Source organism: Macaca nemestrina, chromosome X (genome assembly GCF_043159975.1).
Source record: "Macaca nemestrina isolate mMacNem1 chromosome X, mMacNem.hap1, whole genome shotgun sequence".
NCBI lineage: Eukaryota > Metazoa > Chordata > Mammalia > Primates > Cercopithecidae > Macaca > Macaca nemestrina.
In genome coordinates, this window is record NC_092145.1 from 124694558 (window position 1) to 125271273 (window position 576716).

At 37.2% G+C, this 576716-nt stretch overlaps 1 protein-coding gene and 2 long non-coding RNA genes across 4 annotated transcripts; 1 reads left to right on the top strand and 2 right to left on the bottom strand.

Moving 5' to 3' along the window:
• Nucleotides 1–55839: 55839 nt before the first annotated feature.
• Nucleotides 55840–58510, bottom strand: LOC105499043 (E3 ubiquitin-protein ligase SIAH1-like). Its single transcript, XM_011771443.2, has one exon. The coding sequence runs from the start codon at nucleotides 58276–58278 to the stop codon at nucleotides 57445–57447; it is 834 nt and encodes a 277-aa protein (XP_011769745.1). The 5' UTR covers nucleotides 58279–58510; the 3' UTR covers nucleotides 55840–57444.
• A 30164-nt stretch (nucleotides 58511–88674) lies between these two features.
• LOC105499045 (uncharacterized) lies at nucleotides 88675–442368 on the top strand. 2 transcript variants are annotated; one of them, XR_011618200.1, is made up of 6 exons: nucleotides 88675–88759; nucleotides 88934–89059; nucleotides 190249–190398; nucleotides 249899–250052; nucleotides 333068–333247; nucleotides 441472–442368. It is a non-coding gene; the product is annotated as an uncharacterized lncRNA (long non-coding RNA). The 2 variants fall into 2 exon arrangements; XR_011618199.1 differs by lacking the exon at nucleotides 249899–250052 and having other exon boundaries at nucleotides 333068–333187.
• Nucleotides 283631–284243, bottom strand: LOC105499044 (uncharacterized). Its single transcript, XR_011618417.1, has 3 exons — nucleotides 284162–284243; nucleotides 284005–284080; nucleotides 283631–283665 (listed from the first exon to the last, which is right to left on the bottom strand). It is a non-coding gene; the product is annotated as an uncharacterized lncRNA (long non-coding RNA).
• Nucleotides 442369–576716: the final 134348 nt, after the last annotated feature.

Below are 576716 nucleotides of genomic sequence, written 5' to 3' on the forward strand. Positions count from 1 at the left end.
AAAGACTCCTAGACAAATGGAAAAGAACTGAAATTATAACAGTCTCTCAGATCACAGCACAATCAAATTAGAACTCGAGATTAAGAAACTCACTCAAAACCACACAACTACATGGAAATTAAACAACTTGTTCCTGAATGACTCCTGGGGAACTAATGAAATTAAGGCAGAAATTAAGAAGTTCTTTGAAACTAATGAGAACAAAGAGACAATGTACCAGAATCTCTGGGACGCAGCTAAAGCAGTGTTAAGAGGGAAATGTATGGCACTAAATGCCCACATCAAAAAGCTACAAAGATCTCAAATTGACAACCTAACATTACAACTAAAAGAACTAAAGAACCAAGATTAAACAAACCCCAAATCTAGCAGAAGACAAGAAATAACCAAGACTAGAGCAGAGTCAGGAGCTGCTTTTTTTAAAAAAATAACAAAATAGATAGACTGCTAGCTAGACCAATAAAGAAGAAAAGAGAGAAGAAACAAGTAGACACAATCAGAAATGATAAGGGGAATATCACCACTGACACCACAGAAATACAAACAACCACCAGAGAATACTATACACACCTCTATGTACATAAACTAGAAAATCTAGAAGAAATGGATAAATTCCTGAAGGCATACACCCTTCCAAGACTGAGCCAGGAAGAAACTGAATCCCTAAATAGACCAATAATGACTTCTGAAATTGAGGTAGTAATAAATAGCCCACCAACCAAAAAAAGCCCGGGACCAGATGGATTTATGCCTGAATTCTCCCAAAGGTAGAACGAGGAGCTGGTACCATTTCTACTGAAACTGTTCCAAACAGTGGAAAAGGGTGGACTTCTCTGCAGCTCATTTTGTGAGACCAGCATGATCCTGATACAAAAACCTGGTAAAGATACAAAAAAAAAAAAAAAGAAAAAAGAAAAGAAAAGAAAAGAAAAAAGAAAACTTCAGGCCAATATCCCTGATGGACATTGATGCAAACATTCTCAATAAAATACTGGAAAATTAAATTCAGCAGTACATCAGAAAGCTTATTCACCATCATCAAGTTGGCTGCATCCCTAGGATGCAAGTTTGGTTCAACATACACAAATCAATAAATGTAATTAATTACAAAAAGAACTAAAAACAAAAACTATGTGATTATCTCAATAGACGCAGAAAAGGCTTTCGATAAAATTCAACATCCTTCATGTTAAAACCTCTTAATAAACTAGGTATTGAGGAATATACTTCAAAATAATAAGAGCCATATATGACAAACCCACAACCAATATCATATGGAATGGGCAAAAGCTGGAAGCATTCCCCTTGTAAACAGGCACAAGACAAGGATGCCCTCTCTCACCACTCCTATTCAACATAGTATTGGAAGTTCTAGCCAGGGCAATCAGGCAAGAGAGAGAAATAAAGAGTATTCAAATAGAAAGAGTAGAAGTCAAATTATCTTTGTTTGCTGATGACATGATCCTGTATCTAGAAAACCCCATTAAAAAAACAAAAACAGACACATAGACCAATGGGACAGAATAGGGAACTCAGAAATAAGACTGCACACCTACAACCATCTGATCTTTGGCAAATATGACAAAAGCCAGCGATGGGGAAAAGATTTTCTATTTAATAAACAGTATTGAGAGAAGTGGCTGGCCATAGGCTGCGGATGGGGTGACAGAAGCACACACTGGGAGCCACCACGACTGGAACTGCAGTGGGTCAGACCTGAAGCCAACAAAACACTGGGTCTGTCTCAAGGCTTGCTGTGACTAGTACATGGCTAGGTTTCTGTGTTCACTGAAGACCACAGGGTAATGGAATCAGCAGGTGGTAAAGTCTTCCAGGTTTGTATTCTTTCCTCCAGGGTGTCAAGTGTTCCCAGGCCTCAGGCAAGTCCCAGAGATGCTGTCTGGCAGTCAGGAATTGGGGTCAAAACCTTAGAAATCTACCTGGTATTCTATTTTTTTTTTTTTTTTTGAGATGGAGTTTTGCTCTTGTTGCCCAGGCTGGAGTGCAACGGCGCGATCTCGGCTCACCGCAACCTCCGCCTCCCAGGTTCAAGCGATTCTCCTGCCTCAGCCTCCTTAGTAGCTGGGATTACAGACGCCCGCCACCATGCCTGGCTAATTTTGTACTTTTAGTAGAGATGGGGTTTCTCCATATTGGTCAGGCTGGACTTGAACTCCCGACCTCAGGTGATCCACCCGCCTCAGCCTCCCAAAGTGCTGGGATTATAGGCGTGAACCACTACGCCCAGCTCCTGGTATTTTATTAAACTGCAGGTAAACTGGCACTCAAACTACAAGACCAAGTCCTTTCTGATCTGTCCTTCCCTTTCTATTGGCAGAGGAGCCTCTCCCTGAGGCCACCAGCTCCACTGGCCCATGGGGAGTTCTGCTATACCACTGCCAATGTTCACCTCAGGCCCAAGGGTTCTTCAGTCATCTTGTGGTGAATGCTGCCAGATCTGAGAGTCTCCCTTCAGGGAAGTGGGCTCCCCTCCTGAACCAGGACAGATCCAGAAATGCTGTCCAAGAGCCTAGGCCTGGACTTGGGAACCCCAAGAGCCTGCTTAGTACTCTACTCCACTGTCGCAAAGCTGGTGCCTGAATCCAGCATGTTTCAGACTCTCACCTAAGCCCTGTGGCATACTACCTGTGTATCATTGTTAGTGATTCAGGGCCCACGGGCTCTTCAGTTAGCAAATGATGAATCCTGCCTGGACTGGGTTCTTCCCTTCCAGGCAGCAAGTTTCCTTCTGACCCAGGGCATGTCTAGAATTGTCATCTGGGAGCTAGGACCTGGAATGGCGGCCTCATGGATCTGCCCTTTCCCCTATCCTACTGTGGCTGAGCTGCTGCGTCTTTACTTGTCCCTCTCCCTCCTCAAACAGAAAGAATGAATCACTTTCATTCTTTCATTCTTTCACCCCAGTGCTGCCTGGGGTTGTGGGAGGAGTGGTACAAGCACTCCCCCTGCAACCCCATGAGATGTCTCACCAGGTCACACACTACTTCAGCCTACTGGCTCTAAGCCCAGCATAGCATCAGGACTTGCCTTAGAAGTGCAGTCCTTGTGTCCTACACTGACTTTCAAGTTCACTTACGACCCCAGAGCACTTTAACCCATGGTGGCGAGGCTTGCCAAGAAACTCAAGTTCTGACCACGAATTTGGGCACTCTGGCAAGGTCTGGTCCAAATGCTTCCTCCGTGGTCAGGCACCAGCTGAGTTCAGCACAGTTTTGCTTGCTACTGTGACACCACGGCACTGAGTTTAATGCAAAGTCCCCCAGTCACTGCACTCTCCCTCCCTCAAGTTTACAGATTCTGTCTTTGTGCCATGCAGCTGCTGCCAGGGGAGTGGGGATGAACAGCATCCGTCATTCAAGACTGTCTTTCTTACCCTCTTTAGCGCCTCTTCGAGTGATGTGAAGTTAAGACCAGGTGCTGCGTTTGCTCACCAGATTTTTGGATCTTATGAAAGTCTTATGGATCTTATGAAGGATCTTATGAAGGTCCTTTTCTGTGTGCAGATAGTTGTTAAAATTTGGTGTTCTTGCAGATAGGGGAGAAACAGTGGACGCTTCTGTTCTACCATGCTGCTCTGTCCTCCAAGGTTACTCTTGTTTGTATATCATGTGGATTTTGACAAATGTATAATGACATGTATCCATGATTACAATTTCATATAGTTTTTTCACCTCCTTAAAATCCTTCTGTGCTCCATCTATTCATCCCCCACTCCCAACCCCTGCTCTTTTTCCTGTTTTCATAGTTCTACCTTTTCAAGAATGTCATAGACTTGGAATCATCCACTATGTAGCCTCTTCAGATTGGCTTTTTGCACTAAGTAAATATACATTGAAGGTTTGTTTCTCCAGGCCTTTCTATGACTTGATAGCTCATTTCTATTTAGTGTTGAATAACATTTCATTGTCTGGATGTACCACAGTTTATTTATCCATTCACTTATTGAGGGACATCTTAGTTGCTTCCATGATTTGACAACTATGAATAAAGCTGTTATGAACATACCTGTGCAAGCTTTTGTGTAGACATAAGTTTTCAACTCCTTTAGAAAAAATATCAAGGAGTGCAATTGCTGAATTATATGGTAAAGGTATATTTCGTTTTCTAAGAAGCGGCCAAACTCTCTTCCAAAGTGACTGCAATATTTTAAATTCCCATCATCTAAGTATTAGCATTTCTGTTGCTCCACATCCTTGCTAGCATTTGGTATTGACAGTGTTCAGAATCATGGCCATTCTAATAGGTGTATAGTGGTATTTCATTGTTGCTTTAATTTGCATTTCCCTGATGACATATGATTTAGAGTATGTTTTCACATGTTTATTTACTGTTTGTTATCTTCTTTGGTGAGGTGTCTGTTCAGGTCTTTGGCCCATTTTTTAATCGGGTTGTTCTATTAATGTTGTTAAAACAATTTTTAAAAATTTATTCAAAAGCTATTTTTATTAGCTACCCTCCCACAAAACAGGTAAAGAAAAGTAATAGAGATGAAGTTCAGATTAGTCTATTTTGGTACACACTATGATAAAAGGGATTGAAGGACAGAAGATTGCAAGTATTGTGCAAAATGAGGTTTGGAGATTGTATTAGATTCCTATTTCTGCGTAACACATTACCTCAAATTTAGTGGCTTAAAATAATAAAAATTACTCTATTACATTTCTGTGGGTCACAAGTCTTATGCAGGTCACACATGGCTACAATCAAGGTGCTGGCAGGGCCACATTTCTTTCTGGAGGCACGAAGGCAGACTCTGCTTCCTTCTATCCACTTTGGAATGGTCTCTTATATAAATGATGAAATATCTATTATTTCCACGGTAGCCTTAATTTAAGATGTATATAGAACCATCAAAATACATTAAAATATCAAGTAATCTTTACTTTTGTTAAAAAAAAAAGTTTTCTAAATTGTTAACGAGAAGCACAGAATAAATGATGAGATGGACTATACAACCTCTTAAGAATGTGGTATAAAAAGACAGTATTGCTCATAAAAATCAAATAGAGAAAATGAGAGGATGTTGTAGAAAGACTACAATTTCTTGGAAATAGTCAATAGATCTGATTTCAGGCAAAAGCAGATGCCCAGGTATGCAAATCTGTTTTTTGTTTTATTTTGTTTTGTTTTTCAGAAAATATTTCAGGTAAACTGTGTTTGAGAGACCAAATATTAATTAACAGTTTGTTGAGCAAAGCAATCAGAAATACTAAGACAAGAAGGATATGGTTGGAGTTGATGCATTCTGAAAACCAGGGAATATTTCAAGGGAGTTAGCTGCTTCAGACTGTCATCTGCTAATTAATTTTCAAAAATGTAATCAATGCAGCTGCCCAAGCTTCCTTTTAGCTTCATGAGAAATAAACAAATGTGGAAAATACAAGCTTATAGAAGATAATTTTTTAAGAAAGCAAGTTCTAGAACATTTTTGGAGATAGTACATATTTAGTCTGAAATGAAGATCATCTACTTTTGAAAAAGAGTAGTGGAAATAGGGACACCTGTTAGTTTCCTTTTTGTATTTTTCTTTTTTAAAAAAAATTTAAACAATATAGAAAGCCAAATGATATATAAAATGCATTTGTAGTCTTTGCATATCCTATTGCAGTTAGCCATAACTTTTAAGACTCTAAGTTTTAATTAATATAGATAATTGTTTGAGTTTTGCTTGTGTTGATGCTATTTTCCTATTTTCTTGTGACAGTGATTGCGTGAGTAGCAGTGGATGTGACACTGGTCAGGGCTGTTCCCGTGCCACGGACGCCTTAAAAATCCGTGAGTACTCAATAATAAAAGTTTTTACTTGTTTTCATGTCTGATTGTTTTATGCACAAAACATAATATGAAATGAAATATTAAACAGGGATAGTTACGAGGATAGACAGAATGGCAAGCCCTGGAGATTGCTGGCTGATTTGAGGCTGGAGTGTAGGTCCTCAACCTTTTGCCTCGATGACCCTTTGGACGACTCTGTGCACATCTCTCGTGTCACTGCCAAGTCTAGTTCCCTCCAATGTACAGAGAATGTGTTTAGATATACAGCCTTTATGTCTCTTCTGCCTTATTCCAAATTGTTTAAACTTATTTAAGGGACAGGTATCACCAAGTTTAGAATTGTAAGGGGAGCACAGATTTACTTTACTTTATGAAATAACTATATGTCTAGAAAAGATGGATATAATGATCAGTAGAAAAAATAGATATAGGAATGTTCTGGTTATCCAGAGCTGCAGAACAAACCACCCCAAATGTACTAGCACAAAACAACAAAAATCAATAATGATGGTTATCTCTCACACTTCTGGCGTGACTGGGCTTAGCTGGGTGGTTCTAGCTCAGGGTCAGATGGAGGCTGGGCTTGAGTCATTTCAAAGTCTTCCTTGCGCACATGCCTGACTGTTAATGTTGCCTTTTGTTAAGGACATCAGCTGGGGTTGTTGGCCTGGACACTTACTCATGGCTTCTCCACGTGGCCCAGGCTTCTTCCTGGAATGTCAGTTAAGTGCTAAAGACAGATGAGCCAAGAAGGAGAGAGAATTGTGAAAAGTTGCATTACAATACCTGAACTAGTGTGAAAAATCACACCACTTCACTTTTCCAATGTACTGTTGATTAGAATCAAGTCACTAAGACTGACCTACCATGTCACCAAATTTAAGGCAATATTAAAAATTTTTTGGACATGTTTTAAGACCACCAAAAAGAAAAATATATCTATTTTATTATATATAAAACATATAATATATATATACATATATACAATATATAGTATATAGTATAGTATATATAATACTATATATTATAGTATATATACTATATTATATACTATATAATATAGTATAATACTATAGTATAGTACTACATATATTATACTATATACTATATTATATATACTATATATACTATATATAAACATATATATTTTATAATGTATAAAAAAATAAATATATAAAATATATACTTATATATAACATACAGTATAAAATATATACAACATATAAAACATATATAATGTATAATATATATAGATATTTGAGTATATAAAAGTCTTTTATTTCCAGTTCGAATTGCCCATTACATTTTGTAATGTGAAGTATTACATAGTTCACAAAAAATTAGAGGCCCATAAGTGACTCCTTGGCTATGTATAACTATGTTAATTTTAAACTGTAGTGAGGTTCCCTTTGTAATGAAATTCTCTATTAAGGAATTCTTAATAGAAGGTCATAATTATACATTTTGTTATATTAAACTTGATCTAGGGTCACCCATAATTTCATTAAATAATGTATGTATTATCTTCTAATCTTGTGTTCTAATGCATTGAACATGTTAATATATCTGAAACTGTTAATCACTAACTGAAACAGCTGCTTTATTTGAACAGCACTTACAAAACGATATGCAAACAAGCTTTCCTTCATGTTTTGACAGAAGTCAAATCCAATTTCATCAGATAGTTCTGCTCAGTGTGTGTTCTTTACACCTGGGAATGAAAGGAACTTCGAGCCTGGAACTGTACTTTCTTCCCTTTGATATCTACATGTGCTACTGTGGACAGGGCAATAAAAAGATGAGGGCAGAATTGTGGTTTGTGCTTTTAGCATGGGCTGCCACTTTAATGGCGTAACCAGGAACAGGTGACTTGAAGGCAGCTGGAAGTCTTTTGAAGTGTGGAATTCTACTCTATTACCAATAGTATCCCCATTTAGCAGCCCATCTAGAAGTGTGCAGACAACAGCCATAATTCAGACAATGCACCATGTGTTCATTTCCAAGTCACGAGGAGTGAGTAGTCCAGCCTTGATTGTCCCTACTTGGCTCAGTGACATTAAGAAAGCTAACAACATTGATGACGCTGAGACACCACCGATTGAAAGTTCTGTTTTTCCCTTTGTCTCACCCCATTTTCTATTTCTGACTAATTCTGCCTCCCTTTAAAAAAAAAGTCTCTTTCATCAATTACGCCAATTCTCCATCCTGATTTATTTTACACTCCTTTATGCCATAATATGGTCAGACTGCTTTCACACAAAGCTGTAAGGACACTCATTTAAGAAGTGTTTATATTAATGTTGAAGTCTATTAGAGCTAAAGCTTTCTTTATTTCTCAGGGTTTCTAATTATTCCAATATCTTAAGCTGCAGCTTGTCACATTCAGGTACTGTGGTTGGTTCTAGCAAATCAGCTTCTGCAGGAGCAACTTTTCCCTTTCAGTCTTATTTGCATTAAAGATGAGTCTTAGACACCATCTGAGTATTCGATCGGTTTATTCGGACAATGCTGTCACAAGATGGATAAAGGAAACATGTTGGTGTCATGGGCCAGATATACTCAGGTGGTCTGATGACCAGATGACCAGGAAGGTCTCTGTGTGGAAACTATTCTCAGTTTGGGGAATCTTTCCCTCTTTATGCTTGTATTCATTATTGGTGAGTTATCAGGTCTTTCTTCCAAAAAGGAAGTTTAAGCTATTCTCGTAAGGGTGAGTTTTAAAGTTTATAAATGTGCTGAGGTGGCCTTGTCTCTTAAAAATCCCTGGGCCAGGTTGCATCATACTGCTAAGTGACCCATAGGGTAGGCCCTGCAATACTCGGGGGTGGGCCTTATGGCTGTTGTTAATCTTATAGCTATAACACGTCTCTTATAATTCAAAGGTTAGCTTTTATATAGTCCATGTAGAAGGGACATAAATTTGAGAAAAAAAACTAAATTATTTTGATTGCTTTAGAGTAAATAATTTTAATTGATATAGGATTATTAACATGTTGTTGGTAGGAAAAGTAAGGATTGGAAATATTGGATGACTTATATTAGATAGACATTGCTGCTGGTAAGGGTTGAGACATGATTCATACCCGGATTTTTTTGATATGTTCGCACTCATAAGTGGGAATTGCACAATGAGAACACACAGACATAGGGAGGGGAACATCACACACCAGGGCCTGCCGGGGGTTGGGGGCTCGGGGAAGAATAGCATTAGGAGAAATACCTAACATGGATGATGGGTTGATGGGTGCAGCAAACCATCGTGGCATGTGTATACCTAGGTAACAAACCTGCATGTTCTGCACATGTATCCCAGAACTTATAGTATTTTTTAAAAAATAAAGATTCTATATTCTTTACTCTTTTGTTTTCTTTCCTTGGAGTTTTTAAAAAATAGTCTTGATTTTATAGAAGACTTTTATATTAATAGAAAAATTGAAAAGAGTACAGAACTTTTCCATATACCCACCTTCGCACATATTGTTATTAACTGACATTAATTAGGATGAAACACTTGTTACAATTAATGAACCAATATGGATACATTATTAAGTTCATAGTTTATTCATATGTCCATTGTAACTTTTTATTGTGGTAAAATACACATAATATAACACAACGTTCTAATCATTTTAAAGTGTGCAATTCAGGGACATTAAGTACACTGACAATGCTGTTCAATGTTCAGTCATCACCATTACCTAGTTCCAAAAGTTTTATCACCTTAAAAGGAAACCCTGGGAACATTAACTCATTAATCCTCATTAATCCCTCTCCCAAATTCCTGGCAAACACTTACTTGCTTTTGATCCTATGAATTTTTCCATTCTGGATATTTTATGTTAATGAAATCATATAATACGTGGCCTTTTGTGTCTGGCTTCTTTTGCTTCACAAGATGTTTTCAAGGTTGATCCATCCTGTAGATCAGTGTTTGCCAAAGACTGGGGGCATAGGGCAATGGCGAGTGATTGCTTAGTGAGTATGGAGTTTCATTTTAAGGGTAAGAAAACTGTTCTAAAACTAGATAGTGATGGTGATTGAACATTTTGAGTGTATTCAATGCCACTGAATTTTACACTTAAAAATTGTTTAAAATGCATTTTAAGTTGTCTATATTTTATCACAACAAAAAGATTTCGTGTTATTTTAAGGTACTTAAGATGTGTCTGTGGATATAAACTGGCTCCCCATCCCCCACTTTTTGTTTGGCAGTCTCATATAGTTGTACTTACCTCATATATATTCTGAAGAGTTGTTTGTTTTTCTCCATTCTTCTCATTACAGTGGAATATCAAAAAGTTGCCTAAAAAGCAATAAAACTAAAATTTTCTGTTGTGTTTGTTATTCCCATCATGTTGGAGTAATATCTAGCACGTGGATGCTGTTTTTGTTTTCTTTTTTTCTTCAGTTCAACAGAATAGACCCAAATTCTAAGATATAGATTGGTGACAACCATTCTTTTCAGACATCAATTTATTTCTTTTTGCTTTTTCTTTTTCTTTTGCTCCTTTCTGTTTGTTTGTTTTGAGACGATGTCTCTCTCTGTTGCCCAGGCTGGAATACAGGGGCATAATCACTGTTTACTCCAGGCTCAAACTCCTGGGTTCAAATGATCCTCCCACCTCAGCCCCCCAAAGTAGCACATCATCACATCCAGCTAATTTTTTATTCTTTGTAGAGACAGAGTTTTTGCCATGTGGTCCAAGCTGGTCTCGAACTCCTGGGCTCAAGCAATCTGCCCGCTTCAGCCTCCCAAGTGCTGGGATCACAGGCATGAGCAACTTCGCTCAGCCTGTTCCTTTTTTTGTTGACAGTATTTTCAATACCTTGCTATCACTTCACTGTCCTGATGGCCTCAGTAAGAATGTTAATTTAGGCCGGGCGCAGTGGCTCACACCTGTAATCCTAGCACTTTGGGAGGCCGAGGCGGGCAGATCACAAGGTCAAGAGATCGAGACTATCCTGGCCAACATGGTGAAACCCTGTCTCTAGTAAAATGCAAAAATTAGCTGGGCGTGGTGGTGCTCGCCTGTAGTCCCAGCTACTTGGGAGGCTGAGGCAGGAGAATCACTTGAACCTAGGAGACAGAGGTTGCAGTGAGCTGAGATCATGCCACTGCACTCCAGGCCAGCAACAGAGTGAGACTCCGTTTCAAAAAAAAAAAAGAATGTTAATTTATCCCACTATAGGAATTGATATCTGTATCTGACAGCAAACAATATTGAGCATCTATTCGGTGCCAAGCACTCTGAGAAAATCTAGAATTGTAGATAAAAATCTCAGTCCTCAAGTTGCTAAACAAAGAACATAACCTTAAAGATAAAGACTTAGACTAGTTGTGAGCAAATTTTATGACTACACTCAGAAGTGCCATGATATCAAAGGGTGGGCATCCAGGCTTTGTTGTGAGCCTCTGTGTATTAATTTTCTATTATTGCATAACAAATTACCATAAATTTAGCAGCTACAAACAATACACATTTATTATATCACTATTTTCAAGGGTCAGGAGTGCGGACACAACTTGAATGGATCCTCTGCTTAAGGTTTTTGTTTGTTTGTTTTTGTTTTTTTTTCTGAGACAGACTTTTGCTCTGTTGCCCAGGCTGGAGTGCAGTGGTGCAATCTCGGCTCACTGCAACCTCCGCCTGCTGGGTTTAAGCAATTCTCTGCCTCAGCCTCCCGAGTAGCTGGGATTACAGGCACCGCCACAATGCCCGGCTAACTTTTTTGTATTTTTAGTAGAAACGGGGTTTCACCATCTTGGCCAGGCTGGTCTTGAACTCCTGAACTCGTGATCCACCCACCTCCACCTCCCAAAGTGTTGGGATTACAGGTGTGAGCGACTGTGCCTGGCCTGCTTAAGATCTTATAACTCTTCAATCAAGGGATTGACCTGGGCTGTGTCCTTCTCAAAGGCTCAAGGAAGGAAGAATCTGCTTCCAAGCTCCCTCGTGTTGTTAAAATAATTCATTTGCTTATCGCTTTGGGATACAAGGCAGTTTGAGTCTTCAAATACAGCGATGGAGGACAGAGCAACTCTAAAAGGAAGATTGTATAGAGTTACTCTCTTTCAGAAAGGCATTGAATTTTTTTTTTTAATCTGAGAAGGTGCACAGGATACAGACCCACATGTATCAAATATATTTACACTATTTTAAATGCATGTGTAATGAAATAATAGCAACTTGAAAGAGGTATTGTACTTACCTGTTGTCTATGAGATCATTTGTACATGAAAAATCTTGTATCATATTATAATATGTAGAGTTTGATTTTACACTTAAATTACCACTCATGAAAAATGCTGTTTTATATTAATACTAAATATTTTTTATTCTCCATTAAAGAAATATTTGGTTGAAATGAATTCTTCTGAGTTTGTTAAAATTGGTAATTATATTGTGAACAGTAGTTTGATCTAAAGCTTTTGAATCCCTTTGTAATATTAATTTATAATATAGCCTTAGAAAAAATACTAAGCTTAATTCTCAATACCATTGTAAGGAAGAAAATTTCCTTATTTGAATTGGACTATTAGAATATTAATATTTGGCTGTGTAGTTTTTTTTTTTAATTTTTTGCTTCCATAGGTTTTTGGGGAACAGGTGGTATTTGGTTATATGAGTAAGTTCTTTAGTGGTGATTTGTAAGATTTTGGTGCATCCATCACCTAAGCAGTATATACTGAACCCAATTTGTAGTCTTTTATCCCTCACCCTCTTCCCAACCTTTCTCCCTGAGTCCTCAAAGTCCACTGTGTCATTCTTATGCCTTTGCATACTCATAGTTTAGCTCCCACTTATGAGTGAGAACATACAATGTTTGGTTTTCCATTCTGTGACTCTGCGTTTTTATATCAATTAATCAAAATATAACTGCACTTAATTTATCATTCATATTTACGTCACAACCTTTTTACATATACTTTGTTTTGCAAGAAAAAATATTAGCAAAGAGCAAAAGTTGTGAAATTATACTGCTGTCAAATGTGAAATAATGCCTTCTATGTAATAGATTACATCGTTTGCAATAATTTATATGGGGGAATGCATCAATTACACTGTGCGTTTAATTGTATTTCCAAGTGTATTGAAAAATGCAATTACACACAATAGATAATGTCCAAGTCACCTAGTTGACAGCTGTTCTTAATTAAATGTGTGATGCCTGCTTTGCCATTAAGAATCACCTGTTGAATGCTATAATTAAGCCTCCATTTGGCAGCTTTCCATGTGTAACACAGAAACATTTGACTACCACCACCATCAAGAAAAGACTGGTCGTTTCATTTTGGCTGCTCCATTTGAACTTTTAAGTAAAATTGAAATGCTTTACGTAAAAGCTCTTTGAAAATATAAACAGTTCTTTAAAAATATGGCAAGATTCATAGAAATTCTCAGAATAGGGGAAAAGCTACAAAAGCCTTAAAAATACATCCTATCAAATGTCAGAAATCTAAAGAAGTGTCTGCTCTTACGTGGATGGAGGCAGATTGAACGGGGGAGCAGAATCATGACTCAGTTCCCGAGGAAATGCACCTTCTGCGAGGAAAGGTTACTCAACCCCCATTCAAAGCGTATAAACACTGTGAGGTGCACATCACTGTATTGACACAACCCTGGGCTCTATCTTCACTGTGATGCCCAGCATGTGAACATCGGTCTGTATAGTCCTAAGTTCCCACATAAGAAATCAGCAGATGTTACTGAGCTGATCTGTGTAGGGGAGGCAAGAGCATCAAGTAAAACCTTTTGATCTAGGGGCTGGGTTGAGACTGGCTTCTAGTTGCAGCTACTTGTGTAGTGTATAATCAGTCCTCCCCTACCAACCCTTAGACTTTTATTGAGACAACTTAGATATCCTCTTCCCCTGGACGATTCATCTTACAGGACTTTGTTGTCCTTTTCTGTCTGCAAACATACGTCAGAAGCAATTCAGATGATAGTCCAGGAATTGCTGACTTTAAAAAGCCAGGATGTGATTTAGTATCCCTGAACAGCAAACTGGTCTAGTCCCACACTAGAGCTCCACATACTAAAAGGAGTTTCAGCCTTGCCATGTCAAAGTAAAGTCGGGAGGGCAAGCATGCCCGTTCCCAAGTAGAAGATCCTGCAAGGCCTTCTTGTTGATTTATTGTCTACAACAATTTAATGTGAAGCTATGTCATACCAGTTGTGAAATGTATTGAATGTCACTCTAGCCATCTCCCATATAATTGTATTAAAAATCCAGGGCACTAGACTGATTCTTTGCAATGTTACTTCTTGCATCATCTCTTAGTCTCCTGAGATTTTTGTCTCTGCTAATGCAGACATCCTGCTAGCAACATATATTATGTATATTTCCAAATAGTCAACCATCAATGTATAACCATTTAATCATAATTAATATGTGGTGTTTAAAAATAATATTTTGTTTAATTTTATTGAATATTAAAGTGAAATATTAAACTTTTTTATTTTGCTGAATTTGTAAATGTAATTTTACATTTAGGCAACTAATTTGGGTTTTATGAAAATTCTTTCTTAGCTGAAGAGATTGGGTATTATTTGAGGGTGATTTCTCTTTTTTCCTTCATCATTTTTAATGATAGCCTCATTCCATTTGCCCTGTGACTTTAATTCAATTTGTTATTACTGCTCTTTTTTTTTTTTTTTTCACAGCTAAGCTCCTCCCCATAAACCCCTTCATATCTTGGGTCACATACAGAAGTTGAAAACCCATCTGTTTCATGAACATTTGGAAACATGCATTGACCTCATGATGCCCACTGGCAAAATGGGTACGAGTTGTATGAAATCAGAAGTCTCCATCTATATGATAAATATTTATAAAGTTACATATAGTTTGAGCCCCTTACACACTGCAAAGCCTTCTCCAGTTTTACTCACACTTCTTTCTCCTAATACTGTGAAACCTTTATCCTACAATAAGCACTGCAACTTTTCCAAGAGATATAATTAGAAGAAAATTGGAAAATGATAACTTTGTATTCTCAAAGGTCTCCTCTGGGTTCCTTATCAATGGCACTACCAGTTAGTCTGTAAAGATTCCACATGCCCAGGGTGCCAGCATTTTAGCACCAAGGGTACCATCTCTAATACCATGTAGTAGATGAAGGCAGTAATTGCTGTTTTTCTGTAATTTGAATAGTAATTTTATGTTTTTCCACATCCATGCTAATATTATGAACCATCTCATTTTTTTAAAGACAAAAGGTAGAATATGGAGAGAGACTATCAGAATGAAGGATTAAAAAAAAAAAATCACATGATCATCTCCATAGATGCAGAAAAAGCATGTGTCAAATTTAAACACCCTTTCATGATACAAAAACTATGAATGTAAGGAAATTACCTTAACACAATGAAAGTCATATATGAAAAGCTAAAAGCTAACATCATACTTGATGGTAAAAACCTAAAATATTTTATGCTAAGATTATGTACTCTTGCTACTTTTATTCAACATAGTACTGAACTCCTAGGCAGAATGATTTGTCAAGAAAAAGAAAAATCCCTTTTAGGGATCCAAATAGAAAAGGAAGAAGTAAAATTATCTGTTTGAAGATGACATGATGTTATATGTAAAACACCTTAAAGACACCACAAAAAAGTAAACTAATACAAAAAGTCAATAAGGTTGCAGAACACTAAATCAATACATAAAAATCAGTGCATTTCCTCAGACTAACAATGAACAATGGGACAACACAGTTGAACCTGGAGGATATTATTGTTACTGAAAATAAGCCAGTCACAGAAAGATAAATACTGTATTACTCCATCTATATGAGGTATGTAAACTAGTCAAATTCCTAGAAGCAGAAAGTACAATAATTGTCAGGGGCTCAAGGAGGGGGAAATGGGAAGCTGCTATTCAATGGGTATGAAGTTTTAATTATGCGATTTGAGAAACTTCCAGAGATCTGCTGTACAACACTGTGTCTATAGTTAACAATATTGTACTGTCTAATTAAAAATGTGTTGAGAGTAGATCTCATTTTATGTATTTTTACTGCAATAAGAATATATAAACTTTGTCACCTTTAAAGTGAATTCTCAATAACATAATTACATTTTTATTCTATTCAATTCTCCAACACAGTTTAATCTCTGCATTCAAGGGAATCACATTCCAGAGGAGGAAGCAAGATTGCATAGGGCTGGCCCAGCTCACACAGAGATGGTGAATTTGAAGTAGGTGCTCCCTTCATGTGGATAAGAAAACCTTACTGAGCATATGTCACAATGGTAAAAATTATAATAATGTATTCCTTCCTTCAGTGGATGCAATCTTGTGGTGGAACAACCTTGCCCTCAATGATATGACACTTTGCAAAGCATAATCTTTCCTTATGCACACAGTGTTCTGAAATCTGTCCGCTAATTTCTGTAACACAGATAGACCGTGACAATTTCTAGAACAGAGGGAAAAAATGCATTTCTATGTGGTAGCAGAGAGAGAGAGATAATTGATTAATAGAGGAAGTTATTCAAGAAGGATGAGTAGAAATTTGCCAATAAAAGAAAGAGGTTAGGGAAGGGAGAGGTAAGGTGGGGAAATGATTTCAAGAACATAAGGAAAGCAGCTAAGCACAAAAATTCACAGACTTTTGAATGGCTGAATCTGAGAATGGTTTGTGGAAAGTGACAGAGGGATGAATGTATAAGTCAGATTGATTTTGGGGAGGAATAAATTTCAAGTTGTATAATATAGTTTTATTATTACTATTACTATTAAACACAGAAACACAATGGAAGGTATGGATCATAGACATTCTCTGATACCATCTTTGTTTCAGAAAGTAATTCTGAAGCCAAAGTAGAGAATAGTTTAGGGGTCGGAGACAGAAATTGGAGGCAGAGAGACAGACCAGTAAGGTCTCACGTTCTATTACATAATGATACGCAACACCATTCTATTCTACCTGTGATTTTCTTTCTGTAGTTCTGGTAAGGAATGACAAGGGCCACTATTTAATTCCCAACAGTAGAAATAGCAAGAAAGATGTGAGTCAATGGCAAAAAATGAGGTGATGATTTTGGATATGGAGGAAAGAAGATAAAGAAGAAGGAAGGTAGAAGAGAAAATTGTGAAGATGAAACTGTTTGCAAAGATCAATATTATTAATAATGACAGTTTAGGTGATATTTACACTTGAAGGGAAGCAAATTTTCATTTACTTGCAGAGTAAATTGGTAACAATTTTTTAAATAAAAGCTTTCTCTTGAGACATATGATAATGGTTATATACCCAATAATGGGATTGCCAGTCCAATGGTAGTTCTGTTTTAAATTCTTTGAGAAATCTCCAAACTACTGAAAAGACACATGCAATCATATGTTAATGGCACCACTATTCACAATAGCAGATATATAGAATCAACTTAGATGCCCATCAAAGGCAGATTGAATAAAGCAAATGTGGTACATATACATCACAGAATACTATGTAGTCATAAAAAATAGTGAAATCATGTCTTTTGCAGCAACATGGATGCTGCTAGAGTGAACTAATGCAGAAACAGAAAAACAAATGCCCACACGTTCTCACTTGTAAGTGGAAGCTAAACATTGAGTACACATGTACATAAAGATGGGTACAATAGACACTGGTGACTTCTAGAGGCAGGAGGAGGGTAAGGGTTGAAAAACTCTTATGTAGTATGCTCAATACTTGTGTAATGAGATAATTCATACACAAAAGCTCAATTAAATGCAATTTACCCACATAGCAAACCAGCATATGTACCCCTGAGCCTAAAATAAAAGTTGAAAAAAAATATAGTAACGAAGTTAACATGGCGAAGGTAATATGTTGAAGATAATGTTAATTTCATTGCCAGAATAACTTCTCAAGTTTAGGCATAGCTTCTGAGACAGAGTAGGGGTGGAACTCCTCCCTCCCCATCCCCCAACTAATACATTTTCTTTCTTTTTCTTTCTTACCCACTAACCACAAGACCTTGAAGAAACTATGAATCTTACTCAAGTTGCCATACCCACTGATTACGGGACCTTGAAAAAACTAAGATAAGCAGCATTCAACTTATAATAAACCTTACTCAAGGAAGTTAATTTTATTGCATGTATGCGCACAAGACTTAGAAGAATGATGGATCTTTACTCCTTGCTTCATTGTAATACTAAACTTCCCATCCAGGGAGGGGCTTATCTGCCATTTTCTGATCATGTGATGTGTGTGTTAGCATGATTCCTTGTTACACCTGTGCACCCTGCACGCCACTTCACACATGTAGTGACTCTCACCTACATCGTGATTTATACATGTCATTCTCAAGACACCACAATGCACTCCTGTCAGGAAGCCAGCAGAAAAACCTTCCCTCTAGTGCTGTTTCCCTTGTGTTCAAACATAAACCTCTAGCAAAGTCTTGCATGGGAAACAATAGCAAATACATGACTTGGCTTCATGTCAATTTCTATTGCATGGGAACCTAAGAACCTGTGGACAGTAACACTTCCTGATATATAACAAGAAGATGTCACACAGCATACCATATATGTTTATTAAGTAATCCATTTATATTTCATGCTGTAGTATATATTGCTCTCTCAAATTGTATCTGGAATAACCTCTCAAGCTTGTGCTTGAGACCGTGTTAAGAATGTGTTAAAGATGGTTGAACTTTTCAGTGTAGCCATAAAAATCTTTTATCTTTTTATGAGCCTCCTTCTCACCCTCACTGAATCTTTCAGCTCATCTCTCTGACTTAATTATTACAAATTATTCCATGCAAAATTGTATTTAAAAAGAAAAGCGATTATTCTTATTGATTAGGTTCACATTATTATGGTAAAGTCAAATATTAATCTACAATGATTAATGATCTCTCTAGTCCATGAAATTTAACATTTTATAATTTCACTTTAGCTCAAATGTGCCTGTTTAGCCATCAGAATCATTGATAATGGTTTTTCTCTGTGTCCCCACGCAAATCTCATCTTGAATTGTACTACTATAATTTCCACGTGTTATGGGAGGGAACCGGTGGGAGTTAATTTGAATCATGGGCGTGGTTCCCCCATTGTGTTCTCGTGGCAGTGAATAAGTCTCACGAGATCTGACAGTTTTATCAGGGTTTTCCACTTTTGCATCTCCCTCATTTTGTCTTGCTGCCACTGTGTAAGAAGTGCCTTTCGCCTCCCACCTTGATTCTGAGGCCTCCCAGCCATGTGAAAGTGTAAGTACGATTAAACCTCTTTTTCTTTCCAATCTCAAGTATGTCTTTATCAGCAGCATGAAAATGAACTAATACAATCGTATAATATTGTCCAGTCAATTCAAACAAATAAATTACAAAACCTGGCAAGACATAGGCTCAAGATAGGAAAATAAATAGAAATTGTGATCTATGAAGATTATCTGTATAGGTCAATGGCATGTTTTATGATTCAAGATATATGTATCTAGAAGGCATTCCTGACTTGTTCCAGGTTACCCAACAAATTACTGGCTGAGCTGAGATTTGTTTTTTTCTCCCAATATTATGTTTACTTCTCTTTTTTTCTGGGTCATTAACAGCAAATCTTCTTCTAGTGTTAAATGCAACTCTCTAATTGGGGATTGCATTTGACTAGACATACAATGAACAAAATATTTTCTTGGAGGGTTTCTTAGAATTTACAACATCTTTGTCATTTTTCTAAAAAATATAATTCCATTTAAGCATTCTCACTGGAAAATGTAAAACCAGAAGCAGAAAGAAACTCATTGAATTGATTATTAGAATACTTCACAATGGTAAGTGTCAGTCATGGGTCAGAAAATTTTATTTACCTGGTCACAATCTTTAGATTTGGTGTGGAAAGGGGCTTCACTACTTTATAGAGGTCATTTCCTGAATTACCATTCCTTACTAGATCAGAATTTATTCCAAGAAAAAATATGATCTCCTGACTAATTTTTTTACATAAGCAAAATAGGCATAATTTTCAAATATATTAAGTATATATGTGTACATATACTGAAAATGAAAGTTGAATATATTTTTAAAAAATGAGGCTGGGCACAGCGGATCATACCTGTAATCATAGCACTTTGGGAGGCTGATTTGAGAAGACCATTTGAGCCCTGGAGTTCAAGAACAGCTTGGGCAACATAGTGAAACCCCATCTCTACAATAAGTATGAAATTAGGTGGGTGTTGTGGCAGGTGCCTGTAATCACAGTTACTAGGGAGATTGAGGTGGAAAGATCACCTGAGCCCAGGAGGTCAAGGTTGTAGTGAGCCATAATCACACCACTGCACTCCAGCCTGGGACACTGCCGAGTCTATCCCACAGACTCTGGCTGAGAGATGGATGAAAGAAGTACGCTGACACAGGTATTTTGCCTGAAAGCATGGCTAGGGGACCCCATGGCTCAGCACACTGCTGAGAGTGCTGTAGCCACAGCCACCGAGAGAGTGCAGCCCCCATAAGCTGGCCCTGCTCACATTTAGTACAGATTTAATGACAAAGGCTTGGAGTATACACAATTTGTGGGTAATAAGCATGTCGGACAGCAGAGTAGAGAGCAGTCCTGCATGCAAATGATCAAAGGTTGGTTTCTGAAGACAGGAGTAAACAAATTTATCTAGATAAGCTCCTTTACGTTCCCTTGTTATATACCCTTTGCTCTCTGGGGGCCTTCAGCCAAATCCTCTTTCAAAGCTTTTGCAAAACCTCCCAGCCTTCCAAGAAGGTTTGCCTCTTTTCCTATAACTTTTACCCACTACCCTGACTGACCTCCTACAGGCAACAAAGTAAGAGCCTGTCTCTTTAAAAAAAAAAAAAAAAAAAAGAAAAAGTGATAATTGCAGAAAAGTTTAAATTTTCCTCTGAAGGTTCAACAATTCAGTCTGCTGAAATAAACTGACAGATTAATGGAAGAAAAGGCATATACATTTATCAACATGCAAGTGCACAGAAGTCATACAAAATATGAAAAAGAAGGGCCATATGGTTGAACTTTAAATACCTGCGTCATAGGGAAGAGGGAAGTTGGAGATGTAGGCAATTTTAGAGAAAGAATAAATGATTTTTGGGAGAGATAAATGGGCTGGAAAAAGCAATAGTCTAAGACAAAGTTCTCTGGGTTCTGGATGTGGTGTCCACTCTAAATATTCTTTCATGTGAGTTAATCATCTCTGTGTGATGAGATTATTGGGAGAGGCCCCAAGACAATTGCAATCTATATTAGTCTGCTTTCATACTGCTATAAAGAACTGCCCAAGACTGGGTAATTTTTAAAGGAAAAAAAGTTTAACTGACTCACAGTTCCACATGGCGGTGGAGGCCTCATGAAATTTACAATCATGGAGGAAGTTGAAGGGAAAGCAAGGCACCTTCTTCACAAGCTGGCAGGAAAGAGAAGTGCCCAGCAAAGGTAGAAGAGCCCCTTATAAAACCAGAAGATCTTGTGAGAACTCATTCACTCTCACAAGAACAGCATGGGGGAAACTGCCCTCATGATTTAATTACCTCCACCTGGTCTCTCCCTTGACATGTGGGCATTATGGGGATTATGGGGATTATAATTCAAGATGAGATTTGGGTGTTGACACAAAGCCTAACTATATCACAATCCTTCTGGAGGAATTTACCTGAGTCTGATAAAGAAACTTCAGAGAAAGGCCCTGCCTGTGCTTCTGGAGAGGAAGAGAGGCAAGAGATGGGAGGGAAGGAGATCAGAAAGACTGATTCTAAGGCTGCTTCTTCAGTTCAAAGTACTCAGCCTGTTGTTTTTCTGAGTCCAAAAGAATAAGCTATCTGTGTGAAAATATGAAATGAAATGGAATTGAATGTGGTGTTACTGATATTTTAACAAAAATGCACTAATCAATGGCTGGGAGGTTGTTTACAATTTACATCAGAGGACAATATTCTACCAAACAGCAGTTTACTACTTTAAACTGACTCACATGTGGTTGTATTCATTTGCATTGAGTTGGCAAGCTGTATTTCAGGTTTCATTCAGGCACCACACAGAAGATAAAAATAATAATCTTATACTCACCACACCCAAATCCTTATAAATACTACATTTGGAGGAAGCAACTCAATTTTAAACAAATATATGGATGCCAAGAAATTTAAATGAAACAAAAAAATTGTATCTTGTTTTGTTCAGTCTCTGGTTTGTTAAACTGATGTATTTGACCTCTAATTATCTTTGAAAATAATTCATCTTTTTATTGGTTTCTACAATGTACGTCTAGTAAAATGACAAAAACCAATTAAAATTGCTTGCTTCAAATTTTTTTCAGAGTACATAGCTGTTTAGAAACAAGTACTATATGACAATCTTATGCTCTATACTATTTCTAGGAGTATATGGCTTTTAATTAAAACCAATTTAAAATATTCAAACTTTTTCATGTTTAATTTTTCCGCATGAACAGAAGATAACAGAGGATCTTAATAATATCATAGGAAGTTTATCCTAGAAAAAAACACCAAATGAATTGTATAATAAACAGATTTTAATTTTTTGAAAGTGGTGATAAAGCTAGAAATAAATTGACCTCATAATAGGAAATAATTAATTGTCTGTTTCATTATTAAAGTTTTAATTTCTGTCATTTCAGTTATATAAGCTATTTCTAATATTTTAAAATATAAAGTAGCATATTTACTTATCTACTATGTAAATATATATCAGGTGCTCAAAGGTATCTGTGGAGTAATTTCTCAATCATGCATTTAATATTGTTTTAATATTGTGAGACTTGTCAAACTAGCTACTATTCCAAATTCAAAGCTGGATTTGATCCCCTTTGGTTTTCTGATAGTTATTTGTATTCCTATCAAAATCTAATTCAGTTGTGAGATTCTCCATTATGTCCTGCATTAGCTAGATTAAAAAAAAAAAAAGGTATGTAACTAACTATGTAACTAACCCCCAAGTTTTTAGCCCTCAGTTTTGTTGGTCTTTTCAAGTCTGGGTTCCATCCTAGAACTTGTACACCAAAAAATTGCTGAGGTAGGTCTCAATCAATTAGAGATTTATTTAGCCAAGGTTGAGGATGCACCCAGGGAAAAGAAACAGAAGTCACGGAAGGATCTGTGACCTGTGGTTTTACTAAAGAGCATTTTTCAAACTCCAATATTTAAAAGGGAAAGAGCAAGCAGAAGGGGAAGAAAAAAGGGGTAGGAGGCTAGGTCGAGGCAAGTGTTTACATTTAAGCCTTGAGGCTCTGATTAGCGCTCAGTGAATCCACATTTTACATGTGAAAAGAGGGAGTAGAGAAAAAGTCAATTATTCATTTGTCTCGGGGTAGAGAGGGGGATGATTTCTGGCCTTATCCTTGTCCCATACCTGTGAAGATTACCTGGTAATTAACATTGTCAGGATGAGATTGAACAGAACTCAAGTTTTCCTGAAATATTTAGGGGTCAACAAGTAATTTTCTCTTGAGAATTTTGTGAGGGAAGCCTTCTGGGGAGATAAGTGGCCTTCTTTTTTTGAGGGCAACTGGTTTAGGTATGAGCCTATGACACAGGCTTGTGAAATTACAGCTGTTTGGGAACAAAAGGAAGGCAGTTTGTTGTGTGATTCACTTCTCAAGCTTAACTTTCCCTTAGGCATAGTGAGTTTGAGGTCCTCAGAATCTATTTCCTTTCATAAACTCTTGAGTAAAAATCTGCATTTTCACAAGATCTCCAGGTGATTTGTATGCACATGAAACTTTGGGACCAGAATCAACTGCTCTCAACGAATGTTCTCTCTCCATTAAAATGGATCTTTTAAGTGCCTGGTAAGTGCTAGGCAAAGGATTAGGTTCCTAATGTATGTTATCTCATGTAGTCCTCACTACATCATTTCTAATCATCCCCATTATTAAGATATAGATTTGACCTTTAATAAATTCAGTATTACCTGATAAGAGTGTGACCAAGTGTTCACAATTGCCCATTACTTATCCTCTGCCTTCGCTTGACCAACCTTTAGTCAAATTTCTCTCCTTAACACAGGCTTCTGAACTCTGGCTTGCCTCCAAATCTGAGCAAATGTTAACATTGCAGAACACTGCCTCTTAAAAGCTCATCCTGAGAAATGGCTCACCACAGTGAGAAACAGACAGCCCTGATCCTGCTGTCTGCTTACTTCTACTCATTCACTCAGTTTCCCTTCTTAAATTCCTGCTACCTCTGCTTACTCCTTCCCATAAAAGAAAAAAGCATTTTTCAGTCTGATATTTAGATGCATGCAGATTTTAACATCAGACCATTCTCCTTATTTTAATACTTTTCTTGAATAAATTTTCTCTTTACCTAAGTCTACATTTGTTTTTGCTTGACAGTTGTTAGCATCCCTGACTTGGTGGGGTAGTTTTCTTTACTTTTGAGTGATTTTAATACTTTTTTAAAATACTTTTTTGTCCCAATTTTTGTTTTTACTCACTGCTTATCAAAATAAAAGGATGATTCTTTTGTTTTAGAGACAGTAAACTATGAATAAAACCATGTGATGATTGGGATTCATATCAAAATAATGCTGATATTTGATTATTTTAGCCCTGTACCATTGAAGGTAGGTGAAGGGCATGGAGAGAAAGATGCTTGAATAAATTTTCTCTTTACCTAAGTGCACATTTGTCTTTGCTTGACCGTTGTTAGCATCCCTGACTTGGTGGCATAGTTTTCTTTACTTTTCAGTGACTTAAACAACAGAAATGTATTTTCTCACAATTCTAGAGGCTAGAAATTCAAACCCACTCAAAGTGTTGGCAGGTTTGATTTTTTCTCAGGCCTCTTTCCCTGGCTTGAAGATGGCTACCTTCAGGCTGTGTCCTGGCAGTCTTCCCTTTGTGAGCTCTAATCTCCTTTTTTTTTTTTTTTTTTTAATAAGGACACCATTTACATTGGTTTAGGGTTCACTCATATGACCTCATTTTACCTTAGTTACCTCCTTAAAGGCGCTATTGCCAAATTTTTTACAGTCAAAATTTACAGTCAGATTTTGAAGCAGTGGAGGTTAGAAGTTCAACATATGTATTTTCGGGGGGACATAATTCAGTCTGTAACAAGGACCATCAAGGATTAAGAAATATTTTACATGGCTATATAGATTTTTAAAAACTTTTCATTAGGAAGATATAAAAGTATATACACTCATAGAGAGAAAATTATAGTATCTTTCTCTCTATGCCCTTCACCTACCTTCAATGGTACAGGGCTAAAATAATCAAATATCAGGATTATTTCGATATGAATCCCAATCATCATATGGTTTTATTCATAGTTTACTGTCTCTAAAACAAAAGAAGCATCCTTTTATTTTGACAAGGCCATGATACCATCAAAATTAAAGATATTATATAATTATTCCTTAGTATCATCAAATATTCAGGCGGTATTCATATTTCTCTGATTTTCTGTTAGTGTGTGTGTGTGTGTGTGTGTGTGTGTTTGCTGTGTCTAAGCATCTTTGTTTGGATAAGGATCTAAATAAGATTGATAGGTTTTGACTATTTGACATGTCTTTTAAGTCTTTCTCCTTTTCCCTTTCTCAAATTTCATTTAATCTCTAGGTCTCTCCAAATGAAGAAATTGTTAATGTCATTTTACATAGAAACTGGATCTCAGAGATTTAGTAAACTTGCTTAAGGCTAAGTAGGAAATAGTTGGCAGTGCCAGAATTGAAACCAAGTGTGTCCACTTCTGTTGATTCTTCCCAATATCTTGTGACTACCCTTGCATTGTCCCAATTTTTATTTTTTTTACTTACTGCTTAGCCCGATTGCCTTCTTATTGATTTTAAAAAGATAATCAGACCCTCACATGTCCTTTCTTGGAACCCCACATTTTAAAATACAGACTATAGATTATAAACACCCCTCTCCTCTCCAACACCCAAGTGATGTTTGTTTTAAGCTAGCAGTCTCACAGCAGTATTTGTAGCTATAAATGTCAGCTGTTCTCAGCACTATCTTGGGAACCTATTGAATCCACTCCCATGCCGAGTTGCATAGTTTTCCCCACGTTATGATAGGGATACATTCAAACTTTACCTTTACCCATTCATAGCCTTTGTTGCTAAGAAATGCACAATGCATAGATGTCTTTGTATTATACCAAGTCATTCGTGGCAAACATTTAGTTTTGCCTTAATATTAAAGTATAGATTTATTTTACAATTATTCAATGCCTATTATGAACGCAAAATGTTTGATCTTATTGTGTGATTTTACTTTAGAATGAAGAATTAATATACATTATGCAATAAGCAACCCTAAAAACCTTATTTTTGAATGGAGGAAAATACCATAGCACGATAAATTTCATAACAATAAAAATGTATTCTATAAAATGAAATCCACATATTGAAGCTGAATTTTAGTGTGGCACTGATGTTCAATGTTTCCTATATTTCTCTATTTGGACAAAATTGAATACAGGAAAATATACTGAAAATATACTCGTGAATGTTGCTTAAAGGTAAATTGTTTAATTGCAGTTATGTGCAAAAAATGGTATACCTATCTCCCAATAGGTATAACAGTTGCTTGACAAAAGTAGATAAAGTAATAATTTTAAAATTAACAGGTAATTAATCTTGACCTTATAAAAGAACAAAATAACCTATTTCAAATATAGTTGAACCTAATGTCTGAAACATAATCAGGTAGAAATATTAGTAATGCAATTGTTCTCATTTTAACTTTGGATCATATTTATAATGTAATGAGAGAGCAAACAGGAATATTAACTTCATAAAAACTAACAGCAGGAAGTTTCCTTTTGCTTCTCAGAGTGTAAACTATAGCATAAATAAGCAAAGATTCAAACCCTAGCACCAATGCTCCTCAGCCTCCTGACATAGGATGAGGTATTTAATTACTCTAGACGTCGATTTCTTTATTTTGACACAGGAATTGTTCAGTGAAGACTGTGTGATATATTTAACACCTTTAAGCCAGTTTCCAGCATATGATAAATTATTATTAAATTTGTTATTGTTGTTGCTGTTATTATTAATTCATCAGTAAAAATAAATGGCCTAAGCATACAAGAAATAATACTACGCTGTACTCGATTTAACGTGAAGATTTTAAAGCACTAACTTTGGGAAGTTAAACGATTTGAAACAATATACTTACTGTCTCTTAGTCTTAGTTTTACAGAGTTGTTTTCCCCCAAGTATCAATGGTTGAGCTGACTCAGAGTATTCCAATAATAGCTGCAAATTTTTATCTTAAAGTTTAATAAAGAAATACAACAAATGTTTTTCAGGAATGCTCATGCTCCAGTACCTAAATGGAAATTGACAGTGGCAATATTGACTAAGTTTCTTCGTTCCAGTCATTATCTTTACAGCTGCTTTTAAGTAGATAGCTGTTTATATGGTGTTACATCGGTGGTGCAGCTACTTATATGGTGTTACATCGGTGTTGCCGAAATGTCTTTCTAGAAGCCTATCTCCATCTGGCTTCGATAGATCTTAAAATGCCTGTCTTTTATTTGGATTAACGCATTGATGGCATTCAGAAAGGTTAGTGGGTTAACTACTTTGAGTAATGAAATAAATAATTGAATATATAATCTAGAAAAAGCCTTAGGAATTGAGACCAAAGTCTGGTAACCGTTAATAGTCAAAAAAGCTCAGAGCACGAGACATTATCCATGAGCATAGGCAGAGTCATCATGAAGATAGCGAAGGTGTAAGTAGAGGTAGCTAAAGCAAGAGGTAAGGCTCCTAACGAAGATTATATAATTTTTTAAAATTCAAATACATTTAATAACTTTTTTTTTTTTTTTTGAGACGGAGTCTTGCTCTGTCACCCAGGCTGGAGTGCAGTGGCGCGATCTCAGCTCACTGCAAGCTCTGCCTCCCGGGTTCACGCCATTCTCCTGCCTCAGCCTCCTGAGTAGCTGGGACTACAGGCACCCACTACCATGCCCAGCTAATTTTTTGTATTTTTAGTAGAGATGGGGTTTCACCATCAGGTCCGGATGGTCTCAATCTCCTGACCTCGTGATCTGCCCGCTTCGGCCTCCCAAAGTGCTGGCATTACAGGAGTGAGCTACCACGCCCAGCCAATATTTTTACTAATTTACTTATTTTAATTGTCAAATACAAATGTTATATATTTATCATGTACAACATGTTTTGAAGAATGTATTCACTGTGGAATGGCTAAATCACGCTAATTAATATATAACTTTATATATGAAATTATCATTTTTTGTGGTAAGAACACTTAAAATCGATACTTCTAGCAATTTTTCAGAATATAAGGAAACAGCAGAATTTAAACAAACTGTTAACAGTTTTTGAAAATTGTCTTAACATTTTGAAAATTGTTTAAAATTGTGTAATTATGTGAGACTCTATATCATGTATTAGTTTTATGACTATTATGTGTAAAAGTTATTTTTCCTCATTAATTGAATGCAGTAGTAAACTTAGGAAATCTGTTCAATTTATTGAATGCTTCCTCTGTACTAGGAAACCTGAGCTATTCTTATAAGTTACCTGATATAGGAAATTGGAGTATGAAGTCATGTATAGGACAGTATCCCAAGCAAATTAAAGTCTAACTGAAAAAAAAAAGTCAAAATGTAACACATACATTAAAATATCCAGAAACATAATGCTCAGTGTAGAAATTGTCAACTAGTCTGAAATAATAAGGAAAACTAGACTACAAAATTTTCACTCATATATAATTCCCTATTTGTTCTGGTCAAAGATGTGTATCCATATTTCCACATTTGTGTATGTTTATGTGTATGTGTCTGTGGTATTGCAGAAAAAGGTGTTAATTCTAAATTATATTCTTATATATGCAACAATTATTTACTGAAAGCCTATAATTAGGAAAACTTTGAAAAGCATGGTAGTTATTAAGGCTGGCATTCAAACGTTTATGCTCTGCTTGTTAAAATATTGTAATAGTTGTTTTTACTATTATGTAACTTTTGGCAGTCTAACCACTACAACCCTTCCCCAAGGACTCCATGGGCCTCCAAACCAGCAGCACCTAAAGGGTTAATATATTTATCAGGAGGCCTCAGGACCTCAATCTTTCCGATTAGTGAGAGCTCTAATCTATGCTTGTTAATTATTTGTTACCTCTGGATACAAAGATTGATATGATATGGCTCCGTCCTTCTAGGAGTTTGCATCTGGTTGTGGAAATAGATATTCATAAATTATCTCAATACAGGGTACACTCTGATATAATAAAAATGTGAACACAGTGCTGGGTAGCATGAGGAGGAGATTAATGCCAACAGTGGGGGGACTGAGAGGGATTCCTAAGAGAGATTTGGTTTTATTTGGACCTTGAAGGATGAGCTGGGATTTCTAAGTTACTACAGTTGGAGAGGACATTTTGGCAGAAAACAACCTTATTGAAAACAGAGAAGACAGTTTCTGTAAATAACGAATAGATGGGTGTGTTTGGAGTTTGTGTATATGGTGGGGAATGCAGAGTGACATACAGTTAGAAATACAGGCAGAAGTTGCAGGGCAGAATTTTGTTTTACTTTTTATTGTAGTGGGAGTCATTGACTATTTCTGAGGAAGCAAGAGGCATAGATTAAAAGAGTTTTAGGGAAAAAATCTGGAGGTAATATATAAAACAGATGGGTGGGGAGAGACAAGACATCTAAATCTGGGAAATTATTTAGGGGCTTTTGGTAATAATTTAGATTAGGTAACAACAATTTTTTGGTAAAGGTCCAGATGGTAAATATTTTATGCTTGTGAGCCATACGGTCTGTTACAACTACTGAACTGTGATTTCATAGCATGAAAGCAGCCATAGACAGTACGTAAATGAACATGAGTGGCCCTGTTTCAATAAAACTTGATTCACAAAAAAAAAAAAAAAAAAAAAGTGGGAGGCCAGACATGACATGCAGGCCTGTTGACCCCTGTTCTAGATCATCAGTTATCAATGTAAGCACCTTAATTTGGGTTCCCCATAAAGTACACTCTGGCACAAGAATTTTAGTGCAAATAGTTTATTTGGAAAGTTATCTTAGGACACACTTTATTATATCTTCCGCATATTTCTGGTATCAACAGGCTAAGTATGCTCCCATGACAAAAAAAAAAAAACAACAAAAAATAGCTTTAGGCAGAGAGATACAAGAAGACATTTGTAAGCATGGAAATGATCTAATCTAATCATCTATGCAGGAGATATAGGCTGTGAACAGCATATGCTTTAGTAGTTATCATGGTATTTGGGTAGGTGGGGGAAATTTTAAAAGGGTGATGTTGCTATATGTGCTTTCAGGGAGCGCCAATCAAAATTCACATGTCTGTAGGAAAAACATTTATTTTAAAGCCCACTTGGCATGGAATGAAAGTTGAGAATGACCAGTGGAAATGAAAGTTAATGGTAGCGCCTGTAATCCCAGCACTTTGGGAGGCCGAGGCAGGCAGATCACCTGAGGTCAAGAGTTTGAGACTAGCCTGGCCAACCTGGCAAAACTGTCTCTACTGAAAATGTAAAAATTAGCTGGGTGTGGTGGCGTACGCTCCCAGCTACTTGGGAGGCTGAGGTACAAGAATCACTTGAGCCCAAGAGATTCTGGGAGGCGGAGCTTGCGGTGAGCCGAGATTGTGCCATTGCACTCCAGCCTGGGTGACAAGAGAGACCATCTCAAAAAAAAAGTTAATGGTAGACTGAAGTTGATCAATAAAAAATAGGTTGGCAGTTTCAAGAGAAATAAAAAGATAGAACCATTTTATCACATTTTATGCTCCCTGGGGAGCAGTCTTAAAGATGGAGTTTAGCAAGCAAGATATTTATTAGGAACTGCTATTGGTATCAACTAGTGTGTATATGGATGGGACAAGGAAAGGGGTGAAATACAATTGGGAAAGGGAGATGTTGAGCTGTGATGCAGTCCTAACAGAGACCTCACCTGACCCTATGGGGAATGCTATAGCTAGACAACCTTTCATAATTATCCTGAGTTGGGGCAAATGAGTCAATCCTTCATACCCCTGACAGTCATTGGAAGTTGATTAGGTTTGGGAGGACTCATGACCTTGGGAGAGGCAGTTTTCTTCAGCTGAGGAAACACTGAGAGAAGGTTGACAGCTGAATGCCATGCTCCCACAGGACCCCAGCCCCTAGGGAAATAGTTCCTGGTTGGTGCCTGACAATATCCATCACAGGTACATTTACTGATGATTGGGTATGAGGAGATGAAGGAGACAAAAGAGGCACAGATGGCAATAGTACTGAGCAGTCGTAAGGAAGGCGATACCATTAACTTAAAGAGAATTAAAACAAGGATAAAAAAAACCCAGTTACATTTTGAGATTAAAATTGTCTTGTTTGCCAACATATTTCACAAAATGAAAAGTATTAAATAAGATGACCTGGACATGAAATTGTGGACTCTGATTTCACAAATATAGCATTATATTACTGACAAAAGAAGCAAAACAAAACAAGGAAGCACACTATGTGTGAAGTCTATTTTTCTTAAGGCCATGGCAGAAACAATTTGTTAATGATGTCATGCTTTAAGACATGATGAAAGTCAAGATTCTTTCCTTAATAACCATCAAATGACCTCTCTGATCTGCATAAAATTTATAACTTGAAGAGATAGTATGACTGTTCATTATTACAAAATTAGTGTGTAACAAACTGCAGAAATGTAGTACTACGGTCTTTAGTTTACATGAAGTAGTAAAATATGGAAAATAATTTTTATTTTGCTTAGGAAGAAGTTTGTTTTGCATAAGACTAATATTTATGTGAAGATGAGTAGGCCTAATTGATTAACTTGTAAATTAGTAACAACAATTCTTAAATTTATTTTGATTGCAATAACATAGTATGATTCCTAAACATAATTTAGAGAGGCTACAAAATATGCAAGTTTATAATACAGAAACTCACTCCTAATGCAGTAGTAAGAAAATTAATTTGCATGTGTAAGAATTAAAGTTTGTATAATTTGGTAAACCTGCATATCATTTTCTAATAATTTGTTCTAGTTGCTTTTTCATAATCTAGATGGAACCCATATGTCTAAATTGTATGCCTCTGGCATTAGAGTTTTAAATTTCATGTGAGGATGCCACACTAATCAGCCTGATGTTCTCCAGCTGCTACTCTAAGGGCATAATATACTTTTAAAAAGAACACTTTTGTTTGAGACAGGGTGTCACTCTTTCACCTAGACTGGAGTGCAGTGGCACAATCATGTCCCACTGCAGCCTCAATCTCGTAGGCTCCAGCAATCCTCCAGTCTAAGTCTCTAAGGAGCTGGGACTACAGGCACATGCCACCCCACTCGACTAAGGTTTTTTTTTGTTTGCTTTTTGTTTTTTTTTTTTGATACATACAGGGTCTCACCATGTTGCCCAGGCTGGTCTCTAACTCCTGAGCTCAAGAGATCCTCCCACATCAGCCTCCTAAAGTGCTGGGATTACAGACCTGAGCCACCATGCCCAGCAAAAAACAAAGTTAATAACAAGCAGGTATGTGTTTAAACTTGTAGGGCTACCTCCAGAACCACTTTTCTGTGTTATCAGTTATCTACTTCCATAGCACACTAGGTACAATGTAGCAGTTTTGAGCCTATTTTCTGACTCAGAACTGTTTGGTACCCTAAATATCTATCCATCTATTTATAGACAGATATGTTTATCAGAATATTAATACACTACTTTTATATAAATAAAAATCATAAGATAGTAAAGGATACCAATAATTTTGAAATAATGTGTGACATAGGAATATATGCACACCTTAACACATTGGAAAACAATATGCAGTAAAAAGTCTTATAATTTCTACAATATTGAAACAGTAATGCATATCTCAAGACATGTGACACTACCATTACATGATAAAAATGCTTCAGATTTTTACTGGTGACATAGTCATTGATGCTTACCACTCTTGGGATTCATTGCCCACATTCAGATTTGAAGGAAATAAAGCATTTCAGTTAGAATTTAGTGAAAACACAAATTTTATTTTTTGATCCAATTCTTTAGCCTTCCCCAACCCCTTAAATTCTATACATTGGCCCTCTGGATGTTCATAGATACCAGGTTAAAAACCCACAGCTGGCCCTTCTCTATTGCCTTCTGCTGGAGCTACAACTGTGGTGAGTTTGATGTCGGCAAGTCAGGGCAGTGGCCCCGCTGCACAGTCCACTTCAATGAAATCCTTTCCCTGAGGGCACTCGCTTTAATGTAAGCGAGGCCAAATGGTAAAGGACTGTAAATGCCAGGAAAAGAAACTGAGACTTTAATTCATAGACATTTTTCAGGCCTTGATACTTTTCTGATAGCATGCCACCGTGATCCAAGCAATGGTTTAGTCTTACAACTTTGGTGGTGGTAAATAGGATGGCTTAAAGCAGAGGTGGTAACTGGGTAAAGCACAGGGAGGAAGTATGCTTGGAGTTAGGATATTACTGTCATTGTCCTGTCTCAACAATGAAAAGTAAAGTGACGAGCAGTGTCATGTATTACCAAAACTTGAGTACAGAATTTGGTTCATAGAGTCAAAGCTTTCACTGATGTTTCCAAACCAGATAAATATGAAAGCTGTTGTGATGCACACAGAAGCAGGGAAATGAGAAGGAAAAACATGACTGGGAGAGCCATATGTCTTTGATTTGAAATGTTCCCCATTTGATATTTTGGCTGAGAAGATTTCCAACCATCACTTATTAATCTTGAATTGAAATTCTGGGTGGAAGACTGAGCTAGACATCTCAGTTGGGAGCCATAGGGAACAAGCAGCTATTTGGATTTGTGAGGATGGTGAGACACCTGAGGGACAACATGCAGAAGAATGTTACATAAAAGTGGGGGCAAAGGAGGTATGAAGGAAGATCTTGAAACACAGGAAATAGAGTATCGTTATCAGGTATCTGGTAAAGAAGGAATCAATCCCCTGCCACTTTTACATGCTCTTGTTTTCCATGGTTTCACTTTCATCTTTATATATAGCACAAATTCCATATCGGTTCTGTCGTTTATATATTTCATGTTTGTTTAGACTAGATTAAGCATCATGTTCACCGATTTTTTTTCTCAACATGGTTTTTGAATTTCAGACTTTCTTTTTCTTTGTTTATTAAGGATGTTCTTTAAATGTGCTTTTAGTGAGGATATATTGGTTGCATATTGTCTTTGTTTTAGTTTGTCTGAAAATATTTTTATTTTATCCTTGTTCTTGAAATGCAGTATCACTGGATATAGAATTTGAAATTGATAATTTATCTTTGGCAGTTATTTCACTGCTCTTAGGTTTGCATTGTGGCTTTTATTGGATTTCAATCTAACAGTTCTTTCTTTCCATATTTTCTTAATAGTTTTAAAAAATATTTTCCCTTTGATTTTGGTGTTTTGCAGTTTCACTCCCACACACACACTCACAAACACAATTGGGATTAATTAGGCTATTGAATCTGAGAATTGGTGTCTTTCACTGTTTCTGGAAATTTCTCACGTTTTATCTTTTTGATATTATCACTCCTTCATTTTTCTATTTTCTCCTTTGGAATCCAGATTAAATGTATTTAGATCATTTTGGTCTATCTCCTTAAGTCTTTTATCTCTGTTTTATATTCATTAATTTCTCTGTGTTTCTGTGTTAAATTCTGTTTTTTTTTTGTTTTGTTTTTTTGTTTTTGTTTTCAGACGGAGTCTGGCTCTGTCACCCGGGCTGCAGTGCAGTGCCGCGATGTCGGCTCACTGCAAGCTCCGCCTCCCGGGTTCACGCCGTTCTCCTGCCTCAGCCTCCCGAGTAGTTGGGACTACAGGCGCCCGCCACTGCACCCGGCTAATTTTTTGTATTTTTAATAGAGACGGGGTTTCACCATGTTAGCCAGGATGGTCTCGATCTCCTGACCTCGTGATCTGCCCACCTTGGCCTCCCAAAGTGCTGGGATTACAGGCATGAGCCACCATGCCTGGCCTGATTTTTTTTTTTTTCAAATGCTCCTTTTTTCTAACTATATCTCTTTTCAATAGTCTTTAATTTGCTGACTGACTAGGCCATATATTTGTAATTTTTATAGTTAAGTTTGTCATTATTAGAAATTCTCATATGTAATTTCTTCCAGACAAGATTTACATTTGTATCTACCAGAGCTGTTAGCACCATTTTCAACTAAACAATTACTGTAGGGTTTTTGAGGCCTCAGGTATAATATGAATTGTGGGTTCAGACCTACATGGGTATGAGTGTTTTCACCTTAACCTTTGTCTCATAATTCCCACATGTAGCCCTTAAAAATCAAGACTTCATCCAGGCCACGGTAGAGTGGCAGATACACCAGAGAAAACATCAACTCCAGTACCCCCTGACTTTTGTGGATTCACCCTTTTATAGTTTCCTACATTTTAAAAAGTTTGTGTGTGTGTGTGTGTGTGTGTGTGTGTGTGTGTGTGTGTGCATGCATGTGTGTTGAATGCAAAATTTTCAGATGTATTTTACTGGGATAAGATTCTCTGAACATCCTTTTCAGCATATTGCCAGAAAAGGCTGGCACTAACTTATTTTAAACAAAATTTACTTCACTGTGAACTTCTGCCATGAATTTAACTTAAACATAAGACATCATAAATATCTCTTATGAGTGACTTCCAGGTAACATTGTGAACTTTTAATTTTTGAATTATTCTCTTGGTTCACTAGTGACATTTTATTTGTGACCCCTCAAGAAATTATATAAACCAGAGAAGGATCATCAAGTAATAGACTGTCTTTCTGTTGCCTATGATGCTGATTGAAGTGCAACAGGGAAATGCCATAGTATCATTTATTAAATTATGATTTCTTTATATATAAGAACAAAATTCAAGTTATAAGTATTTAATATACTGATCATGGCCTGATGTCCTAAAATTATCTCTGAACATCACACAACAAAAATATTTTCATGTGCATGTACTTACAATAAGTCATCAGATATGACAGAACACTGCAGGGACTCAGATTCACGCAGTTACCAAGGTGCTTTTAACTTTGTTTACTCCACATTAAAAGAAAAATGCTGAGAACCCATGTTAAAGGTGGTTTCCACTTGTATCAGTATATTTAATCTTTACCCTGCACATTCATAATAGTCTGAAATTCTCTTATTATTCATGACCCTTAAGAGTAACAAATAGTCATTTAAGCTGGTAGCTCCAGAAAATAAGTAACAGTGATCAATTTTAACATAATCAACCAATACGTTGTGTTTTTGTTCAATAGCAGCTGTAAGTGATTTACTTGCTGAAAAAGTGACTGTATTCATTTAGTTCAACACAACTGTGAATTATAGCTAAGACACATTCTAAAAATTTGCAGTTGAGAAGTTAGCACACTAAAAAAAGATCTATTATGACATTGGCACAAGAAAGCCTCATCCAAATAATTGGCAAACAAGCTTTTATTCTGCTTTCATAAATATATGATATTAGAAAACTTCTGCTTAATGTCTAAATAAAATGTTTAATGTGAGCACAATAAAGTTGTTCTTATGTTAGGCCTACATTAAAGCAAGATAAAAATAGTTTTTATAGTCATCATTCTGCCACTCCATGAAATGATATACTTTTCAGAAAGATATTTGTTGCCAATTACCATCTTCAAAATGGAAAATTTAATTCAAAATTTGATTTTTAATATGTGTGTTGAGAAGCACTGCTTGCCCCATTTATTTTAAAAAAGTGATGCCAAGCAAATGTATTGCCATTTAATTCTGCATTTTCATTTAACTTTGGTCAGGATATTTCTGCTTTCCACCACATTGTAATGACAAAATTTCATGTCTTATACCTTTCAACTTTCTATTGAACTGTTATTGGGTTGCAAAGAAACATATTCAGAAGTCAAACAATTTGATGTTCAATGCTTTCTTAAAATATCCCATGGAAATATTTCAAGGTAAAACCAATGTTACATATTTTAATTGATTTTTATCATTAATCTTTTTCTTAGGGCAATATACCATAACCATAATAGTAACCTTGAGAATGAGGTTTCTTTTTTAAGTACAATTCCTTTATAATAGGCTAATTTCATTATTACTTTTACAAAATAAATGTTAAATATTATTATTATTTTTTTCTTTTTTTTCTTTTTTCTTTTTTTTTTTTTTTGAGACGGAGTCTCGCTCTGTCACCCAGGCTGGAGTGCGGTGGCCGGATCTCGGCTCACTGCAAGCTCCGCCTCCCGGGTTCACACCATTCTCCTGCCTCAGCCTCCCGAGTAGCTGGGACTACAGGCGCCCGCCACCTCGCCCGGCTAGATTTTTGTATTTTTTTAGTAGAGACGGGGTTTCACCGTGTTAGCCAGGATGGTCTTGATCTCCTGACCTTGTGATCCGCCCGTCTTGGCCTCCCAAAGTGCTGGGATTACAGGCTTGAGCCACTGCGCCCGGCCAATATTATTTTTTAAAAATCAAGAAATCAAGAAATGTTATTTTCTCCAGCTTCAGTGAGGTATGATTAACCAAAATTGTATCTATGTAGTGTGTAAAATGTGATGTTTTAATATATATATATAGTGAAATAATTACCACAATCAAGCTAATCAGCATATCCATTCCCTAACATAGTTACCATTTTTGTGTAAAATACTTTTCTTTTTTTTTTTTTTTTTTTTTTTGAGACGGAGTCTCACTCTGTCACCCAGGCTGGAGTGCAGTGGCCGGATCTCAGCTCACTGCAAGCTCCGCCTCCCGGGTTCACGCCATTCTCCTGCCTCAGCCTCCCGAGTAGCTGGGACTACAGGCGCCCGCCACCTCGCCCGGCTAGTTTTTTGTATTTTTTAGTAGAGACGGGGTTTCACCGTGTTAGCCAGGATGGTCTCGATCTCCTGACCTCGTGATCCGCCCGTCTCGGCCTCCCAAAGTGCTGGGATTACAGGCTTGAGCCACCGCGCCCGGCCAATACTTTTCTTTTTAATGAGAGCTTTTTGAAACTTTTCTTTGTTCTTGAATATAAGCCAAACTACTTTTTATATACTGAGCAAGCCATCCTTTGATTTTTGCCACTTAAATGATGTACAGCTATTTCAAGATTTTCAACAATATTATTGTAACAACTTAGTATCATTTTTCACAAAATCTAATTTTAGTTTATGTATAATAGAAATATGTAATATTTTTAAATGTAGCTTTTTAAAACTCAAAGGCAATTATCAACATATGATTGCTTTTATAATCCATGTTACATGCAAGACAGACTCTGAGACCCCCTCCTGCCTCTGGGACCTCAGTCTGGTTATTCAGCCCTCCAATTTTCGTATGCATGGAATGAAAATATGATTACTCCCAACATTACTAGTTGTTATGCTATCAAGGGGTGGTAGAGCTGTGAAGCCGCTAACAGAACATGTAGAGGGCACTAAATACATGATAAATCTTCTTGGCTGGGTGTGGTGGCTCACAACTGTAATCCCAGTGCTTTGGGAGGCTGAGGCGGGTGGATTGCTTGAGGCCAGGAGTTCTAGACCAGCCTGGCCAACATGGCAAAACCCTGTCTCTAATAAAAATACAAAAGTTGACTAACAAAAGTTAGTCAAGCCATAAAACCTAGAAAGGGTACTCTCTCCCTTCTCCCTTCTCCTTGAAGACCCTTGTTCCAAAGGGGTCCTGCCTCATATATGTGGGGAAGGAATGCCACACAGGATACAAGATCAATCATGTATTTACTGCCTTCTGCATGTTCTGCTAGTGGCTTCACAGCACTACCACCCCTTGATGGGATAACAGCTAGTAATGTTGGAAGTATTCATATTTTCATTGCATGCATAAGAATATTTTAGAAAGGCCTTGTTGGGTTTCCTTCCTCAGACTATTACCACTACATCACACTTTTCATACAATTACATTTCTATATATGCAGCTGTTAATTCTTCATTGACCTAAGCATAAAAACAGACTATTTTTCCTGGGCTGGGCATGGTGGCTCATGCCTGTAGTTCCAGCTTCTTGGGAGGCTGAAGCCCAAGAATTGTTTGAACCCAGGAGCCAGAGGTTGCAGTGAGCCAAAGTTGTGCCACTGCACTCCAGTCTGGGTGACAGAGCAGGACTCTGTCTCAAAGAAATAATAATGAAATGAAATCAAGTAAAATAATGATATATTTTATTTATTTTTTAAATGATATATTTTATGCAATTGGACAACATAACTTCAACTCTTAATTATGTCATTCTCTGGTTGTGTGACCTTGTATAATTTACTTAACCTTACCAAATGTCAGGTTTCTTATTTGTAAAATATAGAAAATATTTAACCCTTCAGGGTGATTATAGGTATTAAATAAAAATATATGAAATGGGCTTGCCTAGTAAGTGCTCAATTAATGTTTATCACTCTTATTTAATACACTAACTTCAATTTTCACCTCATTTTATCTGCTGACATTAGAAAAACATTTAGAAAAATCATGTAAGAACATTCTTTGCATGCAAACAACAGCATTAATTAAAATTTATATTTTAGTATATAAATAAAGCAGGCCTTAGAAAAAAATCTATTTGAAAGTTGGTTTAGAATATACAAATATAAAATCGACCACTTGTATCTTTGAGAAAACTATGTATAGTATTTGAAGTTAATGAGAATTTTGCTTGTGATTATCAGTTTCATTTTTGTCTTCTAATAGCTACTGAGCAACACATGGCTCTTTTGTTAATCACAACTACGAACACTATATATGTATATTTTTTCTGATCCTCAAAAACATCTGATTGATATAGATGCTGTTATTTTTCCTGTTTTACAGAGAAGAAACTAAGGCATAAAGAACTTAACTAAATCGTTGACATTCATGTAACTAATCAGTGGTATACCTGGGAGTTGAACCAAAGTCTCCAGAGTCTTTATGTATCTCTGTGCCATACTGTCTCTCTTTCTCTCTTTCAGCTTTATTGAGGTATAATTGAAAAATATAATCTGGATATGCTTAAGGTATACAATTTGATGTTTTTATACACACATATATTGTGAAATAATCACCACAATCAAGCTAGTTAACATATCCATCTTTTGTGTGTGAGGTGAGAACACTTAAGATCTACTCTCTTCGCAAATTTCAAGTATACAATACATTATTATTAACTGTAGTCACAGTTGGAGCTGAGAACACAATACCCCAAAGTATGGTGCTTTGCCATGCTGAGTACTTTGAAGAAAAGGAGGTTGGAAGGCTTCAGATGCAGTCTCAGAAACAAGTCTGACTTCCTCCTGTTTTCCTGTCTCCTTCTCCTCTTTCTCCCCCCAAACATAATTCCTCTCCCTCGAGGCAGGTCATAGGATCTAGAACCGCTCTCTCCCAGAGCAAGCCACAAAACCTAGAAAGGTCACCCTCTCCCTTCTCCTTTCTTCTTGAAGACCCTCATTTCAGAGGGGTCCTGCCTCATACTCTCAGGGAAGGAATGCCACACAGGGTTTCCAGGAAAATTTTGGAAAGGCCTTGTTGGGTTTCCTTCTTCAGTCTATTACCACTAGATCATACTTTTTGTTCAATTACATTTCTATGCCGCTGTTAATTCTTCATTGCACCTAAGCATAAAAACAGACTGTTTTCCCTGGGTCTTTGGATGTTCATTCTGAAGCATGATTTTTCTTGGCCCCTTTACTGGACCCGCAGCAGGGGCATCCTGTCTACTTGGCCCGCCATGCTCAGCCCCTTGCAGGAGGGAGCACATGAGCAATGAGTGCAGGGATGCAGCTGGCCAGTCCAAGTGCCAACACAGAAGCAACCTCTGTGCCGGGCCCACAGCCAGACCAGGTGTGTTAGTTACATCGAGGCAAATGGCAGTGGCACCCAGGCAGGGGAGCCCATGACATGGAAGCCCCAGAGGGGGTGTTAGTGTGTTAATTAGCTCTTTTAGTTCCACCATCCACAGCCTGATGAATGGCGGTGTGTTAGCAGCTCAGTTGGCCTCTTGTCCCATCGTACAGGGACGCTGCCATCCACCAGTGAGGGCAAAAGGCCAGTGCAACAGCCTTTCAGAGTACCCATGCTCTGTGGCTCCCAAGCTCTTGTCCAGCATCCAAGAAGGATAAGGTCACGCTGAAGATCAAAGGGTGATGAGAGCAGAGGATTTTACTGAGTGATGGAACAGCTCTCAGAGGAAAGGGGATGCGGGGGCAGGGGGGTTGTCCCCCTACCCCCGCAGTCGGGTGGTTTCTCCCTATGTGGCTGGATCCCTGGTTTTTTATAGACTCAGAATGGGGAGTGTATGCTGGCTGGTTTGTGAGTATGCAAAAAAGGTTAAAGTGAAGATACCACTCAAAGGTGGGCACAACAGTGTAGAAAACCAATTAGGAAAGGGTAGGTATATATAAAATAGGTGAAAGGTGAGGATCAATCAAAAGAAAGCATGCCAAACGGGAAGATTCTCAATCCTGTGAGGATTTAACTTGTAGCTTAGCTTTCAGGCTTTAAACTGTCTTCCTCTTGGAGGCGGGGTTTCACTGGAGACCTGTCCCTATCTGCCTAGGCGTTTGACTGCCACCTGTCACTATCAATTTCTGAGGGCTCTTATGTCATGTAAAAATTGGATTAAATAACTTTATTATAGTTTCCTATTGTTAACCTGCCTTTTGTTATATGAGCGTTGCCCCTGATCCTTATGCTCAAGAAGGAAAAGTGTCACATCTTTCTCCACCTACAGTCAACATGCTATTTATTAGGTCTCTAGAACTTACCACTTTATAACTGCAAGTTTGTACACTTTGACCAACGTCTTCCCGGTTCTCTCTCTCCCACAGCCCCTAGCCACCACCTTACTACTCACTGCTTCTATAAATATGACTACTTTAGATTCCAAGTATAAATGAAATCATATATGTTTGCCTTTCTGTGGACAGGCAGTTAGATTGTTTCCAACATACCATCTCTTATTAATGTTGAAAGAAACTTAGTGACCATACCACCACAGGAAATGATAAGGTATTATCCAATGTAGATTACTGCTTTTTCCATTTTCTTTCTTCTCACTGTTCTCTTATGTCAGCAGGCAAATGCCTAGAAGTGATGGCCAGATGATTATGCATCCCTTTAAAAACAACTCTCTAACATGATGTGGGTATACAGGGTTTTTGGACTTCATTTGTCTCCCACCCTCTCCTAGCTCATTTCATTAGAAACCTGGAAGGGTGATGCCAAAAGTTTCACTGAAATCTAATTTGTATTTTGCTAGCTTGCTCCCACCACCAGTGTTGTTTATTGCATAGTTGTAAAAGCATAAAAAACAATCAGGTACTACTTGTCTTTCAAAACAAGTTTTGGTTGCTACAAAGCATTTTATGATCTTTTAGGTGAGAGGAATGGTGTGCAAAGTGAGGGTTTTGATCTACTGTGGAGATAGTAGATTAGGTTTTCTCAGATCCCTTCATGGTCCTCAAAACTCTCCTCTTTGCTTTTTACCATCTCTGTTTTCCAAGGTGGCTTGGATGTTTCATACCGGTTTTAGCCGCCTTCATGGTGTTATCCTCAAGGACTCGTGAGCAGTAGACCTTTTCTTTCAGGCCCCTGATCCTCAAATCAAGATAGAACTAATTCTAGTCCCAATTCCAATTTAGATGAATGGCTAGAGATAAATTCTTTAGTGTGAATCATCAATGTAGTATGTATCATGATTCATCAATGAATCATGATACATACTACATTTTCTGTTATTACATGAAATGATCTGTCCTTTGATTGTCATGCCAGAATTGGCCTCCAGACTAATACTTGGCATATAGCAGCAAGTATCTAGCTATTATCAAAGAGAAGAAACAATGCATTTCAAAAATAAAATGGTTTCTAAAAAATTAAAAGCATAGTAGTGCAATAACAGGAGTATAATAAAATATAAAATATATAGGAACCATCAAGGAAGATTTAGAAACCTGAACTAAAGTATTCAATGGTAGACACTCTGTCAGGCTGAAGGAAAGACACTCCTACAACTCCAGTATTTTCCATCAGGCCTATATTTAATTGGCACAACATTCACTTTTAATTCTTGATTATATATTATAGACATAGTTCTCCCTGGGAATATAAGTCAGGCTGTAGATGTTCTATTGAATATAAATTCAGGTTACTTTAGGAAGAAAGGCTCTCATGATCAATGAATCCACCTGTAAAAGTCTTTACATTTGAATTCAGGACTACCAGGATATACTTTGCGTATATATTGAGAAGATAAAACTCTTCATGTGTGTGCTCACGTGTGTATGTGTGTGTGTGTGTCTTGCTTGGCAAATCAAAAATAATTTGCACATCTTGTGAGGGGTTATTTACAGTCAGATGAAAACATGATTTGGTAGGCTTTTCTCATGTATGGTATTTAGATAAGAATCTAAGATATAGGGGTTTGTTATAAACTATTTTATTCAAACATCATACATTTTTTAGAATTTATTTTCAAATTCAAATACTCTTCAAAAATGCTTTTCTAATATATGAGGAATAAAACACCCTTACCCTATTTAAATTTGTAAGGTTAGAAGATCTTTCAGCGATTCTAAAACTTTAAAATCAAAGCTTTTACATGGAGACTTAGGAAGCCATCTTCATGGTGCAGTGCATCCAAGCAGGTGATTGCAGTTGCATTTGATACCAGTGAAACATACCTGACTAAAACACATTGATAAAACTAAGGTTGATGAATGGAGACAGATGATAGATGATAGATAGCCATGTAAAGTTTCTCTAATTATTGAAATATAGAGGCTTCATTAATTATTCTGCATTAATTATCTTGTACTTGGCATTGCCAGTGCTCAAAAGAAATCTATCAGTGGTTGTAAGCTCCACTTACACACCCTGTTTGTGCAGTACTTCCAATGCTGGGTGATGGTACTCAATTACTGTCATTATCCTGCTGAGAAACACTTCCCTGGGAATGGCGAGTATAGTCTCTGAAGCATACAGTGATTTGTGGCAGGATTATTGAGGTATAATTGACATACGTTAAATCGCTCATATTTAAAGTATAAAATGTGAGAAGTGTTAGTGTTTGTATAGCCTCATGCAACTATCAAAACAGTCTAAATCAAAGCAACCACTCTGGACAGTTTCCTTGTGTTCATTTGTAAACCTTTCCCTTTCTGCTTCCTTCATGCCAATCCACCATTTCCTCAGGCAATGAATGACCTGTTTTCTATCACTACAGTTGAGTATATACTTTCTAGAATTTTATATAAATGAAAAAATACAGTGTATACTCTCTTTGGTCTAGCTTCTTTTATTTGACATAATTATTTTGAGATTTAGTCACATGTATCAATAGTTCATTTCTTTTATTGCTGAGTAGAATTCTACGGTATCAGTATACCAAAATTTGTTTAGTGATCTACATGTTGTTAGACACTGGGGTGTTTCCAACTTTTATAAATTACAAATAAAGCTGCTATGTAATTATGGTTATGAATGTACAAATCTCTGTACAGATATATGCTTTCATATCTTTTGGGTAAAATCCTGTGGATGCTATATGTATGTTTAACTTTTAAGGAAACTGCCTGGCAATTTTCCAAAGCGATTCTATTTTTTCATTCCTACCAACAGTGTGTGGGAGTCCAGCTCCTCTATATCCTTGGAAATAGTGTGGTTAGTCATTTTAATTTCAACCATTTTAATAAGCGTCTAGTACTACTGCATTGTAATCTGCATTTTCTTAATGAATAATGATTTTGAATACCTTTTAATGTGATTGTTATTCACAGATATCCTTTGGTAAAATGTCTACTCAACTATTTTTCCCATCTTTAACTGAGGTTTTGTTTTCTTATTGTTGAGTTTTGATATTTCTTTATATGTTTAAGATAAAATGTATTTATTTGATCTATGTTTTGCAAATATTTTCTCTCAGTTCATGGCTTGTTATTTCATGGTCTTAACTGTTTTTTTGAAGAGAAGTTTTACATTTTGATGAATTCCAATTTATCTTTTTCTCTTTCATGGATCAAGAAGAGCATGTAGTTTTAATAGGGACCTGAACTAACACTGCTTTGACATTTTGCTGCAGAAACAAACCAAAACAAAACAAAAAAAACCTATGCATTTGTTCCTAAAATGAAAATATTACTGTTTTCTATAATATAATTCTAAATCCTGTAGATTTTAATAATCATCTTTTGTTATATATGGTATCTCTGTTATGCTCATTTCATGTTAACAATGTGGTATATAAGGAACGAGTACAACCAATATATTTAAAAAAAAAAATAAAAAAAGAAGGAAGAAGAAAATTAACTTACAAAGCTAGAATTATGGCTGCCAGTCTTAGGTACTTAGACCCTGGGATTCTAGATAGCCATGAACCTCATGTGCTTCCAAGGATGTTGACAAAGATAAATTAGATGAATTTAGTTTTGGTTTGTTAGTTGGTTTTAACTATAGGATGCTTAATAAACACGACCCCTAGGAAATAAAATATGTGGCATACAAGTTTTGTTCGGGGGTGGTAAAAACACCCCAAAGACATACTTTCAAGATTAAACTATTTTGGGGAGAAATTATAAACCTAAAACTGGTGGGGGATGATTGTCGTATTATGCACAGTAAAGGCAGATGTAACCTACCAATACACCAGATTATACTATCACTGTTCACCATCAGCCATACAATTTCCTTCTCTTCGCATTATTTTGATCCCCTATTGCAGAGTAGATAAAGTGTAAGAAAGTGATTTAGACATAAGATTAAAATATAGATAAAAGGAGATGAAGAGAGAAAAGAAGGAAGAAAGTAGGAAAATGGTAAGAATAGGAATATCAGAGGAGACTTAGGAGAATCCTTCAGGCTTTCATCTTTAGTCTCACTACTCAGTTTACAGAGTAGTATGATATTAGAGAAATAAAACTTTATTAAAATCCATTTGATCCTGTGTAATATAATGTGTATAGACCAAATACTCATCAGCAACAACAACAACAAAAACTTCTCTACAGAATTAACCCACTGCCATGACATTGACAAGTTGATGAAATCAAAGTCATATAGAGATTTTCCTTAACAGTACTCCTCCTTAGTGATAGGGAGAGGAGAAGCATGAAGCCAGTGGAGGAAGCAGGGTGGGTGTGAGGGGACCAAGTGCAATAACAGCAAAGACTGTCAGATTTTCCTGTTTCCAAGGAAACTGGCTTTTGAAGGTTTTCTAAAAGATAAAATAGTTTAGGTGACCAATGAGCACCCTTTGAATTATTTTGCTATTTTACCATTAAAATCCTATTTATTCTGCAGCAGATTTGGTGATATTTGCACATGACTTAATATGTCTTTTTTAATATTCTGTGCCAGGTGAAGATATATGCCTTGGCCACTTAGTAACTGCATGATTTGGACTGTTAACGAAAGCTTCTCTAAGCCTAAGATTGCTCAGCTTTAAAATGGGTCTAAAGAGTACCTCATGTGTTTATTGCAGGTGTAAACTAGGAGGGTGAATGGGAAGTATTTAGCATATGCTCAGCACAGGACAAACATTCAATAAATATTTTTAAAATAGTATTTAATAGAAAAATCACTATTGTAAAATTATGTTTCTCAGCCTTAAACTTGAGTCTTTATATGTAGATTTTAAGGAATAGTAGAAAAGAAGCGAAAAGCAATCTCTAACTTAAAGAATGATTTGTTTACTAGGGAATTTTTTTCCTGGTTTAAAAAATATGTATTATTTTTTTAAAAAATAAACAACTTTAAAAAGTGTTTAGCAGAAAAATACTTCATTTGTCAAAACAAAATCTTGCACTACTGAAAATCTTAATCACTACATTTACTATTCCTACTAGATTTTCCCCCAACACACTCTTTAGATAGACTGAAAATCTCCTTTAATTAAAGAAGAGATTTACATTCTCTTATTACAATTGTTCTGTTATACATAAGCCTTTTTCAAATCATTCCAGAATTTTTCCATGACTCTGAAAAACTTAAGCACCTTAGTCAAGTTTTCATTTATATCTGTTTCCTTTTGAGTAAGATTCCCATGGTCTGAGTAGTGGAATACAGGGATTAAAGTAATCATATTTACACTACTGTGAAAAAGCATTAGTGATCATTTTTCAGGAACATTTTTTTCTTCTTATAATTATTACCACAACATTTGGTTTGAGGTTCATTGCAGACAGGTTTCTGGGTTTGTTGTTATTATTTGTAATAATTGTGCAAGAAGCAGACTGTATGCCTCTTTCATAATATTTAATAACAAGTAAAGATCTAATTAAAAGAGCAATTGTTTAGAAATAAAATTAAAATGACATTGCCAAGAAAAAGGCTTTTCATTCAAAAAAAAAATCATGTATAAATTAACGGCATAGTGTGAACATACGTTGTTTAAAAACTTTTTTTTAAAACTAAAACATAAGCTACTAAATATGTCTATAATTGCTTCCATAGTTCTCTTTATTCATTTATTTTTTAAAGATAAATGCCTAATATCTCATTTAGATTTACAATATATGGTCTTGTTATACTCATCTAGGGCTTTTTAAGTGTTTTACAAATGCTTATCCAATTGCCGTTTCTTAGGGATGATAAAAATGCAAAACCAGAGTGGCTGGCAAGATGGCTGAATAGGAACAGCTCTGGTCCGCAGCTCCCAGCGAGATCAAGGCAGAAGGTGGGTGATTTCTGCATTTCCAACTGAGGTACCTGGCTCATCTCACTGGGACTGGTTAGACAGTGGGTGCAGCCCATGGAGGGTGAGGCAAAGCAGGATGAGTTGACGTATCACCTGGGAAGCTCAAGGGATCAGGGAACTCCCTCCTCTAGCCAAGGGAAGCTGTGAGGGACTGTGCAGTGAGGAACAGTGCATTCTAGCCCAGATACTACGTTTTCCCCACAGTCTTCGCAACCCACAGACCAGGAGATTCCCTTAGGAACCTACATCACCAGGGCCTTGGCTTTCAAGCACAAAACTGGGTGGCATGGAGCTAGCTGCAGGAGTTATTTTTCATACCCCAGTGGTGCCTGGAATGCCAATGAGACAGAACCGTTCACTCCCTTGGAAAGGGGGCTGAAACCAGGGAGACAAGTGGTCTAGCTCAGTGGATCCCACCCCCACAGAGCCCAGCAAGTTAAGATCCACTGGCTTGAAATTCTTGCTGCCAGCACAGCAGTCTAAAGTCGACCTAGGATGCTCGAACTTGGTGCAGAGAGAGGTGTCTGCCATTACTGAGGCTTGAGTAGGTGGTTTTTCCCTCCAAGTGTGAATAAAGCCGCCAGGAAGTTTGAACTGGGTGGAGCCCACTGCAGCTTGGCAAAGCCAGTGTAGCCAGACTGCCTCTCTAGATTCCTCCGCTCTGAGCAGGGCATCTCTGAAAGAAAGTCAGGGACTTATAGATAAAACTCCCATCTCCCTGGGACACAGCACCTGGGGGAAGGGACAGCTGTGGGCACAGCTTCAGCAGACTTAAAGATTCCTGCCTGCCAGTTCTGAAGAGGGCAGCGGCTCTCTCAGCACAGCACTCGTGCTCTGCTAAGGGACAGACTGCCTCCTCAAGTGGGCCCCTGACCCCCATGCCTCCTGACTGGGAGACACCTCCCAGGAGGGGTCGACAGACACCTCATACAGGAGAGCTCTGGCTGGCATCTGGCAGGTGCCCCTCCGGGACAAAGCTTCCAGAGGAAGTAACAGGCAACAATCTTTGCTGTTCTGCAACCTCCACTGATGATACTCAGGCAAATAGGCTCTGGAGTGGACTTCCAGCAAACTCCAGCAGACCTGCAGCAGAAAAGGCCTGACTGTTAGAAGGAAAACTAACAAACATAAAGGAATAGCAGCAACATCAACAAAAAGGATGTCCACACAAAAACCCCATCCAGAAGTCACCAACATCAGAGACCAAAGATAGATACCTCTTCTCCTCCAAAGCATCACAACTCCTTGCCAGCAAGGAAACAAAACTGGATGGAGAATGAGTTTGGTTAATTGACAGAAGTAGGCTTCAGAAGGTGTATAATAACAAACTCCTCTGAGCTAAAGGAGCTTGTTCCAACCCAATGCAAGGAAGCTAAGAACCTTGAAAAAAGATTAGAAGAATTGCTAACTAGATTAACCAGTTTAGAGAAGAACATAAATGACTTGATGGAGCTGAAAAACACAGCACAAGAACTTCGTGAAGCATACACAACTATCAATAGCCGAATCAATCAAGCGGAAGGATATCAGAGATTGAAGATCAACTTAATGAAATAAAGTGTGAAGACAAGATTAGATAAAAAAGAATGAAAAGGAACAAACAAGCCTCCAAGAAATATGGGACAATGAGAAAAGACCAAACCTACGTTTGATTGGTGTACCTGAAAGTGACGGGGAGAATGGAACCAAGTTGGAAAACACTCTTCAGGATATTATCCAGGAGAACTTCCCCAACCTAGCAAGGCAGGCGAACATTCAAATTCAGGAAATCCAGAGAATACCACAAAGATAGTCCTTGAGAAGAGCAACCCCAAGATGCATAATTGTCAGATTCACCAAGGTTGAAATGAAGGAAAAAATGTTAAGGGCAGCCACAGAGAAAGGTCAGGTTACCCACAAAGGGGAGCCCATCAGACTAACAGCAGATCTCTGCAGAAACCACACAAGCCAGGAGAGAGCGGGGGTCAATATTCAACATTCTTAGAGAAAAGAATTTTCAACCCAGAATTTCATATCCAGCCAAACTAAGCTTCATAACTGAAGGAGAAATAAAATCCTTTACAGACAAGCAAATGTTGAGAGATTTTGCCACTTCTAGACCTGCCTTACAAGACCTTCTGAAGGAAGCACTAAATATGGAAAGGAAAAACCAGCACAAGCCACTGTAAAAACATACCAAATAGTATGAAGAAACTGCATTAACTAATGGGCAAAATAACCAGCTAGCATCATAATGACAGGATCAAATTTATGCATAACAATATTAAATGTAAGTGGGATAACTGCCCCAATTAAAAGACATAGACTGGCAAATTGGTAAAGAGTCAAGACCCATCAGTGTGCTATATTCAGGAGAACCATCTCACATGCAAAGACACACAGAGGCTCAAAATAAAGGGATGGAGAAATATTTACCAAGCAAATGGAGAACAAAAAAAGAGCAGGGTTTGCAATCCTAGTCTCTGATAAACAGACTTTAAACCAACAAAGATCAAAAAAGACAAAGAAGGGCATTACATAATGATAGGGATCAATGCAACAAGAAGAGCTAACTATCCTAAATATATATGCTCCCAATACAGGAGCACCCAGATTCATAAGGCAAGTTATTAGAGACCTACAAGGAGACTTAGACTCCCACACGATAATAGTGGGAGATTTTAACACCCCACTGTCAATATTAAACAGATCAACAAGACAGAAAATTAACAAGGATATTCCCACCTTGAACTCAGCTCTGGACCTAGAGGACCTAATAGACATTTACAGAACTCTCCACCCCAAATCAATAGAATATACATTCTACTCAGCACTCGGTCCCACTTATTCTAAAATTGAACACATAATTGGAAGTGAAACACTACTCAGCAAATACAAAAGAACAGAAATAACAGTCTCTCAGACCACAGTGCAATCAAATTATAACTCAGGATTAAGAAACTCACTCAAAACCACACAACTACATGGAAACTGAACAACGTGCTCCTGAATGACTACGGGGTAAATAACAGAATTAAGGCAGAAATAAATAAGTTCTTTGAAACCAATGAGAAAAAAGACACAACATACCAGAATCTATGGGACACAGCTAAAGCAGTGTTTAGAGGGAAATTTATAGCACTAAATGCCCAAAGAAAAAAGTGGGAAAGATCTAAAATCGACATCCTAACACCACAATTAAAAGAACTAGAGAAGCAAGAGCAAACAAATTCAAAAGCTAGAAGAAGACAAGAAATAACTAAGATCAGAGCAGAACTGAAGGAGATAGAGACACGAAAAACATTTCAAAAAAATCAATGAATCCAGGAGCTGGTTTTTTGAAAAGATTAACAAAATAGACAGACTGCTAACCAGACTAACAAAGAAGAAAAGAGAGAGTAATAAAATAAGCACAATAAAAAATAATAAAGGGGATATCACCATTGATCCCACAGAAATACAAACTGCTATCAGAGAATATTATAAACACCTCTATGCAAATAAACTAGAAAATCTAGAAGAAATGGACAAATTCCTGGACACATACACCCTCCCAAGGCTAAACTAGGAAGAAGTCATATTCCTGAATAGACCAATAACAAGTTCTGAAATTGAGGTAGTAATTAATAGCCTGTGAACCAAAGAAAGCCCAGGATCAGATGAATTCACAGCCGAATTCTACCAGAGTACAAAGAGGAGCTGATACTATTCCTTCTGAAACAATTCCAAACAATAGAAAAAGAGGGACTCCTCCCTAACTCATTTTATGAGGCCAGCATCATCCTGATGCCAAAACCTGGCAGGGATACAACAAAAAAAGAAAATTTCAGGCCAATATCCCTGATGAACATCAATGTGAAAATCCTCAATAAAATACTGGCAAACTGAATCCAGCAGCACATCAAAAAGCTTATCCACCACGATCAAGACAGCTTCATCCCTGGGATGCAAGGCTAGTTCAAAATATGCAAATCAATAAATGTAATCCATGACATAAACAGAACCAATTACAATGATTACCTCAATAGATGCAGAAAAGGCCTTTGATAAAATCCAACACCCCTTCATGCTAAAACCTCTCAATAAACTAGGTATTGATGGAATGTATCTCAAAATAATAAGAGCTGTTTTATTAATTTTTATTAATTTTATTTATTAATTTTATTAACTAATAAGAGCCCTATTCACAAGAGCAAACTGAAACTGGACCCCTTCCTTACACCTTATACAAACCCACAGCCAGTATCATACTGAATGGGCAAAAGCTGGAAGCATTTCCTTTGAAAACCAGCACAAGACAAGGATACCCTCTCTCATCACTCCTATTCAATACAGTATTGGAAGTTCTGGCCAGGGTAATCAGGCAAGAGAAATAAATAAAGGGTATTCAAATAGGAAGAAAGGAAGTCAAATCATCTCTGTTTGCAGATGACATAATTCTATATTTAGAAAACCCCATTGTCTCAGCCCAAAATCTCCTTAAGCTGATAAGCAACTTCAGCAAATCTCAAGATACAAAATCAATGTGCAAAAATCACAAGCATTCCCATACATGAATAATAGTCAAATCATGAGTGAACTCCCATTCACAATTGCTACAAAGAGAATAAAATACCTAGGAATACAACTTACAAGGGATGTGAAGAACCTCTTCAAGGAAAACTATAAACCACTGCTCAAGGAAATAAGAGAGGACACAAACAAATGGAAAAAATATTCCATGCTTATGGATAGGAAGGGTCAATATAATGGAAATGGCCATATTGCCCAAAGTAATTTATAGATTCAATGTTATCCCCATCAATCTACCATTGTCTTTCTTCAGAGAATTCGAATAAACTACTTTAAATTTCATATGGAACCGAAAAAGAGCCCAGATAGCCAAGGCAATACTAAGCAAAAAGAACGAAGCTGGAGGCATCACGCTACCTGACTTCAAACTAAACTACAAGGCTACAGTAACCAAAAGAGAATGGTACTGATACCAAAACAGATATATAGACCAATGGAACAGAACAGAAGCCTCAGAAATAATGCCACACATCTACAACTATCTGATCTTTGACAAACCTGACAAAAACAAGCAATGGGAAAATAACTTCCTATTTAATAAATGGTGTTGGGAAAACTGGCTAGCCATATGCAGAAAACTGAAGCTGGACCTCTTCCTTACACCTTATACAAAAATTAACTCAAGATGCATTAAAGACTTAAATGTAAGACCTAAAACCATAAAAAACTTATAAGAAACCCTGGGCAATACCATTCAGGACATAGGCATGGGCAAAGATTTCATGACTAAAACACCAAAAGCAATGGCAACAAAAGCCACAATTGACAAATGGGATCTAATTAAAGAGCTTCTGCAAAAGAAACTCATCAGAGTGAACAGGCAATGTACAGAATGGGAGAAAATTTTTGCAATCTATCCATCTGACAAAGAGCTAATATCCAGAATCTACAAGGAACTTAAACAAATTTACAAGAAAACAAAAAACAAAAAACAAACAACCTCACCAAAAAGTGGGCAAAGGATATGAACAGAAACTTCTCAAAAGAAGACACTTATGTGACCAGTAAGCATATGAGAAAAAGCTCATCATCACTGGTCATTAGATAAATGCAAATCAAAACCACAGCAAGATAACATCTCGCACTAGTTAAAATGGTGATCATTAAAAAGTCAGGAAACAACAGATGCTGGAGAAGATGTGGAGAAATAGGAATGCATTTACATTGTTGGTGGGAGTGTAAATTAGTTCAACCATTGTGGAAGACAGTGTGGCCATTCTCAAGGATCTGGAACCAGAAATACCATTTGACCTAGCAATCCCATTAGTGGGTATATACCCAAAGGATTATAAATCATTCTACTATAAAGACACATGCACACGTATGTTTATTGCAGCCCTATTCACAAGAGCAAAGAGTAACCCAAATGCCCATCAATGACAGACTGGATAAAGAAAATGTGGCACATATACACCATGGAATACTATGCAGCCATAAAAAAAGGATGAGTTCGTGTCCTTTGCAGGGACATGTATGAAGCTAGAAGCCATCATTCTCAGCAAACTAACACAGGAACAGAAAACCAAACACCGCATGTTCTCACTCATAAGTGGGAGTCGAATAATGAGAACACGCGGACACAGGGAGAGGAACATCGCACACCAGGGCCTGTTCGGGGGGGTTGGGGCCTAGGGGAGGGAAAGCATTAGGAGAAATACCTAATGTAGATGATGGGTTGACGGGTGCAGCAAATCATCATGGCACATACATACCTATGTAACAAAACTGCACATTCTGCACACGTATCCCAGAACTTAAAGTATAATAATAAAAAAAAAAGCAATACCAATTAAACAGGTGAGTTGGAGAAAGGAACCAATGACTAATTATATGCTAGATATAAAATTGTCTAGAGTTAAAAGAGAATGGAAGATACATACTTTTAATTCTTGCAAGCATGTCATAATATTTGAATTAGTGATTAGGCATGCTTATTATAAAGTCCACATATTTTGTGTGACATGTGTAGGTTTATCCAAATATTGATTTTCTCTAACTACTTTGTAACTTTTTTAAGTTATAAAAGTAAATAATCATATATCACTTAAATTTTTTTAAAAAACAAATTATGCTGTGATACAACTTGCCAACTAGGAGACTTTGGTTATGAATTTCTCACCTAAAGATGAAGGCTCCAAGTCTCAAGTTTCTTTGTTAGGATTGGCCAAATGAGGGTTTTGTTTTTTCCTCTGAGCTGCATTACTTACAAATTATACCTCTCATTTACCACCTTTCATGCATTTCCCTGCCTTGGTGCTTTTCTTTTTAAAATGTGTACTTTATACACTGTTTTCCCATCAACTTTTATTTTAAGTTCTGGGGCACATATGCAGGATGTGCAGGTTTGTTACATAGGTAAACGTGTGCCATGGTGGTTTGCTGCACAGATCATCCCGCCTCCTGGGTATTTTTTTTTTTGAAAGGGAGCTTCCTCTGTTGCCCTGGTTGGAGTGCAGTGGCGCCATCTAGGCTCACTGCAAGCTCCGCCTCCCGGGTTCACGCCATTCTCCTGCCTCAGCTTCCCAAGTAGCTGGAACCACAGGCACGTGCCACAATGCCTGGCTAATTTTTTTGTATTTTTAGTAGAGACGGGGTTTCACTGTGTTAGCCAGGATGGTCTCGATCTCCTGACCTCGTGATCCGCCCACCTCGGCCTCCCAAAGTGCTGGGATTACAGGTGTGAGCCACCGCGCCCGGCTGCCTCCTGGGTACTAAGTCCAGTATCCATTAGCTATTCTTCCTGACGCTCTCCCTTCCCCCACCTCCCTAACAGGCCCCAGTGTGTGCTGTTGCCCCCGAGGTGTCCATGTGCTCTCATAGTTCAGCCTCTACTTATGAGACCATGCTGTGTTTGGTTTTCTTTTCCTGTGTTAGTTTGCTGAGGATAATGGCTTCCAGCTCCATTCCTGTCCCTGCAATGGATATAATCTCATTCCTTTTTATGGCTGCATATTCCCTATTCAATAAATGGTGCTGGAAGAGTTGGCTAAGTCATATGCAGAAAAGTGAAACTGGACCCCTTCCTTACACCTTATACAAAAATTAACTCAAGATGGATTAAAGACTTAAATGCAAAACCCAAAACGATAAAAACCCTAGAAGAAAATCTAGGCAATACCATTCAGGACATAGGCATGGGCAAAGATTTCATGATAAAAGCACCAAAAGCAATTAACAACAAAAGCCAAAATTGACAAATGGGATCTAATTAATCTAAAGAGCTTCTGCACAGCAGAAGAAACTGTCATCAGAGTGAACAGACAACCTACAGAACGAGAGGAAATTTTTGCAATCTACCCATCTGACAGAGGTCTAATATCCAGCATCTATAAGAAACATAAACAAATTTACAAGAAAAAAAAAACATTAAAAAGTGGGCAAAGGGCATGAACAGATACTTCTCAAAAGAAGACATTCATGCAGCCAACAAGCATATGAAAAAAGCTCAACATCACTGATCATTAGAGAAATGCAAATCAAAACCACAATGAGATACCATCTCACACCAGTCAGAATGGCAATTATTGAAAAGTCAAGAAACAGATCCTGACCAGGTTGTGGAAAGAAAGGAATGCTTTTACAATGTTGGTGTGAATGTAAATTAATTCAACCATTGTGGAAGACAGTGTGGTGATTCCTCAAAGACATAGAAGCAGAAATACCATTTGACCCAGCAATCCTACTACTGGATATATACCCAAAGGAATATATATCATTCTATTATAAAGATACATGCATGCATATGTTCACTGCAGCACTATTCACAATAGCAAAGACATGGAATGAATTCAAATGCCCATCAATGACAGACTGGATAAATAAAATGTGTATTTTATACACTTCTTAAAGACGAGTCCATCATTGCTGCTAGAGTCATTTACTGAGCCAAGCTACAACATTTATTTTCTTTACTTTTTAAAAAATTTGCCATATATTCTTTTAATGAGAATTATGAAAGACCAAAACATGTTTTACAAAGTGCCTTTTTAAACAAATGATTTGCTTTTAATTAAGTTTTGTCCATGACAATGCCTTTACAATCAATAAACACAAGAACACATTTTAAACGTAATTTGTCCAATATATTTGTAAAAGGAAATAAAAGCCTATTTTCAGTATTTATAAACTTCTTTTTATTCTCTAAGCTTTCAAAAATTAATCTCAAAGGTATGACTCATCTGTAGAAAAGAGAAAGCCAGAGGGAGAGAGACCATCTTATAGATGTTTTAAATAGCTTTGGATAATTTTTCCAATGTCACCTTTACTTTCTGGAACTCCTATCTTCACAAAACAGCTGATTTTAAAATATTTCTGGCTGGGTACAGTGGCTCACACCTGTAATCCCACTACTTTGGGAAGCTGAGGTGGGTGGATGACCTGAGGTTAGGAGTTCGAGACCAGCCTGACCAATATGGTGAAACCCCGTCTTTACTAAAAATGCAAAAATCAACCAGGTGTGGTGGCGGGTGCCTGTAGTCCCATCTACTTGGGAGGCTGAGACAGGAGAATTGCTTGAGCCCAGCCAGGAGGTGGAGGTTGCAGTGAGCCAAAATCATGCCACTGTACTCCAGCCTGGGCAACAGAGTGTCTATCCAAAAAAAAAAAAATTTCTAATGAACCAATTAATGCGGGAAAAGAGAATACATATGGAACACGTTATACATTTTACCATAAACAATTATGCATATCAAAAGACACTAACTTTAAAACGGTACAAAAAAGTGAGGTGAAACCTGAATTACAGAATAGAAAGTCAAATCTATTTAACAAAAAACTAGAATAAAAAATTAGCAAATACACACAGAAAAAAACCCACATAGCAGCACTATGTATTAACTCACAAAGGGGAAAAGCAGTAGTCCATGACCACTCAAAATGGCTTATCAGTTAAAGTAAAACCAAAACCAAAACCAAAACCAAAAAATGGCTGAGCGTGGTGGCTCACGCCTGTAATCCCTGCACTTTGGGAGGCCAAGGTGGGCCGATCACGAGGTCAGGAGATCGAGACCATCCTGGCTAACACTGTGAGGTGGCAGGCGCCTGTAGTTCCAGCTACTTGGGAGGCTGAGGCAGGAGAGTTTGCAGTGAGCGGAGATCGCGCCACTGCACTCCAGCCTGGGTGACAGAGCTAGACTCCATCTCAGAAAAAAAAACACAAAAAAACCCAAAAAAACCAAAACAAAACACACACACGCACACACACACACACACACACACACACACATTCACAGACCCAAAAACAAAAGAAAACATTATTTTTCAATACCATCTACAACACAAAATTCAAAATTAATTTATAATGTTTTCTTTCTTAATGCAAAATATGCCCATCTTTATATATACTAATGTTACTACACACAACTGTTTCTGTATTTAACAGTCTTTCTATTTATGTGTTGAGCTTATACTTGTGAAGAGTTTCAGGTTGGCAGGCACATAGGTGGCTTATTTTCTGTGAAATTAAACAGTTTTAACACTGAATAGAAAATGTTCCACTGCCATTTCAACACTTATTAATCGTTGCATTGATGCTTAAATCGCCATTTTCTGCAAAATGCAGTGCAGTGTTGCCACCAAAGATTAAGCAGTCTCTATTCTTAATGGTTTTTGCTATGTCCTCGTGAATAGGTAGAGGAGTCGCTTCCCAAGTCAGTCGTCGCCGATGACCCTTTAGCTCAAGTCGGTAAATAAAATTTTCAGCTTCCTTGCGTGTTCCCATCAGCTGTACAGTTGCGAAGAACTGCTGGTCGCCATTGTGATCCTCCTGTTTCTGCAAAACTAACATGAAGTGAAAACCGTAACAGGACTGCATCATAACCCAATCGAAAGCGCCAGCAAGATGAATGTTGGTAGCAAGGAAAATTATATCCTCTCCCTCTATTGTTGTAATGCACTTATGCATATTCGTCAGATGAGGCATTATAGCATCCACAGTGCCTTGCCATTTACAGAGAGTACCAGGGCACGGGCAGGGATAAAGCCTAAACTTACAGACTTCTTCGTGATCTGCTTTTTCTGTGTGTGGCAGAGTTATTTCACATCCCAAACAGGCGTATCTACACGGGAAAAGTACAAAGTCAGCCACTTTCTCCATAGCCAAGTTGCGAATGAATCCCAAGGGGCCTCGGCAAATTGGACAAGATATGAGTTTTGAGTGACAGCTGCTACAAACAAGATGGCCTCTCGGACACTGAAGAATTGGCGGTAACGCGTAGTCTAAGCAAACCGGACACTGGAAGAAACTTGCCAAGTCAATGCTGGATCTAGTCGTGTCAGACTGGGCAGGCGCCTTACTGGGTGGCGACGAGGTATCCAATGAAGCAGTCTGTTCGCTCATTTCTGCAGCTGGAGAGCTCACCTCAGACCCCGGTGCCGTCACCAACGTATTCTGTCACCAATCACTCCAACAATGCCACCGCGGACAGCGCCACTACCTGCCTCTTTGCAGTGGCGAAACAAACGGGACACCCTGGGCCTCCTCAGTCGCGCGGTAGAATGCCTCTAGCAAGGGTCCCCCGCTTCCCCACCGGCCGCCATCACCTCGTGAGTGCTCAAGCCTGGCGCCTCACCGGCTGATGTCATCTCGCGAGTCCTTGAGCCTGGCTTCCCACTGGCCACTGTCATCTCGCGAGACTTCAAGCCTGGCTCCCCACTGGCCACCGTCATCTCGCGAGTCCTCGAGCCCGCCTCCCCACCGGCCACCGTCATCTCGTGAGTCCTCGAGCCCGCTGTGTATTACTTTTTTTTCTTTTTTTTTTGAGATGGTGTTTCGCTCTTGTCACCCAGTCTGGAGTGCAATGGCGCCATCTTGGCTCACTGCAGCCTCCGCCTCCTGGAGGTGATTGTTTACCTTAGCCTCCTGAGTAGCTGGGATTACAGGCACTACCACCACACCCAGCTAATTTTTGTATTTTTAGTAGAGACTGGGTTTGACTATGTTGGCCAGAATGGTCTCAGTCTCTTGACCTCATGATCCGCCCCCCTTGACCTCCCAAAGTGCTGGGATTACAGGCGTGAGGCACCCCGCTGGGCACGCACGCGCACGCGCGTGTGTGAGATGGAGTCTCCCTCTGTGGCCCAGGCTGGAGTGCAATGGTGCGATCTTGGCTCACTGCAACCTCTGTCTCCCGGGTTCAAGTGATTCTCCTGCCTCCCTGCCTCTGCCTCCTGAGTAGCTGGGATTACAGGCGTGGGCCACCGAGCCCGGCTAATTTTTATATTTTTAGTAGAGACAGGGGTTTCACCATATTGGTCAGGCTGGTCTCGAACTCCTGAGCTCGTGATCTGTGTGCCTCAGCCTCCTAAATTACCGGGATTACAGGTATGAGCCACCACACCCAGCCCGTGCATTACTTTCTAACAGAAGCTCTCACTATTTACAAATAAATAGCTTGAGAATTGCTTACTAAGTCCTAGAGATCAAACTAGAACTTACTGCTTTAGGTTTGTTTTTGATGCTATCATTACCAATTAAACTTTCATTTGTGTATTTATAAATGAGATTCAACATTCAGGGATTTTCTCTCAGTAGCAGATGGTTTTATGCCTGTAATCTCAACTATCAGGAGGCTGAGGCAGGAGAATCGCTTGAACCCGAAAGACGGAGGTTGCAGTGAGCCAAGATCACGCCATTGCACTCCAGCCTGGGCAACAAGAGTGAAACTGTCCAAAAAAAAAAAAAAAATTAAAAAATAATTTCTTCAACATTTTGTTTTAAAATGAAATATATTATCTTGAACTTCATTTTATACAGTAGTCTTTGAAAGTCACTCTTTAATCTTTTGGAAGATTGCCTACAGAGTATTTAAATTATTTTTCTAGAGTTTCATGTCCTCCATCTCTTCAAAAAAGAATATACACAGATATAAATTTGTATATATGCACACATAGAATGGGCATATATCTACTATAGGCAATGTAGTATAAATATGTGCATTCAAATGAGTCTGCTTTATCCCACAAAAGCCAGATGGTAAATTAAGAAAGCATTTCAGAGCACTGAGAAAAATAGGTCAATAATTGTCTTCAGATAAATTGAATGGGAAAGAAGGGGAGAAAAAAGACAGCTGGGCACCGTGGCTCACGCCTGTAATCCCAGCACTTTGGGAGGCTGGTGGATTACAAGGTCAGGAGTTCAAGACCAGCCTGGACAACATGGTGAAACCCCATCTCTACTAAAAATACAGGCATGTGGTGGCACATGCCTGTAATCCCAGCTACTCAGGAGGCTGAGGCAAGAGAATCGCTTGAACTTGGGAAGCAGAAGTTGCAGTGAGCCGAGATCATGCCATTGCACTCTAGCCTGGGTGACAGAGAGTCTGTCTCAAAAAAAAAAAAAAAAAAACTAAAGACTACTAATGAAAAATTGTGCTACAACGGTAATTAATGCATGTTTTACTGTTATTTATTGCATAAAAAATCTCAAAAAACTTGGATAGGAAGAAAAAGTAATTTAATCTTAAAGCAGCACATTGTTACTACTATTGTTTATAATTCTTTTTTAACATTTGTTGATTGTTTATAAATGGCCATAACATTTAAATACATTGATGAAATAATCTCACTTCTTGGAATTTATCTTAAAATATATATATATATATATATAATTTTTGAGACAGAGTTTCACTCTTGTTGCCCAGGTTGGAATGCAATGGTGCAATCTTGGGTCACTGCAACCTCTGCCTCCTCAGTTCAAGCGATTATCCTGCCTCAGCCTCCTGAGTAGCTGGGATTACAGGCACCTGCAACTATGCCCAGCTAATTTTTATATATTTTTAAGTACAGATGGGGTTTCACCACATTGGCCAGGCTGGACTCAAACTCCTGACGTCAGGTAATCCACCCACCTTGGCCTCCCAAAGTGCTAGGATTATAGGCATGAGTCACTGCACCTGGCCAAGAAAATATTTCAAACATAAGCAATATAGATTAAGAAACTTTTGTTGTTAGTACTAGTATGGTCCAGACCTTGCCACATCATATTTTTGGTATCTGAAAAAGCTATTTTCCAAAAATTTATATTATAATTGGAAAAGTTTTAAACTTACATATATATGATTTCTATTGACTTTCAGTTTATCCTTTTAGATATCCTAAATTGAAATAACATCTGCTTGAAATGACAGATATTTCCATTTCCTTTTCTTTTTATAATTAATTAAGGTATAGATGATATACAAAATACAGCACATATTTAATTAATTCTGTGAGTTTGAACATAGGCATACACCTGTGAAACCATCATCACAATCAAGGTAATAAACATATTCATCGCTCCCAAAAGTTTCTTTGTGCTCATTTGTGTTTTGTTAGTTTTTGTGGTAAGAACACATTGTAAGATCTACTCTTAATAAATGTTTTAAATGCACAATGCAATATTAACTAAAGGCACAATGTTGTACAATGCTGGGTCCGTCCCACAGACCCTGGCCAAGTGACAGATGAAAGGAGTACTTAGACACAGGTATGCAGTGTAAGAGCAACTAGGGGACTGCCCGGCACTAAGGGCCAAAGAAAGAGCAGTCTCGATAAGCTGGGGCTGCTTGCTTTTATTCAGTACAGACATAATACCAAAAGCCTGGAGCCAACACAATCTGTGGGTAATTAACATTATTATCCCCCCATTCAGGGAGCAGTCTTGTGTGCCGATGATCTAAGGTCGGTTTCCAGACAACATAAGTAAACAAGCCTATTTGGGATAAATTTCCCTACACTTCCTTGTACCTACTCTTTGCCCTCTGCCTCAGTGTCAGAGAACAGCTGCCTTCAGCTTATTCTCCCCCAAAGCTATGCAGAGCCTTCTGACTTTCAGAAGGCCTGCTCCTTTCCCTATAGCTTCTCCCACCACTCTGACCCATCTCCTACAGTATAATATTAAATAGATCCCTAGAATTTATTCATCTTGCACAATTGAAACTTTGTACCTGTTGAACAACAACTTCCCTGTTCCAAGGTGAGCAAGTATATGCAAACCTACCCCCAACAGCCGAGGGAGATGAGAGGTCCAAGAAGGAGGCTGTGACAAATCCAGTTTCTCAGAAAGAAATGTTTCATGGGGACTTATGAACAGAAGTGTTGCCTTAGATGGCTGCAACACGGTGAATCCCAGCACTACTCTCCAGAAAGTATCTTTTGTACAGCAAGCTTTTAGGGTAAAAACACGTGCAGCTGATCACATCCCAGGCTTTCTTGCAAAAACTGATGACAACTGAGGAAGGTAGATAAGCATCTTTATGAAGTGTTATCTATGCCACAGGTATTGTCTAAAGAACTTGCTGCAAAACACCTTGATATGCCAGAGTCAAACATGGGTCATCATGGTGGTTTCACTTCAATATGGCATTACACTTGCCATGCCACAGGCTGTTTCTTTTACATCCTCATTTCCCCCTCCTCACAACCCCTGGTGGTCACTAGTCTATTCTCTGCTTCTATGAGTTTGATTTTTTAAGATTCCATTTATAAGTGAGATCATATAGTACTTACGTTTTTGTGTCTGGTTTATTTCATTTAGCATAATGTCCTCTAGGTTTATCCATGTTATCACATATGGGAGAACTTTCTTTTTGAAGGTTAAATAATATTGCATATATATATGTATATCATGGAATATTATTTAACCTTCAAATATATATATATGCAAAAAATACGTATGTATAATACCATATATTCTTTATCCACTTATCCGTTGATAGACAATAAGTTTGTTTCCATATCTTGGCTATGGTGAATAAGCTTGCAGTGGATGTGGTAGAAAACACACATCTTTAAGATCCGAATTTCAAATTTTTGAAAATATACATAAAGGATGTAATTGATGCATCATATAGTACTTTTGTTTTTAATATTTTTTGGGAAATCTCTATACTGTTTTCTATAACAATTGCACCACTTTACATTTCCACCAACAGTGTACAACGGTTCTAATGCCTCCACATCCTTAGCAACATTTATCATATTTTTTACAAAAATAGTTTATTTTTAATAGCCATCTTAACAGGTGTGAGGGGATATTTCATTGTGATTTGTATTTGCATTTTCCTGACGATTAGTGATGTCGAGCATCTTAAAATATACCTTTTGGCTATTTGTATGTCTTCTATAGAAAAAATGTCTATTCAGGTCCTTTGCCCATTTTTTAATTGGGTTACTTTTTGTTTTTACTGTTTTCTACTCAGTTGTATAAGTTTTTCATATATCAGATATGTGGTTTACAAGTATTTTCTCCAATCTCTAGGTTGCCTTTTTATTCTCTTGGTATTTTCCTTTGCTGTGCAAGTGCTTTTTAGTTTGATATAGTCCCACTTGTCTATTTATGCTTTTGTTGTCTGTACCTTTGGTGTCATACCCAGAAAACCATTGCCAAAAATAATCTCAGAAACTTTTATATTAGATTTTCTTCTGGGAGTTTTATAGTTTTGTGTTTTATGTTTAAGTTTTTAACCTATTTCAAGTTGATTTTATTTGTGTATTGTATAAATAAGGGTCTAGTTTCATTCTTTTGCATGTGAATTTCCAGTTTTCCCAAGATCATTTATTGAGGAGACATCTTTTTCATGTTTTATATTCTTGGCACTCCCATCAAAGATCACTTGACCACATATGTATAGGTTTATTTCTGGGTTCTCTATTCTGTTTCATTGGAATCTGTATCTGTTTTCATGCCAATAACATGCTATTTACATTACTATAGCTCTGTTACATACTTTGAAATCAGGAACAGTGATGCTTCCAGCTTTGATCTTCTTCCTCAAGATTACTTTGGCCGTTTGAGGTCTTTTTGGGTCTATATATATTTTAATTTACTGTCACTACAGGTTTTAAGATATTTTTTATTACATCTTTAAAATTTTCTCTTTGGATTTTGATAGTTTTGCATTTAGTCTGTAAATTTCCTTGGGAAGTATGGACATTTTAAAAATATTGAGTCTTCCAACTTTGACCATGGAAATCTCTTCATTATTTCATTAATTTATTTTCATAATTTTATTAATTTTTTTGTCAATGTTTTGTAGTTTTCAGCAAACAGGACCAGGTTGCCCACACCTGTGATTCTTTTCAGCATAGAACTGAAAGTCCTAGCCAGAGCAATTAGTCAATAAAAAGAAATAAAAGCCATCCAAATTCCAAAAGCAAAAAGTAGAATTATCTCTGTTTGCAGATGACATGATTCTGTGTTTAAAAAAACCATAAATATTCCACAAAATATTACAACTAATGAATTTATTAAAGCTTCAGGATAAAAAACTAATATACAAAAATCAGTTGTGTTTCTATACAATAACAGCAAACTATCTGAAAAGGAAATTTAGAAAGCAATCTTATTTGCAATAGCATCAGAAGGAATAAAATATGTAAGATTAAATTTAACCAAGGAGATGAAATATTTGAACAATACTCCTTTTCTAAAGTGTCTTCTTGCTGTCTCTTTTCCTGGTTTTGACCATTTGAAATGAACATATAGAGCAAAGTTTATAAATGGTATTCAAAGCAAGTTCCATTGCTGTCTTTATTGGGAACCCCTTTTGTATTTACCATTACATTAGTTGTTTTCTATTGTCCTATTAAGGATAATTTCTATCTTAATAGAAGTATATTTTTATTCCTTATTTAATAAGATTATTTATAAATCAGAATTTTATTTTGCATTTTGCCAAAATGCTTTTTCACAATCTATCTACAAATTGCTTCTGTATCTCACATCTTTTAATGCTTGTGTTTCTCACATCTTGAGACCTATTAATCTTACATTAATAGGTTTTCCAAAAACTTAATCATTCTTGTATTTCAGTCCAATCTTACTCGATCACTGGGTATCATCCCCTTTTAAAAATATCTTTCAAGAATGTAAACTAGGCCGGGTGCAGTGGCTCACGCCTGTAATCCCAGTACTTTGGGAGGGTGAGGTGGGTGGATCACCCGAAATCGGGAGTTCGAGACCAGCCTGACCAACGTGGAGAAACCCCGTCTCTACTAAAAATTCAAAATTAGCCAAATGTGGTGGCACATGCCTGTAATCCTCGCTACTCAGGAGACTGAGGCAGGAGAAACACTTGAACTCAAGAGGCGGAGGTTGCAGTGAGCCGAGATCACGCCATTGCACTCTGCCTCAACAACAACAACAAAAAAATGTAAAATAATTTATACTAATTATAGAAAGTAAAACAGTCGTGAAGTGAAAAGTTAAAGGTTTGCATGTTTCAACAACTAGAATTTCAGAGATAACTATTACTAAAATTTATTTTTTGTATTTAAATTGACATATTATAGTTGTACATATTTATGGGGTAATAATTTTATTGTTTCCTACATATATATGTTGTATAATGATCAAATCAGGGTATTTGGCATATCCATCACCTCATGCACTTATTTATTTGTAATGAAAACATTCAAAAGCCTCTCTTCTAAGCATTTTGTAATATAGGATACCTTACTGTTATCCCTGTCATACTGTGCAATAGAACAAACTTATTTCTCCTCTCTAATTATAACTTTGACCCATTGATCAACCTCTCCTTCCCATCCTCCCTGCCCTTCTTCTTTTCTCCCCAGTCTCTGGTAATCACAGTTATACTCTGTATGCTTCTATGATAGTAACTTTTTCATTTAGATTCCACATATGAGAGAGATCACGTGGTATTTGTCTTTCTGGGTCTGGCTTATTTCGCTTAGCGTAATGTCCTCCAGGTTCATCCATGTTGTTGCAAGTGACAAAATTTCACTCATTTTTTATGGCTGAATGGTATTCCATTGTGAATGTATAACTTTTTTTTTTTTTTTTTAATCCATTCATACGTTGTTGGACACTTGGGTTGATTCTACATCTTGGCTAATGTAAATACTGCTGCAGTAATCGTGGGACTGCAGATGTCTCTTTAACACACTGATTTTATTTCGTTGGGGTATATACTCAGTAGTGGCATTGCTGGATCATACGGAAGTTCTATTTTTAATTTTTTGAGGAAACTTCATACTGTTTTCCATAATGGCTGTAATAATTTGCAATCCCACCAACAGTGTGTAAATGTTCCCCTTTTCTCCACATTCTCACCAACACTTGTTTCTTTTGTCTTTTTGAGAATAGTCATTCACACTGAAGTGAAGTGTTCTCCATTGTGGCTTTCATTCTTATTTTCCTGACAATTAGTGATGTCCAGCATTTTTTCATGGACCTGTTGGCCATTTGTATTTCTTCTTTTGAGAAATATCTATTAAGGTATTTGCCCATTTTTTTAGTTGGGTTATTTGTGGGTTTTTAAAAATTTTTTTCTTTTTGCTGTTAAATTTCTTAATTATTTTGGATATTACTTCTTGTCAAATGTATAGTTTGCAAATATTTTCTTCCATTCTATAGGTTGTCTCTTCACTGTTTTTTCCTTTCCTGTGCCAAAGCTTTTTAGTTTGACATAAAATCCCATTTCTCTATTTTTTGCTTTTGTTGCCTATACTTGTGAGGTCTTATTTTAAAAATCCTTGCTCAGCTCAATGTCATAAAGTATTTCCCTAATGTTTTATTTTAAAATAATAGTTTTAAAGTTTTGTGTCTTACATTTACATTTAAGAATTTTGTTGTTGTTGTTTGTTGTTGTTGTTGTTGTTGTTGTTGTTTGAGACAGGGTCGGTCTCTCTCTGTCTATCACCCAGGCTAGAGTGCAGTAGCGCAATCTCAGCTCACTGCAGCCTCAGTCTGACTCAAGTGATCCTCCCACCTCAGCTTCCCAAGTAGCTAGGACTACAGGCATGTGCCACCACCCCAGGCTAGTTTTAACATGTTTTTGTGGAGATGGGAGCCTCACTGTGTTGCCCAGGCTGGTCTCAAACTCTTGGGCTCAAACAATCCTCCTGCCTTGGCCTGCCAAAGTTCTGGGATTACAGGTGTGAAACACCCTGCCCAGGCAACGATTACGTTTTTGATCAATTTTCACTTGACTTGTGTATATGGTTAGAGGTAGGGGATGTATTCTCATTCTTCTGCATGTGGGTATCTAATTTTCTCAGACTGTCTTTTTGCTAAATTATGTTCTTGGCACCTTTGTCAAAAATCAGTTGGCTATAGGTGCATGAATTTTTGGGGGTGCTCTCTATTTGGTTCCATTGGTCTATGTGTCTGTTTTTATGCCAGTACCATGCTGCTTTGTTTACTTTAGCTTAGGAGTACATTTTGATGTCAGGTAGTGTGATGCCTCCAGCTTTCTTTTGTTTGTTTATTACATTTTTTTTTTGCTCAAGATTGCTTTGGTATTCAGGGCTTTTTGTGGTTTTGCACAAATTTTAGGACTGTTTTTTCTATTTCTGTGAAAAATATCCTTGGTATGTGGATGAGGATTGTATTAAATTTGTACATCACTTTAGGTAATATAACCATTTTATTTATTTATTTTTTTTTTTGAGACGGAGTCTTGCTCTATCACCCAGGCTGGAGTGCAGTGGCCGGATCTCAGCTCACTGCAAGCTCCGCCTCCCGGGTTCACGCCATTCTCCTGCCTCAGCCTCCCGAGTAGCTGGGACTACAGGCGCCCGCCACCTCACCCAGCTAGTTTTTTTTTTTTTTTTTTTTTTTTTTTTTTTGTATGTGTTTTTTAGTAAAGACGGGGTTTCACCGTGTTAGCCAGGATGGTCTCGATCTCCTGACCTCGTGATCCGCCCGTCTCGGCCTCCCAAAGTGCTGGGATTACAGGCTTGAGCCACCGCGCCCGGCCGAAAATACACAATTTTTAATGCTTCACATATTGAATGTTTTATAGTAAACTAAAATTCGTGGGTAGATACGAGGGTACTATAACATAACAATATTAATATTACTTTTTAAATGAAAAGCTGAATTGAGCACACAATTTAGGAATGCTATGAATAAGAATGATCGTCGACAGTTAAGTCTACTGAAAATAATTATAAATTTATTAGTTCTCTGTTAATTATTTCAAATAAGCTATTGGAAGAATTATCATTTGACTGAATATTTTAAAAATATTTTCAACTTTATGTGAATTATTTTATACTATAATTAGATCTAATGGGAAAACAACTAGATTTAGAACTGGCTTCATATTTAATTTCAAGTGGGAGTAATGTTAATTTTCAGGACTAATTGCTTATCTTAGAAAATTAGTCTTCAGTTTGTCTGTCATTGGGTACATATATGTTGTAGATGTAGTTTTATTTGTTGTTAAAAGAAGATGATCTAATGAATCCCAGAAGTCAACTAGAGAAGAGTTTCTTCAAAAGTCAATATCAGATCTGTGCTAAATGTTTGGTGAGGAAGATTTATAAGTTTATTATGGTGAATTTCATTAGCTGTATGAATTTTAATGAAAATTAACTTAAAAGTATATAATTCAGTTATTTGGTATAAGTAGAAAAATATCATAAAATATTTTTTGAGTAGTAATGTAGTGTAGGAGTTGTTGTCAACTTAAATTTTAAATATTATGTAACATGTCCACATGAAGTAATCTTAAAAACATAATGTTGGGTAATGGTGAGTAAATATCAAGCCATAGATGTGTATATATATGTGTGTGTGTGTGTGTGTGCGTGCGTGCGTGTATGTGTTTATAGTTCTTGGGGAAGATGTACAGTAGTTTTTTAGTTGTCTTTAAAAAAATTTTATATTAATTAACTATTTTATTTTATTTTATTTTTTTGAGATAGAGTCTCACTCTGTCACCCAGGCTGGAGTGCAGTGGTGTAATCTCGGCTCACTGTAACTTCCACCTCCCAGGTTCAAGCAAGTCTCCTGACTGAGCCACCCGAGTAGCTGGGATTACAGTCATGTGCCACCATGCCCCACTGATTTTTGCATTTTTAGTAGAAACGAGATTTCACCATGTTGGCCAAGCTGGCCTTGAACTACCGACCTCAGGTGATCCACCTGCCTCAGCCTCTGAAAGTACTAAGATTACATGAACTTTATTTTTCGTACAGTTTTAGATTGAAAGAAACATTGCACAGGTATTACAGAGAGTTCTTTTTTCCCAGCCTTAGTTTCCGTCTGTATTAACATTTGACATTAGTATGGTGTATTTGTTACAAATACTGAACAAATATTGCTATACTGTTATTAACTAAAATACATAGTTTATTTTGATTTTCTTGGTTTGTACCTACTTTCCATTTTCTGTTCCAAGACCTCATTCTGGGTAGATGTGTTATTTACATTTCCTGCCTCCTGTCTCCTTTTGTCTGAAAATTTTTCAGATTATTTTTGACAACTTTGATAGTTTCGAGGAGTAATATTCAAGTATTTTGTAGGATGTCCCATTTTAGGAATTTGTTTGATGTGATTGTCATTATTACACTGGGGTTGCAATTTTTTGAAAGGAAGACCAGAGATGTAAAAACCATTTTTTTCCACATAGTATCAAGTGTACATACTGTCAACATGATTTATGATTGTTGATGTTGACCTTGATTACTTGTCTGAAGTGGTGTTGCTCTGGCTTCTTCACCATAAAGGTGTTCCCCCCTCCCCCATCTATACTACACTCCTTGGGAGGAAGTCACCATACACAGTCCGTGCCTAAGGAGTAGTTCCACCTCTTTTAAGGTGTGGTTGATACTCAAATTATTTGGACTTGTTCTACCAAGGAGATTTGTTTACATTTTCTTATTTATACATTTATTCAAGGTGTATTTATATCAGTAAGGATTCACGGATATTTCTTTTCTATTTTGGACTATAATCCAATAGTACTTCACTTATTTTGTTGCTCAAAATTCCCAGCTTTGGCATTGAAAGCTCTTTCAGCCGGCTCCTGTGCCATTTCGATGTACCCCCATCAATGTTTGTGGATTTTGTTTTTTTGTTGGTGGTAGTTTTTTTGTGTGTGTGTGTGAACACTTTTTCTTCCTTTTCTGGCACTAGAGTATGTTCCAGGTTAATCTTGTATACTTCCTGTCCCAGTTCTAGGTCAGCAATTTCTTCAAGAAGCCATGGTTCTTTGTATCATAGAATGGTATCAGAAACCAAGATCTGGAGTGAGGCATGCTCATTAATACTGAAATGCTGTTTCTTTGAGGTCCTATTAGAAGACAGAGCAAAGAAATATATGCGTGTATATTAATCTGTGTATGTATACATATCTATAAATATTTCTACATGTAAACATGTGTATCTAAATTAAGTTAAACATGGATTCTTACTAATGTTCCCAATGCTAATTCATTACAAAATGAATCATTCTAGCCTCCTTCCCTTTGTGATCTGTTATATTCCATTCCAACACAGACACCTGGCTCCTACCATCTGCCACTCATTTACTTAATTGTCCAATTTTAATATACATGCATGACAGTATCAGAATTGTCTATCTGTACTCCCATGGGAAACAACTTTATTGACTAGAGTGTAATACTTATGTAAAATCCCCTTGCCTTTATTATTACATACTGTATTTCCAAGTTAACTTAAATCTGCACTATCTGTTCAACTCCCTTTATGTGGTTGTTTCACACACTTGTAATATAGTTTGATTATCTTTACACAGTTTGCATGTTTTTCTAAGATCTCCCAAGCTCCTACACAGTTTTTTAAAAAAACTTAAAAACGTTAAGTTTCACTACCTGTGTAAAAAGTTATATAGGTTTTTCAAATGCATAATATCGTGTACCTACTATTACATTATTTGTGGAATAGTTTCATCACCCTCAAATTCCTTGTGTTTCACAGGACCTTGTAGTTCAAGTTTACCAGTGATAAATTCCCTCAGTATTTCTTTGTCTAACAAGTCTTCATTTCCCCTTTCTTTTGAAAAACACATTTTGCTGGATGTAGAATTCTACCTTAGTGTTCTTTTTTTCCCTTCAACATTTTAAATATTTTGTTCCATTCTCCTCTTGCTTTTATGGTTTCTGATGAGAAGAATTCCAATGTAAATATTATCCTTGTTCTTCTATAAGAAAGGTAGGTTTTTTTCCTATGACTTCTTTCAAGATTTTATCTCAATTTTTGATATCATAGCCTAGTGAATTTTTTTTTTTTTTTTTTTTTTTTTTTGCTGTTCTTGGTGTTCTTCTGGGTGTTCTGTGAGATTTCTGAATTTGATTTGGTATCTGCTGTTAATTTGGAAAATTCTCAACCATTATTAGTTCAAGTGGTTCTTCTATTCCTTTCCCTCTTGTTTCTTCTCTAGGATTCTCATTATACATATTTTGTATCTTTTGCGACTGTCCCTCAATTCTTGCATATTCCGTTCCTTTTTCACATTTCTTTTACTCTTGACATTTCAGTTTGGGAAGTTTCTATTGATATGTCTTTAATTTCACAATTTTTTACTCTTGACATTTCAGTTTGGGAAGTTTCCATTGATATGTCTTTAATTTCACAGTTTCTGTCCTCAGATATGTCTAGTATACTAATGAGCCCATCAAAGACATTCTTTATTTCTGTCACACTGTTTCAGTTTTCTAGCATTTTCTTGTGATTGTTTCATATAATTTTACTGTATTTGCTTATATTACCCATCTGTTTTTTCACATTGTCTATTTCAACATCAGAGCCTATAATGTGAATTAGACTTATTTTAAACTCACAATATGATCATTCCAAAATCTACAGCATATCTGCGTCTGGTTCTGATGCTTGATTTGTCTTTTCAGATTGTGTTTTTCTTCCTTTTAGCGTGCGTTATAATTCTTTTCCCTAAAGTTGGATATGATGTAGTGGGTAATAAGGGCTAAGTTTCAAAAGTGGTTCTTATCCTTTTATTTTCTCTCCTTAGAGGAGACAGAAAAGCTTTTGGGTGCTGGAGTTGGCTAATAGATGCCTTTACCCAGTTATAAGGCTCTAATGAAGTAGCTTTCTTTGGCTAGTAGGCTTTTATTATGGAGAATGCCCTGGGAGTATTTCAATGTTATTACTTTCCCTCTCCCTGTCCGAAAGTATCAGAGGATTTTTACTGTGCCTTAATCTGCAGAAAGTGGTGAGGTTATTGGAAGTAAGGCCCATGAAAGTGCTGCAGCAACCCTAAAACTGTAGTTTCTTACTTTCAAGCTAATCCACATTTAGCCTCTAGCAATTGTCGAAATTTCCATTTAAGTTTTGACTAGTTTATGACTCCAGAGGCTTTTTCTCCAAGTTAGTTTATCTAAGTTGTGCTCCTCTGTGTTTGTCTTTTTTTCCAGATTCCAGAGTAGCAATTTGCCCTGTGACCTGCGTCTCTAAAAATACCTTCGATTTTCAGTTTGTCAAGCTTTTTTCTTGTTTTAAGGATGGAAGTGATGACTACCTAGTTTTTTCTCATATGTCCAAGCTGAAACCAGAAGTTCATTATTCACTTCTAAATGAAACATACACTTTATAGAGCAATCCACATACCTGTGAATAATGCATATGCAAATCTGTGTTCCATATATGTGTAAAAATTGTATTTTATTACCTCATGGTTAATTTAATGTAATGTACTTTCTAGATCTCTTTTAGTAAAATCTAACAGTTTATAATACTTCAAACTAAAAGCTGCCTAGAGTTCCATAAGAAAAGTGAAAAGCTTTACATATTTTTTATCAGTTACTCTATAAAAATTTCTGGCTAATAGGCAATTAAATACTAGTGAGTGTCATTACAATTTTAACATTTTAGTATGCTTTTCTTACTTCAATATGGGAGTTATTAAAAAATCTAACCCACAGGCCAAAACAACTGTTACTATTTTCCTTTTTATATTATAAAACTTTTTATGAATGTTGTTAAACATCATATATTTTTATTAGAATGTCAAAGAACTGAGATGGTGGAGAATGGGAAAAGCTATCACAACTTTCTTCAAGAATGAGTGAATGAGTTTGTCTTTTATGGGTGGGTAGTAGGGACATAAGAAGGCATTAAAGAAGGATGATACAATGGGAGCAGATTCTCATTCCCCTTACCTCCACTTCAAGTTATCTAGACTTCAGAAACAAAGTCACATACCCTAGAGAAGTTTTGGCCTTTCCTTTCTGAGTTTGATATGGCAATAATATATTTACATGTTAATATCCAGTTGTCAGTTGAATCTCTGAAACTGAGACTAGATAGGGAAAAAATGTTTTAAGTTGTACAGCTAAGTTTTCCAGCTAAGTCTGAACTGATGCAGGTCAGGCCAAGGGCTAGGTAACTTTTGTAGATTGATTATAGTGATAGTTTAAACTTCATCATTGCCTTTATTTTCCTTTGTTATTACAGGAATAAAGAAGAAAAATAAAGTAAACATATTTAGAAGGGTTTTAAAAGATCAAATTACTGTGTCATGTGAATGAATAAACACAGACTAATAAAAAATATTAAACTGCACAAATTGAACGATAGATTTGAGTTTAAACAATGCATCTAGTATCATTGCAGACATTTTCAATTTCTCAGACAGCCCTCCCCAAATCCCTACATTCAAACACCATTAACCATTCCATCACATATAATCTGTACATCCTTTGCCTCAGTAATACGTTTTCTTTTTCTTTTTCTTTTCTTTTGAGTTGGAGTCTCTCTCTGTCACCAGGCTGGAATGCAGTGACACGATCTTGGCTCACTGCAACCTCTGCCTCCCGGGTTCAAGCAATTCTCCTGCCTCAGCCTCCCGAGTAACTGGGACTACAGGTGCACACCACCACACCTAGCTAATTTTTGTATTTTTAGTAGAGACAGGGTTTCACCATGTTAGCCAGGATGGTCTCCATCTCTTGACTCATAATCTGCCTGCCTCAGCCTCCCAAAGTGCTGGGATTACAGGCAAGAGCTACCATGCCTGGCCAGCAACACATTTTCTTAAAAATTGCTCCACTGTGTATTGCTTTTTCTATTGAAATAAGTTTAGAGTTGAAGCAAAATATTAGGACAATTTGACGAGATGTTATTGAGTTCTTGCAAAAAGTGTGTTGAACAGTAGTCATCTTCCTGGCCCTGTTGTATCTCTAGACTTAGTGACAGATTCTCATTCCCCTTACCTCCACTGCAAGTTATCTAGACTTCGTGATGATTTTCTTTGTTATATATGTTTGTGCTGGTATAATATTTTTTTCTCAACATGTCAGTGTACTTTCATAAGTTGTTATATTTAATTTGTCTTTTACCAGTGACCAGAAGAGAGCAACCTAATGTCAATGTGATCTCAAATCGCATGTCTATAATGTGTTTCTGCGTATGTCCTTGTTAATCACAGAAAAAAAAAATGTATTGGAAGGAAAACTGCGAGGCAGAAATAAGAGCTTCCAGTTAATGAGGAAGAGTGACTAGACTTCAAGTAGTTGACTTTAACCAGAAGAAGTAAGCTTGTGAAAGGGAAATGAGATATATTCTTTAACATTTTAAAAATATTTTATTAAAAAGCAACGTGTTCTCAGTATGATCAATTAAACAATGTAAAGATGCATAAATACAATAGTAACTATCTTTTCCCTGTTTTTTACCGATTAACACAACAAAAACTAATGTGAACATTCTGACATCCAGTCTTCTTTATTTATATTTGTGAACATCTAGGCAAACATAAATACATCTCCATATTGCTTTTTTCAGTTCAGATAACTTTTTCGACGTATCTACGGGTGGTTTACACAAAGAAACATATTTAAAAATAAGTAAATGTCATACCTATACACAAAAGGTAACTATGAGAGGTGATGGATACATTAATTACCTTGATTGTGGTAATCATTTCGCAATGTACACATATGTCAAAACCACATTGTACACCTAAAATACATATAATTTTTATTTGTCAATAATTCTTTAACAAAGCTGGAAAAGTAATTACATAAGTAGATGCCTATATGGGTACATAGGATACTTTTTATAATAGCTGCATAATATTCCATAGCATTAATGTACTATATATACTTCATTCATTCAGCCCTTGTCCCTGCCAGTTCCTTTTTGGTTTTGTTTCTTCCAACTAATTGCAAAAAAGCACTATTATATAATGATGCTTTTATTTATAATAAAAATATATTGCCAAATGTATTATTTCCAGGCACAAAAAGTACCTATGTCTTTAGTTTTTCTTTATTATTATTTTTAAATCAATATTAACAGATTACTTTCCAAAAAGATTGTAGCACTCCTGCTCTAAAATATATGAGATTGCCCGATTACCCATATCGTTGGAGCTGGAGTTTTTGAAGGAAAAAAGCAGCAAAAATTATTTGGAAGCCTCAATACTAAATATGTACCTTCATCATTTCACGACCCTGAGGTACATGCAATGGTAAAAGTGAGAGAGAGAAAGAGAGAAAGAAAAAGTTTTCAATTGAGGAGGCTGAAAGAGAAGTAGTAAACTCATTTGACAGTAAGTTTCTGTTAAAGCCAAGATACTACTAAAACCAGACACTTCTAATCATACATGAAAGACAATTCGATAACTCGTGCTGCACTTCTAGGCATTTCTGAGACAATACATTTTGTTGAGGAATAAAAATTAATAGTAAATGTGATAATAACCACATGCTTACTATTTGTCAAGCACTATGCTATATTATTGCCAATCTTTTCAACACCGTTGAAAGTCAAGCATTGTGTTTTTCGTTTTCATTTATCTGTGTATTTATATTTAAACTACATTTTCCTTGCATAAAACAAAGTTAAGTTTTTTTTGAAGCCTCTATGAAAACATCTGTTTTTTATTTGTTGTATTTGGACAATTTATACTTGAAGTAATTTTATATATATATATATATATATATATATATATATATATTTCTCTACTTATGTTACCCTTATGCTTTCGAATGTTACCTAGTTTTTTCCTATTAGAGCCCTTAGGATATTAATCTACTTACTTAAAATTCCTAGTCTGATCATTCCAATATTGATACCATTTCTGAGGCATGTTAGGATGCTTGGCTTGTCTCTTCAGACTATGATTCTTGCCTTTTAGCATGCTTTTTATTTTTTGTTGTTGTTATTGAAAGCCAGACACGATGTATCCTATGAAAGGAAATGAGACAATAGAACTTTAATTTGAGGTTTTATGTTTATCTTGTTCGGATTTTAATTATATTTACTGTTTGCCATAATTGTGGTCTCAGAGGCTAAAATGCCTTCTAGTGTCCTTGTTTTTACCTCCCTGTTGCCGTTGGGTCTCCCTAGAAACTCCTTATTAAATAAAACTTGAGGCCTGCAGTTCTTTCAACTGCAATTTACTGTTATTATTTAGGAAACCTATTAATGGAGTAGCAAATCGTGGAAGAGAGTGAGAATTAATTCTATAATCTTATGATTAGGTCTCAGTCTTTTAGTGAGCCTCCGTCCCTGGGCTATAACCTTTATAAGTGCTTCCTTCTCCCCTACTCCCAACCTTTGTATGATAAAGGAAGGCTAAAGGGAATTAGAGTTGGGAACTTCTGTTGCCCTAGTTTAGATAGCTTCTGACAAAATAGTTTCCCTTTATGTTAGGTTGCTGTTAAGGATAACAGAGCATTCTGGTTATAGAACAAAATGAGTACTTCGTCTTCCTGTTGCCTGAAGCAAGAGGGAATTTTTCTTTGATCCTCACTCTGAGAACCCGATGGTGCTTCTGGAGACAAAACTCATAAATGTGTAAGAACCCTCAGAAGGCTGGACCCTCGGAAGTTTTAATTTTTCAAGTTAGTTCAAGCTCATTCTCTATCAATGAGGCAATTGCCCTTCAAGTTTTCCTACAAGGCTCCAACATTGGTTTCTGTTCCCAGTAAACTGATCCTCTGTATTCATCACTCTCTCCAATTCCAGTGTGGCAGTTTGCCCAGTAACCTGAATTCATTAATATGTCTAAGAAGAGTTGTTGATTTTCAGTTTGTTTACCTTTTTTTTTTTTTTTGCTGTGGGTATGGAAGTCATGACTTCTAAGCGCTTTACACGTCAGACTAGAAAACAGAGGTCTCTATTTACCATTCTTCATTTGAAAGTCTCAGAAAAATCCCTGTACTTTTTCCATTAGGTCACCATCTCTTTGTATAAATAGGATTATTTTACTTGGTTCTTTACACACAATAGGTTCACAATATTTTCTGATTGTTTTAAACAATAACGAGTGGGGAAATAAAAACATTCAGTAAGCCGTGTGAGTTTCAAACTAAGGGTTTTTGACATAATGTTGGCAACGCAGGGTTTACAAATTCAAAGGAAATGCTATGTGTTTGTTGTAATCTCTCTCCTCTTTCTCTCTCCTGAAAATTTTGTACTATTTTAAATATTAATAGTGAAAAAGATTTCCTCAAAAGTGTTAATATAACATTACTATTAGTACTTTTGAAAAAATATATCTCAAATGATAGTTTATGTACTTACTTATGGGGATACTGTTGAGTCTTAAGAGTTTTTATTTCCCTTAATAATTTAATTATGAAAATATAATAGTCAAATAAAAATGAGATTTTACATATAAAAATTAACCTGTAAAATCCATTCCAAGGAAGCACAGACAACAGATAAATGTATTTATATTAAAGTATTACATTAATTATGGATATTGGATATTTTCAACTCACATTCTATAGCTGAAGCAATGAGAAAATGCCTAAGGTAGAGATAGCTATAAGGACAAAATTATTCTTAATGTTTCAATCAATAAAGCTCAAATACGTTTATAGTATTAAAATTTAAAATGAGTATACTATTTTTTTTTTTTTTGAGTCAAAGTCTCCCTCTCTTGCCCAGGCTGGAGTGCAGTGGTGCAATCTGGGCTCACTGCAACCTCTGCCTGCCACATTCAAGTGATTCTCCTGCCTCAGCCTCCCCAATAGCTGGGATTACAGGCGTGCGCCACCACACCTGGCTAATTTTTGTATTTTTAGCAGGGATGGCGTTTCACCATGTTGGCCAGGGTGGTCTCAAACTCCTGACCTCAGGTGATCCTCCCGCCTCGGCCTCCCAAAGTGCTGGGATTACAGGTGTGAGCCACCGTGCTCGGCCTGAGTATACTGTTTTTAAAAATACAACAAATGGATTTTAATTTATTTAATCTTCAGAATTATTTAAGAATGAAAGGATTTGGCTGGGCGCAGTGGCTCACACCTGTAATCCCTGCACTTTGGGAGGCTGAGGCAGGCGAGTCACAAGATCAGGAGTCTGAGTCCAGCCTGGCCACCATGGTGAAACCCTGTCTCTACTAAAAATACAAAAATTAGCCAGGCGTGATGGCATGTACCTGTAGCCCCAGCTACTCTGGGGGCTGAGGCAGGAGAATCACTGGAACCCGGGAGGCAGAGGTTGGAGCCCGCCACTGCACTCCAGCCTGGCGACAGAGCGAGACTCCATCTTAAAAAAAAAAAAAAAAAGGATTCAACACATGTGAAAGAACATGGATGAGCCAGTGCACTAATAGTAGGTGTTGAATAAATATTCCTTCCCTCTCTCCATTTCTGTTAGCTTAAGAGGTTATATACTTATCCTGATGGTGCTAACATGTCTATAATGTTGGAACACCGTTTTCTGACCTGTTAAGAACCAACTTGTCACATGAGAAATGTGGTCCCTTGTATTTTCATTTATTTATTTATTTATTTATTTATTTATTTTTTTGAGACGGAGTCTCGCTCTGTCACCCAGGCTGGAGTGCAGTAGCCGGATCTCAGCTCACTGCAAGCTCCGCCTCCCGGGTTTATGCCATTCTCCTGCCTCAGCCTCCTGAGTAGCTGGGACTACAGGCGCCCGCCACCCCGCCCAGCTAGTTTTTTGTATTTTTTAGTAGAGACGGGATTTCACCGGGTTAGCCAGGATGGTCTCGATCTCCTGACCTCGTGATCCACCCATCTCGGCCTCCCAAAGTGCTGGGATTACAGGCTTGAGCCACCGCGCCCGGCCATGGTCCCTTGTATTTTAGACAGTCAATTTATGCCTTCAGAAAGATCAAGTACTATCTCTGTCAGAAACTATAACTTAAGGGGCATAATTATGTGGTCAAAGATGAATATATCTCTGTCTTTAAAATAGTCCTTGGTCAATCCAGTTCCATTTGCTTTTATTCAGTTTAAAAATTGTGTTTTCTTCTTTTTGTGTGAACCTCTATTTCTTGTCCTCATTTCCTTTCATCTCCTTTGTCTCTGCAGTTTTTTTGTTTTGTTTTGTTTTCCCCTGAGGAAAATGTGAAAGAATGTATTTAGAGTAATACATCACCATCTGACAAAACTTTCTGGCATTTGAGGTCCTGTCAAATGACAAATCTCTGACTAAGCCATATATTACCTTCATCAGTTTAGAGTGCTGCCGTGTTCCCACTTCTCACTCAGTATTTAATTGAAATGTACAATGAACTCTCTGCAACCAATTTGAAGAGGAGAGGGCCAATGACCACATAATAACTTGATCCTGGTGTATATGCTGGAGGAGAAATTCACTTAACAGTAGATTGAGGCTCTTTATAATCAAGGAACAATTACTAAGCCCAGAAAGCCTCCATCTAAGATCAAGTTTATACGAATGAAATGGTCAAGATACTACCCTTACACTGGCCCAACATTCCCCCAGATATAGTCTCAGGTCTGCTTTTAATGAGAATAATTACTTCAAAAGGAACTGTCTAACTAGGTGACCTGTACCTCTTGTTAAAAGATACTTCATTGTAACCTAGTAAAACTATAGGATTCTTAGACTTTTCCGTTCCTTAGGTGCCCTCCATACACTAGTTTACAAACTTTTAGGACCTTAAATGATGATCATTTTTTAAAATAGGTTTTATTTTTAGAGCAGTTTTAGGTTCACAGCAAACTTGAGCAGAAGGTACAGAGATTTAATATATAACCCCTTTCCCCCTATGCACAGTCTCTACCACTATCAAAATCCTTCACCAGAGCGGTACATATTTTACAGTAAAAAAAACTTACAATGACACATCATTATCACCCTAAGTTCATAGTTTATATTAGGGTGCACTCTTAGTATTGTATATTCTGTGAGTTTGACAAATATATAATGACATATGTTTACCATTGTAGTATCATACAGAATTGTTTCTATGCTCTAAAAATCCCCTGTAATCCAAATATCCATTCATCCCTCACCTAAACCCCTGAAATTCATTGAAACCTTTCCTGTTTCCATATTTTAAATGTTTACAGAATGTCATATAGTTGGAAAAATAAAATATGCAACCTTTTCATATTGGAGCTTCTTTCATGTAGTAATATGCATTTAAGGTCTCTTCGTGTCATTGTATGGCTTGATAGATTATTTCTTTTTAGTGCTGAATAATATTCCATTGTCTAAATGGACCACAGTTTATTTGTTAATTCACCCACTGAAGGGCATATTGGTTGCTTCCAAGTTTTGGGAATTGTGAATAAAGATTTTATAAACATTTGTTTGCAGTTTTTCTTTTTGGACATAAGTTTTCAACTCATTTGGGTAATAACCAGGTGTGTCATTGCTGGATCATATATTAAGACTATGTTTAATTTTGTTAAAAATTGCTGATCTATTTTGCATAGTGACTATACTATATTGCATTCTTACCAGTAATAACTGAGAGTTCCTGTTGCATGATATCCTCACCAATATTTGGTACTGTTAGTGCTTTGGGTTTGGGCCGTTCTAATAGGTGCATAGTAGTATCTCATAATTGTTTTGATTTGCAATTCTCTAATGGCATATGATGTTTAACAACTTATATGCTTATTTTCCACCTGTATATATCTTTTGGTTAGGTGTCATTTCAGGTATTTTGCCCATTTGTTTTCATTAGGTTGTTAGTTATCCGAGAGATAGTAATGGATAGTTTTCTTCTTTTTTTTTTTTTTTTTTTTTTTTTTTTTTGAGACGGAGTCTCGCTCTGTCACCCAGGCTGGAGTGCAGTGGCCGGATCTCACCTCACTGCAAGCTCTGCCTCCTGGGTTTACGCCATCCTCCTGCCTCAGCCTCCCGAGTAGCTGGGACTACAGGCGCCTGCCACCTCGCCCGGCTAGTTTTTTGTATTTTTTAGTAGAGACGGGGTTTCACCGTGTTAGCCAGGATGGTCTTGATCTCCTGACCTCGTGATCCGCCCGTCTCGGCCTCCCAAAGTGCTGGGATTACAGGCTTGAGCCACCGCTCCCGGCCAGTTTTCTTTTAGTGTAATGTTTTAGTCTGGTTTTGGTGTTAGGGTAATGCTGGCCTTATAGAAAGAATTAATATGCATTCCCTCTGCTTCTGTCTTCTGAAAGAGATTGTAGAGAACTGGTATAATTTTGTCGTTAAATGTTTGGTAGAATTAAGCAGTGAACCCGTCTGGGCCTGGTGCTTTTTGTTTTGCAAGTTTTAAAATTACTGTTTCAACTTCTTTAATAAATATATTTCTACTCCGATTGTCTATTTCTCCTTGTGTGAGTTTTGGCAGATTGTGTCTTTCAAAGAATTGGTTCATATAATCTGGGTTATCAAATTTGTGGGCATAAAATTGTTTTTTATTATCCTTTTAATGTCTATGAAATCTGTAGTAATAGCTCCTTTTCATTTTCTTATATTAGTAATTTGTGTCTTCTCCTCTTTTCTCTAAATTAGACCAGATAAAGGCTTATAGATTTTATTGTTCTTTTCCAAGATCAATTTTTGTTGATATTCTTTTGGTTTTATTGATTTTCTCTATTAATTTCCTCATTTTAATTTTGTTGATTTCTGCTCTATTTTTGTTATTTCTTTTGTTGTGCTTACTTTATAATTAATTTGCTCTTCTTTTTCTAGTTCCCAAAGAGGGAAGCTTGAATTATTGATTTTAGATATTTTTTTCTGATATATGCATTCAATGCTGTATATTTCACTGTAAGCACTGCCTTAACTCCATCCCACAAGTTTTGATGGGTTGCATTTTAATTTTCATTTAGTTCAAAGAATTTTTACTTTTTTTTAGAGTTTCATTTTTGACCTATGTATTATTAGGAAGTTTATTGTTTCATCTCCAAATATTTTGAGATTTACCAGCTATCTTTCCATTATTTGTTTTTAGTTTAATTCCCTGTAGTCTGAGAAGAGATATTGTATGATTTCTATTCTTTTAAATACTTAAGGTGTCTTTTGTGACCCAGAATGTAGTCTACCTTGATGAGTGTTACATATAAGAATGTGGATTCTGCTGTTGTTGAATAAAGTAGTTAATAGTTGTGTATTATATCCAGTTGATTGATGACTATATCCTTTCTAATTTTCTGCCTGTTGTTTATGTATACTTCTGATAGAAAGGTGTTGAAGCCTCCAACGTGATAGTGGACTCATTTATTTCACCTTGTAGTTCCATCCTGCATTGTGGCCGTGCCCTAGGGATCTGTGGAAGTTTGAACTTAAAACATATCCTAGGGTGTGTCTAGCAGAAGAAATTTCTCAGCAGGTTAGCATTCAAGAAGTCGTGTGGCTGCTTCTAAAAGCCTAGATCAGATTGGGGAGCAGAAAAATAAAGACACATATTTAAAAGGGAAGCAGAGTGTAAAAGTTTGGAAATTTTGCTGCATGGCTATGTGGCAGAGAAAAAGCATTTTCAGGAAAGGAATACAAGCAGGCTGTGGAGCAACCACTTGCTAAACAAACTAGCATGACTAAAAGGGAAGCAGGTACTAGTATCCAAGACAATGGAAAAAAGGCCTCAAAGGCATTTCAGAGATCTTCCAGGCCCGCCCTCTCATCACAGGGCCAGGATCCTAGAAAGAAAGAATGATTTCAGAGACCAGGCCCAGGGCCCCATTGCTCTGCTCAGCCTGAGGACACTGCTTTCTGGATCCCAGCAGCTCCAGCTCCAGCCTTAGCTCAAAGCAACCCAGGTACAGCTCAGGCCATGCCAGAGGGTGCATGCCATAAGCATTGGTGGCTTCCATATAGTGTTAAGCTTGCAGGCACCAGAGTGCAAGAGTGAAGAAGGCATGGCAGGTTCCACCTAGATTTCAGAGCATATATGGGAAAGCTTGTGTGACCAGGCAGAAGTTTGCTGAAAGGGCAGAGCCGCCACTGAGAAACTCCACTAGGGCAATGCTGAGAGGAAATATGGGGTTGGAGCCCCTACAGAGAGTCCCCACTGGGGCACTGGCTAGTGGAGCTCTGAGAAGGGGGCCACTGCCCTCCAGATGCCAGAATGGTAGACCACCAGCAGCTTGCACCTTGAGCCTGAAAAGGCCACAGGCATTGAATTTCAACCTGTGAAAGCAGTCACAAGGGATGCACCCTATAAAAACACAGGGGCAGAGCTGCCCAAAGCCTTGGGATCTCACTCCTCACACCACTGTGTCCAGTATGTGAACCTGGAGTCAAAGGAGATTATTTTGGAGCTCTAAGGTTTAATATCTGCCCTGCTGGGTTTCATATTTTTGTGGCGCCTCTTACCCCTTTATTTTGACCAACTTCTCTCATTTGAAATTGAAATGTTTACCCAATGCCTGTACCACCATTTTACCTCCAACATGAATAACTTGTCTGATTTCACAGGTTCACAGATCAAAGGTCTCATCTCCAGATGAGACTTTGGACTTGGAACTTGAGACTTGGGACATTTGATTGAGTTGATGCTGGAACAAGCTAAGACTGCAGAACTATTGTGAGGGGATGACTGTGTTTTGAAATCTGAGAAGGACATGAGATTTGGGAGGGCCAGGGGCAGTAATAATACAATTTAAAAATTATTATATTTAATTGTTGTGGTTTATAGTAGGTGTATATATTTATGGAGTACATGAGATATTTTGATACAGGCATATAGTGCATAATAATCACATCAGAGTAAATGGGGTATCCATTACCTGAAATATTTATCCTTTCTTTGTATTACAAACAAGCCAATTATACCCTTTTAGTTATTTTAAAATGTACGATAAATTATTGTTTAATGTAGTCACCCAGTCATGTTATCAAGTACAAGATCTTATTCATTCTATCTAACCATATTTTTGTACCCATTAACCATCTATACTCCCCCACCCACTCTCCCATTACCTTTCCAAGCCTCTGGTAACCATCCTTCTACTTTATCTCTTCATGACTTCAATTGTTACAATTCTTAGCTCCCACAAATGAGTGAGAGCATGTGAAGTTTGTCTTTCTTTGCCTAGCTTATTTTACTTAATATAATGTCCTCCATTTCCATCCATGTTATTACAAATGACAGAGTCTCATTCTTTTTTATGGCTGAATAGTATACCATTGTGTATACGTATAACATTTTCTTTATCCACTCATCAGTTGATGGACACTTAGATTCTTTCCAAATCTTGGCTATTGTGAATAGTGCTATAATAAACATGGGAGTGCAGCTCTCTTCCATATACTGATTTCTTTTCTTTGGGATACATATTAATACCTAGCAATGGGACTGCTGGATCATATAATACCTTCATTTTTAGTTCTTTTTTTTTTCCTTTGAGGAACCTCAAAAAAAAAATTCTCCATGATGGCTGTACTAATTTACATTCCCCCCAACAGTGTATGAGGGTTCCCTTTTCTCCACATTCTCACCAGAATGTTTTATTGCCTGATTTCTACGTAAAAGCCAGTTTAACTGACATGAGAATATAACTCATTCTACTTTGCATTTATCTGATGATTAGGGATTTTGAGTATTTTTAAATGTACCTGTTTTCCATCTGTATGTCATTTTTTGAGAAATGTCTATTCAGATATTTATTCCATTTTAATCAAAGTATTGGATTTTTTTTTTGCTATTGAGTTGTTTGAGCTCCTTATATATTTTGGTTGTTAATCCCTTGTCAGATAGACAATTTGCAAACATGTTCTCCTATTCTGTCTGTTTTCTCTTCATTTGTTGATTGTTTCCTTTGTTGTACAAAAGCTTTTTAACTTGGTGTCATCCCATTTGTCCATTTTTGCTTTGGTTGCCTATACCTGTTGGGTATTACTCAAGAAATCTTTACCCAGTTCAATGACCCGGATAGTTTCCCAGTGTTTTCTTTTAGTAATTTCATAGTTTAAGGTCTTAGATTTAAGTCTTTGATCCATTTTGATTTGATTTTTGTATGTGATGAAGGATAGGGATCTAGTTTCATTTTCTGCATATGTTTGCTATTTCTCTAGCACCATTAATTGAAAAGACTGTTCCTTCCCCATTGTATTTTCTTGGCATGTTTGTTGAAAATGAGTTCACTGCAGATGTATGGATTTGTTTCTGGGTCCTCTATTCTGTTCTATTGGTCAATGTGTCTGTTTTTATACCCACACCATGCTTTCTGTTACCATAGCTCTGTAGTACAGTCTGAAGTCAGATAATGAGATTCCTCCAGTTTTGCTCTTTTTGCTCAGGATAGCTATGGCTATTCTGGGTCTTTTGTGGTTCCATATAAACTTTAGGATTTTGTTTTATTCCTATGAAGTATGCCATTGATATTTTGATAGGAGTACATCAAATCTGTATATTGCTTTCAATAGAATAGACATTTTAACAATATTGATTCTTTCAATCCATGAACATGTTAGTATCTTTCCTTTCTTTGTGTCCTCTTCAATATCTTGCATCAATATTGTATAATTTTCATTGTGGAGATCTTTTACTTCTTTTGCTTAGTTATTTTCCTGGTATTTAATTTTATGTGTGGGTATTGTAAATGAGATTACTCTTATAAATTTTTTCAGATTTTTAACTGTTGGCATATGAAAATGCTACTGATTTTTGTATGTTTATTTTTTTATCCCACAACTTTACTGAATTGGTTTATCCGTTCTGAAAGTTTTTTAGTGGAGTCTTTAGATTTTTCCAAATATAACATCATATCGTCTGCAAACAAGGATAATTTCACTTCTTTCTTTCCAATTTATATACCTTTTATTTCTTTCTCTTGTCTGATTTCTCTAGCTAAAATTTCCATTATTATGTTGAATAACAGTGGTCAAAGTGGGCATTCTGGTCAAGTTTTAGACATTAGAAGACAGATTTTCAGTTTTTCCCCGTTTAATAAGATACAAGCTGTGGGCCTGTTACATGTGGCTCTTATTTTGTTGAGGTATGTTCCTTCTATCCCTAGTTTTTTCAGGGTTTTTATTATGAAGGAAGTTTAATTTTATCAAATGCTTTTTTAGCATCAATTGAAATGATTACATGGTTTTTCTCCTCTTTTTAATGTGTTGTTTAATTCAGTTTGCTAATATTTTATTGAGGATTTTTGCATCAGCATTCATCAGTGATACTGTCATGTAGTTTTGTGTTTCTGTTGTGTCTTTGTTTTGTTTTTGGTATCAGGGTAATACTTACCTCATACAATAAATTTAGAAATATTCCTTCCTCCTTCAGTTTTTCAGAATAGTTTGAGTAGAATTGGTATTAGTTCTTTCTTAAATGTTTGGTAAAAGTTGACAATTAAGCAATTGGGTCTCTAGCTTTTCATTGCTGGAACTTTTTATTATGGCTTTGGTCTCATTACCTGTTATTGTCTATTCTGTTTTTTTATTTCCTCATAGTTCAATATTGGCATGTTGTTTGTTTCTAGAAATTTATGCATTTCTTCTAGGTTTTCCAATTTATTGGCACAGAGTTGCTCATAGTAGCTTCTAATGGACCAATGAGTTTCTTCAGTATCAGTTATAATGGCTCGTTTTTCATATCTGATTTTATTTGGATATTCTCTTTTGTTTTCATAATTACCGTGGCTAAAGATTTGTCTAATTTGTTTATCTTTTCAGAAAACCAACTCTTTGTTTCATTGATCTTTTCTAATGTTCTCTTTGTTTCAATTTTATTTATTTCTGCTCTGATCTATTTTACATATTTTCTTCTACTAATGTGAGGTTTGGTTTGCCCCCTGCTTTTTTAGTGCTTTAAAATGCACTCTTAGGATTTTTATTTGAGATTTTTATTCTTTTTTTTTTTTAAATCTATGTACTTATAGCTATAAACTTTACTCTTAGAACTGCTTTCACTGGATCCCGCAGGTTTTTATATGTTGTGTTTTCATTATCATTTGTTTCAAGTGATTTTTAAATTTTCTGTTAATTTCTTCATTGACACACTGGTCAGTAAAGAACATATTGTTTAATTTCCATATGTTTGTATAGTTTTCAAACTTTATCTTGTTATTGATTTTTAGATTTATTTCATTGTGTTCAGAGAAGATAGTTGATATAATTTCAACTTTTTGGAATTTTTAATAATTTATTTTGTGGCCTAACATCCAGTCTATCCTTGAGAATAATCCATGTGCTATGGAGAATAATGTGTATTTTCCATTCACTGGGGGAAATGTTCTGTAAATATCTATTACTTCCATTTAGTCTACAGTACAGATTAAGTCTGTTGTTTCTCTGTTGAATTACTGACTGGATAATCAGTCCAATGCTGAAGTGGGATGTTGAAGTTTTCAGCTTAAAGAACATTTCAAAGTGTTCCATAAATGAAAGAAGTAAGGGATATAGACACCTAATTTGGATGTATATGAAAGCTACCTTCTGTTGTTATCTTTATTAAATATATTTATTGAAGAACTTAGAAAACTTTAGATTATTTTATTAACTATAGTTTTCATGTTGTACATTAGATCTTTAGGCTTGTTCATCCTACATATCTATGACTTTGTATCCTTTGACATAAACCTCCAGGACTCCTGGTATCCATTTGTATCCGTTCCCCACCTCCCACTCCTGGTAACCATCCTTTTATTCTCTTTATCTTCTTGTCATTTACTACAACATGGATGAACTTCGACGACATTATTCTAAGTGAAATAAGCCAGAAGCAGAAAGAAAAATACTACATGATGTCACTTATATGTGAAATTTAAAAAAGAACAGCTAAAACTAAAATAATTAACTATAGCATGTAATAAAAATTCATGATAAAAAGCAAAAGAAATTATTATAACATCAAAAAGCAAGTTATGGCTAGGCATGGTGGCTCACACCTGGAATACTAGCACTTTGGAAGACCTAGGTTGAAGGATCACTTGAGGCTAGGAGTTTGAGACCAGCCTGGGCAACATAGAACATATCTCTACAAAGCTAAAAAAAAACAAGTTGTATTTTTTTTGTAAATAACTAAAACAGTAATTAATGAAGAGATACATTTTGAATAGAAATATTAAATAATCCTTTGTATCATTGTATAATACATTTAATAAAGATGAATGAATCATATAAATACACTGTAATTTTTTAAAGTTCTAGCTGTTTTGACAGGAAATAGTGTTATTAATGAAAGAGCACAAAACTCATAATATGGCACTTCAACAAAGGCATCAAATAACTGTGTTATCATGCCAAGTATTATTTAAGATTAGAAACTGTATAAGAAAATTGTAAGTCACCTATGAAATAACTTTAAAGGAGGCATCACAAACTTGACAGTCTTTTTAAGAATGTGCATGATATGAGTAAGTTATAAAGCTGAAATATACATATATTTAAAAATTCAATCAGCTATGCATATAAAATGATAGCATTATCTATAGAAAATCATACTTCCTATAGAAAATGATGAAACAAAAATCATTGTCACATGAAGAGGGAATAAAAAATTATACGGACAAGAAATATAGGGGCTAAATGCATTTCAGAAATGTGTCAGCTAATTAAGTTATTCTTTTTCTGAATTTCGTGGTGCTTGTGATATTCATTAGCTTTCAAAATTCATAATTTGTTTTGATCTCTTTTCCCATTCTGAATAAATATCCCCTTTCATACCTTTGTTTTTTAGTTTTAATTTTATATTCTCTTCTGTTAAAACGGCTGTGCAAATCAAACAAGCTCCAAGCACTACAAAACCTGCATTTATCCCTGGATGCACTTGCTGCCAAGTTTGAAAATAATCTTATCTTTGTTACAACAACCACTGCATAATTAATTCTCCTAAGAAGAATTGTCAATTTTTTTGATACAGGCTGTGCTTTTTCAGCTGGTGGCCGTTCATTACCACTGCTGGGAGAAGGATGGATCTAGACTGAAAGTGATGAAAGATGGTGTGGTTAAGTCTCTGATTCAGGTAAATGACTTTTGAATAATGTAAATTTCCTGTAGAAAGCCTCAAAAATATTGCACTTGGTTTTATTTTTTCTTTTCATTTGCTTTACACGTTTATAGTAGTAGTAGATGGCAATTTTTAGATTTTTAGAGCTGTGTATGTTATTTTTATTTTATTTATTTATTTATTTTCCAGACAAGGCCGCCTTCTGTTGCCCAAGCTGGAGTGCAGTGGTGAGATCTTGGCTCACTGCAAACTCTGCCTCCTCCTGCCTCAATCTCCCAAGTAGCTGGGACTAGAGGTGCGAGCCACCATGCCCAGGTAAGTTTTGCATTTTTTGTAGAGACGGGGTTTTGCCATGTTGCCTAGGCTGTTCTCGAACTCCTGAACTCAAGCAATCTGCCCATCTCAGCCTCTCAAAGTGCTGGGATTATAGGCATGAGCCACCACATCCAGCCTATTTTTTATAACCAACAAGAATTTACAGTGTTCTTATCACTACAGTGACAAAAATGGAGTAGTGTGTATATTAATAGGGGATAGAATGATCCAAATTCTGATTCTGTCTCTTACTTGGGAATTTTAAAAGATATTTTATAAATGACTTCAGTATGGGTCTCTGGCCCATGATAGCCACTGATTTTTATAATATATAATAAATTCTGGGTGTTATTGTTATTGAAGATCCTACGCATTGAAGAGGATAATTATTTTTCTTCTTTTTAAAAAAATTTACCAGTTTGTTTGTTTGTTTATTTATTTATCTTTGAGACAGAGTCTTGCTCTGTTGCCCAGGCTAGAGTGCAGTGGTGTGATCTCGGCTCACTGCAACCTCCGCCTCCCAAGTTCAAACAATTCTCCTGCCTCAGCCTTCAAAGTAGCTGGGACTACAGGTGCCCGCCACCATGCCCGGCTAATTTTTTGTATTTTTAGTAGAGATGGGGTTTCACCGTGTTAGCCAGGATGGTTTTGACCTCCTAAACTTGTGATCCGCCCGCCTCGGTCTCCCAAAGTGCTGGGATTACAGGTGTGAGCCACCGTGCCCAGCCTACCAGTTTATTCTAAAGGATATTAAAAAGGATACAGATGAAGATAAACATAGAGAGAGGTATGGAAAAAGGGGTGTGGAACTTCCATGTCCTCCCTTGGCGTGCCACCCTCCAGGAACCTCCACATGTTCAGCTATCCAGAACCTCTCCAAACCCAGTTTCCTTGGGTTTTTATGGAAGCTTCATGTTGCCAGAATTCCTTTCTCCAGAGTATAGGACAGAATCCACTCTGGTGAGGTCTTAAGACCAATGATCAGAAAGGCAGGGAAAGGTTAGAGTCTTGCTTCGGGCAGGTGAAAGGAGGACAGGAAAATGTCAGAGATTCTGTTTCCTGAGGCCTGCCTCTGTAGCATAATGCACCCACCATTATAACACAAAACTGTAACAAGGGCTATGGGTGTCATAAGCCAGAAACCCTGGATGGAAACCTATACATAGGTTATGGTATATATTATTATATATGTGTGTGTATATAATATATATATAATATACACATGTATATTTATATATTATATAATATATAGTGTGTATATACATATATCTTCTGTTATTGTATGCATATATACACATACATATATACATACACACATATATACACACATTATATGTGCCTCTCTCTCTCTCTCTATATATATATATATATGTGTATATATATATATTTAAACATGTGTAATAACAGCACAGGCCAGCTCCTGGTTTTCTACCATGGATCCTTTACATCAATAAATAAATATACACAGTCATCAATAATTAGTTCAGTCCATCATGTTGTATGACTCTCTCCCAGAGTGAGACCACTCAGGTTTGTAGAATTTCTTTCCATTTTGTCAGGTTCCAAAAGCAAGAGTCATTTTGGCAAATCTATACCTTCATCCATTCAGGCATCTGGAATAATTGAGCTAAGAGACAATGTCATCTCTCGCGCTGAGACTCTGTCAAGTTGTTAATGCAATATTAGATTTTCCTCAATTTATTACCCATTTATTCATTTCTTTACCCTCAGCTATTCTCTTTACATCCGTTTGTCGTTTATTTTTATTCACACTTTCCCACCTTTGGAAGGGACATCAGGCTCAGCCACTGTGTTGGGCCAGATTGCTGATAGCAATACTAGTTCAGCAAGTGCCTTCCTCTCGGTCCACTCACACTCAGTTAGGATAATGTTAGATAAGCACAGAACTAGTAGGCTGTTTCTGCCACCAGACAATATAGTTGTATTCAACATTAGCCCTAATTTTGACGGATGGGGTAAAGGTACAATCCACTGTAATCAGGCCCCTAGAAATTCTGACATAAGTTTTAAAAGTAGTTAGTTTCTTGCTTAGAAACCATCCCTTCTTCCACCACTTGTATTTGCAGCCCTGATCTTAGGACCACTGCATGAGATAGGGAGAAAACAAAATGTTTTTGAGGTGATTTGAGGAAGGAAGGAAAAAATTATAGTCATTATACCGGTGTACTAGAAGAATAATTATTGAGTTATTTTATGATTACTCCATATCTGCAGAGCAGGGATGCTCCTGTTTTAGAGACAGAAACAGAGGTTTGGCTTTCTGTAAGCTACCAAGACCAAATGATTCCTTTAACTCTGTCTTGGAAAATAGTTTTATGTCCATCTTCCACTGAAGAAGACATTTTGACAGAATCATCTAATTAAAATGGCTTGTATTATGAGAAAGTAATTAAAGTTTATGCACTGTTTTGATGTTTAGATTCCATACTAAAACGTTTGTGGTACTGCTGTCTTATTCTTGGCAGGCCAGTAATAACACAGTCTTGGTACACTTTACAACATTGGTTTTTTAAAAATATTCCAGCTTAGGATCCATTTTTATATTAAGATTGATGAAGGCTGGAAAGAGAGCAAGAACAAAAGTCAGGGAATAAAAGAATAAGACACTATCTGCCTGCTTTTCTAGTTTCTGCAGGTTAAGCTCTACGTCTAAATATTGGGCCCTATAAGGTTCTCCTTTTACAACAAAGTAAAATAAATTCCCTACTTATTTTAACTATCTTGAGTGAGTCTCTGTTTCTTGGAGTCATGTGATTGCTGACTTGAATTATAACGATTATACATTTTGTATTTAGATAGGTGTCTGATTTAAGCTATGCAAGACATCTTTAGAATTATAAAAGCTTGCTATTGTAATATGGGAAGTTTAAATTATACATACCTGTATTATTTTCCTACTGCAGCTCTAACAAATTACAACAAATTTTATACCTCAAAACCAACAGAAATGTAGTATCCTACCATTTTGGAGGTCAGAAGTCAAAATGGGTCTTACAGGATTGAGAACAATTTGTCATCAGGGCTATCTTTTTTTCTGGAGGCTTTAGGAGAGAATCAGTTATTTGCCTCTCACAGCTGCTAGAGATCACCTGCACTCCTTGCCATTGCAACCATCACTCCAACCTCTGCTTTAATCATCACATCTCATTCTCTAACTCTGACTCTTCTTTCTTTTATTAAGACCTTTGTGATTACTTTGGATTTAACTAAATATTCAAGAACAGCTTCTTCAGCTCAAGATCCTTAACTTAATTACATCTGAAAAGTCCTTTGTCATTTAAGGTAATGTATTCACAGGTGTTGGAGATTAGGTCATGTACATCTTCAGGGAAATATTATTCTACCTGCCACATCAGCCACGATAATGATATTTTAATGGTTTTTGATTTACCTTTTCACTCATGCTTATATGCTTAATATTAATAAAATGATTCAAGTTCATAGTAATAAATGTAAACTTTATAATGTTTACACATTTTGCATAACTCTTAGAAGTGATGTAGGTATAAAAAAGATAAAGGTTTACCTTTAGCTGTATTTTGATAATAAATCTTTGTTAAATATTTGATAATTATTCAAAGAAAAAAATAGTGGTTGGATGCAGTTAACACTGTCATCTCAATTATATGTCCTAAAGACACTTTTAAAATGTGACAATTGGGCCAGGTACGGTGGCTCACGCCTGTAATCCCAGCACTTTGGGAGGCCGAGGTGGGTGGATCATGAGGTCAGGAGTTTGAGACCAGTCTGGCTAACATAGTGAAACCCTATCTCTACTAAAAATACACAAAAAATTAGCCGGGTGTGGTGGTGTGCACCTGTAATCCCAGCTACTCAGGAGGCTGAGGCAGGAGAATCGTGTGAACCTGGGAGGCGGAGGTTGCAGTGAGCCAAGATCGTGCCACAGCACTCCAGCCTGGGTGACAGAACAAGACTCCATCTCAAAAATAAATAAATAAAAAAAAATAAAAATAAATAAACCAATAAAATGTAACATTTGTTGCTCCAAATAAATTAATATTTGATATACAGGTAGAAATTTAGAATTTTGGTCCCAAAATGTTTCACATGCCCACAATAGTGTATAATATGAATATTGACATTAGCCCAAAAAGACATATACTTTAAGCATCATCCAGGCATCTCTTGTCTTCAATAAATACATAGAGTAGTATTCCTACTTTAACTTAAAGATCCATTAATAATTTAAACTGCATTTTATTTCGTAATTTTTGAATTTTTAATTATATCCACAATTTACTTGTGTTTCATAACTTTAGAATAACTATTATGCTTTTTTAAATAGAGTATTGCCCTATGAAAATATTAAAGGAAAGAAAATATTTCTTCTTGCTAAAGGTCTGCAGGTACTTATTTATTTAAGGTAATGAAGGTGTTAGCTGGGGTTGTCAGCCAATGTATAAGAGAAACTCTGAGATTTCATTTATTTTAAATGTGCTACTTCAAGAGAAACTAAAGGATAAAAAAAAAGAGTATCTAAGGGTTATATATATGTGTGTGTGTGTGTGTGTGTGTGTGTATGTATGTATATCTATATATGTATATACAAACATATGTATATCTACATATATAGATATACACATATCTATATATATACACATAAACACACACACAGTTATTTAGAGTGCCTTAGATGTTTTCATTTCACCAAATGAAAACAGAACAGTAGAGGATTATATCTCATTGGAATTTAAAATAGACTTTTTATTTATTCTGAAGGTACCATAATTGTAATTATTTGCATTTTAAATTAATTGATATTGCTTTTTATTAGTTCACAGTCTAATATGGATCAAAGTGGAAAGAAAAGGTGGAAATTCAAATGTCCTTCTAAAGCTGAATATGCTAAATATCCTGCAAACAGAGGAAAGCTAGGTATCTTGGTTCATTTTCTGTCGCTATGACAGAATATTTGAGACTGGGTAGTTTATAAAGGAAGTAGATTTATTTCTCACATTTCTGAAAGCTGAGGAGTCCAAGAGCATGGCACTGACATCTGGTGAGAACCTCCTTGCTGTGTTATCCAATGGTGGAAGATGAGAGGGCGAGCCAGGGCATGCAAAAAAGGAGAAAACTTGAGGGCCTGTACTTGCTTTATAACAACCCACTCTCACAGCAACTAACCCATTTCCTCAATAACTTCATTAATCCATTAATGAGAATGGGGACCTTATGACCTAATTACTTCTTTTTTTTTTTTTTTTTTTTTTTTTTTTTTTTTTTTTTGAGACAGAGTCTTGCTCTGTCGCCCAGGCTGGAGCGCAGTGGCCGGATCTGGGCTTACTGCAAGCTCCGCCTCCCGGGTTTACGCCATTCTCCTGCCTCAGCCTCCCGTGTAGCTGGGACTACAGGCACCCGCCACCTCGCCCGGCTAGTTTTTTGTATTTTTTAGTAGAGACGGGGTTTCACTGTGTTAGCCAGGATGGTCTCGATCTCCTGACCTCGTGATCCGCCCGTCTCGGCCTCCCAAAGTGCTGGGATTACAGGCTTGAGCCACCGCGCCCAGCCGATGACCTAATTACTTCTTAAAGGTCCTACCTCATGAGTTTTGGCAGGGGCATTCATATTACAGCAATAGGTGTAATTTATATATAATATATATTTATATTTATCCAACCTTGGATTATATAGATATCCAATATATAATATTATATATTATAATATATAATACATAATAATATATAATATATATTTATATGTAATATATATTATATATAATATTATATATAATATATAATATATATTTATATTTATATATTATATATAATATTATATATAATATGTATTCTATTTATATATTATATATTATGTATATTTATATAATAAATATAAATATATTATATATAATATATTATATATAAATATATATTATATATATAATATATTATATAAAATATAAATATATATAAATATATATTATATATTATATATAAATATAAATATATATTGTATAGAAATATTATATAATATATAATATATGATTTATATATTATATATAAATATACAATATAATATATGATATATATATTATATTATATATGCCGGATTTAGTAACGATGCCCAGAGCAAATCTAACAGACATGGACGTGCTAAATTCCGTTCTCTACATGTATAGGTAGAGAAATCTGTCTAGGGAAAATAAGGGGAATTTAAGGACCATGGAGAGTTGATGAGAAATGGTGAGGCTTGCTATAAAGAATAGAATGAGTAAGCATTTCACTGCAGCACAACCCAGCAAATGAAAAGTCAGTGATAGACCAGAATGAATTATTACTTCCTATGCAATACTACAAACTTAATTCTACTCACATATAGCTGATGCTGTATTGTCTGTGCCGCACCTTCTCAGTTTACTTCTGATCTCACCTATAGCAATATTGGACAGTAACCTGCCCACTCTTAGCATGCCAAGGCAAAAGCAAATTGGCCTCTTTGCTTTTCTGCCTTAAGCCTTCTTTCTGCCTTCTTGCAGATTCAATCAGGTGTTTTAATGTCATCAAAGAAAAACTTTAACTGGTGGGGGATGGCGGTCTGTATTAAAAAGTGCTGGCCACCTATCCCGTGGCGGAAGGCAATTCTTTAGTTCATTCTACATTGTCACTCATAGGGTTTACAGGGAGACTGAGCCTATCTGTCTACAGGAAAGATCAGCTCCTTATTCGTTTTCCTCTTTTTCACTATTATACTCCCTTCTCCCTTCTTTATGTTTCCATAGATAACCTGTCAATAAATCTCCTCTTCCCAAATAATTGTCTCATGATCTGCTATCAGGGAGACTCAAATCAAGATATACACTGAGTTTTATCTATATATCTCTATTGTTTAAAAAATTCTTATATTTATAATTGTCCTCTGAAGAATGTGGGATGACATGGGGTTTGGGAGATAAGCTTTGGAATACTTGTCCACTCCAGTTTACTGACAAGAAAAAAGCTTTAGGTAATCTGAGTGATTCTCCCAAAATCACACAGCTAATAAGTGGCAAAGTCTTCTTTGATGTGCTAAAGAGGACTTTGGAAGCGTAAAATAGAATGAATTGTTTCCCAAATGAGTTCTGTGTATTTTAATTTCATGTGTAACCTCAATTTAACGTGTCAGATCTTGCTAGCTTAAGACATCTCAGCTAAACTCCATTAATTTTGGTTCCATTAATTTATGCTTTGTGATAACTTGAAAGCGTAATAATAGAAGTTATTTTCTCTCTAAAAATATTATCTAAGAGTATACATTTTTAATCAGACCAAATCATTTCCTTAATCTCCTTCTTGGTTTCTCTACAGCCATCATCCTTTAATGTTCTATGATACACAATAAAAGACAAAGAACATTAGGCACACTAAATCTTAGGATGCTTTCTTGGTCTCATAATGCCATCCAGCATCATAAAATTAAACTCTGGCCCATCCTAAGTTATATTACGAGAAGAAAATGTTTATACATTTTTTTCTGATATGTAATTTTTATTTAATATATACTTAAGCAGCACTAACTATATGCCAAGCATTGTTCTAAATGTTTTACAAATAGTAACTCATTTAATTCTTTTTAAACAATGTTTATTCATTTATTAAAAACAATTACAAATTTATTACGTTAGTATAAACATTTTAATGAAAGAGAAGTATATTTGCAAACTTCCTCCAAAGATGAAAAGATTGGCATTGTTTTTTTTAAAACAAAAATTGTATTTTATTTTTTATTTCAATAGGCTTTTGGGAAACAGGTAGTGTTTGGTTACATGAATAAGAGTGGTGATTTCTGAGATTTTGGTACCCCCATCACCTGAGCAGAATACATTGTACCCAATGTGCAGTCTTTTATCCCTTGCCACCCCTCCACCTTTTCCCCTGAGTCCCTAAAGTTGAATGTATCTTTCTTTTGCCTTTGTGTCCTCATAGCTTAGCTCCCAAATATGAGTGAGAAGATGCAATGTTTGGTTTTCCATTCCTGAGTTACTTCACTTAGGATAGTAGCCTCCAATTCCATCCAGGTTGTCACAAGTGCCATTATCTTGTTCCTTTTTGTGGGTGAGTAGTATTCCATATATATATACACACACACACACACACACACACACACACACACCACATTTTCTTTACTTGTTGATTGGTGGGCATTTGGACTGGTTTTGCAGTTGCAAATTGTGCTGCTATAAACATGTGTGTGCAAGTATCTTTTTTGTATAATGACTTCTTTTTCTCTGGATAGATACCTAGTAGTGGGATTGCTGGATCAAACAGTAGATCTACTTTTATTTCTCAAGGAATTTCCACACTGTTTTCCATGGTGGTTGTACTAGTTTACATTCCCACCAACAGTGTAAAAGTGTACTCTTTTGACCACATCCACATCAACATCTATTATTTTTTGATTTTTTGATTATGAATATTCTTGCAGGAGTGAGTTGGTATCACATTATGGTTTTGATTTACACTTCCCTGATAATTAGTGATGTTGAACATTTTTCCATAAGTTTCTTGGCCATTTGTGTATCTTCTTTTGAGAACTGTCTATTCATGTCCTTAGCCCACTTTTTGATGAGATTTTTTTTTTTCTTGCCTATTTGTTTGAGTTCTTTGTAGATTCTGGATATTAGTCCTTTCTCATATGTATAGATTGTGAAGATTTTCTCCCACTCTGTTAGTTATTCATTAACTCTGCTAATTATTTCTTTTGCTGTGCGGAAGCTTTTAAGCTTAATTAAGTCCCATCTATTTGTCTTTGTTTTAGTTGCATTTGCTTTTGAGTTTTTGGTAATGAAGTCTTTGCCTAAGCCAACGTCTAGAAGGCTTTTTCTGATTTTATCCTCTAGAATCTTTTTTGTTTTAGGTCTTAAATTTAAGTCTTCCATCCATCTTGAGTTCATTTTTGTATAAGGTGAGAGATGAAGATCCAGTTTCATTCATCTACATATGGCTTACCAATTATCCCAGAACCATTTGTTGAATAAGGTGTCCTTTCCCCACTTTATGTTTTTGTTTCCTTTATTGAAGATCAGTTGGGTGTAAGTATTTGGCTTTATTTCTGGGCACTCTATTCTGTTTCATTGGTCTATGTAAATATTTTAATACCAGTAGACTGTACTGTTTTGGTGACTATGGCCTTATAATATGGTTTGAAGTTGGGTAGTGTGATGCCTCCAGATTTTTTCTTTTTGCTTAGTCTTGCTTTGGCTATGCAGGCTCTTTATTGATGCCATGTGAATTTTAGGATTGATTTTTTTCTAGTTCTGTGAAGAATGCTGGTGGTAATTTAATGAGAATTGCATTGAATTTGTAGATTGCTTTTGACAGTATGGTCATTTTTACAATATCGATTCTACCCATCCATGAGCATGGGATGTGTTTCCATTTGTTTGTATCATCTATAATTTCTTTCAACAGTGTTTTGTAGCTTTCCTTGTAGATGTCTTTTACATCCTTGGTTAGGCATATTCCTTTGTGAAATAAGTTGAGTTCTTAATTTGATTCTCAGCTTGGTCACTGTTGGTGTATAGCAGAAATACTGATTTGTGTACATCAATTTTGTAACCTGAAACATTGCTGAATTCATTTACTAGTTCTAGGAACTCTTTGGATGAGTCTTTAGTTTTCTAGGTATACAATCATATTATCAGCAAACAGTGACAGTGACTTTCTCTTTACCAATTTGGATGCCCTTTATTTCTTTCTCTTGTCTGATTGCTCTGGCTAGAACTTCCAGAACTACGTTGAGTAGAAGTGGTGAAAGTGGGCATCCTTGTCTTGTTTCAATTCTCAGGAAAAGTGCTTTCAACTTTTCCCCATTCAGTATAATGTTGGCTGTGAGTTTATCGTAGATGGCTTTTATTACCTTAGGGTATGTCCCTTCCATGCCAATTTTTCCGAGGGTTTTAATCATAAAGGGATGTAGGATTTTGTCAAATGCTTTTTATGCATCTATTGAGGTGATGATGTGATTTTTGTTTTTAATTCCATTTATGTGGTGTATCACATTTATTGACTTACATATGTTAAACCACCCATGTATCCCTGGTAAAAAACCCACTTGCTCATGTTGGATTATCTTTTTGATATGCTGTTGGATTTGGTTCGCTAGTATTTTGTTGAGGATTTTTACATCTATGTTCAACAGGGATATTGGTCTGTAGTTTTCTTTTTTTATTATGTTCTTCTCTAGTTTTTGTATTAGGGTTAAACTGCTTCATAGAATTATTTAGTAAGGATTCGTTCTTTCTCTGTCTTTTGGATAGTGTCAATAGAATTGGTACCAATTCTTCTTAATGTATGATAGAATTCAGCGGTGAATCCATCTCGTCCTGGACTTTTCTTTGTTGGCAATTTCTTTATTACCATTTCAATATCACTGCTTGTTATCGGTATGTTCAAAGACTCTATATCTTTCTGGTATAATGTATGTATTAGTCTGTTCTCACACTACTAATAAAGACATACCTGAGACTAGGTAATTTATAAAGGAAAGAGATTTAACTAACTCACAGTTCAGCATGGCTGAGGAGGCCTCAGGAGTGCCCAGTGAAGGGGAAAACACCTTATAAAACCATCAGATCTCATGAGAAATAACTCACTATTACAAGAACAGGGTGGGGGAAACTGCCTCAATGATTCACTTATCTCTACCTAGCCCCTCCCATGACATGTGGGAATTATGGGAACTACAATTCAAGATGAGATTTGGGTGGGAACACAGCCAAACCATATTATTCTACCCCTCGCCACTCCCAAATCTCATGTTCTCACAATTCAGTACACAATCATGCCCTTCCAATAGTCTCCTGAAGTCTTAACTCATTTCAGCGCTATCACAGAAGTCTAAGATCTTATTTGAGACAATGCCTATGAGCCTACAAAATCAAAGGTGTGTTAGTTTCTATCCAGATACAATGGAGATACAGGCATTGGGCAAATACACACATTCCAAATGGAAGAAATTGGCCAAAACTAAGGGGCTACAGGCCCCATTCAAGCCCAAAATCCAATAGGACAATCATTAAACTTTAAAGTTCCAAAATGATCTCCTTTAACTTCATGTCTCACATCCAGGGCACATTGATGCAAGAGCTGGGCTCCTACAGCCTTGGGCAGCTCCACCCCTGTGGCTTTGGAGGGTATAGCCTCCCTCCCAGCTGCTTTCATGGGTTGGTGTTGAGTGTCTGTGGCTTTTCCAGATGCACAGTGAGAGCTCTCAGTGGATCTACCATTCTGGGGTCTGGAAGACGGTGGCCCTCTTCTCACAGCTCCACTAGGCAGTGCCCCAGTGGGACTCTGTGTGGGGGATCCAATACCACATTTCTCTTCTGCACTGCCCTAGCAGAGGATCTGTGTGATTGCTCTGCTCCTGCAGAAATCTTCTGCCTGGACAGCCAGGTGTTTCCATACATTCTCTGAAATCTAGGTATAGGTTCTGAAACCTCAATTCTTGAATTCTGTGCACCCACAGGCTTGACACCACATGGAAGCTGCCAAGGCTTGGGGCTTGCACCGTCTGAAGCCATGGCCTGAGCTATACATTGGCCTCTTTCAGCCACAGCTGGAGTGGTCATGATGCAGAGCACCAAGTCCCTAGGCGGCACACAGCAGGGGGTCCCTTTGCCCTTCCCATCAAACAATTTTTTCCTCCTAGGCTTCTGGGCCTGTAATGAGAGGGGCTGACACATCTTTAAAATTTCATCTCATTTTAAATATGGGAAAACGAAGGCACAGAGAGATTAGGAAGTTCGGCCCGTGTCACACAGCTGGTAAATAGCTAAGCATCAAATCAAACTCAGGAAACATAACTCCGAAGTCAGAAGTCAATACTCGTTTCTTCTAAATGCTCCCTCAAAACCTAAAAATCTCACCTAATTCAGTCACTGTAACAACACATATACCCTAATAAATAGTCAAAAGTAAGAAAGACTGAAGAGGAGCACTATCAAGTATGCTTCCCAAGAGGGTTCTTCATTCCTAATTCTATGCAAAGAATTAAGTTATTAGGTTTCAGAAACCTCTTAATGCTTTCACTGACATTTTATGACTCCTTAAGTCCATGTCACAGCTTTAAAAAAATCGGAATAATAGTTTTTTCCCAGTATTTATATGTTTTGTTTTTTTTAAAATAAATCTTGTTATGTATATTTAACATACACAACAGGATGTTTTGTGATACACAGATATAGAAAAATTGGTACTATTATAAAACAAGATAACATATTCATATTCCCACATACTTATCATTTTTTTTCCACCATGGCAAGAGCAGCTAAAAATGTGAAACACTTCATGAATTTGCCTGTCATCCTTGTTCAACAGGGACCATGCTGATCTTTTTTTAAAAGAATTTTTGTGGGTATAGAGTAGATGTATATATTTATGAGAACATGAGACGTATTAAGACTGGCATGTAATATGAAATAAGCACATCAAAGAGGATGGGGGTATCCACCCCATCCACCATTTAACTCCTTTGAGTTATATACAATCAAATTACACTCTCTAAGTTATCTTAAAGGGTAAAATTGTTATTATTGACTGTAGTCACCCTGTTGTGCTATCAAACATAGGTCTTATTCATTCTTTCTAACTAGTTTTTGTACCCATTAACCATCCCTACCCCTCACTACCCTTCCCAGCCTCTGGTAACTATTCTTCTACTTTCTGTGTCCATGAGTTCAATTGTTTTCAATTTTAAATCCCACACATAAGTAAGAACATGTAATGTTTGTCTTTCTGTGCCTAGCTTATCTCACTTAGCATAATGATCTCTAGTTCCATCCATGTTGTTGCAAATGACTGGATCTCATTGTCTTTGATGGCTGACTAGTGCTCCATTGTGTATATGTACCACTTTTTTTTAATCCATTTATCTGTTGATGGATGCTTAGTTTGCTTCAAAATCTCAGCTATTGTAAACAGTGCTTCAACAAACATAGGAGGGCAGATATCTCTTCAATATACTGATTTCCTTTCTTTTGGGTATTTTGGTACATTGGTTACAATGTACACGATTTGGTTGATGATTATACTAAAAGCCCAGAATTCATGAAACAGTATATTCACGTACATACAAACAGCCAAAAAACACATAAGAAAGGGTTCCACATCACTAATCATCAGAGAAGTGTATATAAAATCCACAATGAGATACCATCTCACACCAGTCAGAATATCTATTATTAAAAAGTCAGAAAATGTCAGGTGCTGGCAAGACTATGAAGAAAAGGAAATGTTTATACACCATTTGTGGGAATGTAAATTAGTTCAGCCACCGTGGAAAGCAGTTTGGAGAGTTCTCAAAGACCTTAAAACAAAACCATTATTTGATCCAGCAATCCCATCACTGGGTATATATTTGAAAGAAAGTAAGTTATGCTACTAAAAAGACAGTTGCACTTACATGCTCATTGCATCACTATTCACAATAGCGGACATGGGAATCAACCTAGGTGCCCAGCACTGGTGGTTTGGATAAAGAATATGTGGTAAATATACACCATGGAATACTATGTAGCCTTAAAAAGAACAAAATAATGTCCTTTGCAGAAACATGGATGCAGTGAGAGGCCTTTGTCTTAAGCAAATTTACACAAGAAGAGAAAACCAAACACCACAATGTTCTCACTTTTAAGGGGGAGCTAAACACTGAGTAATCGTGGATGTAAAGATGGCAACAATTGACTCTGTGGACTACCAGAGGGGGGAAGGAGTGAAAGAAGCAAGAGTTGAAAAACTGGTTATTTGATACTAGGCTCATTACCTGTGTGACTGGATAACTTGTTCTCTAAACCTCAGCATCATGCAATATACCCATTTAACAAACTTGCACATATACCCCATTAATCTAAATAAAAGTTGAAATTATTTAAAAAAGCAACAAAACTTCCCCCTAAATCTATAAAAATAAAAATTATTGAAAAAATAAAAAATAATGAGAAGAGAAAGTAAAACAGGCTGCCTATCTAACTGGTACCAATCAATTGAGAGTATCTTAGTCACCCTTTAATCCTTTGTAAATTAGAAATAGAGTTTATATTATACATTTTAAACTCTCAGAATGAATTAGTGCACTGGTGGCTTGATGCAGTATTATGACTTTTTAATTCTTTTGATCGTTTAACAAGCATGTATTGAGAATAAGACATTGTGTTAGATGCCAGGTGTAGAATGTCAAAGAAGAGACCAATACCCTACTTTCAAGGATGTTATGGTTTAGTGAAGGAGACAGTCATTAAAGAAACATCCAAAATAAATCTACAAATACAAGGAATAGTGTATATATATATACCTTTTAAATTAATATAAAAATATGCAATTGGAGAGAATATCATTGGGAAAATAGTTAATATTGAAGGGTTCAGAATAGATCAATTTGAAAAAGAGACAATTAGGCTGAGATTTGAAAAATGAATAGAGGTTTGTCTGGGGAAGAGTAAAAGTGATTAAAGATTCCAGAGAGAAAAAAAACAGCAATTTGATAATAAGAATGATTCAAAAGCATTATGTAAGCATTTTTCATTATAAAATATTAAGTATTGTTTTAAATAATGGAAGTCAGTAGTTTTCCCAAGAATTACCAAGCTTTATATTGATTATTAAACCATAATGCTAATTATCCAGTGTATTTTCCTTAAATCTTTCAAGACGTGGGGGCTTTTTATTGTAATGTTTCAATTACATAATTTATTCAATTTTTAGTTATGATCATTTTATATTGAAATCTTATCTTCTAATTACATTCTTGTCATTAGATCAGTAGAATGTTTTCCTAGCTATGAATTCAAAATGTCCTTCATAAAGTGTCCACTTATTAAAAATTGATTTACAGTACACAGTCCATCAGGGAGAAATCATTCTAATTTCACAAGATGTATTTGAAAGAAAGAAAACAGTCATTCCAGGCTGGAACAGTGCTGTTCTTTGTGGAGCATCCTTCCATTTTTTTCAAAGAGTTTTACCTTAGCTGAAATTTTCTTTAAATTAACTTCTCTAGTTTCCAGATATTGCAGCCAACTCCACTATTTCATGTATGGTGGAATAGGTGACATGTTGGCCTTGCACGGCACTTTTGTTCCTGGGTGACAGATTTGTAGTAGAGTGATATCCAGAAATCATTGTAATTGCAGCAGTGTTTTATGCAATTTTTGAAGAATATTCTCTGTTCAAGGATTTCAAAACACTTCTAATGGTAAATTACCTTCACAATATCTCTTTTTGTTAACTGCAATAAGTGGAGCAAAGAAAGTTATAGTCTACCGGGGTCTTCTGCTGACTTTCATCAATACATTTGTTGGCTATCTACTGAATGCTCAACACTTAGATGGATGCAGTGAGGAGATTTAAGGGAAATAAAAGGCAAAATTCCTAAAGTCAGTTGTTTGATTTTGTAAGGAAGAAAAATGAACCAAAGAAAATTTAAAAATGTAGAAAACATTTGTAGATAAATTAAGAATGTTCCTATTAAGTGGTCTCATGTTTAGACTTGTAAAAAGGCTAGAGAAAGAGGTCTTATTGTATAATTAGAATCATTGACCTTGAGAAAGTGCTTTGTTTTTTGTTTTTTCGAGATGGAGTCTCACTCTGTCACCCAGGCTGGAGTGCAATGGTGCAATCTCAGCTCACTGCAACCTCCACCTCCCGGGTTCAAGCAATTCTCCTGCCTCAGCCTCCCAAGTAACTGGGATTACAGGTGCATGCCACCATGCCCAGGTAACTTTTGTATTTTAGCAAAGATAGGGTTTCAGTATTTTGCCCAGGCTGGTCTTGAACTCCTCAGCTCAGGCAATCCACTCACCTCGGCCTCCCAAAATGCTAGGATTACAGGTGTGAGCCACCACACCCAACTGACCTTGAGAAAGTTTCTAATCATTGAGGCAGATGATTTGGCACTGCAAAGTGGCAATAACATTTTGAGCAGATTAAATGGCATATTTGGGTGTATAGAGGCCAAAGAGGGCACAATTTCTGTGAGGGTTGGCCTGCAGTTTTGCCAAATACAGCAGAGTTGGATAGTCCAAAATCAAGTAGAATAAAAGGCCCTTTGGTAGAGGGAAGGGTATCTGCCAACAGAAATAACTTGAGTAATTAAAAAGAAGAAAGATCAAAATGACACCAAGGTAAAGCCCTTACTACACTATGGGTTAAAAATCGAATGAGTCATAATCATACAAGAAACCCTAGAAATTAATCAGTCCACTCACAGTCTTCATCAAATTATGAATGTACCAATGAAACCCTAATTTATGTTTTGTTGTATTAATTAGGAGACATTTCTAAGAAATAGAGAGAGAAATAGAGACAGAAAATGTTAATATATAGTTTCAACTGATTACATGAGGGATCTTCAAAAAGTTCAGAGAAAATGTGTATTATGAAAAAAAAAGCATAAATTTCAAAATTTTTGCACCAAAATAAAGTCATACTAACTTTTTGTGATATGTCTGAAGAGAAGTTAGTTTGAGGCACTAAGAAGGATAGGTCATCAGTCTAAAAGGAGCCCTTGTCAGAGCAGCATGAATTAGGACATAATTGAAGCAAGAACAATCAAATTTGTAGTAAAGCATGGGTGGAAGAATACTCAAGCTTCTTCCACCCAATGATTTGGATGGAAATCATTGATCCTTTATAAAAAGTTTATGGAAACAATGTCCTTAAGTAATCAGCAGTTTACAAAGGGGGTAACTTGTTTCAAGAAAGTACAAGATGATGTTAAAGACGAAGCCTGCAACAGCAGACTATTCACATAAATTTGTGAAAAAAAAAAAAAATTAACCTTACTTGAGCCTTAATTGAAGAGGACCAAGAATTAACAGCACAAGCAATAGCCAACACCATAGATATCTCAATTGGTTCATCTTATGCAATTCTGATTGAAAAATTAAAGTTGAGCAAACTTTCTACTTGACGGGTGCTAAAACTGTTGCAGCCAGATCAGCTGCAGGAAACCGCAGAGCTTTCAATGGAATTTTAATTAAGTGTGATCAAAATTTCCAAATAGTTATTTGAAGAATTGTAGCAGGACATGAAATGTAGCTTTACTAGTATGACCCAGAAGACAAAGCACAACTAAAGCAATGGCTGCCAGCAGATTTAAGTGGTCCAGTCAAAGCAAAAGATGGACTGGTCAAGAGCAAAGAAAATGCAACAGTTTGGGGGGAAGTTTAAAGCATTTTGCCTTTTTACTTTCTGGTAAGTCAAAGAACAATAACATCTGCTTATTATTAGAGTGATTTGAGAAAGTTAGTCAAAGTTTTAGCAAATAAATATCTGAGATAGCTTCACAAGAGTCCTTTTCCACCATGACAATGCTCCTGTGCATTCATCTCATTAAAAAGAAAAAAAAAAAGAAAAAAAGGAGGGTCCAGGCGTGGTGGCTCACACCTGTAATCCCAACACTTTGGGAGGCTGATGCAGGTGGATCACTTGAGACCAGGAGTTCAAGACCAGCCTGGCCAACATGGCGAAACCCATCTCTATTAAAAATACAAAAATTAGCCAGGCATGGTTTTGCACGCCTGTAGTCCCAGCTAGAGGCTGATGCACAAGAATCCCTTGAACCCAGGAGGCAGAGGCTGCAGTGAGCTGAGATCACGCCACTGCACACTAGCCTGGTTGATAGAGTAAGACTGTCAAAAAAAAAAAAAAGACAAGGAAGGAAGGAAGGAAGGAGAAAGGAAATGAAAGGAAAGGAGAAAAGAAAAGAAAAAAAAGAAAAGTAAAGGAAAAAGAAAAAGAAAAAAGGGCACTTTGGTGAGAGTTTTAATGGGAAATCAGTAAGCAAGTCCTGCTTTGGCTCCCTCTGACTTCTTTTTGTTTCCTAATTTTAAAAAATCTTTAAAGGGCACTCATTTCTGTTCTGTTAATAATGTAAAAAAAGACTGCTTTGATGTGGTTAAAATACAATGACTCTCAGTTCTTTAGGAATGGACTAAATGGTTGGTAATACTACTTACAAAAGTGTCTTGAACTTGATGGAGCTTACAATGAGAAATAAAGATTATATTTTTAATTTTATCTCTTAATTCCATTGTCCCACATGTTGTTAGAAGTTCCCTCAGATTTTTATAGAACTATGTAGAAAATTTCCAGAAATTTTACTAAGACATAATTCTTTTTGCCTCTGCCCAATTTACTAAGGGCTCTTTGTATTATCTCATTGAATACTCTGTGAATAACTTGACTGACATTAAGACGATTGGTCTGAAGCAGAAATTCTTACAATTTCAACAAAATCAGGAAATCACATGACACACTATTTTTAAACTTACCTTTACACTAGTATGATCTTATTTACAAACTATTCACACATTATTAAGCAATTCTCATAACATCCTGTGTATATAGTGTTATTATTACATCTGTACCACTAGTTTATCATTTAATATTACTTGACTTCTCCATAAAACAGTAAAAATCACCTTTAATTAAAAAACATATTATAAAATAATAAAGTAGAAAAGCTACTCTAAGAAAAAAAATCTAAGTATACTGTAGTAGCTAGTCTATAAAAATGATCCACAAAAAATCACACTTCTTGGTATTCATGTTTTCTTGTTGTTCCTCTCCTTGAATCAGGGTTGAACTAAAGACTTGCTTTTGATCAATAAAATGCAGTGAAAGTGAAGCTGCCTAAGTTGTGTGGCTATGTCAGAAACACCTTGTGTCTTCCTCCTGGCTGCCTTAGAATACTGGCCCTAGATGAATCAAGCAGTCATTAAAAAGTTCCACTACCCAATGACCATTATGTTGTGAGGAAGCCATGCACAGGGACTGCAGGTGTGGGTAGAGGAGAAAGAGAGCTAGATTGGGTCTGGCCTGCCCAAAGTGGGGTTAGTCATTCCAGCTATATTGCCAGGTATGTCGATGAAGAAGCCATATGCCATTCTTTGAATGTTCCTCAAAGCACAAGGGTTGACAATTTAATCCTCAAATTCATATGTTTATTGGAGGTGTAACCTTTGGGAGGTAATAAGAATTAGATAAGGTTATTAGAGTGGGGCCTTTTTGGTAAAAATGATGGTGTCATAAGAAGAGAAAGATCTGAGCTAACACACATGTTCTTGCCTTGTCACATCTAATGCTCTCCACGAAGTCATGCCAGAACAGGAAGAGCCTCACCAAATGAACCACACTCTGTGACTTACCAGGTTCCAGAACCATGTGCTAAATAAACCTTTTTTTCTCTACAAATTACCAAGTCTACGGCATTCAGTTATAACAACAGAAAATGGACTAATACATTGTCTTCAAAATTTAGTCCAATTTAATTTTCAGATGAGTCTAGTCCAGCCTCCTTCTAACTGTATCTGCATGAGAGATCCTAAAAGACAACAGATGAGTCCAGTTAAGTCACAGAATATTGGAAGATAATGATTATGCCATTGAATTTTGGGGTGCTTTGTTTTGCAGCCATAGGTACCTGAAACATGCACCAAATACAGAAGTCCACAGTTTTATGATCTTCAAGTTTGTCTTGAGATTTCTAACAGTCTGAGCGAAAAGAAGTATAACTACAGTAGACCCCTTTTGTCTGAAGTTTCACTTTCTGTAGTTTCAGTTACCTGTGAGCAAGAGAGGTAGAAAAATAGCTGAGTAAAGTACAATAAGATATTTTGGGAGACAAAGACAGAGACCACATTCATGTAACTTTTATTATTGTATATTGTTACAATTATTCAATTTTATTACCAGTTATTAATCTCTTATTGTGCCTAATTTATAAATTAAACTATATGATGGGTGATATGGTTTGGCTTTGTCCCCACCCAAATCTCGTCTTGAATAGTAGTTCACATAATCCCCACATGTGGGAGGGGCCCAGTGGGAGGTAATTGAATCATGGGGGACGTTTTCCCTCATGCTATTCTTATGATAGTTGAGTAAGTTCTCATGAGGTCTGATGGTTTTAGAAGGGTCTTCCTCCTTCGCTCAGTTCTCATTCTTCTCTCTCCTGCTGCCATGTGAAGAAGGAGATATTTGCTTCTCCTTCTGCCATGATTCTAAGTTTCCTGAGGCCACCCCAGCCATGCTAAACTGTGAGTCAATTAAACCTCTTTCCTTTATAAATGACCCTGTCTCGGCTATATCTTTATTAGCAGTGTGAGAACAGACTAATACAGTAGGCATGTATGTGTAAGGGAAAACAGTATATATATGGTGTGAAAAATGAGTGCTAGAGAGTTGGAGTGAAATGATATAATATAGGTTCTCTCACGATTTATAAAGAGTTTGGTATATACTCTATATGACCAGTGAATATGACCAAGTCTCTAATTTCAATGTGGTAGTACTGTCAGAAAAGACAATGGGTTCAGGGAGCAAAAAGTATAATATATTATTAACAACTCTTCTAGAACTTGAATATCAAGAAAAGGAAGACTAAAATATTTCTTTGTGATCAAGCTTATCTTCTCAAATATGGGAGAGATTTAAGCATGTATTATGATTAACTATTGCTACATTACAATCTATCTCAATCTTTAGGGACTGAAAACAACAATTTAAAAAGTTATTGATGTGAAAGCTTATTTCTGCCCCATGTACTGTCCACTGAGGAAGTATAAGTAAAGGTAGGGGAGCCTACTTCCAAGATGGCTCAGTTACACGAACGGCAAGTTGGTGCTGGTTGGTAATTGAACCAAAACTTGGCTGGGGTATCTCAGTTCATCTTTACATGGATGTCTCGATGTGCCTGGCCTTCCTTGTAGCATGGTTCAAGAAAGAACATCCTATGTGACAAGAAGTGGAAACTATAAGCTTCTTAAGACTGAACATGAAAATGGATACAAGTTCCTTTCTGTCAAATTATATTAATCAAGTAGCCACAGAGCCTGTGATCAAGGGTCTGGAACATAGATGTAATCTTTCAATGGGAAAAGTTATGACTTTCTGCATATTTAAAAAAATGTAACTTCATGTTTCAAAGTTATTATAAAGTATTTTGAAAGGAATTAACAATTGATAAGCTAGGAAATAAAGGAGCTTATTTATAATAACAAGAAGTAGATATAAAGGGAAAGATTCAACCATTAATAGATAAGGACTACTGTGAATAGTAGAGTATTCATCTCAAACTCTGACTACATATAAGAAATTTGAGTAGCAATTTAAATTATTTTTAGATATGGAAGAAAAGGAAGATGTGTGAAAGCGTGATTGATAGCCTTCATTTTCTGTGATTAAGGTGAGGGTGCTGAGAATAGCGATAAAGGTCTGAATTTGCAATCAAGAAAATGCAAAGGAAAACTAATTAGATGCAAGTTAAAAGACTGTCAAACAGTTCTTACATCCCAGCAGAGGCTGAGATGTCCAAATGTATGTCAGAGCTAATAGGTATAATTAAGGAGTTTCTCAGCACCATATAGCAACCCAGAGCAGGAAAAACACAATGTGTGGATTCATTAATATACGGATATTAGCAGAATATATCTAGTAAAAGAATATTAAACCAAAAGAATCAAGGTTGCTAAAGAGAAAACAGCATTAAAGTGGTTAACCACTGGGTCTAAGGTGAATTATGAAAGAAAAGAAAAATAAAACGTTGCTTGCAGAGCCCATGGCAGGCATGTAAAGAGAGTACAGAGGGGTCCAGGAACTGAAATCTCAATGATCAATAACAAATTTAGTAAGGTTAAGGGCATGTTTAACTTTTGATTTTTTAAAAACATAATTCATATTTTTCATTTAAATCTGGCTAATTTTATACAAAGTACTTTAACAATCTGATAGTTGCAAACTTTTCTGACTGGTTATACTTTTGAGTACTTTGTCATGATGAGGAGGTTTTTAAAGGGTGCATTGGAAGAAAAGTTTGTGCCTGTATCACATGTAATATTTTCAGAGAAAATAAATCTATATAGTCTTAATTTTCAAAACTTCAATTTAAGTCATACAATATATTCCATTAATACAAATAAACATATACCAGTTGGTAAACTTCTATGTTGTTTCATTTTTTATTATTATTATTTTTTGAGATGGAGTCTCGCTCTGTTGCCCAGGCTGGAGTGCAGTGGCGCAATCTCAGCTCACTGCAAGCTCTGCCTCCCAGGTTCACGCCATTCTCCTACCTCAGCCACCCGAGTAGCTGGGACTACAGGCTCCCACCAACATGCCCAGCTAATTTTTTGTATTTTTAGTAGAGACGGGGTTTCACCGTGTTAGCCACGATGGTCTCGATCTCCTGACCTAGTGATCTGCCTGCCTCAGCCTCCCAAAGTGCTGGGATTACAGGCGTGAGCCACCGCGCCCGGCTGGTAAACTTCTATGTTGTTTTAAAGGGAGCTATTGGGGCACTCTGAATGTAATAGGCCTGAAATAGCCATATGACATAATTTGTTACAGTGTGATAATTTAAAAACATCTTTTAATAACATTTACAATAAAATTTATTTAATGAAAAGCTTCTTAAGAACAGAAAGCATATGAAGAAATAATTTAGGTAGTTATTTGCTGTTAATAAAGCTTCTAAGATAGGACTGACTATAACAAGAGTCAACTTAATTTAAAAGACAAGATAGTGAGAGAAGCTAAATAGAGAGAAATGTTTTAATTACTTATTTTAGTGTAGTAGCAGAAAACAGCAGGAGATACATGAAAATGCTCCATTCATAATAACAAAAATATATAGAATAATACCAAGCAATAACTTCACCCACAAACTGAAGGAACATTTTTAAAGAAAATTGCAAAGCTTTAAAAAGTATAAAAATATGTAAGTACATGGAAAATTATTGCTGTTTGGGTAGCTTATATGTCCAAAGCCTCCTCTGAGACTCAAGGCAAGTTCCTTTCACCTATGAGATTGTAAGTTCATAAAATAGTTATTTACTACCAAGATACAATGGTGGCACAGGCATTGAGTAAATATTCCCATTTCAAAAAGGAGAAATCTGGCAAAAGAAGGGAACAATAAGCCCCATGTGAGTCCTAAACCTAGCAGGGCAGAAAATAAACCTTAAAGCTCCAAAGTAATCCTTGACTCCGTGTCCCACATTCTGGGAAACACCAGTGTGATGATTGGGCTCTGGTACCTTTTGCAGGCTGAGAGTGCACACTGCTGGTGGCTCTACTATTTTAGAGTCTGGAGGATGGTAGCCTTGTTCACACAGCAACACAAGGCAATGCCCTAGTGGGGACTTTGTGTGAGGACTCCAACCATGTATTTCCCCTTGGCACTGCCCTACAGGGCCTCCACTCCTGTCTCAGGCTTCTGCCTGGTCACTCAGGATTTCCCATAAATCCTCTGTAATCTAAGTAGAAGATGCCAAGCCTCCTTCACTCTTCTATTCTGCATACCTGCAGACTTAACACCACATGGAAGCCACCAGGGCTTATGGCGGCTAGTGCTTTCCAAGGTGCCAGCCTGAGCTGTACTTGGGGCATTTTGAACTTCAGCTGGAGCTGGAACAGTTAGGAAGTGGAGAGTAGCCCCTAAAAGTGGGATAGGGCAGTGGCACCATGAACCTGGCACCTGAAACAATTCTTTTCTCCTAGGCATCTGGACCTATGATGTGAGGGCTGCCTTAGAGATTTCTGAAATTCCTTCCAGGCCTATTTACCACTGTGTTGGTTATTAGTACCTGGCTGTCTTTTAGTCACGACAATGTCTCTATCCAATGTTTGCTCTGTAGCCCTCCTGGATTTATCTCATCTTGAATTGTGGCTCCCATAATCCCCATGTGTCATGGGAGGAACCTGGTAGGAGGTAATTGAATCATCTGGGCAGGTTTTTCCCATGTTGTTCTCATGATAGTAAATACATCTCACAAGATCTGCTGATTTTATAAAGGGCAGTTCCCATGCACACGCTCATGCTCTCTTGGCTGGTGCCATGTAAGACATACTTTGCTCCTCCTTCGCCTTCCACCATGATTGTGAGGCCTCCCCAGCCACGTGAAATTGTGAATCCATTAATCCTCTTTTTCTTTATAAATTATCTAGTCTTGGGTGTTTCTTCATAGCAGTATGAAAATGGACTAATATACCTGAAAGTGCTTTTTCCTTCTCTACCACAAGGCTGAGCTGCAAATTTTTACACTTTTCTTTCCTTATAATTACAAGTTCCAACTCTAAGTCATTTCTTTGCTACAATATCGAATCAAAGGCTGGTTCAAGCGATTCTCCTGCCTCAGCCTCCCGAGTAGCTGAGATTACAGGTATGTGCCACTACACCCGACTAATTTTGTATTTTTAGTAGAGATGGAGTTTCTCCTTGTTGGTCAGGCTGGTCTCAAACTCCCAACCTCAGGTGATCCGCCCACCTCGGCCTTCTAAAGTGTTGGGATTATAGGCATGAGCCACCACACCCAGCCTAGGTCATCACTCTTAAGTTCAACCTTCCACAAAGCCCTATGACATGGGCGCAATATGGCTAAGTTATTTGATAGGGCATAACAAGGGTAACCTTTGCTCTATTTCTCAACAAGTTCCTCATTTCCACCTGAGACCTCATTAACCTAATCTTCACTGTCCACATTTCTAACAGCAATTTGGTAACAACCACTTAAGAGGTCTCTAGCAAGTTCCAAACTTTTCTTCATTTTTCTTTCTTCTTTTGATCCCTCCAAACTCTTCCCATCTCTGCCCATTACCCAGCTCCAAAGTCACTTCCACATTCTCAGGTATATTTATAGCAACACTCCACTCCTGGTACCAATTTTTGGCATTAATCTATTTTGTGTTGTTATAAAGGAATACCTGAGGCTTGGTAATTTATAAGAAAAAGAGAGTTATTTGGGTCACAGTTCTGCAGGCTGTACAAGTATGGCACTACCATATGCTCGGCTTCTAGTGAGGCCTCAGGAAGTTTTTACTCATGGCAGCAGGTAAAGGGGGAACAGGTGTGTCACATAGCAAGATAGGGAGAAAAAGAGAGAATGGGGTGGTCCTAGACTCTTTTTAACAACCAGATATCATGGTAACTTGTTACAATGAGGAGGGTACCAAGCCGTTTATGAGGGATCCATCCCCATGACCCAAACACCGTCCACTAAACCCACCTCCAATATTAGAGGTCACATTTTAATGTAAGATTTTGAGGGGACACACATCCAAACTATATCAGAGATTAAATGAATAAATGTGTAAAAGGAAACCTTAGAAGAACTAAAACAACATAGACATATGTATTTTTTAATCTGATCTTATGATAAATAAGGCTATTTATGGCAAAAATTTAATGAAATAAAGGATAAAGCAAAAAAGCTTTATAACCCGCATTTTAAACGTTGCATTTCAAATTATAAAATAATAAAGAAATAGGTAGAGAAAATGTGCAATCTTTATAAATTTAATTAATTAGTGAGAGATAAAATTATTCCCTCAAAAAAAATAAGCAAATGCCTCAAAAGGACAAGTCATAGAGGAAACATATGTGGACTATAAAATTATTAAAACCATACCAAAACCAAACCAAACTAACAAAAACAAAACATAAAAACCTTCTAGCTTTCCATTCATCAAATAAATGAAAATATCAAATACATAAATAAGGATTTTTATCTGTCAAATAAGCAAATTAACAAACAATGGCAATGCCCAGTTTTAATGAGGATCAAGTGAAAGACAGTCTCATACATTGTAATGCAAATGTGAATTGATATAAAGTTTTCTAGCATGATTTCAGAAACTTCTTTAAGATCTTAAAATTGCTCAAACCCTTTGAATCAGTGATTCTATTCTAAGGAATTTGTTGGAAGAAAATAACCAGAAAGGTGTACAAAAATTATGTGAATTGGTTGTTCACTGTAGATGTTCTGATTAATTGTGAATTAATTCTGATTAATATTATATTTATGTATACATATATAAAAATCACATGCATATATACATATATTCATGCATATAATATTCCAGTTATATAAATCTGTCTTGTAATGTCTACAGCTATACATCCATATCTATGTTGATTTATTGTTTGGTTCTTTATAAAAGAAAACATTAATTGGGTTTCTTTTGGTCATGAGATTATAGATAATTTTTATCTTTTTTATACTTGTGAAGAATTTTTAAAATTGCTATAGTTGATATTATTTATAACGGAGCAACGTTAGTGTATTTTAAGGCTTATAGTTAAGTAATAAAGTTACATAGTAATCATTTTTAAATGCTTGCTCATTCTGAATTTAAAAAAATAATTTGCTAATCTAATCATAATGAGTACATTCATTTTTAACATACATTTTTAATGCTATAGGAAATAGCTGTTTCACAAACACCGTCTCATATATTAATCTTAGCTATCACAAATGGTAGGTGTTATTGCCCCTATTCCACAGGTGGGAAGACTGTTTAGTTACTTTGCCAGAGATCAAAAGATAACAGTGATCAGTTTGAGATTTGAACACTGGTCTTCTGACCCCTAATTATTCTATTGCTTTTGGCACAAACCCAGAGTTATGAAGTAGCAGTATTCTTAGTTTCTCCAGAATTATTTCTCCTGTGGTTTTGATGTGGGTAAAAACAATAGAAAGACGCAGTTAAAATTTTAAATGAGCTACCTAAAAAGGGAAATAGTTTTCATTCTAAGAATTTGTGTTTATTTTTGGATGAGAAACTTTAAACATAATAACATTTAAAGCACTTTCACAGAACTGAATGAGCAGCCAATACAAACGTAAGCAGAGGTTGCATCAATAATCTATTGATATTAATTTGATAATGTTATTCTTTGTCCATTAATGATTTTAAGTAATTTAGTAATTATTTATAAAACAAATGGCACAAGAGGCAATGTAAAATATAAAAGATAATTTTGCCTTCAAAACCCCTCTGCAGATATTTGGATTAACAATTCGCCTGGATCTCCTCTATTTTTCCTTCACAATTGCTGATTGCTCTCGCATCCACCAGTTCTAAAAGTGCTTCTTTATAGTTAACATATCACTATATAATGAAACAGTATTTGGTACAGTGTAACGTAATATGGTAAAAGGCATTGCAACGCACTGTGTAAGACACAATGCTATACAATATGATACACAGCCACAGTGATGCAATGTAGTGTAATAACAAATTAATACACTGGTGAAGAATACTTTCAGAAGAGGAAGGCACTGAGATTTTTCACTAGTCTGGTCCCCTCATTTATTGTGAGAAAACTGAGACCCAGAGAGGTTAGTGAGTTATTTAAGGAAATTAATCAAGCATAGCATTTTTAAAAAGTCTTTTAAATTTGACAGTACTGATATAAATAAGCATATTATTTGCTAAAAGTGGAGGACATCTGAAACCATGAAGTAGTTCAATAATAAAAAGCAAAATATTGGCCGGGAGCGGTGGCTCAAGCCTGTAATCCCAGCACTTTGGGAGGCCGAGACGGGCGGATCACGAGGTCAGGAGATCGAGACCATCCGGGCTAACACGGTGAAATCCCGTCTCTACTAAAAAATACAAAAAACTAGCCGGGCGAGGTGGTGGGTGCCTGTAGTCCCAGTTACTCGGGAGGCTGAGGCAGGAGAATGGCGTAAACCCGGGAGGCGGAGCTTGCAGTGAACTGAGATCCGGCCACTGCACTCCAGCCTGGGCGACAGAGCGAGACTCCGTCTCAAAAAAAAAAAAAAAAAAAAAAAAAAAAAAAAATAATAATAATAATAATAAAAAAAAAAAAAAAGCAAAATATTATCGAAGTGAAAAGTTGAACAGATGACAACTGGAAAGAATCTGGATTTGATGCCAGTACAGTCAACTTTGTAAAACACATCAGAGGTTTGATTTCAGGGTGGGAGTATGTGGCTCTGGATACACCTGGTGGGCAGAAACACCTATTTTTTAAAACATACATATCAGAAAATCTCCAAACTGCTTTCTACAGTGGCTGAATTAATTTACATTCCCACGAGCAGTGTACAAGGGTTCCCTTTGCTCTGCAGGCCCAACAGCATCTGTTATTTTTTGACATTTTAATAATGGCCATTCTGACTGGTGAGCGATGGTGTCTCATTGTGGTTTTGATTTGCGTTTGTGTAATGATTACTGATGTTGAGCATTTTTGCATATGCTTGTTGGTCACATGTATGTCTTCTTTTGAGAAATGTCTCTTCATGTCCTTTGCTCATTTTTCAATAGAGTTCATTTTTTTGTTGTTGTTAATTTGTTTAAGTTCCTCATGTATTCGGAGTATTAGACCTTGGTCAGAGGCATACTTTGTAAATATTTTCTCCAATTGTGTCAGTTGCCTGTTTGCTCTGTAGATAGTGTATTTTAGTGTGTAGAAGCTCTTTAGGTTAATTAGATACCACTTGTTAATTTTTGTTTTGTTTTGTAATTGCTTTTACAGTCTTTATAATGAAACTTTTGCTAGGGTCTATGTCCAGAATGGTATTACCCAGATTTTCTCCTATTTCGTATTTAGGTTTTACATTTAAGTCTTTAATTTATCTTGAGTTGATTTTTGTATATGGTGAAAGAGAAGGGACCAAGCAAGTTCAATCAGATAGAACTTTCGTTGTATACTTACATTGCTATCCAGAAAAAGAAAATTAAATTAGCATATTGAGATAAATTATTCAGTCATAGCAATTGTATTTTAAAATCTAATAATGTGTATCACAAATACTTATTGAAAACTTCATTCAGTTATATACTATATTATATTGACTGCATTGATGAGCACGTTTCAAATCATGTTTACTCCACTAGAGTGAGCTTAACTTTAAATCCTTGCCCTCCCTGGTATGATAAGAGCTGAACTGAGCACTGAAGACTATCAATATTGATTCTTTCTTGTTTCTACAGCAGGACTTTCACTTGGAAATAAATATTTGGAGAAGTTGGTATAGATTTTGGGTTTTAAGTGACAGAAACTAAAAATAACATTATTTTTGTTTTTACATCTGTGTCCAGGATTATTTAACAAAGGCAAATTGGATGGTCTTGGTTTAAATAAAAAATGAAGACAATTTTAATGGCTATGAATATTGCTTTAATTACATTTAATTATTTATTGTTTATATTCAACATTTTAATTGATAATCAAATAAATATATCATTTTAATTGTCAAATATTCAACTAAAGCACTCTCTTAAGACATTAAGCATGAGAATAATATTTGTTACATTAATGCAACTGGTATTTCCCCTTTCATTTTTATTTCTGTAATATTTTGTTAATATCTACATGTTCTCAATGATCGGGGTACCTTAACGATATAACAGAATGTGTGTTTTAAGAACAGGAATTTTACCTTACCTCTTACAAATATAAATGAATTTTTTTCAACATAGAATTATAATGATAATCTATTTTTTGAAGACATGAAAACATTTTTCTGAATTTTTTTTTAGTATGTACATAAGAAGAAACATCTTCTAGTTCTTAGCCTTGTTAAAGCAGAATTTAGTTCCTATTACTACTTTTCATTAGAACTGATATTTGAGTATAATTACAACTCTGAATTACTGAAGCAGATTTTAATTTTTCATGGGAGAGGACAAACACCCCAGTCAGGATTATTGGTTAAGAGAAATAAAAACAAACTGTGGTTAAATTAGACTGAGAAGGATTTATTGAAGGAATGCTCAGAAATTCACAGAGTCAACCCAAAGACTGGCGATTCTGGCAGGGAAACAGGATTTCTTTAAATAATTCACAGCTAATGCCACTCAGTTAAGAAGTGTAAAAATAGTATAATATTTCTGCAAGAAATATTATTAGAAGGAACAAGTAAGATATGTTTGCTGATGATAATTCCTCTCAGCCTATGGTGCCATTGCCTGCAGATTGTCCATACAATCCACATCTTCACAACTTTCATTGTTTTTCTGTTGCTTTCCATTGTAGAGCCACTCACTAAAGTTACTGCAAAATTATTTGGTTTTCAAGTTGACAAAACTGTTTGAGGCCATGTTGGATACATGACAAATGTACTGTGGTCACCAATCTTCAAATTACCGTGACTCTACCCCTCCATTCCCCCATCTTTCCACCCCACAGCCAATCTCAGCCAATCATTTTTGCTAACAGAACCTAGAGTTACATCATGTTTTATATGTCTGTGTGCTCCGTGGAGGCTGGGATGAATCCAGATTATTCTAACCTCAAATGGCAATTTTATTCCTCATGCTATTAATTGATTCAGGAATGGGAATGTGGAATAACACTGAAACGTCACTGCCTTTTCTGTTCTGTGGATGCTGTGTAAGACCTTGATGCCTTGGAGCTGCTGCAGCCATCTTAAGTCCACAAGAGAGTAGCCGACATGCTGAGGAGAGTAGAACAGAAAATTGGAAAGTACCCAAATCTTTGATGCTATCGACTCTTTTTTTTTTTTTTTTTTTTTTTGAGATAAGGTCTCACTCTGTCACCCAGGATGGAGTGCAGTGGTGCGATCTCGGCCCACTGCAACCTCTGCCTCCCGGGTTCAAGAGATTCTCCTGCCTTCCAGGTTCAAGAGATTCTCCTGTCTCAGCCTCCCGAGTAGCTGGGATTACAAGTACCTGCCACTACGCTCAGCTAGTTTTTTTGTATTTTTAGTAGAGACAGGGTTTCACTATGTTGGCCAGGCTGGTCTTGAACCCCTGCCCTCATGATTCACCCACCTTGGCCTCCCAAAGTGCTGGGATTACAGGCGTGAGCCACCGCACCCGGCCGATGCTGACAACTCTTGACAGGGCTTTGCTGGTAGCTTACCTGCAGTTCTGCTTCACAGCATTATACTCAGATCTTAATTTCTGAAATATATCAAATTATTTTTGTATAGCAGATAACTTTCGTTTTGTTAGCACAACTTGCCTTTCTCATTCTGCTATCGCTGTTTTTTTTTTTTTTTTTTTTGCTTTACAAGTCCTCATCCCTCTCTCCTTTATTAATAGTTTCGGTGGTGGATATGAGACCAAAGTTAAGCCAAGAAGCATGCTTTTCTGATACTTTCAGTTCTGAACACTAAAACACTAAGAAAGAAAATTTGTTTCTCTTTGCTGATGAGTGTAAGATGTTAGAGCTGTTGACCACCATACTTTCTACCCTATGGAGGAAACTGAGCTGATTTTAGAAATAATAAAGTTGAAAATAATTAAACAGGGAAGGGCACTAAAAAACAGAAATAGGGAACAGATATAATTGCATAAATGTGTGAAACATTGTCCTGTTGGACTTTGGTTCTCTGATCCTACATATTCCTGAAGCTCAAATGCCACACTGCATTTCTCATGGTGTAGTTATTCGATCTTTTCTTCTAATAGAGAAAATCAGGAGCTCTCTCCATTGAATTTCCTGTGGTCTCCATTGAATTTCCTGAGACCCAGGAGAGCATCCCCAAAGCTTCCCAAATGCTGATGGAAAAGTCACTGAAAGAGCTGAGATGTGCCTTGTCTTCAGAACGAGGTTTATGTCTTGAAAAAAGTGTGTATCTTCTCATTTTCACTACTCCTTGCTAAGGAAACTTTTAATTTCTTCTTTGTTGATTATAATAAATGGCTAGACAAGTATCCTTCCAAACTGTGATTTATCTTATAGCATTAGAATTAATACAAAACAAAACTTATAATATATTTTTGATTATATTGAATTACAGATTATGAAGTTTTTTTGTTTCATTCAGGCTGTAGCAACCCTGCCCAGTGTGCATTGGGTTAGAAAACTTTGGCTGCAATTTGAAATTTGTGATAGGGTTGTCGTTTCTCTGTGTATTATTCTGTTCTCACGCAGCTGTAAAGACATACCTGAAACTGGGTAATTTATGGAGAAAAGAGGTTTAATTGATTTACAATTTCACAAGCTGTACAGAGACATGGCTGGGGAGGCCTCAGGAAACTTGCAATTATGGCAGAAGGGAGGAGCGGGGGCAAGCACATCTTCACATGGCAGCAGGAGAAAGAGAGAAGCAGGAAGTGCTACATACTTTTAAACAACCAGATCTCATGAGAACTCGTTCACTATCATGAGAAAAGCAAAAGAGAAATCTGTCCCCATGATCCAATCACCTCCCACCAGGTCCCTCCCCCAACACTGGGAATTACAATTCCACATGAGATTTGGGTGGGGACAGAGAGCCAAACTATGTCACTCTGTGTATATGTACATATTTGTGTGTGTGTGTGTGTATTTATGTGTGGCTTTATGGTCATGTTCCAATTTACACAATGAAGGAATGTTTGTTAAAACTCACACTCCTGGGCCGGGCATGGTGGCTCATGCCTGTAATCCCAGCACTTTGGGAGGCCAAGGCGGTGGATCACAAGGTCAGTAGTTCAAGACCAGCCTGGCCAATGTAGTGAAACCCCATCTCTACTAAAAATACAAAAATTAGTGGCGCACGCCTATAATCCCAGCCACTTGGGAGGCTGAGGCAGGAGAATCGCTTAAACCCAGGAGGTGGAGGTTGCAGTGAGCTGAGATCATGCCACTGCACTCCAACCTGGGCAACAGAGCAAGACTCTGTGTTGGGGGAAAAAAAAAATGCTCACACTCCCACGTTGGAAGGTTGAAAGGGTAAGTTATAACCATTTTGAAATCTCTTTATATCCCTGAGTGAAAAAAAAAAAAATGTTCAGGGAATGGAAAGGAAAGGGTAGAGTGGGAAAATCTGAAATTTCCCAATTCTTTTTAATATAGACTTCCAATTCAGGAGTATAATATTTAGTTGCAATCAGCATTGCAAATATCTGAAACACCATTATTCTAATACAAGCTCAGAAAACACGCCAAAGCAAAAGATGAACAAATTTTAGATACTTTTTAAATGACAAACTGTTCTTTCCTCTGCCTTCTTCTATAAATGCAGCTGAGGAGGAATTGAGTGAATGTGAAATTACATTCATTCATACAAGTCCAAACACCTGTCATGCAAAAAAAAGCAAATGCCCACTCATTGTATCAAGAATTACCGCATGCTGGTTCTTTACATCATGTGCGCTGTTTCTGAACACTGTTCTCTGTGCTTGCGACACATAATGTTCAAAATAACTTACCTAAATGGTAATTAAGAGTCAAAATGAGCATTTCAATAATGCACACACAGATAAGTGTATGTGGATCAACACACACACACACACACACACACACAATCTTAAGCAGTTAAACAGAAGAGTTCTTCCTAGGGATCTGCCCCTGTAATTTGATATATTTCTATTTCTCACAACTTTTCACAATTTTCTTTTTCGCCTCTAGGTTATGGAATATGTCTGAATACTGAATAAGTCCATAGGCTTTTCCAGTGATTTCTGGCTCTTTCACAATTCCCAGGTGCCTATTAATGCATGCTCAATCCACATATCTTCCAACCCAGTGTGAGCAACTCACCTAGATTGCACCTTTTGCATTCTATATATTTCAGATCAAATGGTGGAAGATTGCAGAAGGGGGTTAGATATAAGGTATGGCTTCTGTAGATATGGTATTGTGCAGGTGGCAGTAGCAGAGGAATGACAATGGCATTTCTAATTACAGCTGCTTACCTGGTTCCTCAGTTATGGACTACTGGCACTGACTTTTCAATGAGGAAAATTATTGAGACAGATTATGGTTATCACTTACTCTAAAGTGGAATGTACTTTTCAAAATTCCCTTTGGTACCGTTTGTTTATTGACTTGTTAATATTTTCAAATGGAACAAAATTAAAATCAGCAATTTTCACAGTTATATATCTTACTTGAAGTCATATTATTGTTTGTTTTGGACCTCAGAAATGATTCTTTTATAATGAACTCATGATTTTCTTCTGAGAGAGGATGTAGTGAAATGTATTTCCCACTAGATTATATCAAATTGTTATTGACTCATTGACTCAATCAAGCTCTTTATGGGTAAAAACATAATCTTTATTTACTCTGACCCAGTGAGAGCAGGAAGTGATGAAGTTATTCCCTAGGGACACATGCAAATTACAAACCAAGTAACAAAGTTAACCTACTGTCTTTCTCCCATCTGAAGCTGCTGTCTTCACTGAATAACTTTAGCAAGAAGGAAGCCTGCTTTTACTGGAGATTTTGAAACTCCTCCTGAGTCAGATTTCTACATTTTAAAAATTATTATTTAGTTAAAAGTTGGTGTTATCCAGAATATCAGTTATATCAATAGTTAGATTTATATACAAACACTAACGCCTCTTATAAAATGCACATTTTATTTTTTAACAAATATTTATTGCATGTCTCTGATATTCCTGGCACTTTTCCAAATGCTGAGGGAGCAGTGATTAACAATACAAATAAGGCCCTATTTTCACAAAGCTAACCTTATAGCAGAGTTACAGAGAAAACAAATGATTGAAATGAGGTATTTCATGGAAAGTTTTTCTTTTATCTTGGATTTTCAAATAAAGTCACAAACCTGAGAACCATAGATCATCTCATCGCTATGTTATGAAAGGCATTTGGGTACTATTAGAGCTTGCTAACTACATATTTTAGGGTATATCTAGGTGATACAGCAAATAAACCCTAAATTTGCAGTGGCTTAACACAGTAACAGTTTTTTTTTTTAACAATCGTAACCATCTAGTGGATGTGTTCCTGGTTGGTGGGTGGCATCCTCCATGTTGTGATTCAGGGAGCCAGGCTCCTTCTATCTTGTGACTCCTTCATCCTTTAGAGACTCAAGAGATTCCTGTGTATAGCTGGAGAAAGAGAAAACAGAGAGAAGAGAATTTCCATTAGTTTTTAATGGCCTTTTCATGGAGGTGACACATCACTTTCACTCACATACAGTTGGAGAGAACTAGTGACACAGCTATGCCCAGGTGAAAGAGGGTCTGAGAAATGATATATCTAGTTGGACAAGCTGCTGCCAAGTGACATCTTCATGCTATGCGCCAGAAACATCATCAAAGATTTCTCCCCTCCTTGATGTGCCAGAAACATCATCTCTTCATTAAAATTTACAAAACGGAGAGATGATGTTTCTGGCACAATCAAGGGCGGGGAGAAGTCTTTAGCCCATCATCCACTTCCAGCACATATATGTGATGGCCAGAACACCAAGACAGTGGGAGTTTCTTCTTTAAGGAGAAGAAGCTGACAGTTTAATGCCCCTGGCTCTCGGTGAGTTCCTGCCGACAGAATGGCCCGCAGAGGGAGGCAAGATGGTTAGACTGAGAGCAATATGCCACTTCCATCAGCACGTGACAAGATGCAGTGGGCCAAAGTGAATTTGACTTAATGAAAGAAGGCTAGGTTTGAGCTTATTTGGAAGGACCCAGCCTAAGGTATGTTCTGCTAGGGTGAGATGACTCCAGGAGAGTCTACATGGGGTAACTCAAGATAGAAGACAAAAGGGACCCATTATGTCACCTGGAGTAGAATAAGTAGCACCAATTAAGTACATAGGTATTTGTCTTTTACCTATCATCCCATCTCGTCTTGCAACCTGAAGGAGCCACATCAGCACCATGGTCACAGGAGAGGAAGTTGAAGCAGGGGATTGAAAAGAACAGGCCATATTTACCTCCTTCCCCAGGAGCAGTCTGCAAAATTCCCAGCTGGAGAAAGAGAAAACAGAGAGAAGAGAATTTCCACTAGTTTTTAATGGCCTTGAGAGTGAGAATGGGGTGCCAGAAAGGGAGGGTCAGGAGAAACTTCAATTGCGTGTCAGAAGAAAGTGTTGATTTTGAATTTCTGTAATACCTCTAGAGGAGACTCTTCTGGCACTGAGAACCATCCTGAGATAACAAAAGGTGTTGGAGAAAGGCAGCTTCTTCAAGGGTTTGGACAGTAGTAGTGGGAGAGACTTTTCAGATTGCACTCCACCAATTTTATTCTGTCTATAGATAACCAAGATAAATTTGGAGAGTGATAGTTCTACGAACAAAAATACTCCAGGGTGACACTGAGGGTGACTTTAAGACTGTGGCAGTGCACCCAGCTAGACAGACTAGCACGTGCCCAAATGAGCCAAGTGGAAAGGAATCTGGAAGGAAGGAGCTCAGGCAGTCCTGGAGCAGAGAAGAGGCTGAGGAGGCTGGAACTGGAACAGGAAAGGTTGTTGGTGGGAGAGGAGGGGGTGACTTGTGATCAGAAGTGTTGACAGGGCCAGATCTCATAGGGCACCAAAGTGCAAGTGAAGAGATTTTAGTCCATGAGCATTTAGCCAATAGAGAGTGTAAAGAAAAAAATGAATGATCTGATTTGTGGGCTTTTTTTTTGTTTGTTTTTTGAGACAGAGTCTAGCTCTGTCACCAGGCTGAAGTGCAGTGGCACGAGCTCTGCTCGCTGCGACCTCCACCTCCCGGATTCAAGCAATTCTCCTGCTTCAGCCTCCCGAGTACCTGGGATTACAGGCACGTGCCGCCATGCCCAGCTAATTTTTGTATTTTTTGTAGAGAAGGGATTTCACCATGTTGGCCAACATGGTCTCGTTCTTGTGACCTCGTGATCTGCTCACCTCGGCCTCCTAAAGTGTTGGGATTACAGGCGTGAGCCACTGCGCCGGCCTGATTTATGTTTTCAAAACATGCTTATAACTGTTGTATAGAGAAGAAATTGTAGGGGCCATGAATGCAAAGATGGAGACCTGTTAGAGACTTTTAAAGTCATCACAATGAGCATTGATAGTGGTTTGGACTAGGGTATTAGGGTGGCAATGGAGAGAATACAGTCTCAAGATCTTAATGGATAAAATGACCATGGATGACTGAAGGAGAATAACCAACATTAACTTCATACATGAAACACGCATTTTCTTTTGGATTTCCATATTCCAGAATTCTTTCTTTGTCCTATGTTTTTTATGACTACCTTGAATTATTAGTAGCCAAAACTTTGACACATAAATTGAAAGAAACTCTCTTATTTTTTTTCCCAACCCTAAACAAAGGGATATTAGAAGATAGATGGTGAATTCTTGTGATTATCATCAGAATTAAAATACATATAAGTCTGAGGAAGCCACTTTTATAAAAAATGTCTCCAGGCATTAACATAATTCATACATATGTATTTATTTATGCTTCATATATGTATGTGAACACTTTAAGAGTGTTAGTGTAAACACTCAGCTGGGCCTGAAGTTTGTTGTATAGCACACAGGTTGAAGAAAAGTATAGGACCCCATTCTTTTTTTCCTTTTTGTCCTCTAACGCAGCATTGCCCAATATAAATATAATATGAGCCACAAATGCAATTTTTAATTTTCTGGTAGTTACATATAAAAATTAACAAGCACAATTAATTTCAAAGACATATTGTATTTAACCCAATATAACCAAAATATTGTTTCAATGTATGATCTATATAACTAAATATTAATGAGATGTTTTGCATTTCTATTTTATATTAAGGTTTTAAAATTCATTGTGTATTTAGATTTACAGCCCATCTCAATGTAGTCATATGTAAAGTGCTAAGAGGCATATGGCTAAGTATTGAATGGCACACTCTTAGAACAATCTTTATGAGCAATTAGAAAAGACAAGACAGTCCCTTAATGTGTGTTTCTGTTTGTTTTCTGAGGAGTCGCAGCTTACCAGTCTACTCTCTCTACCAATACTCTCATGCAAAACATCAAAGCAATTTTCCTTTTTTTTTTGTTTAGATGGAGTCTCGCTCTGTTGCCCTGGCTGGATGGCTGGAGTGCAGTGGCACAATCTTAACTCACTGCTACCTCCGTCTCCCATCCCATGTTCAAGCGATTCTCCTGCCTCAGCCTCCAGAGTAGCTGCGACTACAGGCGAGTGCCACCACGCCTGGCTAATTTTTATATTTTTAGTAGAGACAGGGTTTCACCATATGGGCCAGGCTGGTCTTGAACTCCTGACGTCGTGATCCGCTCGCCTTGGCCTCCAAAAGTGCTGGGATTACAGGCGTGAGTCACTGCGCCCAGCCACATCAAAGCAATTTTTCGAAGTTGCTCCAGTTTGAATCTGTAACTACTTTTCTTGAGAGCTGTACAAGTCTCTGGATAACAATTAGAGTGGGGAGCAACGGTTCTTTGAGACTTTACCATTAATGTCAGTAAAGCGAGTAAAAAATCTTTCAATTATTTTGAGAGATAATAAAAATTAAGATTTTGTAAAGATCTGTACAGTTTGATATCATATCCCTGAAAGGTAGATGTTGGATCCAAATAAGGAAATAGCAGTCCATATAGACTGTGCAATCACTGTTTTCCATGCTTTCTGACTGCGAGTTTTATGTTTTCTGGTTTTGGTTTTGTCAAGCCTCTGAGCCTAAGCTAAGCCATCATATCCCCTGTGACCTGCATGTATACATCCAGATGGCCTGAAGTAACTGAAGAATCACAAAAGAAGTGAACATGACCTATTCCTGCTTTAACTGATGACATTACCTTGTGAAATTCCTTCTCCTGGCTCAAAAGCTCCCCCACTGAGCACCTTGTGTCCCCTGCCACTGCCCGCCCGGAGAACAACCCCCCTTTGACTATAATTTTCCACTACCTATCCAAATCCTATAAAACGGCCCCACCCCTATCTCCCTTCGCTGACTCTCTTTTCGGACTCAGCCCGCCTGCACCCAGGTGAAATAAACAGCCTTGTTGCTCACACAAAGCCTGTTTGGTGGTCTCTTCACATGGGCACACGTGACAGGTTTTTCATTAGAAGAAGGAAATAACGTAATGTTAAAGTACATTTGATTCGTATTTTTGTTTATCTAATATTTATAGGGTACCTAAGTGATTACTTTAGGGATAGTAAACTTATCTGAATATAGACAAGAATTTTTCGGAATATCAAATATTTAAAAAGGAAAATAAACTCACAGAACTGTGACTGATATAATATTGGAACATTTATTTTTTAAATGAAAATATTTTGGAAAATTACTTTAACTTTCCTTTGAGTTCTATTGTGTATTTTTTTAATCCTGTGATTTTCAATTAGAAGTGACTTTTCCAATGACCTGTAAAGTCATTGTTAAACTCTCAGTGGTTATTAGAGTTTCATACAGCTTTCTTCAATTTCATAACAATAACAGATACACTTTTAGTATAAAAATAGGTTCTCTTTTAGAAAAAAATCTGTCTCTCAGTTTAATTAATTGAAGTGAATATTAAGAAGAAATTTTCAAAAAAAGATTCTAATTTTAAAAATAAGAATATTATGGAATACAGTTTATTTAGCCTTACATTTCTTGATTAGAATTTTCATAGCAGAATGAATAAAGGAAAATTGGTTATGTCTATAAATTGTCTCTTTAACCTGCTTTTAAAATAGTGATTTTCCTATAAGTGTTTACTTATTTCCTGCAAATTGCTTCTCTCCCACTATTCCCAATCTCCCTGAGAGGTGCAATTATCCACAACAGTCACTAGCCAGGTCTTGTATTCTGATAGCCTACATTCATACCACCACTATTGTTTATTGATAGTGTCTATTGTGATTGGCAGTGCTCGTGGACCAATCATTAAATATTGTAAATACGACCTTTGCCCTGACCATACACATCCACTCAAATTTCCATATCTGAAATTCATCTACTTCTTTTCATCTCAGCTGCCACCATCTGAATTCATGCCAGCCAAATTGGGCGCTTGATTTAGAATTGCCAACCTATTTTCTTTTTTATTATGAATGGACACTTGTACACACATGAATGTGTAAATACACAAAACAAAGTGAGCCCACCTACCACCTAATATCAACTTCATTTTATAAATAAAATGTAATTTTAACCACAGAACATAATGGCATAATTTTAGAATGAGGACTCATGCTTTGAATTACATTTGGTTAAATTAAAAATATAATACACAGTCTCTTGTTTTCTCTCTGATTTCACAGCAGACCAGTGAAAAGTTTGTCATGGGCCTGCACAGGCCAATTTTAGAACACATCAGTCTTTCCTTCTTCCTCCAATAAAAACTCAGTTGCTTACCCCTCACCCTGTTCATTTACTTCTCTCTCTAGGCACTTACATTTCAATGAGTAAAAAAGAGAAATTTTTAAATTAGAAGTGTTCTCTTTGATTTCACGCCTCCCTGAGCTGGGAGAATAAAGGAAGGAATGTGGTAGGTTCATAGGTGCTTTATGGTGGCCATTTTAAGGAGTCATATTTACTGCCTGCTCTACGTCTATAACAGGGTGATCTGATCTCACTTCAAAACCAAATGGTTTTCTTTCTGGAATCACCTTTGAAACCTCCATACTTTTTCCAGTGATATCTGCAGTTCTCTAATTACTCTTGGAGCTGCTTTTTGAGAACTGCTCTTTCAGAAGGAAGTGTAACTCTTAACAAATGTACCACATTATTTTATTTTCTCTTTTGCTACAATGAATGAAATCGAAGGAAGTCAAACATTGACTCTTTATCTATGTTTCCCTAGTACCCATCACAGGACCCAATATATGGGATATTATATGTGTGCCTCTAATTAAAATAAACGTCGTAAAGTTGTCAACATTACAAATTATACTGTAAAGGAAAACAATAATCCCTGCCTTACACCTCCATTTCCCATCCCCCACAGACCATTACTTTGAAAACTTCCACATTTTCAATATGTAATAACTTAGTTATTGGTATTTATTGATTTACCTACTATAGATATTATTTTCTGACTTCTAACTATGAAATGTGATTATTTAGTTCAGAGACACCACATGCACCCTTTCTTCCTCCTTAATTTTGATAGTTGCAGTGTTTTTGTTCATCCATTATATAAACATTTAGTTACCACTGACTATGTATCAGGTCCTACACTAAGAATTGTGGATACATTAGTGAATGACACAAAAAAGTTCTATACTTTACAAGTTTTAGTCAGTGTGCACAGAATAAACACTATAAGTAATAAATCATAGTTTGGAAAGTAAAAAGTGCTAAGGAGAACTTTCTCCTCCAACTACAGTTCAATTTCTCTATTGTCTTTAACGTAAAACTTCTTTAAAGAATGAATGCCTTGTCTCCGATGTCTTTGCTTCCAATTTATCTTAAACTCCTTTTAGACTTTCATTCATAAGATTCCAAAGAAGCTGCTTTTCTAAAGGCCAGCATTTACTTTCATATTGCTACATCTGATAATCAAGTTTTGGTTGGCACATTACTCAAACCAATAGCAATGTTTGATTTTGTAGAATCACTTTCATCTTTGCTTTTCTTGGTTACAATTAGGTATCCTTTTATTTCTTCTCTGTTAGTTTCCTCATTTTTAGAGAGTCCCCCTGATGTCTTCCTTCACTTTGGCTGTCATTTAACTTAATTATATTCTCAGAAAAATTCTTTAAAATATTCATGTGTGATCAGCTTTTTAAATTCTTGCATGTTTCCAGAACTTTTATTATGCCCTCATACCTAACCTGTGGGTTATAGAATTCTCATTCAAATTTATTTTCCTCAGGACTTTGAAAGCATTGGTCTATCTTTTCCCAACATCTAGTATTTACTGATGAGAATTCTGAAGTATCATTTCCTTTGAAGAGATTTTGTTTCTTCTCAGGAAACTTTTAAGCTTTTTGTGTTTATCTGGTGGTATGAAATAATACAGAAATATATCTGGCATGAAAAATGTATTTATTTTTTCCAAGACGGTGTATTAGAGGCATTGCTAGCCTACCTCTCCTACTGGAAAGGACAAAAGAGTGTGTAGAGATTCACACCGTGAACATTTTTTCAAGGCATAATGCGGGAACTGAATAGGAATACTGAAGGAATCCACAGGCCCTGTGAAGGAAGCAGCAGGCGGCAGCCTATACTCTGTCAAGCGAAGGGCTGAGACTCCCCAGAGTGTGAGCGGGGAGAGAATGCCTCTGGGCTATGCACCCATACCCTGGAACTTGAAAGTCCAGGCCACACAGGAAGGCCTTAACACTACCCAGTGCTTCTTCCATAGGAGCTCGGCATGGGTACCGCTATTAACAGCCCTTCTGGAGAACTTCTGGGTAATGGCATCCCCTCAGTAGGAGCACCCTCCAGGTTCAGGCTTGCACAAGAGACACAGTCACAATTTCCCTCTGCTTGGAACATCAACTTTCCTACAGATGAAAAGAAGTGCCTGTCTGATCTGAATAGCCAGACCACTGGGATGGCAATGTGTGTGAGAGGTGAATAGCTTTCCTGCTGACCTGGCAGGGGAGCTTAGGTGACTCCAACACTTCCCCTTGATAAGCCCTCAGTGTGACTCACTAAGAGCTCCTCCAGACACCTCTGTCAAGGCTGGGAACTCTGCCCACCACTGGGTATTGTGTTTATCCACTTGCTTTGGCCACAATTGGTTCTTACCCAGGTACACATCTCTACTGAACTGAAACCTGAACCATCAATCAAGTAAATAAAATACTCAGGAAAAATAAATAAATGAAAAAGTGCTTGCCATGAGGGAATGAGATAAGCTTCAAGAGACCTCTACCATTTCAACTCCATAGGAGACAGTGAACTTGCTCACACATCAAACACATTGCTTCTACAACAAGCATTTGGAAAAGCCATCATACAAAGACTCTCTATAACCAAAAAACTCTTACAGCCTTCAACCCTGAAAGCACCATGAACCAAATTAGGCTATAACTATAAGCATTACAGTGAAATCCTTAAGGGAAAAAAAAGAAATTATTTCTTATTTCTTACTTTTGTCTGACTAAGTTGATCCAACACACCAGTTTTCAAACCCTGAGATTCTTTCCTCAACTTGATCTATTCTGCTGCCTGTACTTCCAATTGTTTTATGAAATTCTTGTAGTGAATTTTTCAACTTTAGCTGATTAGTTTGGTTCTTTTTTAAAAATGGCTATTTTGTCTTTCGGCTATGTTATCTTTTTATTGAATTTCTTAGATTTCTTGGAATGGGTTTTGACTTTCTCCTGAATCTGAATGATCCTTATTACTGTTCATATTCTGAATTCTATGTCTGTCATTGCAGCCATTTTAGCCTGGATAAGAGCCATTGCTGAAAACCTAGAGTAGTCGTGAGGTCAGAAGATGCTGTGGCTTTCTGAGTTGCCTGAGTTCTTGAGCTGGTTTTGTCTTATATGTGTGGGCTGGTATTCTTTTAATCTTTGATGTTGTTGTACTTTGGATAAGATTTTGCTTTTATAGTCTTCAGTGCCTTCAGAATTTGACTGTGGTGTAAGCTGGGTTCAGTCAACTGGTTTCATTTCTGGATTACTTCAGTTGACAAAGATTCAGTTCAGCACTCCTGAGCTGCGTGTTTTAACCCTGAGTGGCTGTAACTGTTATGCCCAGACCGTTTATTCCCCAAAGAAGACCACCAGAGTCCAGAGTCAAAGCTAAGCAGCAAGGATCTTTATTACAGGTTCGAACCTGGAACTCTCCCTCGCTCGTGAAACGAGACGGGCAGGAGAGCTCCCCCACTGAGCTCCGAGCAGTGTTATATAGTCTAAGAAAAGTGGGCATAGAGTTATTATACAAATCAGATATATGATTGGCTAGTGTTTGAACAAGGCGATTTGGCTAACTATGATTGGTTCCCGCCATTTCTGATATTTTGGTTCAAACTTTGAGGCGGGAGAGCAGGTTTATGGCAGCAAGAGTTTATCTTACTTAAACACGTCTTGTGACCTTGCCTCAGAACTTACAAAATCTCTGGTATGTGCAAAACAAAATCTCTGGTACGTGCAGAAAATCAGGTACTCACAGAACTTACGAAATCTCTGGTATGTGCAAAGATTAGAGAGCAGAACAAGGGTGTAGCGGGTGGGGGGCGGGTACACATCTATCTTTGTGTCCTTTCATAACCAGGCCCACAGCTTTGCTCTCTGGTCACTTTAGTTAAGCACCTGCTACGCTGGAGGGAACAAGGTGTTCCCTGTCCACTAGTGACAACATTCTGATAGGGGAGGTGCCAGCAAAAGTACTTCATCTGAGTGCCAGCAAGGAGGTCTGAATTCATAAGCACATGCCAGCAGTGATGGGGCAACGGGGACCATGTGCACCAAGAGGGGCAGGGTAGAGGTGGTGAGTTCCATGCCTGCATGTGTGCTGGCAAAGTGGTAGAAAGAGGCTGCAGGTGGGTGCAATTCATTGGGGACCCATCTGCTGAAGCTCTCTAATGGTTAGACAGGGTCTTCCAGTGAAGGAGCTATGGCCGCAACTGCCAGGAAGAACCCCAGTTGGTCATTTGAGTCTGCACAGTAAGTGAGCATGGCCAGGCAGGGACCCTGGAAAATACTGGCAGACAGGTGGTGCTCAGATCAGACTGGTCCTATCCCACAGGCAATTGACCTGCTTTGTTCAGGTCTGACAGTCAACAAAGGCCAAAGCCACCTAGAGGAGTGTGGTGAACCTTGGGGGATGTACATCCTGGTGGTGATCCACTGCTGCCATTCCTGTGCTAAACCCTCTGGGCTCTGCACATGCTAGAGTTGTGTCCCTGCCACCTCTCTAAGAAGCTCTCCCTGTTGGCTCAAATGTCTTTAGTGGTCATGGAATCTACTGTGCTAGGATTCCCGAGGCCTGTGGTAAGAGTGGTCCACTCTTCACCTATTTAACTCACCCTTTCCCCAAAAGCTGCTGAGGGCCAGTAATGAGTCCTAATGCTTGGCAGCCCTGTGCTGTATTTCCAACTTCCACCCCCTTCAGACCAGGGTCTACATTCTCCCTCCATCCATTCCCAATGCCTTTCTTCCAAGGATCTGCTCTCAGTGTGCCAGTCTTCTTGATGGTCTGGTCTCTCAGTGGGAGATGCTCAACTACCAAAACAAGGGAAATTAAATTCACTAAATATTATATTACTAAAATGATCTGCTTATTTTCATATTAGAAAAATTATATTAAAGTGTACATGTGTGCTGTTATCTCAACACAATATTTTCCTAAATTTTATGCAGCATGGTGTTTAAGGTATAGTTTAAATACAACTGAAATTCTTCATTGGAGAGCAGTGTTGCCATATCTCTTATCATTACTATTAGAGAAGAGTCTAATCTGTGATCCAAGGGAAAACAAATACAATATACAGCAGATGCCTCTTGTCATGTAATACACTGGCTCCCTCTTTGCCTTCTTTCATAATTGTAAGCTTCCTAAGGCCCTCACCAGGAGGAGATGCAAATACCATGCTTCCCATACAGCCTGGAGAACTGTGAACTAATTAAGCCTCTTTTCTTTATAAAGTTACTCTGTCTCAGGTATTCCTTATAGTTACACAAATGGACCAATACAGTGTCTATATCTATCTATCTATCTATCTATCTATCTATCTATCTATCTATCTATCTGCACACAAATATACTATAATATTTGTCATGCGCATCTGTGTAAAGAGACCAATAAACAGGTTTTGTGTGAGCAATAAAGCTTTTTAATCACCTGGGTGCAGGCGGGCTGACTCTGAAAAGAGAGTCAATGAAGGGAGATAAGGGTGGGGCCGTTTTATAGGATTTGGGTAGGTAAAGGAAAATTACAGTCAAAGGGGGGTTGTTCTCTGGCGGGCAGGAGTGGGGGTCGCAAGGTGCTCAGTGGGGGAGCTTTTTTGAGCCAGGATGAGCCAGGAAAAGGGATTTCACAAGGTAATGTCATCATGTAAGGCAAGGACCGGCCATTTTCACTTCTTTTGTGGTGGAATGTCATCAGTTAAGGCAAGAACAGGCCATTTTCACTTGTTTTGTGATTCTTCAGTTACTTCAGGCCATCTAGGCCTATACGTGCAGGTCACAGGGGATGCGATGGCTTAGCTTAGGCTCAGAGGCCTGATACTATTGGTTTTCATTATATAGTATTCATGTTTGCATAAATAAACATTTTAAAATACAGATTTCCCATTAATAGTTTAATAAGTAAGCATAGACTTCTTATCAAGGAAAATATAATAAAAAATTTATTCCTTTTAACTTTTTATTATGAAAATGGTTAGAGAGATGCAAAAGTTGAAGGAATAATACAAAGAACAAATTCGTATTTTTCTCCTAGTGTCATAAATGACTAAAGATTTGTCACATTTGTCTTTGTCTTATTCTTCTCTTTAATTTTTTTATTTTTATTTTTTTGAGATAGAGTCTTGCTCTGTTGTGCAGGCTGGAGTGGAGTGGCATGATCTCAGCTCCCTGCAACCTCCACCTCCCAGTTCAAGCAATTCTCATGCCTCAGCCTCCTGAGTAGCTGGGACTACAGGCATGCACCACCACACCTGGCTACGTTTTGTATTTTTAGTAGAGATGGGGTTTCACCATGTTGGCCAGGGTGGTCTTTAACTCCTGGGCCCAAGTGATCTGCCCACCTCAGCCTCCCAAAGTGCTGGGATTATAGGTGTGAGCCACTGTGCCCTGCCTCTATAAAGTTTTTACTATTCAATACCAAAGTAAGTTTAGGCATCACGCCTTTTTGAAACTAAATACTTCATATTATATTTCTTAAGAGCATATTAATATACTACATCATCTAGTGTCAAGTGTGGATTCAACTGTACTCAATTGTCACAGTAAGTTTATACTAACTGAAAATCCTGAAACATGGCAATAACAGAGGGAGAGCCAGCCTGAAATAAAAATATAGGCTATAGATAAAACATGCATATATTTTAAGGAGTTGACCCTACTAAAAATATAAAGTTAATTTTTATTTGTATTTTATGATAATTGTGAGAATTTATTGAGAACCAGGTGCTATATTTTATGAAGAGTGACTGGTGTTGCTAAATAGCAGTTGTAATTTTTCAAATATTATTTGGCAAAATCCATGACTAAAAAATTGATTTACTTTTTAGATATGTATCACTCATTCTGTAAATGTTGATATTAAATATTATATTGTGACCATTGTGGCATTTGGATTACAGGAGATATTGTAGTTCTCATTATGTTGTATTGGAGTTGCTGGATTTTATCACATTTTCTAATGTGGAAACTCAATCTAATACTGGATGAACTCAAGTTATGCTAGCAAATCACAGTTGCACCCTGAGTGTGTATTTGAGAGGAAGATAAGGGAAATTTCATTGCACATTAAAAAAGTATGCTTTTTCTATGTTCAATTTATTTTCTTTGATTTCACCAAGCGTACAATTTAAGTTCCTGATGATTTTATATGTACCATGAGATAGACAGTATGCCACAGGCTTTAAAATAAAAGCATGTTTCTGACATTGGAGGTCCTAACACAGCTTTAAAAATTAATTCTGGCTTCCTTTTGTATATCCAGTAACTCCATGCACTCAGTGTCTGAGGGAAAACTATGCTGTAAACATCATAAACACTGTTAACCATGGTCTCCCTTACCAATATTCACAGAGCATGCATGCTGAGAATGGAGAATCTGTGCCAGGCAAGTTATTAATCACACAAACATCAACCCTGCCTAGTCTCAGTGCACAAAGACTCCAACTCAAACAAAAATATTGATTTTTGTTTCTCTTTTGTTTTGCCTATTTACACAACTGATAATACCACCTCACTTCATCATAAAGGTGTCTGCTCAGTCTTACAATTTTGCTCTCAGGAAGGCTGCTTATCAAGCTTCAAACAACTTCCACTCTATTAAAGTATGATGGTGCATTTTTTGGAGCAACTTGAATTAATTAAATTTCAAAATCAGTAAATATTTGAATGCTTAGATCACTTGAATCAAACAGAACTAGCATCACAATTTAAAAGATAGATATTTTAATGCAAATGCCAAATTGCTGGCATTTATTTTTCTGACTTGGGTTATATTATTCAACTTTTCATGAACTTAAATACAAAAATGTGGAAAGCTTAACTTTGCAAATATTGTGTTATCTTTAAACTTAATTTTATCTGTACATTATGCCTAAACAATATATTTAAAAAAATAATTTCTTTACAGCATCTCCAAATATGCTACAAAGCAGTCCAATAATTCTCAATGCATTCTCACAACAATCCTATAAGTGAAAGTATTATTATCAATTCCATTTTGCAGATCAGGAAACTGAGAAACAGAAATCAAGGCAAAGCAGCTAGTAAGAGGGTGAGCCGAGAATTGAACCCAGGTTGTCTGGCTTCAGCTTATCTTCATGTCTACTTTCACAGCTACCTACAGTTTGCCAAGTGATTGTAACTTTAACTGCCAATAACAATTTTAGATAACATTTTACTGTTACTGTTTAAAATACAGATATCCTGGATTCAGTGCGGGGCCTGTGGGTGAATGAAGTGTTGTCTTTGTCAAAAAAATGTGTAACCTACTGTTAGAAAAATTGTTTTGAGACTAACATATAACTGACTTATATATGACCTAAACCAAACATTTTCAAAAAAGTATTGATTGTCCAAAACATTAAAGAAGGAAAGTAATATTCATACAGAAAGGCAAATAAAGAGAGGGGTTTTTTTGAAAAAAAAAAAAAAAAGTTATTTTGTCAAGTGATTGCTTCACAGCAGGATTAGAGTTCCTTTATCTTAATTCTTGGGGAAAATGTAGTTGCTTGCATTTGTGCTGTAAACATCTATTCAAACATAGTCTGGCAAGTTACAATGTGATGATTAGTTCTGAATCCTAAAGCTTTGGAAAATCCTAGCCTACAAATTGAAAGTGAAATTCTTTGCCAAACACAAAAGAAATCAAAATAAATAAGCAACTCATGTCTTTTGTGGACTGGTTAAGCACTGATGCTTGATTTTATTCTGAGCATTTTCTTACAAGTCGTAACAAATCTTCAAGAATTTATCTGTGGCTGGACTTGAATCAATAATTCATTATTTCAGCCACTGGTTCCAGACTCCGTCAAACTTTTAACTCTATTACTCTAACCTTTATAATTTTTTTCTGCCCTTTTCATCCCCGAATCATTTGGATCTTCCTCTTTTATTCAGTTTATCCAGGTGTCATCCTTTGCAAACAACAACAACAAAAACCCAGCTCATTACAAAGCATTAATTAAATGAAGTCTTAAAAATATAGTATATATCATGTATATGCAGGCATCTACATTTTTTTAAAAAATGAAATTTCAGGTTTCTTTTAAGATCTAAGGGTTTGGCCTAACTTATTTTCTTCCTTCCACTTTTATTTTAAGTTCAGGGGTACCTGTGCAGGATGTGCAGGTTTGTTACATAGGTAAATGGTGGTTTGCTGCACAGATGATCCCATCACCTAGGTATTAAGTCCACCATCCATTATCTATTCTTCCTGATGCTCTCCTTCCCCCCACCGCACCCCCAACAGGTCCCAGTGTGTTTTGTTTCCCCATGTTCTCATCATTCAGCTCCCACTTATAAGTGAGAACATGAGGTATTTGGTTTTCTGTAACTGTGTTAGTTTGTTGAGAATAATGGCTTCCAACTCCATCCATGTCTCTCGTTCCTTTTTATGGATGCATATTCCATGGTGTATATGTACCACAATTTTTTATTCATTCTATCATTGATGGGCATTTAGGTTGATTCCATGCCTTTGCTATCATGAATAGTGCTGCAATGAACATATGCGTGTATGTATCTTTATGATAGAATGATTTATATTCTTTTGAGTATATACCTAGTAACGGGATTGCTGGAATCGAGTGGTATTTCTGCCTCTAGGTCTTTGAAGAATCATCACACTGCCTTCCACAATGGTCGAACTAATTTACACTCCTACCAACAGTGTAAAAGTGTTCCTTTTTCTCTCCATCCTTGCCAGCATCTGTTGTTTTATGACTTTTTAATAATAACCGTTCTTACTGGCATGAGATGGTATCTCATTGTGATTTTGATTTGCATTTCTCTGATGATCAGTGTTGTTGAACTTTTTTTTATAGGTTTGTTGGCCACATGTATGTCTTCTTTTGAGGAGTATCTGTTCACATCCTTTGCCACATTTTTAATAGTGTTGTTTGTTTGTTTGTTTGTTTTGTAAATATGTTTAGGTTCCTTATAGATGCTGGATATTGGACCTTTGTCAGATGGGTAGATTGCAAAAATTCTGTCCCATTCTATAGGTTTTCTACTCATTCTGATGATAGTTTCTTTTGCTGTGCAGAAGCTCCTAAATTTAATTAGATCCCTTTTGTCAATTTTTGCTTTTGCATCAATTGCTTTTAGCATTTTCATCATGAAATCTTTGCCCATGCCTATGTCTTGAATGGTATTGCCTAGATTTTCTTCTAGGGTTTTTATAGTTTTTGGTTTTTCATTTAAGTCTTTAATCCATCTTGAGTTAATTTTCGTATAAGGTGTAAAGAAGGGGTCCAGTTTCAATTTTCTGCATATGGTCAGCCACTTCTCTCAATACTATTTATTAAATAGAAAATCTTTTCCCCATTTCTTGCTTTTGTCAGATTTGCCAAAAATCAGATGATTATAGGTGTGTGGTCTTATTTCTGAGTTCTCTATTCTGTTTCATTGGTCTATATGTCTATTCCTGTACCAGTACCATGCTGTTTTGGTTACTGTGGCCTTTAAGTATAGTTTGAAGTCAGGTAGCATGATGCCTCCAGCTTTGCTCTTTTTGCTTAGGATAGTCTTGGCTATTTGGGCTCTTTTTTGGTTCTGTATGCATTTTTAAATATTTTTTTTCTAATTCTGTGAAGAATGTCAATGATAGTTCAATGGCAATTGCATTGAATCTGTAAATTACTTTGGACAGTATGACCATTTTCACGATATGATTCTTTCTATCCATGAGCATGGAATATTTTTCCATTTGATTGTGTCATCTCTGATTTCTTTGAGCAGTGGTTTGTAGTTCTCCTTGAAGAGGTTCTTCACTTCCCTTGTTAGCTGTATTCCTAGGTATTTTATTTTTTTTTAGTAATTGTAAATGGGAATTCATTCATGATTTGGCTCTCAGCTTGCCTGTTGTCGATGTATAGGAATGCTAGTGATTTTTGCACACTGATTTTGTATCCTGAGACTTTGTTGAAGTTACTTTTCAGCTTAAGAAACATTTGGGGTGAGAAGATGGGGTTTTTTAAATATAGCATCATGTCATCTGCAAACAAAGATAATTTGACTTCTCTCTTCCTATACGAGTACCCCTTATTTCTCTCTCTTGCCTGAATGCCCTGACCAGACCTCCCAACACTATGTTGAACAGGAGTGGTGAGAGAGGGCATCCTTGTCTTGTGCCTGTTTTCAAGGGGAATACTTCTAGCTTTTGCCCATTCAGTGTGATATTTGCTGTGGGTTTGCATGACTTATAACTATTAAGAAAATAACCTACATAGATTTTATGTCTTTCCTTGATTTCACTGATTAAATGTGTCTGAACTGACACACACAACTGAGTAGCTGACTAATCTAAAATCAGCTAATGGCAGTGCTTATAGGATATGCTTTAACTATTTCTGATTGTGCCTCTTTTCTGAACTGAGGGAAATGGTTATGGACTATTATCCACTTCATTTCCTTCTATTTTGGATCCATGTAAAGAGCTCTGCATGGCATAAAATCTTTAGGCCAGAGTTGTTTTGTGCAGATTTTGAATCTCGAAATTAATTTGTTTAAGACATCACAATTTCAAATATCATGAACTCATATTATTCTGTTAGAAACCCTAAATAAGACTGCATTACTGCAAAACAGAGTGAAATGAACAATAGTAATCAGTGCATTTTGGAATTGAGGACTCTAGTCTCAAAGATTATATTCTGAGACATTTTTTCTTTCAACAAAAAGTTGTTCCATTTTTAATTTTCAAAGAATTTCCATTGTGTGTTTTATTCTCACTTCATTGTTTGACTCTGCAACCAAAGGTCAGACTAGCAGAAATGAAGAAAGAAAATGTAAAATCAGAGTGTTTTTATAACCCAGCATGAGTCTGTGATCTTGCAGACTGTCTATGGAATGCTCTATTGATTTCCAGCAGGCTGACACCCTGAAGCTTAGCTCAATGTGCAAGCCAGATTTATTCTCTTTACCTCCAACTTGTTTTAGCTTTCAGAAACATTGAAATTGGATCTTTAAAGAGTTTACTGCCTCTCCTTTAAAAGAAATTTTGCAATTAAGATGGGCTAAAAATGTTACTTGTTTTTCAAAATGCACATGTTCACTGGGTTACTTTTTAATTTCCCTCTCTGTACCCAAGTGGATAATTTAAGTGATGGCTAGGGCATCTGTTGGATATTAGTGTTCTACTGCTTACAGTGTTCAATAACAGCAGCATGAGTTTTAGCATAGAAGCAGAGAAAAGCTACAGAATTCCAGGACACTTGGGGAAATAAGAAAACGTGGCCTTGTTTTTTAAATTGGCTCATTTTCAGTGGTTTCAAGTTACCTGATTTCTGCCATCCGAGATTTATTTTACAAAGTAGCCAAAAAGTAAACAACCATTTGTAACTACTTTTGCCTTTACATTATAGTGCAGATACTTAGCATGGTTATAAAAATATTTTAACTTGTTTGTAATTTAAGTCCCTTTACAAACAGAGGTTTTAGAGACACTTTGTTAGTGTCACAATAAAGTAAAAATGTGTTAAATATCTGCAAGGAATGATTCTTCATGCCAGGACTCAACAAACTTTATCTATAAAGGGCCAAGTAGTAAATATATTTGTCTTTGAGGCCCATATAGTCCCTGTTGCAATTACTCAACTCTGCTGTTGTAGTGCAAAGCAGCCATAGACAATGCATAAGCAGATGATGATGTCTACATTCCAATAAGACTTTAATTACAAAAATAGGCAATTGACCGAATTTGACCAGTGGGTCTGTGTACCAACTCCTCCTTATCCTCTTGATAATAAATATTTCATTTATATATGTTGTTCTATAAAGGCATTCTTAGCCACATACATATAAATAATTTATTATCTCTGTTCATAAATAAAAATGATTTACTATATTAAATATTTTATGTGTTCTTGGAGAAAATTTTTAACCAATTGATTAAATAATAAAACATGGATAATAAAGTATTATAAAAATACAGTTGATCAATATTTTAACAACAGAAATAAATTGTGAACTAATTTGTGGCTTCTTAATTTCCCACAACTGGTTTAAGCTGCTTTCTGCCATATAGCAGGAAAAAAATAGTAAGCTTGAAAACAAAAATTATTTCAGTATTTTTCAGTTCAAAGCAATCTCTTTTAAGTAAACTAACTCTCTCATAGGTAAATCTTTAGACTCTCAGAGTGTCTCCCAGTTTTCTTTCGTATAATAGTATCAGTAGGACAGAACAGTAGACAACTGGAATGTTTTCCCCGTGAAAACCAGAAGTATCTCTAGATCAATAGCTGAGTCCTAGTACTTTGTTCTTGGTTCACGGTAGCTTTCTCTATTTAAATCTAAGGCTGGTAAAAGGCTTGGGTGGTTCTCTTGTCATAGATAATTGCTGAGGGCTAGACTACATCCTCTTGCTGGCCAGCCTTATCTCAACTTGAAGATTTCCATGATGTTGATTACAACCCCAATGGAACCACACAGCAGGCATTTCCAGGCCCTGTAGCCCTCAATTAGATGGGCTCTTTGACCAACCTTGTTCTAGGGAAACCTCCAGCCTACACCATAAATTATTTTATGTAACCACAATATGGCAATAAGAAACTCATGGGTAAGTTTCACACAGTTGTCACAGAGGATCTGCTGGTACTAGTTCTAATTCTTTCTGCCTAAATTTTACTTTTCACACTTCTAGTTTCATTGCAATGTGGGTGCCATGTGTTCACAAGATGCTCACTTTGAGATGCTCCCCATCCAGATTCCCAAACTTAATGCGGCACAAAATTGCTTCTGAGGTCTGATTTTCCCAGTAATGATTTTGGTTTGTCAATCTACTCATTCTCCTTCCCTCTCTTCAATTCAAAATAGGGATCAGGGCAAGGAAAGACACTGACTCTAATGCCTTTTCTTTCTCTATCTCCCTCTCATATATGAAAAAGATCCTTCTTCCCTTTACTCTGTGATCAGATCTTTGTCTCTGTTGTAGCCGCCTCCTTCTCTCCTTTGTGTTTTATGTAGGTACCATCTACATATCTTCTCACACACATATTCCTTAATGAACAAACCTTATAATGTAGCCTAAATTGTTGAAGAGCGCAGGGAAACATGACTGACAAGAAGAGTAAAAATGTTTGACATATATTCCAAGGCTACTCATTAGCATATGGTACTAAATAATACCTTCTCATTTAAATATTTGTAAATGTCTTAAAATTATTTTATGATAAAACTATGCTGTCATTCAACAGATGATGTGAATTTTTCTGCATAAATAGGTAAGAAAATTGTGGCATAAAAGGGAAAGAAGTATTAATACATACTATTACACAATGTGGATAAACCTTAAAAACTGTATTTTAAGTGAAAGAAGACAGGCATAAAAGTTCACGTATTGTATAAATCCTTTATATGAAATACCCAAAATAGTTAAATCCATAAAGACAGAAGGCAGATTGCTGGTTGTCAGAGACTGGAGAGGGGATTAGGGAGTGACTGCTTATAAGACACAAGATTTCATTTTTGTGAAAATGACAGTGTTTTGGAAGTACACAGAGATGGTGATTGCACACCATTGTAAATGTACTAATTACTACTGAATTCTGCAATTTAAAATGAGTGGATTTCCCTGCAATTGAATAAAGAAGGTCCAAACTAAAAATCATTATGTCTTTCTGTGCCATTTGGAACAGAATTTGGATACCTTGGTCACACACATGTCTGTGCATTACAACAGACTCATAATTATTTTCTAAAGAGAATTTTAGCTGCATTGACTAGGTTCAGCAGAGTGAGGTTGATTGCTTTTTGCTTAATAACAAATCTTTGCTGTGCTCTTCAGTTTCCATATTAGGACGTGAGCTCAACATTCACCTTCACAGTTAGTTACGACATATGGTTCACTTCAGTCCGAACTGTTGGATTTCAGGTGATATGTGATCGTGACTAGTTATTAATATGTCATTTATGACAAGCAGAATACATGTTAAACCAAAGTCAACCTGAAATCATCATAGTTATTTGGTTTACAATGATCAACTCTGGAAGCTGATAACTCTAAAACTAATATATTATACGTTTTGGTATGCACTCCTATATCCCTGGTGTTATTTACTTTTTACACTTTAGGAAATATAATTAAATCTGAATCAGAATCTACCTCTATTTAAACATCTGAATCAAATCACTAATATTGCATTTAACATTGGGTTAGGAGAAAAGAATAAATAATCTCCAAACTGTAGCTGTATTAGTAGAAAAGTAATCAAAATTGCTACTTTATAGGTATAATTACTGCTTCATTCATTCATTTATGAAACTTTAAAAAATATGTAACAGTGATATTTCACATTTAAGATAGCACTCAAAATCAAATACAATGATTTTATATATATATGAATGGTGTATATATAAACATATTTCAAATATGAACTAATATTTTAAATGTACATATGACAGTGTGACAGTAATCTGCAAAAAATTAATTCTCAAAAAATATTTGATGGCTGAATATTTAAATATTATCTATCAACATATACATGAAAATGGAAATATTCACGTTGGTAGGAGTAAAGCTCTGGGGTGAAGTCATTTCTGACATTAACAAGGCACAAATAAGCAGGTTTGGAATCCAGTTATATTAGTTACACAAGCCAAGCCACCAAACTAGTCTACACATCTAATGAATATATGACTTTAAATTTTTAACATTGCCTGGAAATTAGTCACTTACTCTTTTCTTTTCTTTTCTTTTCCTTTCCTTTCCTTTTCTTTCTCTTTTTCTTTTTCTTTTCCCTTTTCTTTTTTCTTTTCTGAGACAGAGTCTCACTCTGTTGCCCAGGCTGGAGTGCAGTGGCACGATCTCAGCTCACTGCAACCTCTGCCTCCTGGGTTCAAGCAATTCTCTCACCTAAGCCTCCTGAGTAGCTGGGATTACAGGCATTTGCCACCACGCCTGGCTAATTTTTGTATTTTTAGTAGAGAAGGGGTTTCACCATGTTGGCCAGGCTGGTCTTGAACACCTGACCTCAAGTGGTCCGCCTGCCTCGGCCTCCCAAAGTGCTGGGATTACAGGCGTGAGCCACCGTGCCATTGCTAGGGAACTAGTGGGATCATTTGGAGGTAACAAAACACTGAGACTTTTTGAATTACTGGAGTTCCTGCACTGATTCCTTCTCTTAGGAGGGAGATAGCTTTGTTTTTCTTCGTAAATTTGTGGTCTTTTCGATGCGGCTTGATTCCATATTCTTCTTTCTCTTTAGGGATTGACTATGGTGAATGTTGTGTATAATCAATTGGCTTATTTTCTGGGTGCTTTCAGAGGACCAAGGTTGTATATGGTTTCCTAAGCTGTAGATAGGTACCTGTAGGATTCAGATAGGTATCTGTGGGCTTCAGAGGCATTGCATAGTGGAGGAATGTTTGTTTGGTAATGTAATTCAGACTGCAGTCCAGTAGCTGTTGCTTAAGAGTAAGAGCCAGCAGATATCCTCCTAGTCACTCAACCTTTTAGGTTTTCAGTGCTTATGCAAGCAGCACTCTGAGGAGAGGATGTGACGGGCAAGAGATAATTCCCTCTCCAAGTCTGTTCCCAGGCCTTTGTAACATCTTTTCTATGTACTGGTGCTGTGCCCATGTTTCCTTTGCCCCAGGGAAGGGTTTGGTGGGCTGCACTCCCACCTCCCTTAGGGGCCATCCCAGCTGAGGGTCAGGTCACCAGGAGACCTGCAAGTTCCTGAGGGCTCACTCATCCCCTATGCTTGCAAGAGTCAGGGAGAGGGTTGTTGGGTATATCTGCTGGTGTCAGGTAGTGCCCTGGGTGAGGGACAGAGTAGTGCAGTAGAGCATTTGGGTAGAGCAGTGGGTATGTAATCAGGAAGGCACTCAAGGCCCATATTTTCAGCCTGGCAGACAACTGTGGGGTCCACCCAGGTCACACTCCCCTGACCCAGCAGGTCACCCTCTGGCATATGCCCCAGAAGAAGGCTATACTGGTTAGGATTATCCCAAGCCTTCTGCATCCAGATCTCTGAACATGTCCTAATATTGTGGCTGTGGAGCTCTCTGGGGAAGAAATCGCAGTTGCCTATCAGGCCACATCCTTCCCAAAACAGTCTTGGGAAGGGAGAAATACTCAACTCCTATGCTACCATAGAAATCCACAGCATACACTCCTATGTGTTATCAATGTGGGGACTCCACTCATGCTCGAGTTCAGGACCCAATCTCGGCTCGATACCCTTGGGTGGTATGCTTGAATCCCAGGGAGTTGGGACTGGGACCATGGATTTGTCCTCTAGCACCTTGGAGTTGAGCACTGGCCGGGCTAGGAGGGCCAAACTGTTCCTAGGCCACCAGCAAATCATCCCGGCAGGGCAGTGGGGTGTGCTGTGGGTACTCTCCTGCAAGAGCTGCCAGGCGGGCAGTCTCGAGAGGGGGCAGCAGGTCAGGGGACATGTGAGTCAGATGCCCCCACTCTTATGGCAATAGCAGTCTTGCTCTCTTCTGGTCTGGCAACCAGCAGGGACTGAAGCTGCTGAGCGCAGGATGGAGATGCTTGGGAGATGGGGGCTTATGTTTGAATTTTGCTGCGGCTGCACGGCAAGAAAACCCTTCTAGGCTCCACGCAGGTTCGAGCTGTTCCTCTGCCTGATCTCTAGGTGGCTACCACTGCCAGTTCAAAGGTCTATGGGGGTTGCGGGAGCTCCTGTGGCTAGGACCCCAGAGATCTGCGGCAGGAATATGGTGCCCTGGAATTCTTTCACTCATCCCTACCCTTAGATTTGGTTTTGGGCCAGGAGCCAATCCTGGCACCCAGCATCTCTGAGCAGACTTTTCTTTTTTCATCTATGGTGTCTGTACTACCTGTCTACATTAAGTGTTTTCTCTCTAAAGATCTGTCTGAAGTGTAATAGTTTACTTGAAGCTGGTTCCTCTCAGTGCAAGAGACATTTCCTGGTTGTGTCTAGTCAGCTATTTTCTGAAAAAATTTTTTTTTCTTTTTTTTTTTTTTTTTTTTTTGAGACAGAGTCTTGCTCTGTTACCAGGCTGGGGTGCAGTGGCATGATCTTGGCTCACTGCAACCTCTGACTGCCTGGTTCAAACGATTCACTTGCCTCGACCTCCCAAATAGCTGGGATTACAGACACGTGCCACCACGCCCAGCTAATTTTTGTATTTTTAGTAGAGACGGGGGTCTCACCATGTTGGCCAGGATGATCTCGATCTCATGACCTCGTGATCTGCCTACCTCCACCTCCCAAAGTGCCGGGATTACAGGTGTGAGCCACCGCTCCCAGCCCTTCTGAAAAATTTTATAGAGAGTTTCAACAGCATATGTAATTAAGCAAAAGAAAGAATAAGTGAGTTTGAAGACAGGTCACTTGAAATTACACTATCAGAGGAATAAATAGAAAAAAAAAGAATTAAAAATGGTAAAGAAAACCTAGAGAGCGCACGGGACACTCTCAAGAAACGAATATATGCATTATGAGAGTTGAAGAAGAAACAGAGAAATGAAAAAGCGCAGAAAGCTTATTTAAAGAAATAACAACAGAAACGTTCCCCAAAACTGGAGGGAGGCATGGACCTCTCAATCCATGAAGCCCAAAAAGCATCAAATGGCTTACACATAAAGAGGTCTTCACTGAGACACATTATAATCAAATCCTCAACAGTCACACACAAAAGAATTTTGGTAACAGCAAGAGAAATGTTTCTTGTCACATGCAAGAGAACCATGAGGGATTATCAGCATATTTCTCAGCAGAAAATCTGCAGGCCAGGAAACTGTGGGATGATATATTAAAAGTGTTAAAATATACATACACACAAATACCAACCAACAATACCATACTGCACAAAGCGTCCTTCAGAAATGAAAGAGAAATGAAACATTTTTAGACCAAAAAAAGCTAATAGAGTTCACTACCACTGAATCTGTTCTGTAAGAAATCTTAAAGTTAGGCAGGTTGAAACAAAAGAAAGCATGAAAATATTTAAAAGTTTTAAAGCTCACTGTAAAGGTAAGAATATAGTCAAATTCACAATACTCTAATACTCTAAGGTGATGCTTAAAAAACATTTAACTCTAGTATAAAAAACAAAAGTATTAAAGTAATTATAGCTATGATAATTTATTAATATTTGTGTGGCTACTCAATATACAAAAAATGTAAATTGCAACATCAATAATATAAAATGTGGAGGGAAAAAGTTAAAATGTAGACTTCTTTGTATGCAGTTGAAATTAAGTTGTTATCGGCTCAGAATAAACTGTTATGGCTACAGTGCATTTTCTGGAACCCTTGTGGTAATCACAAAGCAAACAAAACTCTCGTAGAACATAAAAAATAAAGAGAAAGGAGTCAAAGCATAACACTACAAAGAATCAAGTCACAAAGGAAGACAGCAAGAGAAGAAAGGAACATAAACAACAAACCAGGCAGAAAACAACGAACTAAATGACAATAGTAAGTCCCTACCTATATCGATAATTACTTTAAATGTAAATGCATTAAATTATTCAATAAAATGACACAAAATTGCTGAATATCTAAAATTGTGAGGTCTAACTATATACTGCCTCCAAGAGATTCCCTTTAGTTTTAAAAGCACACAGAGTGAAAGTGCAGGAATAGAAAAATGTATTACATGCCTATGGAAATGGTAGTGAAAAGAGATCACTAATGGCTGTATGCACATCAAACAAAATAAACTTTAGGTCAAGAGCTGTCACGAGTGACAAAGAAAGTCATCATACAGTGATTAAGAGATCATTTCATCAAGAGGTTATAATAATTGCAAATATATATGTACCCAACATTGTAGCACCTAAAAATATGAAGCAAGCATTAGCAGAACCAAAGGAAGAAATAGTAGCACAATAAGAGTGGCAGAGTTCAATACCCACATTTAATAATGGATAGGACATCCATACAGAAAATCAGTAAGGAAACAACAGACTTGAACAATACCATAGATCAAATGTACCTTACATTTTATCCCAAAGCTACAGAATACACACTCGTTCAAGTGCACAAATAATTCTCCAGGATAGATCATATCTTAGGGCACAAAACAAGTCTTAACAACTTTAAGATTAAGATTATATAAATTATTTTTTGTTACCAAAATGGTATGAAATTAGAAATCATTAACGAGGAATTTTAGAAAATCCACAAATGTGTATGAAATTAGAAATCATTAACAAGACGAATTTTAGAAAATCCACAAATGTGTGGAAATTAAACAACATACTCCTGAACACCTGTTCTTGCACACCCCATGGGTCAAAGAATAAATTAAGAGGGAAATAAAAAATATCTTGAGATATACATGTGTGAGCATACTCTGACACAAACATACAAAAATTTATGGAACACAGCAAAGGCAGTTCTAAAAGAGAAATATATAGTAATAAACCTCTACATTAGAAAAGAGAACAAAAATAAATAAATAAATAACATAACATAACATCTCAAGGAACTAGAAAAAAAAATTCAGCCAAACATAGTAGAAGGAAGGAAATTATAATGAAGTTCAGAGAAATAAATAGGGACTAGAAAAACAGTAGAAAATATAAATGAAATTAAGTTGGTTTCATTTAATATTTTAATATTAAAATAAGAGGCTGGGCGTTGTGGCTCATGCCTGTAATCCCAGCACTTTGGGAGGCTGAGGCAGGTGGATCACAAGGTCAGGAGTTCAAGACCAGCCTGGCCAAGATGGCAAAACTCCATCTCAACTAAAACTACAAAAATTAGCCAGGCATGGTGGCACGTGCCTGTAGTCCCAGTTACTTGGGAGGCTGAGGCAGGAAAATTGCTTGAACCCAGGAGGCGAAGGTTGCAGTGAGCCAAGATCACGCCACTAAATTATTAAGATTTAATATTTTTTGCTGTATTGGGTTTTGAACTTGGTCGGGATCTGTTACTTTTCTGTTTTTCTATTTCTCTCTTTTGGAATGGGAATGTCTACTTTATGCCTGTCTAAGCATTGTATTTTGGAAGCACATAACCTATTTGATTTCATAGCCTTACAGGGGAAGGAAAATTTGCCTCAGGATGAATTATTACTTGAGTCTCACCTATATCTGATTTAGATGATATTTATATGACACTTTGGACTTAGACTTTAATATTGATGTGAGATTGTGTTAAGACTATTGGGGCTATTGGAATAAAATTTTCTATATGAGAAAGACATGAATTTTGGGAAGCCAGGGGAAGAATGCTATAGTCTGAATGTTGGTGTCTCCCCCAAAGTTGGAGCTTAACCCCACGTTGATGGTATTAAGAGATGGGGTTTTTGGAAAATGATTAGGTGATGAAGGTTACGTCCTAATGGATGGGATTAGTGCCTCAATAAAAGGGTTTGAGAGAGTGGGTTTTTCCCTTTTACTCTGCCTGTGATGTGAACACACAGAGAAGGTGGCACCTATGAGAAACAGACTCTCATCAGACACTGAATTTGCTGGCACTTGGATCTCGTACTTCCCAGTTTCCAGAACTGTGACAAATACATTTCTATTATTTATAAATCACCCAGCATAAGATATTTTGTTACAACCTCTCAACAGACTGAGATATTACAATGATCAATATGTTTTAATCTAGGTAGCAATGGCTGTGTTTCAATGAACAGGTAGTCCAAGGAAATAAAAATTCAGGGAACGTATTTGGAGATCCAGGTGATCATTCATCATTGGTACAATGTAAAAGCAACTAGCTTACCTTATTCATTATTGGTCTACTACAGAAGGACCTAGAAAACACAAGATAGCATCTTAAATCCTTGGAGATCTAGTGAACTAGCACAATATTGGAAAATTCACAGAACTGTGTTCATTGCTTGAGAGAACAAATGATAGTGAACTTTCAAAAGTGTCTTTTTAAGTGTGGAAAGGGAAGATTAATAGTATACATTGCTCTAAGACTAGAACTTCAACCAGAGACTGAAAGTTCCAGGCAGTGAGATGTGGAACTAAAACACAAAAATAATTGTCCAAGTTTACTCCATAAAGGAAAAAGATGTGTTAGGAAATACTAACTCCTCATTAGATGATGTTTTCAAAGAGTTGTTGGAGGACAATCTGTTAAGTATGTCTAGAATATATTTTTGCATTCAGAAGGTGGTTATACTTGTGGATCATTCAATTAGAATTCTAAAATACTGTTGTCCTTTGGTTTGGTTGATGATGTCAGTTAATAATTACAGTTCTCTGTAAGTTTCCTTTTTTCTAATCTTTATGCTAAGTTTAGAATACTTTTCTGTTTCTTAAAAAATGGAACACTTTATTAAGTGGTAGAAGTAGCATACACAATAAACATTTAAAATAAAAATGCTCAGATAGTAGAATGAAAGGCAAATTATACACATTTTTATCAACTTCAGAACAAAAGGAGATAAGAATAAGAGAGTGGGATTTGGTTTTGCAAAATGAAACATGCTTTTTCAAGTATTACTTGTCTATCAGTATCTTTAATATGTTGAGATTATATTTCAAGTACCTGTCTTGGAGGAAACAAAATAAAGTGTGCTAAAAATTGGGCAATTATCCACAGGCTTATGACCAAAAGGAAATCAGTGAAAGCATAGTGGAGATCACTAGAAAATAATGTTTCTTTTGCCTGTGTTTTCCCCCATTGAAATCCATGGGTATGGCAAAATACTTTCTCACTTCAGTCTCAAGAAGTGGACAATGTACAAGAAAGTTTGGAGAGAATATAAAGGTTGTGATTGTTTTAGCTAAAATGGGTGATTTTTTTAGAAGCTTAATGTAATTTTGTAGACAGCATTAAAAAAAGACTTAGTAGACTCTGATAAACTAAGGGTTGTACTAACCCATTCCTTTTGTGTCTGGTACATTCTTAAAAATCTAAAAGTCCTATATTATTATATGTGAATATTGTGTCTCATTACCTTTGTTTTTGAATGTATACAATTAATGTCTTTCAAATTTTAATTCTAGCATAAATACTACTTTCAGAAAAATGAAATTAAATAAAATCTATTATTTCAAACATTTATTTTAGAGAAAAAATCAAGAAAAATAAACTATGCTTGTTAAAAAGAGAATATAAAATGAAAATAAAAATACATCTGTCAAATATAATCAGAACTCTGTCTAAAATGTCGAATATCCAATTACACATAACATGAAATGGTTGTCTTTTTCTTCTTTTAGCTGGTATCACTATCTTTGTAGGTCTAAAAGTAATATCAAATGAATACAAGTTGCCATGATCTCTGTGAGGAGGAAATAAGTACACAAATAAAAATCTCTATCATTACCAGCTCTGTGAGCCAATCATCATTTAATCTTTTAGAATGGATTAGATTTACAATTTTCTGGTTATCTCATACAAGGGAAATGATGAATGCATTTTATTTTTGAAAAACCTTCATTTTTGGATATTCTTATTTTGGCTAGGTACAGTCACTCCTTACCTTTCATTGCCATTTATTTTTCCTGAGTTGTGTTTGCTAAAATGAATATCCTTTTCTGTAGCAACTGGGCAGGTACTAGGGCTCCTGCCATCTTGATAGGAACAGACAGAGTAATTACTGAGTTCTATTTCTCTTGTTATCACTCATAAATGGTATTGTGATATTTACCATAAGTTCAATCAGGAAAAAAATTGATAGAAAAAGGCAAGGCCAAGATGGGTGGATCACAAGGTCAGGAGATCAAGACCATCCTGGCTAACACGGTGAAACCCTGTCTCTACTAAAAATACAAAAAAATCAGCCAAGCATGGTGGCAGGTGCCTATAGTCCCAGCTACTGGGGAAGCTGAGGCAGGAGAATGGCGTGAACCCGGGAGGCAGAGCTTGCAGTGAGCAGAGATCATGCCACTGCACTCCAGCCTGGGCAACAGAGCTAGACTCTGTCTCAAAAAGAAAAAAAAAAAAAAAAAAAAAAAAAGAAAAGGCAAATGGTGAGACATTCTTTTTATATCCAAACACTGAATTCTTGAGTATATTAATAAGCTTTCCACATCTGACGTTAGTTTGTTATTTGTGAGGGCTGAGTTTTGAGACTATTAAGCTCATATATAAGAAGATCTAGATCTGCATCTATACCTACCCACACACACATACACACACACACACACACACACACACCCCTACATTTAGATAGTTAAGGAGTATTAAATTGGTGGATTATTTTCAAACCATTAGTGGCCCTTTATATGTAGTGTATGTTTGCAAAGCTCCCCATTTTTTCTCATCCTCAAAGGCTCACCCTACAAAATAATGGAAGGTGATGAGATCATACTATATCTATCTTTCTTCCATCAAGAAACATTTCATTATGGATTTATCCCCGTTATATCTTTTTGGGGGAACCAGCCCCCAATATTTCAATGTAGGTTCTTTTCTATTTTCCCTAAGTGTCAGCTGGTCTGAGAAATAAAGAGAAAGAGTAAGAAAGAAATTTTACAGCTGGGTCTCTGGGGGTGACATCATATGTCGGCAGGTTCTGTGATGCCCCTGAGCCGCAAAACCAGCAAGTTTTCATTAGCAATTTTCGAAGGGAACGGAGTGTACAAATAGGGTGTGGGTTACAGAGATCACATGCTTCAAAGGCAATAAAATATCACAAGGCAAATGGGGGCAGAGCAAGATCACAAGGCCAGGGAGAAATTAGAATTACTAATGAGGTTCCATGTCCCACTGTGCACGCATTGTCATTGACAAACATCTTAACAGGAAACAGGGTTCAAGAGCAGAGAACTGGTCTGACTATAATTCGCCAGGCTGGAATTTCCTAATCCTAGCAAGCCTGGGGGCGCTGCAGGAGACCAGGGTGTATTTAATCCCTTATCTACAACTGCATAAAACAGACACTTCCAGACCGGCCATTTTAGAGGCCTCCCACTGGGAGTGCATTCTTTTCCTGGGGCAGGTTTCTTGCTGACAAAAAGAATTCAGCGATATTTCTCTTATTCACTTTTGCAAGAAGAGAAATATGACTCTCTTCTGCCTGGCCCCACAGGCAGTCAGGCCTTATGGTTATCTTCCTTGTTCCCTGAAAATTGCTGTTATCCTGTTCTTTTAGGATGCCCAGATTTCATATTCTTCAAACACACATGTTTTATAAACAATTTGTACAGATAACACAATCATCACAGGGTCCTGAGGCAACATACATCCTCAGCTTATGAAGATAACGGAGTTAAGAGATTAAAATAAAGAGAGGCATAGGAAATTATAAGAGTATTGATTGGGGAAGTGATAAATGTCCATGAAATCTTCACAATTTATGTTCAGAGATTGCAGTAAAGACAGGTGTAAGAAATTATAAAACTATTAATTTGGAGAACTAACAAATATCCATGAAATCTTCACAGTTTATGTTCTTCTGTCATGGCTTCAGCCAGTCCCTCTGTTCAGGGTCCCTGACTTCCCATGACAATATCTGTCACCACAATGAAACGAGTCTTATAGGTCATACCTCATTCTCTGTACTCTTTTCCCCCCAGGGTAGTGTACATCTACATTTCTGAGCAGAATTCTCACCCATTTCCAAATTCTAAAACCCTACAACACCCTCTTCTGTGAATTGCAATCTGTCATTGGGAAAATCACCTATATCCCTATATCAACTTTTCTATATGTTCCCTGTACCTTCTTTCTCTAGCTGAAAAGTGACTCTCACCTATGAGGGCAATGCTTCCTCTGCCCACACATTTCATATGGTAGCTCTTTTCTCTTCCACAACTTTCTTATCTCCTAAACAATTCCCAGATTTTGATTGTAGGCCATCAAAAAAGATCATCTGCTACCCCTGAAACAGTTTTTCACTTGCCTTCTAAGACATAATACAGCCCTCATTTTCTTTTTACCTTTCTTCTCACAGCATTAACATATTTTGCTTATTCTTCCTCTTCTCACATCCTCTAAATGTCAAAGTATTCCAGGACTCAGTCTTTCAATATCTTATCTTCTTTATCTACAAGCATATCTTAGGTGATCTCATCAAGCCTCATGGCTTCAAATAATCATTTATATGCTAGTGACTTTCAGATTTCTTTTTTTAGCCTGTACAAATTTCTGAAGTTTGTGATTGAATATTCAGTGGCCTACACATTATCTCTATTTGGATAGCTAATAGAAACCTTAAAATTTAACATGTTCTAAACTAACTTCCTGCTCTCCCTCTTTAAACCGCCTCTTTCTATAGTCTTTCTCATTAGCAGCAACTTCATCCTTGTCTTTTCCCTCAAACAATCATTTAACTAATCCTGTTGACTCTATTTGCAACATATATCCAGAATCACTGTCTCTCTCTCTCTCTTTTTTTTTTTTTTTGAGACATACTCTCTCTCTGTCTCCAGGATGGAGTGCAGTGGCATGATCTTGGCTCACTGCAACCTCCGCCTCCCGGGTTCAAGCAATTCTCCTGCCTCAGCCTCACAAGTAGCTGGGACTACAGGTGTGTGCCACTGTGCCCAGCTAATTTGTGTATTCTTAGTAGAGATGGGGTTTCCCCATGTTGGCCAGGATGGTCTATGTCTCTTGACCTCATGATTCGCCCACCTCAGCCTCCTAAAGTGCTGGGATTACAGGCTTGAGCCACCACACCTGGCCTAGAATCACTGTCTTCTTACCACAACATATTCTACCACACTAGTCCCAGCTTTCACCTTATGACACACCTATATCATCCCAATATCCTCCTATCTGCTCTTCCTGCTTTCTCTGTTCTCCAAACTCTATTCTACAAACAAAGAGAAAAAATTTTAAAAACTGAAGTCAAATCAGGTCTCTTTCCTGCTCCGTGCTCTCCCACTACTTCCCATCTCATTCAAAGTGCATTCAAAAATTAACTCAAAATTCTTTACCATAAACCTGGTACTTCATTTGATTTTCAGTACTAAACTGTTTTTTTTCTCTTTCCCAAATTCCTATCTAAGGGGTCTGGGGAGTCATGCCCTACAAATCACAAATTCTCATCAGATGGATTTTATTTAATCCTATATATCATGACTTACTTTCCAGTCTGACTCTGGCATAATGTTATGAGACAAGGAAGAAAATCAAAATATTTTACCCAAAAATGTGTTTCTTTGCCATATCTTGAAATGGCCCTGCAAAGTCCTTTGTGAGGGCATGTTTGCATCTGTAAACAATATCTATTAACATAGCTAGAATTTTTTTCTTCTAGGCCCTCCTAATCCTAAAGAGATTAACTATGAGTCTAGCACCTTTCAAAGATTTGAACAGGAAGCATTTGTCATCTATTGTCTCCAAGGGCAGCCACCATAAGGCTTCAAAAGAACCTTGGTCTTCATAATCTTTTACCTTAACCTGAACATTTCTTTTCTGTGATCCCAGGTTTTTAGATAAACTCAACCAATTGTCAACCAGAAAATGTTTAAATTTACCTATGACTTGGAAGCCCCTGCTTTGAGTAGTCCCGCCTTTGTGGACAAAACCAATGTATTTCTTAAATGTATTTGATTGATGTCTCATGCCTCCCTAAAATGTATAAAACCAAGCTGTGTTCCCACCAGCTGGGCACATGTTCTCAGGACCTCCTGAGGGCTGTGCTACAGGCCATGGTCACTCATATTTGACTCAGAATAAATCTCTTTTAATATTTTACAGAGTTTGACTCTTTTCTTTGACAATTTTATCTTACTACTCTTGTTCTTCTTATTCCTTGATCTCTCCCCTGTCCAACTGCCATAATTTACCTTGAATAATCAACCTCAGGGTTGCTGTAATGTTTTATTTTTGTTTCATCTTCCAAGAGCTCTCTTCACCTAGATAGACATAGGGCTCATTCTCTTACTTTATTTAGGTATTTGCTCAAAGGTTATGTTCTTAGTAAGTTATTCCTTCACCTTAGAAATCTCAATCCCTGGCTGGGCACAGTGGCTCACGCCTGTAATCCCAGCACATTAGGAGGCCGAAGCAGGTGGATCACCTGTGGTCGGGAGTTTGAGACCAGCCTGACCAACATGGAGAAACCCTGTCTCTACTAAAAAATACAAAATTAGCTGGGTGTGGTGGTGCATGCCTGTAATCCCAGCTGCTCAGGAGGCTGAGGCAGTAGAATCACTTGAACCCAGGAGGTGGAGGTTATGGTGAACTGAGATCATGCCATTGAACTCCAGCCTGGGCAACAAGAGTGAAACTCTGTCTCAAAAAAAAAAAAAAATCCAATCCCAGACAAAGTTCATATAATTTTTATCCATTACTTTATTTTTGTCCATATCAATGATCACAATCTGACATAAAATGTATTCTAATTATTTGCTTATTACCTTTTTTCCACTACAAAAATTTATATTCAAAGAGAGTGGTGTTGGAATAAATATCTGCTAATGCTGTATCTTTGATGCTAACACTGGAATGCATATAGTAAACATTGAATAAAAAATATTTGTTGAATGAATGAATAAACACTCATTTACCCATTTAGTCATTAGAAACTAGAGATTAATATTATTTTTCACCATAAAGTATTACTTTGTAAACTTTTTGCCTACACAAAGACAAATATTTATATTTGCAAAGTAAAAGATTATTCCAAGATGCATGTTCATTCATATTCATTCATTTAGCCAACATTTCTTTTAGGCTTTATTCCAAGTTTGGAAGACAATGGAGAAGAAAAAAACACACTTTATGACATTGGGGCATAGAGTGAGACAATAATTATTCCAACACACACAAATAAATGCACAATTTTTGCAATTGTAAAAAAATGTAAAAATAAAATTTATATTAAAAATATCTTAAAATTAATTCCATTTTGTGACTATAAGTGTTCAACTGGAAGTTTTACATTTTTAAATATATTTGGGTTTTTTGTTTGTTTTGCAACTTTACTACAAGTAGTAGATAACATACTCAAAGCATAAAGCAGTGATTCTAACTACTTAGTTTATTAGTTGGAATTTATTTCAGTAATTTCACTTATTAATATATTGGATCTTGACATATATCATATAATACTTAATAATTTCCCTAAATATGATTAACTTAATTACATTCCTTTAATTTAAATACATGTGTAAATTTTATATGCATTTTATTATTGCAATGAACTAATTTCTGTTAGGAAAAAATTTTTTCAGAAATCAAATGTTATACAAGAAAAACACATTCTGAAATAATTGGAACTATCTCAAATATATTGGCTCTGGGAAGGGATGTAATAAGCTGAGCAAGTAATCAAATGGATAAAAATTTGCAGTGTTTTTGGAAACTACACTATTTCTAAAAGATAAAATATTCATCATTTGTGCTTATTTAATTACTGAAAATCAGAGACTGAAGTTCAGGGTGTTAGTGAGTATTTAGCAAAGAGGAAATTTAATTTTTTTTCCTATGAAGGACAATTGTCATCATGTCTCTTAAGGTTGATTTTGGTTACCATATATTATGTAGTTTGACAATTGATAAGAAAAATGTTATCTGGAAAAATAAGAACTTTTTGAAATAAAATATTGCTATTTTTGAATTGGAAATTATCTTTAAGAGCACGGTATTTAGTGACATTTAATGATGCGTGCTGTTGCCTGACATAAAGCACATTAAGGTCCACAGATAATTGCCATGAATGTTTATTAAATACTGATAACATCTAAGCATGTCTTTTACTTTTTTTTTTTTTTTTTTTTTTTTGAGATGGAGTTTCACTCTTGTCGCCCAGGCTGGAGTGCAACGGCATGATCTCAGCTCACTGCGACCTCTGCCTTTCAGGATCAAGCAATTATCCTACCTCAGCCTCCTGAGTAGCTGGGATTACAGGTGCACGCCACCACGCCTGGCTAATTTTTGTATTTTTAGTAGAAATGGTGTTTCACCATGTTGGTCAGGCTGGTCTCAAACCCCCAACCTCAGGTGATCCACCTGCTTCGGCCTCCCAAAGTGCTGAGATTACAGGCATGAGCCAGAGTGCCCAGCTGGGTTTTATATATCTTACAAAATTTTACTTCTTATTACATGTAATGGCCAATTTTCTCCCCAACTGGGCTCGGATTCCAGTAATATAGATTTGTAATTATTATTTACAACATGAAGTAGTTGGATTTTCTACCTAATCAGCAAAACAGTTGATTTTATTTTAAAACGTAAAGCTATAGCTCTTGTTATTCAATGATGCCTGAATGCCTGCCCTTTGGAAGAATCTCTACAGTCTGTAATTTAGACTTTGTTATACCAGTAGAGTATTTTTTCTGTGTGAAGGAAACAATAACAAAAAATAGAACCTGCTAAAATAGCTTATAAAGGTCTGGGTTGTGAAACAAAGCTTAAGGAGTAATATAGTTTCTATTTTTTGTTATTTAATGCAATTTGCTTATCTTCAGTAATATGGGTATTTATCATAACAGAGAGCACTAACATCTACCTAGGAAGTTATGGGATATGAGGACATTACAAGAGGTAGATTGGTAGATGTATGTGTAGATGGGTAGATTGAGAGAAAAGTAAATAGATTTTATTTACTATTATTGGTTATTTTGCACACTAGTTGATACAATTTCTTCATAGTGTCATTGGTCTTTATATTTTAGTGTGTTTCTGCATAGGCAAATTCTGAGTGATGACCTTTTGAGGAGAGATGATTTTCCTTTAGTAATATTTGCTGTAGTAAAGTTTCCTACAGTAATTTGAAACCTGATCACTACTAGTGATATCCAGCACTCCCTTCCTTTCTTACTCTTAGCTGATACTCTTCTTTTGTGCTTAACTAAGAATATAGAGAAAAATCAGAGTCAAATTGTCTGTTTATTCCCTTACATTGAGCAGCCTAATTTGGTTCGTATCTTCTCTATACTAATTTAAAATTTTTACTGGATTATTTCTATCAACATACACATTCAACATTGACTTTGCCAGAACTATTATTGTGTGGGAGTCTAAGTCTCTTTACAGGTCTCTAAGAACCTATTTTATGAATCTGGGTACTCCTGTATTGGGTACATATATGTTAAGGATAGTTAGCTCTTCTTGTTGAATTGATCCCTTCACCATTATGTAATGTCCTTCTTTGTCTTTTTTGGTATCTGTTGGTTTAAAGTCTGTTTTGTCAGAGACTAGGATTTTTTTTTTTTTTTTTTTTTTTTGCTCTACATTTGCTTGGTAAATTTTCCTCCATCCCTTATTTTGAGCCCATGTGCATCTTTGCATGTGAGATGGGTCTCCTGAAGACAGCACACCAATGAGTCTTGACTCTTTTTCCAATTTGCCAGTCTGTGTCTTTTAATTGGGGCATTTAGCACATTCACATTTAAGGTTACTATTGTTATGTTATTGTGAATTCGATCCTGTCATCATGATGCTAGCTGGTTACTTTGCACACTAGTTGATACAGTTTCTTCACAGTGTCATTGGTCTTTATATTTTGGTGTGTTTTTGCAGTAGCTGGTACCAGTTTTTCCTTTCCACATGTAGTGCTTCCTTCAGGAGTTTTTGCCAAGGCAGCACTGGTGGTGACAAAATGCCTCAGCATTTGCTTATCTGGAAAGGATTTTTATTTCTCCTTCACTTTTGAAGCTTAGGTTGGCTGGATATGAATTCTGGGTTGAAAATTCTTTTCTTTAAGAATGTTCAATATTGGCCCCCAATCTCTTCTGGCTTGTAGGGTTTCTGCTGAAAGGTCAGCTGTTAGTCTGATGGGTTTCCCTTTGTAGGTGACCTGGCCTTTCTCTCTGGCTGCCCTTAGCATTTTTTCCTTAATTTCGACCTTGGAGAATCTGATGATTTTGTGTCTTGGGGTTGATCTTCTTGTGGAGTATCTTAGTGGTGTTCTCTGGAATTTCCTGAATTTGAATGTTGGTCTGTCTAGCTAGGTTGGGGAAGTTCTCCTGGATAATTTTCTGAGGTGTGTTTTCCAGCTTGTTTCCATTCTCCTCATCTCCTTCAGGTACTCCAATCAATTGTAGGTTCAGTCTTTTTATGTAGTCCCATATTTTTTGGAGGCTGCGTTTGTTCCTTTTCATTCTTTTTTCTCTAATCTTGTCTGCATGCCTTATTTCAGCAAGGTGCATCTTCAAATTCTGATATCCTTTCTTCTACTTGGTCAATTCAGCTATTGATACTTGTGTATACTTCATGAAGTTTTCGTGATGTGTTTTTCAGCTCCATCAGGTCATTTATGTTCCTCTCTAAACTGGTTGTTCCAGTTAGCAGCTCCTCTAACCTTTTATCAAGATTCTTAGCTTCCTTGCATTGGGTTAGAACATGCTCCTATAGCTCAGTGGAGTTTTTTATTACCCATTTTCTGAAGCCTACTTCTGTCAATTCATCCATCTCATCCTCTGTCCAGTTCTGCACCATTGCTGGAGAGGCATTGCAATCATGTGGAGAAGAGGCTCTCTGGCCTTTTGTGTTTTCAGCATTTTTTCATTGATTCTTTCTCATCTTCATGAGTTTGTCTAGTTTCGATCTTTGAGGTTGTTGACCCTTGGATGGGGTTTTTGTGGGGACTTTTTGTTGTTGATGATGCTGTTGTCGTTGCTTTCTGTTTGTTTGTTTTTCTTTCAATGATCAGGTCCTTCTTCTGTAGGGCTGCTGTGGTTTGCTGGGGGTTCACTTCAGGCCCTATTCATCTGGTTTGCTCCTGAATCTGGAGATGTTACTCAAGGAGGCTGGAGAATAGCAAAGATGGGTGCCTGTTTCATTTTCTGGGATCTCTGACCTCTCGGGGCACCAACCTGATAACAATAGTATCACTCCTGTATAGGGTGTCTGACAACCCCTTTGGAGGGCCTCATCCAGTTGGGTGACAGGGAACAGGACCTGTTTAATGAAGAACTTTGTCTCTTGGTGGAGGGAGTGTGCTTCGCTAGGGGGAAAGCCACTCATTTAGGCTGCCTGGATTCCTCAGAACTACCAGGAGGAAAGGCTAAGTGTGCTGGTCCACAGAGACTGTGGCCACCCCTCCCGCTAGGGGCTCTGGCCGAGGGAGATCAGGTTTCTGTCCCTGAGCCTCTGACTGCAGTTGGAGTTCCTGCAGGGAGGCCCTACCCAATAAGAAAGGATGAGTCAGGGTCAGGTCTGAAGAGGTGCTCGGGCTGCAGTCTGCCATAGCCGGTGTGTTGGGATGTGGGGGACACATCTTGGAATGAAGCCGTCCAGCCTCCCTGGCTCTAGCGAGGGAAAAGCATGACCTAGAGCTATAGAGATGGATGCCGCCCTTCCCCAACCCAGGGAAATTAGCATGTTAGGCAATTATGAGACCCAGTGCTGGCTGCTGCCCCTCCCTGAAGGAGTTCATGTGGCTTAGACAGCAGATAGCTGCAGCTGTGGTGCTGGTCACCCCTCCCCCTGGACACTTGGCAGGTTTAAGCAGATTCTAGCTGAGAGGCTGTTGAGAATCTGCATGGCTCCTGGGTTGGGACCCTAGGCCCTGGTGGCATGGGTTCAGGAGTGGGATCTTCTGATCTGTGGTTTGCACAATTCTGTGGAAAAAACATGGTTTCCCTGGCTGAGTAGCAGGCTCACTCACTCCTTCCCTTGACTGGGGGGTGGGGGCTCCTCTGCCCCATGTGGCTCTCAGGTGGGCTGCTGCACCACAAAACAGTGCATTCTTAACCAACATATGGGTTGGCAAAGAAATCACAAAAGAGAATAGAAAATACTTTTAGTGAATGAAAATAGAAACATACCACACCAAAATCTATGGAATTTAGTGAGACAGTGCTCAGAGAAAAAATTATGGCTATATATAAAGTCCTATAATAACTTAACTTTAAGCCTTAAGGAAGTAGAAAAAGAAGAATAGGCTAAATAGAAATCTCATGGAAAGAAAGAAATAATAATGGTTAGAATAGGGATAAACAAAATATAGAATGAGTAATCAGTAGAATAAACAAAAGTAGATGTTGATTCTTTGAAGATAAAATCAACAAACCATAAGTTAAATTGAGAACAAAAAGGATAAGATTCGATTTACTAAAATCAGAAATGAAAGTGGAGATACTACTACTGACTTATAGAAAAAAAATCTATGAGAACATTATGAATACTTGTATGTCAACAAATTAGATAATCTAGAAGAAATAGGCAAACTTCTAGAAATACACAAATCACCAAAACTGACTCAAGAGGAAAAGTAAAATCTTAGTCCTATGACAAGCATAGAGATGAAATCAGTACATAAAAATCTTCTAACGAATAAAAGCCCAGGATAGGATATGTTCACAGAGAATTTTCCCTAACATTTAAAGACCAAAGAAATAAAACCACAGACCAACACTTCCAATGAATATAGATGCAAAAGTTCTGGGAAAAATGCTAGCCAACTGAGTTCACCAACTCATTAAAAGGATTAAACACCATGACAAACAGGAATTTATCTCAACAATGTAAATTGGTTTAACTATTAAAAATCAATCAATGTAATGTGCCACATTCGTGGAATGAAGGTCAACAAGCAAATAACCAAAAACCCAACAACAATAATACTCATCATCACACAATCCACGATCTTGGAATAGAAAGAAACTTTCTCAACATGATAAACAATAAATCTACAGCTAACGTAATATTTAATAGTGAAAGTCAGAATACTTTTTTGCTAAGATCAAGAAAAAGAATATGCCTACTTTGACACATTTATTAAACTTTATACTGGAAGTTCTAGCCAAAGTGATTAGATAAGAAAAAGAAATAAAAGGCATACACATTGGAAACAAAGAATGAAACCTCTTTCTAGTCACAGGTGACATGTTTTTATAGAAAGAAAACCCTGGCCAGGTGTGGTGACTCACGACTCTAATCCTAGTACTTTGGGAGGCCAAGGCGGCAGATCACCTGAGGTTGGGAGTTCCAGACCAGCCTTATCAACAAGGAGAAACCCTGTCTCTACTGAAAATACAAAAATTAGCTGGGAGTGGTGGCACACGCCTGTAATCCCAGCTATTCGGGAGGCTGAGGCAGGAAAATTGCTTGAACCCAGAAGGCAGAGGTTGCAGCGAACTGAGATCACACCATTGTACTCCAGCCTGGGCAACAAGAGTGAAACTCTGTCTCAAAAAAAAAAAAAAAAAAAAAGAAAACTCTAAATAGTTCACCATAAAGCTGTTAGAACTAGTAAATTATTTGAGTAAGGTTGCAGGATACAGTATCAATATGTAAAAATCAATTGTGTTTCTGTACACTAACAATGAACTATTCAAAAAATGGACTGAAGAAAACAATTTCATTTAGAATAGCACCAAAAAGAATGCAATATTTAGGAACACATTTAATCAAAGTAGTGAAATATCTGTACACTAAAAACTATAAGACACTGATGAAAGAAATTGAAGAAAATACAAATAAGTGAAAATATATTCCATGCTCATGGATTATAAAAATTAATATTGTTAAAATGCCTATGCTACCCAGTACAATATGTAATTCAATAAAATTTCTATCAAATTTTTAATAGCTTTTTTAACAAAAAACACACACACAAATTCTTCCAGTGAATTCAAACTTTCATGATTACAGAATGTTTTCTTTTACTTTCAGTAATCATATTTCCTTAAAGTCTAATTTGTTTTGTATGAATTTAACTATACAAACTCTCTTTTGCTTTATATTTGCAAATAGTGCTTTTTTACCTATACATTTATTTACTTTGAACTCTTCTGTAGCCATATGCTTTAGATGTGTCTATTGTAAACAGTATGTAACATTTTAAATTCCATCTGATGATTTTCACTTTAATCGGTTCATTTCATCTCTTTCTTTTAATTTCTTCATTTCCATTTCCACAGTTTGAATGAGGCATACAGACAACTTTCCTACCAAATAGTGTTTCTTCAATTCCCTGAAATCTGATTTCCATACTTGTAATTAGAAAGCCTTGCATACAATATTACTGTAGATAGATTACGTGTTTAACACTCAAAATGTAATTTTGTTGCTAGCTTAATTTCTGTTGCTAAGGATTCTGTCTTAGTCTCTTTTGTGCTGCTATAACAGGATATCATAGACTGGATGATTTATAAAAAACAGACATTTATTTCTCACATTTCTGGAGGCTTGGAAGTCTAAGATCAAGCTATCAATACTGGTAAAGGCATTCTTGCTGCTTCCTCACATGGCAGAAGGCAGAAGAACAAAAGAAAGCACACCTACTCCTACAAGCCCTTTTTATAGTGACTATTTTGGAAAACAATAAGACTCTTAAGTAAGATGTACTGCAGATGGTGAAAATTTATCTCTCCTTTTTTGAACTCATTGATGGTTTAGGAACATGTCTCATTTTTGGCAAGATGTCATTGAGTACTATATAGTATATAGAAAAGTGTCATTGTTTTTTGAAAACCCAGTCATAACAGAAAGTTAAAACTCATATCTTCTGCAACTTTTAAATACCTGCCACAAATATGTTGTTTTTCAACGTATGACCCCATAATAATCTGACTCTGAATCCCTTAGCTTTTAATTAAAGCTCCTGGTTTAAAAAGGAAGTTTTCTGGTTCCCAGCCAGAGTGAATGAATCAGAATTTTAGGAGGCAGGCTCTATTATCTCTCTTTCTAAGAAGCTCGGTAGGTGATTTTTATACACAGTAAAGTTTGAGAAATTCTAATACATTATTACATAAGAAAATGCAATCAATAATTATGAATTCTGGCTTTTACAAGAGTGAAACATTTCCCCTTTCTTTTACGAATAATCTTTGATACCCATCTTGAATCAGTCAAGGAAATGAAAAGCGATCACTGACAGCAATTTTGAGGCTTCAAATGGAGACTCGTACCTGTTACAGGGTGGAAATAATACACCAGACATCAAAGGTTTTTTTTTTTTTTTTTTTTTTTTTTAAACTAAACTAATAGGATTTTATGTAATTTACCTTTCTGTAAAATTTGATAGACCTATGAAATTTGTGGTTTCTCATCTATATACAAAACCTCGGCTGTCCCTTTTGAAATTTCACAGAGAAATAAGGGTAGACAATTTTTTAAATAGAGTTGATTGATATTTCTTGAGGTAAAATGGTGGTAGTATGATTGCAATTTATCATATTGTAATTTTTTAAAGTGATTTTGATAAATCGATAATTACTAAAGGATTCTGCTTTTTAGTAATGCTGCTAAATTTGTATTTCACAAATATTTACAACATTAAATTAATTTTTATGTTTCACGTATATCGTATTCCTTCCAGGAGGAAGCTAAAATTATTATTCAGATGATAAGAGCAAATGATGAATTGACAATATTGATGAATTAAATACAGAGATGAAAAGGCAAACTTTAAATAAGAATATTGAAAAGATATTATTTTATTTTGACTAAAACCAATTTATATACTCAGGAGGAAAATCTATGTGTTATATGGATTCAGTATGTATCACTGTTGATTTGAACCTTAAAGCGATTAACAAATGCAATTATAAGCATCATTAACAATAAATCATAGTTGAGACAGGCAAAGAGATTTATTTTTTGACCGGAAAATTGGTGACTACTAGGATAATATAAAATTAACATCCAGAGTACAACCTTAAACAAGTCTGTCTGGGCAAAGTGTAGGATTTTTTAAGCTAGTATTAGCCAACTGATGACAGTTGCTAGAATTCATGAAGTGATGGACACTCTGATAAAACACTGCCACGACTAGGAGATATTATCTTATTGCCAGAATGTAGATTACTGTTACCCTCTTTGCTTACTGAAATTTAATGAAACTCCAATGATGGTACAAAAATAAATATTTGCTCTTATGTTTAGTTAAATGAAAATTATAAATCTGTATTACATGTATGTATTTCTTCCACACAGTTTTTTGATCTTTTGGTATCTATTCTTTAATGCTTTCTACCATTCCTGCGGTATCATATTTCACTGAAAAAATTCTATCTTCAGCAATGACAAAAAGCATTTTATAAGAGTGATGTTCTCTTGATGGTATATGGTGAGTTCAGAACATTTGGGCAAATACTTTCTTTTAACTGATATCTCTCAGAAGTAAGTTCCTCATCAGTTTCTGAAGTCCTGTACTGAATGGTCCTTTTTGTGTTTCATCCTTTACCAATCCAATTTAGAATATAACCCATGGGTTCTGTAATATCTCTAATTGATGACAGTTTTGATATGTGTACAAATAATAATATAAACTTTTACATGTATGAATAAGGTGCTTAATCTTAATTTAATCCCATTATAGTTGTATTACATTTTCTCATTTTGATAAATTTCCAGGATTTGCTTTAAAATATTTATAATATCAATATTTGCAGGAAGTGATTACTATTACATACTCAGTTTCTCTGTGACACAGTTAAAATACGCAAATTATCAAAATACCATTAGGTGAATAAAGACTAACCTCTTTTATACTAACATTAAAACTGTTTCTAGTTTTTGTGAACTTCAAAATGTTTAGTTTCTAATTAAAACTATGAGAATACAAAGTGGAAAAAATCAACAATATACTAGATATATCCTATTCTTGAATTCCCGGAAGTGCCACCTCCTAGAAGTCGTCAAGGTAGGTTTATTTTAGAGTCAGAGAACATCAGAATTTTAAAGGACCTTAGAGGCCCTCTAGTCAAATATCTTCTTTGCACAAATAATAAAATTGAGGTGCGAAGAACTTAAGTAGTGAAGTGAGCAGCCCTGTTGGTGGGAGTGCTAGGACTGAAACCTGGTCTCTCAACCGGTCCAAAGATTTTTGCACAAAACCACTCCATTTCCTATTGCCTTCTTGTTGGTGAAAGCTAGAAATCAGCAACTTTGAAATAAAATTAACTATAGGCTGCTTCTATCCCACAGAGCATTAGACAGACTGAAAATAACAACACTTGTTTATAGTATGAGACCTAAAACAAGAAGGCAGATCACCTGAGGTCAGGAGTTCGAGACCAGCCTGGCCAATATGGTGAAACCCCATCTCTAATAAATATACAAAAATCAGCCGAGTGTAGTGGTGGGTGCCTGTAATCCCAGCTACTCGGAAGGCTGAGGCGGGAGAATTGCTTGAACCTGGGAGTCAGATGCTGCAGTGAGTTGAGATTGTACCACCACACTCCAGTCTGGGTGACACAGTGACACTCTGTCTCCAAAAAAAAAAAAAAAAGAAAAAACAAAGATAAATAAGCACAAGAAAAGATGCTGTACATCATATGTTATCAGTTAAATGTTTAAACAATAATGGGATGCAACTACACACATATTAGAATGGACAAAATCTGAAACACTGACAACACCAAATGCTGGTGATAATGTGGAGCAACAGGAACCCCCAATCACTGCTAGTAAGAACGCAAAATTGTACAGCTATTTTGAAAGACAGTTTGGGTGTTCCTTACAAAACCAAATATAATCTTACCATACTTTCTTACCATACTATCCAGCAGTTAAGTTCCTTGGTAGTTATGCAAGAAAGTTTAAAACTTATATCCACAGAAAACTTGGACACAAATGTTTATAGCAGCTTTATTCATAATGGCCAGAACTTGGAAGCAATCAAGATGTCCTTCAGTAGGTGAATGGATAAAGTATGTTATATCTAGACAATGAAACATTATTTCCTGCTAAAAAGAAATGAGCTATTAAGTCATGAAAAGACATAAAGAAAAGATGTAGAGGGAGCTTAAATGCATATTAATAAGTCAGAAGAGTCAATGTGAAAAGATTCCATACTGTATAATTCCAGCTATACGACATTCTGATAAAGGGAAAACTATGGAAACAGTAAAAAGATCAGTAATTTCTAGGAGATGAGAAGGGCATGGTTGATCTAGAGCAAAGTTTGTCCCATAAAGTCTTATTTATGGGCCTTTTTAAAAACAGATTTTTTTGATAATTTTATAATAATAGAAGAGTTTTGAAAATAATGGAGTTCACCTAGCTTTCTCTGTTAACATCTTATGTAACGATGGTATAATGTTCAAAACCAATGAATTTATCTTGGTATAATATTATCAACTAATTTATAGAACTTATTTGAATTTCACCAGTCTTCCATTAATTTTTTTTAACAATTCTGATCCATGATCTAGTGCAGGATCCCATAATGCATTTATTTGTTATGGTTCTGTAGCCTACTCCAATATGTGACGGTTCTGCATTTTTTCCTTGTTTTTCATGATCATGATACTTTTGGAGAGTACTAGTCAGTTATTTTCTAGAATGTCCTTCAATTTTGGTTTGTCTGATGTGTTCCAATAATTATATGGGGGTTATGCAGTTATTGAGGTAGGATACTACAGAGATGATGGGCCCTTCTAAGTGCTTCATATCAGAGGTGCACAATGTCCATATTCATAACTGGTGATGTTAACCTTGATCACTTGCCTAACGTGATGTCTGCCAGGACACTCCACTAGAAACTTACTATTTTTCCTTTGTATTTTCTTTCTTTTTTTTTTTTTTGAGACGAACAGTCTCGCTCTGTAGCCCAGGCTGGAGTGCAGTGGCACGATCTCGGCTCACTGCAAGCTCCGCCTCCTGGGTTCACGCCATTCTCCTGCCTCAGCCTCCCGAGTAGCTGGGACTACAGGCACCCACCACCACGCCCAGCTAATTTTTTTTTTTTTTTTTTTGGTATTTTTAGTAGAGACGGGGTTTCACCGTGTTAGCCAGGATGATCTCGATCTCCTGACCTCGTGATCCGCTCGCCTCGGCCTCCCAAAGTGCTGAGATTACAGGCGTGAGCCACCACGCCCGGCTTTTGCTTTGTATTTTCTAAATAGTTTTGGGGAAAATATGTAATTGATTCTCGTCATTTACAGATTTCACATTTGAGAATTTGCCTACTCACTAAAATTTATTTGTAAGCCTAATATCAATAATTATGTCAATTTTGCAGTCATTTATGGACATATACAGAACAGCAAAATATTTGTAACCTATCATTCACATTCCCAACTGAGATCAAACAAGCTGATGATCTGTCTTCTTGTTTTAAGTCTCATACTATAAATAAGTGTCGTTATTTTCAGTCTGTCTAATGCTATGTTTTAAATATTGTGTTTTCGTTGGTGATTTCACTGTTTAAAATCACCCACAAGTTGGTGATGTGCTATCTAGTGCTCCTAAATTCAAGAAGATTGTGATGTGCTTTATGGAGAAAACCATATGTTAGATAAACTTCATTTAGTTGTGAGTTATATGTTGTTTTTGAGCTCAATGTTAAAAAATCAACAATATATATTAGGTAAAACATCTTTAAACAGAAATACATCAAACAAGGTTCTGTATTGATTCATTGACACAATGTGACCAGGATCTTACAGGAATTTGACCCTGTTTTTCTCTTTGAGAACAATGGTTTAGTATTTGCTAATTCAGTGTTGCTGGTGATATTACAGGACTATGATATTATTACTATGAATAATGAGAATTGACTGAAATTTGAGACTATGCAAATATCCTATCTGTGCTAAACTCTGACCCACCTACTTTAGAGTCTATCACTGGATAATACCTGCAACAATTATTACTATGTTATTCCAACTGTAATTTTCTATTTCTCTCATTGTAAAATTGAAATTCTTCTGAGAAAGACTCGTTGCCTTTTCACTAATTATATCTATCTATCTATCTATCTACCTACCTACCTACCTACCTACCTATCTATTTATCTGTCTATATCTGTCTGACTAAACTATCTATCCATCTGTGTATCGATATCATGGATAACTACTTTGACCTTTGAGTTATAATCTGATACAATAGTTATTTATTTTGTTGCTTTAGTCTGTGGCTATTGGGAACTTTCAGGCTGGCTTCTGTGCCCTTTCAGTACTTAATGTGCCTCAATTCCCAACTCTCTTTTTATGAACTTTCTTAACTTCATACCTCACCAGATACTCCGGACTCATCTTTCATTTTGTTGTTGTTGTTGTTGCCCCAACTCTGGAATCAGTCAGCTCTTCAAGGTGCACTGGTTCTTCCTATTAGAGCATGATTAGAGAATTTGAAATTCAGATCTGAGTGCTAGGAGTAGCTCATTGCTACGGGGGTATCACTGCATCTCACTCTTCTGAATGAATAGATCTAAGATATGTATCTAAGAAAGAAATCTGGGATCTAAGAAATCTAAGAAATGCATGTGCACGCAGATCTGAATTTATTTCTGCATCCATTTTTCTCCACATAAAATTTTAAAGTAAACTTATATTGTCATATCCAGTTCCAATCCAGCAACACATGGTTAATTACAGATTTACCCATCCTAACTTTTAACTTCTTTCTCTGACAAGGAAAAACCTAGATCTCATTATCTACAATGATCAACCTTAGTATACAAATAGTTTAGTAAATGCTAAACCATACACTGGCAGAAAATAAATTTAACAACTAGAAGATATTGTCTGTATACAGTTGTTCATCTTTATTCTTACAGTACCCAGACAATACAGTTTTTCAGAAGTACTTTTCTTCCTGTGCCCTTCAGTGTAATTATGTGATGAATTTGTAAGGCATTTAATTTGTCCAGTCTGCATTCCATGTTTCACTGCACATGCTAGTTTATTTTTTTTAAATGTACTTTTAGTAAAATTTACATTTTCTGATCTACATTCCTTTGCATTTTGGCAAATTTATATAGCTTTATGTCCATCACCACATTTCCGTAGACAACAGTTCCATGACCCTAAAAGTCCTCCTAAGCTACACTTTTATAGGTCTGCTGGCAATTAATTCTTTCCATGCTTGTTTGCTGAGAAAGACTTTATCTCTTTTCCATTCTGAAGAGATAAATTTGGTGGATATAGAATTATGAGTCAGTGTGTGTGTATGTGTGTTTGTGTGTGTGTGCGTTTTCATCAGCACATAGTATTCCATTGTCTTTTTGCTTGCATGGTTACTGACAAAAGTGTGCAATGATTTTATCTTCTTTCTGTGCGTGTAATGTTTCTTTTTTCTTTAGCTACCTTAAAGATTTTTTTGACTTTTCCTATAAGCAGTGTGAATATGATATTGATAATTTTTGTTTGCTTGGTTTTTGTATTTTTTTTTCTCTTCAGATATGTGTCCTTCATTAATTTTGGTAAAAAATTTTCAGCCATCATTTCCTTAAATATTTCTCCTGCTCCATCCTCTTTATCCTGTCTTTCAGTATTTCAAATTATGTTTAAATTAGAACATTTGATATTGTCCAAAAGATCTTGGACGTTCTGGTTTAAATTTTTAAATCTTTTTTTTTTTTGGAGAGGGTCTCAGTTTGGATAATTTCTACTCACATATCTTCGTGCTTATTGCTTCTTTTCTTGGTTAGCCAATTTACCCTGGCATTAGATATGGTAGCGTTGTAACGAAGAGCATCAGTTAGATGCCTTCTTAGTTATCTTGCCTCTTTCCAGGTTTTACACAGGCTCAACGAGTAATCATGCCCCTTCTTCATTCCACTATCTTAAATGGAATTATTGTTCATCAGTTCCATAACACCAACAGTATTCATTGTCCTTCTCCCCACAAAGATGTAGGCTTTTGTCCTGTATTGGGGCTAGAGGGGAAGAATTTTAACAAGTTTCTTGCCCATCTCCTATAGCTGTTGCTTTCCTCCTACAGGCCTGTGCAACAATGAATATTTCTTAGGGTTTTTTTTTTTTTTCTAATTTTTTCTGTGAGCCTCTAGTGAGGTTTGCAGAAAAAGAACATGAAAGAGGGTATAGACTCCCACAATGTCTGATGCTGTCAGAGATTTCACATTGTCTCACTAGGTCATACTTGGCCTTCATTAATTTGTCATCCATTTTAGCTAAGCTGTTATTATCACTATCTGATTGTGTCCACTCTAGGTGAATGCTTGTTTATCGCTCATCTCTCCTTAAAGTCATGAACTGTCCTTGGATTTGAAACCAGCAACCTCAGCTCTCTGGTGGTTCGAGAAAAAGGCTAATTTTGAAATTGGTCTAGAATTTTATTTTGTTTTATTTTAGCAAGAATACTTAACACAAGATCTACCCTCTTAACAAATTAGTATGGGCTATAGGTACAATGTTGTATAGCAGATATCTAGAGCTTATCAATCTGTTTAACCTACCTTTCTTTTGCTGTTGTAAGAGTGGAAGCAACACTCTTTTCAACTCTCTAAAACCCAGATAGGAAGCTGAAACCATTATTTATATAGTATAAATTTTAACAATTGGAGTAAAAATTCATAACTCCAGTGGTATATTTGCTGTCACTTCTTAAACTTACTGTTAAAAATTTAACTGAGCAGAACTCTTACTGTTCAGTTACAAATATATAACATGTGAAAATATTTGCTAGCTACTATATGTTGTTACAGTAGGTAGCTAGTCAAACATGAACAGGGCATAACAGGGGTCCATCCCCCAGCACCTACACCCACTAGGAATGTCAGGCGACCATCAGGTGATGGTCAGGAGGTTGTTAAACTGCCACTCTTAAATAATAATTGGTCATAGCCAGTGCCAGAGAAAGGCAGTCTACCAACAGGTGGAAAAAAGCTGAAGCTGGTGATTAGCAGCTTTCTGATACAATCTCAGGAGCTGGGCGAGTGGGCTCAGGCATGCACATTAAGAGGCAAAATGGTGGAGCTTAACTGGTATATGACCTTCTAGGGACATTTGGTTGGTAAAGGAAGAACGCCTCAAGTGAGCATGCATAAAATTCCAGTAAACACAGTGCACATGTGGCCCCTCTCAAGCACTGACAGGCCACTGAGCAGCAGACAGCCCACCCCAAGGGAAGAATCAGGGGAGAAGAGATGCAGACCCAGGAAGCATGCCCATATAGAAAACCCCTAAGTCAAAGGTAAAACCACGCACTTGATCTCACAAGTTGCCTGTTGGCCCCTTTCCAAGTGTACTTTACTTCCTATCATTCCTGCTTTAAAGCTTTTAAATAAACTTTCACTTTTGCTCTAAAACTTGCCTCAGTCTCTCCTTCTGCCCTTCAGTCGAATTCTTTCTTCTGGAGCGGCAAGAATTGAGGTTGCTGTAGACCCATATGGATTCACTGCCCGTAACAATGTCAGAGTGTGTTTTTTTTTTAAAGTTAATTTATTGTGTATTTTCAATAGAGATGAAGAGTTTAAAATTTGTAATACACAATCATCTGATCAGAGCTATGTAATAAAGCTATTGCTCTGTTGTAATTCCAACAGTAACGTTGCTTGAATTGTCTACAGTGTTCTTTTTCTGAAATTGAAAATAAAAAAGCAGAAATTTTCAGTCTAAAATAAAGTACATGAAAAGATAAAAACATAAATTTCTTGCATATCTGTTTTACCAGATTTCTGCATAAGGTCCAGAAAGATATAAGTGATATAGACGTGTTCCTTTTATTTTCTTGGCTTGGATATTGCTTGATCATTAAATATGAGTTTTCTATCTAGTGTATGTTGGATTACAGTAACAAAAACAAACAATAATGTTAATATTGTGAAATAGATCATGTTCTAGGTATTGTATCATTTTACCAAAGAGCACAAGTATGTATTACTAATTTTTATGTACAAATGCCATTAAGAACCAAATTTGTGTAATTGTATAGATATGTATTATATAAGTGCTCTGTGTATATATATATAGTGTACATATTCTATATATACTGTATATTTATTATATACTCTGATATATATAAATTTCTGTTTGGTCAGTCTCCATTATTTGCTTAGTAGTTCACAGGAGATTATATGCTTTGCCTTTTCCATTGGATCACCTATTAATATTTTACTTTATACATTTTCATTTTCTGTATCTGTCACACAGGCTGTAGTCAAACCCCAAATACTACTTTTTGTTGTTGTTATTCTGTGAACCATCTTTTCCTTTTGTACATTCTTATCTGCTCTTACCCACTGAGCCAGATAATTAGAAAAGGACTTCACTACCTGTGACAGTGAAAATACGATCAAATGTGAATCCATTGTGATTGAATGATCCTTGCATTGCCAGGATGCAAATTTCTTAAGGGCTTATAGAACAAGATGAGTGACATGATGCAATGTAATGCTTTAAGACAATGAAGGTAATTATAATCAGAATAGCTTGTATGCTTTCCCAGTCATCGTAAATATCTTAATTTACATCTCTCTGTCTGTATTGTATGTTTCACATATTTATTCTAAGCCTAGAGTGTTTAATATCCATCTGTAAATTTCAGAATTAAAAAATAAATTTATTGACTGGGCACAGAGGCTCACATCTGTAATCTCAGCACTTTGGGAGGCTGAGGCGGGTGGATCACAAGGTCAAGAGATCGAGACCAGCCTGGCCAACGTGGTGAAACCCCATCTGTACTAAAAATACAAAAATTAGCTGGGCGTGGTGGTGCGTGCCTGTAGTCCTAGCTACTCGGGAGGCTGAGGCAGGAGAATCGCTTGAACCTGGGAGGCAGAGGTTGCAGTGAGCCAAGATCCAGCCACTGCACTCCAGCCTGGCCACAGAGCAAGACTCTGTCTCAAAAAAATAAATAAATAAATTTATTTATTTTTAATATTGTATTATACTATAAATGCACTACATATTGCAAATATACCTACATCTGAGGATGATAATCATTTTTTCAGTTTAGGTGAATATATTAACATTCATTTCACAAAAACAGCATACAAAATTCCAAAAGCTGCTATCTGTATTATCATTCCTCTTTTTCCTTAAATTCAATTTATATTTTCTATGCATCTGACTTAATAAAAGTATAACATGGCCAGACACTACAACTCATGCCTGTAATCCCAGAACTTTGGGAGGCTGAGGTAGAGACCTTGAGGCCGGGGTTAGGGACCAGCTTAGACTACATAGGGAGACCCTGTTTCTACAAAAATGAAAAATAAAAAATTAGCCAAGCGTGGTGGTACACATCTCTGGTCCCAACTACTAGGGAGGCTGAGGTGGGAGGATCGCTTGAGCCTGGAAGGTCAAGACTGCAGTGAGCCATGATGGAACCACTGCACTCCAGTCTGGGCAACAAAGTGAGACCTTGTCTTAAAAAACAAAAAAAAATTATAACATTTAACATATTTGAGAGATATAATATTCCTATTATTTCTCTTAGTTAACATGGCCCCAGAATACCCTAAAGCTAGGCCCAGGAAAGATATTGATATCATGTCTTTGTATAATTACTCTCTGTACAGATAAATTATATTTTTTCCCATAAGATCACTAGAAATTTCTCATTTATCCTATATAGAAAACTATGCATATGCTACAGAAGTATCCAATCTCATATTTAAACATACTTTGAGATAATTAATTTTAATTATAGTTATTTCTTAAATAAAAAAGTAGTCTATTTTGTAATTGGAAAAACAATTCAAAAACTATAATTTTAAAATATTTTACTAAATATGTTTATATACACATTGTTAAGGTGCATTTGAGTAAATAGTTTAAGAATTATTTCAACAGAAAAAATGATGTAAAACACAAAAACATAGAAAATATTTGTTACAATGTCACATTGATTTTTGCAAAATTCTTACAGAGTTTTTATGGCCACAGTGAGCAAATTCACATGCCCACAGTCACCAGTTGAATGCCATACAATTATATTTGTGGAGCAGATTTCCTTTGTACCGATTTAGTCTTTTTAAATGTAGTCCATATCTTTCCGTTGTATTCTCTGTAGTAGTGTCGTTTTGCGTATTATTTGCTAGTCATTTCTCTCATCTTTACATACTCTTTAACAGGTTAGCAATCACTCTTTTGACAGAATGTGTGTATGTGTGTGTGTGTGTTTATATATTTGTATATACTCATACATTTATTTTAAAATATTTGTTTGATCATTTATTTATTTATAAACACCAGAGTGAATGACAGGATATTGTATACCAAGGAAATTTCATATTTCATGACAGTTTATTTTCAGATATAGTAAGATCATATACACTAACAGTCAAAGTAACTGGAAGTATTTCTCTCCAGTAATTAGGTAGAAATAAAGTAGATGTCACATGGACTAGTAAATTTTTTTGGCGTCCTGTCTCATGACTGACAGATTGTGCAGTATGTCTAAAAAGGGGTTCAAATAATTGTAATAAAGATGCTAAGGGGTAAGAGAACCACAGTCATGAATACTTTTTAAAAATATTAAAAACTTAGTTTTCTTGAGTTGCAAAGTGCTGATTGACCTTTTTTTATTCAACATATTATTTGAGTAGTTCTCATCAAGTGCTCAGCTCTTACATTTGTTGTCTTTAATCGTTGTCACACTCCCGAATGACAGTAATTAAAGTTATTTATGGATTTATGAGACATAAATTGTGATTCTGTCAACAGTGAAAAGAGAAAAACCTATTATAACAACAATTTCCACTACCAGCTGACTTTAATTTCTTCCTTACTGTCTTTTTGTGGTTGCTTTTTTAGTTTAAGCAATGATTGAGACCATGTGTTACAGCCTTAATTTTAGAAACAGAACCTTAGATAAAATGCTTTTTATTTAAATAAATAGAAAATTTGAAATGTATTAGATAAAATGTCCAAATATTTTTTGTAATCAAGCATAAAGAATACATTGTATATAAATTACAGGGTTTTACTCATAAATTTGGCAACTAATTTTGAATCCAAAATAATTTAAAATATTTTATTTTATTTTTCAAATAGCCAGTTGTTTGAAAAAATACTTAAATCATATTTTTTTCTCTGCTCTCACATCAAAATGGCAGCAATCATCAACACAAAAGACTTCTGTAACCCCCAAATGCATGGAGATTTTTTCCCTACCAGCAAGCAAGAAATCAATTGCAATGGACATCAACTGGGTGTCCTCCAATTCAGTACTGACACTATCTACCTGAAGATAGTGTCAGATTCCACAGGTTGGGGGCTCAGTCCCCAAAACTGCTCTCCTCACTTCAGACACCAGTAGCAAGTTCATGCCTCTGGAACTTCTAACCCATTAGCTTCAAGTTGGGGTTCCCATAACCTCCTCTTTGGGTTCAATTAATTTGCTACAGGGGCTCACACAACTTAGGGAAACACACTTATCAGTTTATCATGAAGAACATTACAAAGGATAGAAAAGAAGAGATGTGTAGGGTAAGGTATGTGGGAAAGGTGCGCCGAGCTTCCATGTCTTCCCCAGGCATGCCACCCCCCAAGGAACCTTCACATGTTCAGCTATCCAGAAGCTTTCTGAACCCATTTTTTTTTGGAAGTTTCATCAGCTTTCCTTCCTCCAGGAAGGAAATGGGGTGAAGCACTCTATGGAATGAGGGTCTTAGGAGCCACAGTCAGAGAGGCAAGAGGGAGATGAGAGTCATGCCTTGGGGCAGGTGAAAGGAGGGCAGGAGAAGGTCAAGAAAATTGTTTCCCAAGGCATTCCCCTTCAGGCCTAACAAACCCAACAGTATAGCAAAAGACTGTAACAAGGACTATGGAACTTACAAGCCAAGAACCACAGACAAAGATCTATCTATCTATCTATCTATCTATCTATCTATCTATCTATCTATCTATCTGTAATAGGTCCATTCCCTGATGCATAGGGCAAGTCAATACACTAAGACACTGGGTGACAGCAAAGAAAGATGTTTAAAAATAGGGCCACTGATTGATGAGACAGGAGGAAACTTCAAAACTGTCTCCTCAATGAATTTGGGGCTAGACTTTTAAGGATTTTGGAGTGGGCTGAAGTGTGCAGATCATTGATTGGTTGAAGCATGCAGGGCGAAGTCTTGGAACAGGGAGATGAAGAAACTGTATTCTCATGCTGATTTTGTTCCTCTGTGGGTGTCTTCAAAGCAGTTGGCATCAGCTGTTTTGCTGGAATTTGAAATCTGTAAAACATCTTAAGCAATTCTTAAAAGCCTTATCATTCTAATGTCAGATATCCTGTTAGTAGGAACAATAGGCATGCGAAAGTGCTATGTGGCTGGCGATTACAAAGAAATGGGTATAAGTGCAGTCTGATTAATGCTTAATTATAACTATATTTCTGTCCAGAATTCTTAACCCTGTGTGCATGGCTTAGTGTGTCTGTGTGTGTGTGTGTGTGTATCATAACACCACATCAGTGTTTTACTAGAAATAAATATGTCACCAGCAAAAAGGAAGCACATTTTGAACAATCCATGGATTGCTCACATCTGTTTTGTGCTTTTGAATATATATCGAAGTACTGATTTGAGGCATTTTATCTTGTTAGGCAAGCATTTTGGTAAATAAATGTTTTGACCCTAGTAGTAAAAGAATTATTGATGTTTGTGTCAGTCATTATTTTTAGATGTATTTGATGCCTAATAGAAAGTCAGGTTTAATATCACAATTCCTGTGTTTTGTACACTACCAACTACAATGTTAATAAAAGTTAAAATGCTAACATAACGGCAAGGTAATTTCTCTCCCTCTTTTATGTGAAATGATTTTTCTGAGATCTGTACAGTTTTCAGCAAGCAATATTTGTTTTTTAGCTACAGAGAGATGCTAATAAAAATGAAAAAGATTTGACTTAAACAGCTTCAGCTTTAGGATTCAAATTTTTGGACCAAATTTGTCAGAAGATGAATTTGCTAAGGACTGAAATATCCCATGAGTACAGAAAGACAAAACCATCTTGATTTGAATTTCAGACAGTGCACTTGGGCCCTCATAATTCCTCTGACATTTAGAGCCTTACAATTTCTCCAAAAGTTAATATGATGGTCTGGCAAAATGAAACCCCAATCATGCAGACTTTGTTTCTCAACTGACTTCCAGATGAACTAACGTGGAATGAAGCTAATACACGTTGAACGGGAAATTGCTATGGCCGTATTTCATTCAATGTAAGGGGAAAACAATTTATGTTTACCTATTATTTAAAGAGCAAGTTGATGACAAACTTATGCATTCAATTTTTTGCAGAAACAAAATATCTTCACCAGTTTGCTTCATCTATATCTATGTTTCTATTTAACTTTAATCCCAATTTTATTAACTTTGTCTCTGATCTAATTATTTCAGTGGTAAAAGAATATAAATGAGATATAACTGAGGGAGTTACAACAGAGTACAGTAAAATCTTTTTTTTTTTTTTTTTTTTTTTTTTGAGATGGAGTCTCGTTTTGTCACCTGGGCTGGAGTGCAGTGGCCGGATCTCGGCTCACTGCAAGCTCCGCCTCCCGGTTTCACACCATTCTCCTGCCTCCGCCTCCCGAGTAGCTGGCACTACAGGCGCCCGCCACCTCGCCCGGCTAGTTTTTTGTATTTTTTAGTAGAGACGGGGTTTCACCGGGTTAGCCAGGATGGTCTCGATCTCCTGACCTCGTGATCCACCGGCCTCGGCCTCCCAAAGTGCTGGGATTACAGGCGTGAGCCACCGCGCCCGGCCAAAAATGCACATTTTTAACAATTCAAGAAATTATTGAAGTAATATGGATAGTTCTTCCTCTCCCAGCACAATCCATTACCACTGAGATGGTACTACATCTTAATCAATTAGGCATATGAAGTTCCATGCTTCCACTCATATTTGAGTGGTGGAAGTAATTTTTAAAGAGAAAACCATCTACATTACTTGTACATATTAGTAAGGAACGCACTTCAGCTGTTTTAACAATGACCAAGTAACAACGACAAACAAGACTGGCTCATTTTTCTTTCACGTGAAAACCTGTACTTGTAGGTAGTTCAAGAAGTGTAGTGCCTTTGTCCCTTTATATTATCCGAGGACCCAGGTTCTTTACTTTTCGCTGCCACACCATCCCCTAAGTTGCCTTCCTCTGAATGTTCAATTCTACAGTCATACCTGCAGTGGAGAGCAAGCTAGTTCCTTTTAAAGCCGCGACCTGAAGTTGCACACATAATTTCTACTTGCATCCTATTGATGAGAACTCAGTCACATGGCCCACACTGCTGCAGCTGAAGCTCTACCATGCCCTTTCCCCCAGATTAGAACCTACTGGTATCTATGCCAATTTACTGAATGCGTACTACGTTCCAGGAATTGTTGTAAGAGATTTATGTTTTGTAATAATTAGACCATTATCTCATTTAATCATCTCAGAAAGCCTTCGTGACAAGTGGTGTATTCAGATTTTGCACGTAAGGAAGGTTATTTGTAAAGATGACCTTGCTCAGATAAAATAAAAGATTGGTTATTGGGCCAGGCTCATCTTTTAGCAAGGATCATGTTTTTAACCTTTAACTATCCTTCATCTCTTGCATGGGCCACTGCAATGTCTTTGTAACTGCTAAGCTTCTCAACCCATCCTTCCAAGAATATGCAGGTAATCATGGCAAATACAGATGCCTTTGGGTGGGCTATCAGGTAGAATAAACGTAGAAACAGCATAGGTGTGAGAGTGTAGCAGCTGAGTTTTTCATATTGTAACCAGACCTAACACCTGTCCAGTTGCTTTGTCTTTTAAATATTGTAAGATCCAAATAAAATGCAAAACGTTAAAACCAAAGTAGTTGTAAAAGGACTCCTGTTTAAGGTATAATGTCTGTCATAGAGTGGCCAATCAGTTAGCCCAAGTTGCTTCCACTTCACTTTTGCCTTTTTGGATATTCTACTCAGTTTGAAACTTGTCACTTTTTCTTTTCTCCATTACTTACTGAATGAAGTATTAGGTTGTAACACATTTTAAGTAGCCAGTTTACAAGTCAAACATGATCAACTATTGTTGATTATGCGTGGTTTAACTTATATCCTAGGTCTCCAACCTAGGATAATTTAATGAATTGGGACAACTGGCTACTTCTACACATTTATCACTTGCTTTTCCAATATAGCAGATATCAGTGGGATGGACTGTCTAGACTACTTTGTACCCTCCACCCCCATTCTATTCTTCTGGACACTACTACCATCAGCCACATGTTCTTATAATATTCCTTCAATTATCTGTCTCCTTGCTCACTGCTAATTTTTCCAAGTGGGTACCTGATCAGGGTTGGTCTATGAGTCCTTTACCTCACAGCTTTTGTAGTCAGAATACAGAGACTGAAGTTGTAAAATGTAAAGCTAGGGGATCTCTTAATCACTTTTCTCTGCATGTTTTCTTCATTTTTTTTCCCCTTACAGGCTGGCTTTATCTGACTACTCATCAAGTTATAGGTCTGGCACAGTCACAATTACTTCACCCTTTCATTCACTTCATAAAATGCACACTCTCTTCCAATGTTGTTCAAAGTGGAGTGCTGTCGCTTGCAAAGAATAGTCTTAACAGTACATGTGGTAGAGATTCAGGAACTATTAAATATTTCTTAAGTAAATGAATAAAAATAATTGCCAGAATAATTTCCCTTTCACCTTCACTAGATGAGATAAAAGTAATTATTATTTTTTTAAATGTGGAGAATTACGAAATAACTATTGGGCATTCAACTACATCCCATAGGTTTTTAGGAATTACACAAAAATGTTTGCGATCTCACACAAATTACATTCCTTTTATTCATCAGCTAGTTAGTAATAATTTTGCAAGATAAGAATTATTATTACTAGGAAATACAGTTAATTTTTAATTATGCTATTTTAATAGTTGCTATTTCCTTTGTCTAAGTAAATTTTAATTTTTAATTGCAAACAAGGTAAAATTAATTACAAGGCTTAAATTTATAAATAAAATTGAAATATATTCACATGGAAAGAGTAGACTATTTTATTGCCAACTCCTTCAATTACTGTTTAAATTATTAAATTATTTGTTCAACGTAAAATTGAACAAATGGAAACCAATTCCATTTCTCTTGGAACTGTTATTATAACCTAGGTACGTAATTTGCTTTAGTAAAACTAATAGAGAAAAATTTTTAAATAAAATGTTTATTAAATTTAACCCTGTAACCCATTCTTCCACTTACAGCAGAAACTGATTAATAGGCAAATCAGTGACAAAGATAATAGAGTAGACTAACCTCAGAATTCAAATGTGTAACACTTAGCTGTCAAATTGCAGGACTAAAGTAAATTTCTTAAGTATTTCATAATGAAACAAAATGTTAAAGAGCAAACAAATGATATTGATGGTACATTGGAAATGTCCAGTCTCATTCAGATGTGAAAAGATTGTTTTGTGTAATCTTGCTACATGTCATCAAAGTTTAATGGTTAAGTTTCAATGTAAAAACTTAACCAAGATTGTGTTCAAAATTTATTTCTATTTGAAGTCCATCTTGAACGAAAATGATTCTATGTACAAAGGAAGGTATAATGAAATATTGTATATGGGAAACGTTTTAATATGTTCTCACTACTTTACTACTTGACTCTCTTGTCAGGTTTTAAACTAAAGGAATTAGAAATGTTATACTAGGACTTGATTAAAGGTACTACCTGAAAAAAAATCACTTTCCCCTGGATGACCAAGATCTACATGAAAGCTGCCAATGTTATTTTGAGAAATTTGAAAGGCATATTAGAAAAACAATCTCTCAAGTATTTCTTGAAAATATACTTCTTGAAATGACTTTAATTTTACTGTTTCATTAACTTTTATCATGAATAATATCTAATGTTGAAAATAACTAAGTGGAAGGCTTGCAGGCTTATCACCCATCATTCCCACCAAAATACTTTGTTTCTCTGCTTAGTGCTACCAAATTCAACAAGCTCATCTATTTTTTGGCTAAAGACACTTCAATTTGTAAATGTTATTTTGTGTTCTTCTCAAGTTTTTGCTGCCAAGCAGAAGTAGATTTTATCAACTCTCTCTCGACTTCAGCATTCTTCTGTGTGTGTGGTACCTGAATATTTGATTGATTCCACTGTCCTCTCCCTTTTCTGGTCTTAAAGGCATTTGATGATAACTTGGTTCCTTTCCTTGCCCTTACTCCAAGGGTGTTACTGACTCGCCTGCACTCTATGCTAAGTCTCCCTGCTTCTCACCTATGTTTTTATGAAGGGTCAAGTCTAATCAAAACCCCAAGTACAATTTTATTCTTTACTATATGCAAAGGCAACCAGCTGCTTTCCCTTTGTATGTAATTCAATTATAGTTCACTCAGCACATTAAAGAGTACCCAAATGATTTGTGTTGTTCATGCCATTTTATACTTCCCGTTGTCTCCTAAATCCCTTGTGGTGGAAATTGAAGCCCTGCACTCTGTGGCTTGGACTCTGACAGGGATTAAGGAGTGATAATTAATCATACTTCATCTGAATTTAAAATCAACTGAGAAGTAGACGTAGAAATAAGGCAGATGGAAATAAAAATGTCATGTTAATTATTTCTAAAGATGAATTGGACAGTGGCCTAGACCTCTGGACAAAATGAGCTTATTGAATGCAAATTTTTCACAAATATTGAATGCATTCACCCAAACTGGCAAGTTGTAAATTTCCTGCAGGGACAGACAACTTACATGTGCAGGAGGAAGCGAAAGTGTGAATCCTGGATTCAAGACTTTGAGAAAGAAAGAAAAGAGTCTGCTCGTCTGCTCCTCTTCTAGCTCTTCACCCAAATTCACTGTCAGTTATGTTGGTTTTCTTCCTCTGGCAAATCATGAGTGAGGAGAGTGAGGAGGCAGATCGAAACTGGTTTTTTATTTTCCTTTCATACTTTTTCCTTCTTGTGAATAAACAGACTCCTCTACATAAACCTGATAAGGAGGAGATAAGAATCTCCACCATTCTCTTCCCATCGGCCTCCATTTATTGCCATTATCTTCTTTCCCTCAGTCCAAAAAAACTATCAGTCCTTGTTAAATACAAATATCAAGACTCCTGTGCTCTCTCTTCACACTCACTCATCTTATACACCCCTGAGTTAACAAGGATTGATCACTTTAATATCTTTATCATTCAACAACAATCTAGTGTACACTTTTGCTGCCAGATATGCTCAGTCCCAGAGATGCTGGAATTAACAAAACACAGACTCTGTTTAAGCTGTTCAAAGGACATCTCTCCAACATGTTTTATTTGTGCCTTTGTACTATTTAAACCTGTTAATATCTCCCTATTAAAATATTATTTTCTTTGTATATTGAGATTCCGTTTTGCCTTGTTGCTTGTACAACATTACAAATCATTCTCTCTAGTCAGAATTTTCTCTATACTTGCATTTCTTCTTCCTAAGTAACTCCTGGTCCAGCTATTCCTTGTGCCTCTCTGGAAATTAGTTCAGTGACTTTCTCTATGGGACTTTCTCCATAGGAGTAGTTTATTTTTTAAGATCACATCAGATTCATTGCTCTTCTTTTTCAAGTGCTTTGTAGCTAGAGGCCATTGTTCTTTGATTAACCTGTTGTCTTTTTTGTGCCTGATTTGTTGATTTATGTGTCATACTGATCTCGTTTCACCCTAGGCCAGTCATCTTGCCGTATTTTGTTTGCATGTTGTATATAAACTCTCATGTTGGCTTTGATCTGTCACCACAAATAGTTACTGGGGAAACTGTCATTGGTCCTTCTGTGACTCCACATCGGCCTTCTATCCTTGACCCTTTGCTCTGTTCTTCTCACTTTGGTTTCTCTAGTCAACTCACTCCATCAAGGCTTCTGTTCTCACTCTAGTAAGACTTTCCTTGACATGACTGCCAAGTTTGTCCAGTAGGCATGATACAGTAGCAAGATTTGTATTCTAAGCTTACTCAACCCATCAGCAACATTTACCACTTGACCAAGTTGAAGCACTTTCCGCTCTTGATTTTCATGACTAGCCTTATTAATTTACTATCTCACCGGCTGTTCCTTCTCTGTCTCCACCACTGGCTCCTCTTCATCTTACCTCTGACCCTAGGGGCCACCACATTCCTATTCACAGGTAATGTACTGCATACTTTCAGACCATGATGCTAATTGTATCTCCTTATACCATATGACAGGCCTGATATCCTGGAATATAAAGTTTGAAGTCAGAAAACTTGGGTTCTTTCTTTTTTTAAAGACGAAATTTCGCTCTTGTTGCCCAGGCTGGAGTGCAATGGCGCGATCTGGGCTCACCACAACCTCCGCCTCCTTGGTTCAAGCGATTCTCCTACCTTAGACTCCCGAGTAGCTGGGATTACAAGCATGCACCAGCACACCTAGCTAATTTTGTATTTTCAGTTGAGACAGGGTTTCTCCATGTTGGTCTCAAACTCCCGACCTCAGGTGATCCACCCACCTCGGCCTCCCAAAGTGCTGGGATTACAGGAGTGAGCCACCGTGCCCAGTCAGCTTGGGTTCTTTCATTCAGTCTCTGTAGGACCTTAAAATTACTTTACCTCACTGTAAACTCAGTTTCTTCAACTGTGATGTTGACATGATAATAGTATTCATTTTATAGGATATTATTGAGGATTAAATGTGTAAATGAATGTGTAATCCTTAGAAAGTCCCCGTTTCTCAGTGAGTGTTCTTTAAGTGTTAGATATTACTATTATGATAATTTGAAGCTCCAGTTGGATATTATGTGATAGTAATATACTACAGGGACCATTTTTCATGTTCAGTCACTGACAATTGATGTTTATAATTCTCTCAATGTCCTTCAGTGGGTTTTCTCAGAATTACAAAAAAGAAAAAAAAACAGTTGCAAAAATATAGTACCTAAATTTCAGATTCGTCTGAAACTGAATGCTAATTGCTGAAAGCTCAGATAAAATATTTATGTTTCAGGAAGTAACTTTTTAAAAAAATCTCTGGTATTTTGTTTAAAAGTAGAAGAGTGCTAGATGTATACTTGTTTTCCTCCCTCTATTTTCACTTTGTTGCTTACTGTTCTTGCCGTTATATAAGAGTAAAATAAAGTTATTTTAAGCTAATCAAAATGTTGATCTATTAAATAATCTTATGAAAGTGAAGTAAAAACATGTAAATGAAATACCCCTTCAAAAACATGCCATTTATAAAAATAATGAGTGCACAGATGGCATTTTTAAAATTAGATGTTTCAAGATAATAGCTTCTGGTAGTTTATGTATCATCCTCTATTTTTCTTGAATACCTTACCAACTTTATTATAGTTAAAATTTGTCTTCAGTGACTCCATTAATTTCTTGTATTTATTATGTTCTCCTGTCAATCAAATAGATATACTTTTTATTAAAGCAGAGAAAACTGCAGTAATTTAGAGAAAGAACATGGAAAACAATTTTCATTATACTTTGAAATTCATTTCTTTATCATTGAGACACTTTTCTTGAGTTTGCTATGAAATGTATTTATTACATGTAAAAATGTATATTAATTTTGTAAATAATTTTTTATAATTTAATGGTTTTTAATTATTTACCATATTTTATTAAACATTCTGTTTTCAAAAATTACTGATATTCTGATATGTTCATTACAACTCTATCATGGTCCTGAGGAAATTTACCAAAGTAACAGGAATTCTTGGTCAACATAGCTTTCATTGCATGACTTGTAGGCCCTGTGATCCTGAGATTAAGTTGAATAGTAAGTATGCAAGGATAAACTTTCAGTGAATGACATACTCTTTTTGTTCAATATCATCACTTCGCTGCCACATCCAAATGATCTTTATCATTATTGTTTTGTGATATTATTTTCACTGTGATTCTTTCAATCTTTCTCATTTTAGACCAAAAAACCCCTCTGCGATTTCTGAAAATTGATTAAAACATTATGTATATTTGTTAAGGGTATGTATTCAACACTGAAGTGATAAGCTCAGTGATTCTAGTTGCCATTCATGACTTCATACAGCTTTCAATTTACACTAGCAAGACATTTCTTGATCTTAATCTACATCTTTCCCTCACCCTTGGCAAGCCATCACTTGGCCTGAACTACTGCAGAAGTTTCATTAACTTCTTTTCTAATCCCCTTTCAATAAATTTACCATTAAAAAAGAACATGACTTTCATTCATAAAACATTGAGTTGCCTCTGATTATTATAAGTCCCAAATCCTCACCATATCTTGAATGGCCTCGCCCTTGCCTATTTTGCCCATTTTGTTTATTGACAAACTCTTCCCACTCCCTCCACTCCACCCACATAAATTCTTCCTCAAATGGGCCCACTTAGTTTTTACCATGAACCATTTCCACGGGCTGCTCTGGTGAGCAGAAAAAGCTTTCTCCTTTTCTACATTCAGCTAAACTTTGCTCACCCTTCAGTTGCGTGTGTTGGTCTCTTCCTCTGGAATCCTTAGCAGTCAGGTTCCCAGGACCTATGCTCTCATGGCCTCCTATAGTTCTCCAAGGTGGAAGTTAGCACAGTGAAACTTTTAAAACTATTGTGGTATTGGCAGTTTATTGTCAATTGGTTCCTCCTGATTAAAAGCTCTGTGCAGACAAGAACCGGACCTTTCATTTCAATGAAAGCCCTCAATATTTGCTGAATGAATAAAGAAATGAACATTCAAATATAAATGATAAAAAAAATGTTATGTTCTTATTTTTAGATGTTGGTCATGGCAACAAAAATGTGTATTCCATATTTATCAGTTTCACCACAGCTAGAAAGTTCAACTGAGGTGGAATCCACAGGTCTCAGGGGTTCATGAAAATCATCAGAGAAAGAGAGACAATTGAAAATGGGAGGTGTTTTTGAGAAGGCAAATCAGTGCTAACTATTATATACTGTAAGAAGAAAAAACAAAACAGATTAATAAATATTTACATACCTGTTCAAATACAACTAAAGTTAAATATATATTTATTTATTATGATTATTACTTTTTTCAGGGGGAGTCTTCCTCTGTCGCCCAGGCTGGAGTGTAGTGGCGCAATCTCGGCTCACTGCGAGCTCCGCCTCCCGGGTTCATGCCATTCTCCTGCCTCAGCCTCCCGAGTAGCTGTTTCTACAGGCACCTGCCACCACGCCCAGCTAATTTTTTTGTGTTTTTTAGTAGAGATGGGGTTTCACCATGTTAACCAGGATGGTCTCAATCTCCTGACCTCGTGATCCACCCGCCTCGGCCTCCCAAAGTGCTGGGATTACAGGCGTGAGCCACCGCACTCGGCCAAATATATATTGATTTCATAAAGTCGAGTGTTTTTCTAAGGATTTGCTAAAAAAGAACAGAATTTTTCTTCAATAATAAAAGGTTTGTTACAGTATTACTAAGAGCTGTTGACTTATAGCTTTGAAATTAAAATGTATATCATTAGAGACTATATCTATTTAAATACTTATCTTAGAAACCTGCGTTCATGCTCCTAAAGCTTTCAGCTATATTTATTGTAAAAGATTTACCAAACAAGTAGATAATTGTCTGACTTAGCTCTTATGAATCCATTTACTTAAAAAGACTAGTCTAGATTATCTCCAAATCAGGAACATAACAAAAAGCATATTTCTTGCTTGGGAATATAATTTTCCAAATAAAATATCAAGACTCTCACAGGTCAGCTTTAAAACACAATGTAGAGACTGGGCGCGGTGGCTCATGTTTGTAATCCCAGCACTTTAGGAGGCTAAGGTGGGCAGATCACAAGGTCGGGAGTTCGAGACCAGCCTGGCCAACACAGTGAAACCCCGTATCTACTAAAAATACAAAAATTAGCTTGGGGTTGTGGCAGGCACTTGTAATCCCAGTTGCTCGGGAGGCTGAGGCAGTATAATCGCTTGAACCCAGGAGGCGAAGGTTGTAGTGAGCCAAGATTGCGTCACTGCACACCAGCCTGGGTGACAGAGCTAGGGTCCGTCTCAAAAAAAAAAAAAAAAAAAAAAAAAAAAAAAAACCAACCAACCAAACAAACAAATAAGTTTATCATGATTTTTCTCAAAGCAGATTATGTCCCTCTCACTTAGGTTCTCATATTCAATATATTTGAGTGCCAGACAAGGAGGATACATACAGTACATAAAATATATTCACATAATTCCTATTTGTCCCAATCTCTTCTACCCAACTGCTAATTACATCTTTATGTTTTACCAATGGATATTCTTATAATCAAAAGTATTATAGCCATACTAGAAGATCCCTACAGAAGGTTCAAAGATTCTAAAACTAAAATTAGTTTCTCATTTTTTAAGCTTTATTTGAACACTGCCATTTCCATAAAGGCTTTGATAATTAAGTAGAAATACATGCATATCTCAACTACATATGGTATTTGCATCTCTGAGTATAGATTAGTGTATATGATGAGGATGTTAGGCTACAGGGGAATGGAAAAACTGAGAAAGAGGAGGAGGAAGAAAAGGAGGGAATGTTTGACTTTTTAAAATGGACCTTTTTCTCAGCCGGGAGAGGTGGCTCATGCTTGTAATCCTAGCACTTTGGGAGGCCAAGGTGGGTGGATCATTTGAGCTCAGGAGTTTGAGACCAGCCTGGCCAACATGGTGAAACCCCGTCCCCACTAAAAATACAAAAATTAGCCGGACATGGTGGCACATACCTGTAATCCCAGCTACTCAGGAGGCTGAGGCAGGAGAATTGCTTGAGCCTGGAAGGCAGAGATTGCAGTGAGCCAAGACTGCACCACTGCACTCCAGTCTAGGCGACAGAGATCCTGTCTCAAAAAAAAAAAAAAAAAAAAAAAGAGGTTTTCTCTATTTCAAATCACTTTTATATGGAGCTGGAAGGGGAACGTTGTCTCCTAAAAATAAGCATTTGTACAACCCATTTTGGGAGAAATAGAAAGAATCTTAAATTTTTTTTCAAACATGACATGTATGTACGTTATTGAGAAGTAAATGTAGACTTTATGTGATAGTTACCACACTACAGTTGTTGCATAAGCTTGTACTTTCATGTTTTTTTTTTTTTCTTTTTTTTTTGAGATCGAGTCTTGTTCTCTCACCCATGCTGGAGTGCACGGTTGCAGTGGTGCGATCTCGGTTCACCGCAAGCTCCTCCTCCCAGGTTCGAGTGATCCTTCCGCCTCAGCCTCCCGAGTAGCTGGGATTACAGTCACCCACCGTCATACCCAGGTAATGTTTGTACTTTTGTAGAGATGGGGTTTCACCATGTTGGCCAGGCTGGTCTCGAACTCCTGACCTCAGATGATCTGCCAGCCTCGGCCTCCAAAAGTGCCACCGTGCCTGGCCCTTTTCTGAAGTTTTATGTGTTGATTGGCTGTTTTTAATAAACACTTGAAAAAATTTTGAGCTTCATGAACAGTGATCACATGCATAAGTCTTGCAGCTCTCACAATGTTACAGTGGTGGTTCATAACCTCCTTGCCTCAAGCAGTTGTCACTTTAGGCAGCATTTGTGTTAAAGAACACTCTACAAGCACATTTTAGAATATTCACAGAAGAAAACTATAATTATAGTTTGTGTATCTAATAAAAATGTAATTACATTTTGCTGCTTTCAAAGCTCTAAATTAGATTTTCAGGGCAGATTTACGAAAAGCTAAGTAAAGGACAGCCAAAGTACGATTGCAATTGCTTTTGCTTTGGCACTTGGGCATGTTTTTCTCCTTGAAATCTTGTAAAAATTCAAATATTTAACTCGCTAGATATTTGTAAGCATCTAAATTCATTGCCATCACATATAAATTAAAGAAAAACAAACCTAAACCATAAATGCTGACTAGAGCTGCAAAAATGTTCCGAAAGTTGAAAAGGAAAACAGAAGATATGAATTACAGAAACTAACATAGTTTATCATATAAATAAAATGATTGATCTGTATCAAATTTTCTCAAATTCAGAATTGTCAATATATGGGACCATGTAATTCTTTGCTGTGGTGACCCGCACTGTGCATTGCAGGATATACAGAAGCATCCTTGGCAGCTACCCAGTACATGCCAGTAACACCCTCTCCCCGGATTATGACAACCAAAATGTCACCAATCATTGCCAAATATCTCATGAAGGAAGGCAAGATGACTCCTTCTCACTCCGTGGAGAATCACTGATCTAGCTAAAACCTTGTCAATTTGTGCACATGCAGGTGTATTTATGGGGTATGTTTTCAGAAGTATGATTGCTGGATCAATTGGCAGTTTCGGTAAATATTGCCAGATTTCCTTCCATAAAATGCACAACTTTGCTCTGCCACTAGCAATATAGGATACTACTTAATGTTTCATAGCATCACAGAAAGGAGAGTGATCAAACTTTGAATTTTTGTCTTTCTCATAGGTGAGGGAAAATGTCTCAGTGCTGCTTTGTTTTCAACTTGTTTCAATTTTTTTAAATTATTATTCTCTAAGGCTCCCTGCTCTCTTCTCTTTTTTTCAGTCTCTTCAGACCTAAAACTGTCTACCTTCCCTTTAACCTCCTCCTGCTTCATCAGGCTTATTTCAAGAGCTCTAAAATGAGCTCTGCTGGAATTTGTTGTTTGTTTATGTACTTCCAGGTAATATAAAACACGTAGTATTCTCCTCCTTCTTGTTCGGATGAACGTGTGGGTTATTTGTGGTTATATTTGTTATCTTTATTGATCTGTAGGACTTTTCACAGGATTTGCAGAGAGACTAAGATTTAGCTAACCACCGTTATCTTAGGAAAACCCAGAACACATCTTTATGATAGAGGCAGGTGAAAGACGAATCTTAGGCAGACAGAATCGGGTCCCCAGTGAAACCCCACCTTCAAACCAAAAACAGCTTGCTGCCTGAAAACTGGGTTGCTGGTACCAGGTGAAGCCTGTGACCCAGAGTGAAAATTTCCATTCCTATTTGCCTCCTCTTTCCTCATTGGTTCTTTCTGAATAAGGGTTTAAATTCAGTTTAAACAATTGAAGGTTGCCTTTTGCAGTGTTACTTATGGACCACACCACCCCAATTCCGGGTCTATAAAAGCCCTGGACTCAGCCACACTTGATGGGGGAGCTACCTAGCTTCAGGTAGGGGGCTGCCCCCTCAGTTCCCCTCTCCGCTGAAAACTGTTCTGTCGCACAATGAAACTCTCTGCTCCGCTCAACCCCTGGTTGTCACCCTAACCCCATTCTTCTTGGATGCAGGACAGGAACTTAGGACCTGCCAAATGCGGGTACAAAAAAACGCTGTAACACTGTAGCCCTTCACCCTCCACTGGTGCAGGGCCACTGCCCCACACAATGGGAAGCAGCAGCGGGCCAGGCCACCTCGGGAGCTGTGGGCCGGAGTGGGGCAATGGGGCTTAAAGAGCTGTTAACACTCCCTCATCCGCCAAGCTGCGGACAGCAGGAATAACATCCACTTTGGGCCTTCAAGGTTGCTGGTGTTTCCAAGTTTGTCGGGCACCACCATGTTCCCCTTGCCCAGACACTGGCGCCCAAGACAGAAGAAGGTAGCAGCAACTCTGGCCCAGCCACAGGCTGGGCAGATCCCATCGCAAGCACAGGATTCAGGCAGGAGTGCAAGCAAAGCACAGCCCGTCAGGCTGAGCAGGCAGGGTACCTCCTGTGGTGAGCCTGGAGCCCAGTGAGGCCCTGGGCAGGGGCATCACCAGCCAAGGAGGTCTCCAGCTGGCAAAGTGGCACCAAAAAAACTTGTATCATTTCCTTATGTTTTTTAAAATTTCGAGTATTAGAAATTAGACTGGAGTGCAGTGGGGGATCTCGGCTCACTGCAACCTCTGCTTGCTGGGTTGAAGCCATTCTCCTGCCTCAGCCTACTGACTAGCTGGGACTACAGGCGTGCCTCACCACGCCCAGTTAATTTTTGCATTTTTAGTAGAGACGCGGTTTCACCATCTTGGTCAGGATGATGTCGATCTCTTGACCTCATGATCCGTCCGCCTCGGCCTCCCAAAGCGCTGGGATTACAGGCATGAGCCACCACACCTGGCCAGCACAGGTAATTTTTAAATGCTCCCCCATTATTTGTGGTAGTCAGTCAGGTATGAGAACAACTGTTGTAAAAACCTCAGGGGCCCTCTGAAACAATTATATGGTTTTATAAACTCTGAGAAATATTTTAATTAATTAGCATGTTTATATCTACGCAGTCTCAACCTACCAAATGTTTATTCATCACAAAAGCCAATTCAGAAGTAAAATTTAGCATTCTTAAAAATTGTGAATAGGGTCGGGCGCGGGGGCTCACGCCTGTAATTCCAGCATTTTGGGAGGTCGAGGCGGGCGGGTCAAGAGGTCAGGAGATGGAGACCATCCTGGCTAACACGGTGAAACCCCGTCTCTACTAAAAATACAAAGAAATTAGCCAGACGTGGTGGCGGGCCCCTGTAGTCCCAGCTACTCAGGAGGCTGAGGCAGGAGAATGGTGTGAACCCGGGAGGCAGAGCTTGCAGTGAGCCGAGCTTGCGCCACTGCACTCCAGCCTGGGCTACAGAGTGAAACTCTGTCTCAAAACAAAAAACAAAAAACATAAAAACTATATGTTATTAGAAATAAATGGAAATTTTCTATCTTATGAAACACTCTAAAGTTTCTAAGTGTAGATTTACCTGTAACAATTAGGGCTTCCTGTGGAACGCATCCAAATTCTCCCATAACAAAGAGACACATTATAAAGTAGAAACTTTGCTTTTGCTACAAAAAGAATGCAGGTTAGTAGGCACAGCAACTGCTAACTTTGTCAACAGGATGTAAACCATCAATGAATGAGATTAGAGATTTGTTTTTAATTTGTAGGGAGGACAGAGGGTATGTGTCAACCTCTTGCATTTTACATTAATTAGGTGGGGTGAATAATCATTATGAGCTTGTTACAGCTAAGCTACTTTTCAGAGTTCTGTAGCAGAAATTAGAATTAACTATTTCTAATAGCAAGTCTGGTTTCTATTAGAATTTCTTAGAGAAGGATGGGTGCTGGTTCTGAACTGAAAGAATAGAATCTGAGCGACCTTTTTTGCCAGTATGCAATTAATTTTTGCCTAATTAAGTTAAATATCATGTATTTCAATATTGTTTAAGCTTAATTAAAATCAAAATTTAAATTTCTTTATAAATTGTCTCTGAATTTTAATACATTTATTTTATAGATCACTTATGTTGACGAAAAGAGTCAAACTCTGTAAAATATTTTAAGAGATTTATTCTGAGCCAAATATGAGTGATCATGGCCCATGACACAGCCCTCAGGAGTCCTGAGAACGTGTGCCCCAGGTGGTCGGGGTACAGCTTGGTTTTATATATTTTAGGGAGGCATGATACATCAATCAAATACATTTTTTTTTGTTTTTTTTTTTTTGGAAATGAAGTATCTCTCTTGTCCCCCAGGCTAGAGTGCAATGGCACCATCTCAGCTTACTGCAACCTCTGCCTCCCGGGTTCAAGTGATTCTCCTGCCTCAGCCTCCTGAGTAGCTGGGATTACAGGCGCCTGCCACCACGCCCGGCTAATTTTTTTGTATTTTTTGTAGAGACTGGGTTTCCTCATGTTGGCCAGGCTGGTCTTGAACTCCTGACCTCAGGTGATCCACCCGCCTTGGCCTCCCAAATTGCTGAGATTGCAGGCATGAGCCACCGTGCCCAGCTGAATCAAATACATTTAAGAAATACATTGGTTTGGTTCGGAAACGTGGGACAACTCAAAGCAGGGGGGCTTCCAGGCTATAGGTAAATTTAAACATTTTCTGGTTGACAATTGGTTGTTTATCTGAAGACCTGAGATCAATAGAAAGGAAATGTTCAATTAAGATAAAAGATTGTGGAGACCAAGTTTTATTGCGGAGAGGAAGCTCTCAGAGAGCAGGCTTCAGAGAGAGCAGCTTGTAAAATGTTTCTTATTGGACCTAAAAGAGTGCCTGGCTCTTAGTTGATTATCTCCTGGATCTGGAAAGGAAAAAAGGAAAACAAAAGGAAAAGAGTGTTCTCTATAGAATGTGGATTTTTCCCACAAGGGATAGATTTGCAGGGCCATTTCAAGATATGGCAGAGAAACATGTTATGTGGCAAAATATTTTTTCTTCCTTGTTATGCCAGAGTCAGATTGGAAAATAAGTCATGATATACAGGGTTAAATAAAACCCATCTGATGAGAATTTATGGTTTATGGGACATGACTCCCCAGCCCCCTTAGGTAGGAATGTGGGCAAGATAAAAATGAAATCAGGACCAGGCGCTATGGCTCACATCTGTAATCCCAGCACTTTGGGAGGCCGAGGCGGGCAGATCATTTGAGGTCAGGAGTTTGAGACCAGCCTGGCTAACATGGTGAAACCCCATTTCTACTAAAAATACAAAATATTGTCTGAGCATGGTGGCCCATGCCTGTAATTGCAGCTACTTAGGAGGCTGAGGCAGGAGAATCACTTGAACCCAGGAGGTGGAGGTTGTCGTGAGTGGAGATTGCGCCATCACACTCCAGCTTGGGTAACAGGAGCAAAACTCTGTCTCAACAACAACAAAAAAATCAGAGATTAGTCCTCACTTATCACATAATTTGTACTTTATAGTAAATATTTGTTAATTTCTATTTTAAATTTTTTGACTCATTATTTTGAATTGGAAGGATTTCTGCATGGTAAGAATTTTCTTCTGTGTTTAATATATATTAAATAGATATGGTCCCCAATGATTTCTAACTACTGGCATTTGTTAGGCACATCTGTATAAGAGACCACCTGAGCAGGCTTAGTGTGAGCAACAAGGCTGTTTATTCACTTGGGTGCAAGTGGGCTGAGTCTGAGAAAAGAGTCAGCAAAGGGTGGTGGGAGTGGAACTGGTTTTATAGGTTTGGGGTAGGTAGTGGAAAGTTACAGTCAGGAGCAGTTTTTTCAGACAGAAGAAGAATGTCACAAGGTGCATAGTCACGAGGTGGGGGGATGTCACAACGCACAATATTATAAGGTTGATTGGTTAGTTAGGGTAGGGTAGGAGCATATCACAATGGTGGACTGTTGCAGGGTTGGTTAATCAGTTAAGGCAGGAATTAGCTATTTCTTCTTCTTTAGTGGTTCTCCTGTTGCTCCAGGCTTTGTGACTCCAGGAGGCCTGTATGTGTGGGTCACAGGGGTCACAATGGCTTAACCATGGTGTAGGCCCGTTCAGAGGACCTTACAGTATTCACAGCCTGTTTAAATCCTTTCCCTTAATGTGTACTGGAGCTACTGGCATGCTTTTCACAATACAATATGGCTATGGTGAAGGGATGTCACTTCTGTAGTTAAGTTACAAAGGACTGTGACTTTCTATCTTGCTAGCAAACTCTCTTTATTGCCTTCCCAAATCTCATACTTTTATAAATCAAGCTGCCAAGTCATAGAGACTCACGTGGCAAAGAAATGATGGTGGTTCCAGCTAAAGCCAGTTAGGAATCCAGGCCCTAAGAAACTGAATTTTTCTGACAACCAAGTAAATTTGCAAGTGGATCCTTTTCCAGCTGAGCCTTCAGAGGAGACCCTCATCCTATACCAACAACTTGATTTCAAGCTTGTGAGAGACCCTAAACCAGAGGACTCTCAGATAAGCCATTCTAGTATTCGTCATCCACAGAAAGCATGAGATAATAAACATTTCAGACATTAAGTTTTTGGATCATTAGTTACACGATGATAGATAACTAATACAATGATCATTCTTTCATTTATCTTTCAGCAAAACTATATTGATTACTACTATATACAAGGAACTGTGCTAGATATTATAAATAAAAAGCTAAGTAAGATTCATCCTCTCTCTTCTTCTCAATTCCCATGCATACTTAAAGTCGAACATATAATTGATGTTTAATTATTATATATTTTAGCTTAATTTCCCTCCAAATTCATAAAAATGTAAACTACAAAATGAAATTAAATTTCAGTGTGAAGTTATGAAGTCTAACTTGAAGTCCTCTGTGGTTTTAAACTTGTGGTTAATACATTTTTATGCCATGGCTGAAATAATATTAGTCTTCAATATGGTATTTGCACCAAAGGAAACATTGAGGTAAATCTGAGGTTCCCCCCTTTTTATTGAAAACAAAATTACACTTTTAAAGTAAATAATTTTTTCTTTTGTCTCTTTCTGTATTAGAATTCGATTACTTCTTTGATACTGCTGTAGTAAATATTTTAGACTAGATTGTTTCTAGCTATTATGTTATGGGATATGGTCTGTTCAGAAAAAGAAATATCCCAAAAGGTTAGAAGTTAAGATGTCTTTAAGCAACTCTGTTATCCCCAAGAATACTATAGTATAATGACAGAAAGAGAGAGAGAGAGAGAGAGATTATTTTGTAGAACCTTAAAAAGTAGTAGCCTCAGGTTGTGCTGTAAAAAAAGTGATATTGCTTGATGGTCCTATCAGATACAGTGCAAAAGGATAAATATATCTAATTTTTTTCTTTATTGTAGCTGCATACATTACCCTCATACCACTCAATACCAAAACATTTTATATCACTTTGTAGGATGTAGGTGTCTCATATTTGAATCTTTGAGAATAGCAATCTTTTAATGTTTTTCCTCAGGGAGGTTTCACCCAGTCACTCTATATTTGCTTTTTGGCCAAATGACGCTTAGCAGTTGCAGACACTATATAATAAGTAACATCTGAAATAAATTTTTATTTGTATTTTAATGCAGCATACTGGTCAAAAGCACTACAGTATCAAATATACACGAAAGTACAAAATACAGCCTGTCACATAGTAATTAAGCAAAAACTTGTTCTTTGTGCTTTCAATTATGACTATAAATTGACTATTAAATATCCACAAATGTGATTATGATTGCATTTTAGATGGCCACGGATATTTGTGCACAATTACTGAATGATACCTAGGTAACCATTACAGAGCAGTAAGAAATCAAACTTTAAGGAGAACAGTTATAAGCATTAACATTGTCCCATTTAATCTTTTCTTTGGTCTTCATAATATTCTGTTGTTTACATTTAGTCTTTTATTTTGTTAATTTAATCATATAAAATACCAACAATAACTAGAAGGAAAGGAGATAATATTGGTGAATATACACAAAGCCAGTGCAAATTTATACTCATTCAAATTTTTGTGGACTTCGATCTTCTTGGCAAGTATATTGAGATGAATTAAGGCTATCTGTGTGCATGAAATTCATAATTTTCTGAGTTTTGTGTGATGTGATTGAAACCGTCTTTGCAAATATGATTAACTGAAGAAATTATGACAGTGAAAAAGATCAAACCTAACCAACCTCATCTTCTAACTTCTAAGTTTGGTTGTTTATTCCTGGGTGTAGGCCAAACTAGCCTTGGGCAGGAATTTAGTTTATAGTGTAAACTCTGAAACAAAATTGATAATAGCTATTTCCTGTAAAAACCCCCATCTTTCCTGGGGACCCTTTGGCCTTTGTAGGACTAACAAATTAGCCATGAAGCCTCTGGCTGCAAGAGTCTGAACCCTTCCAAATTGCTCCTGGGAATAACATCACTGTTGTAAAACCTAAGGTCAGTGCTTGAGATATTTCGCAGACCCTGAGTTCCAATGCAACAGTTGACACCACCAAGACTGGTAATCTGGCTCAACCAGTTCTGCAATCCTACGCAGGCGGAGAAGTCAGAAAGAAGAACTCCGTCCCCCTACGAATTCATCTCCAACCTGACTAATCAGCACTCCCCACTTCCCAAGCCCCTATCCACCAGATTATCCTTAAGAACTCTGATCCCCAAGTTTTCGAGGAGACTGATTTGAGTAATAATAAAATTCTGGTCTCCCACACAGCCGGCTCTGTGTGAATTACTCTTTCTCCATTGCAATTCCCCTGTCTTGATTAATCGGCTCTGTCTAGGCAGTGGGCACCCGTTGGGTGGTCATATTCTGATGTATTTTAACATTTCTATGTTATGCATATATTGACATATTTACTTCTGCCATTCCTTGTTTCAAATGCATTTGATTTGGTTCACTGGAAGAGAAACACTTAAATAACACATGCAAATGTAAAAGTAATAGTTCAAAATTATGAAAAAATAAAAAAATACTTTTAACAAAAGCTTGGCATATTTATATTTGATTCTTCTTGACTGACAATGCAGAAAAATACTATGCATTGAATGTTCTCAAGGTCTGGTAAAAGAAAATGCGCCATGACTTCAAAACAAATGTATCCTTTTGATACATTCTAGATAAATTTTTTTTCAATTTTAAGCATTTTGGGATGCATTGTACTGCCCGATAACTTCCAAAGCTCTAAAGTGATGTGCTTATTTTTAAATAAAAAATAGAGCAATATCATCCCCATTGCCTACTATTGTATCTTAACTTGTTAGGGTAGAAGGTATCCGAGTTACCAGCAGCAAATCCCTACAGGTCTGCATCAACCTCAATTCTTGCCTCCTCAGAACAAAGAATTCGACCAAGGGGCATAGGGCAAAAAAAGAGACCAAAGCAAGTTTCAGAGCAGGAGTGGAAGTTTATTAAAAAGCTTTAGAACAGAAAGCAAAGGAAAGTACACTTAGAGGAGACCCAAGCAGGCAACTTGAAGGACAAATTCTAGTACTTTGTATGCTGGCCCACACCTGGCGTCTTGCACCCCTTTCCCATGTTTCATCCCTTTGGGTGGGCTGCCGTCATGCACAGCGCTCTCCTTAGGCTTGGGAAGTGTGTTTAGGAAGTTGTTCACATGCGCATCTGAGGCTTTCTTCCCTTTACCAGTGGAATACCTGCGGAAGGTCACACTCTGCCATTTTGTCTCTTAATGCACATACCCGGTCCCACTCGCCCAATACCTGAGATTTTATTGGAAGCCGATTACCAATCTCAAGTGTTTTTTATCTGTTTGGGAAGTTGCCTCTTTCTGGAGCCTGCTTTCAAATAACACTTTAGTGTGACCTCTATTATCTCTCCCTGGCACTGGCTGCCAAATTATCGTTTTTAGAGAAGCAATGTGATAGCTGCTGAACCATCACCTGATGATCTCCTGTATTCCTTGTGGGTGGGGGGTGGGAGGAGAGCCCTCTGCCATCCCACTCATGCCTGTCTAACTGGCTGTAACAAACTCACTGAAGATATTTTGATGCACTTGTAGAGGTCATATAGCATTAATCAGTCTGATAATTATTCTAGGACAGGGGTTGGAAAACTTTTTCTGTAAAGAATCAAATAGACATTTTTTAGAGTCATACTTTTTTTTTCATAACTACTCAGCTCTGCCATGGTAACGTGAAAGAAGGCTTAAATTATTTATAGATGAATAGGCATGGTTGTGTTTCTATGAAATTTTACTTACAAAAACATGTGAAGTGCCAGATTTGACTCATAGCCTGTAGTTTTCTGACCATTACTCTATAAATTTTAAAAAGTTTGAGAAATAATACATATCATTTATCTTGGGGGATATTCTGAATTACTAATTATCTTAACTTTACCTGAAACTTTTTATCTGCTCAACAGTGATCTATAGTAATTTCTAAACTAAAACACAAGCAAAAAATAAGTGCAAAAATGGAAGGGAATAGCCAGAAGCAGTGGCTCACTTTTGTAATCCTAGCACTTTGGGAAGCCAAGGCGGGTGGATCACAAGGTCAGGAATTCAAGACCAGCCCGGCCAAAATGGTGAAACCCCGTCTCTAGTAAAAACACAAAAATTAGCTGGGCTTGGTGGCAGGCGCCTGTAATCCCAGCTACTCGGAAGGCTAAAGTAGGAGAATCGCTTGAACCCGGGAGGCGGAGGTTGCAGTGCGAAGATGGCGCCACTGCATTCCAGCCTGGGTGATAGAGTGAGACTCTGTCTCAAAAATGTCAACAACAACAACAACAACAAATGGAAGAGAATGGATAAAGACACTCTGATATATTTGTACAATTGTGTACCACTCTCCAATAACAATAAATAAACTAGTGATATGTAAATCAATATGGGTGAATCTCATTTTGTGCTGAGTGAAAATATAGGCACAAAATAATACATACTATATGATTACATTTAAATAAAGTTCTAGATCAGGCCAAAGTAACCCATGGAATTATATATAAGAAGAAAAGTCATGTCATGGGTGGAGTGATTGGGAAGTAGCATGAAAAATTTCCTTTCAGTGGATGTAAAACCCACCTCAATTTTAAGACACTGGAGAAGGAAGGAAGGAAGGGAGGGAGGGAGGGAGGGAGGGTGGGGAAAGAAGGAAGGAAGAAGAGAAAGAAAAAGAAAGAAAGAAAGAGAAAGAAGGAAGGAAGGAAGAAAGAAAAAGAGAAAAAGAAAGAAAAAAGAAAAAGAAAGAAAGAGAAAGAAAGAAAGAAAGAAAGAAAGAAAAGAAAGAAAGAAAGAGAAATCAAGCTAAGGAAAGCATTTACTTGCCAAAGCCATCCTAATCATAACAAAAATGTTACTCTTGTTATAATTAACAAGTAATGTAATGATTGCTTATGATTAATAACAATAATAAATAATGTTATGATTAATGTAACCTGGGATTGATGCGAAACTCATAACTTAATTCACTGATACACAAATTATATTGCTTATATATTTCAGAAATTAGGTATTTCATTTACTTAAAATTTGGCTTATTTTGCTTTTGTGTACTAGAACATACATCAAAAAGAAAGCAACCTAACGTATCTAGAGAATTGCTGTGTCAAACATTGTATAATGTCCTTTACACATGTTATAGGACATTATAGTAAATCTGTGATATAATCTTATAGTAAATCTGTGATATAAGTAACGTGTCAACAGAGACTTTGAGGAATTATGCAACTTGTCCAAGTGTGCATAGATATAGAAAGTGGCAAATCTATTCCATCCAGATGTGTCTAGCTTCAAATTCTAGTTCCTCACAGACTATGTGATTCGCATTTTACCCACAGAAACTCAGAAACCATAAAGACCACAAAATGTTATTGTGAAGGCGTAAGCCTTTAATGGCTTAAAACATGTGATGAGGGCCAGGGGAGGTGACTCACGCCTCTAATTGCAGCACTTTGGGAGGCCGAGACGGGTGGATCATGAGGTCAGGAAATCGAGACTATCCTGGCTAACACAGTGAAACCCTGTCTCTGTTAAAAATACAAAAAATTAGCCGGGTGTGGTGGTGTGCACAGCTACTCGGAAGGCAGAGGCAGGAGAATGGTGTGAACCCGGGAGGCGGAGCTTACAGTGAGCCGAGATCGCACCACTACACTCCAGCCTGGGTGACACAACGAGACACCGTCTCAAAAAAAAAAAAAAAAAAAAAAAAAAGATGTAACGAGACATCTTGCATCTTGGCAGAACTTAAATACCTGGATAAGCTGAGCCAGCACCTGAACATTTTAAAAAAATGTTTAAATATTTAATGCACAAATGAAGATTGTACCCATTCAAGGTGTATGGTATGATGATCTCATATATGTATACACCGTTACTATTATCACACTGAAATCAACACATCCATCACCACCCATGCTGTAAGTTAGATTCCCAGAACATGTTTATCTTATAATTGAAAGTTTGTCCCCTTTAACCAACCTATTCCCATTTCCTCTACTCCCAGCCCCTGGCAACCACTTTTCTATGCTCTGTCTCCAGAAGTTGGACTTTTAGATCCCACATACAAAGTCACAAAACCCAAACCGATACCGAGGTGAGAGTTCTTCTTGGGGTAATTGTCCATAACAGATCAGGAGAAGATACTGTTGTTTGCATATGAGCCCAAACAGGTTGTTGCAGCTTCCCCTTGAATCCATACAGCTTTGTTATTACAGATTACTGTCCATTTCCGGGGCTTGGTGTGTCAGTGCTGTGTGTGTGGATGCCCACAAAGAAACGTGAACTTAGAAAAAATGTTGTCTCTAAAAAGGTGTTGCAGGAAGCTGTCAGCTCAGCTGCTGGTAACAACAAAGTATATTTCTTTTTTCCCTCTTCCATAACCACCGAATTTACCCTTTTGACCTAAAAAAATGTTCTGCAATCTTGTATACCGGGCTATACTTTTGGCACTTTTAGCAGATTTGAGTGATGTTAATAGTGTGTCTGTGGTCATTGATGATTATAATCTAATTTTTAAAAATTGAAGTTCCTCCAACAATGTTTTGAGGCTTTGCAGGTGTTCACAAAAACATACATTTTCTATGTGAAAAAATGAAACAGTTAAAAAGACTATTTCACAGTGAGCCATACTGAACACCAAACCCCCAAGAATCATGCCTTTTGTAGTAACACTGGGCTTATTTTCCAAATCATTCTTCAAATTCTTTATAAAATACTGTCTACCTATTATAGTAAAGTGGCAGGGTTCATTAGATACAAGCTTCCAGTTCTTAGTAAACAAATAGAAACTAGACAAGATGTCCTGCAAAATGATTACCCCAAAAGAAAAATAACAATATAAAATGTAACATACAAATTATTTCTATAATCTAATTCACAGCCTCTGCATTTTTTAAAAGAATTGAAAGCTATAGTGGCTATGTCAAAACCACAAGGTTTACATTTTCATGTTGGATATTGATTTAAAATGCTATTGTTCTCTTTGTTTTTCTGAAGAGCATGTTTTTACACATTTCTTATTTTGCTCAGTGTCTCAAGTCACACTTATAATAGAGTGCATCATAGATAGGATCTGAAAGTTTCCTATGATGTTGGTCTCCACTGAGTTTAAAGTAGGTGGTGTCACTGACATAGACTGGGCTTCTTACGGTGGCTCATGACTGTAATTCCAGCACTTTGGGAGGCAGAGGCGGGCGGATCACGAGGTCAGGAGATCGAGACCATCCTGGCTAACACGGTGAAACCCCGTCTCTACTAAAAATACAAAGAAATTAGCCGGGGGTGGTGGCGGGCTCCTGTAGTCCCAGCTGCTTGCGAGGCTGAGGCAGGAGAATGGCATGAACCCGGGAGGCGGAGCTTGCAGTGAGCCGAGATCGCGCCACTGCATTCCATCCTGGGCGACAGGGCGAGACTCCGTCTCAGAAAAAGACTGTACTTCTTCAAGTCCTCTATTATTGATTTTAGGCTGACACATCAGGAAATGTAATAAATCAATCAAATTATGTAGCCCAGTTTTCAGAATGCAATTCATGCTCAACTGTGAAACAAAATTTAAGATGGAATATCCTATTAGGTCATCTTTTGCTGCTTACGCCAGTGCAGCATTGCTTCTATGCTCAGACTTTAGATATTTACTATATTCATCAAAATAAAGATAATATAGTGACTGCAAATTGAAAACCAAAAGAAGTGGGAGACAAAGGAAATAACTATATATTGATTGTGTAGAAGAATCTTTCTATTAGTTTTCAATGGACATCCCCAGTGCATTTTACTTTTTAACGTACATTGAAAATTTTCAGTAAGATTTAAAGGTTCTAGAGTGTGAAATGCTTTAAGGAGAGATGAATGGATAATACATTTATTCCATTTTCTATGTTATTTTCCTGCTCCTCTGCCACAACTCTCTTTCTCATGTTTGCAATACCATATGATACATGATAGTACTACCTCAAGCCTCTCTTGTATGCACAGGTATATTTTAAATACACTTTGGTTGAATATAAATGCTGCCTGTTATTTTATTTGAAATGCTGACTAGGGATTAGTATTGATTACTTTAATTTTCTTCACCATGGGCTAGGAGGAAGGATATATTTTTGTTCGAATAGGCCAGATTGTTCCGTAAAGAGGGTTAATTGTGTCCATTCAATACAAACTGCTAAACTTTGATGGGTGGACAAATAAGGTGGGTGGATATCTCCAGGTTAGATTTAATACATCCCACACACTAATGCTGGACAAGAGGAGAGAAGTAAAGATTTGAGAGGGTAGTACTTAGCTTTATTGGTTTTCTTCATTTGATAGCTGCCATAAGAATGGTTTTGGCATGACTTGCCTGTCTGTGCTTCATGATAACTTATGATATTCCTGTATTTACATAGAAATGAACTTTATAAAGGCACTGGGTACGTATAAATGCATTCTATGAGCTTACATTAAAATTAACAAGCAATGAAATATATGATTTCCTATTATACTTGAAACTTTCACCTTTGATAGTACAGGCCATCTCGAATGTTTTAGTAATGTCATGAAACTGTTTCTGGCAAATTAATCACATCAGAAATATTGCAAGTCATTAGATTCTTATTTTAAATCTAAATTCCTTTAACGCATTCAAAGGAGTTTTTCAGGTTTAGGAAAATATTTTCAACTGGTTTCATCAATAATCAATGTGGTCCTCAGAAAACATGCTGGAAACATTTTATTTACCTTGAAATATTAGGAAAGAACAGTTGAAAACAGGTCATGAGAAATTATGTTTTTGAAATTATATCAATATTGAAATAATTTGCGACTCTAGTTTTTTATATATTTCAATCACACTGCTGTCGTTTTAGCTCGGACGCTTTTCTTGTCATGTTTGAGTTAACATAATCACCTCCCCATTAGTCTCTCTTACTTTCAATCCACCTTATAGAGTGCATTAAAGCTAATATCCCTAATATGTTGTTATAAACACATCGCTTATTTTATTACAATTATTCAGTGTTTTCCAGCTGCATACAAAGAGTAGCAAGTCAATTATACATGTTGAACACAGTCCTAGTCCCCTCAGACTATCCAGGTTTTCTGTCTAAAACAAATCCTCTGCGTCAGTCTTATGAAAAGAGTCACTATTTCCAGAGCCTGTGTTGCACATCCATCCTTTGCAGCTGTCTTTATTTTCTTTAGGCTCCTAAAATGCCCTTCTTGCCACCTCTTTACCTATTTAAATTCTCTTTTTCAAGGGTCCCATCCTATTTTATAATACCAGCACGATGTTATCTGACCAGTTCAATGCCAGAGATTGCTCTCATGCCTTAGACTTGTATATCACTTATGCAAATCAAAAAGTTGTTTATTTTTAATTTAATAGAAGTAAAATGGACTTTTTAAATGTATGTATGCATGCATGCATGCATGTGTTTATTTACTTATTGTTTGTGGTAGATTTCTGAGTTTTAAAACAGTTACAAATTCCTGTAACCACCACCGCAATATGCACCCATCTGCAGCCTCTCCCCACCATTTCATAGGTGCATACGGGCATTGGGACCCAATGCTGCCCCATTGGCATGCATGTGCTCACGGTGCCCCACCTCTGCATACTTGCCCGTGGCTTCTCTGCTGCCCTGCAGATGTGCACTTACCTGCAGCTTCCTTGCCCACAACCCCTGCCACCTGTGGCCACCCCTTACCCCCTGCCACCTTGCTTGTGTGCACTCGTCCATGGCCACCCTGCCACAGTGCACGCTCCCGTGGACACTCGGCTGCCCTGCCAGAGCACTTTTTCAGGCAGTCCCCATCAGAGTGTCATTACCAGAAACTGGAAACACCTCAGCCCCTCCAGCACAGTAGGTGCTTGACTTTGAGTGGCGGGAGAACAAAGTCGTGGAGCTTCTTTAAGCCCCTAGGGTTAGAGCGTGCAGCCCAGGAGCGCTGAGCTTAGCCTTGGTCCCCTGAAAGAATCCGGAAACAAAGCCAATCTACTAAACCTAACTTATTCCACAATTAAACCCACAAGGGCATCAAAGAATACGAAAATAAAACTCCCCATCAAAAGATCAGGAACTTCAAAGATTATACAATAGTTTTCTAATTCTGTGAAAAATGACATTGGTCGTTTGATAAGAATAGTCTTACATTTGTAGACTGCTTAGGGCAGATGACTATTTTAATGATATTGATTCTTCCTAAATACGAACATGGAATGTTTGCCCATTTCTTTGTGTCGTCGCTGACTTCTTTCAGCAGTGTTTTGTAGCTCTCCTTGTAGATATTTGTCATCTTTTTGGTTAGCTGTACTCCTAGGTATTTCATTTTTTTTTGTGGTTATTATGAATGGGATTACACTCTTTATTTGACCCCTGGCTTGGAAAATATTGGTGTATAGATATGCTACTGATTTTTATACATTTATTTTGCATTCTGAAACTTTACTGAAGGTTTTTTTTTTTTTTTTTTTTTTTTTAAATCAGTTCTAGGAGCCTTTGGGCAGAGACTATGGGGTTTTCTAGGTAGAATATCATATCATCTGTGAAGAGAGATAGTTTGACCTTTTCTCTTCTTATTTGGATGCCTTTTCTTTTTTTTCTTTTACCTGGCTGCTCTGGCTAGTACATCCAGCACTATATTGAATAGGACTAGTCAAAGTGGGTATCCTTTTCTTCCTGTTCTCAAGGGGCGTGCTTCCAACTTTTGCCCATTCCATATGATGTTGGCTGTAGGTTTGTCATAGATGCTCTTATTATTTTGAGATATGTTCCTTCAATTCCTAGTTTGTTGAAGGTTTTTACCATGAAGCTATGCTGGATTTTATTAAAAGCTTTTTCTCCATCTATTGAGAGGATCATATGGTTTTTGTTTTTAACTCTGTTTATGTAGTGAATCATATGTATTTATTTGTTTATATTGAACCAACCTTGCATCCCAGGAGTAGAGTCTACTTGATTGTCATAAATTTACTTTTTAAAAATAATTTAACTTTTAACTTCAGGGATACAGGTGCAGGTTTGCTATAGGTGAACTTGTGTCATGGGGGTTTGCTGTACAGATTATTTTGCCACCCAGGTATTAAGCCTAGTACCCATCAGTTATTTTTTCTCATGCTCTCTCTCCTCCCACTCGGCACCTTCCACTTACCAATAGGCCCCAGTGTGTGTTCTTCCCCTCTATGTGTTCATGTGTTCTCAACTTGCAGCTCCCACTTATGAGAACATGTAGTATATGGTTTTGTGTTCCTGCATTAGTTTGCTAGGAATAATGGCATCCAGTTCCATTCATGATCCTGCAAAGACACGATCACATTCTTTTTATGGCTGCATGGTATTCCATGGTGTATATTACCACATTTTCTTTGTCCAGGCTACCATTGATGGGCATTTAGGTTGATTTGACATCGTTGCTATTGTGAATAGTGCTGCAACGAACGTATACATGCATGTGTCGTTATGGTAGAACCACAATGAGATACTGTCTCCCACCAGTCAGAATGGCTATCATTAAAAAGTCAAAAAATAACAGATGCTGACAAGGTTGTGGAGAAAAGGAATGCTTATACACTGTTGTTGGGACTGTATATTAGTTCAATCATTGTGGAAGCCAGTGTGGCAACTCCCCAAAGACCTAAAGACAGAAATACCACTCAACTCATCATGCCCATTACTGGGTATATACCCAAAGGAATATAAATCATTCTATTATAAGGACACATGTATGCATATGTTCACTGCAGCACTATTTACAATAGCAAAGACATGGAATCAATCTAAATGCCTATTAATGATAGACTGGATAAAGAAAATATGGTACATATTCATCATGGAATACTATGCAGCCATAGAAAAGAATGAGATCATGTCCTTTGCAGGGACATGGATGGAGATACAGGCCATTATCCTTAGCAAACTAACACTGGAACAGAAAATGAAATACTGCATGTTCTCACTTATAACTAGGAGCCCAATGATGAGAACATATGGACACATAGAGGGGAACCACACACAATGGGGCCTAATGGAGGATGGAGTCTGGGAGGAGGGAGAGGGTACTGGCCTTTATACCTGGGTGATGAATTAATCTGCACAACAGATTAATTGTGACACACATTGACCTATGTAACAAACCTGCACATGTACCCCTGAACTTAAGATGAAAGTTTTTTAAAAAAAAGGAAGGAAAAAATCAATTTCACCAATCTCCAACTTTTAGAGTTTTTAATCTATTTACATTTATTTAAATAATAAGTTAGGATTTATGGGGCCAGGCGCGGTGGCTCACGCCTGTAATCCCAGCACTTTGGGAGGCCGAGGTGGGTGGATCACGAGGTCAGGAGTTCAAGAGCAGCCTGGCCAAGATGGTGAAACCCTGTCTCTACTAAAAATGCAAAAAATTAGCCGGGTGGGTGGCAGGCGCCTGTAATCCCAGCTACTCGGGAGGCAGAGGCAGGAGAATTGCTTGAATCCAGGCGGCAGAGGTTGCAGTGAGCCAAGATCGTACCACTGCACTCCAACCTGGGCGACAGATATTTATTTTGGCAACTTTTGTTTGATGGGTGGATTATATACAGTTGTGTTATTTATTTTCTAAGGTATTTGGAGATTTTTACTCTCTTGTTAGTGTGCTTTGAATTACAAATTTTAAAATTTTGAGACATCCAAATTACTTTTTTTTTTTATGTTGTCTGTGCTTTTGGTGTCATATCCAAGAAATCATTACCAAATTCATTGTCATGAAAGTTTCCTTCTGAGAGTTTTACAGTTTTATGTCTTATATTTATGTCTTTGATCTATTTTGAGTTAATTTTTGTTATGATATAAAGTAAGAATTTAACTTTACTCCTTTGCATGTGGATATCTAGTTTTTCCAAAATCATCTATAAGAAGACTGCATTTTCTTTATCTTATGGTGTTGGCACCTTTATCGAAAATCATTTGACATTTTAGGGTTTATTTCTAGGCTGGCTCTTTATTCTATTCCATTGATCTATATGACTTTCTTTATGCCAATACCACTCTGTTTTGATTAATGTAATTTTGTAATTAATTTTTTAAAGTTTTATTTTGTTTTTAACTGACATGAAATAGTTTTACATATTTATGGTGGTATAGTGTGATGTTTTGATATATGTTTGTGTAATAATAAACTTGGAATAATATTTTAAAATCAGGAAAAGTGAATCCTTCAACTTCATTCTTCTTTTTCAAGAATGCTTTGGTTATTTGGGGTCCCTTATGATTCTACCTGAATTTTAGGATGGGCTTTCTATTTTTGCAAGAACATTATTAGGATTTTGATAAGGGTTACATTGAATCTGTAGATTCCTTTGTGTGGCATTTTCATCATAAGAAAATTAAATCTTCCAATCTATGATAACAGAATGTGTTTTCATTTATTTGTGCCTTAATTTATTTCCGTGATATTTTCTAGTTTTCAGTGTACAAGTCTTTGCTAATCTTTTCAGTTTATATATACCCTTATTTTTTATTGATTATTTAGGGCTACTTTTTTTTTTGAGACAGGGTTCAGTTCTTGTCACCCAGGCTGGAGTGCAATGGCTCAATCTTGGCTAACTGTAACTTCTGCTTCCAAGGTTCAAGCAATTCTCCTGCCTTAGTCTCCCAAGTAGCTGGGATTGCAGGTGCCAGACACCACACCCTGCTAATTTTTGTATTTTTAGTAGAGATGGGGTTTCACCGTGTTGGCCAGGCTGGTCTCTAACTGCTGGCCTCAAATGCTCCTGAGTAGCTGAGACTACAGGCACCCACCACCTCACCAGGCTAATTTTTTGTATTTTTAGTAGAGACAGGGTTTGGCCATGTTAGCCAGGATGGTCTCGATCTCCTGACCTCATGATCCACCTGCCTTGGCCTCCCAAAGTGCTGGGATTACAGGCGTGAGCCACCACGCCCGGCCCTCGAGTAAATTTGTATTTCAGTTATTTTGTTTCATTTCTATTTGCATATTGATATGTGCTGCCTTTACATTCATTTCAAGAGTGAGTTATCTAACTTCTTATAATACAGTTAGAGTAGTTACTTTAAAGCCTTTGGTGAGATCAGTTTCATCTCAGTACTGGCTTCTTTTAGTTATCTTTTCCCTTGAAAGTTTTTGAAGTTTTTGTATTTCTTTGTATGTCAAATGATTTTGAATTTTATCCTCAGTATTTTGAATACTATGTTATATTTTGTTTTATTCCTAAAGAAAATGTTTGTTGTTGTTGTTGTCTTTTCTGTTTCAGCAGACAATCATCTCATTTTAAGAGCAGACTGGGGGCCAGGCACAGTGGCTCAAGCCTGTAATCCCAGTATTTGGGGAGGCCCAGGCAGGCGGATCACGAGGTCGGGAGATCGAAACCATCCTGGCTAACATGGTGAAACCCCATCTCTAGCAAAAATACAAAAAATTAGCCGGGCCTGGTAGCGGGCGCTTGTAGTCCCAGCTATGCGGGAGGCTGAGGCAGGAGAATGGTGTGAACTCGGGAGGCAGAGCTTACAGTGAAAAAAAAAAAAGACTGAAATTTCTAACCTGTCTTCTGTGCACTGATCATTCTAATTTCAGTTTGTTTTTAATGTGTTTGCAGTGTTCTTTCATTTTATGTGACAACTGGTGGACAGTCTACAGCCTGGCTGGTGGTCTATCTCCTAGTTCAATTTGAAAAGCTTTTGATATGATATTTATTATCAGATTGACACATGAGCAGTTTGTTAGTGAGTGCTTGAGTTCACACTCAGTCTCATGTTATAGTTTTGTTGCAATTTTTCCTTGTGCTCTTCTCCTTAATACGTGCCAGATCCCAATGTCCCTCTTCTGTGGATGTCTCACTAAAAACTGGAGCTTGGTTATGTTCTTCTAATGGTTTTATCTATCTCTGTTGCCAAGGAATGAGATGACAGAGACAGGAAAAAACCATGAAGAGTCTCTTTTGTATTACATTTCCCCTGGTCAGAGATAGAGTTTCCCTTCCTGTAGAATTTAGGGCCTATTCTGTGCCCCTAATTTTATCATTGCCACGTCTTTTGCTGCCTTGAGATTGCCTGCCTGGGTAGAAAAGATTGGAGAAAAAAGTAAAAGAAAACTGATATTTTTCCTTACTAGCTCTGACCTTTAGTGAGACTCTTGTACACTTCTCAAGTAAGATAAATAAGAAATCTCTTGACTCTTTTCTGTTCACAAATGATGCTCAGTTCCGGGGTTTGCGTTATATTTGATTCCAGGCCTGGGCATAATAGAAAAAAAAGCAAATATAGGAAACTCATCACTGAATCAGCATTACTTTGAGTTCTGGTTTTCTAAGTGAACCTGCTTGCTACAATTACTTTTCAGAGTATTTCAATAGCTATTTCATCAATTTGGTACTTTTTGTTGCATTTCGTTAGAGAACAGGGTTGAATGAATGTACTTCATTATATCTAAAACAAGGACTTATTTCTCTACTTTTAATGTATCTGTCTTATAGCCCCAGACAGTTAGAGGTATACTTCTTAGGCAATAAACAGGATTTCTCTTTGTACTTTAATTATTGTCTTTTATAGTCCCAGATCATCTAATATTTCATTTTGTTTGAAATTCATATAGCCATGCATCACTTAACAATGGGGATACATTCAGAGAAATGCATTATTAGGCAACCTCATCATTGTATAAACATCATAGAGTGTACTTACACAAAACTAGATGGTATGGCCTGTTAGGCCATATGGTATGGCAGCTAGGCTATATGATATGACCTATTGCTCCCAGCCTACAAAACTGTATATTATGTTACTGAACTGAATAGTGTAAACAATTGTAGCACAAAGATAAGTATTTGTGTATGTAAACACATTTAAACATAGGCAAGGCACAGTAAAATATGGCATGAAAGATAAAAATGCTATACCTGTATAAAGTGCTTGTAATGAATGGAGCCTGTAAGACTAGAAGTTGCTCTGGGTGAATCAGTGAGTGAGTTGTAAGTGAATGTGAAGGTCTGGGATATTACTACAGCATACTACTGTAGACTTTATTAACACTTTATACCTAGAAAAGGGGGATAAATTTCTGGAAACATACAATCTCCTGACATTGAACCAGGAAGAAAAAAATTCCTAAACATACTAATAAGTAATGAAATTGAATCAGTAATAAAATATCTTCCATTCACAGCTGAGTTTTACTATACATACAAAGAAGAACTGGTACCAATCTTACTGAAATTATTCCACAAATCAAGGAGGAGGAATTCCTCCCTAATTAATTCTATAAAATAAGTGTAACTCTGGTAACAGGCAAGGACACCAACAAAAAATGAAAACTACAGGTCACAATCTCTGATGAACATAGATACAAAAATCCTCAACAAAATATCAGCAAATCTATTTCAACAGTACATCAAAAAGATAATTTATTACATAAAGCAGGTTTTATTCAAGGGATGCAATAATGGTCCAACATTCACAAATCAATAAATGTGATTCACCACACAAACAGAGTTAGAAACAAAATCCATATGATCACCAGAAGAGATGCAGAAAAAGCTTTTGATAAAATCCAACATTCCTTAATGATAAAAACCTTCAACAAACTAGGCATTGAAGTAACATATCTCAAAATAATAAAAGTCATATATGGCAAACCCACAGCTATCGTCATACTTAATAGGGAAAAGTTGACAGCATTCCCGGTAAGAACTAGAAAAAGACAAGGATGCCCACTCTCACCACTCCTATTCAACATAGTACTGAAAGTCCTAGCCAGAGCAACCAGGCAAACAACAAAAGTAAAGGCATCCAAATTGAAAAATGTGGATAAAGCAACTCTCTTTGTCCCAAGATTTTTTTAATTTCTGGAGAGGCCTGACAGCTTGATGCTGTCAGCCAACTTCATTTTTGCCAGCTAAAGATGTAAGTCCTTCATTCATGAAAGAAAGGGGATCTGGGGAGAACATCACAATGCCACCACATGCACTGCTTTAAATACTTCTACTTGTTCCTCAGGTCTTAATCTAAATGTCATTTCTTTCTGGAAACATACTAGAAAGCGAGGAATGCATATGTTCCTTGAACAACAGCACACTACTGTTCTCTTTAGTAACACTTTGTGGTGTTATCTTTAATTTTGCAATATCTGCTATCACCATTAGCCTGAGTTCAATAAGCACAGCAATTATAACCATCTTGTTCAACCACTGTGTCCCCAACAACCAGCAGAGTATCAAAACATAAGAGATGCTCAATAAGTATACTTAGAAAGAATGAGAATCCTCAAGCGTTTTGTTTTCTACAGTAAGTAGCAAATAAATCGGTGATACATTCAGTAATTATTGAATGTAAATTTGCCTTGGAGCATACTTAGACAAAAAAAGAAAGCCTTGATATATTTCCTGGGGTTCTGGGGAATTCTGGCATATATAATTAATTACTATTTCTAATGAAAGATTTTATAAAACTTTTAAAAACACTTTTAAAAGAGCAGTCATGTGAAGTCGCGCTGTGACAATTCTTATCTTTATTCATTGGTTAAAACTATTATATCTGTATGTATGCAGTCTTTTAAAGATAAATTGTTTATTGAAATCAACAACACCTTTATATGGGTTAATCTTCTCCAAAGAAACACAGTTACGGCCATGAATGAAAACTCAGCTACTTTACTAATTGATTAAATGTTCTGCATGACTTTTCCTAGTTTGGCCAAGTTTAAAATCTTCCTTTTGCAATTAGGAGTGCAAAAATGAATTTCTACTTCTTTGGGAGGCAGTAGGTTGTATTATCCTACTTGTCTACTCTGATCAATTTGCCTCTTGGCTAGGAAATCAATTTTCCTTCATCTAGTTCTGCGTGTTCACCTGACCATCATAACATTGGAGGTTAACCAGAGGATTTGCTACTGGGAGTCTATTTTAGACATTCTGCATTGCAAATTTCCAATGTAGGTGAAAATTAACTAAACATATCAGATAAACTCTACCTGAAATATAATATATTTAACTGATTTCACAACTTGTATGAGCCTTTAAAAAATAAAATCATTTTCATTTTTTCTTGGCTGTAGAAAAACCCATGGAATTCAGAGTTATTAAGCTATTATTTTGTGTCCTGGTTAATTAATCATTCTGTAATATTATCCTGCATGTAATTTGATGAAGTAAAACAAACACATTATTTCCATTAAAAATAACACAAGTTCCTTTCTCCATTACCTCATTGCTTTTGACAGATACAATTAAGTATTTCAATTATCAGTTACAAGAGAATATAATCATAACGTCTCAAAATTCTGAATGACACGCACAAAAGAAAACTCTCAATAAAGCCCTAAAATGAAATGTATGAGCTTTCTGCAAGAATGTTATCATGATTATTTCTGTCTAAAGTGGAAAAAAAGATATAATTAGTCTACTTTCTCTTTAAATCGGAGTGGAAATTTTCTCCGCAGAGACATAGACCACAGGCCCATATTTAGGGTCAGAAAAAAGATAAGGAAGAACAGGGGCATGTCATATTCTACCGAATATACAATTGGATTCAGATGCCAGTATAACTCTTTCTTCCAATTTTTGAGATAATATTATCCTAATTTGGATTAACACTACTGTATTAGTAGTAATACTATTGTTAATAGTTTACAGTTAATATGGTTAACATGCCACTTCCTGTGATAAAAGTGTTAATATTAAATTTAAGTCTCAGCCTTCTTCCAGTAATAAACTAGAATCACAGTTATCACTTTCTTTATTCCCTCACATTTATTCTTTTTTTTTCAATCCAATTCCAAGTTGATTTCCAGATTACCTTCCTACGTTCCCTAGGCCTTTAGAGAACAATAAGGCAATTACAAATTAACATTTTCAGACTTCCATCTGGCTTAATTTTGTATTGTCACTGTGCATCTTGATGTTCTTGATGTATTTATGGTAATTTGGTTATGGATACTACCAAAATTATATGATGTATAATTCAGTTTCTAATGTAATAAGGTCTGCTTTCTTATGCCGTAGGATTTTTTTTTTAAGATTATAAAAGAAGGAAGTATGGCAATATATTGGTATGGAATAAACAAAATAGAAGCAACAATTCTGCTTTATACTTAGTTCACTTTTAATTAATATTTTTAACATATTGTTAGGCACTTGATTCCAATTAGAAGCAGTTTTTATCTTTTATTCAAGTGTTTGCAAGTGATATGGTTTACCTCTGTGTCCCCACCTAAATCTCATGTTGAATTGTAATTCCCATTGTTGGGGGAGGGACATAGTGGGAGGTGACTGGATCATGGGAGTGGATTTCACCCTTGATGTTCTGATGATAGTGAGTGAAGTCTCACCATATCCGGTTGTTTAAAAGTGTGTATCACTCCCTCCTTCTCTCTCTCTCTCGCCGCCATGGGAAGACGCGCTTGTTTCTCTTTGCCTTTTTGCCATGATTGTAAGTTTCCTGAGGTCTCCCAGCTTTCTGTACAGCCTGTGGAACTGAGAGTCAATTCAAGCTCTTTTCTTTATAAATTATCATCTCAGGTAGTTTTTGATAGCATTGTGAGAACGAACTAATACATCAAGTGTTAATTTTTAAAACAATCTTAAAAAAATAGACCCACTTTTTAGCTTTCAACAAAGATTTTCCTTGAGAATGAATGCATTTGACAGGAATTCTATGATATAGAATCATATATATCAAATGAATTCAAAATATAAAATAAAATTTCACTTCTGCCTTGAACTCTGATGATCCTCTTATATTTAGTGAATTACTTAGAAATTTCAAGTAATCTAGAAATATCAACAGTACAGCTTACATAGACTAATTTTATTCAACTTTGGCTCAGAAAATATAATAATGCATTCATAGATATTAGTAATACCGGTATATTTTTTGAAAGTACTCAATAGCAAATGGAATTTTTCTCATCAGCTACATTGATATGTAGATTTAGGGTCCATTTTTGTTGCATTTTAATAATTGATATTCTCTTATGAGAGTACAGTCACACATTAGCCATGTTCACAATGCTAGATGCTCTGCTAAGGCTTTCAACAGTACTGCCTGCATATAGTCTTTCTTTAATGGATATCCCAAGTAGTTGGATTTTGTACATGGTGACTGTTTTCCCACAGAGAGTGTATTACAAGAAAACCAGGCAGAAGATGCATGGCATTTTCTGACCTAAACACAGACATTCAACAGCATCACTTCAGTGACGTTCTGTTGGCAACAAGAGAGTCACTGTGTTGACCTGGATTTAAGAAAGGGAATATAGACCCCACCTTTTGATGGGAAAAATGTTAAAGAATGCACAGGCATGCCATGGTGCAGTAGGCTTACTTAATTAAGTATTTTAAGCCTCTTCTAAGTCAGTAAACTCTCTTGAGATTCCTCTGGGGTATTGCCACAAGCTGAAAGTCTTTGGCAAGGCAGATCGTGGTGGGTAACAAAACCAAGCTACAGAAGGGGATGAATTTATTTTCTCTTCATTTTAATTTTCTGGACCAACTGTAAACTAATTGCTGCCCCATGTAAATTCTGTTTTTAAATTTATTTTGGATAATCCAATGATGTTAATAAGCCTACTGAACAGATCGAGCTTACTTTCCAGTCCCTGGGAGGCTATACCTAAGTAGATATTAGAAATCTTAAGTCACTCTGAAGATCTAGAAAACTAGTGGAGACTATATGAAAAAGAAACAAGATGGCATGGGAAAACACACAGACTTAACCATCTTTGGAATTTGACCAACTTCCCCATGAACCAATTCAATATCTCCCTTTTCCTCAAGGATCAAAAGCAAAATGAGTTTTGATGAGGAATGACTCTCATGCCCTGGTAGCTACACATTTTTCTCCTTTCCTAGGGATACAAGAAGGGGAAAAGAGGAGAAAAAGGATGAAAAGTCATGTGATGGTGTCTGTTTTGTTTCCTAAATTAAATGATCTGTAAAGCATCAGGGTCCTCAAGAGAAGGACAGATCAGAGGCTGAGTAAACCTATTTTATGGAATACATTTCACTTTTGTATATTTTCAGTATGAAAAAAGACCAAAGTTTGTCAAGGGATAATTTTAGGCATGATGTGGGCTACAAGTGTTCTCAAGACTTAGCATTAAACACATAAGAGAGTTTGAAGTATTAAAGCAACTCATTTATTTATTTATTTTATATATTTTTTTGAGACGGAGTCTCACACTGTCACCTGGGCTGGAGTGCAGTGGCGCCATCTCAGCTCACTGCAACCTCCACCTTCCGGATTCAAGCAATTCTCCTGCCTCAGCCTCCCAAGTATCTGGGATTACAGGCGCCTGCCACCATGCCCAGCTAATTTTTCGTATTTTTAGTAGAGACAGGGTTTCACTATCTTGGCCAGGATGGTCTCAAACTCCTGATCTCAAGTGTTCTACCCACCTCGGCCTTCCAAAGTGCTGGGATTACAGGCATAAGCCACTGCGCCCGGCCTCATTTATTATTCTTAATAACATTGTTATCAATAAAAAAGAACTGAAAATAATTTCTGGTAGAAGTCAGAGCTCTGTAAAATTTAAGATATGAGCCTGCTAAAATTATTATTAATGATCACCATAGTTTTCCTTATTTACTTGTCTGCCCTACCTATAGACAGCATTATAATAATAGGAAATCTTTATTGCATGTCTATTAAGTGTTTAACATATATAAAATTATTTATTGATTTGTGTAATGATACTACAAAGTAGATAAAATTGTCTCCAATTTATCTGAACACCCATCCAAAATACACACACATAAGCACACACATTTACACAGTTGCAGTAAAGAACGAAATAAGTTACCAGATTTTGGAGTGCATGGTTGGCAGGGTGTTCTTTTAGGTAAGATACCTCACCTCTTGCCTCCATTCTTTTAAAGAGAACCAGAGCCAGACACGAGTTAAAGCAGTAAAGACAGGTTTTATACAGAAACTATTGCAATAGGGGAAAAGAGATTTCAGTTTAGAACTGCTCAATTCCAAATGCAACAAGGATAATAAGAAATGTATAGCCAAGTGCTATTAAAAAGTCAAAAGACAGCAGATGTTGGTGAGGTTGTGAAGAGGAGGGAGTGCTTGTACACTACTGCAGGAAACGTAATTCCTTCAGCCATTGTTGAAAGCAGTTTGGCAATTTCCATAAGAACTTAGAATTATCATTCAACCCAGAAATCACGTTATTGGGTATATACCCAAAGGAATATAAATCATTCTACTATAAAGACACATCCATGCATGTGTTCATCTCAGCACTGCTAGCGATAGCCAAGTCATGGAATCAACATAAATGGCCATCAATGGTGGACTGAATAAAGCAAATGGAGTGCATTCATACCATAGAATGCTGTGCAACCACGAAAAGACCGAGATGGTGTCCTTTGCAGTAAAGTGGATGGAGCTGGAGGCCATTAACCTAAACAAACTAACATGGGAACAGAGGGCCAAATACTGCATGTTCACACTTATGGGCAGGAGCTAAACCTGGAGTACATACAGACATAAAGAAGGCAGCAACAGACACTAGGGCCTGCTTGAGGATGGAGGGTAGGAAGAAGGTGAGGATCTATAAACCACCTATTGGGTGCTATGCTTATTACCTGGGTGACCAAATAATCTGTACAGCAAACTCCATGACAGACAATTTACCTATACAGCAAACTTGCACATGAACCCTTGAACTTAAATTAAAAGTTAAAAATAAAAAGAAAGTTATAGTCAAAGAGCAGCATAAGGAGGTCAGTGGGTGGAAAATTACTAAGAAGAAACATCAAGGGCAAGAAGCTTCTTCCTAAATGGACTTAACAGGATTCTTGATAAAGGCAGGCCAGGTGATCAGACGTGAAGGATGGCGGGTTCTCTCTAAATCGACTTAGCGAGATTCTTGCTAGGACTATATTTGCCAAGGATGGACATAGAAACCCAAGGTCAAGGCCTTGCTGAGGAAAAAACTCGGAGTAGCCTGTCCACACCCCTGTTTACAACCCTACTTCGGCATGGTGTTCTGTAAACTTCAGATTCAGGCCATTCTAAACTGTGGCAGGTTAAAGAACACAGCAGATCTGCCCAGCTATATTTTTCATACCAACATGCCTGAGAAAACTGTTAAACATCCCTGTTCCTTTAGATTTACCTTTAGCATTATTTTAGGCAGGTTCAGGCAGAATGGGTATCCTACTGGGCGGTATAATTTAAGAAATACCACATACAGGAAGGGATAATTTTTACAAATAAGTGTCATCACACATGTGGGGTCTGAAAGCATCTTATCTGAGTCTCACCCTTTTGAATTAAGGTTGTCATTTTTAAAACATGCTACTTTATTTTCTCTGCCAACTGTCCCACCAACTACCAACACACACACACACACACAGTCTTAGAATTTAAATGGAAAATACTAAATGCATGTGTTTTACTCATTTGTACTTCTGTGTAACTAGTTTAAGCAAAGGATTCCATATCTAAAAATATAAATTAAAAAAAAAATAGAAGTCTTGTAAACCACTGGGTGAAAAAGGAGAATCTCCTGAAAGCCGCCTTGACCTCCATTAAAATGGGACTGTTGGGGCTATGTAACAATAATCTTGGTGTAGATATGTAGAGAACTTTACAAATTTGAAAGGGTCATATTGTTGAGACAGTGCCAACAAAGGGCAACAAAATGAGGTTTGGAAATAACCAGGGGTAATAAGACCCCCTTAGGTGGTATTTGAAAATGCATGGGGGAGTGTTTGTTTGCTGCTATAGACATTTAAAACCTCAGAAAATAGATACTAAACCTCCTGCCATACTCAGGGCTCCACAGATGACTAAGCCCAATGGTTGGACCAGTACCTCCTCACTGTTGTCACGCTGCCACCGTTCATTGTCCACCTCCCCTAAATACCAGCATTAGAGCTCATGCCATCAGAATCCCCCACACCTGCTCTTCCTTGATACAGTCACTGAATACATCGTAGTAACTCTCCCTCAGCACCTAGTCCAGTGCCACTCCTTCCTGAACAACCCCTACATGGTTCTTGATGACTTCAATATTTACTTAGACGAAGCATCCAGTACCACTGCCACTTTGGTTGTTGAACTGTCACCACACTTCTCAATCCAAAGGTACATCTCCCTTAACCTGCACTCATCTTAAACCACTGTCCTCACATCATCCTTAGAGAATCACTGTATCTTAAATTTTCCCCCTCGTTACAGGCCACTCTCTCTCAGATTCCTTTAGTTGTCCTTTCTGATTTCCCTAACCTTAAAACATAGTATTGCCAACCCCCAGGCTTAATCTTGAAATTCCTTTTGTGGATGCTCTCTCTAGAAAATTTCACCAGTCTTAGGACTTTACCTACCATATTCTGAAGAAACCAAACATTGTATTTTCAGTCTGTACTTCTTCACTGAACTTCAGACTCATATCATCAATTATCTACTCAACATCACTATTTGGATATTGATTCTTTTTTATCACAACATGCCACCAAATAAGCTTCTTGAATTTTCCCTCAAACTGATTCTTTTTAAAGTCCTCTCATATCAGTAAATGGCGATTCTATTTTTTAAAAATTTATTCAGGCCAAGAAACTTGGCCCAAACTTTGATTTCTCTGTTTCTATTGCACTCCCTATCTGATCCATTAGCAAATTTGTCAGTGTAACCTTCAAAATATATAAACAAAATTCTACTACTTTTGACCATCATTACTACTGCTACCTTGATCTAATCCACCAAATTTTTGGTCTGGTTTGGAACAAAGCTTTTTAGTGTTCTCTCTCTACTTTTTCTCCCTGAAATCTCTTCTTAGCAAACCAGAGTGATGATGTTAAATCATAAATTTCCACCATTTATTTGATCAGTCTGCCTCATATATTCCTTTCTCCTTTGAGTTTCTATAACCCATATTTTCTGTAGCATTTATTTTATTGTTGATATATGAGTACTTGTTTATATGTCTTATTTTTCTGTGAGGATTATGAAGTACTTGAATACAGAAACCATTTGTTGTCTCCCACTAAATATGGGGTGATATGGTTTGGCTTTGTGTCCCCACCCAAATCTCATCTTGAATTGTAGTCTTATAATTCCCACATATGTGGGAAGGAGCTGGTGGGAGGTAAGTGAATCATGGTGGTGGTTTCTCCCCATGCTCTTTTTGTGATAGTGAGTTATCATGAGACCTGATGTTTTTTATAAGGGGCTTCCCCCCTTGCTAGGCACTCATCCTCTCTCGTCACCCTGTGAAGAGCTGCCTTACACCGTGATTGTAAGTTTCCTGAGGCCTCCCCAGCTATGCAGAGCTGTGAGAAAAATCAAACCTCTTTTCTTTATAAATTACCCAGTCTCAGGTATTTCTTCATAGCAGTGTGAGAAGAAACTAATATATGGGGATATGTAACAAACATAGTGATTAAAATACTTGATAATAAATAAAATAACCAGATATATAATGTGATCTTGATTTTCTAGATTGAGATATATTAAGTTTTTGGATTTCCAGCATAGCTCTAGCATATAATTTTCCCCATCAAGGATGGTAGCATATAAGAAAAAATAAAATCAATCTCTTAAAAATCCTCAATAATTCTATAAATATAGAATACTTCTTCTATAAGGTTATTGCATTAAGTTTTGCTATTACCATACCCAACCTAACAACATATTACAACTCCAGTAGGGCTAAAAAACAAACTTTGCTGATATTAATGAAATAGGAGAGATGATGATGAGGGGATACCTGCTAAATGTCTTTTAAATTTTATTTCTCTTAAAAGTTACGCATTTGCCAGACCTCAAGTAAAATGACTCTTCAATTTTCACTAATGATTTTTTTAAAATGGATGAGCATATTTCCTGTAAACCACAGTATCCACTAAAGTCATATTAGCAAAGCTTTTTCTTGTTTCCTCATATAACCTATAGGAGACCCATTCCCACCATAAATCACACAGTGAAGCTATTGCTTCACCAGTGCATTCTCCAATGTAACCAACACTTTTGTTTTCCTTCTTAAAATCATGAGTTTTGCCGATTACTTCAATTTTTAAGCTCTAGCATCACCAGCAGTAGTTAATATCTTTAATTTTTTATCTGGTTTTCAAAATTAAAAACTGCTTTTATAATTACATATGGGATAAATGAGACTGAATAATATTCTTCTGGATATGCTAAAAGTGACTTGTTATTTCTCCCCTAGTTTGTGCAATTCAAATGTGTGCCTCTGTGAAATTACAAATTACAGATTAGTGCCACATTCGTCCTTTTGACAAATACTTGTGCCAGTACCACGGAGCAAGGATATATACTTTAGAAGTCATTTAAAAAATTGCCATTTAAAAATATTAATCTGCCAAAGGAAATATTGATCATTGTATGATTATGTAATTGGATATGAACATCATAGAGGCAAAATGTAATAACTAATGCACTGGTAGTTGACTGGATGACAGATATTTGCACAGAACCTGAATTTAAGGTTATAGTCCAGATGTATATTTGTAACACACCTGTTTTTCTGGTCTGGGTTCCTCATTTCCTCTCTCTCTAAAAGGGAGGGTATGTCTGAGATGTCTCATATTTGTCATTCTCCTCCCCTCCCCGCACTGCCTTCCCTGACTCACATGGCTCTGCTGCAGGCTCGATGGGTTTCTGGAGGATTCCTTTGGCTGCTCACATTTTCATCTTTCTCAAGGCTAATACCGCCACTGCTTAGGCTTTCTCCTCCTGGGACAGGGGCCCAGGGTTCCAGTGGAGCCTGGAGAAGCTGTCAAACACATATCATCACAGAGGAGATGGGGTGGGACACTGTGCTACACAGTTAGGTAGTGACTTCCCCCCAAGTAGTGAAGACTCCATTGACAAGCAGCATGTACTCTTGAGTGTTGAGTAGACAACCACCACATCAGGCCTGGCACTAAATCTTCCCATCGATGAGACTCTCTCTCTTATATCAAGGAAACAGTCCTTGCACCTTCTTCCTCCACAGAGGATCCCTCTGCCTCATTCACTAAGGGTTGCAGTTCCAGGTCCCCGGCTCCTGTCTGCTCTGTTGCCTTCTGGAAATTAGTCTAAGCTCTCTCTATTTCTAATTAAAGTCTTCTCCCAAGTTCATTTAAGATACTTGATTGAAATTTGAAGTGACGAAAGTTTAATAAATGAGGCTATTATTTTTATTATCCATGCTTAGAGACAGTCATCAATAATAATTTTCTCAATTCCATGGATAGCCTTAATGTTCTTGAATTTTCTTTAAAAATTAGAAGAATGTATTAAAGAATAAACTGCATAGGACACTGTGGCCATAAATATTTTCTCTGAAGATCTTGAACTTGGTTCTTTTGCCTCAACTTTAGAAATGCTTGTCATAGTTTTCTGAAAGCAGTTTCTCTTTAAAATTATACCAGATATTCAACTTCTGCTATAAATAACATAAAGCTTCTTTGTTAACATGTTAATTTTTAAAACTCTTAATAAAGAAGTCATATTATTTCATTAACTGATTATAGAGATGTTCTTGTAGCAACACTAATTTACCAACTATCAACCCCATGGGTATTTAAATAGAGTTCTGATTAATCTTATTTCACTAATATGTATGTTCCATATCTACAACCTTTAAACTCCTGAATTTTTGTAGTTAAGATTTTATTTTTTCATTTTGGCTTCTTGGATATTTTGCATATTTTGTTGGATTTTAAAAAGTTTGAAAATCAAAGATAATGAAGTTGGTTCAGAGACAGGGAACACCTCATACTCTGATTTATGAAAACATTCTAGCAAAATATTGGACAGTATTGGGTCATCCCCAGGTCACAGGCTCAATTATTAATAACTAGGTAATTAGAAACCAAAGAATAAACAACACAACAGCACAATATATCCTGATTGATTCCCCATTACAACTTCAGTGACAGCAATTCATTTATTCATTTATATTTCATGTAACATATTTATCTTTTATATTTTAAAAGTATATGTAAGGTTTTTTAAAAAGATCAGTTGCTTTTAAAGTCATAACTGAAAAACTGCAATAGATAAAGCTGTTTGAGAATGGGCACTCTGTCTTATTCATCTCTCATTTATTGGATCACTTACTGGTAATAAAATGTTGAAACAATAACCACAATGATAGTGATGACCATAGTGATATTGGCTAATCTTAACAAAGCACTTGCCACATGTCGAACATTAATTTGATGGCTTTACAGGGGTTACCAGCTTCATTTAACAGATGAGGAAACTGAGGTACAGAAAGGTTACATAAATGTCCTGAAGTCATGCACCTAGGTAGAACTGCGATTCCAGTCTAGACCCTCCATATCCACAGTCCATGCTATCAAACCCTTTTCCACAATACTCAATACACATTTTCTGAGAAGATCAATGAATCTACTGCATCTCCCTGGTCAACTTAGATTTTTTTTTTTTTTTTTTTTTTTTTTTTTTTTTTTTTGAGATGGAGTCTCACTCTGTGGCCCAGGCTGGAGTGCAGTGGCGTAATCTCGATTCACTGCAACCTCTGCCTCCTGGGTTCACACCGTTCTCCTGTCTCAGCCTCCTGAGTAGCTGGGACTACAGGGGCCCGCCAGCACACCTGGCTATTTTTTTTTTTTTTTTTTTGAGACGGAGTCTTGCTCTGTGCCCCAGGCTGGAGTGCAGTGGCGCGATCTCCGAATGGCGTGAACACCTGGCTATTTTTTGTGTGTGTATTTTTAGTAGAGACGGAGTAAGTTTGGATTTTAAATTCCTCACTTACAATCTCCTGTGCAGTGTATTCCTCCCCTGCTTTATTCTACCAGAAAATTCCTCAACTTAAATGTAATCAACCTTGGCATGAAGATGGTCACTGGGATCTTAAATGTAACACGATTCATTTCAGATCACAGCAATTCATCTTCAGGCCAAATAATTCCTAATGAGTCTGTAAAGTTCTGTCATCTCAGTTAGCAAGTATAAAGCTAAGGAAGAGAGAACAAATATCACAATGGAAGAGTAGTATAAACAGAAGGCTTTATGGTAGTTGTTGTGACCAGTCATTTCACATTTCAGTGTATTTACAAATGACTAATTTTCAAGAACAAATATCACAATGGAAGAGTAGTATAAACAGAAGGCTTTATGGTAGTTGTTGTGACCAGTCATTTCACATTTCAGTGTATTTACAAATGACTAATTTTCAGTTGGGTCATTGAGTTCTACTAAAGTTCTATCTGGATGTCACTGTTTCCTCATACACTGTAAATATAAGGTGTGTTTGAAAAAAGAAACTTGAATATTTTATCACTCTGGGAATAATGACACTTTTCAGAAATTTAAAAATACCTCCTGATTATTATTCTGTAAACATTTCACAAATTATCAAGTCTCAGGCTCAAAGCTGCATAACAGCATTAATGTTTAACCTTAGGATTTTTGCAGCAGGGTATAAACCAAGAGAATGGGGGAAATAATCAAATTTAATGGATTGATATTTACATTTTCTTCCACAAATCCTGAGTCATGTACCACATACTTCCTACCTGACAGCAATCCAGAGATGTTTCAAAACTCCAGATTAGGGAATTTCTTCTTTTTGACATTGATAGAACTTTGATGAACATAAAATTTAAACCTTAAATATGCACTAGAAAATACAAAGCAACATTAGTAATGCAAGTGAGTTCTATAGAAGTAATAGTCTAGGATGTCTGATGTCACGAAAAGAATAAATGAAATAGGAAGAAAAGGTTTTACTCAAAGATCACTGATAAAGGAGAACAATATTCCTTTGCAAAAGACAGTTTATTTCCACTGTTTTGTCTTGTGTTATTTTTACTTTGTCCAGGAAATAAGTTTTAACTATAAAATATAAAAGTCTGAGCCTGACACGGTGATGGGTGGATCACTTGAGATCAGTACCTCAAGACCAGTCTGGCCAACATGGTGAAATCCCATCTCTACTAAAAATACAAAAATTAGCCGGGTGTGGCGGCAGGAACATGCATTCCCAGCTACTCAGGAGACTGAGGCAGGAGAATCACTTGAACCTGGGAGGCAAAGGTTGCAGTGAGCCGAGATCATGCCATTGCATTCCAGCCTAGGCGATAGAATGAGACTCTGTCTCAATAATGATGATGATAATAATAATAATAATAATAATAATAATAACAATAATAAAAGAAAGTCTTTTAACACAGTGAAAATTATGGAAATCATAAAGCGAATTTGATACTACTATATTATTTTCTATAATAAATCTTTCAAGGGCTTTATAAAGTTTAGGTGATTTGAGATAGAAATTTTGGAAGCTTTGATTAAAACATAGAGCACTGTAAACAAAAAATTCTGAAGTGTTGAAGAGAATAATGTAAGTTAAAATATTTTGATTTGATACAATGAAATATCAAATGAACCTTCGATAACAGAAGTGTCTCTTAAAATAATCATTTTATTCACTGCAAAGGTATTTACAATTTTTCAAATTTCTCAAGTAGGTAAAATTTCACTAGAAACTGTCATGCAAAGTTTTTACTAGAGCATTTAAGCTACAGGCAACTTTATAATTATTTCTGAACAAATGCCTGTTACCACTGCCTGTTTTCAGTAGCACAGGTACAAAGGGAATGCTGTCTTGTTATAACATACAATTATGGGTGTCAAAGGGAGTTCTGAACTTCTAACTCAGGTACTGATTGAGCAGTACCATGGGCAGAAAAAAATGTATTGTTATTGTTTAAATGAACAGAGAAAAGGAAAAATGTTGAGTATTGATTGAAAAACATAGTTCTATTTTTAATCTATTTTATCCCCTGCTAATAGATTGTGATTCGTACATTACATAACACTGCTCAAGTTGATTTGCAGTTTTGGTTTATTTGTTCATTCTTTTATTTTATTAATTCAACATACAATTATTTAGCACACTAGTTCAATTTTCATTTGGGGCAGTACAAATTGGAATGAAACAATAAAAATAGAAGTGTAAAGCTTCTGGAGCCTTTGCTTATATTGACACTTAATTTAAAGTGATCATGTGGTATGTACTTTTTAAATACATTGCTTTCTTTTTAAATAAACAACTACATATCACTAAAATGCAAGTGACAATAGTCATTACACTAAAAGAAACACCAAAAAGTGCCAAATATTTACATAAAACATCCACATCAGAATTATTTAGTTGCACAAAAATCAGAGCTACTGAATATTATCCATTTTAACTTAGTGGTGTGTAACTCTCTGTTTAGTACCTAAAAGTTCCACCAGAGTTTTTAGTTAAGGCTTTTCTGACAGTTCGTATTTCTCAATTATGAGAAACAAATGATCAGATTTGCAAAATAAACACTTTCTTCTCTACTTTCCCCAAACGTATTCTTTCTCTCACTTTTCCCCCTTGTTAAGTAAATAATGTTACATGCATCCTCCACTGCACAAGAGCATTCTTATGCTGATATCACTTATTACTGCACCTCACTAAGTCTATATCCTACATGTCTTTTATATTGTCATCTCTCAACTCTCACTTATCTAATGCTATTTTAACATCTAAATTTTGGTTCACATAATGTTTCTTGACTTACTGCAACAGCCCTAAACTGGTATACTAGATTCTGATTTCTCTCCACTACCTGTGCAACATTTATGCCAACACCAGAATTGATTTCCTAGTATAGGTATAACCACAGTACCTCCACTTGACAATCTTCAATGTCATGTCTCTTGTCAATAGTATTTTCACATTTAACAGACTGCTCAAGTAGATTCTATGTTCCTCTGAAGAAATTGTTTCATTCAGATTTGTACTGCCCAGAATGAAAATTGAACTAGTGTGCTAAATAATTGTATGTTGAATTAATAAAATAAAAGAATGAACAAATAAACCAAAACTGCAAATCAACTTGAGCAGTGTTACATAATGCATGAATCACAATCTGTTAGCAGAGGATAAAATCAATTTAGATATTCCAAACTTTTTCTAATTAAGCAAAATAGATTAGAAAATAGCAGAGAGAATCATGCTTAGTAAGGAAAAATATTGTTCCACAAAATTTGGATTTGGTTTTAGGTTTTAAGTGAGTGTGTTTGTGTGTGTGTGTGGGTGTGTGTGTATGTACTACGTCAAGACGAATTAATTCTTAAATTAGGTCATAAAAAAATTGGGCATGACAGTGTAAGGCACTCCAAAGACCCCATTGCCATCTCAAGTAGTGAAAATTACTTTAAAAGGAGCCATTTAAATTCTCTGAAAATGTTCCTAATGGCATACAGCAAATATAAAAACACTTATTGAAGAAACTCTACTAAAACATGGTAATGTTAGAACTGCTTGTTCCCTGGTATCACAAAGAAATAGTACTTGAACATAAATTTAATTTTTTCATCAAGGCCATTTTTTTACTTTCTGCAGAATGGGTACCCTCACCAGCAGTTTTGCCACAAGAGTACACCGAACAAATGAGACAGGGTCATTTATAACCTGATGCGTCCACCTTACTGCTGTGTCTGGTTTCCATTGGCTGGAACGGGACCTCACATTCTGTATTTGTCCCGATTGGCTAGCAACTTAGAACTTTTCAAAAGAGGCAAAGGCAGAGGAGAACAAAGGAAAGAAGAAGTAATTTGTGGAATCCCGAGAAAGGTAAAAACACCTCCAAATAAGGCAGAGGAACAGGCTATGACCTAATGCTTGCTTGGACCGGTATAAGCATGCCACGGCAAATATTTGGAGTAAATTGTGGGAGCTAAGAACACAAAGTACGTTGATTTCTTTATTACGGCTAGCAGATATCTAAGAATATTAGCACAGGTCTTTGAATAAATTTTGCTTCTAAGAGAAGTTACTATTTATTCTTAATTAGACGGGGAGGAAAAGCTCTTTGAAGAGGAGCCTCTACTTCACTTTTTACGGTAAAAATCATGAAAGTTTAATTTTTGTGCCAACATCCATGTTCTCTATCACCTGCATAAGCTAAGTGAGATGGACATTCCACTGCAAACTAATAGCAGAAATAAATAAGAACTCCCTCTCTCCACAGCTCCTAGTTATAAGGCTGTCTTCTCAAGAGGGCCAGTATGTCAACATTTCTCATCCAATAAGTGGGGGTCTCTCTTCTTTCTCCCAGAACCCACTCATGGAACAGAAGAAAGGTCTTCACCTCTTGGCCTCAAATACACAGATCATAGTCTAGCAGTAGGTAGCTGAGGTCAGGATGCACCTATGAGAATATAGGGGACTTGATTCCCCATGCCCAAATTTAAAGATTGGGGGTTCCATGTTCAGAGAAGCAAGCCAAAAAAATTTGGGGATTCTGCTACAACATCTGCCTAGCCTTCAGCAACTAAAGAGGAGGTTCACTCAAAGTGAAAGGTACCAATATTTCTTCCCCCAGAACTAGAACTTTGGCACAGAAATATTTCCTTGGGATGGGAGGAGGTGGGAAGCAAGACTTAGAACTAAGAAACCTCCAAATTCCTTCTCTAAGGAATTCACTTTAATTGAACAGATTGTGAAAGAGTTCATACCTCAAAAAATGTAGAAGTTGTCATGAAAGACAGTTGCGAGAGAAAATTGATAGATTCATTGGCGATACGGGCTAAACTATAGTCTGTTTAGTATTCTGGAGAGAAACCTGGAGAGAGACACCTGGGACAAGTCCTCTTGTGGTCAGAATAGATCTCAAAATCTGAATTCCAGAACCATCTTTTGAAAGGAGTTAATATTTGACTGGAGTGTTCTGTGAAGCAATTAAGACCCTCAGGGCATTGTTGAAAACAATAAAGCAATCAGTCAGCAATTAGTGGCGCTTAACAGCTGGTTTTGGTTAGGAACAAGAGAAAGAGCCAATTAAAGATAGCCATGTCAAAGCAACTCTTATCACACTGAATAAGTTTACCCAAGGTTATGCACCCTGAGTAGCAACAGCAGACTTCACAATGAGGCAGAGGAGGGAGTTGACTTGTACTCTTCCTAAAATGCCCCGGGGATGTGGGTCAGGTATCAGTATTCAGAGTTGCCACAACGTATTATCTAAAATGTCCAGTTTCCAGCAAAACATTATTAGCCATGCAAAGAAATTGGAAAGTATTACCCCCACACTGGGAAAAAATAGCCAAAGAAACTACCTGTGAGAACAACCAGATGTTAAATTTTCGATAAGAACTTCAAATTATATGATTAAAGAACTAAAGGAAATGATTATAAAAATAAAGCTTACTTGTTTAATAAAGATGGCACATCAAATGGAAAAACACCAATAAAGAGACATAAATTAAAAGAAATAACCAAATGGAAATTCTAGGGTTGAAAACTATAACATTTAAAATGAAAAATTTACTAGAAGGTCTAGAAGATGACAAGACAGCAGAGTAGGACTTCACAGAAACATCAATTTGAACAACTGTCCACTCACAAAACACATTCACAAGGGCTAAGGAAACTGGATGAGAGATTGTAACATCTGGGCATAACACAGAAATAAAAAAAGGTGCATTGAAGAGGTTAGGAAAGATCCATATTTTCCCATTACCTCTTCCTCAGCATCAGGCAACACAGCTTAAAGAGAGCTATCTTTCCCTTGGCAAAAGAAAAGGAAACTGAGCACTAAATTTTGCCTTAGATCCCAACGTCAAGCATATCACTATGCCTTAAGACTCCAGGCCAATAACCAATGATTGAAGCTCCAGGCCTGCCCTGATGCCAGGCTTGATATTGCAGCAGCAGACCCCAGTCTCACCATTGAAGACCTACAGGCTGCCTACTGCCAGCCCAATTCCAAAAGCCCCAGGTTCTGAAGTGGTCTCAGTGATGGACTAGGTGCAGAAACCTTGTGTGTCAGATTTGTCCAGGCACCAGACCAACTCTTACTGACTCAGGCTGTTGGTACACCCATAAGACTCAGTCACCAGGCTCACCTTAGGGCTAGGGTGGCCCCAGGCTCTGGACTGCCCCCCAGTACCAGGCTGATCCCCTTGGCCCCAGGCTTAAGGACTACTCCAGATTCAAGTCTTCTCCTAGTCATCAGGACAGCACCAGTGGACTTAGTTTCTAAGCTTGCCCCTGCAGATACAGGAAGGTTGATCTGGCCAGGAATTTGTATATCTATATTGACCTGATACCTCATGTAGACCAATACGGAAAGGAATGGAATCTTAGAGGCGATGACTCTGCAGTTGAGGCAATTCTTGAAAGGAAGGACAGTCAAAAACATTGTGTCCACAGCACTCTCAGCTGCTCAGGCAGTAAGTCCTTCATTGAAGATGGATATACATCACATTGCTCCCTGAAACTATGCTATTCAGATGTAAGGTCCTAATAGTTTCATGTCAGTAACTATTTGTGAATGTCTTCCCCAAAAATGTAGTTCATCAAAAAATATTTATACTAGGTTAGCAATTGTATCAGTTTATCATTATATGCAGATATTGATTTCTGAAGTGAAGATCAGGAATTATTCTTCAAAATCACAAAAATGTTAGTAGCTCTATTAGAAATAGTGCTTCAGACTATGAAAATGCAACATTAGAGATCAATGAATCACTATTTTTAGAGTCTGCCTTTTAAAATTGCTAATGTCTGGTATATAGGATAAAAGAATAATGCAACAGGTTGTTTTAGCTCACACTTTAGGAGCCAAAGAGAAAATACGTAAATTGATCCGTTCAAAGATTGCAGTTATTGATACCTTTTGATGTGTGCGTATCAAATGTTAGAAATGGTCTTTCTTCACACTACTACATACGATGGCTGCTTTTATTCTTTATCAGTCAAAATAATCAACAAAGAAAGGCTATTGGTGAATTGGATTCATTTTCAGTAAAATTGATTATGCAGCATGCTTTAAATGCATAATAGCTTTGTGCCTGGCAACTGAAATGCAGTTAATCCATATAATTTTATCTCAATTTAACTTTATGTAAACTTTAAAAAGCAGAATCTCAAAAATTGCCGGGTAGTTTTTCCACTGTGTTTCTTCTCTTTGTTACAATGTATCAGAGGTGACTTTATTGTTGCTGTTACTTTTGATAATATCCTCAGAACCTTTTAACTACTGACGGTTTTTATAATTCCCAGTTTTAAAAATAAGCAAGTAGAAAATAAAATTATGAATTGAATACAAAAGTACTGCGAACACCTACTATGTTCTTTTTTTTTAAAATCAGCTTGTAATAATGACTTTGAATTCCCTATTTCCTGTAATCATTTTAATACTTATGATTTTATTTTTTACACGTCTATGTTCACTTGAAAAACAAATTTAAACAACTATGAAGCAAAAATTTAAAAAACAAAAACACCACCAACCAAGTAAACAATTCCACTCATTGATTCTAGAGGCATTACGATAGCATCTCTTTACCTTGTTTAGTTTTATTTATTTAATCCATTTTATTACTCTCTGACAAGGACTACCAATATAGGGCTGGCATTTCAGTTCCCTGATCGATTCAGTTTATTGCCAGTGGTAGCAATGTTGTTGCTGTGAAAAAGTTACTCATCAATGATCCCCAGTGCACCCCACTCCTTTTCTATACTCTCCCTTCATATTCTATCTGCTCGTTATAAAAATATGATTTAGTGTTTTGGTGAGATATTCATTTGTCTTTTCCAAAATAGCAAAACACATTTTACCTCAGCAAAAGTCTCATAAACTTTTCCAAATATATTTTTATTTATTTTTATATCAATGCTATACTGAATCCATATGAAATTTGACTGTATGATTTCCCTGTAATGCTTTCTTCTAGCTGCTGATATCTGGTTCCTTAACAGTGTAGGTGTATCCTTTTGATGTTTATCACTATCCTAGAGAGGAAGTTTACTCACACATTCTAACTGTGATATGCAGAGGAATGTTTCTTTGTTACCATCATTAGTTTATTTGTTAACATTATTACAGGAAACTGTTTCTTGTTTCTAAATGATACCCCCAAAACCTTATTCATGCAAATTCTAACATCCTTGTGCTCACTCCCCTAACCTGTTAACCTCTATTTCGCTTCAGACATAGAAAACAGCTTTGTCCTCTATATCATAAACCACTTATTTCCAAAGAGTTATTTCTAATGCAGGCAGAGCACACTTGTTAAATAAAATATCAGTCATTTTGATCTTTTGCATAAAATGCAGAAGGTAATATAGAATAAATGAAAAAAGAATGCTGAGCACTAAGTCAGGTGCCCTGCCATGAGATATGTGTTTTTTTGAAGACTCCAAACCATTCTGGTTTCATTTTCTCATCTATAGTACAGACTGCCTGTCACAAATTAAAGTTTGAATTAAAACTTCTATTGTGCTTTGTAAACTATGTCATTTTACAAGCATAACCAATTAGTACCATATCTAGTCAGAATTCCTCTTCCACTTTTCAGAGCCTTCTAAAACTTGGCTTTATGTTTTTCATTCAGTATTACTTACCACTTCTCCTCTGTTATGATCAGTCTCTGCTGTCCCTGCACAAGGTTCCTCCTGTTCCTTAACAAAATTACAATAGTCATTTATTTTCATTTCTGCACTTTTGCTCATGATCCTCCTCTTTCACCTGATCATTTTCCTCCAATTTTCCCTCTGATGTAAGAATATTATCAATGTAAGAAAGAAATATTAAATAAAGATAGAGAATTAATCTCATAGATCATTAGAAGCAATAGGTAATGAGGCATCAACCAGCGGGAAGTCTTGGGAGTCAAGACACAGTATTGATGAAAGAGATACCAGGTAGACATGCAGACTAATGAAAAGAGTGCAGTCAAACCTGTCTCTACATTTTGACCTAGGTGAGTTGGAAAGTGTCGATACCATTAACAAAGACTGGAAAAAATAAACAGATAATGAGTTTGTTTTGTTCATCTACAGTCTGGTCACGTAATATCTATCAAGACTTCCAGGATAATACATCTGACAGGCTTAGTCTCAAACAAGTGGCAGCTAAAGTTTAACATTGATAGTTACGTGCCCAGATGTCATAGCTTGAATCTTTATTATATATCCCTGGTGAGACAGATAAAATATTAGGCAACATTTTCTAAGGTCCTTCCTGAATTTTTACTTCCAAACCTCAGATGCTGCAGTTGCAATGGCGTGGCTTTAGTCTCAAATAAAATAGGTAACATTTTAACTTACTGACTGGTTACTATTTAATAAAAATTACCAAGTCCCAAAATACCTGTTCCTTATGGCGTCCACCTCAATTCTTCTCAGCAAATTGCATCATTTAGGATTTATCACATTCAGCTCTCCTTGTTTTGGTACTAATTCTGGAATCAGGATTGTTTCTGTTGCAATTGTCAACAGACCCAAATCAGACTGGATTAAACAACAAAGTGTATATTTAGCTCACATTGCTGTAAGTTCAAGAAACAGCTTCAACCATGGTTGGATTTAGAATTCAAAAAAGTTGTCAGGACAGAGTTTCTTTTCATCTCTTGATCTGTGCAGACTTCATTTCAAGGTTGTTTGTGGCTGTCCCACCACTCTAGTACCTTCCTTCATGGGGCATTTGACTCTACTGGTTCCATCTTTTTCATAAATTCAAGTAGATCAGTAAAGTGTTTTAAGAATGTAAATGTTGGATATGCTACGGTAAAGCCAAGATGGCCACAGGATGATATTAGAGCAAGGCTTGGAAGGCAGTTTATTAACACTGGTTGTAGATAGGAGTCACCACACCACACAGGACCCCAGGGAAAGCACCAGGTCTTGGTCTGGTGGTAGAAGTCAAGAGAGGAGGGTCAAAGTCAGAGTCTTTATTGGCATTTCCATGAGAAAGGCAAGGCAAGGAAGAATAATCAAGCTAAGTTCGGCTAGTTTGAATAATTTTATTGGGTTTTGGGCTATAGAGGTGGCTGTTTTTCTGGTACCTGGCCCTTTTGAGATTTAAGGCAGGAGAAATATGGGCTTGGTATGTGAGAGAAAATGAGGTGGTTGGATCTATAGACTGGGATTGATTGGTTTGTATATGACAGACCTGCTATAGGCCCAAGCCTTTTGCTAACACTAAGAAAGTGCTAGCTCTGAGAAGGGAAGTCTCTCACTGGCCAGCAAGCTTTTTAAGATGCCAAAACATCACAGAGTATAGAATTTTTTCAAAAAAAAAAAAAAAAAAAAAGACTGATACATAAAAAGAAAAATTTTTCTTTTTCTTGGATCTCTTACAAAAATCTCCATTTGGTTTTTCTTTTGTCATATGCCCTCTGCTTAAAAAATAATTTTGGATCATATGGTAGCTCTATTTTTAGTTTTTGTGGTGCTTCCATATTGTTTTCCACAAGGGCTGCACTAATTTACACTCCCACCAACACTGTATGAATATACCCATTTCTCTGCATCTTTGCCAGAATTTGTTATTTTTTGTCTTTTTAATAGTAGCCATTCTAACTAGAGTGAGATGATAACTCATTGTGATTTTGGTTGCTGGGTCTATATCCAGAAGAAAGGAAACCAGTATATCAAAGAGATATCTGTGTCCCCTTGTTTATTGCAGTACTGTTTGCAACAGCCAAGATGTGGAATCAACCTTAGTGTCCATTAAAGGATGAATGGATATAGAAAATGTGGTATACATACACATTGGAATATTATTCAGCTATAAAAAGATGGAAATCCTGTCATTTGCAGTGACATGGCTGGAACTGAAGGTCATTATGTTAAGTGAAATAAGCCAGGCACAAAACAAATATTGCATCTTCTCACTTATATGTGGGAGCTGAAAAAGTGAATCTTTCGAAGATAGAAGAATGATGGTTACTAGAGGCTGGGAAGGAAAAGGGGGATGAAGAGAAGTTTGTTAAGGGGTACAAAACACAGCTATATTGAAGAAATAAGTTCAAGTATTTGATAGTATAGTAGAAATATATAGTTAATAAGAATTTATTGTATATCTCAAAGTAGTTAAAAGAGAAGAATTATAATGTTCCTAACACAAAGAAAAAATAAATGTTCGAGGTGATGGATATCTCAATTACCCCAATTTGATCATTACACATAGTATACAAGTATCAAAATATCACATACACCCCCAAAGTATGTACAACTATTATATGTCAATAAAAAGACTTTGTTCAAAGGAATGCAGGACACTTGTTTGATTCTTGAAAGAAAGAATAAAAATTTAAAATGAGAACCCTGCAGAGGTGAGTCTTCGAATAAACATTTTGAATTATAGCTGAAGAAAGAAGGAATGGATATTTTGAAGGCAAGCATTAAATATATCCTAAGATATGTGTAAGTAAAATTTTACTTGTTGCTGTGGAATTAAAAATAAAAATATTTATACTTTGCGAATATATTTTATTTGAACTGCTTGATTTTTTGAGACAGATATCAGTCTCAAAAAATTTAATCGCGTACTGGAAATCATTAAAAAAAATTATATATATATTTATACCTTGGTTATCAGAAATTTAGAAGGCTAAAAACAAACATATCAATCATTTTTGTTAATTTATATATCATAATGATAACTAGTGTCGATTAATTATTATGTACTTGACACTTTATATATATTATCTCAGTTAATTCTCATAACAATCTTCTTAGAAAGATATACTAGACAATTTGTCATTCAGTTTTGACTTGCTTTTCAACTCAAGGCAGCAACGTGAAGGTGTAAGCTAAAAAAAAAAAAAACCAACAAGCTATTCATGTCAATGAGCCCTTTGCAAATAATTTATTCTATCCTCATTTGAGTTATCACTTTTCTTTTGTAATTAGAATTACTGAAACACAAGGTGGAAAGGCCAGATATGCAAGAAATTTCTACACTTAATCAATATTCATTGAAAAACATCACATTACACATCAAATCTTGACACACAACAATATTTACCTGGCTTGGACTTCTCCTGAATGAGTTTTCTAAATGTACATGGTATAAATCTTAATATAAAAAAGAAGGCCTGGATAAACATAGGCAGCTTCAGGAAATGTTATAAGAGCAATGGAACTTAAATGTGATCATAAACATGCAGAAAATGCTAGACTGCCTAATTCAATATTGCCTTCCTATCCATATATGGCAGAAGAAATTAAGAATTTGTTTAAAAACTGTAAAAATTGTTCTGAATTGGATTTCAATTACGTGTATCATTAATGAATTTATACCACTACTGGTATATTTGAATGGTTATATTAATTATAGACTTGCTTACTCTAAAAAGCAGAAACTCCACATATTTTATCAGTAGGCTTTATGTTCACATTTAAATTCTCATGTGTAAGTTTATCTTGTAAGATACCATTTCTATTAGTTATGATTTACTGTAGACAATGATTTTGTACGAAATAAATAGCTTCCCTTCAAAATAGATGCATGCTTAGTTCACCTACACGGCAGACCTCTAACTGAGAGATTTTTTTGGTGAATGGTTCTTAATTCATAAAGACAAATGCTTTCCAGAATTTCTAATTAGTGTTGTTTGTCATTTTAAGTGCACTCTCAATTTTGTACCTTTTCTGCACCCTACGTGGAGAAGAAAAGTTGTCACTTATGCTAAATTGTTTCTTAGTATTCTCTCACTTCCTGGATACTTAATATGCAATTTCTCCTCTTTGTTTCTAAACAGTGGATATGTACCGGTTGTTTAATAACAACAGATTACCTCAATTTACCATGCCACCAAGGAATGTACAAATAAAATCAATGCTAATAACAAAAATTACCCACTCATAGACATAAAGATGGCAACAATAGAAACTGTGGACTACTAGAGGGGGAAGGGAGAGAGAGGGGCAAGGGACAAAAAACTTTTGGGTACTATACTCAGTACCTGGGTGATGGGATCAATCGTACCCCAAATCTCATCATCACACAATATACCCAGGTAAAAACCTTGCCCATGTGCTCCCACAAATCTGAAATAAAAGTTTAAATTTTAAAAAATAACCAATTGCAAGCCAATTTGTTGGTGAAATTTAACCTATGGAAATGCTGCAGTCATAGGAACAAGGATGTCTTCTGCTATCAAAAGTGCTTCTTTGGTGTTGAAGATTATTTTTTTTAAATATGTCTTGGTCTTCAGTAGACTTAAAAATATTTTCATAATTGCTATTTCAGTTTTTGAAATATTCCTGATGAATTAACGTTTAATTATAATAGGGCTTCTATGTTTTCTTGTCTTTCCAAATGCTGACTATAAATCTGTTTTCTGAATATGTCATACATCATTTCTGAGTTATGCACGTTTTAAAATTAACTCAAGTTGCAAATATCCCTTTTAAAGTGCAGTAGTAATTTACAGTAAAACAGAAAAATAATTTCAATGGCAGTACTATTTCAAATACTAGTGTTGCTATTAAAACTCAATCTTTCATGTCTATATTGTGTATGAGTTTTTTGAAACAATAATGAGAACAGCATATAAGAAAATGATTTCTTATATCTTTATTTCTTATATTTGGAATGTTATGTGATATTTAATAAATAATTTAACTTAAAGATGCATGTTCAAAGCTACAGTAGTCAATACGCTGTAATTAATGAGCAAAAGAATAGTCAAAAGATTAGTGGAACAGAATAGAGAACCCAGAAAGAGGCACATATAGTAGTCAACTCATCTTTGAAAAAGGATCAAAGGCAACACAATGGAGAAATGTTTGTCTTTTCAATAAGTGTGTTGGAACAACTGGAAATTTGCTTGCAAGAAAATGAATCTAAAGATGGCCATAGACGCTTCACAAAAATTAACTCAAAGTGGATCACAGACCTAAAAATAAAACGTAAAACAATTGAACACCAAGAAAATAGCATAGAAGAAAAATCTAAATGACTTTGGATTTGGCAATAATTTTTTAGATACAATACCAAAGCCATGATTAATAAATAAAATAATTGATAATCTAGAATTAATTAATCCTAGAAACTTTTTTGTGCAGAAGGCACTGTCAAGACAATGAAAAGACAAGCACAGATTGGAAAAAAATATTTGCAAAGGACATATCAGATAAAGGCCTCATCAAAAATATACAAGAAATTCTTAACTTTCAGAATAAGCAAACAAATAACCAGATTTAAAAACGCACAGTGTATTGGTCCATTTTATGCTGCTGATAAAGACATACCCAAGACTGGGAAGAAAAAGAGGTTTAATTGGACTTACAGTTCCACATGGCTGGGGAGGCCTCAGAATCATGGTGGGAGGTGAAAGGCACTTCTTATGTGGTGACAGCAAGAGGAAAATAAAGAAGCAGCAAAAGCAGAAACCCCTAATAAACCCATCAGATCTCATGAGATTTATTCACTATGATGACAATAGCACGGGAAAGACTGGCCCCCATGATTCGATATGATTCAATTTCCTTCCCCTGGATCCCTCCCACAATATGTGGGAATTCTGGGAGATACAATTCAAGTTAAGATTTCGGTGGGGACACAGTCAACCCATATCACACAGCAGAGAAAACAATCAACAGAGAGAAAAGACAACCTGTAGAAGGGAAGAAAATATTTGCAAACTATTAATGTGATAAGGGAGTATTACTCAGAATATACAAGGAACTTCATCTCAACAACAAAATAACAGTCTGATTTTTAAAATGGGCAAAATGTGTGGGACAGACATTTCTCAAAAAAAGACATACAAATAGCCAAAAAATGTATGAAAAAAAGTTAAACATCACTGATCATCAGGATAATGCAAATCAAAACCACAATGACATATCATCTTACTCCAGTTAGGATGGCTATTATGAAAAAGATAAAAAATAACAAATGTTTGCAAGGATGTGGAGAAAGGAAAACTCTTATACATTGTTAATGGGAATGTAAATTAGTACAACCACTGTGGAGAATGGTATAGAGGCTTCTCAAAAAAACTACAGATAGAACAACCATATAATCTAGCAATACCACTACTGGGCATTTATCCAAAGGAAAAAAATCAATATATTGAAGAGACATATGCAACTTGATGTTTATTGAAGCACTACTCATAATAACAAATATATGAAATGAACATAGATGTCCAACAACAGATGGATGGATTTAAAGAATATGGTGTATATATACACAATGGAATACTATTTGGCCATAAAAAGAATAAAATCCTGTCATTCCTGGCAACCTGGAGGGGACTGAAGGACATTATGTTAAGTGAAATAAGCCATGAACAGAAAGTAAAACACCACAGTCACTCATATGTGGAAGTTTAAAAAAGTTGATCTCATAAAAGTAAAAAGTGGAGCAGAGGATACTAGAAGCTGGGAAGAGTAGGGTGAAAGGGAGATAGACACTTGTTAAAAGATAGAAAACTACAGCTAGATAGGAAAAATGAATTCTAGTTTTCTACAACGTTGTAGGATGACTATAGTTAACAATAATATGTTATGTGGTTTCAAATGGCTAGAAAGACTATATTAACTGTTCCCAACACAAGGAAAGGAAATTATAAATGTTTGAGAGGATGGATATGCCTATCACTTTTATCTGATACTATGCATTATATGTATTGTAATGTCATTATGTACCCCATAAATGTGTATAATTATTATGGGACAATTAAAAATAAATTAAAAAATAAAAACTAGCAAAAGACCTGAACAGACATCTCACTGAAGAATATATACAAATGGTAAGTAAGTATATGAAAAGATATTCAAATTCATATGTCATTACGGAATTACAAATTGAAACAACACTGAGATAAATCTACATATGCATTAGAATGACAAAAATCCAAAACACTGAAAAAACTAAATGTTGGTGAGGATATGGAGCAAAAGGAACTCTCATTCATTGTTGACTGAAATGAAAAATGGTACAGCCACTTTAGAAGACATTTCGCCAGTTTCTTACAAAACTAAACACACTCTTATCATACAACCTAGCCATCACATTCCTTGACATTTACACAAAGGAGCTGAAAACTTATGTCCATCCAAAAAACTGCACATGGATGCTTATGGCACCTTTATTTATAATTACCAAAACTTGGAAGTGATCAAGATGTCCTTTAGCAGGTAAATAGATAAATGAACTGTGGTACATCCAGACAATGGAATATTATTCATCAGTGAAAAGAAATGATCTGTCAAGCTATGAAAAATCACATGACTTTTGATTTTTACTTCTCCTAATATCATCCCTCAGTTTTGATTATTCTTTTATACCACACTATGGGCTACTCTGAGCACCCCCATGTTCCTCCAGGAGGAGAGATATGACATTAATTTAATTAATATGTCATTAAAAAGATGGTGGCATCCTCGATTTTTATTATACAAAGAAATTATATGATTCAGATAGTATTACTGATGTATCAAAACCACTTATTAAGCTAATAAGTATCAATCACATATGTGTGTGTGTGTGTGTATGATAACTGTGGATATTAACTGAAGATAAAAATCAGTTAAGAACCATGCAAAAACCCACACTAAAGAAGAAAATCTCTTGGAGTTGAAGCAAAGACATGAAAAGGCATATCACTATGCTGAGAATGGAAATAATCATTTATATTATTAAGACAAATATTTCTGGGGATGATGTAAAGTCGTGGCTGTTTTGTTATTATGTATAACTTGTGCTCATTTGTTTATTCAACAAATATTTTTGGCAAGCACTATGTACCCAGCATGGCACAAAATGTATGGTATTGGTGTACACAGCCAATTGAAATGAAGTCCTGGCCCATAAGCTTGCAGCCTGCCCTGAAAGGACAAAATTATTATTACGGCTAATATGAAAGTATGATCTCTGTGCCCACACTCTTGTAATATGAACCAGTGCAATGTCCAATTCCCGAAGAGATTTTAAAATTCCTCTTTATACATTCAAATCATAACCTTCCAAATTTTAATGTGGACAAATTTTCCTCTTTCTGTATTGAGTATGGCTCTTCTGCATTTAACTTGGTGAGACCCTGAGAACTGTCCCTTGAGTGACATTCCTAGTTCTCACTTGCCTGGAGAGCAATGAATTCTTCTTGCTTTTGTAAGCACTGGTGGTCTTAGTGATTGATCTGACAGTAATAAACCCATTTATGAATACAACAGGGAGTAATTATTAATAGACAAGAGATGGTCAATCCATTTTCAGTTATGTTGCATTGATCAGACCACAGGACATTTACGTGAGTTAATTGGTTTTGATGCATGTGTTGTAAACGTATTAGGGCTAATGAAGCTGATGACTTTAACCCAATGCTCATTTACCATTTCCAAAATTCTAGGGCCCTCAAGAATTATGCTAAACCTACTCTGTTTGTGCTCTATAAATGAAATAACAAAGCCTAGATGACAGCACATCTGTTTACAGCATGGTTTACTGAATACTTTAAGCCCACTGTTGAAACCTACTTTCAGAAAAAGAAAGATTACTTTTAAAATATGACCACTCATGGATACTCCAACTGGTCACCCAAGGTCTCTAATGGAGATATACACAAAGATTAGTGTTGTTTACATGCCTGTTTACATGACATCCATTCTGCAGCCCATGCATCAAGGAGTAATTTTGACTTTTAAGTCTTATTCAAGAAATACATGTTTAAAGGCTATAGCTGCCTTAGTGATTCCTCTGATAGATACGGAAAAAGTAAATTGAATACTTTCTGGAAAGAATTCACCATTCTAGATGCCATTAAGAACATCCATTATTCATGAGGGGAAGTCAAAACATTGATATTAATAGTTTAGAAGAAATTGATTGTAACCCTCATGAATGACTTTGAGGAGGTCAAGACTCCAATGGAGAAAGGCACTATAGATGTGCTGGAAATGGCAAGATAACTAGAATTAGAAGTGGAGTATGAAGATATTAGTGACTTGCTGCAATCTCATGATAAAACTTCAATGAATGAGTAGCTGCTTCTTATGATTGAACAAAGAAAATGGTTTCTTCAGATGTTATCTACTCCTGGTTAAAATATTGTGAATGTTGTTGAAACGACAACAAAGGATTTAGAATATTATGCAAATTTAGTTAATAAAGCAGTAGCAGGCTTTGAGAGGATTGATTCCAATTTGGGGTACTATTCTCAGTAGTACCTGGGTGACAGGAACATTATTACCCCGAATCTCAGCATCATACAATATACGCAGGTAACAAATCTGCACGTGTACCTCTTGAATCTAAAATAAATGTTTGGGAAAAAAATAAATTTTAATGTGGGTAAAATGCTGTCAAACAGCATCGACTGCAAAAGAGAAATCTTTCTTGAAGGAAGATTCAATCAATGCAGTGAACTTTATTGTCGTATTTTAAGAAATTGTCACAGTCACCCCAACATTCAGCAACCACCACCCTGATCAGTCAGCAACCATCTACATCAAGGCAAGACCCTCCACTAGCAAAAATTACCACTGGCTGCTGAGGGCTCAGATGATTGTTAGCACTCTTTAGCAATAAAGTATGCTTTAATTAAGATGTGCACATTGTTTCTTTAGCCATAAGCTACTGCATACTGAGTAGACTACAATATATCATAAAAGTTACTTTCATGTGCACTGTGAAACAAAAAATTTATGTCACTCACTTTCTTGTGATATTTGTTGTACTGCAGTGGCATGGAACTGAGTCTGAAATATCTGTGAGGTTTGCATGTTAACTAATATAATTCTAAAAAGGTGAGAATGACTGGGTTTAGGGGATTATTCTTCATTCCTCTCTTCGCTAGTAGAAATTTGAAGTATATGCTATTCTACCTAATATTTATTTTGAAACACTCTCCCAAGTCCTGTCCATTATCAGGACCATGTTGCAAATAACTCTCAATTTTTTAGAGTATTTTGACTGTATATTTTTTCTAGTTTATAAATGTTATATTTTTCTGTCTGAAATGGCCTCCAGTGGAACCAGATATCAAGAAATATCTGAATCCTCAGGACTTACAGACTGAATTCACAAGACACCCAAAGGTGTCAAGAAAACATAAGGGACAAGGCCATAGTGTCAAACTCTCTACTCCCCATTACCAACTGTGCACTATTTTTTTTTTCATTTAAAACATTAGTTTTAACATTTCAAAGTGATATAAGTACATATTTTGAAAGTCAGATTATAAAATATGTATAACAGAGTATTAGTTACTGCTCCTCTCCTCCTAGTCCATTTCTAGAGACAATTATTTTCCACTCCCTTAGCTGTTTTTTATTGTATTTTTCCCATCTGCATATTTCTTTTATTTCCCTTTTATTTTTAGTTGACAGATAATAATTATACATATTTATGAGATATAGGATGATGTTTCAATATGTGTATACAATATATAATGATCAAAATGAGATAATTAGCAAATGTGTCACCTCATTTATTCTTTGTGTTATGAATGTTCAATATCCTATCTTCTAGCTTTCTGAAAATATACAGTAAGTTATAGTTCATAATATTCACCCTACAGTGCTACAGGACACTAGAACTGATTTATCTTATCTAGCTTTAGTTTTGTATTCCCTCACCAACCTCTGCCCATCTTCCTCCCTTTCCCTTCTTAGCTTTTAATAACTGCAATTCTACTCTCTACTTCAATGAGCTCATTTTAAAAACTCCAATATATGAATGAGAACATTCTGTATTTGTGGTATTTATGTTTCTGTGCTTGATATATTTCACTCAACATGATAATTCCTCAAGGCTCATCCATGTTGCTACAAATAATAGTATTTCATTCTTTTTTATAGCTGAAGAGTATTCCACTGTATATTGGAAGAGGTTTTAAATTTGATAAGTTTAAAATGTTTCTCAGGCAGTTTTTATTGTTTTCATTTTCTTGTGAAAACATTGCTTAGAATGTCAATTTTTACACAGCCGTAGTCCTAATTCCTATGATTATCTATTGAGCAATGTACAATCAATTGTACATTGTACCTTCTGAAAATCTGAATGCGAGACTACTCTTTTTTATATTTTGTTTTAGCCTAAGAATCCAAAGGTGTTGGAAAATAATTCAAGTACAGAAAACTGTTGCATTGTAAAAATTACATATGCTGATTTGGAATTTGGTTGCAGATTTTCTGAACCTTGGTCAAGTGTCTGTCAATTTACTCATGCATTTACGCCCTTATTTCAACAGAGTTTGTGACAGAGGAGACAGGAAGGTACTGGTTAGGCAGATAGTTAGGATGCACCGTAGAAGTCCCTCCAATAAAAGAGCAGCCTGGAGTAAATCAAGCTGCAAGCGCAGATAAGAAAGCAAGGTTCAACACCTTTGTTTTTGGTGCAACCAGCGAGCTCTGCCTATACATGGTGGGCCTCAGTGAGCACATTCCTTTCCTTTTTGGGCATACACAGATAAGGGAACTTGCACAAGAGGGCTTGCCTAAGACTGGCCTACAGTTGTATATATAAAAAAGGTTACATGGAGCCAGACATGTCCACAGTGGAAAATTCCATCCCCTGACCCATGTACAGTAAGGGAAATAAAACAATACGTAGTAACTCAGGCTAAGGACCCACATATGCACTAGAGGAATGAGGTGGAGCTAACAAGAATTTGCACCTTATGCAAATAAGACACCCAGCCCAAACTGTTTTTTTTGTGCCCTATGCAAATGAAATACCCCGCTCCATTCATTTGTTTATAAGTTTTTGCATTCAAGTGTGAAACGGCAACCCTCTCAGACACTCCTCCGCTGTGGAGAGCTTTCCTCTTTCACTCATTAAACTTTTGCTCCAACCTCACCCTTGGTGTCTGTGATCCTTAATTTTTTTGGTTGTGAGGCAAACAACTCTGGGTATTACTTCAGACATCAAGACTGCTCCAGTGACTGTATACTGCTTCATTTGTATGTGTGTGTTTATGTGTACTTACATTTATTTTACTATGTGTTTTTGGCCACAAGGTAGCGAATTGACTTAAAGAGCATTCATGAATTAATTAATAAGCCCAAATGCTTTTCAAGCTCACATGACTTAAGTGAAATATTTAATAAATTGGCTTTAAAATTGTTGGTAAAGTAATAATAGAAATGTCTTAAGAATTGTCAACATACATTTTTGTTTGCATTTATTAATCAATTTCATACTCACCCCTGTCAAATACTATAGTGTCAAAATTTGGCATAAGGGTTATAAAACTGTAAACCCAGCCCAAAACAATGATCTTTGCTTGGGTGATGTTTGATAAATAAGACATTTAATATTGTTGGTTTAATAGAAACAGCTACATCTTGAATTATTTGTAAAATAAGCACATATTTAATCCTGAGCTTATATTACTCAGGTAAACACCTGAAATTCACAGGCTATAAAAATGGTAAACGGGAACATGATTTTAGATGATGACTATCACATTTTTTATAAATAATCTAGCTAAATTATTAAAATAACATTAGATAAATGAAATTAATACTTGTAAATGAACTTGTCATAATTTAGAATCTAAAGTTAAATTAAACAATAGACATTTCATTAAATGTCAGGTTATTCTCCAATTTAAAAAAATAAAATTACATTATAGGAAAATGTTCCTTCTAAAAAATGTCTTCTTAAAAAGTAAATAATTTTTGTCTAATTCAGAGCTTATTTAAAGGTTATATATAAAACCAGGTAAAAGGAATCAGGAAACAAGAAAGATGTGAAGAAAATTATAGACATCAAAAGGTATTTTTGATAACAAAGCTTAAATGAAAAGTAGTTTTATATGAGAAAGAATTTTACATGGTGAATTTTTTTCTCCTAAAGTAAAAGGGACTGGGTTGTTCAAGAAAGATGGATATTTAGTGAAAACCAGAAAGTTCAAGCATGTTAAGAATGGTTTCTGTAAGTTGTAATAAGATCAGTAAAAAAGAAATTTATAAAAATGTTATTTGATTAAGGAGGCTATAATTAAAATAAATTATAATAATTTTTCTAAAAATTGGACTTTCGTATAACAAATATACATACAAAACTGAAGAACAGGTTAGAACAAGATTTTATTAAAAATATTGTTACTCTTAATACAAGTAGTTTTAATTTTTAATTTTTTTTTTTTGAGATGGAGTCTTGCTCTGTTACCAGGTGGCACGATCTCAGCTCACTGCAACCCCCACCTCCCAGTTCAAGCAATTCCCCTGCCTCAGCCTCCCAAGTAGCTGGGATTAAAGGCACGCACCACCACACCCAGCTAATTTTTTGTATTTTAGTAGAGACAGGGTTTCAACATGTTGGCTAAGATGGTCTCGATCTCCTGACCTCATGATCTACCCACCTTGGCCTCCCAAAGTCCTGGGATTACAGATGTGAGTCACTGTGCCTGGCCTAATGTTTAAATTTTTGAATATGTTTCTTCTTCAAATTATTCAGATTGGTATCTCAGAAGTTGTACCCTGCTGCTTCAGTTGCTTCTCTGTTTTGAGAAGGCCTTGAATGGAAACTGTCTCTTTCAACTTTTATTGGCTCCTGTAACATTTTTAAATTAATGCTCTAAAGTAAGGGAGAGACTTTTTGAAAACAAGGACATTAAAAATGTTTTGCATTTGCTTTTTTCTGTAAGTCTGCTATGTCTATATGTTTACATATGACATGTCAAAGTTCTTTTTCACGTCAAACTATATGAAAGAGCTCTAATGAATTGCCTTAAAGAATTTAATACTTAACCAGATTTGACAGAATCTAGGTCAGATGCCTTGTAGTTCACATGACTAGTAATCTTTGGAAAGATTAATTTGGTAAATGTAATGTCAATTCTCCAGTAATTTAAAATCTGGAAGTTATGTTATGTTTAAGTAATCCTAGTTTGGTTTTTTTTTCCCCGTTGGGAATTTGGATTACTAAGGCTTAAAATAGTAGGAGAATAAAAGGTATTTTTGCTAAAGTTTATAAAAACACAAGGATGTAGATTTTGCTAAAGATAATGTATTTTTTTAATTTAATAGACTATTTTAAAATACTTTAAAATAAAGAAAAAATTCTATAAATAAAACTAAATGGATAGAGAGAAATATATAAAGATGAGAGATTAGAATCCTTGACTCTGGGGTGGCCACGTGGTCACCAATGATATGGAGATGCAGTTGGACTGCATTCAGTTACTAAAGGTAAGTTACCAGTGGAATTTGGAGATGGATCATACTCCTACATTCAATGGATGCCTACAGATGTGCAAACTAATAAGTAAAAAGCAAAATATTCAATCTCTTGGTTATTATCTGTAATAGTTAAAATAAAAGTGAAAAAGTACTTGCTTGGTCCTTAAGGCCAGACCAAGACCTGATATGGGTCTGTCCCAGTTCAGACCACAAGCCTCCAAGTTATCCACAAAAGGTACATCTGAGACCTGTGGTTGCCATGAAGATAGTCAATGTGGGGAAAGGTCAAAACCAAGTAACTCTTAAAATGAGAGGGTATAATGTAAAGGAGTTGTTCTATTTTGTAGATTGTTATCATCGACTTCCTGAGAAAACTTTACTATAGTGGATTGAAAAAATAATTACTTTAAGATAAATTTGACCTCAATTCTCTCCAGCAATTTAAAATCTAAAGGTTACGTTATGTTTAAATTAAGTAATCCTAGTTATATAATTATTAAAATCCTTAATTTTAAATGGTACAGAATGAAAGAGTGTGTTTTGGTTACACTCACTATTAAACAATTGCTGATGAATATATGTGATCCAAATGCACAGGAGATTATTCCTGAGGGAATAACCAGCCTAATGGATCAGATAAACACCACTGTAAGATCTGTTTACCCTGAGAAGGGGACTATTCAACTCTCCCTATAAAATGCCAAGTGGTGTACTACAGATGAGGCAGTCGATATGCTTCATATGCAAGCCATATGGAACTGGCTTTATCATGTGTGGGATATTCTCCCACTGAATATGCCTATTGTTCAGGTCATTGGAAATTTGGGGGTTAAGGGGGTGCCTTTTACATGGGCACTCTGGGTAACATTACTTCCACAGAATCATACAACTGTTTGAGTAGCCTTATCTAATTTGCTATCCCTCATATGTCTTGCAGATGCTTAAATAAAACGTTGAGGGTAATTCTAAAATTTGGGAAAGGCAAATGGAGTGATGAAAATATTTGAATGGTTATTAAGACACGATAAGATAAAAGCTGAGGTGGCCAAAGCAAAGGTCTTAAGACACCATTTGCCCCAGATTGGAAAATTTAACAAAAGGCAAAGGTTATGATGAGAAAGCTCACATTGCCTGGTGCAATGTTGAGACAAACTAAGATAGAGACTTAGAAAAGGTCCTGAATCCCTTGGCCCAACCCCTTGCTGGGGACCCAAATCCTTTTTATGTAGGATCTTACTACCTGGGGAATGCAAGGAAGAGAGTACTCACAAGCAAGGAACCTCTTTTTCCTCTAGGACTGATTTTTACTATATGAAGAGCTGCTAGATTCTACAGTGCCTGATAGACAGCTCTCATTTAACAAGAGTTGTTTGGCTTGTGGACAACAGTTCCAAGATTGACAAATGGCATCCTGTTTGGAAGCTGCTACACTAATTAAAGAAGAGTCAGGTAAATTTTTTCATCTGAATTATTTATACTTTAGAGCAATTGAATAAAATATATTTCTGTGAGCAAATTTATCTCTCACTGAGTTCTCCAAAATTCAGAATCTGTTTGTGAGTATTCTGATATTTATGACAATATAGTTATTCGCATAAGTTTCATAAGAGTTTTTTTTTTTTAAATGACAATTGGAGACACGGTTTACTTTTCTAAGGCTTTGATTAGAATAACGTATTTTTAGGTAAAGTTCCAGCAAAGCCAACTTAAAAGGAACCTATATGGCCAATCAATTCTTGCTGTAGTTTATGCAAATATTCAGGCCAAGTATAATAAGCCTAAAACTTACTTTGCATACAAATTGGTCTTACTGTTATTTCTCTTTAATAGAAAAGAAGGGCTATTAAGAGAAATTGTTTCAAAAGAAAAGTGTAACACTTGTTACTAAATTTCAGTCCTGATTTTTGTTTTGGAGTGCAGGCTGAATCATGAATTACTTCTTGGCTATAGTAACCCTCTAAAGAGTACCAGATTATAATTTTTCTTTATATTTTTAGTTGACAGCCTGATTGAATAGTTTCCTTTTTCTGTTCTTACACACAAATACTCTTTCGATTTTCAAAATATTAATGTTATTTGTCTCTCCTTTTTTTTTAATTCCAAGGAAACCAGTATCATGATATTCTGAAAACTAGAGATGCAAATCTCTCTCATGTGGCATGCCACTGGGCCTGATCTGGTTTTCACTATAAATGCCCTGCTATTAAGAATATACCAGCACCTTCCCTCTAGGCCCATAGACTATCATGAAAGAGGTGGGTACATGAGATTGTATGGGCCAGTTTTGAGGGACAGACTTAGTTCAAACCCTTCAAATCAAGGATGAGTACACAGATGCCTACACAGCTGGTAAAACAAGGGACTTTGCCTTCTGAGCTATTATGTGGCAGCTTTTCATCCGCCCCAACCATAAAGAATTTCCTGCTTTCCATAAAATAGAAAGAAAATAATTACTGAAAGGATAAAGATACCTCATGAGAAAACCTCCTGGATATAATATTTCCAGTTATGAGTTGTACAGATAGATATATATTTAAAGAAATATTTTTTTCGGAACAGTGCTTATGTTTTGTATAGCTAACTGCTACAAATCTGTAACTAAAATCAAGATTACAGTAGCTCAATGCACAGAAGTTAAAAAGTAACTTTTGTAATCTCACCTTTGGATTTTTATTTCTTGGCTTTTTACTTAAAAGAAAATTAAGGGGTAATGAATGCCTGTTCATATCCATTCCTATCTGGCCAAGAACATTTAATTTGCAGAAGTCCTTTGACTCTATGTTCCTCAGCCACAGAGAATCCCATTCCAGGGTGGGATCCCGGGCAGGCAGCCACACTACCCTGGCAATGCTATGGGACAAAATAAAAATTGGATGCCTCTTGATGTTGCCTCTGGCAAATCTTGGCCGGAAGGGGGAGAATGTAAAGTAAAAATAAAATTATAACACCTCTCAACCATCTGAATAAACCCCTTCTCTTGGCCAAGGGCATTCCAAAGTTAACCTGAAAAACTAGTTCAGGCCATGATGGGAAGGGAGGGTCAGACATGCTTCATTATACCCTCCTCCCTTTTGGAATTCAGAAAAAGTTGACCAACATTAACATCAACATGGAGCTTTAGTCTGCTAAAATGTATACACACACACACACACACACACACACACACAATCTATTCTCTCTGAAGCCTGCTACCTAGAGGCTTCATTGGCATGATAAAACTTTGCTCTCTACACTCCTATCATTATAACCTAGGCATCCCTTTCTATATATATATAATATATATAAAATAAATGTATATATAGTGTGTGTATACATATATCTACACACATATATATACATATATATATATGTATATATAATTGACTTGCATTGTTTTTTCTTTTACATTCTTATGTAATTCCTTCCTAAAAAACAGTTATGAGGCTAACTTCCATGAATATTGTAGGGTCCACAGTTGAGAAGTAGCTCTCAAAAGGAAGTCATAGGACTCCTCTCTGGCAGGGATGTGAAGGATATACAGAATTGGTTTGTGAGCCTCAGGCAGTCTTGTCCTGAGGCTACATCAGTATCCTCAGGCTTACATTGCATGGCATCTCCATATAAGTTGTAGCCTCAGGCAGAAGTTGTCTACAATTTTTCACCCTACTTTAATGAATTATAGCTCCTGGATTTAAGAAGTGAAGCCAAGTTTATTTCTGCATTTCACACAGAAAACCTCTAGCTTTTCTTACCCCATAAGAAGTGAAGCTGTACCTCCCACTGCCTGCTTTGGAGTAGGTTACTTCAATTCCATTAACCACTCTAGCTTTCTATTTTGTCTCTGCTATATAAAGATGTGTTTATTTTGTCTATGTTCCTTTGATGTTTTATTTTTGTAGTTAATCCATCATTGCCAAGTTCATAGAACAGTAAAGGGTACATCAAAGAAAGAATATAGTTTGCTATTTTTACCTGTGTTTCCAGGTTAATTTTAACTACACATTCCATTAGAATTTTTCTAAGTTTAGTAATAAAGGAAATCCTGCAACTTCCAAGTGGAAATAGCTGTAGAATTTCCACAGATTTGAGGACTAAGCTCTGATTTTTTTTTTCTTCTCTTTCCCAAATTCCTATCTAAGGGGTCTGGGGAGTCATGCCCTACAAACCGTAAATTCTCATCAGATGGGTTTTACCTAACCCTATATATCGTGACTTACTTTCCAATCTGACTCTGGAATAACATTACGAGACAAGGAAGAAAATAAAAATATTTTACTCAAAAACATGTTTCTCTGCCATATCGTGAAATGGCCCTGCAAAACCATATCTTTGTAGGGGAAAACCTGCATCTGTAAAGAATCTTTATTAACATAGCTAGATCTTTTTCTTCCAGGCCCTCCCAATCCTGGAGAAATTAACTAAAAGTCTAGCACCTTTTAAGGACTTGAAAAGGAAACATTTGTCATCTGTTGTCTCCAAGGGCAGCCACTATAAGACTTCAAAAGAATCTTGGTGTCCACAATCTTTTATCTTAACCTGAACATTTCCTTTCTAATGATACCAGGTCTTTAGACAAACTCAACCAATTGTCAACCAGAAAATGTTTAAATTTACCTATAGCCTGGAAGTCCCTGCTTTGAGTTGTCCTGCCTTTCTGAACCAAACCAATGTATTTCTTAAATGTATTTGATTGATGTCTCATGAATCCTTAAAATATAAAAAACCAAGCTGCACCCTGACCACCTTGGGCACATGTTCTCAGAAGCTCCTGAGGGGCTGTGTCACAGGCCATGGTACTCAAATTTGGCTCAGAATAAATCTCTTCAAATATTTTACAGAGCTTGACTCCTTTCATCATAAGATTTAAGCATATCTGTTATCATCAGTGATTAATATTCTTTTTGCTCTGTTTTGAGGAATAAGCTCTGATTTTTTATCTGGCCCAAATTCCCACCTAAGAGGTCTAGGGAGCCATGCCCTATAAACCACAAATTCTCATCAGATGGGTTTTATTTGACCTTATGTATTGTGACTTACCTTTCAATCTGACTCTGGCATAAAATTATGAGACAGAAAAAATATTTAACCCCAAAATATATTTCCTTGCCATACTTTGCAATTGCCCTGCACAGTCTCTTGTGGGAAAAATCCACAATCTATAAAGAATCCGCTTCCCCCTTTGTTTTCCTTCCTTTCTTTCCAATCCAGAAGATAATCATCTAAGAGCCAGGCACCCTTTTAGGTCCAATAAGAAATATTTTGCAACCTGCTCTTTCTCTGAACTTTGCTATCTGAGAGATTCCTCTGCACAATAAAACTTGCTGCCCACAATCCTTTATCTTAACCTGAACACTTCTTTCCATTAATCCCAGGTCTTCAGATAAACTCAACCAATTGTCAACCAGAAAATGTTTAAATTTACCTATAACCTGGAAGCCCCTGCTTTGAGTTGTCTCGTCTTTCTGAACCAAACCAATGTATTTTTCTATTTTTTTATTTTTTAGACAGAGTCTTGCTCTGTTGCCAGACTGGAGTGCAGTGGCGCGATCTCCTGACCTTGTGATCTGCCCACTTTGGCCTCCCATAGTGCTGGGATTACAGGCGTGAGCCACCACACCCAGCCCAGTGTATTTCTTAAATGTATTTGATTGATGTCTCATGCCTCCCTAAAATATACAAAACCATGGGAACATGTTCTCAGGACCTCCTGAGGGCTGTGTTACAGGCCATGGTCACTCATATTTGGCTCAGAATAAATCTCTTCGAATATTTTACAGAGTTTGACTCTTTTCGTCAACAGTTTCAAAAGATGCTTAGCATATAAAGTGTTACGCAAAACTTTTCAATTCAATCAACTTGTTAAGGATATTGGAACTGGGATTTTCTCATCAGCTATCACTTGAGGAGTCTTGGTCTCTACATTATAGAATTAGTTAAGTGAAATTTATACCTTTTTCTTCCTGTGTTAACAGATTATCACTGAAATGAAATTGTTGAATCTTATACTTTTGCTTATCATGTAACAGGTTTCTGAGTAAATCTCCATTTTGAAGTCTTAAAATATTGCTTATAGAGCTTTTAAGCTGAGGGCCTTATTTCAAAATTATATCTACAAGGAGCTATTTCTTTCATCTTCTAAGAAGAGCCTCATTAACCTAAAGCAAAATATTAGCCGGTGATCTAACTTGTGAGTAAAGCTGAATCTTCATACTTAGATGGGTTTGAACTAAGATTATATGATAGATTAATTCACTCTCCTGGATCTCAGCTGAGAATGTTCTCTAATATGGCTCAAGTCACTTAACCACAGGTGGGGAATCCTATGTCTCCAGGTAGCCAGCAGGGGACCTTGCTGTCTTTGTGTTCCAGTCTGATAAAATTCCAAGGGAAGGTCTTTCTCAACTAGTCTTTTACTAAGCTTGCTTCATTGTCTGTCTGAGGACTTTGCCTCAGCCTTCTCCAACAATTATTTTATCCTGCTCTGCACAGATCAGATCTTTGTCCAGTGTTTGAGCCATATTTACTTTCTGTGCCCCAGCTTAGCTGGGTGCACTTTATTTATCTTTATTTGTATATATTCATGGAGTACAGTGTAATTTTGCTACATTGATGTATTGCATTTTGATGAAGTCATTGTCTTCAGTGCATAAAGCTTTCTTATGGCTCTGGCTTATCTCTCTTTCCTTTGTCAAGTACTGACCCCTCCTGTTCCCTTCCATTATGCCGGCCCTGAAGACAGGCTATTTGGCAAGTCTCACATTGCATTCCCAAAGAAGAAAACACTTAGATGGAAATTTGAAGGCAGATAGTTTTTGGTAGTTTATTACAGGAAGTGCCACTGGGAGAATGAGCCAAGAAGGAGAGGAAGAAAAAAAAAAAAAAAGAAGGTTAGTGCTGTTGGTAACTGAGTCCCACTTCTTCTGGGGATCTTTGTAATCCAGGATAAAGCATGCCTCAAATTTATCCCCCTTCTTTCCCGGCAGTAAGCTGGATGAGTATTTACTCTCCCCTTACCATTTGTTATTGCTGAGGGCTGCTCCCTAAGAGCCTTAACTTTCTTAGGGTGTTAACTCATACATGGGTGAAAAAAAGCCTCTAAGCAGAAACTGCAGTAGAGTTGTGTGGTTAAGTACTGGAACATTGAATGTTGAGGGAATATGAAAGAGGTGCTAACAAGAGCTGATAAACTACTCCTATCTTCTAATACTAATATAGAGACGTTTGACATCTGTATAACAGATAGATGAGGCTATCCCCACTCTGTGTATAGGCTATTCAAGCAGTGGTGTTTGTGAGATATAATGAAAGGGCTCATCTAAAGTTATCTGCCACATTCATGCCTAGAATCTACTGCTTATAAATTTGTTCATGTTGTTCATTATCTATTTCAGAAGGTAAAATACCACTGGACTCTAGGCGTGAGTCCTTAATATTTATGTTTGTCCTCCCAAATGACTCACAGGCAATTAGATAAAGGGAAGGTAATGGACCTTGGATAAACAACATGAGCTTTCTTTCCTCTGGGAATTTGGCATTGGGATGGAAGAGTCTATGTTCTTGAGTTCTTGTCTAAACTATTCAGTTAAGTAAATTTTGAACCTGTGTGATGGCAATGTATGCAGAAGAAAAAACATCAATAGTGCCTGACTTCAGAGAGACAAACAAGGCAAACTTACAGAGAGAGATAAACTAGAGAGGCTATGATCTGCCTTGATTATTGAAGACACTCAAGGGACATATTCATATCTCTATTTGTATTACTTATCCTTGGGTTTCTTGTGTTATACCTGATTTTTTTTAAATTTTTGTGGGTACATAGTACATGTATATATTTATGGAATACATGTGATGTTTTAATACAAGAATACAATATGAAATAATCACATCATGGAGAATGAGGTATCCATTCACTCAAGCATTTATCTTTTTTATTACAAAACATTCAATTATTATTGACTGTAGTCACCCTGTTGTGCTATCAAATAGTAGGTCTTATTCATTCAATGTAAATTTCTTTTTGTACCCATTAACCATCCTTCATACCCTCCCACCCCATGCTCACACTGCCCTTCTCAGCCTTTGGTAACATCTTTCTACTCTATTGCCATGCATTCAATTGTTTTGATGTTTAGATTCCACAAATAAGTGAGAACACACAATATTTGTCTTTCAGTGCCTGGATTATTTCAGTTAACATAATAATCTCCAGTTCATCCAGGCTATTGCAGTTGATAGTATCTCATTACTTTTTTATGGCTGAAAAATACGCCATTGTGTGTATGTACCACATTTTCTTTGTTAATTGATCTGTCGATGGACCGTTAGATTATTTCTAAATCTTGGGTATTGTGAGTAGTACTGCAATAAACATGGAAGTTTAGATAGCTCTTTGATATTCTGATTTCCTTTCTTTTGGGTATATGCCTAGCAGTGGGATTGCTGGATCATAAAGTAGCTCTATTTTGAGGTTTCTGAGGAACCTCCAAACTGTTTTCCATAATAGTTGTGCTAATTCACATTCCCACCAACATCGTTCAAGGGTTCTGTTTCTCCACATCCTCGGTAGCATTTGTTATTGCCCGTCTATTGTGTCTAAGGCATTTTAATTGGGATGAGATGATAGCGCATTGTCGTTTTGATTTGCATTTCTCTAAAGATCAGTGATGCTGAACATCTTTTCATATGCCTGTTTGCCATTCGTATGTCTTCTATGGAGAAATATGTATTCAAATGTTTATTCAGTGGATTATTATATTTTTTCCTATTGAGTGTTTGAGCTTCTTATATATTCTGGTTATTAATCCCTTGTTAGATGGGTAGTTAGCAAATATTTTCTCCCATTGTGTGATGTATTAGCCCGTTTTCACAGGGCTATAAAAAAGTACCTGAGATTGGGTGATTTATAAAGAAGAGAGGTTTAATTGGCTCATGCTTTTGCAGGCTGTACAGGAAACATAATGGCTTCTGCTTCTGAAAGGCCTCAGGAAATTTGCAATCATAGTGGAAGATGAAGGGGAAGCAGTTGTAGTCCTTATGATCTAGACTGCCTTTCAAGTTTACTTAGAGACACAGAGCACTGTAGCCCTCCATGACAGGGTTTAAGGGAACTCAAGTGCTGACTGCTAGGATCAATGATTCCCCACTGGCTAAGGCTGGTTTAAAGGCTCCCTCCTTGCACTGAGTTCAATGCCTCATCATTGCTGCATTCTCCTTTCCCCCAAACCCAGAGAAGCTTTGTTTTGCAGCTGCTGGGGGATGGGGGAGGGATGGTGATGGTGATTTAAGACTTTTTTGTACCTCTTTAGTGCCACTTTAAGTGACACAAAGTTAACACCAGGTACTATGAGGGATCACCTGATTTTTTGTTCTCATGAAGGTGTTTGTGTGTGTATGTGTGTACATTTATTTAAATTTGTGTCCTTGTGGGGTGTACAATTGATAGAGTTTTCTATTCTAACATCTTGCTCCACCCTCCTCTATACCTGGATTCTTATGCAACATTTCTCCTTTATACTTAAAGTTTAGGCACTAATTCTTTACTCTGTGTCAGTTTACCAGATGAAGTTTCTTCTGGATGTGGTTCAAGAGGTGTATTAGGTGTATTAGTCTGTTCTTGCACTGCTATAAAGAAATACAGGAAAGAAGGAAATTTATAAAGAAAAGAGGTTTAATTGGCTCACAGTTCTGCAGGCTATACAGGAAGGATGTCTGGGGAGGCCTCAGGAAACTTTCAATCATGGTGGAAGGGGAAGCAGGCATGTCTCACATGGCCAGAGCAGGAGGAAGAGAGCAAAGCTGGAGGTCCTACGCACTTTTAAACAAGCAGATCTTGTGAGAATTCACTATGATGAGAACAAGGGGGAAATCCACCCCCATGATCCAATCACTTCCTACCAGGTTCCTCCTCCAAATCTGGGGATTACAATTTTACATGAGATTTGTGTGGGACCACAAATCCAAACCATATCAAGAAGTAACATGACAATATTGGAATATGGGTAAGAAATATAGAAGGCTGATAGCCTCCACATTTTGCCATGGTCAGACCAAGTTGGGGGTGAGATGGTGAAGTATATACCCAGATGGAGAGAGAACAAATACATATGTGGTGACCTATTTATATATCTGAGAGACACTTTTTTTTTTTTTTTTTGAGAAGGAGTCTCACTCTGTCACGCAGGCTGGAGTGCAGTGGCGCAATCTTGGCTCACCACAAGCTCTGCCTCCTGGGTTCATGTCATTCTCCTGCCTCAGCCTCCCAAGTAGCTGGGACTACAGGCGCCCACCACCACGCCCAGCTATTTCTTTTGTATTTTTTTTAATAGAGATGGGGTTTCATCATGTTAGCCAGGATGGTCTCAATCTCCTGACCTCGTAAGTGCTGGGATTACAGGCGTGAGCCACCATGCCTGGTCAAGAGACATACTTTTTAGTAGAGATTTATAGTATTTTCAGCTAAGAGAATCTTGGTATTACTCATTTGTAATGTTTCTGCCCATAGTATCTGTTACACTTAAAAACACATGTATTAATATTATTTTAAGGTAGTTTAAAACAAATTAATGTAATTTTAGATTGCTATGCAGTGGTACAATTTAAAAAGTGAGATTCCATGTACTCTTTGTCCAATTTCCCCAGTGATAACATCTTGCAAAACTATAGTGCAATATCATAACCAGAATATTTATATCTATACAGTCAAGAGAAAGAGCAGTTCTAGCACCACACGTATCTTGCATGTTGCTTTTTTTATAGTCAAGCTTACCACATTCCAATTTCAACCCCCACCTTAAACCCTGAAAACCACTCATCTATTCTCATTTCTAATATTATATCATTTAAAAAATGTTATATTAATGGAATTACAGAGTAAGTGGCATTCGGGGATTGGATTGTTTTTAACTCAGAATAATTCTCCGAAGATTGATCCAGGCTTCAGTGTGTATCAGTGGTTTATTTCCTTTTATTGCTAAGTAGTATTCCATGGTATATATACCAAATATTCTGTAATCATTCACCTGCTGAAGAACATCTGAGTTGTTTGTTTCCACTTTCGACTATTACAAATAAGGCTACTATGAACTTTCATGCACAGGTATTTGAACAGAACTTTTCATTTCTCTGTGAGGAATGTTCAAGAGTGTAAATGCTAGATTGTAGGGTATTTGCATTTTTTTTTTTTTATAAGAAACCACCAAAATCTTTCCAGAGTGGTTGTGCCATTTTACATTCTCACCAGTAACATTTCTGTGATCCAGTTTCTTCACATCCTTAACAACATTTGTTATTTTCACTAGTTTTGATTGTAGCCATTCTGATGGGGAATATTAGAATCTCTGTTTGTTTTTGTTTTTGTTTTTGTTTTGAGATGGAGTTTCGCTCTTGTTGCCCAGGCTGGAGTGCAATGGCATGATCTTGGCTCACTGCAACCTCTGCCTCCCGGGTTCAAGCAATTCTCCTGCCCTAGCCTCCTGAGTAGCTGGGATTACAGGCACACACCACCACGCCTGGTTAATTTTGTATTTTTAGTAGAGATGGGTTTCTCCATGTTGGAGAAAACCAATCATTGTGGTTTTAAAATGCATTTTCATAATTTTTAATGAGGTTCAACATCTTTTTATATACTTACTTATACTTATTTACCCTCTGTATATATCCTCTTTAGTAAAGTGTCTCTTCATGTATTTTAGCATTTCTAATTACATAGATTAGATTTTGTTTGGTTGTTATTTTTTCACTACTGAGTTTTGAGAGTTTTAATATTCTGTAGACAGTAGTTCTTTGATAAATATATATGGTTTGGTTTCTAATTGTTTTCTTTCCTTTTGTAGCTTGTGGTTTCATTCTCTTAACATAGTGTTTCACAGAAGAAAATTTTCTAATTTTAAGGAAATTTAAGTTATTAATATTTTCTTTTCTGAATTGTGCTTTTAGTCAAGTTTAGAAACACTACTTAGCTTTAGATCATAACTATTTTTACTTTTTTCTAGCAGTTCTATAGTTTTAAACTTTATTTAAATTTGCAATCCATTTTGAGTTTGTATGTGATGTATGGCTTAGGCTGAGATTCAATTTGAAAAGGTAGTTTTGTCTCCATTGAAGTGCTGATTCATAGACATCTTTGGGAGTTTTCTACTACCTGCTGCTCTCCTTGACTACCCAAGAGAAATTCTGATGTGTAGGGGTCTGAGAATAAATGCAATGCAGTCAAGGTGAAGGATACTCTGAAGTGATGAACTTCTGAATAATGGCCTCTCAAAGATTTCCCAGCATTTGAGGCCAGGCCTCGCTTCATGTTTGGTAGTGATCTTGTCTCACGCGTGGGTTTAGGAAACCATATCCAGGGTTTATCATTATCTTTGTACAATAGCTCCAAACAACTATACTTAAATCATTGCTACAAATTTGCAAAACTATGTTAGCTTTAATGTTCTCAAAAAGTAACTTCATTGTTCCTGATTATAAGCTTACTCACCAAAGTAAATAATCTAGTGCTTTGATTAAAGCTTAGAATCAAGTCTAATATCCATAATTCTACTAAAAATCCTAATTTTGCCTCAATATTTATTTCTCTCTTAGATATTCAATTATTGTATTTTCTGTGCAGTGACCTTTTGCACTAAAATAAATTGCTAAAGAGTGTCTTATTGCTGACACAGATTAGAGTTTGTTGCTAATTGAATGTTAACTCCTTTTTAAGAAACTCTGAATAAATCCCCTGATCCATAAAAAGATTAATTATAAATGAATTCGATTCATTTTCTGGTTCCACTGCTTCTACTGTCATGAAATTTCTTTTATATTTTACCTTACTTCAGCCATTGCAATATTGACAGTAGCACCTGGCCTGTGACACTGTGTTTTAATTGGAGCACTGACACACTCAAAAATATGTCAAAGTTTTCATGTAAGGAACAGACACTCCTCCAAAGAATAAGTATACTCAAGAATGTCTTCTAATACAAAAATCATTTTCAGGGAACAAGGATTTGTTCCATTTCAAAGATCAGAAAGCCAGTGCTGAAAAAGCATTTTGAGGTTTCCAAAGATAACTAAAGCCTGTGACTTCAGCTTCATCCTTAGAAATTAATTTCCTGTGTGATTTTGTATCTGGGACAGCCACTCACAGAGGTCTGTGCAAAACTTTAGCAAAAGCAAAATGCAACACCTCAGAAGATGTCCTGGTGGACACAATCACTTCAGGATCCAGAGTGCCTTCCTGTCTCGTTTGCCTTCATAGGGTAGTCCACTCCCAGTAGAAAGCAGTCCTATTCAGAGTACGGTTTAAAAATGGGGTCTGTACCTTTCTTCTGGGTCTGCCCCTTTCTTCTGGGTCTGCATATTATGCTTTGAAACACTGATCGAATATGTGTAAAAAAACATGTATATGAAAAAATGAACTGACATGTATATGACATTTACTTTCTTAAATCTCATGAAAAATTTGGGATATTTTCTTAACCAAAATTCTTTCAATAATGCATAAATCTAGTACTTACTTAAATGATTGCTTTTGAGGAATTGTGCAAGTTATGATGATATATAGCATACACAAGATATATATATACACACACATATATATATAGAGAGAGAGTGTTAATTGTTTTTAAGTTGTTGACTTACATGTTTAGGATAGAAAATGATGGTTTATGACTATTAAACTGAAAATGTGTGTCATGAGAGGTTTCTACTAATGTTTGGCATTTTATAATAAAAAGTGATGATACTAAATCTACATTTAAGCATCAGTTGCTCCTGAGCACAGCATTTAAAATGTATTATCCTGACTTGGAAATCAACCCAAGCAAAGACTTGGAATCAACCCAAATGTCCATCAGTGACAGACTGGATTAAGAAAATGTGGCACATATACACCATGGAATACTATGCAGCCATAAAAAAGGATGAGTTTGAGTCCTTTGTAGGGACTTGGATGCAGCTGGAAACCATCATTCTTAGCAAACTATCACAAGAACAGAAAACCAAACACCGCATGTTCTCACTCATAGGTGGGAACAGAACAATGAGATCACTCGGACTCAGGAAGGGGAACATCACACACCGGGGCCTATCATGGGGAGGGGGGAGGGGGGAGGGATTGCATTGGGAGTTATACCTGATGTAAATGACGAGTTGATGGGTGCAGCACAGCAACATGGCACAAGTATACATATGTAACAAACCTGCACGTTATGCACATGTACCCTACAACTTAAAGTATAATAATGATAAATAAATTAAAAAAAAAAAAAGAAAACCATGACACGAGAAATACGTGACAAATGCACAAGCTTCAGTAACCGACTCGATCAACTGGAAGAAAGAGTATCTGCGATTGAGGATCAAATGAATGAAATGAAGCGAGAAGAGGAACCAAAAGAAAAAAGAAGAAAAAGAAATGAACAAAGCCTGCAAGAAGTATGGGATTATGTAAAAAGACCAAATCTACGTCTGATTGGGGTGCCTGAAAGTGAGGGGGAAAATGGAACCAAGTTGGAAAACACTCTCCAGGATATCATCCAGGAGAACTTCCCCAACCTAGTAGGGCAGGCCAACATTCAAATCCAGGAAATACAGAGAACGCCACAAAGATACTCCTCGAGAAGAGCAACTCCAAGACACATAATTGCCAGATTCACCAAAGTTGAAATGAAGGAAAAAATCTTAAGGGCAGCCAGAGAGAAAGGTCGGGTTACCCACAAAGGGAAGCCCATCAGACTAACAGCAGATCTCTCGGCAGAAACTCTACAAGCCAGAAGAGAGTGGGGGCCAATATTCAACATTCTTAAAGAAAAGAATTTTAAACCCAGAATTTCATATCCAGCCAAACTAAGTTTCATAAGTGAAGGAGAAATAAAATCCTTTACAGATAAGCAAATGCTTAGAGATTTTGTCACCACTAGGCCTGCCTTACAAGAGACCCTGAAGGAAGCACTAAACATGGAAAGGAACAACCGGTACCAGCCATTGCAAAAACATGCCAAAATGTAAAGACCCTCGAGGCTAGGAAGAAACTGCATCAACTAACGAGCAAAATAACCAGTTAATATCATAATGGCAGGATCAAGTTCACACATAACAATCTTAACCTTAAATGTAAATGGACTAAATGCTCCAATTAAAAGACACAGACTGGCTAAATGGATAAAGAGTCAAGACCCATCAGTCTGCTGTATTCAGGAGACCCATCTCACACGCAGAGACATACATAGGCTCAAAATAAAGGGATGGAGGAAGATTTACCAAGCAAATGGAGAACAAAAAAAAGCGGGGATTGCAATACTAGTCTCTGATAAAACAGACTTTAAACCATCAAAGATCCAAAGAGACAAAGAAGGCCATTACATAATGGTAAAGGGATCAATTCAACAGGAAGAGCTAACTATCCTAAATATATATGCACCCAATACAGGAGCACCCAGATTCATCAAGCAAGTCCTTAGAGACTTACAAAGAGACTTAGACTCCCATACAATAATAATGGGAGACTTCAACACTCCACTGTCAACATTAGACAGATCAATGAGACAGAAAGTTAACAAGGATATCCAGGAATTGAACTCATCTCTGCAGCAAGCAGACCTAATAGACATCTATAGAACTCTCCACCCCAAATCAACAGAATATACATTCTTCTCAGCACCACATCGTACTTACTCCAAAATCGACCACGTAATTGGAAGTAAAGCACTCCTCAGCAAATGTACAAGAACAGAAATTATAACAAACTGTCTCTCAGACCACAGTGCAATCAAACTAGAACTCAGGACTAAGAAACTCAATCAAAACCGCTCAACTACATGGAAACTGAACAACCTGCTCCTGAATGACTACTGGGTACATAACGAAATGAAGGCAGAAATAAAGATGTTCTTTGAAACCAATGAGAACAAAGATACAACATACCAGAATCTCTGGGACACATTTAAAGCAGTGTGTAGAGGGAAATTTATAGCACTAAATGCCCACAAGAGAAAGCAGGAAAGATCTAAAATTGACACTCTAACATCGCAATTAAAAGAACTAGAGAAGCAAGAGCAAACACATTCGAACGCTAGCAGAAGGCAAGAAATAACCAAGATCAGAGCAGAACTGAAGGAGATAGAGACACAAAAAACTCTCCAAAAAATCAATGAATCCAGGAGTTGGTTTTTTGAAAAGATCAACAAAATTGACAGACCACTAGCCAGACTAATAAAGAAGAAAAGAGAGAAGAATCAAATCGACGCAATTAAAAATGATAAAGGGGATATCACCACCAACCCCACAGAAATACAAACTACCATCAGAGAATACTATAAACACCTCTACACAAATAAACTGGAAAATCTAGAAGAAATGGATAATTTCCTGGACACTTATACTCTTCCAAGACTAAACCAGGAAGAAGTTGAATCCCCAAATAGACCAATAGCAGGCTCTGAAATTGAGGCAATAATTAATAGCCTACCAACCAAAAAAAGTCCAGGACCAGATGGATTCACAGCTGAATTCTACCAGAGGTACAAGGAGGAGTTGGTACCATTCCTTCTGAAACTATTCCAATCGATAGAAAAAGAGGGAATCCTCCCTAACTCATTTTATGAGGCCAACATCATCCTGATACCAAAGCCTGGCAGAGACACAACAAAAAAAGAGAATTTTAGACCAATATCCCTGATGAACATCGATGCAAAAATCCTCAATAAAATACTGGCAAAGCGGATTCAGCAACACATCAAAAAGCTTATCCACCATGATCAAGTGGGCTTCATCCCTGGGATGCAAGGCTGGTTCAACATTTGCAAATCAATAAACATAATCCAGCATATAAACAGAACCAAAGACAAGAACCACATGATTATCTCAATAGATGCAGAAAAGGCTTTTGACAAAATTCAACAGCCCTTCATGCTAAAAACGCTCAATAAATTTGGTATTGATGGAACGTGCCTCAAAATAATAAGAGCTATTTATGACAAACCCACAGCCAATATCATACTGAATGGGCAAAAACTGGAAAAATTCCCTTTGAAAACTGGCACAAGACAGGGATGCCCTCTCTCACCACTCCTATTCAACATAGTGTTGGAAGTTCTGGCTAGGGCAATTAGGCAAGAGAAAGAAATCAAGGGTATTCAGTTAGGAAAAGAAGAAGTCAAATTGTCCCTGTTTGCAGATGACATGATTGTATATTTAGAAAACCCCATTGTCTCAGCCCAAAATCTCCTTAAGCTGATAAGCAACTTCAGCAAAGTCTCAGGATACAAAATTAATGTGCAAAAATCACAAGCATTCTTATACACCAGTAACAGACAAACAGAGAGCCAAATCATGAATGAACTTCCATTCACAATTGCTTCAAAGAGAATAAAATACCTAGGAATCCAACTTACAAGGGATGTAAAGGACCTCTTCAAGGAGAACTACAAACCACTGCTCAGTGAAATAAAAGAGGACACAAACAAATGGAAGAACATACCATGCTCATGGATAGGAAGAATCAATATTGTGAAAATGGCCATACTGCCCAAGGCAATTTATAGATTCAATGCCATCCCCATCAAGCTACCAACGAGTTTCTTCACAGAATTGGAAAAAACTGCTTTAAAGTTCATATGGAACCAAAAAAGAGCCCGCATCTCCAAGACAATCCTAAGTCAAAAGAACAAAGCTGGAGGCATCACGCTACCTGACTTCAAACTATACTACAAGGCTACAGTAACCAAAACAGCATGGTACTGGTACCAAAACAGAGATATAGACCAATGGAACAGAACAGAGTCCTCAGAAATAATACCACACATCTACAGCCATCTGATCTTTGACAAACCTGAGAGAAACAAGAAATGAGGAAAGGATTCCCTATTTAATAAATGGTGCTGGGAAAATTGGCTAGCCATAAGTAGAAAGCCGAAACTGGATCCTTTCCTTACTCCTTATACGAAAATTAATTCAAGATGGATTAGAGACTTAAATGTTAGACCTAATACCATAAAAATCCTAGAGGAAAACCTAGGTAGTACCATTCAGGACATAGGCATGGGCAAAGACTTCATGTCTAAAACACCAAAAGCAACAGCAGCAAAAGCCAAAATTGACAAATGGGATCTCATTAAACTAAAGAGCTTCTGCACACCAAAAGAAACTACCATCAGAGTGAACAGGCAACCTACAGAATGGGAGAAAATTTTTGCAATCTACTCATCTGACAAAGGGCTAATATCCAGAACCTACAAAGAACTCAAACAAATTTACAAGAAAAAAACAAACAACCCCATCAAAAAGTGGGCAAAGGATATGAACAGACATTTCTCAAAAGAAGACATTCATACAGCCAACAGGCACATGAAAAAATGCTCATCATCACTGGCCATCAGAGAAATGCAAATCAAAACCACAATGAGATACCATCTCACACCAGTTAGAATGGCGATCATTCAAAAGTCAGGAAACAACAGGTGCTGGAGAGGATGTGGAGAAATAGGAACACTTTTACACTGTTGGTGGGATTGTAAACTAGTTCAACCATTATGGAAAACAGTATGGCGATTCCTCAAGGATCTAGAACTAGATGTACCATATGACCCAGCCATCCCATTACTGGGTATATACCCAAAGGATTATAAATCATGCTGCTATAAAGACACATGCACACGTATGTTTATTGCAGCACTATTCACAATAGCAAAGACTTGGAATCAACCCAAATGTCCATCAGTGACAGACTGGATTAAGAAAATGTGGCACATATACACCATGGAATACTATGCAGCCATCAAAAAGGATGAGTTTGTGTCCTTTGTAGGGACATGGATGCAGCTGGAAACCATCATTCTTAGCAAACTATCACAAGAACAGAAAACCAAACACCGCATGTTCTCACTCATAGGTGGGAACTGAACAATGAGATCACTTGGACTCAGGAAGGGGAACATCACACACCCGGGCCTATCATGGGGAGGGGGGAGGGGGGAGGGATTGCATTGGGAGTTATACCTGATGTAAATAACGAGTTGATGGGTGCAGCACAGCAACATGGCACAAGTATACATATGTAACAAACCTGCACGTTATGCACATGTACCCTACAACTTAAAGTATAATAATAATAAATAAATTAAAAAAAAAAAAAAAAGGAAATATAAAATTAAAATGTTGCGATGTAGTGGTTCTCAATGAATTGTTCCCAAGACTATGGGATCAGTTTGAAAGGTAAATTCCTGACTTTCACTCCAGATCAACTGAATTAGAAACTTTGAGGGTGGCAGCAGCCAGTGGTCTGCATTTTAACGTATCTTTCTGGTGATTCTGATGTACCACTAAATCATGAGTACCACTCATGTAATGAAAATTATTGTTGGTCTAAAAGAGAATAGATATTAATTTTAGTTCAAGATTAACTGGTATCGTGACCTTGGCCAAGCCAGTTACCCTCTCTAAGCACAGTTTCCTCATCTGCAAATGAGGTCTGGATTATATGACCTCTTGGGCCCTGTCTATTCAGCCTTCCAGTGTGACTCTGATACACACAACTTAAGCAAGGGAATGTGGTCTCTGAGAAACTACTCTTCAGAGTTTGACTACAAACTGCTAACAATTAAACCAGTTGTGTCTTTATTAATGGAATCTTTGTATATATCTGGATGAGAGTTCATTTTCTACTCCAAATATAGTTCTAAAATGTAAATATTGGTTCATATATAGGAAAGTATTACAGGTTTTTCGTTACAAAAGGCATTGGTGTGTGGATTTTACTATTAAGCTTTGATGAATTGGGTTTATGCACTTGCTTTTTATAATTAGGCATTCTATTTGATACAGATTGGTGACTTACAATTTTATATGAAACACATTGAAGAAATGTATACTTAAGCTCTTAGTTATAGCTGTTTATTGGTAAAATCTTAGTACGAATTTAAATAGTGTTTTTAAATGACTTTTAAACATAAAAGCTTGTTGGTGAGGATGTAGAAAAATTAAAACTCTTGTGCACAGTTGGTGGAAATGTGCAAGCCTGCCACATACCTCTATTTCACAAAATCATGTTACACATTCACAGTATTGTAAAATTTTGGCTACTGTAAGTTATTCTTAGGGAATAACTGAACTGGGGAGCAGGAGCTAAAGAATCATTTCTATGAAACCCTGCCATTAATTGCTGGCACCTTTTGGGGCAGAGCACTTGAAATATCAAATTTATGAGGAAAGTAAGTCATGGCGGACTTGGAAAGGTGTAAGCAAAGGCAATATTCAGAAGCGGAAGAAAAAGCGAGGAGTTTGTTTTCTACTCAGATGTGACTGAGCTACCTTTACTGTCATTTCACGTAACCCCACAAATGCCAATAGCACTTTTGGAACCTGGGCACCACAAGGTTGGCTCTCAGGATTGTTCTTTACTTATGTCAATCACTATTCAAGATCAAGATAGTGGGAGACAAGGAAAGTGCCATGCTGTTGGACCCTCAGGGTTTAGAGACTGCAATATCCAGGACTGAGAAAAAGGGTTAATACGTAGTAACTGTTCACAGGAAGCACATTACATCTCATAGTGGTCTATCATTTGCAGGTTTAAAGGGTCTTGTGGAAAAAGGGGGTACTTAACTTTAAATAACTGAAAACATTATTATTTTTTAAGTCCCTAAATAATTTGGCAGCAGTAAGCTGGAATGAAACTGCATAAAGAGCAAATGTGAGACTTGAAATGCTGCATAGATGGGGATATACAACAAAAGCACAGACAGGTGTTTATGTGTGCCGTGAAGCAAGTTGAATCCCCCTGGATGCACAAAGTAGCAAAATAACAAGTCTAGGTGTTTAGCACAGTTAGGATCTCTGGGTGGTCATTATTATTTAGGGAGGAAATTGAAAGGAAAAAACAAGGAGTTTGAAAATAATCTGATACTTATTTTGTTCTCATTTTTGCTGACTGTGTAGGAATGGAAAGAGGGCCATCAAAAACTTCATCTAATCTTGACACATGTAAGCCTATTTTATTTGATTTATAGAAATTGGAAAGGTTTAATATAAAGCAATTAACCCCTACTCTGCCTGGTGACCCTTAATTGTTTGCACTTAAAGAACATAGCAGAGCAGGAGACCATCTAAGATGGAGAAGATCTTCCTTCTTCCAGGTTCTCCCTCTTATAACTAAAGCCCTAAATATAAGACAATAGAAAAACAAGCATAAGAAGACTCTGGCAGGCAGAAAGAAGTTGGGTTGCCTAGGCACCTTTGGTCTTGAAGAACAACGTAACAACGAGTTTCCTGTGTTTTCTTATCACTTCCATATGTCACAAACAGGGTACTACAGAATTTCCAACCCCAAATCACCAAAAGTCACAGGAAAAATAAACTTGTCTTCTGTAGCCAAAGATCTGGAAAATGGGCGCTTAATAACATAAATCTTTTTGAGCAATGGCTGCCCTACTCCAGCCAAACAAATGGAACAGTGGAAAAGCTGTACCCCTCCTCTTCAGTTTCAGTGGAGCCAAGCACTAGCCGATTCTCAGTAACGTCTGTTGCCGGTTAAGAGGATAATGAGTTAAATTGTTTCTGGTATAGCAACTCAAATTCTAAGTTCTCTTGGCATATTTTGGACAAAGCCCAAGATTCTTATGTGTGGATCATTTTCAGTTAGGTGTGAACTTTCAATTCACAGGAAACTTGACTGCATAAAATCAATTGCAGAAGCAGAATTAAAAAAAATGAGATGTAATATATCGACTCAGAAGGGATTTTCGGAGGCCCTTGGGTTTAAAGTCATTTGAGGTCTAATTGTCTCTGACAATCTCAGCAATCAAAGAAAACTATTTAAATAGTGTTCAAGTCAATCCTTCCTGACTTTGTTGACCATGACTAAAGATTACTAGATGAAATGTGAAAATTATATTCATGAAAGCAGGAATGTATATTGATCATGGTTCACAGTTAGGAAAACATTACTGTTTACCTTAAATATAGCAGGGTAGGCTGGGATAAAAGTATAAACATAATTGTAATAAATGAGAAGTTCAGACAAAATGCATGTGATCCTTATATGTAAGAAAAGCCACATACACTCACTGCCCAGAAACAATCATGAGAAATTTAGAGCAAGATTTTCCCGTGTGCTGTTTAAGAGAGCAAAACAGTCAATTGTTTAGGGGTCAAAATTCAAATTCTCAATCTTTGTAAATTTGGCATTTAGTAAATATTATACATTTAGCAAATTTATTGACCACATGCTAAATACCCAGGCTATTCTAGTAGATGTGGATCTATTAGTAAACCAAGCAGACAAAGCCCTTATCTCATGAGGCTTTTATTCAGGCTTGTATCGAGACTCAGACAATAAATAATAAAGATAATAACTAATCTATGTAGCATACTAGACGGTGCTAAGTATAATTAAACAACAATAGCAAGAGCACAGTGGGAACAAATGGATGTGTCATGTGTAGACAGTCAGTTGCAATTAAAAGGGGTGATCAAGGTAGGCCTGATAGTAACGGTAAACTTTGCAGAACGATAGGAACAGGTGAGAAAGGAAGTTACCTAGATGCCTGAAATAAAAAGTCTTCAAAAAAACAAACAACCCCCTCAAAAAGTGGGTAAAGGATATGAACAGGCACTTCTCAAAAGAAGACATTTATGCAACCAACAGACACATGAAAAAATGCTCATCATCACTGGTCATCAGAGAAATGCAAATCAAAACCACAATGAGATACCATCTCACACCAGTTAGAATGACAATCATTAAAAAGTCAGGAAACAACAGATGCTGGAGAGGATGTGGAGAAATAGGAAGGCCTTTACACTGTTGGTGGGAGTGTAAATTAGTTCAACCATTGTGGAAGACAGTGGTGATTCCTCAAGGATCTAGAACTAGAAATACCATTTGACCCAGTGATCCCATTACTGGGTTTATACCCAAAGGATTATAAATCATGCTACTGTAAAGACACATGCACACGTATGTTTATTGTGACACCATTCACAATAGCAAAGACTTAGAACCAACCCAAATGTCCATCGATGATAGACTGGATTAAGAAAATGTGGCACATATACACGGCAGAATGCTACACAGTCATAAAAAAGGATGAGTTTGTGTCCTTTGCAGGGACATGGATGAAGCTGGAAACCATCATTCTCAGCATACTATTACAAGGACGGAAAACCAAACACTGTATGTTCTCACTCATAGGTGGGAATTGAACAATGAGAACACTTGGACACAGGGTGGGGAACATCACACACCAGGGGGTGGGGGCCTTGGGGAGGGATAGCATTAAGAGAAATACCTAACGTAAATGACGAGTTGATGGGTGCAGCACACCAACATGACACATGTATACCTATGTATCAAACCCACGCATTGTGCACATGTACTCCAGAACTTAAAGTGTATATATATATATATATAAAGTCTTCCAAGCTGAAGAAATCTCTGAGCAAAGTTTCCAAGGTAGGAGAGTATGTGGTGTGTTCCAATAACAACACAGAAGCCAGGACAGAGCAAATGGAGTGAAAAAGAGGAAGGAGAAAAAGATGAAGTCAGAGCTGTAACAGAGTGCCACACCAAGTAAGGACGTAGACTTTTACCCATAGTGGACTAGACATGCATTGCAGGATTTAAGCAGAGTGACGTGATCTCAGTTAGTTTCTAAATGGATATGTCTTGCTGTTTTGTGGTGGTTTAGTTAAGATGTGTGAAATAAAGAGAGAAGTCAAGAGTAAGGTTTTTGTCCTGAAAAACCAAAATAATAATTGCCCTCAACAGAGATTGTGAATGGAGTAGATTTGGGATAAATAGTTTTGATAGAGTTCAAATTTAGACTTATTCAACATAAATTGCATGTTAAGCATAAAAGTAGAATTACTGAATGTAAAATGTGGATATACTTTTGAAGTATGAAGTCCAGCACAGAGTTCAAAGCGAGGATATGCATTTCAGTGTAGTAACCAATTAGATAGTATTTGAAGTCATGGGAGTGGTTACCAAGCTTGTAAAGAAGGGACCTAGGACTGAACATTGGGAAACTCCAAGGTTTAAGGGCAGCAAGAAGAGAAAGAAAGAGAAAAGGAAGTTGAAAAGGATTACAGCAAAAGAATAACGTGCTCTGGAAGACAAGTGCAAGTGGGCAATATTTCAAGGAAAAGGGAGTGATCACTTCTGTTAAAAGCTGCTGAGAGGTAAATTTAGAAGATTGAATTGCTAGATAGTAGGATACTTCTATTTTTAATATTTTGAGAAACCTCCATGCTGTTTTCTATAATGACTGTACCAATTTAGATTCCAATTTACAGTGTACTAGTGTTCTGCTTTCTTCATATCCTCACCAACGCTTGTTATCTTTTGTATTTTTGATAATAATAATTCTAACAGGTGTGAGGTAGCATCTCATTGTGGTTTTGATTTGCATTTCCCTGATAATTAATGATTCTGAGAACCTTTTTATGCACCTCTTGCCCATTTATATGTCTTCTTTTAAGAAATGTCTGTTCATGTATTTTGTCAATTTTTAGCTGGGTTATTTGTTTGTTTGTTTTTTGCTACTGAGTTTTATAAATGCCTTACTTGTTTTTATTATGAACTCCTTTTCATATGCATGGTTTGCAAATATTTTCTATTTTATTTATTTTAAGTTTCAGAATACATGTGCAGGATGTGCAGGTTTGTTACATAGGTAAATGTGTGCCATAGTGGTTTCCTGTACCTATCAACCCATCACCTAGGTATTAAACCCATCACCAGGTATTTAAGCCCAGCATCCATTAGCTGTTTTTCCTGATGGTCTCCCTACCCCCACTCCATCCCCGAAGACAGGCCCCATTATGTTGTTCCTCTCCCTGTGTCCTTGGGTTCTCATTCTTTAGCTCCCACTTATGAGTGAGAACATGCAGTGTTTGGATTTCTGTTTGTGCATTTGTTTGCTGAGGATAATGGCTTCCAGCTCCATCCAGGTCCCTGCAAATGACATGATCTCATTTCTTTTCATGGCTGCATAGTATTCCATGGTGTATATGTACCACATTTTCTTTATCCATTCTATTATTGATGGACATTTGGGTTGATTCCATGTCTTTTCTATTGTGAATCATGCTGCAATAAACATAATGCATGCATGTATCATTATAATAGAATGATTTATATTCCTTTGGGTATATAGCCAGTAATGGGATTGCTGGGTCAAACGGTGTTTCTGCTTTTAGGTCTTTGAGGAATGGTCACACTGTCTTCCACAATGGTTGAACTAATTTACATTCCCACCAACAGTGTAAGAGCCTTCCTATTTCTCCACAGCCTCACCAGCATCTGTTGTTTCTTGACTTTTTAATAATCACCATTCTGACTGGCATGAGATGGTATATCATTGTGGTTTTGCTTTGCATTTCTCTAATCATCAGTGATGTTGAGCTTTTTTTTCATGTTTGTTGGCCGCATAAATGTCCTCTTTCGGGAAGTGTCTATTCATGTCCTTTGCACACTTTTTAATGGGGCTGTTTGTTTTTATTTTGTATATTTGTTTACATTCCTTGTAGATGCTGCATATTAGACCTTTGTCAGATAGATTGCAAAAATTTTCTCCCATTCTGTAGGTTGTCTGTTCATTCTGATGATAGTTTTTTTTTTTTTTTTTTTTTTTTTCTGTGCAGAAGCTCTTTAATTAAGTCCCATTTTTTTGTCAGTTTTGGTTTGCAAATACTTTCTCCCATTGCATAGATTACTCTGTTGATTTCTTCTTTTGCTGTGTAGGTGCTTTTTAGTTTAATGCCATCCCATTTGTCTATTTTTGCTTTTGTTGCCTGTGCTTTTCATATCATATTTTATAAGTAATTGCCCAGACCAAAGTCAAGAAACTTTTTCACGACATTTTCTTCTAGTAGTTTAACAGTTCCATTTAAGTCTTTAATCCATTTTGAGTTGATTTTTGTGTACCTTGTGAAATAAAGTTGCAATTTCATTATTTTGCCTGTGGATATCTCCATTTCAAAAAAAGATGAAATTAATAATATACATATTTGTAAATATAATGGGAATTATCTCGTTGAAAGATAAAAAAAAAAAGATGATATGGGAGAGAAGATAAAGTTGCTGGAATAATAGCCTTGAGTAGGAGAAAGGGAATGGGATCTACTGATGAAGGTGGAGATATTGGCTATGGAGAACAGCACAGAAAGTTTATCTATAGCAATATAAGTTAAGGCAGAGTGCAAGAACACAGATGCTGGCAGGGAGAAGATTTAGTAGTACAAGTTTCTAGAATTTCTCATTCAGTAAGTAGAAAGCAAGGTCAACCTCCAAAAATTAGAACAAGGTGTTTGGAAATGTGAGGAGCTAAAAGAAGGTGTGAAACTGTCACCAGAGAACCTGAGGGCCAAGGGAAGCCTGATGCACATATCAAAGCTTCAGAGTATCAGCCAAAAGCAAACACAGTTTCTAATTTACTCCCAGCTTACCTCCCTTAGGGATAGGAATGATTAGGGTCAATTTAGTTGTTTTTTCTTCTCTTTCTCAATAATGTATTTTGTAGCTTTCTTAGCGCATTCGAACTATTGCAGGTTGAGTATCTCTTATCCAAAATGCTTGGGACCTGAAGTGTTTCGGATTTTCGATAACTTTTTGGGAGGATTTTGGAATATTTGCATATACATAATGAGATATCTTGAGGATAGCACCCACATCAAGACACAAAATTTACTTTTATATGCGTCTTATACACATAATCTGAATGTAATTTTATACAAAACTTGTAATAACTTTGCGCACGAAACAAAATTTCTTTCATTGAAATATCGGAAAGCAAAAGTGTCGCTATCTCAGTCACTCATGTGTACAGTCTGTGATTGTTTAGCATTGCCATCATCATTCCTGACTCTGAATTTATATGCTACCTATAGGCATTTTCTTACACTTATTGATACATAAGTACTTATTGATACGTAAGTAAAAAATACGATATATCATTAGTATAGTGAAAAAATAATGTGTTCAGGGTAACTAAGCAGCATAATAGCATCCTCTGTATACCTGTATCAGTTGTTTAAAAACGGCAGCAACAAACAATGGCAAGGCCTTCAGACTCAACCTACAATGCTGTTTTGAGCAACATGTTACTGTACACTGTATTTTATTTTTTTAGATGAGAAGAAACAACAGCAGTTGAAGGACCAAGAATTGGATCCTCTAGGGATGAGGAGACACTCTGCTGTACGGCTTTTAAAAATGTTTCCTCCAGAGTCATTTGCCTTATTTAACAATGGTTTCTGTCTTAGAAGTCTCTCTTTGATTTTTATAAACCGATATGATTTTGCACTTTGTTATGAATGCAAATGGATCTCGTCCTTCAATAAGCCAATCACACCTATTCACCATGTCATCTACAGGCATTTTTTTCTGCAGTGTTAACCATGTCATCTTCATCACTGTGCACCTGCATTTTGACCATGACCCACCACGTGAGATCAGGTGTGGAACTTTCCACCTGTGGGGTCAAGTTGGTGTTCATAAAGTTTTGAAGTTTGGAGCATTTAGCAATTATGGATGCTCAACCTGTATAATATAAATTACTGAAAACTCTTGAGCTACTCAATGACCTCCCTTCCACTGTTACTGACAAATAAAAGATAGGTGTTACTTTTAAGCACAAGGCAGTGAGGAGGACAACTAAGATCATGGAATCCAGACCAGATTGCCTAAGTTAGGACCCTGACTTTATTTCGTATTAGCCATGAATCCATGGGCAGCTTCTCTGGATCTTATTTATTTATTTATTTATTTATTTATTTATTTATTTTTGTAATCTGACGATTACTGTGGATTCTTGGTATGAAGGATGTTCTATATAAGTCATAGTTATTATTAATGCAAGCTTAATTTTTCATCTTGTGTGCCCCCATACAAGACTGACCCTAACCTTGCTCTTTTATGTAGCATCAGCATTATATGAACACAGCCATAGGCTCCAGAGACCTTAGAAATTATCTAGCTTAGTATCTTCATTTCACAGACATGTCAGCTGAAGTCCAGAGACAGGATATAAACTGGTCAAAGATATTAAGCTGGTTAGTATTTATACCTCATCTTGTACCCAGTTTTCTGACTTCCATCAAGGTCAGTCTATTTCTTCTTGATGTTTACAAACCTTCAGTTCCCTCTTCCCCTATTAATATTGTTGATCTTTTCATAAATAGTGCTGGCTTCCTCTCAACAGCATCTAAGGATGCTGATGGCATTGCTCTGATAAATAATAATAATAAAAGTAATAGTTGACATTATATGTGGGGACATCCTGAGACAATATCCAATGACCAGTAGAATCATCTGGGTTATAGGCAGACACACCAGCTAGAAAATAACGAAATAGACACAAGTTATGATCTTCAGGGATCTCTGTGTGTAGATTCTACCCATACATATGTGCTTTCTTTCCTCTTTATATTTCTGGTCTAGTCAAGAATCACTACCTTTATCTTGCACCATAGCCTGAACCCTATAACAGTCACATGGTACTTTTCAAACCTATACACTATGTTAGCACGCTGTGTGGGTCTGTATCATTAATTAGAATATGGAATCCTTGAACTTCCAACATTTGGTCAGATTGCAGAATAGTTAATCTTTGGTCTCTTTACTTATGGTATCTCCCATGCCTGCAGGGTCAGGAAAAGCTTGAAAAGCAGCGGTGAATATCATGGAAGGCTGCAAACCAGTCATCCTTTCAGGATTAGCACCTGGTGTAAGTCATGTTATACTAGAATCTGGTCTCAGCTTTTCAGGCATAGAAATGAATGAAATTTATATGCCCAGAGGTGACTATTCAATTTGCAGTAGATTTACACTAAATAACATGAAACTAGTATGTTAAAGAGAAACTTACTTATTCATGTTAATAAAGAACAGTTTTCCCCAGATACCATCATGTCTAATAAAGTAAAAGAGGGGCCGGGCGCGGTGGCTCAAGCCTGTAATCCCAGCACTTTGGGAGGCCGAGACGGGCGGATCACGAGGTCAGGAGATCGAGACCATCCTGGCTAACACGGTGAAACCCCGTCTCTACTAAAAATACAAAAAAACTAGCCGGGCGAGGTGGCGGGCGCCTGTAGTCTCAGCTACTCGGGAGGCTGAGGCAGGAGAATGGCGTGAACCCGGGAGGTGGAGCTTGCAGTGAGCTGAGATCCGGCCACTGTACTCCAGTCTGGGTGACAGAGCGAGACTCCGTCTCAAAAAAAAAAAAAAAAAAAAAAGTAAAAGAGGGATGTGTTAATCCCCTATCAATACCTTCATTTTCCACTCTCCAGGCATTTTGGAAACCAAATAATACATCAATTTGCTTTGTAACACAAACCGAGAATGAGATAAGCAACACGATTTAAGGGGATTTATGCCTAACGTCTGGAAAGGTCCAGGAAATTGCCTTATCCTAGAATATAGTCACAATCATTCAACACAAGTTGACTGAACATCTGTGAAACATCAAGTACTATCATAGGCCAGATATATGCCCATTTGAAGATCACATTCTTCTAGGGGTCGTAGGTGTGGGCAGACATAAAACAAACACTAAATATAATACATTTGAAGGTAATATGTGATATGAAAAATAGTAAAAATTAGAGCAGGGCAAAGCAGATAGGGTAGTGTTAGGGTGAATTAAGTAATCAGGGATAACCTCATTGAGAACGTGATATTTAAGCAAAGATTTGAAAAGGAATTCTGGGAATAGAGAATCCAGACAGAGCAAATAGCTTAAAAATTGGCCCAAAGGCAGTAGCATATCTAATGAGTCAGAGGAATATCCAGGAGGTAGATGTGGCTGCAACATGATGAGTGGGAAGTAATAGAAGAGGTTTTAAGAGAGGCGATGGCTATTCAGATCTTAGAGATTTATGGAGATCATTGAAAGAACTTTGACTTTTACTCTGATTGGGAAGAAAGTCATTAGAGTGTTGCTAATAAAAGGGTGATATTTGACTCTCAGAAAATGATGCTGCCATTTGTATTGAGGACAACTAGGGAGCAAACATGAAAGTGGAGATATCAACATCTCTGTCCCTTGGCAATGCTGAATGTTCACTGACAAATATTACTCTTCCTGACATTATTTTTACTCAGTGGATTTCTTTTGTTTTATTAGACAGGCTGATTTTACTAGTTAAGACACATTCAAAAGAATGTTTCTATCTGTCATAAAAACTTGCTTTTCCCCCAATTTTATATCTAGTTAAATGGCCTCACTCTAAATATTAAAGACTGAATTTGAGAAGAATTGTCAAAATATAGTATCTGTGGTTGGGCATGGTGGTTCATGCCTATAATCCCTGCATTTTGGGAGGCCAAGGTGGGTGGATTGCTTGGGTCCAGGAGTTTGAGACCAACCTGGGCAACATAGTGAGACCCTGTCTCCACAAAAAATAAAAATAAAAAATTAGCCAGGTATGGTGGTGCACCCCTGCAGTCCCAACTACTCGGGAGGCTAAGGTGGGAAGACCATCTGAGCCCAGAGAGGTCAGGGCCATAGTGAGCCAGGATCAAGCCACTGCACTCCAGCCTGGGTGAAAGAGTGAGACCCTGTCTCAAAATATATATATATATGTGTGTGTATATATATATACACACACACACACATATATATTCATATATGTATTCATATATGTATATATATATTATAGGCCAGGTGTGGTGACTCATGCCTGTAATCTGGGAGGCCAAGGCAGGTGGATCACTTGAGGTCAGGAGTTGGAGACCAGCCTGGCCAACATCGTGAAACCCCATCTCTACTGAAAATACAAAAAATTAGCAGGACTTGGTGGTGTGTGCCTGTAATCCCAGCTACTCAGCAGGCTGAGGCAGGAGAATCGCTTGAACCTATGAGGCAGAGGTTGCAGTGAGCCAAGACTGTGTCACTGCACTCCAGCCTGGGCGACGGAGTGAGTCTCCATCTCATAAATAAAGACTGAGCACATCTGTAATCCCAGGACTTTGGGAGGTCGAGGCGGGTGGATCACCTGAGGTGGGGAGTTCGAGACCAGCCTGGCCAACATGGTGAAACCCCATCTCTACTAAAAATACAAAAATTAGCCAGGTGTGGTGGCACGTGCCTGTAGTCCCAGCTACTCAGGAGGCTGAGGCAGGAGAATCGCTTGAACCAGGGTGGCAGAGGTTGCAGTGAACTGAGATCGCACCTGCTGCATTCCAGCCTGGGCGACTGAGTGAGACTCTGTCTCAAAAAAAAAAAAAAAAAAAATATATATATATATATATATATATATATATATATATATATATAAAAAATACACATACAAAATATATATAATAATATATATTTACACACGTATGTACATACATGTGGTATCTGTTGTCCTACACCCTCCAAACCATCTTCTCAGTCACCTTAGCTCTCTTTTCACTGCCTTCCTCCCCACTAAGCCAAGTAGAGCCTCACAATGCACTGTTACCCAATGCTCTGGCAGTAGCTACCAATAAAGTTGATTTGGACAAGCAAGATAAATCTATTTTCTCTCCACAGGGTTGAGTATTTTTGTAGTGTCCTATATAAGAATCTGTATATGTAGTTCATAAACTGGGGACAATTCTTTCTTTTTTTCAAACTTTATTGAAGTATAACTGAAAAATAAACCTGGTATCTACTTAAAGTATACAAAGGGATGTTTTATTATTTCCTACCTTCTGCTAACTTTGGGTTTAGTTTGTTTTTCATTCTTCAGTTTCTTAAATGGTAAAGTTAGCTTTTTTATTTGAGATCTCCGTAGATAATGCATAGATTGGGAATAGTTCCATTGTAGATCCCTTTCTGCACTAAATGTTACTTAACATTGGTCCCCAAAGGCCATTTAGCTGATGATGTTATATGCAGTTTTATACATTTATTGTCTTATTACCTGTATGTTCATCTATTCTCTAGCCCTTTGTGTGATCTAAACCACTCACGAATTGCCAAGTTCATGAAAGTGAGCTGCTAACATCCCTGAGTGTTCACATGAGTTAACTAGGAATCTCTCTTGTTTCACTCCCAACATCCTTTCTCTTGGGTCATATCTCTGTATTCTGATTTTCAGGTTCCTTGGTCTCTACCTAGTACTAGATATTTACATTTAAATTTTATAGCATTTGAACTCTGTGGTTCCAAACATGTTTGGGCTTTGTGTTTTCTCTACTTTTTCATTTCTTTTTTCCCATTACTTTTTCATTTGTGTTTAGTAGGAATCCTCATCATAATTTCTCAGTGAGAAGAGATTCAGATATTGAAAAGAAATGGCTGCCTTAGAATTGTTTCACTGGAACACAGTTTAAGAGGACCACTTTGATCACTGATTAAACATCTGAATCTTTGCAATGGGCCACAGGAATAACTAAAGCTGAGAGGGAAGCTATCAAAGGAACAAAATGTATTACCTATATGGTAGACACTGTGACAGACCACCCATATTCACCTTCAAGGAAGAATTTATTGCCTCAACTTTCATCTAAGGCATCCAGCATGGGCATCTTTAAAGAACCAAACAGGGAAAATCAAACCAAACCAAAAGAAAAAACTCAGCAGTAAATATTGCTCAGCAAGGGGTGAGCTTGTGATGGTTAATACTGAGTGTCAACCTGATTGGATTGAAGGATACAAAGTATTTATCCTTGGTGTGTCTGTGAAGGTGTTGCCAAAGGAGATTAACTTTTGAGTCAGTGGACTGGGAAAGGCAGACTCACCCTTAATCAGGGTGGGCTCCATCTACTCAGTTGCCAGCATGGCTAGCATATAAAACAGGCAGAAAAATGTGAAAAGGTCAGACTGGCCTAACCTCCCAGCCTACATCTTTCTCCCGTGCTGAATCTGGATTCTTCCTGCCCTCAAACATCAGATTCTAAGTTCTTCAGTTTCGGAACTCGGGCTGGCTCTTCTTGCTCCTCAGCTTGCAGATGGCCTATTATGGCAACTTGTGACTGTGTGAGTTAATACTTAATAAACTCCATATCTGTCTGTCTGTCTATCTATCTATCTATCTATCTATCTATCTATCTATCTATCTATCTATCTATTTATCTATCATCTCCTATTAGTTTTGTCCCTCTAGAGGACCCTGACTAATACATCTGCTTCAGGTTGTGAATCAAATTCACATCACCTCGTGTATTACTCTGGGATGTAGGCTGATAGGGCTGTGGCTCCCTAGGTCATATTCCTCTCAGGGAGGAAATCTAAGTTTCCCAGAGTTGTGAGTAGAAACGAACAATGCCTCTTAATACCCAGGTTTGGAACTGGCGCACTGTTACTTCCACCCACTTTCTATTGGCCTAAGCAAGCCACATGGTCAAGTCAGGAGACAATGGGATGAAGATATGAAAGTATACCCTTCTTAAGGAGGAGTCAGTAAACACTTTCAGTCATGTTTCGGTAACCTAGATCAGGTACAATAAAAGTCACATATGCATTCACGTATACAACTGGGAGACAACTTTTTACTGAATAGAAATATAATCTATCATTGTTACACTATTAACACTCCTTTTATTTGTTTAAACATGGTAAACATGTGTCTGATAATTCCAATATCTGTTGTCTTTGGGCATCTGATAGCGTATTTTAATGTTTTTGTCACTATTTTCAATGCTTTAATTTTGTGTGTGTGTGTGTGTGTGTGTGTGTGTGTAAGACTGTGATATTGTATATCATGATACTTTAAGGAGAGTGATTTTTGGAGTTAAAGTACAATCTTCTAGAGAGAATTTCCTTTACTTCTGCCAAGTAATTAGTAACATGTTCAACCACAGAAATGGTATGAATTTCAGCTCCGATACTTTTCAAAAGAGAAGGTGGTTTGTCATAAAAAGTGTAGCAGATAACGTAAAGGGGTCAAATATTTTCCTGAGAAGATTTATATATAATCTGACTCCATTGCCTATTGGGGTTCTACGTTCTTAGAAAGCCTTTTATAAATAAACCAGGTTTGAGAACAGTAGGAAGGAACTTGGAGTGGTAACTGAAGCCTAAATCAGGCCTTAGACTACTAGGATATAATTATAGACCAGGACAGTTAACTGTTGTGACAATAGCCCTGACCCCTTCCTGCCAAATCTTAGTTGCTTAATATAACAAAAATATAGTGCTAGCTTATGCACCAATTCTACATGTGTGTTTGGTGGATGGCCTTCCATCGAAAGATTCAGGACCCAGACTCTTCCTTTATATAACACTGTTACCTCATACGACTTCAGAGTCACTTGCTGGGTTTACTTCTGGCTGCCAGAAGAGAGTGCAGAATAGTGCAAAAGATATATTGATATGCTGGATTTGGAAGTGGTTTACATTACTTCCATCCCCATGGACCCATCTACTGCAAGGGAGGTCGGAAAAAGTGGCTACGAAGAAAAGGAATTAGATTTGGTAAATAACCAGCTAGTATCTGTGATGCGTGGAGTTCCAAGAAAATCAAGCTGAACCTGAAAACTTCGTATGACTAACTCAAATACCACAGGAAGGCATCGGGATTAATGGATGTACATTAATCAGAAAATAATAGGTTATCATTTTGAGAAGCTATGATTGTGTGTGGTAGCCACAGCTAAATGTGACAGCGGGAGGAGAGAGAGAATTTTATATCCACATTCTCTCATTCCCTCCCCACCTTTAATCCGCCACCCCAAATCACCACTACCGCAATGCAAACGAAAAGAAAACAATAACAACAAAAGAAAACTCACAAAAGAAGAAGAAACTGGACCTGGACAGGTATTATTGTATCAGGAAATAAGAATGACATGGGACAGTTGAAAACACCCTTTTTTAAACAGTGACACTGTGAGGTTGGAGCAGCACAGAGTCAACACTGGCACTGTAGGTTCTGCTTACAGAGAATCACCTTGGCGGCGCAATAGAGGTTCAGGAACTGCCTCTCCAGATTTCTAGGCACAGATGTTAATGCCTGGCTTCACTGCGAGCTATTTGGCATCTGCTTCCAGTGGTGAGTGGTGGATGCATAATTGCTCAATGCAGTATAGCTGGGTTTCAACTGCAGACATGAGGTAGGTTTCCTCAGAATACAATAGTCCAGTTAAGCGTTCTTCCACCCAAATACCAGAAGTGGGATGATCCTGGTGATGTGCCTATGAGAGGAGGGGTGGATAGTCTTCAGTGCTGATAGGATAACTCACAGAAATGCTGAATTGACTATTAAGACCATTGCGACCTTATTTGCACCCCTAGTATATGAAGAGGGCTTTTTCGTTACAGTTAGAATGAGGAAAATTATAGTGCTTCCTGTTATTTGGAGAAAAAAAATTAATCATCATAAAATATACCCCAATTTTATCCCTAGAGTGATGCAGTTGTGCATGTCTACAGTTTGCACGTCTGTTTGGCAGGGGTGTGATTCCCGCATAACTTATGAGCAGCACATCGACATCTGCAGGGGGTGACTTTCCTTCACTCAGAGAGAAACTGACCTTGAGCGTTGCCATTGGCTGGCTAAGTAATGATCCCATTTCCTGGTGAAACACTATCCATTTGCTTCAAACATGCCTTTTGAAAAAGAAGAGAAAAGAAAGGTAACAAATGTCCTGAACCAAGAAAGTTTGAGCTGACAAATAGTATAGTTTGTACCTTGAATGTTAGAGGCATTGCCTCAGGCCAGCCCTTGTTTTGATTGTTCCACAGGGTTGCTGGGCTGTGTGGCAAAACAGTGGCGAACCAATGTACTCCTGGGATAAATCGGGCCAAGGTCAATTTTCATTTGCATATTCTGCTTTCCGTTTGCCCAGAGTTTTCTGCTTGTGTTTTTCCAGAGCAACTACAGAATATTCTGTCTGTGCTCAGTGTACCTGAAGAAGAACCTGCCTTACATTAGGTTTTTCAGCCTGATATTTACATCCTAGGTTACACGCTTTGTAATCTAAATCTAGTTGTAAATCCTTGGCTTTTCCGCATGAGGCTTTCTACCCCCATAGCACCAAACCATACTGCTCACAAAACCATAGACACTTCAGATTTCACTGATTCGTTATTATGTATCATTCCTTATCTCCAACCTCTAAAGCTTCTTGACATTGTAGATCATGTGGGACCAGAATTTGGGTTCCAGAAGTTGAGTTCTGATCATCCTGCATTGCAGTTTGGAAGTAATCCTGGAGCAGAGAAATCTATGTCAGTTCCTAATCAAGTAAGGGAGATCCAGATCTCAGATTTTCAGAATGAGATGTCAACGGGTCCTACATTAAAATAACAAAGAGGATTGCTCCTGTCATCCTCAACTCTAGGCCTTTCTGGGTAAAATTAACTACTTTTACGATTGAAAAACATTTAATCAAAAATCCAAACGAATCTCAGGAATGCAAGAGAAGGGGACACAGGAGCTCCCCTCTCTCCAAATGCCACCGATATGTACTGTGAAAACTATTCTAGTTTCTCAAAAAATAAGAAAGCACGGACTGTGTTCCACATTTGTTTTTTCCATATAGGAAATGGAGATGAGGCTCAGCAACATGTGAGCACATCTTGACATAGCAGTGAGAGAATGTCAAGTGAAAGACTCCCACACGGGGTTCCTGAGGAGAAAGTCAGGATGGGCCCTATACATGTGCGCTCAGGGAAGGAGTCCCAAATGAGGGCCAAGTGAAAGGGAATCCTATGCAGGATTCACAAGAGGAAATTGCATGAATGGACTTGACATGTGTGTAGCCAAGGAATCTGCCTCAAGAGAAGGCCAAGTGAAAAGAAATCTTAGGCTGGATTCCTAAGAGGAGTGCACAGGAAGTGACCAGCTATGTACACTCAAGGATCATGGACTAGAGAAGGCCTGGTGAAAGGGCATTCAGTGCAGAATTCCTAAGATTAAGCATAGGAAGGGGCCTGCATATTTGCATGTTAGATTCAGGAAAAGGGCAAGTGAAAGGAATTCTATGCTGGTTTACTAAAAGGAAATAGAGGAAAGGCACATGCACTTGTGCTCTAGGGAAAGACCCTGAGAGAAGTCAAGGGAAAGGGTCTTAACTTAGTTTCCTAACAAGTAAGGACGGCAAGTGTGTATTCAGGGAATCAGACCCCAAGGACTCATCATTACGAATAGCATTTATTGCATTGCAGACAACATTATTTAGCATTTATTATACACCAGACTCCTTTACATCATTTCTTTAATCATCATAACAATCCTACAGGTAGGCTATATTATTGTCCTTATTTTACCAACAGGGGATTAGTGCGTTAAAAATCTTCCCCAAACCAAACAGACAGTATGTAATGAAGCCAAGATGCAAATCCAGATCAGTCAGCTTTGAAGCTTCGAGGTCTTACTAGAAATGCTTTAAAAACACAAGGATGACTTTTACAACACATTAGTGGATCTAACTAATTTTTAAAGCAACAAGAGATAATAAAGTTCATATAAAATAACCCTTAAAAATATAAACAAAGATATTTCTGAACAGGAATAGTCTGATATAGAATAATTTTTCATAAAGATGGAAGAAAGACAAAGAGTTTGTTGTCAGGGACTGTGGTACCAAAAAGCTATTTTGTGGTGTATGTAATTCCAACTGAGATTCCAAGAATCCCACTGGTTTCTGACCAGCGAACTAACTTTTAAACAGATACATTTATTTTGGACCTGTATAACATCTCCCCTACGACATCAGGACAAATTCTCTTCACCAGTGGATAACGGATGTGCCTGAAAGCTCCTCCTCTCAGACTCTGTCGTCTACCTGCCCTTTTCTCTTATGAATTCAGCCTAGGTCTCCCTTCCACTCGACCTCTCAGATCTGATTCCCTGAGTGCACACATACAGGACGCTGTCATCCTTAATTCTTAGGAATCCAGGTTACCATCCTGCTTACTTGACCTCTTCTTGGGCTTTTTCCCAGAGAACACACATGTAGGCCCCTTCCTGACTTTTCCACTTGGAGATTCTGTGTAGAACCCTCTTTCACTTGGCCGTCTCTCACAGCTGATTCCCTGGTTGTACACATACAGGCGCTTTCCCACATTTACCACTTAGGAATCCATCCAACCTGTGTCCATTTCACTTACCTTATGTCAGGACAGTTCCTCGAGTGGACAAATGCAAGGCTTCCCCTGCGCTTCCTTCTTAGGAATTCAGTGTTAGAAGCCTTTCACTTCAATTACTCTCTGGGCTGCTTTCCTGAGTGTAAACACGTAGGCCTCTTTGTGCCCTTAATTCCAGGAATCAAGCTTAAGACTCACAGATTTTTAATGTCACTAAGCTCCCATTGGTAAAATAAGGACAATAATATAGCCTACCTACAGGATTGTTATAATGATTAAAGAAATTATGTAAAGGAGTCTGGTGTATAACAAATGCTAAATAATGTTTGCATTGCAATAAATGCTATTAGTAATGATGATGATAATGATGATGATGATGATGATGATGATTACTATAAGAGAAGGCTGATGATAGACCATGAACGACTTGAGAGTTCAGATTGAAAGGTTGTATTTAGATACAATGTGCAGATATTGGAGAGGCAAAGTTTTAAAGCTACTCTGACATTTTTAAGTCTAGTAAATGATAGTATCATGAACAAACAATGGGAAATTAGAAAAATGGAATCAGGGCCTGACGGATGAGTGTCATGGGTGTTGTCACTTCACCAGGGCCATTATATAATTTAGATTCTTCTCAAGCAACAATAGAGCCTGATAATTTGCTAATCAATCAATCGTCAGAGAGCTATGCAAAATGTACAATTTGCTGGGCACGGTGGCTCACGCCTGTAATCCCAGCACTTTGGGAGATCGAGGTGGGTGGATCACAAGGTCAGGAGTTCCAGACCAGCCTGGCCAATATGGTAAAACCCCGTCTCTACTAAAAATACAAAAAATTAGCCAGGCATTGTGGCACATGCCTGTAATCCCAGCTACTTGGAAGGCTGAAGCAGGAGAATTGCTTGAATCCGGGAGGTAGAGGTTGCAGTGAGCCGAGATTGCACCACTGCACTCTAGCCTGGATGACAGAGTGAGACGCTGTCTCAAAAAAAAAAAAAAAAAAAAAAAAAAAAAAGGCCGGGCGCGGTGGCTCAAGCCTGTAATCCCAGCACTTTGGGAGGCCGAGACGGGCGGATCACGAGGTCAGGAGATCGAGACCATCCTGACTAACACGGTGAAACCCCATCTCTACTAAAAAAAATACAAAAAACTAGCCGGGCGTGGTGGCGGGCGCCTGTAGTCCCAGCTACTCGGGAGGCTGAGGCAGGAGAATGGCGTAAACCCGGGAGGCGGAGCTTGCAGTGAGCTGAGATCCAGCCACTGCACTCCAGCCTGAACGGCAGAGCGAGACTCCGTCTCAAAAAAAAAAAAAAAAAAAAAAAGTACAATTCGTAGTAGAAAAGAACACTAGGTATTATGGGTATATAACTATAGCTGTCTCGTATTATACAAATAAGTACAAATAAGTAATTTAAGATAATACCCTGTCTTCCTTTTTTTTTTTTTTGAAGTGGAGTTTCGCTTTTGTTGCCCAGGGTGGAGTGCAATGGTGCAATCTCGGCTCACTACAGCCTCCGCCTCCCGAGTTCAAGCAATTCTCCTACCTCAGCCTCCCGAGTAGCTGGGATTGATTACAGGCGCATGCCACCACGCCCAGCTGATATTCTGTATTTTTAGTAGAGACAGGGTTTCACTATGTTGGCCAGGCTGGTCTCGAACTCCAGACCTCAGGCGATCCACCCTCCTTGGCCTCCCAAAATGCTGGGATTACAGGCATGAGCCACCATGCCCAGCTGAGAATACCCTGCCTTTCTAGGCTCCTTTATCTGAAGAGATGGCACCGTGTCAGTAATCTAGCCCTTTGAGGATAATGGTCCTACCTTGATTAAGTACCAATCATTCTAATTCTGAGATGTTTTCCAGCCTTCTTAGTCACCAGAGAATCCCATTTATGTGGGATCCATGGGCTGAAGCCATATGATTTTGGCTTTGGCATAAAGGGATTCTATCTACTGGACTCATCCCTTAGACCTCTGAACTGTCCACTACTCTGGCCTGGGCATGTGAGTTCCCAGTCAGCTCCTTTATCCATGTCCAAATATCCTCTGACTAGCCTCATCACTCCTCTTCTAGCCAATTGATTACAAATTCCATGAAAGCTCCTCTTTGGCCTCTCTTCCAGTTCCTTGTCATCTCCTGTGATAAGCCTTAGCTCTACCCTCCCACTCAGTCTCCCACCCAGAGATTTTCATCATCCAATCTGGAACATCACCCTGATTGCTACTCCTCCTTCAGTAACTCTAGATCTGAGCTTCTCCTCTGACATAATGTAGTGTACAGTTAACACACATTCCTTAGATCATGAAATACATGGTGAAACGGAGGGAGGCCAGAACATATGGGACCATATAGGAAGGTGAGATGAGGATTGCAGCAGTTTACTAAGTTCCATCCATGAAATATAATGCATAGTTACTGTTCCACCCAGCTGACACAGGGAGTTAACCAAAAGCAACTTGGAAGAAGTAAGAAAAACATGTGGTTGAAAAATTACCTAAGTGAATGTAGTATGTATATAATTTATAGTAGAGATTTGAGAGTCAAATAGCAGTAACCTTCCTGGAAAAAAAAAAACGACAAAGATTCACTAGTGGTTTGCAATTTTATTTAAAGCATTCAGAATTCATTCTTATCAGATGTATTTTTTTTGTATGGTTCTTACTTCTTGAGATGGGACACAAGGACTTCTAATGAAATCATTAGGAATCTCTCAACATCACCCATACTATTTCTCTCTCTCTCTCCTAGTCTCTCTCCTGAAGCTGGATCAGCAAGTGAATAAACTCTCTTACAATTTAGCTTTTGTTAAACAAGACAAACACTCTGAGAAGTGGCTCTCAAAGATTTCCCTAAGAAAGAGGAAAGTGATAAAGTGGTGGACAAAACACTTTTTAAGAGAGAGATGCAAAATAGTTTTTCACTAACAAGTTGTGTATTTTTCTTAATCATGCTGATTTCTGCAAAACTACACTTGACATGTTTGTCTGAAGCTTGGACAAAAATGAGTTAAGATTGCAAAGACATTTGTGTAATTACTGCCACAGGGCTCTCTGTTTTGGACATTTATTACAAAACAGAGATAAAATGGTTTCACAATGACAATAAATAAACTCAAGTGGCTCTTGGTCTACTTGGTCGTATGACCAATGTGACTCCATTCTTGTGGTGCTTAATAATCTCCAAATCCATCCTACCAAATATCAAACACTCCCCATGACTAGCAGTTGTCTTGCTAACCATTTAAATTCACTCCAGGCACACTTCACCTCATGACATATGATATACAGTCTCTTCTTCCACATGCACAGCTCCCTGGAAGAGTTCAGCCTTTTGGCTAAACAATGCACTAAAGACTAGGAAATGTCATCTCCATCAACGTTTGTTACTAAGACGGTAACTATTGGTGAGAATGTAGTTTTTCTCACTTATTAAAAGGAGTAATACTTCAGACCTGTTTTTAGATCACACCTCTGTCTAATGGTGCAATATCTTTCGGTTGTAATTTGATTTTGTCTTCAGGCAGAATATAAAGTATGACTTTAAAAATTCCCTCCACCACAAAGGATCATTTCATTTCTCCTTATTCTGGAAGGAGCAAAGTGTGGTTTCTTGTGCAGGGGCCAAGCAGAAACAGCAAGTGACTTTACGATACTACTTTGTCAACCACCAGTGTTGTCTGTTGCCTTCAAAAACACTTATTTGATAAGGCATTTCAATTTACAGTGCTGATTACAACAAAGGCAGAGTGAGGTATGTGAGAGATAGAGTCACTCTTCATTCCTTTTATAAAGCAAGTTAATTGAAAGTGGAAATTGTTCTAGGCCCAGAAATAACAAAGGAGAGCAGGGTGAGAGTCAGAAGGTTTTAGAGTAGAATTGTCTCTCTTCCTCTTTGATCATTTCTAGTTAATTGTACTTCATTTTTAAAAATGTATTCTTTGGTTTCCACTAATCCCCTGATGACCTGCCTCAGTGACCATCAGCTATTTCTTATTTTATTCATTTACCTACTGACACCTGAATGCGTAAGTTTGAGATTTGACTCATTGATTTCCTTTTATGACCCCACATATGCACCCACTGCTTTATTGTTCATCAGATACCTGGCCTCTTCCTTCCCCCTCTCTTTAGTTCACATGTGCGCCTGAACCACAGAAGTTCCAGCTTTTATTTTTAATTGTCCCACACAGAGTCAGGTTCTAACTTCTCCACTCAGGCCATACTTAGTAAGGTTCAGAGCAAACTCAACTTTGCTTGCTATTCTCATCTTTTCTAACCTATTCCTCCCTCATTTTGCCCTGGTTCTCCAAATCTGCAACCACATATTTGTAGAAGTTTTTTAAGAAAAGTAAAACAAGTCATGAAATAAAGTCCTACATCCCTGGAATATGACAATGGCTATCTGTAAAAGGGGAGAGGCTTTCCTTCTCTGAAGTTACGAGATAGGCAAACAAGAATAGATAAAATTCTCTTTGACAAAATACATATATCTTAAAGCAATTGTAGATGAAACTTTCCAATAGTAATATGGAGATCTGAGCTTCTCCTCTGACATAAACATAAGACAGTAATGTAGCGTTAACACATGTGTCTCCGATCATGCAATACCCTAGCACTTCATGGTGAAATGGAGGGAGGCTGAACAGATTGAGGAGTTTGTCACAAACTAGACAAACTGTCTTCATCATAGATATTATTCTGTGAATTCTAGGATATTAATAAGCAATTGAGTCAAATTCAAAAGTACAAATCACGAGATGTTTTATTGAATGTTACAGATACATTATCTCATTTTCTTTCAATCTCTCTCTTTTGTCTTTTCTTTGGAGAATGTTTGCTTAAAAAGCAAAATAGAATCAATATTTCGCATTTAAAATAATTTACTTGAGAATAAATTATAGAAAGGACAATTGGCATGAATAGATTGTAGACATATGTAATGCTTATGCCCAAAAGTTATGCAGATGGAAGATATGAATACATTCAAGCATGGCTTAAATAAATTTCAAATCACCAGTCCATAATGGGAAAATAGATGGTGCTAATATATCTGTTATTTGTGAGAATAATATTATGAACAGGACCATCATCCTCCTAAGACAAGTCCTTTTCTGTAGAAAATCACTGGGGTCAGATGGTCTGTAGGTAAAAATTGATATCGCATTTTAATGTCTGTTTTGGGTATCTATTGCTGCATAACCAACCACTCTAAAACAACACATTAAAAAACAAGTTGTTTTAATATTCCTCACAGTTTTATGAGTTGAGTGGAACTCAGCTGGGTAATTCCTTTTGCTATTCTCACTTGAGACATCTTGTGCTGTTGTAGTCACATTGTGACTTAGAACGTCCAAGGTGTTTCACTAGCAGGTCTGGCTTCTTAAGGTTATGTGGAAGTTGGAAGGCTAGGCTCAGTTGAGACATCAACATGGTTGAATCTCTCTCTCTCATTCTCTCTTTTCCTCTTTCTCTTTGTCCTTTCTTTCCTCTACAGTCCTAGTACTCCTACCCCTCCACATGACTTCTCCACCAAGTCTCTCCATATGGTCTCTCCAGTAGGACTCCTGCTCAGGGTGTCCACAGTAAGAAGAGCAGAAGTCCCCCAACTTTCCAATTGCTCTTTAGTCTTAGGCTCAGAACTTGAAAGAGCATCATTTTTGTCACTTTCTACTGGTTAAGTAAAATACAGAAATAGCCATGATTCAAGGGGAGGAGACTACCAAGGGTGTGAATTCACTGGGGAAATCCAACTTTACAGATTACCTTGATGTTCATGTTAAGTCTCTGAGGACTGCTATGCTCTTTTATACTGTCTTCTTTGAAGATCTCATCCACTTCTGTAAGTTGTCTATCACCACTTGGAGATGTATCTTGGTTTTTCCCCCTAGTGATATATTACCAGCTCCCTGTAAATAATTGGTGATTGAATACCAATTATGGGCTAGGTACTTCACATAAATTATTTCTAATTTATTGACAACACTGGATCTAACTCTTGAGAAAACTGAGGCTTAGAGAAGCTTAGTTTACGAAAGACATATGGCTAGTAAGGGACAGAACTATGACTGAAACCCAGGCATATCTTTGTGTAAAGCCCTCACATGTTTTTTCAAAGGCCCCACACTATTTGGGCTATTTTGTCACTTAGGCTTAGGTGTGTGATTTTAGTCAAGATAATCAGCTTCCTAGTATCAATTTTCTCATCTGTAAAGTTGGGATAACAGCATGTAACCTGGGGAAGTTAACATGTAAGCTGGGGAAGTTGTTTTGAGGAGAAGTAATGTATAATAAAACTTAATACTGTGTTTGACTTTGTGACTATTACTAGTTAATGGCAAAATCAAGAGATGTGTTAATATTTCCCAAGTCTGTTGCATTATTCTACCTCTTTACCCTTTTTCATTAACCCCCCAAATACTGTTTTGCATTCCAACTTTTTAGGTTCAGGGGCTATATGTGCAAGTTTGTTACAACAGTATATAGTGTGATGCTGAGGCTTGGGGTACGATTGAACCCATCACCCAGGTAGTGAGCATAGTACCCAACAGGTTGCTTTTCAACTCTTAGCCCCTCTTTTTTTTTTTTTGGTTTCATATGAATTTTAGAATAGTACGTTTTTTTCTAATTCTGTGAACAATGACATTGGTAGTTTAATAGGAATAGTTTTCAATCTGTAGATTGGTTTGGGCAGTATGGCCATTTTAACAATATTGATTCAACTAGTACTGATGATTAAATGGGCCCCTATGCTATATCAAACACTGTGCTAGAAAACAGAGAATCAGTGTTTAATAAAGTGTAGACTGCTCATGCCCTTAGTGGACTTAGATTCTATAGGGAAATGCAGGCATCAAACAAATAATTACAAAAATAAATACATATTTAGAATTGGTGATAGTGCTATGAAGGAGTGCACACTATATCAGGGAATCCAACCTATCTGGTGAAGGCAGAGGGTAAGAATAGCCTTCTTGCTGATGAGACCTGAAGTATGAGAAGGATTTACCTGACAAAGAGTAGGGGAGGAAAGTTCCAGGCAGATAGAACATATGTGTTGCCTTGATGCCAGGAATATTTGGTATCTTTATTAAATCAGAAGGGGAAACAGTGACTGAAGCATTTTGCTTGCAAGGTAGAAAGAAGATAAGGGAGAGGCCAGAGAGGTGATGAGAAATCAGGTCATGATAAAGTTCTGTATCAATTGTAAATTTTATCTCATGGCTTCATCACCCATTTGAATGTCAAAAATCTTTCAACATCCACAAGAGACTCTTCCACTTGGAAGGTTTTCCATACTCTTGTTCTTCTGTGGATCTCTCCTTCCTCTGGGTGCCCACATCAGTGATGGTTTTCTTATCATTTATTTGATATTGCCATGTCCTGCCATATGCATCCCCAGAGACTGAAATATCTAGTTGTGCATGTCGTATCTCTACAACATGTATTTAAAACTTTTTCAGCTAAAATACTATGTCTCCTATTTTGAATAACAAACAATTTCTTTTATTGAACTTTTTATGTTTTCCTACTAACATGGTTGGCATGAGCCAGACACTTTTCCAAGTACTTTCTCGTATTCAATTAACTCATTGCATTCTCACAACAGCCTAATTAATACTATTTCTTCCACCATTTTTATGACCAATAAAACTGGGGCCCAGAGCCAGGTGTGGTGGCTCATGCCTGTAATCCCAACAGTTTGGGAGGCTGAGGCAGGAGGATCACTTCAGGCCAGGAGTTTGAGACAAGCCTGAGCAACATAGCAAGATCCTCTCTCCACAAGAGAATAAAAAATAAAAAGTAAGTTAGCCAGGGATGGTGGTGCACACCTGTAATCCTAGTTACTTTGGAGACTGAGGTTCAAGGATCTCTAGAGTCCAGGAGTTGGAGGCTGCCATGAGGTATGATTGCACCACTGCACTTCGGGTTGGGCAATAGAGCAAGACTGTGTCTCAAAAACAAATAAAGACAAAAACTGAGGCCCAGGGAGATTACATAACTAGCATAAATTCACACAACTGGTAAGAGAAGATACCAGGATGCAATTTCAGACAATGTAGACACGTGGTTTTTATTTCTTCATCTTCCAGGATATGAAGTTAAGGTTTATATAGATTAAAATATATACCAATATTACAACTAATAGTATGAAGAGTGATACGGTTTGGCTGTCTCCCCACCCAAACCTCATCTTGAATTGTAGTTCTTATAATGCTCACATGTTGTGAGAGGAATCCAGTGGGAGGTAACTGAGTCATGGGCATGGTTACATCCACGCTGTTCTCATGAGAGTGAGTGAGTTCTCATGAGATCTAATGGTTTTATAAGGGGCTTTTCCCCTTTTGCTTGGAACTTCTCCTTGCTGCTGCCATGTGAAGAAGAACATGTTTGTTTCCCCTTCTGCCATGATTATAAGTTTCCTGAGGCCTCTCCCGCCCTGCAGAACTGTGAGTCAATTAAACCTCTTTCCTTTATAAATTACCCAGTTTCTTCATAACAGTGTGAAAAGAGACTAATACAGTAAATTGGTACCAGGTAGTGGGGTGCTGCTGTAAAAATACCCAAAAATGTGGTAGCAACTTTGGAACTGGGTTACAGGCAGAGGTTGAAACAGTTTGGAGGACTCAGAAGAAGACAGGAAAATGTGGGAAAGTTTGGAACTTCCTAGAGACTTGTTGAATGCCTTTGACCAAAATGCTGATAGTGATATGGACAGTAAAGTCCAGGTTGAGATGTTCTTAGATGCAGATGAGGAGCTTGTTGAGAACTGAAGTAAAGGTCACTCTTGCTATGGAAAGAGACTTGAAGCATTTTGCCTCTGCCCTAGGGATCTGTGCAACTTTGAACTTAAGAGAGATGATTTAGGGTATCCGGCAGGAGAAATTTCTAAGCAGCAAAGCATTCAATAGGAGGCAGAGCATAAAATTTTGAAAAATTTGCAGACTGACAGTGTGACAGAAAAGAAATCCCCATCTTCTAGGGAGGAATTCAAATCTGCTGCAGAAATTTGCATAAGTAACTTGGAGCCAAATGTTAATCTCCAAGACAATGGGGAAAATGTCTCCAGGGCATGTCAGAGACCTTCATGGCAGCACCTCCCATCACAGGCCCAGAGGTCTAGGAGGGAAAAATGGCTTTGTGGGCCAGGCCCAGGGCTCCCCTTGCCATGTGCAGCTTTGGGACTTGGTGCCGTGTGTTCCAGCTGCTCCAGCTGGGGCAAAAAGGGATCAATGTACAGTTCAAGCCATTGCTTCACAGGGTGAAAGCCCCAAGCCTTGGCAACTTCCACATGGTTTTGGGCCTGCAGGTGCACGGAAATCAAGAACTGAGGTTTGGGAACCTCTGCCTAGATTTCAGAGGATGCATGGAATGGTCTGGAGGCAGAAGTTTGCTGCAGGGGTGGGACTCATGGAGAACCTCTGCTAGGGCAGTGCAGTAGGGAAATGTGGGGTCAGAGCCCCCACACAGAGTTCTCACTGGGACACTGCCTAGTGGAACTGTGAGGAAAGGGCCACCATCCTCCAGACCCCAGAATGGTAGATGCACTGACAACTTGCACTATGTGCCTGGAAAAGCTGCAGGGACTCAATGCCAGCCCATGTAAGCAGCCAGGAGGGGGAGATGTACCCTGCAAAGCCACAGGGTTGAAGCTGCCCAAGACCATGGGAACTGACCTCTTGCATCAGCGTGACCTGGATATGAGACATGGAGTCAAAGGAGATCATTTTGGAGCTTTAAGATTTGATCGTCCCACTGGATTTTGGAATTGCATGGGGCCTGTAGCCTCTTCATTTTGGCCAATTTCTCCCATTTGGAATAGGTGTATTTACCCAATGTTTGTACTCCCATTGTATTTTGGAAGTAACTAACTTGCTTTTGATTTTACAGGCTCATAGGCAGAAGGCACTTGCCTTGTCTCAGACAAGACTTTGCACTTGGACTGTTGGGTTAATGCTGGAATGAGTTAAGACCTTGGGGGACTGTTGGAAAGGCATGATTGCATTTTGAAATGTGAGAATGTGTGATTTGGGAGGGGCTAGGAGCAGAATGACATGGTTTGACTGTGTCCCCACCCAAATGTTATCTTGAATTGTAGCTCCCATAATTCCCATGTGTCATGGAAGGGACCCTATGGGAGGTAATTGAATCATGGGGATGGTTACCTCCATGCTATTCTTGTGATACTGAGTGAGTTCTCATGTGATCCGATGGTTTTATAAGGCGATTTTCCCCTTTAGCTTGGCACTTCTCCTTGCTGCCACCATATGAATAAAGACGTGTTTGCTTCCCCTTCTGCAATGATTGTAAGTTTCCTGAGGCCTCCCCACCCCTATGGAATTGTGAGTCAATTAAATTTCTTTCCTTTATAAATTACCCAGTCTCACGTATTTCTTCATAGCAGCGTGAGAATGGACTAATACAAATAGGTTGATTATTACCTCAGAAATTTAAACCTCAGAGCTTGAGTCTCTTGCTGCACAGTTAATAATGCCTGGGACAATAATATCCATATAGATGTTGCCTATTAAGAGTTGATAAATGACTGGTATGTTTTTGAATACCAGGTGGTTGGTAGACCACAGCCCTTACTTTCAGTGTCAATTTCACAGCTGGACCAGCAAAGAAAATCTATGTATAGAGTAATCTGATACCTATATGCCCTGTGGTTCTGTGCCCTTTGTGTAAGAGCAATGTCGAGTCCAGTCGAAATTACCTTCTGAACACAGAAACACTTAATTGTTTTGCCATTTTATTGGTTCATTCTGCATCACGTTATGAGCCAAATTCATCTTGACCAAAGAAATTTGAAATTGAAATGGTTTAGGTTTTTGTCAGTCTGTCAGTTACCATGTTTATAAAATGTCTTTACAGGTCTAATGAGTGTTTCGTCTACTTGTATTACCCTCCTATTTTTACTGTTACATCCTCAACAAAGAGAAAGGTGCCTAGTAACTGATCTTATAACTGATCATAGGATTGAAATGAACATTCTACCTCTTGCTTTTGCTATGGATTTGTGGTAGGCAATGCATTATGTTTGTGTATTTCTACCATTGATATGACAATCTTTCCTGCCTCCCTGTTACTCATTCCTAAAATCATAAAATGGTAAGGAGGTGAGAAGGGCCAAAATTATTATTTTTGAATCAAATTGATCATCAGATGGAAACAAATATATTATCTTTTGTTTATGTATGTCTGTGTATATGCATGCACATGTGCACATATGTATGTATTTGACACAGTAATTGTAGGTCTGTGTGTGTGTATGTGTGTGTGTGTGTGTATGTATTCTGAAATAAAAAAGGATCCATATCTTCTACTTTGTCTGTAAACAAAGTAGGGGTAAGGTATTATTTCTCCTCAATCCAACTTTTATTGACCAAGAAACAGGTTTGTCCAGAGATCACTCTGCTATACATTATAGAACTTGCTTTCTTTGGGGAAAAAATTTTCCCTGATATAAGGAGAAAGGCATTGTGTGTATCTGGTAATAGTTGAATAGGATTTTGTCCCTCAGGTCAGGAGAAAGTGAATCTTGACTAAGCTCTTTTGTTGCCTCCATTTTGATTTTTACATTCAGGAAGTAAATGTCAAAGCTACTGTTCTTTTTTTATTGACAATTTCTGAGACTTCACATTATTTAAAATAATGGGGCACTTTTGTTTAGATTTTTGATTAAATATAATGACTTCAAGTAAAAAATATTTCATCAGACAGTACATTGATAATTCACTTCCCAGGCAGTAAAAAACAAGTCATGATGAAGCAATCAGCCTCAGGCTACAAAGGCAGTTTGTTGGGAGACAATATTTCAAGGGATTCTGTGTCTGTATATCTTGTGAGCAAAAACTTTGTCTTTCTTCTTACTATTTCTTCAGGAATGCTTGCATAGCGAATAACCTTGGAAAATAGAGGTAGTGTTTTACGTTGGATCAAAAGACAATGTATTACTCTACAATAAAGACAGTGTTTTCATCTGGATCAAAGAACAGGCATGCTTACTGCTCATTATAAAAAAAGATTCACATACCCTAAGTTCGAAGCTGCTTCTCTGAAATGCAACCCACTGTATGGGCAGACGTTTCTTTGGGCTCATCTGTGTTGTCCTTGTAGAACTTGAGCCAGAAGAACCGTCATAAATATTCTGATGATTATGCTGTCAATTGTGCTGTGAGTAATAACGTTCTTATCTCTGACCAAAATGTCTAGCTTTGAAATAGTAATAGGCTAGCTTATTAGCTTTTAAGCAAGGTAATTTCGGACACCCTACCTGATCAGTATTGACACAGCCACACTGGGGACTCCACTGCAAGACTTAGACAGAAACATATTTGTGATTTAGAGTTTTTACTTCAGTGTGCTCCCCTCTGCTCCCCCCAAAAATTTATTACTAAGCACGAACTCAAAATCTATATCATATAAAATTCTATTAAAGATTTATTTATAACAAAATTATTACCAGATCCCAAGTATTAAACTTAAGAATAAGGTGTAATTCGAGCAACAGATTTCCTGATAAAACTTAAATTCGTCAAGGTCTAGGTTATAATATATTCATATTGAAATAACAGGAATAAATAATACAAAGGCATAGAGGGGACATTAACAAAAGGATAATCAACAGACATAAATCATACACACATTTAGCTTTGGCAAATTCAACTTTATGGTTTTAGGAAACAGAGAGAATGAAAGTAAGAGTGACAGGTGCTAATATGAGAGAGAGTGAGAGAAGATTATTTCAAACACTGTCTCAATCAGTGTGCACACATCCTACAGAGAAAATAAGGTGAGAAACATGAGTTGGTGCAACATTGTTATCACAATGCTGTTACGTTGACTGGTCCCAGTTCAGGCATGCCTTCCTTAAAGTGAGTAGCTATTTGTGTTGAGTAAAATTCTATTGTTTAAAGATATGCATTTTTCATATATGACTTCTAAAAGCAAGTCATTAACTTCATCTGGTGTTTAATAAAGCAACAACATGCTCACATGGTTAAAAATTATATATTGGACCTTTTAAGCAATTTTTTTTGTTCCCTAATGTGTCACTGTTCTACGAATTTTCAATTGTAATTTTGATTTAATATGATGACTTTTTAAAATAACTTTCCAAACGCTTTCTCCTCAGCATAAGATATAGATCCATGCCTGTATGCATTAGAAATTACCATGACAAATGCCACCCTAACCATCTCAAGTAGAAAGAAATTTAATATAGAGACTTAGAGTATTAATCACTGCAAGTGCTGTGGAAGTAAAAGCCGTAGAAAGAACACTTTAGGTTTTCTGAGATCTGGAAATGCAGGAATCACAGAAAAGCCACCGATGATGATCTTGGCCGCCCATTGAACTAAAGTAAGTAATTAACAGCAGTTAATTTTAAGTTTACTGCAAATTCGTATTTGCAATTTCTCAAGAGTGTGCCAACGCTCTTGCTAGAGAATAATAGCTTGACCTTCTCTTCCACTTTCCAAATATCATACTGATTCTTCTTATTGACACAATTTAGCCCTGAATTCTGTTTTCAGTGGAGTCTCAGAATTACAGTTTTGGATCTTCCTTCTGTTGAAGAGGCGAGCGTAAATCAGTATGTGAATTATGTCAGTTTGACCCAGTCAATTTGGCGTGGGCTACTCTTTAGTCAATTCAATATCCACACACACTCTTTTACATTATGTTTAACTTCCAAATGAAAAAAGTAGCAATAGATCCTGTTTCATGATGTGAGTATTTCTGATATAAAGAAGATTCTGGCAGGGCACAGTGGCTCACGCTTGTAATCCCAGCACTTTGGGAGGCCAAGGCAGGCGGATCACCCGAGGTCGGGAGTTTGAGACCAGCCTGGCCAACATAGTGAAACCCCATCTCTACTAAAAATACAAAAAATTAGCCGGGCGTGGTATCATGTGCCTGTAATCCCAGATACTCAGGAGGCTGAGGCAGGAGAATCGCTTGAACCTGGGAGGCGGCAGTTGCAGTGAGCTGAGATCGTGGCTGCTGCACTCAAGCCTGGGCGACTGAGTGAAACTCCATTTCAGAAATAAATAAATAAATAAATAAGTTGTCACTTTCTACCCCTGAAATAAAATCCTAACAAACTTTATCCATTAAAAACTTTATCCATTAAAAACTCCCAACAAACTTTATCCATTAATGGGTGATGCTTATTCCTTCTCTACTTGTCACAAGCACTCTTTGATAATTTTAAATTTTAAGATGATATGTTTATCTACAATTAGTTATATAAAATAGTAGACAAAGAATATAGAGAATATAGATTTATTATTATTTGTTACATACATGTAGTAGCACATATTTGAATATAAACATTTAATATTTTATATATATGCACAGTGGATATATATTGTATGTAACAAAGTAAGCAGAATAAAACATGCTTAAATCTAAGGTCTTGATTTCTGTAGGTCACAATACAATAGTTGGCATTAATAATTTTACTCTTCCACTAGTTAGTCACTATTTCTCTTGCTCTTAACTTGATCATGATTGTTTAACTAGAGATGTGAACCAAAATCTTTATTCCTAAAGTGTCAAAATCCTTGTAGCTCCGGCCTTCATTGAATTGCTATGCCTTCCATCAACTTTCACCATTAGACCCAGAATTACAAAGAAGTCTTCTAGAAAATCACTTGATTTTCGTACTCATTCAAGTCCACATTGATCCCACTGTCTAGCAGCCACATTATTGTCTGTTAATAGTCAGGATCAATTAACAAAGCAAGTAGAATATTTTTGTTTTCCTATTAACTGGCACCCTGTATCATAAATAGAACAGGTGGTAATTTCAGCTTTAACTTTATTGGAAGGATTCTTTTGGCCCTTGTGGAAGTATTAGGTTGGCACAAAAGTAATTGTGGTTTTTATGGCAAAAACCGCAATTACTTTTGCATCTACCTAATATTTCTTTTCGGAGGGGGATTAACACTGTACACCAGGAAAGCCCAAAGTTATTGAGACTAGAACCAACATTTGTATGCATGCATTATCACCGGTAATAATAACTCTTGGTACAATGCCTTGTGTGTTCTGGCTACAAAACAAATGGCACTATATATGGTTCATTGTTTCAGAGCACATACTGGGCCTTTAAGTGCAGATTCCCAAACTCACAAAGTATTGTCAACCAAAGGCATCATACTAAACCTTCAATAAGCTATTTTGCAGTTTGGCCTGTTTCTGTGTTGTGGTACATGGTAAAATCAGTGAATGAACAGAATGAAATCTATTTATTTTGTTTTCTGTGAAGTAAATTTGTATCATGTATGTGTGGATGCTATTTATGATAAATGAGGGATTCTGTAAGTCCACTGATGGTGATATCAGTAAAAGCATTTTGAACAGAAAAGGCAAATCCATATTCAGAGTAAGTGTCTATCCATAAGGGAAAACTCACTGCTCCCTTAGTGATGTAAGAAATTATTTATAATTGACCTGCCTGGTAGGTCATTACCCTCTGTGTCACAATAATGACATGTTACATTCTGGGTGTTTGTCTCTGTTACTGGCAGGTTGGACACTCAGAAGTGAGAGTAGAAAATTAGTAGGAAATTTTAGAAATTGTGACTTACTTATAGCAAATGAAGTGTCAGGGAAAGCCTTTTTCTCATATTCAGGTCTTCTGAAATCTTTATTATTGCTTACATTACTTATATGAAGCTGTGTCCCCATCAGATACAAAAAGTTATGAATAAATGTTTGCATCCTTTTTCCCACTCATACACAAATAAATTTGCAAACAAAAATCTCCTTTACAATTGTACAGGTAGATTATTTCATCCAAGTTCGAATGGCTGGATCTTCTTGCTGTCTTATATTGAAAGCCAGAAACTAGTTCCAAAATAGAAAATGTGAAATGTGTCTCAAAATAGACAAGTTTCAATTGATACAATGGTGGTATTGGAAAAATAATTTATGAATAATAATATTAAGCAATCCCATGGCACTCAAACTGTTGTAAAATCTTCACACATGAAGACTCATTTAATAAATGTAACAACCTGTAAGTATCAAATCAAACCCATTATACAAATGGTGAAACTAAGGTAAAGTGATTAAGTTACTTGTCAGAAGTCACACAGCTACAACCCGATAAACTGGGAATTCAAATGTAGGCATTTTACTTTTAAAGTACATGATTCTATCCTCTTAACTATATGACTCACACTCAGCCCACACTGACACCTTCTTGATAACATCATTTTGTACTTTCATAATTAATATGCCTGCTATTTTGCATTGAAATCTCTCTAGAAGAAAAAACTGAACACTGGCATGTTGAAAAAGGGTTGAACTAATTTTATCCTAAGTTGTCTTGACACTTTTTTTTTTACATGAAGTATTGCTATCATTTTGTTTTGCTTTGTTTTGTTTCTTCAGCATTATGGCTCAAAAAAACAAAAAAACTCTGATTTTATTTTGGCAGTGTTGAAGTTCTTTATTGATGAGTTAATTAGATATAGTTTCAAATAGAATTGTTAATTATATGCCCAATTTTCCCGATTCATCTAGAGATTTAATCATCCAATTGAAAAAGAAAACTTTGTGCTATTTTAATTGTATATCCACTATAATGTGTTTCATGTATATCCTTATATATGTGTAGTGTCTTACAAAATATTTTGTTGTGCGTGTGTGCATGCACACTTATGAGTTTAAGCTTAGACATGAGTAATATGAGGTTCTTGTACAGGCATTCAAAGGCAGGTGACACCAGACAAATAGATACACAGGTCTGATCCTCAGAAGAGAGATCTGAGTTAGATTTGATACTGGGGAGTCATCAGCTTTCAGGTGTTGGTAGATGAGAAGCAAATGTAGAGTGCCAAATTATATGCATGCTTGAAACTCATATAATGGGTTGAAATGGCATTGTAAATGCTCTGTGCTGAAGCAGATTCTGTATTTGGAGGATGAGATGAGCTAAAGTAGACTGCAAAGAAGATCTAAGAGTGAATCTGAGTCACAGAGGAGGAAAGATAACAGGAATTAGGGCTAAAGAGTTGATATCAAGCATCAGATTGAATGGGCTATATCAAGGTCTTAAATTGAAGATGGTAATAAAAGAAAACTGTTCAAGAAAAAGTGTGAAGTGATGGAAGAATTTCTTTAAAAAAAAACAAGGAAATAGGTGGAACATGGAGATAAGTAGGCATTTTTAAAATGTGTTTTTGTTTTGTTTTTAATGTGTGACACTGAGAGTAAAGGGTAAATAGGCAACTGGTTGAGAATACAGTGAAGAAATAATATTGAGCTGAAAATCCTGAAGAGACAAGAGTGGTGAATCCAAATCACAGATGGATGGACTAATCTTGGACAGAAAATAAACTTTACATTCTGGGTAAAAAACCTAAACTAAATTTATTATTCCAGTAAATGCCCTTATCATTTCCCCAATGATCAAACCAGAAACTAGGGAGTAGATGTTGTGTCTTTCTACTCCCTTCTTTCCTATACCTAAGCAGTCACCACATCTAGACTATTCTACTATGTAATTGTAAACTTGAAATCAAGTGTGTTTTCTTTACATTGATTTTCCACTTCCTCAGTTATTAGTACTGGCACTCATCAATTTCCATCTGAAATTCTGCATATGTTATCACCTGTTCCTTCATCATTTATTCTCTCATGTTCAAAAAAGAGATTTCCAAAATGAAATGTGGTCGTGTGATCTCTATGCTTACAAACTCATCCATGGCACCCCATGACACATAGAGTAAATTCAATTTCTCAGTATGACTTACATAATCTTTCATGAGCTGGCACTTGCTAGTCCTAGACTCATCTTCTTACACCCCAGAACGCCTTGTTCCCTTTGTTCTAGCCCTCTGCAGCACCTTATTATTTCCTGAATACTCCCGATTCTCTAATCATCCAATGTTTGCACTTGCTGCTGTCACTGCACAGGTGCCTAACACCACAGAGAAACTCATAGGATGGATCCACTTATTACTTGAGCAAAATGAATGATCCCTCCTTTTTGGATCTGGACCTATACAGGGATTAGGCTTATAGGGACATATAGGGAATAATAATAATAGGAATATAGCTTGGGAGACAAGACAAGAGAATGTCTTCTCACTTTCTCACGTAGAAACTTACTACAAGTGTCTTCTTGGAAGCTTTCATTGATTTCCTCTACACTGGGGCCTTGGGGCCTCTCCTGAGAGCTTTGCCTTACCCACTACTGTTACATTGACAAGCAGGTACTATAGTTATCTTTTTGCTTATCTGTTTCCAGCTAGATTATTCATTCCTTATGTATCCCTGTGATTCCAGTTTCTATAGAGGTAGAGACTAAGGGTTATTCATTGTGCTAAAGTAATAAGTCAGCCCATCCTTTGATTTTATCTGTTGTTTTAGTACAATAGACCACCTTTTGTGTTTGATTAATACAGTTTTTTCCCCAGAGAGTGATACCAGACATCACCTGGTCCATTCCTTCATATTTTAAACTGCAACTGTATCTAGAGAGGTTAAATCATTTACCCAATGCCAATCACTGCATGGATATAAATTTTGGTATATTTACTTGATACTAGCTCTTCAATACCAGAAGAATTGGTATTCTTAGCTCACTCAGCAGTTACAGCTGCAGCAGCACAGCAGCCTACAGGCACAGTTCTCTGTTTCCAAAGTGTTTCTCCAAGAACCTCTGCATGGGACTTAGCCTGTGGCAGGGTAGATGGGAATGGAATTCACCATATATTCTGTTATGTTATTATATGTGTATTCAATGTGATTATATTTAAAAATCCTTTAGCCTTAAAATGGGTAAAAACTAAGTTCTCAGTGTATCTTATTTTTCTCTTTCATGCTCTCATGTTTCTGCCCTTGAATACTGAGTCTAATGCCATGAATAATTATTGTTCTTACTGTTAATACTTGATAAAGGTGAATGCACTTACTATGTACTCAAGATAGACTGTGATTTGGCCTAACTTCCCTTGTCTCAACTTTCCAACTTGCCATCACATATATTTTGCTATACAAATACCACCATAGTTTCAATTCATTCAAGACTCCGTGCCTTCATACAACAATATAATTTTATAAATACAATTCTCTCTACCAGAAATACCCTTTATCTTTGTCTTCCTGATGATCTGGAACTTCTATAGTCAGCAACAACCTCACCTTCTCTGTGAAAAATTTTCTGAATACTCTTCCCCCAAGGACTTAGTCTCCCTCGTTTGCACTCCTGTTTGTCTCATGCATTCCCAACTCTCCCAGTAAATTGTAAGACCCTCTGGCTGAAACGTAACATCTCCCTCATCTATCCTTGTCTCCTCTGCCTATAATGGTTATCAGTGCTCAGCAAACACATTTGTAAAGAATTTCCATTGATTAATTATTGAAAGTAAAATATCTCTGATTTAAAGATGGAAACAAATCATGATACTGTACATTTACAATAGTGAAAGTATACAATGCATGAAGAATACACAGTGTTCTCCAGTAACTCAGTGCCTTGAGTCAAGAAAGGTAAAATATTCAAAGTAATTTTGTGTGCAACACAGTTCCATGCAGGAAGGTGATAAATGGATCAATTAGCATTAAAATAATACCAGTTTAGAGTCACAATGTAATTAGGCTTATGAGTGAGGCATTATTTTCATCACCACATTACAGATAAATGAACTGAGACCCAAACTCACACTTCTAGTAAATGATAGAAAAAAAAGCTTGAACAGGGATTTCTTTGACTGTGGAATAATATTCAAATATCCCAGTGTAACTGCTTCATGGGTTCTTCCTGCCCACTGCACAAATAAAGAGCACAGCATTGCAGTAAAGAAAGAGTTTAATTGACGTGACGTCCACCATGCTACGTGGGAGATGGAATGATCACTCAAATCAATCTCCATGAAGGCTCCATAGGTTAGCGGGTTTTCAAAGGCAGTTTGGAGAATGGGTGGGTGGACCAAGGTAATAAGTTCTTGCACCTGATTGATTGGGTCAGAGATGCAATCATAGGGAGTTGAAGCTGTCCTCTTGCACTGAGTTGCTTCCCAATGAGGCCATAGGAGACATAGATTGGTGGGTCCAGGTGGAGTCATGGGTGTCAAACATGCAAAAAACTTGAAAAGATATCTCAAAAGGTCAATCTACAATTGTGGTGTTATCTGCAGGATTTCCAGAATAATGACTGGTAATTGTTTATGTCTACACCTTAGCAGAATTCAGGCTCCTCTTCTCTCCCTGGCCTGCTGTTCTCTCCTAAGCTTTACAAAAGTGGCTGAGTTTTGTGGAAGGGCTATTATTATTTAAACTATACCTAAATGTCTCCCAAAATTAGCTCTGCCTAAGTCCAGGGATAATTAAGGCAGCTTGGAAACTAAAAGCAAGAGGGGATTGGGCTAGATCATATCTCTCCTACTACTATCATTTTCTCACTGACATAATGTTTGTAAAGGCAGTTTCACTAGCTCCTAAAGGAACTTTCTCCAAAAATATCAAAGGAATATTAAATGAAATAAACACAGAAGCCAAGCTCAATAAAAAATTATTTTTTATATTGAGAAAATTTATTGTGATGGATCAGTTCACTTAGCAAAATACTCCATTCTAATTAAGCATATATATTTTGAAATAACATATTGAATATTTCATAATTTGTTCACTTGTGTCATTCAGAATTTTGCTGAAACAAATATAAACAATGAACTATCCATATTGTTTGATTCTGAGATTTTTTTTCCTCTTACCATAAGTTTCCATGGAAGGACTCTGACTGGACCATAAACCCTAGTGGGTCTGCCCTCTCTCTGGGCAGTACTCCTCTCATGCCTATTAACATTGTGTCACATTAAATGAGACCATGAGCAGTGAGAGTTTCTTGTTCTTATCAGCAGTGATGAATATAATACCCATTGACTAAATTTGTACATGTAAAAATAGAAATTGGCTTGAAAACTCTATTGAAATCTCAATTTATAACTAAATATGTTGCCAGAAATTTGCTAAAGTAGTTTTCTGTTTTTCTTCATTTCTGTATAGCTTTATGCAAGTAACCTAATGTATTCAGTGATACAGTTAAAACCAAGAAATGCAATAGCCAATATATGAGCCCAGCACTATTGCCATCACCACATTAGTGGTTAGAAGTCACACTCTCCAAGGTGTCAGCTTTGACGGAATATTCTCCATAAAATTCTTGTGAACATTAGTAACTAGTGTATTGATGAAGAACATTGAGAAAGCCTCATTCACTGCCTAGAAAATTCCAACAGATTCTTAATGTCTAACCGTATGGCTTTAACGTCACTTTTTGCTCTTCTTTATTCCTAGCCAGAGAGCCCACACTAGCCAGGGAATACCAGTCCTTTACATTCTAGAAATGCTTAATAGAAAAATACAGTGGTCCTTTCCAGCTATGGCTGGGTATTAGTGGAGGAAATAAAATCAAAGACTAGTCTTGCTCTTGCCATTTGGCAGTAGTAGTAAATCACTGTTGTTTGAACATACTGTGTAAGTTGTTTCCCATGAGCTTTATTCTCTAAGTCAACATTAATTAGAATGAATGATGTGTTTTCAAATTCTTGGGGCAATAATATAACCAAGTAACTAAATATATCATGTTATAGTTCCTGGGAAAGACATAATCGGTAAGCAATGTGGAGCTCCTTGACCTTTTTGAGTTAAAGACATACAACTGCTGGAGCTCACACAGGACCAGGAAGAGCTCCCATTCTGATCAGCCAGAGTAGAAATCCTCATAACTCATGGGGCGTTGGGTAGAGTATTCAAAAATGTCTTGCCCCAGTTGGGGTTAAAATGAGCTATAAACCAATAGTTCTTTTGGTCAAGCTTAACAAACCTTGAAATCAAGGCCTAAATAGATTTGTTTTTTCAAGTATCTTAATAGCATCCATGATAAAAATAAAAAAATACTTATACAAATACAAACATATCTAGCATGTATGCAAAGCAAAAGGCAAATATTACCTGTAATTAGGAGAAAAATTCCTTAATTGAAACAGACTCAGAAACAATGTAGATAATAAAATTAGAAGACAAGCAAGGCCATTATAGCAGTTGTTATATTTCCATTTCATATATTTGCCATTCCAGAAGAAAGATTGATCATTTTAAGAAGAGACATGGAAGATTATAAAAGTTCCAAATTGAACTTTTAGATAAAAAGATGAATATGTATGAGATAAAAATACATTAAATAGGAATAATAGCAAATTAAACATTGCAAAAGAAACTGTTAATGAACTTGAAGACATAATGATGGAAATTATTCAAAGTGAAACACAGAGGGAAAATGAAAGACATAAAAAATCATTGAATAGTGAAACAGCTTTAAGAAACTTAATTTTTGTAAATTTGATGAAAATTATAAACCCACACATCCAAGAAGTTAAAGCAGTTCTTAGAGGAAAGTTTGTAGCATTAAATGCCTAGCTGATGAAGGAAAAAAGGTCTCAAGTCAATGACTCATCTTCCAACTTAAAACTAGAAAAGAAGAGTTAATAAGCCCGAAGTAATTAGAAGAAAGAAAATAACAAAAATCAAAATGAAAATAAACTATAAGACAGAAAATGAATAGAAAAAAATCATTGCAAGTAAAACCAATTTTTGGAGAAGATATATAAAATTGATAAATCTCTAGCCAGAGTTATCAAGAAGAAAAGAGTAAAGATATAAATTATGAAAGTTAGGAATAAGAGAGTAGACATCACTTAGATTTGACAAATTGTAAAATGGCATAAATGCATATTAAATACAACTGTATGCCAATAACTTTGACAACTTAATTGACAATGGGAAAATTCCCTGAAAGACAATATCAAAAGTAATTAAAGAAAACATAGATAACCTAAATATCACAGTATTTAATAAATAGACTTTGTAGTTAGAATCCTTCCCACAAATTGAATTTTAGGGGCAGATGGCTTCTATGGTAAAGTTCAGCAAATGTTTTAGGAAGAAACTATACCAATTCTACACAAATTATTATAGAAAATAGAAGGTAAGCAAATATTTTACATCATTCTATGAAGTCAGCATTGCTATACCAAAACAAGACAGAAATTATGCATGAAAAGAACTGAAAATCAATATTGCTCACAATTTTAGAAAACTGAATGCACCAATACATAAGAAGTATAATATATCACAACCGTTTAGGACTTCATGACATATTCAAAATTCAAGTATCAGTCAATGTCATTGACCATATTAATAGACTTAAAAATATTATTTCAATAAATAAAGAAAAATTATTTGAAAAAAATCCGACACCTATTCCTGATAAAAAACAAAACAAAACAAAACAAAAACTTCCAGAAAACAGGAAATGGAAGGGAACTTCCCCATTCTGATTTTTAAAATTTACCAAAAAGGCTACAGCTAACATCATACTTAATGGTGAAAGACTGAAAAAATAAAAAGTATAAAAATGTCACTACTTATGGATAGCATGTACTGAAGAATTTTTTTTTTCAATGCTGGTGTCTTTTTTTTTAAATTTATTTATTTATTATTATACTTTAAGTTCTAGGGTACATGTGCATAACGTGCAGGTTTGTTACATATGTATACTTGTGCCATGTTGCTGTGCTGCACCCATTAACTCGTCAGCACCCATCAACTCGTCATTTACATCAGGTAAAACTCCCAATGCAATCCCTCCCCCCTCCCCCCTCCCCATGATAGGCCCCGGTGTGTGATGTTCCCCTTCCCGAGTCCAAGTGATCTCATTGTTCAGTTCCCACCTATGAGTGAGAACATGCGGTGTTTGGTTTTCTGTTCTTGTGATAGTTTGCTAAGAATGATGGTTTCCAGCTGCATCCATGTCCCTACAAAGGACACAAACTCATCCTTTTTTATGACTGCATAGTATTCCATGATGTATATGTGCCACATTTTCTTAATCCAGTCTGTCACTGATGGACATTTGGGTTGATTCCAAGTCTTTGCTATTGTGAATAGTGCCGCAATAAACATACGTGTGCATGTGTCTTTATAGCAGCATGATTTATAATCCTTTGAGTATATACCCAGTAATGGGATGGCTGGGTCATATGGTACATCTAGTTCTAGATCCTTGAGGAATCGCCATACTGTTTTCCATAATGGTTGAACTAGTTTACAATCCCACCAACAGTGTAAAAGTGTTCCTATTTCTCCACATCCTCTCCAGCACCTGTTGTTTCCTGACTTTTGAATGATCGCCATTCTAACTGGTGTGAGATGGTATCTCATTGTGGTTTTGATTTGCATTTCTCTGATGGCCAGTGATGATGAGCATTTTTTCATGTGTCTGTTGGCTGTATGAATGTCTTCTTTTGAGAAATGTCTGTTCATATCCTTTGCCCACTTTTTGATGGGGTTGTTTGTTTTTTTCTTGTAAATTTGTTTGAGTTCTTTGTAGGTTCTGGATATTAGCCCTTTGTCAGATGAGTAGATTGCAAAAATTTTCTCCCATTCTGTAGGTTGCCTGTTCACTCTGATGGTAGTTTCTTTTGCTGTGCAGAAGCTCTTTAGTTTAATGAGATCCCATTTGTCAATTTTGGCTTTTGATGCCGTTGCTTTTGGTGTTTTAGACATGAAGTCTTTGCCCATGCCTATGTCCTGAATGGTACTACCTAGGTTTTCCTCTAGGGTTTTTATGGTATTAGGTCTAACATTTAAGTCTCTAATCCATCTTGAATTAATTTTCGTATAAGGAGTAAGGAAAGGATCCAGTTTCAGCTTGCATGTACTGAAGAATTTTAAGGAAAACTAGAAGAATCTTTCTCTCTAAATTACTCTTCACAGATATTCTTAGATAAACTTTCTGGAAAAATAAAGTATAGCATTTCATATTTTAAAGAAATGATGAAATGAATATGTTTCTTCTAAGATTAAGAACAAGACAGTAATGTCCACCCTCACCATTTCTAATAAACATTGTGCTTATAGGTTCTAGCCAAGGCAATCAGGCAAGAAAAAGAAATCAAAAGGCATTCATATCCAAAAAGAAGTAAAACTCACTAAAGTACATACTTAGGAGCATGAATTCGGGATCATATGGTAAGACTATGGTTAGCTTTATAAGAAATTGCCAAATTGTCTTCCAAAGTTGCTGTACCATTATGCATTACAATCAGCAAATGAGTTACAGTTCCTCTTGTTTCACTTTCTTGCCACTAGTTGATGTTGTCAGTGTTTAAGATTTTAGTTCTTTTAATAAATGTTTAGTGATAGCATTGTCATTTTAATTTGCAGTTCCCTAATGAAGTATGTTGTTGAATATCTTTCATAAGCTTAATTGTCGTATGTATATCTTCTTTAGTGCGGTGTCTTCTCAGAACCCAATTTTAATAGGGTTGATTGTTTTCTTATTGTTGAGTTTTAAGAGTTATTTATATGTTTTAAGTACAAGTTCTGTATCAAATTTATGTTTGGCACATATTTTCTTTCAGTCTGTGTATTGTTATTTCATCCTCTTGATGGGGTCTTTTGCATAACATATTTTTAATTTTAACGAAATCCAACTAATAATGTGCTTATTAATAGATCATGCTATTAGTGTATGTAAAAACTCAATTCTGAGGTTCCGATTTAAGATGGCTGAATAGAACCAGATAGTGGGAGCCTCCCACACAGAAAGAAATCAAAATAGTGAGTAAATATTAACACTTTGAGTAGATCACCTAAGAGGACACACTGGAATCCAGCAAAGAAGTGACAGGAATCTTAGAAAGCAGAGGAGAGCAAAGCTGTACAGCCAGCTGAGCTGGGACTGGCATGGAGCCAGAAGAAGCATCCTGATGCAGAGAAGTGGTATGTGAGAGACCCCTGGGGTTCCACAATTCTGCCATGGACTTGTACAATCCTAGACATGGGAGATCCTCCACTATTCCTCCCAGGCCTTCAGTCTAACACAGGGAGCTGCCTGGAGGCAGTGTCTAGGGACTGCTCAAGCCCACCTAGAATTCCGCAGGCTTTGTAAAGCTGAGAAGCCTGGTGTCAGCTGCTGCAGCCGGATCAGGGAGGGAGCAGACAGGCCAGACACTTTCGCATGCCCCCAGGACAGATACAACAGCTGCAGTAGAGAGGAGTGGACAGGCCATGCACTGCAATGACTGCCTGTCTCAGGTGCTCCTTGAAAAATAAGCCTCCCTTCTTCAGCACCGGTATGTACAACCCTGCCCCTGCATGTACATATTGGTTGCAGCCCGATATTCTACTGAAAGCCAAGACCTCTGAAGCCAGTGACCCACCCTTTGGCTCCTATAGCAGTTGCCATCACCACCACCCACCACCACTGCAGCCACTCCTGTAACCCTTGAACCTGGATGGAGGGAGGAGCAGAAAGGCTGGGCAATTTTCTGTGTCCCCAGCAGCAAAATTTACTGCTGCTCCTGTGGGAGGAAAATTCAAGTGGACCGTGCATCCCACAGCTGTCAGCCTCCATTGCTCTAGCTGAGGGGGCCTGATTCCTCCAGTGAAAAGTTAACAGCAAAGCCAGCCTGTTCCAACCTGACCATTTCAGCTGCTGCCCAGAGCCCTTCTGACAGCCCAACTCCCACAGGCCTGTGATCTGCCCTGGGACTCCCACTATTCTGCCACTGACTGAGCGTTCTGCCTGCTCCTGCCTGAATGTTCTGATGGCAACCCGTGGATCAGCCCACACCTTTCAGCCAGCATGTGAATTCTGGGGATCCAAGAACAATTATACTGGCCCATTCCTGGTTTAGTCCCCTCACGACTTGTACATCTTGTATATCCCATCCAGAGGCCTGAGGATGGAAGGTTTGCCTAGCCTAGTCCACCACTGCCAGCATCTGACTATTCCCTGTGGGTCCTGAACTCAGGCCAACCCAACCAGCCAACACACTCAACATCTGACGCTCACCTGAATGTGAAACCACCTTTGCAAACATAACTTAGGAAATTATGACAGTGAAAGAAATGAGACCTAACCCACTCCATCTTGCTTCTAACATTTAAGCTGTCCTTGTTCATTCCTGGGCATAGGACTAACTTTAAGAAGGAATTCTTTGACTCTAAAACAAAATTAATAACAGCCCTTTCCCGAAAAGACCTCCTTCTTGCCTGGGGACCAGTCTACCTTGGCAGGACTAACAAATTAGCTACAAGATTAGAAATTATAGTTTAGGGGTCATGCAGCCTCTGGCTCCAAAAGTCTGAACTTCCTCAGATTGTTCCTGGGGATAATATCACTGTTTTAAAACCTGAGATCAGTGCTTGAGATATTTTGCAGACTCTGCACAGGACTGGATCACCTGACACCACCCAGACTGTAATCTGGCTCAACCCATTCTGCCATTCCACCTAGGAACAGAAAACAGCAAGAAAACCTCACTTCAACCCCCTATGATTCCATCTTCAACCTGACCAATCAGCATTCTACACTTCCCAAGCTCCTACTGGCCAAACTATCTTTAAAAACTCTGGTCTCTGAATGCTCCGGGAGACTGATTTGAGTAATAATAAAACTCCGGTCTCGCGCACAGCCAGCTCTGCGTGAACTACTCTTTCTCTATTGCAATTCCCCTGTCTTGATAAATCAATTCTGTCTAGGCAGCAGACAAGGTGAACCCATTGAGCAGTTACACATGTGCCAAAAGGTGGATTCCCTCCCCATCTGTACACAAAGCAGCGGCGTTACCATATTAGAGAACAAGCAAGCCACAGAGCTGTTTGTACTGGTCTGAGTGATGAGGTTCCACCCAAAATCACTGCTGTGGAGAATCATCAGACAAGCGTCTTCCCTGGCTCTCAGCAGCACTGTGGCCTGGAGACAGATAACAGTGTGCATCTGAACTGAGAGTCACAAGGCCTGGGACAGGGGTATGATAGGGAAATAGATCAGATTCCTGCCTGTTTAAGAAGTGGAGCTAGTGCAAGCCCCTTATTCCCCACAGAGACCTCAGCACATGTTATCAGGAACTCCCCTAGCCACTCCCATCAGTGTTGGTGCCCATCCTTGTCATTGGGGTATTTGTGAGCAAGTCATGTACAGCTCTTCAAAGCTGTGTCCTCTCCACCTGCTGAACAAGAAGTTCAGGACATCCGGTTTTCCACTGTCGAGCTCATCACTTGAAACAACAGAAAGGACCACGCAGTAAACAAAGATCAAGTACCTACCCATCTGCTTTTGCTACAGCTGGCTTTTAGCCATAAGTGCCACCTACTGGCCTGTAGGTCAAACTGCACAACCCTATAGAAATCTTCACAAGAAAAAATGCACAGGGATATGAAAGCAAAGCCAAAAGACCCTACATAACAGATTCTACAATCACATCATCAAGGCAGGAAAATCCCATCTAAATGAAAGGAAATTCAAAAATAAGAAGTGACAGCTTCTACAGATGAGAAAGAACAAGCACAAGAACTCCAGCATTATGAAGAAACAGAATTTTGTGATACCACCAATGGACCACAGTAGCTCTTCAACAATGGGTCCTAAACAAAATGAAAACTTTGAAATGATAGAAAAAGAATTCAAAATATGTATTTTAAGGACACTCAATGATATCTAAAAGAAAGTTGAAAACCAACACAAGAAACAAAAAAATTGGGAGAAGAAAAAAGAGATTATTTATTAAAAACAAAAACTTCTGAAAATGAATAATTCACAGAAGAAATTTCAAAACACAGTTGGAAGCTTTAACAAGACACTAGACCAAACAGAAGAAAAATTTCACAGATTTAAGACTGGTCTTTGGAATGAACTAAATCAGATTAAAAAAAAAGAATTTAAAAAAATTAACAAAGATTTCAAGAAATATAGGATTATGTGAAGTGACCAAAACTTAGACATATAGGCATTCCTGAGGAAGAAGAAGAAAAAGTAAGAAGTTTGGAAAGCATATTTGAGAAATAATTTAAGAAAATTTCTCCAATCTTGCTGGAGATGCAGATATCCAGATACAAGAAATCCAGAAAGTACCTAGAAGATACTATACAAGGTGAACATTACCAAGGCATGTAATCTTCAAACTCTCCAAGGTCAACATGAAAGAACATATCTTAAAAGCAACTAGAGAGAAGCATCAAATCACTTATAAAGGAAATCCCATCACTTTAACAAGAGACACCTCAGTAGAAATTTTACAAGCCAGAAGACATTAGAGGCCAATTTTTAGGCTTTAAAGAAAAAAAATGCTAGCCAAGTATTTCATATCTTGTCATACTAAGCTTCATAAATGTAGAAATAAAGTATTTTCAGACAAGCAAACAGTATGGGAATTCATCACCACTATATCAAACCTGTAAGAAATGCTCAAAGGAGTTCCAAGCATGGAAATGAAAGACACCACTCCCCAACATAAAAGTAAACATGTAAATAGAAAACTCACAGATCCTATAAAGGAATTACACAATTGCGAGCCCAAGGCAACTAGCTAACAATACTATGACAGGAACAAAACCTCAGATATCAACATTAACCTTGAACACTGATGGCCTAAATGCTCCACTTAAAATATAAGACTGGCAAGTTGGATAAAAAACAAGATCTTACCATCTCTTGCCTATAAGAGACCTACATAATAGCTAAAGATATCTACAGACTCAAAGTAAAGGAGTAGGAAAAGATATATCACACAAATGGAAAATGAAAGCAAGCAGCAGTAGCCATTCTTGTATCAGATAAAATAGACTTTGAATTAACAACAGTAAAAGAAAAGGAAAGGCATTATATATAGATAATTGGTTCAATACAACAAGATGATTTACCTGTCTCATTCTAAATATATATGCATCCGACACTGGAGCACCCAGATTCATAAAACAAATACTGCTAAATCAAAGAAAAGAGATTGATACCAATATATAACAGTGGGGGAATTCAACACCCTACTGACAATACTAACAGGTCGTTGAGGCAGAAAGCCAATGAAGAAACTCTGGACATAAGCTGGGCTCCAAACCAAATTGACTCAATAGATATTTACAGAACATTCTACCCAACCACTGCAGAATATTAACTTTTCTTATCTGCACATAGAACATTCTCCAAAATTGAGCATATGCTTGGCCGTAAAGCAAATCTCAGTAACTTCAAAAAATCAAAATTATATTAAGTATTTTCTCAGATCACAGTGGAATAAAATTAGAAATAAATACCGAGAGGAATTTACAAACCTACACAAATATTTGGAAGCTGAACAACATGCTCCTGAATGACTTTTGGGTAAAGAACAAAATCAAGGCAAGGCAGAAATTTTTTAAAACATGAAATGAATGAAAATAGAGACACAACATACCCAAATTTTTGGAATGCAGAAAAAAATATTACTAAGATGAATGTTTATAACAAATGCCTACATCAGAAAGATATGCATAGAAATAGGAAACATGAGATGAGAAGCAGATTTGGAATATACAGAGAGATTTGGGTTTTGATTTCAGGTGGTGTGGGTCAATAAAAAATTTTTCAGATATGGTATACCATGGGTTTGGAGTTTAATGACACCCACATGATATTGATTTTACCCACACATCCTCCACATAAAACAAAACAAAATAAAAATATAGGCCAGGCGTGGTGGCTCATGCCTGTAATCCCAGCACTTTGGGAGGCTGAGGTGGGCGGGTCACGAGGTCCAGTTCGAGACCAGCCTGGCCAATATGGTGAAACCCTGTCTCTACTAAAAATACAAAAGAAAATTAGCTGGTCGTGGTCGTGTGCACCTGTAGTCCCAGCTACTGGGGAGACTGAGGCAGAAGAATCGCTTGAGCCCGGGAGGTGGAGGTTGCAGTGAGCCGAGATCACGCCACTGCACTCCAGCCTGGGCAACAGAATGAGACTTCGTCTCAAAAGATATATAAATAAAATAAAATAGCATCATCAAGGAGAACAAATAAAACTACACATAATACATATCTTCAGCATTATTAGAAGACAAAGAATACCATGCACAACAAATTACCTGCAGGTAGAAGAATAAAACAAATTCCAGTAGACCTTCCATTGCTAATCACTGCAAGGCCGTGGGTGTGGAGATGAGGGGAGTGAAGATTTAAGGTATTACATGAACAAAACTTGAAGGACACAAAAAACTTTGAAAAAATACAGATAAGACTAACCCCTAAAAGAGAAAATTTAACACCTAATGACAAAATACTTAACACAGAGAGGTATTTGTTGGCTTACACAATTTGGCCACAAGGAAAAGGTTCAAAATCAAGTTTGATCAGAAGTGGAAGCTTCAGAGAAACATTGCTTCAGGAGGATAATTGGATATGTAGAGAAACTGTTTTCTACATGGAGTTCAGCTTTCTGTTAAGTGTTAAAGCTTTCAAAATTTTTGTTTAATGTATAGGAGCACAGGAAATTCATTCTTTATCAGGAACTCACTTTTGTGATAGCCAACGCATTCCTATGTTTATGGCATTAATCCATTCATGAGGGCATAGTCCTCCCTCATAACCTAACCACCTCTTAAAGGGCCCACGTTTCAACAATGTTGCATGGAGGATTAAGTTTCCATTTCAGGGACATATTCAACGCATAGCATATGCTTTATTACCTCATTAGAAACGTCCTTCCTAGCGCTATTTGAAAGATTGGAAGGTGTGTTATAAGAATCGTGAATACTGCCCTTCTTATGGTAGCATGGTGCTTTCCAGATTTTGATTCACTTTCTCTCCCTTTAAATATGGCTACATGCTTTTGTGGAAAGATGCTTAGGAAATGACCTTGAATTAATCCCATTGTGTATCAGCTGAATTTCAGATTTTCTCTCCCCCTCTCAATCTTTGTACACCTTGAAGAGCTCTGCAAGTTATTGGTGAAACTGACCAATACATTCTCAAAGATCCTTTCTATTGCTAATATTCTATACTTTTCTAACTGTTAACTTCTTTTGCTCTTACTTCTTTTTTTCTGTTTCTGGACCCAATTTACAATCTTTTTATTTACTCAGCCTCAATTTAAAACTCAGTGGACATGAAAACACCCACTTCATAATGGGCAGCTCTCATCACTTGGTAGCTTGGTGTCCCATGGTCAGGTGCTCAGTCTTTGTTAAGATATAGTAGCCACACAATTGGTCACTTACTTAAAGAAGATTTTTTTTCATTATGTAGAGCAAGACTGTCCAATAGAACTTTCTGTAATGATAAAAATAGTTTATAGCTACACTGCCCAATATAGTGGCCACTAGTCACATGTGGCTATTGAGCATTTGATATGTGGGTTGTGAGACTGAGGAATTGTATTTTTAATTAAGTTAATTTAATTAATTTTGTTGAGTGAATTATTTTTGCTTGGTTTTATGATTATTTTAAATTTAAGTGGCCACTGGTGGTCTGTTTTGTGACTCTCTTACTGGGGCCTGCTAGAGACTCTACAAAGTATCCTTGACATGCTAGAATCATCAGCACAAATGACTATACTGTCACGTCTCCAAAGTGGCAGGGCAGCTTTTTTCTCACTCTGCACTTAATCAGAGCCTTATTTTGCACTGGCAACCACTCAAACTGGCAGACTTCTAATCACAGAAATATGAATAGCAGTACCCATGAAGCGCTATACACATCCTCAACAGGCATGTTATTGTATGACGGTGTAGCTCTAATAGGTAGAATACATTGGTTTGGGAATAAAGGTGGGATATAAGATAGGCTCATCTCATCATCATGCTCACAGATCCCGTTGTGCAATTTGTCATTACTGTCTCAAAATTTTAGGCTCTGACTGGCTAGAAGCCATGATTTTGAGAGGAAACACTCTATGACATTGACTATGAAGAGCAAGAATGTCACTGCACAATGGGAAGAGGAAGGAATATATGTCCCACCCAGAGGTTTGACTGGGACATCTCATAATGTTTACATGCATAGAGATTGCTATAAATGGGCAATTTTAACAATGCTAACTCATCAAAGGCAAGATTGCTAAGAGCTTAGCCCTTCAGGATGAATTTCTGGTTCACCCTGCCAGGCAAGCATTCTAAAGAAGAGTAAGTGTTTGAAGAAAGTGACAGAAATATGGAATGCTGATGAAGGAGAAAAAAATATTTATTGAAGTCTAAAGAACAAGTGCAGCAACAGTCATAAAAGTTTTTATAAATTTTTAGATGTTTAAAATTGGAAATAATTTGATTTTCATTTCCACTCTCGCTGTACAATCAGATAAGAAGGGTACAATTGGTTGATATAGTTTGTGCACCTCCCCAGATTCTCTTGTACCTGTATGTATATGTCCCTACCCTGTTGCTGTTTTAAAGTTTTGGGGGAGTTTGGCCTTTCTAATGGTTGCCTGGATAATCTCAATATGACCACCTGTAGGTTTAGGAAGTTAATGTTTTTTGTGACAAGTTTGAACCAGTGTGATACAGTAAAGAAACAGGTTTTGTTAGGTACATTCCACTACTTTTCTTCTTCCTACATACCAATCCAAGGGGCAATGGCTCCATATAGCCACACGGTCATAGTCCATGTAACAATTATGTTTTCTCCTGAATCTGTGGTCAACTTGATAACATTCTATCTTATATTCGCTTTCTTTCTTGCCTCAATTTTCTTTTATGAATCCTTCCTCCCCTAGAAATTTACACACTCAGTTCATCACCAGTAAAATGTTAGTATTAATCTTTGCTACAGGGTCTGTTTTCTAAAGAATTTGGACTAAAATGGGGGCATTTAATGATTCTGCACATGCATTCAGTGGGTTGTCTATAGGAGTAATCCTGAAAAGACGAGTGAGTCATCTTGCCATGAAAAGGAAGAGGAGGCAGATTGTAAGAAAATTGTAAATTGTAAGAAAAATTACAGTAATGTGAGGTGACAGGAGGTGCATGAAGCAGAAGCAGAAGCAGAAGGAAACAGAAACATGAGTAGCATGAAGATGGGAAATTTGGAATAGTAAATGAAGAGTGTTGTTTATAGAAAGTGGAGAAATGGACTCCTAGAAGATAGCAGGCTAATAGGAATCTGTCTTTCTTCTTACCTTTTTAGACTTCTTTAGAATTCTATGCAGATATTCATATCAAGAGTAACACTATTATAACTTCTGATAAATAAAATGTGTGGTGCATGATCTTGGCTACATATTTGTAAAATGAGTGAGAAGCTAAGAATATAATGTAAGTCAAAGACTACTCAAAGTATTATGTAATGGCCTTGTGGTCCTGACTTTTTTAGGAGCTTTCTTTACAACTTCTTTTGACTCTGGTTTAGAAACAGCAATAGATGGACTCATTTCCAGATTTGTATTTAGACCCTTGCCAAGACAAAAAGTTTTCTAGGGTGTGAGTGTAAACATATGTCAATCTGTTTGTTATATGTTAATGTATCTCAACTTCTACATGCATCAGAATTACCTGGAGGCCTTGTAATAACATTTTGGCCTCCTCTATCCCCAGAGTTTATGATTCAGTAAAGTTAGGCTAGAGCTGCACAATTTGCATTTCTGACAAGTTCTGAAGTGATACTGATATTGCTGATCTCAGAAACAAACTGAGAATCACTGTTCTATGTTATTTGGAGGAGTGATGTTATAGCCTAGCTAAAGATATAATTTAAGAACTGTAATGGTCACGGAGAAGTAAGATGTTCTGTTGCTGAATTTCCATGGAAAACAGTCACAAGAACAAATTTGAAATGTAGGATGAATCATGTTTTACAGTTTTGAATACAAAACCTCAATTCCCACTTAGTTTATTTGAAAGTTGGAAAGAAATTTTAAAAAGTTGTTTTATAAGCAGCTATCAGTGATGTTGCTATTCTGTTCGTGAAAGAGGCCCATTTTTTTTTTTTTTTCTACTATATAAGCATAAAAAACCAGCTGAAGTCTCTTGACTTTCTCTCATTCAGTGCTGGAAAACAATGGCTGACATATGTATATACTTATTATATATTTTCTTAAGATAATTCTGATGCCTAAAGTATCATTCTAACTGTCAAAAATCAAAGAGATATTTGCAAATTGCTATTTGAAATGATTAACTACAGTGATGGCAATTCTACCATAAGGAAGACTTTATTTATAAGTTTAAGCTTAATTTTATTCATAAACCATAGCATCACTTTATATCCCATAAACTGATGCAATTATAAATTATCAATTTATAATTAAAAATCTAAAAATTTAAGCTGTATAGAGCATGACATGAGAAAAACATCTCTTTTCCATGATTCAAATGGGAAGCGTATATAAATAGTCTAGGCTAGTGGTCTTGACCTTGGCTGCATTTATTCTGTATTTATTCTAATATGCAGCCCAGGTCAAGGCCACTGGCCTAGACTATTTAGAGCTTTTAAAAAATGTTATTCTCTTGCTTGAACCCTGGAGGTGGGGGTTGCAGTGAGCCAAAGATCCCGCCACTGTACTCCAGCCTGGGTGTTGGAGAGAGACTCCAACTAAAAAAAAAAAAAGTGATTCTTATGCCTCATTCCATCTCAGTTCAGTCAGTCTGGGACTGTGCATTGGTTATAGACTGCTACATACCAAATTACCACAAACTTAGAGCACAAAAACAACATAAATATATAATATCACAGTTTCCATGATTCGGGCTTGGGTTAATTGGTTTCTCTGATCAAGGTCTCAACAGGCTGAAGATAATGTGCAAGCCAGGGAGCTCTGATCTCATCGGAGTCTCAGAGTCCTCTTCCACGCTCAGTGGTTGTTGGTAAAATTCAGTTCTGTGTGGTTGTCGGACTGAGACACTCAGGTCATAGAGGCTAGCCACTTTGTGCCTGGCGCTGGTTCCACAAGACAGCAGTCTGTTTCTTCAAGGCCAAAAGGACAACGTATATACTACTTTTAACTCTTACTTCTTCTGTATCTGATCTACAGAACCTCTTTTAAAAGGCTCACCTCATTAAATCAGATGTACTAAGGACAACTCCTTATTTATTAACATAAGATAAATTAACTGGGGCTTTTATTACATCTTTACTCTTGCTATGTAATGTAACTTAATAACAAGAGTCACATCCTACCATATTCATAGGTCTCACCTAAATTCAAGGAGAATAGATGATTACAGTTTGTGTACACAAAGGGGTAAAGAATACAGGAGTTGACTTCGAGTTTTGACTACTGCAGGGTGCAACTCTGAGATAAGTATTTTTAAAGCTGTAATTTCAATGAGAAACCAAGGTTAAGAACTACAGTTGTGGTCTAGAACTTACACAGAAGAGAGCTTGCCTCTTTCCACTAAGGGAAGTGCAAGGTAGAAAGTCTTATACAACCTTTCTCTAACAGCACTGGGGCAACATTTTGCATCAGCTAAAGCAATTTTTGACGTTCCTAAGATTCTATCTTCATAAATTAAGTTCAATAGTTTTACTTGAAGCATGCTGATTATATAATTTTATTTTTTTTATCATACCAGTGGCAGAAAATTATTTTTTAAATTGTGCATTTATTTATGTATTCATTCCAAAGCGGGGGAAAAGAAATTAAAATACTTTCACATTTTATTTTGCAATTTTGCCAATTTTGCAATTTTGCCTTTTATTTGCTGAATATATACCTAAAGAAAGGAAATCAGTATAACCAAGAGATATCTGCACTCCCATATTTGTTGCAGCACTGTTTACAACAGCTAAGATTTGAAAGTAACCTGTGTCCATCAACAGATGAACGGATTAAAAAAGTAGTGTATACATACACAATGAAGTACTATTAGGCCATGCAAAGTGAGATCCTATTTTCATCAAAATGGATCACCCTGAGGTAATTATGTTAAATGAAATAAGCCAGGCACAGAAAGACAAACATTGCGTGTTCTCCCTTACTTGTGGGATCTAAAAATTAATACAACTGAACTCATAGACATAGAGAGCAGAAGGATAATTACCAGAGGCTGTGAAGGGTAGTGTGTTGCTGGCAGGGAGGTGGAGATGGTTAATGGTTACAAAACAAAATAGTTAGATAAAATGAATAAGAACTAGTATTGGATAGCAAAATAAAGTTTAATTTATTTAATTACTTAATTTAATTATTTAATTAAAATAATTTAATTATTATTAAAGTGCAATAATAATTCTATTGTACATTTAAAAAGAACTAAAAGAGTACTTTAAGCAAGAGTATAATTAGATTTTTGTGATTCATAGAACAAATGCTTGAAGGGATGGATACTCCATTTCTTATGATGTGATTGTGACACATTGCATGCCTGTATCAAAACATTTCATATATTCCATAAACTTATATACCTGCTATGTGCCCACAAAAATGAAAAACTAGAAAAGCAAAAGTATCAGAAAATAACTTTTATAAAATAAAAAAGCAGAGAGCACTTCTCAACTGATTTTCTGAATCCAGCATTACTTGGATTCCAATACCTGACAAAGGTTTTACAAAGAGGATTTGAGATCATTATCTTTCATGAACATAGACTAAAACATCTTTAATAAAATACTAGCAACTTTAATCCAAAATATATAAAAATGGTAATGCATCACGAGAAAGTAAAATTTGTTCCCAAATGCAAGGCTATGTCAACATTCAAGAATCAATCACTATAATTCATCATATCAGTATACAAAATGAGCAAAATACGATCATTTTAGCAGATGTTGAAAATGTATTTGACAAAAATTAACATTTATTTATGATAAGCACTCAACAAAAAACAAGTATAAGGAAACTTTCTCTGTTCGATAAAGAACATTTGCTAACCCATATAACTAACATAATACTTACTGCTGCAATACTATATGCTAAGATAAGAAACAAGGTAAGGTTGTCCATATTCACTACACTTATTCAGAATCATACTGGAATTTCTAGCCCATATGATAAGGGAATAAAAAAAAATTAAAGGCATATCTATTGAAAAATTAGAAAAAAGAATATCTCTTTTCATAAACAACATGATTGATTTTCTATCTACAACATCTAAATAAAATTGTTGCTAGAACAACTTAAGTGAATTAAAAAATGTCACAAGTCACGAAGTCAATATAAAATATCAATTTAATTTCTATACCCTACCAATGAAAAACTGTAATTAATGTTTTTAAGTACCACTCGTGAAGTAACAAAATATATGAACAAGTGAGGTGAAAAGCTTACAAAATATCTGCAAGATCCATGTGCAGAAAACTACAAAAATGTTTCGAGAAATATCCAAGTAGATTAGATAAATACATATGAGATAATCATGAATTTTTTTTTTTTTTTTTTTTTTTTGAGACCGAGTCTTGCTCTATCACCCAGGCTGGAGTGCAGTGGCACAATCTCGGCTCACTGCAACCTCTGCCTCCCTGGTTCAAGCAATTCTTCTGCCTCAGTCTCTCAAGTAGCTGGGAGTACAGGTGCCCGCCACCACGCCTGGCTACTTTTTTGTATTTTAGTAGAGAAGGGGTTTCACCGTGTTGCCCAGGCTGGTCTCGATCTCCTAAGCTCAGGCAATCCACCCGCTTTGGCCTCCCAGAGTGCTAGGATTACAGGTGTGAGCCACCGCACCTGGCAGGATTTTGTTTTTAGATTCAGTATTATTAAAATATTGATTATCCTAAACTTGTGATTTCAATGAATTTTAATCAGTGTCCCCACAGGGATTAAGGTTGAAATCAATAAACTGATTTAAGAATACACAGAGAAATCCAAAGAAACTAGAAGTGCCAAAACAATTATTATTATTATTATTATTTTAAAATAAGGAAACAAAGTTGAAGGATGCACACTACCTGATACATTCTTACTGTGAAGACAGTGTGAAGGTACCAGCATGTAGATCAATTGAACAGAATTGAAGTGTAAATATAAACCCCAAAATATACAGTAAACTAATTTTTACCAAGGTACAATGGCATATCAATGATTAAAGGATAGTCTTTTCAAAAAATTTTGGTAGGACAATTTTATACCCACTACCCACTATTCACTATATGAGGCAACAACAACAATAAAAATAACTTTAATCCAGACCTTACAGCCTACAAAAATGTAACTCAAAATATTAGAAATAAAAATGTAAAACTCAATACTATAAAATTTCTAGAAAAAAAATATATAGAACAATCTTTTTGACCTTAGTGTAGGTAACAGAAGTACAGTACTCAAAGCATAATTCATAAAAGATAAAATTGAGAAATTAGACTCTACAAAAATTAAGAATTTTTACTCTTTGAAAGATACTGTTAAGAGAATTAAAAGACAAGTGACAGACTGGGAGGAAATATTCACAAATCACATATATGTTAAAAGACATATAGCCATATAGAAAAATTCATAAAAATCAATAATAAGAATACAAACAAATAGAAAATAGGCAAAATATTTGAAGAGTCAATTTATGAAAGAAGATATGCAGTTTGGCAAACAAACACATAAAAATGTAACATTGATCATTAGTAAATACAAATTTAAGGCTACAATCAGATACTATTAGACATATATTCGAATGACTAAAAAAAGGCAACTCTGTTTGCAACTGGAAGGTCATAAATTGGCAATAGGAATGCAACATAGTAAAACCACTTTGAAAAACAATGTTTCAGTTTCTTAAAAATTTAAACACATACTTACTAAATAAGCCAGCAATCTTACTCCTATTTATTGAAGTGAGTAAAACCTATGTTCACACACACACAGACAACTGTATGAGAATCTTTATATGAGTTTTGTTGGCAACTACTAAAAACTAAAAAAATAAAATGTTCTTTTACTGGGGAATGGTTAAACAGATTGTGATTCAGCCATAAAATGAATAACTACTCAGCAAAGAAAAGAAACAAATTACTCATGCATGCAGCAACATGGATCAATTTCAAATGCATTACAAAAAGTGAAAGAAGCTAGTCTCAAAAAGCTATTATTGTATGCTTCCATTTATATGACATTTTTAAAGGATATAACTAAGGATCAAAAAAGGGATCAGCAATTGCCAGGAGTAGGTGGGTTTAGAGAGAGAGGAACTCAGGAGAAATGAGGGGTTGGTGCGATTGCTCTGTACCTTGCTCTGGTTTTGGTTACACAACTGTGTATGTATCAAAACTTAGAGAACTATCTACAAGAAAGGGTGAATTTGATTATGTGTCAATTATATCTTAGTAAAATTTGTAAAAATAATGAAAAACTTGTTTTGGCACTAATCGATTGCAAGAATCTTTCACTCAGATGAAGAAACTGTGAGCCCCAATCACTAGGAACTAATGTGCGTTTACTTAATAAATTATGAAAAGTCAAATTCATTTGGTCTTTAAGAATCACTAATTAAATACAGAATATATAATATATCTGGACTTCTAGAAACTGTTAGAAAGCAATATGATGTTCCTATGAAAAAAACTAGGAAAACAATTGGCTATTTTTAAGTGATTTTGTAACCCGTTGATTTATCCTGACTAAATTGATACTAGAAAATGAGTTGGCATTGCTGCAGTAGAAATCCACCACAGGAACATTACTCCAGGCCCTTGTCCTCAGCACTGTCCTCTTCATGTGTATCGGTGCTCTGAATGATGGCTTAAAGAATTATTCTGTGTGTACATAACAATAATCAGTTTGATGTAGTCTATGTTCAATATGTGAATAGAAATACAAAAAGACATTGGGATTGGAAAGTTGAAATGGACCTACAGGTAGTTACTTTTTTTAGTGCTACAGAGAGACGGGTTATACTCATGATAAGAACTGTTTAAGGATAGAATTTATCTCCCTGAAAACCAGTGAATTTTTCTGTGGTTACAAACAAAAATCAAGTAGTAACCATGTGACTTACCTAGGCGATATTAAGGAATATTCCAACTCAGAATACTGAATATGTCTGAACCGCCTACCGTGAATGAGTCGTTACTTCTGGCCCTGTACTGAATTCAAACAAGCACAGAGCCTTTGCTCTTAAATATCTCCCAGTTAAGCTGTTTTATCAACATATCATGTCAGCTCTACCTTCAGAAGATATCGAAAATTGAACCACATCTCCACATTTCCACCTTCATCGCCCTGGTCCAAGTTTGTCTCTGGTCTCAATTCCTGAATTCTTGTATCTAAACTGAGCTCCCTATTTCTCCTCTATCCACTTTAGTCGAATTTCAACAAGGCAGCTTCCTTTTTATCCCCAGAACAGGCTAGAACAAGTTCCCAACTCAGGACCTCTGCTGCTGCTGTTTACTTTACCTGAAATGATCTTCTCCCAGATACCTGAATAACCCCTTATCTCTTTCTTAGTGCCTTTACTCAAAAGTCTTATTTCAGTGATTCAAAAGTCCCTGGCCACCCAAACTAAAAACTTAAGTCTCCATACTGACACTTCATACTACCCTTCCTCATTTTTATTTCTATTTAGCAGCTGACAACTACCCAACATATTACCTACATAGTATTATTTTAAATCTTAATTACGTGCATCCTCCACCAACACATAAGCACTGTGATTTTTATCTGTTTTGTTCTTTGTTGTATTCCCAGTATCTAGACTCATACTGAGCGTAAAGTTGACAACCAATAAATGTTTGTCAAAGGAGTGGAAGAAATGATGAAAGTCCATAATGGGACCAGCCACATTTATAAAGCACTTTCTCAGGGCCTGGCACAGTGCTAAACACTGTGTATGCTGATGTGTCCTTCAGTCCTCAAGACAACAACGACTTTGCCACAGGAACCTTCCCCATGCAGCAGGAGAGGAAACTGAGGTTCCAACAGGTTAGAAAAGTTGTCCAAGGTACCAAAGCTGGTCAGTGCTAGGCCAAGACAATGCCCCCAAATCCGGTTTCATTATTGCCCAGCTCAAGTAAATCAAAAGCAGGTCTTACTTTTCTCTTCTCGACATCCAGCTTAATCAAGAGTGAGGCAAGTGCCTCCCAGGGAGAACTGGCCTGTTGACTGTGAGACTGCTACAGGGGGAGGAATTAAATACATTTTTTTTCCGGTATAGATTTGGTAGATTTTACTTAGCGCTGCATCCCAGGGTGGTCAGAATCTCCAGATTGCCATGGCGACAGTAAGCAGGTGCTCACAAACTCATTTCCTGTGGAGTGATAATCTCTTCTTTCCAGTTTTAGCTGGAAACGAATTTGGCAACTTGTTAAGATGTGGCTGTTGCCAATGCTGCTGGTTCTATTTAGACCTACATCTAATATTTGTTTTTCTCTTTTTCACTGTAAATGTTAACCACATTATTAAAAATTCGGAAAAGGGAAAAAAGAAAATCCATAATCACTCATATCAATACAATCTTACTGTCATTTATTTTGATTATTATTTCTCAAAAGTCAATTCTGGCTTTGCCATCTACAAGCCTTGGGAAACTTTCTCAACCTTTGTAAGTTAAAATAAATCTCAACTCTTAATTATGTTAATAATAATTATTTCATAAGCGTTTTTTCTTTAGCTTTAGTGTTTAACTTTGAGTATTAAATGAAATAAAAGATGGAAACAATATGGTACTTAGAGGCTTTTTAGGAGTATTTTTGTCTCTGTGTCTCCCTTTTCTTCATTTTGTTCTCTGTTCTGACACATCACAGATGTGCCACCACCCACAGTAAGCACTAGAGGTACATTTTAATGCTTTAATTATCAGAAAATAATATGTAGCCAGTAGGAAGACAGTAACAATAGATGAAATTTGAAACGTTCCCTGTGACTTTGACTTGCCCAAATGCCAATTTCTTAAAAGCCCTCTGCTTCTCTGTATTGTTAGTGCTGAGGACACAGGGCTTCTCTTTGTCTCAGATCCAGCGCATCACCTGAAGCTCATGGGGCAGTCTCATCTGCTTGCACTGGACTCAGAATCACCATTCCCAGAACTTACCTAGAAACACAAGTATCTCATATCCTCTGATCTGTGTTCAACCTCCGCAAAGCCTCTGAAAGCTGGCATCCCAGCGCTGTCCTTTTTTAGCTGTATGGACTTCAATGCCTTAGCTTTCTCATCTATCAAATTCAAATGATAATAGACATAAGTTCATAATTGTTGTTAGAATTTAATGAAATTACATGTGAAATCTCTTCACATTATAGTTTGCAAACATGGCCTCCACACATGATGAGCATTTGAGCCCTCAGGAAAGAGTAGAAGGAAAATATTAGTTGCTTTCTCTCACTACTCATATTTTTGTTCTTTTCTTTTTCATGTAAAGACTAATTGGTTCATCTCTTTCATTGTTCTTTTCTTTACAGAAAACCTCTTATTCCCTGCTGAACCTTGGGACTGTTTTCCAATCCTCAGTCTCGGAAGTCATTGCCTGTATTACACATATTGTTAATAATACCACACATATGTAGCTAAATTAGGCGAGTAAGTGAAGTCCACAGCTTGACAGAGGTGGCTGGAGGAGCTCTCAGTGAGTCACACTGAGAACTTTTCAGGGGTAAGGATTGGAGCCACCTCAACTCCCCTGTCAGGTCAACAGGAAAGTTATCCACCTTTCAGACGTGATCCTTTTCCCATGCTCCAGCTTTTCAGATTGGACAGGCACCTCTTCATCTGTACGAATGTTTATGTTCCAAATAGACAAGGACTCTGTCTCTTGTGGAAGCCCGAACCTGGAGGGTGCTCTTCCTGAGAAGATGCAGTCACCGTTATGTGTTCCAGAAACACTCTCTATAATTGCACCCACACTGAACTCCCGTGGGAGAAGCTCCAACTGTGCCTATGGTGGTGGAAAAAGAGGGATAGACTTCCTTTTCTCCAAGACCCTTCATGCACACAAACACTGTTTGACTCTTGGGATAGAGCTCAAGACTTTCCCTGCAGAGCCCAGCACTTCAACTGCGTCTCTGTTGAAGAAAGCTTTCCACCAGTAGAAGGATCTGGTACTCAAGGCCTGCTGTCCAGATTCTTTCATCCCATGGAGTATTCCCTTCCTATGGTGCTATCCCACTTCCCTTAGGAGTGGGAGTCCCTTAGAGCCAGACTACTGTGTATGTTGTTCCTCTGGGTCTAGCTGCCCAGTGAAGTTGCCATACTCCGGGCTGGTGTGGAGGAATGTCTGCAAGGGATCTGGTGATGTGACCTGTCCTTATGTTTCCCAAAAGTGGGCAGCAGCCTCAGCTCTAATTGGGGATGGCAGGGGAGTGATTTTGACTCTGTGAAATTTCTTGGTTACTGTTTTCCTTAGTGTTTTGGCGTTGTTGAACACTGCTTATGGTAGTAATGAACTGGTCACGTGGACAGACTCAGAACCTCCAGGTTAGACATAGTGGTGCAGGCAGTGGTACTAACTGAGATTTTGCAAATGTTTTGCCCTTCCCTGGCACAGTGTTGTTCTACCAGGAGATACTGTAATGGACTGCATTGGTTGGCCTCCAGTCAGGACGTGTCACTTGCAAAAGAGCACCAGCTGCAGTAGTAGCAGTGGGATTTTTTCCTGCCTTATGTTGCCCCTGGGGGATACACTGGCTTCTCAGGTAATGGGTGGGGCCATTTCGTTCCCAAGAGATTATTTCCTATATGATGAGCTACCAGGGCAGGTGGTGGGGCAAAGCCAGGTGGGGGCTGGGTCTGGTGGGTTTGCACTCTGTGCAGGGCAAGCAGCAGCCCCTGTGGGTGTTGGGGAATGGGAGCAGGTCTCAGGCCACTAGATTAATGTTCCAGAGGGGATCATTGTTGCCTCTGGTGTACAGAAGAGTTTGTGCAGAGAGTGGGGAATGGCACATGGTGGTAAGACTCACAGTTTCTATACACTGGGGAAAGTAAATCCATTCCTACAGGCTTCTACTGGCAGCAGCGAGCTGAGTTCCCATCAGCCTGTATCAGAACTTATCACCGCCTGGAATCATAAGCTTTGCCCATGAAAATGGAAATTGTGGCTTTCAGGACACACCTCTCCCTGCCTGCTATGAAGCCGGGTGCCGGGATCTTTCTCCTGCAAATCCTGTACCTGTGGATCTTTCTCCCATGGCTCCTGAGCTTGCGACTCCTGCCGTTGCAGCCCTCTTTTCCCTCTCCCCTACTCCAGCTCTGAAAAAGGGAGTTTGTCCCCACCTGAGGTTATAATGTGAAACCTCACTGAGAGCTTCTCTCAACCTCCAAACGCTGCCTGAATGTTTTTGGCCGTCCTCTGCTGGATCCGCTGTGAGGAGCAGTAAGAAATGACTGCCCTTGTTCTGCACTGTGATGGGCGTGATTGCAATGGTCTTCCCACTGCTGTTCCTACCTTTATATTCCACAGCACTCCTAAAGTTGATTCCTGCGCTGGGTGGGGTAAGGGCCTTTCCCCATGTCTGAACTTTCAGAGTCCCTAGTAGGGATGTGTATCCCAGAGGCAAACTCTCCCCCTCTCACACTCTGTGGACTTGAAGCCCTTCACCTAACACACAGTGTAGGCTGCAGCTTCCTGCTTCCTTCAAAGGATCCCTAGATTCCTTTGCTTTTCTTGTTCAGTTACTGTCTCTCTTCTTGAAAAAACGTTTACAATGTAAATGTCTACATTATACTAATAACAATAGTTATTGTAGTGATAACTAACAGTTTGTTCTTGCAAGTGGCAGAGGTATGCTAGCAATTCCTCTAATCTGTCATCTTGGAAAAAAAAATCTACAATAATTACAATAATTTTGTTTTGTTTTGTTTTGAGATGGAGTCTCACTCTGTCGCCCAGACTGGAGTGCAGTGGTGTGATCGTGGCTCACTGCAAGCTCTGCCTCCCTGGTTCATGCCATTCTCCTGCCTCAGCCTCCCCAGTAGCTGGAACTACAGGCGCCTGCCACCACATCCAGCTATTTTTTTTGTATTTTTAGTAGAGACGGGGTTTCACCATGTTAGCCAGGATGGTCTCGATCTCCTGACCTCATGATCCACTCGCCTCGGCCTCCCAAAGTGCTGGGATTACAGGCGTGAGCCACAGCGCCCGGCCACCTACAATAATTTTTAAGCTTCATTAATAGACATTACTCTGTTTCACTGGAGTTGACAGCCCCTGATGTCATGTTTTGAGCTGACATACATGACGACTATAATCAACAACATTCAGAGGAAGAAAACGAAAGGACCATTTCTAAAGTCAAAGGGAGCCATGCCATTCTAAAGCAAACAGAAGGTCCAAAGCATTCAAATGGCATTTGCTTAAACTGTAATGCATGGCAAAGTGTACAACAAAGGGGAGATGTTGCCAGTGGGGTTATTAATCCTGTTCCAGGTATTAACTTGACATATTCACTTGTTGTCAGTCAAGTATCCACCATAGGAATGTGTCCTCTGAATAGTAATGGTGACGTATAACACCACAGGGTAAACTAATCCTATTGCCATTTGGGGATCTAAAAGCTACCATACCTTAAAAATTCTATACAAGCTTTCATCCTCATAGAAGAGCTAATGAACCAATAGTTTTTCTGATAATAGTATACATTACATAAAGTGTTTATTCCATAAGCTCCATTGTTGATAGGATAAAATCATTCTGAGTAAATAAAACAAATAGCACTTTCTTCTAATTGATACTCAAGAGCTCCCTACTTCCATGCAACAGACTACGCTAAATTAGTGTTGTTTTCAACTCATGTGGGATGCTCTCCTGAAACCAAGAAATTATTTCAGACTTTCAGAGTTTTTCCTTGCCAGTTAACCTCTATTAACTTTCTGTCTATCTGGTTCCACAGGGGCGTTAAGCCAGGAATAGACGTGGATTTGTGTGAATGCAAATGTCAGACCTGATTTCCTGTAAAGCTAAAGAAGTATCCCTGGGTTCCTGACCGGCCTTACAAAGGTACCCATCATAGGTAATACAGTGAACTGAATTGCAGACATTTTAAAATAACTCCTTGCACCTCCTTCCTGAGGTAAGAGACAATAGCGTATTTAGTTCACGTGCCTCAAACAAGAATCTCCAAGACTCGCCTGTGGATAAACAAGCTTATACAATTGTGAATGTATTTAACATGCGATCAATATTTCGTGCTCACAATTTCCTCAGAGATGGCTGAATCCAGAATCATTCATGTTAGAGTTGATCCATTAATCAATTGCCTAAAATATTCCACTCATCTTCTTTGCCAGTGCCCGGTGGGAAGGCAGGGATATGAGAGGCCCACCTTTTTGAACTAGTTGCACCTTCTTGTGCAGTAAGTTCTCATTCAGCCTATTTTGTGCCTAAGGCCAAGCACGCAGGACTTTGGAGATAAAGTATGTAAATTTCTGCCCTTAAGGGGAAAACAATGTGATATAATGTCCAAAGGTGGGGTCTATTTTTTTAGTTGTGAATTGAATATCGCTTATCTTGGCCTTTCAAGACAGACAATGGGTTTGTTTCTTTGGTGTTCAGTTTATTTGCTACAAGACACTGGACAAATACGTTTAATTTCTTTAAACCTCAATTTCTTTATATGTAAATTAAAGATGATAATCAAAGTCTTTCTTGGAGCTAGAATAAAGAGTGTAGCAAACAACACATACACAACACTCAGTGAGAGGCTGGTCCATGATAAGCTCTCACAAACAGTGACCGTTTACAAGATAGTTATTCTAGACTTTAAGTGATTAACAAAATCTTCTTGATTCAGATTGTTTTACTGTCTCTGAACTTGTTTCAAGGGAGGCAAAGGGGTAGGGAAAACAGTACAGAATTCTGCAGGATGCAGCCCAGGGTTCTAAATCTGGGTAGATTTTTTTTTTTTTTTTTTGGTAATTAACCATTGGGACATTGATTATTCACAATATATTTTAGAACTTTAATTCCTTCCTCTATAAAACCAAGTTGGCCAGTACTTATATTACAATGAAGCTGTTAAAATCAACCAGAATAATTTATGTAGAGCTATTTTGAAAACTACATAGAGCCATGTGTAAAGCATAATTAAGATTTAAGGATTTCAGTCTTGTTAAATGAATAATCAATTACCTCTTCGAAATATTTCTCAGAGATTTGAAAACCCATCGTGCAATATTCTTATCTACAACATTTTCAAAGCCTCAGTTAGATAGAAGGGATAAATAAGTTCATTTTTTTTGAGATCCATAGTACAGCACCCTGGATATAGCTAATAATTGAGTACTATACATTTCAATAATGCTAAAAAAATTCCTAATTTCCTTAGCATAAAAATATGAAATATTTGAGATATTAATTAGTTGAATTTAATTATTCTATATGTTATTCAAAAATCATAAAACCACTTTGTACCTCATAAATATATACAACTATAATTTGTCAACAACAAAGAAATTGGTGGAAGATGGTCAAGATAGCCAACTAGAAGCAACTAGTTTATGCAGTTCTCCTGGAGAGGAACAGAGGGGGCACGTAAATATAGCAACCTTCAACTGAAACATACGGGTACAAACAACTCAACCCACGGAGAATGGAGGAAAGCAAGGCATGATGACAGCACACCTGGGAGTGATGTGGAACCAGGGGAACCTCCCCCATCCAGAGAAATGGTGAGTGAATGTGCAACCCCAGGATCCCACACTTTCCCACAGATCATTGCAACCCTCAGGTCAGGAAATCCCCTTGTGAACCCACTCCACCACAGCATTCAGTCTGGCACACAAAATGACATAGAGTCTTGGCAGAGCACCTTCTCAGGCACACCCAGAGACCCAGGAGCCTTAGATACCTGGACTTTCTGGGCTTCCCGGCAAAACTAGATGCAATTCTGGCAATATGGGAGGTTAGACCCCATACATACCCCTAGGAAAGAGGCTGAATCCATGGGGCTGAGCAGCAACAGTCTGGAGGCCCCACTTCTGTTGCAGGAATGTTCCTTAGTCCAGCTAAAGATGGGGGTCCTCATCACACAGTCATGAAAATTTAGGCTTGCAGACAATTTGAAGGGTGAGCAGGGCAGGGTTTCATTGGGTGAAAAGGAAGAAAAGGGGAAACAGGGGCCCCCTACAAAGCCAGAGCCCCTGCTGGTGCAATTCCCCCCTTGCAGTTTGAATCCCAGGTTCTACACAAGAAGAGGAGGGGCCAGGCTCTTCCCTGCTGCAAAAGGTGCAAACTTCTGTGGCTCCATCCCAGTGCATACTGGAGTTTTGCCAGGGAACATGTCCCACCTGGCTGTCTCATTTCCATGGCACCTCACAGGATAAGACCCACAGGCTTGGAATTGTAGCCAACTACTCGCAGCAACATTGCACCTCCCTCAGATGGAGCTTCCAAGGGAAGGGGCAGGACGTCATCTTTGCTTATTAGACAACTTAGCTGTTCCAGACTTTGGGCTTTGGATAGTCCAAGCTGACCAGGGACAGAAGCCATTCCCCAGCACAGTACAGCTGCTCTGTGGAAACATGACCAGACTGCTTTTTAAAGCAAGTCCCTAATTCCTTTCTTCCTCACTGGGTGGGACCTCCTAGCCGAGGTCTCCAGCCACCTCTACTGGTGTTCTCCAGCCAGAAATTTAAAACCTTCCTGGGACAAAACTCCTAGAGAGAGGGGTGGGCCACCATCTTTGTTGATTGGGTGACTTAGCCATTTCAGCCTCTGGGCCTTGGAGAGCCCAAGCTGAACAGGGGCAGAAGTGGTCCCCTTCACAGCAGAGCTGCTCTTTGAAAACGTGCCCAGATTTCATTTTAAAGTAAGTCTCCAATCCTGTTTTGCCTCACTGGGAAGGATGTCCCAACCGGAGTCTCCAGCCACCCCCACCAATGTTCTCCAGCTGACAGAGCTCCCAGAAGGAGGCCAGCCACCCCCTCCGATGTTCTCCAGCTGACAGAGCTCTCAGAAGGAGGGTTGGGCAGCCATCTTTGCTCTTTGGGCAAATTAGCCATTCTAGTCTTTGGACTTTGGAGAGGCCAAGCTGACCAGGGGTGGGAGCAGTCTCCCTGCACAGCACAGTTGCCCTACAAAAATGTGGCCAGGCTGCTTTTGTAAGCAGGTCCCTGATCCTTTTCCTCCTTACTGCTGGCGGCGGGGGGACCTCTTAACCAAGGTCTCCAGCCACTTCCTATAGGTGTGTCCAGGCTGGCAACAGGTCTGTACCTCCCTCAGATGGAGTTCCCAGAGGGACGGGCAGGCCACCATCATTGCTGTTTTGCAGGCTTTAATGCTGATACCTCCAAGTACTGGAAAATCTGAGGTGATTAGGGACTAGAGTGGTTCCCAGCATACCACAGGAGTCCTACAGAAAAGTGGTGAGATGATTGTGTGGGTGCTTGTTCTCACATCTCTTCACTGAACGGTCCTCCAGGCCTGTGCCTCCAGCCACTCTCCTGCCAGAGTTGTCAAGCCAGTAGCCGTTCAGCAGCTCACTGGACAGAGACCCCAGGGGCAAGTAAAAACCTCTCTACCACCGCCTCTGCAGTGGAACTGCCCTTGCTACCCCTGGACTAATGAAGGAGCAATGACACTAAGTGCTTTATCCACACCTGTAACAAGCTACAGTCCACCAAAGGAGGGAAGTCCAGTCTGTCTCCCACAGGTCCCACCCATCCCCCATTGCTCATCACCAGACAGGGAACCCCCAGCTTGCACTCACAGCACAGACCTTCCATCCTGGGTTGACTGCACTGAGTAATTGCTGACCTGCATCTCTCTGTGGTAGAGCCTCCAGCAGACAAGCAGAAGATCCTTGGCCATACCCACTACTAAGGTCCCTTTTGCTACCTTCAAGTTGGGAAATGAACATAAACACTGGATTGTCCCAGAGCTGCAGTGAGCAGCCCAGGAGTGCTGAGTCACAACCTACAGCCAGCATTCAAGGGGAAGAGGAACCCACATTTTAGAGTATTGAGAGTTAACACCATTGAAACTATGAAGAAACATAGGGGAGCCACACAACTGAGCAAGAGTCTACCAACGAACCAGTACATCTAAGTGCCACCTACTGCATCACATTCCAAAGCTTCAACACCAAAAACACCTTGTTAACATACTCCCCTCTGAAATGAGAGATAAGAAGTCTGCTGCAAATAAAGACCCTGCACAAAGCTTCAGCCCTGTAAAAAGATCCATAAAAGATGTCTATTAACTGTACTCAACCTACACTGCAGTTAAAAGAATACCCACATAGAGAGATGAGAAAGAGCCAATGCAAGAAATCCAGTAACTGAAATGGCCAGAGTGCTGTGTGTCCTCCAGACACCAACTCCTCTTCTTAAAGAAGAGCTCGTAACCAACTGAACTGGCTGAAATGACAGAAATAGAATTCAGCATATAAATAGGAACAAAGATCATTGAGATTCAGGAGGATAGGGAAACCCAATTTAAGGAAACTAAGAATCAAAGTAAAGCAATAAACGAGCTGAAAGATGAAACAGTCTGTATGGGAAAGAACCTAATGGTTCTGACAGAGCTGAATAACACAATACAAACATTTCATGATGCAATCACAAGTATTAACAATTGAGTAAACTAAGCTGAAGAAAAAAATATCAGAACTTGAAGACTGGTTCTCTGAAATAGGGCAGTCAGACAAAAATAAATAAAAAAGAATAAAATTGAATGAACAAAATGTCTGAGAGTGTGGGATTATGTAAAGAGGCCAAATCTATGAATCATTGGCATCCTCAAAAGGGAGGGGGACAAAGCAAACAACATGGTGAACATATTTCAGCATATCATCCATGAAAACTTTCTCAACCATGCTAGAGAGGCAAACAGTCGAATTCAGGAAATACAGAACACTCTTCCAAGATTCTAACAAGAAGATCATCCCCAGGATACATAATCATCAGATTTTTTTAAAGGTTGAAATTAAATAATGTTAAAGGCAGCTATAGAGAATGGGTAGGTCACCTACAAAAGGAACACTATCAAGCTAACAAAAAACTGCTCAGCTGAAACCCTACAAGCCAGAAAAGATTGGGAGCCTATATTCAACATTTGTACGGAAAAAAAATCTTCAACCAATAATTTCATATCCAACCAACTAATCTTCTTACGTTAAAGAGAAATAATATCCTTTTCAGATAAGCAAATATTGAGAAAGCTTATTGCCACTAGACCTGCCTTACGTGAGATCTTGAAAGAGGCACTACATATAGAAAGGAAAGACTGTTACCAGCTAATATAAAACATTTTTAAACATACAGACCAATGACACTCTAAAGCAACCACACAAACAAGTCAACATAGTAACCACCTAACAGAACAATAGCAGGATCAAATCCACACATATTAATACTAACCTTGAATATAAATAGGCTAAATGCCCCACTTAAAAGGTACAGAGTGGAAGGCTGAAGAAAGAAAAAATAAGACCTAATAGTATGCTGTCTTCAAGAGACCGATCTTACACATAATGACACCCACAGGCTCAAAATAAAGGGATGGAGGAAAATCTGCCAAGCAAATGGAAAACAGAAAAAAGCAGGGATTGCAATTCTAATTTCAGACAAAGCAGAATTCTAACCAGAAAGATAAAAAAGACAAAGAATGATATTACATAATGGTAAAGGAGGGTTCAATTCAACAGGAAGACCTAACTATCCCAAATATATATGCACCCAACACAGAAACACCCAGATTCATAAGGAAAGTTCTTAGAGACCACAAAGACACACAGACTTCTACAAAAGAATAGTGGAAAACTTCATCACTCCACTGACAATATTAGACAGGTCACTGAAGCAAAAAATTAACAAAGATCTTCAGAACATAAACTCAACATTGGACCAAATGGATCTGATAGACTTTAATAGAACTCTCCACCCCAAAACAACAGAATATACATTCTTCTCATTCCCACGTGGCACATACTCTAAAACTGACCACATAATTGGACATAAAACAATCCTCAGCAAATTCAAAAGAACCAAAATCATACCAAACATACTCTTGAACCATAGCACAATAAAAATAGAAGTCAAAACTAAGGAAATCACTCGAAACCATGCAATTACATGGAAATAAAACACCATGCTTCTGAATGATTTTGGGGTAAATAATGAAATTAAGGCAGAAATCAAGAAGATTTTTGAAACAAATGAGAAAGAAGATACAACATACAAGAATCTCTGGGACACAACTAAGACAGTGTTAGGAAAATTCATAGCACTAAATATCCACATCAAAAATAAAGATCTCAACTTAACAACTTATTACAATGGAAAGAAGTAGAGAAGCAAGAATAAATCAACCCACAAGCTAGCAGAAGATAAGAAATAACACAATCAGAGCCAAAATGAAGGAAAATGATACATGAAAATCTATTAAAAATTTAACAAATACAGGAGTTGGTCTTTTGAGAAACAATTAAGATAGGCTGCTAGCTAGAATAATAAAAAAGAAAAGAGAGAAGATCCAAATAAACACAATTAGAAATAATAAAGAGAATGTTACCACTGACCCTACAGAAATAAAAATAACCATCAGAAACTGCTGTAAACTCCTCTATGCACACAAACTAAAAAACCTAGAAGAGACAAATAAATTACTAGCCACTTATTCCAGCAGCATTTATTGAATAGAGAGTCCTTTCCCCATTGCTTGTTATTGTCACCTTTTTCAAAGATCAAATAGCTGTAGGTGTGTGCCTTTATTTCTGTGTTCACTAACCAGGTCCAATGGCCTAGGTGTCTCTTTGCGTGCCAGTCCCATGTTGTTTTGGTTACTGTAACCTTGTAGTACAGTTTCAAGTCGAGTAGTGTGATGCCTCCAGCTTTGTTCTTTTTGCTTAGGACTACTTTGACTATTCAGCCTCATTTGGTTCCATATGACTTTTAGAATAAATTTTTTCTAATTCTCTGAAAAATGTCCTTTATAGTTTGATAGAAATAGCATTGAATCTGTAAATTGCTTTGGAGATTATGGCCATTGTAACAATATTGATTTTTCCTGTCCATGAGCATGGAATGGTTTTTCATTTATTTGTGTCATCTCTGAATTATTTCAGTATTGTTTTGTAATGCTTATTGTAGAGATATTTCACCTCTCTGGTTAGCTGTACTCCTAGATACTTTATTCTTTTGTGGCTATTGTGAATGGGATTGCCTTCTTAATTTGGTTCTCAACTTGGATGTTCTTGCTGTATAGAAGTGCTACTAATTTTTGTACACTGATTTTCATGCTGAAACTTTACTGAAGTTGTTTATCACCTCTAGGAGCCTTTGGGCAGAGAGAAAGAAGTATAGAATCATATTTCAAACAGTGATAGTTTGACTTCCTCTCTCTCTATTTGGATGTGTTTTGTTTCTTTCTCTTGCCTAATTGCTCTAACAAGGACTTCCAACACTATGTTGAACAGAAGTGGTGAGAGCAGGCATTCTTATCTTGCTCCAGTTCTCAGGTGGAATGCTTCTAGCTTTTGCCCGTTCAGTATAATGTTGGCTGTGGGTTTTTCATAGATGGGTCTTATTACTTTGAAGCATATTCCTTCAGTGCCTAGATTGTTGATGATTTTTAACATTAAGGGATGCTGAATTTTATCATAAGCCCTTTCTTCATCTATTGAGATGATCATATGGTTTTTAGTTCTGCTCATGTGATGTTTTCTGCTTAGTACTGTTTAGCATAAACCACAATTACTTTATATGGTTGATCTTAGAATATGTGCTGTGTATAGATGAGAAAAATGTGTATTCTGTTGTTGTTGGGTGGAGCGTTCTGTAAATGTCTGTCAGGTTTCATTTGGTCAAGTGTTGAAAGTAGGTCCCAAATATCTTTGCTGGTTTTCTGCCTCGATGATTTTTCTAACACTGTCAGTGGTGTGTTGAAGTCTTCCACTATTATTATGTGGTTATCTAAGACTCTTCAAAGGTCTCTAAGAACTTGTTTTGTGAATCTGGATGCTCTAGTGTTGGATGCATATATATTTTGGATACTAAGTCATCTTGTTCAACTGAATCATTTTATCACTATATAATGCCCTTCTTCATCCTTTTTGATCATTATTGGTTTAAAGTCTGTTTTGTCTAAAATAAGAACAGCCACCCTACTTTTTTTGTTTTCCATTTGCTTGATTGATCTTTCTCAGTCCCTTTACTTTGAGTCTATAGGTGTTAATGCATGTGAGATGGGTCTGTGGAAGACAGCACAGAGTTGAGTCTTATTTATTCAACTTGCCACTCTGTGTCTTTTAAGTGGGGCATTTAGTTTCTTTACATTCAAGGTTAATATTGATATGTGAGGATTTGATTCTCTCATCATGTTGTTAGCTGATTGTTATGTATATTTGATTGTAGAGTTGTTTTACAGTGTCGGTGGGCTATTTACTTAAGTGTGTTTATTGTTGGCAGGCACTGTTCTTTTGTTTTCATGTTTAGCCCTCCATTAAGGACCTCTCGCAGTGCAGGTCTGGTGGTAACAAATTCACTTAGTATTTGCTTGTCTGTAAAAGATTTTATGTCTTCTTTGCTTATGAAGCTTAGTTTGAGTGGATATCTAATTCTTGGTTGAAAATTGTTTTCTTTTAGAGGGTTGAATATAGACCTCCAATCCCTTCTGGCTTGTAAGGTTTCTTCTGAAAGATCTACTGCTAGCCTGATGGAGTTCCCTTTGTATGTTATATACACTTTCTCTCTAGCTGTCTTTATGATATTTCTTTTGCATTGACTTTGAATAATCTCATGCCTATGTGTCTTGGGGATGGCTGTCTTATATAGTATCTTATAGGGGTTTTCTGAATTTTCTGAATTTATATATCATCCTCTCTGGCAAGGTTGGAGAAATTTTTATGGACAATATTTTCAAATATATTTTCAATGTTTCTTGCTCTCTCCATTTCTTTCAAAAATGCCAATGAATTGTAGATTGAGTCTTTTTAAATAATCCTGTATTTCTCAGAGGGTTTGTTCATTTTTTAAAAATATTTTTTCCTTATTTTTGTCTATCTGCATTGATTCAAAGGAGCCATATTTGAGCTCTGAAAGTTTTCATCAGCATGGTGTATTCTGCTATTATTTCTTCCAATTGCATTTTTTATTTCCTGTAGTGAAATTTTTTTTTCAGAAGTTCAGTTTGGTTCTTTCTTGTAATGGCTATGCCATCTTTCATCTCATGGACTGTTTTATTGTGTTCCTTGATAGGGTTTCAATTTTCTCCTGTATTTTGATGAGCCTTCTTACTATCCAGATTCTGAGTTCTATGCCTCTGATTTCAGGATTTCAGTCTGGTTAAGAAGCATTGATGGGGAGCTAGTGTAGTCATTTGGAGTTAAGAAGACACTCTAACTTTTACTGTTGCCAGAGTTCTTGTTCTGTTTTTGTTGTTGTTGTTGTTTTGTTTTGTTTTTGTTTTTCTCATCCTCAGATGTTATTTTCGTTTTGGGAGTTGCTATTTTTTTCGATAGGGTTTTTTTGCTTTTATATTCTTTAATGCCCTTGAAGGTTTGACTGTGCTTTAGATTGGGTTCAGCTGATTGGCTTTATTCTGAGTGCTTTCAGTGGGACAAGCTTCAGCTCAGCACTCCTGGGCTATGTGTTATCATCCTGGGGGCCTAGGACCAGGCCCTCAGCTTTGTTGGCTTGCCCTTTGAAATTAAGCACCTGCTCCACTGAGGGGCCAAGGTATTTCCAGTCCACTGGCACCAATTATCCAATGAGGGCTGTAGGCAAAAATGGGCCAGTGAGATAGTGGGGTTTCTTGCATGTATGTGCACCAGCAGAGCAGTTGTGGGTTCCTGTGCGCATGTATGCCAGTAGAGTGTCAGGCATCCCTGTGTACTCATTCATGCTGACAGGGCAGTGGGTGTTCTGCGTGCACATGCATGTTGGTGAGGGGCAGGGAAGGCTGCAAGTGAGTGCATGCTGGTGGAGGAAGGCTGAAAGCAGGTGCACACAAGCAGTGGTCTATTTGCAACAGTACTCTGACAGGTATGCAGTGTCTTCTAGAGAAAGAAGTATGGCACTGGCTGCTAGTAAGCATTTAGGCTGGGCAGCTGAGGCTGTGCTCTACGCAGGTACAGCCAGGCAGGGACCCTGGGAGAGACTGGCAGACAGGGGAGCTCTCACATTAGGCTGACCCAGTTTCATAGTCAGGACGGCCCTGTTCTGTGCAGATTCAGCAACCAACAAAGTCTAAAGCTGCCTAGAAAAATATGGTCAGCCTCGTGGGATGGGTGCCCATGTCCATGCTGCACTGCAGCTGTTCCAGTGCCAAACCATCTGTGCTCAGCACAGGTTGGAGTTCTGTCTTTGCCAACTCTCCCTGCCAGTTCAAATGTCGGTGGGGTCATGTGGTCTCCCACAGCTAGGATTATGGAAATCTGTGGTAGGAGTGGGTCACTCCATGGCTATTTCATTCTCCCATTCCCTGGGAGCCGCTGAGGGCCAGAAACGAGTCCTGCTACTTGGCAACTCCTTGCAGTGTTCTCAATTTTCTTTTCTTTCAGCCCAGAGCTTGCATCCTCCATTTTTCCACTCTCGATGTTTTCTTTCTCAATGTTCAGCGTGTGCCAGTCTACTTGACGGTTGTGTCTGTCTTCATGTGTGAAGCTCTTTCTGGCTGCATCTAGTTGACCATCTTGGCTCTTTCCCACCTCTTCTATTTTTCTTTTTTTTTTGAAAACTGAGTTTCCCATGAAATAAATTGGTGAAACAAGGTAATTTACATATGGTTAAGATAAATCATCATATATTGCTATTACATCTGATACCTCAGTTGATAAAATAAAATATTTTCTCTCTCTTTCATCTCCTTGAAATTTTTTTCAATATTGCCTTTTACATTTGCATTTTTATTGAACTATGGAGTATATACAGAAAATTTCACCAATTATTAGTGCATAGCACAAAGAATTTCATGGTCTGAACACATCTGCTATGGTTTGAATGTGTTTCTCAAAGTTCAAGTATTGGAAAATTAATTTCCAGTGCAGCAGTTTTGAGAGGAGGGACCTTTAAGAGTTAATTAGGTCATGAGGGCTCTGCCCTCATGAATGGATCAGTGTTGTTATCAATGGAGTGAGTTCATTATTGCTAGAGTGAATTTGTTATAAAAGTGTGTTTGGTCCTCTCTCTCTTATACATGTGCTGTCTTGCCCTTCCACATTCTGCCATGGGTTTCTACAACAAAAACATTCTCACCAGATGTGGCCTCTCAATCTTGGACTTTCCAGCCTCCAGATCTGTAAGAAATAAATCTCTGTTCTTGTAAACTATTCAGTCTCACATATTCAGTTATAGCAGCACCAAACAAAGAGGATACCTATGCAGCTTTCTTGCCTCTCCAACTCTGGAATGGAAGAACACAAGTCCTTAAATCCAGCAGTTCTCATCATTCTCTTTCTCTTTTGACTTCTCCTCACTTTTTAAATCTCATTCAGAATATGAGAGCATTTCCTACAAAAACCTGGGACATTCACAGAATGGTGCATTAGTGGGACAAAGATGAAGTCCATGTTTAAAAGGCTGTTTTGTGTTTCTACCATGTTTGGGTACAGAATCTCACTTTCTAAACCATAATAATAATACTATGTTGTAGACTTTATTATATATGTAAGAGTAAAATGCACACCAACAAGAGCAGAAAGATCAGGAGGGGAGAAATGAAAGTATATTAAGTCCTCATACTATATGCGAAGTGATTGTAATAGAAGCAGTAAAATGACCTCAAACAATGAGTGAAATGGGAAAATTCTCCCTTCTGCAGGTTGTTTGTCATTTAAATCTTGAAACTGTGTCTAACTAAAATTCTTAATTTGAACAATCACGTGTTGTTGAAAATTTGGATAGCAAGACTCTAAGTAAGAGTATGATAAATATCTACCAAAAGAACTAAAGATAATATTTAGCTCTGCCTTCTTTTCCTCTTTTCGACCTTACCACTCAACTTTCCTGAATCTTTTACTAGATAAACCAACCCGTTTACTGCCCATTATTAAAAATTTAAATTAATGGCACCACTGCACTCCAGCCTGGGTGACAGAGTGAGACTCTGTTCCCCCTCCCAAAAAAAATTAAATTAAAAATTGTGACAAGTTTTGCTGTTGGCCTAGGAGAGTAACTGTTTATCTACTGTCAGGGCAAACCTGACATAAAAATATCATCAGAACTGCTATACTCTAGCAACTTATGGGGAAAGGGCATACTACTAGCTAAGCTGTGTTCAATCTTAATAGGATAAATTCCTAGAATTCCAATTTAAACACACAGGAGGATCCTGATACGTACATTAATAATGAGAATCAGATCATAGTAGGTTTTACAGAGAAGGTATGATATCATATAGGTCAGTACTAAGACAGGATGAAGTCAAAACGAACATAAACCAGAGTCTGGTGGCAGTATTAACTCTATAGTGCAGAAAAATAAATTCAAAGAATAAGGGAAGACTGTGTCTAATAGAGTGTATATAGAGGTTTAGCAATATAATGACGAATGTTATTTTTTAATAATCTCCATGTGATTTCTAAGGTAAATGACATGTCTATATCATTCTGAACCAAATTACTCTAAAATGCAAGGAATGATATTGACATCTTTAAGAAAATGGTAATTCTACATATGAAAAAATCTATTTTATTTTTTCCTATATTGCATCAATTATTTTCAATTTACTCCCACCTTGAACTAAGTTTCAGGCACTTGAACTGATAGAAAATGACTTCCTGGTTGTTGAAATATTTTGCTGATCAGTTTGATGAATAGTGAGAAAAATACCTCCTTTTGGAATGATTATAGTAAGTTCTTTTGGCAATAGTTTTTTTATGATTTTTAAAAACTTCAAGGTTCCTTTTTAGAAAAACACATTTTGAATCTTTTAGATTTTGTCGAATGCTCTTAATTTTATGTGATACTATAAGTAAACATGCATAAAAATAAGAAAAAAATATCCTTTTAAAATTAAAGAAGAGGGAAATTTGTAAAATATTTCATTATGGAAAATATCAAGCCCTGATTTGTATTATTATGACTTATTTCCCCTTTTCCCAAGTCACTTAAATATTGTTTATGTAGGACTCATACTATGTCTGTCCAGCCTTCCACAATCATTATGGGTTTCCCAGGATGTTGGGACACCTAGTAACTGACACTATGTTATACTTCTTAGCTACCACATGTAAAGGGTTGTTTTTTTTTGTTTGTTTGTTTGTTTGTTTGTTTGTTTTTTAAATGTGGAAAAGGCTCAACTTTAGAGAAAATAAGAACCAGGCCAACTCAAAAAGAAAATCAAGTCATGGTCAAAAACTGAAGAGAGATCCTGATGCCACTCAAGAACTTATGTTCCATATGTTTCTGAGGCCTTCTATATCTTCTAGGTTCTTTACAAGGACAGAGAAGAAAAAAAGTGGGGAGACTATGCATTTATGATGTATCTTTGGGATAATATAACTTTACATATACCTACAAAGTGTTTGGTGCTTTTAGTGAAAAATAAAAATGTCAGCTGAACTGACATTAACCTAAGTTCTTTCTCTTGAAAAAAGTTATTCGATACAAAAATGTAAGAGTTTTTATGATATATATATATATATATATATATTCCAAAAATAGTATTACTAAATGACCACTTGCACTTGTAAACATGTTTTCCTAGTAAATACATTGTCTTATCAGTATCCATGTGTCAATGGTAAACACGAAAATATATTATGTATGCATTTATATACACACACAAGTATATATAGTGTGTGATACTTTTGCAGAAATTACTATTTTCTAAAAACTTAGGGTTTCTTTAGGATGAAGGAGAGTTGATTTGAAAGTGAAGACTGCTAGGAAACAGGGCCCTGTAATATTTGCAGGCCTCGAGTTACAAGGCAGAAAAAGAGAAATGTCTTCATTTAAGAAAGATGAACTTTACAGCTTAGGAAGTTTTTCCATACGTAAACTAATTTTAGTCCCTCAACGTTATATGAAGTCTGTCCTGGTTATAATTGTACTCAGGTACAAATGTACACAAAAACACTCTAAAGGTAGTGTCATAAACATATTTTATTATACTCATGGATTCTGTGGGTCAGAAATATAGAATAGGTATAGCAGAGGACTCTTGTTTCTTCTCTACGGTGTCGGGATCTCAGTTGGAAAGCCTGAGGGTAAGTTGAGGGCAGGGGCCGTTTTAAGGTGAGGCTCATTCACCTGGGTTCACCATACCATACTGAACTCAAATACTCTAAAATTCAAATATTCCCTAGGCTGGGAGGATTTGAAGACTGGGACTGCTAACAGAAGGAACATGCCCTCACTCATGACTTGGCTTCCTTATAGCATGGAAGTCTCTGGGTAATTGAATTTTGAATGTGGTGGTCCAGGAATCCAAAAGCAAATGATCTAGTGAAAAAAGCAGAAGCAGCATTGTCTATTATGACTTAGCCTTAATAATCAAGCAGTATCAATGCTACCTCACCCTATCGGTTAAAAATAAGTCACAAACCCATCCAGATTAAAGAAGAGGGGAATAGGAGTCAACGCATTGAAAAGAAAGTGGCAATGTTCTAGAAGGGCATGTTTTAGAAGGGATTGGGGGAATATTGTTGTAGTCATCTTTGGAAGATACAAAATGCCACAGAAGCTAAGGTTCAAAGAAAGTGAATAACTTGCTGAAGCCAAACAATAATTGGTAAAATAAGCAAGAGGGTTTTGACTTCAAGAAAACATTTGTCATTTACAAATCATGGTTTAATTTTTTAAACAAAACAAATGAGATGAAGCTGTATCACAGCCACGAAAAGGAGGTGTGGCCACAATATAGGTAAGAATACTTTAAAGCTTCAAACTTCAAAACTTTATCTCTGATACATGTTTTTTCCTTGAGGAACCTTTCCTTCTCCCTCTCTATACTAAATTCTTATATCCTCATTGTGCTGAGCTATATTCAACATTCGGAAACCATCTCAATCTAATGCTATATTAGAGCAGATTTCTCATTGCCAAAATAAAAAAAATGTTATTTGTGTTGTACAAGGCAATGATACCTACTGAACAGCAGACTTGTTTTCCCCGAAGGTTTTCATTAGTACTGAGTCAATTTTTATCTGGTGTATTGCTCATTTCTCAGCATGGTGGATGCTGGAGGTTTTCGCTTGCAGAAACTGAATGTCATCAATGAGGACATACGTCTTCAGAGAAGCTAAAAATAAGAGATCTTTCCCCTGCCATTTTGTTTGAGTTCCTGAGGGAAAAATGAGCCTCTTGTCGAGGTACCATTCAAAGAAGGACAACAAAGATTTTCCTATTCAGCAGCTGAAGGAGAAGGCTTTTGTTCCCAGAGAAGCAGCTAGCATATCACATTTAAACTATAGCATGGTGTTTTTCAGGAGCATGGATGATGTGGTTGTGTAGCAGGACGAGCCGCAGACAAAACTCCTCAGACACTGAGTTAAAGAAGGAAGGGAGTTAGTGCTCTGACATCTGAGGAAAGAAAAGACTCAATAGATAGAGCAAACATTACATAAATAAATATTTCATACCTTGCACGTAAAATTGGAGTCCACTAAATTATATGTTGTTAAACTCAGGTACAGATTCCTTCAGCCTTCATAAATTGAGGAACTACAGTCTTCTCACCATCAGTGGATGCCTAACTAACAAAGTATCAAGATGAATAAAGCATTCTTCAAATGACTCCTTATGTTCTTTTGGATGACTTCTTACTGTGGTCCTCTTACTCCATAAATAAAATTTCAAACCACATTTGTTTTTGCCAGGACATAGTTGTTCTTTTCAGGCAGTCAGTATTTTTCTCAGCCTTAACAAATACAGCAGAGCTACACCTATTTGACCCAGACTCGTGTGCAATAGCTTCTGGAAAGGTGAAACCTACTAGACATATAAAGAGCTTAACCATTTATGAAATTCTGACACATTAAAACATAGAGGAGAAATCACATATTTGAGAATCAGTCTATATTTGTGGTTGTCTATCCTTGGCAAATTCTTCAGTCTTACTGAATTTCAGTTCATCCTCTTTAAAAATCAGTTTAAAAATACATTCCATAAAATTCCTATAAGCCTTACATTAAAATATAAATAAAACAAATATATCATAGCTTCAAAAATTACATATTTATTATGTACTCAGTAAGTTTGTTAAATACGTTTCACAATAGCAAAGAGATGGAATCAACTTAAATGTCTATCAGTGGATGAATGGTAAAGAAAATGTAGTATGTGTACAAAATTGAATACTATTTGGCTATTAAAAAAACCAATACAATTATGTCATTGGCACCAACATGGTTGGAATTGGAGATCATTATGTTAAGTGAAATAAAACAGGCACAGAAAGACAAGTATTGCATGTTCTCACTAATATGTGGGAGCTAAAGAAGTTGATTTCATGGAGGTAGAAGATGAAATGATAGATACCAGAGGCTTGGAAGGAACCAACCTGCAAACTGAAGCCAGACAACTTAAACTTCAGAAGAAAATAACAGCAACTTGTTTACATACATAAGACACTTTCATACCTACCTGTGAATGTATGGACTTCAGAGGAATGTGGCCTATATTTATTTTTCTAGGATTGTTTTTTTGTTTGCTGTGCTTTCTCCCTTTCTCTTCCGTATTTTATCTTCACAGGACATGAGGCTTCACAATCTGCAAAAATGAGCTTTTGGGACCTACCCGTCTAGGAATATATTGTCCTAGCCATGAGAGATCAGATGGAATCTGAGACCAGAGACTAAACTTCTTGTAAAATGCTTTCTCCAAAAGCTTTTTTAAAAGAAGAGGGAGAAAATGTGAAAGGAAAAATGTCTTGGGCCCCCAAGTATTGAGTTTATCACTAAGATAAACTCAAGTTGGAAACTGCTTAGGGCAAACCTGCCTCCTGTTCTATTCGAAATCACCCCTCTGCTCACTGAGATAGATGCCTGTCTGATTTGTCTCATTAGGAAAGGCTAATCAGAAATTCAAAAGAATGTAAACCTTTGTGTCTCACCTATCTGTGACCTGGAAGCTCCCTCCCTGTTTCCAGTCTTCCTGCCTTTGCTTCAAGTTGTCCCGCCTTTCTAGACCAAACTAATGTACTTCTTACATGTATTGATTGATGTCTCATGCCTCCCTAAAATGTATAAAACCAAGCTGTGCCCCGACCACCTTGGGCGCTTGTCGTCAGGACTTCCTGAGGCTGTGTCACGAGCACGTCCTCAACCTTGGCAAAATAAGCTTTCTAAATGAACTGAGACCTGTCTCGAATTTTCTGGTTTCACACCTAGCTAGAATGAAAGGAGATAGAATGAAAAAGGAAGATGCACCTGCAATTTTTTTTTCCTTAGGATGTTAGCACCTCCTCTTGATGTGCAAACCAAATTAAGAAAAAAATAAAGCCCAACTTGAATTATGTAGACCCCAAGTTGTCTAGGTTGGTCTGCTCTATTATTTGCTACTGGGGATAGAGATGCTGGTAATGTTGGCAGATTTACTCCAAATGAAACGTATTCCCGAAGAAAACATTCTTTGCCACAGCCGTAGACCACACCACTATTTAGAAGGCAGCTGTCAGTCCAAGGAGATTGGGAAGACTACCAGCCGTGAAAGAGTAAAAAACAGTGCGAACTCCAAACTGCTGAGCTGTAACCTCTCTTAGAACTCAGGTTATGAGTATCTTACCATGATTCTAGCCCCACAGCACATACAGGAGTGTCCAAAAATATTTTTGGAATAAATGATTTAGTGAATTGCCGATTTGAAAAAATTAAATTCAAGTGCCTTTTTTAACCATTAGATTTATATTTAAAAGTTAGAGCTCTACACATATGGTACAATACTTTTTTCTTTTGGAGGGATGAATATCTAAACTATGTGTCTAAATGATCTGAACATTTCAGTTACCTATCCTCTGTGAGCTAAAATTACATCATTTAAATTATAAACAACTTCCCTCTACAACTGCATCGTTCAGTAAATCCCTGACTTGTATTAGGGGCAGATTTGTGTGCATTAGTAGACAAAATAACATCACATTAACTTTCGTTTTCTCTTCTTGCTTTCCCACAAAACTCAGTTCATCATAATGATCTCTAAAGAAATAATACTAGCATTTTTATAAACATTCATAGTTATATTTCCATATTTACTGAGGAATAATAGAAAGTTTAGACATTACCTTTGTTATACATTATAAGACATGAGTGAAGTAAATTATGACGTGTGCCAAAAAATTACTTCTAAGAAAATTTTTTCCACTATCCCACTTAAAAACTGTTAGTTTAAATAAAGATGACTCACTTTATTCCTTAATGATTAAGAGATAGATACATTGAAATGGCATTTATTTTCAATAGGCCCAAGTTTTTTTCTCTTCAGTTGTGCCAGTCACACTATAGTATTTTTGATAAATAATATGAATTCACCGAGTTTGTAGATCTGAGACTATTAATGTGTAAAGCTTCTCACTTAGCAGACAAGTTCAATCAGTATAAAAAGCACAACGAGGCCTGAAATTATTATTCTGAATTATGTATCAATATAATTTATTCCTGGAAACATCTAAAATGAACAAATATGTTTCTGAGGCACAAGAACATATATTCAATAATCCAGGCTAAGATTAATTCAGCATTACCAAATTTTGAAATCATACTGAGGAAGTATGCCTGTTTAGATGGCTTAGGTGTAAAGTTTATGATATTATAAGAGAATAAAGGATACTATGCAGAAGGTAGCCAAGATGGGACAGAAATAAAGAATTTCATGTAAACAACCAATTACTATGAAATGATCAAGCCCCCCTCTTTTCTGTTCATGCTGGGGAGATTTCGCCATTATATGAACTCTGTTTTGAAAACGTACATATGGTGCAGTTTGAACTTATGATTGTAAATAAACAAAGAAGAAGCAGGAAATTGGATTGTAGATATCCATCAAATTATCTCTACAATACCTTTGAAGAAACGTTCAAACTCCATTTTCTTTATTTGCTGTCCCTGTTGAATAATAACAATATTAGGCATCTTTCTTTCTTTCTTTTTCTTTGCCATTTTCCCGCAGTGAGATTCTTTTCAAATTGATGATGTTCTCTCACCTGTAATTAGTGATGCATAACAACATCTTGATATTTTCTCTTTTTTTCCTGCTTGATTGTTTGCATAAACAAAATGATGTAATTAGTAATATATATTTAGTAACCCATATAGGAAAATGTGGAATGTAAAAAAAAAAATAGGTTTATGATTCTCCCTGGTTTCCTTATAACTATTCCACTGACCCCAAAGAAAAGAGGGAACAATAAGACAAAGATAATTGACTTTTAGTACTGAAAGAGCCAGAATATGTACTGTGAAATGCAGTTTTAGGTCTTAAGTAAGCCGACCGTCTCTGCACAGTTTAAGCTAATTGAAATGAGAAGGAGGAAGAGAGGAAAATGGCAATGAGGAGTAGGCATTTCAGAAAGCATTGACAATAATCTCTAATGTTCTGAGTGTAACTAACACAGTGTCCTGAGTATTGGTATCACCAAGAGGCCCATGAAGGATATGCAATAGAAAGTAGGATATTTACATTGTATATGACGCTGATTTGAGAATAAGCCAGAAAAGAAGCAAATACTGAGAATGTGTGAATTCAAAGACAGCATGTCAAGTCAGCTTTTCCACAGGACATGGCACAGAAATTCAAGGGATTCATCCCAACTCAAGCCTATTGGGGGGCATGTCTTGTCAAATCTTAGATCCCAACAGGTTGCTGTCATTTTCTCTTTATTTGTGGAATTACTTCCACTGAATTAAACCACATTTGCTGTTGGGCCAGGATTAAGCCAGTATTCCAGGCTCTTGCTGGACCTCTGATTTTATTTCTCACACACTTATTTGAGTTGGAAGGTCCAGCAAACAACTGAGTTAAAGAGGCCAACCTGTGAAATTCATGAGGGTACCTTCCGGGGTTTGCCCCTTCACCTTTCAATATCAAAGCAAATTATTCCTGTCTCGTTTCAAGAGTGCCACATAAAACTGCTTAAGAGACTGTGTCTAACACAGTGTGAAAGAATTATGAGGAATTCTTCAGTTATGGGGAAGCGAGCCCTATTTAGGATATCAAAATATGTAAAGGGAGGAATTTCTATCCTGCCTTGGGGAAAACTGTCAGAGTTACATCAGATCACCTCATGCTGTAGTGCTTTTATTTTATCCTACTGTCATGAGAATGAAGACTTGTCTGTGAGCTAGAGTCCTCTCTTTTGATCCTGCCAATTATTTTTCACAACTTTGAAATAGGCATTTTTAATCATGTGTTTGGTTTACACAGAGCTTAGGAATTCATAGCATCATTAATGTTTAAAAGTCCATCATAGGTCTCTTTAAGATTCTAAATGATTTTTCTTTGGTTTTCACTTTCTAAAAAAATTGTATGTTAAAAAGGAGAATCACATTAAGTATGAAAATATTAATTATATATATGTGAGATATATGCATATGTATATATATTTTATAAGAGATGTATACATGTAAGATATATATCATAAGATATATAAGATGTATATGCATAAGATATATAGGATACATATCTATCAATACACACACACCTTTTCTAGGCATCTTGAATAAAAATAAAACTCAGAAGGCTGGACGCGGTGGCTCACGCCTGTAATCCCAGCACTTTGGGAGGCCGAGGCAGGCGGATCATGAGGTCAGGAGATGGAGACTGTCCTGGCTAACACGGTGAAACCCTGTCCCTACTAAAAATACAAAAAATTAGCCTGGCGTGGTGGCAGGCACCTGTTGTCCCAGCTACTCAGGAGGCTGAGACAGAGGAATGGCGTGAACCCGGGAGGCGGAACTTGCAGTGAGGCAAGATCTCACCACTGTGGTCCAGCCTGGGCGACAAAGGGAGACTCCGTCTCAAAATAAATAAATAAATAAATAAGCTCAGAAACAGACTATTACTTTCTCAGAAGAGTTTAAAATTTTATCTGGGAATACACATAAACGCTTAAATTGAGAGTCATGTAATAGGACAGTATGGGTGATAGTAATTATTATTAGAATAGTGTACATTTAAAAATAAATTGCCTTTGCTTATTCGTGCAGCTACGTAAATGTTGGTAACAGACTATCCCTTTCTTAGAGGAGTGCAATGATCATGAATATCTCATGAGTCATTTCTTATTTAACAAGAACCAAAAGAACAAAACAAAATAATGGTAGAATTTGCCCCTTACAAATTGCTTTAAAACCTCTTCAGTGAGACTATCATTTGAGTAAACATCAGCTATATGCTTCTTTATGGAGGTCCTGACTACTGGAGCAAGTTTCCACCTTTATTTTTAAATGTCAGAACACCGAACGAATCCCCCAAAAGACAGAGTTTTATTTTCTGTGGGGCAACTTAGTGTGTAGATTTCCCTGAACTCTGACAAGAGGTCAGCACCAATGAGGGGAGAGAGGAAACATTCCCGGATGTGATACAGTCATGTTCCATATAATTATGTTTTATTAGAGAAAAAAGGAAAAAAAGAAAATGATTCTCCCCAAATATGTATGGTGCAAAATGTGCAGCTGGTTTATGAAGTCTTTTTTTTCTAACTGAAAAATTATTCTAAGGACCATCAAACTTACAAAACCAGGGTCTCCAGGAATTTTTCCAGAGGAAAACCTAGTTTTCACTTTGCTTCAGGGGAAAAGGGTAATATTAGGTGGGGAAAGGGACATAATGGCCATAAATAAACTGGAAGGGCATTGAAGGAAGCAGACAGAGCTGACACTATCTTGAATCAACTTGCTAGGAGAAAGGCCAAGGACCAGGGAGGGGGATGTGAGGGTGGCTATGGCTATGTCTCCTGGTATAACTTGGTCTGTCTTAAAGAAGAAACAAGTGATTAGGAGTAATCATTGGAGTAATCATTTGGATAACAGGGCACATTGTGGAGAAAGTTCATATTACAGAAAAAAGGACCAGTCTTCTTTCTGTACTCTTTCGGGTGATCTGTTATACACAATAAGGATGAACAAGGATATTGATCATGTTGATGACCCAAAACTAATTATATACATTTTAAACATAATATGTGTTTTTCCAGCTTGTGAAACATCTGAAATATTTAGCTTTTTGCTGTGGTAAAATATATACAACATGAAATTTATCATTTTAACCATTTTTAGGTGTCCATTTGAGTGGCATTAAGAGCATTCATACTGCTGTGCAATCATCACCCCCATCTACATCCAGAGCTCTTTCATCGTCCCAAACTGAATCTCCGTACCTTTTAAACGATAACTCCCTATTATTCCCTACTGCTGTCTCCTGGTAATCATCATTTTATTTTCTGTCTCTGTGAATTTGACTACTCTAGGGACCTCATATAAGTGGAATTGTATATAGTATTTGTCCTTTTCTGTCTGGCTTATTTCATTTAGCATACTGTTTTTGAAGTTTATCTGCATTGCAGCATATGTCCTAATTTCTATCCTTTTTAAAATGAAATAATATTCTATTTTATGTGTATAGTGCATTTTGTGTATCTATTCATCTGCTGAAAGGCATTTGGGTTTTCCCATCTTTTGGCTATTGTGAATAATGCTGCTATGAACTTAAGTGTACCAATATATGTTCAAGTTCCTGCTTTTTATTTATGTTTTCAGTGTATACCCAGAAGAGGAATTATGGGATCACATAGTAATTCTATGTCTAGTTTTCTGAGAACAATCGTACTGTTTTCCACAAGAGCTATACCACTTTACGTTCCCACCAGGAATACACAAAAGTGTATTCCTCCACATCATCACCAACAATTTTCTTTTACTTTTTCGCTTTTTTTGGGGGTTTTGCTTTTAATAATAGCCATCCTTATGGGTGTGAAGTGGCATCTTATTGTGATTTTGATTTGCATTTCCCAGTAATTAGTGATGTTGAGCATATTTTCCTGTACTTATTGGCCATCTGCATATCTTCTTTGGAGAAGCCTATTCAAATCCTTTGCTCATTTTTGACTGGACTGCTTCTTTTTATGTTTTTGAGTTGTGGGAGTTTTCCTTTAATATATTTTGGATATAAATCCCTTATCTGATATATGATTTGCAAATGTTTTCTCTCATTCAGTGGTTTGCCTTTTCACTGTCAATTGTGTCCTTTGATGCACAAAAGTTTTAAATTTTAATGAAGTCTCATTTACCTATCTTTCCTTTTGTGTTCTCTGCTTTTGGTGTCACGTCCAATAAATCATTGCCAAACAGTGTCATGAAGCATTTCCGCTATATTCTCTTCTAACAGTTTGATAGTTTTAGCTTTTCTGATTTCCATCCCTCCCTCTGAGATGCACCGACTGTAGAAGATCTCACCCAAAGGGAATCTTTGATGATCCCGTCCTGTAGAAATTTTCCCGTAAACTGAGGCCTTCTGTCCTACATCCAGGACTATGCAGTAAATTAAGTGTATGTTTAGTTTTTGCCCTTTTTTGGCCAGTATTTTCCTGGAATTGATGCACTGGTGGATCTCATCTATATATCCAGCTGCATCCTTTTCTAGACTAGGGTACACATAAAATCCATAATGGCCAGGTTTTCTCTTTGCAGGCCAGCTGCACATGTCCAGCATTTGGTGTGTCAAGAGGAGCTTTAATAACTACAATAACTCCCAGTGTGGTCTTCCCATACTCTTCCCTTAGATGCAAATATTGTTCATTTTGGATAACAAGGCACAGACCTAATCTTTCTTCACTTGAGTTGTCCTGATAATTATGAATCATATCCCTTAACTCCATACCAACTGAGCGCTAGAAAATCTGCTATCCTATTTAGTTCTTGCCATCCCTCATTTCAGGTCTGTTTTTTATACCCACTCTTGACTGTCTGGAAGTACCACAAAAATACCACATGCCAGACCACCTGCCTGGACATCCAACCAGAATGTTTCAATATCATTGTCTGTTACTAAGCCTACTATAATTGTTTCTCCATTTTCCCTGTCCTGGTATTATGATATTTCTACCTATCCTACCTATCACAATCTAGACCAAGAGAAGTATCTGGGTGAATGTCTGAATAAATTAATCATAAATAAGAAAACAAATTAATAGAGGTAATCAAACATATTATTCCCTCTATTTTTCCTAAAAATTTAAAAAAAATTCTGTATTTCAGATGCTTCTAATCTCTTCCCTGGACAATTGCAATGGTTTACTGATTATTCTTCCTATGTATAATACTTTCAGTCTTCAACACTTTCTATATGTTGCAGTAGCATATAGAAAGTATACGTATACTTTCTATATAGAAACAACAGATAGAAATTATACAACGTATAGATATATACATTGTATTTGCTAAAATACAAACATCACATTGTGACTTTCTACTTTTCTACTTAAAAATTTTCACTTCTACCCATTATTCATAAATCGAGTATCTATAGCATAGGAAACCAACCCTAGAGCAAGGCTTTCATTGACAGTCAATGCAAGACTCTAATCTGAGCCTCATCTTCTTACATTATTCTTTAAACACTAAATTATTCATCTATAATGAGCTAGCCCCTTTTATGCATCTTTTTTCTCCTGCAGTTTCTTCTACCTTTTCCACTTGTACCATGGTCAAATATTCTGTTTAAAGTGAATTTTAATCTGTTTTATGAAACCATTTCTACTGATCTCAGATCATTGCTTCCTCTCCTGTACTTCTAGGATCCTTTATCCATAAAGTCACTATGTCATTGATCACATCCTGATATATTTAGATGGGAAGCCATGTGCTTCTCACACTGAGTGTGAATTCATTTAAGACAGGTCAAGTAACTTCCTCATCTTTATATTCTAGATCACAGAAAATCCCTGACACATTGTAGATGCTCAATAAATATTGGAGAAATAAATAAAATAAAGACTTAGGATTATAAGCAGTCTCAAACCCAGATATATATCATCATTTGGGGAATTTCAGAAACCTATCTGTGGCAAACTCTCATTCATTATTAATGGAGTATAAATTAATATTATCATGGAATAGAATTTGGCAATATGCATCAAGTCTTAAAACTCTTATTCTTTGAGCAATATATGATACTTCTAGAAATCAATTTTCAAAAGGAAATTGGAGATCATAAGTAAAACAGAAGTTTTTCAGTTGTAAGTGATGGATATCAACTCAAAATAATTTAAACAAACAAACAAACAACCAAAATGGAACTAGCCTGCTCCTAAAGCTTAACTGAGGAAGGTTATAAAATTGAAGAGGTGTGGTACCCAGGGCCCAAAGTCAGACAGTAAAAACCAGTATATGCCAGAGCTCTCCCAGACTCCTTCTATCATTCTGCTTTGCTAATTTCATTTAACTTCATTCTTCAGGTAGGTTTCTTCTATGAGACAAAATATGCTTCTTAGCAGTTACAAATTCTCATCCTCTGTGCTTAGCAATTCCAGAGGTAAAAGAGTCATTTCCTCCTATTTTTTTTTTCATCATCTCCCTATCAATCCAGAAAAGGTACTGGATTGACCTACTTAGATCATTAGAACACCTTTTGATCAATCACTGCTTCCATGAAAATAGGATAGAGTGTATTGGTTAGCCAAGACAAGTATGCTAGAAGATTAAAAAATAAATAAATGAATATATAAATAAAGGATATATCTACTGTGAGTCAGAAGATTATGTTCAAGGGCACACATCATATTATAAAACTGAAAAAAGACACAGATGCCCAAGATAGTGGTGCAGTTTGAATAAATTATTTATTGTTGTACACATTGAAACATAGAATCATTTCATATTGGGTTTCTCTGGAATTTCTATTTTTCCTGTTTGTTTTTTGTGTTCTTCTGTGCACATTCTTCAAGTTTAGGGGTCAGATGGAGAGACTCAAAACACAATGAAGTTTGTAGTCAAACATCAATAAATTCAGGGCAGGAAAGATGAAAGGATGAATTTTTAAAGTAGTACCTAGATTGGTGGTAACTGTACTTTTAAAGGGATAGGAGCTCTACAAGGGACCTCAAATCAAAGCAGTTGAATATAAATGCAAGCGCATTTTCAGTGGAGAATTATCAAGATATATTTCCTTCTGTATTATTCTAGGCTCTTATAACTAAAACTATAGTGAAAGAATAGCAATTGTCCAGTGAGTTGAGGTAGTAAATAACTCAGCCTGAATCCCAGTATGCCCTCCATTTTGCAAGTAATAGAAGTGAAAAGTGGACGTGTAAGAAATAGTTCTCATTTGTCCTTGAGGTATTTTCTTCTTACCATTATCAGTTACCTAAGTAAGAAGAAATTTCAAAAGCTATCAAAATTATTTAACTGTCTATACAATGATTAAGAAAACATCCATTAATCCTATCCCGGGGCGAAAGTTATACTCTCTATTCCTTTTAAATTAGGAATTTAATGATTGTTTCAAGAAATTCAATGGACTTTCCATTCCACACAGTGTTTGACAGAGTGATTTTGCTTCTACATGCACTGTTCCACAACAATACTGCTATATTCTTCCCTCCTTTACAGTTGGAGAACATGAGGCTCAGAGAGTAAAAATGACTTCCCAGAATTCACATAAAGTCTAAGGCAGAGCCCAATTTTGAACCAGGTTTGTTATCTCACAATCTAGGGCACTGTGAATGGCACAAGGCTCCTGAAAAGAAATGACATCTCTGTTTTAAAGAACTAGCAGTACAAAGACTAATTACACCAAGTAGGAATTTAATTTCTTAGTTAATTTTTCAACAATCCAATGGATATATTAGCACTTTTTATCATTCTTTAACCTTTTGCCAAGTGAGTGCCTGATAACTGTACATTATTATTTGATTTTCTAATTCTTTGGACATCCTTGAGAGATAAAGAAACAGAAAAAAGAAAAAATTCAAGCTAATGTGTCATTACCATTTATAAAATTTCACTAGATATTTTAGAATGTCTGATTATCACTCACTGTAAGATTATATGCGACCAATAAAATAATCAGTTATCTACAGCACTTGTCATAATAATTTTCTCTTCAAGTGATAGTACAAATTTTTGCTTTTATTTTGGAGTATTTTTTGTTGTATTGCATTTGCATTCTTTCAGTTTTATTTACAGTTTTATTGAAATGTAAAATCTACCACGTAAGCACCAATAAAACCAAATGTGAAAATACAAAAAAAAAAAAAAAAAAAAAAAAAAAAAAAAGAGAACTCCTTCAGTTTCAGCATAAACATATAGCTATCTCTTCCCACTAAATGTTTTTTCACGTTTATGGCTTTCATTTGCTCATTTATACCTGGGATTTCTGCCAGTATTCTAGTGAAATAACACATATTTATGACTAAGACTGAAATTCACAGCTTCAAAACACTTTATTTACTTGAGAAACTTGACATCTAAAACTCGATACCTGAGATATGTGCCTCTATGAAACTTGACAAGATTTATTGTCTAATTTTTTAGTGTATTAAGTGTGGGTATAGATGGAGAGGCAGAGCTCCAGTTTGAAAGCCTTCAACACTGCATTTCACAAAGGCAGGCACTGGACCCTCTTATAACTATATTCGCTGGCTGACCAATACAGCCTAGAATCTCAATGGCTTGCTCACTGCAGAATTTAGAATTTAAAGGCCAGTTAAGGGAGCAACTATCTGAAACAGTAGCACAGAGTATGCAGGAAACTGAAACTGGATCCCTTCTTTACACTGTATACAAAAATTAACTGAAGATGGATTAAAGACTTAAATGTAAAACCCAAAACCATAAAAATTCTAGAAGAAAACCTAGGCAATACCATTGAGGACATAGGCATGGGCAAAGACTTCATGATGAAAACACCAAAAGTAATTGCAACAAAAGCCAAAATTGACAAATGGGATCCAATTAAACTAAAGAGGTTCTGCACAGCGAAAGAAACTAGCATCAGAGTGAACAGGCCACCTACAAAATGGGAGAAAGTTTTTGCAATCTACCCATCTGACAAAGGTCTAATGTCCAGAATTTACAAGGAACTTAAACAAATTTACAAGAAAAAAACAACTCCATGAAAAAGTGAGCAAAAGATATTAAAAGACACTTCTCAAAAGAAGACATTTATGGCCAGGGGCAGTGGCTCATGCCTGTAATCACAGCACTTTCGGAGGCCAAGTCCCAGATACTCAGGAGGCTGAGGCAGAAGAATTGCTTGAATCCAGGAGGTGGAGGTTACAGTGAGCCGAGATCACACCACCGCACTCCAGCCTGGCAACAGAGCAAGACTCTGTCTCAAGAAAAAGAGAAGACATTTATGCAGCAAACAGACCTATGAAAAAAAGCTCAACATCACTGATTAGTAGATAAATGTAAATCAAAACCACAATGAGATACCATCTCACTCTAGTCAGAATGGCGATTATTAAAAAGTCAAGAAACAACAGATGCTGGCGAAGCTGTGGTGATATAGGAATGCTTTTATACTGTTGGTGGGAATGTAAATTAGTTCAACCATTGTGGAAGGCAGTATGGCAATTCCTCAAGGATCTAGAACCAGAAATACCATTTGACCCAGCAATCCCATTACTGGGTATATACCCAGAGGAATATAAATCATTCTACTATAAAGACACATGCACATGTATGTTTATTGCAGCACTATTTACAATAACAAAGTCATGGAATGAACCTAAATGCCCATCAATGATAGGCTGGATAAAGAAAATGTGGTACATATACACCATGGAATACTATGCAGTCATAAAAAGGAATGAGATCATGTTCTTTGCAGGGACATGGATGAAGCTGGAAGCCATCATCCTCAGCAAACTAACACAGGAACAGAAAACCAAACACAGCATGTTCTCACTCATAAGTGGGAGTTGAACAACGAGAACATATGGACACAGGGTGGGAAACAACACACACCAGGGCCTGTTGGGGGGTGGGGGATGAGGGGAAGGAACTTAGAGGACAGGTCCATAGGTGCAGCAAACCACCATGGCACATGTACACCTAAGTAACAAACCTGCACGTTCTGCACATGTATCCCGGAGCTTAAAGTAAAATTTTTAAAAGTGGAAAATGAATAAATTACTACAATAAAATTTTACTTATTGCTTTTTAAAAAAGAAAGACATTGAAGAAGACACAATAAAATGGAAACAGGTCCTGTGACCTCTTCTATATAATTTTAATATGGAAAAAATAAACTAAAAAACTTGAACAAATTTAAAAAGTTTTAATGTGTTTTTAATGTTTTTGAAATACTAGTATATAGTTTTTATCTGTTTTGTATAGATAAATCTCTGGAGTTCTTTCATGTAATGCAGGAGTATAATTGTGCTTCCAAATAATTTCTGTTTCTCTCTCTCAATATTTAGAATATTAAACAATACATTTAAAACATATTAAGGTAATGAGGTGAAGTACTAATTATTATTGTTCTATTGTATTGTATTTAATGACATAATTTAATAGCATTTTAAAAAATGAATTGCTTCATTATGTCACAGTGTGTACACATTTGCCTGTACAAATGGAGAATGATTGACAATCCAAATATCCTTTATCTATCAGTGTATTAGAATGACTTACATTCTTGTCATCTATGAACTTTTTAAAAAATATGCACACACATATGATTTTCTCAGTAAACTTATGAATTTTTATTATATGCATTTTAGAGAATATACTTTTAGATTTGGAAATAATAATTAACTTAGCAGAGGTTACATAGCAGTAAGGAGAAAAGCCCAGTTTTGCTTCCAAAATTCTATCTTCTTAGTCACTACTGTTAAGCCAGTTGCTTAGGTAATCCTCAATTCTATTACAAAGACACAAGTTCTTATTTTAGGGATAATTTCTCTTTCTCTGAAATAGTCCATCCAGCATCGTGGGGCCTTATCAATTAGTCTGTACAAGTGGTGCCCTATTCTTACCTAATAAAGTCTGGGGCAACATAGGATTATAGAATAGTTCTTAAAAATACACACACAAACACAAACAAATAGTAATTATATGAATGACTAATATTCAGAAATTTACCAGAAAAATATCAATCTTAAATGTTCATCAGTATTCAGTTTTACATTTAAATATATCTTCATAGATAACAGAGACTAGGAAGGGTAAATGGAGAGCAAGGCGGAAGGTGAAGTGTAGTGGGTTAAAGTATACAAACATACAGTTAGATAGAAGGAATAAATTCAATACTTGATAGCAGAGTAGGTTGACTATAGTTAACAAAAATGTATAGTACTTGAGTGATGGGCACCCTAAATACCCCGATTTGATCACTATGAATTATATACATGTAAGAAAATTTCACGTGTACCTCCATTAATTTATATAAATAAAAATAAACAAATAAATAAAATCTCAATGTGACTACTTTTCATCACCTCCACAACTGTCACCTTTACTCCAGGCTACCTTCATCCTCCCCTTAGTTTCTGTAATAGCCCTCTAAATGATCTCACTACTTCTACTTTTGATGCTATCTACAGTCAAGGCCATCCTTAAGGGCATAAATCAAGTCATGTCAATGACTTCTCAATATTCTCAAATGGCTGCTCTAATGGATAACAAAAGGCAAGTCCTTTTGTTTATCTGATTGGGTTATTTGTTTTTTATTATTAACTTGTAAGAAGTTGTCAAATATATTTTGGATACAAGAACCATATCAGATATATGATTTGCAAATATTTGTTCTTTCTTGCTATAATAAATTAAATTGTTTTCTCATTTTAAATTTCAGAAGTTTCATTGTTAGTGTATAGAAATAAAATAGATTTGTATATATTGATCTTATATCCTGAAAATGACTGAAATAAGTTATTAACTATAATAAATTTGTAGGGGGTTCCCTAGATGTTTCTACACACAAGCTCATATCAACAGCAAATAGATATAGTATTATTAGTTTATTTCGAATTTGAATGCCTTTACTTCATTTTCTTGCCTAGCTGCCCTAGTTAGAGGCAATAAAATGTTAAATAGAAGTGATGAGAGTGAATATTTTTATTTAGTTCCTGATCTCGGGGGAAAGGAATTCATTCTTTTACCATTCATTAAAATTTTAGACACTTTTTAAAAAATGTATGTATGACGTTTTCTTATTTATTTTCTTAGGTATTAAACATTTTAGGTAACATATCATAACAATCCTGGATACTGGTCACCTCTCTAGGGCTTGTTGTTTTTTGCTTATTTCTTTGGTAACTTTAGTGAAATAGCTAGACTATTTCAATGAAGTTTTTCTCATGCCTTCAACAGGTTACATCCTGTGATGCCACTCTTCAGAGGGTACAACCCTGGGAATATACACATTTACCCTAAGACGACAGTGATTTCAGCAGAGCTCTTTATTTTTTTCCCCAGATCTCTTTGCTAAGCTATCTGCTTCAGTTTGATTATCATGCAGCTGTTACCCTTCACAAATCGCTACTTAATTTTGCTATTGTTATCAATAGAGCCCTGAGGCATAGATTGTACCACCATCTGATCCCATTAAATCATGTTCCTTTTGTAGAGGTAATCTTTGAGGTTTGTTCTAACTCCAGGAGGGTTATTCTTAGCTATCTCCTTTCCTATATTTCTCTGGTATATTTCTAACTGGTTTAGAGTGTAGGTTGCTGCCCTCATTGAGCAAGCTGCTTCTTAGTAATTTATTACCACCACCATCTCTCTCTTTTTTTTTTTTTTTTTTGTAGTGCCTTTAGCCTTAACCTAAGCACATTCTGTTGCAAATGAAATCGTTTGTTCTAGGGAGAGTTTTTGACCTCTGTTCTTATTGCCTGCTTCTTTCCCTAAGAAAACCCACTACTAATGTAGAACCCGGGCAGGGAATATGGTCCACTTGTCTCAGAGTGACACCTGTACTTCGTTACAGGGCACTGGGCTCAGGCACTGGGCTCAGGCACTCGTCTCTGGTCTGCTTGGTTTACTCCCTCCAGAATAGAAACTCAACCCAATAAGTGATCTGGAGTGTTGGAGATTTAAGCCCCACTATTCTTGACTTGCAAAGTCTGGAATAAAGTTATTCCCTAGAAGTGGGATCTGGGTGAAAAAAAGGAGCCTCTATATCTTAGCCTTCTCTTTCCTGGAATACAACCTCTGCAACTTTGAGCTGAGGGGGTTGAGAAATGCTGGTGGCCTGCACTTCTTCAGGGAGATATCATAGCCCTCAATAGGAACCTGGTGAGACAGAGAACCCTATGTTCTTGTCTGCAACCTACCATAGTGGAGTTTCCACCACATTGAGCTAAAAATGGGAAGCAGGGAGGACATTGTGACTCAAATGTCATAGACTTCCACTTTACTTAATAAGATCTGGTAGTTTTTCTTGAAGATATAATTTTTACTTGAATATATGCCCTTAAAACAATATCCAGCAATATCCAGAGATGCTATGGTTGTTTCACCTGGAATAGGATCTATAAAGCTGTTCATGCTATCGTTCCAGAAGTCATCCCGAAATTCTTAATAATTTTATCTTTGAGTTTGTGCTTTGTAAGTGAAACTCCATGGCACAATGGAGCATGTGTCAGGAATTGAAACCTTTTCTCAGATGCAGCCCCCAAACAAACAAAGGTTCTTCGGTTTGGCTGCTTGTGGGAGAGGGGACCTGCACCCAGTGGGCCACATTTGCTTCTAATATCTTGCCAGGCCCCTGGGCACCTATGGGCTCTGCGCAAAAACCACCATGACAAGTTGAGAGAGAAATGTCTGGGGAAAGGATAAGCTTTTATAACTTAATATTATTAAGAACATATTTTTTTCCTGCTTTTTTGAATAGGCGACACAACATTTTCATGTTCAACTGCAAACTATGTTGCTGTGTCTAACTTTAGATCTTGGCATAGGCTGTTGCCTCTATCTAGAGTGCTACTTTTCCTCTCCCTTTCTTTCTCTTCATCTGGACAACCCTATTTATTCTTCAGGTCTTGAAGTAGATGTCACTTTCTGTGAGAAGCTTTCTGTCCATTTTGGATTAAGTACTGCCAAGTGCTCCGGTACAGTCTCCTTCCCCAATCTAATTACCTACATTCAATTGTCCATTTAATCAGTTCTACCCAAGCAAAATTGAGGGCAGCTACTGTTTTTTTATTTATCATTATAACTTCAGGTCCTAGCACAGTGCCAAGTATAATATGTTTAATATATTGGTGATTGATAATGGTGAAATGGACAAAGAATCCTTTCAGACATGGTGTCTAGTCTGATTTCTGAATGATGACAAGGAGCTAATGAGTGGTAAATTGAGAGAAATGTGCAAAATCACAGAGAAGGTAGGGTGTAGTCAGTGCATCTAGGAGGCAGTCAACTGTTGCTTGGGACTGGAATGAAAGGCACAAGTCAATGTACACAGAGATGCCTTGTGCGTGGTATTAATAAGATCGAATCCCATCTGAAGGGTAATATTGAGCCGCTGGAATGATTTCAGACACGAACTGAGTGCATGTTAGTGAGGTTACTCTGAGCTTAACACAACAAAGTCTGGCTATTGAAGTCCTCATTCAGAGAGAAAGATAAGGGCCTGGATTAGGGCAGTGAGAGGAAATGTGGAAGTAACAGATTAAAGTGACCTTCAGATAGAATCTAGTGGACTTGTTGACTCATGGAACATGGACTAGGAGGGAGTAATGACTGTAAGTGTTCCCAACTATGTGTCTGAATGAATAGGGATTCTATTAATCAGGACGGAGGCAGAGGGGTTGAGCAATCTGCAGTCAGGTGTATGATGGAAGATGAGGACTTGGTTGTATGTATGTTGACTTCGAAGTGCCTGTGGTCCATGCAGGTGGTGAGATGGCTTAGTTATAATCAAGACCTACATGACAGTAGGGATACAGAAGCACTGTTTCTCAAACAGACCATGGGCCAAACACACTTGAGACATTCTCCTGGGACTTTTTCTGCCTTTTATAACACTACTTCTATGGGCAAACACAAATAGGCAGACCTGAAATTTTAAATATATTGCATTCCCCAAATCCCATTTCTAGTGAGTTATTAGCTAGGAATGGGATTTGGGGAATGCAATATATTTAAAATTTCTGGTCTGCCTACTTCTGGATTATTGACTGAATGTTGAAATTGACATTAAGAGCAGTGTAAACAGGCAGCATGTCCCAAAATAATAATTACAATAATGGTAATAATAAGGAAGCACACGGCAAAGATCCAGCCTAAGAAGGGCTTAGAAACTGCCCCTCTACCTCAGTTCCTAACTTCTTCCCTCTTTCTCTGGATTTTTATCTATATAAAGACAATCACATACTTATCTCATTTTTTCCTATTGTGATGCACATATTCATGGGAGAGCAGAAACGTTTTCATGTGTCTTGTTTGCAGTGAGATTGCTCCCTATGCCCAGAAAATATTTGAACACTGTATTGAGCCAAGTAATCTGTAAGGCTACAGACCTCCACTGCATCATCACCACCATCGCTGCTCCATGGGCACACATGTGCACACACAAACACTCACACACATGCACATACTATTTGCTTCAGACCCGCTAGTCTATGTTTGAATATTTCACTGTGCTAATGATCCTCACATGTCCATGTCTTTGTCAATACCTTTCCACCTGCTGGAAATTATTTTCCTCCCCTGCCTTTATGCTTACTTTTCTGACTAATCTTTTCTCTTCCTTTAAGAACCAGCTTGCTTGATGCTCCCCTTCCTCATAAGCATCTTCACAGTCCTCTGGCTGAGTCTGCAGACCCTCTGTCTTAGGCTCATTACATAGCACTGCAATGACAGGTTTTATTCCACATGTTCTCTTCTCTATGCTGAGCGTCTTGAAAGACAAGGCTGCCCAGTGCCTGGTCCTTAATATGTGTTAAACAAGTAGATGATCTGGGTTACTCTGGAGAATGAGAGGCCACGGCTGAGGGTTAAGGAAAACTTTCAAAGTGCTCTTGCTGTGAAGGAACAGAAAGTTCCCAAGAAAAAAAAATATCAGCGAAGAACTAATAAGTTTGCTTATGATAATATTGATATATTACATTTATATACTCTTTTAAAAAAAGGCTTGGTCACGTGCGTAAAAACATATGCTACTGCAATCAATTGGCCCAGATACTATTTTATTTCCCAAGAATAGAGTATTAAATTTCCTTGTGAGAAAAGGAACAGACAGCCTTTTTTGCTGGTTCTGTTTTTCGGTAGGTATTTGCAGGATTGTCTTGATGACTTATGATTCACCATTTGCTTCTTATGAACAAGCAATTATCTGTTTTACAATTTTTTGTGAGCACATAATAGGTGTATATATTTATGGGGTACAAAAGATGCTTTGATACAGGCATGCAATGTGAAATAAGCCTATCATGAAGAATGAGGTATGCATCCCCTCAAACACTTATTCTTTGAGTTGCAAACAATTCAACTACACCATTTAAGTTATTTTACAATGTACAGTTATTACTGACTATAGTCACCCTGCTGTGCTATCAAATAGTGGGTCTTATTCATTCTTTCTATTTTTTTTCTTGTACGCATTAACCATCCTTGCTTCTCCCCAAACCCAGGCCCCTACTACCCTGCCCAGCCTCTGGTAACCATCCATCTATTCTCTATGTTCATATGTTCAATTGTTTTGATTTTTAGATCCCACAAATAAGTGAGAGCATGTGATGATTTTCTTTCTCTGCCAACCTTTTTTCACTTAACATAATGATCTCCAATTCCATCCATGTTGTTGCAAATGCCTGGATCTCGTTCTATTTTATGGCTGAATAGTCCTTCATTGTGTATATGTACCATATTTTCTTTATTCATTCATCTGCTGATGGACACTTAGGTTGCTTCCAAATCTTAGCTATTGTAAACAGTGCTAAAACAAACATAGAAGTTCAGGTGTCTCTTCGATGTCCTGACTTCCTTTCTTTTAGGTATATACCCAGCAATGGGATTGCTGGATCATATGGTAGCTCAATTTTTAGTTTTTTTGAGGAAACTTCAAACTGTTTTTCATAGTGGTTCTGCCAATTAACATTTCCAGTGACAGTATACAAGGATTCCCCTTCGTCTACATCCTCACCGGCATTTGTTATTGCTTGTCTTTTGGATATAATATATTTTAACTGGGATGAGATTATATCTCAATGTAGTTTTGATTTGCATTTCTCTGATGATCAATGATGTTGAACACCTTTTCATATCCTGTTTGCCATCTGTATGTTTTCTTTTCAGAAATATCTCTTCAAATCTTTTGCCCATCTTTGGATCAGATTACTACTTTTTTCTCTATAATGCTATTTGAGCTCCTTATATATTCTGGTTATTAATCCCTTGACAAATGGGTAGTTTGCCAATATTTTTATTCCATTCTGTGGGTTGTCTTTTCAGTTTGTGGATTGTATCTTTTGTTGCTCAGGAGCTTTTTAACTTGATGTGATCCCATTTGCCCATTTTTGCTTCAGTTACCTGTGCTTGTGGGGTATTGCTCAAGAAACTTTTGCCCAGACCAATGTTCTGGAGATTTTTCCTAATATATTCTTGTAGTAGTTTCATAATAGGAGGTCTTACATTTAAGCCTTTAATCTATTTTGATTTCACACTTTTGAAAGACGGGGATCCAGTTTCATTCTTCTGCATATAAATATCCAGTTTTCTCAGCACCATTTATTGAAGAGAATGTCTTTTCCCCAGTGGATAAGTGGATATTCTTGGACCTTTGTCAAAAATGAATTTACTGTAGGTGTGTGGATTTGTTTCTAGCTTCTCTATTCTGTTCCATTGGTCAATGTGTCTGGGTTCCCCCCCCCAGTACCATGCTGTTTTGATGACTATAGCTCTGTAGCATAATTTGAAGTTAGGTGATGTGACTTCTCCAGTTCTGTTTTTTTGCTCAGGATTGCTTTGGCTACAGGATTGCTTTGGTCATTTGTGATTCCATATAAATTTTAGGATTGTTTTTCCTATTTCTGTGATGAATATCATTGGTATGTTGAGAGGGATTGCACTGAATCTGTAGTTTGCTTTGGGTAGTATGGACATTTTAACAATATTGATTCTTCCTAACCGTGAACATGTAATATCTTTACATTTTTGTGTCCTCTTCAATTTCTTTCATCAGTGATTTATAGTTTCCATTATACAAGTCATTCACTTCATTTGTTATGTTAATTCCTAGGTATTTAATTTAATGTGTGGCTACTGCAAATGTGATTACTTTTTTTTCCTGAGATTGAGTCTTGCTCTGTCACCAGGCTGGAGTGCAGTGGTGGAATCTCAGCTCACTGCAATCTCTGCCTCCTGGGTTCAAGTGATTCCCCTGCCTCAACCTCCTGAGTAGCTGGGTCTACAGGTATGCACCACCATACCTCGTTAATTTTTTTTTCTTATATTTTAGTAGAGACAGGGTTTCACCATGTTGGCCAGGATGGTCTTGATGTCCTGACCTCATGATCCACCTGCCTTGGCCTCCCAAAGCTCTGAGATTATAGGCGTGAGCCACTGTGCCCGACCATGATTACTTTTTAATTTCTCTTTCAGATTGTTCACTGTTGGCATATAGAAATACTATTAATTCTTGTGTGATGATTTTGTAGCTTGGAACTTTGATGAATTTGTTTATAAGTTCCAATAGTTTTCTTGTGGAGTTTTTAAGTTTTTCCAAATATAAGATCATATCATCTGTAAACAAAGATAATTTCATTTCTTCCTTTCCAATTTGTATGCCTTTTATTTTTTTCTCTTGTCTAATTGCTCTAGCTAGGACTTCAAGTACTATATTGAATCACTGGTGACAGTGGAAATTCTTACTATGTTCCAGATCTTAGAGGAAAGGCTTTCAATTTTTCCCCATTCAGTATGATATTAGTTGTGTGTCTGTCATATATGGCTTTTGTTAGGTTGAAGTACATTTCTTGTATACTCAGTTTTAAGATTTTTATCATGAAGGATGTTGAATTTTATCAAATGTTTTTCCAGCATGAATTGAAATGATCATATGGTTTTTTTGTTTGTTTGTTTGTTTTAAGATGGAGTCTCGCTCTGTCGCCCAGGCTGGAGTGCAGTGGCATGATCTTGGCTCACTGCAAGCTCCGCCTCTTGGGTTACACCATACTTCTGCCTCAGCCTCCCAAGTAGCTGGGACTACAGGTGCCTTCCACCATGCCTGGCTATTTTTTTTTTTTTTTTTTTTTTTTTTTGTATTTTTAATAGAGGCGGGGTTTCACTGTGTTAGCCAGGATGGTCTCAATCTCCTGACCTAGTGATCCACCCACCTCGGCCTCCCAAAGTGCTGGGATTACAGGTGTGAGCCACCACACCAGGCTGATCATATGGTTTTTATCCTGTATTCTGTTGATATCGTGTATCACACTGATATATTTGCACATGTGGAACCATCCTTGCATCCCAGGGATAAATTCCACTTGGTTATGATTGACCATCTTTCTGAAGTGTCATTGAATCAGGTTTGCTAGTATTCTGTTGAAGATTTTTGCATCAATATTCATCAGAGATAATGTTTTGTAGTTTTCTTGTATTCATTTGTCTTTGTCTGGTTTTGGTATCAGGATAATATTGACCTTGTAGAATGAGATTGGAAGCATTTCCTCCTCCTCTATTTTTCAGAATTGTTTGAGCAGGTTTTTTGTTAGTTCTTCTTTAAATGTTTGGTAGAATTCAGCAGTGAAGTTCTCACATCCTGGGCTTTTCTTTACTGGGAGACTTTTTATTACAGCTTCAATCTTATTACTTGTTATTGGTCTTTTCAGGTCTTAGATTTCTTCTTGGTTTGATCTGGGTACATTTTATGTATCTAGGAATTTGTCCATTCTAGATTTTTCAACTTATTGACGTATAGTTGCTCATAGTAGCTACTAATGATCCTTTAGATTTCTGCAGTATCAGTTATAATGTCTCCTTTTTCATTTCTGATTTCATTTATTTGTATCCTCTCTCTTTATTTTCTACTTATTCTGGCTAAAGGTTTGTCAATTTTGTTTAACTTTTCAAGTGACCAACTTTTTTCACTGACCTTTTGTATGTTTTTCATTTCAATTTCATTTATTTCTATTCTGATCTTTTTATTTTCTTCCAGTGATTTTGGGTTTGGTTTGCACTTACTTTTCCAGTTCTTTAACATGCATCATTAGATTGTTTATTTGAAGTTTTCCCCCTTTCTTAATGTAGGTGTTTACAGCTATAAACCTTCTTATACCACTTTTGCTGTATCCCATAGACTTTGGTATGCTGTGTTTCTGTTATCATTTATTTCACAATTTTTTAAAAAAATATTTCTTAGTTTCCCAACTGATCATTCAGTAGAATATTTTTCAATTTCCATGCATTTGTATGGTTTCCAGTATTTCTCTTGTTATTAATTTTTAATGTAATTCCATTGTTGTCAGAGAGGGTGCATATTAGTCTGTTTTCATGCTGCTGATAAAGACATACCCAAGACTGGGAACAAAAAGAGGTTTAATTGAACTTGCAGTTCCACACGGCTGGAGAGGCCTCAGAATCATGGTGCGAGGCAAAAGGCACTTCTTACATGGTGGTGGCAAGAGAAAATGAGTAAGAAGAAAAAGTGGAAACCTCTGATAAATCCATCAGATCTCATAAAACTTATTCACTATCATGAGAATAGCATGGGAAAGATTGGCCCCCATGATTCAATTACCTCTCCCTGGGTCCCTCACACAACATGTGGGAATTCTGGGAGATACAATTCAAGTTGAGATTTGAATGGGGACACAGTCAAACCATATCATTCCACCCATGGCCCCTCCAAATCTCATGTCCTCACATTTCAAAACCAATCCTGCCTTCCCAACAGTACCCCAAAGTCTTAACTCATTTTAGAACTAATCCAAAAGTTCACAATCTAAAGTCTCTTCTGAGACAAGGCAAGTCCTTTCTGCCTGTGAGCCTGTAAAATCAAAAGCAAGCTAATTACTTCCTAAATACAATGGGGGTACAGGCATTGGGTAAATACAGCCATTCCAAATAGGAGAAATTGGCCAAAATAAAGGGATGACAGGGCCCACAAGTCTGAAATCCAGCAGGGAACTCAAATTGTAAAGCTCCAAAATGATCTCCTTTGACTCCAGGTCTCACATTCAGGTCACACTGATACAAGAGGTGGGCTTCCGTGGTCTTTGGCAGCTCCACCCCTGTGGCTTTGCAGGGTACAGCCTCCCTCCTAGCTACTTTCATGGACTGGCATTGAGTGTCTGCAGCTTTTCCAGGAGCACAGTATAAGTTGTTGGTGGATCTACCATTCTGGTGTCTGGAGGATGGTGGCCCTCTTCTCACAGCTCCACTAGGCAGTGCCCCAGTAGGGACTCTGTGTAGGGGCTCTGATCCCACGTTTCCCTTCCACATGGCCCTAGCAGAGATTCTCCATGAGGGTCCTGCCCTGCAGCAAACCTTTGCTTGGGCATCCAAGCATTTCCATACATCTGAAATCTTGGCAGAGGTTCCCAAACTTCAATTATTGACTTCTGTGCACCTGCATGCTCAACACCACATGGAAGCTGACAAGGCTTGGAGCTTCCACACTCTGAAGCCACAGTCTGAACTGTAAGTTGGTGCCTTTCAGCCATGGCTGGAGTGGCTGGGACATAGGGCACCAAGTCCCTAGGCTGCACACAGCACAGGGACCTGGGCCCTGCCCACAAAACCACGTTTTCCTCCTGAGCCTCTGGGCCTGTGATGGGAGGGGCTGCCGGGAAATTCTCTGATATGGCCTGGAGACATTTTTCCCGTGGTCTTGGGGATTAACATTAGGCTCCTTGCTAATTATGCAAATTTCTGAAGCTGGCTTGAATTTCTCCCCAGAAAATGGGTTTTTCTTTTCTATTGCATAGTCAGACTGCAAATTTCCCAAACTTTTATGCTCTGCTTCTGGTATTGATGCAATTTCTCAGCTCTTGTTTGTCTGGAGGAAATCTTTATTTCTTTTTCATGTTTGAGGGATATTTTCATCAGATATACTATTCTAGAGTAAGTTTTTTTTTTTTTTTTTCCTTCAGCACTTTAAATATTTCATGCCATTGTAACCTGGCCTGTAAGGTTTCCACTGAAAAGTCTGAAGCCAAACATATTGGAGCTTCATTAGGTGCTCTTTGTTTCTTTCCTCTTGCTGCTTTTAGGACCCTGTCTTTATCCTAGAACTTTGGGAGTTTGATTGTTAAATGCCTTAAGGTAGTCTTCTTTGGGTTAAATTTGCTAGGTATTCTATAACCTTCTTGTACTTGGACATTAATATCTTTCTCTAGGTCTGGGAAATTCTGTTATTTTAAATAAACTGTCCAGCCCTATGTCTTTCTTTACTTCCTCTTTAAGGCCAATAACTATTAGATTTACCCTTTTGAGGTTATTTTCTAGATCTTAAAGTTATGCTTCATTGTGTTGTTTTTCTTTTTTCTTTTGTCTTCTCTATGTATTTTCAAATAGTTTATCTTCAAGCTGACTTATTCTTTCTTCTGCTTGATCCATTCTGCTATTAAAGGACTATGATGCATTCTTTAGTATGCCAAATAAATTTTTCAGCTCCAGAATTTCTACTTAATTTTAAAAAATTATTTCAGTCTGTTTGTTGAATTTACCTGATAGAGTTCTGAACTCCTTCTCTTTGTTATCTTAAATTTATTTAAGTTTCCTCAATACAGCTATTTTCAATTCTCTGAAAGGTCACACGTATTTTTCTCCAGGATTGGTTGCTGGTGCTTTATTTAGTTTATTTGGTAAAGTCGTGTTTTCCTGGATGATACTGATGCTAGTAGATGTTTTCTGGTGTCTGGGCATTGAAGAGTTAGTTATTTATTGTAGTCTCCACTGTCTGGGCTTATTCATAGCCAAGAGTCTTGGGAAAGCTTTTTAGATATTTGAAAGAACTTGAGCATTGTGATTTAAGGTGTTTCTACTTTAGGAGCACCACAAGCCCAGAAATGCTGTGGTTCTTATAGACTCAGAGATGTATCACCTTGATGGCATTGAACAAGATCCAGGAAAATTCTCTGTATTATCAGCCAGAAACTCTTGTTCCCTTTCCTTACTTTCCCCAAAACATACGGAATTTCTCTCTCTGTTCTGAACAACCTAAAGCTGGTGGTTGAGTGACACAAGCATCCCTGTTGCCTCCACCACTGTGATTATGCTGGGTCAGACCTGAAGGCAGCATAACACTGGGTCTTGCCAAAGGCCTCCCTGTAACCACTCCCTGGTTACTGCCTATGTTCACTCAACGTCCTGGAGTTCTACAATTAGCAGGTGGCAAAGTCAGCCAGGTTTACGTACTTCCCTTCAGGACAATGAGGTCCTCCACACCCTGGATGGGTCCATAAGTGCTATCCAGGACTCAGGGATTAGAGTCAAAAAACCCTAGAATTCCACCTATTATTCTATTGTATTGTGGCTGAGCTGGCACTCAAACCACAAGATGCAGTCCTTCTTACTCTTCCTTCCCCTTTTCGAAGGCACAGGAGCCTCATCACTTAGCCACTACCACCCTTGGCCCCCCAAAAAATACTGCCAGACTTCCACCAATGTTTCCTTAAGGCCCAAGGTCTATTAAGTCAAGCTTGTGGTAAATGCTGCCTGGGCTGTAACACACCCTGCAGGGCTATGGGCTCCACTGTGGCCCAGGACAGTTCCAGAAATGCCATCCAAGGGTCAAGTCTCAAGAGCCCACTTATTGCTTTATCCCACTGTGGTGGTGTTGGTACCTGAAGCTAGCTAGTCTCAGAAGCTCATCAAGACCTTCAGTGTAGTTCCTGGGTATCTCTGCTGGTCATTCGGGGTTCCAGGGCTCTTTAGTTAGCAGATGATTAATGATGTCAGCACTAGGTCCTTTCCTTCAAGGGAGCAGGTTCCCTTCTGTCTCAGGGTGTGCCTAGAAATGTCATCTGGGAGCTAGGGCCTAGAACAGGGGCCTCATGTCTCTGACTGGTGCCCTATCCTACTGTGGCAGAGCTGGTATTCAAGATGTAAGACAAAGTCCTCCATACTCTTTTCTCTCCACTCCTCAAGTGAAAGGAATAGGTGTCTTTTGGAGCTGTGAGTTGTGCAGCCTGGGGTTAGGGGAGGGATGGTAAATAAACAAAGTACTGAAGTCATGAGTTTTAGAACCTCATTGCGCTCACAAATGATTCATCTTTTTATAACTACTTGTGGCAAATCAATGGCAAAATAACAGAACCTCACTGTGAAGGTCACATGTGATTTGCCAGGGAAGAAAAGAAAAAGGAGATTCACTGGCTGTAGAAGCTTATATTCAGAGTGGGGAAAAATTGAAAAATTGTGAGGTATTTGTAGATTCAGCCTGTATGTTATTATTTCTTCCAGTGCATTTTCCTTGAGAATGTTTTTATAATTCAGAAATCAGTCTACCACATTCAAATAGACCATTTATGAACCGGTTCCAACACCTATCATGTGGAAGTTTACTTTTTAGTGCATAGTATTGTCAAGTAAATACTTCAGCATACTGTGCTGTTCACTATTTCGGGATGTTCTCCTTTGGTCAAACAAGCCAAAATGTTATTTTTTGTTCCCCCCAAACCCACCATCAAGAATCCTCCTCCTTCATTCTCCTACATTCTCCAGTGATTGTTTTATTGCTTTGGAATTTATAGTTAACATTTCTTTTGGAAAGTGATCTATCTGTAAGTGTTCACATTTCACTTTATCATGAAATATGTTATATAAGCAAAAGAATACTTGCAATCAATCACATGAAGGAAATTAGAATGAATGCTGCATGCAACATTCTATAAAATGTTTTTATCCTTCCTGTAGGGAACAGGTTAACAAAATTGACCTGAATAGATGCATAAATGGAAAACATCACAGTCAATATTCAACTGTATTGGAAGAAAGATAGGAGGAAGAAAATCCTGCAGGATCCAAGCAGTAATTTTAACCAAGGACTTGCAGGGGATTGGTCTTTAGAGAAAAGTTATTATGTCCAAATATAAAACTACATATTTAACTGTAAACTAAGTTGTTTTAAAATTTTGCCTTGAAGTGGAACAATATCTGGTTAAAACCCATCTTGAAAAATGGCCCATTTGATAATATTAAAATCTATCCACACCTTTTTTTGCCTCAACTATACATAGGCATGGGAAATGGGGAAATTTGCTTTCAAATATATTTTTATCTCACAGAACACTATTAACATTCAGAGTATAAGCCATAGTTCAGTATTTTGCACTTGAAAAAGGAAACATCCTTTCACTTTAAATTATGCAAATGTTAAAGGTACACTGCCCTCATTAACAGCATCCCATGCTTTTGAGTATTCTAATGATTAGAAAAGCTGTGTGTGACCACATAGGATGAATTTGTGCCCAACACAAACGAACCTGATGGTCTTTTCAAACCTAGAAATATCTAAAGCTCTTCCCAGCAGACATTTGTGAGCAACTTAAGTATTTAATCTTTTGAGAAATATGGGTTGTAAAATATTATCTTACACTGGATGTGTGCAGTAGTAAAATCCTGCTGTCTCCTTCTCAGGCCACTGGCACCTCACTCCCAACAAGCTCAGAGAACTTCCCTGGAGAAGCCTTATGTTTTCTCAAACTTTTACCTAAATAGCTTCCCAAGAGAATCATTAGGAAAGTTCAGCATGAAAATGGCCAAGAGCTCTCTAAAGTCCTCAGACCCTACCCTATCACTGGTGTAAGGGTCTGGGGTAAAGGATTGAGAAGTCCACAAGATCTTGCCAATCTGAGTTCAACAAACTGTCTATATGGCTACAACTTCCAAGAAACCCGGAAGTGCCCCTTTCCCTTGGAAGGTAATTTACCTCTTGGAAAACAAGATGATCTCCCACGTTACAAACAATTTGATAATACCGATTATCATTACTATTTTTCAGCTCCTGTCATAAAGTTAGTAGATTTCAAAGACCCGCCCCCATCAAGGAAATTTGATCCAGTCCTCTGCTTTCAAAATAAAAAGTTATATTAGCTTTCTTTAATAGAGATATTGAGATCACTTGGCCAACACAAAGGACACGATAATTAGAATAAGAAGTCTTACCTACAGTGCCATTAATACATGCTAGGCACTGTGCTGGAGGCACTTGATCCTATGTATCCCTGTTTTTCATATAAGGAGACTGAAGCATAGGAGTAGCACATCCCAGCCTGGGCAACATGACAAAACCCTGTCTCTACTAAAAATACAAAGAATTAGCTGGGCATGGTGGCATGTGCCTGTAGTCTCAGCTGCTCTGGATGCTGAGGTGGAAGAGTCACTTGAGCCCAGGAAAGGTCAAGGCTACAGTGAGCCAAAATCATGCCACTGCACTTCAGCCTGGGTAATTGCAATTAGAGTGAATAGAGTGAGACCGTGTCTCAAAAACAATCAAACAAACAAACAAACAAAAAAACGAGTAGCATATCACTTCTCCATGGGCACAAGGACTGAAAATTGGAAATTCGTAACGTAAGTTCAGTCAGATGGACACCAAAGCTACCTCCATACCTCCATGTGTATTGTTTAATCTCCTCAGCAACCACCGCCCCCTCCCGCATTGTCTAGAAGCATCACCTCTAATCTTCTAGTAAACCATCTCCTTCTTCACTGTAACTGAGGGATTTTAATAGAGACTGACAATCACAGTTGTCCACCTTCTAAGACACAAAGACAGATATGAACTCTAGGACAGGGTGCCAGAGTTATTCTCTGGGACTTGGGCTTTGTTTAGCCCATCTCTGTTGGTGAATCTGTGAGGACAAGAGCTGCCAGGGCCAAGACGAAGAGCATGTAAAAGAAACTAGCTCACAGAAGATAATAAAGACCATCACAACATGGATGGAGCTGGAGGCCGTTATCCTAAGCAAACTATCGCAGCAACAGAAAACTAAATACCACATATTCTCACTTATAAGTGAGAGCTGAACATTGAATACACGTGGACACAAAGAAGAAAACAGCAGACACTGGGGCCTACCTGAGTGGAGGATGGGAGGAAGAATAGGATTGAATTACTACCTATGAGGTACCATGCTTATTACCTGGGTGATAAGATAATCTGTACACCAAATCCCCATGGCACGCAATTTACCTATATAACAAATCTCCACTTGTACACCTGAACCTCAAATGAAAGTCAGAAAAAAAGATCACCACAGAGAAACAGAGCCTGGCAAAGAGCATGCCACATTTCTGCTGTCTTTGAGGCCTGGCTGCACCACTGCCCACTTTTCACCTGGATACTGCAGTCAGTGATGTCCTCCTTGTGCCCATATGTTTTCAGGATGGGTTTCTAGTGTAGTCCCTAAGATCTTTAAGAAAAAAAAGTACTTTTTTGTCGTTTTGTTTTATTTTGTTTTAGTCAGAGGATTAAGTACAGTATTATAATACATCGTTCAGCACAGAACAGAAAATCAAAATAAAGACACATAAAATAATAAAATGAAAAGAGGACCTCCAATACTGACCCCAGCTTTCTCTTTATTTAATAAGTATTCGTGGTAGAGTGCTATGCTAAATACACTAATAATCTGAGCAAAACAATTACTTCTAAGTGGAAATGGGAAGCTTGACTTTACAAAGTCAAGTCTAACATATATCCTGTGTTTTTCAGTGAATTTTCACACCAGATAAGGAAGTTCACAAGATAGTTTCAAAGACGCAGGAGAGGCAGTTGGTAAAAAGGTAATCTATATAGGACACTAGTGTTAGAATATGGATATTTTATACTTTATGGTAAGAATCAAGTCACAGAGAGAAGAGATAATTTTTATAAACTGAATAATTATAATAGCTAACATTTAAAAAAGTTATTCCACAAGCTTGACACAATATATAATACAATTTTTCTAACTCTCTCCATAAGGGTTACAAATACCACTTTCCCAATTTAGCAAAATAAGAAAACTGAGAGAGTTTTACAGTGTGGCCTGAAAGCACCTTTCTGGTAAATGGTAGAAACAGAATTTGCAACAAAGCAGTCTAAATTCAGGGCTCATGGGCTTAATGGTTTCAAACACTTTAGTATTTGAAACTGATGGATTAGATAAAAGCCCCTCCCCCCAAAAAAGAAAATAAAAACCAAGCAGTGATGTAGTTTAGTGAGTTAATGTAAGTTTGATTGCTTAACATTGTAGGAAACCAAAAAGTCATTTGCAATGTAGCATTAAATAACTCAATAGAACAATATGTTTACAAGATCACATTTTTAGAAGTTCTTAGACTATGAGGGAGGAGAAGTGATTAACTTAAAGTTGATTTAATATGATAGGTTTCTGAGTCAAAGAGAAATGGAGAAATGGATTTCTACTAGTTTCTGTGTGGAATTACAGTTCTGCCTCCGAATGTGAACCTGGCTGCCCACTAGAAAAGCTTTGATTATAGGGTTTTAACAGGCTCTAGATCTGTTCGGTGGAGGAAACCCCAGTGAATGCCCAAGGGTAATTTGATTAATACAAACCTAATCAGATACGCAGAGTTACAGCACATTAGTTCCCCGCAGGATAACTTCCTGTTGGACCCTACAAAACTCAGCAAAACATTATAAGCTGGTTAGCTCCACTCCCTTACCAAAGTCTCATTCAATCTTCCCATAGTTTAAATTACTTGAGTAATTTTATCTTTTCCAAGACTTAAGACTTAACTTCGATGGGTAATCTGATTATTGCAAATCATAGAAACAATTTCAAAAGCAGATTACATTGGTGAATTCTCTCTAACTACCCATTTTTCTTATTATACATTTTGCTCCTTCCTTTAGTTGTTGGTGATAGTTTCAACACTTCCTACAAAATGGGAGAAAGACTGAAGAGAATTTGCCAGATAATGCTGTTAGATACAATTTTCTGTTCTAAGCGTTCCATTGAAAGTTCTAGTACTTAGAAAATATTCAGCTTATTTCTCATGTGTTACAAGGCCAATACAAAGCTAATAGATAATTGTGGGTCGGAATTTTAAAAGTCAGCATTATGTTTTTGCTTATAATTTACCACTTTCTTGATTATCACTCATGAAGAACTTAACATGCATAATAAGCAAGTGACCTTCAAATTATTCTACCTGCCTGCAGGACTTCTCCTTCCAATAATTTAAATTAAATTGTGTGAAGTGAAAATAATTATTAAAGGTAAAAGAAGTTAAAACAGGTTTTCTAAGCACAATTTCTAAAAAATCAGTCATGTACAAGCAAGTAAATAGAAAAATATAATATAAAATATATTTTATATAAAAAATATCAACAATGCAGCAAAATTTGAGTCAACCTTCATATGTTATTATTCAATATTGCTGAACAAAGTCTCAATAATTTCAAGTAAAAGTAAGAATATGCATTAGGGAAAATCAAGTTGTTCACATTGCTTCCCATTCTGTTAGCACAGGTTACCATTTCATTTCACTTAAAAAATAAAAGAAATACAGGCTTTGTACTAGTCCTTGAAAAATTTTCTTAATTCATTGAATGACACTTAATTTGCCCTCATAATCCCCTGTGAAATACTACAGAGTATCTATTATTAGTGTTAATATTACTGGGTAGGACTGAGGCTAAGTAACTTGTCTCTAGGATACAGAGAAACTGTCAAAGCCCTCAAGGTAGTGAAGTGTTCTACTTCCAGAAATACTGACTTGGCAATATAAAAAAAATAAGATTATAGCTATGAATATGTTTACATTACATCAAAATAACTGATTAATTAGGGGTGAAACATGCACATTTATGGCATTGTATAGCAAAACAAGTATGAACTGACAGATTTTTTAAAGTATTTTCATTTTAATTTTGGTGCTGTGAGAATCCAGCTGAAGGATGACAAAGACCAAGTTACTAATTGAAATTGAAAGTAGCCAATTCTGAGAAACACTTACTGTATTGACAATCCACGCATATTGTAATTTTTGACACACGTATTAACAAAGCCTGTTCCCTATTACTCACGTCTGTCCTTTTAATGACCATCACAGCCAAGCATTTTCTATGCCTGAGATAGAATAGAATATGAAGTGCCACTAATTTTTTAAGACGTAGTAATTGCAGAGCAGTGCATAGAGAGTAATGAGGAGCTTCATTCAATGTCATGATGACAGCTGCCTCTCTTTGATTTTACATGAATCTAGACAGTATTTACGTAATATAGTGAAAAGAGACCTGGCTTGAGAGGTTTCTTTGTCATTCGTTGCCATTACCTTACGAAAAAAATCGGAAAAATAATTTAGCCCCTTTTAGCCTCTTATACCTTATCATTTTCAGAAGAAGGGAGAGAGGGAGAGAGAAAAAGAAATTGGGAAGGAAGCTCAAAAAGAATGGAAGAGAGAAGAGAGAAAGAGGAAGAAAAATATAAAGAGAAGGGAAAGAAAGAATAAAATAATGATGAGACTGAGAAAGAAAAGGAGAAATAAAACAGGCGTATTTGGCTGAATAATGCTCCCAGAAGATACTATGATTAAATCCCTTGAAACTGTTACCATATATGGCAAAATAGAACTTGCAGATATAATTAAATTTAGAACCTTGAGAGTGGGAGAATACCCTGGTTTATCCAAGTTGCCCGTATCTAATTACAGTAACATTCTGAACTACTGGAGGTTAGAACCCCAATGTAGAAATTTTGGGGGAACACAATTTAGCCCATAGCAGCACATAAAAGTCATATCCCATCTTCTACCTCACTCAATATTTCCACTGAAACAGAAACAAGATATGTTCAATTTCTTCATTTGTTAATGTCCTCATAAGAGACATAAGGACACAAATGTCCTCTTAAGAGAGAAGTTGAGGGAAATTTTACAAGCAGAAGACTAGGCAATGTGACCACAGAGTCAGAGATTAGATAAATGAGACCAAGGAATTCTAACAGCCACAAGAAGCTAAAAGAAACAGAAACCAGTTTCTCCTCTACAGCCTTTGGAGAGGTCAAGGTCCTGTAGGCACCTTGATTTGGGACCAGGAATACTGATTTTGGGCTTTTGCCCTCCAGAACTGTGAGTGAATAAATATCTATTGTATTAAACCATAAACTCTGTGGTAACTTGTTAAAGCAGCCTTAGGAAGCTAACATAATAAGTAAGGGATAAAACGGTATACATATTACAACTATCATATGCACATATGCATTCATTTACTAACGGTGTCATAACAAAATACCAGAGATTAGGTAGCTTAAACAACAGAAATTTATTTCTTGCCAATCTAGAATCAAGAAACCCAAGGTCAAATTGTTGGCAGGTTTAGTTTCTTCTGAAACCACGCTTCTTGGCTTGCAGAGGGGCAGAGGGTGATCCGTGTGTTCTTACATGGTTTTCTCTGTGTCCATGTGCCTCTCTGGATGTCTACAATTTTTTTTTTTTTTTTTTTTTTTTGAGACAGGGTCTTGCTCTGTCGCCCAGGCTGGAATGCAATGGCGAGATCGCGGCTCACTGCAGGCTCCACCTCCCGGGTTCACGCCATTCTCTTGCCTCAGTCTCCCGAGTAGCTGGGACTACAGGCGCCCGCCACAATGCCTGGCTAATTTTTTTGTATTTTTAGTAGAGACGGAGTTTCACCTTGTTAGGCAGGATGGTCTCGATCTTCTAACCTTGTGATCCACCTGCCTCGGCCTCCTAAAGTGCTGGTATTACAGGCATGAGCCACCATGCCCAGCCTACAATTCTTTTTCTTCTAAGAATACCAACGAAACTAGATTGGTGCCCCTAATGGCCTCATTTTAACTTAATCGCCTCTGTATGGCCCCATATCCAATTACAGTGACATTCTGAACTACTGGAGGTTGGAGCCCCAATGTAGAAATTTTGGGGGAACACAATTTAGCCCATGACAGCCCACATAAAAGTCATATCCCATCTTCTACCTCACTCAATATTTCCACTGAAACAGAAACAAGATATGTTCAATTTCTTCATTTGTTAAGCAACCATTGATTAACCACTTGCTATATGCCGAGTGGCATGTTTTGTGTTGGTAATAACATGTGATATCATACCTCCACTCAAAGTTTTCAGAGTGTAGTTGGAGTAACAGGTAAAACAATCATTAAATTAGAATGATGTTGTTACAGGTAGTTAGGTATGAGGGAAGCAGGAGAGGGCTCTCCCCTCACCCACTGCAAATGTCTGGTGATGTTTCAGCAATTATCACACTGCCTCTAAAAAATAATTCAGCAGTGCCAGGGAGAGGCCACTTCCTGATGGTCCACACCTGTTAACATCAAAATGTTAATAGAATGCAGGCCTCAGGGAGAAGCAACTTCCTGGGCATGCGTGTTAAGAGACAAAAACAGCAAAGTGGATCTTTCAGTTACATGCCACTGGAAAAAGGAAGAAAGGCTCAGAAGGGCATGCATATAACTCCCTAAACACACCATACATGCTCACTTCCAAAGGGTAAGAGAAGCTCTGGGCATACAGAAAGCCCACCCCAAGGGAAGACTCATGGGGAAAAGGGGAGTCTATAGAGTCCCAGTATCAAGGTTAAAGGCTCCTTCTTTTTTGCTTCCTTCTTTTGCTCTCTCTTTTCTCTTGGACCTACACACACCCGTTTGGGTCTCTTTCAAGTGAATTTTCCTATCTTTTCTGTTCTAAAGCCTTTTTAAATAAGCTTCCACTCCTGCCCTGCAACTTGCCTTGGTCTCTTTTTCTGCTTTATGCCCTTCAGTCAAATTATTTCTTCTGAGGAGGCAAGGACTGAAGTTACTACAGACCCATACAGATACTTCCACTGGTAACGATGTGTTCTGGGTACACGTCTGACTTAGAAGAAAGAGGAATCAACTGTGTCTGAAGATTGGAGGCGGTAGGAAATAAATAAAATAGAGAAGAGGATTATTGAACTGGGTCAGGAAGGGGATTAAGGTTTCACTCATGCAGGAGCTGGGGAATGGTAATCCTCTGAGAAAGAACACGTGCAAAATATAGAGATGAAACTATATAGAAATTTAGATAGCTCAGTAGAAGCTAGATCCTAGGATGACAAAGGAGGCAAGTAGTAAGAGCTGAAGTGAGAGACTCCTCATAAATATACAATTATGCCAGCTAGAAATTCCAGTCCTTTGCAGGAAATGATGGAAAACTGAAAAGTTTTAGCAAGAAAGTAATATGATTAGATTTTTATTTTAGCAAACTAGTTTGGAGGATTCAGTAGTCTGAAAAAGAATTGAGGTTAAATAAGGTGAATGCAGTAAAGAGGTAAAGAAGTAATTACATAGAACAAGGGAGAAATAATTAGGGCCAGCATTGGGACAAGTTCAGCAGGACTGAGGATGTGAAGATATAAAGGAAGAGAACTGACTCCATTTAAAAACATCCAACATAAAATAGGGAGAATGAGGCAAACAGAACGAATTTGGGCTTCCGTGTATGATGATGACCTTGATAAGAATAAGAAATATTGCCAGAACAGTAGATTTTTAATTTAAAAAAAATTTAACTTTCGTGGATACATGGTAAGTGTATATATTTATGGAGTATGCGAAATATTTTGATACAGGCAAACAATATGTAATATGCACATCAGGGTAATTGGGGCAGCCGTCACCTCAGGCATTTATCATTTCTTTGTGTTACAAACATTCTAATCATATTCTTTTTGTTATTTAAAAATGTACAATAAATTATTGTTGACTGTAGTCACACTCTTGAGTACCAAATATTAGATGGTATTTATTCTATCTAACTACATTTTTGTACCCATTAACCATTCCTGTTCCCCTCACTTCCTCCTTATAACACTCCCCAGCCTCTGGTAATCATCCTTCTACTCTCGATCTGTATGAGTACAATTTTTTTTTAATGTTTAGCTCCCACAAATGAGTGAGAACATGTGAAGTTTGTCTTTCTGTGCCTGGTTTATTATACTTAACATTGTGTCCTCCAGTTCCATTCATGTTGTTGCAAATGACAGGATCTCATTTTACTTATTGAGGCTGAATAGTACTGCATTGTCTATGTGTACCACATTTTCTCTCTACATTTATCTGCTTATGGGCACTTAGGTTGATTCAAAATCTTTGCTATTGTGATTAGTGTTACAATAAACAAGGGAGTGTAGATATATCTTTGATATACTGGTTTCCTAACTTTGAGGCATATAGCTAGCCAAAGGATTGCTGGATCTTATGGTAGTTACATTTTTAGTTTTCTGAGGAACCTCCAAACTGTTCTCCATAGTGGTTGTACTACATACAGTGTATGAGGGTTCTCTTTTCTCCATATCTTTTCAGCATTTGTCACTATATTTTATTGAAAACAATTTTAACCGAGGTGAGATAATACCACATTGTAGACTTAATTTGTATTTCTCTGATGATAAATAATGTTGATCACCTTTTCATAAACCTCTTTGCCCTTAGGCAATACCATTCAGTACAAAGGCATTGGCAAAAATTTCATGATGAAATAGTCAAAAGCAATTGCAATGAAAGCAAAAATGGACAAATGGGATCTAATTAAACTAAAGAGCTTCCAGAAACAAAACTAAGTCATCAGAACGAAGAGATAACCTATAGAATGGGAAAAAAAGTTTTGCAATCTATCCATCTGACAAAGGTCTAATATCCAGAATCTACAAGGAAATTAAACAAATAACAAGAAGAAAACAACCCAATTAAAAAGCAAGCAAATAATATGAACAGACACTTCTAAAAAGAAGACATACATGCAGCCAGCAAACATATGAAAAAAAGCCCAACATCACTGATCATTAGAGAAATGCAAATCAAAAGTGCAATGGGATACCAACTCACTCCAGTCAGAATGACCATTATTAAAAAGTTGAAAAACAACAGATGCTGACGAGGTTGCAGAGAAATAGGAATGCTTTTACACCGTTGGTGGGATTGTAAATTAGTTCAACCATTGTGGAAGACAGTGTGGTGATTCCACAAAGATTAAGAACTGGAAATACCATTTGACCCAGCAATTCCATTCCTGGGTGTGTACCCAAATGAATATAAATAATTCTATTATAAAGATACACGCACGTGTATGTTCATTGCAGCACTACTCACAATAGCAAAGACCTGAAATCAACCCAAATGCCCATCAGTGATAGACTGGATAAAGAGAATGTGGTATATATACACCATGTAGTACTATGCAGCCATAAAAAGGAATGTGATCATGTCCTTTGCAGGGACATGAATGAAGCTAGAAGCCATTATCCTCAGCAAAATAACGCAGGAACAGCAAACCAAACACTGCCATGTTCTCACTTAATAGTGGGAGCTGAACAATGAGAACGCATGGACACAGGGAGGGAAACAACAGTTACTGGGGCCTGTCAGGGGAGGGCAGTAATGTAGAACATTAGGGAAAAGAGTTAATGCATGCTGGACTTAATACCTAGGTGATGGGTTGTTGGGTGCAGCAAACCACCATGGCACATGTTTACCTATGTAACAAACCTGCATCTGTACTCCAGAACTTAAAACAACAACAATGATAAGATAATTAAAAAACAATTTTAACTGATGTGAGATAACATCACATTGTAGACTTAATTTGTATTTGTCTGATGATCAATAATGTTAAATACCTTTTCATAAACTTCTTTGCCATTTGTATGTATTCCTTTGATAGATGTCTATTCAGATTTTTTGCCCTTTTGTTAATTAGATTATTAGGTTTTTTTCTATAGAGTTGTATGAGCTTCCTATATGTTCTGGTTATTAATCCCTTGTCCAATGGCAAGTATGCAAATAGTTTTTCCCACTCTGTGTCTCTTCACTTTTTTGATTTGTCCTTTGCTATGCAGAAGCTTTTTAACATAAGGTGGTCTTATTTGTTCATTTTTGCTTTAGTTGCCCGTGCTTTGGGGTGTTACTCAATGAATCTTTGCCCAAACCAATGTCTTAGAGAATTTTCCTAATGAATTCTTCTTAGTAGTTTCATAGTTTGAGGTCTTAGATTTAAGTTTTCAATCCATTTGATTTGAGTTTTGCATATGGCAACAGATAGGGGTGTAGTTTCATTCTTCGGCATGTGGATTTCCAGTTTTCCTAGCACCATTTGTTAAAGAGACTATCTTTTCTCCAATTTATATTCTTGACACCTTTGTCAAAAATGAGATCACCGGAGATGTATTGATTTATTTCTGGGTTCTCTATTCTGTTTCATTGGTCTCTGTGCCTCTACCATTCTGTTTTGGTTACTGTAGCTCTGAAGTATCATATGAAGTCAGATAATGTGATTCCTAGTGTTTTGTTCTTTTTGCTCTAGATAGCTATGGCTACTGTGGGTATTTTGTAATAATACAAAGTTTTGTAATAAATGTTAAGAGTTTTTTTTCTATTTCTGTGAAGATGTTATTGGTATTTTGATATGGATTACTTGGAATCTATGGATTGCTTTGGGTAATATGGATGTTTTAACAATATTGCTTCTTTCAATTCATGAATGTGGAATATTATATTAGTTCATTCTCACATTGCTATAAAGACATACATGAGACGGGGTAATTTATTTTTAAAAAGAGGTTTAATTGGTTCACAGTTATGAATGCTGTACAGGAAGCATGATGTGGGCAGTTACTTGGCCTCTGGGTTGCCTCAGGAAGCTTACAATCATGATGGAAGGTAAAGGGGGAGCATGCACATCACATAGTTGGAGTAGGAGCAAGAGGGTAGGGGAGGTGCTACACACTTTTAAACAAACAGATATCCTGAGAACTCACTGACTATTATGAGAACACACCAAGGCAATGATACTAAAACATTCCTAAAAAGTCCTCCTCCATGATTCAATGACCTCCCACTATTTTCCAACTGCAATACTGGGGATTACAATTCAGTGTGAGATTTGGGTGGGGGCACAGATCCAAACCATATCATTTCACCCAGGCCCCTCTCAAATCTCTTGTCTTTCTCACATTTCAAAATACAATTGTTCCTTTGCAATAATCCCCAAAGTCTTAACTCATTTCAACATGAACTCAAAAGTCCAGAGTCTTATCTGAGACAATGTAAGCCTCTTCCCCCATGGGCCTGCAAAATCAAAACCAAGTTAGTTACTTCAAAGATAAATGGAAATGCAAACATTGGGTAAACATTCCCTTTCCAACAAGGAGAAATGGGCTAAAAGAAAGGGGCTACAGGCCCCCATACAAGTTTGAAACCCAACAGGGCAGTCATTAAATCTTAAAGCTTTAAAATAATCTCCGCTGACTCCAAGTCCCACACCCAGGGAACACTGGTGTGAGGTTTGTGTTCCCAAGGCTTCGGGAAGCTCTGCCACAACAGCCTTGCAAAGTTCACCCCCTTGGCTACTCTCACAGCCTGGCGTTGAGTGCTTGCAGCTTTTTGAGGAATACAATGCAGCTATCCGTAGATATACCATTCTGGAGTCTGGAGGATAGTGGCCGTCTTCTCACAGCTGTACTAGGCAGTGCCCCAGTGAGGACACTGTGGGAGCTCCAACCCCACATTTCCCCTCTGCATTGTCCTAGTAGATGTCCACTGTAAGAGCTCCACCTATACAGTAGGCTTATGCCTGGACACCCAGGCTTTTTCATAAATTCTCTGAAATCTAGGCGGAGGCTCCCAAGCCTCAACTCTTACATTCCATGCACCTGCAGGCTTAACAACACATGGAAGCAACCAAGGCTTACAGTTTGCATCCTCTGAAACAGTGGACCAGGCTGTACCTGTGCTCCTTTGAGCTATGGCTGAAGCTGGAGTGTCTAGGATACAGGGAGCATTGTACTGAGACTGCACAGGGCAGTGAGGACCTGGGCCTAGCCCATGGAACAATTTAGTCCTCCTAGGCCTCTGGGTCTTTGATGGAAGGGCTGCCTTGAAGGTCTCTGAAATGCCTTTGAGGTTTTTTCCCCCATTGTCTCGGCTATTAGCACTTGGTTCCTTTTTCCTTAAGCAACTTTTGGTGGCCTGCTTGAATTCTTCCCATGACAATGGGCTTTTTTTTATTACTACATGGCCCGGCTGCAAATTTTCCAAACTTTTAACCTCTGCTTTCCCTTTACATATAAGTTGCAGATTTAGATCATTTCCTTGCTCACACAAATAAGCATAGGTTGTTAGAAATAGCCAGATTACTCTTGAACACTTTGCTGCTTAAATTTTTTTTCCACCAGATACCCTAAATCATCACTCTCAAGTTTAAAGTTCCACAGATCCCTAGGGCAGGGGCACAATGCAGCCACGTTCTTTGCTAAGGCATAACAAAATTGACCTTTGGTCCAGTTGCCAATAAGTTTTTCATTTTCATCTGAGACCTCATCAGCGTGCCCCTTCACTGTTCATATCACTATAAGCATTTTGGTCACAAACATTCAACCAGTTTCTATGAAGTTCCAAACTTTCCTTAATCTTACTGTCTTCTTCTGAGTCCTCCAAATTCTTCCAACCTCTGCTCATTACCCAATTCCAAAGCTGCTTCCCCATTTGCAGGTATCTTTATAGCAATGTCTCACTCCTCAGTACCAATTTTCTAGATTATTCCATTAGTACATTGCTATAAATATCTGAGACTGGATAATCTATAAAGAGGTTTAATTGGATCATGGTTCTTCAGGCTATACAGAAAGCATAATGTTGGCAATTCCTCAGCTTCTAGGGAGGTCCCAGGAAACTGAGATGCTGAAATCATGATGGAAGGTGAAGGGGAAGCATACACATCACAGCTGGAATAGGAGAAATGCAGCAGGGAGGCCCTGCACACTTTTAAATAACCAGATCTCATGAGAATGCACTCTTTATTATGAGAACAGCACCAAGAGGATGGTACTAAACCATTCATGAGAAATCCACCTCCATGATCCAATCACCTCCCACAGGGCCCCACTTTCAACACTGGGGATTACAATTCAACATGAGATTTGGATGAGGGATATAGATCCAAACCATATCAAATATCTTTTTGTTTATTTTTTGCGTGTGTGTCCTCTTTGATTTCTTAAATCAATGTTTTATAGTTTTTATTGTAGAAATCTTTAGTTTATTCTTATTTTATTTGTAGCTACTGTAAATGGGATTACTTTCCTGATTTTAAGATTTTTCACTGTTGACATGTAGAAATGCTACTTATGTTTGTATATTAGTTTTTCATCCTGCAATTTTACCAGATTTATTTATCAGTTGTAAAAGGTTTTTGGTGAAATATTTAGGATTTTCCAAATATAAGATTATAGCCTCTGCAAACAAGGAAAAATTGGCTTCTTTCTTTCCCATTTGGATACATTATATTTCATTCTCTTGTCTGACTGCTCTAGTTAGGACTTGCAGTACTATGTCGAATAACAGTTGTAATAGTGGATATCCTTGACGTGTTCCAGATATTAGCGGAAATGCTTTCAGTTTGTCCCTATTCGGGATGATACTATATGTATCTACGTGTACCTATATGTATCATATAGGATTCTTATTGTGTTGAGATATGTTCTTTCTATCACCAGTTTTATTAACTTCTTTTTTAAATGAAGGGATGTTGAATTTTATCAAATTCTTTCTCAGCATCCATTGAAATTATCATGCAGTGTTTGTCTCTTATTCTGATGACATCATGCATCACATTGATTGATTTTCATATGTCAGATTATCTTTGCATTCCTCAGATGAATCTCACTCTCACTCTCTCACTCTGTTTTGATGAATGTTCTTTACAATGTGCTGTTGAATTCAGTTTGCTAGTATTTTTTGAGAATTTATTTAATCAATGTTCATCAAAGATAATGTCCTGAAGTTTTCTGTTTTTGATGTGTCTTTGTGTGTTTTTTCATATCAGGGTAATACTGGTCTCACTGAATGGGTTTCAAAGTATTCCCTTCTCCTCTATTATTTGGAATAGTTTGAGTAGGATTGGTATTAGTTATTCTTTAAATGTTTGGTAGAAATTAGCAATTATGCTATTGGGTCCCAGGCTTTTCTATGCTGGGAGACATTTTATTATCACTTTGATCTTATTGCTCGTTATGTGTCTGTTCAGGTTTTCAATTTCTTCATTGTTTAATTTTGGTAGATTGCATGTGTCTAGGAATTTATCCATTTCTTCTAAGTTTTCCAATGTATTGGCATATTGTTGCTTATAGTAGTCTCTAATGATTCTTTGAATAGCTGTGGTATCAGCTGTAGTCTTCTTTTTCACCTCTGATCTTATTTATTTGAATCTTCACTCTGTTTTTTATTCCGGCTAAAACTTTGTTCATTTTGTTTATCTTCTCAAGAAACAAACTTTCTTTTTTATTTTAATAGCTTTATAGGGTTAAAAATTAAAAATAATACAGAAATAGCTTTATGGGGTACAAGCAGCTTTGGTTACATGGATGAATTGGCTGCATGTAGAGCAATGAAGTCTGAGGTTTTAGTGCACCCAGCACTCAATTGTTGCACATTGTACCTAATATGTAGTTTTTCTCCCTTACTCTCCTCTAGCCCTCCCCATTCTGAGTCTGCAATATCCATTATACCACTCTGTGACTTCCATGAGAAATCTCCAAACTGCTTTCCACAGTGGCTGAACTAATTTACATTCTTAGCAACAGTGTATTAGTGCCCTCTGAGCTCTGCAAACTTGCAAACATCTGTTATTTTTTGACGTTTTAATAATTACCATTCTGACTGGTATGAGATATTTCACTGTGGTTTTGTTTGGCATTTCTCTAATGATTAGTGATGTTGAGCACTTTTCCATAACTTATTGGCCACATATGTGTCTTCTTTGAGAATTGTCTGTTCATGTTGTCTATTTTTAAATATTTTTTGGTTTGTTGATTTCTTTAAGGTTCTCATAGATTCTGGACATTAAGCCTCTGTTGGATGCATAGTTTGAAAATAGTTTCTCCCATTCTGTAGGTTGTCTGTTTACTCTGTTAATAGTTCATTTTGCTGAACAGAAAGATTTTAGGTTAATTAGGTTACATTTGACTATTTTTGTTTTTGTTGCAATTGCTTTTGGAGAATTTATCATGAAAGCTTTGCCAAGGTCTATGTACAGAATGGTATGTTCCAGGCTTTCATCTAAACATTTTATAATTTTCAGTCTCATATTTAAGTCTTTAATCCATCTTGAGTTTATTTTTGTATATGGTGAAAGGAAGAAGTCTAGTTTCAATCTTGTGCATATGACTAGCCGGTTATTCCAGAATCATTTAATCAACAGGTAGACTTTTCCTCATTGCTTGTTACTTTTGACTTTGTCAAAGATGGTTACAGGTATATGGCTTTATTTCTGTTTTCTCTAACCTGTTCCATTGGTCCATGTGTCTATTCTTGCACCAGTATTGTATTAGTCCATTCTCACACTGATATGAAGAAATATCCAAGACTGGGTAATTTATCAAGGAAAGAGGCTTAATTGACTCACAGTTCTGCAGAACTAGGGAGGCCTCAAGATACTTACAATGATGGGAGAAGGGGAGAAAAAACACATCCTTCTTCACATGGTGTTAGGAAGGAAAGAAATGAGAGTGAATGGGGGAAAAGCCCCTTGTAAAACCATCAGTTATTGTGAGAGCTCACTCACTATCATAAGAACAGCATGAGAGTAACAGCCCCTATGATTCAATTACCTCCCACTGGGTATCTCCCCTGACACATAGGGATTATGGGAACTACAATTCAAGATAAGGTTTGGGTGAGGACACAGCCAAACCATATCATTCTGCCTCTGGCCCCTCCCAAATCCCATGTCCTCATATTTCAAAACCCATTCATGCCCTTTCAACAGTCCCCCAAAATCTTAACTCATTCCAGCACTAACTCAAAAGTCCAAGTCCAAAGTCTCATCTGAGACAAGGCAAGTCCGTTCTGCCTATGAGCCTGTAAAATCAAGAGCAAGTTAGATATGTCCTAGATATAATGGGAGTACAGGTATTGGATAAGTACACCCATTCCAAATGGGAAAAATTGGCCAAAGCAAAGGGCTACAGGCCCCATGCATGTCCAAAATCCAATAGGGTAGTCATTAAACCTTAAATTTCCAAAATGATCTCCTTTGATTTCACATCTTACATCTGGGTCACACTGATTCAAGAGGTGGGCTCCCATGGCCTTGGGCAGCTCTGCCCCTGTGGCTTTGCAAGATACAGCCCCACTTCAGGCTGCTTTCATGGGCTGGTGTTGAGCGTCTGTGGCTTTTACAGGTGCACAGTGGAAGGTATCAGTGGATCTACCATTCTGGCGTCTGGAGAATGATGGCCATCTTCTCACATCTCTACTAGGCCATGCCCCAGTGGGGACACTGTATGGGAGGCTCTGACCCCACATTTCTCCTCCACACTGCCCTAACAGAGGTTCTCCATGAGGGCTCTGCTCCTGTAGAAAACTTATACCTAGACACCCAGGAATTTCCATAAATTCTCTAAAATCTAGGTGGAGGTTCCCCAACTTTAATTCTTGTCTTTTCTGCATCTGCAGAACCAACACCACATGGAAGCTGCCAAAGCTTGGAGCTTGTACCCTCTGAAGCAATGACCTGAGTTGTACTTTGGCCCCTTTTAGCCATGGCTGGAGTGGCTGAGACACAGTCCTGAGGTTGCACACAGCAGAGGTCCCTGGAACTGGCCCAGAAAACCATTTTTTTCTCCTAGGCCTTTGGGCCTGTGATAGCAGGGTCTTCTGTGAAGGTCTCTCACCTGCCCTGGAGACATTTTTCTCATTGTCTTGGTGATTAGCATACAGCTCCTTGTTACTTATGCAAATTTCTGCATTTGGCTTGAGTTTCTTCCCAGAAAATGGGTTTTTCTTTTCTACCACATTGTCAGGCTGCAAATTTTCCAAATGTTTATGCTCTGCTTTCTCTTGAATGCTTTTCTGCTTATAAATTTTTTTCTACCACATACCCTATACCATCTCTCCCAAGTTCAAAGTTCCACAGATCTCTAGGGCAGGGGCAAAATGCTGCCAGTTTCTTTGCTAAAGCATAGCAAGAATCACCTTCACTCCAGTTCCCAACAAGTTCCTTATCTCCCTCTGAGACCACCTCAACCTAGACTTCATTGTCCATATCACTAACAGCATTTTGATCAAAGCTATTCAACAAGGAAGTTCCAAAACTTTCCCACGTTTTCCTGTCTTCTTCTGAGCCCTTCAAACTATTCTAACCTCTGCCTGTTACCTAGTTTCAAAGTTGCTTCCATATTTTTGGGTATCTTTACAATAGTGCTCCACTACCTAGTACCAATTTACTGTATTAGTCCATTCTTATGCTGCTATGAAGAAATACCTGAGACTAGGTAATTTATAAAGGAAAAAGGTTTAATTGACTCATAGTTCTGCAGGGGTGGGAGGCCTCCAGAAAATTGCAGTCAAGGCATAAGGGGAAGCAAGCACATCTTTCACATGGTGGCAAAAATGAGAAGAATGAGAGTGAAGGTGGAGAAAGCCCCTTATAAAACCATCAGATCTTGGAGAACTCACTGTTATGAGAACAGCATGAGGGTAGCTGCCTGTGTGATTCAATTACCTTCCACTGGGTTCCTCCCACGACACATGGGCATTATGGGAACTACAATTCAAGATGAAATTTGGTTGGGGACACGCCAAATCACATCAAATATCACGCTGTCTTGGTTACTGTAGTCTTGTTGTATAGTTTGAAATTGGGTAGCATGATACTTCTGGTTTTGTTCTTCTTGCTTATAATTGCTTTGGCTATTCAGGCTCCTTTTTGGTTCATTATAAATGTTGCAATAGTTTCTTTTCCTAATTCTGTGAAAAATGATATTGGTAGTTTGATACAAATAGGATCCAATCTGTAAATTGCACTGGGCTCTGTGGTCATTTTAACAATATTGATTATTCCTGTCAGGAAGCATGGGATTATTTTTTCTTTATTTTTGTTTTCTCTGATTTCTTTCAGCACCATTTTGTAATCTTTGCTGTAGATATCCTTCACATCCCTGGCTAGCTGTATTCCTAGGCTTTTTTTTTTTTTTTTTTTTTTTTTTTGGTGTGTGGCTATTGTGAATGGAATTGCATTTTTGAATTGACTCTCTGCTTGGACATTATTGGTGTATCAAAATGCTACTGATTTTTGCCCAACTGATTATGTATCCTGAAACGTCACTGAAATTATTTATATGTTTGAAGGGCCTTTGAGCAGAGGCTATGGGGTTGTCTCGGTATAGAATCTTATCACCTGTAAAGGGAAATAGTTTGACTTCTTCTCTTCCCATTTGGATGTCTTTTATTTATCTTTCCTGATTGCTCTGACTGACACTTCCAGTACTATGTTGAATAAGAGTGATAAAAATGGGCCTCCTTGTCTTGTCCTGGTTGTCAGCAGAAACATTTTCACCTTTTGGCTCTTCAGTATGGTGTTGGCTGTGGGTTTGTCATAGATAGATCGAGCATTTTGAGATATTTTCCTTCAACTTCTAGTCTGGTGAGGGTTTTTAACATGAAGGAATGTTTGATCTTATCAAAAGCCTTTTGTACATCTATTGAGTTGATCATGTAGTTTTGTTTCTAGTTCTGTTTATGTGATATATCACATTTCTTGATTTGCCTGTGATGAACCAAACTTGCATCCTAGGAATAAAGCACACTTGATCATGGTGCATTGGCTTTATGATGTGCTGCTGGATTCAAAATGCCAGTATTTTGTTGAGGAGTTTTGTGTTTATGTTTATCAGGGATATTTGTTTGATGTTTTATTTTATGTGTGTCTCTGCCAGGTTTTGATATAAGAACAATGCTGGCCTTATACAATAAGGTAGGGAAGAGTCCCCCCCTCCCACAGTTTTTGGAATATTTTTGCTAGGATTGCTAACAAATTTCTGCTTCAATGATCTGTCTAACACTGTTAGTGGGGTTGTGAGGTTTTCCGCTATTATTGTGTAATAATTTGCGTCTCTTCGTTTGTCTCCAAGAATGTTTCATGAAGCTGGGTGCTCCACTGTTGGGTGTATATATTTTTTAAGATAGTTATGTCTTCTTGTTGAATTGAATCCTTTAACATTTCATAATGCCTGTGTTTCTCTTTTTGATGATTATTGGTTTAAAGTCTGTTTTGTCTGAAATAAAAATAGCAACCCCTCCTTTTCTTGTGTGTTTTCTATTTGCTTCACAGATCTTTCTTCATCCCTTTACTTTGAGACTACGGATGTGATTGCACGTGAGATGGGTCTCTTGAAGACAGGAGAGATTGAATTATTGAATGCAGGTTTTTTCATTTAAGGAATGCCAGAGTCATAGGTTTGGTCTCTTGCTGCTTTTAGAATTCTTTCCTTACACTTGACCTTTGGCAATTTGATTATTAAGTGCCTTAAGGTAGTCTTCTTTGGGTTAAATCAGCGTGGTGTTTTGTAACCTTATTGTACTTGAATATTGATATCTTTCTCTAGGTTTGGGAAATTCTCTGTTATCATTTTGAATAAACATTCTACCCTATATTTCTCTCTACCCGCTCTTTAAGGCCAATAACTCTTAGATTTGCACTTTTGAGGCTGTTTTCTAGACCTCATGGGGTGCTTCTTTTTTTTTTTTTTTTCCTTTCTTCTTCTGTCTTCACTGACTGTGTATTTTCAAATAGCCTGTCTTAAAGCTCACTAATTCTTTCTTCTGCTTGGTCAATTCTAATACTAAGAGATTCTGATGCATTCTTCAGTATACCAATTGCAGTTTTCAGCTCTGGAATTTCTACTTGATTCCTTTTAATTATTTTAATCTTTGTTAAATTTATCTGATAGAATCCTGAATTCCTTTTCTGTGTTGTCTTGAGTTTCTTTGAGTTTCCTCAAAACAACTGTTTTGAATTCTCTATCTGAAATGTTATATATCTCTGTTTCTCTAGGATTGCCCCCAGTGCCTTATTAAGTTTGTTTGTTGAGGTCATAATTTCTTGGATAATCTTGGTATTTGTAGATGTTTGTCAGTGTCTGGTTATAGAAGAGTTAGGAATTTATTTTAACCTTTGCAGTCTTGGCTTGTTTTTACCTATCCTTCTTGGAAAGCCTTTCCATGTATTTAAAAGGACTTAGGTGTTGTGATCTAAGTGTTTGGTCATTGCGGCTGTACCTGCATTCAGGGGGACTCCTAGCCCAGTAACACTGTGACTCTTGCAGATGCATAGAGGTACCGCCTTGTTAATCCTGGATAAGATATGGAATAATTATCTGGATTTCCTAGCAGAAACTCTTCTTCTCTTCCCTAACTTTCTCGCAAACGGAGTCTCTCTCTCTGTGCTGAGATACTTGCAGCTGGGCAAGCAATGACAAAACAACTCCTGTGGCCATGACCACTAGGACTGCACTGGGTCAGACCTGAAGCCAGCAAAGCACCACATCTCACCCAAGCTCCACTGTAACCACCATCTTGCTACTGCCTGTGTTCACTGAAAGCCCCAACACTCTGCAATCCGCAGGTGATTAAGTCAGCCAGCCTTGTGCCCTTCCCTTTAGTTTGGCAAGTTCCCTCAGGCCACAGGTGTTCCAGAGATGCTGTCCTGGAGCCAGGGCCTGGTATTGCTAACCTTAGATATCTGTCTGGTTCTCTCCTTTATTGCTGCTGAGCTGGCACTCAAACCACAGCACAAAGTCTTTCTCACCCTTGCCTTTCCTTTTCCCAGGCTCTCTCCTCAGTGCCACTGCTAGCATAGGCTCACAGGGTGTACTGCTAGGCTACTGTTGATGTTCACTTAGGGTCTAGGGTTCTTCAGTCAGCTTGTGGTGAATGGTCATCTTTCAGGGCAGTGGGCTCCCTTCTGGCCCTGGCAGGTCCAGAAATGCTGTCCAGGGACCACGTGCTGGAATCAGGTAACCTTCTCTCTGTTTTTCTCAAGCAGAAGGAGACTTTTCTTGTAGCGATCACAACTAGGAATGTGGTGGATCACACCTGAAGCCAGCACAGCTCTGAGTCGCCTCAGAGGCCCATAGGGAGTACTGCCTTGGTACAGCTGCTAATTATTTCGGGCCTAAAGTCCCTTTAGACAGCAGGCAATGAATCCTTCCAGAACTGAGTCTTTGTCTTCAAGGCAGCAGTTTTCCTTCTGGCCCAGCATCTGTCTGTAAATGTCACGCAGGAGCTAGGACCTGGAATGGGTGCCTCACACTCTGCCCCAGTGCCCTATCCTACTGTAGCTGAGCTGCTATCCAAGTTGAAAGACAAAATCCTCTTTACTCTCCCCTATCCTTTTCTCAAGCAGAAGGAAGGAGTCTCTTTTACAGCTGCAAGCTGTGTTGCGTGGGGTTAAGGCAGGGGTGGCGCAAACACTCCCTTAGCTGCCCTGGCTAGTGTTTCACTTGGTCACATGCCCCCTAAGTTCACTGCTCCAAGCCCAGCACAGCCCCTGGATCTACCTAGTAGTTGTGGCCCTTATGGCATAGACTGCTTTTCCGGTTTATTTAGGATCCCAGAGTGCTTTATCCTGCAGTGGCAATGCTTCCTGAAACTCAAGTTCTGACCATTAGGATGGGTAATTTCCCTACAATCACTGCGCCCTCCATTCCTTAGGTGCACGGGTTCTCTCTCCATGCCATGAGGCTGTTGCCAGAAGATGGAGGAGGGCTGGTGATAGTAATTCAAGGCTGTCTTTCCCACCTTCTTCACAGCATCTTTCAGCAATATAAAGTTAAAACTAGGTATGGTGATTGCACACACAGTTTTTGTTTTATATGAAGGTGTTTTTTTGTGTGTAGGTAGTTGTTAAATTTGGTGTTCCTGCAGGGAGGATGATCAGGGAAAGCTTCCATTCAGCCACCTTGCTCTACCTCCACCAAGAGCTTAACGTTTTCTTGGAATATCTTGTGTATATTTGGTTTAGGGCATGTGAGTAAAGTGGTATTGTGTACAAGTAGAAGGAGGTCCTGTCATCCATGATTACTAAAATAACAGCATTGTGAAATAAAGTTAGGGGGTTTGATCAATCTTTAGGGGACAGCATAACAGAAAAACAGGAAGTTGATCATGGAATCCATCCATTCTAAAAGTATAGCGAGCATTAGAGGGCTTGTTTAAATGCAGATTGGGAGTTTTCATCTTAGCCAACTGGCAAAAGAAAAGCAAAGTGAACCAGAAGTAACAAAAATTAGAGAAGAAATCAACAGAGAAAAAAATGAATAATAACTAAAGTGAATTATTTGAAAACATGAAAATAAAAATAAAACTTGACCGATATTAATCAAGAGTAAAAGAGGTGGCTGTGTGTGGTGACTCATGCTTGTAATCTCAGCTCTTTGGGAGGCCAAGGAGGGAGGATCGCTTGAGCTCAGGAGTTCAAAACCAGGCTGCACAACATAGACTTTATCTCTACAGAAAATAAATAAATAAGCAAATAATGTAAAACATAAGTAAACAATATCAGAAATCTTAAAAAAGGGAACAAATACTGATTCCTCTAACATAAAAGTAATAGTAAGGAAATGCTATTAGCAACTGTATGCCATTATATAGACCAAAATCATGAAAAATGCAAAGTATCTAAAATCACTCAAAATAAATAGGCAACTTGAATAGCCCTAAATCTATTTTTTAAATTGTAGTTATTGTAGTTAAAACCTTTCCAAGAAAGGAAACTGAAGTCTCAAATGGTTTCACTGTAGTATTATTACCAACAGTTTAAAAAATAAATTATACCATTTCTATACAATCTAGTTCAGAAAATAAAAGGGAAGATAATACTTCCCAATTAATTTTATAAGGCCAGTAGTATCCTGGGACCAAAAGCATAAAATTACATTAAAAGCACCAACTACCTACCAATATCTCTAACATAGATGCGAAAATCTGAACAAAATATCTGCAAATTAAATCCAGTAACATATGAAATGATAATGCCATGTGGAGTTCATCACAGAAATTCAAGGATGTTTTAACATACAAAAATTAATTAATTTAATTCAGCATATTAGCCCATTAAATATAAAACCCATATGATCATACCAATAGATGCTGAAAATTATTTGATAATATTCCATATCCATTCATGGTAAAAATCCTCAAGAATGAGTTACATAAGGGAGCCTCCTTAACCTAATAGGAGATACAAAAAAATAAAATAAAGTAAAACCTAGAGCTAACAATACTCCAGAGGATAGACTGAATGCTTTCACACTAAGATCAGAAATAAGGCAAAACTACCTTTTCTGACCCCTGCTATTCAACATTTTATCAGAAGTACTACCTAGAATAATAGGGCAAAAAAAATAAATAAAATAAATGAGATCTAGATTGGAAAGAAAGAATAAAACTGTCCTTATTTTCAGAAAATGTGAACATCAAAATCCCAAAGAGTCTACAGCAAAACTCTAAGAACTGACAAGTGACTTTGGCCAGGCCACTTGATCAAGGTCAATATAAATCATGTAAGGCTAATACAAAATAAATTGCACTTACATTTGTATAACCCAGCAAATAACACTGAAATTTAAATTAAATCTAATTATACCATTCACAATTGTATGACAAAATGAAATCTTTCAGTATAAGTCTAGTAAATTATATTCAGGATTTTTATGTCGAAAACTACAAAACACTGATGAAAGAAATCACAGAAATTCTGAACACATGGAGAAATATGCCCAGGTCCATGCATTGCAAGATTAACTGATGTAAAAGTGTCCATTTTCCCTAGTTTCAGAATCAATGCTGTTTCAAACAACACTCTATATTGTTTATAGAATTTGAAAAGTTGAATGTTTTGGATATTGACAAGCTTATTCTAAAATGAATATGGTATGATGAAGGTGCTAAAATAAAAATAATCTGGAAAATGAGAGAACAAAGTTGGATGACTTACACTATCCAGATTCAAGAGTTAACATAAAGCTACAGTAATCAAGACAGTGTAGTATCGGTTAAATAATATATACATAGGTAAATAGAATAGAATAGAGAACTTAGAAATAGACCTACACAAATAGAGTCAACTGATTTTCACAAAGGTGTGAAGGCAATCCAATGGAGAAAGATAGACATTTTCAGCAAATGATGCAGTAATAATTAATGTCCATGTGTAAAAAAAAAATGAAAGTGAAGCCTAATGAGACTGAATTAAGAAGAAATAGAGAACAAAAGAGAGCAGTAAAAAGCAAGGAGACTGAATCAGTAATCAATAACCTTTCAATAAAGAAAAGCCCAAAACATTATGCTAAATGAAATAAGCCAGACAGAAAAAGTTCACACATTGTATGATTCAGTTTATATGAAACATACAGACTAAATAAATACACGGAAAGCAGACTGGTAGTTACTAGAAGCAGTGGGGAGAAAAGAATTGTAAGCAAATGCTGAGTGGCCACAGGATTTTTTTGGGTGTGATTAAAATATTTTGGAACTAGATTCAGGTGGTGATTGCACAAAATTTTGAATGTACTACATTGCACTAAATTGCTCGCTTTAAAATGGTTAACTTTATGTTGTGTGACTCACACTTCAATATTAAATTTTTGAAAGGGAATTAAAATTATTTGGAATCTAGGATCAGCCCCCATTTAGGGTACAATAAATTTCACAGTCATAAAATTTTGTGTTCAAATATCTAGCTTAAGCTATCAATTAAAGTATCAAACTTTGCTATCTTATTTTCTGATTTGCAGAACAATGAAAACATAAACTGGAAACTTTATGGTAAAAGCAGCAATTTCTGGATTTTTCTCATTATTATTTAGGGAGGAAATTCTAAATTTTCATCTTCATGTGTTTTCCTCTTGGCTACAAATGCTGTGGATGGTGGGGTGCTTTGAAATGCCACGTTAGGTTTTGTGTTTGGTTTATAGCCATTTTCTGCCCACTATGAGATACTTCTGACTTTTTCATCAATTCCATCTGTTTATGTCTGCTGGCTGTCTTGACTTTTGATGTCAGATCTACCAGGGACATATGCCATCCTCCTCATCTAAAACATTGAGTCCCTTCAAATTTATTGTGTCTTCCTCAGACTACCTCCACATTCCTTCCAGGGACACTAGACATCTCCAGATGTTCAAAACCTGCCTTTTTCTAGGAGCCAATTGTTTTACAAATAAATATGATTAACGAATACAAACAAAATTCTAGTGTTTGACAGCACAGTAGGGTGATTACGGTTAACAGTGATATCTTACATATTTTAAAATATCTATGAGAAGATTTAAAATGTTCTCAGCACAGAGAAATAATAAATAGTTGAGATGATGAATATGATTGTATATAGGGTATATTTCCTATATATATGTATGGGGTATATGTGACATTTTGATGCATACATACAATGTGTAATGATCAAATCAGGATATTTAGGATATCCTGTTCCTTCTAGGAACGTAATTGTATATATGTATAGGGTACATACGACGTTTTGGGCTATACTTTCCTGTTCCTCCTTATTATTACGTATCAAATTTTTTAAAAAAGAAACTTAGTGATGCAAGAGACTTAGAAAAGTCCTAGAATATCTTTACAATTACACTTACATTATTTCTACTCTAAGGCCGCTGATATTGGCATGTTGCACGCCTAGAGGTCCACATGGAAAGTGGGGAATAAGTTATGTCTGTGATTCTTTCTCTTCATATATTGGGAATTCTTTGGTTCTACCTAGCAGCATCCATTTCTTCTGAACCTACATCAACACTTCTCTTTATTTCCTTTTCCAGTTCTTTATTTTCTTCCAATGAGCTGCATTCATAAAGGTAGAGACAATTAGCTTTTTTATCATCATGGATTCTTTCAAATTTGTTGTTCAGTTTCTTAAGTTACAGAAGCTCTGCTTAACTCAAGAAACATTATTTAGATAAACCCTTCCAATAAAAAGCAAATTTATTGGATACAATTAATAAAACATTACCTTAAAAAGCATCAAAGAGCAGAAAATGTATGAGAAAACTATAGGTCAAGATTGTACTGTAAAGTGAGAATCCGGGAAGCTTAATAGAAAACAGAGCAACTTTTCTCACCTAACTCCCTACCACCAACAACCATGAGAGACTTTGTATTTCTTTTATTTGGGGGATTAAATTCTTTTGATGACTAGTCATTATGGAAAGAAGGAAGAAAGGGTATAGAAGTGATGACCCAGAATACCTGAAGAGGTGAATCTAGAAGCAAAAAGGGATACAGCCTTAGTGTTAGAGACAAACAGAACAAAATTCATCCACAATAGATGCAGTAACATCATCTGGGTGGTGACCATAATGGAAGAAAGAAAAAAAGAAAGAAAAATAGCTATTTATATATGCCTATAAAGCAGACATAGTATAGATCTGCTAAGTAAAAAAAAATTACAGCAGCCAATTCATAAAGATGATTCATTTCATCAGGTAGATAAAACAATAGTGTAGTCTCAAGATACACACACACACACAAGCACACGTACATACACGGAGGCAATATATGTAAAATTATAATGAGAAATGGATAAACCCCACAGTCAATGTGGGAGACTTTAGCATGCTCTTCTTTTGGTAATAATTACACACAAAATAAAATCAACCAGGGTATAGCAGATCTGAACACCATTAACAAAGATGTCTTAATGGTAATATGTATGTGTGTGCATATGTATACACAAATCATTTCAACCAATAACAGCACAATGCACATTTTTTATTAACACATAAAACATTTACAAACATTGACCATAAGGGGAACTACCAAATTTTTATAGTAACAAAAATAAAATGATAACCATAATAGACAGAGTAAGCTTTACTCTGACAGGGGAGGGGCAAGAGCCTGTGAATGGTAGGATATGGGGTGGTTCCATAGGTATTTACTTTTCAATTTTCTATTAAACTATGCATTTATGTTTTATGGATTTTCTATATGTGTTTTACATTTCACAATAAAGTTGATTAAAAAATAAGGACTATCAATACTTCCTCCTAAATAATGCAAGATGCTTAATACACTTTAATTTATCACATCACAATTTATATATTGATGTTTTACTGCATTTAATTATATATATAAACTTGTAGACATTGTAAATGTTTTAACATAATATGCATCTATATATGTGTTTACTATTTTTTGCTTTATTCTTTCTTGCATCCAGGCTCTTCCATAAGGAATGTCTATTTCTCTGAGGAGGCATACCTGTAATTTGAATGTTATCACAAATTGTAGATATTTACATTTTGATCATTTCTTAAGTTGTACTTTAGCTCATAATAAAAATAATTTAATTAATTAGGGTGCTTTAAAAAAAAACACTACAATATCCAAATAAACACACAGAATTGTTTAAGTCAGTGTAATCTATTTTAGGTGTCAAAGGTTTAGACTCATAACTTTTAGGTTCGGGTCTGGACACTGCCATTTTAGTAGCTGTTCACTCCACAAAAGTGTGTTAACCAATATACATTTCAAATAACTAGTCTTTAAAATGGAGAAAATAGTAACATTTTTGCCAATTTCACAGAACTGTTGAGCAGTGCAAATTAAAATATGTGAATAAGCTTTATAAAACAGTTAAGTAACATAATTTTAAACTACTCTTATTTATGTAGAGATGGAGAAGAAAACAATGAAAATTAAGTGTTTTTGTTAAACTGTAGGTGAGGCCACATTTAAGTATGCAGTGAAACATTGTGATATAATGGAAATCGCAGGATTTTTTTGAGTCAGATACAGTTAATTGCAATACATTTCTGCTATACTTCCTACTACTATAATCTCCTACGAGTTAACTTTTCTGACTCATTAATACTTTATTCATTGTTAAGATCAAATAAGATGCTATGTCTCCCTGAGCCAGGTGGGAGGGAGTCCTCGAAGAATCTTTCTAAAGTCCCTATTTTCCCTTCCCCCCTTTCACTCAATTAAATGCTGTTTTACTCACCATTCAAACCATCTACGAGCCTAAATTTACATGGTCATGGGACAGACAAGTACCCCATCTTTAGCTGAACTAAGGAAAAGTCCTGCAACATTTTTGGCATGCAGTGTGGGAGCTTGAAAAGCGGTGAGTGAGATGCAAAACAAAAATTCTTTTTCCCTCTCGCTTCTGAGCCTTTTAATTCTCATGGCCTTTTTCTTCCTTTTTTGGGAGGAACCAGTGAGCAGCAGCTCCCCAACACTTCCGGCTCCCTGCTGGGTCTGGGATGCTTGGGCCAAGGGTCCTGCACAGCCAGCTGGCTGGGTCCCAGCCAGGTACCGCTGCAGCCTTCCCATTCCCCAGCCAAGAGATTGATCTCCATCGGACAGTAATTACAGTAATTAAACTTTTCTCCCTGGTGGAGGAACCACTTGCATAAGAATAAGAGGTTCTTCCCCACGCAATTTTAAACTGTTTATTTTCTTTCCCCTTCTCTACCTCATCAGCAAGTTAACTTTTAAAGTTTTTTTTTTTTTTTTCTTTTAGAAGATGTTTTACTAGGCCAGGCCTCCCCAACTATCACTGTTTATATTTTCTACAAAGTTTTATTTGTGAAATCAAGCCTCCATCTGGTTTGACATCCTGAGGGCATGGCTTGTAACTCTGGTGGCAAGGCTTTGTTTAGCAATCTTACCTTAGGGAATAAGCTTCTTTCTGGTTTAATATCTGCATATTTTCCTAGCCCTGCCTCTTAAAGGGCTCCACCCAGTGACTGGGTTTGCTTCTGCCTGTCTATGTATATACCATGTGTGATGTCTGTAAAAAGAGCTCTAATTAATTTGGCCTAAAGAAAGACAAATGCTTGGATCCAATATTTTTAAAGGGAAGTTAAACGTTGTGGTACCTTTCAGTTCACATGACTTTAATCTTTAAGAAGTGAAAACAACCCTAAAGACTATTGGTAAAATGCAGGTCAGATGCAAAGTTTGCTGTTTTACCTTAAAGTTAAAAAGTGATAGGAGTTAACTGAAACTACTAGAAATAGATTTACATTCAAGGTGTGTAAGAACAGTAAAATGTATTTTTTAGTACAAGGTTATAAGAAGGCATGGAAATGTAAACTTTTGCCTGGGGTTAAAGGATTGTTTTGAGTTAAATTAGAAAAAAGCTGAAGGTTCAATAAAGTGGTGGAAGAATTGTGGAAATTAATCTTGCGGAAGAGGTTCTCTGTGTGAACATATTGACTAAATTCAAAAAAGGGTATTATGTGTTTTTTCTGCAAATCGAGCATTGAAATAAAAGCATAACAAGGTTCTCCTAAGGTGCTAATGTGCTCTTTGGCAAAATTTTTAGAGGGTTATAAAAGGTTTTTGCTTCTTTGAAATTTCTGAGTTTTCATTTTGGCAAAATAAATAGCTTATGGTAATCTGGAATTCTATTTCATAATATCAAGTGTTTTAAACCTTGAACATTTACCAGCCGTTTCCAAATCAAACTTAGGTTTCAAAATTGTCTTCCCTGACACCTGACTTTTGAATACTTCAGAGGGCCCCTGAAGTGTCCAGAAAACAGAGGTAAACAGGACTATTTGACATGTTTAGGTACATGGGATTGCCAAAATGATGCTCAATCTTCTTTAGGTTACATCTTGGTGAATAATGCTAATATATGCTCCAAAATTATATGGAATTTCTAAAATTATAATGCCTGAGTATATGTTTTCTGTCATAATTAACATAGTTTTTATGTTAAGTTATTGTAAACCACAGAGATAACCAAACTTCTTTGTCAATTGTGTTTCTAAGCCTAACTACCCTGGACATTTTGTTATTCACAGGCAATTGTCTTGTTTGAATCCTTTTCAAAAGATGGTTTTAAATAAGCTACAGAACTTTTAACAGGTACTCTCAAATACTGGCTTCTGATAACTTTTGAAATGGTAACATCGGAATAAAGGAAAATGGATAGGACTCATGAAGAGCTGAAATATTCACTAATATCAAGCAAAACAAGAGTTAACTAAATGGACTGAACTCAGAAAGCTGAAGCAAACTTTTTTGACTTTTTGTTGGAATATTGCTAATCCATATTTTGTTTTTCATAGTCAAGGAAACTTATTTTGAACTATTTAAGTCCTTTAACAATTGAGTAAGGCATACTTCTATGAACAAAATTTGAAGCATGTTTGATTCTCTCTGCCTGGTTTCTCTAGAATTTGGAAACTCTCTGTGAGTATTCTTAACTTATGGCAATATACTTGTTTGCATCAGTGTGATAAGAATCTATAGGAGTCAAGCTTGACTTACAGAGCTAATAGAAGCCCAGTGGGAAAACTGGCCTCATACCCTTACCTACACAGTCCCTGGAAATGGTTCCTGACCTATGGTCAGTAAAGAATGTCACTTTCTAACAGGTCTAGGAGCTCCAAGTTTATCTTGGGACCTTAAGAGGACAAGATCACCCAACTCACAGGTATTTGAGTATACAGCCCCATGGTTGAGCTTGGCTTTAACAGATCTTATATGAGATTCCTTGTGGAACAGAATTCCATCGAAACTAATCCAAAAGGCCTATTTAGAAATAATTATTATGGCTGCACTTTAGGCAAATAATCAGGCCAAGTATAAGACTAAAGTCTATTTAAACAACTCAGTCTTACGATCATTTGTTTTTTAACAAAAATGACGACTGTAGAGAGAGAAATTATGTTCCAAAACTTATCATACAATGTGTCATTAAATTCATACAATGTGTCATTAAATTCTTTTTTTTTTTTTTTTTTTTTTTGAGACAGAGTCTTGCTCTGTTGCCCAGGCTGGAGTGAGTGCAGTGGCCGGATCTCAGCTCACTGCAAGCTCCGCCTCCCGGGTTTACACCATTCTTCTGTCTCAGCCTCCCAAGTAGCTAGGACTACAGGCACCCGCCACCTCGCCTGGCTAGTTTTTTTTTTTTTTTTTTTTTTAGTAGAGACGGGGTTTCACTGGGTTAGCCAGGATGGTCTCCATCTCCTGACCTCGTGATCCGCCCGTCTCGGCCTCCCAAAGTGCTGGGATTACAGGCTTGAGCCACCGCGCCCGGCCAATGTGTCATTAAATTCTAAACTCATTCGTTGATAAGTTTTCGCCTATGTTTTAGACTAGCCCTGCTTGTTCCTGTGGACCAACCAGCAATCTCTGGCTGCAGCTCAGAAAGAACAAGAGGGATGGGTAACATAAAAATCTGGATCAGTATTCTAGTTCTGAACAATTATCCAACAAATTCTGCTAGGTGATTGGAATAAATAGAATGCCCATCACCTGGAGGTTTCCTTTTGGAAAAGTTAAACAAAGGGAGCTAACCAAAGCCAAGGACCATGCACCAAAATCCTAGCAAGCGTAATGAAAGCTACCAGTTATCTGGGTATGTCACAGGACACACTTTTCTCTCCCTTGTTGGAGAAGGACTCAGTTCCACAGTTTCACCTTAGTATTTAGCTTATGATAAGGAGTCCATGCAACCCCCACCCCCCGAGATGCATTTTTTGTCCCAGGCTCAATTTCAAGCTTCAGGTCAAAGCCCTAGGAAAGAAAACTGGATCTGAGGGATCCAGATGCAAATGACAACAGAAGTTAAAAGGCACAGCGCAGGCGAGCGTAGCTGATTCTTGCCAATTAAGCCAACCCCAAGCTTCCTGTTTCATGGATAAAGGCCATGTTAATATCCATGGCATAAATGAGGTCTAGGAAACTCTAAAGCTACTGACAGCAGATGGGAAAGAGACATAGGTGAGAGTGGATAATTCCTGTTCTCTGGGCCCCCCTGCTTCATGAGTGCAAGTCGCTTCGACACCCAAGGCAGCACCTGCCAAGGTTGCCGGAACTCGGGGATGCAAGGATGGAAAATATAAATAGGACGCTCTTCTCTTTCTACCTCACTTATCCTCAGGTATCTGCTAGGAAGAGAAGGGAACCAGGGATGCCTGCTCCCTTCTTTCTAGATAGGTAGCCACTCATCTTCAGTCTGTACTCCTTTAGAATGCATCCTGAAACCCTGGGACTCCTTCGAAAAAAACACCTTCTTTTTATTCCTTTCTCCTCCTCAGTCCTCTCTTCGCTGATAGGTAATTGTGTCTCTGTACTATGGGACACTCTTCTCAGTTGCATCTTCCAAGCTGGAAAGAGTTAATTTCCCAAACCTTAAACTGGTTGGCTTAGGATTGGGCTCAGGGGAAGGGAACATAGAAGCCCAACAAACATGCTGACAAAAGGGTGACATTTTTTACCAGTTGAGCTTTTGGCCTCCCTCTGCCTGTGCAAACTGGTAAAAGGTCTTGGAATTTTTGAGCCGTCCTTACCCCTCCCCTTATTCACATCCGCTTGAGATGTGAACATGCATTCCCTGGGGATCTTGTAAAAAAGGAGATTCTGATTTAGTACGTATGAAGTGAATTGGGTCTGGAAGAAATGAGGACTAGTATTTCTAATGCTTTCTTAAACAACAACAAAAAGCAAACAGTTTTCCTCACTCTTCTATGTTTATTTTCTTTGTTCTTCCAATGGGAGATTCCTGAAAAATGGATTAGGATTAAATTTTGTCAGATAAACAGTGCCAAAAGGGCCTGGTTGTCTGTTGTGAAACCATATAAAATATAGAATATGTCTCTAGTTCTAGGACAGTGCAGGCTTCATTGAGAACCATAGCAGGGAATAAGACTTTCCAGTGCTTATCCCCTTGTAGAACGTCAATTTGAACAACTACCCATATATGAAATACCTTCAAAAGAGCCAAGTAATCCAGATGTGAGATTATAACACTTGGTTGTAGTACAGACATAAAACAATGATGCCTGGGAGAGGGTAGAGAAAAACAGTTTCACATTACCTGAATCACCCCTTCTCTCAGTACGGGTAGCACATTACTGGAAGAGATACCCTCCATGTGGGGGAAGGAGAGTGAAGTGAGCTCCTAATCTTGCTCTGGACCACAGCATTGAGCCTTCCCATTAAAATCTGGCACTAGACCAGCTCCCAATGCCAAGGCTTCAAGCTAGTACCACAGACCAAGCCTTCAGAACCGCCTCAATACCAGATTAGCTACAGTGAGACCCAACTTCAGGCCCATGCCAAGCCAGGCCTGCTCCCTCAGCCTCAAGCTCCAGGCTTGCCCTATTTCCAGACCAGCCCTGGTAGCCCAACGCTCCAAACTGTCCCCATGAACTCAGAATCCAAGCCCACCCTTCCCTCGAGACTGGTGACAGCACCTGTCTGGGCCCTGCAGCCTCAACTCCAGGCTGGTCTCCATGAACCTAGGCACAAGACAAGAATCCTTAATACAGGCTTCAGGCCTTCCCAGTGCCAGGTCAGCCCCTGCCATCCCAAATTCCAGGCTGGCCCCTGCAGTCCCATGCTCTCATTGAACAAAACGTCAGAGAAAAGGTAAATTCTTGCTCTCTCTTCTGCAGCCAATACCCGACATTTCTCTTGTCCTTAGATATCTGAATTCCAGGTTCTTCAGCTTTTGAAATCAGAGACTTGTGCCAGCACCCCCTGGGCTCTCAGGCTTTGGGCCATAAAGTTACATCACTGGCTTCCTTGGTTCTGAGAAATTTGGACTTGGACTGAGCCACACTACCAGCTTCCCTGGTTCTTCAGCTTGCAGATGTCCTATTATGGGACTTCTGAAACCCTGAATCGTGTAAGACAGTTCCCCTAATAAATCTCCTCTCATCTATCGATCTATCCATTTCTTATTGTTTCTGTCTCTCTGGAGAACCACAATACAAGTATCTTTATGATTACAATGATATGAAACTATAAAACACTAAAAGGAGGAAAACTGGAAATTTTACAAATATTTGGAAATTAAATAACATACTTCTGAACAACAAATTGCTCAAAAAAGAAATCCAAAGGGAAACAAAAACATGTCTTAAGAGAAATGAAAATGGAAACACAACTTACAGAACTTATTAGATGCAGCAAAATCAGTCCCAAGAAGTTTATAACAATGAATACTAACATTATGAAATAAGAGGGGAGTGGCCAAGATACACACAAACTAGAAAACCTAGAAGAAATGGAGACATTCCTGGAGAGATACACCCTCCCAGGACTGACCCAGGTGGAAATTAATTCCCTTAACAGACCAATAGTAAGTTCTGAAATTGAATCAGTAATAAATAGCCTGCCAACCACACACACACACACACACACACACACACACACACACACACACACAAACAAGACCTAATGGATTCACAACTGAATACTACCAGATGTACAAAAAAAGAGCTGGTACCATTCTTACAGAAACTATCCCAAAAATTGAGGAAGAGGGACTCCTCCCCAACTCATTCTATGTGGCCAGCGTTATCTTGATACCAAAACTGGCAGAGACACAGCCAAAAAAGAAAACTTCAGGCCAATATTCTTTTTTTTAATTATTATTATTTTATTTTTCCGTAAGTTATTGGGGTACAGGTGGTATTTCGTTACATGAGTAAGTTCTTTAGTGGTTATTTGTGAGATCTTGGTGACCCATCACCCGAGTAGTATACGCTGCACCATATTATATGTTGTCTTTTATCCCTCACCCCCTCCCACTCTTCTCCCCAAGTCCCCAAAGTCCACTGTATCATTCATTCTGTTTTTTTTTTTTTCTTTTTTTGAGACGAAGTCTCACTCTGTCACCCAGGCTGGAGTGCTGTTTCACAATCTCAGCTCACTGCAACCTCCGCCTCCCAGGTTCAAGTGATTCTCCTGCCTCAGCCTCCCGAGTAGCTGGGAATTACAGGCATACACCACCATGCCCGGCTAATTTTTGTATTTTTAGTAGAGACGGAGTTTCGCCATGTTGGTCAGGCTGGTCTCGAACTCCTGGCCTCAAATGATCTGCCCACCTCAGACTCCCAAAGAGCTGGGATTACAGGCGTGAGCCACCATGCCCGGCCCACTGTATCATTTGTGTGCCTTTGTGTTCTTATAGCTTAGCTCCCATATATCAGTGAGAACACACAATGTTTGGTTTTCCATTCCTGAGTTACTTCACTTAGAATAATAGTCTCCAATCTCATCCAGGTCATTGCAAATGCTGTCACATCTGGATTGGTTCCAGGCCAACATTCTTGATGATCATCGATGCAAAACTCCTCAACAAAATATCTGCACCGTGAATTCAGCAGCATATTAAAAAGTCAATTCACCATGATCAAATAGGCTTCATGCCTGGGATGCAAGGTTGGTTCAACATATACAAATCAATAAATGTGATTCATCACAGAAACAGAACTAAAAGACAAACCCCTGCCACACACACACACAAATTACCTGGGTGTGGTGACGCATGTCTGTAATCCCAGCTATTCAGGAGACTGAGGCTTGAGAATTGCTTAAAGCTGGGAGGCAGAGGTTGAAGAGAGCCAAGAATACACCGCTGCACTCAAGCCTGGGTGACAGAGTGAGACTCCGTCTCCAAAAAATAAATAAATAAATAAATACAATAATCACATGATTATCTCAGTATATGCAGAAAAGGCTTTTGATAAAATTCAACATCCCTTCATGTTAAAACCTCTCAATAAACTAGGTATTAAAGAAACATACCTCAAAATAATGATAGCCATCTATGACAAACCCACAGTCAACAAAACAACCTAACTTTTCAACCCACGGAACTAGAAGAAGAGTAAACTAATTCCAAAGTTTGCAGAAGAAAAAAGAATAAGTGTAAGAGCAGAAATAAATGAAGTAGAGGCTAGAAAAATAATAGAAAAGACCCATGAACTAGGAGCTAGTTATTTGTAACAGTAAACCAGATTGACAAACTTATAGCTAGAGAGAAGGAGAGAAGACTCAAACAAATGAAATTATTAATAAAAAAGGAGACATTTTCATTGATACCACAGAAATACAAAAGAATAAGAGATTACTGTGAACAATTATATGCAGTAAAAGTGGATAACCAAGAAGAAATCAATTCCTAGAAACTAAAAACCTAGTAAAATTAAGTCATAAAGAAATAGAAAATCTGAACAGAATATTATCAATTATGGAGAATAAATTAGTAATAAAACACTTTCAAACAAAGAAAAGCCCAAGATCTGATAGCTTCAATGGTTAATTCTATCAAACATATGAGAACATTTTAATGCCAATCCATCTAAAACTCTTCCAAAAAATTGAAGAGGAGGGAACACTTCCAAAATTATTTTACAATGCCAGCATTATACTGTTACCAAAGTCAGACAGTGAAACTACAGGGAAAAAAAATTACAGTTCAATGTCCCTGATGAACATAGATGAAAATATTCTCAACAAAATACTAGCAAAGTGAATTCATCAGCACATTAAAAGCATCACACACTATGATCAAGTGGGATTTACCCCTGAGATGCAAGGATGGTTCAAAATACAAAAATCAATTATTATGATACACCACCTTAAAAGAATCAAAGACAGAAAACACAAAACCATCTCAGTTGATGTAGACAAGTATTAGACTAAATTTAATATTCTTTTACAATAAAAACTCATAACAGATTAGGTATAGATGGACAGTACCTCCACATAATAAAGGCCATATATGACAAGCCCAGAGCTGACATTATAGTGAAGTGTGAAAAATGAAAGCTTTTTCTCTAAGATCAGGAACAAGACGAAGTTGCCCTCTCTCACCACTTCTGTTCCATGTAGTACTGGAAGTCGTAGCCAGAACAATTAATCAAAAGAAAGAAATAAAAGGCATCTAAATTGGAAAGAAATAAGTTAAATTGTCCACACTTGCATATGACATGATTTTATACGTAGAACCCCCCTTAAAGACTCCACCAAAAACCTATTAGAACTAATAAATTCAGTAGTCACATGATACACAATCCACCTTCAAAAATTAGTAGCATTTCTATGTACTAACAACAAACTATCTGAAAAAGGAACCTAGAAAACAGTCTCATTAACAATAGCTGCAAAAATTGTTAGGAATAAATTTAACCAAGAAGGTGAAAGATCTGTACACTGTAAACTATAAAACATTAAAAGAAATTCAAGAAGGCACAAATACTTAGAAAGATTTTTCATATATTTTCATGAACTATGAGATATAATTGAGGCACAGTAAAACAAAAGCCTTGTTTGGTTACTGCTTCTGTGACTAGCAAATTTCCAGAGAATTTGGACAAGGCCTTGTTCAGAGATGTGGATAAAGCAACAGGAATTGAGACGTTGGGAGATCTCTCAACAGATGTTAGGCACCAGCCATAATGCTGGGTTTCTAGCTAGAATACCAGTATCTAGTAAGACATCTAGCGAGAGTATATTACATGTTCCAGATTTTAGGAAGGACGTCAGTATTTGTAGTCAATTATTACAGGAATGTACGGATAGAGATTAAAAGAAAAGTTCAAGTACCAGCAGGACAGGTAACTCAATTCTGAGCCCTGGTGTGGTAAACCTTTTCACCTGAGAAAAGCCAAAATTATTCTTCTTTCATTATTTTATCAGCCTTACGGTGATTGTCAAATGGTGAATATGTAACATGTAATGAAAGCACTAACTTTACTAGCTACAGTCGACGTTGGTTCTTTGCTTACCTTTCATTATGTAAGAAATCATATATGTTTTGTTTAGAAATTAATGTATTTGATTCAAAAATTTATTTTTTCTAAATAGGTTTGAAAGGATAAATTTAAGGTTTTCTGATAGAGAAGTATATAGGTATGTTGTATAGTTAGCAAGGATAGGAATAGATAATAACCTAAAAATCAGAGTGCTAGTGTGCACTTTACAATTTCTATGAGTTCATCCAATTTTGTATAATAAATACTCTAACATATAACATTTTCCATAAAAAGGCATAACAATCTCCTTGTTGTAATTATTGTCTTGAGGCTAAGGATTACAGTGCACTGAAAATAAAAATATAAATCTTAAAATGAAAACAAAATGTCACAGAAGAGTTTCTTTCATTTGCAACAAACTTGCCCAAAATCTATTAAACAGTGACAGAATAAAATATGTATTTGTTGCATTATGGTGACTGCTCTGTAAATATTTTCCAACCTTCTCTATTATGTTTTCAATAAAGATTAATGAAGAGCCCTGTATTCTGATACACTGAATTATCAAACGCATTTATGTCAAAACCAATGACCTTTCCTAAATGTTTGCCATTAAATGCTATCAAAACATTTTTCCTATTGATTTATTTGAATCAAAGTGAATCACAATATCTGGTACTTAAATATTTTCAGTTCTGCATTATCTTCTAGAAACTGAGCTTGGGTATTTTATAAGTACCACCTCATTTTATGTTCCCTAAACTTTATGAGATAGGTATTTTCATTCTATTTTACAAACAAAAGTACTGAGGATAGAAAGGACCTGCTCAGTTAGCATGTGCCAGAGCAGCGACTGGAACCCAGACTGTTTATCTCCAAAGCCCACCCTCAGACATGCCGAGGGGAATGGTTCATGAAGCATATGATGGTAGAGACCAAAGCCCAATGTGTGAAAATGCATTCATACTCAGTGCTCCACACAAAGCATGGTCTCAGTACACTTGTTGAATGGTGTAGCAATGTCAGCTATACGTATTTGACCAAATGTAACTCTAGTAGAATATGGGGCTATCTGGAGAATGTCTCATTTTATAGGTGAAACTTTTTATAGGTGAGTTGACTTAAAAACTGACCAATCCTTGGCGGTTGAGACAATTTGTCAACATCCTTTAATGATACTGCTCTTTTCAGCATGGTAATGAAGTCCCTTTACTTTAGAATGCATATGTCACTGACAAACTTTCTTGTATCATTTATGTACAATATGTGGAATTTTTATTGAATTTTAATTCAATATCAGAGTCACATTTATGTTAAAATATAATAATTTGCACTCGATAAGTTAACTTTATTTGACTTATTTAAGTAGAAGTTGATAATTTGGGGATAGTATTTGAATAATACTCTAATTTACATGGTCCCTATCTTTATGGGTTAATAGTTTGCTGTCTGTACAAAAAACAAGGATTCCATCCATTGGAAAAACAAGAGGAATAAGTAATATTTGAAAGCCCTTCTAAACCTCTGATTTTATGAATATATTTGAAGAAAAAAATGAATTATATAGGAGTATATACAATAGATCAACTGAAACAACATGTGGCTCAGAGTCATGAAACTGGTATTCTAATTGCAGGATTTTTCAGTAACTGAGGAATCTGGAGTAAGTTATAACCTCATTTGACCTCAGTTTCCTATATTCAATAAGAGGAGACTGAACTAAATCATTTTAAGATGACTTTTGGCTATAAAATTCTACAACTTTAAAGCATTTGTATCTCATTGCATTCAGATGGTTTTGGATCACTTTATTCCTGGGTTTATGGTTTTCAATTTCCATATCAGTAATGTTAAGGAAATATATCAATAAATAACACTTTTTCACATTTTTATGTACCTACACATCTGTTCTATGAATAGGATTCTAGTCTATATTTATAGAAACATAAAAAGTGGGCAACCAATAGAATATAAAAATGTATTTAAACAAAAAAAGACTCATAATGTATGCAACCTGGGAGATATGTAAAATGATTAGGTGTAGATACCAATAGTGTGGCGAAAAGAATGCATCTGAAATGAATATGAATACTCCTTCCTTGTTCCTAGGAGACAATATCATATATGGCTGAGGGTATTCATCCCTATTAGTACAGGTATGAAAAATGTTTAAATGTTTCAAATAATACCCAGCACAAATCACCTGACATTACAACAGAGAGAACACAATTTCAGATTTCTGACAAATCTCACAAATCAGAGCACACGAATACATGCCAATTTTCAAGATATTTCCCCAGCATCTTACCATCATGACTCACTGGCATTTCCAGGGTCTCTTTTGATCACCCTGAGAGCAATCCAGTCTACCCTGACAGGAACAACATGATGTGAACAACATTATGACATGGTTAGCAGCACCGCCTGCCCTTTCAGGGTAAGTATAGCTTTCCTTGAACATGGCTTCAAACTGAACGTTTTATAAGTCTTACTTAACTCCACCAGGTTAGACTTTGGCTATGAAATATATATTTAACAACACAATTTTACAACTATATTAATGAAGTCAATGATTTTTGTTGCTGTTGTTGTTGATTGGATTAGACTCATTTCTCCTGGTTTCCTTCCAAATAAAATACCCTGGCTCCCTATCTTGTCTGACAACTTCCTCCTCAGTATTCCATTCAAGATCAAATATTACCTCTTTCTGGAAGCCTCTCAAGTTCTGCCAGATAGGGTTAACCTCCTCTTTTTCTATCATTCCATAACATGTTGCATATAGCTTCTTTGGAGCACTCACCTGCTATGTTAGAGTCAGTTGATTAGATATGTGGTTGTCACTGCTCAGAATTTGGTCACAAAGTGATTCACCAAGGTGCATTCCTGGAAAGTGTCAAGGTATGAGGGAGGCGTAAATGCACCACTGAAATAAACCTTGATTGAATTGGTCAGTAATTCAGGTTTCCCAAAACCACTTGCACGAATGAAGGAATATAAACCAATGTAGACTACATCCTACAGTGGTGAACAACAAAGAAAGGATGAAAGGAATAAATGAAGGAAGAAAAGAGGAATGGAAGGAAAAAGATGGAAGGGAGGAAAAGAAGACAGGAAGCAAGGAAGGGAGGAAGGAAGCAAAAAAGGTGGGAAGAAAGGGAAGAATGAAAGAAGCAAGGAAGTGAGGAAAGAAAATCAGAAGGCAAAAAGAAAGAAAAGAGAGAAATAATTTGTCAGATTGTAATTCATATCTACATCTATATCTATCTAACACATGTGATTTTATGGTGTTGCTACATGACATTTTACTATGAATGATGTTGGTCAGCTAGTAGTTGATGAAATTCAACAGCTGCAACCACCGAAATTATGAAATCAAGTAATGCCAAATAAAGTCATTTTTTTCTGGGAATGAGTGCTTTATTTTCTTACTTCATTTAAATATAGTAATGGGTTTTTAAACATATCTAGTACAGAAAACTGAAAAATAAAACTAGAGAATAGAAAGAAAAATGGAGAACTAGATATTAGAAAGCTTATGGAAAACTAAAAAATTTATTTCTAAGTTGAAAATAAGGAGAAAAACATCTTAAGCATACTTTGATCAAGATTTTGCGGTCAGGAGTTCGAGACCAGCCTGGCCAACATGGTGAAACCCCGTCTCTACTAAAAATACAAAAATTAGCCGGGCGCAGTGGCACATGCCTGTAATCCCAGCTACTCAGGAGTCTGAGGCAGGAGAATAGCTTGAACCCGGGAGGTGGAGGTCGCAGTGAGCTGAGATTGTGCCACTGCACTCCAGCCTGGGCAACAGAGCAAGATTACGTCTTGAAAAAAATATATATATATAGAATTTAGTCCTGTTTCTTTGTCACATGGATCATTTTGCCATTCCACTTAGTAGCCTCAGTGGAATCTTCCTCCTGCAATGACTTTTCAGCAGCCCTTTGTGAACTCATGTCTGAAATTGAGGGACAAAAATATGATTAAATTCTCAAAGAGTTAACCTCAGTAAAACATCTCTTTATGAGATAAAAAGCAGAATGCATTGAGACTTTGTCATTCCCCAACTCCCACCCAACACAGTATATAACACAGAAGGGAAGAGAAATTCTCCCTAAGTTGTCCACAGAATAGAGCTTTGGCACCTCAGGGGCCATGGAAAATCAGCAGCGATAACCAGCAGAAGCAGCATGGGATACGATTACAGCTACAGTGCCCCGAAGAAGGGAAAAATTCCCAAGCACAGGCAGCAGAAATCATGTGGCAGTCATACCCATCTCTTCAGTGCCTCATCTGAGGACAGGTGAGGGCAGGATGAAAGTTAAGTGGCTTAGGACCCATTTCCTAAGCAGCCACCTATTGGCTCTCAGATTTCCCCTTCCCTTTCCATTTTCCCCAACCAATGCCGTGCCCCATTCCAGGTCAAGCTCTCATCTCACAATTTAGTGACTTCTTTCATCCTTCAAAGCTGTTGTCTACGACCCTTTTAGATTGATTCCTCCCTCTGCCAGGAAGACACTGTCAGCATCTTTGTGCCCCCTAAACCCCCAAATAAATCTCTTATTGTAGACTGAACTTGAATGGCTCCTTAATGAAGATCTAGGAGACACTAGCGTTACATGGGGCTTGTGTTCTATCCTCTGGGCCAGGGACTGGGAATATGGGTTATAGAGCCAGCGTGTCCTGGTTGCAATGGGAACTCCACAGTTTATCTGTTCTTTGAACAAATCCCTGTCTCTAAATCTCAATTTTCTTATCTGTAAAATGAGGCCCCAGGTTGTATCCACCCACAGTCTATGGGCTAGATTAACTGAGTTCATGTAGAAAGCAGTTAACACTGTAAGCATCACATTGGAACTGTTCAAGAAAAGTCAGCCATGCTTACTATTCATTTACCAACTGTATTTCATGACCCCACAGTTGTTGTTCCAGATAGGCTGGGAACTCTTGGGGAGGAGAGATTGGTTTCTGTATTTCTTTCATCTTTATATCCCCATTAGTTAGTACGATGTCTGGGCCTGGCTCATAGTACGTAGCCAATAAATGGTTGCTAAGATGTGTGTGTGATTGCATAAGCAACCCAATGAAGAATGTGGTAGTAGAGGGACATTTTATATTTGTGTAGCAGGTACTGCCTTCAGGGATCACAAACAGGCAAATAAAAGTATGCCACAAAAAGACATTTGAAGGAAAGCAACTCTGAAAAATGAATTTTGAGGTGGCATTTTTTGTTCCCTTGGGACTTCATTTGCACAGTGTGACTTCTTGTGGTCAATGGAATCTGACCAGGCAATAATTTGGTGTCTTATCATTGTTCCAATTCATTTTCTATTGGTTGTCTATCCTTTAACCACTTTTTAAAATATATCAGTTTTTAAAAAATAATAGTGACCCATTGTCTGGAAGGGAAATATATAAAGGAAAACAGAAGTATGTATGTGCCTCAGAGAAAGCAGATTTTTTGTGTACATTGTGTCATTTTCAAAAGATACGTAAGAAAAACCTTTTATTTAGATAAAACAATAAATATTGGTGTGAACAGTTGACTAGAGCTCTCAATGAACCTCATATCCTATTGTTCTGTTCTGTTCTTCATGTGGTTTGCTGTTCTTTACATGAAGAAGGAATATTGATATTTTAGTTTGGACAGGGATAAGTTTCTGTAAGTACAATGGGGAACACACCTCAAATGCTTTTTAAGAGCCTCTCACCAGTGGAAAAAGGAAAGAAATACCACTTTTATGTCTTATGTATAGAAATTCTGTTCACTTTCCTCTTTCAATTCTGTCTTCTGTGTCAATTAAAAATGATGTACAGCAAGAATTTAGATATAATTTCCGAAAAATGATAGATAAACTATTGTCTGGGCCTAAATTAATTTGTGAAGGAGGATCAATTTGTGGATTATTTAGCTATTTGGGACAATTGGTCTGTGATCATATTGAGAGATGAATATAATAACTCCTTCATATGACAGAAATGTCCACTTTGAGCAACTATATGAATATGTACAAAAAGGATATTTAGCATGATCATTTTCATACTAGTTACAACATTGAAATATCACAGGTACACTTAGTTAATCCCATGAAGCAATTTAAAGTTTTAGCTAGTTTTTTTTCTATTGAATTAATATACTTTTAGGACTTGACATATTTGAATATGCATAAAAACCTTCTCAATTGACAATTTCTCATAGTTTAAACAAACTTTTAGTTTGGTAAAGTATATTTACTTTGTCAATAACTCAAACAAACATCAACATGTATTTTCTCTCATATTAAAAATTATACAATTTAGCTTATGCATATATTTTTCTTGTCTTCCTCCTTCCTTTTCTGATTCTTTCCACTTAGGCAAATATCTATTTTTCTCATTTCTCACTCTTCTACTCAGAGGTTTTCCATTCGTGAAACACTATTTTGTGAATAAATATCACAATTTTAATATGTAGTATCTCTTTTTTTCTGCATGCTCTCATCTTTTTAGATATCATCATATTTCCAAATATGAGCATTACTTTGCTCCTGCTAAAATTTGTGCTTTCAGTAAGTGATTAGCATATAAACTGCATTTCAAATAATAGAAGTGTCTTCGTAGCTCACTTCTCAAATGAAATTCATTTGCAATGAGGAGCACATACTTCTAATTACCTGATAAGGGTTATGGGGCTAATTATCATTTCTATTTTCCAGGAGTAGAAAGTTACAATCAGCTTCTAGATTCACAGTTTTTGTTGAATAACTGTTGCATTTTCAGAGGTCCCTGCATTGGTGATTTTTGTTGGCAAATCTCCTCTAAATTATGTTAAAAGTTTAACTTTTTTAATGTTGCTTTTTAACAGCTTTATTGAAGTATCATTGACACACACTATAGATTGCATACATTGAAACTCTACGATTTAATAAATTTTGACATATATCTGTGAAAACACCAGCAAAATCAAGATAAAGAACACATTCATCACCCCCAAAAGTTTTCTCAGGCCCTTTGTAACCCATCTATCATTCCCTCCCCACCCCACTCTTGTTTCCAGGTAACCACCAATTTTTCTATCACTATATATCAGTTTGCAATTCCAAGCATATTATATAAAATGAATCATAGGGTATGTAATTTTGTTGTCTGGTTTCCTTCAATCATCATCATTAGTTTGGATTCATCTATGTTGTGGCATGTAGCAATAATTCGTTTATTTTATAGTAGTATTCAATTTTATAGATATACAACAATGTGTTTATTCATTCATCTATTGATGGACCCTGTAATTGTTTCAATTCTGGTGATATAATAAATAAAGCTGCTGTAAACACTCATGTACAAATGTTCATATAGATATACACTTTCATATAGTTTGTGTAACTACCTAGGAGTGAAACAGATATGACTGGTATCTGTTTAACTTTAAACTGTCAAACTGTTTTTCTAAGAGGTTGAGTCATTTTACATTAGAGTGGCAGTTCCTGCATATGTTCACCAACACTTGGTATTATCATTGTAAAAATACGGATTTTAGTTATTCTCATAGATGTGTCATGTGATGATTTTATAGCTTTATTTTGCATTTCTGGAAGGATTAATGGAGATGAACAACTTTTCCTGTGCTTATTCGCCCTCTGTCTCCTTTAGTCAAGCATCTGTACCAATTTGTTCCTCTTTTACATTGGATTGTTTAATATTTTATCAATTACTCTTGAGAGTTATTTATATATTTTATATGCAAGCCCCTTGTTCAAGGTATGGTTTGTAAATGATTTATCTCAGTCTGTAGCTTATCTTTTCAGCTGTTGATGGAGTATTTCACTAAGCATGAACTTCTCATTTTGATGGCATCCACATTATCAGTTGGTTCTTTTGTGGACCATGCCTTTGGTGCCATAACTGAGACATATTTGTCTAACCTAAGGTCACAGTGGTTTTCATGTAGAAGTTTTACAATTTAGGTTTCACATTTAGGTATGATCCATTTTGAGTTGCTATTTGTGTGCATGTCTGTGTGTGTAACCCAACGTATATATCAAATTCTACTTTGGGCATATGGATAACCATTTATGCCCACACAATGTATTGAATAGACATTCCTTTCTCCACTATATTACCTTTGTGTATTTCTCAAAAATTATTTTTTTGAAGTATGTGTGAATATATTTCTTAAAATTCCATTTATTTCATTGATAGATCTATCTATCTATCTATCTATCTATCTATCTATCTATCTATCTATCATTATGCCAATCCCACTCAATGTTGATTATTGGAGCTTTATATGAGTCCTGAAATTACATATTGTGGTCAGAGAACATACTTTGTATAACCAGAATACTTGTAAATTTACTGAGGTTTCTTTCATGGCTCGGAATATCATCTATTTGTGTAAATGCCCACTGTGCACTTGAAAAGTTATATTCTGTATATTATTCTGTATTTTATTTTATCTTCTGGATATTATTATTCCTGTGTATTATTTTTGAAACAATTGTAGGTTCACAGAAACTTGCAAATATAGTACAGAAAGGTATCCAGTTTTTCCAAATTGTTAGATATGGCAAAATTAGAGTACAATTTTCAAACTAGAAAATTGACATTCATAAAATGTTTGTGCATAGTTCTGTGCCATTTTATGACATGTCTAGATTTGTGTAGCCACCACCAAAATCAAGACACGGGAGTATTACTTCATAGTAAATATCTTACTCATGCGATTTATTTATAGACACAACCATCATCCCAACATCCCTAGCCATTGGGAACCACTAACCTGCTCTTCATCTCTATAATTTTGGTATTTTGAGAATGTTATATAAATGAAATCATACTGCATGTTACCTTTTGAGGTCAGCTTGTTTTCATTTAGCATAATACCCTTGAGATCCATGCAAGTTGTATGTATCAAAAGTCCATTTATTTTCATTATTAGTATTTTACCATATGCATGTACCACAGTTTCTTTAACCACTCGCCTATTGAGTAATATTAGAGCAGTTTGAGTTTTTGATTATTACAAATAAAACTGATGTGGACAATTATATATATGTTTCTGTTTACACATAAGTTTTAATTTCTCTGGACAAATTCCCGATAGTGCAGTTGCTGGATGAGTTGTTTGTTTAGATTTAAAGAAACTGAAATAATTTTTCAGAGTAGCTGTAACATTTTATATCTCCATCAGCAATATATGAGAAATCCAGTGATCTACACACTTTTGCCAACTTTTGGTATTGTCACTACATTTTATTTTGATGCTAGATGGATGTATAGGAATATCTCATCATTGTCTTGAGCTGTATTTTTCTGAAATGTAGTGATGTTGAATCTCTTTTTTATGTGCTTATCTGCTATCAATATATCCTTTACAGTGAAAAGAATCTTCCTAAAGTCTTTGCCCTTGCCTATGTCCTGAATGGTATTGCCTAGATGTTCTTCTAGGGTTTTTATGGTTTGGGGTTTTACATATAAGTCTTTAATCCATCTTGAGCTGATTTTTGTATAAGATGTAAGGAAGGGGTCCAGTTTCAGTTTTCTGCATATGGCTAGCCAGTTTTCCCAGTACCATTTATTAAATAGGAAATCCTTTCCCTATTGCTTGTTTCTGGCAGGTTTGTCAAAAATCAGATGGTTGTAGATGTGTGGTGTTATTTTTGAGGTCTCTATTCTGTTCCATTGTTCTATATGTCTGTTTTGGTACAAGTACATGCTGTTTTGGTTATTGTAGCCTTGTAGTATAGTTTGAAGTCAGGTAGTGTGATGCCTCCAGTTTTGTTCTCCTTGCTTAGGACTGTCTTGGCTCTCCAGGATTTTTGTTGTTGTTGTTCCATATGAAATTTAAAGTAATTTTTTCTAATTCTGTGAAGATTGTCAATGGTGGTTTGATGGGAATGGCGTTGAATCTATAAATTACTTTGGGCAGTATGGCCATTTTCATGATATTGATTATTCCTATCCATTTGTATGGAATGTTTTTCCATTTGTTTGTGTCCTGCCTTATTTCCTTGAGCAGTGGTTTATATTTCTCCTTGAAGGGGTCCTTCACATTTTTTGTAAGCTGTATTCCTAGATATTTTATTCTCTTTGTAGTAATTGTGAATGGGAGTTTATTTATGATTTGGCCCTCTGCTTCATGACGAAAACACCAAAAGCAATTGCAACAAAAGCTAAAATTGACAAATTAGATCTAATTAAACTAAAGAGTTCCTGCACAGCAAAAGAAACTAGTATCAGAATGAACAGGTAACGTCCAGAATGGGAGAAAGTTTGTGCAAGCTACCCCTCTGACGAAGGTCTAATATCCAGAATCTACCAGGAACTTAAACAAATTTACAAGAAAAAAAAGACCCCATCAAAAAGTGGGCAAAGGATACAAATAGACACTTCTCAAAAGAAGACATCTATTCCTTATCAATGTTGAATACTGGTCCCCAATCTCTTCTGGCTCATAGGGTTTCTGCTAAGAAGTCTGCTGCTATTCTGATGAGTTTCACTTTATAGGTGACCTGGCCCTTCTCTCTGGCTTCCCTTAACATTTTTTTTCCTTCATTTTGACCTTGGGGAATCTGATGATTATGTGCCTTAGGGCTGATCTTCTCTTGAAATATCTTACTGGGGTTCTCTGGATTTCCTGAATTTGAATGTTGGCCTGTCTTGCTAGGTTAGGGAATTTCTCTTGGATGATACCCTGAAGTATGTTTTCCAACTTGGTTCTATTCTCCCCATCTCTTTCAGGTACCCCTATCAGTCACAGGTTCTGTCTTTTAACATAATCCCATAGTTCTTGGAGGTTTTGTTGGTTCCTTTTTATTCTTTTTTTTTTTCTAATCTTGTCTGCCTGCCTTATTTCAGCAAGATAGTCTTCAAGCTCTGATATCCTTTCTTCTACCTGGTCTATTCAGCTATTAATACTTGTGTTTGCATTATGAAGTTCTCGTGTTGTGTTTTTCAGCTCCAGCAGATTATTTATGTTCTTCTCTAAACTTGTTTTTCTGTTTAACAGCCTCTGTAATGTTTTATCATGGTTCTTAGCTTCTTTGCAGTGAGTTAGAACATAATTGTTTAGCTTAGTGAAGTTCATTACCCAACTTCTGAAGCCCTTCCATCAATTCATCCATCTCAGCCTCAGCCCAGTTCTGTGCCCTTGCTGGAGACATGTTGTGATCATTTGGAGGTAAAGAGGCACTCTGGCTTTCTGAGTTTTCTGTATTTTTGTGTTGATTTTTTTTCTCATCTTCATTGGTTTATCTGCCTTTGATCTTTGAGGCTGGGTTTTTTGTAGTGTCTTTTTCATTGATGCTTTTACTTTGTTTTTGTTTTTCTTGGAGTAGTCAGGCCCCTCTTCTGTAGGGCTGCTGTGGTTTGCTTGGGGTCTACTCCAGACCCTATTCTTCTGGGTCCCTATTGCCCCTGGAGATATCACCAGTGGAGGCTGCAGACCAGCAAAGATATCAACCTGCTCCTTCTTCTGGGAACTCTGTCCCAGAGGGGCATTGACCTGATACCAGCTGGAATGCTTCTGTATGAGGTATCTGGAGACTCCTGTTGGGAGGTCTCAATCAGTCAGGAGAAGTGAGATCAGAGACTCACTTAAATAAGCGGTCTGTCTGCCCCTTGGCAGGGCAGATGTGCTGTGCTGGGGGAATCTCCATCATCTGGGCTGCCCTGACCCTCCAGAGCAGGCAGGCAGAAAAGACTAAGATCACTAATTCACAATACTACAGCTGCTCCTCCTCCTAGGGTCTCCTCCCAGGGTTATCAGAGTTCTGTCCATAAATTCCTGGTTGGGGATGCTGAGATTTCCATAGGGAGGACTTGCTCAATGAGGAGTGGATCCAGGTCTTACTTAAAGAAGCAGTCTGGCCACAAACTGATCCAGCCTCTGTGATGTACTGTGGGGAACTGCTAAAGATTTAGAGTCCTCCATCTCACTGGCACTGGTGGCAGGGGAAAGTGGCTGACTGGAGCCACAGTGATGGCAGCTGCCCATCCCCCTGGGAACTCAGTCTTCTTAGGCAGTCTCTAGCCAGCTGTGCTGGCCAGTGGGGATTTCATGCCAGTGAGTTTTAGCTTGTGGAGTTCTGTGGGAGCAAGGTTGCTTGACTCCATGGCTTCAGCCCCCTCCCCATGAAAGTGGACAGATCTTCTGCCTCACGAAAGTTCCCAGAGAAAGACTATGCAAATACTCTTGTGTCTCAGTGCCTGCTTATAGTGGCCATCCACCTGAGCAGCTGCTCTGAGTCTCTACAGCCTGGTGCTTGGGACCCAAGTTTCTGGTGGCGTGGGCTCAGGAGGGGACCTCCTAATCCACAGGTTGCACGGATCCATGGGAAAAGTCTGATTTTCAGGGAGGAAACGCACACTCCTTCACCACCTCCCTTGGCGAGAGGAGGAAGTTTCCTTTGCCCCATGGAGGTCCTGGGTGGACCCTTGCTCCATCCTGTTTTTGCTCACTCTCTGTGGGTCATGCCAACCTCATAGTCAGTGCCAATGAGAGAACTTTGGTACCTCAATTGAAGATGCATAGTTCATTTGCAGTTTTCATCCTTCTCAGTGGGAGCCACAGAGTGGAGCGGCTTCTATTCATCCATCCTGGCTGCTCTCTATTCCATGCTTTTCCCCAGAATTTTTTTGGTGAACTGTCAAATGTTTCTGGTACTTGGAGTTTGTTGAATTTTTTATATTTATGAATATATAATCATTTTTGTATTTATGAATATATAATCTTAAATTGGGAAAATTTCACTATTAAAGTATATAATTAAATGTCTTGGAGAGGAAGCAGTCTGCCTCCTCATGAAGTTTCAGGGACACCAATTTCATGTTATTTTGGCCATGTAAAAATGTTCTTACAGTTCACTTATGTTAATTTTTTAAAATTTCATTTTCTCCTGTTTTCTATTTTGAATAGCTTTTATTGTTTGTCCTTAAGTTTACTGACATTTTATTCTGCCAATCCAGTGTATTTTTTATTGTATACATCTCACACATTGTAGTTTTCAGCTTTAGAAGTTTTATTTATGGTGTCTTTATATCTTGCATTTCTGTGCTTAACCTTTAAAATATGTGAAATAAAGTTAAAACAGTTTTTTGATATGCTTGTCTACTAATTCTAATACATATTTTCGTTCTGTGTGGCTTTTAAAAATATTTACAAACCACACATCCAAAAAAGGTTAATATCCAAAATATGTAAGGGACTCATACCTCTCAATAGCTAAAAAATAAATAATATAATTAAAATATGGGCAAATGAACACAATAGATTTTTTTATAAAGAAGATAAGCAAATGGCCAACAGGTTCATAAAAAGGTGCTCCACATGACTAATCATTAGGAAATTCAAATCAAATGCACAATGAGATATCATCTCACACCTTTCAGAATGACTATCAGGAAAATGACAAAAAAATCACAAATATTGGTGATTGAGAAATCAGAACCATTGTACACTGTTGGTTGGAATGTAAATTGGTATGGCCATTATGGAAAATCATATAGAGGTTCCTCAAAAATTAAAAGTAAAATTATGATGTGATTCAGCAATGCCAATTATAGATACATATCCAAAGGATATGAAGTGCTATGTTGGTGAGATATCTGCACTCTGATATATTGCAGCACTATTCATAATAGCCAAGATATGTAATAAACTTCAGTGCTCATTAATAAATGAATGAATACATAAAATTTTGTATACATATGTATGTGTGTGTATGTGTGTTTGTATATAGTTATTTGGGCAGTATGGCCATTTTCATGATATTGATTATTCCTATCCATTTGTATGGAATGTTTTTCCATTTGTTTGTGTCCTGCCTTATTTCCTTGAGCAGTGGTTTATATTTCTCCTTGAAGGGGTCCATAAATTACTTTGGGCAGTATGGCCATTTTCATGATATTGATTATTCCTATCCATTTGTATGGAATATGTATGTGTGTTTGTATATAGTTATTTAGCTCAGTGAAGTTCATTATTACCCAGCTACTGAAGCCTACTTCTGTCAATTCATTCTTTATCCTTAAAAACAATGAAATCTTGTAATTTGTGTAAAAATGGGTGAAACTGGAGAACATTATGGTAAATGAAATAAGACAAACACAGGTCGACAAATACTGTATAATCACACTTATATATGGAATATAAAATAGTTGAAGAGTAGAATGGTGGTTACTAGGGGTTGGATGAGTGAGGGAAATGGGGAGATACTGGTGAAGGGTACAACCTTAAGTTATAAGATCAATAAATTCTGGAGATCTAATGCACACAATGGTAACAATAGTTGATAATAATGAATTTTATACTTATAATTTACTGAGAGTAATATTAAGTGTTCTCATGCCCAAAATGAGTATGGATGTGAGGTGATAGAAATATTTTTAGCTTGATTGTATAATTAATTCACATTTTACATATATATCAATTCATCACCTTGTATATCTTAAATATATACAATTTTTATTTGTCAGTCATGCCTCAATAAAGCTGGAAATTAGAAAACAAAGCACTACTTTAATCAGGCTACTGTGGCTTCCAGAGAATCTGAATTGGTGACTAAGTTAGCTGTCTAGTCTCTTTAGTAGGGAAATTCAAGGGAGAGGGAGTGATAAAGAGTTTTTGAATAATCAATCCACATTATCTGCCACTGTGGCTATCTGTTAGAGCAAGTTCAAAGCACTTTGAATGAATTAAAAAAAAACTCATCAAATATGATTTTTATTTCACAATTGACGGTAGGTTTAGCCAACAGCTAAACCACACCAATTAGCAGTTTTGAAATCGGGAGTAATACCTTCAGAAGGACTACTCCGTGTGGGAAAATGATACAGTAGCAAAATCTTTTAAATCGACTTTACAGTCTTGGCCAGAAAATGACTCTCCTATGAGTTTGCTGCCATTATGAGGCAGAAATGCGAGAAAATTCTGTAGCCCAGAGGGCAATTTTTGTTAGGCTTTACACCAAGGCTATTTGTACCATAAGAAAGTGTGTACTTTTGTATCTTAACTAACCAAGACTCATAATACAATTCTTTTCTAAGAAGCAAAGATCGTTCATTTAAATTTGGAAGCCATTTAATATGATTAGAGTGTGATTTTGTGAAATGAATTCATACTTTTAGAATATGGTACCTGTATTAGCCTGTTGTAACACTGCTGATAAAGACATACCTGAGACTGGGAATAAAAGAGATTTAATAGACTTACAGTTCCACATGGCTGGGGAGGCTTCACAATCATGGTAGAAGGCACGAAGGAGCAAGTCACATCTTATGTGGATGGCAGCAGACAATAGAGAGAGCTTGTGCAGGGAAACTCCCATTTTTAAAACCATCAGATCTTGTGCGACTTATTCACTATCACAAGAACAGCACAAAAAAGACCCGCCCGTCCCCATGATTCAATTACCTCCCACCGGGTTCCTTCCATGACATGTGGAAATTGTGGGAGTTACAATTCAAGATGAGATTTGGGTGAGGACACAGCCAAACCATTTCAGTACCTATGGAAGAAAGAACTAGACTCAATATTATTCATTACTTTAGAGATGAAACAAAAATGAACTCAAAGAAAGGTTTTCTGAGAACCTACAATTTATCCAATTTTCCCCCAAAATTGTTCCTTGTTTTTGCTTTGTTTTGTCTATTGACTATGCAGTGATACAATATTCTGAATTAGTCTCTCTCATCATGTTACATGATGTCACCCAGTAGGAGGTCTGCAATATTTAGTTGTACTTCCCTTTGGATATATCAAACCTGTGACTTTAATTTCTTTTTTTGTCAGTCATGATTTCAAGAGCAAATGGACCTATGTGCCCAAGGCACCTGTGTATGCTACCCTCATACACCCCCACACTAATACATATGTAGAGAATCAAAGGCAGTAAGTTATTACAAGCATTTGACACAATATTTTCATAAGTTGGCCTTTCTAACATGTTTGATGCATTCCAATGTTTTACCCTTTTTGAAACCAAACCATATAATAAATAGTGACTAGGAGACAGCACTTGCTAATTGTAAAATTCTTATTAATAAATTAGGATGAAATTATGGAAACAGAAAATGCCTATTAAGTAAAACCCAGAAAATCATCATTGGATGCTAAATTTAATAGAAGAGAGTATGACAAAAAATGTATGTTTGCTCAAGCTCAAAGTATCTCCCCACAAAATACAGATTAACATAAAGTGAAAAATGGTAACTTTACAGTAGAGGAATGTGGCAGACAGCAACTTACCCACCTGATTAAAGTTCACATTGCCTGTAATGAGATAGTCTTTCTGCACCTCTTCCTGACAGGATGCAGAGAAGGGCTCAGCATCACCTGACATCCTGATGCAGGCTCTCCTCAGAATACTGGACTCCTTCACATCCTCCTCTGTAAAGTTGATCTCCAAGCTCATATTTTAACTTCATAGGTATGTCTTGTCTCAAGGCCATTTTTCCAGGAAATTTCTGTGAATATTTTATACAGATAAGGCTGAGTTAGTGTAATAAGGGATATAAACAGAATAAAACACACTGTTAAGCCTCCCCAAGTTTAGAGATTAGCCAAAGATGTACAATTCTAAGTATATAAATATAATAAAAATGTAATTAAGTTCTATGATGCAGATAGAAGCAGTATCACCAGCACTGTTGAGCTAGACCTAGACATAATGAGCACTGGTTACTATCTTTAGAATCTTCCGTGGCTCAGACTCCTGGGGAAGACAAGCATTCTCACTTAAGAACCATAAAAACTCAAGACAGCATGTACAAAAAAGGAAAAGTAGAAAATTCAGGGTGTGCTTGTTCACATCCCTGCTAGACTCTCATTGGGATATGAAACCAAATGTTCTCCCCTTTGTTTCCCTTCATTCATTTTCAATTGTATTTCTGTGATCTCTTTCCTCTTTTCAAAAGCACCCTTTCTACTCTTCTACTTTCAACATATTCATTAAAATAAAGTAATATATATGGCCTTGTGATTTTCATATAATTTAGGCTTGAAAATTATAATTTTCTGATCTTTAGAATTATTATGGCTGAAAAGTTTTATACTTATATGTGTGTGTGTGCGTAATCTCTTTCCCTGTGGGTCCATAAAAATTAAATTACCATTGGTGTTAGGGGCTGATTTAAATATTTTCTTGACTGAAGGCCAGAGCATCAGCAGGAAAGATCCTTGAAGTGTTGCCTAACCCTGTATCTTTTTCTCTTTCAAGGGATTTTGGCAGAGCATCACCTTCCCTTACACAATAGCAGTGATGTTGGTACTTATCATTGATTAGTAGACTGTTTCTCAAACCCTGTGTATCAATTACATTGCCCGGATAGTATTAGAAAATCAAGGACGAAAGAAAGTCATTCAGTTGTCTAGACAATGAGTTATAGAGGTTAGGTTACTGTTTCCTTGGGAAAATGTAAATTAAAGTTTAGCAAACAGAATAAGTATAATACACAAAGAAAGTCATCTGTTTGCCCTTGAAGAGAAGAAATAATAATACAAAAATTACGAGATAAGAACCTTTAGTATCTAAATTAAATTTCCTCATTTTGTTCTAGGATAATTAGATCTGTGTCCTGGTCAGATCTTCGTCTTGTTGTATACCAAAATGTAAAATCCATTTAATGGGCATTTGTGTGGTGCTTTACTTTGTACAAAGAGATTTCTCTCACATTATGTCATGCGTTTCTCATAATAGTTTTGTGAGATTAGCATGGGAAGTATTTTCACTTTACAGATGAGAGAGCTGAGTCTTAGTAAGGGTTGAGACTTTGTCCAAGTTAAATTTGTCTAACACGTAGCAAACTGAGTTCTCAACACCAAACCTTCTGCTCCAAGGACGATGCTCTTTCCACACCACTCAACTCCTCAGAAACCTGCCAGAGAAATAAGCTGCCAATAGTTGTTGTCTTATAAGTTATTTATCTAGACACTGTTTAAATTATTTACTTTTAAACAACTCAAAAAGAAATGATAGAAAATTTCTAGTAAAACTTAAGAAAATATAGCTTTGAAGGTGTTCCAATGGAATAAATTAAGAATCAATTATTCTTCCATCTACTCCCCTCCACTCGCTGCCTAGCACCAATTATGGATGTCACTGCTATCCTAGGGAATCATGAAGAGGTTGACAAATGTGTCATTCTTCCCCCAAGCTGCTCATTACTTTATCAAACTTTTAATTTCTATATTAAGTGTGTGTTGCAGAATGGTTTTTAGATATATTCTTTGTCTGATATTCCCCAGGGAAGACAGAATAAAATTCAGTCAGTTCAATAGATTGTTTTCATGAAGCTGTCATATCTTCAAAGGATGACTAAAATGTGCTGCACTCCTAAGAGATAGCAGAGAACAATGGAAAGCAGTGACAAAAGAAACCATGCAGATGCCCTTTTGATGGCAGCGGCAAGCCACCTGGGGTGGCTGCTGCCATTACACTGGCCACTGCAGGGAGGGCATGGGAAGGAGTCTGCCAAACCCCTGGAGTCATCCATTCTGGGGGCTGCCGTGATGGGACAGGACCAAGTTGCCCACTGACAGGGGAGCAGTGAGGTCAGGCAGAGAGGGGCCCCGAAGCAAAGCTGGACCCGGGGCTGTGCTGCACTTGCACACTGAATGCAGGGGCCAGACTCCAGTCACAGAGCTGGGGCCATGCTTTGGGGGCCTGTGGCAGAAAGTGGGAATGGTGCCCACTTTCACTGGCCACAGCCACACTGCCCACCCTGCCAAGGGTGCCAGGTTCCTGTGCCTTGGGAGGAGGCTCTGCGTGGGACCTCCTGGGGCCGCATCCCTGAGGTCCACCCTGTGTCAGGGTGACTGCCAAGCTAACACTCCTGACTGCTGGGCCTGGGGTCTCGGTTTGCTCTTCCTCTGGCCACCCCTGAGCACCAGAGCAATGGGGGAAGCTTGTGCAGATATTGCACCTGCCCTGGATGCTAGACTGAGCCCAGTGAGGACCTGGAGCTCTGACCCTGGGCTGCAAGTAAGTGTGTGTTCCACAGAGCCTGTGGAAACTCAGAGCAGGCAGAAGCCCCACCATCCCGGGCACAGGTGCAGCCACCCAAGTCTGGATTGTGGACCCAGGCCTCCATGTGCTCTTGAGGGCCTGGGAAAGCCATGCCCTGCCCTTGCAGGCTTGGAAGTGCCTGCTCCCACTGCCTGGCTTCTCTCCACTGTCAATGCCTGCTCTGATCTCAGAGCAACACAGGGCCAATCCCAGGCATCATCACAGACCAAATAGGGGTGCACACACTGGAGGAAGTTGTGACATGCCAGCCCCTGGCCACCTCAGTTCCCTCCAGACTTTGGGCACCAATGAACATGGTTGGGGGGAGCCAAGGGGGACTGAGGGCATCTTGGCACTGGCCTGCAGGTGGCCCTTGAGGCAAGAAGCCTGGGCACCATGGACTGCAGCAGGAAGCATATGGGCTCCTGGGCAGAAGGGACCAGGTCCCCATTGAGGTCCTACCTTCAGGCCAGGGAGGACCTGAAGACTAGGGGCCAGGCTGCTAGTCACCCAGAGTGGAGTGGCAACTTGTGGTGCCTTTTCTGCCCCTGCCATGGTCACCCATGGACCAATCAGGGTGCACTTTCTCCTGTGCAAGGCCCATAAAAGCCTCAGGCTCAAGCAGAGCAGAGCAGACGTCAGGACAACCAGCTGCAGAGAAGAGCTACCCGCTCCAAGGCCTCCTCTCTGCTGAGAGCCGGAAAGATGACAAGACAACCTGCCTGCAGAGAGGAACAACCAACTCCACGGCTTTCTCTCTGCTGAGAGCTGCAGAGATGACAGGACGACCTGCCTGCAGTGAGGAGCTTCCCACTCCAGGGTATCCTCTCTGCTAAGAGCCGAACACTTGTCAGGAAACCCTGGCTGCGGAAAGGAACCACCCACTGTGGGTCTCCTCTGAGCTGTTCTATCACTCAATAAAGCACCTCTTCCTCTTGTTCACCCTCTACTTTTCTGTGTACCTCATTTTCCCTGGTCACAGGACAAGAACTTGGAATCCACCAAATGGCAAGACTGAAAGAGCTATAATGCAAACAGGGTTGAGACAGGCCCCCTGCTTGCCACATTGTGGGTGAAGAGAAGAGAAGAGCTGCAGCCCTTCAAGGATCCCAGACCTGGGGGCTCCCTGAGCCAGGTCTGTGACTCCCTCCTTGGGACTCTGCAGTTCCTGGCATCTCCAAGCTTCCAGTGCCACCATTTTCCCCAGGGCCAGTTGTGGAAGCTGCATGTAGTGTGCCTGGTCCAGCCATAGAGTCACATAGAACTGGCACTTGTGCCCTAATGTAAACTATGAAATTTAGATGTTGATGAATCAATGTAAGTTCATTGATTGTAACAAATGTACCACTCTGGTGTGGGATATTGTCAGTGAAGAGAAGCTGTGCATTGCGGGGGAGGGAGTATATGGGAATTCTCTGTACTTTCTACCCAAATTTTTTATGAATCAAAAACTTACTTGAAAAATAAAGTATATTTATAGCTGGAAGACCAACTGTCCTAACATCTGATGGCAACACTATTCTCTCATTCTCACCACTCACAGAAACTGCTCTGTTAAGGCTATTAGTTCTGCTCACATCATTAAATCCAGTGGCCATTATTCAGTCTCCGTCTTTACCTTCATGGCATTTGACACTATTGATCACTTCCTTCCTGAAACACTATTTGGCAACCAGGTCACCACGTAGTCTTATTTTGTCCTATTACCTCATTTGCTGTTGCTTCAGTCAACTTTGTTGTGACTTCTTTACCTCTAAATGATGAAACGTTTTAGAGCTCAGGTCCCAGATCTATTCTTTTCTGTTTCTGTGTTTACTCTATAAGTGATCTCATTCTCAGGCCACTAACTTTAAATGTCCATCTATATCTCAGGACTCTCAAAGGTGCATATGATTTGATCTTCATCGTGCAAAAAGTCAAGAATAAAATAAGAAATAAGAATTAAGGAATCTAAAGCTTTCTATTACAAAATTGTGTGTTACATATTGCTTTAAAATAGATGTTGCACATTGTATTTTCTATTACATACCATCTGTGATGGTTAATTTTGTGTCAACTTGGAGGGTGTTTTTGAATGAGATTAACATTTAAATAAGTGAACTTTGAGTTAGCAGATTGCTCTCCATAATGTGGGTGGGCCTCGATTTGTTGAAGGCCTGAATAGAATAGAAAGACCAGTGGCCTGGAGCAATATAATTCTCCAGCAGACTGCCTTCAGACTTCATTTGCACCATTGGCTTTACTGAGTCTCTAACCTTTGGCCCACACTTTAGATTCGGATTTGCTAGGCACCACATTGACACAAGCCAATTCCTTATCATAAATCTTTTTCTACACGTATACACATCCTATTGATTCTATTTCTGGAGAACTCTGACTCTAGTTGTAGAGAACTCTGACTCTGATGCTATCCATAAATTTAAAACAAAGTAAACAAATAAGAGTAGGTGGCAACTCTATTGAACATTTTTTACTTAATTATCAAAACTCTGATAATGTGCTTTGACATAGTCAGCATTCTATACAGCTGTGAGACCGAAGGCAGACATCAAGGAAATAACATGAGCTCTTTTGTTTAACTGAAAACAAGGCCCACTTGGTGGTACAAATGTGCCTGTATCATGAGAACAGAAAAATTTGACACGAAACACCAAAAATAAGGGTCTTTATGATAAAGATCAAAGTTCTCTGAGTATTGTAATATATAGGTGGGGAGAGAGTAGTTTTAATCTGTTTTGAGAGTTTTGAACTTGATAAGAAAGTTTATTATTGCCTTGGAAGCTCTAACTTTTGGCCTTGTCTAACAAAAAGCATGGAAACAAGAACAGGCAGGTATATCTAACTTGAAAAACAAAAACTTAGTTACCACTTCTAAGATAATTTTCTGGTTTTAGTATGTAATATTCACTCCTGGGCAAATTGAAACTACCAAATATCTTTTGCAGAACTATAGCATAAATAAGAGACAAAAATAATACACAACAATTATCAGACTCTTACTATGTAAAACGACTTTAAGAAAAACACTATGATCCATTATGTAACTTGGAACTTAAAGCATGTTGAGACAATTACTTTTATTTCTCCCATTTTACAAATGATTACAGTTAGAAAATGTATTCATGGCCATTTGTTAATTTCACTGATACTTCAGAAGGCAAGATAAGTTAAAAGTGGTTAGGTAACTTTCCCATGGATATATGTCTGGTTAATAGTAAAGCCAAAATCAAAATGCTGGTTAGTAACTTTACTATTGTTACTGTTTGGATAATTCATGAAAAATCATTACTATGTCATATATTTTGCATTATAATACTCTTTCTCATTGAATATTTCTCAAAATAACTAAGCCCTATGGCCCCGAGATAGTAGTTGTATATAAAGGATAAAGTGTTCTCCTATGTATCTAGAATGGTGCCGGCATCCTTGGGAGAATTGAGAAAATAGTTATTTTTTTTATAGAATTAAATTATCTTAAACAAGGTGATGCCTCCGAGACTTTGATAAGAACAAGTAACACCTGAGAGTCTTGCTAAAAATAGGGATCTTATGTCTCGCTTCTGTGATTTGAATTTATTAGATTTGGCATAAAGTCCAGGAATCTGTATTTTTAAAATTGTCCCAAATCATTAGATGAATCTCTACCTATGTTTGTTTTGCCTTTTTGCTTGTTCATTTAAACAACAGAAATTTATTTTTTTAAAGTTGTGGAAGCTAGAAGTCCAAGATCAATGTGCTGGTAGGTTTAGCTTTTCCCAAAGCCTCTCTCCTTGGCTTATAGATATCACCTTCCCTCTATCCTTGGATTGCCTTTCCTCTGTGTACACACATTCCTGGTGCTTCATTGTGTGCCCAAACTTCCTCTTTGTGTAAGGACACTAGTTCCATCCATATTCCAACAAATGACATGATCTCGTTCCTTTTAAAGGCTACATAGTACTTTATGGCATATACGTACCATATCTTCTTTATCCAGTCTACCATAGATGGGCATTTAGGCTGATTCCATATCTTTGCGACTGTGAATAGTTTTGCAATGAACATACCCATGCATGTGTCTTTATGGTAGAATTATTTATATTCCTTGGGGTATATATACCCAGTAGTGAGATTGCTGGATTGAATGTTTTTAGCTCTTTGAGGAATAGACATACCGCTTTCCACGATGGTTGAACTAATTTACACACCCATTAACTGTGTAGAAAAAGTGCTCCTTTTTCTCCACAATCTCACCAACATCTGTAATTTTTTGACGTTCTAATAATGGCCATTCTGACTGGTGTGAGATGACATCTCATTGTTGTTTTGATTTGCATTTCTTTAATGATCAGTGATGTTAAGCATTTTTTTTTCCCCGTGTATTTTGGCCACATGTATTTCCTCTAGGAAATACCATTTTGGACATAGGAACTGGCAAATATTTCATGACAAAAACATCCAAAGCAATTGCAACAAAAGCAAAAATTGACAAATGGGACCTAATTAAACTAAAGAGTGTCTTCACAGCAAAAAACAAAACAAAACAAAAACAAAAACAAAAACAAAACCTATCAACAGAGTAAACAGGCAACCTACAGAATGGAAGAAAATATCTGCAAACTATACATCTGACAGAGGTCTAATATCCACACTTTACAAGGAACTTAAACAAATGTACAAACAAAAAACAAACAGCTCCATTAAAAAGTGGGCAAAAGACATGAAATACTTTTAGATTTATAGAAAATCTGTGAAGATAGTGCAGAGTTCCCATATACTCTTTACTCAGTTTCCTCTAATGCTAACTTACTACATCACGATAATACATTTATCAAAAACTAATAAATTAACATTGGTACAGCACTACTAACTAAAAACTTCACTTGTTTCAGTAATTCTGAGTGAATTTTAAGGAATTAATTTCTAAAATGCTGACAATTGTAGAAAATTTTGTTTCAGATAGACCTTAGTCATATTTAAAGGGAAAGGCCTTTGATTCTTAATTAAACAAATGGAAATGTGTAGGTTTAGTTTACTGAGAGTTATGTTACATGTAATTGTAGTAATATGTGCATCTACTATGAGGATATGGCCCTAGGTGCACTGTAAAATCAATGACACATAATATCATTGATTTAAATAATATGTTTAAACATAATGATGAGCTTCATAAACTACACCTTCTATCTTAGTCCTTTCAGGCAGATATTCCCAAATGATGTGATTACAATGACAACATTAATAGCAACAAAACAACATCTGGCATTTATTGAGAGCACAGAATATGTTAACTACTATTTTATCTGTTTTAAATGTCTTCGTTTACTTAATTTCAGGACTTGACCTATTAGCAACGCAGAAAGGATAAATATTCAAGGTGATGGATACCCCAAACACCATGACTCGACCATTATACATTCTATGGTTGTAAAAAATAACCACATGTACCCCATAAATATGTAAAATATTATGTATAAATTTTAAAAATGTTCACAGGACACTTTCCAGGGTACTTACCTTTTTTTTTTTTTTTAAGAATTTTCTTTAGAGAATGGCTGAGAACAATTGGATCAACAATTCCAATCCCCTGCCTAATGACCTTAGCTCTGCTCCAGCATATGAGAATGTATCAGGACAATGGTTCTGGAGGGAAACATTTGTCTTCTTTCCCTATAGAAAATGTCGGAGAATATAATTCAAGGCCTGAAAGTACTCAGTTTTCTGTTTTGCTCTGGAAGTGGTTCTGCAGAAAGATCTACTCCCAACATCTCATCCATCTTAGACCTCTGCTTTTACCCTACCCCAGATTCATCTTATCTAAAATTTCCATATGCATTGCTGCCTTCACATATAATTTTTAATGTCTTCTGTTTTTAATTTCAAAGGAGTTCTATATTTGTGGGATGAGCAAATAGAGAGAGAAAAGGAATGGCAGGAGTTAATAAATAATAAAACTAAAAAGCACTGATAGAGAAAAGAAGAACAGGTGCCCATCCATGAAATAAAATAACTATTGTCAAATATTCTGGACATTTAACCAATATATGTAACATATAGCCTCAGTAAAGATCTAAGAATAACTTCTTCTTTCAAAATACATGACACAATCTTTAATTTCAAATTAACTGGGAGGAGTCTGCATCATCTGAAGAAAATCTGTTAATACTACTAAATTATTTCCTAAAACACAGATACGGGCACTAAGTTTTACTTTTGTTATTTATTAAATGTTTTCTTCTTTGTCAAGAATTATCAAAAATTTAGGTTAAAAATAAAAGAATGCCAATCAAGGTGTGTTATGAAGATAAGACAGGACATGGAAACTTGTATAGTTTCCCTGACAAAATGTGATGAGTGTATGTATTTGTTATTATCTATAGGGTGGCTTAATATGTGTAGTGACTTAAGATATGGTTTGAACAATACAGCCTCATTCACCTCTGTCCATCTCTTGGAACTTTAGATTGTGACCACCTCAGGAATAGGGAGTAGAGCCTGTTAAATTTTATTTCCCCAGAACTCAACACAGTAACTCTCATATTACCACTAACAACAAAACACTTAATAAATATTATATAAAAAAAAGAAAGTAAAACAAGGGAAGAGAGAAAGGAAGAAAGGGAAAAAAGGAAAAAAGGTAGAAAGGAGGAAGGAAGAATTAGAATGGAAAGAAGGAAGGGAGAGAGGGAGGGAGATAGAGAGAAAAAGAATACTATTACTATTAGAAAAACAAACAAACAAACAAACAAACAACAAATGGTGACATAGCCCCAAGGTATACAGCAAAACTATGAACTTAATCAAAGAAATGCTCAAATTAGTACTAATCACCCATAGGTGTGTACTGGCAGAGCCATAAAGATACTGATGAAGTGGCTAATCAGTGGTTGTTAAACCTGGCTGAATTGTAGGTCCACCCATGGAGCTTATACTGATACACAGGCTCTACTTCAAAGCAATCACATCAGAATTCTGTGTTTGGGGACCAGGCATTGGTAGTTCTCAAAGCTCGCTAGGTGACTCTATTGTGCAGAGAGGTTTGAGAACCTAAACTTAAACTTGCTATGAAAAAAAAAAATGCTTAGAAGTGTTTTGCTGTATTTCACTCTCTTACTTTCACATGGATGTTCTTTTCTGATATAATTTCTGCTCAGCAATGAGCAAAGTATTAGTGTTATTTTACTTATTTTAGAAGGTCTTGTTTCTGTTCATGTTTCAAATGCTGTCTGATTTTTCCTAATCATCTGTTTCAGAACAAGAATTTCCTCTGCTCCTTCCTGTGAGAATTCATACGTGTTACTATAAAACAGTGATCTGAAGAGTAACACATATGCAAGAAGAAGGAAATGAAGTCATTTGCCGCAGGATTCCAAAACGTTATGTAAATCTTCTTTTTGGATCCAAAGCTGGTGAAGAGGCTACTCTGTCAACGTCCACCAGAGAATTAGACCCAAGCCTGCAATCTGAGAATTTGAAGGTCTAAAGAGTAGAGCTCTCCCTCACACATTTTAGTTTGTCTTCTACCATGCAAAGATTATTTTGATTTCACTTTGCTAAATGGCAGACCTTCAGACAAATTTGCACCTCTGTGTTTTGGAAGCATGTGTATGGTAATTCTTGGAGTATAAATGGATGTGTTTCATGTAAAGTTCTAACTATTAGTTACTGGTGGGTTGTCAGATTAAAATTTTCTTCACATGTAAACAAAGTATCCATGGACTGAACTTGAAATATAGGAAATACAGGAAAAGTAATTCTAATCTAATAAATACAAACCTCAATTCCAAAGCAAATTGTTGACTGACAAATACTAGATGGTATAAATTTACATCTTTATATAGAATTTAAAAAATATTTCGCAGAGTTGACTTTCTCCTTGTAAGTATTATTTGTACAAAATTATGATTTAACAATAGCAATTACATAAAGATATTTTCTGAATATAATGGTGTTTATCAGAGTATGTTAGAGAGAGTTGGTTTTCGACAGCATCAGAATTAATGCTCCAATTTTAAAACATACATTTTGTCACCCTGGAAAAATTATTAAGTAATGTAATCTTACTTCAACATAATTATGCATGTATGTTAATATCCTAAGTGAAATGTAAAAATGTAAATAAATTCATAATAAAAATAATATATATTTGTCCTCAGCATAACCAGACTAGAAGACCTGATAACTGTATTCAGATATTGTTCCTAAATCATGTATACAAATGTTCCCTGAAACAGTTGTTGTGCTGTTTTGGTGTTAATTATGTTTAGTGTAGTCATAGATTACATGATTTTCTAAAGATGAGCTATTGTGCTCAACCCTTCCTTGAAAATGAATTTATTCACTACTAGACTGGATAGTCACCTATAAGAATATCCAATGAGATAGCTAAAATTTTTGCAGAGAACATGAGACGTATTTGCTGTGTGACACTGCCTTATGAAGAACATTAATGATTCCTCCCACTAAATACCAATAGTGCCTTCTGATCATTCTGGCAACAAAAATGTCATTCAATATTTCTCAAATACTTCCTTGGGGTGATACCACTACCATTGGAAATCATTGATATAGACTTGTCCTTTTTTTCAAATGAACAAATAACTATCAAATATGGACCAAACTAGGTTTAAAAATTGAAAAAGAAAATATCTCAAATTAGGTATATAGCCACCTCTCCAATCTGCAGGCTCCTGCTGCTTTCATGTTGGCCCTACTTGTCTTAAGTTTTTATTGCACCTTCCTAAATTAGTATTCCTTCCTGCCCCTTGCCCTTTTACTTCAATCATGAGTACCACTGCTTCCTTGGCCTATGTTTAAGTCTTGATTTTCCTTTTAGCTGTGTACTTAATAATATTATTTAACCTCTTTGATTCTCAGTTTCCTCATATAGAGATGATAACAGTACTTATAGGGTTGTTATGAAGCTAAATATTAAAAAAGGCTTCTAAGTGTACAACTCAAAATAAAAGCAAGAACAAACTTTTACTTGCCCATTCTAGGTGGAAGAAGCTGACATTTGAGGAGGGAGGATTTGATACTTGAGCTCCTCTTAGAGTAGTCAAGGAGGATGTTTGAGTAGTCATCAGTATGAATTGATCCAATTGTCCCACAGAACTGATGTGTATGGTTTCTTTACAATAAAAATAGAGATTGACCTGACCAGTCTTAAAACTTGAGAAACTTACATTTGTCTTAACTGAGCTCCTTTCTCAGAAAACAAACCATCAGTCCTTCCAGACAGTATCAAGGAACTGAAAGTAACCAGATCACCACATCTGGACAATGACACATCAGACTCCTCATCCATCCTGATTGCCTAACCTACAACCTGCTTTTTGTTGACCAATTAATCTTCCTTATCTTTCCATAATTTCTATTTTCCCACACATAGTTCACATTTCTTCCCTGCTGTAGAAACACCTAATTTTAGTCACTTGAGGAGATGGATTTGAGACTGATCTCCCATTCTCCTTGGCTGCAGCACCTGAATACAGCCTTCTTTTCTGGCAATACTTGTTGACTTAGTAATTGGCTTTCTGTGTGTGAGCAACAAGACCTAGACTGAACTCCTGGCATTTAAGTAACAAGTACATAGAGATGCATGAGAAAGCATATAAAAAGGATCAGAACACAGAAAGGCAGTTATATATTATGAATACTTAATGGCATGCATCAGTTTCAGAAAGTCTAGAAAAGTAATAGACTTGCCACTGGGACTTTAACAACTAGCCAAATTCATTAGGCAAAATGGTAACTTCACTGCAAATAGCTTTGATAGTCATTGCCAAACTGCCTCCCCTTCTTCTATGCTTCAATTGTTGACCTGCTCCACCATTATTAACACATATTATCTTTATTGTGTGTCTTTGAATAGCATTCAGAAGACAATTACTTTTCTTCTTATGTTCAAAGGGAGTTCTCTCTGCCTCTGCCTGTATACTGGCTACAGGTATTATTGTCCAGTTATTTACAGGAGGAAACAGTGGTTAAAAATCCTAACACTTAACTTCATTCTTTATTAATTCAGCTATACCATACTAATATTGTAACAGTTATGGCAACTTTCATTTCTTCAGGCTTTTCATTTACTCTATGCCAGCTATTGTGCTATTTGTGCTAGGACAGTCAGTTTCAAACTTTAGCATACATCAGAATCATCAAAACATTTATTAACACACAGATTCCTAAGCCTTACCTCCAGAGTTTTTAATTCATCAAGTCTAGGCCTAGTAATTTGCTTTTCCAGCCAGTTCTCAGGTGATACTGTTGTTACTGGTCTGAGCATCATAATTCAAAAACCACCGTACTAGTGTTACCAAACACCAGAGGTCTTGTCTAGGTCCTACTACTTGCCACAAAGAAAGCCAATGACTGAGACAATGACTACTGCCAGTGAAAAATGCTTTAATTGGGTGCTGCAGCTGAGGAGATGGGAGCTCATTCTAAAATCCATCTCCCTGACTGACTAAAATTAGGGTATTTATATAGCGGGGAAGAAATGTAACAATGCGTAAGAAAAATAGAAAATAGGGACAGGCAAAGAAGTAAACCATGATAAATGAGAAGTCCAGTATCTCATGGTCTGGATGTAGTGATCTGGTGAGTTTTAGTTCTTTGATAGTTTTTTGAGAGGCCTGAAGATCATTTCTTGAGGAAAGAACTCAGATAAAATAAATATAACTTTCAAGCTTTAAGAACAGAAGGGTCGATTTCTATGTTTATTAAAAAAACAGAAAGAAAAACAAATTATCTAGGGAAATATTGTGTCAGTTTCAGTCCCCCTTTTCTGTTTATAAATTCCTTAGTCATGGGGAATCTGGTCTTCATCTTTATGGCTGCTTCATGCTGAGGGAGGGGTGTTGTAGGCATCTCAATACCATAGGTGACCACGTGGCCACTCAGGAATCAAAGGTTAATCTAATACTAGAGTTTTCTTCCGAAACCCAATATTTCTCTCTCCAGTCTCCCACTTCCACCAAAGGCAAATCACAGCAGAACCAATCTACCTGCAAAATTAGCTTCAGTCCCATATTCTTGGCCTGATTACCCACACAAAGTGCAACAATAATCATTGCTCAATAGGTTCTCCTAAATTGGCTTTGCTGGAACCTCTCATAAGGCCACTCCAGTCAAAGCCCTGGAAAAATAACCAGTTCCTCCAACTGTGTCCCATTATACAAGAAAACAGATTCTCTCTCTCTTTTTTTTTTTTTTTTCTTTTTTTTGAGATAGAGTCTCCCTCTGTTGCCCAGGTTGGAATGCAGTAGTGCGATCTCGGTTCACTGCAAGCTCTGCCTCCTGGGTTCACACCATTCTCCTGCCTCAGCCTCCCTAGTAGCTGGGACTACAGCCCGCCACCATGCCTGGCTAATTTTTTTGTATTTTTAGTAGAGACGGGGTTTCACTGTGTTAGCCAGGATGGTCTAAATCTCCTGACCTCGTGATCCGCCTGCCTCGGCCTCCCAAAGTCCTGGGATTACAGGCGTGAGCCACCGCGCCCAGTCAAGAAAACAGATTCTTATTAAATTTATCAAATAAATACATTGCCATGAATTAAGAATTCCACAAATGATTAATGAATTCTGGAGAAACTGGACCAAGAGAGAAAAATATATGACTCAAATTCTGTTTACAAACATATGCTCTACTCAGTACACCTAAAGTATATTTTAAGGCTATAAATAGCATAAAGAAAACAATTCCCCAGACTCTGAAACATAAAACAAAAAGAATCAGCACTATTTCAAACAAAAAAGCCATACAAATGATTTCAGTTCTCCATTAGTTCAGTCCACCAGTTAACTCCTGCTTTGCTTCATATTTGATTAGCGTTCTTTATGAACATATCAGCCTTTCAATTAGCGCTCTGCAAGTTTTCTCTCTAAGCCAATGGCACAATCTCTAATGTTATCAGAAACCCACATTAAAGAGTCCTTTTCAAGAATTCCCCTGAAAAAGCAAGCTCTAGACAGTAGCTGATTATAAATCACTTTTTTGAGACCGATCAAAGCAAAACATCAATTATGGATGACAAATGTCTTAGGACAACCATAGTCAAAGACACAGTTGACAACAAAATTTGGTTATTTCTATGGTATACAACAATTTAAAATAATAATCATAATTATTACCAAAAACATACATACATATCAGAATTTCAGGAATGTCATACAATCCTGAAACACATATTAACAACACATCTATATAAATATAATCAAAAAAAGTGAAGTACCATCTCACGTTTAATAATGCTTCCTGTATAATCCTAACATAACAAATAAGCTTAATAAACACATCTCTCTTGGACTTCAAGGATCCTAATATTTTTTAAAAAACAGTTTTAGGTCAAAAAGACTGAATTTAGAACTTTACATTTTGCTCTTGAAAAGTATGGCAAATATCAAAAGTTTAAGACATTTGATATTTTTAAATAAGGTTACAGGTTACTATAAAATAGTCATTCATTTAGCCAAAATGATAACACCAAAATATTTACTCTTTGATAAGGAGGAGACTCAGTTTCCTAAACAATGCTACTTAATAAATACAGCATGAGGCCGACTATATCTGTCTCTTTCCCTCCATTTGTCCTCTGCAGTTTACTCCAAAGGTAAACAAATATCTTATACTATCTCTTACATGAAAAATTTTGTTCAAAAGAAAAAAACCATATTTAACCTTTGTATGGTTTAGATTTTAATAAAACCTCATAAACATTTAACTAATTGTAATCAGTTTGACCATAAGGTAAGATTTCCATCAACCTTTAATAACATTTTACAATGTTCTATTAAAGAGCATGATCCAAGAAAACCCTATTGTTCTGACACATGGGCCCAGATGCTGGCCTTCTATTAGGGTGCTTTTGATATTAATGTTTAATATATAGAAAAACTCTGAATTAATCATATTCCTCAAAATCGGCCCTTACAATCTCATGTGCCCACCTCTTCCATAATAGTCCCTGAGTGTAGGGAGACTGAATAGTTTTAATTTCTGTCTCACAAAAGCAGTTCATGTTGATTGTCACTTTTCCGTGGGTCTAAAGATGAGGCTTTAACTGGTATCAATGCTCAAAATTTAGCAGGGGTTTGTGCCTCCTTCAGACCCAGGAGTCAAATCCCTGTAACATAACAACACAAAAATTAGTTAATAGAATACTTATATTGTAGAATGTCCTAATATTCTTTCTAATATGTTAAAAATTAAAACAATGTGATTTAGTGTTTAAGAGTTACTGCCGGCAACACTTCAAATCACTGTATTCAAGTAGTTAGCTTACTCATTGCACATGCATAATTGCCAACATTCTAGTGACAGACTGTGACTAAAAGCATCAAAAAGTGATAGATTGTATGCCAAACTTATGAAAGGAAGACAACTAACTTTTGTCTCCATCAAAAAATGATAAATGCCAACATTAGTTCTGAAAGTTCAATATGAGGATAATCTTCCACTTAAGTAATAGACAATAAAACAGAGACAAAGTAACAACAAGCACAGAACAATTTCTTTTCACCTATTTAAAAGAGTATCATCACACATTTCCAAGGTTGGTTTCTAGATACAGTATTGACAACTGATGAGGTAACTTCGGCTACCAAAATCTTCAAACTAGTGCAACACTTATACATATTTTGTTTTCAAGTGCCCACATGAAGACCCATCAGTGATAAACGGCTTGGGATCAAAGATCACTAGAAAGTCTCACATTTTTAAAATTACTACTTAATCCAAGTGAATGTCACTTAATTTTAATAATAGTAAACACAACTAAGGCAGTTTGAGAGAAATTCTGATCAATATAATTTTCTTAAGGACAAGGCCAATCTTTCCTGAATATTAAAACTTTGTATCCATATCACAGTTTTTCCTCATTAAAAAAAATCTGAAACCAACTACACACCATTTAAACATTGCTACCATCATCCACTTTTTCAAATAACAAAATACATAATCCTCTTATTTCTGTTCAGAACTTATTATAATAATTCCATTATTTTTGGTTAGGAAACCTAAAGCTCTTGTAGCTCTCTACATTATCAGAGGTAGAGAAAATCAAATTTTAAGTGGCTGGTGTGCTTTATCAGTTTTTTCAGGCTTGACAAAGGTAGCTTAGGAATTCTAGATAAATAAAACAAATGATAACTTGTTAGAAATGCGTAGGAAACAAAATGACTATTCATAGAACCAAATAAAAGTCTTTCATTAGGAACTTTAAAAGTCAATGGTTTATATGTATGTATACATAAGTAAAACTCAAAGCAGAACAAAAGGCAAATAAATAAAAAATTAGAAGTAAAAACAAACAGGAAACCTACCTCATTTTTTTCTCCTACTAAGTTTACCTTGGATGCTAGTGTTACCCAGAGCCTATTAAAAAAGATGATTATTTTATTCCTGATACACAATTTAATATTTCTAAGTCCACCAATATAATGATACTTTTTTTTGCAATTAAGAAATTCACTTTAGGTACATGACCAGTAAGTACTTTAGTGCTAGCACTGTCTGTGCAAAATAGCAAATAGTACTATATATAGTATGAAGCAATACATGCATGTATATGAAATTTGGTTCCTCACCACATCTGGCTTCATGATGAACTATATTTTTAAAAAATGTGAAACTGCCAATGCATTTATTTACAATATTTCTTATTTTATCTTCATCAAGACTAAGAGCTTTAAATACGAAAATGTTAATTAGGCAAATTTTTAAAAAGTTAGCCAAATTTATCCAATTCTCCAGGTTTTAAAGAATATTTTATTATCTAAACTTTTTTAACTTTCTATTTTCTCTTTGGTTCATGAAGATACACACACAGAGAAACAGTAAAAACTACATATGACTTACAAAGACCATCCACAACATGCCTAGGCTTTCTGTTCAGTCCTAGATTTTATTCTTCTTCCTCTTATTTTTTCTTTAAATAACCAGTCATTTTACCGCTGGAAAAAAAAATTACCATACAAGGTATTTTCTCATCAAAGATTATCTTTCCTTTATAGCCTTCATTACAAAAAAAATTTTCATATATATAACTTTCTTTACATCTCTCTCCCCACTTACTCATTCCTTACTACCTTGTTGCATAAATACCCTTTTCAAGTTTATAATTTGAATTAACTTCTAGATAACTTCTGAATTAGATAAAATTATTCTTTTCCTTCTTTCACCTCAGACATCACCGTGAGAAGAGCTTTCACCAGGTGTTATACCTTCAGCCAGGGTCCCAAATGACACATGTCAGATAGAGTTGAGTTAGCCAAGCCCAGCCTAGATTATCTGACTTGCAGGTTTGTGAACTGCACCATCCAACTACAGATTGGATGAAATAAACGTTTATCTTAACAATAAGTCTTGTGGAAATAGCCAATGAGTAAAAGAGATGTTCCCATTCTTTTCAGAGTTAACTGCCAAGGGCTCAAGTTTAACCATGTACTACAATAACAGATGAAATTTTGCTCCCTTTTTTCCACCCTTTGATTCTTTACAGAGAGTTTAACCTCACAGATGGCCCAGGAATGAGAAGACAGGACAGAGTCAGCCAAATGAACAGCCATGGGTAGTCTCCACTCTGTCAACAGAAGCAGCATCCCTGGGCTAACTCCTTAATGTAGAGATTAGTTCTGTTTTGGCAAGTTGGACTTGAGTGTTTAGAAGAAAATTTTTAATATTGCTTGTAATTTTATTTAAAATATTTAAAATATGGTTTGTGTAATATATATGCATGTGTAGGTTTTCAATCTATACTCTGGAGATCATTAGTGAACACTTGAGGCCCCCTAATCAAGAGTATACAATAAAGGGTATAGTTATTTAACATTCAGAGTCTTTATTCAGAAATTCAGGCTCCAGAAGTGTCCTTCAACTGTATATTTGATCAGCACCAGATGGTTCATTAGTTAGCATAATGTTAGGAATAATTTTAATTACAGACTTGAGTGGTGTTTAATACATGTGGATTTGTTAGAATATTGTCTAACTTTCTGCCTTTGCATGAATCAACACAGGAGGTCTAGGGAAGCAAGACAGATCCTGTACCTTTTAGAGTGGTGACCTCAGTCTAGGATTATGTCTGCTTCATATGTTTGGTCACCTCTGGAGGAATCTGAATGTCTGATTTTCATGGATATTTGAGGCAAAATTTACTGAAATCCCTGAAAGGACAAAGTTATGCTTACTTTCTCATACATTGCTGTGTGTAGACTTATACTATTTATGACTTCTAACATACCACTTGTTGATGATTCCTGGGAGAGGAGACCTAGAGAGATTATTTTATTGACAACTGTTGGAAATAACCAATATCTACCAAAACAACCTCATATTCAGGTATAACCAAATTGCCTTAACTTATTTAAAATGTCTTCTTACAGAGACTGAATTAAAAGCTAATTGTAAGTAGAATAAATAAATAGAAGCATATTCCTTTAATGAAATTGTATTTGGCAACATAAAATATTGCTATGTGCAAAAATCAGGGTGAATATCAAAATATTATGTTCAGGTGTACATTTCATATTAAAGTGTTTTTCTGTATACGTGTTCTACCCAAATTTAAAAAATAACTGAGCAGAGTGATGGCAAGATTATAGGCAGATATCCAGGGCATGCTGGAATTGTCCTACCTATACAGAACTGTGATCCTCATCCAGAAATTCTCCTTTTTTTTTTTTTTGTTTTTGTTTTTGTTTTTTTGAGATGGGGTCTTGCTCTGTCTCCCAGGCTGGAGTGCATTGGTGTGATCTAGGCTCACTGCAAGCTCTGCCTCCCAGGTTCACACCATTCTCCTGCCTCAGCCTCCTGCGTAGCTGGGACTACAGGCGCCCGCCACCATGCCCGGCTAACTTTTTGTATTTTTAGTAGAGACGGGGTTTCACCGTGTTAGCCAGGATGGTCTTGATCTCCCGACCTCGTGATCCGCCCGCCTCGGCCTCCCAAAGTGCTGGGATTACAGGCGTAAGCCACTGCGCCTGACAAATTCTAGACTCCAGGTTGCCACCTACTTATTATTTCTTTAATTTTGAAACTCCAAGGAACTTGATGTATTCATTTAAGAAGAAAAATAATTGCACTTTAGGAAGGGCCACTCTTTTGTACAATTCCAGGGGTGCTTTTCAAAAGACTGTGAAGTGAATGAAGATCTCCTGCTAGAATTTTGCTATGAGAGTTGGCACATCTCCACACTATCATCCTGAAGCTGACTCAGAGAGGTGAAGTGACTTAGATAAAGTCATGTATGTGGCTGACCACAACACCTGATGAGAAACTAGAATGACTTCTACTTGCAGTGTACTCTAATATGAAATTTTCTCACTTTTTAATTTTGGATGGTTTAAGTTATTTTTTCATTGTCTGTTATGGAAAGTAAATTTATTTAACATGAGTAATATTTTACTGCAATATTTTTTAAGTAGATGAGAATTTAAAGCAAAATTTTAGGTGTTTTAGAAGGTTTATTTTCTATTTTAAATTCTACAATAAGAATTTAAATTATGGAAAATGTATGAATAAGTAAATAATTTATAAACAATAATTATATTTATAATTCATACTTTCAAAAGTTTAGTCAACTCTTTCCAGTCTTAGCCTTTACTTTTTCTTATATGCTTTGCTCTCTTGTCTGTATTTATGTTCTTTAGAATTCTGATGTTCCCTCCCGGATCATTTCTCTTATTAGTATTTCAAGACAGGTTTGCATAGCTCCAGCTTGGGTCACAGTGAAATGAATATTGATGTTAATATTGCCCGCTTTGGCCTAGTCAATCAGAATACTGCGACACCAAAATTTAAGGGAGATAAAGAGTATCTAGAGAGAATGCAGAGCAGAAAAACAAGGATAAATAGTATTTCTTTAAATGTGTGAAGGAAGTTTAAAGGAATTAACATGATTTACCCAGAAGAAGAGAAGTTTGGGTCAGGATTCTGATTCATTTTTATTTGAATAGGATTCTTTAAGGGGTACTTTGAAATCCTCACAGAGTATACAGGTTACTGTTTTAAGTTTTCGTTTTAAAATAATTTTAGGTTTATAGAGCAGTTGCAAATGAGTTAAGGAAACCCTTAGACACTCTTCACCCAGATTTCTCCAGTATTAGCTTCCCAAATAACCACAGTATGATTGTCAAAACTAAGAAATCAGCATTGGTACAATAAAAGTAAATAAACTACAGACTTTGTATTTCACCAGTCTTTCTACTAATGTTCTTTTTCTGTTTCGGAATGTAATCTGAGGTCCTACACTGATTGAATTTAGTTGTCCTGTTTACCTAGTTTCCTCCAATATGTGTTAGTTCCTCAATTCTTCCTTGTCTTTTATGACGCTGACTCATTTGATGAATAGTAGATAAGTGCCTTGTAAACTGTCCTTCAATATGAATTTGTCTCATGTGCACTCATGATTAAGTCGAGGCCATGGTTTTTTTGTTTTTGTTTTCCAGAAGAATACCACATTGTTATATCAGGAGACACATAACAACAGGATATCCTATTGTGGGGTTGTTAAACTTGATCACCTGGTCAAGGTGGTGGCCGACAGGTTCCTCCACTATAATGTTACAGTTTTTCCTTTTTGCAATTAACAAATATTCGGAGAGAGAAAATTTGAGACTATGCAAACATTCTGTTTCTGCTTAAAATTTTACCCACTGATTTTAACATTTATCAGCGTATCTTCACTACAGTAACAATCACCATAGGTTTTCAACAGTAATTTTCATTTTTTCTTGTCATCCATATTTGTTATTTGGAATTATTCTCTAGGGACTAATTATCCTTATTCTCCACTTGTTTACTCATTCAACCACTTATTTATATTGGCTTGGTCTCATGGATATTTATTTTATTCTTCGAGTTTGTATTAGTTAGGATTCTCTAGAGAAACACAACTAATGACATAGATGGAGAGAGAGAGAGAGAGAGAGGCGGGGAGGAGAGATTTATTTATTAAAATGTATTGACTCACATGATTATGGAGATTAACAAGTCCCGAGATCTGCAATCATCAAGCTGGAGACCCTTGAAAGCCGAAGGTGTCATAGCAGTTTAATTCTGAAAATCTGAGAATCAGGAAAACTGATGGTGTAATTTCTAGTCCAAACACTGGCACACTTGAGATAAGAAAAACTGCCATTTCAGTTTAAGTCTAAAAGCACACACACACAAAAAAAATCCTGCTTACTCCTTAGGGGATCAGCTTTTTGTTCTGTTCAGGCCTTCAACTGATTGGTTGAAGCTCACCCACACTAGGAAGAAAAAATTGTTTTACTCAGTCTACCGATTCCAATAGTAACATCATCCAGAATCACCCTCACAGATGCTCTCAGAGTAATGTTTGATAGTTCTTGGAGCAGAAGGGTCTGTGGATTCTCTCAGAATAATGTTTGACCATTAATTTGGCACACAATGTCCCAGTCAAATTGACACAATAAACTTACCATCTTAGGGTTAGAGTCTAGCACTATTTATTTTGTGCCAAATTTTTCTAGCTTTGGATATTTGGAGCTCTTTTGTTTGATTCCTCTCTCCCTTTTACACGCCCAAACTTATGTTTTAGCACTTTCCAACTTTCTGATGCCAGAACAAGACAAGAAGGCCCATTCTCACCATTTCTATTCAACATAGTGCTGGAAGTCATAGTCAGAGCAATCAGACAAGAGAAAGAAATAAATGATGTCCAAATTGATAAAGAGGAAGTTAAACTGTTGCTGTTTGCTGATGCTATGATCATATACCTAGAAAACCCTAAATTCTCATCCAAAAAGCTCCTAGAACTGATAAATGGATTCAGCAAAGTTTGAGGATACGAAATTAATGTACACAAATCAGTAGCTCTACTCTACACCGACAGCGACCAAGCTGAGAATCAAATCAAGAACTCAACGCCTTTCACAATAGCTGCAAATAAAATAAAATAAAATTCTTAGAAATATACCTAACCAAGGACATGAAGGACCTCTACAAGGAAAACTACAAAACACTACTGAAGGAAATTATAGATGACACATACAAATGGAAACACATTCCATGCTTATTGATGGGTATAATCAATATTGTTAAAATAACCACAGTGCTAAAAGCAATCTACAAATTCAATGCAATTCCTATCAAAATACCACAATCATTCTTCACAGAACTAGAAAAAACAATCCTAAAATTCATACAGAACCCCCCCAAAAAAAGCTTACTTAAAACAGTAAAACACGTAAGTGGGGCCTGTGAACTCTGTGCCAGAAATAACCCAAATAACCAACATTTACCACCGCCTTTAGTAAGGCCTGTTCAACCTAGGGGAACGTACCCTGGTGAAGACTGGCAAATAGACTATACTTAGGTAGTCGAGGTTTCTAAATTTCTATTAAAGGAGATACTTTCTATGTTTGGGCTGCCTAAAAGCTTGCAGAATGCTAATGATCCATCTTTCACAGCAACAATAACTCAAAATATACCTTCAGCCCTAAGAATTCAGTACCTCCTTCATTCAGCATGGAGGCTGCAGTCCTAGGGGAAAGTAGAAAGAGCCAATTAAACTCTAAAAAGGACTCTTGCTAACTTCTGCAAGGCAACAGCAGAAGCCTGAAAGCCTCTATTGCCTGTGGCCTTGTTGTGGGTTCAAGCTGTTCCTAAAGAAAACCTACAGCTCAGCCCCTTTGTAAGTATGGAAGGCCTTTCTTAACTACAGACTTCCTAATAGACATCGATAATTTCAAGCTACAAAATTATGTAATCGACTAAGGACAGGTGCAAAAAGCACGTATTGAATATGAAAATCAAAAACTTCCTTTTCCTGCTAAGGAAGAGAATCTTCTTATAACCTAGTGGGAAGTCTTTTAAGTCCTATGAAAGACTTGGAAAAAAGAATCCCCAGCAGATCAATTTTCCCCAAAGTGGAGGAGACCCTATCAAGTTCTCCTTAGTACCCCACCTGCAGTTAAACCTCTAGGAATAAACAGCTGGGTCCACTTATCTCAGATTAAACCTGTCTCTTATGGAGTCCCACACAAGAGACTGATCCCACTTATTCCTGTAAGCCAACCAGTGACCGCCAGCTCCTACTCAGAGGAAATAAAAAGGATGGGTAACATAAAAACATGGATTAGTATCCTGCTTTTGGGTATAAGTTGGAATCACACAGAGAGTAACTTAATTGCCAAGTGGGCACAGACTTCAGCTTCTCTACATAATAAGACCATCTGTTGGGTATGTGAATTGCCACTTTCCTCCACTTCTGGATTGCTCTGCCTTGTCCAACCAGTCAACCTAAGTTCATTGAGACGTTATGATGATTGGGAAACTAAAAATAATAAACATATATCTTCTTTCCTCATGTACTGTAGCCACACAGGCATTAGCCCCTTCCTTTCCTACAGAGATAAAAAGGCACCTTTACTGTCTAATTAGGAAACACCTAAATTCGACTCCAATTTTAGGGAATACTGTACATGATAGATTTGGGTGGATGACAGCTTTTCTTTTCTTTTTTTTTTTTTTTTTTGAGACGGAGTCTCGCTCTGCCGCCCAGGCTGGAGTGCAGTGGCCGGATCTCAGCTCACTGCAAGCTCCGCCTCCCGGGTTCCCGCCATTCTCCCGCCTCAGCCTCCCGAGTAGCTGGGACTACAGGCGCTGCCACCTCGCCCGGCTATTTTTTGTATTTCTTAGTAGAGACGGGGTTTCACCATGTTAGCCAGGATGGTCTCGATCTCCTGACCTCGTGATCCGCCCGTCTCGGCCTCCCAAAGTGCTGGGATTACAGGCTTGAGCCACCGCGCCCAGCCAGACAGCTTTTCAAGTACAGTTATCAGGTAAGGCGCCTCTGTCTTGGAAGTCACAATAACAGTCACAAACGAACTGGAAACCATGATAGGAAATGGTTGCCACCTCAACAGTGTAATCAGACCCTTCTTTTAACAGACCAAATGCGGATAGGATGGCAATATAATTCACCAAAACTAGGTGCCTACCTTTCTCCTTGGCGATGGTTTTGGGCTTGTGGAACTCACAGCTGGCCGTACTTACCTTATAATTGAACCGGAACAGGTATGTGGGTCATCCTTATCTTCCCAAATGTATTCTCTCCAAATCAGACTCTCTCCCATCTAACTGGGAAATTGTAAAGGCTCGCCATAGGCAACAAAAATGGATATCTTGGAGGTTTTACTCCATGGCTATATTTTTCCCACAGACAGCCACAATTGATATCAAGCTGTAAGTTGAAGCCGTAGCCGAACACATGCTGCAGCTTTCAATAATACACATCATGCCCTTACACTCTAAACTGAGGAAACTTCTCAAATTAGGCAGGCGGCCTCACAAACTCATATGGCTTTGGACGTTTTAACAACAGCTCAAGGGAGAACTTGTGCTTTAACCAAAACTGAATGTTGTGTGTATGTTCCAGATTATTCACATAATGTTACCCAGGCTACGAAGGTTTTAGACACTCATGTCTCTGCCATTGATGCACTATTAGTCTCGCTCTCTCTCTCCATCTATACACACACACACACACACACACACACACACACACACACACACATATGGTTAAAATTAGGAGTCCAGAAATAAATCCTTACATTTATGACCAATTGAATTTTGCATATATTTCAAGTTATTTCAGTGGGTGAAAGAATAGCCTCTTCAACATATGATGTTGGAATAATTAAATATCCACAAGCAAAAGGATAAATTTGGACCCCTGTCTCACGCCACATATAAAAAAGAACTCAAAACGGATCATAGACCTAAATGTAAAGGCTAAAACCCGTATAAGAAAGCATAAGGGTAAATATCTGTGTTGTTGTTTCTGCAACCATTTCTTAGATATAGTACTAAAAGCGCAAGTGATTTAAAAAAGAAACTGAAGTATATCAAAATAAAAACCTTTTTGCATCAAAGAAACTATCAAGTAAAAGAAAAGAAAAGATACAGACTGGGGAAAAAATACTTGCAAACCATATATCCAGTAAGGAATCTGCATCCAGAATACATTACAAACTCTTACAACTCAATCATAATCCAATGTTTTTCTTTTTCTTTTTTTTTTTTTTCGAGATGAAGTCTTACTCTCTCCCCAAGGCTGGAGTGCAATAGTGTGATCTTGGCTCACTGAAACCTCCGCCTCCCAGGTTCAAGTGACTCTCGTGCCTCAGCCTCCTGAGTAGCTGGGATTAGAGGCACTTGCCACCATGCCCAGCTAATTTTTGTATTTTTATTACAGACGAGGTTTCACCATATTGGCTAGGCTGGCCTCAAACTCCTGACCTCAAGTGATCAGCTCACATCAGTTTCCCAAACTGCCGGGATTACAGGCATAAGCCACTGTGCCCAACCAATTAATTAATACAATTTGAAAATGGGCAAAAATATTTGAGTATGCACTTTACCAAAGTATATAAAAATTTTCTCCACATTATTAGTCATTAGGAAAATGCAAATCAAAACCACAATAAGACACTAATTCACAGCGACTTGTCTGGCAATAAAAAAAAAAATTTTGCAAGTGTCAGTAAAGATATGGAGAAATCAGGACTAGATACCTAGGGGTGAAATTGCTGGTAAATCTAGGTTTAATATTTGAAGAAATGAAAAAATTGTTTTCCAGGGTAGCACCACCATTTTATATTTCCAGAATCAATCTTTGAAGGATCCAGAATTCTAAAGGTGTGATTTATGTAAACTTTTAGTTGGGTTCAAGCACTCTCCTTAAATTTGCACCTGGCTACAGGCTAATTCAAAACTCAACCCCAGGAGAATTCCCAAGAGTGTATACAAACTGATAGTTACTTTTTTTTTTCTGTTCATGTAAGATTGAAGGCCCTGAAACAATATTTCTAGCCATGTCAAATGTTTGCTATCACTAACTCTTGGATGGAAATGATTTTAAACAACTATTATGTAATTGCAAATCATCTGACATAAAAACAAATGGAGGCCTGCAGTGCCTTCCTCAGAAGTGTGGCTTTTTGATCAAATTGTCCTTACTCAAATGGATAATACGTGTTCTTAATTAGATAGTAAACTATTTTAGGACTTAGATTAGAATGGGATAGTGTAGACATAAATACCATATCACTCTAGCTAGGCTAAATTATTTAAGTAAATTACAAACACATAACACCAGTTATACAGATAAAAAGTTAGAGCAAAGGGTAAGTAATATAATTATATCAACCAAAATTAAAAGGAATCAGAAAATTCATCATTTGTCTTTTAAATCAATGATTGTTTTCTTTAGTATTTATTTTATTTTGACGCAACTAGTGTATATTTTAAGTATATTGCATATTGTTCTCATTTTTCCCATTTTTATTGTGTAAAAATTTAAAAATACACTCTTAAGCAACCAATAAATGAAAAAGAAATTATAAGTGAAAATACTTTGAGATAAATAAAACAGAATACAACACACCAAAGACACGAGATTCAGTAAAAGCCATACTCAGAAGCAAATTCATAGCTTTAAACACCCAAATTAAAAAAAAAAAAAAAAAAGAAGAAAAATCTAAAACCAGTAACCTAACTCTATAGGTCTTAAGGACCTATTCTTGATTTATTCAAAGATTTTGCCTAAGAAACAGAGTTTTAAACAGAGACTGATACAAAAAATAAAAATAAAAATAAAGTACTGGGAATACTGTAGCCAGGATTCAATATTAAGAAAAAGATCCAGAGACAGGAGGAGCTGAGGGACTGAAAACAGTTTCACCAAATGAGAGTACCAAAATGTTTAAACCATATTATATACATGCACACATTCATACACACACACACACACATATACATATACATATACATCATATATATTGTGGGGAGGGAGAGGTGTGTGTGGGTGTGTACATACCCTATTCTTCCACTTAAAAATCAGGTAGTGGTTCAGGCAAACATCAGATTAGCTTTTTTTAGAAAATGAAGATGCTTCATTTTTCTTCACATTAAATTAATTATGTGGAATTTGCAATCCAGCTGTGATTTTTCTATCTTGGATTATTTTATAATTGCTTTTAAGTGCCTTTAGTTATATCCTCTCTTTGACTGAAATTTCACTGAAACTATTATCTTCTAGAAAAAACAAAGTACTCAGTGGTACTTAATAAACTTCTGAATTATTTACTAATTAAGATTAATTATCTTGACTTCTTGAAGATGGGAGAGTTGAATTTGAACTTCGATTTTACTGTCACATGGAATTAAACACGATAGAAATACCTTTATGCACTCCCATCTATATGATGAATAATGGAAGCTTTTGGAGTGGAGGAAAAGTCTCTAGTCTTGCACAACTCCACTATTAATGGATCATAGCCTCCAAGTGAAGGATATTACCTCAAAGCACAGAAAAACATGGGAAAAAATAAAGATAAAACACATACGTTCAGTAGCCAGTGAGCTTTAATTTAATTTTAGACTTAAAGAGCCTCTCGCGATACTGAGCCTGGGCAACCATATGGGGTTTTCGTCTTCAGTGAGCAAAGTGCATGATGATACCCCACAGTACCCCCAAGCACTTACATTGGCTGCAGGCCTGTTAATGAATTAGACTCAAGAGCTTGGCTGTCTTTGCATAAAGTATCTTTCAAGAAAATGCTGAAAAGAAATATAATCACGCTTCTCTCCCCTCAAACATTTACCAGAGGGTAAATCAATTTTTAGCCAAAATAGCACAGCTATAATCTATGTTATTATTAAATATACAAGCAATCATCAGGAATTTTCATATAGTGAATGCAAGAAGATGTGAGAACATTTTATTAATTGAAATTAATCTTAATATATTTAAGAGATTTGAAAGCAAGGATTGTGTTATACTATGACAGAAAAAAATGCATGATTTATACATAAGAGCTTTAAGATGGCTGAGCTCTTAAAACATGTCCCTTTCTTCCTGTGGGAAGTGAAAGATTCTTTGGCAGAATTTCCGAAGAGAACAGACCTTCCACCTCAATTCTACACAGTAGCTCAAGTAACTCTTGAGTACTTAGTCTTTTCACCATTAGATTCTCATTCATTCCACTATAAATCACCTGAAGGTAAATATATTGAATAGAAAAAACACATAATTCCGTCAAACATCTGTCAAGATTCTACTATCTGATATATGTAGCCTCCAGCTAGTTGAATATCACTATATTATCGAGGGAGGACAGCATCAGAAGTGAAGTGTGGCGGAGGGGGCGGGGGGGGGGGGGAGGTGGGCGGGGATTGAGGTATCTAGGGGAAAAAGTGCTGATTAGATACAAGCCATTGAGTTTGATGTCCTAAATAGTATACAACAAGGAACACTTGTAGGCCTACATTAAACAAATTGAGAGGTTTTCATCAATCTTGAAAGACAATTGTATCTAATTTATAATAAATTAAAGCAAAGCTATAAAAAACGTGCTTCTGGTGAACAATACACTAGATTTTGGTCAAATTTATACATTTTTACCCTATCTCCATGGCAAAACGTGATTTACTTAAGGTAATAAATACGTACCATATTAAGAGTTTTGCAAAATAAAGTGAATTTATCTATTAGACAAACATAAATATTTTCAGAGTGCAGTTGCTTCTTTCAGAAACCTTCCCTGAATCCATTTTTTGAAGGATGTCTTCTAAGAGAGTGAAAACATTTTCCATGTTTTTATAGACTTTAGGGTATCAGAAAGCTTGAAAGATTATAGAGATCCATATAGTAATAACATTTTTAATGTTGAAAAAATAAATAGAATTTAAAGGATTCAATCACTGTCATAAATATTTGAGTAGCAAAGTCAGGAGCAATAGCTGAGGAACAAAAGGAACTCACTGATCACTTACTTCTGCTGAGCACTCAACTGTGTGCTTTACATAGTTAGATGACAACAAGCCTGTGAGGCAGACATCATTATCCTCTTGGTACAGATAACACAGAGAGGGTATGGCATGTGTCTAAGGTCACAAAACTACTGACTAGCAAAGCCAGAATTAGTTAGGCTAATTCTAGCTAATTCGAATTAGGTAGAATTCTAACTAGAGGGTTAGGCTCCAAATCACTTTTTATTTGTCTTGCTTTTTTGGGGGAGGGGATATGATTATTTAATCAGCCTTATTATTGTTTACACACTGATATGATTTGGCTGTGTTCCCACCCAAATCTCATTGTGAATTATCATTCCCATAATCCCCACATGCTGTGGGAGGGACCCACTGGGAGCTAATTTAATTATGGAGTAGTTACTCTCATGCTGTTCTCATAATAGTTAGCGAGTTCTCACAAGATCTGATGGCTTTATGAGGCGCTTTCCCCACTTTTGCTTGGTGCTTCTTGCTGCCACTATGTGAAGAAGGACGTTATCTGCTTCCCCTTTCACCATGATTGTCGGTTTCATGAGACCTCCACAGCCAAGCTGAACTGTCAGTCCATTAAACCTTTTTCCTTTATAAATTACCCAGTCTCTGGTATGTCTTTATTAGCAGCATTTAAATGAACTAATACAATAACTTGGTACCCCAGACAGTGGGGCACTACTGTAAATGTAGAAGCGACTTTAGAACTGGGTAACAGGCAGAGATTGGAATCGTGTGGAGGGCTCACAAAAAGACAGGAAAACGTGGGAAAGGTTGGAACTTCCTAGAGACTTGTTGAATGGCTTTGACCAGAATGCTGATGGTAATATGGACAACAAAGTACAGGTGGAGGTGGTCTCAGATGGAGATGAGGAGCTTGTTGGGAACTGCGGTAAAGGCCACTCTTGCTATGTAAAGAGACTGGCAGCATTTTGCCACTGTTGTAATGATATGGTTTGTCTGTGTCCCCACACAAATCTCATCTTGAATTGTAGCTCCCATATTTCCCACATGTTGTGGCAGGGACCCAGGGGGAGATAATTGAATCATGGGGGTAGTTTCTTCCATACTTTTCTCATGGTAGTGAATAAGTCTCATGAGCTCTGACGGTTTTATAAAGGGTTTTCCTTTTCACTTGGCTCTTATTCTCTCTTGACTGCCACCATGTAAAATGTGCCTTTCGGCTTCTGCCATAACTGTGAGACCTCCCCATCCACATGAAACTGTGAGTCTATTAAACCTCTTTTTCTTTATAAATTACCCTGTCTCAGGTATGTCCTTATCAGCACTGTGAGAGAACAGACGAATACAGCAAATTGGTACCAGCAGAGTGGGGTTCTGTTGTAAAGATACCTGATAATGTGGAAGCAACTTTGGAACTGGGTGACAGGCAGAAGTTGGAAGAGTTTGGAGGGCTCAGAAGACAGGAAAATATGGGAAATTTTGGAACCTCCTAGAGACTGCTGAATGACTTTGACAAAAATGCTGATAATGATAGGAACAATGAAATCTAGGCTCAGGTGTTCTCAGATGGAGATGAGGAACTTGTTGGGAACTGAAGTAAAGGTGATGCTTGCTATGTTTTAGCAAAGAGACTGGTGGCATTTTGCCCTGCCCTAGAGACTTGTGCTACTTTGAACTTGAGGAAGATGATTTAGGGTTTCTGTCAGAAGAAATTTCTTAGCAGCAAAGCATTCAGGATGTGACTTCGGTGCCCTTAAAAGTATTCAGTTTTAAAAGGGAAACAGAGCATAAAAGTTTGGAAAATTTGCAGCCTGATAATGAAATAGAAAAGAAAACCTCATTTTCTGAGGACATCAAGTGGGCTGCAGAAATTTGCATAAGTAATGAGGAGCTAAATGTTAATCTCCAGGACAATGGGGAAAATGTCTGAGGTGATGTCAGAGACCTTTGTGACAGCCCCTTCCATCAAAGGCCCAGAGGCCAAGAGGAAAAAATGTTTTCATGGGCAGGGCCAAAGGCCCTCCTGCTGTGTGCAGGCTAAGGACTTGGTACTCTGCATCCCAGCTGCTCTAGCCATGACTAAAAGGGGCCAAAGTACAGCACATGCCATTGCTTTATAGAGCGCAAGCCCCAAGCCTTGGCAGCTTCAACGTGGTGTTGAGCCTGAGGGTGCACAGAAGTTAAGAATTGAGGTTTTGGAACCTCTGCCTAGATCTCAGAGGAGGTATGGAAACGCCTGGATGTCTAGGAAGAAGTTTGCTGCAGAGGTAGGGCCCTCATGGAGAACCTCTACTAGGGCAGTGCATAAGGGAAATGTGGGTTTGAAGCCCCCATGCAGAGTCCCCACTGGGGCACTTCTTAGTGGAGCTATGAGAAGAGTGCCACTGTCCTCCAGACCCTAGAATGGTAGATCCACTGACAGCTTGCACCATGCAACTGGAAAAACCACAGACACTTAATGCCAGCCTGTGAAAGCAATCAGGAGGGAGGCTGTACCTCACAAAACCACAGGGATGGAGCTGCCCAAAACCATGGAAACCCACCTCTTGCATCAGCGTGACTTGGATGTGAGACATGAAGTCAAAGGAGATCATTCTGGAGCCTTTGACTGCTCTGCTGAATTTCAGACCTGCATGGGGTCTGTAGCCCCTTCGTTTTGGCCAATTTCTTCCTTTTGGAATAGGTGTATTTACCCAATGCCTGTAGCCCCATTGTATCTAGGGAATAATTAACTTGCTTTTGATTTTACAGGCTCATAGGAAGAAGCGACTTGCCTTGTCTCAGATGAAGGTTTAGACTTGGACTTTTGAGTTAATGCTGGAATGTGTTAAGACTTTAGCGGACTGATGGAAAAGCATGATTGTGTTTTCAAATGTGAGGACATGAGATTAGGGAGGGGCTAGGGGTAGAATGATACGGTTTGTCTGTGTCCCGACCCAAATCTCGTCTTGAATTGTAGTTTCCATAATCCCCAAATGTCATGAGGGGGACCCGGTGCGAGGTAATTAAATCATGGGGGCAGTTACCCTCATGTGGGTAGCGATAGTGAGTGAGTTCTGGCAAGATCTGATGGTTACATAAGTGGCTTTTCCCCCTTTTGCTTGGCACTTCTCCTTGCTGCCACATGTGAAGAAGGATGTGTTTGCTTCTCCTTTCACAATGGTTGTTAAGTTTTCTGAGGCCTCCCCAGCCAGGCTGATGTATGAGTCAATTAAACCTCTTTTCTTCACAAGTGACCTAGTCTCAGGTATTTCTTTATTAGCAGCATGAGAACGAAATAATACACATACAATCCGATTCGCCAGTTTTAAACACACTATTAAATGAGTTAGAACAAATGTAATACATTTATGTAACCACTACCACAATGAAGACATAGAAGCTTTTCAGTATCCTGAAAAGTTCTGGTGCCTCTTTGTAGTCAGTCTCCTTGCCTGGCTCCTGTTCCTTGGCAACCAATTGTTTTCTGTTCTTTCACTATAGTTTTGCCTTTTCTAAAAATTGGAATCATAGAGACTGAAGCATTTTGTGTCTGAGTTCTTTCACTTAGCCTAATGCCTTTGCAATGCATCCAAATTTATATGTGTATTCACATTTTATTCTTTTTATTTTTGAGCAATATTTCATTATTTGAGTAAATCATAGTGTGTTTAATCAGTTGATGGATGTTTGAATTGTTACAAGGATTTGGTTACTGTGAATAAAGTTGCTATTAATATTTATATATCAGGGTTTTTTAAAGAGACGTAGGTTTTCTGTTCTCTTGGGTAAATACCTAGGAGTGACATTGCTAAGTAATGGGTGGTAGTGGTATCTCATTATGATTTTAATTTGCATTTCCAGAGTGCCTAATAATGCTTATTGAAATTTTATATGGCCTTTTTGCTTCAATATTTGTTCAAATCTTTCTCCATATTAATTGGTTTGATTGTGTTCTTATTAATGAGATATAAAAGTTCTTTTAAATATTTTAGATACAAGTCCTTTATGAGATACAGCTTTTCAAACATTTTCTCCCACTCTCAGGGTTGCCTTTTTATTTCCTTACCAATGTTAACCATGTTTTCTAAACAGCTAAACCTGTAATTTTTTTTCTTTCATGGTTAATTTGTCTGTCTGCTTAAGAAATTGCTGCCTAACCCAGCTCACAAGTATTTTCTCCTACTTTCCACTTGAAGTTTTATAATTTTTTCTCTTACATTTACGTATATGATCTATTTCAATTTTGTTTGCTTATGGGAATTTGTAAGGGTTACAATGTAGACTTTTTCATACGATAATGAATAATTACAGCACAATTAAGTTTGTTGAGAAATGTTTCATATTTCAGCATGTGTTCTATTTTGGCAAATGTTTCAAGTGCACTTGAAAATAATGTGTATTCTGCTGTGTTGGGTGGAATGTTCTATAAATGTCAGTTAGATCATGCTACTTTATAGTATTGTTCAAATATTCCATACCCTTATTGATTTTCTCTTCATATATTCTGTCAAATAGCAAGTTGAAGTGTCCTATTGTAACATTGGAATTAACATTTTTTAGTTCTTTCTTGTTTTGCTTTATATTTTTTTAAACTCTGAATTTGTATGCATACACATTTAAAACTGTATCCACTTGATAATTTGACCTCTTTTCATTATGAAATATGGTTGACCCTTGAACAATACAAGGATTAGGCATGCTAACTTCTTGAACAGTAAAAATCTGGGTGTAAATTTTGAATCTCCAAAAACAAATCTGTTAATGGCCTACTTTTGACTGGAAGCCTTACTGATGACGTAAAGAGTTGATTAACACCTGTTTTGTATGTTAAATGTGTTATATACTGTGTTTTTACAGTAATTTAGAGAAAAGAACATGTTATGAAGAAAATCATAAGGAAGAAAAAGCATATTATTATTTATTAAGTGAAAATGAATCTCATAAAGGTCTTTACCTTCGGCCGGGCGCGGTGGCTCAAGCCTGTAATCCCAGCACTTTGGGAGGCCGAGACGGGCGGATCACGAGGTCAAGAGATCGAGACCATCCTGGCTAACACGGTGAAACCCCGTCTCTATTAAGAAATACAAAAAACTAGCCGGGCGAGGTGGCGGGCGCCTGTAGTTCCACCTACTCGGGAGGCTGAGGCGGGAGAATGGCGTGAACCCGGGAGGCGGAGCTTGCAGTGAGCTGAGATCCGGCCACTGCACTCCAGCTTGGGCGACAGAGCGAGACTCCGTCTCAAAAAAAAAAAAAAAAAAAAAAAAAAAAAAAAAAAGGTCTTTACCTTCATAGTCTTCAGGATGAGTAGGCTGAGGAGGAACAGTAAGAGGAGAGGTTGGTCCTGCTGCCTGAGGGGTGACAGAGACAGAAGAAAATTCTCATAATTGAACCTGCACAGTTCAAACCCATTTGCTCAAGGATCAACTGTATTCCTCTTTATCTATGAAAGTGTTCTTTCTTCTAAAGACTAATTATCCTAATGATAACCCCTCCTTTCCTTTGATTATCATTTGCATATTTTTAATATCTTTTTACTTGTGATCTGTGGCTTTATACTTAATGTGAGTTTTCATAGAATATAGTCAGTCTTTTTAAGGGGATTCTATTTTATCTCTACTGTTGAGATAGATGACAAGTAGGTAGATAACATATTCATATATAGTATATTAATCTCTAGGAGTTTCATTTTTATATTTTTATATGTTCCATTTCTCTCTTCACCATGTCTGCTATTTCTTCTACACTCTTTAGCATATGGAACATATTTGTAATTGATCTTTTAAGGTGTTTGTCTGCTAATTCAGTCATCTCATTTCTGGGCTTGTATATTTATTGATAAATGGATCATAATTTGTTGCTTCTTTGCATGGCTTGCAATTTTTCACTGGATGCCTGGAACTGTGATTATTACTGTATTGCATAATAAATTCCATTACATTTCTTTAAAGAGCCTTTGGCTTTCTTCTAGCACAGAGTTAATTACTTATAATGAATACAATCCTTTCAGAACTTAGTTTTAAACTTCGTTAAGGAAGGTCCAAAATAGTATTTATTCTAAAATTAGTTAAATCTCACTAAAATGGTGATATTCTTCTGAGTTCTTGCCTGGTAGAAACACAGATTAGTCTCACCCTTGTATGAGTTCTAGGACAAGATTACTGTTTCTAGTGGTTCTTTTCTCAGCTTTTGGTAAACTTATCTTTGTATAGCTCCCTCCTCTTCAATATTTGGTCCCTCAAATTCTAGCTGCCTAAATTTCTGTTAACATTAATATTTACCTTACCAACTCAGTGAGATCACTGGACTCCATTTGATTTGACTCTTTCTACACTGTAGCTTGGAAACTCAATAAGCTGGAGTAATCATAAAGTCTCATTTGTTTATCTCATGGACCACAATCTTGCACCGACTGTTGACCAATGCCTGAAGATAATAGTTTAATAATATATTTTATCCAGTTTTATAGTAGTTTATTATAGGACGGCTGTTCTCATAACTGTGAATCCTTTTACCAGGTCTTTCTTAGTTATAATATTTTACATGCTATTTCAGAATCTAAGTTTGTTTCTACCACTTACCAGCTGTGTAATCTCAGCAAATTGCTGAACTTTATTACAATTACCTGGGACTAGCTATGTGAATAATAGGGAAGTGAGTCCTAAACTGGCTTAGAATTTTGGTTAAAAAGCCAAAGTCCTGATGAGTGTTTGAGTATAAATTCTGGCTCTTCTGCAGAGCTCTGACCCTTATTTCCATAATATTTAAAACTTGTCATAAAATTGTGCCTATTTTCTAGAATTCTGGTGAAAAGTAAACAGATAATGTGTGTTGAGAACATAGTGCAGTAGATATCTGCCACATGTTTGTGCCACGTTTTACTGCACATTTTAGTGGAAGATATTATTTTCAAATTAAATCTCCATTAATATATTTTAATGGCTTTAAAATATGGAGTAAATTGTCCAAATTTTTATGTTGCTTTTATTTTCACTTGAGGTCCCCTTGCTTTTCTTCTATTATTTTCCCAGGACTATTGTGGCCTCCAAAAAGAGGGCTCTATCCTTTCTACTGATGCATCTTTGTTCTGACCCAGGCTTCCTCTGGCCTCATAACACTACATTTTTCCTCTCCCCAGAAGAAAGCCAATATATATTTTATAATTTTATGCTATCTTTGTGTGCTTCATTCTAACCCCTAAACCAAATTTATTATGATTTTTTTTTCTAAATATATTATGGAAAAATATATAAGGGACTCTTTGACAATTGAAATGACCTATGGTAGAGTGATCAAGCTTTTGGCAAAAACACACCTTTCTGGGTTGGTAGCTGAAACCCATGATGGAGGGAGAAAAACTAATCAGGCAGCGTATTTCTATAGAGTAGAAGAGCCACTCAACACTAAAGTTGAAGACAAAACACAGTAGTTTGAAAGTAAACATGATGAACACATTATGCTGCTAGGTAACCTAAAATCAATGTCCCAGAGAATTTTTTTACAAAAGATTGAGCATAGTTTGTCCATGTGCTGATTTGCTCTGTCATGCTTTCAAGTGCTATCTACACCCACTCTTGATTCCCTGAGATTTGCAAGTTGTTACAGAGGAATTCCTATAACTCTAGTGTCAGGGGAAAAGTTAACACATTATAGCATGAATGTTTTTGTGTGAAATATTTTATGCATTTTTATAAGTGGAAAAATGGGTTCACCTCCACATAACAAATTTTGTGAACTAATGTGGTGCTTCCAATCCTTAACTACATTTTCATTCTTTTATGACTATGTAGTATTCCATGTTGTATATGTACCAAAAATTTTCTATCCAAACCAATAGCACTATGATGAACATTCGAGCACATGTGTAGTTTTGGCAGAACAATTAATTTTCCTTTGGGTATACACCCAGTAATGGGGTTGGTAGGTCAAATAATAGTTGTCCTTGAAGTCCTTTGAGAAATCTCCAAATGGCTTTCCACAGTGGCTGAACTAATCTGCATTCCATTCAACAGTATATGAGCCTTCCCTGTTCTCCACAGCCTCACCAGCATCAGTTATTTTTTAACTTTTTAATAATACACATTCTGACTTGTGTGAGATAGTATCTTATTGTGGTTTTGATTTGCATTTATTTTCTGCACAATAAAAGAAACTATCAACAGAGTAAACAGACAACCTACTGAAAGGGAGAAAACATTTGCAAACTTTGAGTCTGACAAAGGTTTAATATCCAGAATCTGCAAAGAACTTAAATCACAAGCAAAAAACAAATAATCCACTGAAAAATGGGCAAACAACATGAACAAACACTTCACAAAAGAAGACGTACAAGCAGGTTGTACATCTTCAAAAAACATATATAAAACATGAAAAAATGTTCAATATCACTAATTATCAGAGAAAGGCAAATCAACTATACTTTGATTGTAATTATATATTTGCTGCTATTGTTTCACTGAACGTGGTCTTACTTTGTCTTGCTCTCTTATACATGGAGCCTGCTTATGAGTCATGGTTTGCCTCTTTTACTCCTTATAACCCAATGTTTACATAATCCTGAAAACTTTACTCTCTGGGACTTCTCACAACATATTCTGACTTCTATACAACCTCTCTGGCTGTCCTGCATTGCCTACACATCTGACTTTTATGAATTAAAACTTGTGCTGATGCTTTTCTTGTGGGAGAATCCCTATTTCTGAGTTATTTTACCCCAGAACAAGCCTGCGCAGTCCTGGCTTGCATGATCCTGCATGTCCCTTTCCCCTGAGTGGAACTATTCTGTCATTATCCATTGCCACAAAAAGATATGCATGCCATTGAAGATTATCTGCCACTTATTTAATAAAATCTAGACATCCAGGGTAATGTATAGCATAGTTTATTTGTAGCTTCAGGTTCTTGTCTTTTACTATCACTGTAGTGCTATCACTATGCCACTTCTATCAGTGTGCTCCACATTGGATGATTATTTTGAACATGTTCACAGCCTGTCTTCACTCTGGTTTCCCTTTATCTCAAATGCCCAACCCAGACATCAGCCCATTTACTAAAATTAACCTCATTTATTTTAGTTTTTACTATTTCTCCATTCTCCATAGCACACTATTATCTTTAAAATCATATAGACATATGTTTTTCAGGAAATTGAAGGACAAAGACTGCAAAAAAAAAAATGTTTCACAGTGTCCTTTATTCCCTTTTTAGCATCAATGCCTAAAACTGCCCAGATATTCCCCACAGAATGTGCCAGCTCTTATAAAAAGAGGAGTTTTTTTTTGTTGTCCAGAATATTCCTGGAATTTGGGCCTGTCATTACTCAGTCATTTATCAATGACACGGAGTAAAAATACTCTCCCTTATAACTTGCACTGTTTCTACAGAGACATGATGAGGAAGGGAGATAATCACTGTATTACTTTGCCTGGGACAGAAATTATGAACCAATGGTAAATCCAAATATAATTATCTGTTGTTTTATACGTAAAACAATAGGACAGGAAAGAGTCTGTAATGTCCCTACTTTGCTAAAGATAAAGAACGTGTTATCAATAACAGAAAAAAGGACATTGGCTAGATGATCTACGACCATAGAACTCTGATCTGCACATTTTGAAGCAACCTGTTTGGGAAGCTAGAGTACAGCTTCTGAGCAATTAATCCAGAATGATCAAAACTTTGTCAATCACTGCTAGCTTCCCTGTATTTTTCGTCTACTTCCAATTCAGGGCCAACCAGAGAAAGTTAAAGTTCAATAAGATGCCCACTTCTAGTTAGCCCACCTCCAACTTCCCCATGCCAGCAACCTCCAATCAGTTAAGTTTCATGCCTGAAGCCTTTTTGTCCGTACACCACAACGCTTTCCAAATCTTCTGGTTGCCTTTGAATCTCTGCAAAATGCATGTGATGGTGGCTGATTCCTTTGCTATAGCAATCTCTGAATAAATAGCCTTTAGTTATTCTCATGGGATTAGTCTTCACTTATTTCTACAAGATAACATTGTCAACAGCTTTCAGGATTCATCTGGGATTTTTTGAAGGATTCCTTATTACATCATTCATTTGGATCATGCCTAAAAACTGCATTTTCTCTGAAGCTGTTCTTATTTCCAAACTAAGTGATTGCATCTCATTTCAAATTGTATAAAGTAGAATCTTGTAGCATTAGCCATTTCAGAATGTAAACTCCTCGAGGGCAGGATATGCAACATTTCTATGAGACTCAAATGCCATTATCAAAATTGATTTAAACATATAAAATACTCAAAGCTGGGACTGGACCCTGGGAGCATAAAATTTGGAGGATGAAAACAGATTTTACTCAGGCTATTGCAACAGGCAAAAGGTTTTTTTAACACTGGGGTGAGCGATTGGAAAATTACTAGAGGATGTTGGGGGAAGGTTGATCAATGTGGATCACATTGTGGAGCACATTGAGTTATTCTTGAGTTTGCAAATATTTTCCACTGTGATTAGGCCATCTGTGTTTTTTAATTGGCACCTTTCCAAGTTAGGCTTCTACCCTCACACAGAGGCTGGGAGATAGAAGTACTATTACTCTATCACCTTTAATGTTTACATTTCAAAAAGATGGATCCCAGGTCCTTGAGAAAGATATTACCTGGATTGGAAAACTAGCAAGATGCTGGGACACGATTTATATACGTTTCAAAGGGGCAAAGAAATGATCTGCAGTTGTAAGTTTTCTAAAGTAAATACCTCAAGAAAGGCAGGCCAGAGCACTACAGTCAGGAAATCTTTCTACTAAAGTTGAGTCAAGCTGAAAGCAATGTTGAGATAGTCTTGTTCAGTAAGTAATATCATTTCCTTTCTTCAGAATGATTGCCCTTATTTTCTATTCCTTTAAAGAAATGTCCCAAATACTGTTGTAGAAATCCAGAATTTAGGTTTGAGTACCCAGTGCTCAGTAAGCCAAACACTGACACATTAGCACTTAGGAGCAGAGAATGTTTATTTGATTTGGCCAAAGTGAAGGGGCAGGCGGCAAACTCTCAAATTCAAACTGCATTTGAACATAATTGGGGATTTTATGAGTAAGATAGGAATGCGGGACATGAGATTTATGGATGATCAAAGCTGCTTGCATTGCTCAACTGATCAAACTTCTGGATGCCATCAAGGAGGTCTGCCTGACCTAAGGATCATTGTTGTTTAAGAGGAAAACATGTTCATTAGTCTTGCAAGTAGCTCCTGGGGGTTAGAATATGAAGTTAATCAATTATTAGTGTCTACCCTCTACCTAAATGACTACATGATAGCAATCATGAATGAAAGAAGAAAAGGACAAAAAGAAAGGAAAATAAGTAAAACAAACATCTTATAATTTGTATAATATAGGCTCAGTTGCAATGCCCTTTATTCCCTTTTCTTTTGTCTTGCTAAATGTGGAACAGGCTTTCAGCTGCAGCCAACATTTACAAAAGTGAATTGTGACATTTTATACTCCAAAAGGAATCTCTCGAGAGTTTAGTAAGTATAAGACAATGAAGACAAAATATTTAAGAACGTCTACTCTCATATACATAACACACTTAGGATATAACAGCATTTACAATAGATAACAAGCCTAGGAAACACTCAAAAATTTCTAGCTTGAATCACTGTAGGCTTTATACTTAGAAGAAATTTTAAAGCACGCCAATAAAAACACTGAGCACTTAGGCCTTCCATCAGCCACACAGTGATGGATGTATAGCCAGACCATGTGCCTGTGTAGGCAAGGGAAGAAAGATTATGAAGAAGGCGGGAAAAAGTGAAGCTGAGTTCCTATATGACCAATCAGAGGTTTAGCATCTTGAAAAAGGGTTTTCAGAATTTTCCCAGAAAGATTCGTTTTTGCTCTGGTGTCAAGGAAGTTTCTGTTTCAGACCATTAATATTGGTTAAATGTTATATTTTTGAAATTGCTTATATTTAACATGTCTCCCTGCAGAGTGTACAGGACAATTGGTTTTACTCTATTTAGGTCTTGTCCTTTGCACTATCTCTTCTTTAAGAGTAGATCAATAAGCAGCTTATGAGAGAATAATAAAATACTTCTTTAAAAATGAACACATATGGTTAACTTGAATCAACCAAACTGGCTAATATGCAGAAAGTTTTGCACTGTAAGCAAGAAGTTCTGCAGCATACTGAAGGCACCTGGAGCTGGCTGAAGACCTACAGTGGAGACAGAACAGTCCATATATACAAACTTGCCTTTTGGCAGATGGGTGTGCTTAGGCTGTCCGAACAGCCAGATGGGCTCAGCCTGGGGTCAAAGCATGAGACTAGCTAAACTTAGAGACAACAAAATTTGCATATAAATAACCTTAAGGGGGAAGCATTCAAAATACTGTATCTGTTAGAAACTAATTAAGAGCGTGCATATTGCCACAATAAACATACGTGTGCATGTGTCTTTATAGCAGCATGATTTATAATCCTATGGGTATATACCCAGTAATGGGATGGCTGGGTCATATGGTACATCTAGTTCTAGATCCTTGAGGAATCGCCATACTGTTTTCCATAATGGTTGAACTAGTTTACAATCCCACCAACAGTGTAAAAGCGTTCCTATTTCTCCACATCCTCTCCAGCACCTGTTGTTTCCTGACTTTTTAATGATCGCCATTCTAACTGGTGTGAGATGGTATCTCATTGTGGTTTTGATTTGCATTTCTCTGATGGCCAGTGATGATGAGCATTTTTTCATGTGTCTGTTGGCTGTATGAATGTCTTCTTTTGAGAAATGTCTGTTCATATCCTTTGCCCACTTTTTGATGGGGTTGTTTGTTTTTTTCTTGTAAATTTGTTTGAGTTCTTTGTAGGTTCTGGATATTAGCCCTTTGTCAGATGAGTAGATAGCAAAGACTTGGAATCAACCCAAATGTCCATCAGTGACAGACTGGATTAAGAAAATGTGGCACATATACACCATGGAATACTATGCAGCCATCAAAAAGGATGAGTTTGTGTCCTTTGTAGGGACATGGATGTAGCTGGAAACCATCATTCTTAGCAAACTATCACAAGAACAGAAAACCAAACACCGCATATTCTCACTCATAGGTGGGAACTGAACAATGAGATCACTTGGACTCAGGAAGGGGAACATCACACACCGGGGCCTATCATGGGGAGGGGGGAGAGGGGAGGGATTGCATTGGGAGTTATACCTGATGTAAATGATGAGTTGATGGGTGCTGACGAATTGATGGCTGCAGCACAGCAACATGGCACAAGTATACATATGTAACAAACCTGCATGTTATGCACATGTACCCTAGAACTTAATAATAATAAAAAATAAATAAATTTTTTAAAAAATGAAAAAAAAAAAAAGAGTGTGCATATTCAGAGAAGTTTGACAGGAAAACTGAGCAGACCAGCATGGTGGCTCACACCTGTAACCCCAGCACTCTGGGAGGCCGAGGTGGGTGGATCACCTGAGGTCAGGAGTTCGAGACCAGCCTGGCCAACAGGACGAAACCACATCTCTACCAAAAATGCAAAAAAGTAGCCGGGCGTGGTGGTACATGCCTATAATCCCAGCTACTCGGGAGGCTGAGGCAGGGGAATAACTTGAACCTAGGAAGCAGAGGTTGCAGTGAGCCTAAAACATGCCACTGCACTCCAGCCTGGGTAACAGAGCAAGACTCTATCTCAAAAAAAGAAAAAAAAAAAAGGAAAAGAAAACTTTAACTTTAGTTTTCTCTATGGTGGGTATTTGTTAATAATCTATTAATTTCCTATTTATATGAGTGATAATGCCTTGATATTTGCAATACAAAATTTGCCTTTAACATGATGTTGATGATGATGATGGTAACATGTTTTGAGGCTAGAAATACATAAACTCCTGTATTAGTCCATTCTGCCATTGTTATAAACAAGTACCTGAGACTCAGTAATTTATAAAAGAAGTTTAACTGACTCACAGTTTCACAGGTCGTATAACAGGCATGGCTGGGGAGGCCTCAGGGAAATTTCAATCATGGCAGAAGGGCAAAGGGGAAGCAAGCACATCTTCATATGGCAGCAGGAGAGAGAACAAAGGGTGAAGTGCTATACGCTTCACTTTTAAACTTTTAAACAACTAGATCTCGTGAGAACTCCATCATGAGACAGCACTAGGGGATGGTGCTAAATCATTAGAAACCACCTTCATGATCCAATCACCTCCCACTAGGCTCCACCTCCAAGATTAGAGATTACAATTCAACATGATTTTTTGGTGGGGACACAGAGCCAAATCTTAACACCCTACACATTATTTTCTTTAATCCTGCAAGTAACAATGATAGAATCACTAAAATTAAAATGACAGAAAGTATCAAGTATTGATGAGGATGCAGAGTTACCAGGACTTAATTTGACTTTGGGTGAAAGTGTGAATCGGTACAACCTCTTTGGAAAATTACTCGGCAGTACCTGCTGAAACAGAACATAAGCATCCTCTAAGACCCAGCTTTTCTACTTCTTGGCATATGATCAACAGAAATACATTCATGTATTTACCAAAGACATGTACAAGAATATTCATAGCCATATTATTCTTTTTTTTAAAATTTATTTATTATTATTATACTTTAAGTTGTAGGGTACATGTGCATAACGTGCAGGTTTGTTACATATGTATACTTGTGCCTTGTTGGTGTGCTGCACCCATCAACTCGTCATTTACATCAGGTATAACTCCCAATGCAATCCCTCCCCCCTCCCCCCTCCCCATGATAGGCCCCGGTGTGTGATGTTCCCCTTCCTGAGTACAAGTGATCTCATTGTTCAGTTCCCACCTATGAGTGAGAACATGCGGTGTTTGGTTTTCTGTTCTTGTGATACTTTGCTAAGAATGATGGTTTCCAGCTGCATCCATGTCCCTACAAAGGACACAAACTCATCCTTTTTTATGGCTGCATAGTATTCCATGGTGTATATGTGCCACATTTTTTTAATCCAATCTGTCACTGATGGACATTTGGGTTGATTCCAAGTCTTTGCTATTGTGAATAGTGCTGCAATAAACATACGTGTGCATGTGTCTTTATAGCAGCATGATTTATAATCCTTTGGGTATATACCCAGTAATGGGATGGCTGGGTCATATGGTACATCTAGTTCTAGATCCTTGAGGAATCGCCATACTGTTTTCCTTAATGGTTGAACTAGTTTACAATCCCACCAACAGTGTAAAAGTGTTCCTATTTCTCCACATCCTCTCCAACAGCTGTTGTTTCCTGACTTTTTAATGATCGCCATTCTAACTGGTGTGAGATGGTATCTCATTGTGGTTTTGATTTGCATTTCTCTAATGGCCAGTGATGATGAGCATTTTTTCATGTGTCTGTTGGCTGTATGAATGTCTTCTTTTGAGAAATGTCTGTTCATATCCTTTGCCCACTTTTTGATGGGGTTGTTTGTTTTTTTCTTGTAAATTTGTTTGAGTTCTTTGTAGGTTCTGGATATTAGCCCTTTGTCAGATGAGTAGATTGCAAAAATTTTCTCCCATTCTGTAGGTTGCCTGTTCACTCTGATGGTAGTTTCTTTTGCTGTGCAGAAGCTCTTTAGTTTAATTAGATCCCATTTGTCAATTTTGGCTTTTGCTGCCGTTGCTTTTGGTGTTTTAGACATGAAGTCTTTGCCCATGCCTATGTCCTGAATGGTACTACCTAGGTTTTCCTCTAGGATTTTTATGGTATTAGGTCTAACATTTAAGTCTCTAATCCATCTTGAATTAATTTTCGTATAAGGAGTAAGGAAAGGATCCAGTTTCAATGGTGCTGGGAAAATTGGCTAGCCATAAGTAGAAAGCCATATTATTCTTAACAACATAAAACTCAAAGCAAATCAAATGTTCACCAGTAGTAGAAAAGTTTAATAGGGAGTCTGACTCCATGTTTTAAATGTTTTACTACTGACAGCTTTTATGCCAGACCTTTTCCTCTCCCTGCTGTGCCCTGCACCTGGGCAAGCTAATAAGAAAACCTGCCTTCTTTGTTCTCTGACAGGGGCAGGAAATTCAAGCAACACAAATTCCTGCCCTCATAGGAACTCTCATCTCAGTCCCATTCCCTAGTCAAAATAAAAAAAATTAAAAAAATAAAAAAAAATCCAGGTAATTCTTCTTTTCTTGCTCTCAATTCACTTAAAGTCTGTGTGCTCTCCCTGGAGATTGCAAATAAGTAAGTAGTTAACCGTTTCATACCCTCTTGGTGTGAGTGTGGCGTCATCATTCTCAGACATCAGAACAAAAGTTTGAGTGCAGGTTCATTTGCCTCTTAAGGTAATCATAACAATGGGAAAAGCAGCCGATCACCTAGTTTCTGCTTCTTAAATGTCTATCTTGAATTAGAGTCCTGCCTCACTTAATGACTGTGACATGTTCTTAGAAATGCATCGTCCTCAGACAATTTTGTCTAACATTATATAGTGTACTTACACAAGACTAAGTGGTATAGTCTTTGCACACCTAGGCTATACAGTATAGCTTATTGCTCCTAGGTTATATACCTGTACAGCGTGTGACTGTACTGAATACTATAGGCAATTCTAACACAATGGTAAGTATTTGGGTATCTACATATATCTAAACATAGAAGCAGTATGGTAAAATTATGGAATAAAAGATTTTTTTAAAATGATACCCCTGTATAGGGCACTTACCATGAATGGAAATGCATGATTGGAAGTTGCTCTGGGTGAGTCAAGGAGTGAGTATTGAGTGAATGTGAACCTGGGACATTACCATATACTACTATAGATTTTATAAACCCTGTACACGGCCGGGCGCAATGGCTCACGCCTGTAATCTCAGCACTTTGGGAGGCCGAGGTGGGGGGATCACGAGGTCAGGAGGTCAAGACCAAGGTGAAACCCCGTCTCTACTAAAAATATAAAAAATTAGCCGGGCGTGGTGGCCGGTGCCTGTAGTCCCAGCTACTCGGGAGGCTGAGGCAGGAGAATGGCATGAACCTGGGAGGTGGAGCTTGCAGTGAGCCAAGATCGTGCCACTGCACTACAGCCCAGGCAACAGAGCCAGACTCCATCTCAAGAAAAAAAAAAAAACAAAAAAACAAAAAACACCACTGCACGCTTAGGCTATACTGGATTTATTAACATATTATTTATCTTTAATAGTAAATTAATGTTAGCTTACTATAACTTTTGTACTTTATAAACTTTAAAATTGTCAACTTTTCCACTCTGGTAATAACACAGATTAAAACACAAACACGTTGCATAACTGTCCAAAAATATTTTTTCTTTATATCCTTACTCTATAAGCTTTTATTTTAATTTTTTTTTCTTAAAAACTAAGCCATAAACACACACATTAACCTAGCCCTACACAGGGTCAGGATCAATATCACTGTCGTTCAGCTCCACATCTTGTACAACTGCAAGGTCATCAGGGTCAATGACACACACAAAGCTGTCATCTCCTGTGATCACAATGCATTCTTCTGGAATACCTTCTGAAGGACCTGCCTAAAACTGTTTAATGGTTAACCTTTTTTTTTTTTTTTTTTTTTTTTTTGTAAGCAGGCAGTATAAATAGAGTGTAAATAGAAAGAGTACACTCTAAAATAATGATAAAAAAATAGTATTGTAAATACTAGGAAATAGGATTTTTTAATCTCCATTATAATTTTATGTAGCCACCCTCCTATATTCAGTTCTTTGCTGACCAAAATGTTGTTATGTGGTGCATGCCTATGCAAGTATATGGTACTTGTCTTTGTCTGCTAGTACTGTTATAGATACTTCTTTTAAAAGCCTAAGACTAGGTAATTTATAAAAAACAAATTTATTTTGTACAGTTCTGGAAGCTGAGAAGTACCAGATCAATGTGCCAGCAGGATTGGTGCCTGTTGAGGCCTGCTTTCTGCTCCCAAGATGTCACCTTGTCACTGCATCCTCAGGAGAAGAGGAATGTTGTGTCCTCATGTGGGTGGAAGGGATGGAAAGAATGAAAAGGGGCAAATGCCTTCCATCGAACTCTTTTATAAAAACCTAATCTCATTCATGAGGACAAGACCCTAATTACTGAATCACTTCCTGGAGACCATACATTATAATACTGCTGCGTTGAAAATTAGGATTCAACATGAATTGAGAAGGGGACAGAAACCTTGAACCACAGCAGTACTAGAATTAAACTTCATAGGAAATCATAAACTTCTTGAATCCAAGGTTTATATTTGTTTCATATATGTAAGCCTATCTCGGACACATGTAATTTTAGTTAAATATTTAATTTAAAATTCTCTAGGCTGGGCACTGCGGCTCATGCCTATAATCCCAGCACTTTGGGATGCCGAGGCAGGCAGATCACTTGAGGTCAGGAGCTCGAGATCAGCCTGGCCAACATGGTGAAACCCTCTCTCTACTAAAACATACAAAAATTAGCCAGGCATGGTGGCGCGTGCCTGTAGTCTCAGCTACATGGGAGGCTGAGGCAGGAGAATCACTTGAACCCAGGAGGCGGAGGTTGCAGTCAGCTGAGATCATGCCACTGCACTCCAGCCTGGGTGACAGAGCAAGACTCCATCTCAATAAGATAAGATAAGATAAGATAAAATTCTCTGTAAAATGGGTGTGTTCTGATACAATTGAGTTTAATCATCATCATTGATTAGATCAGAAAATAATAATTAAAGTGCAATAAGGCAGAAAAGGCATCTAAATTAGAAAAGAAGAAGTAAAACTATCTCTATCTGCAGATGGCATAATCATGTGAAGAATTCTAAAGATGTTATAAAAACTGTTAAAATTAATAAATGAATTCAGCCAAGTTGCAGGATACAAAATTAAACATAAAATAAGTTGCATTTTCATATACCACCAGTGAACAACTCCCAAAACAATTAAGAAAATTCAATTTACAATAACATCAAAAAGAACAAAATACTTAGAAATAAGATTAACCAAAGAAGCCAAAGACTTGCACACTGAAAGTTATAAAATGTTGCTGAAAAAGTTAAGGAGGACGTAAATAAATGCAAATAAACCCGATGTTCATAGATTAGAAGACTTAATATTATTAAAATATCTATTGCACATAGAACAATCTACAGATTCAATGTAATCTCTACCCAAATTCCAGAAATATTTTTGCAGAAAATAGAAAAATCCATCCTAAAATGTGCAATCTCATAGGATGCAGAATAGCCAAAACAATGCTAAAAAATAAAAATGGGCCAGGTACGGTGGCTCACGCCTATAATCCTAGCACTTTGGGAGGCCGAGGGGGGTGGATCATGAGATCAGGAGTTCAAGACCAGCCTGGCCAAGATCGTGAAACCCCATCTCTACTAAAAATACAAAAATTAGCCGAGCGTGGTAGCAGGCGCCTGTAATTCCAGCTACTGGAGAGGTTGAGGCAGGAGAAACACTTGAACTCGGAGGGCAGAGGTTACAATGAGCCGAGATCAAGCCACTGCACTCCAGCCTGGGCGACAGAGTGAGACTCTGTCTCAAAAAAATAAAAAATAAAAATAATAAAAATAAAAATAATAAAAATAAAAATAATAAAAATAAAAATAAAAATAAAGTTAGAGATGCCACATTTCTTGATTTCAAATCTACATAGCTATAGTAATCAAAGCAGTGTGAGGCTGTCATAAAGACAGATATATTGATAAAGGGAATATAATAGAGAACTCAGAAATAAACCTTTATATATACATTTGAATTGCATTTGGCCAAAGTGGCAAAATGATTCAATGCCGAAAAGACAAACAGTGTTGGGGAAAGTGGATAGTCACATGCAAATGAATACAGTTAGAAACATATTTTATTTCATATACAAAACATTAACAAACTGGATCAAAGAGCTAAACTATAAGATTTAAAGCAATAAAACTCAGGAGAAAACATAGAGGAAAAGCTTCATAATATTGTATTTGGCAATAATTTCTTGAATATGATACCAAAAGCACAGACAACAAAAGAAAAAATAAATTGGACTTCATCCAAATTAAAATGATTTGTGTCAAAATATACTATGAACAGAGTAAAAAATACATAAAATGAGTGAAAATATTTGCAAATTACATATCTGGTAAGATATTAATATCCACCATGTATTAAAAACTGCTAAAACTCAAGAACCAAATATACCCAATTCAAAATGGGCAATGGGCTTAAATAGACATTTCTTCAAAGGTATACGAATGTCCAATAAGCACAAGAAAAGATGTTCAACATCATCAATTATTACAGGGATGCAAATCAAAATTCACACCCATTAGAATAGCTATTAACAACAACAACAACAACAACAACAACAAATACAACCAGGAAATGGTAAGTGTTGGTATAGATGTGGAGAAATTGGAACCCTTGTACATTGCTGATGAGAAGGTCAAATGGTGCAGCCACTGTGTAAAACAGTCTGGCGGTTTCTCAAAAAATTAAAGATAGAATTACCTTACTATCCAGGAATTCCAATTCTGGACATATGCACAAAGGAACTGAAAACAAGGACTGGAACAGATGATCTGTATGTCTGTGCTAATAGCAGCATTATTAACAACAGTTGGAAGGTAGAAGTAACTCAAATGTCCCTTAATATATAAACTAATAAGCAAAATGTGGTATATCCATACAGTGACATATTCAGCCTTAAAAACTAGGATAATTCTGACACATATTACAACATGAATAATCCGTAAAGACATCATAAAAATTGCAATAAGCCATTCACTAATGGACATAGATTTTATAATTCTACTTATTATATGAGGCACCTAGAGTAATAAAATTCATAGAGACAGAAAGTAGGATGGTGATTGCCAGAGGCTGGAAGCTTGGGGAGGGAGAATGGAGAATTGTTGTTTAATGAGTATGAAGTTTCGATTTGGGAAGATGAAAAAGTTCTGTAGATGCATGCTGGGAAAAGGTGTACAACAATGTGAATGTACTTAATGCCACTGATCTGTGTACTTAAAATGGTTAAAATAGTAAATGTTATGTTATATATATTTTGGTACAATGAAAAATAGTTAACGTCATTTGAAGGAGAAAATAACCAGGACTACAGAGAATTGGTCTCGATATTTACATGGTGGATTGCAACTACTTGGTTAGCATTAAGTCAATTCCATTCATAAACATTTGATAAAGGGTAAAATATTTGAAAAAATGACCCTAAAATGTACTTCCACTTTGCAATATTTATTCTGGAGATTTAGATCTTTTTTATCGATTAATTCATTTGTTTTAGAGTTACAGGCATAATTTTTGTTACTGTGTTTCATTTTACTGTGCTTTACAGATACGATACTTTTTACAGCTTAATGGTTTGTGACAACCTTGCATTGGGCAAGTCTATCAGCACACTTTTTTCAATAGCCTGTATTCACTTTGTGTCTCTGTGTCACATTTTGGTAATTGTTTAAATATTTCAAACCTTTTCATTATTATGTATCTGTTATGGTGATCTGTAATCTGTGGTCCTTGATGTTACTATTGTAATTATTGCAGAGTACCACAAAATACACCCAAATAGGAAGGCAAATTTCATCAACAAATGTTGTGTGTGTTCTGACCGTTCAACCAACTGGCCCATTTCTTTCCCTCTTCAGGCCTCCCTATTCCCTGGGATACAACATATTAAAATCAGTCTAATTAATAACCCTACAATGGCCTCTAATTGTTCAAATGAAAGGAAGAATCACACATCTCTTGCTTTAAATGAAAAGCTAGAAATGATTGAGCTTGGTGAGGAAGGCATGCTAAAAGCTAAGATAGGTTAAAAGCTAGGCCTCTTTCACCAGTTAGCCAAGTTGTGAACACAAAGGAAAAGTTATTGAAGCAAAAGTGCTACTCCAGTAAACACACGAATCATAAGACAGTGAAACAGCCTCATTGCTGGTAGGAAGAAAGTTTCAGAAGTCTGGATAGAAAATCAAATCAGGCACAAAATTCCCTTAAACCAAAAGCCTGGTTAAGAGAAAGGTTCTAAGTCTCTCCAATTCTATGAAGACTGAGGGAGGTGAGGAAGCTACAGAAGGAAAGTTTGAAGTAGCAGAGGTTGGTTCATGAGGTTTAGGAAAAGAAGCCATCTCTGTAACATGAAAGTGCAAGGTGAGGTAACAAGTGCTGATGTAGAAGTTGCAGCAAGTTATCCTGATTATCTAGCTAAGATTATTGATAAAGATGGCTACGCTAAGCAATGTATTTTCAATGGATGCAACACATCCTTCTATTGGAAGAAGATGCCATCTAGGACTTGCATAGCTAAAAAGGAGAAGTTGATGCCTGGCCTCAAATCTTCAAAGGGTAGGCTGACTCTCTTGTTAGGGGTTAATGCAGCTGGTGACTTTAACTTGAAGCCAGTGTTCATTTACCAGCTTGAAAATGTTAGAGCTCTTAAGAATGAAGCAAAATCTACTCTGCCCATGCTCTATAAGTAGAACAACAAAGCCTGGACAACAGCACTTCCGTTTAAGCATGGCTTACTGAATATTTTAAGCCCACTGTTGATATCTGCTGCTCAGAACAAAAAAAGACTATTTTCAAAATATTACTGCTTATTGACAATGCACCCAAGCACTCTGATGGAGATGCACGAGGAGATGAATGTTGTTTTCCTACCTGCTAACGTAACATCAATTCTGCAGTCCATGAATCAAGGAGTAATTTTGACTTCCAAGTCTTTTTATTTAAGAAATACATTTCATAAGGCTATAGCTGCTGTAGTCATTTCTAAGAGAAATCTGGGCAAAGTAAATTAAACACCTTCTGAAAATGATTCCCCATTCTAGATCCCATTAAGAACATTTATGATGCATGAAACGGTCAAAAATAAACTTTAACAGAAATCTGGAAGTTTATTTCAACCTTCATGAATTACTTCAAGGGGGTTCAATATTTCAGTGGAGAAAGTGACTACAGATGTGGTAGAAATAGCAAGAGAACTAGAATTAGAAGGGGAGCCTGGAGGGGGGCGGAGCAAGATGGCCGAATAGGAACAGCTCCAGTCTCCAACTCCCAGCGCGAGCCACACAGAAGACCGGTGATTTCTGCATTTTCAACTGAGGTACTGGGTTCATCTCACTGGGGAATGCCGGATGATAGGTGCTGGTCAGCTGCTGCAGCCCGACCAGCAAGAGCTGAAGCAGGGCGAGGCATTGCCTCACCTGGGAAGCGCAAGGGGGAAGGGAATCCCTTTTCCTAGCCAGGGTAACTGAGACACACAACACCTGGAAAAGCAGGTAACTCCCACCCCAATACAGAGCTTTAAGCAAACAGGCACACCAGGAGATCATATCCCACACCTGGCCGGGAGGGTCCCACACCCACGGAGCCTCCCTCATTGCTAGCACAGCAGTCTGTGATCTACCTGCAAGGCAGCAGCGAGGCTGGGGGAGGGGCGCCCGCCATTGCTGAGGCTTAAGTAGGTAAACAAAGCCGCTGGGAAGCTCGAACTGGGTGGAGCTCACAGCAGCTCAAGGAAACCTGCCTGTCTCTGTAGACTCCACCTCTGGGGACAGGGCACAGTAAACAATAACAAACACAGCAGAAGCCTCTGCAGACGCAAACGACTCTGTCTGACAGCTTTGAAGAGAGCAGTGGATCTCCCAACACGGAGGTTGAGATCTGAGAAGGGACAGACTCCCTGCTCAAGTGGGTCCCTGACCCCTGAGTAGCCTAACTGGGAGACATCCCCCACTAGGGGCAGTCTGACACCCCACACCTCACAGGGTGGAGTACACCCCTGAGAGGAAGCTTCCAAAGCAAGAATCAGACAGGTACACTCGCTGTTCAGAAATATTCCATCTTCTGCAGCCTCTGCTGCTGATACCCAGGCAAACAGGGTCTGGAGTGGACCTCAAGCAATCTCCAGCAGACCTACAGCTGAGGGTCCTGACTGTCAGAAGGAAAACTATCAAACAGGAAGGACACCTAAACCAAAACCCCATCAGTTCATCACCATCATCAAAGACCAGAGGCAGATAAAACCACAAAGATGGGGAAAAAGCAGGGCAGAAAAGCTGGAAATTCAAAAAATAAGAGTGCATCTCCCCCGGCAAAGGAGCGCAGCTCATCGCCAGCAACGGATCAAAGCTGGACGGAGAATGACTTTGATGAGATGAGAGAAGAAGGCTTCAGTCCATCAAATTTCTCAGAGCTAAAGGAGGAATTACGTACCCAGTGTAAAGAAACTAAAAATCTTGAAAAAAAAGTGGAAGAATTGATGGCTAGAGTAATTAATGCAGAGAAGGTCCTAAACGAAATGAAAGAGATGAAAACCATGACACGAGAAATACGTGACAAATGCACAAGCTTCAGTAACCGACTCGATCAACTGGAAGAAAGAGTATCAGCGATTGAGGATCAAATGAATGAAATGAAGCGAGAAGAGAAACCAAAAGAAAAAAGAAGAAAAAGAAATGAACAAAGCCTGCAAGAAGTATGGGATTATGTAAAAAAACCAAATCTACATCTGATTGGGGTGCCTGAAAGTGAGGGGGAAAATGGAACCAAGTTGGAAAACACTCTTCAGGATATCATCCAGGAGAACTTCCCCAACCTAGTAGGGCAGGCCAACATTCAAATCCAGGAAATACAGAGAACGCCACAAAGATACTCCTCGAGAAGAGCAACTCCAAGACACATAATTGCCAGATTCACCAAAGTTGAAATGAAGGAAAACATCTTAAGGGCAGCCAGAGAGAAAGGTCGGGTTACCCACAAAGGGAAGCCCATCAGACTAACAGCAGATCTCTCGGCAGAAACTCTCCAAGCCAGAAGAGAGTGGGGGCCAATATTCAACATTCTTAAAGAAAAGAATTTTCAACCCAGAATTTCATATCCAGCCAAACTAAGTTTCATAAGTGAAGGAGAAATAAAATCCTTTACAGATAAGCAAATGCTTAGAGATTTTGTCACCACTAGGCCTGCCTTACAAGAGACCCTGAAGGAAGCACTAAACATGGAAAGGAACAACTGGTACCAGCCATTGCAAAAACATGCCAAAATGTAAAGACCATCGAGGCTAGGAAGAAACTGCATCAACTAACGAGCAAAATAACCAGTTAATATAATGGCAGGATCAAGTTCACACATAACAATCTTAACCTTAAATGTAAATGGACTAAATGCTCCAATTAAAAGACACAGACTGGCAAACTGGATAAAGAGTCAAGACCCATCAGTCTGCTGTATGCAGGAGACGCATCTCACACGCAGAGACATACATAGGCTCAAAATAAAGGGATGGAGGAAGATTTACCAAGCAAATGGAGAACAAACAAAAGCAGGGGTTGCAATACTAGTCTCTGATAAAACAGACTTTAAACCATCAAGGATCAAAAGAGACAAAGAAGGCCATTACATAATGGTAAAGGGATCAATTCAACAGGAAGAGCTAACTATCCTAAATATATATGCACCCAATACAGGAGCACCCAGTTTCATCAAGCAAGTCCTTAGAGACTTACAAAGAGACTTAGACTCCCATACAATAATAATGGGAGACTTCAACACTCCACTGTCAACATTAGACAGATCAACGAGACAGAAAGTTAACAAGGATATCCAGGAATTGAACTCATCTCTGCAGCAAGCAGACCTAATAGACATCTATAGAACTCTCCACCCCAAATCAACAGAATATACATTCTTCTCAGCACCACATCGTACTTACTCCAAAATTGACCACGTAATTGGAAGTAAAGCACTCCTCAGCAAACATACAAGAACAGAAATTATAACAAACTGTCTCTCAGACCACAGTGCAATCAAACTAGAACTCAGGACTAAGAAACTCAATCAAAACCGCTCAACTACATGGAAACTGAACAACCTGCTCCTGAATGACTACTGGGTACATAACGAAATGAAGGCAGACATAAAGATTTTCTTTGAAACCAATGAGAACAAAGATACAACATACCAGAATCTCTGGGACACATTTAAAGCAGTGTGTAGAGGGAAATTTATAGCACTAAATGCCCACAAGAGAAAGCAGGAAAGATCTAAAATTGACACTCTAACATCGCAATTAAAAGAACTAGAGAAGCAAGAGCAAACACATTCGAAAGCTAGCAGAAGGCAAGAAATAACTAAGATCAGAGCAGAACTGAAGGAGATAGAGACACAAAAAACCCTCCAAAAAATCAATGAATCCAGGAGTTGGTTTTTTGAAAAGATCAACAAAATTGACAGACCACTAGCAAGACTAATAAAGAAGAAAAGAGAGAAGAATCAAATCGATGCAATTAAAAATGATAAAGGGGATATCACCACCGACCCCACAGAAATACAAACTACCATCAGAGAATACTATAAACACCTCTACGCAAATAAACTGGAAAATCTAGAAGAAATGGATAATTTCCTGGACACTTACACTCTTCCAAGACTAAACCAGGAAGAAGTTGAATCCCTGAATAGACCAATAGCAGGCTCTGAAATTGAGGCAACAATTAATAGCCTGCCAACCAAAAAAAGTCCAGGACCAGATGGATTCACAGCTGAATTCTACCAGAGGTACAAGGAGGAGTTGGTACCATTCCTTCTGAAACTATTCCAATCAATAGAAAAAGAGGGAGTCCTCCCTAACTCATTTTATGAGGCCAACATCATCCTGATACCAAAGCCTGGCAGAGACACAACAAAAAAAGAGAATTTTAGACCAATATCCCTGATGAACATCGATGCAAAAATCCTCAATAAAATACTGGCAAACCGGATTCAGCAACACATCAAAAAGCTTATCCACCATGATCAAGTGGGCTTCATCCCTGGGATGCAAGGCTGGTTCAACATTCGCAAATCAATAAACATAATCCAGCATATAAACAGAACCAAAGACAAGAACCACATGATTATCTCAATAGATGCAGAAAAGGCTTTTGACAAAATTCAACAGCCCTTCATGCTAAAAACGCTCAGTAAATTCGGTATTGATGGAACGTACCTCAAAATAATAAGAGCTATCTATGACAAACCCACAGCCAATATCATACTGAATGGGCAAAAACTGGAAAAATTCCCTTTGAAAACTGGCACAAGACAGGGATGCCCTCTCTCACCACTCCTATTCAACATAGTGTTGGAAGTTCTGGCTAGGGCAATTAGGCAAGAGAAAGAAATCAAGGGTATTCAGTTAGGAAAAGAAGAAGTCAAATTGTCCCTGTTTGCAGATGACATGATTGTATATTTAGAAAACCCCATCGTCTCAGCCCAAAATCTCCTTAAGCTGATAAGCAACTTCAGCAAAGTCTCAGGATACAAAATTAATGTGCAAAAATCACAAGCATTCTTATACACCAGTAACAGACAAACAGAGAGCCAAATCAGGAATGAACTTCCATTCACAATTGCTTCAAAGAGAATCAAATACCTAGGAATCCAACTTACAAGGGATGTAAAGGACCTCTTCAAGGAGAACTACAAACCACTGCTCAGTGAAACAAAAGAGGACACAAACAAATGGAAGAACATACCATGCTCATGGATAGGAAGAATCAATATCGTGAAAATGGCCATACTGCCCAAGGTAATTTATAGATTCAATGCCATCCCCATCAAGCTACCAATGACTTTCTTCACAGAATTGGAAAAAACTGCTTTAAAGTTCATATGGAACCAAAAAAGAGCTCGCATCTCCAAGACAATCCTAAGTCAAAAGAACAACGCTGGAGGCATCACGCTACCTGACTTCAAACTATACTACAAGACTACAGTAACCAAAACAGCATGGTACTGGTACCAAAACAGAGATATAGACCAATGGAACAGAACAGAGTCCTCAGAAATAATACCACACATCTACAGCCATCTGATCTTTGACAAACCTGAGAGAAACAAGAAATGGGGAAAGGATTCCCTATTTAATAAATGGTGCTGGGAAAATTGGCTAGCCATAAGTAGAAAGCTGAAACTGGATCCTTTCCTTACTCCTTATACGAAAATTAATTCAAGATGGATTAGAGACTTAAATGTTAGACCTAATACCATAAAAATCCTAGAGGAAAACCTAGGTAGTACCATTCAGGACATAGGCATGGGCAAAGACTTCATGTCTAAAACACCAAAAGCAACAGCAGCAAAAGCCAAAATTGACAAATGGGATCTCATTAAACTAAAGAGCTTCTGCACTGCAAAAGAAACTACCATCAGAGTGAACAGGCAACCTACAGAATGGGAGAAAATTTTTGCAATCTACTCATCTGACAAAGGGCTAATATCCAGAACCTACAAAGAACTCAAACAAATTTACAAGAAAAAAACAAACAACCCCATCAAAAAGTGGGCAAAGGATATGAACAGACATTTCTCAAAAGAAGACATTCATACAGCCAACAGACACATGAAAAAATGCTCATCATCACTGGCCATCAGAGAAATGCAAATCAAAACCACAATGAGATACCATCTCACACCAGTTAGAATGGCGATCATTAAAAAGTCAGGAAACAACAGGTGTTGGAGAGGATGTGGAGAAATAGGAACACTTTTACACTGTTGGTGGGATTGTAAACTAGTTCAACCATTAAGGAAAACAGTATGGCGATTCCTCAAGGATCTAGAACTAGATGTACCATATGACCCAGCCATCCCATTACTGGGTATATACCCAAAGGATTATAAATTATGCTGCTATAAAGACACATGCACACGTATGTTTATTGCAGCACTATTCACAATAGCAAAGACTTGGAATCAACCCAAATGTCCATCAGTGACAGACTGGATTAAGAAAATGTGGCACATATACACCATGGAATACTATGCAGCCATAAAAAGGATGAGTTTGTGTCCTTTGTAGGGACATGGATGCAGCTGGAAACCATCATTCTTAGCAAACTATCACAAGAACAGAAAACCAAACACCGCATGTTCTCACTCATAGGTGGGAACTGAACAATGAGATCACTTGGATTCAGGAAGGGGAACATCACACACCGGGGCCTATCATGGGGAGGGGGGCGGGGGGAGGGATTGCATTGGGAGTTATACCTGATGTAAATGACGAGTTGATGGGTGCGGCACACCAGCATGGCACAAGTATACATATGTAACAAACCTGCACGTTATGCACATGTACCCTACAACTTAAAGTATAATAATAATTAAATAAATTAAAAAAAAAAAAAAAAAGAAGGGGAGCCTGAAGATGTGACTGAATTGCTGCAGTCTCATGGGAAAACTTGAATAGATAAGTTGCTTCTTATGGATAAGAAAATAAAATGTTTGTTTGTTTGTTTTTGAGATGGAATCTACTCCTGGTTGTGAGCATTTTTGAAACGACAACAAGAAATTTAGTGTATTTATAAACTTAGTTAATAAAGCAGAGGCAGAGTTTGAGAAGAACAACTCGAAATTTTGAAAGAACTGTGGGTAAAATGCTATCAAATGGCATCACATGCTACAGAGAAATCTTTCATCAAAGAAGAGTCAATCAGTATTTCCAACTTCATTGTTGTCTTATTTTAGGAAATTGCCATGGGCACTCCAGCCTATGGTGACCACCACATCCTGATCAGTCAGCAGCCATTAATATTGAGGTAAGACTCTCTACCAGCATAAAGATTATAATTAGCTGAAGGCTCAGATGATCTTTAGCATTTTGTAGCAATAAAGTATTTTTTAAACTCAGGTGTGTAAATTTGTTTAGAGTTAATGACTTTGCACACTTAATAGACTACAGTATAGTGTAAATATAATTTTTATATACACTAAGAAACAAATACATTGTGTATCTCCCTTTATTGAGATATTCACTTTATTTCAGTGGTCTGGAACTGAACCCACAATATCTCCAAAGTACGCCTGTACTTAGAATCAGTCTTGGCATTTGAGGGCATTGTGAATCTTCATTTAGGTAAGTTAATGTGCTACTTGCTACTATGTAATCTTGGGTAGTCACTTAACCTTGTTGAAAAGAAAAAATAAAAATTTATAGTTAGCTTGAGAGTATAATTACATCTAATGACTAAAATATGCTTAGCATACAGAGTAATTTATTAATAAATATTAGGATTTTTGTTGTATTAAACCTAAATGGATCCTATATGCATTTCAGACTATTAAAACATTTTCTATAATTGACTTTAATGAAGTATAACATACCTGAAACCAAAATCAATAATGAAGACAATTCTGTGGAAAGCAGAGGTCAAAAGAGTTGCTTTCACTGACTATGTAATTCCATTCAGTTAGTTTGAGTTGTACCCATCTCTTTTCATAGACCAAATCAAGTTTAGATATCTTAGGCATACAGACATCTATATTCTCATAATGCTGCAATTGAGAAGATTTCCCATCCATTTATTCTAATAAATTTAAACTAGAAATCTTATGCTTTTATATAAAAGATTGACATTCAAAGATTCTACTGGCAACAATCACTGTAATGTAATAAAATATCTGAGCCCTACTGACCACATTGAAAATGAATACCATAGTTACTGGCAGCAGAAAATTAGCATGTGATTGTAAACATCAGTAGTTATTACATCTCCTTCCCAATTATCTGGGCATATAATAATATACTTGTGATATTTATACAAAAAGCCCCAAACTAACCATTAAGGTATTATTGTAATACCTATAGTTGGTAGTTTCATGATGATGAATATTATGATTACACAGTGGGATTTTTGGTCGCAACTCATAATGATGGTATGCCTTTCTTATAAAATCTCACAAATTAAAATAGAAAAAGGGGGTTTTAGATTTTATAAGTAACATAGGCAAAATAATACATAACGGAGGCCTTGGGTTGTATAAATTACAGCATGAGATGATCTTACTAGTTTTAGTAAATTGAGAGTTTCTGGAAAAAAATACAGAGCCACAGTTTTTCATCTGTTTCTTTATACTTTCAGTAAACACTCATGGTATGACTGAGTTCATACATCAAATAAATAAAATATAAATAAAACTATACAGAATGCTTCAATTTGTTCTCCAACAGGATTTTTTTTTTTTTGTAACATCCTTTCCATGTTAAGGGAATCATTTTATTTATTTCCAGAGAGATTATTACCTTCTCTGTTATCTTTACTTTTGTAAGGATGCCAGAGTTTGTGGACCCCAGGAGGTCTTGTTTCTCCATGTGTTTTTTGGGTGCATTGAGAGAAGAGTGCTTAGAAGGAGAGCCTCTCTGTGCATACAATAACAAAAGAGATTCTGCTATTTGCTGATGCAGTAAGAATATTCAAGATTCAGGTGGTAATTTCACTCTGTGAATCATAATCATGGTCTGCTGCTCCATGTGGAAAAGGCCTTGATTTCATTTATAGAAAAAATGAACAGTTTACCACTTTTCTCCAAATAGGTTCCAAACTTTTCCATTATTCATACACAGGAGGCCATTAAATTTGTGTTAGAATAACTTCAGCAAGGCTTCAGAATACAAAATCAACATACAAAAATCAGTAGGATTCCTGTACACCAACAATATCCAATCCGAGAGCCAAATCATAAACACAATCCCATTCACAACTGCCAAAATAAAAGAATAAAATACGTAGGATTACAGCTAATCAGGGAGCTGAAAGATATATACAATGAGAATTACAAAACACTACTCAAAGAAATCAGAGATAACATAAACAAAAGGGAAAATACTCCATGCTCACGCATAGGAAGAATCAATATTAAAATCGTCATACTGCCCAAAGCAAATGACAAATTCAGTGTTAATCCTATAAAACTACAAATGACATTCTTCACAGAACTAGAAAAAAATGATTTTAAAATTCATATGAAACCAAAAAAGAGCCCAAAGAGCTATGGCAATCCTAAGCAAACAGAACAAAGTGGGAGGCATCACCTTACATGACTTCAAACAATACTACATGGCTACAGTAAAGAAAACAACATGGTACTGGTACAAAAACAAACACATAGAACTATTCAACAGAATAGAGAGCCCAGTAATAAGGCCGCACACCTACAAGGATCTGAGGTTCAACAAAACTGGCAAAAATAAGCAATGGGGAAAGAATTCCTTACTCAATAAATGGTTCTGGGGTAACTGGATAGCCATATGCAAAAAATTAAAACTGAACTCCTTCTTTACACCATATACAAAAATCAACTCAAGATGGATTAAAGACTTAAATGTAAAACCCCAAACTATAAAAACCCTGGAAGACAGCCTAGGCGATACCATTCTGGACACAGGAACTGGATTTCACGATGAAGATGCCAAAAGCAATTGCAATCAAAGCAAATAATGACAAATGGGATGTAATTAAACTAAAGCTTCCACATAGCAAAAGAAACTGTCAAAAGAGTAAACAGACAACCTACAGAATGGGAGAAAATATTTACAAACTATTTTTTTATTTTTTTATTTTTTGAGATGGAGTCACACTCTATCACCCAAACTGGGAGTGCAGTGGCCTGATCTCAATTCACTGCAACCTCCTCCTCCTGGGTTCAAGCGATTCCCCTGCCTCAGCCTCTCGAGTAGCTGGGATTACAGGCGTCTGTCACCATGACTGGCTAATTTTGTATTTTTAGTGGAGACAGGGTTTCCCCATGTTGGCCAGGCTGGTCTCGAACTCCTGACCTCAAGTGATCTGCCCGCCTCTGCCTCTACAAACTATGTTTCTGACTAAGGTCTAATATCCAGATTCTATAAGGAGCTTTAAAAAAATTACAAGCAAAAAAAAAAATTAAAAATGGACAAAGGACACAAAGAGACACTTCTCAAAAGATGGCATACATGCAGTCAACAAGCTTACGAAAAATGCTCAGTATCACTAATCATTCAAGAAATACAAATCAAAACCACAGTGAAATATCTCACACCAGTCAGAATAGGTATAATTAAAAAATAACAGATGCTGGTGAGGTTGTGGAGAAAAGAAAACCTTATACATTTCCTGTGAGAGTGTAAATTAGTCCAGTCATTGTGGAAAGCAGTGCAGTGATTCCTCAAAGAACTAAAAATAGAATTACCATTCAACCCAGCAATCCCATTATTGGGTATATACCTGGAGGAAAATAAATCATTCTATCGTAAAGACACATGCATGCATATGTCCAGTGCAGCACTGTTCTCAATAGAAAAGGCATGGAATCAACCTAAATGCCCATCAATGGTAGACAGGATAAAGAAACTGTGGTACATATATACTATGGAATACTATGCAGCCATAAATACAATGAGATCATGTCATTTGCAGCAACATGGATAGAGCTGGAGATCATTATCCTTAGTGACTAATACAGGAGCAGAAACCAAATGCTACATGTTCTCACTTATAAGTGGGAGCTAAATAGTGAGAACACATGGACAAAAAGAGGGGAACAACAGACCCTGGAGCCTACTTGAGGGTGGAGCATGGGAGGAGGGAGAGGGTCAGAAAAAATACCTATTGGGTACTATGCTTAGTACCTGGGTTATGGTATAATCTGTACACCAAACCCCTGTGACACAAGTGTACCTATATAACAAACCTGCACATGTACCCCTGAAGCTAAAATAAAAGTTAAAAGAAAAAAAATTGTGTTGGAAAATTGGATATCAAACATTTTCTAAGGGAGCACATACACACATTATGCATATATACAGAAGAGAAAATTTCAAAAGAGATTCTAAGGGAAATCTTGTTTAAGCTAATGACTATTTCTGTGGATAAACACTGTGTTTCCTTTTACTCAGTTCAATTGTATTGAGTTATTTAAAAGAAGGCAGCACTGGGCTCCCTGACTCCCCACATTGGCTTCTGAAATACCCATCCTCTTTTAGCGATAGATTCACAGAGTGGCTGCAAATCATGATCACAGGAAAAGTAAACTGTTCATAAAAATAGAGGTGGAAAGCACAGGACTAATTTCAGAGAACAGTGAAGACCACAGGAACACATTTAGAAAATTATGAGAGAATTACCGGTATGGCTAGGGGTTCATGTCTTCAATTACTGTGTGCTAGACCTGGACGCTATGTGTTAAAACTGAAAACATCCATCGAACTTCCCTTGTTTGACATTCTTAATTTAGCTTTTTTTACATAAAGAGAAAATATATTACCATAAATGAAAGAACATTTGAAGGATAGAGCATATCACTATAGGAGAGAATATTTTTCTTTTCACATCTATAGAAGTATGTGCAAACTGTAGAGGAGTGTGTAAGAAGGAGGCACTGAAAAGGCATTTGTTAGAATTTAGGGACATAATGTTACATAGTGGAACTATATATGGCGTGAATTTGAACAGCAGCAATTCAAACGGAGGTGGAAATAGAATAGAAAATAAAATACAGCTGCTGAATTTTGTGGAATGGGGACAGAATATGTGGATTATTTGGATTAAGAATTCCACAATCACCGGGCGCGGTGGCTCAAGCCTGTAATCCCAGCACTTTGGGAGGCCGAGACGGGCGGATCACGAGGTCAGGAGATCGAGACCATCCTGGCTAACACGGTGAAACCCCGTCTCTACTAAAAAATACAAAAAACTAGCCGGGCGAGGTGGCGGGCGCCTGTAGCCCAGCTACTCGGGAGGCTGAGGCAGGAGAATGGCGTAAACCCGGGAGGCGGAGCTTGCAGTGAGCTGAGATCCGGCCACTGCACTCCAGCCTGGGCGGCAGAGCGAGACTCCGTCTCAAAAAAAAAAAAAAAAAAAAAAAAAAAGAATTCCACAATCAGCATGCTGATTCTGATAGCTGTGAGATAACAATATTCCATGGGATTCTATTGAGCATAGAATTAGACAACTACTGTTACAGAAAAGGCAATGTAAAAGCAGGGCAATGAAGAAAAAAAATCCAGAGCAAATACAGGATGAAAACTATACTTTAGTTTTTCCCATATGTCAGTAATAAATGGTTAGCAGTTGTCACCCCAGTCACAATGTGGTTAGACTTCCATTAATTTTTAATTTGTTGCATATATGTAAATTCCTAAATTAATTGTGGGTTAACAATCTATAGATTCATTTTTGCTTGTTGCTTAAGCAACAACAATATGCAAAGGACATAAAATTTCCACTTATGGTCATAATATTCAGTGTTTAAAGTAAAGTTAGAAAAATTTGAAAAGTAATCAATAGTAGAAATTCAGCTACTTAAAAAATAAAAAGATAAAAAGATTTAACTCTCCATCTCTGCAAATTTGGAAAGCTATAATTCAGTGCAGTACATGGGCACTGTCAGCATTTAACTGAGCCAGTTAATGTTCTAGGTAATTTTAAACTTAGTTGTTCCTAGGAAGTGATGTACTGTTCTGTTTTGTTCACAGAGTGGGTAGCCTAAAAATAGAAATTATTTTCCCGCAGTGCTGGAGCCTAGAATTTCAAGACTACAGTTTGATTTCTTCTAAGGTCCCTCTCCTTGGCTAGCAGATACCCTTTTTGTTCTTCACACGGTCTTTCCCGTGTGTCAGCACGCCCCTGTTGTCTGTTTGTATGTGTAAATTTCCTCTTCTGATAAGGCTATCACACAGATTGAACTGGAGCGCACACCAACAGCCTCATGTTACTTTATTCAATTCTTTAGTGGGCCTTTCTCCAAATACAGTCACATTCTGAGGTACTAAGGGTTAAGGATGCAACATATGAATTTTGGAGAGGGACCTAATTCAGCTCCTAACAGTCATGACTATTGAAAATAATTCAAAGTATACAGAAAGTTACAGGGTGAAAATTGAGAATCTCTCTCTGCTGTCCCCTGCCTCACTTACTAGAGGTAAGTTCAGTTGCTATATTCTTAAATATTTGTGAAAGATCTTACCTAGCAATTCAATAAACATTTTGTTTCTTATTCCTGGACAAAAAGCTAGACTGTGTTTCTATGTCCCTTACAGTTAAGTATGGCGGTAGGACTGCATTTTGACCAATGAAATGTGAACCTAAGTGTTGTGCCTCACTTTTAGGCCAGGCCCATAAAAACCTGCCATGTGCATGCCTCTGTGTTCTTCCCTGTCAAGTTTGATACAGATCAGGATATTGAAGATGGCAGATTCCCATTTTGAAGGAGCCCAAATTATGACTTAGAAGTTTGAAACTCACTTAGAAAAGAAAGACACATTTTAAATGCTATATAAGCAACAAATTAACTTCAATTTCCTTAAGCCACTGAGATATAGGGGCTTATCTGTTACAAGAGCTAGTGTTATTATAACTAAAATTATAGAAGTATTCTAAATTTACACACATGCATGCATATTTTCGATTATGCTACACAACTCTTTCTGCAATGTGCCTTTAAAATATTGTGCATCAAAGATCACTATCAAGAAAGTGAAAAGACAACCCAGAGAATGGGAAAAATATTTATAAGTCATGTATCCGATAAGGATCAATCACAGAATATATAAAGAACTCCTACAATTCAAAAAAAAAAAAAAAAAAAAAACCACACACACACATAACCCAATTATAAAATGAGCAAAGGATTGAAAATACATTTCTCCAAAAAATATATAAATTGTCAATAAGCACATAAAAAGATTGCCAACATCATTAGTAAGAAAATAGGAATGTAAAACAATGAGAGACTATTTTATTTCCACTACGATGGCTATAATAATTTTAGAAATAATAATAACAAATATTGGTATGAATGTGGATAAATTGTAACATTCATACATTGTTTGTGGGAACATAACATGATTTGGCCACTGTGTAAAATAAGTTGCAGTTTCTTCAATAAGTTAAAGGTAGAATTACTATAAGACACAGCAATTCCACTCCTAGGTATATACTAAAAAAATTGAAAACAGGTGTTCAAAGACTTGCACATAAATGTTTATAGCAGCCATCTTCACAATAGCCAAAAGGTGGAAATAACTAAATGTTCACCAATGGATGAAGGAATAAAAAAATTACAGTAAATTACTTTTTAATGAGCTTTTTTTTTCATGTAAATTTAAGTTCCTTGTAGTCTCTGGAGATTAGACCATTGTCAGATGGATAGATTGCAAAAATTTTATCCTATTCTGTAGGTTGTCTGTTCACGCTAATGATAGCTTCTTTTGCTGTGCAGAAGCTTTTTAGTTTAGTTACGAATAGATCCCTTTTGTCAGTTTCTGCTTTTGCTGAAATTGCTTGTGGCATTTTCATTATGAAATCTTTTTCCTTGCCTATGTCCTGAATGGTATTGCCTAGATTTTGTTCTAGGGTTTTTATAGTTTTGGGTTTGATATTTAAGTCTTTAATCCCTCTTGAGTTAATTTTCATATATGGTGTAAGGAAGGGGTTCAGTTTCAGTTTTCTGCATATGGCCAGCCAGTTATCCCAGCACCATTTATTAAAAAAGGAATCTTTTCCCCATTGCTTGTTTTTGTCAGATTTGTCAAAGATCAGATGGTTATAGATGTGCAGTCTTATTTCTGGGTTCTGTATTCTGTTGGATAGTTCAATGTGTCTGTTCTTGTACCAGTACCTTGCTGTTTTGGTTACTGTAGCCTTGTAGAACAGACACTTCTCACAAAGAGACATATATGCAGTCAACAAACATATGAAAAAAAGCTCAACATCACTGATCATTAGAGAAATGCAAATCAAAACCACAATGAAATACCATCTCATACCAGTCACAATGGCTATTATTAAAAAATCAAAAAACAACAGATGCTGGCAAGGTTGTGGAGAAATAAGAACACTTTTACACTGTTGGTGAGAGTGTAAATTTGTTCAACCATTGTGGAGGACAGTGTGGGCAATTCCTCAAAGACCTAGAGGCAGGAATACAATTTAACTCAGCAATCTCATTACTGGGCATATACTCAAAGGAATATAAATCATTGTATTATAAAGACACATGAACATGTATGTTCACTGTAATACTATTCACAATAGCAAAGACATGAATTCAACCTAAATGTCCATCAATGAAAGACTGGATAAAGAAAATGTGGTACATATATACCATGGAATACTATACAGTCATAAAAAGGAATGAGATCACATCCTTTGGAGGGACATGGATGGAGTTGAAAGCCAGTGTCCTCTGAAAACTAATGCAGGAATAGAAAACCAAACACTGCATGTTCTCACTTATAAGTAGGAGCTGAATGATGAGTACACATGGATACAAGTGGGGGACAACACACACTGAAACCTGTCACAGAGTGAGTGGAGGACAGAGAATATCACGAAGAATAGCTAATGGATGCTGGGCTTAATACCTGGGTGATGGGATGATTTGTGCAGCAAACCATCACAGCACAAGTTTACCTATGTAACAAACTTATACATCATGCACATGTACATCTGAACTTAAAGTAAAAGTTGAAGGAAAAAAAATTATGGTAGATCCATAATCAAATATTATTCAGCTATAAAAAGGAATGAAGTGCTAATACATGTGGCAGCATGTTTGGAACTTAAAAACACTTTGTTATGTGAAAAAATCCAGACAGAAAAGGTAACACATTGGGTATTCAAATTTATATAAAATATTCATAATGAGAAGATCCATAGAGATAGAAAGCATATTGATGGTTGCCAGAAGCTGAGGGGGAGAGGATAATGCAGAATGAATGCTTAGTGGGTTTGTTTGTCACCACTAAATCTCATGTTGAAATCTATCTTCAGTGTGGTGGTGTTGGGAGTTGGGGCCTGGTAGGAGCTATTGGTGTCCTATTAGTCATGGAGGGAGATCTCTTATAAATGGTTTGGTGCAATTCTATTGGTAGTAAGTGAGGTCTCTCAGAAGACTTAATTGTTTATCAGAGGAATGTATCAGTTTCTGTCAGAATGAGAGTGGGTTCTTATAAAGCCAGAATATTTCTCGGGTTTGGTCCCTCTTCTCACATGCCCACTTCACCTTTGACTTTGTTATGTTTTGATGTAGCACAAAAGACCTTGCCAAAAGCTGAGCAGATTCCGGCACCATGCTTCTTGTACAGTGAGAAGAACCATGAGCTTATAAATTTCTTTCTAAATTACTCAGCCTCAGGTATTCCTTTATAGTGACACAAAATAGACTAAGACAGCAGGTGCAGTTTCTTTGGAGTGATAAAAATATTCTGGAACAAGAGACAAAACATTGTGAATGTACTAAATGTTACTGAACTGTACACTTTAAAATGTTTAAAATGGTAAATCTTAACTGAATTTTACCACAAAGAAGCTACACCCTTCTGTGACTACCTTGTGTGAAGTATGGGTCCCCTGCATTATTTTATATATGAATATCCACTTTCCTCAGTGCCAATTGCTGAAGACACAAGTCTTTTCATTCTCTATTAAATCGTCTTGGCATCCTTGATGAATATCAATTGATAATAGATGTATGGAGTTCTTTCTAGACTCTCAATTCTATCCCATTGATCTGTATGTCTATCCTTACAGTGATACTATTCTTCTTTGATTATTATAGTTTGTAGTGAGTTTTGAGGACAAGAAGTGTAAGTGTTCCAACTTTGTTCTTCGTTTTCAAGATTTATTTTTCTATTTGGCTATTTGTGGTCCCTGCAATTACATTTCAATTTTATAATCAGCTTTTCTATTTCTGCAATAAAAGCAGTTAAAATGTTGACAAGATTTTTCATAGATACTGCATCTGTAGATCACTTGAGCAGTATTGCTCTCTTAAAAATATTAAGCATTCTAATCCATGAGCATATGTTCTTCCATTTATTGATGCATTCTTTAATTTCTTCCACCAATGTTTTATAGTTTACTTATTTTTTGAATTGTTTTTTTTACATGTTGCTTTGGTTTTATAAAATCTGAATGCAGACCGGGCGTGGTGGCTCAAGCCTGTAATCCCAGCACTTTGGGAGGCTGAGACGGGCGGATCATGAGGTCAGGAGATCGAGACCATCCTGGCTAACACAATGAAACCCCGTCTCTACTAAAAATACAAAAAAATTAGCCGGGCGAGGTGGCGGGTGCCTGTAGTCCCAGCTACTCGGGAGGCTGAGGCAGGAGAATGGCGTAAACCCGGGAGGCGGAGCTTGCAGTGAGCCGAGATAGCGCCACTGCACTCCAGCCTGGGCGACAGAGCGAGACTCCGTCTCAAAAAAAAAAAAAAAAAAAATCTGAATGCATTACTTTTTGGGGGACTTTTGGAGACAAATACATGAAATAGGTGTATCTAACCAAAATTATAATTATTATATGAATTTCCCAATTTCAGATACCAGGCAACTATATGTTATATAATTAGCGTCCTAAGGCAAAGAAGCTCCATTTGTGTGATAACTTCATTTTGAATGGCCTTTGAAATGGGAAAACTGGGGTCAAGGTGGCTATGGGCCAAACCTTTCTTTTCGTATATTATATTCTGTGAAACTGAAATATCTTTTCCCCAAAGCTTTACCTAGCATTATTTTTCTGGACTCAAAATTCTCCCAGATATTTCCATGAAGGACAAAGTTTCCTCCTTACTTTACTAAAATAAATAATGAATTGCCCTCACTATAGTGGCTTACCTTACCCTCTGAAAAACAGGAATAATGAACACTAAACTCCATTGATGAAATTTATTATTCATGAGTGTACATAATGATACTTTTATAATTTGTTATTCTGCTCTCTATTTCATCATAATTAGCAAATTGCACCTACATTTTATTAAACATTTTTCTGCATCTATATTCAGCTGACTAATACGGTATACATTGCTTCTGTAAATCTTTCTAATATTGGAGAAATACCATTTTATGGGAATGTTTATTTAAGCTGAAATAGTAATTCTATCCTTAAAGGATATGAAACCTCTCTACTCTCCAAACAAGACTGAGGTGAGATGAACAGAGATGGGACAGTTTGCTACAGGCTCAGCAGAATCTTAAAACCATTCCAACTGGAAACAATAAGGCTCAAGTACAGGAGGCTGGAAAGAGAATTATAGAAGTGTAACTAAGGGACCTTAAATGACCACCAACTTGAATTTGGATTTAATGTCTTAGTTGGTAATAGAATAATTGAAATCTTTCTGAGAAGGGAAATGACATAATTTGACTTAAGCAGTCAGAAAATAATTATTCAAGTGCTACTTACAGGAAGATCTACTAGAAGCAAAAAAGAATACGTTGCAAGCTGTGAAAAGAGTGAATAAAATATTTTCTGTCATGAGCCAAGGTTTCATATGTGATCAAGGACCAGATAATCTACACAAATGGAAAAGAGAAGTGAATATCATGAGTCTTGATTCAGTATAGGAAGAGGGAGTTTCAATGGGAAGTGGTTAACAGCGGATATTTAAGAATTGTAGTTTCAGGCAGGCAATAGAGGATTTGTTGGACTTGTCATAAAAAGAAATATCTACATTACAGTAGACCTAGTTAGGAATTCATGTTCAAGGTTTTACTTCATTATATACTGAGACTCAGGATAGCATTTCATAGACAAATGGTGGCAAATAAATGTTTATTTAGAAACATTTGGAGAAACACTAAATTAAACTTGGATAGGTACTATTTTTTACTTGAGCGTAGCAAATTTCAGGAAAAGATAAGAAAGAAAAAAGTTCATGTGATATGAAAATGATTATCTGAGAATAAATAACTACTATGGCTCATTATATCTAAAGTGTGGCAAAAATTATCTCAAAGATATTATTTCTTTAGTTTCAAATCATCTTGGTTGAGTGATTTGCCATGCTGGGAAAACAATAAGTCTTCTTAGGATATAGTAGCAAAGGAGAGAGGTGGTACGATATGATGGAAATATGAGGGGTTTGAGAAAGTAAAAGAAAAAACTGCCAAACTGAGTCTTAGTAAGAAAACGTGAACTTACGGTCATGGAAAGGAAAACATAAATGTTCTTAGAGTTTTGCTAATAATTTTACAAAAGCTCTATCCAGTGTTAACAGTGATTCTTACTGCTCTATAATCCTCCTCCATTACCTTAAACGTTTAGTAAAAGTCTGCTATAAACAGCAGGTTTTAACATTAGTCTGAGAGAATAAAATGAAATAGATGAAGTCCAGCATGGAATAAAGTAGAATAAAAAGAAAACAATACTTGGAGAAATCAGTTGAAAATGCTGCAGAAACAAGAATTAGGAGCAAGGGAGATCAAGAAAAGTGCAGCTCTCCCACCTCATCTTATAAGAAAACCCTCACAGATAGCAGGGACACACAGGATGGCTCCATGAAAGTAGAAACATTTGATCTGTGCTTTGATACTCAAAAATGTATAAAGAGGGCCTTCAGGTGGAGGGAAGAGCATAAGAAAATACCTACAGGCAGGACTGACACCCAGTTTGGCTCCAGCATTGGGCATACACATTATAACATGGAGGCTAAGCAGTGGATAAAGATGGTGTACAGTACAAGGCCTTTAAATGGAAGAATAAAGAACTGGAAACCAATGTTGGAAATTAGTTGACAACTATTTAGAACTTTTGATCAAGAGAATGAAATGGTCAGAGCTGTAACTTCAGCATATTAACTCTACAGTGTTGTGGAGAAATGAAAGGCTAAACCCAGTTGCTTATGAGGTTCTGAATCATGGTTTTAATCATGGGAATGGAAAGAAGGGCATCATGTGAAATTTTAAGGTAGAATTTCTAATATTTGGCAGCTTATTATATAGTGATAATGAGTGTGTGTAACAAATAACTTAAAAAACTTGGTGGCTTGAAACAATAATAAAAACATATTATCTCTAAGAGTTTCTGAGGATCAGAGATTTTGGAATCATTTGGCTGGAGGGTAGGGTTCTGGCATGAGATATCTCATGAAATTGTAGGCAGATGCTGGGCAAGGATGTAATTATCTGAAGGCTTGACTGGGGCTGGACTATTCACCTTCAAGATAACTTATTCATGTGCCTACATGTTGCTGCTGGCTATTGGCAGGAGGCTGCCATCACATAGGCTTCTCCATAAGCTTGCTTAGTATGTCCTTACACCATAGTGACTGCTGACTGCTTTCCCCCAGGGTGAGTACTTGAAAATCTGAAGACAGAAGCTGCATTGTCTTCTAAAACCTAGAAGACAATGCAGCTTCACGCTAGAAGACAATGCAGCTTCACCTAGAAGACAATGCAGCTTCACCTAGAAGACAATGCAGCTTAACGCTAGAAGACAATGCAGCTTCACCTAGAAGACAATGCAGCTTCACCTAGAAGACAATGCAGCTTTACCTAGAAGACAATGCAGCTTCACCTAGAAGACAATGCAGCTTCACAGTGTGGAAGACTCACGCTGTCACTTTTCTGGTACCCTATTGTTCAAATAGGTCAGCCATAATTCAAAGTGGGAGGGGGATATACAAGTGTATGAATACCAGGAGAAGAGGATCATTGGGGTACATCTTGGTGGCTGGCTGCCAAAGTGTGTTTTATGTTTTTGTGTGGGAAAGAATTTTTTACTTTATATTCCCAGATGCTTGCCCCATGCATAACCAATCTGAAAACTGAAAAATGACTGAGTTTTTGAGCTTGTATAATTGAGGAAATTGTAGCTCCATACTTTATAGAAATAGAAATAAAGAAGCTTATTCGGAAGAAAATATTATAAGGTTGATTCCCTTTTATGTATTTCCTTTGATGAGTGAAATATATATAACAAAGCATTTATTTGATTTAAACCCTCAAATCTCAAAGGCTAATCGAAAGAGACAAAGTTCAACACAAGCGTCTATATTCGGTCCCTTTTAAGTACATGAACTGTATCATGAATAAGAAGTCTCATGAACTATTATTTCCTTTTAGATGGAACTTTATGTTTCTTGGCAGATGCTGTAATATTGAACGAACTTGAGAAATTTTCAGGAGATCTTTTTAACAGTGCAGTGTTCATAAAGATGTGATGAGAGTCAGGAGACTTTTAAAGGGGCAAGATAGAGATGCTTTAACTTTCTGTGCTATATAAAAGCAGGCAATTTCAAAATAAATCATAATAGAACTGTAGTTATACAGATACACTTTTCTTTTTCATAAATCTAAATTGATCATCACTGGTGTCATTTTATAATGACAATGTGTAATACGACTTAATGCATCTACTTTAATCACACAGAGCCAGTTTCATTTAATAACACACAGCCTCAGAGCTTGTCTTGCTTAACCCTGATGAGTGCTATTCTTATACTGTGGATTTGAAGCTTCATTATTCATTTAATTATGTGTTAAAACTGCAGATACTACCCAGAGACTTTTAGATGCAAGTTTGAGAATGTACATGTAAGCGATCATCTAATAGCTTGCTTACATCTATATCTTATTTCATTGAAAAGCATCACTTCTTTGTGTTGTTACAGCAATCATATAACATGTTTATTTTTCTAAGTTTTGAGTGTTGCAAGATAGTTTGCCCTAAACATCTGACCATCAACAGTAAAACAGAATAGACTTAGAGTCTAATTTCCTACCACTCTCCATCTTAGATTAAGTGACAAAAATGAGTAATCATACTTTAACGTCAGGGAGATTCTTTTATTTGTATTAAAACCAACTGTATCATTTATAAGCCAGCCAAAGAGTTGTCTAGTTTCCCCTTTTTGTAATTTGAGTAGAAAAAAAAATATTTCTTGGAGTATTTATTTTAGCACAGGAGACATTTTGGGCATTTATTCCAGTGATTAGAGCAACACTGCATGCTACCTGTCCGATCTGTCACAGTTTTCCACGGAGGATATTTTAGGTTACACTAATGAATCTGCTAAGTACATAGGAGCTGAACAGGCACCTACCCAATTGATGAAGCATCTGGGAAATTGTTAATAGAGGGGGCATTCTGTCTTAAAGGAAATGCACAAAAGCTGCTGCTAACATCACATATAAAGCTTTTGCTTTTCTTTATTTATATTTTTAATTTTCTTTTGTTTTGCTTGCAGTGCTTCCACTCACTTCACTTAAATACCTAATTTCACAAGTGTCAATTTTAAGTAGAAAAACAAAGCATGCTGTTAACAGTACTAATTTTGGGAACATAAAATTGAGAAAGAATGACTGCTATAAACATACAGTGATTATTATTGCTAAGAAATAGTCCAGAGTGTGTGGATATTTCCCAGGAGAAGTTTTGAGATCTTCCAATGGTAATTGGAAAACAGAAGAAAGTGTTTTAGGATAACATTTAGTTTCAGTGTACTGCTCCATCAGTCAAATTGGTCTGAGGATTCATACTGAGGTCCTTGCCCACCTTTTGCATCTCCTCCAAAATGATAACTAGGTGGATTTAGTCACGTGGTCTTATGAATAAAAATTGTGTGTGATTCAGAATGGGAAAATGACCCAGGAAGTACTCTTATTCAGCACTTTCAATGACATTTTGCATAACTTGATCTATGGGACTGTAGAGAACCTGGAATTATATTTCTATTATTTGTGGGAAGATGGGAAAGGAATTTCAACATTGATTTTGTTGAACCAAAAGCTTTGCAGCACATTTTTTTTGGTGTGTGTTAATTGCTGTAACCCCAGCCTCCAAAGTATGAATTGCTTCTACCTATTTCAATGTCTGAGTCTTCATACAAATGCAAAATAACTTCCAAATGGAATTGGATATTTTTACATCCAGAAAGATTTTTGCAGAATAGATTGAGATACTCACCTTGGATTGACTTAATCTACACTTGGAGTTAACAAAAGGGATCTCTGTCCTTGGAATGATAATGTTAACGTTTCCCTACTGGGAAATAAATGATGCTTTGAAAGATGTTTTGTCTTCTGCTGTTTCATGTTATCTGATTCAGTTCTTCCCATGACCAATGATGCTGAAAGTGGAATAGCTGGCTGGGGTGAATGGTATACTCTGCAGCAACAAGGACAGAACAAATTAGCTGGCCCCACTAAAAATAAGATTGATGGCCTTTTCTTCATTAGTGGACTAAAGAGGTAGTCACAGACAATGCCACAAAAATTAGTGCATGAAGTCTTCACTGTTAATTTCCTAACATGAGATCAAGCTAGATAAAGGCGTGTAAAAAAGATTCCAGAAATAAAGAGTTAACTATATGTGTTTTACTTTTAGCTAGAGCTATCATTTGAGATCATTTCACCTTCTAGAAAACACATTGAATATTGCATGTAATGAAAACTTCCAGAGGTACTACTATTTATTTGCTACATTAACTAAAAACTCATCTTTTTTAAAACAAATTTTTATTGCTTTTTAATTATATAAGAATTTTAAAATTATTTTTGTTCAAGCTGATAATACGGAAAATAATCTTATTACACTCAAAGAAAAGCATTCATAGAAATAATGCTAGTTAAGGCTGTTGAGTTACTAGTTCATGCTTTCTTCTTTTTTCTTTATATTTTACTTCCTCTCTACTGTAAAACAAATCAGTTTCTGATGCTTCCATAAGGTAGGTTTGTATAGACAGGAAACAACAATCTCCTTGAATTTTGTTTTTCTGAAGTCTATGTTCCTTGGAAGGATAGTGTTAGACTAGAAGAAAGAAGATCATAATTTTGAAAGTAGCAAAAGGGGATGCTGGAGGGAAATTGAGATTGGTAAATTGTCTGAGTATTGGGAAATGCTACCGGCTCTTTTGCTTCTCTTGAAGGAAAATTACCACCTAGTGTAAATGGGGAGGCTGACCAAGTTTCATGCATTCTCAGTGCTAGGCACAGTTACGCTATAAATCACCATGAGGCCATGTTGACTTGGACTATGGTCATCTCAGCATGTGGTCAAATAAACAGAGAGATATTCCTAAATACCCCTCTGGAAACTTGATTCAAAGCTGTGATGGGAGCAGCCAGGGAAGAGTAAGATTTTAGGCAACTGGCAATATCGACTGAAATTGAATTTTATAAGCAACTCTGTAGAATGAGGACTATAAGGACATTGTCCAGAAAAGATTGTAGAATAAGAATCACATGCATTGTAAGTTTATCTTAATATATACAAATAACTGTATGGGTATTTGTTTTACGCTTTTTTTCTAAATGTAAAATATTTTATTTTTGCAGAAAAATAATTTAGAGTAAATTGTATTGTCTTATTCATATAAAGCATCAGTGTATTGATATAACCCATAAAATAAATAGAATTTATATTTACGTCATTTGGCCCACAAAGTATTAATCCAGCTATCCAGCTAACCATTTAGACTGATATTAAGATGATGTTGAATAAATCATTCTCCACCCTTCTTAACTTTTTGATATTGATTTCCAAAAAGGCATCAAAAACTATTGGAAAGCTAACCAATATCTTCTGTACTTTCTTACATTATACTTGAACTCAGTCTATAAAACTTACTAAAACTAGTTAAATTCTTCAAAAAACATAATAATTCAATGCTCACCACTCAGAAATTATATAACTAGCAATTACAACATTTTTAATAATTGGTACTACACATACTAAAAATGCAATTTGGATGAAAGTTGTAACAGAGTCCTTTTGTTTGTTTATTTTTTCTAAAATGTAAAATTTGCAAAAGACTGAACAACTGCTTTGTGAAACTGAAGAGTTTCCATTGAGACATTTTCAACTTATTACTACTATAAATACTGCTCTGTCCATTTCTGGCTGGGTTTTATTTTATTTTATTTTATTTTATTTTATAAAAGAGCTTCTTGAAAGTCAAATAACCTGATCACTTGTTAGGATATATTTAAGACACTTGACATATATTAGCAAATTTCTTTTTTCATTATCTTGTATTCCTACTATAATGCATAAAAATGCCTTTCTCACTGTACTAATATCAGCATTAGCATTCACATTTTACAAATTCTTTACTAATTTATACAAAAAAATCCTATTTCTCTTTAACATATATGTCTAATCAATAACAACATGAAATATTTTTTCTTTTTTATTAGCTATTGAATTTCCTTCCAGTAACTTTCTTGTTTTTATTCTTCTTTTAAATTGAAAGAGTGTTTCTTAAAGCTTTATATAAACTCTAAATATATTTATTTATTTTTATATTATAAAGATATCAAATGTCTCCTATACTTGCTGCAAAACTATCTTTGTTAGATTATTACCATTTAGTATTATTCATGATATTTAACCATTCATCATGTTCTTTTCTCATACTAAAAATTAATAACACAGGTTTAGGAGCAAGATAATGGAATAGAAGCCTACAACATTTGCTCCCTGATCCCACTGGAAAACCAAATGGCTCTTGGGTTTCCTGACTCCAGGCCTAGGTGGTGGGACTGCCTTTCTGGACCCGCCCTGGGAAAGAAGGGAGCCTAACGGTCTTGAGAGGTGAGTCCGAGGTCGGACAGCATTCACCACAAACTAACAGAAGAGCCCTTGGACTTTAAGTGAACATCAGCAGTGGCCTAGCAGAACTTCCCATGAACCAGTGGTGGTGGTAGCCACAGGGAGCAGCTCTTCTGCTTGTGAAAAGGGGAGGGAAGTTAGGGAGATGCTTTGTATTGTGGTTTTAGTGCCAGGCTAGCCACAGTACAGTAGAACACTAGATAAATTGCTAAGGTTTTTGACTCCAATCTCTGGCTCCCAGACAGCATCTCTGGAAATACTTGAGGCCTTGGAGAACTCACTGCCCTAAAGGGAAGGTCCTTGGGCAGGGCCCAAGGCTGTGCTGGCTTCAGGTCTGACCCAGTGCAGTCCCAGTGGTGGTACCACCGGTGTGCTTGCATCACCACATCCCCAGTTCCAAGTGGCTCAGCAAAGAGAGACTCTATATATTTGGGAGAAAGTAAGGGAAAAGAACAAAAGTCTCTGCCTGGAAATTCAGAGGATTCATCCCAATCATTTCCAAGACTACCAAGTTGGTGCCTCTATGAGTCTGCAAAAACCATAGTGTTATTGGTCTTGGGTCCCAAGTCCCTTTAAATATGTGGAAATCTTCCCAAGAAGGACAGGCATGAACTAGCCCAAACTGTGAAGATTACAATAAATACCTAACTCTTCAATGCCCAGACACTGATGAATATCTACAAGCATCATTACCACCCAGGAAAACATGACCTCACCAAATGAACAAAGTAAGGCACCAGGGACCAATCCCGAAGAAACAGAGATATATAACCTTTCAGACAGAGAAATCAAAATAGCTGCTTTGAGGGAATTTCAAAGAAATTAAAGATAACACAGAGAATGAATTCAGAATTATATTAGATAAATTTAACAAATAATTGAAATAATCAAAAAGCAGAAATTATAGAGTTGAAAAATATAACTGACATTCTGAGGAATGCATTGGAGTCTCTTAATAGCAAAATTAATCAAGTAGAAGAAAGAACTGGTGAGCCTGAAGACAGGCTATTTGAAAATACACAGTCAGAGGAGACAAAAGAAAAAAGAATAAAAAACAATTAAGCACACCTACAAAGATAATAAAAATAGCCTCAAAAGGACAAATCTAAGAGTTACTGGCCTTAAAGAGGAGGTAGAGAAAGAGATAAATGAATAAAGTTTATTTAAAGAGATAATGAGAGAACTTCCCAAATCTAGAGAAAAATATCAGCATTCAAGTATAAGAAAGTTATAGAAAACTAAGCAGATTTAACCCCAAAATGACAACCTTGAGGCATCTAATAATGAAGCTCCCAAAGGTCAAGGATTAAAAAATGATACTAAAGTCAGTAAAAGAAAGAAATAAATAACATACAATGGAGCTCCAATACATCTGACTGCAGACTTTTCAATGGAAACCTTACAGAGCAGAGGAGAGTGGCTTAATATATTTAAAGATCTTAAGGAAAGAAATCTTTTATCCTAGAATATTATATTTGGCAAAAATCTTTTAAGCATGAAGGAGAAATAAAGACAGTCTCAGACAAGCAAAAGCTGAGGATTTCACTAACACCAGACCTGCCCTACAAGAAATGCTAGAGAGTTTTTCGACCAGGTGCGGGGGCTCATGCCTGTAATCCCAGCACTTTTGGGAAGCCGAGGTGGGTGGATCACCTGAGGTCAGGAGTTCAAGACCAGCCTGGCCAACATGGTGAAACCCAGTCTTTACTAAAAATATAAAAACTAGCTGGGCATGGTGGTGGGTGCCTGTAATCCCAGCTACTTGGGAGGCAGAGGCAGGAGAATCGCTTGAATCCAGGAAGTGGAGGTTGCAGTGAACCGAGATCGTGCCATTGCACTCCAGCCTGGGTGACAAGTGTGAAACTCCATCTAGAAAGAAAGAGAGAGAGAGAGAGAGAGAGAGAGAGAAAGAGAGAAAGAGGAAGGAAGGAAGGAAGGAAGGAAGGAAGGAAGGAAGGAAGGAAGGAAGGAAGGAAGAAAGAAATGCTAGAGAGCTTTTCAATCTGAAAGAAAAGGATGTCAATGAGCAAAAATAATTCATCTCAAGGTACAAAACTCATCAGTAATAGTAAGCACACAGAAAAACACAGAATAGTTTAACACCGTAATTTTGGTGTGTAAGTTACGCTTGTCTTAAGGAGAAAGACTGATGAACCAATCAAAGAGAAACAACAAAATCTTAAAAAGCAGGGGGGCAAAGTTAAAGTGTAGGCTTTTATTAATTTTCTTTCTGTGTGTTGTTTATTCATATGTTTATGCAGTCAGTGTTCATTTGTCATCAGTTTAAAGTAGTGGGCTATAAGATAGTATTTCCAAGCCTCACAGTAACCTCAAATCAAAAATCATGCAATGGATACAGAAAAGATATAAAGCAAGAAATTTAAGCATACTACTAGAGAAAATCCTTTACCAAAAGGATGAAAAGAAGGAAGAGAAAACCAAAAACAACTAGAAAACACACAGTAAAATGGCAGGAGTAAGTCCCCATTAAAAATAACATTGAATGTAAATTGATTAAACTCTCTAATTAAAAGATATTGAGTGGCTGAATGAATGAAAATACAAGACCCACTGACCTGTTGCCTACAAAAAAAACATACTTTATGTATAAAGATACACATAGACTGAAAATAAAGGGATGAAAAAAGATACCAATGCCAATGAAAATGAAAAAAGAACAGGAGTAGCTATACATATATAAATAAAAACAGATGTCAAGACAAAAACTGTAAGAAGAGGCAAAGAAGGTCATTATCTAATGATAAAGGGGTCAACTCAGCAAGAGGATATGACAGTTGTAAGTATATATGCACCCAACACTGGAGTATCCAGATATGTAACCCAAATATCATTAGGGCTGAAGAGAGAGAGAGACTCCAATACAGTAATAACTGAAGACTTTAACACTTCTTTTTCACCATCGGACAGATCTCTCAGAAAGAAAATCAACAATCATCAGACTTAAACTACAAATGGACCTAATATTTACAGAAGATTTCATCTGACAGCTGCAGAATACACATTTTTCTCCTCAGCACATGGATAATTCTCAAGAATAGACCATATGTTAGGTCACAAAAGAAGTCTTAAAACATAAAAAAAAAAAATCAAGCATGTTCTCTGATCACAATGGAATAAAACTAGAAATCAATAACAAGAGGAATTTTGAAAACTATATAGACACATGGAAATTAAACAACGTGCTTCTGAATGACCAGGGGGTTAATGAAGACATTAAGAAGGAAATTGATAAATTTCTTAAAACAGTTGAAAATGGAAACACAACATATCAAAACATATGGCATACAGTGAACACAGTACTGAGAGGGAAACTTAAAGCTGTAAGTGCCTACATAAAAAATTCCAATAAATAAATAACCTAATAATGCATCTTAAAGAACTTGAAAAGCAAGAGCAATCCAAATCCAAAATTGGTAGAAGAAAAGAAATGATAAATATCAGAGCACCAATAAATAAAAATGAAATGGCGAATACATCAATGAAACAAAAAGTTGTTGTTTTGTAAAGTTAAGCAAAATTGACAAACCTTTAGCAAGTCTATTAAAGAAAACAAGAAAGAAGACCCAAATAAATACAATTGGAGATGAAAAAGTAGACAGTATAACTAATACTGTAGAAATTCAAAGGAGGTTACTATGAGCAAACATATGCCAATAAATTAGAAAGTCTAAAGGAAATTGATAAATTCCTTGACATATACAACCTACCAAGATTGTCCTATGAAGAAATACGAAACCTGAATAGACCAATAACAAGTAACAATACAGAAGTTGTAATAAAAAGTCTTCCAGTAAAGAAAAGCCTGAGACGTGATGACTTCACTGCTGAATTCTACCAAACATTTAAAGAAGAATTAATACCAATCCTACACAAAATGCTTTCAAAAATAGAGGAAAAGGAAATACTTCCAAACTCATTCTATGAAGCCAGTATTACGTTGATACCAAAACCAGACAGACATATCAAAAAAAGGAAACTACAGGCCAATATATCTGATAAATACTGATGCAGAAGTCCTCAATAAAACATTAGCAAACTGAATTCAGCAGTACATTGAAAAGATCATTCGTTATGACCAAGTGTTATTTATCCCAGTGATGCAAACATAGTTCATCATATGCAAATCAATCAATGTGATACATTATATCAACAAAATGAAGCACAAAAACATGATCATTTCAATTGATACTGAAAAAGAATTTGATAAAGTTCAACATTTATTTGTGATAAAAACCGTCAAAAACTGGGTATATAAAGAACATATCTCAACATAATAAAAGTCATATATGAGAGAATCACAGCTAGTATCATACTAAAAGGGGTAAAACAGAAAGCCTTTCCTCTTTGATCTGGAAAACAACAACAATGCTCACTTTCACCACTGTTATTCAACATAGTAGTGGAAGTCTTAGCCAGAGCAATAATAAAAGAAAGAAATAAAGGGCATCCAAAGTGGAATGGAAGTGGTCAAACTATACTTGTTTTCAGATGATATAATATTATATTTGGAAAAATCTAAAGACTCCACATAGAAACTATTAGAACTTATAAAGAAATTCAGTAAAGTTTCAGGACACAAAATCTACATACAAAACTCAGTAGCATTTCTATATGCCAAAAGTGAACAATCTGGAAAAAAATGTTAATAATCCTGTTAACAATACCCACAAAATAAAATGTCTGTAACCAAAGAAATGAAAGAAATTAAATTAAAACTATAAAAGACAGATGGAAGAAACTGTAGAGAAAACACACAAAAAAGAAAAGATATTTCATGTTCATGAATTGAAAGACTCAATATTGCAAAAATGTCCATACTTCGCAAAGCAATCTATAGATTTTATGCCTCCCTAGCGAAATACCAATGACATTGTACACAGAAATAGAACAAACAGTTCTAAAATTTATACGGAATCACAAAAGACCCAAAATAGCCAAAGCTTTCCTGAGCAGAAAGAACAAAACTGGTGAAATCACATAGTAACCAAATCAGCATGGTACTGGCACAAAAACAGACAGATAGACCAATAAAACATAATAGAGAACCTAGAAAGACATCCACACACCTTCAGTGAACTCATATTTGACAGAGGTGTGAATAACATACATTGTGAACAAGGCTGTCTCTTCAGTATATGGTGCTGGTAAAACTTGATATCCATATGCAAGAAGAATGAAAATCGATCCCTATCTGTCACTTTATACAAAAATCCAATTTAAATGAATTAAAGACTTAAGTCTAAGACCTTAACCTATGAAAGTACTACAAGAAAAAACTGAGGAAAATTTCCAGGACATTGATCTGGGCAAAAATTTCTTGAGTAACACCCCACAATCTCAGGCAACCAAAGCAATAATAGGCAAATTGGATCACATCAAATAAAAAAATATTCTTTACAGCAAAGGAAGCAATCAAGCAAATTAAGAGACAATTCACAGAACAGGAGAAAATTTGACTTTTTGCCTGTCTCTCAACTAGTTTCTAACTTGGGTTCAGTCCATAGGGTTGCTCTTAATGATCACCTAATACCCCAATATCTTGCATCCTTCCATGGAAACCTTGAGCTGATATTTGGAGAATAAAAGATTATGTTTCTGGCACAGCCTGGGCAAGAGACATCATATATCACTGCTTTTATGTCATGTGGCTTTTTGACCTTGGTGGATTGCAGCAGTTTATATTTTGGTAGGTTTTTAACTGTTTCAGGCAAGGCAGGCCTCAGTAAGCATAAACAATAGGAACTTCTGGCTGACCTTACCGTGACCCACAGTAGCTTAGCTTTTAACCACGCAGAATCTGCTGACACAAGAATTACATGATCAAAGAAGAAAGCCATTTAGTCCTAGTTAAGGCCTATATCAAAACAAGTTGCATTTCTAAGTGTTTGAGCTTTCCAAGCATTTGTGCATTGGGTAAAAGTAAAAACAAAACAAAACAAAACCAAAAAACCTCTGTTGTTTTCTCAGCCAAATATATATGCTGAATTTTAAAACTTGCAATAGCAGACAGAATCATGAGAGATAAAGGCCAATAGTTTGTATGTTTCCTGCCAGATATAAGTGGGTAATTTTGGTTCAGAAGCCCGCAGTTCAGCTTCTCTTAATGTCATTTTGAACTATATTTAGGGCTAAGGGAACAGATTATCCAATCTTATGAAATTAAATGGGTTTTCCATGTACTCTAGTCTGAAACCTCACCATATGATCTCTACCTCAACCAGAATTTGCTAATTACAAAAATTGGGACCAAGGTTTCTGCATTCATTAACCCAAATGGTATTGTTGCCTAAAGTCGGAGGGTAGATTTTATTCATAAACAAGTGGAAAGAGATATTTGAAATAAGCATAATGTGTTATTTTTTGTTGTTAAGAAAGAGAAACATCAGAATGAAATTGAAATACTAAGAGTTTAAAGGACAGAAATACTTGTGCCTAAAATACTCTGTCTTAGAGAATAAAATTCATTAAGTCAGAGAAGATCCATAGTAGTTTGAAATATATACTTTGGACTTACTGTCTGCTTAGAAGCAGTGGAAAAATGAATGTAAAATAAAAAATAAAGGATTGATAAACTAATAAGGAGAGATTTATTTTAGAACTTAGAACCAGGCTAAGCAGACCTAAAAGAAAAATAAACATATCCATTTCTAATTTTTCTTTAAAGAGGAAAAGTCCAGGCACTGGGCCTTAATGATAAAACAGAAGGCACTGAGTACATATTTTTGCAAAATGCCAAATGAGCAAAAGCTGAAAACAAGATTTCATTAATGCCATAAATGAACTTCTGGGATACAAAAATAAATATAAAATGTTGTTTTATAACAATTATAATATTATAATTAAAGTTTAGCAGCCATTTTAAACTTCAGGATTGCCCCAGGAATCGCTTCACTGCTCATTTTTATTGCTCTACATATTGACTTTCAACTAGCATTCCCGGAGAAGGATCTCACTTTGTCTTCTTTTTCTCTTCTCTGTTTTTTCTTCATTATGTGTGGTATATAATTTTGCGATTTTCCTGAGGAAATATTGGGGTGACAAAGTTAATATTCTGCTTTTACTTCATCTTCACAAGACGTGAAGGATTTTGAAACTGGTCTTGAAAGATTCAAGACTTAAATGGAATTAAATAAATAAAACTAAGTATAAAGCTTTCATAAAGCTGTTTGAAGCAAATATGTCAAACACTGCAGTCTCTTCTGCCTGGAATTGACACTTAAATTTATATACACATTTGTTGACTCAAAAAGAATGTTGTGTCTTCCATAAAATTTCTAGGTAATAGTCCCTTAATAGTCATCTTGGCAATCTATTTCCTTTTTAACTACTTGAAAATTCTTAACAACTATTTTGTGTATACTTTATGATCTTCACAAAATACACTCTGGTAAAAGTAAATATAAACTTGCATATAAACTGAATGATAGAATTTCAACACATACAACACATAAGACTTTTTCAAGTTATACTTATAATGGAAACTTATCTTTAAAAGCAAATATTCCAGTTATTCCGGAGTTCAAATGAATTCAGATATGTCTTTTTTTTTTTTTTTTTTTTTTTGAGGCAGAGTCTCACTCTACCACCCAGGCTGGAGTGCGGTGGCACAATCTCGGCTCATTGAAACCTTTGCCTCCTGGGTTCAAGCGATTCTCCTGCCTCAGCCTCCTGAGTAGCTGGGACTACATGCGCGTGCCACCATGCCCGGCTAATTTTTTGAATTTTTAGTAGAGATGGGATTTCACCGTGTTAGCCAGGATAGTCTTGATCTCCTGACCTCGTGATCTGCCCGCCTTGGCCTCCCAAAGTGCTGGGATTACAGGCATGAGCCACAGTGCCCGGCCCAGATATCTCTTATATGTATCACTAATTGGGCACTGATTAGAATAAAGTAAATTAGGTTATCACATGATTAAATTCAATTCAAAACTGCCAGAGACAACAATGAAGTAGACATTTAGTTCTTTGGCTTTCCAAATTCTGAAGCCAAAAGCTGAAACCAAATAACAGTTTTTAGCCAAATTGTAGGGTCCATGTGAACCCACTTGAGAGACAGGATCTTAGAGTTAAAGATACATTATGCATAGTATAGTAATTGTGGAATAAAATACTACTGGAAGATTGTATTGTTGTATAACATACATTTTTGCTCAATATTATGTTTTTAAATTGTTGCTGCCCTTTACACTATTTAATTGCATATGGAACATTTTATCCATTATTTGAATAATGAACATGTATGGATTTTTTTGTTTATTTTTTAAATAAATGCTGCTTTGCACATTCTTGTCCATATCTCCTTGTAAATATGTGTGTCTCTGGGATATAGTCTTAATGTTTCAGTTGTTGGTTTGTCAGGTTTATGCTTCTCTAACTTGTCAAATAATATCAAATTGTTTTCTGAAACAACCACAATTTTTCCTATGTGTAGGACAGACTAGTTCCCCATCCCTTGCTGCTCACTGACTGAGTTCTGACCGATGGGATGTAGACAGAGATGATGCACAATCTCGAAAAGGAGAAGAATACCATTCCTCTTCTCATTTTTAGTTTCTCCTTGCTGGAATGAAGATAGTACAGATGATAGGGAATCTCACTGATAGTGATGGATAGTTAATATTGTGTGAGGGCGAAATAAGCCACTATTTAGCTTAAGTTGCTGATAATTTAGGCTTTCTGACACTCCCATCAGAACTTAATTAGAACTAACTTATGCTCTCAATTTGCAACCAGTAAGCATTTTCGTAAGTTGTCATCCTTGTCAACAATTATTATTATTATATTTTCTCTATTTTTGACAATTTGGTGAGTATGAAATCATCTCTAATTGTGGAATTAATTTATATTTATTATTGAGGAAACTAAATATCTCTTTATATGTATATTACGTGTTTCCATTTATAAAATAACTTTTCTTGACTTTTGACTATTTCTTCCAAAGAACAGTTTCTATTTTTATTGATGATGACAATTTTCAAATATAAATGTTCTAGAAACTAATTTTTCTTAGTTTTATAATTTGGAACTATCCAAACTCAGTGTGTGACTTTTGTTTTTTGATGATGAACAGAACATCTTAAGATAATGTTGTTGTATTTATTAATATTTGCTATTATGATTTATGCTTTTTATGTCTTACTATATGGAGATGTCCTAAATAATATTTTTCAAATTTGTCTTTTAAGTACTTTAATCTTTGCTTTTCACATGGACATCTTTACTACACCAGGAATTGCCATTTTGTGTGCATGGTATTAGATAGGTATTAAATATATTTTTGTCTCATTTAAATTTCCAATTATCTCAATACCATTTGTTGAATAGTCATTTCCGTCCCCACTGATACATAGTGCTATCTCTGTCATAAATCAACTGAGTCATATGAGTCAGTTTTTTCATTTCTTTTCCTTATGTCTAGATGTCTGTAACAACAGAACATAATTGTATTTACTATAACTTTAGAATAAGTCTTGATTTAAGTTAAGATAAATATCTCAATTTCTTTTTTTTTCTTTTTTTTTTTTTTTGAGAAGAAATTTCGCTCTTGTTGCTCAGGCTGGAGTGCAATGGCGCCATCTCGGCTCACGGCAGCCTCTGCCTCCGGGTTCAAGCGATTCTCCTACCTCAGCCTCCCAAGTAGCTGGGATTACAGGCGCCCACCACCATGCCAGGATAATTTTTTGTGTTTTTAGTAGAGACAGGGTTTCACCATGTTGGCCAGGCTGGTCTTGAACTCCTGGTCTCATGTGAGCTGTTTACCTTGGCCTCCCAAAATGCTGGGATTACAGGCGTGAGCCATCACGCCCAGCCAGTATCTTAATTTCTTCATAAGCATGTTTCCCTTGAATCCAATCACGTTTCTAAAAATCTCCATAAGATTGTATGTTTGCAACTGTAACACAATATGAAAAAATTTTTGTTACATGCTAACCAATTTACCTCTGTAACACTTACACCATTTACACTCCCAGAAACAATGTGTGAGAGTGACTTTTGACCCACTTATTTGCCTTTCTTTCGAATATAACTGAGAGTTTCTTAGAGTAAAACAAAACAATTATTTTTTTATTCTTAGGGAAGCAAAATAGCGGCAAAAATATGTACACAAGGATGTTCATAACAGCTTTAGTCATTTTAGGCAAAATTTGTAAACAATCCAAATGTTTATCAATATTATCCTATGTTTCTTGAATTCACTGCTAAGTACGTATAAAATGATTTGAACTTCTGATGTTCACAACAATGTAAAAAAATCTCAAAACACGATGTTGATCAGCCTGGCGCGGTGGCTCACACCTGTAATTCCAGCATTTTGGGAGGCCAAGGCAGGCAGAACACGAAGTCAGGAGTTCGAGACCAGCCTGGCCAATATGGTGAAATCCCGTCTCTACTAAAAACACAAAAAAGTAGCCGGGCATGGTGTCACGCGCCTGTAGTCCCAGCTACTCGGGAGGCTGAGGCAGAAGAATCGATTGAACCCAGTGGGGTGGAGGTTGCAGTGAGCCAAGATCATGCCGCTGCACTCCAGCCTGGGCGACAGAGTAAGACTCTGTTTTTAAAAACAACAACAACAACAACAACAAAATCAAAATAAAAAAAAAAGTTGATAAAAAGAAACCAGACACAAAAGTGTACATACTATGTGCTTCCTTTGACGTAAAATTCTAGACTAGGAGAAAAATAAGTGATAAGTAACAGTCTTGTCCTCTGCCTGGATTGGTAGATTTCTTAGAAAAGAGGAGGAAAATTTCTGGAATGATAGAAATGTTCATTATCTTAACTGGGATGGTGGTTGAAGTGGGTGTATGTGTTTGTCAAAGCTCACTGAACTGTGTAATTTTAAAATGCTAAAGGTTTTGCATGTAAATTATGCCATAATTTTTAAAATTATAAAAGATTTTAAAATACAATCAATTAAACAATTATATACATATATGTGTATATATACACATATATATATGTTTGTAGTAGAGTGAAATAACTTTTGCAAACTGTTATAGGGCAAGATTGTGATTTTTGACTTGTAATGGGAAACAATTCTCCGCAGGTCTCTCTCATTGTACGTGTCTTTTGACTTGGGTACTAACTGCCCTTTGTTCCAGACTATATTTTCCTTAAGACTTCTAATATTAATACTTTTGACCTCACACAGCTTAGATACATTTAAGTTCAACCTGGCTCATTACTTTGAATAGAATAGTGCTTATAAGGATAGAAAAATGTTACTTTGTTTTATAAATATAAATGCTTAATGGAGATATCAGCTTAATTTACAGTTGTTATCATGCAATTGGGGGGTGATGTTGTGTGGTTGTCTGGTTCAAGGTTTGGAAGGCAATAAGGAAATAACACTTTTAAAATTCACAACGAGGGGGGGCAGAGCAAGATGGCCGAATAGGAGCAGCTCCAGTCTCCAACTCCCAGCGCGAGCAACACAGAAGACCGGTGATTTCTGCATTTTCAACTGAGGTACTGGGTTCATCTCACTGGGGAGTGCCGGACGATCAGTGCTGGTCAGCTGCTGCAGCCCGACCAGTGAGAGCTGAAGCAGGGTGAGGCATTGCCTCACCTGGGAAGCGCAAGGGGGAAGGGAGTCCCTTTTCCTAGCCAGGGGAACTGAGACACACAACACCTGGAAAATCGGGTAACTCCCACCGCAATACTGCGCTTTAAGCAAACAGGCACACCAGGAGATCATATCCCACACCTGGCCGGGAGGGTCCCACACCCACGGAGCCTCCCTCATTGCTAGCGCAGCAGTCTGTGATCTACCTGCAAGGCAGCAGCGAGGCTGGGGGAGGGGCGCCCGCCATTGCTGAGGCTTAAGTAGGTAAACAAAGCCGCTGGGAAGCTCGAACTGGGTGGAGCTCACAGCAGCTCAAGGAAACCTGCCTGTCTCTGTAGACTCCACCTCTGGGGACAGGGCACAGTAAACTAAACAAATGCAGCAAACACCTCTGCAGACGCAAACGACTCTGTCTGACAGCTTTGAAGACAGCAGTGGATCTCCCAACACGGAGGCTGAGATCTGAGAAGGGACAGACTCCCTGCTCAAGTGGGTCCCTGACCCCTGAGTAGCCTAACTGGGAGACATCCCCCACTAGGGGCAGTCTGACACCCCACACCTCACAGGGAGGAGTACACCCCTGAGAGGAAGCTTCCAAAGCAAGAATCAGACAGGTACACTCGCTGTTCAGAAATATTCTATCTTCTGCAGCCTCTGCTGCTGATACCCAGGCAAACAGGGTCTGGAGTGGACCTCAAGCAATCTCCAACAGACCTACAGCTGAGGGTCCTGACTGTTAGAAGGAAAACTATCAAACAGGAAGGACACCTACACCAAAACCCCATCAGTACATCACCATCATCAAAGACCCGAGGCAGACAAAACCACAAAGATGGGGAAAAAGCAGGGCAGAAAAGCTGGAAATTCAAAAAATAAGAGCGCATCTCCCCCGGCAAAGGAGCGCAGCTCATCGCCAGCAACGGATCAAAGCTGGACGGAGAATGACTTTGACAAGATGAGAGAAGAAGGCTTCAGTCCATCAAATTTCTCAGAGCTAAAGGAGGAATTACGTACCCAGCGTAAAGAAACTAAAAATCTTGAAAAAAAAGTGGAAGAATTGATGGCTAGAGTAATTAATGCAGAGAAGGTCCTAAACGAAATGAAAGAGATGAAAACCATGACACGAGAAATACGTGACAAATGCACAAGCTTCAGTAACCGACTCGATCAACTGGAAGAAAGAGTATCAGCGATTGAGGATCAAATGAATGAAATGAAGCGAGAAGAGAAACCAAAAGAAAAAAGAAGAAAAAGAAATGAACAAAGCCTGCAAGAAGTATGGGATTATGTAAAAAGACCAAATCTACATCTGATTGGGGTGCCTGAAAGTGAGGGGGAAGATGGAACTAAGTTGGAAAACACTCTTCAGGATATCATCCAGGAGAACTTCCCCAACCTAGTAGGGCAGGCCAACATTCAAATCCAGGAAATACAGAGAACGCCACAAAGATACTCCTCGAGAAGAGCAACTCCAAGACACATAATTGCCAGATTCACCAAAGTTGAAATGAAGGAAAAAATCTTAAGGGCAGCCAGAGAGAAAGGTCGGTTTACCCACAAAGGGAAGCCCATCAGACTAACAGCAGATCTCTCGGCAGAAACTCTACAAGCCAGAAGAGAGTGGGGGCCAATATTCAACATTCTTTTTTTTTTTTTTTTTTTTTTTAATTTATGTATTATTATTATACTTTAAGTTGTAGGGTACATGTGCATAACGTGCAGGTTTGTTACATATGTATACTTGTGCCATGTTGGTGTGCTGCACCCATCAACTCGTCATTTACATCAGGTATAACTCCCAATGCAATCCCTCCCCCCTCCCCCCTCCCCATGATAGGCCCCGGTGTGTGATGTTCCCCTTCCTGAGTCCAAGTGATCTCATTGTTCAGTTCCCACCTATGAGTGAGAACATGCGGTGTTTGGTTTTCTGTTCTTGTGATAGTTTGCTAAGAATGATGGTTTCTAGCTGCATCCATGTCACTACAAAGGACACAACCCAAATGTCCATCAGTGACAGATTGGATTAAGAAAATGTGGCACATATACACCATGGAATACTATGCAGCCATAAAAAAGGATGAGTTTGTGTCCTTTTACATGGCACAAGTATACATATGTAACAAACCTGCACGTTATGCACATGTACCCTACGACTTAAAGTATAATAATAATAAATAAATTAAAAAAAAAATTCACAACGACTTTCAATTATTGCCACAATTTTAAAAAGTGCAAAATCGTTTTGGAAATATACTTTGGACATAGAAATTAAAGTGAAAAGTATGTAAATTATGTGCTTATTGTTCTGCCCTAAATATGGATCATCTTACACCTTTAATCTTTAATCCTCATTTAATGCCAATCCTATTCATTAATGTGTATGCTACATACATAATATATATATGTATATAGGTATATAGCTTATTAATGAAAATCAAATAACTTTGATTTATTTAACGTTATCTATGTACACTCACATATGCTATAACGAAACTCTAAACAACCTGGTCATTATTTTCTCCAATTCATATTTGATACAACAAAACCTCAGAGGTGTTATAATCTCATGGAGAGTAAGTGTCAGCCTCAACTTTTTATTGAGGTCAATTTAATTTCAATGCCTGCAGTTTTTCTATCACTTTATACTGCTTCTCTATCAGTACGAGTAGGAGTATTAAAGATCAACTAATTATAAATAAATAGGTTGATATATCTTTTAATTCAATCTTTGCAACTTTTTCCAAAATTCCTTTTGTATTTATGTATTAATTTTCACCATAAGAAAAACAAAACTGATTTCCATATGTAACTCTTTCTATCCATGCCTCTTTATCTTTAGCTTATTCTCTTTCAAAGTGAAAGTTGCATGGCTAAACAATTGAAAGTTGCATGGCTAAACAAGTGAGTCCGATCTAGATTCAATTTAGTTCGTTGACAGATACATATTGGTATGAATTTAATCTGTGAGGGTTTCTACCAAGTCCACAGCTGCTTCTTTACACAACTAGCTACCTCAGTTAGTGAAAATAGGGCACTAAATAACGACAGTAGAAGCCTTGTTATATTTTGTCCTCTAGTAAATGTATGATGATAAATAAATGGAAAGAAAGAGCAGGAAAGGCGTGGATTAACCATAATGCGCAGATCTATCATGAAGCTAATGAAGCTCAAACTCCAGGGTCCTTCACTTCCACAGATTCCTTACAAAGTTCTGTCTCGTTATAATAAATTTATGTCCTTTTTCTTAGAGTCTCCTCAAGATTATATAAGCTTTGTGTTATACAAAATCTAAATTGTCATCTGAGAAACTTGAAAGTCATAAGAATATTTCTAGCTCAAATACAAGATCAGTATCAAGAAAAGGAAAGACAATGGGAAGGAGGCTAATACAGAAGACAGGGACAATAAATAGCAAAATGATAAAGTTACCTTAAAAATAGAAAGTTTAGGGGTACTTGGGAAATCTCTTCAAAGGAAAGACTGAGGAAAAATAAACACTGAACGTTTGGATTAGAGACTCAAGAAATATTTGTCTCCTCTTTCACTTGGGAGCTTTCCTTGGCAATAAAATTTCTACATCAGTCCCTCAAAAGATTGACCTAAAATATATTTATATATCAGTTTGTCGTAGTAAATATTGTGCAAAACTTTAACTGAGAGTTCCGTACTTTTCAATAATTTTTTCACACATACGCAGAAGCTAAAACTCAGTGTACACATAAGGAATACATCATAGGCAAATAACAAAATAGAACAAATCAGATATAGTATAAAAATTGTGTTCATCAGAAAGTTCCACTATTCTGATCTCCATTGATTTGTGAACATAGTCTTGACTTGTATTTGTGTGTGTGTGTGTGCAGTGGCACCATCTCGGCTCACTGCAGCCTCCGCCTCCTGGGTTCAAATGATTCTTATGCCTCAGCCTCTCAAGTAGCTGGGATTGTAGGCATGTGCCACCATGCCCAGCTATGTTTTGTATTTTTTTTTTTGTATTTTTGGTAGAGATGGGGGTTTCACCATGTTGGCCAGGCTGGTCGTGAACTCCTGACCTCAAGTGATCCGCCCTCTTTGGCTTCCCAAAGTGCTGGCATTACAGGCAGTGTGAGCCACCAGGCCTAGTCACAATCTTGACTCGTTTCATTTCTGAAGTGAATTGTTTCCCTGCTGCATACACTCAAAGGGATTCTTTTGTTATTTTCCTTTTTACTGAAATTGAAGTAACTGAAAATAAAAGGACAGAATGACTACGTTTTGCCTAAACTTACTTTGTTTTGTTCTAATTCCTGCTAATATTTTGGCTCTGTGTTGCTTTTACATGATATTTGTTTATTCCATGCATATTTTATCTTTGCTTTTGCTCTACTATGTCCTAATGTTGCCAAATACTGAAGGTCTTTGAAAAATAAACAAAAAAATTCACAGAATTGTAATCAGTAATATTTAACTCAATTATAAATGCCCTTAGTAGCAAAATAAAGGGATGTAACATTTTTCTCAACTAAAATTTTGCATAGCATTCAAAACTCTTAAATACTAAAGTGAAAGATTTCATTCAAAACAAAGGAGAAAAAGAGTGGGTTAGAGAGAAGTCCCTAAATTAGTAAAGGACTTATCAGAAGAGAAAATTAAAAGTCACAAATTACCTCTATCTCTTGATGAAAGATAAAGGATTTGGATGAGTAAGAATTTATGAACACAACAGAAGGAAGATTAATTTCACTCAGAAAACCGCAGAAAGTAATTTGAACAAATGAATACGGAGAATAAGTTTCTTATGAATAATTTGAAATCACCTCATGGAATAGTTTGTCAAAAACTTATTTTTCATTTCAAGAACACATCGTCAGGATGACCTTTCCTGGCTTTTCATAGTCCTGGGCTTTTATCCATGGTGTCTGTGGTGGTCTCTGTGTGTTGGGGTTGGGGGAGAATTAAGAGGAGGGTGGATACAGGTTTGTGTAGAAGAATGGAGTGAAGGGAATGTCTAGGGTAGAAAATCAGAATGTGTAAAAATGTAATTACAATGAAACCTCATTTATAATCATGCAAACTATTTCAGATATTTTGTATCAGTTAATTACTTAATTCACATAACAAGCCTATTCTAAAGTGACACTATAGGAAAATGAGATTCCCACTGATAACTTATCCAACATCACCCAGTGACATACTTTCAAAATACTGTCATTAATCAAAATTGTTCTGATGCTAATTTCTGTGTTTTTTCTTCCTACTAGTTCTTGCTCACTGAGAGTGTACTTCTATGCTCCAACCGAGGAAAATAGAAGTAGCATTTTATAATAGGCAGATATCTGCCAGTAACATCCAAATCATGCATTCATCTATCCATTCATTCACCTATTCATTTATTTATTCAATACATATTTTGTTACCATTCATTACATACCAGACTCTGGGAAAATCATGTTCAGGCCAAGAAGAAAAGGTCCATCATGGTTTTAACACGGTTTAGAAGACATGAGTTTGTTTATTATTCTGCACGATTATTCCCTCATACGGAAAACACAACTTAAATGCTTATTGTGTAATACAATATATTTAGGGATTTTAAAGTGCTCGGGATGATTCATCTTCACTTTCGTATTCTTTTTCTCTCCCTTAGTAGCACATGCTAAAGGCATAAAATTCATCAAATGGAGAATTGTGGAGAGATTTTATTGCTCTGTATTCATGAAATTGCATAGTTATCACTTTGTAAGCTTGATGAAACCATCTGAGTATTTATAGAATCCCTGGTTATTTATTTTATTTCAGAATCTTCATAATTAAATCACACAAGTAAGCATATCAGGCCTGGGCCTAAGTGTACATATAACCATCTCACATTTTTCTTGGGTCCTCAGAATGATTGCATTTTACTTTTACTTTTTTGTATTTGGGAGAAGATGAAAGAGAGGTGGGAATATGACTGGTCATGCTCAATGGATTATAGGTGGAAGTTATAAAGATGAGTTCCAGACTTATACCATAAACTAATGCAATGTACAAACCTCTGCTCTCTTATCCTTTCCCAGCAATTTTGGAGGTCACATGTAGAGGAAATCTTTAATAGAGTTGGATTCGGTTTTTGATATTTGACTTCTGGTAGTATTCAAGCTTCAATCTCCCCTTTTCCCGGTCTGCTTATATTGGGGCAAGCTGATAAAATCTGGCTGATCCCTCTTTTGATTTCAAAAGTTTAAACCATGCATGGCTCTGCCCACATGAAGGAACCCTCTATGTAGCCTAATTCTCTAACTACTTGAAAACCCTGTGCCAATCACAACTCTCTGCTCTCTCAACACATTTATAACCTGCTGGGAGCCTGTCCTGCTCTCCCCAAAAAGCCTCGTTATGTGAGAGAGAAAAAAAAAGTATGTGTGATGTGTGTATACAGCATCAAGAGTCTTGATATCAAAACCAAATTTTGAGTGAGAATCAATCTCATCTCTAAAGGATAATCATGACAAGAGCAAAGTCCCAACATGAAAGAATCCTGTTTCCCTGGGTGACTTAAAAGAGTGGGTACTTCCATTATTGACCTTATTGAACTCTGATGTAAATGAGTGATAATTTTGTGTTGGGTTAATCCACTGAGATTTTAGCCAATCTAACATGAATAATACAAACTTTAGTACCTTGAAGTAAAGTGCTTTTATAACAAAAGTTACAGTTTTCAATGCAATAATGAAAATAGGAATGAGATGACAAAGAACCTAACATCAGAGTCTAGAAAGCCGACATGTTATGAATGAGCAAGACATTTGGTAACATTGTTGCCTGCAACAATTAGGAGACAGACTAGAGTTCGCTGGGTTTTAATTTGAGGGAAAGACATTTAAAAAGCAAAAATTCTATTTTTAGTAGAGACGGGGTTTCACCATGGCCACTGCACTCCAGCCTGGGCGACAGAGCGAGACTCCGTCTCAAAAAAAAAAAAAAAAAAAAAAAAAAAAAGCAAAAATTCAAAACTTCGGGTGGTCAGTAGCTGTATTTGATTTATATTGATATCTGGAAAGAATATGTGTATTTCAAATATAAATGAAGTGGAATACTCAGTCTAGAAATTCAGTTTTACATTGTCTTCATATGAATATGCTTACAGTTCTTCATATTCTTACAATTCTTTCAGTTTTTCATATTTATAGTCTTACAGTTTTGGAAAGAAACACGAGTTTCTGGACTTCAGTTGTGTTTGAAATCAGAAAAGACTTTGAACAACAAAGAGGTAATAAGATTTCTCAGTTGAAGATAGTGACTCCACCTTATAACAAAAGTCTGACTAAGGGTATAGCCACTCCTCTCAAACTGATAGTCTCATGAAGATAGGTTCCACTATATTGAGAGAACAAAGTAAAGGATGAATGGGCACAGAAATAAAGCAGATTTTAAAGCAGTGACTAGGAAAGGATTGTGAGAGAGGTCACTGGCAAATGGAAAAATGCAGATCAGATGCCTACTAGGTTTTTAAGGGAACCATATCACAAAATCAACCAAAAACCTTATCTGAAAAAAGGTAACTTTTCAAAGAGTCTTGAGCAATCATTGCATAACAAGGTAGCTACAACAGCTGCACAGCCAACTAGGAAGGTATAATCTTCAAAACTTATTTTTATGTCATTAAAAAGAATCATGGACAGGGAAGAATCTCTTATAGGGTAGAGTCAGGAGCCATGGAGAACAATGGAGATGCGAGTTCTATACAGAGATCAGTATCTGTACTTTCTCACTGTCTGTTTATTAGGATTTCACAATTGCACATATTGGAAACTATTCTGTGTTCCCATTTGTTTCTAATTTCGGATGGTTATTGTTGTGAATATGCCTCTGATCCAACATTTTTTAATTAGATGTGGTATGAAAAGGCGATTACCTGTCTTTTTAGCTTGTAGGTTGCCAGAGCGTTGGGAATCTCATCTGTGTTAAATGTATAGGAACCAGAAATCCTACACTTTGAGCTGGATGGAATAACTGGTGGAAAGTTGAGACCTCTTTCTGAGGAAAGGGAGAATGTTTTCTATGTGTAGTGAAGGAAGGAATAATATATATGATAAGCAAAGGGAAGACTCTTGTAGAAACTGATCAGATACTCACCAAACCCATTTCCTCTTCCAAGGCAAGGGGAACTATATCCCAGCTGCTAAACTATATTCCCCAGCCTCCTGGAATCTATATGGGGCCATGTGACTAGTTCTTGTCAATGAAAGCAGTTGTCAGTAGTATGTTATTTCTGAACTGAGACATTTAAATGTCAATGTGACATGTTTAAGTTCCAAACCCATTCCTTTTGATGACTAAATACTGTAATAGCAATCTTAAAACCATTTGCTGAAGACAGAGTTACACAACATGAAAGGAGCTTAGAGACTGCCATCATCTTCAGAGAAGAGTCACATAACCAGGCTTTGTATGAGAATTAAACATTATTATGTTAAGTCCCTCAGCTTTGCTTGTGATGAAAAATAATGTTAACTCCCCAGACTGTGCAACTGCAAATAGAGTGTTATATTCACAACACATTAAGTGTTCTTCCTTGACTGGTTTTTTATCTGCAAGTTTAACTTGAGGGTTTATTTGAAGATTCTAGTAGAGTAGAGGCACTTACCTAGTCATATATCTGGGATCCAAAATATGGTTCTTCTCTTGCCTGAAAGGAGGTCCTGCTTCAATAAGTTAGCTGATTCAGTAAAAGAAACATCTGAAGAAAAAGAGGTACTTTCTTGGTCTGCACTATCTGTTTATGTATCCTCAAAATTAGTTTTAAATGTTGAAGAGAAATAGACTCAAAATGTCACTTGAATGGACATAGCCTCAGGGAAACATAAGTCCAGGGTTGGTTCATCTGATGGCACAATTTTGCCAACTTCCATTCACTTTTCAATCCACTGTAATCTTGCTACTTTCTACAGCATTTCAACAACTCCATTCTCACTACTGTACTCACTGATTTCTAATTGGCAAATCATACTGGCACTTTTTGGTTTTAACTTATTTTTTCAGTTGTGTTTGATTGTCATTGCTGAAAATCTCTTCTCCTTCAAACTCTCCCATCTTCTCATTTTTAAATTTGTTACAGATTTTTGCTCAAATCTCAGGTCTCTACTTCTCAAGGTCAATCAAAACATCATTTTTCTCTTTTAGCCACTCAAATAAGTTTACTCAGAGCCCGTTCTCAGCCTCCCTCTTTAACCAAAAGCCCATATGTTAAGTTTCAACTTATAAGCCAATAATAGCCCCCAAGCATTTCCCTCCAGTCATCCCTATTATATTTAGCCCCATACCTTAACACTGACTGCTTCATATAAGTCTACACTTTCCACTTCTATAAATTTCAGAGATAACTCAAACCCTAGTGTTTCCTAAAATTCATCTATTACCTTGTTCCCCCATATCTGTCTTGATCTTCATAATAAAAGGCAGAAACCTGGACCAGAACCTGTTGGTTACTAATAGATACATTTTACCATTGTAATATATCTCAAATCTGTCCCCACCTCTGTAGAGTCATTCCCCTACTCCACTCAACACTAACACCAAGCCATTTTATTTATGGCTGGAACTACTGCAAAAGTATCTTTATTTATATTATTTCTGCCATTTTCAGTTGACACAAACTCATACTCTATACATCCAAAGGAGGGACTGGTGTAACATATAAGTAAAATGCTTAAAATAGTTTCAATGACAAGTTCAAACTCCACAATGTGGCAAATAACCTTTCTTCTAGCATAGTCTGAATCTTGTAATCAGTGGGTCTCAGGATTTCTCCAATGTGTCACTTTCATAAGGGACATGTTCTGTTTTTCATGCCCAGATATTAATGAAACTCCTCCATCTACCAAAAAAAACCCCACCAAGTCTGTAAATACATTAAAGAAAATGATAATACTGTGTGTGTGTGTGTGTGTGTGTGTGTGTGTGTGTGTGTGTGTGTGTGTGTTTAAGAATACCTGACATTCGGGGGGCGGAGCAAGATGGCCAAATAGGAACAGCTCCAGTCTCCAACTCCCAGCACGAGCGACACAGAAGACCGGTGATTTCTGCATTTTCAACTGAGGTACTGGGTTCATCTCACTGGGGAGTGCCGGACGATCGGTGCTGGTCAGCTGCTGCAGCCCGACCAGCGAGAGCTGAAGCAGTGCGAGGCACTGCCTCACCTGGGAAGCGCAAGGGGGAAGGGAATCCCGTTTCCTAGCCAGGGGAACTGAGACACACCACACCTGGAAAATCGGGTAACTCCCACCCCAATACTGTGCTTTAAGCAAACAGGCACACCAGGAGATCATATCCCACACCTGGCTGGGAGGGTCCCACACCCACGGAGCCTCCCTCATTGCTAGCACAGCAGTCTGCGATCTACCGGCAAGGCAGCAGCGAGGCTGGGGGAGGGGTGCCTGCCATTGCTGAGGCTTAAGTAGGTAAACAAAGCCGCTGGGAAGCTCGAACTGGGTGGAGCTCACAGCAGCTCAAGGAAACCTGCCTGTCTCTGTAGACTCCACCTCTGGGGACAGGGCACAGTAAACAATAACAAACACAGCAAACACCTCTGCAGACGCAAACGACTCTGTCTGACAGCTTTGAAGAGAGCAGTGGATCTCCCAACACGGAGGCTGAGATCTGAGAAGGGACAGACTCCCTGCTCAAGTGGGTCCCTGACCCCTGAGCAGCCTAACTGGGAGACATCCCCCACTAGGGGCAGTCTGACACCCCACACCTCACAGGGTGGAGTGCACCCCTGAGAGGAAGCTTCCAAAGCAAGAATCAGACAGGTACACTCGCTGTTCAGAAATATTCTATCTTCTGCAGCCTCTGCTGCTGATACCCAGGCAAACAGGGTCTGGAATGGACCTCAAGCAATCTCCAACAGAACTACAGCTGAGGGTCCTGACTGTTAGAAGGAAAACTATCAAACAGGAAGGACACCTACACCAAAACCCCATCAGTACATCACCATCATCAAAGACCAGAGGCAGATAAAACCACAAAGATGGGGAAAAAGCAGGGCAGAAAAGCTGGAAATTCAAAAAATAAGAGCGCATCTCCCCCGGCAAAGGAGCGCAGCTCATCGCCAGCAACGGATCAAAGCTGGACGGAGAATGACTTTGACGAGATGAGAGAAGAAGGCTTCAGTCCATCAAATTTCTCAGAGCTAAAGGAGGAATTACATACCCAGCGCAAAGAAACTAAAAATCTTGAAAAGAAAGTGGAAGAATTGATGGCTAGAGTAATTAATGCAGAGAAGGTCCTAAACGAAATGAAAGAGATGAAAACCATGACACGAGAAATACGTGACAAATGCACAAGCTTCAGTAACCGACTCGGTCAACTGGAAGAAAGAGTATCAGCGATTGAGGATCAAATGAATGAAATGAAGCGAGAAGAGAAACCAAAAGAAAAAAGAAGAAAAGGAAATGAACAAAGCCTGCAAGAAGTATGGGATTATGTAAAAAGACCAAATCTACGTCTGATTGGGGTGCCTGAAAGTGAGGGGGAAAATGGAACCAAGTTGGAAAACACTCTTCAGGAGAACTTCCCCAACCTAGTAGGGCAGGCCAACATTCAAATCCAGGAAATACAGAGAACACCACAAAGATACTCCTCGAGAAGAGCAACTCCAAGACAAATAATTGCCAGATTCACCAAAGTTGAAATGAAGGAAAAAATCTTAAGGGCAGCCAGAGAGAAAGGTCGGGTTACCCACAAAGGGAAGCCCATCAGACTAACAGCAGATCTCTCGGCAGAAACTCTCCAAGCCAGAAGAGAGTGGGGGCCAATATTCAACATTCTTAAAGAAAAGAATTTTAAACCCAGAATTTCATATCCAGCCAAACTAAGTTTCATAAGTGAAGGAGAAATAAAATCCTTTACAGATAAGCAAATGCTTAGAGATTTTGTCACCACTAGGCCTGCCTTACAAGAGACCCTGAAGGAAGCACTAAACATGGAAAGGAACAACTGGTACCAGCCATTGCAAAAACATGCCAAAATGTAAAGACCATCGAGGCTAGGAAGAAACTGCATCAACTAATGAGCAAAATAACCAGTTAATATAATGGCAGGATCAAGTTCACACATAACAATCTTAACCTTAAATGTAAATGGGCTAAATGCTCCAATTAAAAGACACAGACTGGCAAACTGGATAAAGAGTCAAGACCCATCAGTCTGCTGTATTCAGGAGACCCATCTCACACGCAGAGACATACATAGGCTCAAAATAAAGGGATGGAGGAAGATTTACCAAGCAAATGGAGAACAAACAAAAGCGGGGGTTGCAATACTAGTCTCTGATAAAACAGACTTTAAACCATCAAAGATCAAAAGAGACAAAGAAGGCCATTACATAATGGTAAAGGGATCAATTCAACAGGAAGAGCTAACTATCCTAGATATATATGCACCCAATACAGGAGCACCCAGTTTCATAAAGCAAGTCCTTAGAGACTTACAAAGAGACTTAGACTCCCATACAATAATAATGGGAGACTTCAACACTCCACTGTCAACGTTAGACAGATCAACGAGACAGAAAGTTAACAAGGATATCCAGGAATTGAACTCATCTCTGCAGCAAGCAGACCTAATAGACATCTATAGAACTCTCCACACCAAATCAACAGAATATACATTCTTCTCAGCACCACATCGTACTTACTCCAAAATTGACCACGTAATTGGAAGTAAAGCACTACTCAGCAAATGTACAAGAACAGAAATTATAACAAACTGTCTCTCAGACCACAGTGCAATCAAACTAGAACTCAGGACAAAAAACTCAATCAAAACCGCTCAACTACATGGAAACTGAACACCCTGCTCCTGAATGACTACTGGGTACATCACGAAATGAAGGCAGAAATAAAGATGTTCTTTGAAACCAATGAGAACAAAGATACAACATACCAGAATCTCTGGGACACATTTAAAGCAGTGTGTAGAGGGAAATTTATAGCACTAAATGCCCACAAGAGAAAGCAGGAAAGATCTAAAATTGACACTCTAACATCGCAATTAAAAGAACTAGAGAAGCAAGAGCAAACACATTCGAAAGCTAGCAGAAGGCAAGAAATAACTAAGATCAGAGCAGAACTGAAGGAGATAGAGACACAAAAAACCCTCCAAAAAATCAATGAATCCAGGAGTTGGTTTTTTGAAAAGATCAACAAAATTGACAGACCACTAGCAAGACTAATAAAGAAGAAAAGAGAGAAGAATCAAATCGACGCAATTAAAAATGATAAAGGGGATATCACCACCGACCCCACAGAAATACAAACTACCATCAGAGAATACTATAAACACCTCTACGCAAATAAACTGGAAAATCTAGAAGAAATGGATAATTTCCTGGACACTTACACTCTTCCAAGACTAAACCAGGAAGAAGTTGAATCCCTGAATAGACCAATAGCAGGCTCTGAAATTGAGGCAACAATTAATAGCCTACCAACCAAAAAAAGTCCAGGACCAGATGGATTCACAGCTGAATTCTACCAGAGGTACAAGGAGGAGTTGGTACCATTCCTTCTGAAACTATTCCAATCAATAGGAAAAGAGGGAATCCTCCCTAACTCATTTTATGAGGCCAACATCATCCTGATACCAAAGCCTGGCAGAGACACAACAAAAAAAGAGAATTTTAGACCAATATCCCTGATGAACATCGATGCAAAAATCCTAAATAAAGTACTGGCAAACCGGATTCAGCAACACATCAAAAAGCTTATCCACCATGATCAAGTGGGCTTCATCCCTGGGATGCAAGGCTGGTTCAACATTCGCAAATCAATAAACATAATCCAGAATATAAACAGAACCAAAGACAAGAACCACATGATTATCTCAATAGATGCAGAAAAGGCTTTTGACAAAATTCAACAGCCCTTCATGCTAAAAACGCTCAGTAAATTCAGTATTGATGGAACGTACCTCAAAATAATAAGAGCTATCTATGACAAACCCACAGCCAATATCATACTGAATGGGCAAAAACTGGAAAAATTCCCTTTGAAAACTGGCACAAGACAGGGATGCCCTCTCTCACCACTCCTATTCAACATAGTGTTGGAAGTTCTGGCTAGGGCAATTAGGCAAGAGAAAGAAATCAAGGGTATTCAGTTAGGAAAAGAAGAAGTCAAATTGTCCCTGTTTGCAGATGACATGATTGTATATTTAGAAAACCCCATTGTCTCAGCCCAAAATCTCCTTAAGCTGATAAGCAACTTCAGCAAAGTCTCAGGATACAAAATTAATGTGCAAAAATCACAAGCATTCTTATACACCAGTAACAGACAAACAGAGAGCCAAATCAGGAATGAACTTCCATTCACAATTGCTTCAAAGAGAATCAAATACCTAGGAATCCAACTTACAAGGGAAGTAAAGGACCTCTTCAAGGAGAACTACAAACCACTGCTCAGTGAAACAAAAGAGGACACAAACAAATGGAAGAACATACCATGCTCATGGATAGGAAGAATCAATATCGTGAAAATGGCCATACTGCCCAAGGTAATTTATAGATTCAATGCCATCCCCATCAAGCTACCAATGACTTTCTTCACAGAATTGGAAAAAACTGCTTTAAAGTTCATATGGAACCAAAAAAGAGCCCGCATCTCCAAGACAATCCTAAGTCAAAAGAACAAAGCTGGAGGCATCACGCTACCTGACTTCAAACTATACTACAAGGCTACAGTAACCAAAACAGCATGGTACTAGTACCAAAACAGAGATATAGACCAATGGAACAGAACAGAGTCCTCAGAAATAATACCACACATCTACAGCCATCTGATCTTTGACAAACCTGAGAGAAACAAGAAATGGGGAAAGGATTCCCTATTTAATAAATGGTGCTGGGAAAATTGGCTAGCCATAAGTAGAAAGCTGAAACTGGATCCTTTCCTTACTCCTTATACGAAAATTAATTCAAGATGGATTAGAGACTTAAATGTTAGACCTAATACCATAAAAATCCTAAAGGAAAACCTAGGTAGTATCATTCAGGACATAGGCATGGGCAAAGACTTCATGTCTAAAACACCAAAAGCAACGGCAGCAAAAGCCAAAATTGACAAATTGGATCTAATTAAACTAAAGAGCTTCTGCACAGCAAAAGAAACTACCATCAGAGTGAACAGGCAACCTACAGAATGGGAGAAAATTTTTGCAATCTACTCATCTGACAAAGGGCTAATATCCAGAACCTACAAAGAACTCAAACAAATTTACAAGAAAAAAACAAACAACCCCATCAAAAAGTGGGCAAAGGATATGAACAGACATTTCTCAAAAGAAGACATTCATACAGCCAACAGACACATGAAAAAATGCTCATCATCACTGGCCATCAGAGAAATGCAAATCAAAACCACAATGAGATACCATCTCACACCAGTTAGAATGGCGATCATGAAAAAGTCAGGAAACAAAAGGTGTTGGAGAGGATGTGGAGAAATAGGAACACTTTTACACTGTTGGTGGGATTGTAAACTAGTTCAACCATTATGGAAAACAGTATGGCGATTCCTCAAGGATCTAGAACTAGATGTACCATATGACCCAGCCATCCCATTACTGGGTATATACCCAAAGGATTATAAATTATGCTGCTATAAAGACACATGCACACGTATGTTTATTGCGGCACTATTCACAATAGCAAAGACTTGGAATCAACCCAAATGTCCATCAGTGACAGATTGGATTAAGAAAATGTGGCACATATACACCATGGAATACTATGCAGCCATCAAAAAGGATGAGTTTGTGTCCTTTGTAGGGACATGGATGCAGCTGGAAACCATCATTCTTAGCAAACTATCACAAGAACAGAAAACCAAACACCGCATGTTCTCACTCATAGGTGGGAACTGAACAATGAGATCACTTGGACTCAGGAAGGGGAACATCACACACCGGGGCCTATCATGGGGAGGGGGGAGGGGGGAGGGGGGAGGGATTGCATTGGGAGTTATACCTGATGTAAATGACGAGTTGATGGGTGCAGCACACCAACAAGGCACAAGTATACATATGTAACAAACCTGCACGTTATGCACATGTACCCTACAACTTAAAGTATAATAATAATAAATAAATAAATAAATAAAAAAGAATACCTGACACTCTCCTTATAAAAAAAATTATCATAGGTAAAGTTAGAAACAAAAGTAAGTTAAATCTCGGCTTTGGAATGCTATATTTTTCCTTCTTTCTCTCAGCTATTAAAGTACTCTGTGTTGGCAGTGACATAGATAAGGAAGAATGAGTAAAGGTCCTATATAATCCCTTTCTGTTAGCCCTAATATCTCTGCATTTGCCCTATTCAAGAAAACATCAAAAGACAAATGAGTCCAAGTAAGCATAAAATATTAACCTGAATATATTATAAAAGTAGCAAAAGAAAATAATTTACAAATGCTAGTATTTCCACTGTTTTTGTTTCTTTTTGCAAATTGCTAGCGACACTTCAGAAAACAAGTGTGTTGATGAAGAAATGCTGGTCATAAGCAACCAAGCTTTCTCTCCTCCCCAGGCCATGATCTTACACATTACTTACACTTAGGACATTACTTGTGAAGTCTTTGTTGACAGTATGTCTCCTCTTAAATATTATAAGTTCTTTCAGAAGAAAAGTCCTCTGTGTCATTTTTACCTCCAATTCCTATGATGTATAGCAGATTATAAAAACATCTAATAAATGTTTACTCAATGAGTGAGTGAACACATATTTTCTAATATTTTTAACTAGTAAAACAATTTTGCTAGTCTTTTCATTGTCCTTTTTTTCTTCCATAATAATCACAGATATATTGGGAGTTGCAGAGTCTACGCAGTTTAAGTTTTGTCACAAACAACTTTGAAATTTTAGAGCATTGCAAGGCACCAGAAAGCAGCAATTTGAAAATAGCTAGTCTACAAGCTCTGAGATTATTTTCTCAACTTGATCTATTCTGCTATTAATATTTGTGATTGCATTATGAAATTCTTGTAGTGTGTTTTTCAGCTCTACCAGGTCAGTTATGTTCTTTTCTGTCCTGGCTATTTTGTCTGTCAGCTCCTGTATCATTTTATTCTGATTCTTTGCTTACTTGGATTAGGTTTCAATGTACTCCTGCATCTCAATGATCTTCATTCCTACTAATATTCTGAACTATATTTCTGCCATTTCAGCCTTCTCAGTCTCATTAAGAACCCTTGCTGGAAAGGTAGTGTGATCATTTGGAGGAATTAAGGAACTCTGGTTTTTTTATTTGTCAGCGTTCTTGCACTGCTTTTTTCTCATCTTTGTGGGCTGATATTCCTTCATTCTTTGAAGTTGTTGTTCTTCGGAAGTTGCTTTTTTCCTTTATCCCATCTGATGCCCTTGAAGGTTTGATTGTGGTACTAGGTGGGTTCATTAGACTGGTTTTATTTATGGAAGATTTAGGGGGCCAAGGCTCAGCTCCCAACTCCTGGACTGCTTGTTCTGATTCTGGGGGACTGGTATCAGGCCCCGACTTCGTTCTCTCACTCCTCAAGTTTAGGAACTCACTGCAATTGGAGGAACCAAGGTGCTCCCAGACCACTCGTCTCTACACTTTGATAGGTGGTGCAAACCAAAGCTTTTCATAGGGCAGTGGCAGCAGAATCCATCCTAGTTTGCTGATGCCAGCGACAGTGGCAGCGGTAGCATGGTAGGACGCATATTTCTCAGCTGGAGCAGGGTGCTAGTGTGTGCTGGGGTGCTTGCTTCCATGTGGGCATTCACAGAAAGCAGTTGAGGCAGCATGGCCCAGGGATGTGGAGGACTCCTGCTGGCAGCTCTGCATGTGTTTGTGCCAGTAGGGGTGCTGGCACAGGGGCAGGGGACCAGCAGGCACAGGTCTGAATGTGCTGTCTGCACACATTCACTTAGGTGGGGTTGCTCAGGGAGTAAGAGGATCTGCTATGTTCTGTGCCTTGTTTCACTCTGGCAGCAGTGTTGGTGCAGGGGCAGGGTACTGGCCAGGGTGGGGATGGCGGGCTTGCTGCCCACCAAGGCTCCGACTGCAATGGTGGTAAAAGTGGGGAGGGAAGGCAGTGTGCACTCCTGCTGGCAGCAGTGACAGGGCAGGGTGCACACACACAGGCATGCTGGTGGGGCTGGGGAGTCAAAATTCACCTGCACACATGAACTGGCAAAGTAATGTGGGGGGTGACTGTGGGTCCAGAGAAGCTGTGGTTGGGGAGGGTGTAGACAGGTTGGTGCATGGCCATGAGGGATGCCCCAGTGGAGCTCTCTGGTAATCAGGCATGGTCCATCAGCGCGGGAGGTATGACACAGGCCCCCAGAACACCCAAGGTTGCACTACAAGCAGGTGCAACCAGGGTGGCTCCCCGGGAATGACCAGCAGACCAAGGGGTGATCAGGTGGAACTGGCCCCTTCTGATGGGCAAGACCTCCCTGCAGAGTTCAGGTCCAACATTTCCCCTAGGGCTAAAGTCTTCTATGGGATCAAGTTGAGCCTAGGGGGATGGGCATTCCTGCCTGTGCTCTGCTACAGATGCTCCCACATCAAACCCTCTGGGCTCCACATTGGCTGCTATGCTTTTCCTACCATTTTTCTAAGCATCTCTCCCCGGCAACTCAAGTTTCCATGGTGGTCAAAGCGTCTCCTCCTGCTGGAATTCCAGAGGTCTGTGGCAAGAGCAAGTTGCTCCTTTCCGGTTCAACTCATCTGTTCTTCCAGAGTTGTCAGTGGCCAAGAACAATTCTCTGTGTGTGGTAGCCTTGTGCAAGGTTCACAGTTTCCTTTCTCTTCAGTCCAGCTTCTGTGTCTTTCCTCCATCCACCCTCACTGGCTTCCCTCTGAAGATCTGTTAGGAGTGTGCCAGTTGTCCCAGTTCCTCGGTGGTAGCTGTTCCACCCGGCTGCATCTAGTTGGCCATCTTTGTCATTTGCTTTTTCAGCACAAACTGGAAATCTTTGAGTTATCCTTAAAGTTGAAATAGAAAAAAAAGTATATGTATACATAAATGTACATATTTTACAACATATGTAAGCACTAAAAGCAGAAGCCACCATTGGCAAACTGTATATCCAGCTAATTGGTTTATTACAAATTATTAGGGTCTACCAAGCTAGCAGATAAGGAGGAGATACCAAGAAGCCTTTATAACTTGCCATTTCCATATGATTTGGACAAAATATTTCTGGGAATTTCCCAGGTAAGAAAATAAAAGGATTTAAAAAGAGAAGAAGGTAAAGAAAAACGAAACACATAATCAAGCATGAAACACATTTTGGACTTGATGATATTCTTGCCCACTCATTTCAGTCTAATGACAGTTGCTTTTGTGTTTTCTCAGAGTCCTCTCCCTGATTAAGGCTTATTGTCTGGAATTGATGATAATTATGTAATGGCTCTGACTAACAGTCTCTAAGAGGTATCTTTTGGCAGGAATGACAAGGAACATCAGGGAGACTTATCGTGGATGAAGTGGAGGGAAGGCAAAAGCTGGATTTGGCCACAAAATAGGAAAAGGGGGAGAACAATAAGAAAAAGGACACTCAGAGTGTTAAAGCTCCTTAGATTTTAGAGATAGCTGAGTCCTATCCTTTTGTTTTTCCATCAGGGAATATTGAGACTCAAAGTCATTAAAGGGATTGCTGAAGGACACAACAATTTCCGTACTTGATATCTTTTCCTTAGTTTTAGTTACCTATCAAAAATCTATAGGTATAGAACTAATCCCAGGGTAGCTTCCTCCTAGCTAAAAATGTTAACACAGAGGAAAATTTTCACCCTTAAAACAATTACAGTAGTCCCTCCTTATCCATGGGGAATATATTCCAAGACTCCCAGTGGTTGCCTGAAAGTACAGATAGTTCCAAACCCTGCGTAAGCTGTTTTTCTCCTTAACATACATATCTATGATAAAGTTTTATTTATAAATTAATCTCAGCAAGAGATTAGCAACAATAGCTGATAATAAAATAGAACAATTATGATAATGTATAATGCAGTTGTGGTAATTTTTGTTGTCTTTTATGATTCTCTAAACAACACCAGAATTGATCTACTTCAAGATGTAAGAGCCCTACTGGTGAAAAACTCTACTGGTGTGAATTAGTTTCAGGTTCTGACCTCTGGAATCTGTACTACGATGATCATTTTCTGTACTGAGGAACACTAACCTGGACAGGAATAAAATGGAAACTTCCTAGGAAAATCTCATTGTGTATGGTTTTCTTATCTACATCTGGTTAGTTGGATGAGAGCAATCAAACCTGTTTCTATCTTTTCCCTTGTACTGAGATGCAGTCTTTACAGTATCTGTTATTTGAACAGTTTGATCATTCCTAATGACCTCAAGGAATTTTTCTTGTGCTCACTACCTATAGAATTTTAATAACACTCCCAGAAGTTGTGCTGATTCTGGTTCTAATGCTATTTTAAAAAATCTTTCTTGATTTGATTCTGACCCTCACATCCTTTGCCCTTGATATTGGCCCTTCTTATGTTTTACTTCTCTTGTTGACAAAACTCTTTTGTCAAGATCCTTTAGAATAAACAAATACAACTTCTCAAACTAGGCTGATCTCATAATTTTTCATTTCAAAATTTGGCCCCACTGAATTTGACTCCATTTGTATGTCTAATTGGAAAATACCAAGCTCCCATAATTGAACCCTATTTCTAGACATCAAGGTCTTGACAGAATTGCTAAATCATTTTGTTTAATGGAAATAAGTAGTTCTTGGATTTATAATCAGGAGTCATTCAAAGTGTTCCAAGACAACACATTTACTAACTATCGAATAAACAGAGAGGCATGCCTGCATAAAACTGCTGCTTCAAATAAAATGAGGCTAAAATACTCACTTTTCTTATTCTCTTCTTTATCTCATTGAGTGATAGTTTTTAATGTAATCAAAAATGGAAATTACTAGAGCACAAAGCATCTTAGATATTTTCTTCTGACAAATGGATTACCTAAGCATAAGTAGCACTATTGTGTATATAGAATAGCACATACACGAAATAATTGGAATGATTATGTAGTAAAAGAGGAGAGCAAATAATTATTTATTTTATATATAGTTTCTTTGAGGATTAAAAGAGACAATATTTTTTGAAAATGTTTTTTGTCTTCATAAACTCATATCTGATTTTAATGAATATTCAATTATTTTTTTGGAAGATGTAAGCTTTCAGATTACCTTCAAACGAGAAGTTGAACTTTTAATTTTACATTGTAACTTTCAGTATTGCAAATTCCCAGTGTCCCATGAGAGAATTCAATGTTGATGACTCAATTTTTTTCAAATATTCATGAAACTGTGATGACACCACAAAGAATGACACTTTTATTCTCAAGACTGAATCTTGATGCTCTTAAAGATAGCTACATTTTTCTAAACTAATATGTCATTACAGGAGTTTACTTTTTAAAAATTATTAAACAAAATATGAGTGACGATGAAAAGTGTCAGGGTCAGGATGGACAGATCCAAAAGGAAAGCACTCTAGTATCCTTACAGTAGTGAAAAGTTTGTAACAGACAGTTACTTATTTTTTATTATGGGCCAGACCATTTTCCTAGTTCTTCAAGATCAATCATTTTCAAAACTCTGTCTTTGACAATCATGTATTACTTTTATTATCTATTAATTTTTAAAATTTTGTATGCCTATAACAGTTTAGGTTTCTTGATGCATAACATCGATATTTTTTAAAAAGTCCTCATCTATGTCTATGAGGAGTTAGTCTAATGGAAGAGGCAGTTATGTAAACAAACAAATCAAAATACAATATGGTAAGTGGCATGGAATGCTTCTGTGGCAAATACTATGGCTACCTATCCCACAGTATTTTGATCTCTTCTTCCTTGTGAATGAACTTTTACTTAATTAAATAGTGCATGAAGATGCCTTGATATCAAGTAAGAGTTAAATCTTTTAGGTTGGTGCAAAATCATTGCAGTTTTTGCCTCTACTTTCAATGGGCAAAAACAGTGATTACTTTTGCATCAACCTAATATGATCTAGGGATAGCATGTGACCAGGTCATGTCCAGTAAAATATTGGAGAAAATCTACTAGGGGTATTCCAGAGAAAAGTTCCCTAATAAAATTTAAGAATGGTCTGAGGAGTGACTTTCCTCTCCTCTTTCTCCTTTTTTTCATCCTCCTTCTTCTCTCCCTCTTTCTCTCTCCCTCCAACCTCTTTTTTTGTTGTAGATAGATCCCTGTTTCTGATTTTGAATAAAATCATAGGACTTGAGGTTTTGACAGTGATTGTCGAAAATTAGATAGTAAACCACGACGTAAGTACACCATGAGAATGTCAGAGTAGAGAGATAGAAGATGAAAAGTTGACTAGAGTTAGCATTTGAATCAAGCACCCACTTCTGTATGTTTTGCTGCTATGTGAGAATAAAAAGGACCCTATTTGTTTAAGCCAATATTGCACTTCCTGTTATTTCAGACAAAAGTATCTTCACTGCTGCAACTTGTCATAGGAATAAATATTTGAATTTGATTTTGAACTATGAATAGGTAATTTTCAGGCAGAGAAAAGAAATCAGGGAGATTTGGGCAGAAATATCAGGCCGACATTTCAAAAATACTAATGTATATAGGAAATTAGAATTTCTGTGTGCAATGGTTGGAAAGAAGATCAAAGAGAGTAGTAGAGGCAAGATCGTGTATGTTAAGCTCAGGTGATCATGCGGTCTTGTGGCAACTAGGAACACAGTTGGGATGGAGAGTTACATGATGAAATTTATTTATTTTTGTTATGTTGCTGACTGTCTCGGAGGCTTTGAGGATGAACATAAGCAGGAAGAGATTGATGTCAGAGATAACCAGTTTCTTAAATGTTCCTAAGAGGTTCACAGATAACTGATTCTTCACATAACCTGCAGTGTATGTTGTGGTACGCCTCCTATTCCCATCCTTCAGTACTGAAGTATTCCTACCCATGGCTGTCAGGAGTGACTATAGCTGCAAACACACAACTGGCTCCCTCCACAGAAATTTCCCTCAGCCAAAAAGAAACCTGTCAGCCAAGTTTATGCCCACTCCTTAGGGAAACCCTCATCCAGTGTAGTGTCTGGTCAACGCGGAGATATGAAGGTAAGTATCCTTCCCACTATTTGAGATATTCTGGAAGGCTATGCCAGCTTTCAAACTCTGTGTGGGATCAGTTGAAGCCTCTGTTCAAGGGCATCCCAGTTCAGCTTTGTTTTTTTCTGCTTCAGTTCCTGCTTCTTTCACATTTTACAGGTGTTATTCTTGAAAATATTCCTTGCATGAAAATATCTACCTCAAAGTCTGTTTCCAGGGAACCAAACCTAGGTAGTTGGTGCCAGGAGTGGTACAATAAAGATTTGAAAATGGTATTGAGTGCTGGATCACCTGCTGGCTAGCTGGCAATGAGGACAACTTCACTAATGGTACGTAGAAAACTAGCTCCTAGCATGTTTTAACAGTGCAACTTAAAATTTCACCAATGGTAAAATGGGATAAGATGGTGGAAGAGAATGTACTGGCAGATGCAATATCTTAGATTTAGAGAGGTTCTACAAAAGTAATAATTATATAAGCACTATGTATTAGATGGCTATTGACCAATGCATTGGTGAAAATCATTGAAAGGCTGAGAGTAAGTATTCAGGTAGAAAGTGAGTTTGTTTCTTTTTTTTTCTTTTTTTCTTTTTCTTGAGATAGAGTTTCATTCTTGTTGCCCAGGCTGGAGTGCAATGGCACTATCTTGGCTCACTGTAACCTCCACTTCACGGGTTCAAGTGGTTTTCCTGCCTCAGCCTCCTGAGTAGCCGGGATTACAGGCACCCGCCACCACACCTGGCTAATTTTTGTATTTTTAGTAGAAATGGAGCTTCACCATGTTAGCCAGGCTGGTCTCAAACTCCTGACCTCAAGTGATCTGCCCGCCTCAGCCTCCCAAAGTGCTGGGATGACAAGCATGAGCCAGTGCGCCCAGCTGAGAGTTTCTTTAGCAACAAAAAATATGCTCTCATTCTTACAGAACACTAAGAATCAGAAGAGAACTTAATTAAGAGTAGCAGAACTCAAGAAAAGGCTAAATTCTCAACCAGCAAATCTGCTATACTTTTATAGAACCTAGATTTGAAGGAGTAGGAGCCTATGGCTTGAGATAGGAGCAATCTAGGTTGATTTCCTTGCAAATCTTGAGTTCTCAGATTCCCCTGAACATTCTTGACTTTCAGAAGTTATTCCCTGTAAATTCTCATTGCCCTCTCTTTCTACCTTGCTTTCAACATAAGCAAGCCTATTGCAGGATCTAATTCAACTCCTTTTCTATTCTCCAGCAAACAACTAGGTTTCAGTCACAACATAACCTAGCAGGGAGAGTGCTGAATGTGCTCAAAAAAGAAAGAAACAATAATATTAGAAACCTAGCAGGGAGAGTGCTGAATGTGCTCAAAGAAGAAAGAAACAATAATATTAGAAAGCTACAGGACTTAGAAAATATTTTCCAGAGGAAATTTGGAGAGTAACATGAGTGTACAGTGATGCACTACATAAGGCTGAGAGATCCACCAGCAGGCTACATTTCATGAGAAAACCCGGAGGATACTCAATTAAGAGAAGTGATAAAAGACATATGTTGGTGCATGGGCATAACAAGGGATCATGCATGCATAACTAGTTAAATTGTGTGGGTTGTGTCAGATCCACCAAGTCATATGGCTAAGCAGGCCCAGCAGCATTCCACTATAGATGGATGTGGTATTTGCAGGATCTGGCATGAGTAGAGATGAACACACAAGTGAACTGCCCCACAAGGTGATCTATCTTCCACTGTTTCATGAGCACCCCTGCCTCACTTCACATTGATGGCAGCACAGGGGAGGGCCCTTATGTCTAGCTATTACAAGATAAATCAAGAATAGTATACAGTTTGTACATGGGTTAGTTCAGTAGGAAAGGAAAACCAACAAACAACAACAACAACAACAACAACAACAACAAACTATGGTAGCACTGCAGCTTCACTCAATGGTATCCCTAAATGTCATTAATTAGGAGAAATCCTCCACATAGGTAGTTCTTCAAAAGATGTAGCTGGTCATCTATTTTCCTTGGAAAAAGAAGTGGCCTGAGGTAAGAATGTAGCATCTCATGGGCAGTGGCAAATGGATTTACAGTTGATCAGTGTCCTGTCTAGTCACTAAGATCAGTCACTGTCCAGTTAGAAGATCAGTAACAAAGAATCCTGGGGAAGAAGCATGTGGATGGACCTATTGGAGTAGGAAAAATAGTTAAACATTTTTGTAACATAAATCAAGGTTGATCTGAGACTATGTGTTATGGAAGATACTAAACAACCAAGTATTCAGAATGATTTACTAGTTAGCAACTGCCAGGCTCTAACATCTGCTATCTCTAACTGGCACAGTGAGCACACAAAGCAGCCACTGTGGAGGAATAGAAGCTATGCATCAAATCAACGGCATGCAATCCAACACATCAGGCTGGCTTTGCCACTGCTTCTGCCAAATGACAAACCTTCCAGCAACAAAGACCAACACTAAGACACAGTATGGCACCATCCCTCGAGGAAACCAACCAACTCCATGGTGACAAGGTTATTAGCAATTCACTGTTACTGGATTCAACACATACTCCAAGTATGTGCTTTTCCTTCCTACCTAAACAGCATCAGCTAAGAACACTAGGGAATACACAAAGATACAGGATATCATATAGCTTCACATGTGCCAAGGGACTAACCTTATTTTAAAAAAGATAAAACAATGAGCAAATAACCATGAGTTTTCCATAATATTTTATTACCAAGAAGTTTCTCATAGTTAATAAACTACGAATTTCCCACACCACATCACCCAGAAGTTGCTGACTTGATATAAAAATGGAACAAGTTTTTTAAAGTTCAACTGAACTATTGGCTTGATAGCAGAGTGCCATTGCCACTGTATACAACCAAAATCAATAAACAATGTGTGGTGCTGTGTACAAACAGGTAAAATGCATGGGTACAGAAACCACAGGGTAGAAGTAGGAATAGTCCTAATCATCACATCCAAGTATACACTTGGAGGATCTGTGCTTCCCTTCACAATAACTGTAAAATCTTCAGGCTTAGATGTGTAGATTCCAGAGTGGAATGTTTCCAACAAGGAACATAGCAAGAGGTCTATTAAACTTTAAGCTATGGCTGTTGCCCAGATATTTCAGGCTCTCTGTGCCAGGAAAGCAGCAGGTGAGGAAGAAGTCACTATCCTGGCAAGGAAAATTGACCCTGATCATCATGAGGAAGTAAGGCTATGGTTGTACAAATGAAGTAAAGAACAATTAATTTGGCTCCGTGATGGTCCAGTGGTGTCTCTTCATATTCTACACTTCAGCTCTGATGGTAAATGAGCAAGTGTAGTAGCCATGTCCTGTGGAATATATTGAATGTCACACAGCAACGTTAAGGGTAATATCAAGCCATTTAGAGTACTGATGAATTTATTGTTTTCTAGAATCAGTCATTCATCCTATATGTTCAAACAGGTGGTTATGTAAGCAAATTGAGTGTATCCACCACGAGGGGTCAACTCACAATAACCTTCTGCTATCAATCTGAGGATCAACAAGAAAAAGTTACTATCCTCAAGTGGAATAATTGAAAATAATTTTTTGAAGAAACAGTTTCCAAAATTGTGATCAGGGTTATGATAATCCAACAAGGAGTGGTGGAGTACCTTTAGGCTATTTACAAATAGAAACCATTTCTGCACCTAAGCCTAAAGAACAAGGAAGTAGAGTGGTTGTCAGAACCTCAGCAGACCTGTGGATGAAGAACAGGATTCTTCTACTATGAGCCTTGGCTTTAGAAAGAAAATACAACAAATGCCAATCTGGAACCTAGCAGAAAGACGTTGCAGAAATAAATTTGCACCCACTTTCTCTTCTTGCTCTCTGATTTCCTGCTGGTACCAAATATTGACCAAATTTAAGCAAAATCAAAAGGGCAAATAATTCAGGTAACACAGAACGTAAAAGTCAGTCTCTCCAAAAAACTGGGGAATATTCAGCACATCGTGACTGCAGAAATGACTACAAAGACCAGAATACAAACTTCTTACTTCACCATCCAAAATAATTCTTCCAAAGACTAGACTATTTAAAACTGAAATGACTAGGACACCCTCTCTCAGCACATAGGAAAAAATGATATCAGTTTACTTGGGGCTATTAGGTCTTAATTATGAGAACATATCTTCTTTGCTTAAAATTTCCTTTCTTGCCATAGGAATATGATTGGAAATGGATCAGGAACTGGAACATTTTTCATCTGCAAAATGCTTGTGTGGATGACACCAATGCATTTTTGCGTGTGCAATCTTCCATTTCTATATTTTCTCCACCAAGTATACCTCTTTGTGATTGACTCAATTTTTCACTCACATTGAGTGAAGTCTTAACAAACTGGAGATGTTCATCTCTCGAAGACCAAATTGAAGACAATTTTCTCTCCAACAATAAATTTCTCTTATTTTTTATAACTTCAATTCATTTGTGTTCATTAACTTCATGGTTGAATTCTCAGAGAATCATTTTATTACCATAGTTTTAACATTACTAAATTAAGAAAAGTTTCATGTCTGCCTTCTATACTATATACACTGGCCTGGTGATGTGAGACCTGGCTAAAATATTATGCTGGTTTTCCAAGTTCTGTCACAAACTTAATGAGGAACTATGTTATTGCAGAACACTTTGTGTCAGACTCTAAATTTCTACACTTGTAAAGTTAGGCATCTAAAAACCTGAATGTCTCAAATGAAAGGCCATTTCTCCCCATGATCATGTCCATTCTTCTCTAAACTCCATTATGGTGAAACAACATGCAATTCAGTCACCAATCCAAGTCCCTGAGTTATTATAGACATTTTCTTTGCATTTTTATTTTCCCCCATATAATTGGGTTCAAGTTCTGTTCTTAGGCAATATTTCTCCTCACTACCTTTCCTCATACAAAACATGGGTCTTAATGTCCACTCACCCCATTGTACAATCTTTTAATTGATTTTCCTGCTAGGATGCTCTCTACTGCTACCTTACTATTTTCTGCCTTAAGAATTCTAGTTTTCCAATACGGGAGATGACAGCCAAAATCACCAGTTTAGAGAAGAACATAACCAACTTGTTAGAGCTGAAATACACACAAAAGGAACTTCACAATGCAATCAGAAGTATTAATAGCAGAATAAACCAAGCAGAGGAAAGAACCTCAGAGCTTGAAGACTATCTTTCTGAAACAAGACAGGCAGAATAAGAATAGAGAAAAAAAACTAAAAAGAATGGATGAAACCTCCAAAAAATATGGAATTATGTAAAAAGAACGAACCTATGACTGATTGGGGTACCTGAAAGAGATGGGGAGAATGGAACCAAGTTGGAAAACATACTTCAGGATATCATTCAGGAGAACTTCCCCAACCAGCAAGACAGGCCACATTACCTGATTTTTAATCAGGTCTCACATCAACAGGCCAGTGTATATAGTATAGAAGGCCAACATGAAACTTTTCCTAGTCCAGTAATGTTAAAATTATGGTAATAAAATGATTCTTTGAGAATCCAACCATGATGTAAAATTCAGGAAATGCAGAGAATCCCGGTAAGACACTCCATGAGAAGATCAACCCCAAGATACGTAATTATCAGATTCTCCAAGGTGAAAATGAAAGAAAAAATGTTGAGGGCAGCCAAAGAGAAAGGCCAGGTAACCTACCAAGGGAAGCCCATCAGACTAAGAGTGAACCTCTCAGTAGAAACTCTACAAGCCAGAAGAGATTGGGGGCCAATATTCAACATTCTTTAAAAAAAAAATGTATTTCCAACCCAGAATTTTATATCGGGTCAAACTAAGCTTCAAAAGTGAAGGAGAAATAAAATCCTTTTCAGACAAGCAAATGTTGAGGGGATTTGTCACCATCAGTCTCACCTTGCAAGAGCTCCCGAAGAAAGCACTAATTATGGAAAGGAATAAACATTATCAGCCACTAAAACTACACACTAAAGTACACAGACCAGTGACACTATGAAGCAACCACATAAACAACTCTGCAAAATGACCAGCTAGCAACATGATGACAGAATCAAATTCACACATAGCCATACTAACCTTAAATGTAAATGGGCCAAATGTCCTAATCAAAAGTCACAGAATGGCAAGCTGGATTAAGAACCAAGACCCATGGGTATACTGTCATTAGGAGACTCATCGTACAGGCAAAGGCATACACAGGCTCAAAATAAAGGGATGGAGGAAAATTTACCAAGCAAATGGAAAAAAGAAAGAAGCAGGATTGCAATCCTAGTTTCTGATAAAACAGAGTTTAAACCAATAAAAATCAAAAAAGACAAGGAAGGGCATTACATAATGGTAAATGGTTCTATTCAACAAGAAGAGTTAATCATCCTAAATACATATGCACTCAATACAGGAGCATCCGGATTCATAAAGCAAGGTCTTAGAGACCTTCAAAAGGACTTATACTCCCGTACAATAATAGTGGGAAACCGTAACAATCTACTGACACTATTGGACAGGTCATCAAGACAGAATATTAAAAAAAGACACCAGGACCTGAACTCAACTCTGGATCAGGTGGAATTCATAGATGTCTACAGAACTCTCCACCCAAAAACAACATAATATACAATCTTCTCATTGCCACATGGCACTTACTCTAAAATTAATTACATAATCAGAAGTAAAACACTCCTCAGCAAATGCAAAGGAACTGAAATAATAACAAACAGTCTCTCAGGTGACAGCACAATCAAATTAGAACTCAAGATTAAGAAATTCACTGAAAACCACACAACTGCATGGAAATTGAACAACCTGCTCCTGAATGACTCTTGGGTAAATAATGAGATTAAGGCAAAAATCAAGAAGTTCTTTGAAACTAGTAAGAACAAAAATATAACATATGAGAATCTTTGGGATGCAGCTAAAGCAGTGTTAAAAAGGGAATTTATAGCACTAAATGCCCACATCAAAAAGTTAGAAAAATCTCCAGTTGACAACCTAATATCACAACTAAAACAGCAAGAGAACCAAGTGCAAAAAAGCCCCAAAACTAGCAGAGGACAAGAAACAACCAAGACCAAAGCTGATCTGAAGAAGATAGAGACATTAAAGACCCTTCAAAAAATCAACAAATCCAGGAGCTATTGTTTTGAAAAAGTAAAATAGATAGACTGCTAGATAGACTAACAAAAAGAAAAGAGAGAAGATTCAAATAAATACAATCAGAAATGATGAGGAGGATATCACCAATGACCCCACAGAAATAGAAATAACTATCAGAGAATACTATAAACACCTCTATGCACATAAACTAGAAAATCTAGAAGAAATGGATAAATTCCTGGACACATACACCTTCCCAAGATTGAAAAGGAAAAATTGAGTCCTCTAAAATTGAGGCAGTAATAAATAGCATACCAACCAAAAAAAAAAAAAAAAAAAGGCCAGGACCAGAGAGATTCACACCTGAATTCTACCAGGGGTACAAAGAAAAGCGGGTACCATTTCTGCTGAAACTATTCAAAACAAATCAAATGGATAGCCTCTTCCCTGACTCATTCTGTAAGGCTGGCATCATCCTGATACCAAAACCTGGCAGAGATGCAACAAAAAACAAACAAACAAAAAACAAAACAAAACAAAACACTTCAGGCCAATATCCTTGATGAACATGAATGCAAAATTTCTGAACAAAATACTGGCAAACTGAATCCAGCAGGACTCTAAAAGCTTATCCACAATGATCAAGCATACTTCACCCCCAGAATGCAAAGTTGGTTCAACATATGCAAATCAATAAATGTGATTTATCACATAAGCAGAGCTAAAGACAAAACCCATATAATTTTCCCAATAGATGCAGAAAAGGCCATCAATAAAATTCAACATCCCTTCGTGTTTAAAACTATCAATAATCTAGGTATTGAAGGAACATACCTCAAAATAATAAAAACCATATTATGAAAAACCCAGAGCCAATATTATACTGAATGGGCAAAAGCTGGAAGCATTCCCCTTGAAAATCAGGTCAAAACAAGGATACCCTCTCTCACCACTTCTATTCAACATATTATTGGAAGTTCTGTCCAGGGGAATAAGGCCAGAGAAAGAAATATAGGGTATTCAATAGGAAAAGAGGAAGTCAAACTATCTTTGTTTGCAGATAACATGAGGCTATAGCTAGAAACCCCATTGTCTCAGCCCAAAAGTTTCTTGAGCTAATAAACAACTTCAGCAACATCTCAAGATACAAATTTGATGTGTGAAAATCACTAGTTTTCCTATACACCGACAAAAGGCAAGTAGAGAGCCAATCATGAATGAGTTCCCATTCACAATTGCTGCAAAAAGAATAAAATACCTAGTAACACAGCTAACAAGGGAAGAACTACAAACAGCTTTGCTCAAAGAAATCAGAGATGACACAAACAAATGGAGAAACATTCCATGCCCATGTATAAGAAGAATCATATCGTCAAAATGACTATACTACCGAAAGCAATTTACAGATTCAATGCTATTCCCATTAGATTACCATTGACATTCTTCACTGAATTGGGAAAAAATATATTAAAATTCATATGGAACCAAAAATGTGCCCAAATAGTCAAGACAATCCTAAGCAAAAAGAAAAAAGCTGGAGACATCACACTACCTAATTGCAAACGATACTGCAAGGCTATTTGAGTCAAAACAGCATAAACAGCATACTACTGGTACAAAAATCAGACACAAAGACCAATAGAACAGAATAGAGAACTCAGAAATGAGGCTGCACATCCACAACTATCTGATCTTTGACAAACCTGACAAAAACACGCAATGGAGAAAGGATTCCCTATTTAATAAATGTTGCTGGGTGAACTGGCTAGCCATATGCAGAAAATTGAAACTGGGCCCCTTCCTTACACCTATACAAAAGTCAAGTCAAGATAGATTAAAAACTTAAATGTAAAACCCAAAACTATAAAAACCCTAGAAGGAAATCTAGGCAATACCATTTAGTACATAGGCACAGGCAAAGATTTCATGACAAAGTCACCAAAAACAATTGCAACAAAAGCAAAAGCTGACAAATGAAATCTACTTAAAGAGCTTCTGCACAGCAAAAGAAACTATCATCAGTAAACAGACAACCTACAGAATGGGAGAAAATTTTTACAATCTATCCATCTAACAAAGGTCTGACATCCAGAGTCTACAAGGAACTTAAACAAATCTACAAGAAAACAACAAACAACCCCATTAAAAAGTGGGGAAAAGACATGAACAGACACTTTTCAAGAGAAGACACACATCTGGCCAACAAATATATGAAAAAAAAGCTCAACATCACTGACCATTAGAGAAATTCAAATCAAAACCACAATGAGATACCATCTCACACCAGTCAGAATAACAATTATTGAAAAGTAAAAAATCAACAGACACTGGCGAGGTTGTAAAGAAAAACGAATGCTTTTACACCATTGGTGGTAGTGTAAATTAGTTCAACCATTGTGGAAGACAGTGTGTCAATTCCTCAAAGACCTAGAAGAAGAAATATCATTTGACCCAACAATCCAATTACTGGGTATATACCCAAAGGAATATAAATCATTGTATAATAAGGATACATGCACATGTATGTTCATTGCAGCACTATTCACAATAGCAAAGACATGGAATCAACCTAAATGCTCATCAATGGTAGACTAGATAAAGAAAATGTAGTATGTATGCTCCATGGAATACTATGCAGCCATAAAAAGAAATGAGATCTTGTTCTTTGCAGGGATATGGATGGAGCTGGAAGTCAGTGTCCTCAGCAAACTAACGCTGAAAGAGAAAACCAAATACTACATGTTCTCCCTTATAAGTGGGAGCTGAATGATGAGAATACACAGACACACAGGGGACAACAACACACACTGGGGCCTGCTGTAGGGTGGGGAATGGGAGGAGGGAGATCATCAGGAAGAATACCTAATGGATGCTGGGCGTAATACCTAGGTGATGAGACGATCTGCAGCAAAGCAACAAGGCACACGTTTACCTATGTAAACAAACCTGCGAATCCTATACATGTATCCTTGAACTTAAAAGTTGGAAAAAAAAGAGAATTCTAGTTTTCTCTCTCTCACATGGAATGAGAATGAAGAAAAGTAATGTGTCAAAAAGACTGTCTTCAGAAATAAATACAATTATCTGTAGCTGGGCTTTATCCTGTCAGAAGAAACTATTTTTCTTACCATTCTTAAAGAGTGAAATAGTCTTTCCACCATTCTCTTTCTCTCTCCAAGACTTTCATTTTCTTTTCTCTTAAGCTTTTACTGTTAGAAAATCCTAGCTAGATGTACTTGGAATCCAATATCCTCTTAAGAGCACTTAGAGCAATCTTAGCTTTTTCTTGAACTCTTTCCTGTAGGTTTCAGGCTCTTTCTGCTTGTCATTTTCCCCCAGTGTTCTTGGAAATAGAGATCATTTTTTACAATTCTTTATTTGAGAATTGCACATTTTAAATATAATGAAGTAACTCGACCTCACATGGAGTTATAATTGCTGTGATTTTTTTTGTTTTGTTTTGTTTCATTTTGTTTTTTATTTTATTTTCTGTGTCTGTTCAGTACGTTTCCTGCACTTACTTTGTAATATCTGTATTCCATGTAATACAGAGCTACTGAAATACCTGCCAATGATTGCTTAGAGATTTCCTTAAATATCTGAAACACTAAATTTTCCATCCTTTTAAAGGGGCTCTGTGTGTATCAGTGCAAAGATTCAACACTGACAATTTACAACCCTTCATGTGGTTCCTAGATCTTCAAAAATAGAACTTTTCAAAGCTTCCTATAAACTTTAATTCCTCAGATCTTCCTTTTAAGATTTTGTTAAGTCTCTTTTTTACCCCAGCTGGTATCAACCTCTTAGGCAGCAACAGTGTTAACCAATGGCCATTGATTGTTTTTGATATATGCTTTTTCCACTAAGTGAATCCTGAGATAGGTCAAATGGGTCAAATTGCAAGAAACTCTGTAAATGAAGCTTTCCCAGGAAGCTGCCAGATGGATAAAATAATTACAATTCTTTGAGGAATAGGCTTTCTGAAGAGTTCCAAACCTTTTTATTATTTTTTTATTTTTTTTGGTGACGGAATTTCGCTCTTGTTGCCCAGGCTGGAGTGCAATGGCGTGATCTCAGCTCACCACAACCTCCGCCTCCTGGGTTCAAGTGATTCTCCTGCCTCAGCCTCCCGAGTAGCTGGGATTAGAGGCATGCGCCACCACACCCCGCTAATTTTGTGTTTTCAGTAGAGATGGGATTTCTCCATGTTGGTTAGGCTGATCTCAAACTCCGGACCTCAGATGATTCACCCGCCTCGGCCTCCCAAAGTGCTGGGATTACAGGCATGAGCCACCATGCCCGGCCTCCAAACCTTTTTGATTCATTCAAGTGGCCGCCAAGCTGCTGTATTTCACAGCTACCAAGCTTGTGAGTCTGCTGATTGTTAATGCTGCCTCGGATATGTGGAAAGAAGACTGGGGATGGGGAAAGTTCAATTACCACAAAGCCCACTGTTCTTTCCAAGTTTCAGCTGTTTCACCTAAATCAGTGTTCCTCTAATTTTGTAAGACATTGTTTAATTGCCAAGGTTGTAAAAAGGTGTATATTGATAATTCTGTCCAGTATTCTTTTTTTAATGGGTTTTTTGGTCTTGGTTCATCGTTTCAGAGTTCCTGCTCCTCATTTTCCCTTTGGATCTCCAGCTGAACCAAAGTTATGTGACTTTCCAAAGCATCTATAGTACCCACTGTATTCTTCTCATCAGAACTCATCAGCATGTATTATTAATATAGTGAGTTAACGTAACATTCTATATATTTTTTGAGAAAATTAAAGTTGCTGTTGATTAGCTTAGAGAATAAGAGAGTTAACATAAACTTGAAGTGAGTTGATGCAGTATTGCTGCTCATACCAAGAAAACCATGCCATTCTTCTGTGCTCTTCCTTTTGACAAAGAGAAAGCAAATTTTTTTGCTATATTAAAGCTGCACACTCAGCCTGTGTTGACTTGTTCAAGCAAAGAAAGCCTATTTCCAACAGTAATTTGTTTTGCCATAATTTATCAGTATTCTTTATAAAAGTGTTTATCTTATGTTTAGTCACAACGGGTCATGATAATGAAGATGTGACAGAAATAACCACCCTCTACAAAATGAATTCGCTCTTGCCAGCTTAAGTGAAAAATGGCTCATTAAAGGATATTGCATAGCTTAGAGAGCCTTGTGAGGCCTAGAGAAAGTGTCTAGAGGCTAGAGAACATTAAACTAGGAAACACAATGATCTTAATTGAGAAAGTTCCAATGTAGCTCCAAGAGCACCTGCCACCAGCAATAAAGACTACGAACTTAATTTTACGGGTACTACTACATTTTACAGCGCCAATGTTATTTCTGTGACAGAAGTCATCTCTGCTTTCACTGAAAGCTCTTCTGCAAACAAAGTGAGATAGAATGGAAGCTCCATACTGCTCCTATTTCTTCACCCTGCTCAGTTTTGAATCAAATTCATCCACATAGTGATTCTATCCATGGAAGTAACTGACTAAATGTACAAAAGAAAACTGAAAGCTAAACCTGCAAGAGGGAAGCTAATATGAAACAAAATGATTCAACCAACAAAACTCTGGAAAGCCTCAGTAGTAGGAGACAAAATTTAAAATCTGTTCTCGCCAGGTGAATTTAAAATAAGATCATTGGTCCTGTGTTTTTAAAAGGAGCAATTTAACCTTAAATATTTAAAATAAAAAACAAATTCAAACTCATTAAAATATTTTATTCAAAAGGATTATTGCAGAGGGACTATCGCAATAGAAAAAGTTGCAAACACAAAGACAAAACACAAAGGCATTTTAGAATGTGAATGGTCACTCTCTAATGGATAAGAAATTTTGGGAGAAAGTGTTCCACCAAAAGATAGACAGTAAATCGATGAAAGAGGAAAACATGAATGTGGAAAATAGGAATACAACACAGGTGAGTTGTTAATGAAATTCTGAGGCTGATCCTGAAGGGAAATTCCAAAAGGCAGCTGTGAGTAAACAGAGACAATAGTCCTGATTGGAGAAGATTAAGGTAATATTTAAGGAGAGAAAGATTTAAGGAAAAAGTGAATGGAATGCTACACAGCCATTAAAAAGAACAAAATTATGTCTTTTGCAGCAACATGGATGCAGCTGGCGGCCATTATCCTGAGCGAATTAGCACAGAAGCAGAAAACCAAATACTGCATGTTCTCACTTATAAGTGGGAACTAAACATTGAGTACACATGGATACAAAGAAGGGAACAAGAGATACCAAGGCCTACTAAAGGATGGAGTTGGGGAGGTGGGTTAAATTTGAAAAACTACCTCTCAGGCACTATACTAATTACCTTGGTGACAAAACAATCTGTACAGCAAACCGCTTCAGCATCCAATTTACCGATTTAAAAAATCTGCACATGTACCCCTTGAACCTAAAATAAAAGTTGAAAGGAAAAAAAAAAAAAAAGAAAACTCTGAAAAGTAGTCAGGGAATACCATAAGGATAGAGTTTTCGTGCGTGTATGTCTGATAACAAAAACTATCACAAAAGACCACAAAAACACACAGCTTTTCACAAAGACCACTTCAACCTTAGACATAAAAAATTTCTGCAGGATGTCTGCCAAGCAATTGGCTGTCCAACCTCAGACTCACATTATTCTTGTTATTGATCTTTGTAGTCAAAGATAACTATTTCAAAACAATTATGTAATCTTTTTTTATTTAACCAACTTTTATCTTCCTTTAAAAAAAAAAAAGAAAAAGATGAAACTGATAGGATACCTGATGCGTTTTATCAGTGGTCTTGAGTTCTACTGAAAAGACTGGAAGTGAGTTAGTGGAGAAACATTTAAGTAAACTTGCTGCTATGTTTTAATGAAGTTGATCTTATAATCAAGTTCTACACTAAGTGCTTCGGGATTTATTGGGGAAAACAACTCTTCCCAGGTAACCCTTTGCAAAGAAGAAATAGCCATTAATTAATTCACTTATTCAACAAATGCTAGTTAGAGTCTACTGTGTATCAGGCATTGATTTAGGTGCTAGGGACACAGCAAGGAATAAAACAGACAAAAATCCATGTCCTTATAGAGCTGTCAGTCTAGTGAGGAAGAAGAGAGAAAATAAACAAAATGAATTGACAAAGTCACGATAGATGCTGGTAAATGATAAGAAGGAAAATAAAACATCCTTTAGGGTTAGGGAGTACCAAAAGGGTGGAGTAGAGGAAAAAAGGGTGAGTTTTTTTGTTTTTGTTTTTGTTTTGAGACGAAGTGTTGCTCTTGTTGCCCAGGTTGGAGTGCAATGGCGCAATTTTGGCTCACTGCAACCTCTGCCTCCCAGGTCCAAGTGTTTCTCTTACCTCAGCCTCCTGAGTAGCTGGGATTATAGGCACCTGCCACCATGCCTGGTTTATTTTTGTATTTTTAGTAGAGACGGGGTTTTACTATGTTGGCCAGGCTGGTCTCGAACTCCTGACCTCAGGCGATCTGCCTGCCTTGGCCTCCCAAAGTGCTGGGATTACAGGCGTGAGCCACCGTGCCTGGCCAGGGTGAGTCCTTATTAGGACTGCCATCAATGTATAAGGGGTCCTGTAAGGCTGAGAAAGGGACTCATTGTTTCAGATGAAGAGCTGGCCCATTGCAAAACTATCAATTATGTTGTCCCATGGATGACTCAAACCACCTGTTCTGAGAAAGTCTGTGTGATTGTGTGGTGGTCTTTTCATCACCATAGCTGATTGGTAAATATCAACTGCAGACATTTATTTGATTGTTTCTTAGGAACAAGTCTTTTGGGCAGTTCTCAAACCATGGAATTAGCTTGAATAATTTTTGTTGATGCATTATTTTGAATTACATCATAGTTTTGTATCAAGATTTTCCAAATGGACATTGTAGTCCACAGCAAGGAATTTAAAATTCTAACTCTGTCACTTATTCTCAATGATTTCAGGCAAGTGTACTAGACTTGGTTCCGCAGGTTGGAAAATCTGACATGGGTTTAGCAGGCTGGATATTTAGTGAAGGGTTCCCTGGGGATAAACACCAGGGGAAGGAAAAGGAAAGAAGGATTGGATAGAAGGAAAAGCCAAGCTTCAATACAGCCTCAGAGGAAATCCCAACAATTCCCATGGGGAGTTCAGAAGCAGGCACTACCCTTCACAATTGTCCTACTTGGGCCAAGACAGACTCATATTTGCTCTATTTCTTTCACGTATTTCAATGGATATTTATCCAGCACAGAAAAATCCAATTTTGGTGACAAATAGGTACAACTTATTGGCAGGGATAGAATTATTGTGTGGCATTCGGAAGAATCCAAACATAGCAAAAATAAGGAAATAACCTTTTACAGAAGAGATTTCCCAACTGGGAATTTTATAGCAGGATGAAATACGTCACCATGGCTAGCATTTAAAGGCTTCCCTGAGTGCATTTAGATATTTTAAACTATTTTTAGACTTCATTGTCTCCCTGACAATGGTTTTCTATTTCGAGATCATCAGGATATTGAAAACCATCCTGTACAACAGTTGAATTCTTAACAGCTTGTAAGATACCTATTTCCAAACAAGGCTTTGCAATCAACATTCAGTTTAAAAATCCGGATTTTTTTTTAAAAATGGAAGACATGTTGTAACTACCGTTAATCATTCAATACATCAAATTTTGTAAACGAAATAATTTGTTTTATTTTTCTTCCATGATTCTTGAAATCAAATAAGACCAATATTTGAAAGAAAATATATCTAATCTGCAATTATTGTTCTTGCAGATATACAGAAACTTCACACTTCATGCATATGAATTGACATAAATTAATTAATCCATATACTGACAAGTATTAACTGCTCAACTTCCATATATTCTACTTCTGAGCATTATAATAAGATCCACATTAAATATAAGATATGGCCACTGCCCTTATATTGCTTAATTATTCAAGACCCAAAGATCCTGAAAAAGCATAAAGTCCTAAAACAGTATATAATGTATGTCAATTAGGGTTTTTTGTTCCAAACTAAAACTAACTGTGGCTTGCTTAAGCAGGAAGGAAAATGTAGCTCATAGAACTGAAAGGATGCCTAGAGAACCACTCTAAGAAAATGAAAACACAAAGATGCTTGTAAAAAAACAAAATGATACAAGCTTTCTTCACTTCTGCTAAACGGAGCCCCTTGTGCCAGATGCTTACATAGTTGCACGTGTAACTCTTCCTTTCCTTCACCTTTGTCACACTCTCTCAAATTCAGATTCCTCAAGCCAAGTGTTAGACTGTTGTGAATTGGTTGCCAGGGAGAAGGAGAGGGAGATTCTCCTTCTATCATCTTTTTAGTGGAAGATTGGGCCCTGTCTTTCACAAAGATTCCCATTCGGGATGATTCCTTCAAACTAAAGAGGGAAATTGGGTGCTGGAAGGTCAAATGTGGCAAATGTTCATTACAATATGAGTGTTTTGGAGTTTGCTGGAGTCCAGTGGACAAAGATGAATGAGCATGGAGTAGTCAGGAAATAGAGAAGGAATGAAATGAGTTGCTTTGACCCAGTGCTAGATAGACACTGGGGTCAATGAAATAAGGCAAGGCAGGGGAGAAATAAACCTTGGACGTCCTATATATGTCAGAAGCCATGATTCCTGCATTTTAAGGACAAACGAGCTTCTACAACTCTCTGAGGTTCTTTAATCCTTCCACTTTTACCACTGAGTACACGTATGCCCTGAAATCTTGAGGGGTTGTTCCTCTGCAGTCTGGTTATAAAATCCGTGGTGTTTGAGAAATAGAGGGGACTATGGAAATCACCTGGTCTGAAAGATGCTCCTTGTTCTACAAAGGACAGATCTGAGGCCTAGAGAAGGGAGAGTTGCTTACTCAAGACTGATCAATCAGTAGCAGAGTCAGAATCAGGGTCTAAAAACCTAGCTCCAAGGCTGGTGCTCGGTCCACTAAATTTGTTAGGTTGGTCATGACCTTACTAAGCAGATAACCACTGCTTTGTTCACATCCTCACTTGGACTGTTATCTTGGCCTCCTAAACTGCCTATCCCCACCCCTGCCCCCACTCCAGCTTCCCAATGACATCAGACTTATCTTTCAAAGTGAAATAACTGACCATCCTTTAACCTGCCATAATTTCCCAAACAAATGAAGGTCATTCAGACTCTTTAGCCTGATTTTTTAGGCTCTGGCTGCCCCTTTGGCCACATCACTGCAATCCCTCACCTTTAACTCAGAGTCAAGTGTCTGGCAAGCTCCCTGCATTTGTAGTTGCATATGCTTTACTCTCTGCCTGGAATTCCTTTTATCCCTTTCTTTCCTGTGAACTCCTTCACATTTCAAAAATCAAGTCTAATATAATTTTTCCCAAAAAAATGCTGCTGAGTATCTCAGAAAAGTGTCAGCATGGCCCTAGCTGTGGTTTCATAGTGTCCACATACACACAACTATTACAGCTCCTGTTGAGTGTATTCGCTTAAATGTTTTTCTCCTTGTCTATTTGGAAATGTCCTGACAGCACATATTGTATCCTCATGCCCTGGTCAGTTTTTGGAAAATACCAGGCATTCAGTGAATACGTCTGAATAAGTAATGAGATAAATTCACCTTGTATAACTTCCAAGAACTTCTACTATGGGTCCAGGGAACAAGGGCTTGGGAAACACCTTATGTGCTTTGACCTAAATTTCTCCTGCACTGATTTAAGAACATTTACACTTTGCAGTTCTAATCCAACTGTAACATTTTTAGCTTTCTACAATTAAAGAATAAGCATTTCCACAAATATAACATTATTATCACTATCATTTTCGTTTTTAGCATGGACTCAGTTGTGAACATTCTTATCAAAAGATGGGTCCTGAAATTGAATTAATACAGTAACCCATTAAGATTCTGAGTCACGCCATGAGAAGTGTGTCTAATACAAAACCTGTACTCCTTGAAACTAGCCAGTATAATAATTTTTAAAATAAATTCTAGAGGTTTCGGCCTCAGATAAAATTCTCTTACTGTTTTACGTTTTAAGCCAAGTTTTATATGATGCCTCTTCATTAGAGCTCCCAATAAGAACCATAGTATTTCATCTTCTCTCTCTTTCTCTACTTCATGATCCTTACTTAACGAAGTAGGAAATAAGATATAATGAAAACATTGGGAGAAAGAGCAAAAAGTAATGGGAAATTACACTGACAAAGTAAGCACTGTGGGTAATTCAGTGCCTTATCTAGTTATGAAGACTTCAGATGTCTATGGATTTGGCAAAGAGAGATTTTATAGAAGGAGTACCGAGGTTCATGAGGAGTAAAAATAAGCTCTTGTTTTTTAATTCCAATAATAAACGGCACGTGTATGTCTCCTCATCGGAATACGGGAGTATAAAATAAGTAAGACCAGTTACAACACAAAATACCACAATGGCATGAAAACCACATCAGCAAGTTTGTGAGAGCTCTTTTTTAAACTTTTATCTTAAGTTAAGGGGTACATGTGCAGGTTTGTTACATAGGTAAACTTGTGTCATGGGAGCCTGTTGTATAGATTATTTCACCACACAGGTATTAACCAAGATGTGGTTAATACCACATGGATGTGAGTGTGTATGAGCCAAGGCATACAGAAACATGATCAGGCTTTAAGTCTAGTACCCATTAGTTATTTTTCCTGATTCTCTCCCTCCTTTCACCCTCCACCCTCCAATAGGCCCCAGTGTGTGTTGTTACCCTCTGTATGTCCGTGTGTTCTCATCATTTAGCTCCCACTTATAAATGACAACATGTAGTGTTTGGTTTTCTGTTCTGGCATCAGTTTGCTAAAGATGATGGCCTCCAGCTCCATCCATGTCCCTGAAAAGGACATGATCTTGTTCTTTTTGTGAGACACTGTGCCTCCCTACCACCTTTCCATGGAATGCATATCATTAGAAAATGGCATTTCAGCACTGTTCTCCAGCAAATATTAAGCATCAAATGCTTCCCAATGCTGGCAGTAAGTGGGCAGCATCGATTTTTTTCCCCTGACTCCACTGGCATCCTGCTAATAAAGCCTCCCTCTATGGACTTTTATGATTATGCTAATGTGCATCCTGGGAATAATGTACCGTATCAGAAGCCCTAGAACCACAAGAGTAGTTTGTGGATAAAGAACATATGCTCTTAGAATGACAGGCCACGTTAAAACATCTGACATGAAAGTATTATGCCTGTCACAGGTTTCTATCTTTTCAAAGTGAGTTTGCATTTTTGAAGGGGCTGCATAATGTCAGACATATGCCCATTGTAGTAATATAAAATACTGCAATAAAAGAACCTTAAAGGTATAGTCCGTGACAAGGTTTTTCCAGTTGTAAATATTATTTAAAGCACTGATTACCCAACTTGTCTTTATATTGGAACTACTTGGGGAGCTTATAAAACTATGTCTGACTGGACCCCATCACCAGGGATTCTGATTTAATGGTGGCCTGTGGCCTTAGCATTGGGATTTTTACTCACTTTCCAAGTGAATCTAATGGACAGCCAAGATTGATTGCTACTGGTATAAAAGATATGTGCTATAGTTCAAATTCAGAAAAGGCATTTTATTCTTTCCATTAGTCACTGATGATGGTTATGTTTGTGTATGCCTTGACTCACTCACACCACTCACAACCCTGTGGCCAATATGCTTGCCCAGCTTCTAGTAGTGACTGTGTGTGTATTGTCGAGGTACGCCACCAGAATTTGAGAAGGAGTTGATAATGTATTTTGCCTTTCTCATGCTTACCTTATTGATAGTTTTCTGGAAACTGAAAATGAACATAACATTTTTCAAAATATGTTGATCATCTTTTTAGAATATGAATTGGTATAAAAGCTGAAATTGATTGTCAAATTGAACACTGAGGAGGATTAATATTTAAAGTAAATAATTATTTAAAAAATAATTTGAAGTAGCATCAAGTTTTTAGTTTCAGGTGGCTTACTCCCTGGAATGCATATTTTGGGTGTTGAGCAGACCACAGGGTAAAAGCTGGCGTAGAAGGTTAGAGGGAACTTCCCACTTATTTACAACGCTGTCTGGCCTGCTTTTTCCAGAACTGAAATACAGGCCCATCCAAATGAAGCCGTAAGTGGGTCACTACTGAATAAGATTATTGTTCTAAAACCAAATAGATTGGAGAAAGATGCATGTGGTGAAGAAAGGCAGCAGTCTTACAGCATACCTTATAGAGTACTACACACAGAGATATGCCGTACTGCCTGTATGAAGGATGGGAGAGGAGGGATAAAGTCCTCCAGGGATACTCCTTAGACATTCCTTAAGCATATACAGTAGGCCCTCCATGTCTGTGGTCTCCATATCTGTGGATTCAAGAAACCGCAGATTAAAATACTAAAAAAAAAAAAGTGTATTTACTGAACATGTATGGACTTATTTCCTTGTCATTATTCCCTAAACAATACAGTGTAACAGCTATTTACATAGCATTTATATTGTATTAGATAACATAAGTAGAGTTACATGCCACATAATGATGTTTTGGTCAACAACAGTCTATAGGACAGTAGTCCTAGAAGATTATAATGGAGCTGAAAATTTTCTATTGCATAGTGATATTGTAGCCCTCATAACATCATAGCACAATGCATTATTCAAGTGTTTGTGATGACATTGGTATAAACAAATCAGTCATACGGAAATACAACACATGCAATTATATACAGCACATAATACTTTGTAATAAATGACTATGTTACTGGTTTATATATTTACTATACTATACAATTTATCATTATTTCTACTTATATGAAAAAAAAGAGTTAACTGTAAAACAGTCTCAGGCAGGCCCTTCAGGAGGTATTCCAGAAGAAGGTGCTATTATCACAGGGGATGACAGCTCCATGCATGTTATTGCCCCTGAGGACCTTCCAGTGGGACAAGATGTCGGGGTAGAAGACAGTGATCCTGATGATCCTGACCCCGTGAAAGCCTAGGATGTGTGTGCTTATGTCTCAGTTTTTAAAAAATGTAAAAAATTAAAAATAGAAGAGCTTATAGAAAAAGAATATAAAGAAAGAACATACAGTTGTTCTATTTTTAATTTTTTGAGAAATTTTTATACTGTTCTCCATCTTGGTTGTACAAAAAAAAAAAATTGAACTCATAGAGATAGAGAGTAGGATGATGTGATCAAAGGCTGGGAAGGTAGTGGGGATGGAGTGATAAAGAGAGGATGATAAATGGGTATAAAATTACAGTTAGATAGAATGAAGAAGACCTGGTATTTGGTAGCACAATAGGGTGACAACAGTTAACAAAAATTTGTTGTATTTTTAAAAGTGACTAAAAGAGTGGTATTTGAATGCTTCTAACACAAGACATGATGAATTTCTTCGGGCAGTTGAGGTGGGTAGATCACGAGGTCAGGAGATAAAGACCATCCTGGCTAACACAGTGAAACCCCATCTCTATTAAAGATACAAAAAATTAGCCGGGCGTGGTGGCACGCACCTGTAATCCCAGCTACTCGGGAGGCAAAGGCAGGAGAATGGCGTGAACCCAGGAGGTGGAGCTTGCAGTGAGCCAAGATCACGCCACTGCACTCCAGCCTGGGTGACAGTGAGACTACTCTGTCTCAAAAGAAAAAAAAAAAAAAAAAGATAAATTCTTAAGGTGATTGATATCACAATTACCCTCATTTGATCGCAACATATTGTATGCCTGTTTCAAAACATCACGTATACTCCATAAATGTATACTACTGTTATATTCCTATAATAATTAAAATAAAAAATTTTAAAGAGAAAGAAAATGTTTTCATATAGCTGTAAAATGTTTTTGTGTTTTAAGCTGTGTTATTACAAGAGTCAAAAAGTTAAAAAATATAGAATTTTTTGAAGTAAAAAGTTATAGTAAGCTAAGGTTAACTTATTATTAAAGAAGAATACCTTAAAAAGTATTTTTGTGTAAAAGTAATTCAGTGTAGTTGATGTGGACAGTGCTGATAAAGTCTATAGTAGTGTACAGTAGTGTCCTAGGCCTTCACATTCACTCACCACTCACTCATTAACTCATGCAGAGCAACTTCCAGTTCCACAAGCTCCATTCATTTTAAGTGGCCTATACAAGTGTACAATTTTTTTGTTATTTATCCTGTATGTTTACTGTACCTTTTCTGTTTACAGGTGTTTAGATACACAGATACTTACCATTGTATTAGAATACACTATGGTTTTGTACAGTCACATGCTGCTCAGTTCACACAATGATGAAATCGCCTAACAACGCATTCTCAGAAAGTACTGTCGTCACAAAGTGATGCATGCCTGTAATCTACAAATGATTTAAAGTATATGGGAGAATGTTTGTAGCTTATTCTACACCATTTTATACAAGGGACTTGAGCATTGGTGGATTTTGGTATCTGCGGGGGGCATGGAACCAGTCCTCCAAGCATTACAAGAGATGACTGTACATGCTCCTTCTTGCTGTTCCTAAATTGCTAATTCAATCACCTTCCCCCAATTTATCTCATTCAACAACTGGTTTTCTTTGCTTTCATTTGTTCTGATGCTTCAGGCCATTAACTTTGCATCAGGCAAGCAACTTGACACGTTAAGACTTGCAAATGTGAAACTTTGGTTATGATGCAAGTAAATTGTTTTTGATCTGCCCAGTTATACTGCTGGTTCTGCCCAGAAAGGTGTGGTGAGGGGTTTGCTTTGGTTCCAAGGACGGGAATGAGAATAGTTTAAGGTTTCCACTCTGCTTCTTTTTCCCTGTAGTGTCTGAAATTATTCATATCACATCTTGTAGGAGGCAATTTTCTTTCAAATATTCCCAACTTGACCACAAAAGACATTTCTCTTCTTTATCTACCTTGACTTTGGCTTTATTTCTAACTAAATATTATCTTCTTATATTAAGAGATTTTTCCCCTTTCCCTGCCCTGATGATGTTATAACCTTCTTGTATTAACTATTAATGAAAGACATCATGCCCCATTGCTTCACTCTGATTGCTAAATCCAATCTGTCTAAGAGGCAGAGAAACCTCAGTTCACCCACCACAGTACATTATCAGCACACCCAATTATTTCTTACCTCTGATGTTTACTTCAAGGTGTAGAGTTCAGGCAGAAAATGACAGATGATAATAAAGCATAACTTATTATTACTCGGAACAAATGCTTTCTACTCAATGAATCTAAGTACAAAAGGACAAAGACTCAATAGCAATTTCAACATGAGTGATGGGTCCCACAACTACCTTACTATCTGTGCTTTTATAGCTAATAAAGGTAGCAAATCTCTCTTGGTACTATGTTGTAGGAAATAAAAAGTCAACAATTATTTTCATCTTCATACATAATAGTTTTGTTATTGTGTATTATCACTTAGCACAGAAATCTGTGCACAGTAGGTATTCAAGAAATACTTGTTGAATATATGGAAATCCATATATTTTTGTAGGATAATTATGACTTTAATTTTGTTTACAGTCTTGAAATAACTACATTCAATGAATGAGACCACAGAGCATGTTGAAAAGTTGAAGACATACATGACTCACCTTCATTTGACTAAATCACAAAATGAATTGCTTAAAATCTTACATGTGTATAACAGGTGAAAATTGGAGAAAACACTGTATAAACTCAAACTATTCAAAGCCAGAGACAGGAATAATCTTTCCATAAATGAAAAACTTATGGGGAAAACTCATTCACTTGTAAGAAGTCAGTTGTAACTTTTTAACTTACTTTACGTGCAATATATACTAAAGCCCGAGGTATGGAAAAAAGAACTGGATGTAAGACTGTTACTGATCTTTGGGATTTAACAGATCATGAAAAGAATAGAAGAGTGAAGTGTATATCTACATTTACATGATATTGACTAAGAAGTCTGAATTTGAATTTAATCATAAGGAGGAGGTAGGCTAGATTAGGAGTGTACCCTTTTCATAATAACTCAGAGAACATACAGTTACTTATTCAACATCTGTTGCTACAACACTTGCTTTATATTTTATTTGTAACACATAGCAAGATACAACCATTTTTGGAAATTTCTTGAAATTTATCCCTGCTGCGATTAAGGAAATTGCCAAAAAATAATTGTGATTTGTGATTGCTGCAAGTAATTGTATCAACATAACCACACCCCCAAACAGATACATATTTTAGGCTTAAATATTAGTAAAATTATTAAGGATGCACTGACATAGATTGTTGGCCATTAAAATAGTTTCTCATTACATATTATTCTCTAGGAGTTAGTTCCAATAAAAAACATTGGGTCTCAAAGTTGGTCTCATTTATATTTGTCCAGCCCCAGTTGAATATTTATGTCATAGAAAATAATTTTCTGAAAATAATTCTTAATTTATCTTTTTTATTCAATGACGTCACAAGAAGTTTTTTTTCTTCAACTTTTAAGTTCCAGGGTACACGTGCAGGATGGGCAGGATTGTTACATAGTTAAATGTGTGCCTTGGGGGTTTGCTGCACAGATCAACCTATCACCTAGATATTAGGCCCAGCATCCATTAACTATTCTTCCTGATATTTTCCCTACCCCTGCACACCCAACAATCTCCAGTGTGTGTTGTTCACCCTCATGTGTGACATGATGCTAATTCAATTACCTTAGGCGACACCACAAGAATTAAATCTTCCTTAGGAATCATAAATCTAGATAAGATGGTTCCTGCTACATTAATTTTGGGGTGTTAGAAGTAAGCTCCAGGAAACATATGCAGAAAGGAGTATGTTTGGGACCTTGTCATGCCCAGTGTGATGTTACCTAAGTGTGTCAATCATAAATGGAAAGATGAAGCATACGTGAAGTAAATAAAGTTCATTCATACTTAGGAAATTTGAGAGCACACACAGCAGGAAAAACTGTAAGATGAATAAATAATAAAATGTAAAACAGTTTATTAGGAAAGAAAAGGAAAAAGAAAAATAGAGCCAGGAGTGAGCTAGGAAGAGATAAAATTGTTCATCTGTTCTTTGAACTACTGTTCTGTGTCAATTTATGTATTAGGAGTTCAGGAAAGCTAAAGGCATGGTCACTATTCACAAATTCTTGGGTTAATCTTTTATATGGGCTCCTGCTTAGGCTATCTCTTAAACGCTAGGCTGGGATAAGTATTAGAGTAATGAGACGTGTTTCTTTCAAGACACAAAGTGCTTATTGGTCACTGTGCGTGCATTTCTCTAAAGGTGACTTAACAACAATATTCTCATTGGTGACATCCCTTCTGGAGTTAGTAGGCTCCTTTTTTCTTGTAATTGTAGCTATTTATCTTCTATACCCCCTGAGGACTCCTCAGGTAAGAAAACAGTGGAAATGATCTTTCTCTACTACACTGCAGCATCCGAGAAAAACTCCCCTGATACAATCCTGAGACAGCCTTGCAAAAAGAATCTTTTCAGTTAGAAAAATATATATATCAGATAAGAAGAAGATATGCCATATACACTCAAGGTTATAGTGTTCAGATTTTTCTAGAAGGTTTGGTCCTTTTAAGGTCCCACTATTTCTTATATTAATACAATAGTCCCCCTTTATTTGGGGTGTTACCTATGAATCCCCACAGTGGATGCCTGAAACTACGTATAGTACCAAACCCAACTGTCATATATAAGATCACATTTCTGTTCATGTCTTCCAACCACAAATGTAATGCCTTTTTCATCTTAACTTAGTATTTATCATGCACCGTGGCCATAACTTTTGCAATTTGAGATGTGGCAGCAAACTAGTACAAATTTCTTTTTCCTTTTTCGCAGTTTTACAGCTAGAAGATAGGTTTTTACATAGAGTTGAGTAATCTCAGCATATGATTTCTCTCTTTCCCTTCTTTTTGGCATATGGAAACTGTCACCTTCACTATTATTGCACTTTGGGCCCCGATTAAGTAAAATTAGAGTGACTTAAACACAAACACTGCAATATTATTGAAGTGGCCTTGTTGTCTGGGGTGATACCCAAGACTGATTGTCTCACGGCCATGGACAACTAGGACGTGGACACACAAAGAATGAGCTTGACAGCGGAAGTTTAATAGACAAAAAAAGAGAAAAGCTTTCTCTGTTGCAGAGAGAGGGGTCCTGAATGGATTTCTAGTTCCATGGTGAAATGCAGGGGGTTTTATAGATTAGCTTGAGGAGGTGATGTCTGGTGTACATAGGGCACAAAAGATTGGTTGGACCAGGTGTGCCATTTGCATAGGGCACAAAAAACTGGCAGCCTCCAACCTCATCTTTTATTATGCAGATGGGTTATTTTGCCTGGCTGGCACCATGTTGCCCATTCCTTTACTATACATGTGGTAACAAAAAAGAGGGGAAGATGCAGCCTCCATGTTGGATATGCCTGGTCCCCAGGTAGCCCTTTTCCATTGGCACAGCTGCGGGCATTCCCCCATGCAAGCTTCCGGCTTGCTTATCTATGTTTGCAGCTTGATTGTTCAGGCTGCTCTTTGTTAGAAAAAAATAATTTCTTTGGCTGATTTTTGTTAGAAGGGAAGCTTTGCCGAGAACTCTTTTGCTCTCACTATCTGCCTAAATAATTTCTTTCTAGCTCCTGTATCATTATGACAGTTGATCTGTTAATGAAGATGATTCCCAAGTGACTAACAGGTGAGGAGCACAGAGAGTGTAGATATGCTGAACAAAGGGATTATTCACATCCAAGGCCAGAAGGAGAGGGACAGCATGAGATTTCATCATGCTACTTAAACAATGGGCAACTTAAAACTTACGAATTATTTATTTCTAGCATTTTTCGTTTAATATTCTCAGATCTGCATTGACTGGAAGTGACTGAAACCACAGATAGTGAAATAAAAGAAACGAGAGGGTAGTCCCTTTTAATTTTTGTAATTCTAGAAAGAGAGAAGTTTAGTCAGAGTCCTGCAGTAAAAAGCAACTACTGAAATTTTAAGTATTCCTCTTTTGTTCCAGTCCCTTAATTTTTTTCTTTTTCCAAGAAAATCAGAATAGTACTCTGCTAGAAAATAAATTTCCATGATGAAGAGCAGCTCTTGAAAAAACTGTAGCAAATCTACAGACTTGATGATGCTATCTGAGCAGTTGGCCAGTCACTCTTATGGTATCTAGACTTTCACTTCATGCAGTGAAAACACCATATGATTCAATTTCCCATCTGGACAGAGTGACTCAAATCCTATCCAAAGGAAAACATGTGGGGATTCCCAAATTTAACATACCAAAAGAAAAAAATATGAGATGCAAAAATAGAACAAATGAATAGTTTCAGTACGGGTGCATTTTCTTAAGTCAACAAAAATTAATGATAATTTCTATTGTAATTAAATTCTAGTGTCTATTTGGTTTACCATTGAATATTGAGCCATCATCATTCTATTCATTTTGTGGTGCATACGTTAATAGAAAGTGTCCATCCTGATCTTACCAGAATTTTACTCAGCTGCAGATGCTAAGATTGCTCAAATGGTAGACTCAGTCACAAGATCTAGCTTCTCATCTTAATAAGATATTGACCAATACTGGTAACATACTGGCCTCATACAAAGATCTGGCAAATATTTTACATCTGCAAGTTTTACATCTGGTATTCTATCTGTGTCCGAAGTTGAAGACTACCTAGATTTGGGTTTCACACACAAGAGGTGGCTTCTGCTCTGATTTCTTATTTTGTTTGCCAGTTTTCCTTTCTTCTGTTAAGCCCTGATGCGCCATGACTCTAATCTCTCACAGATAACGGTTCAACCCCACTCCTCTTCACAACTTACTAATTTCAGTTATTGGGGAAGGAATGCTGAGGCACAGTGTGTGGTTCAGGCTATTCTGGACTTCTAAGGTCTTCTGCAACACCTGTGGGGTGACAGCCTATAGCCCCTCTCCAATAACTTTTTGATGGACAGATCTAAAGAAGCAGTGACTTAGAAACACCTCACAGAGTGCCAGATGATAGAATAGCCTCCTCTACAACCCCACCTTTAGTAGATAAATCACTGTAGACAAGACTGAAAAAATGTCCATTGCACATACTATGCTTCATTTCCTGTCTTGCCTTTCTCTTTGTTCCTACCTCTGCTTAACTGTTTCAGAATGCATTCTTGATTTTTTTTATCCCTTGATTTATAATCTCTATTCTCCTGATTCCCCAGTGTTGTCTCATTTCTTCTGGCACAGCATTTCTAGAATTAGAATTACTAATAGTGACACCCCTTTTGGCATTCAGGAAGTCCTGGTTATTTCTTGCTTTGTTTTCTCTCCTCAGAGGCAGTCTCCTTCACAGGTAGCTCTAGTCAGAAAGCTGTGTGTAAAGAGACAGTTGTACTGGTTGAAAAAAGTGAGGCTAATTAAGGCAAGTTGAATGAGAAAACAGTAAAAAGTGAATGGTCTACTGCAAACCTATCACAATGGCTAAAATCTGGAACACTGACAACATCAAATGTTGATGAGGATAGGGAGCAACGAGAACTCTCATTTATTGCTGGTGGGAATGCAAAATGAAACAGCCACTTTGGAAGACAGTTTGGCAGTTTCTTGCAAAAGTAAACTAAACATACTCATATAATACAATCCAATAATCATACTCCTTGGTAGTTTCCCATGGAGTTGAAAACTTATGTCTACTGAAAACCTGGATATGGAGGTTTATGGCAGTTTTATTTATAAGTGCCCAGATTTGGAAACAACTAAGATGTACTTCAGTGGGTGAATGGATAAATAAATAGTGATACATCCAGACAATGAAATAATATTCAGTACGAAAAAGAAATACACTATCAAGCCATGAGAAGATATGGAGGAAACGTAAATGTATATTACTAAGTGAAAGAAGCTAATCTGAATACATACTGATTCTAACTATATGACATTATGGAAAAGAAAAAACTGTGTAGAGAGCAAAAAGATCAGTGGTTACCAAGATATGAATGTTGGGGAAGGGATTAATAGGTGAAGAATAGGGGATTTTTAGGGCAGTGAATATACATTGTATAATACCATAATAATGGATACATATATAAATACATACATGTATTTATACATTTGTCCAAACCCATAAAATGTACAACACCAAGAGTAAACCTTAAGAAAACTATGGGCTTTGGATGTTTATAATGTGTCAACATAGTTTTATGAATTGTAACAAGTGCTGCACTCTGATGAGGGATGATGATAATTGGGGCGTCTGTGCATATGTGAGGTCAGGGAGTATATGGGAAATCTGTGTCTTCCTCTCAATTTTGCTGTGAACCTAAAACTACTCTAAAATATAATCTTTTAATAATTAAAAATATATTAATGGTTGTACTAAACTACCATTAGTTAATCCAAAATGTTCTAGACTCTATGATTGTAAGTGCAAAAGTATCTTCTCCTTTTTGTAATTTCATTTTTTATATTAGATTCAGGAGGTACCTGTGCAGGTTTGTTATATGGATATATTGGGTAGTACGCATAGTACCTAATAGGTAGTTTTGAAAGGTACCCAAAGGATTATAAATCATGCTGCTATAAAGACACATGCACACGTATGTTTATTGTGGCACTATTCACAATAGCAAAGACTTGGAATCAATCGAAATGTCCATCAATGTCAGACTGGATTAAGAAAATGTGGCACATACACACCATGGAATACTATGCAGCCATAAAAAAGGATGAGTTCGTGTCCTTTCTAGGGACATGATGCAGCTGGAAACCATCATTCTCAGCAAACGATCGCAAGAACAGAAAACCAAACACCGCATGTTCTCACTCATAGGTGGGAATTGAACAATGAGAACACTTGGACACAGGAAGGGGAACATCACACACTGGGGCCTATTGTGGGGAGGGGGGAGAGGGGAGGGATAGCATTAGGAGATATAACTAATGTAAATGATGAGTTAATGGGTGCAGCACACCAACATGTCACATGTATACATGTGTAACAAATCTGCACATTGTGCACATGTGCCATAGAACTTAAAGTATAATAATAAAAAACGAAATATTTGCACCCCTTCTCCCTATATTGTTCCCATTTTTATGCCCATGTGTACCAAATGTTTCATGCATTATTTTGTTTCCTGTTTCTGTGTTGATTCGCTGAGGATAATGGCCTCCAGCTGCATTCATATTGTTGCAAAGGACATGACATCATTCTTTTGTATGGCTGCATAGTATTCCCATGATGTATATGTACTGCGTTTTCTTTATCCAATCCACCATTGATGGGCACTTAGGTTAATTTCATGGCATTGCTATTATGAATAGTGCTATAATGAATATATGATATGGTTTGGATAAATTCCCCCTCCAAATGTCATGTTGAAATGTAATCTCCAGTGTTGGTGGTGGGGCCTGGTGGAAGGTGTTTGAATAATGGGAGTAGATTCCTTATGAATGGCTTGGTACCCTCCCTCCTCTCTCTCTTGCTCACTCTCTTGCAATATGACACAGCAGCTCCCCCTTCCTTTCTGTCATGAGTAAAACCTTCCTGAGGCCTCAGCATAAGCTGAACAGATGCTGGTGCTATGCTTATACAGCCTGAAGAACTGTGAGCCAAATAAACCTATTTTCTTTATAAATCACCCAGCCGTGAGTATTCCTTTATAGCAACACAATATGGACTAATACATAAAATTGGCATGAAGGAGTGAGGTGGTGCTAAAAAGATAACTGGAAGATGTATAAGTGACTTTGGAGCTAGAAAATAGGCAGAGGTTAGAAGAGTTTGGAGGGTTCGGAAGAAGACAGGAAGATGAGGGAAAGTTTGGAATTTCGTAGAGACTGGCAAATGGTTGTGACCAAAATGCTAATAGAAATATGGACAGTGAAGGTAATGCTGATGAGGTCTCAGATGGAAATGAGGAAGCTATTGGAGTAAAGGTCACCTGTGTTTTTCCCAGGGCAAATAACTTGGCTGCATTGTGTCCATGCCCTAAGAATTCATAGAAGGTTGAAGTTAAGAATAATGACCTAGGGTATCTGGGGAAGAAATTTCTAAGCAGCAAAGCATTAAAAAATGACATGCCTGCATCTAACAATCTGATTTTGGAGCAAATAAGTGACTTAAAGTTGAAACTTCAATTTAAAAGGGAAGCAGAGCATTAAAGTTTAGAAAATTAGCAGTTCCTGGCCATGTCACAGACAAGGAAAAAGTATCCTCAGGAGAGAAATCCAAGAAGCCTGTGAAGCAACTACTTGATAGATTACCGTGACTAAAAAAGAGCCAGGTGCTAATATCTAAGACAATGGGAAAAAGGCCTAGAAGTCATTTCAGAAATCCTCGGGAAAGTCCATCTTATCACAGAACCAGAGACCTAGGAGAAAATAATGAATGATTTGAAGGCCAGAGTCAGGGTGCCACTGTGTTGAACCGTCTCGGGAGTCTGATCCCTGCATCCCCACTTCTCTAGCTCTAGGCATAACTCAAAGGGCCCCAGGCATAGCTCAGAATGCTGCTTTGAAGAGTGCAAGCCACTGTGAGCCTTAGCAGTTTCCACGTGGTGTTAAGCCTGCAGGAACAAATACTGCAAGAGCGAGGGAGGCTTGGCAGGTTCCTCCTAGATTTCAGAAGATGTTTTAGAAAGCTTGGGTGCACAGAAAGTAGCCTGCCACAGGGATGCAGCCCTCACAGAGTACCTCTCCCAGGGCAGTGCCAAGGGAAACTATGGGGCAGAAGGCACCACGCAGAATCCCCATCTAGTGGGACTGTGGAAACAAGGTTGATGACCTCCAGATCCCAGCATGGTAGAATCAGCAGCAGCATTCAACCTCAGCATGGAAAACCTGTAGGCACCAGAGTCCAACCCATGAGATCAGCCATGTGGGCTATGTCCAGCAAATCCATGGAGGTAAGGCTGCCCAGGGCCTTAGAACCCACCCCTTACACCAGTCCAGAAGGCAGGCTATGGAGTCAAGGGACATTATTTGGAGCTTTAATATTTAATATCTGCCTTGCTGGGTTTCAGATTTGTGTGAGGCTTGTTGCCCATTTCTTTTGCCTGATTTTTCCCTTTTGGAATGAGTATGTTTACCCAATGCCACCTGTGTCATCATTGTATCTTGGGAGTAAATTACTTGTTTTACTTATTTATTTTTATTTGACAGGCTCATACCTGTAAGGAACTTGCCTTGAGTTTCAGATGAGACTTTGGATTTTGAGTTTTTGGGTTGATGCTGCAATGAGTTTAGGTGCTATTAGACAGGTGTATTATATATTGAAATGTTAGAAGTAAATGAGGTTTAGGAGATGAGGGGCAAAATAATATGGTTTGGATATTTGTTCCCTTCAAGTTTCATATTGAAATGTAATCCCCAATGTTGGAGGTGGGGTCTGGTGGGGGTGTTTGGGTAATGAGGGTGGCTCCCTCATGAATAGCTTGGTACCCTCCCTCGTCTCTCTCTTGCTTGCTTTCTTTCCATGTGACATATCTGCTCCTTCTTCCTTTCCTCCAAGAGTAAAACATTTCTGAGTCCTCACTAGAAGCCAAGCAGATGCTGGTGCCATGTGTATACAGCATGTAGAACCATGAGTAAAATAAAACTCTTTTCTTTATAAGTTACTCATCCCCTGGTACTCCTTTATAGCAACACAAAGTAGACTAATAGAACATATGAGTGCATGTGTTTTTTGGTAGAACAATTTATTTTCTTTTGGATATACCACAGTAATGGGATTGCTGCGTCAAATAATAGTTCTATTTTTAATTATTTAAGAAGTCTCCAAACTACTTTCTACAGCGGCTGAAATAATTTTCATTTCCAGCAACAATGTGTAAGCATTCTTTTCTCTATGGCCTCGCCAAAGTGGTATTTTCTGACTTTTCAGTAATAGCCATTCTGACTGGAGTGAGATGGTAACTCATTGTGGTTTTGATTTGTATTTATCTGATGGTTAGTGATATTGAGTATTTTTAATATAGTTGTTGGCCACCTGCATGTCTGCCTTTGAGAAGCGT

What these genes read in the sequence shown, in the direction of transcription:
- LOC105499043 (XM_011771443.2), bottom strand. Translation starts at nt 58,278, where the DNA reads ATGAGCGAACAGACTGCTTCATTGGATACCTCGTCGCCACCCAGTAAG.